Source organism: Ambystoma mexicanum, chromosome 7q (assembly GCF_040938575.1).
Source record: "Ambystoma mexicanum isolate Mex_15411 chromosome 7q, UKY_AmexF1_1, whole genome shotgun sequence".
NCBI classification, from domain to species: Eukaryota; Metazoa; Chordata; class Amphibia; order Caudata; family Ambystomatidae; genus Ambystoma; species Ambystoma mexicanum.
Window position 1 is genome coordinate 1,047,383,078 of NC_090941.1, and position 576,716 is coordinate 1,047,959,793.

Below are 576,716 nucleotides of genomic sequence, written 5' to 3' on the forward strand. Positions count from 1 at the left end.
CAAGATCTTGGAGGGGATCCAACTCCGAGGTTCGAGGGTGACTGCCGTACAAAAGAATAAACTGTGTTTTCCCAGTTCCCGAATGGACAGAGTTATTGTAGGCATATTCGGCTATCCAAAGGATGTCTTTCCAAGTTTTTTCAGTTTGTTGCAGCATGCAGCGTAAATACTGTTCCAGAGTTTGATTGGTCCTCTCGGTTTGTCCGTCGGTCTGAGGGTGGTGACTGGTCGATAGTCTCACATCAATTTGAGCCGACCGACAGCAACTTCGCCAAAAATGAGAAATAAATTGACTACCTCGATCCGAAATTAGAACCGAAGGAAAACCGTGTAGTCGGACGATGTTTTCGAGAAATTCTCGGGCCAGAGTTGCTGCTGTTGGCAAGCCTTTGAGCGGAATGAAATGCGCCATCTTGGAGAATAAGTCCACGATTACTAGAATCGTATTGTATCCGGAGCATGGAGGTAGATCGGTGATGAAGTCCATAGAAAGCGTATGCCAAGGGCGAGGTGGGATGTCAATAGGGCGTAAGAGGCCTGCTGGTCTTTCCTTTTGACTCTTGTTTTGGGCGCATACTCCACAGGACATTATAAAGTCTCTGATATCTCTTTTCCAAGACGGCCACCAGAAGTAGCGCTTGATCTTTTCTGAGGTCTTGGCCATACCGGGATGACCTTCCATTAAAGAATCGTGATAACAGGAGATTACTTTTTTCTGTAAATCTGTGCTGGGTAGGTATAATCGTTCTTGGAAATACAATAAGTTGTCCTTTACTGCAAAGTCCTTTCCCTGCAGATGCCAATTCTGTATGTCTGCTGGAGTTACAAGTTGCCTGGCTTTATCCTTAACTTCCTCTATGGATTCTGTGGCGATTACACCCAGAATTCTTTGTTCGGGAATGATTGGTACAGGTTTAGGGTTGATCAAGTGTTCTTCCACTCCCATCCGAGAAAGGGCATCAGCTTTACCGTTCTTTGTACCAGGTCGATAGGTAATTATGAAGTCAAACTCGGCAAAGAATAATGCCCAACGGAGTTGTCTAGAGGATTGGGCTTTTGCGGTTTTCAAATATTGCAGGTTTCGGTGATCCGTAATCACAGTAACGGTGTGTCGGGCCCCCAGCAGATAATGCCGCCAAGCCTTAAAGGCAGACTTGATAGCCAGAAGTTCCTTGTCAGTAATCGTGTAATTGATTTCAGGAGGCGAGAATTTGCGGGACCAAAATGCCACGGGATGCAACTGATTGGTTACCGGGTCCTTTTGTGATAGAACTGCCCCCATGGCAAGGCTTGAAGCATCAGTTTCCACGATGTAGGGGAGTTCGGGGCGAGGGTGTTTTAAGATTGGTGCAGAGATAAATTTAGTCTTCAAATCCTGGAAAGCTTGTTCCGCCTCGGTAGACCATTCAAAACGTTTGTTTTTCTTTAACAAGGCAGTGATGGGCTGGACTATTCGAGAGAATTCGGGGATAAACCTGCGGTAAAAGTTAGCGAAGCCTAACATGCTTTGCACACCTTTTACGGAGGATGGTGATGGCCATTTGAGAACTGCATCGACCTTCTTTGAATCCCAAGAATTCAACTTCAGTCACGTTGAAAACACATTTTTCCAACTTAGCGAAAAGTTTGTGTTGACGCAATCTTTCGAGGACCATTTTCACGTGTTTCCGATGTTCAGATTCCGATGAAGAATAAACGAGGATGTCGTCAATGTAAACAACAACACACACATCTATGAGCTCTCTGAGGACATCGTTCATAAAATATTGAAAGGCGGCTGGGGCATTGCAAAGTCCGAAGGGCATGACCTGATATTCAAATAGCCCATACTTGGTGCGGAAGGCAGTCTTCCATTCATCGCCCTCTTTTACTCGTACCAAGTGGTAAGCTCCTCTAAGATCCAGCTTTGTATATATGCATGCTTTTCTGACTTGGTCCAGGAGTTCAGGCATCAAAGGTAACGGATATCTATTCTTAACAGTGATCTGGTTCAGGGAGCGATAATCGATACAAGTTCTATGGTCTCCTTCCTTTTTTGGAACGAAGAACAAAGCTGAAGAAGCAGGGGACTTGGAAGGACGAATAAACCCATTCGCCAGGTATTGATCCAGGTATTGTCGAAGGTGAAGGTTCTCAGGCTCGGTGAGGGCATAAATTCTACTACAAGGAGGAGTAGATCCAGGTATCAGGTCTATCTGGCAGTCATAAGACCTATGAGGAGGTAGAGTGTTAGCCTGATCCTTCCGGAAAACATCTTGGTATTCAAGGTATTCGGGAGGTAACTGGGGAGTCTCTGAAGAAATTGCTGCCAGTGCAACACCAGGTGGAGGGTGACAAGTAGAGACACATTCTGGAAACTGGACCGTTCTTGCTCGCCAATCGATCAGAGGATTGTGTTTCTCTAACCAAGGTATTCCTAGAATAATCTGAAACTGAGGGGCCTTGATCACATCGAACACGATCTTCTCATGGTGTCCATCTTGACTTACTAGCGTCACCTCTTGAGTGGTATGCGTTACTGGCCCGGAGGCTATCTCCGTACCATCCACTGTAGTAATGACGTCCTTTACAGCCTTGGGACAAAGAGTTAGATTCATCCTCAAAACCATTTCATGATCCACATAATTGCCGATGGCACCGCTGTCGACGTAAGCTTCAATTGCATGTAATCGATCCGGATTATCAGGGCTAATGAGGACCATAGGTATCACGAAATGCGAGGTTACGGAACTGGTTTTCACGCTCGGCAAGAGGACCTCTATTCTTGTCGGGCGAGGTCATTTCCCTGCTCAGAGTTTGTAACTTTGGTAACTGCAGCTCCTACTGCCTTCTTGGCAGGTTTCACCGGACAGTCTCGAAGAAAGTGCCCTGAGTTTCCGCAATAGAGGCATAATTGCAACTGTTTTCTCCTTTCCCGCTCCTTTTGTGTTAGAGGACCTTTCAGACCCCCTATTTGCATGGGTTCCCTGGAGTCTACTCCTTTGGAAGGAGTTGGCGGTTTGGAAAATACTCGAGCATCAAACTTGGAACGATCGGCCTTCCTGTTCTGCAGTCTGTGATCTATTTGAACGACTAAGTCTATATAGTCCGAACAATCTTGTGGGGGATTCACTACTTGGGCTAACACATCTTTGAGCTCTCCACGTAGACCTCTATAAAACAGCGTAATCCTTTTGTCCTCAGGCCATTGAGTTTCCACTATCAGTCTGTTGAAAGACGCAATATAAGCCAAAAGGTCTTGATTACCTTGTCGCAACGAAAGAAGCTCATTGTCCAAGGCCTGCCCCTGTGAATGTCTTGCGAACAGTTTTTCCATACTAAGCTGAAAGGCTTGAAAATCATGGAGAACCGGATCATCTTGATTAACTAGAGGGATCGACCAGTCTGCCGCATTGCCACTAAGGTACGAAAGTACAAAAGCTACTTTAGCTTGATCAGTTGGAAAGGCTGCTGGCCGGCATAAGAAGCGCAACCGGCACTGATTGATAAATACTGCAAACCTCTTTGGGTCACCAGAAAATCGTTCGGGCGGAGCCAGAGGTACATTCCCAGGTAGGTTGATCTGCACTGGATTCATAGAGGATGTTGAAGGAAGATTCGCCCCTGATGCGGGTAACGGGGTTTGTCCGGCTTGTGACTGTAGCAATTGTCTAGCAAGACTGTCTGTTCTCTCCTTGGGAATAATTAGTTCCCTTCTTAGAGCATTCGTTTCCTGACGAGCTGCATGCACTTCTGCCCTTAGTTCCCCAAGTAACCGGGCTAGGTGGTCAGTATCCAAGGTTTCCATAGCGCCTGGGCGAGAGTTTTGCGGTAGGCTTTGCGTTCTGTAACGCTCACCTGATTCTCGCAGAGGCGCCGGTCTTGACTGGGCGACTACCGTATCTTCAAAGGTGATGTGTAGCACCCGGTTGGCTCTTTGGGCTGGACCTCTGTGCACTGTATGCCTGACTTCAAGAGTAAGATGTCTGCAGATAGAAAATATGGGATTAACGAACTGGGGTTATTGGGGTGTCCCTATCTCTTTCCTTTCTTGCTCTCCTGTAGACCCCCAAAGGTTAACGCTCTCACCTTAGGTAAGTGAATGCCGAGCTCTCCATCTGCCTCGAGGCAGGGTGCTGTAACCAGTTTCTTCACTGGATCGGTAGCGCAGGCCTCTTGACTTCAGAGGACTGCTGTCCGTCGTTTACTGCACGAACGGTAAGTTTCGAGTAATTCTATTGTCTTTAAAGTCTTTAGTAATGATGTCTCTTGTTTTGCAGGTTCCGGCGATGGCGGATGACGGGCTGAAGCGAGTTGAAGATGGAGTCCGTGTGATGAATAGAAGCGCCTGGAAGCACGTAAGTAAGCGCTTGTTGCCTGCTTCACGATGCGCTCTAACTGTCTTTTATTTTGCAGGTACGAGTTCGGAGCGGCTGCAGGGTGCCGGAATACCCACTGGGGTTGATGTGGAAAGGAGTAATGGCACGTGAGTATTAAAGTTCCCCAATGTCTTTAAACGCACCTTGTTTTGTCTTTCAGATGCAGGGTGCAGCGCCGAAGGCCTCCGGAGCGTGCGAAGAGCTGGTAAGCTTTTGTCTTTCAGATGCCGGAATGCAGTGTGAAGACCTCCGGAGCGCACGAAGAGTAGGTAAGCCTTTGTCTTTCAGATGCCGGAATGCTAACCTGTTCTTTCTTGTCTTTATAGGTGTTGCTGAAGACTGGATTCAGGATGGTAAGCCTTTTTCCTTAGGCCCAGGATCCGATGCAGAAGACACGATGAGCGTTCTGCTGCAGAGGATGCAGAATAACGCAAAGCAAGATTCATCCACCGGGTGTGGTTTAAATAGCCTCCTGTAGTGCTTAGGTGTCTCCTTCCACAGCCACGCCTAGGTAAGAAAAGAGTTCCTGCTTTCCAGAAGAGTTCCAGTGTTCTGAATCTAGGGAGTGGCTCCTGCCCCACCCAACAGGAAAAGTAGTTCCAAACAGAAGAGGATCAGAGGCTCAGCTGGCAGGCAAGTAAGCAGCATGGTCTGCTGCAGGTAAGTCCACCCAAGCATTATGAGCCCGGCGCTTCCAGCGCTGGGACTGGGCATATTTATGAGCCTGGTGCCACTGGCGCCAGGACTGGGTCCAAAAGGTCCCAATTGGGACTGGTTGGCCCTCGGAACCTGGGTTATGGATCTGCTTCCAAGGGAGTTGGGAAAACCCTGACCTTTTGGAAGCAGAGATCATGACAGGCATTGATTCTTCTGAACTCTAACTCTTGATTTCGTTCAGATTGAGCAATAAAACGTTTGTTCTCTAATTCAAGCTTCATTTTTTCAAGTTCAAAATATGTAGGATTACATGTGGGACCTGGTATAGGCCCAGTAGGTACAGTTGGCAAAGCAGACAGAGGCTCAGAGTGGCTAACTTCATTAGGTTCACTTTCCTCTTCTGATTCATTATCAATACTTTGATTCAGATCAATACCATTACTGTTTTCTACATTTGCTGGGGGGGTAGATTCCTCTGTACCACCCAGACTTTGGTTTTCTAACAATCTTTCTACAAGTTCTATTTTCTTGCCCTTCTCAGGGAGGTTCTTATGTCTACACAACACTTTTAAGCCATCAGCAGTTTTGGCAGACAATGATTCTAGGGTATAACTCTCCATAGCAGACATAGTTAGAAAATCAGCTTTTCAGTGCTAAGCTTTGTGGTTAGTTGTCCTAAAGTATTCTAAAGCACACTAACGTGTATACTCAATACAAATCCCACCACTGACACCAGTGTTAGACAGAAACCTGTGCAGTTCCCTCTGGGACCACTGAAAAAGATTTAAGACTACAGGTGTTAGGCAGTAAACCCAATTGGTAGCAGTCTGCACCACCCAGATTTACCTGGTAGCTGTGGCTGAGCAGTCAGACTTCTCTCAAGAAGAGTTAGGCAGTATACAGAGCATTCACAATAGGTCAAGAGAGCACAGTAGAACAAGCCAACACTGACCAGAGCTTGGTGTAAAAGAGATATAATTATTTATTTAAAAACACATCTAGTAAACACACTGGCACTAATATCAAGCAGTTCAAAAACACGGTCACTAAAAGATATACACTCCCTTAAACGGTTATTAGACAAGTCTTATGTAAAGCAACACTTATTTTCAGACAGCGGTGAGCGCTTAACGAAGATGGCACTCTAATAACTTGGTTAACAAGGGAGAGAAAGGCAAAGCATAGATAGAACAGGTCCCAACACTTTAAAACGAACACAGTAAGAGAAGAAGGCAGGTTAAAACCATGAAGTTAAAGTTCAGAAAGCCGGACCCACTTTAAGAGGATCCGCGAGAAATGTGTCCAAGGTCACACGGTTAAAAGTGCACCGAAGTCTCGACAAAGGTTCAGAAAAGTGTTGGACAACAGAAAGGGACCAGTTAGATGGTCAGGCGGCCAACCCAGTCCAGAAGGTTAAGGAGTTACTGTCACCTTGTAGCAATCTATAGAAAGGGAGGCCTGGCGGACACGGTACCTTAAAATGTTGAGAACGCTCCAGCGGCGGCAGTTGTTCCTGGCAGCGGGTGCAAGTCGGTTCTTCGTCCGGGGGAAGAGAGGATCTTGTCGTGGAGGAAAGCAGAAGGTCGTTGCACTGCCAGGGAAGAAACCAGCCGCGGAGTTCTCAATTAAAAGGAGCGGTCCTTTTATTCGCGGTGCAAGGGTAAGTGGCTATCCGGTTGCCGGGGTGCTTGGCACGGACAATTCGACCACTTTGATGTCTTGGAAGCGAAAAAGAAGGTAAACTGGTTGTTCCCACCAGTCAAGGGAAGAAGACTCTCCAGCAGGGAGATCTCCTCTGTCATTGGGAAGTGGTGAGTCGGTTCAGCAGGGCTCCACCGGTGGTGTCGTCGTAGCAGGTCGGCTCAGCTTCTCCCTCTTCGGATTTTCAGGTCTTGTGGCGACTTCTGAAGTTCCAGTCCCAAAAGCCCTGCTTTTATGCAAGAAACCCCCATTCATTCAGCCTAGCTGTCAATCAAACATGCTAAGTGGTGAGCGGGGCGGCTCACCACTTGGGCCAATCACGCAAGAGTGTGACTTGGGTTGGCAAGGCAACTTAGTCCAAGGTGCCTAAACCCCCTCGCACACCCCCTGTGGTACCCAGACAGAGTGGCACCACTTTGGAGGGCTTCTGTGTAGAAGCCCGCCAAAAGTGGAACAAAGGGCTCGACCTTTGGTTTGGAGTTACAGAGGCGAACACAAACGGCATTTTAAAACCGAGTTCTGGCACAAAGATCCTACCGGTGAATTAATATTAAATAAATAAACCGGCGGTATATTTAACATTGCACCAAAAAGTGGTGCGAGTAAAATACATGGGAAAATCCCATAGAGAATATTCTTAAGGAATATAACAAGTAGTATCCACTGCCACCAGCCAAAACTCGACGAGGGGGGACGGGACAGTGCCCCCTCGAACAACAGACCCAGGGGCAATCGAATTGCTCCTACCAGTACGTCCACAATATGATGGTTTGTACCGGTTCTGTTAGTAATTTGGTACTAGTAAAGCCGATGGTGACTTTACATGCCCTGGGAGACAGTAGTCAGTCCCAGGCTATGGAGTCTATGGTGGGGGTCACCTAGGACACCCCTGTGTTACTGCACCGAGGGTGCTGTGTAACACACATAGAAAAAAACACATGAGACCCTATGGAGTAAAAGACCCCATAGCCCATAAAACACATACATCAACAAAGGAATACCCCAAATCATGTCCAAGAGTGCGAGAAAAATAGTCTCACTCTTGGCAGGAGAAAAAAGCAAACTCCAGAAATCCAGCAAAGCTGCTGGGGGACTCACTAGGTTAGGAAATTCAGCCTAAACAGAGAATTCTCCCTAGCAAGGGGTTGGCGGGATTGCTGTGTGTTGGAGAGAAGGAACAGTGCATGCCGTGAGGGACGGCGTCGGCGGGATCGCCTCGCTCTCGTTGATGGCGGACTGCCATATGGAGTGGGTGTCGGCGGGATCACCCGGGAGCACCCGCAGTTCTGTGGAGGGCGGGATCGCTGCGGTTGTATGGAACGGTGGACTGTCATGGATGGTGGTGCAGTGGCGGGATCACATGGAGTCTACACCGGAGCACAGTGGGAATCACATGTGCAAGGTCAGAGGACGGGTGTGCATCGATAAACCTCGTCACCAGTTGTTGGACAGCTACTTCAAATAAGGACGCGACACTGGATCAAAGGGAGCTCCTTCCCTTTATTACCTCTTACAATTGCTAACTGCTGTTTCCACGGCTCCGCCCCTTTCTCCGCCTCCCTCTTTCCACCTTGTGCTTTAGGCTCTGCTTAAATGGGGAGTAGCCTACAACAATAAGAAGTTTCAATTAAACATTGCATTCTACCCATTTTATCAATGGTGGATGGATGAAATGAAGAGACTTCATTGCTACAATTAAAATATAGCAAGACAGAAGGGGTGATGGCTGGAAGGTTTAAAATTGATTTTAACCTCTGGCATTGCCCTGGGCATCAGGTGGCCAACCGTCCCGTATTTTGCTGGACTTATCCGCATTGTTGGGTTTTGTCCCACGATTTGCAGGCATCGTCTGCGGGACGCTAAAAGTCCCGACTTGGCATTGAACCCCTGGCCAGATCAAAGCCTTTTCTGCCCTGAGCTCTCACTTCTGTGTGATAGTTGAAGCTCAGGGCAGAAGAGACACTCTCCCAGGGTGCGCAGCAGCTTAACACGCTGCTCTGTGTCAACAGAGCATTACAATGGCAGCAATTAGACATCAGTAGGGGGTAGAGAGGAATATTATCGCGGACTTCTGTGCCTTAAGAAATGTGAATTGGGAGTGATTAGAAGTGGCAGTGCAGCATGCTGTGTTTGAAATAAGACTGATTTTGAAAGTCAAGTGAGAATGTTTTGTCTCACATTAGTGTGCTTGGTGCTGCTGTGACCTTTCATGCAGGATGTGGAAAATAAAGGTAAAGTCATACTCCTTTTGCTCAACATATTTCTATGACAAGTTATATAGTGTAAGGTTAGTCTATTGTGAGATGCTCCTTTTTTATGTTGTATGTGTTTTTCCCAAGTCATTTCTATAAACAAAGCCTTAATAAGTATGAATAGCAAGTAAACCTTGAAAGATATGTGGTCAACTGCTTAAATCGCACACATCCCATTTTCACTCCCCAACCAAAGTGTGTGATCCTGGGCAAATCATTTAATCTCACAAGTGTCTTATCTGGAGTCACTGTAAGTGATTCAGTTCATAGCTTATATTATTATACCATTATTTTTTAAGCTGTTATAAAAAAATAAATCCCCACTCATTGTAACCCCATTACATGTTTCGGCAGGCGTCTAATTCGGAAGAAGGACGAACATCGAGAAACGAAACCCTTGAGAGCTAAGCAGGGCAGCGTGGGAGGGGCAGAAGTGCCGAAAGGGGAGCGAATTCTGGAACTGTTATCAGGCTGGCTGGGACGCACTTTCAAAGCCGGAACAACACCATGCACGGGAAGGCCCTCGGTACCAAACCCCTCCCACTGGTCTTCCCTGGTCCTATCAATGCTTTTCCGCTCTGAGGAATGGGAGGGTTATGATAGGAAGCGAAAGTGATCAGCCTGCGCCCGTTTTCGGTTTCCTGGTCTGAGTCTCGCTACTACAGTATAATTGCCGGTGCTGGGTGCCAGCAGCCTCAGAGAGCCTGGAGAGGGGCGCAGAGAGTCAAGGCGACGGGATACGACCGACAGCCACTAAAGGGCGCCCCGGCAGGTAGGGGAGGACAGACACAGGAGGGGCCACCCCCTGTGCCCCCAATGTGCAGTCAGTGCTGGACTGACCCACCGGTCAGGCATAGGGCCTCTTTCGTTGGTCTTGGAGGGAAGGATACATACATCATAAACGCTGAATGAACATCCAGGGCGTCCTCTGTAGTTCGCTATCACAGTGGCTGCTGTATTTCTCTTTTCTGCCTGGGGCCAGACGGGCCTGACTTGGAACTGCGCGTTGTACTGCTCCCTCCTTAATTAGCGACTGGGTTCATGATCTGCTGTTTGGGCAACATTTGCTTGTTTGTGTGCGGTACATTGCGCGATAGTCCCACCTGCAGAATATAGACCCCGGCTCGGATACATTTTAAGAAGACAGTTGTGTTTCCCATTCATGAGGAAGGAGATTGGAGAAAAGAGGGGTGCGGGGCAAACAATGATTTATACCGATACAAGAAGTAGAAACAGAAAGAAAAGGACAGGACAGGAGAACAAACGTTGTGTGAAAGGAAAATAAAAAAGCGATAGGGAGAGATTGAGAGAAAGACAGTAATATACTAGATGGAGTTCATCTAGTACCAGCGCACTTCAGTTGAACCACGTGACAGTGGCTTCGATCAGGTCCGCCACGAGGGTGGCAGCCTTGCTGGGCCGGCTCAAGGAATGGGCAGTCCATGCAGCTGCCCAGGGGGCCAGCAAACACCAACTGCCTGGCTCCAGCATATAAGGGACTTTGCTGCTTCATGAATGAGTCTCCCTTTTTGTTAGTTCTAGTGAGGCAATGTGCCACCCCTCAACCTCCTGGTGCGGTGCTCTTAAAACAAATACCACCGCCCCTCCTTGCGGGCCCCTAAGAACTATCACTTTCTTTCTGCAAGAAGAGCGTTTAAAATGGGAGCGATTTATAAATGATTGCCCATTTAAGAGACAATTGTTTCCTTCAAGACGTTCTTAACGTTTCTAAGAACTGCAATGGGGCATTTTTATCTTCATAGCACACACTGCTCTAGTTAACTTCGTAAATCTATGCCCCCCCTCTTGGACTATTAAATATATCACACCGAATAGTTTTAAACTGTCGTATGTTTACATGTTCATAGCTTACAACAACAAAACGCGTTTATTTTGGGCAGAATGTAACCTTTTCCTCACATACATAAAGCATGACGTTGTCAAGCATTGCAACACAAACATCTTAACATTTTCACACTGACAGGCCGATTCATGGAATAATTAGCGCGGCGCAAGTGGGCAAAAACGTGCGAATCGCAGTGGAATAGCGAAAATCGCAGTGCAATTGTGAAAATCGCACGAAAAGCAGCGCACGTCGATTCATGGAAGGCCATGCGCGAGAAAACCAGCGGATGTGCGATAAAAAAGTGTGCGGCGCACGTTGGCGCACAGGCCATCTAACAGCGTGCGCCAGGTCACAGCGAAAATCGCACAGGCCACAGCGAAATTCGCACATAGCGCGGCGCACGCAACAAAAGTAGGCGTAACACGGGCGTAACACTCGGAATGGGGAACAACTTGCCAAAACGTGGGCGTCACGGGGGAAGTACAGGGCACAAGTGCGCGGAACGCCCACACGCTCGCCTAAAACACGTATTCATGGAATAGAATAGGGCAAAAAAGCGCACGCTCAAACCAGCGCACAGGCACAAACACGACCGCCACAAGAAAGCAGGCGGTAGCGTCTCTGCGGCTGTAAGAAATGTGCGCCAAAAGGTGCGCCAACAAATAGCACCTATATACTGCCATGATGAATGTCCCATACTGTGGCCCTCCAGGAAAAATGACGTGCAAAGGGGTACCCACAAACACGGAAACCCGCTGACAAAAAATACGTGTGCGTGTATACCGGGGTGCGCGGGAAGTCTAACACGCGATTTCAGCAGGGTACGTGCATCACAGGGGTTCGCGTGAAGTTCCTCACGCGATCGGGCCTGGGGGAGCGTGCTATGTGTATTTCAGGGGTTCGCGTGAAGTTTCACACGCGATCGGGCCTGGGGGAGCGGGCTACGTGTATTACAGGGGTTCGCGTGAAGTTCCTCACGCGATCGGGCCTGGGGTAGCGGGCTACGTGTATTACAGGGGTTCGCGTGAAGTTCCTCACGCGATCGGGCCTGGGGGAGCGGGCTACGTGTATTTCAGGGGTTCGCGTGAAGTTTCACACGCGATCGGGCCTGGGGGAGCGGGCTACGTGTATTACAGGGGTTCGCGTGAAGTTCCTCACGCGATCGGGCCTGGGGTAGCGGGCTACGTGTATTACAGGGGTTCGCGTGAAGTTCCTCACGCGATCGGGCCTGGGGGAGCGGGCTATGTGTATTCCAAGGGTGCGCGTGAAGTTCCACACGCGAATAGCCTGGGCGCGTGTATTTCAGGGGTGCGCGGGAAGTTCCACACGCGAATAGCCTGGGGGCGCGTGTATTCCAGGGGTGCGCGGGAAGTTCCACACGCGAATAGCCTGGGCGCGTGTATTTCAGGGGTGCGCGGGAAGTTCCACACGCGAATAGCCGGGGCGCGTGTATTTCAGGGGTGCGCGGGAAGTTCCACATGTGATTTGACAGTGTGGGTCCTCCCAGGTGTACCCTGTACACCCTCCACGGCCCCTGCAGGCAGCCCACACCACAGGGGACTACCCTGCATCCCTGGTCATGTCCCGCAGGCAGCCCACCCACCATGGGCATGCCCCCCAGCAAAGGCACATGTCTCCTTGAACTAATGAACACCAACTCATGTCCCCTTGCACCCCCACCCCCCAGCACTGTGGGGCACCTGCCAGCAGGCCCCCACCCATGTCCAACTCATGTCCCCCACCACCCCCACCCCCCAGCACTGTGGGGCACCTGCCAGCAGGCCCCCACCCATGTCCAACTCATGTCCCCCACCACCCCCACCCCCCAGCACTGTGGGGCACCTGCCAGCAGGCCCCCACCCATGTCCAACTCATGTCCCCCACCACCCCCAGCCACCAGGGTCACCCTCCACCAAGCCCCCACTCATGTCTCCCACCACCCCCAAACCCCAGCAGTGCAGGGTCACCCTCCACCAGGCCCCCACTCATGTCTCCCACCACCCCCACCCCCCAGCCACCAGGGTCACCCTCCACCAGGCCCCCACTCATGTCTCCCACCACCCCCAAACCCCAGCAGTGCAGGGTCACCCTCCACCAGGCCCCCACCCATGTCTCCCACCACCCCCACCCCCCAGCACTGTGGGGCACCTGCCAGCAGGCCCCCACCCATGTCTCCCACCACCCCCACCCCCCAGCAGTGCAGGGGCAGCCTCCACCAGGCCCCCACTCATGTCTCCCACCACCCCCACCCCCCACCATCCAGGGGCACCCTCCACCAGGCCCCCACTCATGTCACCCACCACCCCCACCCCCCCAGTCACCAGGGGCACCCTCCACCAGGCCCCCACTCATGTCCCCTATCACCCCCACCCCCCAGCAGTGCAGGGGCAGCCTCCACCAGGCCCCCACCCATGTCTCCCACCACCCCCACCCTCCCGCCACCAGGGGCAGCCTCCACCAGGCCCCCACCCATGCCTCCCACCACCCCCACCCCCCCGCCACCAGGGGCACCCTCCACCAGGCCCCCACTCATGTCACCCACCACCCCGCCACCAGGGGCACCCTCCACCAGGCCCCCACTCATGTCACCCACCACCCCCACCCCCCCAGTCACCAGGGGCACCCTCCACCAGGCCCCCACTCATGTCACCCACCACCCCCACCCCCCCAGTCACCAGGGGCACCCTCCACCAGGCCCCCACTCATGTCACCCACCACCCCCCCAGTCACCAGGGGCACCCTCCACCAGGCCCCGACTCATGTCCCCTATCACCCCCACCCCCCAGCAGTGCAGGGGCAGCCTCCACCAGGCCCCCACCCATGTCTCCCACCACCCCCACCCTCCCGCCACCAGGGGCAGCCTCCACCAGGCCCCCACCCATGCCTCCCACCACCCCCACCCCCCCGCCACCAGGGGCACCCTCCACCAGGCCCCCACTCATGTCACCCACCACCCCCACCCCCCCGCCACCAGGGGCACCCTCCACCAGGCCCCCATCCATGTCTCCCACCACCCCCACCCCCCAGCAGTGCAGGGGCACCCTCCACCAGGCCCCCACTCATGTCCCCCATCACCCCCACCCCCCTGCCACCAGGGGCACCCTCCACCAGGCCCCCACCCATGTCTACCACCACCCCCACCCCCCAGCAGTGCAGGGGCAGCCTCCACCAGGCCCCCACTCATGTCTCCAACCACCCCCACCCCCCAGCACTGTGGGGAACCTGCCAGCAGGCCCCCACTCATGTCTCCAACCACCCCCACCCCCCAGCACTGTGGGGAACCTGCCAGCAGGCCCCCACACATGTCCCCCTGGCCCCAGGTCCTGACGATACACAATCATGGCAGTAATGGCCAGCATACCCAGCACAAACACCCAGGCAAGGATTGCATCCACCCACATAGTGAATGCAATCACATGACACAACCCCAATGCCAAATATGCAAAAGAACACATGTCCGTCACACACACATACACAATGGGTGCAAGTGAATGTCAAAACCCATATCATGACATGTAACAAACCAATGAGAAAATAACACAAGTGTAAGAAAATATAAAAAAATGTATTAAATACCAAAAATAAGTGAACTTTTCAAACATACAACGATGTGGCTAAGTAAATAAATGGTCCATGTCCGAGAACAAAAGTGATAAACAAAAAAACAAAGGAATAAAAAATTAAAATGAATTTGTCCAAAGCAATATCATGTCATAGGAAATTAATGAAAAACCATTACGTCATGGTGAAAACAATAAGAAATTAAAAAAATGTATCTCCCAAAAAAACAAACTATATACAGGAATGTTCCAGGGTCCATGAGCCCAACACCAAAAATGAAACCTACCACTAACTAATGTAAAATATATGTACAAAAAATGGCCATTGTCCGAGCGGTCCAAAATAATAAAAATAAATAAAGGAAACCTAGCACTAACTAACTAAATAACTATATACAAAGGCAGCGGGCAAGTCCTGCGGCTCACTTGGTGATGTTGCTGGCCAGGGCATCATCGAACTCCATGTCGATGTCCTGGAGGCGGGACTCTGTCCTGGCCCCGAGGTCTCGCAGGGACAACCCCATGTCCACCTCAAACTCCCTGCGAGCTTCCTCGAGGCACTCAGCCCGCCTCAATGCCCGACGCATGGAGAACTCCGCCCTGACCATGGCGAGCCGCTCCTCTTCCGCCCGCTGCCGCTCCGCACCTATCCGCTGGCCAAACTCCTCCCACACGGAACACACCACCATCCCAGGGTTGCCCTGCCCTCCGGCCGATGCCTGCCCCTCTGATCTTGATGGCCCCGAGCCATGATGCCTCCCACGTCGAGCCCGCTGCTGCCTCCGACGCCACTGCCTCTGCCAGCACGACGGCATCCAGGCTGATGGAAACCACCAACGCCGTTGTGCACGTGCCCTGCCCGATGATGCCGTCACATCTTCCATCTGCTGGGGTCCACTTGCTGTGTTGTCCACCCCTGCTGGACCTCCGACTCCCAACTGTGGCAGGGATGGGATCCCCACCGAGCTGGCTGCATTGGTCGGGGCAGGTCCACAGGGGGCCCTGGTGGCATCTGGGCCGGAAGACGGCAAGGAGAACGACCGGTGGATAGCCTGCACAGAGGAGGAGAGGGCCGTCAGATTGGCCAACACATGCAGGAAACCCCCGAACATGGCCGATCCCAATTGGGCCACGTCGGCACGGTGCACTTCGTGATGACGTGCGTGCTCCTCCCGGGAAGCACGCACGTCATCACGAATCACAGCCGTGCGCATCGCGACCCCAATCAGGACCTTCTCCACGCGGCCAGGGGTTACCACGTCCGCAGGTGGAGGGGAGTCAGGTGACATGGACATCCCCTCTACCTGCGGACGGGCCTGGGACGGGGCATCCCTGCTGGTGCATGGTGGTGCACTCACAGGGTCAGGGACAGTGACATGCACAGGCCCCTCCACGGTGACCTGTGCTGCCTCCTGCCCCTGGCCCTGGACTGCACCACTTGCACCAGCAGGGATGCTCCCACCAGGCCCCATGTGTGCACCAGTGTCGGCCTCCTCCTCCTCTGTGCAAACCACCAACCTGGATGGCTCCTCACCGTCTCCCACCGTAGCAGGCCCCTGTGGGGGCTCACCCACCCCTTCCGCTGCAGCCGTGGGGGCATCCCTGCCGCCTTGCTCCACAGCGCCGTCTCCGCCCTCTTCTTCACTAGCCGCTGCGTAGAGGGAGACAAAGGACACAAGCATCAGGCTACTGTACAATGGTCCCCTAGACAGGAAGCAATAGCAGATGAGCACCACTGTCAAAGTACACTTCCATCATGTCCCTCCACAACACATGGGTCAGTCCAGGCAAAACACACACAGTAACAGGCATGGTGCATGCCATGGACATTTCCATGCATGTCCAATGGACTCTAGAAACATTCAATGATATGTAACTCACATGCATCATGGCTCATGCATATCACATGCACACACTTCACCTCAGTCACATCCATCTGGCCCCAAACACACCGAACACAGGCGAAACAAGGGTAAGTTGGGTGCGTCACTGAATCTGTGCATTGTCACACACATGTGTCATGCATCCATGGCATGCACAAGTCACAGACACGCAGGTCAGGCACACAGACATGGCTACCATATATGTACCTGGCATCAGCACCCATCCTTCACCCCCATCCATGTCCAGGTACAGAGACTGGCATGCTCTCATGTCCAAAATCTGCATAGGGCTCCCCATGCCGCATTTCAACACATGCAACAACCATGTGGGTCACACATCACTGGTCGCACATGCATTACCATGATGTCCCTGCACACATACATGCATACATGGCCCATGGCACACATACAGGCAAGTATCATAGAACCAGCACACCGCAACATACCCTGTCTCACACAGTAATGCTTGGACACATACCGCTCAACTCCAGACGGGCCTCCCTCTCAAGGACCTGGGCGTGGAGCGCTGGGCGTACGCGTTCCAGGACCCTCTTCTGGATGGAACTCATGCGGCCCCGGCCCCCCTCCACGAGGCGCCGGGCCTTCACAAGGGTCCTGGACCTCAAGTCCTCCCAGCGCTTCTTGATCTTCTGGACGTTGCGGGTTGCCACCCCCTCCGCGTTGATGGCAACCACACAGTCGTCCCAGATCCTCTCCCGTCCTTCCTTGCTGGCGCGGGACGATCCAAAGAGGGCATCATACTGCCCCAGGACATGCTCCACCAGGACACCAACTTCGGTGGCAGTGAAGCTGGTGCCCCTCTGCCCCTCTGGCCTGGGGTTGCCACTGGTGCCAGATGTGGAAGTGCCCGACATGGCAACCCCAGAGGCAGGTGTGGGTGGGCAACTGGGTCCTGGGGCTGGGCTGTGGAGCGATGTAATCCCAGTTGGGAGTCTTCAGTTCCAGCAGGGGTGGACACAGCAACTGGACCCCTGCAGATGGCTGATGTGCAGGCACCAAATGGCAGGGCACGGTGGCAGCAGGCAGGCAGGCAGGCAGGCAGCAGCAGATAGCACGTGGGAGGCTGCTCGGGGCACTGGGGGGCAGTAACTCGGCCTTCTGGGCAGGAGCGTGGTGTTCCGTGTGTTTTCGGGTGGCCAGCTTGATACGGAGTGATTTGGCACGTGAAAATCCTGCACGTCAGCGTGAAATCCGAGGAAAGGCCCTTAGCGCGTAAGCGCGTCAGCACGCATACGCGATTCTATTGGACCAGAGTCCCTCAGCGCGTAAGCGCGTCTGACGTGACCCGCACGGGCGTTCCCCACTCAGCACGTGATGACGGAACACACGTGGAAATACTGCACGTCAGAGTGTCATCGCGTGATTGGCCTATGTACGTGTATTTCATTGCGTGTAATTGGACAAAAGTGCGCGTACACGCAATTGGCCTATGTACGTGTATTTAATGGGTGCGCGGCCACTTACACACGCAAGTACGTCAGCGAACCTGTATCCCGTGGTGCGTGTGAATTTCCACACGCTATTGGACTGGGAACTGGATTCCAGGGGTGCGCGGGTCACACGCTGTATCCCGTGGTGCGTGTGAATTTCCACACGCTATTGGACTGGGAACTGGATTCCAGGGGTGCGCGGGTCACACGCTCGCCTAGAACACGCGCAAAGCATAAAATTGCGGACTTTAACAATAACAAGCTCAGACGCCAGGATGAACATACCGTTCCTAGCAGCAGTGGCAGTGGGCTACCAAAGGAGGAGGAGGAGGATAGTCAGGGCCAGAATATTCACACCCAGAACCAGCCTTTTCGGGATGCCTGATGACCAGGTGTATGGGAGGTACAGGTTTCCACCACACATAATACTGGACCTGGTGAGTGAGTGGGAGGATGACCTCACATCACCCACCCTGTGCTCCCAAGCACTCAGCCCCCTGGAGAAGGTCCTCAATGTACTGCACTTCTTAGCCACTGGATCATTTCAGCGGACAAGTGCCATAGTGGGTGGGGTGTCACAGGCCACCCAGTCACGCTGCCTACACCAGGTCTTGAACATCATGACTGCACGCCCATCAGTCCGCAGGCACATATACCTGCCCAGAACACCTGCAGAAAGGCATGCTGCCGCCCTGGATTTTTACGCTGTGGCACGATTCCCCAAAGTGCTAGGTGCCATCGACTGCACCCATGTGGCTCTACGTCCCCCCAGGGCATCTGAGCACATCTATAGGAACCGCAAGCACTGGCATTCCATCAACGTGCAGGTAGCATGTAATGCCAAGGGAATCATCACCTCAGTATATGCCAACTATCCCGGCTCCACCCACGACAGCTTCATTTACCGAATGTCCACCCTAAGCCGGGACCTAGAAGCTGGGCGGCATGGCGATACATGGCTGCTTGGTGAGTATGTATGCCACTGCACATGCATGCATGTTGGATACTGAGCAAGGTCACAACCCCACCAATGATACCAATCACCACCTCCACAGGGGACAGTGCCTACCCTCTCAGTCCCCACATGATGACGCCAATTCGGAACCCCACCACGCCACCCAAGGTAAGATATAACACAGCCCACATTACAACAAGGGGCATAGTGGAGCGCACATTCGGAGTGCTAAAGTCACGCTTTCGCTCCCATGACCGTTCTGGCGGGCAGCTGTTATACGCTCCCCCAGTAGTGTGCAGGATCATAGTGGCAGCATGTGTCCTGCACAACGTTGCAACACGCCGGGGCCTGGCCGTGGACATGGTGGTGGCCCCACATCCCCAACCACATGCACAGCCGCTGCGCATGGGAGGGGAAAGGGCACGGGGGGAGGCAGCCCGTACACAGCTAGTGGCTAATTACTTCACATAGAAATCACACCCCTGTGGAGTGCACACTGCCCTGGCACATTCCATCTGACAATCAATGATGACTCAACCTGACACTGATCCTGAATGTCTGGAGAATGAACCGGGAATACCATGTCAGCCTGAGATTGTTCACCTGGAAGTGTCACAATGTGTGCATCCCTACCCACACAGACACCACCAATGCAGTTTTGTGAAGTTACACATTGAAGCAGCTAAAATGAATACCAACTTGCAAAATGCAACAAGAGGACAGTGCCATGTCAGCCAACCCAACCCCAGCACCGCCACACGACACACCGTGCCATGTCATGCTAATTGCAGGTAAACAAAGTAATCCCCACAACATGACATCAGTCTCACTATGTACAGTGGCACTATTAGAAACCTGCAACACCTGAAATGCTCACAGCAATGCCGGACCAACAACATACTTGAGCACGTAGTACCATTAACATGACATCACAAATGTTACATATTAGTAGTCTCACCACCTGGAAATGCCTGCACTCCCACCACTACCAACTGTGCAGTGTTGTCGCCATGTAGAGTTGTAGGTGCACTGCTGCCAACATGGTCCCCATCTCCAGACTAGAGGTCCTTGTGTGGACATGAGGAAGGGACCTGCAAATTGGGAGGTAGACACAGAAGAAGAGTTACACATCAATGCAACATGCAGTGTACAACACAACAGCAATATGCACTATGAATGTATACACAGTATTGACTACAGACTGGCCACACAGCTCATGGGAGTCCAACGTCACTGTGTAATTCACTGTCACTTGGGCACACCCTTTGCAAGCCCATGGAAATGGGAAGCAGGAGGGGTGTGTGTGACTCAAACCCAAGCATCTGAACCAAATACATTACAAGCCTGCATGTGCCCAGCCACAATGCAGCGTATGCCCACAGGAACCACGGAAGCCAACAGATCGAAGCCAACAGATCGAAGCCAACAGATCGTCCCCAAAAAATTGGGAATAAAAGAAATCAAAATAAAAATAAAAATAAGAAACAATCAAAAATGGCCATTGATGGGCCCGGGGGGGTTGGGGAAGCCACCCAGGAGGGCCGAGGACAGGATGCACACCAGAACCCACCTGCGTGGATCCTGGGAAGATGAAACACCTCCATGGGCTCATGGCCCACACGGCTACCCTATTGTGGGAGTATCACTGCTGTCGCTATTATCACCCTGTGCAGCTGCATCCGGAGGTGGTTGCACTATGGGAGGCAGCCCACGCAAGGCCCTAGTCTGCTCCTCCATGGCTGCAAGCATGCGGGTGTGGTAGGTCTGGTTCTGGAGGATGAGTGTGCGGAGGTCCCCATGCAACAACTCACGGGATGCCCGGACCTCCGCCCTCGTTGCCTGCATCTCAGCTGAGAGCGTACGGGTGAGACGCTCCAGCTGCTGTTCTGTCCTTTGGTGTGTTGAAGCCTCAAGCTCAACAAGAGTCGTCCCCTGGTGAAGGAGCTCCTGCCTCAGGGCTTCCCTGTGGCCCTGGGACTCAATGGAGATGGCCTCCTGCAGAGTCGCCAGTGCCGCCCGCCTGTCCCTGTTGGACCCCAACATGTCCTCCCTGTGTGACTGGCAGATGGAGTCGGTTGCCTGCTCTAGTCGCTCCATCAGCCTTTCTGGGGGGACAATGGAAGTGGCCACCCTATCCATGGCCTGAGCCATCATCTCGGATGATGCAGCCTGTTGGGTTGCCATACCGTAAATGGCTTGCTCCCATGCGGTATTGCCGGGTGGCGTACGGCCACCACGTCGGCGGGCACCACACCTGTCTGGGGCAAGGCGAACTGCGCCTTGCTGTGCCGGCACTGCCTGAGGCTGCAGGACTGCATTCCCCCTCTGATCTGCTGGCCCAGGAACAGGATCAGATGTCGCGGAGTGTGACCCTGCATCCGTAACCACCGAAGGCGTAGCTGCCAACACTGACATCCCCATGGAGGGTTCTGACCCTGGTGCAGGTGGGTGAGACAGAACAGAATCCCTCCCTGGAACACTCACCTGCGACGGCACGTAGGTCTCATCCGAATCAACACCTGAGTACAGCTCGGGGGAGGTGCAGCCAGAGACACCCCTTGAGAGCACGACCTGCAGCACTTGTGGGTTCTCCCCCACCACCACACCACGTCCCTCACTGGTGGTTGGTCGGCCCTCGGACCCCTCCTGGGTCTGCACCATCTCCACAACCCCAGCAGTATCAGGTGCGTCTTCCCCTGCAAAGACATGAAAACAAAGAAATGGAAACAGGCATTAGCACCATGGCACACATTGAGGGCTGAGAAGCAAGAGAACCAGTACTTGATTGACACATGTCCCACATGACTAAAACCCTCCCATGCATGCACCCTCACTGCGTATGAAGTCCAGGCAAATGGCACACACTGATGACACCAAGATGGAAGATGAACACATTTTCTGCATGCTGCCTGGCAGTGGCATCACACATTGGCCTGTGATTGGCAGGTGAAACACACATGCCATCACACAGATGGCATGTACCATTGCTATTGAGTGAAGATGGAGAGGAGGGCAGCACCTATTCATTCAGTCCAGTTCCCGCATGTAATAGCTTTTCTATTTCTAACAGGTCAGATTTTTCACCTGGAGCTGCCAGTCTGAAATGGTCCAATTGCACAGGGACATGTGTGTACAAATGATATCCAGGTAACAAAGTCACTCCACTTTACCATACCCATGTCAGACATGTGACTAGTGGACAGCGACATGCCTAGTGAAAGTGGTGGAATGCAAACAAACTGACTGAATGAACAGTGAAGAAGAAGCAAATATGTTGTGGCAAGGTGACACTTCAAGGGCAACTGGCGTGCAGTTGGGCTAGATGTCTACTGTTGGCAGAAGGGATACTGCTATGGCCAAATGCAGCTGCGCAGGAAGGATTGCAGCTGCGCAGGAAGGATTGCATGAAGCACATGGCTGACCCATACGACTCAGGCGCACACACTCTCACCTGGCACCCGAACAGAAGCCCTCACACACACACCATGCACATGGATGACACACACATGCATGTGCACTCACCGGACAATGCCTCATAATCAGCCAGATCTCCCACGCCTTGGATCTGTTCCTCCGTGACGTAGGTCCCAGCGACTGACTCATGTGGAGTGAGTTCCATGTCTACTACTGGAGACCCACCTCCAGTCACTAGAGTTGCGGCATGACTTGAGGCCAGCTTACTCTTTGCCCTGCGCTTTAGGTCATTCCAGCGCTTATAGCAATCATTGGCTGTGCGCCTCACAATTCCAAGGGCACTTACGATGTCCGCAACGGTCTGCCAGTGTGCCTGGCGTTGTGCAGGTGTGGTCTTGGATCCTGCAACAATGACCATCTCGTTGTCATGTCCGGACACATACTCGACAAGTGCATTCAGTTCGTCATCCGTGAAGCTGGGCTTCCTGGACGGGCCGGACTGTGTAGCCGTGTCTGGGGCATCAGCCTGTGCCGGACGAGCACTCTTCCTCTTCCGCTTGGAAGGTGGTGGTGATCCTGAGTGTCCTGCGCCGCTCTGGACACTTGGGGCAGGAGCCCTGGTGGACTCTGTATCAGGAGTGTGGGATTGCACACTCAGCATGGGAGTTGGTGCAGGTATTAGCTCTAGTGTGATGGTGTCAGGGGGAATGTCAGCAGCATGGACTAGGACCGACACTGTCCTGGATGGGTGTGTGGGGGCTGGGGTGGATGGAGCCGCAGCTGCCCCTGCAGCCTCTCCGCCCTGCCTACTTGGTGCAGCAGATGACCTTGCTGCCCCAGATCCACGTGGCATGATGGCATCAACGTGCACCAGCGCACGTGTCGTAGCCCTGCTGACCTGGAAGTCAGCCATGGAGTCAGCCAGGTCTGGTGCCACAATGGGCTGGTCCAACAAGGGCTGAGCATGGATGGTGTCAGCCACATCAGCCTCAATGGGAGGGGGGGGGATTATGGGTGCCCGTGACTGGTCCTCCACACATGGGGGGACAGGCTCACCCTGCAAGTTACGACCACGTCCACCACGGCCACCACTTGTGGCTCTTCCACCTTTGCCACCCTTACGGAATCCTCGCCTCCCAGCCATGGCACTGATGTTAATGTGCGTATGGGAGTGGATGTAGACTATTGTCCTGGGCAATTGGGGGTCAAAGGGGTTGGGTACCAGATGGTAATTGTACCCTAGTGCTCTAGCAAGGCTGAATGTAACCCCTGGGGAAAGATGACGGGTCACGCAACGCACAGGAGGCCCAAAAAAGGGAGATGACGTGCACGCAACCCCTCCTAGACCACGTGTGCAGAAAGAAAAACCTGCACTACGCTGTGGCACCCAGAAACACAAGAATGAACGTATGCGTGTCACACGCAGCCTAGAATGACCTCTGAAGGGGTAGGCTACACACGGGGCTAGCACAGATGTTAGATACGTGCGTGACTCACCGTCTGCCAGGTAAACGAGCGTGTAAAAGGAGCACGTTTGGTTGGCAACACCCCCGCCAAAAGAAGATTTGTCCGCTGTCTGAGGAGACAGGACAACAGTAGAAGGGAACACTGTTTGAGGGAACAGGCCCAGGTAAACCAGTAAAGGAGAAAAAAGAGAAAAAGCTGTCAGAGGTAACAGGGAATACGAACTAGAAACGCTGTGAAGTAAATCGCGTGTGAAACGACAAGAAGTACAGAATTCACCCACTCGCTCTCCACGAAAAGCACGTACAAGGAAAACGTGTTCTACACGTACCTTTTATACAGGCCCACACGTCCAGCGTCACTTACGCGGCGTGTACGCGCTAGGGTCATTTCCACCAATTACACGCTTTGTCACTTCTGCGTGTAGGGCCATTTCCACCAATCACACGCTTTGTCACTTCTGCGTGTAGGGCCATTTCCACCAATCACACGCGATTACACTCTGACGTGCAGTCTTTCCACGTGTGCTCTGTCATCACGTGCTGTGTGGGAAACACCTGTGCGGGTCACGTCACAGACGCGCTTACGCGCTGAGGGCCTTTCCTCAGTTTTCACGCTGACGTGCAGGATTTTCACGTGCAAAATCACTCCGTACCAAGCTGGCCACGCGTACGCACACGGAATACCACGCTCCTGCCCGGAAGGCCGAACTACTGCCCCCCAGAGCCCGAACACGCTCCCACCTGCTGCTGCCCGACTGCCTGCTGCCCCTGCACTGCTGTGGGGTGGGGGTGGTGGGAGACATGAGTGGGGGCCTGGTGGAGGGTGCCCCTGGTGGCTGGGGTGTGGGGGTGGTGGGAGACATGAGTGGGGGCCTGGTGGAGGCTGCCCCTGGTGGCTGGGGTATGGGGGTGCAGGGTGACATGAGTGGGGGCCTGGTGGAGGCTGCCCCTGGTGGCTGGGGGGTGGGGGTGATAGGGGACATGAGTGGGGGCCTGGTGGAGGCTGCCCCTGGTGGCTGGGGGGTGGGGGTGGGGGCCTGGTGGAGGCTGCCCCTGGTGGCTGGGGGGTGGGGGTGCAGGGGGACATGAGCAGGTGTGCAGGGTAGTCCCCTGTTTTGTGGGCTGCCTGCAGGGGCCGTGGAGGGTGTACAGGGAACACCTGTGAGGACCCACCCAGCCTAATCGCGTGTGTAACTTCCCATGCACCCCTGTAATACACGTACCAAGCCAAATCGCGTGTGAGAATTCCCGCGCATACCTGAAATACACGTACCCTGCTGAAGTCGCGTGTAAAACTTCCCGCGCACCCCTGAAATGCATGCGACCAGGCTATTTGCGTGTGGAACTTCCCGCGCACCCCTGAAATACACGCGCCCAGGCTATTCGCGAGTTGGACTTCCCGCGCACCCCTGAAATACACGTAGCACGCTGGGAGACATGAGTGGGGGCCTGGTGGAGGGTGCCCCTGCACTGCTGGGGGGTGGGGGTGGTGGTAGACATGGGTGGGGGCCTGGTGGAGGGTGCCCCTGGTGGCAGGGGGGTGGGGGTGATAGGGGACATGAGTGGGGGCCTGGTGGAGGGTGCCCCTGCACTGCTGGGGGGTGGGGGTGGTGGGAGACATGAGTGGGGGCCTGGTGGAGGGTGCCCCTGGTGGCTGGGGTGTGGGGGTGGTGGGAGACATGAGTGGGGGCCTGGTGGAGGCTGCCCCTGGTGGCTGGGGGGTGGGGGTGATAGGGGACATGAGTGGGGGCCTGGTGGAGGCTGCCCCTGGTGGCTGGGGGGCGGGGGTGGTGGTAGACATGGGTGGGGGCCTGGTGGAGGCTGCCCCTGGTGGCAGGGGGGTGGGGGTGATAGGGGACATGAGTGGGGGCCTGGTGGAGGCTGCCCCTGCACTGCTGGGGGGTGGGGGTGGTGGGAGACATGGATGGGGGCCTGGTGGAGGGTGCCCCTGGTGGCAGGGGGGTGGGGGTGATAGGGGACATGGGTGGGGGCCTGATGGAGGGTGCCCCTGCACTGCTGGGGGGTGGGGGTGATAGGGGACATGGGTGGGGGCCTGGTGGAGGGTGCCCCTGCACTGCTGGGGGGTGGGGGTGGTGGGAGACATGGGTGGGAGCCTGGTGGAGGGTGCCCCTGGATGCTGGGGGGTGGGGGTGGTGGGAGACATGGGTGGCGGCCTGGTGGAGGGTGCCCCTGGATGCTGGGGTGTGGGGGTGGTGGGAGACATGAGTGGGGGCCTGGTGGAGGGTGCCCCTGGTGGCTGGGGGTTGGGGGTGGTGGGAGACATGGGTGGGGGCCTGGTGGAGGGTGCCCCTGGATGCTGGGGGGTGGGGGTGGTTGGAGACATGAGTGGGGGCCTGGTGGAGGCTGCCCCTGCACTGCTGGGGGGTGGGGGTGGTGGTAGACATGGGTGGGGGCCTGGTGGAGGGTGCCCCTGGTGGCAGGGGGGTGGGGGTGATGGGGGACATGAGTGGGGGCCTGGTGGAGGGTGCCCCTGCACTGCTGGGGGGTGGGGGTGGTAGGAGACATGGATGGGGGCCTGGTGGAGGTTGCCCCTGGGGGGTGGGGGTGATGGGGGACATGAGTGGGGGCCTGGTGGAGGGTGCCCCTGCACTGCTGGGGGGTGGGGGTGGTGGGAGACATGGGTGGGGGCCTGGTGGAGGGTGCCCCTGGTGGCAGGGGGGTGGGGGTGATGGGGGACATGAGTGGGGGCCTGGTGGAGGGTGCCCCTGCACTGCTGGGGGGTGGGGGTGGTGGGAGACATGGATGGGGGCCTGGTGGAGGTTGCCCCTGGTGGCTGGGGGGTGGGGGTGATGGGGGACATGAGTGGGGGCCTGGTGGAGGGTGCCCCTGCACTGCTGGGGGGTGGGGGTGGTGGGAGACATGGGTGGGGGCCTGGTGGAGGGTGCCCCTGGTGGCAGGGGGGTGGGGGTGATGGGGGACATGAGTGGGGGCCTGGTGGAGGGTGCCCCTGCACTGCTGGGGGGTGGGGGTGGTGGGAGACATGGATGGGGGCCTGGTGGAGGTTGCCCCTGGTGGCTGGGGGGTGGGGGTGATGGGGGACATGAGTGGGGGCCTGGTGGAGGGTGCCCTTGCACTGCTGGGGGGTGGGGGTGGTGGGAGACATGGATGGGGGCCTGGTGGAGGTTGCCCCTGGTGGCTGGGGGGTGGGGGTGGTGAGAGACATGGGTGGGGGCCTGGTGGAGGGTGCCCCTGGATGCTGGGGGGTGGGGGTGATAGGGGACATGAGTGGGGGCCTGGTGGAGGGTGCCCCTGCACTGCTGGGGGGTGGGGGTGATAGGGGACATGGGTGGGGGCCTGATGGAGGGTGCCCCTGCACTGCTGGGGGGTGGGGGTGGTGAGTGACATGGGTGGGGGCCTGGTGGAGGGTGCCCCTGGTGGCAGGGGGGTGGGGGTGATAGGGGACATTGGTGGGGGCCTGGTGGAGGGTGCCCCTGCACTGCTGGGGGGTGGGGGTGGTGGGAGACATGGATGGGGGCCTGGTGGAGGGTGCCCCTGCACTGCTGGGGGGTGGGGGTGATAGGGGACATGGGTGGGGGCCTGGTGGAGGTTGCCCCTGGTGGCTGGGGGGTGGGGGTGGTGGGAGACATGGATGGGGGCCTGGTGGAGGGTGCCCCTGGTGGCAGGGGGGTGGGGGTGATAGGGGACATGGGTGGGGGCCTGGTGGAGGGTGCCCCTGCACTGCTGGGGGGTGGGGGTGGTGGGAGACATGGATGGGGGCCTGGTGGAGGGTGCCCCTGGTGGCAGGGGGGTGGGGGTGATAGGGGACATGAGTGGGGGCCTGGTGGAGGGTGCCCCTGCACTACTGGGGGGTGGGGGTGGTGGGAGACATGAGTGGGGGCCTGGTGGAGGGTGCCCCTGGTGGCTGGGGTGTGGGGGTGGTGGGAGACATGAGTGGGGGCCTGGTGGAGGCTGCCCCTGGTGGCTGGGGGGTGGGGGTGATAGGGGACATGAGTGGGGGCCTGGTGGAGGCTGCCCCTGGTGGCTGGGGGGCGGGGTGGTGGTAGACATGGGTGGGGGCCTGGTGGAGGCTGCCCCTGGTGGCAGGGGGGTGGGGGTGATAGGGGACATGAGTGGGGGCCTGGTGGAGGCTGCCCCTGCACTGCTGGGGGGTGGGGGTGGTGGGAGACATGGATGGGGGCCTGGTGGAGGGTGCCCCTGGTGGCAGGGGGGTGGGGGTGATAGGGGACATGGGTGGGGGCCTGATGGAGGGTGCCCCTGCACTGCTGGGGGGTGGGGGTGATAGGGGACATGGGTGGGGGCCTGGTGGAGGGTGCCCCTGCACTGCTGGGGGGTGGGGGTGGTGGGAGACATGAGTGGGGGCCTGGTGGAGGGTGCCCCTGGTGGCTGGGGTGTGGGGGTGGTGGGAGACATGAGTGGGGGCCTGGTGGAGGCTGCCCCTGGTGGCTGGGGGGTGGGGGTGATAGGGGACACGAGTGGGGGCCTGGTGGAGGCTGCCCCTGGTGGCTGGGGGGCGGGGTGGTGGTAGACATGGGTGGGGGCCTGGTGGAGGCTGCCCCTGGTGGCAGGGGGGTGGGGGTGATAGGGGACATGAGTGGGGGCCTGGTGGAGGCTGCCCCTGCACTGCTGGGGGGTGGGGGTGGTGGGAGACATGGATGGGGGCCTGGTGGAGGGTGCCCCTGGTGGCAGGGGGGTGGGGGTGATAGGGGACATGGGTGGGGGCCTGATGGAGGGTGCCCCTGCACTGCTGGGGGGTGGGGGTGATAGGGGACATGGGTGGGGGCCTGGTGGAGGGTGCCCCTGCACTGCTGGAGGGTGGGGGTGGTGGGAGACATGGGTGGGAGCCTGGTGGAGGGTGCCCCTGGATGCTGGGGGGTGGGGGTGGTGGGAGACATGGGTGGCGGCCTGGTGGAGGGTGCCCCTGGATGCTGGGGTGTGGGGGTGGTGGGAGACATGAGTGGGGGCCTGGTGGAGGGTGCCCCTGGTGGCTGGGGGTTGGGGGTGGTGGGAGACATGGGTGGGGGCCTGGTGGAGGGTGCCCCTGGATGCTGGGGGGTGGGGGTGGTTGGAGACATGAGTGGGGGCCTGGTGGAGGCTGCCCCTGCACTGCTGGGGGGTGGGGGTGTTGGGAGACATGGGTGGGGGCCTGGTGGAGGCTGCCCCTGCACTGCTGGGGGGTGGGGGTGCAGGGGGACATGAGCAGGTGTGCAGGGTAGTCCCCTGTTTTGTGGGCTGCCTGCAGGGGCCGTGGAGGGTGTACAGGGAACACCTGTGAGGACCCACCCAGCCTAATCGCGTGTGATAATTCCCGCACACCCCTGTAATACACGTACCTGGCCAAATCGCATGTGAGAATTCCCGCGCACCCCTGTAATACACGTACCCAGCCGAATCGCGTGTAGAACTTCCCGTGTACCCCTGTAATACACGTACCCAGCCAAATCGCATGTGATAATTCCCACGAACTCCTGTAATACACGTACCCTGGCCAGTCACGTGTAGAACTTCCCACGCACCCCTGTAATACACGTACCAAGCCAAATCGCGTGTGATAATTCCCGCGCACCCCTGTAATACACGTACCAAGCCAAATCGCGTGTGAGAATTCCCGCGCACCCCTGTAATACACGTACCCAGCCGAATCGCGTGTAGAACTTCCCGTGTACCCCTGTAATACACGTACCCAGCCAAATCGCATGTGATAATTCCCACGTACCCCTGTAATACACGTACCCTGGCCAATCGCGTGTAGAACTTCCCACGCACCCCTGTAATACACGTACCAAGCCAAATCGCGTGTGATAATTCCCGCGCACCCCTGTAATACACGTACCTGGCCAAATCGCATGTGAGAATTCCCGCGCACCCCTGTAATACACGTACCCAGCCGAATCGCGTGTAGAACTTCCCGTGTACCCCTGTAATACACGTACCCAGCCAAATCGCGTGTGAGAATTCCCGCGCACCCCTGTAATACACGTACCCAGCCGAATCGCGTGTAGAACTTCCCGTACCCCTGTAATACACGTACCCTGGCTAATCGCGTGTATGACTTCACGCGTACCCCTGATATGCACGTTACCCGCTTTGCGTTCCTTGTTTGGCAGCCCTGTAGACTGGTCCAGGGTTAGCGCAGCCCTTTGCGATGATTTAGCGATTTTGATGGCTTTTCCTTGCGCGAGGGCGTTCTTGGGGGCGTTACTGGCGCTGCTGCAGGGTCGCTGCGATACTCTGCGCCACGGCTGGTTTGGGAGCCTGAAATCCATGAATACGCTGTGCGCGGAAATCGGTTTTAGCGCACGTGCCTGGCGCAGACAATCGCACGCGGACACTCTGCGCCAGCCGCTTGTGACACTTTTCTGCGAAATTCTATGAATTACCCTGTTAATCTTTTGGTATGAGTCTTAATGTCTTGAAAGTACATTTTCAAAAATCCACAGGCCATTTTTTTGTCTTCAGCTGAATTGCATTCTTGTATTTGTAGTCTTCCATTTAAAGTGGGGGGAATAATGCTACAATTGTACACTTTTTGCCTAGCATATTTCTTTAAAGATTTATATATTTGTGTGAGTACTATGTTGAAAGCACTGAGGTTTATGTCCTTTTCAAGTTGTCTGCATAAAACAGAGTATTGTTCAAAGCCAAATGTGTGGGAGAGTTTACAGCCCTGGGGACTGCAGGGTTTATTTTCCCTGGTTCTATTTTCCCGGCACAAATCGAAGATTTACATGCGGGTGGACAGCAGCTGCCCACTTTCTTGAGGGCAGACGCAACCCCTGTTTGGTCTTTTTGAGGCCGGCCTCCAAAACAACGTTTGCTTACTCAAGTGCTTGGCTACTAGGATTTCATCCCAGGTTGTCATGTTTCCAGTGCAGATGCTTACACACAAGACTGCGTCAAAGTGTCATTAAAGCACACATCTCATGTTTGGATTTTGTTTTCCATGGAATGTTTCATCATAAATTGCTGGGCTTTAAAGGTGGGCACCTTCTATACTTTGCCAGCATAGTTATTGGAAATTCTCCTCACTGTTATTTTTCCGGGTTGATATATTTGTCTTGTGCTCTTTCTTCTAAGGGCAAAGCTTAATTGAACTACATTTTTATATTTCACTTTAATATATGTTCACCTACTGTGCATATATTAATGGGTGGCAGCTTTTGATTTTCGCTATGGGGGCAGAGAGTCCTACACTAAGTGATGCAAGGGAGCTGTACCCATCCCCAAGTTAAAACAACGCTTTTTACAGCACACATTGCAACAGGGACAGGAGAAAAGCCATATTATTTACAGGAAGGTCTAAACTTATAAAATCTCAGAAACAGTTACCTTACGTGCTAAATTGTCTATGTAGCATTCTGCTATAGGATCCCCTGCTTCCCCTTGCTTTGACCTACCCACCCCCTCCAATCAAGGCTTAGCTGGCCTATTCATGAGGCTTCCTTTGCATTTTGAAGTGAGCAGCACTTGCTAATTTTGCAAGTTGCATGCTAACACGTCACCAAGCCTAAACCCAGCAGAAGAGGAGACAGAAACCCTGCCACGACCAGTGATTTAGATGAGATTAGCAAGGAGAATGGGCGCAACTACACCCTCTCCCCATGTACTCAGCGCCTATTCATATATCCTTAAACCCCCTCCACTTTTTTTAGGACTTGAGCCCTGTTAATTCTGCTAATATTTGAAGACCTGCAAAATTGCTTCCCTACCTCAAGGCCTCCCAGGTAAATAGGCTCGATCGCACTATAAGGCAATCCTGCAGTAGACTAAAAACTGCCTGTCTGCCTCTGGGCCAATCCCTGCCCTGACATGATGGCATGCTTGGTACCTGCTTCAATTTCTTTTGACACCCACAATAATCCTGATCTGTAGCTTCTGAAATAAAAGCATATTGCTAGTTTGGACAATATGGTCAAATATATACACAATAAAACTAAAAACAATTGGGAAAAGTCTGCAAAAACAGCAGTTAACTTCAGTGAGCAAAACACAAACACAAATTTTTTTTCAATGCCTTCCACAGTCAAATGGTGTTTTTAAACAAAAGTTTCAAAAGGACTTTTTAGAAACAATATTTCTACTAACTACATCTGGGAAGAGATAAATTCAAGTTCCTGAATTGCAGTCTGGTCTCAAATCCCGGCTGCTCCACTTAACCAAAGTGTGTGCTCCCAGCCAGATCCTTTTATCTCACTAGGACTTATCTATCAAAATTAAAAGTTTATAGTAGGCATTCAGCTCACACTGTCTACTACTTCAAAAAAAGCCCCATTCCTGATATTTCTGCATAGGTAAATGTTAACAGTGACAGTTCATATACTTAACTTCAGTTTGTCTCTTGCCTCACTGATGGAAATGTGTTTCTAATTTAACTTCCCATGATACCTTTTCGTATTGAAGACTTGTTCTATAATATAATCTTCTGTAATTTCACTGATGTCTTTATTTATGCAAATAAGGAGAGAGCCCAAACACCCTTTCCCACCCAGGGCCCCACAAATCCTTAGGCTGCCCCTCGGCTGACGCAATGCCCAGGCCTCACACTTGCAGAGGTCTCCAGGGGGTCCTAATGTCACCCCTTGCGTTAACATCTAACTCCAGGTCTGCTAGTGTTTGGTGAAGCCCAAGGCAAAACATTTAGTGAAGCCCTCTTGCTACTGTGCACTGCACCAGAAGCACAGCGAATAGGAGATGCAAAAACCCTCCCTTTGTGTTTGTGTGGAGGTCTTGGATATGTTGATGAGGTCATCTAGATGCAGCTGGGCTACACAAAAAACGTGCTGGTAGTCCATTACCCTTAGCATCATAATGATTTGTGGGGAAAATCTGGAGACTGAACACACTGAATATCTTGCAAAGATCATATCATGGCTGCCCAACATATCTCATCTTCCACCAGTATCTAGGGTCATGCACCATGAGCTGATCTTCTACACGCTAGTCAAATGAACTCTGTACACACTGGTGCTATAGAGAGCTGCAGTATAGATTTTCTCTGATGTGCTTTATTCGCAAAAGGTACAACAGGAGAGCAGTGTTTGCCTATATAGGCTAGGCAGACTGGATGCCCCGGATCCAGTCTCCTATTTAGAGTCAACCTAATTGTTATAAACTTCTGAGGGCCTACCATTTAGTGTAAAAATACTCCATGTTTTAATGTCACTGTGGCCTAGATTTTCCTGTATCTATGTAGAATAGTTGATATATCATATTTGTACGCTGTAGCACTTCCTGGCTTACTCCTCATGCATCTAGGCTCTGTAAAAATAGGTGTTATTCCAACCAAATACAATAGTTCTTAATTTATCATCCTCAGAAGGATAAAGACTATCTTTTATCAAAAACTCAGATGACATTGAATGCATCATCAGAAGGTCCAAAACGAGTCCATTGACACTTCCATATTTCTCGCATACAGACAGAACACAACAATCAAATTAAAAAAGTTCAAAAGGACTGTACACCTCAGTAGAAATATATCACCATGTACAAATTGCTCCAATTAGCAACCAAGACTTTGTGATATGTAAACACTACCTCTAGGCCGATGAAGGCGACGTATTTTGTATACTATGCAAGTTTTCGTCAGCCGCAGTGTAGACCTAGCTACTGCAAGGAGCGGCCGTTAAGCTGATGTGTAACCCTGACTGACTGCTGGTAGGCACTAAGGAGGCCTGACTAAGGCGAGTTGTTCCAATGAGCTTCATTGTAGGCCTGCACCAGGATGACTTGCTGTGTGGGCCTGACCAAGGTGAGTTGCTGGGTAGGCATGAAGAGTGAGAGGTTTTTATGTATGCATATTTTCTGGTTATTCTAGGCAGTACTGTGCTCTGTTCTGCTGAGCAGTGTCCAACTTGCAGAGAATCCCAATGAATGGTTCCAACGGTGTGTCAAATGAGCACAAGAGTGAACCCTATTAGAAGGGCCGTTGAGCACATAGATGATTACTCCACAGGTAGGGCATGTGAGCAGAAAAACCTCTCTCTGTGGGGCACAGGTAATGAAAAAGAGGGTCCCTCTGCAGGACAAAGGAGGATGTAGGATAGAAGAGCACTGGGGCAATTCTCAGCTGTAGAGCCAGTAAGAAAGGGGAACCCTACCTAAAGGGCAGGGTAGCATAGAAGGACCACGACAACCTTGGGGCAGGTGAGTGCAGAGCCTGTCTATATGGCGGCGAAGCGCAAAAGAGGAACTCTCACGTAGGACAGCAGAGGAACTAACCAGAAGGACAGGTAACCATAGAAGAGGCTGTGCTACAATAAATATGGAAGGTGGGCCCAGGGAGGCTCTGCACTCTAGGAAAGGTGAGAGGAAGAGGCGCTTCTCAACAACTGACCTATCGTGAATGCCAGATATTTACCAGTTTCCCTTTGTTCTTCTTTCTAGGCTTGAAAACTGAAACATGCCTCAGAGGCGACGGAAAAGGTGAGGAACAGTTCCAGGAGGTAGTGTTCAGCGGGACAACAGTGTTGTTGGGATGGGGTTAGCCATGACAAATTCTGATGTTTTGTGTGAATAGACTCCCTCCAACCGTGGAATACTAATAACTTCTTTTGAGACATATAATGCAATACAGCTTACTGCACTGACTGAAAATAGCTAAAGAGATGATGCTGACTATGGGCCCTTCATAATCCTAGTGGCAGATGCATATTTGGGTGTCAGAAGTGGTGAAGGGCCGCTTATGGCACACTGGCCAATATCACGATTTCACTAGCTTGCATCTGGCAGGCAGGTATATCTTAATCTAACCAAATCATAATGGAATGAGATGTAGCCTTACATTGCTAACTGGGCCTAAAGAAACGGGCTTTGCAGTACTTACTGGCCTTAAGAAAGCAGGGCTTGCATTGCTAATTGGGTGTTACAGACTCATGCCCTTCTGTGCTGGATGGCCTTCATGCAGTCTGGGCCTGCAGTGCTAAATGAGCATAACAAAAGCAGGTCTTGAAGTGCTAGCTGGATTTAGTGTGACCAAGGCTTGCAGTGCTTAAGGGATTCTCAAAGAGATGGGATCATCTTGTGAAGGCACGCCCCTGCATGCTTACACCAGAAAAAATACAACCCGCTAGGGAAAAAGGCCCAAGACACCGCTTGCAAGGATAACAAGTATTTATTTCTACAAAATAGAAATGCATCAGCAAAGAACTCTGCTGCCGCTGAACGTTCTGGGCTCTGTAGGCATGTGCAGCACGTTATGAGCGCAAATGACGTCACGGATGACGTAACTACATACAGTACAATTCTACAATACTAATTGGAGGAGCCCTATAGATGTAGGGCCGGCTCCATATGAAATTCCAGGCCATTGGTCCATCTTTATCTGTCCATCTTCGTCCATGTGGGCGTTGCTGGGCTCGTCATCCGCTGTGAAGTTGGCAGATACAGCCAACTTTTTATCGTTGTAACAGTGCACTTGGCAGATACAGAGATGAGCCCGGGGGGAGAGCTGAGGTCAGACTAACTCACATGCTCCACTCACTCGCAGACAGATCAGCAACTCCCAAGGTACGCCACCTTTGTTTTAGGCTATAATTTGACGTCACCCTGCACCTCACAGTACAAATCATGTGACCCATATGTGAAGGCGCGATAGCCTTGACTTCTGATCTTAATGATCAATCGAGGGGTGTAAAAGTTTTATGGTCGGTGGTCTGGGTTTGGATGGTACTGTGGCATGTGGGGGTGTTGGGATGAAGGCATTGCAAAGCTGTATTTCTTATGTGGGGATCGTTGGGGGCAGGAGGGCCTTACTATCTGTTCCGTGGGATGGTACTTCCAAGAGGTGCTCTGCACCCATCTCATGACCTTGCAGGGTGCATCCAGAGCGCGAGGGCCCGTAACCTCTAGGACAATGGAGGGTTTTATGGATCTCTGAGACCTGCCCAGGGTGGGGGTGATGTCTGTGTTCATGCAGGGGATCTAATACTAACACATATGATGCTGTTCGCTGTGCTTAGGCCAAAGTTCCAAGATGGCTGCCATTGGCTAAGATGGCGCTCACAACCACATCTACTATATAGCCTCAAATACATGCACTAAGGTGATTGTGCACCCTTCTCCGTGTGCACCTCCCTCCCCCTGCTCCCTGGAAGTGCTCTCTAGCGTTTTATTTCTCATTCGGTATCGCCTAGGGGGGGTGGGAAAACCCTCTCTCCTTCCCAACATTATAAAAGATGTAGTATAATCTTTTGTAGTGTATCCATGCTTGTAATGAAGTATTTAAATGGTAGATGCCCTGATGATTATCCTGCATTGATATCATGCTTATTGGACAACTCAAGTAGTCCCATTGATTCCACGGTTTTATTTGGTGCACATTTGAACTGGTGTGCTCATTTTTAAGTGGGCAGTGTTGAGCTCTCTCAGGTTATAAAACTAAACTTATACAGTGTTGAGTACCACATTAGAACTTGTACTTGTAACAGGAGTTCTAATGATGCACACAGAATACAGTGGTCGGAGGGATCTGACACAGCTCTATCTGTCAAAACAGAGTGATTTCTGTTTCTCCATATATTGTATCCACTGTTGTAGTGGTACAACCAGTTCACTGCTGGTGTTATCAATTAATTGTTAATGCAGACAAAATCCTGTGGCTTTTTATCAAAGTATTCAGCATTGGAGGTTTCAGTGATGACTAGTTTAAGGACCACCCGTAAGAGGGTTGTAGCTGTTTGGTGCAAAAGTGGGATGGTGATTAGGAAAGCACACGCTTTCTTGGACCTGGGCTAATGTTCTGTGTATTTTGTTCATGAAAGATGGGTTATCCAAGTTGCGCCAGCTCTAATAGTGCCAATAATCTTAACAGATCATATCAGTGTTTGTACATTTCTTTAATTAACATTGCTTTCCGTGTTATTCTCATATTTATTCCATTATTCAATATTTGGGTACAATTCTTAGATACAGTCAGTCCAATTACTGCTCTAAGTGCAGTGCTTAAATTCTGAAATTCAGTTTTTGAGCCTCCTTTTTCCCGACTGAATTATGTATTTTGACTCTCCAATTGAATGTTTTGAACCTCTTCAATTATCAACCTCGTTTTGGACGTCTTTTATTATTCAACCTCTAGACGTGTTTCACCAAAGTGTTATCCAGTGGATCTTCAAGAGGTTATTATATTTACTACTTTAGGTTCTCCCTATGGTACCATATTTTATTGGATCACTATGGAGCAAGAGTAGGGGACATTTTAATTTCTCTATATCAAGTTGAATTTGTAAAGAGTGTACCGAGATATGCTAAGAAAATTGATTCACTCTTATTTTGTGGGTCTTGTGAGTCTTCTGGTTATTGTATAATTTCTTCTCATGTTTTGTCCTTCTGATTAGGGATTATCTGTTAAAATCAAAATGAACTTCTTAATATATTGGCCCTTTTTGAGCTACAGGCTCTTCTTTAAGGAGTAGGGATGCAAATGCTTACATTTATATTTTAGTTTCAGGAACACGTTTACCTGTTTTTCCCAAGATGTGTGGATTCGATTGTCCACATGTCGAAACGCTAATCCGCCAAAGGGGTCAGCGTTTCAAAATGGTCGTTTTTTGGTTTATTTAGCGCGATGACATCATCTCTCCTTTGTGCGCAATGACATCATCGCGTCTTATGTTTATGCCGCCGCTCCATTATTCAAATGGGTTTACTTGTGAAGATTTATGGAGACTAAGATCTACCAGAAATGATAATTGCAGTGATGCATTTTGCATTTGATCAGTGTATCCACTAAAAATGTATTATGGACCATCTCGTTAAGTGCTTAAAATTAAATTACATTATTGTCAGCTTATAGCAGACTAAATATTAAGTGTGTCTAAATATAGTTGACTATTCTAATGGATGACTATTGTTATATGTGGTTGTAGATTATTGTGTTGATATTTTGGGATCCATGTATATTTTCTAGTGCATCAGTTGGCTGTCTATCATTGTTAGTTATAAGCTAATAGTTAAACGTTTTTGGAGTTGGGGGTTCAAGATACAGAGGTTACGAGCTTTATGAAATTTGAATTTGGGATGAGTGTTATTAAATCAACGGTCCTGATTTATAGTGGAGGTTGGTACAGTGATTTCAGTTATTTAGTACAGTAGTTACAGGTTTCTCACTGGTATACAGGCTACTGTGTACATTTGGTAGTACATGCTCATAGATAGTTAAACATTTTGTTATCTCGGTTTAGGCCGGATGTACATGTGTCCATTATATTGATCCATTTGGGCTCCTTCTATTGCAATAGAAGTTCTCTGTCTCCACCTCCTAGATGGTGGGTCCGCTCTTTTGAGGCCAAAGATGTGTCCTTCGGGTGTTATATGAAAAAAGGATTAGCCATTGGATATTTTGGGTCTTAATTTGAGTCAGCGTATGTTGATGCCTATGTAGAGTTTGTTACAGGTGCAGTGTATCTCATAAATATTTTGTGTTGCTATGAGTTAATGCATTATTTTCTTTGTTTTTCGTTTGGCATCAAGATTGAGTCCTTTCCATTCACGAGCAGAGGGCATATTTTGCAGTTTCCACATTTTTGGTTACCCTTTATTGGTTTGAGATTCCATGTAGTTCTTAAGTCTCTCGGTTCTATAGTTGGTTTCAGGAAACTTGGGCTGATTTGATTTTTGATCGTTGGCGACTTACGGAATGTTAGTGCTGGTTCCTCATCTAAGTATTTGACTATATCTTGATCCAACTTGAGGATATTCCAATGTTTACTTAGTATTTTGTGTGTCTTGTGTACATCCGTGCTATTGTTTGTAATTAATGATATTCTTTCTGTTGTTTTTCTCTTTTGTTTTGGTCTTTCATTGCTGAGTAGATCTGTTCGCTCCTTTGAAATTGCTCTGGTCATTGCTCTCTTCAGATCTTGGTTACAGTATCCTCTCTGCCTCAGTTTTTCCACTGTTTTATCCACATGTTTCAAAAATTCTGTACTGTTGCTACAGTTTCTTTTTATTCTTAGCATCTCTCCATATGGAATATTTTTGATGTTATGTCTGGGGTGATTACTGATTGCATGAAAGATGCTTTTTCCTGCCTTTGTTTTGATGTATAGGGTAGATTGAAGGATGTTATTCTCCACATACAGTTCAAGATCAATAAAGTCGATCCTTCGGTGTCCTCATTCATTGTTAATTGGATATTGTAGTCCTTGGTATTTGGGTATCTTACATATTCACTGAGGGAAGTTTTGTCACGGTCCCACATTATGAGGATATAATCTATGTAGTGTTCCCAGTAAACAGTAAACAACATTCCTTCTGTCTCTAAATGCTGTGCGTTTCCACGCATGCTAAATTTCGAAATTGCCCATAAATAAATTGGCATATGATGGGGCATATTTCGGGCCCATAGCTGTTCCTTTCTGTTGCTGGTAGCTCACATTGTTGAAGCAAAAAATATAATTGTTGAGTGTAAATTCAAGCATAGTTAGAAGCCTTTTATTTTGACTTTGATACAATATTGATCTAAATTTGAGAAAGTATTCAGTTGTTCGAATTCCCTTTGCATGTAGGATACTTGTATAGAGAGATGTTACATCTAGTGTTACCAGTCTGAGGAGATGGATTCTAGCTGTTGGATAACATGCTTACTATCTTTAATAAATGAGGACAAGCTTGAGGCTAAAGGCTGTAAGTGGATATCTATATATTGCAAAAGTCTTTCAGTAAGTGTTCCTATCCCATTTATTATGGGTCTGCACAGTGGCAATTTGAGGAATTCTTTGTGTATTTTTGGAACAAAATATATTGTTGCCATTATTGGATGTTTTATGTTCATATAGTTATACTCATCTTCTTTTAGTAGAGCTTGGTCACGCCAGTTGCTACTCATGGATCGCCACTCACTCATAAGATCCGGTAGTGGGTTTTTAAAATGTTTTTTTATAACATTTGCTGTCTTTTAGTTGCTGTGGTGCTTCATGAATGTTGTCGTCTCTTTTCATAATGACTACTTTGCCTCCTTTGTTTCCAACTTTGGTTATTATACCTGGGGTATTGGCTAACTCTTTAAGTGCTTCTTTTTACCCTTGTGTCAAATGTTGTCGTATGTTTGTTTTTTATGTTAGGTAGTTCTGTCTAAGATCTTTAGATACTGCCTTATGAAAAAGGTCAATTACATTGCCCACTTGTAATATTGGAATAACATTTGAGCGAGGTCTCAATGCTGGCTCCTCTGATAGATTCCTTATCATATCTTGTTCTTTTCTGAAAATCTTTCAGCTGTGTATTCTTTCTCCATTGTTTGTAGGTTCAGTGAGGGGACAGTATCTTCTGTGTGCCCAACTGATAGTTCTGATGGTGTAGGTTTTGATTGATTCCAATGTAGTCTTACCCATTGGTACTGACTCAAAAATGTTTTTTAATTTGAGACATCTACAAAATGTATATAGATCTAAATTTGTCTGGAAGTAGTCTGATGTATACTCTCGACCAAATATTAGGTCTTTGTTGAGGGCTGATGGGAGGTCTAGTGTAATAAATATGTTGGAGAAAGGTTCCCAATGTGGGACACTCTCTTATGGCCTAAGGTTAGGAAAAAGTTAAGAAACTGTAGCCTCAGGTGCCAGGGTTGTCTTTCTCTCACCCCTAGCATTTCGGTGCTGGACTGCCCCAGGCAGGACAAAGACTGATCTTTTTTGGATATTTCTCCTCTGTGAAAGGTAGTGAGCTAAAGATTCTGGGTAAGGCTCTCCTAACCAGGACTAATGTCTGGCAGAGAGACTCCCAGGACCCCGTTGTTATTTGCAAATCTATATGTCTTAGCCTTTTCTTTTTGATCTTGTTTGCATTTGTATGGTCGTACCTCCTTTGTTTTTTAACACCTGCCCTCTTCCCTCTTCTATGCGGTTTCGTGTTATCACGGTATTTGGTTTTGTAATGTTTTCTCATTTTTATATCTGAGCTGTCTGTCCATTAGTAATTCATTCTGGTACTTCTTTTTTTAGTTCGTCTAAAACGGACATTCTACTGTTTTGGAAACTGTGTTGGGCAATTGTTCTTGTTCTATCTCACTGCCACTTGTGGATTCTATGTCGCGTGATGACGGAGATGATATAATTTTGGTTTTAGACATTTGTTTCCCTTGGTCTGAGCTCCCAGCGGTTTTCAGGTAATTATTTTTTCTGGAATGTGTAGATTCTTTTGAATTTGTAATCATTTTCATCTCTAATACATTTTTACTGTTTCTTTGGTATAATTGGCTAAGTAATCATGTAGTGGTACAACCAGTTCACTTGCTGGTGTTATCAGTATATTGTTATTGCAGACAAAATCCTGTGGCTTTGAATCAAAGTATTCAGCGTTGGAGGTTTCGATGATGGGTAGTTTAAGGACAACTTGTTCGAGGGTTGTAGCTGTTTGGTGCAGTAGTGTGATGGTGAATAGGATATCACACGCTTTCTTGGACCTGGGCAAATGTTCTGCGTATGCTGGGGTGGCCCTGCCGGGAGTATGGTGTTGTTTTGCGGAAATAAATGACTCCTTTGTAATTTACTTCAACAGAATTACTTCATGGGAAAGTAAATATGTATATGTGGAAGTGGCGAGGTAGGGGAGCACGGGGGAACCCCCATTAAAAAATGAAACAATAAAACGAAGTAATGCTGTTAAAATAAATTACAAAAGGAGTGATTTCATCGAAAAAACAACATAGAACCTGACTGGGCTGTCATAGTACACCCTACACACTGAAAGCTTTGCCTGCAAATCCTAGGTGTCCCTGCTGTGATTGTTGTCACACTGTGATTTGATTCATTGTATCCTACTGTTGCATATTTTTATGAGCACCCGGGTGTGGGAGCCAACCAAACAGGTTGCCCTGATCGCAGGCTGAATCCCACGAACCAAGCCCGAGTACCGAGCAACCGGAAGGCTGCTCTCACCTGCCCGCCGTCTTCCCTCTTCCCTCCAGTCGCAATCCCTTCCCTCAACACCCCCTGACCCCACTTACCTGATTGCTTTAGCAGCACTGACAAAGCCACTACTGTCTCCCCGGCTGCTGTGGAAATGGAAGAGGGGCTCTGCATTCCATTTCCATTTCCACAGCGGCTATCTTAAGTAATTATTGTCCCGTTCATTCAAACAAAGATATTCCTGTTAGCACCCAGGTTTCCAGATCGAAATAGCAATAACACCCTCGCCGGCATCGTGCGCAAACATCAGGATGTTACCACCTGATCCGGCCCACCAGCGAGGGTCTTATTAGGTAAATTGACACTGTGTGAACCTGACCCTCCCCCTTCGTTGTCCATCATCAATTATTTCCCCACTGTGGTTTGCCCCTGGGTGTCTTACTCTGATTTATTCAGTGCCATCCCTTATCAATTACTGCTCTGCTATGATTTTGCTCCATGTGCCCACATTAATCCTTACCCCACTGGCATTTTCCTTCCCCAATAAAATGTGTGATAATCTATATGTTGACCCTGGTGTTTCATTGTATTTTGTGATATATTGTAATTGTAACCCCGGGGTCCAAAAGCGATTTGGTGCTATACTGTGATTATGTTCCCTGGCATCACACAATGGGTATATCCCGATGCCCATCTTAATAGTGCTATACTCCTATTTTACCCCCTCTTCTCTCGTGGTATTCAGTACCCTGCTGCGATCATGGTAATTGGTTCCTTGGTGTCCCAGTATAGTTTCTGCCTACTTCCCCACACTTAGTGCTGCCACTGCATTTCCACTGTAATTCTGTGGCCTACTGCGACTCCGAACCCCTATCTCCCACTGTAATTTGCGATATATTGTCTTCTCGAAACCTGGTGTCGTATTTAATTGGTATACAAGAATCCCATCTAACCTACGCCTGCTGCTCCGTCCTGTCATTGGGGCAGTGCACCCTCTTCGCCTATCCATTTTCTCTTGTTTGCCCTTTTGATTTTGTGCTCTTTCTCCTGCTCCATTTCCCCTTGCTTAGTTCCCTGTCCCCTCCCCTGCCCTTCCTTTTCCTGCCTGCGCTCCCTTCTGATTGGCTGGCCCACATCCTGGCTTTGGATAAGTGTTATGTTGTTATGTTATATGCATTTGTTGCACGAAAGTTTACCTAATAGGCATCTTGGCGCGGGGAAACACAAAAGAAAGGCAAGGTCAACCAGTATTTTAAAACAACAGAGTTTCAAGCTCACAGTGAAATTGCAAATGATTCTCAGTATGCCTCAAACCGGCTGGAAGATCATTCCAGAGCCTACTTGAAGCCACTGAGAAAGCCCGCCCCCCTACCCTCTGAAGACGAAATCTAGGGACCACGAGCAAACACACATTACTAGAGCAAAGCTCTCTAGCTGGAATATAAGTTGCACATTTTTCCTGCAAAAAACCAGCCCCCACCTCATAGTAGGCCCGGAGGACCAAACGCAGAAATTTAAAAATTACCCTCTTTTTCGCTGGAAGCCAGAGAAGGGATCTCAAAACTGGGCTTATATGCGAGCCATAAGGGGTGGCCATGGCCACCCTAGCCGCAAAATTCTGCAACAACTGCAGACGATGAACCAGGCAGATGGGCTGAGCTAGGTACAAGTAATCTAAGTGGCTGGTGACAAGTGAGGCGACCACTGCAGGGTGCAGGTGCGCCAGCAGAAAAGGCAGAATCTTACGAAGAACCTTTAACAGGAAATGTCCTGTGTTGCACACTGCACTCACCTGATGGGCCATCGAAAGAGAAGAAGAGAGATAGACACTGAGATAAGTGCCCCCCCCTCGCCCATGCAGTTTCTCTTGTTTGTCCTTTTCCTTTTTGTCCTCTTTTTCCGGCTCCATTTCCCCTTGCTCCTTTCATCGTCTCCTCCCCTGCTCACCCTCTTCCCACCTCCACTCCCTTCTGATTGGCTGGCCCATGTTGGAAATTGCCCTCTTAACAGAGGCAAAGGGCAGCTCCATTCCCTGTTAGCCCATGTTCGCCTTGGGACGCCTGATGCATACAATTTACAGCAATTTAAAAGTTAAGTGTGATGTGGACCAGAGACGTAATTTCAGCAAATTGCCAGGGGTAGCGGAAGTGACATCACATGACCCTTGACCTCCAATGACATCACAGGAAGTGATGTCATTTGACCCCACCCCAAAGTGACACCACAGGACGTGGTGGCACATGACCTTTCACCCCCTGACAAAACGGAACTGGCATCACATAGCATTGTTCCTAAGTACACTACAAAAAATATGATTACGATATCACTGTAATGTGAAATACATTTCATACACGAATGGATCACCATGTGTATCGTTAATATCAGTGTCTGTGGGCCCATGTTACCAAATTATTGTGAATGCAAGCAGACGTCCAAGGCCAAATGATAATGATGCATTATTATATAGTACTTACGCTTAAGCGCATTAAATAGAACAAATGTACATACAATATCACCCAACCTGTGTTAGTACTCATTTATCAACCTCAGAAGGATGAAAGGCTGAGTTGGCCTTGCTGGGATTCGAACCCACAACCTGCAGATCACACACAAATCACAGCAGTGAGCGCTCAACTCACTGAGCTATCTTACGAGCTATAGTAAAATTAGCGACATGCCTGAATGTTCTCAAAGTCAGAAAGCAAATTACACTCGGTAGTGGATACAATTAAACTGGTAACTGTGAACGGCAGGCAAGCTCCTCTGCAGGTCTGGTGCAAATTTGGCCACATGTCAAGCTTGCGTGGATCTACATTTCAAGCTTCAGAGATTGGCAAAATACATACCATTGGGAGGGTTCATTACCTCTTACATGCAAAAAACATCCTGAACAGCATGCTAAGAAGCCTGAACACGAAATCCAGCCACTCCAGAAACAAAGAGCCACATTGTGCTGGCCACAGCCCAGGAGCTTCAGTTTGTAAAAAAAAATAAAAAAAAAATAAATGATTTTAATTTTTGTTTCTTTTTTTTAGGGGTAGCAAAGGAGACCACAGGGCTAGCAAGGGAGACCACAGGGGTCGCAGTTGCGACCCCCAAATGACATCCCTGATGTGGACGGGAAGCACTGCCATTACTGTACTCCTGTAAAACCCCACCACTCTTATTACCTAAAATCATTTACCTACCTGCATTTAGCCTAATTGTGTATTTTGGCTATTTGCATGGGTTTGCCTCTTTTTCACTTAACTTATTTTTGCAGGTGAACCATGTTCTGCATTTGGCCTAATTGTATAGATTAGTCTTATCGTGCGTCCATTCTGCTTGTATGAGTTACCCTTATGCTTCCTGCCACGCCCTGTGATGGGTGTTTGTAACATCTTTATTGTGTTGGGTCCTGCTCCCTGAGATGGATTGTTGGGGGTGGGAAATGTGTCGCACTTAGATGGATTATTGGGGGTGGGAAATGTATAGCACTTAGATGAATTGTTGGGCGTAGGAAATGTTTTGCACTTGGATGGATTGTTGGGGGTAGGAAATGTGTTGCTCCTAACTAACTGTACTAAAAACTCACCATACTGTATACACACCCTCAAACTCTGAATTAAACACAACCATACCTCTACTGCACCACAAACTACATGCACTTCACAACTCCCAACATGAAACCAAACCATGCACAACCATAGCTCAACAAAACATGACAGCTACCAACCGAAAACACACCTCTGCTCAGTGACCGGTTTCTTCGAATTGAAGCTGCCAACAGCACATCAAAGCTCTCTTGCTCTTCTCCCTCTCAATCCCACTAACAAACCCCCCAACCCTTCTTCCACTGCTGTTCCGCCAGAGCACCAAGAGAACACGCAAGTGCCAACAGTGCCCGGTACAAGACCGCATAACATACTCAACAGTATGCTGTGCATAGGCCCTTTATGTAACAACACAACTTCAAACCAGCTGAAAGATGGATCAGTCTCTTCTCACTAGATATGGTCAGTTTCAGCATGACACACCCAAGGCAATGCAGCGGGTGAGAAGGGAATTATCAAGCCCTAATTACATTGCTATGAGAAATAATTAATAATGAAGTGCGGATCATTGCACCAATGTAACTCCCAACAAGCCCGCTCAAGGTATACATACACACGGCTATCTGACATCGTCCAACATTGAGACCAAGGACACTCTATATTTCATCCTGCCTTTCAACTTACTAAAACTCCCAAAACACAGCGCAATGAAGACCGGGAGAAAAGCCCATAAAATGTCGGTGAGACTGGAAATAGCAAGCTACGAACTGACCCACACAACCTAATTGGTGCACACAAGCACAACACCTGGAACGTTCACCCTATTTGGATGAGAATGTACAAGATCCCCAAAAAACAAAACACAGGCACTATCGGAAACATTGCAACAAAAGACATCCTTCATCACGAAGGACTGGTACACCTGTGCATTGACTACACAGGACCCCTCATGCAACCAGAGGCTAGACAATCGCTCCAACGTAGCACGTAACCTTCTAGAGCAGTTCAACAAGGATCATGAGACAGCGGGGAACAGAGTTGCCATACTCACAACCCCTAAGCCCAGTAAAGAACACAAACATATATGACAAGACAAACACAGGTGGTAAGGGAAATGCAGAGCCATAGGTTGTATCACAAGGGGGTTCAACGACGGAGAATAAGATGCACTGGACCTGACCAACACACATTCGATTTACAAGCACAGAACTGGGTACCACAAGCTCCTCATCGTGACAGCAACATATTGTACCTCATGGAAATCTGGCTATTAGACCTATGTGATAATAATTTGGTAGCACATGAAATCATCCCAACTAATTATAAACGCCACAATGACAATCAAGAAGGTAAGGGGGAGGCAGATTTGCCATAGGTCATGAATCAGCGCAGGATTTTAGTGGCACCGCCTATGAACATCCCTAAATGCGAATAGTTCCTCATTCATGTAAGCCTCGACCGCCACACTAACTTGTCCTTCTTATGGTAATGGTCTCATTCACGCAACTCCACCTTCGCAGAAAGACTCTCGACAAAGTTGACAACCTTATGGTGGAGCACAGACAGATAGTAATCCATGGAGATTTCAATATTTGATTTCAAGAGATAAATGAAACTTCCACTAAATCACTGAGCTCCTACATGGCCAGACTTCATTTTAAATAAATGGTTAAAGAGGCAACACAGTCAGCCAGACATAGCTTGCACACACATTTATGTAAAGAATGCGTGACTACTTCAGGACCTCATACAACATTCTGTGATGCAACCACCCCATGGTACGTTTTATGGTTGATGCACCAGCCACATATATATATGTGTGGGGGGTAAAGCTAATAATGTATAGGGGTAAGGTGAAGGTGAAGGTGGGGGGCTGTGGGTGGTCTCCCATATATATATATATATATATATATATATATATATATATATATATATATATATATATATATATATATATATGCAACAAATGGGAATTTCTTTTTTTTTTAAATCAGACTTTTGGGCTTCAGACTTTTTAGTTCGGTCATTTCACGCAGATCCAAAGAAACTATATTATGTGGAATGCATCTAAATAGTTATATCTTGTTTTATCCCATGACACAATCTTCAAATCTACCATTATGTTGCCACACTGTCTCTTCTTTTCTAAATGGACCTCATTTGTTGCCACGGCCATCTATTTCACTGGCTGTGTGCCTCGCCAATTCGTTTCTTCACTGATGCTGCTTTTTTGGGGGCAGCAAACCTACATCCTTGGTAACTGTTTTGGGGGGAAACCTATGGCCCCCATATACACTGACCACTCCTCAAGAACGTATCTTCTCTTTCTCTGCTGTAATCTGTCTTTAAACCCAACTCACAAAACCACCCCCACACTTCCTGCCCCGGATAAACTGTGGCCAATGAAGCCGCATTGGGTGGCGTTGAGTATCGCTGAATTGATGAAACTGCGTACTCCCATTAGAACTGCAATTCATTTGCAGAAAGATGATCAAAATCATCAAGGAAATGAGAAATCCCAACTTGTGCAAGAAAACACCAATACCCTCCCACAAACTATGCAAAACGATCATGAACAACGTCCAAAACGATATCCAAAGGCTTGCAGACATAAATCATTCGATCTGGTGAAAATAGCTTACATTTTTGGGGGGTGCAATCGTTCAAAAGGCAGCCCAAGATATTGTGTCTGCCTAAATCACATACATTAGGGTTTGCTTGTGCGGCCAACAAATTAATTCAGGTGGGTGTGTAGCTCCTTGTATTAAATAATTCTACAGTTTATTTTGTGTTTATAATTTTATTGCACTTCTTTTTTTTATTGCATTTCTTAGTATTTGCTTCAAATCATATTGTGCATCACGTTTACAATTACTTTATTGTTTCTTTTTCCAGTAATTATATCCAAATTGTGTTACTTAGTTCCTTCTTTTTTTCTACTTTTCTTCCTGAAGTATATATACTTTCAGGAAGAAATGCAGACAAAAAGAAGGAACTAAGTAACCAAACAAACCCCATGTACAGAATAGGATGCAATCACCTTAAGTGACAAAAATTCAAACAAATTATACATACTATGACCACCTGATGACCCACGAGTAGGATGTGGTGAAACGCGTGTAGAGGTTAAGCTAAGAGGATAAACTACATTTTCACCTAAGAGCTTTATATCATACAATGGAATAATTAACTGCCAGTACACCCACCTGAATTAATTCGCCGGCTGCAGAAGCAAACCCTATAAAACTTCAATTCAACTTCCAAAACAAGTAAACTGTAGATGCAGTACAGATGAATTTGAAAGACATTATTCGACACATCTAATCCACTCCAGCAACTGTACTGCTTAAAGGGGTAGTTCACTCAAAAATATCATTGGCTAAAAAGATGGCCCATAATCAAAAATATATATAAAAAATATTTTTAAACAAAGTCCCTATGTATGAGGCTCAAACTCAAAAATTTTAAGCAGTAGGAGGCATCCATTTTGTGAAATGGTGTCATGTCTCGCCCTTGGAAGTTCTGGCAGAAGTGGAGGTTCTCGTAAAATGGAGTCCTATCTCCATGTTACGGTCTAGTTTTTCTTTCCTTACTGGCCGTGTACTTTTAAGGCTAGGCGGAGCTATCCCTCCTTGCGTTGTATCGCCTTTTCTGACCTAACGCTGCTAGCGCCTGCTGTTATGTTCAGTACCGCCAGCCACTTATTTCTTGTTCTCCCGTATCGCTTCATTTAGACTTCCTTTCCTGTCGCAACACATTCGGGTGAGTTCTAATGATTCTGGTTACTTTCGGAGCTTTAGCGACTGTCATTATTCCTATTTCTCTTACCCTTTCTGCGAACTTCCATCTGTATTCCTTTTTGCTCCTTGCTGTGGGTCTTGTACTCTCCTTGTTTACCTCTTCGTAGCTCTTTTGTTCACTTTCGTTTTCCCGGCGTCTGCCGTTTCCCTCCTGCTTGTCCACTTTCCACTGCGGTAAGCTCCGTTTCCCGGTTATCGGTTCTCTCTATACTTCCTTCCTATACAGTGATCCCATTCTTAAGTCTGCTCCAGACTTTAATAGTAAATATCCTTTTCTTGTTTCCTTTCCGTACTTTTACTATTTTTTCCAACCGATTCTTAGTAGCGTTCCATTTCTGGTTTTCCATCCTCCTCGCAGTGACTTCTGGTTCTGTGTTTACCTTCCCATTTGTTTGTAGTCTGGTTGTTTCTGTTTACTTTCTTGTACTGGCTTGTATTATAAACCTTCCAGGAGTTGGTATTAATTTGAAGACATTGCTGCCTACCTTAACAATCTTTCTGGTGGAGAATATTTCCTCGTATCTATGCCTGAACCGTAAGACACTTTACAGTCTTAATTGAGTCTTCATAGAGACTGCACTGCCAAGTATCCTTCTGACCATTTTCATCAGCAATACCAGCCACAAGAAGTACGGACCTTTCAGCACTACATCTTCCAGGGTTTTTTATGCCAAGGAGGCGTTTTGCCTGATTCTTTGGGAGCTTGCTCCTTGAGGGTACCCTGAACCTGGAACCTCATCAGGTCAGGGTGGCTTCCAAGGGAGCTCACCCCTATCTACATCAAAAGAAGGAAGAAAAGCCTACGGAACAAAGGAAGACCTGACGAAAGAAGGAATCTGAGGCACAGGAGAGCTCGGTTGAAGACCCAGGTGAGGAGGAGTGCTGGGAGGGATTTCAACAGCCTGACAGTATACAACGCCAAGAAGATAAGATGCCATCCCTGGAGCAATTTCAGGAACTGTACAATGCCATACAAGGATTAAGGGTGGAGGTACAAACTCTTCACGCAGAAAATTTCACCCTTCGCCAACAAGTGGCTGCGCGGGGTAAAGGAAGAGGAGACCTTCCCGCCATGCCGTTTTCATTCGGCAAGTACGATGGTAGTCCTAAACAGATGAAGGAATTTCTTGATGCCTGTTCTGTATATTTTTCATTTAGAACAAAGACATTCGAGACTGGTCGTTCTAAGGTGGGATTCTTGATTTCAAACTTGGTTGGAAGTGCATTAGCCTGGGTTGGTTACTAATTCAGATCCATCAGTTAATGATTATGACCAGTTTATTCAGAATTTCAAGGCACGCTTCGAACGTCCTGAGATACAGTTTTCCACCGATGAAGCCATGCTCGACATCAAACCGGGATCTCAGGATGTTCAGTATTATATTACGCAGTTCCAGAGACTTTCTTTAAGTGCAGGATGGCCTGACACAGCTCAACAGACTATTGTTCGCAGGGGCCTGCAGGAAGATATTAAAGATGAGCTTGCCCAAGTTTCTCGACCTAATACTTTCCGGGAACTGATGACATTGGCTCTACAGATTGAATTCAGATTGTTAGAGAGACGTCACGAGAAGAAGAGAGGTAGGGGTTATACCCCTTTGTTTAGCCAAACACCGGTAGCTAAAGAGCGAATTGCAATGGAGGAACCAATACAGATTGGCGCAACAAGAGGCCCCTTAACTTCTGAGGAACGGAAGAGACGTCGAGAGCTCAATCTTTGTATGTACTACGGATCATCAAATCATGTTTTGAGGGATTGTCCTGATGTACCTACACAACACCAGGGAAACGCTGCGTCCCGCATTTACGCAAGGGAATCAATGGGGAAGGGTGTCCAAATCCTTGCAACAGCACCAGACCAGAAGACCAAGGAGACAACCGCTTGATGGTATTTCAGATATCTTTTTCCTCATCGCCAAGTACCGTTCTACAGGTTCTCGCCATGCTGGATTGTGGGGCCGCTGGCAATTTCATTGATGTAACCTGGGCTAAGGAGAAAAACATATGCCTTCGGCTGAATGAAAGAGCCATACTGGTTGAAGGAGTTGATGGTAGGCCGCTCTCCTCAGGACCCATAGTGATGGAAACTGGCCCAGTTCAGATATCTATGGGAAGCCACACAGAAACACTTTCTTTTGATGTTATCAGGGTCGCACATTTCCCTGTTATACTAGGAATATCCATCCTGGTTAAGAAGATTACACAACCCTCGTATTGACTGGGGTGCCAACAAACTAAGTTTTGATTCTGATTATTGTTGCACAAATTGTATCAAGGACTCTGTAGCTGAGATCCAGACGGAAGGTTCTGTCACCTTGCCTGTATCCCTTATTTCTTCTGTTCCAGTTCACTACCAACATTTCACTAGTGTGTTTGAAGATGTTGTACCCAGACTCCTCACCGACCTGAAGATTGTTGCATTGACCTTAAAACTGATGCTCCGCTTCCCTTTGGCAGAATGTATTCTCTTTCCCTTCCGGAAAGACAAGCCCTTAAAGAATACATTGATGCTAACTTAAAGAATGGACTCATAAAGGAATCAAAATCCTCAGGAGGGGCATCCTTGTTTTTGTTTCCAAAAAGGGCTCTTCCGAATTACGTCCTTGCATAGATTACAGGGGTCTTAATGATATAACCATACGTGACAGATACCCTAAGTCACTTATCCGAGACATTCTTGAGGCTGTCCAAGGCGCTAGAGTTTTCACCAAACTGGATTTACGTGGGTGCATATCACCTATTGAGAATCCGGAGGGGCGATGAGTGGAAAACAGCATTTCGGACACCGTTGGTGTTGTTTGAATACCGACTGATGCCTTTTGGGTTGGTCAATGCCCCGGCGGTGTTCCAGAGGTTCATAGATAAGATCTTGTCTGACCTACTCTATGTCTCGGAAGTGGTATATCTTGACGACACTTTGGTCATTTCATCTACAATGGATGAACACTGCATTCATGTCCCTGAAGTTTTACAGCGTCTCAAGGACAATCAATTATTTGTCAAACCTGAAAAGTGTATTTTTGAGGCAGCTGAGGTTTCTTATTTGGGGTTTGTCCTATCTTCTGGTGGAGTGAGAATGGATCCGGATAAGGTCAAGGCAATATTACCTTGGCCAGAACCATCCTCTGTGAAGGCGGTACAACGGTTCTTAGGACTGGCAAATTTCTACCGCCGTTTTATTCCCAATTTTTCCAATGTGGTTTTGCCAATTACCTCCATTCTCAAAAAGGGAATAACCTTTAAATGGAGCACTGAGGCTCAGGTAGCCTTCTCACTACTTAAGGAACTTTTTACAACAGCTCCCATTCTTATCCAACCTGATCAGTCTAAACCTTTTTATCTCGAGACTGATGCGTCAGAAGGGGCAATTGGGTCGGTTCTGTTACAGGAGGACCAGAAGAAGGTGGAACACCCGGTGGGCTATTACTCTCGCACCCTTACCTCTAGTGAAAGGAACTACTCCGTCCTAGAGAGAGTTATTGGCCATCTGACAAGCGTGCGAGGAATGGAGGCATCTTCTTCAGGTTGCCTCTCACCCGTTTGTTGTCCGCACTGATCATCGGAATCTTAAGGTTCTACAACAGATGGAATGCTGCAACTCTAGGCACGCTAGATGGGCTTACTATTTTTCTACATTTGACTTTCAAATCACTTATATACCCGGATCACAGATCATCGTTGCTGATGCCCTTTCGCGCAGTAGGACGGAGAATCTTGGTTTTTGTTCCAGCACTGAGTTTTTGCTACCCAAGAGGAAATTCTTGGCTGTTGTTAACACCTTTCTAAAGGAGGTAGAGGCAGACCTGAGAACCTGCAAACCTATTGATTTTAGGCATTACAAGCTCAGTCAAAAGGGTCAGTTTCTATTTAACGGGCCCTCCATTATACCTACCATCCAAAATCTTACGGGCTAAGGCCTTACAGTTCTGTCATGACCTGCCCTTAGCCGGACATAAGGGTCAGAAGGCGACCTTAGAGCTTATCCTGAGAACCTTTTGGTGGCCTGCAATTTGTCAAGATATCCAGACATATGTGACTTCATGTCCTGTGTGTGCAACTAGCAAGACATCTAGACAAAAGCCTTTGGGACTTCTCCAACAGGCAGAACTGCCCTCCAGACCTTGGGAGAATGTGTCTATGGACTTTGTGGTGGATTTGCCTCCTTCCAAAAAGAAGACCACTATATTGGTAACTGTCGACTCATACACCAAGTTAGCTCACTTTTCATCCTTCCCCGGGTTACGTTCAGCTTCTGAAACAGCTGAAGCGTTTCTCAAGGATGTAGTAAGATTGCATGGTCTAACTCGGACCATTCTGACAGACCGAGGGAGCCAATTCACCTCGAAATTCTGGTCATCATTATGTGAGCAACTGGGCATTCAGAGGGCTCTTTCCTCAGGGTATCACCCTCAGACTAATGGTCAGATGAAACGTCTGATGCCAACCTTGAGCAGTATCTCCGCTGTTTCTGCAATCGGGAACAAGATAACTGGTCCGACTTAATAACCATGGCAGAGTTCGCTTACAAAAACACCTACCACACAGCCATTAAGATGAGTCTGTTTCGCTGTACCTATGGGTACAATCCTCATCATCTTCTCAAGAACGGACCCTCCACATCCAAAGCTCCAGCAGTAGACAGCCTAATCTTTGAACTTAGTCAAGTACATAAGGATGCTCTAAGGGCCTTGGAAGAGAGTCGTAAGATCTACAAGAGGTACACCGACAAGAAGAGAAGTGCCAATCCCCAATGGCAGCCAGGTATGCAGGTCTGGCTGTCGACACGATACTTACCACGCTGGATTCATCTGGGAAAGTTTTCTCCCAGGTACATCGGTCCTTATCGCATCTTATCCAAGATCAATCCGGTAGCGTTTAGATTGCAGCTACCTCATCACCTACAAAGAATACATCCTGTGTTCCACTTCTCCCTACTCAAGCCCTATGTGGTGGATCCTTTTTGTAGAAGGATCCGGAAGACCATCCCAACTGTACCGGTAGATCCGGAGGAATATGAGATCTCCCGGTTGGTGGATTCTCAGTACAGAAGCAGTATTCTACAATATCTGGTTCATTGGAAGGGTTTTCCCAAATCTGAGAGAACATGGGAACCCAGATCACATATACACGCTCCCAGATTGGTGCAACGTTTTCACAAATTGTACCTGGGGAAACCCGGAGGAGCGAGGTATAGAAGGGGGCATACTGTCATGTCTCACCCTTGGAAGTGCTGGCAGAGGTGGAGGTTCTCGTAAGATGGAGTCCTATCTCCATGTTATGGTCTAGTTTGTCCTTCCTTACTGGCTGTGTTCTTTTAAGGCTAGGCGGAGCTATCCCTCCTTGCGTTGTTTCGTCTTTTCTGACTTAACGCTGCTAGCGCCTGCTGTTCTGTTCAGTACCGCCAGCCACTTATTTCTTGTTCTCCTGTATCGCTTCATTTAGACTTCCTTTCCTGTCGCAACACATTTGGGTGAGTTCTAATCATTCCGGTTACTTTCGGGGCTTTAGCGCCTGTCATTATTCCTATTTCTCTTACCCTTTCGGCGAACTTCCATCTGTATTCCTTTTTGCTCCTTGCTGTGGGCCTTGTACTCTCCTTGTTTACCTCTTCGTAGCTCTTTTGTTTACTTTCGTTTTCCCGGCGTCTGCCGTTTCCCTCCTGCTCGTCCACTTTCCTCTGCGGTAAGCTCGGTTTCCCGGTTATCGCTTCTCTCTATACTTCCTTCCTATAGTGATCTTATTCTTAAGTCTGCTCCAGACTTTAATAGTAAATATCCTTTTCTTGTTTCCTTTCCATACTTTTACCATTTTTTCCAACCCATTCTTAGTAGGGTTCCAGTTCTGGTTTTCCATTCTCCTTGCAGTGACTTCTGGTTCTGTGTTTACCCTTCCTTTCTTTGAAGTCTGTTTCTTTCTGTTTACTTTCTTGTACTGGCTCGTATTATAAACCTTCCAGGAGTCGGTATTCATTTGAAGACATTGCTGCCTACCTTAACCAACTTCCTTGTGGAGAATATTTCCTCGTATCTGTGCCTGAACCTTAAGACACTTTACAGTCTTATTTGAGTCTTCATAGAGACTGCACTTCCAAGTATCCTTCTGACCATTTTCATCAGCAAAACCAGCCACAAGAAGTACGGGCCTTTCAGCACTACATCTTCCAGGGTTTTTTACGCCAAGGAGGCTTTTTCTTTGATTCTTTGGGAGCTTGCTCCTTGGGGGTCCCCTGAACCTGGAACCTCATCAGGTCAGGGTGGCTTCCGAGGGAGCTCGCCCCTACCTACATCAAAAGAAGGAAAAAAAGCCTACAGAACAAAGGAAGACCCGACGAAAGAAGGAATCTGAGGCAAAGGAGCTCGGTTGAAGACCCAGGTGAGGAGGAGTGCTGGGAGGGATTTCAACAGCCTGACAAATGGATGAGCCTCCTGTGCTTCTGTTAATCTCTGCCCTTGCGGCACTAATGAATCAAAAGCCAGCCAGCTGTAACAAACAAAAGCTACCACTGGGTGGCTTTTGCTTCATTAGTGCCGAAGACTAGAGAATGCAGGCAGGAAAGCTGCATGTAGGTAAGTGCTTATTTTTTAATTAAGCACTGCAAATATTATAAAAGCTACGGTTTTCTTTCTAAGTTTTCCAGGCTGGAGGAGCCCGGAAAACTTAGAAAGAAAACCGCAGTTTTTAAAACATTGTATTTATGTTGGCGGTGGCTCCAAGCTGAAGCTACCGCAAACATAAATGCAACGTTGTTGTATTTAAAAACACTGTGGTTTTCTTTCCAAGTTTCTCGGGCTCATCCGAGCCGGAGGAGCACGAGAAACTTGGAAAGAAAACTGCAGCATTTTTAAATACAACTGTGTTGTATTTCTGTCTGCAGCAGCTTTCACTTTGAGTCTCCTGGGCTCCCCTTTGGGAGCCCAGGAGACTCAAAGTGAAAGCTGCTGCAGACAGAAATACAACACGGTTGTGTTTCTAACTGCTGCAGCTTTTGCTTGGAGTCTCCTGGGCTCCCCCCAACTCGGGGGAGCCCAGGAGACTCCAAGCAAAAGCCGCCGCAGTCAGAAATACAATGGGCCTCATTACAAGGGTGGCGCTCCCATAATGAAGGGTGCCGATACGGGACCTGCACCCTTCATTACGGGAACGCTGATTACGAGGTTCCCTTTGCGGAACCCGGGCCAGATGTCTGGTAAAACCTGACGTCTTTTCCAGGTCCCGCGAGGGGAAGAGGGAGGTAATAATGGGCCATTCGTAATGTGCCCGTGATTACCTCCCTCCCCATTCCCATTGAGCCCTATGAGGGCTCAAATGGGAATGGGGAATGGTTCCTTCAAGGAGGAATTACTGGGTCCTCCAATGTTGAATGACCCGGTTATTCCTCATTGAAGGAACCCGGTAATGGAGCCCGGTTTGGAGGCAGCCATGGTATGGTGCTAATAGCACCATGGCTACCTCCAAACTCGTAATGAGGCCCAGTGTTGTATTTGATTTCCATGGTTTTCCAACCAACACAATAACGTATTTATAATTGCTGTGCCTTTGCTTTTTGCCTTCATTTTACGTTTTCTGTGCTTCCCTGGGCTTGGTGAGCACCGAAAACGTAAAATGAAATTGAAGGCAGCCTCCTCAGCTCATGTTGAGCTCTGCTCTGGCTGCAGTAAGCAAAAGCTTTCAGTAGGGGGCTTTTGCTGCTTGTTTAGTGCCGCCAGAGCAGAGCTTAACATGAGCTGAGGAGGCTGCCTGAAATGGCAAAATGGATGCTCCCATATAAACTCTTTGAGCCTCGTTTGCTCAAAAGTTTACATACGAACATTCTTTAAAATTATGTTTAATGCATGTTTTTGATTATTACCCATCTTTTGGGACAATAATATTTTTGAGCGAACTATTCCTTTAATCAATTCAAACTCATCCCAAAACTGGATTCCTCCAAACCGGTGAAGGTGAACTGAAGAAGGTTGATAAGTACCACTACTGGTGTAGTGTTCTGGGAAGTCTTTCTTAGAGGCCTGCTAAGGTTTGACTCAACCCTTCCTTGGTAACAAGGAAAAGCAGTTAGGCCGAGCCCTAGTAGATCAGGGGTTTGGTGCAAAAGACAATTAACAAACACCTGTGTAGACAATCCATTGCTTGTAAAGCTCTTGTAAGTATAACAATGCTGCTATTTAATTAGCAGCACATACGCAAGTCAAAGATAAGTGCAGACACGACTGGTGGTGTAAACGTCTCAAGATAGTAAGTTGCTCAACAACATACCAAAAGTGAACATGAGGCTGCAAGACAGACACATGCAATATAAATAGCGTACAGATTGTACTGGATGCCAGAAAGGATTGTAAGCTACACCTATGATATGATATGGCATTTGTAACGCGCCTATACACAAGTGTTTCAAGGCGCGACGAGGCAGGGAGGGGGAAACAAGGGGAGACAGACAACGATCCTACTAGGCCAGGTGTCATTCAGATCGCGCAAGTGCATGGGTAGGGGGGACGGGAAAAGTGCGAGGGGGAAAGGGAGAGGGGAAAGTGCAGTACAGGGTTAGTAATGAACAAGATAAATAATAAGGGCCAGCTGGTGGCAAGTGCAAGATAAGTGCAGACAAGTGCTGGGAAGGGGGGCTGTAGGGATACAGAGACAGTCCCGCAGTGCAGGGGTTGCCAGGAAGGCAGTGCAGGGGAGAGTGGCTGGGCCAAGGACCGAGAATGGTGAGTGGCCCAGTTGCTGATTCAGTACAGTTTCAGTGATTTAGCAGGGGAGAGGGGAGTGAAAGCAGAAGCAAAGAGGAAGGTTTTGAGGTGCTTCCGGAACCGGAGATGGTTCTCCTCAAGTTTCAGGGAGGCAGGAAGGCTGTCCCAGAGGGAGGCCCCTGCTGCGGAGAGAGATCTCCCCCCAACTCGTTGCTTGGAGAAGCGGCTGACCCTGAGGGAGTTGGAGGCGGATGAGCGAAGTGCTCGAGAAGGAAGGTATTTAGGAAGGGAGAGTTGAAGGTATTTTGGCCCTAGGCCCCAGAAGGCCTTGTGGACAATGCAGAGGGTTTTGAACCTGATCCTCTCAGCCACAGGGAGCCAGTGTAGCGATTTCAGTCCTGGAGAGATACGGTCCCTGGGCTTGAGGCCAAGGACAAGTCTTGCAGTCCTGTTCTGGATGAGTTGCAGAGGGCGGAGAGTAGAGGCAGGAAGATTTAGATAGAGGCTGTTACAGTAGTCCAGCTTCGAGAGAACCAGGGCTCTGGAGACAGTGAGCTTCTGGGGGAAGGAGAGGAAAGGAAGGATACCTCTGAGGAGGTGCAGCTGGTAGTGTGACTTCTTAGAAACGTCAGAAATGTGAGGAGAGAAGGAGAGTGTGGAGTCGAAGATGACCCTGAGGTTTTTTGCCTTGCAGGTAGGAGCAGGAAGAGGGCCAAGAGAGGCCGGCCAGAGAGCTGCAGGGAAGGAGGGAGAGGGTGTGCCTATGAGTAGAATCTCGGTCTTACTGGCATTAAGGCAGAGACAGCAGAAAGACAGTCAGAGATGAGGGAAGGAGAAGAGGAGGCCGAGGGTAGCCTGAAAATGAGCTGGGTATCATCCGCATAGCACTGAAAGTTGAGGCAGAGAGCAGGGATGCGGTGGGCGAGAAATGCCAGATACTGGTTGAACAGCCAGGGAGAGAGGTTAGAACCCTGGGGGACACCACAGGTAGAGAAAAAGATGTCGGACAGGAAAGACCCCAGTTGGACCTGGAAGGGTCGATTTGAGAGGAAAGAGGTCAGCCAAGCCAGAGCCTGACCAGTGATACCCAGGTTATCACGGAGACGGTTGAGCAGGATGATATGGTTGACAGTATCAAACGCAGAAGAGAGATCAAGCAAAATGAGAACACATGGAATGTTAGAGTCAAGGTTCGAGAGCAGGTCCTCACGGATGTTCAGGAGAGCAGTTCCGTGCTTCTGGCAGCTCTGAAGCCAGACTGATGGTCATGAAGGCTGCCAACAGATTCGGCATGGAGATTAAGCGGGGAGATGGCAAGTTTCTCCAGGAGCCTGCCCAGGAAAGGAGTGATAGAGATAGGGCGATAGTTACCTGGGCAGGACGGGTCGGAAGAGGGTTTCTTAAGAAGGGGGTGCACTAGGGAGTACTTGAGAGGGGATGGGAAGACTCCAAAGGCGAAGGAGTGATTGCAGAAGTCAGCCCGATGTTGGAGATATAACACAGAGACAGGCACCTCCATTCACATGTTCCATATATGTCAGAAGGTCTTAGAATTCTGAACGGACATGCTACAGAGAACAAACAAGGCAGCACCCCATTAACCAGCTCACTGATTCTTTTCAATGCACTGCCGAAATAGACGAGGACAAGCTCTGGATCAAAAAAGCAATATTAGTTGGAAATTGCTTAATCCATAAGAACTGGCAACACGCCAGCAATCTCAAAGTCGGAATTTGGATGGAAGAAATGTTCAAGCTGGCTTAGTCGTGAATAGGCTGAGAAACATTGAAGAGAGGAGATTTAAAGCACATAGTTATAATATATGTGGACTAAGAAAGACATTTATGGTATTGTTACTGATAACTAACTTCTACTCTACAGACTAACGCATTCTACTAAATAGTTTACCTCCTCTTGTGATTCCTTTGATTAAATATGTGAATACTTTATACAATCTTCCCTTATCCGACTTCTAGACCAGGGGCAGGGCAGGAAGTGAGGGAGGTGCCCAAAACTCCCTGTGCTTAATCCCCTTGATTACCAGAATGCACCCAAAAGTGATTGGCTGGCTGGCTGTCCTCGGAGGACAGCCACCCTTCTGTCTGCATAAACGGCGAGGTCTTTTGCTTGGAAGGGAGTCGTCCACTGGACGAAGGAATCCGAAGAAGAACTTGGAAGAGATGCCTGCTGCAACTCTTGGATGGTTGGTTTGCCCGGTGAAGCTCTGCTGAAGTGTTGAAGCTCCGAATTCACCCCGACTAGAGAACCCCAGCAAAGGATGACTTCTCCCGTTGGGTTGGTGGGACCTATCGACCCCAAGTCGAACTCATCTGGACATCCTCTCGGAGCTGGCTGTACTTCCACTGCTGCTGCAGGAACCGATTGCCAGGGAGAGGAACACCAGAATCGAGTGTCTTGTCTTTAAGTCAGACCCGAGCTACAGGAATATCCTCCAGACTCCCATGACGCAGAAATGACCGAGCCTGAGCCACTTCAACAGCGTTCTGGACCCCAGATGTGAGGAAAGCCCATGAGGTATCTGAGAACCGCAGTAGTGCTATTCGCGAGAAGCTGAACCGCAAAATGCCACTAATCTGAAGTTTGCCCATTGCTGACGCCAACCTTCAAACCATAGTGCAGGAGTCCCCAGACGTCCTCTCTTGTCCCCACTACTGAGGCCCAGGAACAACAGGATCTGCCATACTAAAACTGGTACAGAAGCCAGCTGGAACCAATTTCTTCAGACCTAAGGTACTGTAAACTAAGGGGTACTTAACTCTTGTTGTGTAGCCTTTCGAGCTCTCAGTTGAGACATGCCTTGGTTGCTTTTTGCAGAGTTGCTTGTGCAAGACTTTTAACTTACCTTCAAGAGGTGCTTCAGCTCCCCTAGACTTTGGTCAAGTGACATTGGCTGCCCTGGCTCCCTGAAAGACTCTTCTAACCTCTGACTTTGTGCTTTAACTATCCCTCAGCAAAAGTCACACATTCTATAACTTGTGTAGCTGGGAAAGGGGTAATTTACTTTGCATTGGGGAGTTCAAAAGTACTTACTTGCTTAAGAATATTTGTTAACCATTGTTTTTTTCCCAAACCTTTTCCTTTTCACAACAAACTCAGTATTGCTCCTCTAAATGTGCAAGTGAAAAGTCAATGTCCAAAGTGTCCTAGTTATTTAAGTCACCTCAAGGTGTAGGAAGTGTCTGTGTGCCATCCCAAATGGGTATCTACTGATTGAGTGAAACTGAGAGTGTATATTTTTTGAGGTATATTTTTGTGTTACATATTTGCTCCCTTTTAAAGAAGGCTTATTCAACTGACTGTTAAATTAATAAATAATTGTTTAATCAAGAAACCTTGGGTGTAAGTGTTTATTTGAATACCTGTCAGTGGTGAATCTGTTATTTATCGACTCAGAACTGTTCACGGAACTACACCGTCTACCCTTACCCTGCTGCTTGATTAACTTGTTGCCGACCCGGATCTCTCACGACTTGCTCCGCCTACTGAAACGGTACTTATGCTGACCGCACGGTAACCGACTCGGAACTCTTGACCATTAACTTACCTGCTGCCTTTGGCTCTACTGTTTCTACGTTTACAAGAACTGCCAAACGCCTGCACTCCGGTGGGCGCCACGTGCTTGCTGGGACTTGGAGTCATTTTCCAAACAACATTAGGCGTCCTCATTCCGGCGGGTGTTAGGTGGAAGTGGAACGTGCTTGCTGGGACTTGGAGGTATTCCTGGAACAACATTAGGTGTCCTCATTCCGGCGGGTGCTAGGTGGATCATTGCTTCATGTGAACTCAGGCTTTCCACTGGTAACCATCTACCTCAGTTCCTCTTTCATCCTGCTTTTGTCAAGGAGTTCAACCCCCTTCTCACCTGGGTCCGGTGTTTGCCGTTGTCTTCGACCGCTGCCTTCTTGTGAACGCTCCTGGTCTTGAACAGCGCTGCTTGAGTTTCGTCTGGTTCCAGGTTGCGTTTAGTTCCGGGAGCGCGGAGTCCAGGAATCCGGGAGTCTGGGAAAGGCTAGTAATGCTCGGAATCTGGAAGGGGGAAAAGGGTCAGGAGCGGGTAATAGCACTGGGACAAAGGAAACAATACTGCGAGCTACGAACACACGTCTGAGGCTACTCTGCAATAGCATTGAGACGCACGGAGCCGCGGTCTATAAATAGATCATAACGCGATTTCAGTGCATGCAGCGAGTAAGGGCTTCAGCTCTGGACGGCCATGTTGGAAGTAGTATGGAATGTAAGCCCCGTTGAGACAAGGACCAGGAGGTCCAAAAAGGGCGTGATCTGAAGTTCATGACAGCATGCCTCCTCCGAAGGCCTTTTCCTCCAGGTTTACCCGGGTGTATTAGTTGAAATCTTCTGAGCAACCGAGGAGCCTTGATATTTGAAACCGGTTCCCAGGTCCTTTCGCTAGGAGGATATCATTTCCACTCCACTAGGTATTGAAGTTGGCCCCGCTTATACCTGGAGTCACAAATCCGGGACACCTCATATTCCAGTTGGTTGTCAACCAGTAGAGGAGGAGGAGGTCTCCTGGATTTTCGAGAGGATTGGATGTAGGGCTTCAATAGGGATGTGTGAAAAACTGGATTAATTCTTTTCCAGGAGTCGGGTAGCTTGATTCGATATGAGACAGGATTGATAATCTCCTTTAATGGGAAATGGACCATAGTAGCGGGGAGCCAGCTTGTTTGGTCGCAAGTGTCGGGGGAGTAGTTTTGATAACAACCACACTCGGTCACTGACCGTATAGGAAGGACTTGGTCTTCTCTTGGAATCCGCATACCTCTTGGTCTGTAATCTGGCTTTCTCTAAGTGTTCTTTAGCCTCCCGGTGAATGTTGATAAGAGTTTCGATCCAGGAGTCAACAGTAGGTACTGGTGTAGGGTAAGGAAGAACCGAGGGTAAAACCGATGGATGGAACCCCTGACTACAATAAAAAGGGCTGGTCTGTAGCGCTGAGTGTTCGGAGTTGTAAGCGAATTCCGCAACGGGTATCAGGAGACCAGTCATCCTGGACCTTGGTGGCGAAACATCAGAGATATTGTTCCAGGGTCTGATTTGCACGTTCTGTGGCTCTGTTGGTTTGGGGGTGATATCCAGAAGAGAGGGCACGGCACGTTGGATTCCTAGTACCCGACAGAGGTGTTTCCAGAATTGTGAAATGTATTGGGGACCCCGGTCAGATATGAACTTGGAAGGAAGCCCATGTAGTCGGGATATGTATTCCAGAAATATTCCAGCTAGCTCTGAAGAGGAGGGTAGTTTCATCAGGGGCGTAAAATGGGCCATATGGGTAAACAAATCTATGGTGACCATGATGGTAGTATATCCTCGGGAAGGTGGTAACTCCACTATGAAGTCTGTAGCAATGATTTCCCATGGTTTAGAGGGCAGAGTGGGCTGCAGAAGAAGACCCACCGGTCTTATGTTATCATGTTTATTTTGGGCACAGGTTATACAAGCCTGGATGTATTGCTGTACGTCAGACTTCATTTTAGGCCACCAGAACTGTCTCTGTATAAGAAGGAGGGTGTTGGTGATACCTCGGTGCCCGGAATGGAGTGTGTCATGGCAAAGGTTTATTATTTTGTGCTGTAACTTCCGTGTAGGAATGAGTAGTGCATTGTCCTTGAATAAGTAGCCTTCCTTGGCTCTTAATTTCCAGTGATTCCTTGTTGAAATGTCCTTCCATATTTCCGAGGATTGGGTTTGTGATCGGACTTCTTCCAGGAGATCAAATGCTTGGGCTACGAAGATCGTGGGAGAAAACATTTTAGGAAATGCCTGATCTTCAGTGGTCACGTAGTCAGGACGGCGAGACAAGGCGTCAGCGATCAGGTTCTGTGATGCAGGGACATGAGTAATGTGGAACTGATACTGGGCAAAAAAGTAGGCCCAACGTGCCTGACGACTGTTCCTGCACTCCAGTGACTGTAGAATCTGAAGGTTTCGATGATCAGTACGGACTTGGACAGGATGTCTGGCTCCCAGAAGTAGGTGTCGCCATTCAGTGAAGGCTTGGCGAATGGCTAAGAGTTCCTTTTCCAGGACGGAGTAGTGTGTTTCACTCGGAGTTAAGGTTCTTGAAAGATAAGCAACGGGGTGTTCCAAATCGTCCTCCATTTTCTGCTTCAACACTGCTCCTATAGCGTTATTAGAGGCATCCGTTTCCACTAAAAAGGGTCGACTTGTATCGGTTTGAGCCAAAATGGGAGCTTGTGTGAACTCGGTCTTCAAACGCTGGAATGCAGTTTCTTGTAATGTTGACCAGACAAATGGGGTATCCTCCTTTACGAGAGCCACTATACGTTGTACAATCTCGGAAAAGGTGGCTATGAACTTTCGGTAGAAATTGGCTAGTCCTAGGAAGGATTGGATTTGTTTCACGGACGTGGGAGTAGGCCAGGCAAGAATGGCCTTTACTTTTGAAGGGTCCATGCCAATCCCCTCTGGACTAAGGATAAATCCCAGATAGTGCACAGAGGTAACGTGAAACAAATATTTTTCAGGCTTGGCTAAGAGGTGATGTTCCCGGAGTCTTTGTAGAATTGCCTTAACATGTCCTTCATGCTTCAGAGGGTCCTTGGAAAAAATCAATATGTCGTCCAGATAGACAATGACGAAGAGAAACAACATATCAGAGAACACCCTATCCATAAAACGTTGGAATACTGCTGGGGCATTGGCTAGTCCAAAGGGCATGACCAGGTACTCGTAGTGGCCAAAGGGTGTTCTAAAGGCGGTCTTCCACTCGTCTCCTTCCCAGATATGAATCAAATGGTAGGCACCCCTGAGATCCAATTTGGTGAATATTATGGTGAATATTACGGCTCCTCTCACAGCTTCCAGGATATCCAAGATCAGGGGCAGTGGGTACCGATCTTTGAGGGTGCATTGATTTAAGCCCCTATAGTCGAGGCAAGGTCTGAGTTCCTTGGTATCCTTCTTGGGAACGAAGAACAACGAAGCACCCGCTGGAGATTTCGAGGGTCTTATGGTGCCGTTTTTCAAGATTAGTGTCTAGGTATTCCCTAAAGGCCTTTTTCTCGGGTTCGGAAAGAATGAACATTCTGCCGAAGGGAATTATAGCTGAGGGATCCGTATCTATGGCACAGTCTTCAGGCCTGTGAGGGGGTAAGGCTTGGACTATGGCAGTAGAAAATACATCAGCATATCCCTGATAGGCCTCTGGAACTTGTATGATATTGGAAACCATGAGTGGTGTTTCTTGGTCTCTTGGTGGTTCTTAAGAAGTTATCGAGGAGGGGTCCAGGGATAGACAGTGGGACATACAGAACTCTGAACCCAGGAATAAGGATCCTGCTGTCCAAATGATATACGGATTGTGCTTTTGTAACCAGGGCATTCCCAAAACCATGGGGTAATGGGCTGACTTAATGATGTTGAATGTAATCTGCTCTTGATGATGGTTTATGGAAAGTTGGATCTCTTTAGTCTGCAGGCTTATGGGTCCTGAAGAGAGGGGTCTTCCGTCGATTGCTTCCACCGGCTGCATGGTGTTTCGTGTCTGGTACGGAATATGATGACTAACAACCCAGTCTTGATCAATGAAAATTCCCATAGCTCCGCAGTCCACCAAGGCCAGAATGGGATAGGTCTTGTCTTTGGAGGGCGACAGGAAGGCCTGTAGTATCACCAAACTGTTTTGTCCAGGAGAGTTCAAGGATGGAATTGATGTGGAGCAAACATCTCTCTCCCGAATCTCTGCTCCATTTAAGATCGGGAGCTGGCGTTTCCCGAACGCCGAGGAGGTGCCAGAGGACATTCCCTGACCAAATGTTTGTCTGAAGCACAATACATACACAAACCCGTATGGATCCTTCTCAATCTTTCTTGAGGTGATATGGGTCCACGAAAGGCTCCAATTTGCATGGGTTCAGGTTCTGGGGCTGGACTTGGGTTTGCGTCCGTTCTGGCTGTGCTCTCAAAGGAAGTCTTGGGTGGGTTTCCCTTGGATTTCTTCATTTCAGCCTTCCTTTCCTGGATGCAAAAGTCTATTTGCAAGGCCAGGTCCATTAGTGCTTGGAATGAATTTGGTCTGGCCACCCTGGCCAGTTCATCCTTGATCTCATCGTTCAGGCCTCTCCTGAACAGGGTAAAACTAGACTCAGAGAGGACCAGTGTTCTTCCTTAGCCAATTGTTTAAATCTGGTCACATAAGTGAGCATGTCTTGGGAGCCCTGTTGAAAGTCCAGCAAGCGTTCTTGGGCAGTATAGACCTGCTCTGGACGGTCAAACATGCCTTTAAGGGCCTGTATGAACCCTTCATAGTCGTCTAGGAGGGCATCGCCGGAGTTAACAAGGGGTGTTGCCCAAGTTAAGGCGTTGCCGGAAAGGTGGGATATGATGAAACCCACCTTAGCCCTAGGAGTCGAGAAATAATAGGGCTTAAAGGTAAAGTGGACCAGGCATGAATCCAGGAATCCACGAAGTGTTTTTTCCGAACCATCATACTTGTCAACAATACCGCCCAACAGGACACCCTCCTTTGTAGCAGAATCCCGGGATGAGACCAATTGTTTGAGCGCAGCGTTTTCCGCCTTAAGATTTTGAACCTCGGTTGATAATTCTTGCATGCGTCGCATTAAGTCCTGCACGGAGGCTTCCATCTCGTTTTTAGGTTCGATCGGGTGTCGTCTCAAACTGTCAAGGAGTTCCCCCCCTTCTCACCTGGGTCCAGTGTTTGCCGGTGTCTTCGATCGCTGCCTTCTTGTGAACGCTCCTGGTCCTGAACAGCGCTGCTCGAGTCTCGTCTGGTTCCAGGTTGCGTTTAGTTCTGGGAGCGCGGAGTCCAGGAATCCGGGAGTCTGGGAAAGGCTAGTAATGCTCGGAATCAGGAAGGGGGAAAGGGTCAGGAGCAGGTAATAGCACTGGGACAAAGGAAACAATACTGCAAGCTACGAACACACGTCTGAGACTACTCTGCAATAGCATTAAGACGCGCAGAGCCGTGGAAGGCATGGTCTATAAATAGATCACGCCGCGTTCAGCGCATGGAGCGAGCAAGGGCTTCAGCTCTGGACGGCCATGTTGGAAGTAGTACGAATGTAAGCCCCGTTGAGACAAGGACCAGGAGGTTCAAAAGGGGCGTGATCTGAAGTTCATGACAGCTTTTCCCTTCCCTGGTCCTATGGTGCAATGGTAAGACCTTTTGTTCATGTTGTCCTTTCTCGTTTTCTATAAAGCACAGAATTATTGGTTACTCAACACTTCTACCATTATATCTTGTCATAGGATTGTCCATACTCAAGTCAGGAACAGTGACCTTGTGTTGGGGGGGTTGATTCACTTAACAAGATACTTATTTGCGATCTTGATGTTTAGCTACTTCTGTGTTAAACTTGGTACTAATCTTGACCTTCCCTTGCAGGTCAGCGGTATCCTGTGATGTCCATCCATCTTTGGGTCAATTAACTCCTCAGGCGATTGTTTTCACATCCCTGGGGGGTGCATTGGCAGAAAGAACTCGTCGGCTACACGACGAGTTCAACTGCTGGAACAGAGCTCCCACCAGGGAATCTGCAGAGCTCTGACACCCCTTTAGACAGTTCCTATCAACGTCAAGGCCTTTGGGGCTACGGTTTCCTGACCCAGAGGGCCTGATAGGTTTGCTGCGAAAAATAGCAAACACACATAAATGTTCTGCTTTATGGATTTTCAGGGTGTTAGACTTCCACCCCTGGATCTCCCTCTGCCGGGCTCGGACCCTCTATGACAAGAGAGGCAGTGTACTTCTCCTGTCTTGCAGCGTGTCTTGGTTTCTCCCTCGGTCGGGCTCGGATTCCAAACAACCAGTGGGACAGTGTACTTCTCCTGTCTCCTCCTTGACTTCTCAATGTCTTTCAATTAGTTTGCTGTGAACCTCTCTTCCTTAGGTTCACCTGGTCACAGTGTTAATGGCTCACTCCTGGTTCCCCTTTCTTCTGGACACAGACCCTTCTTAATTTCCAATGTCCTTTTAAACAGTTCCGGTGGACATCCCTTGGCCACATTGCCCTTGTCAACACCCTGTTTCTCAGGACCGTTAGAATTTGCCCCTTTCTCATTAGCACCCCTCTTCTGGGTTCCCTCTTGCCGGTTTCACATTTACTTTCAATGTTCACGGGATTCACTTCCCTTACTTTCACCATGCAGGATTCACTTCCCTTACTTTCTTGTGTTTGTAGCTCAAAGTCTTTCGATTGTATGAGGATTTTGCTAGACCTTCAGTATGACCACTTAGACCTCTTCTTGTGGCTCTCCTACAGCCTTCTGTTTTCTGTAGTTTCACTCACTCAAATGGGCAGTGACACCCACGTGGTGTTGTTTCCCTCTGCAGCTGGTCTCCCGTCAACGCTTTCACAGTTCCTTGAACTCAGTTCAACTTTCTACTTTGCGGTTATCATTCACCACATCCCAGTTTATCGTCTCTCCCCTCGACTCAGTGGCTGTGATGAACCGCTTGGCTTTCTTTGTAACTGGAGTCAAGGCCAGTACCACGGTAGCAGGAGTCTCCCTTGCTCCCGCCTATCACCGTCGACACGCTTCGTGTACCGTTGACATCTGCTGCAAGACAATTGGGCTATTGTTTGAGGTTTTAGGCTCTTTTCTTCAAAGGTTCTATGGGCCAGGGACGAAAAGGGCAAGGTCGCTTCTCTCCTCTCCATCCTCTCATTTCCCACCGTCTTTCTCCTTCTCTTGAACTGCCGCACCTGTTAGCCGTCTCGTTGTGCTATCTGCCATGCTCGCCTTTCTCGCCTTGCTCATACTGGTCCCTCACGCTCCACCTTTTATCCTATGGGGAAAGGAAAGAGCCGTCAGGTGTGCGTGTCTCAAGTCCATTACCTGACCTTGCCTGACTCCCGTGTCGGGAAATGGCAGGTAAACACTCTTATTGTCAAAAGACAAACAGGGAAATTTGTGGCGTCTGTAGTGTTTTGTCTGAACAGGTTTCAGAATAGAATAACCAGAGGGTCGAAGAGAAGAGTGATCAGGAGTATTCGAATAGGAGCTAGGAAAAGCAGGATTCTAGGTGGTTCTTAAGAAGTTTACCCGACGAGAATGGGTTGTTGCCTTTACCTTTTGAGTGGAAGAGATGATGAGCGAGAATAGCTTCGAAAACTTAATTTCCCTCACCATCCTCTCTGTGATGGTACTGCGTCTCACCTGGGGTATTCCCTTGGGCATAACCCTGGGTTCCCCTACCAAGGTGATCCTGGTCCACCCCCAGGAACTGGATCCAACAGCGATGGCCGTGTCCTGCCACCTGAATAAGGGATTCTTGGGGTTTGTTGGGGAGAATAGCCTCAGATTTCTCACACTACACATAGTCCCTTGCCCCTTTTCCATGGAAGCCATTGCAGCAGCGGGGAAGTGCATGAACACACAGTGTTCCAGGCGCCGTCGAGGGATGAAGCAGCTGGAGGCAAGTGGGGTTAGGGTGGGGGTAGATGTGGAAATTGGGGGGTGGTGAGACGGGGACACAATAGTACTTACCTGTTGCCTGGCAGGGGAGATGACGGCCTCCTGCTTCTGAGGAGTCTCGTAATGAGGGCTTTATTATTGGGTAGAGCCCGCGTTCCAAGCTTCCTGATTGGCTGGGGGGCCTCCTGACCCGCCAAAAGGGATGCTAAAAATTCCTTGTAAACACCAATTTAATCTCAAATCCAGTTTTAAACTATTGTATATTTTGACCTTTATTTGCACCTTGACGTACTGTTAAATTGCTGCACATCAGCACATTCCATTTGTAAAATTCAATTTACTACTGTAACAATTTGAGTTTCAGTCATTTTGCCACCACCTAAATGACAATATGTTCCGTCGAAGGTATGGCTGTTGCTCACCATTTCATTTGATAAGCAAATGCTGCTCATTGCCACAAAAGGAGGGGGACCCCTCTGCTGTAGGGTTTCACTAGAATAAAAAAATGGCCAAAATGTGAAAGCAAAGGGGAGGAAATATCCATATGAGTTAGTGTTTTACCATATATGAACTGGGAGGTAAGGGACCCCCCCCCTGCAACGGCTTCCTTAAGGACTAACTAAGCCAGGGAGTGAGGTTGAAAAAAAGACTTCCCTCCTCCCTCCCTCCAAAAAAATCAGTCCAAACTGACAGAAACCGTCTGCAGATGTGCTGGGGTTCCCATTGGAAGGGATATGAAAGCTCCAACAAAAAACCTTCCCTAACAAAAACCTATTGGCTGCTGCTTTGATATTAATTGCCCCTAAGTTTGTAAACAAGACGAGTGAAGTTCATATTTTGAGACACCCATAAATTAATTGTTCAGTATGCAAGGCACATATTTTCTGTGCTCTTTGTTTAAACATGTTTTTCCTCAAAAGTGCTATAATTGTAAATTGATTTAAATAATGATTGTAATGTGTTTTTGAGCCACTAAGGTTCTAGTTTCAGATATATCATTCTGAAGATAGGCTTTCTGTCTCTGGACTACATTTCATTTTTAGGTTATGGCTTCTAGACACCCAAGGCCAGATTCGCAGAAAGTAACGCCCATTAAAAGAGTGCAGAGGCTGTACTCGTTTCATTCGCATTACTTTTAGAAATGCGCAGATAACCTTATTCTTTAAGGTGACCTGCGCATTTCTTGGTGGCTGTGTGGGGGTGCAAAAGATTTGCTGGCCATCCCATTTGCATACATTACACCTGACACTAATGTATGGTTGACAGGCTCCCATGTGAAAGGTCCCGTAAATTGTAAGAAAGAAAAGCATTTTTGTCCCTGTTTGAGGGATGGAAAAGCAAATGTGACGGTCATGGTTTAAAGCACGGCTGTCCCCCTTCAAGACAAATGCATGTAGGGTCAGAACTGACCCTGTCATGATTTGCGCATTCCCTTGCTGTCAGGGAATTTCCCTAATTTCTGTGCATTTCAAAGCACATGCCATTTGTGAATTTGGGATACACATTGAAATAGGCTCAAACACCCCATATCTGCGTAAAGGGGGTGGTAAAGGGCACCAACTATTTGCATATTCAGCATATTCAGAAGCCCTTGTGCATCTCATTAATCGCCCCCAAAAATGTTTTGTGAATCTGGCCCCCAGTGTATCCAAAACCTAATTTGAGGAGTAAGAAAGGGGGATGATAGCATTCTCTATGGATACATCAGTGCCAGTGATTTGGTCATGTCCCACCCGTTTCATACTCATGCCATTTAGGCATTGGTTGCACAAATCACAACAGGACATGGGCAGCATCTGCCATTGGCTCTTGTATGCGGTCTTTCAGACAAGTGCATTCATGGAGACAGGTTTAGGTTGCTGTAAATCAGCTTGTATTTAAAAAGCTATCATGTTTATCTTGATTCATGTCTCTAACTATGGAACTTTGGAAATGTTAGAAGTTGACAGCTGGGGATGTAGATGCTCTGAAACTTAACGCATCTGTTATTTTATTGCTTATGGGCATTGACACTGCATGACTCCTGATCTGTTCGTGTTCAGTGAAAAGGAAACATCCTTACAGAGTTAGACAGGGTCTGCTTTGTGTTAGTTCAAAGTGCTGAATCTCTAAAATAATAACAATGACTAAATCCCAGTAGAAATTGATATTGTTATAATTACTGTATTTTTCATAAATCTGTTGTCAGCTGATTCAACATTCTGAAATATAAGATATTGAGTTCTGCGAGGCCCCCTTATTTCAGTGATTGGGAAAAATACATTTGGGTCTAGCCAAACTCAATCAAGGTGAGTGTTAGAACATTAAGGTTTATATTTCAGGATACATAGGAGTGGTGTAATGGTACGATATTAAATGATATGATGTGGCATTTATAACGCACCTGTACACAAGTGTTTCTAGGCGCGACAAGACAAGGAGGGGGAAACAAGGGGGGAAGAGGGAAGGGGAGAAGTGCCAGGGGGAGTGCAGTTAACTTACAAGTGCAGCCAGCGAGTGGCTCATAAGTGCAGAAAGAAGGTACTGTAGGGTTGCAGATACAGACCCTTGGGGAGCCCGGAAGCAATGCGAGGGACACTGGACATGCAGGAGCCTGGGCCCGAGTTCAGAGGGTGACCAGTGCATGGAGCAGTGTGTGCGTGGAGCAGTGAGGTGCATCAGCAGGGGCGAGGAAGAGAAGGCAGAAGCAAAAGAGAAGGCCTTGAGTTGCTTCCGGAACCGGAGGTGGTTCTGCTCAAGTTTGAGAGAGGCAAGATTGAGAGAGGCAGGGAGGTTGTTCCAGAGGGATGCCCCAGCCAAGGAGATAGATCTGCCCCCAACTCTCTGCTTGGAGACGCGTCTGACCCTCAGAGAGTTGGAGGTGGATGAGCAGAGAGCTCGAGAAGGAAGATGTTTTGGAAGAGAAAGTTGGACGTAGAGTGGTCCCAGGCCCCAGAAAGCCTTGTGGACAATGCAGAAGGTGTTGAAGTTGATTCTTGCAGCCACTGGGAGCCAGTGAAGAGATTTCAGAGCTGGAGAGATACGATCCCTGAGCTTGAGGCCAAGGACAAATCTCGCAGTCCTGTTCTCGATAAGTTGTAAAGGTCGAAGAGCTGAGGCAGGAAGATTTAGAAAGAGGCTGTTGCAATAGTCCAGCCTAGACAGGACCAGAGCTCTGGAGACGGTGAGCTTCTGGGGAAAAGTGAGAAAATGAAGAATACTTTTGAGGAGGTGCAGCTGATAGTTTGACTTCTTAGAGACGTCAGAGATGTGAGGAGAGAAGGAGAGGGTGGAGTCAAAGATGACACCAAGGTTCCTAGCCTCACAGGAAGGAGCAGGAAGAGGACCTGGAGTGGGCGGCGAAAGAGAGAGGAAAAGAGGGAGCGGGTGTCCCAATGAGGAGGATCTCAGTCTTACTGGCATTAAGGCAGAGATCATTGGCGGCACACCATTCCTGAATTGTGGCCAGACAGTCTGGTATGAGAGAAGAAGCAGAGGTGGCTAAGGGGAGCCTGAAAGAGAGCTGAGTTTCAACCGCATAAGATTGAAAATTGGAGCAGAAAGTTGTGATGCGGTAGGCAAGAGGTGCCAGGTAGTGGTTGAAGAGCCAGGGAGAGAGGTTAGACCCCTGGGGAACGAGAAAAATAGAGAGAGAGATGGAAGAGAGGAAAGACTCCAGTTGGACCTGAGAGGATCGGTCGGTGAGAAAGGAGGTCAACCAGGCCATGGTATGATCAGTAATACCAAGATGTTTATCTTTAAAAAATATACATTGACATGTATATTCTGGAAAATTGAAAATAGATAAAAAAGAAAACACCCGGAACTCTCCCATGCAAGATCTGATTCATGCCACTCAGAGCTTGCATTGTAAATCAAGTGCACACAGAAAGTGAGATCTCCAGCATTGGATCTTTCATAGTTTCACATGCTGTGAATATTTCCCGGTGTCAGGCTGGGAATCCTCGGTTACCTTGTGTTTTCCTTGTTTAAAGCAAACGTTTAGTTTTGTAGGTTGTCACCCTCTTTATGGGTGCTTTTGGTCCCAACCAATGGGACCTCGAATAGCTAGTCTACTGGACCCTCCTCCTCTTCCTCCCTTCAGATTCTAACCGTGGGTCAAGCTGATGGGAGTTCTTGCATTTTCCCCACAGGAAAATCTACTGTACTCTTCAATCTTCATCATCTTCTTTGAAAATCCAATGAATACTTCAATCGTGTCATCCAGCCTTTGTAGATAAGTGGGATGGAAGGAAAAAAGAATAGCCTTGTTTAAGGCCTCTGCCACCTGTGGCCTTAAGAATGTGTTCGAGGGGGGACAGACACACAGATTATATCTACTGTCTGTATCCCCATCATACGGTAGAACACTGCGGAATTTGTAATGGTTTCAGTTCAAAACCCCGAAAGGACAGGAATCGTTGTTTAGTGTGTGTGTTGAATGAAGATAACTTTCCAGAGTATCCCTCTGACATTAAGTCTACCAGAAGTATGCCCATCCCCAAGGAGAAAAGACCACGCTCTAAAGAGAGAGCTAAGTCGGAAGAGAGACCGTCTAAGAAGCATAGGCTGTTACGAAGTGACTCGCATACCTTCTTATGGTTGACTTGCCAGGTTTATTAACAGCTTCACAAGTATCTTTACAGGCAGACATTTAAGTTACATAAAGGACATTAACACTGGCAGCCCATCACCCAGGCAGGGGGTTCACCAACTGACCAGGGCTGGAACCTTCACTCACACATTCCAAAACTCAGACATCAACACTTCGCATGACATCACAACATTCCTGCTCACCCAGGCAAGACATATACAACACATCTCCCCCCTTTACATTAACACATTGCATACACTAGGCACTGCACACAACACATCTCCCCTGCTTGCAACTATTCACAACATGCAAAACGCCACGGGACACACCTCCACTCATACCAACACACCCCATCCACACAGACTCGTAAGACCAGGGCAGGCACACCGCATGTGCACAACGCTCTGACACTCAGCTTACTCCCAGTGTACTGGCCAGGCACACCGGGACCAACAACAAAATACTAGCACACTCTGGACCCTGAAAGGTGTGGTGAGTCTTAAATGGGCACACAGTGCAGCCAGAAACAACCGCCTGTGCGCAATGAAAGAAAAACATTAGTGGTACACGACCACAAGATAGAGGCACATGTGTGACCTTTCATGCCCATCACCAATAGACATGCTCCTGCAAACACCGGGGGCGCTACCACCCGCACACATACTTCTTTACCCATGTGTGACTGTAATAACGGTCAAACCCCAACCAACTGGGGGCGCTACCACCCAGCACAATAGCTATAACTCAAGCAGGACTGTACTCAAAGTCGCACCTTGTCTGGATGGAGTTACTACCACTCAGAATGACCCTGCATGACTATATCCCAGTCACGCCCTCACTGTAATGGTGGCACTACCACCATGCACAAATAAACGTGGCCTCACCATGCATCTGAATTATTGCAGACACTCCCACACAGAAGTGGTGGCGCTACCACCACAATCCAACGTATACCGTTAACCCATGTACGCCCCTACCACAGACGCACCCATACCATACTTAAAATAATGCTGAAATCATAACCCATCTCAGCATATGGTAGGTCAAACATGTCGGCTAGGCACATTCACCATCAGCCAAAGCATACTCCTATCATGTCAGCCAGGCACACTCACCATCAGGCCAACAATTCTCCTAGCATGTATATAAGCACCATCCACAACCAGGATTGAAAGCATTCATAACCACTCCCATCCATACCCAACCCAACCCAACCATTCATCAAATAGCACAATATGCATTGTTCCTTACATTTGAAATGATAAGTTTCTTAAACGCCATATATCTTTTCATGAAGCTTAAACAATATAACCTCCAAAACATTAGATGCGACAGATCCATCCCAAAACCAAAGCTAAAAGTCCATGTCGTTTCTGCAGGACCTAAAAGCTGCAAATCCTCAACTACTTATAGCTAGATTTCTCTCATGCCTAGCTCACCCTAAATCAAACAAGCATCGTTGGTGCTCATGTTTAAAATACTATTAGTCCATGCCAAACTCCTGTGGGCGTAAGATGAAAATCCTCACAAATGTTAGCACTACAATACATTAGCATCTTCACTCACCACGCACTCTTAGAAATAGTACATGGCTAAAAGTCCATGGGTGGAATTCACACCCCTAAGAACCTGCAAATCCTCAGAATAGTTGTAGACAAGCTAATGTACATTAAACATCACCCGACGGCATACCCCGTCATTCACCAGAATCACAGTTAGCACATCCAAACAGTTACCATACCAATTCCCTGAGATACCCCGCCTTAGCGCATCCCAACCTGCATTATACCAAAACTAGCTTTACGATCACAAATTGAAGATATTACTCCAACACAGCAAAAAGGATATATCCACATTGTCTCTGCTTCACACAACCGGATACTTGCGGTAAGTCAATCCATTGCAGACTGTATATGAAGAGCACTATGCGTTTCGCATTCCGCTTGCCACACGATTCCAGCTTTCACACGCTTTGATTCCGATTGCAAACGGCCTCACTTTACACGGCTCCCATTGTTAACTGGATCCTCATTGCAGATGTGCTGCGGCACATATTTTAGTTTCCTAGCGCTCCTCCAGGCATAACATCCACAGTGCTCTGCTTCCCTTCGCCAGACATTGCAGAATCCTCATTAACTAATATGCCGTACCTCCGTCGCACCGATGAGCCGACACAGCAAGCTTTGTCACATCGGCTCCTTCCCACTGTTAGTTCGGAGCTTCCTGGGCACGTATGGACACGCTTTCGGGTCCTTTGCTCTAAAGCTTCCCTTTGTTGTCTTGTGATGCATGCCTTGTATCACGCACGAACAGCCCAAACGGCACGTCTTAGAATTCCTGGGCGCTCCGCCCGTCCACCAACTCCCTCACAGGCACACTGGCGTCACCATTGTAGCAGCTGACAGCATGGAGCAAAGGTCTCCGGTGGACTAACCGTCACCCATAACATCTCGGGGCTAATCTAATGTTACGGTACACATTTCAGCCATCTGTTACTCAGCGTACCTTGCCAATTTCACACTTCCCATGCTCCATATCCGGCACTGCCTAACCGGGATGCCAACAGATGTGATAAACTGACGCTTTGCTGATCAGTCCTTAAAGCACTGTTATGTGAGCGGGCAAAGCTCAAAACCATCTGTGCGGCACTGTTTCCTTCTGCTTCATCTCCCCTTCAGGCTAAAAGGGTCGCTTCATCCATCACCTTAAGACCTGCATCCAATCTTTGGTACAAGACCCAGCTCTGCCTCCAAGCTATTAGTTACTGAAGGTCCCTCCTTATATGGATCCAGCCTTATGCGGGCTCTCTTCCTCCCCCCTGACCTGTGCCTTGGGTGATGGGCATTACTTATCTTGTTATGGGGGCAGTGTCGTCCTCTTCCTTCTTTCTGCACCCCCCGCAGCAGGTTGCCCAGCATCAGCACGCAGGTTCCTTATCAGAAAGACCGACTAGTCGCCATTGTTACGAAGTGACTCGCATACCTTCTTATGGTTGACTTGCCAGGTTTATTAACAGCTTCACAAGTATCTTTACAGGCAGTCATTTAAGCTACATAAAGGACATTGAAGGACATTAACACTGGCAGCCCATCACCCAGGAAGGGGGTTCACCAACTGACCAGGGCTGGAACCTTCACTCACACATTCCAACACTCAGACATCAACACTCCGCATGACATCACAACATTCTTGCTCACCCAGGCAAGACATATACAACATAGGCGCCACGATACCACAGGTACGAGCATTCGATGGGGCAAAAGGTCTCGACGTTATGGGAAAAGAGGCCTATGATGCCCTCAACATCTTTTATCATCAAGAAAACGGGCCGCCAGCCCGTCGTGAAACAAGTCGGCCAAGGACAAGACAAAGAAGCGGTCTACTACGTCGCCTTCTCCCAGCAGGCACCATAAATCTGCAACGAGATCCTCGACCATGGCGCTTGCCTCCCATCACTGGGGAAGCATATGCCTAAAACCCTGTCTACGACAGCTACATCGGCCATATCTGCGTTGATGGCAGTTACATCGTCCATATCTTCGTCGACGGCAGCATTACCAGGGGCACAGATGTCCTCTAACACCACAGGACATATCAAATCCCAGTTGACGGTATTGTCAACTCTGCAATCCTCATCGACGGTGCCCATACCCTCGTCAATGGGGCATAAACCCTTGTCAGGTCATACACCGATGCCTACTGGCCGGCACTCCTCAAGCATACCAAAGTCTGCCACTGTGTCCACAGAGAGGAAAATCCTGTCGACAACAGATATAAGGCCTCCGCAAAAAAGTGGGTCGTCGTCGGCCTCGTTGATGATAAAACACAAAAAATCCCAGGGAACGGGGGCTATTGCCCCACAAACTGCAGATAAGGGCCCAGAGAAGACTGCACCTACGGCCCTCATGGAAAAAACAGTCCTCACTGAAGACACCAGGCAGAAGGATGCCCCAATACTAGAGGTGGCCCAGGGGCAGGTTGGGCCTTCACCAGTCTCACCCATTACCTACTACAAAGTCATCCCAGAGGACATACTACAACATGAATTTGATACTGATTTTGAAGCTCAGCACAAACAGGAGGCCTTAGCATCTCCTGGAAGGCCTACCTCTCCAGGGAGAGGCATCGCTCTCCCTAAACGATCAGAACAGCAAATACAGCAGCAAGACCTGGAGTCAGTACTCCACCCTACACCAGGACCAAGTCACTTTGGCGCACATCAGATGGAAATGTGAGCCCTGCTAACAAACCCACAAGCTCTGTTGTCTTTGCAAGCAATGTCCTCTTTACAAAGAATCATTAAGCAGCCGGATGCCTCTTTAACAAAGCCATTGCTGCCAAATTTGCAACCACCTAACCCGGCCCCTCAGCCAAAGCGCTCAAGGTCCATTGCCCGATCTACAACACAGTCTTCCTGTGGCCCATCATGATCCAGATCACACTCAGCACCAAGACTGCTCCCGGGTTCAAGGGGTAGGAGTAGATCGCCCAGACCGCTTGGGTCTCCTAGACCTCGACAACAAAGGCTCTTGCCTCCTCTACGACGCACACAGGAAGAGGGTGAGCTTACAGATACTGATGGGGACAGCCCCAGGACACCCCGTCAACCTCAACACATTCGCCCCAGATGGAAGATGACTGGTATACAGACTCCCCACCCAAAAACCCACCAAAGGAGGCTCCAAAACCTTCTCTGCTGGATGACATCTTGGCATTCCATAACATGATCATAAGAGTCTAGCAAGAATTTGGCCTCATTGCTTTGGGGGATAAAAAGGAGTGCTTCCTATTCGATCATATGGGTAAAAGAAGGAAGGCAGTCGTCTTCACACTGATCCTTGATCATGTATGGGAGCAAGGCCTAAAGGTTATGAAAAATCCATTTACGGAGCCAGCAGTGAAGGGCCAGTTAGATAGAAAGTGTAACCCTCTGGACTCCACACCAAAGTAGCTTACCCCACAACCATCTCCAGAATCCGAGGTGTCTGTGGCTGCAGCCCAAAATGCCAAATAAGACAAGCAGAAATGTGCGATTCCCCTGAAAACGAGGGCCGCAAACAGGATGCGTTTGGCAAGAAAGTTCTAGCGATAGGAGCTACCACCGTAAAAGCGGCCAATTCCCTGGCCATTATCACCTGATACGATTAGGAGTTGTGGCATAGGCTAGTACTCATACTCTGAACATCTCCCAGTGGACAAGAGGAAGGAAGCCAGAGCAATGAGGCTGAAGAGGTGTCCAACCACGGTATAAACATGTCAGTAGACCTTGCTGAAACGAGGTACAAGCAAATTGGCAATGGGGTGGTTTTAAGTCGCTAGGCTTGGCTCAGGTGCACAGGCTTTTGCACGGACATACACAACAAGGTGGTAGACATGGTATTTGAAGGGGATAACCTCTTCAGGCCCAAAATCGATGAGGCCCTCAAGGCTATAAAGGCAGACTCGGACACAGTATGCTCCCTGACACCAGGGGAGGCAGAAAGTACACCAGCGGCTCGTTGTACTACTCACAATGGTATACAAGATCATACCAAGGCTATCAAAGGTCGAAAGATTTTAGACAGACACAGCGCCGCAAGCATACTACCAGCTACCACAGGGGGCGACAAGGAAAGCAGCAACAGTGACGGCGACAAGGAAAGCAGCAACAGTAACTATCACCCAAAAAACCCAGTCAAGTGAGGGAGAAAGTCTTGCAGTATGCCCACAACTGGAGACGCATAACATCAGACAAATGGGTTCTAGAAGTGATAACACACAGATATCTTCTAGAGTTCACACAGCTCCCTCCCGAAATCCCCCCAAGTCACAATGTAATGGCCCACAAGAAAGTGTTAATAAAAGAGGTGCAACACATTCTACAAAAAAGGGGCCATAAAAAACATTCCGAAAAGATTAAAAGGAAGGGGATTTTACTTGTTCGAAAATCCGAAGGCAAGTGGCGACCCATTTTGGATCTACGCAAACTAAACAAATGTATAAAAAGACAAAAATGTACCATAGTAACCCTACAACAAGTCATTCAAGCGATTCAACACCACGAATTTCTAGCATCCCTAGACCTCCAGGACACGTACTTCCACATCTCAATCCACCCACAACACAGGAAGTACTTACGCTTTGTGGTAAATGGCATCCACTACCAGTTTCGGGTGCTACCATTTGGCCTAAAATCAGCACCTGCACATTAACCAAGTGCCTTGCTCCAATAGCCGCCAGCTTCCGTAGGGAGGTCCACCCTGTCTACCACTATCTGGACGATTGGCTGGTGCGTGCGCACATCATGGCAGAAGCAGACTGCTCCACATCAGACACAGTCCAGCGCTTCCATTTGCCATCAATTACACAAAATCCTCTATTTGGTTAGCAAAAATTAGTATTTCTTGGCACAGAGTCCTCTATGGGGGAGCCAAGAGTACATCCGTCGACAGAAAGAGTGAATGCTCTCATCTCATTAATCCCAACCTTCAGGCCAGATAAATGGCTAACAGTGTGCCACTGCATGCACCTTCTGGGGACTATGGCATTGTGTATCCTGCAAATCCTGCAATGCATACTCCAGATGAGGCCTCTGCAAGAGTTCCTGCAAGAGTTCCTGGTGGACAAGTCTCAATCAAACTAGCACAACGGCACCAGTGGTGGGTCAACAAAGCCAACATGACCAAAGGCAAACCGTTCCCAGATCCGCCCTACCACAAAACACTCATACTGATGCATCCATGCTAGGGTAGGGTGCACACATTAACCAGCTCCATGTCAGGAGTCATCTCTACACATCAACGTCCTGGAGCTCAGGGCAGTGAGATGGGCGCTGAAATCCTTCCTACCAGCACTAAAAGGGCAGTCAGTCAGAGTCCTGATGGACAATACAACTACAATGTACTACCTCAGGAAGTAGGGGCGAACATGGTCGAAGACCCTATTCCAGGAAGCATAATATACACCTGGCACTGTGCTATACCCCACGGCATATCCCTGCCAGCGTTCCATCTCCCAGGAGTCCACAATCAGGAAATCAGGTGGTGGACAGCCTAAGCAAGCAGGCAGGCATCCCAGAACCACGAGTGGGAACTCGACAGCGGCAACCTGCAACAACTGTTTCAACGGTGGGATCACCCATCTCTAGACCGGTTTACCACCAGTCTCAACAAAAAGTGCGAAAAATATGCCAGCAGAACTCTTCCACAGGGGTCAATGGGGGACGTGTTCTCCTTCCCATGGGACAATCTGTTTGTGTGCGTGCTCCCCTCATTTCCTGTCATACGCGCTAGGAGGTGCAAATGATCAGGGCACACCCATGCCAGGTAATCCCCATCACCCCAGACTGGCCTCGCCAGACCTGGCACTCAGACCTAATTCAGCTCTCAGCGGATCACCCAATTTCTACACCACAATCACCCGAATATCATCTCACAGGACCACAGAAAGGTTGTGCATCACGATCCACAATCCCTACGACTGAAGGCATGGCTCCTGATTTTAAAGAATTAGGAAATCTAGCAATGCCTCAAGAGTGCAGGGACATTTTGTCAGCAGCCAGAGCCCCTTTAACCAATAAGTGTTATACCCTCAAGTGGAAAATATTCTGTGCCTGGTTTGCTAAACTGCAAAACATCAACCCACTCCATGTTTGTTAAGAACTGTTACCATACCTTCTTTCCTTGACCAAGCAGGGTCTGGCGCACATGTCCATACGACTACACATGGCGGGCATCTCCAGGTACATCAGACGGAGTAACAGCAGCCCGCTGTATAGCAACAGAATTGTGAAACATTTTCTTAAAAGTCTTTTCTGAACTTTTATTCTGACAAAAAGGACATCTCCAGAATGGAACTTAAACACAGTTTTAGCATGCCTCATGGCCGCAAAAGATGTTTGAGCCAATGGCCACAGTACCTCTCCTGGAAAATGTAATTCCCGGTGGTCATCACATCAGCCAGGCGAGCGTCAGAAATCCAGGCTCTAGCTGTCAACGAGCCATAGGTTTCAAAGGGATAAGGTGCTGCTTATGACTAATCCACGCTTTATTCAAAAGGTCCCTACATACTTTCATAAAAATACAACGAATGCGTTGCCAGCCTTTTTCCAGACTGCACATGTCCAGCAGAGGTAGCACTACACACACATTGGATTTAAAAAGAGCACTTAAATATTATATTGTCAGAACCAAGCCCTTCAGAAGGTCAACTCATCTCTTCCTAGCTTATGGACCGGCTAATAAAGGGAAAGCCCTTTCAAAGAAGGGTATCTCAAGGTGGATTTTGTCTGTCATTTCCTTCTGCCATGTTTCAGCAGGGAAACTACTGAACGCTCTGCACCATGCTCACTCCACAAGAGCCACGGCGGCCTCGGCAGCCTAGTGGGCAAGCGTATCCATCACAGGCATTTACCAAGCAGCTATATGGTCAGTGCTGCATACTTCTACAAGGCACTACTGCTTGGAGAGGCAGCACACGGCAGACGTTCAGACAGGGAGAGCAGTCCTGCAGCATCTGTTCCAATAAGGTAAGGTTTTGTGTTTTGGTCTATAATGTACGCTTTTTACCTTTGCAAAACATCCAAAGTCTACATTCTGCTACTTAGTCTATTCACAGCATGTGAATCTATGAAAGATCCAATGCTGGAGAAGGAATAAGCTGCTTACCTGTAGTTCCCGTTCTCCAGCATTGGTATCTTTCATAGATTCACATGAGACCTCCGTCCTTAATTATTTTTTATTTGGTATTTATAAAGCGACGAAAGCCACAAAAGACGGTCCATAAAACACGGTACAAAGCTCAGGGCTTCTGACCGAAAGAGAGGCAGTGTCAAGAAGAGGGAACAGAATCATTTATCTAAAAAAGTGGGTTTTTAGTTTTTTCTGAAAGGTTTTCAGGTTGCTGTCTTCTGTGAGTGATGTGAGCAGGAGATTCCAGGATTTGGCTGCTTTTACGGTAAAAGATTTTTCAAAGCCTTTTTCCCGTTTATATCTGGGGCATCTGATCAATCTTTTTCCCACGGATCGCAGAGCCCTGCTTGGCTCATATTGTGGGATGCGGTTTTTGAGATATTGTGGGGCCGTGCCATGATCTTAAAGCGAATTCTGTCGTGCACAGCCAGCCAGTGAAGATTTGTTCTTTGATGTGTTCATATTTAATGAGTTTATTCACAATGCGCACAGCATTATTTTGTGTTAACTGGCATTTGATAATGTTGGTTTCGGAGGCACCCGCCAGCAGGGAATTGCAATAGTCTAACTTGGACAATATGGTGGCACGGGCGATAGTAGCTGCATTCATCTGTGCCACATACGGTCAAATGTTTCTTAGGAGGTGGAGAGAGTAGTTGCAGCTTTTTGTGATTTGATTCATGTGGGCATCCGATGCTAACGAGGTCTCTAAAAGGGAATTCCGAGAGTTTTTACTTTCTCCTGTACCGGGATGCTGTTGGTACCTATTTGATATTCAGAGTAATCTGTATTTAGTTTGTTTCAAGAGGCTTGCGAGCCAAAAATCAGAAGCTCTGTTCTGTCCCCATTTATGCAGCCAATGGTTGGACATCTAATTCTCAATGAGGAGGTATGTGGCTGTTAGTGTAGCCGCGTCCTTTGCATAGTCACCCGTGACTTCTACGACCAGTTTCGTATCGTCTGCATAATTCGAAAAAAGAACACGCCCATGTTGCCTAATAGGTCACAAAGGGGTCTAATGTAAAGGTTGAAAAATAGCGGGGACAAGCTAGCCCCTTGTGGTACCCTGCACCAGATAGGGGACTTAGGGGAGCTTGCTTCTCTCAAGTGAATGCAAGCTTCCCTGTTTGAGAGAAAAGATAGGAACCAATTGAGTGCTTGAGCAGAACATTGACCTTGTTGTATGAGTGCTTTCTTTAGGATGTCATAGTCCACTAAATCGAAGGCGGCGGATAGATCCAATAGGGTCAGCATACCCAGTTTGCCCTATTCGATAAGTTGTAACACGTGTGAATGCAGATCTAATAGTGTGGTCTCCATACTGTAATTAGGTCTAAATCCTGATTGCTTCAAGTGAAGGATGTTTTCAGTTCCAATGAAAGACTGGTATTGTTTGTATGCTGCTTTATCGAGGAATTTTAGAAGGATGTGGCAGTTTGTGATAGGCCTAAGATACATGGTATCTTTGGGGTCTAGACTGGGCTTTTTTTGAATGGGTGTGATTTCAACAGTTTTAATACCAGTAGGTACTTTTCCATCCCGGAAAGATACATTAGTAAATCTGGTTAGGAAAGGTGCAAATAGTTCTATGTGAGAAAGAATTATTTTGGAGGGGACAATGTTCTCAGAGCAGGCAGTGAGTTTCATAGGTTGTAGAATATTATCATGTCGCTAGTTTCTAACTTGGTGAACGTGAAGATGTGCTATTTCTCATCTGCTATCTTATATTTTTTCAGACTTGAGATGATATTTTCTGATGTATTTTCCATTCGTATTGTCTGAATTTTAGCTCTGATCTTGATGATTTTCTCGTTCAAGGCGGCTTGGACTTTAATTGTGTCTTTCGTGGTGGGTGTGAATGATATTTGGAGAGCATTAGGTTTCTCAAGGGATTTGATGATCTCAAACCGCCTTCTCGAGCTGTTTGAGGCCTTTTCTATTCCTTCATTAAAGAAGTTTCTTTTGGCCTCATTAACCCTATTTTTGTAGTTCTTATCTGCTTGTTTCTAGGCCTCCTGATTGGGCATAGATCGACTTTTGATCCAGTTGGATTCAAGCCTGCGTTTTTCCTTTTTTAGTTCTTTCAATTCTTTGTTAAACCATTTCTAGTGTGGTACGTTTTCACGTAACATTCTGCTTCTCATAGGTGCCACACGGTCCACCAACGTTGAAAAGTGTTCTTAGTATTTTTTAAAGAGATCGGCTGCTGTGTCATCAGAGGTGTCCTTCATGATGGTATTTAAACATGTTGTGAGCTCCATGGTGTCTAATTTCTTATAGTTCCTGCAACTGATGGATTTGGCTGGGTTTTGGAGTTTAACAGGTGTGTGAGGCAACTGTAGACTCCATTCTATGGAAGGGTGATCAGACCAGATGCAGGGGAGGGTCTGGTCTTCTTGAATGGTTCATTTATTGGTGCATAGCCAATCAAGAATATGTTTTTTTGTTATCACTGGTGGGGGTGTTGTTTTTGACTGTCAATTGGATATTGTTGAGGTCCTTTTCCAGTTGGATGACCTCTGTCGGTTTTATAATAATAATAATAATAATAATTTGGCATTTATATAGCGCTACGAACCCTCAGGTAGCTGCGCGCTGCTTATTACCCACGGTGTGTGGTGCTCACTTTTCGAACCTGCGTTAGCAGGCTCTGCATGGATGTCAAAGCGAGCGCTCTACTCGCTGTGCCACTTGACCGGCTATGGTCTTATCTCCTTTCCATCTGTTGCAGTGCCCGAGAAGGAGTGTGGCCCTATTAGTGCCTTCCAGGGTACTTAAAATGTGTATTAATTCAGCGTTGAAATTATGCATGGGGTTAGGTGGTCTATAGAGAAGGACAATGTCGATGCAGCTGTTGGGGTTGGGGTTCCATTTAGCCAGAAGTATCTTGCACTCATAACAGGTGACTGGGACAGAGAACAGGCCTAGCTTTGTTCTAGTGATTATGGCTACTCCCTCAACCCCCATTTCCCGATTCTCGATCCTTGCAGAGAATAGAGTATTCAGAGGGAACTGCTATGTTAATGGCTGGTCCGCTAGCATTGTGTAACCAGGTTTCGGTCAAACGCAGTATGTCGAGCTCTTTTTCAAGAATCATGTCGTGGATGTTAATTGCGTGGTTATTTAACAACCTTGTGTTTAGGAGAGCCATTTTTGTGCTGGGTATTATTGTTTTAATTACTGGTGGCTCGGAATTGTTTTGAATGACAGGTATGGGCTTTGGTTCAGAGGTATTTTCTGTATGGCGTTACCTTTGGAGAGCAGCATGAGAGATAAGTGTAGTGTGGGCTCTTCAAGTATAGTTTGAGGGTTTATCTGTATTGCGGCGGTCGGGTGTACGGTCGTAATGTCCTGGTCCAATTTTGATTTTTTTAAGTGCGGTCCGGTTATCTCAGAGGGCAGCTAAAGATAGAAATTCTCCTTTTAGGAAGCCCATAATTAATCGAAATGAGCAGGGACCAGCAGCTTATAGGAAAAAGCAAGGAAAGGAAAATAGAGGTTACCTCTAAGGGCCAGGGGAACAGGCGGCTGAGAACGCCGAAGACCGGCTTGGCTCTGAAGTGCCGGTGCAGAAGCGCCTGATCTCTCTAGATGAGCCTAGCAAGGTCTCTGGGAACTGTAGTTCCTTGAGCAGAGTTTCCTCTACAATTGATGTAAAGTGGTCAAAAGCGAGAGATTTCTCTCGTTATCACAGAGTCAGAATGTGGCAGAAGCAATTCCAGTAACACGTAATGTACAACTCACTAATTAAAGTCTACTAACTTGATGTTTAAAGTACACAGATTTCGAAAACACGGCTGCTTTACAAATTCACATCTTGTGTGTGCACTGAGCATTACAGTCCTAATAAATGCCAATGCACGTTTTTTTCAAATCTACTGCTCTAAGATTGCCAAACAGAGCGAAGAACACAGCGAAATGCTGAACAAATCGTAGCGGCACGTTACCTAGGAGATGATACAACAAACCCTTTGCTCCCTCCTTATCGTCCCCGATAAGTTAAAAACCCTTAATTCTCACTGATCTATCCAGCATCATGGGTCAGAATTTGAAGGGAGGAAAAGGAGGGGGATCTAGTTGACTAGCTACTTGAGGTCACATTGGTTGGAACCAAAAGCACTCATAAAGAGGATGACAGCCTACAAAACAGAAAGTGTTCTTTGCTTTAAGGAAGGGAAACACAAGGTAACTGCGGATTCATAGCCTGACGCTGGGGAATATTCACACCATGTGAATCTATGAAAGATACAAATGCTGGAGGCCAGGTGTTACAGGTAAGCAACTAACTCCTTCTACATCACATTAAAAAAGAATTCATTCTTTACACAATGAGCTTGCTTCCAAGATGTATGTGCGCTCAGGGAAACAAATATTTTTGGAACGTTATGCAGCTCACAATTGGTTGACTTAAAAGCAGTCTACTTTAGAATTAGCCAGCTGACGTTTTTATGTTTGTATTTTTATGTTATTAGTTATTAAGTTAGACTAAACTTCTAATTGGTAACGGGGCTGGGCAGTAAGGTTTAGACTAAGAAGGGCAGTAGATTTGTCTACAGTACCAATCACAGATGATCCACAGGGATAAGTATACAAAATATACTTCTTTATTATAAAAAGACAGTTGCATTAAGTTCCGTAAACTCCAAGGTAAGTAAAAACAAACTGATAAATACAAAGTGCAACATAGGTGCCCAATTGGGAAGCCTACCCCACTCAAGATCAAAACAGTTATACACACAATAGAATGTTATATAGGCTGAAGTGGGTGGGGGAGAGCAGGTAGGCTATGTCACAAGCCTTATAATTGTGTAAATCACACTTCAGAGCTATCTTAAGAATTCCAACCTTATCCTAGGAACCATTGTCAATCAATTGTCTCATGTACGTGACCCGTTTTTGGTACATAAAGGAAGTTCAAATGTTTTACCAAAGATCTCCCATAGGGTTTCACACGCGAAGTACAGTATTCAAGCACCATTGTAGGGTCTGTGTTCGTGACATGATACATGTTTTCCTTGAAAGAAGAAGGTAGTCTCCTGTTTTAGGAATCCAGAGGCCCCAGATGAGACATCTGGGTAGGGTAGGGTAGCTGCACCATTGAATATGAATGTTCAGGGGGGCAACAAGAGGTATACATCCCAACCCCTGAGCAAGAAGATTAAAGCCTCCAGGTAAGCCTATAGAGTTTGGGATGACTGCTTTGACAATAGTTTGCTGTGATATGGCTGCAGGGGTCCCAAGTGCTGATGTAGGCTACCGTGTCAGATTTGGGTCTGTCGTGACAGCAGTTCCCTTTCCACTTTGGACCTTACGGTTCAGGATAGAAATAGGAGCTGGACTGTAGATTTCCACCAATGAATAGACCTCCGCTTTGTCACCCAGGACAAGGAAAGGTTATGATAATATGGCATTCAGGAGATGCCGTCTTGTTGACCCATCAGGGGTCTGCAGGCATTGGTGAAGGAGGATAAATGACTTTGGCTCCAGCTAGACCCCTCTTCCTGCTAGAGAGGAGCAAAGACACAGAGTCTGAGTCCCTCGACGAGGTTGCACAGCAAGTCGCACGTCACAGGAGGCTGCATGATGTCCAGGCATAGAGGAGACCCCACTCCAAATGATGCAGATCATTTACAGCCCAAGGCATCCACCAGTTCCGGGAGGGAGCGCAACAAGGTGCTAGATGATTAACTGGTTGAGTCCACCAGTTAAAGGAAAGGAAACCCCTTGGAATGTCACCAGTGGTTGAAAGAGGACAGAGCTTCTTCACATTACCGGAAGTTGGTATTCCCAGCAGCAGCTTCCAGCATCCCTCTGTCCTTCGGATTTCTGTTTCCAATGGTTGACTTGGCAAATGACTCTATAGCCCCTCCTGATATTTAGAAACGGATTTGGGAGACCCCTGCTCTCCTATTTGAGGGCACACAACAGCCAAACTGAGTGACTATCTAACCTTGGATAGCCAGTGCAGATCACTTGTGACATGATTTTGGTATGGATGTGTATAGGGGTGTCTGCAATCCCGCCCAAGTCCAAACCAGTTCCCAGCACTTGTACACACTTTCCAGGCACTGGACAGAGCCAGCGAGAATGCATAGCCATATATGTCCATTTCTTCCCTTGCTTGGGAGGAAGAAGGTCAACAAAGTCTGCGAGACATAAAGATAGGGCTTAATAATAAGTTTAACAATTTTGGAGCACCATGTTGGACAAATGGATATCATGCAATAAAAAAGACTTACAGTTCAGAGGATCACACCTAAAAATGTAATATGCGGGTATCATTGCCGCCAACTTGTCTGGACTCTACTGCTGAAGTGAAAATGCACATAAGTTAAAGTGTAGTGCTACAAAAATAATCAAGGGGGGCGGGGGTCAAGGACCCCCTACACTGGTAGCATAAGGGACTAACCACTGCCATAAAACCGAAATGAGATGTTATTGCGTGAGGCTGAAAAGTACCTCGACAAAAAACAGGCCAAGATCTCACAAACTGTCAGTAGATCTGCTGGGAGTCACATTGAAAGAGGTGGGAAAGATGTAAAAAGAAAACATCTTTCATAACATTGACTTTATTGAATATTCGGATATTCTGATTTTATGTAGCCACATCTCCATGAGCGTGATCATCAGTCTAATTGTTTATTTAGCACTTCATGCTGGATTCCTCCCACTTCTGGGCACTGACATAATCACTGGTGTAACAGGGGCCCCCTCAGCCCCCGTGCTGCGGGGGGCCCCACTAGCACATGTCCTGGGAGGGGGCCCCAATTGGAGAAAAAAAAAGAAGAAAAAAGAAATTGTAATATTTTTTTAAAAAATTATTTTTTAAATCACTCTGCCTTCATAAATAAATTATTTCTGTAACAAAAATAATGTCTTTATGAAGGCAGAGTGACTACAAAAAAAACGTTCTTTTTGAAGTCGGACGGCTCCACCCACCCCATGACATGGAAGAACCCAAGCAGGAGGCCTCCCTGTCATGGGGTGGGGGAGCCCTATGACTTCAAAAAGAAATCGTTTATTTTTGAAGTCACTCTGCCTTCATAAATAAATTATTTTCGTTATTTTTCGGTCCTTAACGGAAATACTTTCTTTATGAAGTCAGTGTATTTCGAGTATTTCAAAAAGAAACAATTTCTTTTTGAAGTGAAGTAATAGGGCTACCCTCAACACCATGACGTGTGTGTGTGTGTGTGAGTATAGTGTGAAAGGTTGTACACTTAAATGCTTAGGTGGCTGCCTGTGTGAGTGTATGGTGAAAGGGTGCACACTTAAATGTATGGGTGGGTGCCTGGGTGTGTGTGCCTTTATGGTGAAAGGGTGCACACTTAAATGTAAGGATGGCTAGGTGTGCGTGCGTGTATATGGTGAATGGTGTGAGTGCTTGTGTTCAGGGGCGCAACAAAACCTACATTTCGGGGGGCTGATCCTTCAAATGTTGGTAGAGGCGCTAACTTCATGGGCGGTGGGGGAGGGGCAAACTTATTTGGGTAGGGGCATCTAGCTTCTTTACGCATTTAATGAGACTATTCTAGTGAAGCTTCAATGTTACAAGCAGTTAACTCTCCTTTAAGTGTGAAAACACCCACTTATGAACTGTTGTGAGAATGTGTGGGCTCCTGTTCCCTCTCTACCCTTCCAATTCCAATCACTCCCCTGGCATGCAAGTACTAAACCCACACCACGATTTAAATTGCCTAAAAATGTGGCATTTGAATGCAGGTACTGACAGTGAAATGCTTTACGTTAGTAATTGCTGGTCCCTTGTTAACAGCGAAACCCAGGTGCCGTTTAACATCTGTATCCTTTTCTATCCGACAACTGCTCTGAAGTTCAGCCAGGTTGAGTCAACATAGCCCAACATTTCAGGGGGTGAGTGCTCCAGCCCAGTCAACTCAATATTGTTAAGCCCCGACTTGTGTTTAATGCTTAAATTACTTATTGGTAATCGTCATTACTCCTAGCCCTATTCTTCCTTATCCCTATACTTGTGTATGAGGCACTATGCCTGATATACAAGTACTGGGATGAGGTAGAGGTACATGGAGGTAATGCCTGATTTAGCTACCTGTATCTTCATTACTCCTAATCCCACTCTTCCTCATCCCAGTACTTACCGATGAGGCAAAGAGCCTCAAACGTAAACTTTGGGACAAGGAAGGGGGACGTGAAGGTAAATCTGGGCCAAGGAGCTGATTTTGGAGGTTGGGGTAGGGTGTGGGAGGGAGAGGGGATGTGTGGGGGTGGGATTGTGAGATAAATCATAATGGTTGTCCATGTCCAGGCTAAGCAGGCATGATATGTGGTATTAGTGGCTAGAGAGGCATTTTGGTGCAGCCAGTCTAGTTACTCCTCAGTTTGGTATGACTTTTGTTTAACTGCGCATTTCTGATAAAGCAGTCCTGCTAGCTGTAATTACCTGGCTAGACTGGCATTTGGGTGCTGCCAGTCTAGCCGTTTCTTACTGCGGCATTGTATATTTTTGGGCTTCTTTGATAAAATGATAGGTTATAAGTCTATTATAACCGCCTGTAAACAAGTGTTTCTAGGCACGATAAGGGAGGCAAGATAGAGGGAGGACAAGACAAATGATCTTACTAGGCCTTGTATTGAGATTGTGCAAGTGCGAGAACGAGAAATGCAAGGGGAAAGGGGGGGAGTGCAAGGAGGAAGGGAGGGGAAAACGGGGCAGTAATGCTCTGAGTAAGTGCAGCCAGGGCAGTGCGGCACTGGTTAGTGCAAGGTGAACAAGGGACTGTAGGGTTACAGTTACAGCCCCTTGGTGCGTGGTAGGCTGGAGGCAGTGCAAGGGTGACTGATCAAGAAAGAGCATGGACTCAGTGAGACTCTGAGGGTAGCCAAGCAACCAGTTGGTACAGCAGACAGGTAGGTCAGCAGGGGAGGGAGAGAGCGAAAGCAGAGAAGAGGAAAGTTTTGAGCTGCATCTGGAACATCAGGTGGTCCATTTAAGTTTGAGAGGGGCAGGGAGGCCATTCCAGAAGGAAGCATCTGCAGCAATATCTACCCCCCACTCTCTGCATGGAGAAGCGTCTAGCCTTTAGAGAGTTGGAGGTAACTGTGGGAACGGCTCGAGAAAGAAGGTATTTTGGAAGAGAGCGGTGGCTGTAGTGTGGACCTGACCCCAGAAAGACTTGTGGACAATACAAAGGGACTTGCACTCACCGGGAGCCAGTGGAGAGATTTCAGGGTTCGAGAGATATGATCCGTGGGCTTGTGGCCAAGGATAAGTCTCGCAGTTCTGTTCTGGATTAGTTGCAGAGGGTAGGGAGTAGAGGAAGGCAGCTTGAGAAAGAGGCTGTTGCAGTAGTCCAGCCTAGAGAGAAACATAGCTCTGGAGACAGTGAGCTTCTGGGGGAAAGAGAGAAAGGGAAGTGTCCCTTTAAGGAGGAGCAGCTGGTAGGTAGTGGGACTTCTTGATGACGTCCGAGATGCGAGGAGAGAAAGAGAGAGTGGAGTCGAAGATGACACAAAAGGTTTTTTGCCTCTCAGGAATGCGAAGGAAGAGGGCCCAAGGTGGGAGGCGCACCAATCCTGAATCGCAGATAGACAGTCAGGAATGAGCGAGAGATGAGAGGAGACTGAAGGAAAGCTGAGTGCCATCCGCATAACACTGAAAGTTAGAGGAGAAAGTAGAGATCAGGTGGGCCAAAGGTGCCAAGTAGAGGTTGAAAAACCAGGGTGAGAGGATAGAGCCCTGGGGAATGCCAGTAGAGCGAGAGGTGGCAGAGAGAAAGGGACCAAGTTGCACCCGGGAGGGGCAGTCCAAGAGTCTAATACATGATGCCCAGGTTCTCACATAGTCGATTGATCAGGATGGTGTGGTTGACTGTGTCGAAAGTAGATGAAAGATCAAGGAGGATTAGCACAGAAGGAATGCTGGAATCAAGGTTAGAGAGCAAATCTTCACTAGTGTTCAGGAGAGCAGTTTCCGTGCCTCTGGCAGCTCTGAAGCCAGACTGATTGTCATGGAGACAACCAACAGATTCAGTGTGGAGAGTAAGCTGGGAGATGGCCAGCTTTTTTCCAAGAGTTTGCCCAGGAAAGGGGTGATGGAGATTGGGCGATAGTTTGCAAGACAGGTAGGATCACCAGATGGCTTCTTGAGGAGTGGGTGCACAAGGTAGTGCTTCAAGGGAGAGGGGAACATACAGAAATCGGCCAAGGCTGGAGCTTGGGTGTCAATATGGACCTTGATGGTTCTGGAGGAGCAGGGGAGCACCTGTTTGGACGACACTTTCATGGATCGGATGTGTCTAGAAACCTTGTCAGGTCTTGTCAGGGAGAAAGGAGGAGGAGAGGCAGAGGTGGCCAAAGGGGGGGCCGAGAGAGGAAGAGGAAGAGGAGATAGTGGACAGGATGTCCTTAGTTTTAGCAGAGAAGTGAGAGGCAGAGAGCCATACAGAGGGCCTGTGAGGGAACAGGAGAGGTGGAGACCGCAACAGGATTGACCAGCTCTGTGCTGATTTTAAACAGTCTGACTGTGTTGTTCGAGGCCACAGAGACCCGGGCTTCGATGTGTGCTCTCTTCTTCATGAGTGTTATTGCTTCAACTGGCATTTTTGTACTACCAGTGTAGGTATGTCTAAATGTGGCCTGGCATGCTTTACTGTAATGTTGTTATATGTCTACACTGGTCTACATTGTGCAGCCAGTGGGATATGTTTTCAATGTGGCATGGCATTTTTAATAGCATAGTATTACTGTTCCTGTGCACTGTTGGTGACTTGCATGTATTGGATTGGTGTTACCCTACAAAACAATTGCAAACACTCTGGCTTTTTAGCCATTTCTTCTTAGAAAGTGTGCTGTATATTCATTAAAACAGATATTTACATCTTTCTCCTAGTAGTGTGCAGCATACCCCTTCAGCAGCACGTTCATGCGTATTGTGCAAGCGTGATAATCTAGACCGGCCCAGAGTGTAGCACTACCCGTGATATGTTGCCGAGTTGGGGGGGGACCCTCAGCATTTGTTAGGGAGAATTCTCATTTCATGGCTAATTTCCCTTACCTAGTGATTCCCTGAGCAGCTTTGCTGCATCTCTGGAGTTGTTTATTTTCCACTTGGTAAGAGTGTGAGCTTTTCACCACTATTATTTGTATTTTGCTATGTGCTTTTACCTGTTTTTGGGATTGTGGGCTCTGGAGTACACCACTCCAGTAGCCCCCTTTTTTGTGTGTGTCGCACAGCACCTTCTGTGCAGTGGTACAGGGTTGTCGTTTAGACTTCCCACCGACTCCATTTCTGAGGTGACTACTGTCCCCCAGAAAAGGGTAAAGTTACCATTAACTTTACTTAGTCAAAACTAACCACAGATCCAGTACACCCCATCTTACATGGAGTGCTGGGAGGGTTAACTCTTAACTCTTTTTATCTGTACCTCCTAGAGCATTGTTTCGCTCTTTTAACATTTGGGCATGGCTGGAGGCAGTGGTATCTACCCTAAATTTCTACCGCGATTATCTTATATAACCGTGGAAATATTGAAGGCTATCGTGTTAGCCTCAAGCTTAAACCCGCTTGACCAAATCCTTTTTCGTTTGGCTCCGGTGCGGTTTATTCGCCATTTCTTTTTGTTAAACTCCTTCTTGTGTTTTACTTTGCGTGGCAAACTAGGTTTGCCTTCTTTGTTCACTGTCTTTTGGCGGGCTTCTACCTAGAAGCCCTCCTCAAGGCGCCTGGGTGTCTAGGTGTGCTGAATGTGAGGGAGGGGTGTAGTCACCCCCTGCATAGGGTATCCTAGGAAACCCAAGTCACACTTTGTCATGATTGGCCAGGGTGGTTGTCCAGGCTGGACAACCCCCCTGCTGGGTGATTGACAGCCAGGCTGTGTGAATGGGGGTTTTTCGCATAAAAGGCAGGTCTCTTGGGCTAGAAGTCATAGAGTCGCCACTGGAACTACAAGGAACCGAAGAGAAGCGGAGAGAACGACGGCTGCTGCAACTACCCCGTCCCGGTGAAGCCCTGCTGCAGTCCTGAGCTATCTACCCTTCAACAACTAAGAGGAGAGCCAGTCCGGAGTCTTCTTCCCTTGAGCCTGGTGGGGATAACCAGCTCATCTTCCACAGCCAGAGGATCCTCTTCCTTGGTCAAAATCTCTGCACACAGCTGTAGTGGTCCGGATAGCAATTTGAAGAGCCTCTCTTGTTTTTAAGGAGCGCACCTTTTATTTGTTGTCGCTGCTGCCGGCTTCATCCCTGTGTGGTGCAGACCCCCTTCAGACGTCCTCCTTCACAATGAAGCTCCAGGAATCGTGGGTCTGCGGGAAACCAACAGGAACAACTGCCAGGGCACCAGCTGCATCTTTGGAATAAGGTCATGTGTTCTGCTTGAGGAAACTGGGTGAATCCATTTTCTTCTTTTCCAAGGCTTGCCCTTGTCTTCCCTCCTTCTTATAACTTTTGCTTCCGAACATTGACAATATCGAAGTACTCTTGGATATGTTGAATCGTGAACTATCTGACTGTGTGATCTTCGGCAACAGGCCTCTGGTGTCACTTGACCCTGGCTCCGGCCCTTTCACTTTTGATCTCAGGTGCTAAGTGTGTTTTTGCCCCGGTAGCATTTAATGTCACGGATACGCGTTTAGTTAGTAGACCGAACTGTCAAAAAGTGATCGCAATCATATCCGTGGTAACGTGTTTTATTCGTAACACCGGTTCATTCAAACACAGGGTACTTACCTTGAGACATACTGTACTAAGTGAATTGGTTAGCTGTAGTATATTTAACGTGTGGTTTTTGTTTAAGTTTAATAGAAGTGTTGTGTTCATAACGAATGGTTTAAAAATAAATGTACTTATATTTTTCTACCTGAAACCTTGAGTCAGTGTTTGCTTGAGTCACAGTAATTGTGGTCCTTTTGTGTAATCTCTGCTACTGCTCATATACTCTTGAGATAAGCCTGGCTGCTCCGCCACTGCTACCACTCTGACATAGTTGTACAGGCTTGTACCAAAGGTAAAACTTGTATTGTAAATCTGTAGTCTTAATTGTGTGTAGTGGTCCCTAAGGGCACTGCACAGGATTCTGCCTAACAGCATGGCTTGCAGGGGGGCCCCCCACATTTTGTGTTACGCTACTGGACATAATGGCCTATTGCTACATTCAATTACTTGCCGGGTTTGATACTGCCTTCAAGCGCCTTGTGAAGAAGAAAGGGAATGCTCTTGCTACAGGGGTAACGCCTGTTATTTTGAAGTCCTTGGGCAGGCCTGCATAGGATGTATAAAATCACTTAAAACGCCAACAAGGCTGCCTTCAAAGGATGGTCATTCCAAACAGCAAGTACATGAGCAGACTAAAGGTGCATCCTTGTAAATTCAAATGATAGCATAGATTTTGGACATTGCCCAGTATTTGCAAAAGAACAGAAAAGTCTCCGCTGGTGGACAAGAGAGAATCTTACAAAGGGGAAACCCTTTTACAATCCAGAGATACAAGCTGTCGTCACAACAGACGCCTCCCTGGCAGGGTGTGAACTCACTACCTTCACCACACAGCTCAGGGTCTCTGGTCTCACACAGTGGCTCAGAACCACAACAATCTGCTAGAACTTCTGCCACTCTTCAGATCGCTTCGGGCATTCAAACCCCTCTTCTCCAACCTGTCGGTGCAAATCCTAACAGACAGCACAACGGCAATGTTTTACTTAAACAAGGGGGCACTCGTTCGCCAAATCTGTCCAAGCTTGCCCAGAAAATGTGGAAATGGGGACTCAAGACGGAAGATTTACCTGTCATCCCAACATGTTCCTGGTGATCTCAATTCACTAGCGGATGCTCTGAGCAGAGATCCCCTCCCAGAGGAACACGAATGGCGACTACACGAAGAAGTCGTAGAAGATCTCCTCTCTCAGTGGGGTTTCCCCACTATAGACCTATTCGCCACAGACGAAAACAGACAATGCCCAGACTTCGCATCCAGGTTCCCCTAGCCAGGCTCCAAGAGGAACGCTCTATGGATGAATTGGTCAGGGATGTTTGCCTACACTTTTCCACCAACCCCTCTGATGAGGAAGGTGGTCAACAAGATACACAGGGAATCAATGACGCTCATCCTAGTTGCTCCTTTGTGGGCGAGACAACCATGGTTTCCACACCTACGCAAACTGGCGGTGTGCGACCCCATCAGACTCCCATGCTGGTACATCCGACTCTCCCAGCACGAAGGACAAACAGCGCATCCTCAAACCAACTCCGTGAACTTGGCAGCATGGCTCCTGAAGTCATAGAGTTCGGCCATCTCAAATTACCCCAGAGATGTATGGATATCTTAAAAAGAGTCAAGAAAACCTAACACAAGGCACTGTTACTTTGATAAGGGGAAAATATTAGTTATTTGGTGCCAGAATAAACAAATCAACCCAATTGATTTTACTCCTTCCAATATTGTCACCTATATGCTCCACCTACTGGATGTAGGGTTAGTATTTAATTCATTCAATGTACACCTGGCGGCGCTGTCAGCCTACTCCACCTCCCATAACAAGGTGTCATGGTGGAAAGTGCCAGATGTCAAGGCCTTTATGGAAGGGGTAAAGAGACTCCACCCTCCAATTTCTAACCCACCACCAGGTTGGGACCTTAATGTGGTGCTTGCTAAACTCATGGGACCTCCCTTTGAACCCATGCATAAAGCTAGTCTCAAACACCTGACTTATAAAACTGCCTTCTTAGTAGCCATTACATCCATAAGAAGGGTCAGTGAAATTCAGGCTCTGTCAGTGCAGGATCCTTTCTTTACTGTCCATAAGGATAAACTGGTTTTACGCACTCACCCTAGGTTTTCACCTACGTTCATTTCTAAATTCCATGTTAACCAGTTCATTGAGCTACCGGCCTTCTTCCAAGAACCCAAAAGCTCTGCTGAGGTGATACTCCACAAACTAGATGTGAGGAGAGCGGTCCTCTACTACGTAGACAAGACCAGACCGTTAAGAAAGACAGATCAACTGTTCGTCTCTGTAGCTCTAGGCAGAGAAGGAGATTGCTTCTCTAAAGGTGCCATGTCTAAATGGATAGTCAGATGTATCCAACTGTGCTACTCCCTTTCAGATAAAACAGTGCCTTTTATGCCAAGGGCCCAGTCTACAAGAGGTACTGGGGCCACTCTGGCTTTCATTTCAAATGTACCCCTTGACACCATTTGCAAAGCAGCCACATGGAGATCTATTCACACTTTTACTCAGCACTACTGCATTGACACTCATTCCAAGACAGATACTCAAGTGGGACAAGCGGTTCTAAGACATTTGTTCGCTCATGACGCTTCTCACATCCCACCTCTTTCTTCTAACACTGCTCGCTAATCTATGCACAGCATGTGATCTCAGCAGATTCCACAAGCCTCAGAAGGGATACATTACTCACCGAAATCTTATTTCTGATGCTTGTATCTGCTTAGATTCACATGCGCCCGCCCTTCCTCCCCTCTGAGAGAAGGTGCATGGATGCTTGTAGTCTTATCTATCTTATCTGCTGGATACTCAGTACTCATGCTACTCCTCATGCTACCTCATGTCAGAAAAAATACAATCTGAGGGTCCTACACGCGTGAGGGATCATGGGTACAGTGGACGTCACACTAGGGATAGTATTACTGGCACACCCTAGTTCGACTCCCCTTTTCGAGTTTAGAAAAACAATCTGTAATACTCCTCAGCTTCCACTAGATGTCGACCTATGCACAGCATGTGAATCTAAGCAGATACAAGCATGAGAAATAAAATTACGGTGAGTAATGTATCATATATATATATGGGATATATTCTTGTGTAGTAGATGAACACCCTTTTTCAGTCACACCTAGTACTGTAAAATGTTGTTGCTGTGTTCCTTGCATTCTGCTAAGTGCTTTAAGGATTATTGTCGGCATAGCATGCAACACGGATATTGTGTATGTTTCGAGGGAGGGCTGGCATTGCTATAGTGGGTTGGAGCAGTGATGATCCAAATGGACGAGGCAGCACAGCCCTCCTGCACCCAAATGCACAGGGTGGACAATTCGCCCCTTCCCCAACAGCTATGTCACATTGGGCATTTTTCCCTTGCCTCCTGTTTTGCTGCAAACATAATGTGATCAGCAATTTGGTCAAGGCACCAGAGATGTGTTTGAAAAAATAAATACATGAAACCATTTGAAATCTTGCACCAAAAACATAGCGCATGCAAATTATTTTTCATGGCGACTAAGTAGGTATGTGATGGTATTATTGTGGCATTTGTGGCTGCTATTGGTGGAATATTTGAGCACGCCTATGACATGCGATTGCTGGACCTGCACATCTGAGGGTACAGCTTACATATAATGGCTATGCCACTTATATGATGTCATTATTGGGCCATTTTAGGCTGCACTCGGCAGAAACTTAAAGACCTGGCTGTTCAGCTAACTTTTCTCTTCTTAAGACTCATCACTCCTCCTAATGCATTTCCCCACCCCCTCCCCCCTCTTCATTTTTCCTACAATGTAACTAGCGCCTAGATACCTGGGGGGTTTTGTGCACTGTAATAAATGCAAAAATAAATAAATAAGTAAATATGAGGGCAGCACCTCTGAAGCTATTCCTTACATATGATGACTTACCAGGCATACAATGGCTTTATTGGGATTTTGCGCCGTATTTGGCATATAAGGCAGCACCTAGGGTGAGGCTATTCTTTACCAATGATGATGTGTTTCCGGCATATGACAGCATTATTGGGGCATGTGAGTCTCATGTTGGGTTATATTCTAACATTTGGTAACTAGGCCAGAGATACGATGGGTTTATTGACTGAGTTTTGCATACACAGCCAAAGCCTATTTGCATCCAAAACCTGTTTTCTTTGCTAATGCTGGTTTGTTTTTCCGGCACCCAATGAAGTTACAATGATGTCTTCTATGTGAAAAACCTGTCCATTAGTGTTTTCTGTTATGGGACACCAAAAACAAATTATTTTCAACATTTAAGTGTATTATTTTCTGTTTGTCCAATAAAAGGTATCAAAGTGTGACAGTGTGTGCGATTTAGCTAAGGAAAATGGAATTAAACTCAATGTGACAGAGTCCTCTGTGAGGGAATCATGGAGGGAGACTGGGAGACACCCCGCTATGAGATGCAACATCTGGAGGTGGTATGTGGGGGATTCCACAGAGCCCATCCAGTGACCCACCTTCACCCTCACAAAGAGCCCCACAAACCCCCCATCAGTGATGTACCCCTTCAGGGGGGTGCCAGTGGAGAAGTAATTCCAGGGACCAGAACCATATAGCATTAAAGCGTCACAGAAGAGTTATGCAAAAAAATTGAAAACACAAGGCGCGCTTGCCTGCTGCTTCCTTTGGGCTTCGTCCACTAAGGTAATTGCACAACTGGTGAGCACTACGCACCACAACGCTGAACAGAACCTGGAGTGGAGCATGGATCGGTATCCAAAGCGGTCCAAGCAGACATAATTACCCTACACATTAGAGAACACAGATCACTAGACAAACCACAAAAGATGATTCCAATGAGAGAAAGAGAGGATGCACATGAAAGGGAGGCAAGTCCACAGACCGCGAACCAATACCATGACATTGGGGGAAGAGTAGCCAATCATTGGTCACAGTGTAAAAGAAGGTCGGAGGAGGCCAGTCTGGTTGCAGTGGAGATGCTTCTAGAAAGTTGGTGTGTTACCAGAGGGGATAGTAGGAGGAGAGAACCACAGTTGGGTAGGCCAGTGTAGTAAAGCCCCTCAGATGCTCACATCAGAAAAAACATAACCCGCTAGGGAAGAAGGCCCAATACACCTCTTGCAAGGATAGCAAGTTTAATTTCCCTAAAAAAGGAAAAACGTGCCAACAAAGAACTCTGCTGCATGTGCAGTACATTATAACAGTACACATCGTCACTGGTGACGTCATTACATACAGTAAAAACTCACCCTGCTGGTTGGTGGGGCCGTACACATAGGTCATCTGCTCTATAGGGGATGGCAGGCCATTGGACAGGGGCCCAGGGGGAAAGCTGAGGTCATACTAACTCACACACACTTCACTCGGTCTCAGACAGGCCAGCATTTCTCCACGGTCTTCCACCCTCGTTTTGAGACGTCGCTCCCAAGCCCACAGTGAGCTCCCAGGCTCCTGCACACTTCCTGAAGCCTACCGATTGGCTAACATGAATCTTTTCTGTGTGAACACTCACCAGCCGGCAGGCGCAGCCGGCCATAGCCGAAGGCCAGAATCAACGGCCAACAACTGGGAGTCTCTACCGGTCTCGGCCGGTGCAGCATGGCAACTGGAGCCCTCAGAAGATTCCCCCACAACTGCACAACGCTCTTCCCCCCACTCACTACAACGAAGGTAAGCAGAGGCAGCAGAGTCCTCGTGCCATTGTGTGACTGCCCCTACCACCTCCTACCCCCACCGTTATCATGCTCTCCTGTGCGCTGCACATACCAGTTCCAGCAACCTCCTATCCCACCGGCACTGCTCCCACCCCTCTCCACCTAAATTGTATCTGTAACCCGAACAACTACCCCCAGCCCCCTGCCAGACATCCAATAACAAGATCCGTCGTACACAAGTAGAAAAGCAACGCATCTCTACTCTACAACCAATGACTCGCATGCCCTAATCAAAACCCTCAGAAACCCCAAGCAATGAAAGTCCAACCTTCATCTGGCCAGGAAGTCAGCCTGCTGCAATCCCTGGCCGCCCGCAATGCTTCACTGCTGTCCTGAACTCAGCCATCGCTCTGCCCCTCCCGCCCACAGACCTATGAAAAAAGAAACGGCCGGCTCAGTCTGCGCTCCTTTCCCCCACCCTCAACGAGCAGATATCCAACCAGTGCGAGCCGGCAAACACACCACGTTAGGCCGAAACAAGCCCCTCACTCCACTTATACACACTACCGCAACCTAAAGCTAATACCAGGAGCAGCCAGTGTGGATCCACCTCGTCAGCTGCTAAGCCATACCACAAAGAGGACACCTCAAGGAATAAGAACACCCAATCAACTAAATTGAGCGCCACGCTCTCTACCGACCCTTCACGTCAAGCACCACCCAGCACGCTGATGACAATGCCCTACCCTGCGCCTTACAGAGTGCCAACCGTATGCCTACTATTACACCCCTTAAACCCTCTGCTGCTACACCTGACATGTCTACTGCTATACGTGCACCCACCAAAAAATTGAAACCAAGTGCTACTGCTTCACATGTATCCACTGCACAGTATGCTATACCAAATGCTGATACTCCTATAGCCCACTGTGATATGCCAAAGGCTGCTATTCCCACCGCCCAATGTGTTATGCCGAATGTTGATACTCCTATAGCCCAATGTGCTATGCAAAATGTTGATACTCCTATAGCCCAGTGTGATATGCTAAATGCTGCTATTCCCAACACCCAATGTGTTATGCCAAATGTTGATACTCCTATAGCCCAGTGTGATATACCAAATGTGGATACTCCTATAGTCCAATGTGATATGCCAAATGTTGATACTCCTGTAGCCCAGTGTGATATACCAAATGTTGCTGTTTCGACTGCCCAATGTGCTTTGCAAAATGTTGATACTCCTATAGCTCAATATGTCAGGCCAAATGCTACTTTCTCACCTACTTCCACAGCCCAAGATTTTGTACAAACTAAAACACATGCACCAGAATGCCACCACGCCACCCCTAAACTATTCCCTCATCAATACCTGTTCCCTCCATGCCCATGCCCTGGACATCCATGACCTGCTCACCTCCCACAGCGTAGATGCTCTAGCCATTTCTGAAACCTGGCTCCCGGAGGCCTCCGTCCACGCCTTACCGCTAGCTCTCCCCATTGGCTACACTATCTATTGACAGGACCTCCCCAATGCCAGAGGTGGAGGGGTAGCACTCATAGCCAAGGAGTCCTTTCCCTTCCCAAAAATCAACTCCTCCCTTGAAGGTAATGATGACATCCTATTTCTGAAGTTAGCCATATCTACCACCTGCGCAATCACACACCACATCATCTACCGCCCCTATGGCCCCTATCCAGCTTCCAGGAAAACCTCCTCCATCTCCTCGACAACCATCTTAAAAACTCCTCCAAAATCATCCTTTTGGTGACCTGAACCTAGCCCTTTATGACCCAGAAGACCCCCAAACCAGGACTCTCACCGAAGCTCTAGACACCCTAGGATTCACACATTCAATTGTGAGACATCCATCTCATCTAACTCCCCATGTCCATGTTCAGACCACCATACCATCCACTTCTCCATCCCTTATCCTAGGAAATACAAGCCCATTGCCACCTCACTACCACCAGCACTAGCACGTAGCTCAAGCAAGCTGACAAAAGACAACCCCATCCCCCTCCTAGACATTCCGGAGTTCAAACCGCCATTCTCCAGGGACACTTTCAGTTCTATACAACACCATTATGAAGCAGGCTGTCGATACCATTGTCCCCTCACAGCAAGGAAAGCGAAACCCATCAGGCATGCCAACTCCTGGTACACCGCTGAGCTACTCGAACTACACAACAAAAAGTGGTCAGTCCAGCCCGCTTGGTTTAAAAAAAGCACTGACCCCGCTAAAAGGGAATTTGCCAAAACATCCAGAGTCTACAAACAGGCAATCATGTCGGCCAAATCCACGTACTTTAACACTAGGATCACAAATGTCAAATCAGATGTCAGAGAAATGTTCACAATCTTCAGGAAACTTGAGACCCCGGTTCCCGCCCCTCAATCTATCATCAAAGATGAAACATGGTGTACTAACATTCAAACTGCCATGAGTAGCAAAATAGACCTGCTCAATAATGAAACTCGCACCAACCAAAACAGACTGGGTTCTCCTCACCTCACAACAGCAGCCCCAGCCTTCAACTCACCCCCCTCAAACATACCGCCTTCCTCCTTCAAGGACATCTCGGAACTGGAAGTGCACTCCATCCAAAAAAAACGGAAACCCTCTAAATGCAAAGGCGATGTATGCCCTGCCACGATCATTAAGGAATGTGCTGGCATCCTAGCTCCCTTCTTCACAGCCTTCATCAATGCCTCCTTTGCCTCAGGAATGGTCCCACCATTTCTCAAAGAAGCCGGGGTACCCCCACTCCTAAAAAAAAAACCTCATTAGACCCCTAGGCCCCCAACAACTACAGGCCCATCAATACAGTCCATTTTCTTCTAAAAATCCTTGATAGAGCAGTCTACCTCCAGATTCAACACTTCCTAGAAGAAAACCACATACTAGGCCTACGCAAATCAGGCTTCCGACCCGGCCTTGGCAATGAATCAGCGCTACTAGACGTACAAAATCAGATGGACGAAATTAGGGACAAAGGCAAACCTGCCTTGCTCCTCCTTCTCGACTTATCATTCGCCTTCGACCTAGTGGACCCAAAAATACTCGGCCACCACCTCACCACATCGGCCCACTTCTCGCACGAGGGAACAATTTGGATCACCTCATTCCTAGAGGATAGAAACATGAGAGTGTTTGCTGAAAACGCATGCGCTCCCTCCTCCCCCATTCTATGTGGAGTTCCACAGGGCTCTGCATCGCTCCCACCTTATACAATATCTTCACCAGACCACTTTTCAATATCTTAGACTTCAGTGGCATAACCTATACCAACTACGCTGATGACACCCAGGTCCTCCTCCCCCTGACAGGTAACTACGAAGAAGACTCCAAGGCCCTCAACACAGCCTACTCCATCATCCATATTTGGATTGCGGCAAACGGCCTATGCCTCAACGGGGACAAGACCGAAATCCTGCTAATAAGACCTCCAGTGACACTAAACAAACCATCTTATCACATCACCATGCTTAATCTCCTCTTTACACCACCACTCAACTAGAACACAGAGATACTATGACACCATTCGGTATAGCTGTTCTCATACCAACATCTGCCTCATACTCCACATCACTCTTAACTAATCACTGCTGGTTTCACCCCCCCCAGCCAGGCGTTCTCCTCAGGCCTAACGCAGCCAGAACCGGTCTGGATAAAACCTGCCAGAACGAACACATACCCCTGATCTCTCAACCACCACACCTACCGCTATGAAGCAGCTATTACACTAATGCCACACCAGCTGCACACATATCCGGTGCTCACAAGCACCTTTGACTCTCTCTACTGACTTGAACTTCGGTTCCCGAGGGCGTTCAACCTACCAGCGCCTTCAGACCATACCAATGGTATATAAGGTGCTATATAAATGCAAAGTAACATAACATATATAAGTTTTGTACTTTTTTTTTGCTATCAATAGCTAACTTTTATCATATAACCAGTGAGTTGTCAGATTCATCCCCCTAGTAACATCATGCATACTCATAGGCCAATGAACTGGGTGCAGCAACAACGTTTTCAGTACGCACAGCTCACTAACAAATTACTATATATTTCTGCTATTTATACTGGGAATGTTAAATGTTAAAGGTATTTGTACCGCACACCGTCACCAACGGAATTGGTCCCCAGGCGCTCTGGCGGATCTGAAAATGATAAGATGGGATGGGTTAGTAAGGTGAAGAGAGAGTAGGATAGTGAGAGGAGAGTGGTGTTCTGTTGGCAGCTTCAACTCGGTATACACCAGATGCTGAGCTTTGGTGCGGGCATTGGATCGGTGTCAGGCTGCGTGTGCTGTTGGTCTGGCTTATGTGTTGTTGCAGTGTTGTGAAGTGCGTGCAGCTTGTTGTGCGAGAGATGGTTGTGTGTGCTTTTTTGAGTGAGATAAGTATGCAGAGTTTGAGCTTTTATTGGTTAGTGGGTTACCTGACCTTTAGCTTGCTAACATTCACAGTTCAGTCCAAGTGTGGCTCCTGCCGACCCCCCAACTCCATCCGGACGCGGCGCAGGCCAATGCTCAGAACTCTATCTGGGCGTGGGCAAGCCAACATTCACAGCCCCATCCAGATGCGGCGCAGGCCAACGTCTAGAAATCTGTCCAGGTGTGGGCATGCCATCATTCAAAACCCCATCCGGATGCTACGCAGGCTGGTGTTCACAATTCCAAGTGTGGCACATGCCAACATTCAATTTTCATCTAGGCGCGGGCATGCTAGCCTTCAATCAATCCCATTTAGATGCGACGCAGGCCAATGTCCACAATTCTAAGTGTGTCCTGTGCTAGTCTTCAGGTTTCGTATAGGTGCGGGCATGCTAACATTCACAGTCCTATCTAGATGCGATGCAGGCTAATATTCACAAATCTTTCTAGGTGTGGGCATGTTGGCATTCAGGTTTCACCTAATTGCGGGCATGCTAACATGCATGGTCCTCTCTAGATGCGATGCAGGCTAGTATTCTCAATTCTATCTAAGGGCAGGCATGCTGGCATTCAAAGTCCCCTCAGATGCGACTCAGGCCAATGTCCACAGTTCCATCCAAGTGTGGCCATGCTAATATTCACAATTCTATCTAAATGCGTCTGTCGGTCTGGATATGGTCTGTCCGGTACGTACGAGTGGGTGAGTCACTTGAGGGCTTTCGTCTGGGTCTAAGTATGTGATCAGTTTCTGGAGCCTTCCTTTTGTGACTGTTTCCAGGATATATAAAGCTCTGTCGAGTGGTTAGTTCTTTGGTTTGAGTGTTTGTCCAAATTGGGAGTGGCCTGGATTGGAGTTATTTTCATCGTATATAATCGGAATAAGAAGCATAGGTTTTCCAAATAACAGGATTCACTTTCTCTTTCCGATTTTCTTATTATTGTAATTAATCACAGGGTGTCTTTAATCCTTCTTTCATGTGACAAACTGCACTCATACAAATAGCTTGGCAGACAAAATGATCAGGAGACGCATGGTCTGATAGAGCAGTAGCATCGGGTTTAATGGGCTAGATGAGAATGGAGATGAACATGCTCACATGTTGACGCAAACGCGCTGTTACCCGGGCGTCAAGATGCGAACGCGATCACTGGATCACGATCATGTGACGTCATTACTAGTCGCGGCAATGCCAAACAGCACATACTGGTGGCATACCCGACTTTCTGAACTACATAGCGGTCAACATATTTCTCGGCATTGAGGCCAGATAATCAAGTAAGTTCTGGGCACCATCCTGTTAATAATTTTGTCGCCAACTCATTTTTTTTTAACTTTCCGACGGACGGTAACAACTCCAATTTTGGGATTCTAATGTCACGTTTTACAAACTCCACAGGGGACAATCCATTGTGAACCTCAAGGATGTGGATTACCAGAAAAGTGTGGCACCACGATTGCTGTGATTTTTGAGTGACCTCGACAGTACTTAAAGGCACAGGGTAAATACCAATTGCACTAGTGCTCACTAACTATTGAGATCTGCACCCGACTGGTCCCAATATCACATTCTATGGCATCAATTATTTCCGATAGATTTTGAGAAAGCATTAATGCTCCAGAGAGGATTTTGGAGAATATCAATTCAAGTCATATACTATCGCGGTTAGCAGTATAACACATTAATCCTGGCACGCATCTGATGTGGGATTATAAAGGAAACCACATTAAATAGATTAGGCACTGCACGTCTAGAGGTGGAAGGACAATGTAGCATGCGCTTTTCGGATACTTTGAGGATGATAACCACTGGTTTTTGGAGACAGGTGCCTGTAGTGGTCTAAGCACAGTCGGGTGATATTGCATTGTATCACAGGGTTCACCCTGTTTTTAAAGAAGTCAAAAATAACAATACAATGCACTGACGATGTTTTCTCTGCTTCGGTTTTCTTTTCTTTTCCCCCCCTTGACCTACTTATGATGTTTTCTGACATGCATTGAATCGAAAATTGAAATATGATATGGGGGACAACACATTGTGCATCACTGCTTATTGGATGTTGACATTGGGAATGACTGCATATTTGAGGTTGACTATTCCTTTGAAAACCAATCAATGTTGTTTAACATGCTTTTAACCTCTATTAAAAATGTCCACCATGTTTTTTTCAATATGTGGCTTTCCTATATCTGTTCCTTCGGTCATTTTCCCTTCCTTTCTCCTACCCTCCCTTCTACATAATGTTTCTCATTAACAATGACAAATGGGAATTCCTATCTTTTATCAGTGCATCACCTGTGATTCAGAAACTGAAAGTATTTGAAAGTATTCCTTGTGTTTAATAGGCTCAGCCTTTAAAAAGACCCAAGTAAACTGAATGTATTGTTTGTGTTAAATAGGCCAAGCCTTGAAAAGGACCCAAGAGGTTTGAAACACGTGTTGGCTTCTGAATGGGCTGTTATTAGCTTCTGAATGGGCTGTTATTTAGGGCAACAACTAAGACCCTCATTTGTATAAATGGTTGCTTTGATATGGGCAACTAATAAGACCTGTCTGTTTATAATTGAATAAGGCTTCTGAATGGGCTGTTATTCGGGGCAACAAATAAGACACTCATTTGTGTAAATGGTTTCGATATGGGCAACTAATAAGACCCGTATGTTTACAATTAAATAAGTCACCCAACAAGGGCATTTAATTTCGATTGTTGGCTTGTTCATTTACATTTGGAATTAGTGGCAGCGCACACTCCCTACTAAACCTATCCTGTTTGCATTCTTGTGCAGGTCGGGATTATCCTGCAACTGTACGGAGGTGCGGCAGTCACACGTCTTTCACTTAACGTAATCCATATCTTTCTATTCCATAGCGCCCATTACCTGGTAAATTCCACTCGATCCTCAGTGTTGTAAAAGGGGTCGAAATAAAAAAAGTTGGTATTTTCGAGGTTGCAGTAATGGGGGTCGGAGTAATGACATAGATTCATAGCTGTCTGTATACGCCTTGTATGATATGCCTGAGATGCCTGTATACCCCATGTATCATATGCTTAGGATTCCTGTAACAGTGCCACAATGCCCTTGGGCTGCTGCACACTTTATAAATGAATACAATAAATAATAATAAATACATCATTTCATCCTACCCTTCAACTCGCAGAACAAATAGTGTGACCCAGAAGTGATGTTGGGAGGGCCCTGCTTTCTGATCTTTTGATCGATCAGGGGCCCAGCAGGTTTATGGGGAGTGGTCTGGAGGTTATCTGGTACACTGGAATTCAGGGATCCTAAAGTCAAGACATTTGGATGCCATTAATTAGGGTTAGGGCCATTGGGGCTTGTAGGTCTGTGCCCTCGTTCCCATGGGATTGTGCTGTTCACAGGCCCCCAGCTCTCCTCCCGTGGGCTTGCAGAGCACATTCGTCCCAGTGCGCAAACGTTGGCAACATTTTGGGACAATGAAGGCTTGTATGGATCTGTGTAGCTCGGGGGCTTTCTCATCAGTGTTTGAAATGCATCCTATTGCTGGGCTCATGTTCGCGTCCTAGGCCTGGAGTGCTGTCTGCTGCGCCACGTTTTAAGCTGTGTGCTACAATATGGCTGCTAATATCTAAGATGGCTGCTATTCCTGTATGCCTACTATACCTATGAAATGCACACTAATGTGATTGTTGGATGCCAATAAGGGCACCTCCCTCTCTCCCTCCTGGTCTCTTACATTACTGATAATGTCCTTTGCCTTATTCTAAAGCACTTGGGGGTGTGGTAAGAATATGTCCCCTTCCCCAACATTCCCCCCCTTTCGTTAAATCTACATTAACAAACTCCCCTACTAGCCCACCCTTTTTTTGGCCCTCTCCTACGCTCCACAAACCGTTCAGCTTCTAAATAAGGTGGTAACCCATACTTTGGAACCCATGCTCTGCATACGTGACATAAACTCTGGCCAGACTGTGTATATTCTCCAGGTGTGCAAGTCATATATATATATATTTCTGATGTTTGTTAATCTGCTTAGAATCACATGCTGTGCATAGGTCCGACATCCAGTGGTCACTGCGGAGTATTGCATTTTGTTTTTCGTAGTCGAAAAAGGGGACGTCGACAAGGCGTGTCTGAAACACTATCCCTATAGTGACGTGCGTTGTACCCACAATCCCTCACGCGTCGAGGTCCCTCAGATTGTTTTTTTCCGCCCAGCTTCTGGTCGCCTTCACGCGGAGCTCCTCGAGAGACATTGCAACTCCTCGACCTTTGGTTGTTTTTTCTCATAATATTAATAATCCCTCCCTCGACGCAGTTGTAAGCTGTTCTTAAGCCTAAAACTCTAAAAGACCGTAGGGTTAAAAGGTGGGCGGCCTACGCGATGTCGAAGGCCGAAGGTTCACCCGCCGCTGCTACCACCGACAGTGACGAGGAACGCGATAACACGACCTCCGCTACGGAAGTCGAAACCCCCTCTAAGGAGCGCTTGCGCGCTTTGTCGTCTGTCCCCGGCCCCGACGGGCTCTGCTCACGCCCTGCTTATGGGGATGAACACCCCGGCGACACTGACGCACACAAAGACTCACATAAGCACACAACCGATGGCTCTTCTTCGTCTAAGACGAAAAGAGCTTCGGCGCTCAAGGAGACGCAGGTTCCACCGGCGGCCTCCTCGGACCGTTCGGGTTCGAAGCCCCTCTCGCAACCGCAGCCGCGACCAGCGGCTGGGCTTTCGGCAAATAAGGGCGCCGCCCCCAAAACCATCGGCCGGCGCGCATCAACAGAAGGCGCATACCGCCGTAGAGCGTTCGACACCCATAGCGTCGAAAACGCAAGCTTCCGCCGACAAACGAGTCGCCGACAAACGAGTCGCCGAAAGCTTGGCGAGGATCTCTGTAGCCGATGCCCAGAAGCGTACGCCGAAGAACACGTCGAGCGTTACGCATAAGTCGAAAGACACGCCGAAAAAGCCCGAAGGAAGGCAGGGACTACCCCCTTCAGTCGGGGGGTCACCCAGCACACCTGAAGGTTTTTCGGAGGGCGACGGGACACTTTCCTCGACGCTTTGGGAGAGGTCGAGCCATTTCCAGCTAGATGAGTCTATTTTTCCCCCGCCAGACCGCTCTGGGGTACCCCATGAAACCATGGAAAGACTCCACCTCTGTATGGAGAGGATGGAAAGGTTTATTAGTACCCAGACCCCTCAAACTCACAAGAGGACTAGAGAAGGGCCTCAGGAGGACCCCAGGGCCAAAAATCCGAGGCTAGTCGATCCCCAGCAGAACACAGCCTCAGACTTCCATAATGTATACAACCTCACTGGGGAGGAACAATACTTGGAGGAAGAAGATGATTTCATGGACGATGAAGAAGGACAGAACCAGGAGGAATGTCTGGAAGACAGGCCAGACATTATAGAAGAAGGCTTCGGAGAAAACCCAGAAGAAGGACCTTCGCACCCCTGGCAATCCCCATCAGTATATTCCGACACTGATGTCCTAAACCTAAATCCTCCAGACAATTCTCCGGTTAGGAACACGTCTCCAATTGACGATCAGCCCACTTTCAATGCACTGTTTCGCAGAGCAGCAGCGCATTTCGAACTGGACACTGGGGAGCTCTCTCCAGAATTGGACTTTGTAGAAAGAGTAATTAAAGCGAAACCCCCGGTCAGCCAGACCATTCCCCTCCTAGCTTCAGTGAAAAGAAGAATCATCCCTTCGCTGGCCACTCCCGCATTAATCAGAGGGGTCAATCCGAGAATTGAAAAACTTTTCACTCCTTCACCCTCAGACCCGCTCTACATTAGGGGACATTCCATACCGGATTCCCTAGTAGTATCTAATACTAGAAAGAGGGCAGGGGTACCACTTTCCACCAGTGAGGCACCCCCTGACAAGGAGGGCAAAAGGCTACATGCCCTTGCAAAAAGAGTAACTTCCTCGGCTGCCTTCTCAGCAAGAATTGCGAACAACAATTCTTTGCTTGCTAGCTACGCAGACGCGCAGTGGGCCAAACTGCGCAAGGACGCCGAGGAAGCACCGGAGCCTTTACGTACACGCCTACTTTCAACTATTGGCGAAGGAACCCAGGTGAACCAGAGCATTGTAAAAAACTCTCTGGACGCAGTAGAAACAGCGGGACGTTCCCTGGTGCAGGGAATACTCCTAAAACGCCATGTATGGCTGTGCAACTCAGGGTTTAAACCGGAGACACAGGCGTCTTTAATAAATAAACCTGTCGAAGACTCTAACCTCTTCGGAAAAGCGGTGGCTGAAGCTCTAGAGATGGCTAAAAAAGAGTTTGATACTATCAAGACTCTTGACCAGATCTCTAAGCCCACTACCAGACGCGGCTATGGCAACAAACGCTTTTTTCGTGGCCAACGCCAACAACAACAACAAAGTCAACATCAACAATACCCTGCCACCAATTACCAGACCAATAGTGGGCAGTACAGAGGCCAACGCCGGGGTAAAGGGAGAGGTCGGGGATCCACCCCCAGAGGCTCCCAAGCCCCCAACAACTCCAAGTGACGCGAAGATTTGCGTCCCCTCCCATGCAACACCGGTCGGGGGCCGGATAACATCCTTTCTTCCTGCATGGGAGGAGATAACGTCAGACCGTTGGGTACTTTCCACCGTAGCCCACGGATACTGTATCGAATTCAACAGTTCCCCATCCTACAGACCCCCGAGGGGACGTCGCATGACACCGGAACATCTTGCCATCCTTCTCCAAGAAGTACAACAACTGCTGGAAAAAGGAGCCATAGAGGTCGTGCCTCTATCTCAGGTAACGGAAGGTATTTATTCAGTGTACTTCCTTGTACCCAAAAAGGATCTAACCATGCGCCCTGTATTAGATCTGCGCCCAGCGAACAAGTTTATCAAACCCCAAAAGTTTCGTATGGTAACCTTACAGGAAGTGATCCCACTGCTTTCTCAGGGAGATTACATGACAACATTGGACATGAAAGATGCATACTTTCATATTTTAATGTTGCCAGCGCACAGAAGATACCTCAGGTTCATGATAGAGGGCAAACACTACCAGTTCAAAGTGCTACCCTTCGGCATAGCATCAGCACCAAGGGTATTCACGAAGGTGCTGGCAGTGGCAGCGGCCCACCTGCGCATGTTGTCCATCCCAGTTTACCCTTACCTCGACGACTGGCTCATAACAGGGGATTCTTACGAAACATGCTTCTCCAATACCCAAAAGACGGTAGACCTTTTGTTGCAGCTGGGCTTCTCCATCAACGAAAAGAAGTCCAGTTTAGACCCCAGTCAAATCAAACAATTCCTAGGGGCTCTAATTCAAACAAGGGACGGCCTCGTCTTCCCCTCCAAAGAGAGGGTCCAAAACATGCTGTTTCAGATCCCTCAATATGTGCCCGGTCGAGAGATGACGGTACGCAAAGCAATGCGCTTGCTAGGAATGATGGCGTTGTGTATTTATTTGGTACCTCACGCGCGCCTGCGCATGCGCCCAATGCAAGAGTGGCTCAACAGCCAGTGGTGTCAGGCCAGCGGACTATGGGAGGATCTAGTGGTGGTCTCGCAGGCCTTGGTTCTCTCGCTACGGTGGTGGACAAAGGAAAACATGGAAAGAGGGAAACCCTTTGAAACACCCGCGGCGGAAGCCACTCTAACCACAGACGCATCCCTCACTGGATGGGGGGCGCACATCAGACTGCTCACGGAGTGTGGACTCCGAACGTAGCATCCAAACACATTAATCTACTGGAGCTACTAGCTGTGTTCAAGGCGCTAAGAGACTTCCAGGAACACCTACAAGGCAAGACAGTAACGGTCCTTACAGACAGCACTACAGCCATGTACTACATCAACAAGCAGGGGGGCACCCACTCTCCAGGCCTGTCCAAACTGGCCCAGAATATATGGAAGTGGGCTCTCAAACAGGACATGTTCCTACTGTCACTACATGTACCCGGGGAACTCAATCTGCTGGCGGACAGACTCAGCAGAGATTTCCCCCTGCCCGAAGAGTACGAATGGCGCCTGCACGAAGACATCGCCTTCGACGTCTTCACACAATGGGGATTCCCAGAGATAGACCTGTTCGCAACCCTGGAGAACTCACAATGCCTAAGTTACGCCTCCAGGTACCCCCAGAACCAATCCAAGGGGAACGGTCTGTCGATGCAATGGTCAGGGAAATTTGTTTACGCTTTTCCCCCGACTCCCCTTCTCAACAGAGTGGTGCACAAGATGCACCAGGAACAAGTGACCATGATACTAGTGGCCCCAATGTGGGCACGACAACCATGTTTCGCTCACTTGATGGAGATGTCTCTATCTCCCCCAGTAAAACTCCCCTGCCCGTACAACATGCTGTCTCAGGACAAGGGCAGGACTCTGCATCCATGCCCCCAGAACATGAACTTAGCAGCTTGGCTCCTGAGATCATAGAGTTCGGACATCTACAACTCCCGCAAAGATGCATGGACATCCTCAGGGAAGCCAGAAAACCGAACACTCGCCACTGCTATTCTAGCAAGTGGAAAAGATTTGTCATCTGGTGCAGGAGTAAAAGCATCAACCCTATTGACTGCTCTCCCACACATGTGGTCCTATACCTGACCCACCTATTGGATTCAGGTCTAGTGTTAACTCCATTAAAGTCCACCTAGCGGCACTTTCTGCATACACCACTTCCCAACTCAAAGTGTCGTGGTAGAGGATCCCTGTTATAAAGGCCTTCATGGAGGGAGTAAAGAGAATACACCCCCCGATAGCTGACCCAGCTCCCGGATGGGACCTTAATGTGGTACTTACCAGACTCATGGGCTCTCCATTCGAACCCATGCACAAAGCATCTCTTAAACACCTCACTCTTAAGACTGCTTTTTTAATAGCTATCACCTCCATCAGGAGAGTAAGTGAACTTCAGGCTCTTTCTATTCTAGACCCCTTCGTTACAGTTCACAGAGATAAGGTGGTTCTACGCACTCACCCTAGGTTTGCTCCGAAATTTATTTCTAAATTCCACGTAAACCAATCTATAGAACTACCAACGTTCTTTCAAAATCCTTCCAATTTGGGAGAAAGGACTCTGCACACACTAGATGTACGCAGAGCGGTCATGTTCTACATGGAAAGAACCAGACCACTGAGGAAGACTAATCAGTTCTTCGTCTCGGTGGCAGCAGGAAGAGAAGGAGATGCGGTTTCAAAATCCACTATTTCTAGATGGATTGTTCAATGCATCACTCTCTGCTATACTCTTGCTAAGAGAGAACTGCCCTTTAGGCCAAGAGCACACTCTACTCGAGGCACGGGGGCATCCATAGCATTCATTGCAAATGTTCCCCTTGAGTCCATCTGCAAAGCGGCTACCTGGAGTTCTGTGCACACCTTTACAAAACACTACTGTCTAGATACACACTCTAGATCTGACTCCCAGGTGGGACAGGCAGTATTACGACACCTTTTCTCTACTGTTCCTTCTCATAACCCACCGCCAACTCCGGGTACTGCTCGCTAGTCTATGCACAGCATGTGATTCTAAGCAGATTAACAAACATCAGAAGAGAATGCATTACTTACCGTAAAAGCATTTCTGATGGTTGTATCTGCTTAGATTCACATGCGCCCACCCTTCCTCCCCGCTCGGATGGAAGGAACATAGACTTCCTTTATATATCTCTCTCTTTTCTGTACTCACTCACGTCTAGAAGGCTCCCTCAGGGCAGAAAAATACAAACAGGGACCTCGACGCGTGAGGGATTGTGGGTACAACGCACGTCACTATAGGGATAGTGTTTCAGACACGCCTTGTCGACGTCCCCTTTTTCGACTATGAAAAACAAAATGCAATACTCCGCAGTGACCACTGGATGTCGGACCTATGCACAGCATGTGAATCTAAGCAGATACAACCATCAGAAATGCTTTTACGGTAAGTAATGCATTCTCATATACCACCCCCCATCTCCTTCTAGGTCAACCCAATGTTCTGTGCACCGTTCGGGATCGGGTGGGGGTCTAGAGATAGTACCGGGAGGATGTAAACGCTGCTCTACTATCACCATGCGTGGTTTGTTTGGGTCATCTGTTTGGACAGCACTGTCTTTTGTACCGTGAACTGCATTTGATCCCCCAATGGAAACCATCATCATGGCACTGTCAGGCATTGCTTTGGCACAATATCGAAGCCCCAATTGGCAGGTGCAGAAAAGGACCAATATGAACACGATGATGGGCACCAGCATCTTCACTATCGCCCTCATCCAGGAAGGTGCCCAGGTGAAAAGACCGTCAAACCAGTCTGTTTCCTGTATGCCAGCTTCTGTTTGCATGTGTGATCCAATGGAGTGCAGTGCTCCTTTTATTTACATCAGGTAGCCCTTCCCTGCGTTGTTTGGAGGCACACATGTGCAACGGGAATCGCCCATTTTTCAGCAGTCCCCTCCTTCAATTACTGTGAGCAAATCGAGCACATATCAATTCGTTAGGGTCATCAGCCTTATGGCGCGCATCTCAACCTTTATTGTGCTGAAGCCTTGTTCTGTATCGTTAGCCAGCTGCACAACCTCCCATCTGACAATTTACAGCCACTTTGCATTTGTGGCTGCTTGGACCCCAGGCAATAGTAGAGATGCAAAAAATGTCTCTTCTTTGCTAAACCGTCTATATTTATTAGGTATTTATTTAAACAATTCGGAGGAGTCTTGGAACAGATAATTAGACCTTCTTATTCTGCTCAACTTGCTGTACTTCTTCTCCGGCAAGACATGGAATATGGGGTGTGGTGATGCATTTCCTGTGGGCCCCATTGTAGTCAGAGCTGGGGTCGGGGCAGGCAAAATCTTCGATCCCGCTTTAAGGTGTTCTTCAGGGTTCACAAGGATTGCTGAGTGCAGCATGGCCAGTGAGCAATAGCCCCTCCATTATGGCGGGAGATGCAAGAACACCTGCTGTCCACACACCCAGTAGTTACTGCAGCGGTACCTTTTTGAGGTCCGGGATAAACAATGTCTTGTTGAATTTAAGATTGGCCCCCACGAAAACAGTTCCTTCTTTGTAAAAGCATAGTTCATGAGTATCTTGCTGCTGCACCGTTACTGGCCTTTCCATCGATTCGACCCACACCACACTAGCTTTGTGACATGTTAGTTCCAGAATTGTGTACATATGTTCACTTCAGTCAACACATCATCTCAGAATCCCAGTAGCCCTCCTGCTGCACAGCTCATTGAGGTTTCCTGCCATCTGCTGTCTATATATTTCACTCCTTACAAGTTCATGTACGGCCTGTGCAGGCACTGGGAGCTTTTGGGGTTTTGCTTGCATTGTAGCATATCAGGATCCATAGTCTCTAGTCTCACAGATTGTGCCTGGAATGTACCTCGTGGCCTACATTGTGCCAGATGAACCAGGCATTGATCCTCTATAATTGGTAGTTCTTGTGGCATTAATACCTTGGGTGCCCCTGATGCATGTGGTATCACTGAACAGACCTAACAACTTCCATTCACTCTGTTCTTCCCCACCTAGCTCATATCGGCATACCAACTGTTTGAAAGTTTGGGATGATGCACATCTTCTACTGAATCTAAGCCTAACCCAGTTTATTTTCTGTTATATTTTCTGTGCTGCCTTTTCCTGCGTGTTAAGGCTCTACTATATACATTTTAAAGAGACATGGTTGGATCAACAGGTATCATGGGAGGGTCCCTAACATTAATAACAACATTGTTTATTTGATCATCCACATTGGTGTCTGTGGCACAGTGTCTTTTGTGTGAAATATTTTGGGCATATTTACATCCTGCATTCCCCTTACAGCTAATTCGGCATTGTGAATGGACCCATTGTTGGTAACATTTGCTTGTGTATACCCCCTCTTTTATATGCCCACCCCATATAAAAGTACACCCTAAATATATTCATAGACCAAACATAAATATTGCAAATAGTCCAGCAACGTAATGCATTGCACATATATACGAATATGAAAACCTTGACATACTGCTACTATACACATTACTTTTCCTAACATAAATCGAGCTGTTGGAGATTGCTGGGTCCATTGTGGTGATGACCTGAAAAGGAATATTTTAGTTACAAGAGATAAATAGAAAGATGGAGACTGCGATATAGGAAAATAGATGCAGAGATAGAGAGATAGAAAAAGATAGTTGAAAAATGAGATAGCTGAAGAGGGAGCGAGAGACAGAGAGACAGACAGAGAGAGAGAAAAAAAGGAGAGAGTATGGGGAACCACAAGAGTGCAGTTCCTGTACAAATATAATGTGTAGCAGTGTAGTATGTAGGTGTCAGTCAGTGTCTTTTTATGATAATTGTTTTTGTTTTTTGTCCGGAGTGTGTTTCGGCAGGTCCTGAGGGCGAGCTGGTAAGATTACAGGCAAGTGGGCAGTTCATTCTGTTGGCGCAGGTGGGGGCAAAGGTGCCTTTTGGACATCAGAGAGGTACATCCAGTACTGTAGTTCTTTCACCTTTACTGCGAGGGGAGTGGCATAGATCACTCAAAATGGGCTGCTGTACCTGGGTTGGTTCCAGCGGCGAATTACATTCTTAATATAGACCAAGTCTCCAGGTAAAAGCTGCAGAGGGGGTGACGTAGTGAATATGTCTGCTGTGGCACTTGTTGCTTCGTCTGTCTGGGGAGGTGCAATCTGTTGGGAGACACATTTTATTGCCTTTTCTAGGGAGGACAGATGACTAGTAAATTCCTCCCGCAAATAGACACTGCTCTGTGAGCGTCCGATGCTCTCCTGACAGGAGAGAGCGACATGTGCATGCAGCACCCCGTGACCACTTTGTGGGGTGATAAGTGGTGGTCTTTACTAGGCTGTGTGCAGAAACAGAATAACGCGAGAGGCAGACAGTGAACCCAGTTTCTCCTTCATGTGGTGCACAGTTTTGATCATTTGCTTTTTAACAGGCCGTTGATCAGTTCTACTATTCCTTTGGCCTGGGGTGGTAAACGGTGCACATCTGATGCTTAATGCCCAGTAATGTTGAAATCTCATTAAACACATCATTTAAGAAATGTGTGCCGTTATCTGACCTTAATACATCGCACACACCCCATTGAGGGAAAACCTCTTGCACCAGAAATTTGGCGGTGCACTTAGTGTCTGGATGTGCACATGGTCCCACCTCCACCCATCGTGAGAAGGGACACACGACTACAATGAGGTAACTAGATTCATTGCACCTTTTGCCCATATACGCATAATCAATATAGAGTTTGCGGAACGGCCCAGTAGGGCGGGTCAGGGTGTAGCTGATGGTTCTTAATGTGAGGCCTGTATTGTAAGTTTGGCACGTAGTACAATGCATGGCCATATTTGTCAAATTCTCTTGTAGGTTTGGGACGAACCAGTCTTCCTGAATATCTGCTGCAATGTGTTGTTTAGAGATGTGCGACAGATAGTGCAGTTGGTTGAATGCTACTAATAATAACTCATGGGGCATCTCTGCCTTTCCTGATATCTCTTGCCACCACAAGAGATCTGTTGGGGACTGTTTGCATCCCCTTTTTATCCAAAGCTCTTTCTCTTCCTGCGCTGCCCGTCCCTGTAACTCAATCAACAGGGAAATTGGTAGGGCATTATATGGGGAGGGTAATTGTTCTGTGTTAGGAGTTAACACTGGATACTCCGCCACTTGTGGCACTGGGAGATGTGCTGAGGTTTTTGCCGCTGCATCCATGGCAGCGTTACCGAGGGAGACCTCATCTGTGTTATTAGTGCTGGCGGGGTATTTGACGACCGCCACTACGGATGCCTGGGAAAGTGCATGAATGAGCTTGTCCAGTAGTGCAGGGTGTTGCACGGGAAAACTGTCTGCCCTCCGCAATTTCCTTCTCTTACACCACGCAAGACCTTCATGTACACTTGTGGTGACATATGCTGAATCGGAGTAGATGGTCACGTGACACCCTTGAGATGCTTGAAGTGCCTCAATAAGCACAATGAGCTCAGCTGCCTGGGCCAAGAAGTGCATTGATAACCTCTTTTGCACTAATGTTTTATATTCCCCATCCACCAGACGCACTACTGCTACCCCAGTGTGCCTCAAACCTGAGTCCTGGTCAATTGTTGCTGACCCGTCAATGAAGAGGCCCCCCAGACCTCTCAGGCGGTGTGTCACATGCTTCGGGGGATGTCCTCTTCCTCACCTTCAAACGTTACACAATCATGATTAGCCAAGTCTTCATCAGAACACATTTCTGTCAGGAAAGTGGAAGGGTTAACTGTTTTGCACCGCAGAATGTGAATGTTCTAACTGGACAGGATTATCTGATATGCGGATGCTCCCTGTGTGGTCCGTGTAGATTTAGAGCGTTCTAAGATGGTGAACACTGCATGCTCGACGTACAATGTTACGGAGCACCCCATGACAATGGTAGAACTTTTCTTCATAGCAAATGCCACTGCAGCAAGTGCTTGCTCACAGGCGAACTGTCCCTGCATGACTGAGTCTAGAATGCCACTGTAGTAGGCCAATGACTTGTGGACCATGGAGCATTTCCGCATCAGTACCATAGTCATAAACTGTCCATTTCAATGAGAGAAGAGGTAAAACTCTTGCTTGTAGTCAAGGGGTTGCTAACACCAGTGCAGTCGAAATCACTTCTTTGAGCTCATTGAAATTGGTACACATCTCTTCTGTCCATATTATTTTACTGTCGCCTTCCTGAGCTACATTAAGGCCCTGCAACAGTGGTCTTGTGTAAGCTGCGTAATCGAGTTTCTGATGTTTGTTAATCTGCTTAGAATCACATGCTGTGCATAGGTCCGACATCCAGTGGTCACTGCGGAGTATTGCATTTTGTTTTTCGTAGTCGAAAAAGGGGACGTCGACAAGGCGTGTCTGAAACACTATCCCTATAGTGACGTGCGTTGTACCCACAATCCCTCACGCGTCGAGGTCCCTCAGATTGTTTTTTTCCGCCCAGTTTCTGGTCGCCTTCACGCGGAGCTCCTCGAGAGACATTGCACCTCCTCGACCTTTGGTCGTTTTTTCTCATAATATTAATAATCCCTCCCTCGACGCAGTTGTAAGCTGTTCTCCGCCGAGCAAAATCTTCGACGGAGGGTCGAGCGGAGGAAATCCTTCGGCGCTGCCGAACACGTGGCCTGGCCTCGCAGGCCATATACAGTAGGGAGAGTGGGGTCGTGGGACATCTCTGGGTCTTTTCTGAGAATGCCTTTCCCTTTCCCCTTCCTTTCCCTTGGGGTGCTTATTGCGATTTATTGCCTCGGCTATGGAGAGGACACCCTTTAGGTTTTGCCCGCTTTGCAAAGGCAAATTTACTTGGAAGGACAAGCATTCACGGTGTAACCGCTGCTTGCCCCTCGATCACAAGGAGGAAGGTTGCGCGGCTTGTCGGCTTCTTAAGCCTAAAACTCTAAAAGACCGTAGGGTTAAAAGGTGGGCGGCCTACGCGATGTCGAAGGCCGAAGGTTCACCCGCCGCTGCTACCCCCGACAGTGACGAGGAACGCGATAACACGACCTCCGCTACGGAAGTCGAAACCCCCTCTAAGGAGCGCTTGCGCGCTTCATCGTCTGTCCCCGGCCCCGACGGGCTCGGCTCACGCCCTGCTTATGGGGATGAACACCCCGGCGACACTGACGCACACAAAGACTCACATAAGCACACAACCCACGGCTCTTCTTCGTCTAAGACGAAAAGAGCTTCGGCGCCCAAGGAGACGCAGGTTCCACCGGCGGCCTCCTCGGACCGTTCGGGTTCGAAGCCCCTCTCGCAACCGCAGCCGCGACCAGCGACTGGGCTTTCGGCAAATAAGGGCGCCGCCCCCAAACCATCGGCCGGCGCGCATCAACAGAAGGCGCATACCGCCGTAGAGCGTTCGACACCCATAGCGTCGAAAACGCAAGCTTCCGCCGACAAACGAGTCGCCGACAAACGAGTCGCCGAAAGCTTGGCGAGGATCGCTGTAGCCGACGCCCAGAAGCGTACGCCGAAGAACACGTCGAGCGTTACGCATAAGTCGAAAGACACGCCGAAAAAGCCCGAAGGAAGGCAGGGACTACCCCCTTCAGTCGGGGGGTCACCCAGCACACCTGAAGGTTTCGGAGGGCGACGGGACACTTTCCTCGACGCTTTGGGAGAGGTCGAGCCATTTCCAGCTAGATGACTCTATTTTTCCCCGCCAGACCGCTCTGGGGTACCCCATGAAACCATGGAAAGACTCCACCTCTGTATGGAGAGGATGGAAAGGTTTATTAGTACCCAGACCTCTCAAACTCACAAGAGGACTAGAGAAGGGCCTCAGGAGGACCCCAGGGCCAAAAATCCGAGGCTAGTCGATCCCCAGCAGGACACAGCCTCAGACTTCCATAATGTATACGACCTCACTGGGGAGGAACAATACTTGGAGGAAGAAGATGATTTCATGGACGATGAAGAAGGACAGAACCAGGAGGAATGTCTGGAAGACAGGCCAGACATTATAGAAGAAGGCTTCGGAGAAAACCCAGAAGAAGGACCTTCGCACCCCTGGCAATCCCCATCAGTATATTCCGACACTGATGTCCTAAACCTAAATCCTCCGGACAATTCTCTGGTTAGGAACACGTCTCCAATTGACGATCAGCCCACTTTCAATGCACTGTTGCGCAGAGCAGCAGCGCATTTCGAACTGGACACTGGGGAGCTCTCTCCAGAATTGGACTTTGTAGAAAGAGTAATTAAAGAGAAACCCCCGGTCAGCCAGACCATTCCCCTCCTAGCTTCAGTGAAAAGGAGAATCATCCCTTCGCTGGCCACTCCCGCATTAATCAGAGGGGTCAATCCGAGAATTGAAAAACTTTTCACTCCTTCACCCTCAGACCCGCTCTACATTAGGGGACATTCCATACCGGATTCCCTAGTAGTATCTAATACTAGAAAGAGGGCAGGGGTACCACTTTCCACCAGTGAGGAACCCCCTGACAAGGAGGGCAAAAGGCTATATGCCCTTGCAAAAAGAGTAACTTCCTCGGCTGCCTTCTCAGCAAGAATTGCGAACAACAATTCTTTGCTTGCTAGCTACGCAGACGCGCAGTGGGCCAAACTGCGCAAGGACGCCGAGGAAGCACCGGAGCCTTTACGTACACGCCTACTTTCAACTATTGGCGAAGGAACCCAGGTGAACCAGAGCATTGTAAAAAACTCCCTGGACGCGGCAGAAACAGCGGGACGTTCCCTGGTGCAGGGAATACTCCTAAAACGCCATGTATGGCTGCGCAACTCAGGGTTTAAACCGGAGACACAGGCGTCTTTAATAAATAAACCTGTCGAAGACTCTAACCTCTTCGGAAAAGCGGTGGATGAAGCTCTAGAGATGGCTAAAAAAGAGTTAGATACTATCAAGACTCTTGACCAGATCTCTAAGCCCACTACCAGACGCGGCTATGACAACAAACGCTTTTTTCGTGGCCAACGCCAACAACAACAACAAAGTCAACATCAACAATACCCTGCCACCAATTACCAGACCAATAGTGGGCAGTACAGCCAAAGAGGCCAACGCCGGGGTAAAGGGAGAGGTCGGGGATCCACCCCCAGAGGCTCCCAAGCCCCCAACAACTCCAAGTGACGCGAAGATTCGCGTCCCCTCCCATGCAACACCGGTCGGGGGCCGGATAACATCCTTTCTTCCTGCATGGGAGGAGATAACGTCAGACCGTTGGGTACTTTCCACCGTAGCCCATGGATACTGTATCGAATTCAACAGTTCCCCATCCTACAGACCCCCGAGGGGACGTCGCATGACACCGGAACATCTTGCCATCCTTCTCCAAGAAGTACAACAACTGCTGGAAAAAGGAGCCATAGAGGTCGTGCCTCTATCTCAGGTAACGGAAGGTATTTATTCAGTGTACTTCCTTGTACCCAAAAAGGATCTAACCATGCGCCCTGTATTAGATCTACGGCCAGCGAACAAGTTTATCAAACCCCAAAAGTTTCGTATGGTAACCTTACAGGAAGTGATCCCACTGCTTTCTCAGGGAGATTACATGACAACATTGGACATGAAAGATGCATACTTTCATATTTTAATGTTGCCAGCGCACAGAAGATATCTCAGGTTCATGATAGGGGCAAACACTACCAGTTCAAAGTGCTACCCTTCGGCATAGCATCAGCACCAAGGGTATTCACGAAGGTGCTGGCAGTGGCAGCGGCCCACCTGCGCAGGTTGTCCATCCCAGTTTACCCTTACCTCGACGACTGGCTCATAACAGGGGATTCTTACGAAACATGCTTCTCCAATACCCAAAAGACGGTAGACCTTTTGTTCCAGCTGGGCTTCTCCATCAACGAAAAGAAGTCCAGTTTAGACCCCAGTCAAATCAAACAATTCCTAGGGGATCTAATTCAAACAAGGGACGGCCTCGTCTTCCCCTCCAAAGAGAGGGTCCAAAACATGCTGTTTCAGATCCCTCAATATGTGCCCGGTCGAGAGGTGACGGTACGCAAAGCAATGCGCTTGCTAGGAATGATGGCGTCGTGTATTTATTTGGTACCTCACGCGCGCCTGCGCATGCGCCCAATGCAAGAGTGGCTCAACAGCCAGTGGTGTCAGGCCAGCGGACTATGGGAGGATCTAGTGGTGGTCTCGCAGGCCTTGGTTCTCTCGCTACGGTGGTGGACAAAGGAAAACATGGAAAGAGGGAAACCTTTTGCCACACCCGCGGCGGAAGCCACTCTAACCACAGACGCATCCCTCACTGGATGGGGGGCGCACCTATCCCATCAGACTGCTCACGGAGTGTGGACTCCGAACGTAGCATCCAAACACATCAATCTACTGGAGCTACTAGCTGTGTTCAAGGCGCTAAGAGCCTTCCAGGAACACCTACAAGGCAAGACAGTAATGGTCCTTACAGACAGCACTACAGCCATGTACTACATCAACAAGCAGGGGGGCACCCACTCTCCAGGCCTGTCCAAACTGGCCCAGAATATATGGAAGTGGGCTCTCAAACAGGACATGTTCCTACTGTCACTACATGTACCCAGGGAACTCAATCTGCTGGCGGACAGACTCAGCAGAGATTTCCCCCTGCCCGAAGAGTACGAATGGCGCCTGCACGAAGACATCGCCTTCGACGTCTTCACACAATGGGGATTCCCAGAGATAGACCTGTTCGCAACCCTGGAGAACTCACAATGCCTAAGTTACGCCTCCAGGTACCCCCAGAACCAATCCAAGGGGAACGGTCTGTCGATGCAATGGTCAGGGAAATTTGTTTACGCTTTTCCCCCGACTCCCCTTCTCAACAGAGTGGTGCACAAGATGCACCAGGAACAAGTGACCATGATACTAGTGGCCCCAATGTGGGCACGACAACCATGTTTCGCTCACTTGATGGAGATGTCTCTATCTCCCCCAGTAAAACTCCCCTGCCCGTACAACATGCTGTCTCAGGACAAGGGCAGGACTCTGCATCCATGCCCCCAGAACATGAACTTAGCAGCTTGGCTCCTGAGATCATAGAGTTCGGACATCTACAACTCCCGCAAAGATGCATGGACATCCTCAGGGAAGCCAGAAAACCGAACACTCGCCACTGCTATTCTAGCAAGTGGAAAAGATTTGTCATCTGGTGCAGGAGTAAAAGCATCAACCCTATTGACTGCTCTCCCACACATGTGGTCCTATACCTGACCCACCTATTGGATTCAGGTCTAGTGTTTAACTCCATTAAAGTCCACCTAGCGGCACTTTCTGCATACACCACTTCCCAACTCAAAGTGTCGTGGTGGAGGATCCCTGTTATAAAGGCCTTCATGGAGGGAGTAAAGAGAATACACCCCCCGATAGCTGACCCAGCTCCCGGATGGGACCTTAATGTGGTACTTACCAGACTCATGGGCTCTCCATTCGAACCCATGCACAAAGCATCTCTTAAACACCTCACTCTTAAGACTGCTTTTTTAATAGCTATCACCTCCATCAGGAGAGTAAGTGAACTTCAGGCTCTTTCTATTCTTGACCCCTTCGTTACAGTTCACAGAGATAAGGTGGTTCTACGCACTCACCCTAGGTTTGCTCCGAAATTTATTTCTAAATTCCACGTAAACCAATCTATAGAACTACCAACGTTCTTTCAAAATCCTTCCAATTTGGGAGAAAGGACTCTGCACGCACTAGATGTACGCAGAGCGGTCATGTTTTACATGGAAAGAACCAGACCACTGAGGAAGACTAATCAGTTCTTCGTCTCGGTGGCAGCAGGAAGAGAAGGAGATGCGGTTTCAAAATCCACTATTTCTAGATGGATTGTTCAATGCATCACTCTCTGCTATACTCTTGCTAAGAGAGAACTGCCCTTTAGGCCAAGAGCACACTCTACTCGAGGCACGGGGGCATCCATAGCATTCATTGCAAATGTTCCCCTTGAGTCCATCTGCAAAGCGGCTACCTGGAGTTCTGTGCACACCTTTACAAAACACTACTGTCTAGATACACACTCTAGATCTGACTCCCAGGTGGGACAGGCAGTATTACGACACCTTTTCTCTACTGTTCCTTCTCATAACCCACCGCCAACTCCGGGTACTGCTCGCTAGTCTATGCACAGCATGTGATTCTAAGCAGATTAACAAACATCAGAAGAGAATGCATTACTTACCGTAAAAGCATTTCTGATGGTTGTATCTGCTTAGATTCACATGCGCCCACCCTTCCTCCCCGCTCGGATGGAAGGAACATAGACTTCCTTTATATATCTCTCTCTTTTCTGTACTCACTCACGTCTAGAAGGCTCCCTCAGGGCAGAAAAATACAAACAGAGGGACCTCGACGCGTGAGGGATTGTGGGTACAACGCACGTCACTATAGGGATAGTGTTTCAGACACGCCTTGTCGACGTCCCCTTTTTCGACTACGAAAAACAAAATGCAATACTCCGCAGTGACCACTGGATGTCGGACCTATGCACAGCATGTGAATCTAAGCAGATACAACCATCAGAAATGCTTTTACGGTAAGTAATGCATTCTCATCCATGCCCTGTAGTAATGACAGCATCCCAGGAATGTTTGCATTTCTTTTACTGTTTTGGGTTGTGAGGTGGCATGCACGGATGCTGCGCGATCAGGAGTTATTCTTTTACCACTGTCAGAAATGAATTGACCCAAACATAGCACCTCCTGGAGGCAATACTATAACTTAGCCTTGTCCACCTTATACCCCTTGCGGGCCAGGAATTGTAGGAGTGTTATGGAGTGCCGCCTGCACTACTGCTCGCTGACACTACACACTAGTAAATCTGAATGATGGTGCTAGGCACATGAATGTTACCTAAGTCAGCGTGAAGTATTCTGTTGAAAGTGCCGGGGAACTCGCAGTACCCTTGACACAATCTTGTGTGTTTGTAGTGCATCCCCCATGTGTAAACATGGTAAGGTACTGTGAGTCTGGGTAAAGGGGAACAAAGAAAAAGGCGTTTTTGAGATCCACAACAGTAAAGTGGGTCACCTCTTTGGGGATGTTGCAAAGTATCGTCTCAGGGTTTGGGACCACTGGAAATTCCACCTGTACAATGTTATTACGAGGGCGAAAATATTGTATCATTCCAACTCAATGTGTTGCATGGGGAGGTAGATGGTACAATATCCCCTGGTTTAGTAGAGTGACAATGATGGTCTTTAACCCTTCCTCCACCTCCCTTGTTAAGGGGTACTGACTTACCCGAGGCAACACCGCTCCTGGCTTGAGTGTTATTCTCACTGGGGTCACTCCCTGTAAAAGCCCAACATTGTGGGCATTTCTCGTCCACAATCGCTCTGAGGGACCTGCTCTAGATCTGTGTCAGTGAAGGGGGGCGGGGCCACAAGAGACATCAATGGGCACTGCACTTTCCGATATTGCACCATCATATCACAAGGAATAGAAATTGCCAGCACAATCTCACCATTTTCTGGTTTGTCCTCAAACAAATCAGCATCTGTCACTTCCTTAAGAGGCATTGTAGGATCAATACCTGTGTCGCCTGCATGATAACTAACTATGCAACTATTCCTGCCTGTATTGTAACTTCCTGCAACTATTCCTGCCTGTATTGTAACCAGATACGCACTCATATGTAACTTATGCTGTGACACCTCCAGGTTTGGGCGTGTAACAAATGCTATAACTAAATAAATACATCTGAGGTCGACCCTCTCCCTTTCAGGTGCAAGACCCAAGCTGTATCCTCTCGTGGCTGATGCCTCTCTTGGTCAAGGGCCTCTGCGCCCTCCCCTCCAGGGCACGGCGCAAGGCTTAAAAATGGCGGAGCGGCACGTGGTGGAGCCTGCCAGGCAGGTGGCCATCTTGGATCCAGCTCGGGGCCCGCCATTGTTTTCACCCTTAGAATGGACTTTGCAGGATTATCGCAGCCCCCTTCCCTCTGGAAGCGGCAGCGGATCCAATGGTACAGGCTTCTGGCCCCCTCAGGGATACATTTACCCATCACAGCCATAGGGCTACACGCATCAGGCGACTCAGCGCTTTGACCAGGTGCGGAAGCCCAGTGCCTAAGAGGGTTGGACCCCAAGGGACCCAGCGGCTTGTGAGGACCGCTTCTTCTAGGATTTCCTCGTGCATTCCCCTCTGATGAAAGAGGTCCCGAGTAACATTGTCAAGGACGTCATCCCGCGGGTGGCGCCGCCCCAACCCCCTCCTCTGGGTACTCCTCCTGCGCTCCCGGCTCTGGTGCCAGTCCCACCACCGGTTCAGGCACTTCAGGTTGTTCTGACCGCTCCACCTCCTCCTGTACCACCAACGCCTCCCCCTCAACAGTCGTTGGACCTGTCTGAAGCTCTGGACCTGGGACGGGGGCCCCACTGGCACCTGTGTCCCAGGGCCCGGATTCCCCTCGGCCTGTGAAAAGTGGGAGGAGGACGACAATGATGATGATGACGCCCAGGACGACGAGCCCTCAACATCCGTTAAGCCCTTTCATGACTGCCATCAGGGCATGGGGGAGTTCTTAGGGGTCCCTCTTCCAAAGGAAGTCCCCCAGTAGTAGGGTGTGCTAGCAGAGGTGTTGGGGAAATGCACGACGATCCGGCCTGGCATCCACCTCCAGAAGGATATCCTGCAGGTGGCATGGAAGGTCGGGGAGAAGCCCGGGGCCAACACCCAGATGAACAAGATAATGGACAGCAGGTTTAGGGTGACGTATGAGGAGCCAATCCTCCTTGCCTCTCACCCATAGCCCCATTCCTCTGTGGTGGTTGCGGCCTCGTTGTAGTCTGAACCATCATCTTTGTTGTCTTCCTCTACGGGAGCCACCTCCAGTTGCTTCTCCAAGGAGGACAAAGTCCTCAAGTCTTTGGAAAAGCGCTGTTATTCCATCTCAGCACTGCATCTGCGGCAAGCCAATGCAGACGCCCTCTTGCTTGTGGCTAACCAGAAGCTGTGGCGGGAGCTCAGGGAATTTCTGCCCAACCTCCCTTCTGACAATCGGGCATCCTTCTAGGCTGGGCTGGCAGATGCCCGGGACATTGTGCAGGACCTCATGGAGTCTTCATTCTCCCACATTGACACAGCCAGCAGAGGGCTGTGCCTTGGGGTCAAGATGAGGAGGACGGCGTGGATGCACACCACTAAGTTTTCTTCTGACGTGCAGGAATGGATCCTGGATCTGTCCTTTGAGGGCGTGGACCTTTTTAATTCGTCAACCGACGACGAGTTGACAAAGAAGAAAACTTCTACTCAAACCCCCAAATCCTTGGTCATTCTGACAAAACCAGGTCAGAAATCCTTGCTTCAGCCCCAGGACAGGACCGAGTTCAATCCCTGCGCCAGGTTCAAGGGGTTCCGGGACTGTAGTACGCAGAAGCCTGACAGGTCACCCTGCAAAAACAGGAGGAAGCAGCAGAGGATGTCACATGTTTTTTTTTTAACCCCCCCCCCTCCTCTGTTCCCGCATCTGATGCCAAAAAGCAGTGACTTCATGGTCAGGGAACACAGTTCACCTGTAGGGGGCCGCTTGGCTTTGTTCCAGGGCTCCTGGAAGTGCCTTTTCAGCAACCCATGGATCCTATCTGTATGCTCCACGGGCTTCAGTCTTCCTCTTCATTTGCCTCTACCATCCTCTCCTCCTCTTTGTCAGATCGGGTCCTCGGCTCTTTTACGGATGGTCCTTTCGCTCTTAGAGATGCAGGCGATAGAACCGGTTCCTCTTGTAGTACTATTCCAGGATTTTTGCAGTACCCAAGAACAACCATGCTGGCCTGAGGGTTGTCCTGGACCTGTCATTTCTAAATGTCTTTACCGCTGGAACGCTTCAAGATGATTACTCCTGTGCACATATTCGAGTCTCTGGACCTCAAGGATGCGTGCCGGCATGTACCTGAAGGTGTCTCACTCGCTAGTCCCCAGGGATCTGTCATCCAGATGGCCAGGAGACGGCCACCACTATTGGATCCAGTTCCTGGGGGTGGAGCAGTGCAGGAGGATCACCGGGATGGGGGTCTTTGGGGAGTGGAAGTGGGACACCGAAGTGTGAGACGCGGTATCCCCTTTCCTGTAACACTTTTTCCCCATCCTACCAGGTAGAATACCGGGAAGCTGGACCCCCTCACCCCCTTTCTGACACAAACACTTTCGCACCGATATTTCATCGTGAGCAACAACGGACTAACACCAGAGCCCTATACCTGACATGTCCCAACACCTTAGTCAGGCAAGGTCAGGCAGTTACTAATCATTATACACACCTGACTCCCATCACACTTCCCCACACGCACGGATAAAAGGCAGAGCACGAAAGCATACTCTGAGCGAGAAAAAACACACAAGGATGCCGCGTTCCAAGGTGGCGATTTTAACACAAGGAGAAAGGCAGTGAGACCGGAGAGGGTTGCAAGGAGGGAAGTACCCTTGATCTCTAGAAATCGCTATTTCCACAAGCCTTGGAAAGTGAAAGGACCAAGACAAGGAACTGAAGCTGAGCAGACCTACGCTGTGAATCAAAGGTATCCGGGGTGCTCCTGTGTCGATAAACCAGGCCGGGAGGAGCGACTGCCACAGCGGGACTGTCCTTGGATTCTGCAAGAAAGCCATGCCAGTAAAAGCAGCACAGCCGGTGAGTTGGAGAAACGGATACAAAATCACCCTATGTTTGAACCAAGCTTGCAAGCGGCAACATTGTATGAAGAATTCTACAAAGTACTGTGTTTGAAGTGCATGTGTTAAGAGGAACAAACAATTGGAAGCTTAAGGAGTGAATGAACTGTTGAAAGTTAAATCAGATACCAAATACAGAGTGGTCCGGCATCCGGGGGGTGCTTATTTGAAGATCTCTGCTCGCTATCGATCTAAATGAGAAATACGTTGTCAGAAAGAAACTTTGAATCAAAGTGGTCCTGCGACGGGTCCAACAAAAACCTGTGCACAATCGAAAGTGGAACTTGGTCTGAACCCGACTGAGGGAGACTAGTTGAACGTGAAGAGTGATCTGAACCTGGCTCGGGGATCTGGGGTGAACCGTGATTCGCCCGAGAAGGAAAAGTGAACTTGCAATTGGTCCAAGCCCGGCTGAGGGAGACTAGTTGAACGTGAAGAGGGATCTGAACCTGGCTGAGGGGGATCCAGGGTGAACTGCGAGTCACCCGAGAAGGAATAGTTTTGGAATCACAAGAAAAGGGGATCTGAGCCCGGCTGAGGGGGATCCAGGAAGAAACCTCCAAAATCATTTAGTTACAAGAAGAAATGAACTTTCTATGTTTTTGTTTTGCACATCAGGCCCTCTAAAACAAGAGACAGTGTTGGAAAAGAGACTTGAGCATAGAAGGCCCTGATATTGGAACTGCCATTGTATCCTCGTACCGCAGACACCAGAGTGTGTGCTTTGCTCAGAATGAACTGCCTTGCCCTGTGCTGAAAACGTGGGCCAACGGCCCAAGTATCCTAATTATCATTTTGTGAACATTTCTTTCTTTTTCGAGAACTGTACCCCACACTATTTGTAGCTAGTAGTAAGGATTGGCAATAGTTTTTTTTATAGGCCATCCTTCTTTGACACAACTGCACTAGGACTGCATTCTTTATTATTTGATGGTCATAGCTTTCTTCCATCTTAGATTTAGGTTTAGATAGGCGTTTAAGATCAATAAACACCCTTGAACTGTCGTCACTTGTGTCTGTCTTACTTTGATACCATGCCTTCCTTACACCATCTATCATCCGCATCAGAAGTTTCTGTGGTTCACTATTCTGTTGTACCACTTTCAGTACCAGATGCTGTCCTTCGCCCTGAACTCAGCTCCTCGTGTCTTTACAAAGTTATGTTATGTTGATTCATACCGTGCACCGCTAGCACCCAGGGCAGTCGTCAGGTGTTCGGGTGGCTCTGCAAGAGAGGGTGGTGGGGAGGTTAGTGGGGATAGGGTGAGAGGATAGGTTCAGAACCAAGAGGAACTTGCATCTGTGAGGGTTGTTTTGCATGGGGTGGTTTGTGCGAGAGGCCTCATGCACTGTAACCGCATGGGTCAGATTCAGTGCCTCAGGTGTGTGGTGGTTTATTGTGTTGGTGTGTTGTGTGGGTTTGGTCGTGCACACTGTTTAGATGGTGTCCATAAGGGAGTCAGAGTCACGGGTGGCCGTAGCTGTAAAATAATCCGGTAACTTGGTGTGTAGTAGCATTGTTGATGGTTTTATGGACTATGTGGGCGGTTCACTCTAGATGTGCTTCAGCATCTGGAGATGCTTGGTGTGAAAATAGTATTGAGTCTCTGTTTGATTATGTGTAGTGTGGCTAGTTCAAGGTCTAGAATATTGGCGTCAGTTATGTTGGAGCAGCAGAAAGGGGAACATGTGCTAGTAAGTCGGTCAGTTTGTTGGTGTATCTGGCGTGGCTCTTTGTTTGCCGCCTGACAGTATCTAGCCAGGTTCTTGTTTGTGGTTCTTTGGCTCATTTCGTCTCCTCTCTAGTTGTTTGTTTGTGGTATTGTCGCTAGTGTCCCTTCGAGGTCGTCATTGTCTGCTGAATAGCCAGGTTTTGAGCAGTTCCCTGAAGATGATGTGGTCTTCTGTGGTTCTGATTTCTTTGGGCATGTTGTTCCAGGTGTTAGCAATTAGAAGTGAGAACGCTGTTCTGCAAAATTGTGTTTTTTCGTAGTGTTTTGCCTCTTATTTGTATGTCATTACTGGATCTTAGTGTCATGAATGGCCGGTTTCAACCCTTCTGGACCACATGGTCCATAATGCACCGTGGTATTAACTCCGCCACTATCCAAGATGGCCACCGAGTCGGAACTGTTGCGGTCTAGTCTTTGTGTGCTCTCGCCAGTTTCCTAGAATTTCAGCACGCCCCCTAGGCTCCGCGCGTCTCAACTCTACCCCTACGAGTTACAAGACGTGTTCGAGTTCGCTCTCTCTGTGCTTCGTGCTCTCTTATTCCTTGCTCCTGGAACCCCCGCCCCTTTTTCTATTTCTTACCTTCGTTATCCTTCTTCCTGGATCCTAGTACCTGTTCCTGGATTTCGAACGCTACCGGCTTGGCAGCCGGCTTCCACGCTGGAACCCGAGGACTCGTGTTCCGGTTTATACAAGTCACGGTCGGTGAAGAAGAAAGAAGCCTCATCTCGGAAGGAGAAAAAGGTGAGGAAAAAGGGAGCTTCTGACAGATTGAGACACCCAGACCTTAATACGGAAACAGATATGGAAGCGGCAGTCCAAGACCTCATGAGAGGCATGCAAGAATTAACCACCGAGGTTCAAAATCTTCAAGCCGAAAATGCAGCCTTAAAACAGTTAGTTCTATCCCGGGATTCAGCAATCAAGGAAAGCGTCATGGTAGGAGGTGTTGTGGACAAGTATGATGGATCTTCCAGGTCCCTACATTCCTTCCTTGATGCGTGCTTAGTGCACTTCACTTTCAAACCCTACTATTTTTCAACGCCACGAGCAAAGGTTGGGTTCATGATATCCCATTCAACGGGAAATGCATTAACCTGGGCTACTCCCTTGGTTAATACTGGAGATCAGCTCTTGGACAATTATGAAGGATTTGTGGATGCCCTAAAAGACATTTTCAATCGACCAGAGCTTGTTTATAGTGCTCAAGAAAGACTTCTTGAGTTTAAGCGAGGAAGTCAAGATATGCTCTCTTATGTGACTCACTTCAAGCAATTAGCCAAAGAAGCAGATTGGTCACAAGAGGCCAGTTTCACCCTCTTCAGAAGGGGTTTAAATGATGAGGTCAAAGACGAGTTAGCAAGAGTGGCACGTCCAGGAACCTTCCAGGCCCTTATGGATCTTTCCTTGCAGATTGATTTTAGGATTCAGGAGAGAAAGGCTGAGAAGAAAAAGGTGAAAACATTTCCAAAGGCAATCAGTGAATACCCAACTACCAAAGAGACCATTGTTCCACTCACCCCGGATCCAGAACCCATGCAACTAGGTGCATTTAGGGGACCTATTTCTCCACAAGAAAGACTTTGCAGAATTGATACAGGCCTCTGTATGTACTGTGCCTCAGACAAACATCTGGTGAGAGAATGTCCCATAGCACCACCCCGGCGTTCGGGAAACGCCAGCTCACGATCCTAAACGGAGCACAGCTTCGGGAGAAAGAGGCCTGCTCCGCATCCATTCCCTCCTTGACTACTCCTGGATAGAACACCTTAGTGCTTCTACAAGTTGTACTGACGAATTCAGAGAATGAATCTTTTCCCATCCTGGCACTCGTGGACTGTGGTGCCATGGGGATTTTCATAAATCATGAATGGGCCGTTGCTCATAAAATTCCGAGAAAACTCAAAGATATGATACAACCAGTGGAAGGAATCGACGGTAGATCTTTGTCTTCAGGTCCCATCACTCACCAAACAAATGAACTACAACTGTCAATAAACAACCACCAGGAAAAGATACGATTTGACATCATAAGAGCTGCTCACTATCCCATGGTGTTAGGCATGCCCTGGATATAGAAACACAACCCTTATATCAATTGGACAGCAGGTTACTTGTTTCTTGGCTCAGAATTTTGTATGTCCCACTGTCTATGTCAGGGCACATCTAGGATCTCGATAGTGAACCCGAACCATCTTCCTTATGTGTGTCCAACATTATTCAAGTGCCGGAATCTTACCAGACCTACTCAGACGTGTTTTCAACAGACATTGTTCAAGCTCTTCCGCCCCACAGACCCGAGGATTGTACTATTGAAACAGATTCTTCCGCTGTGATTCCATTTGGGAGAATGTTTATACTTTCTGAGCCTGAGAAGAAGGCCTTACGAGAGTACTTGGATACCAAGTTGGCAAATGGAACCATCAGGACTTCAAAGTCTCCCGCTGGTGCATCCTTGTTTTTTGTTCCCCAGAAAAACACTAAAGAGTTACGACCCAACACTAAAGAGTTATGACCCTGTTTGGATTACCGTGGATTAAATCAATGTACCCTCAAGGACTGCTATCCATTACCACTCATATCAGATATCCTGGAGGCTGTTCGAGGAGCTGTTATCTTTACCAAACTCGACCTTAGGGGTGCCTACCATCTCATTCGAATCAAGGAAGGTGATGAATGGAAGACAGCCTTTAGAACACCTTTTGGCCACTTTGAATATTTGGTCATGCCCTTCGGTCTTGCCAACGCTCCTGCGGTTTTTCAACGTTTCATGGACAGAGTGTTCTCGGATATGTTGTTCCTTTTCGTTATCGTGTACCTGGATGACATATTGATTTATTCCAAAGATCCGCAGATTCATCAAGAGCATGTTAAGGCAGTTCTACAGCGTTTACAAGAAAACAAACTCCTGGCCAAGCCTGAGAAATGTCTATTCCATGCTCAAACCGTTCATTACCTTGGGTTCATGCTCAGCCCTAACGGAATTGGAATGGACCCGGGTAAGATTGATTCCATACTTTCCTGGCCGGCACCTACCACTGTGACGCAGATACAATCCTTCCTGGGACTTGGCAATTTTTACAGAAAATTCATTCCTACATTTTCTGAAATTGTTCATCCCATCGTGGCACTTTCAAAGAAGGATACACCGTTTAACTGGTCTACGGAACAAGATAAGGTCTTCCAACAGTGAAAGAGGAAATTCACTGAAGCTCCAATCCTAGCCCAACCTGACATTGATCGAATCTTCCTGGTGGAAACCAATGCTTCTGATTATGCTATCGGGGCAGTCCTAAAACAAGAATTTGAGGACAAGATGGAATATCCAATTGCCTATCTATCCCGTACCTTGACTCCTAGTGAGTGCCATTATTCTGCCTAGAGAAGGAGCTGTTACCCATCCGACAAGCATTCACTGACTGGCGTCATTTACTCCTGGGAGCCAAATATCCTGTGCAAGTTCGAACAGATCATCGAAACTTACAAGTATTACAATCCCTGGAGTGCAGAAACAGCCGCCAGGCCCGTTGGGCTTTCTTTTTTGCACAATACCAATTCCAAATCAACCATCTTCCTGGAATCAATAACATCGTCGCTGACACCTTGTCCAGACGTCCGGACTATGAATCTGATGAAGTCAGGGCATTTCCCAAGATGTTTCCAAAAACAGTGTTTGTGGCTCAAGCAAACTTTCTCCTGGAAAACATTCATGCTCATACCCCTTCCTCAGACCTCTGGAAGAAATACATCCAGGATAATCGTTGGAACCTAAATGTAAAGGATGGTTATCCCTTCAAAGACCAACGACTGGCCATTCCTACACAAAATTTGAGAGATAAGATCATGAACCTCTGTCATGACACCTTCCATTCAGGACATCGAGGCATTACTACTACCCTACGTCTCGTACAGAGACAGTTCTGGTGGCCAAGAATGAATACTGACATAAAAACCTATATTCAATCCTGTGCTGTGTGTAACCAAAACAAACACGATAATAGAAAACCTGCCGGTCTTCTTCATCAACCTACATTACCAACACGTCCTTGGGAGATCATTGCTACAGATTTTATAGTGGAATTACCACCATCCCGGGGTTATACGACCATAATGGTAACTATTGATTTGTTTACCCATACAGCTCATTTCACTCCACTGTTCAAATTTCCCTCTTCACTTGAACTTGCCGGCATATTTATTGAACACATTTTTAGGCTCCATGGATTACCGTCCAAGATCATCTCTTTCAGAGGTCCTCAGTACATATCCCAATTCTGGAAACAACTCTGCCAGATACTAGGCATTCAGCGGGCATTGTCTTCAGGATATCATCCCCAGACCAAAGGGATCACAGAAAGGACAAATCAGACTTTGGAACAATATTTCCGCTGTTAGCCAGCAGGGTCCAGGATGATTGGTCTCAATTGATTCCTGTAGCCGAATTCGCCTATAACAACTATGATCATTCAGCCATCAAGACAAGCCCATTCTTTTGCAGCCAAGGATTCCATCCTGCGGTTTTACCATCCATTTCGCTGCATCCTACCCCGGTACCTGCAGTTGACTCCTGGATTGAAAAGTTGGTGAATGTGCACAAGGATGCTAAGGAACATTTGGAAAAGGCCAGGATAGCTGTTAAACGATATGCAGATGCCAAGCGGAGACCTAGCCCTTCTTATTCAATAGGGGACGGGGTCTGGCTATCCCCGAGGCTCCTTCCTCGACATCTACGGCCTAACAAACTGGCCCCTAGGTATTATGGACCCTTCACTATCAAAGAAATCATTAACCCAGTGGCATATCGACTTCAGCTCCCAGATTCCTGGAAAAGAATTCATCCGGTCTTTCACACCTCCTTACTAAAACCATATGTACAATCCACGCAGACAGTTCAAAGACCTAATCCTGTGCTCGTCAATGATCAGGTCGAGTTCGAAGTCTCCAGGATATGTGATTCCAGATATAGACGTAGACAGTTTCAATACTTGGTTGAGTGGAAGGGTTACCCCACCCAGTGAACGTACTTGGGAACCAGTTTCTAACATGAATGCTCCTCACTTACTGCAAAGGTTTCATCGAATACATCTGGGCAAACCCGGTGGGTCCGGGCTCAGGAGGAGGCATGCTGTCATGAATGGCCGGTTTCGACCCTTCTGGACCACATGGTTCATAATGCACTGCAGTATTAACTCTGCCACTATCCAAGATGGCCACCGAGTCGGAACTGTTGCGGTCTAGTCTTTGTGTGCTCTCGCCAGTTTCCTAGAAATTCAGCACGCCCCCGTGGCTCCGCGCGTCTCAACTCTACCCCTACGAGTTACAAGACGTGTTCGCGTTCGCTCTCTCTGTGCTTCGTGCTATCTTATTCCTTGCTCCTGGAACCCCCCCCTTTTTCTATTTCTTACCTTCGTTATCCTCCTTCCTGAATCCTAGTACCTGTTCCTGGATTTCGAACGCTACCGGCTTGGCAGCCGGCTTCCACTCTGGAACCCGAGGACTCGCGTTCCGGCTTATACAAGTCACGGTCGGTGAAGAAGAAAGAAGCCTCATCTCGGAAGGAGAAAAAGGGAGCTTCTGACACTTCGTTCTCTTCCTGGGCTATACCGGCTAATCTTGACTTGGTGGAATTCTGCTCCTTGTCTGTGCAGGCTTTGTGGGCAATGCAGAGTGCTTTGAATTTGATGCGCTTTTTTTTGCTAGTAACCAGTGTAGGTTTTTCAGTGCTGGAGTGATGTGGTCTCTTCTGTTTAGTCTTAATTGTATCCTGGCTGCTGTGGTTAGCACCGTTTGGAGTTTCTTGCTAAGTCTTTCCGGCATTCCTAGGTAGAGGCTGTTTGCATAGTCAATTCTTGTGAGTATCGGGGATATGATTGTGAGGGTTCTGTGGGGGAAGGTGAGATAGGGGAGTATTCCTCTGAGCAGTCGTAGAAGGAATAAGCTTTTTTTGCGATTGCTTTGACTTGTGGTTCCAGTGATAGTCTGTTGTCCATGAGTATTCCTAGGTTCTTTACTACATCGGCAGTCTCTGGTTGCGTTCCCATGCCTTTCAGCCATTCCAGTTGTGGATTCCCTCCATCCAATCCTACGAGTGAGAGCATTATTTCCGTTTTTGCCGGGTTCAGTTTAAGGTTGTTTGTTGTCATTCATCTGAAGATGTCTGTGAGGCAGTTGTTGAGGCTGTTATTTTGTTCCTGGGTTCTGTTTGTTTTTACAATCAGTTGTGTGTCGTCTGCGTAGTTGTAGGCGGTAAGTCCGTGGATTCGGGTGATTTTCATCAGTGGGCACATGTAGATGTTGAAAAGAAGAGGGGAGAGGCTGGATCCCTGCCTGCAGGATTCAGCGGGATATATTTTTGGTGTTTGAGGTGAAAGTGGCAGGTAGGTTCTTTCGGTTCGGTTTGTAAGGAATGAGGTAAGCTACTTTAATGTGGATTCCTGTATGTCACATTCATCAATCTTTTTATTAGTGTTGCATTGCTGATTGTGTCAAACGCTGCTGATATGTCCAATAGTATGAGGGCCGATTGGGCATCGATTTCTTTTATTTTCAGGTCGTCCCTTATCGGTAGAAGTGCTGATTCTGTTCCTCTCATTGGTCTGAAGCTAACATGTGACCTTTCCAGTATTCCGTTTGTTTCAACGTATTTAAGAAGGATTTTGTACACCTGGTTTTCCAGGATCTTTGCTGGGTAAGGGAGGTTGGATATCATTTTTGGAGTTGCTTGGGTCTTCTGCACTTTCTGATTCCTTTTTTATCAGTGGTTTCATATATGCTGATTTGAAGGAGGACGGTACTATTCCTCTTTTGAGTGATAGATTCATTAGGTTCCAGAAGTGTGCCGCCGGTGTTCTGTTAAGGGTTCCTTTGAATATGCCAGGTGGGCAGGGGTCCATTGGAGATCCTGCAAGGTTGGTGTCCTTGATGAGTGTGGCGAAGATTTTTTCTGTGATTGGTTCTAGTCATGTGTGTTTTGCTGTAACTTGCGTTTCGCCCGGTGTCTGTGGTGCGGCAGTCGTGGTTGTGTTTGTCTGGGTGAGGTTGATGGTCTGCTGTATTGTGTATTTTTTTGTTCTCCAGTGGTTGGTGATGTTGTCACAGAGTTCCTTTGGAATTCTCGTAGGACTTTTTTAAATCTCTTTGCTGATTTTGAAGAGTTCTTTCTGTTGATTATTTGCCGATTTTATTCTTGTGGCGTAATAGAACTTTTTTGCTTTGAGGACTTTTGATTTGTATAGTTTAAGTTGTCTTTGGTATTTAATTTTGTCTCGTTGGGTGTATTGTTCTCTCCATTTTTTCCATTTTGCAGTAGTTTCTTTTAGTTCTTTCACTTCTACTATGAACAATTTTACTACCAGTTTTTTGTGTGTTGCTTTGAATGTTTTAGCTGGTGCCCGTTGGTCAAGGGTCATGGTGAGCCAATTGATGAGTGTCTACTGCTGTGTCTATGGTTGTTTCAGTGAGTTCTGTTTCACTTGGGAAGGTTGAGTATAGACGGTTTGTTAGGGCCTCTCGGTCTAGGTTCTTCCAGTTTCTTTTTTTGCTGGTATGGAGTAGCTCTTTTCCGGTCAGTCGGTAGGTGGGTTTGGGATGTGATTTAGAATGGTGTTGAGTAGTGGTCGCTCCATACCTTTGGTGTAGGTGGTGCAGATGTGCATAGTCCTGCGTCCAGCATCGTGGGTGGATCCAATTACTATTTGCTTGAAATGCAAAGTTTCCAGGAGTGTGCAGAGTGAGTTTTCTGTGGACTCGTTTTCTTTTTCGACCCATTTATAGTTGTCTGCTATTGCTTTGTTTGGGATGGTTTTGTAGTTATCTGATAATCAGGTTTCTGTGATGAACGCAGTGGTGGTTCTTGTCCTCTTGGAGGGCCATCATCTGTATCCTTATTTGGACGATGGGCTGGTGAGGGCGGGGTCACCCAAAGGCGTGGTATACTCCTGCCAGAGATTGGCAGATCTCCTTCATCAGCAGGGTTTCTCTCTCAACCAGAGGATGTAACAGTTGTGCCCCTCTCAGGAACTGGTCTTCTGACGGAGGACAGCAATGCAGAAGCGGTCCAGTTGAGCCACCTAGGGTACAACACCTACGAGTGGGAGTTGCACACCGACTCCTTGTTGCCCTTGTTCCAGCTTCGGGGCTTCACAGACCTGGATTTATTCACATCCGTTCTGAATTCCAAGTGCCCTCTGTTTGCTTCATGGGCAGGACAGGGTCGGGGGTCTCTGGAATATGCCTTCCAGATCAGTTGGCATGGTCATAGGTGTTATGCGTTCCCGCCCACCCCTCTGCTCCAATGTACCCTGCGCAAGTTTTGGGCTTTGGTGGGTTGCAGCCTCATCCTGATAGCCCCCACAGGCCTTCGAGACCCTAGTTTTCGGATCTGCTGCAGTTGGGCTCACACGGTGCTGTCCACCTTCCGATCTCCAGCAGGGGATTCCTGACGCAGCAGGGCAGGGTGGTGGAACATCCAGACCCGGCCAAGTTCGCGCTGGCAGCCTGGTTCCTGACCAGCTGAGGCTTCATCATGCTCAATTTTCGGATAACAACTGGGACATCATTCAGTAGGCCAGGAGGCCCTCGACTCGGTCCCAGTATAAGAGGAAATGGACTAGGTTCTGCTGTTGGGCTCGTGACAACGGTCTGAGCCCTGTCACCTGTCCTCTGGGTGACATACTGGCTTTTACAGCACACCTGGCTCATTCTGGAGTTCAGGTGGATACATGCCGCACTTATCTGGCGGCTATTGGGGCTTACAAGAATTCCACCAAGCATGTGTTTTTTGCAGCCAACCCGGTGGTTAAGGCCCACCTTAAGGGGTTGTCTAGGCTTTTTCTGCCAGTGCAAAGGCCGCACCCGGTCTGGGATCTCAATGTGGTTCTTGCAGCTTTGCAACGCAAGCCATTGGAGTCTGGTCTCTGTGGACATCTGCTTGGTGATACTAAAGACAGTTTTACTGGTGGCTCTCACCTCTGCACGCAGGGTTAGTGAGCTGCAGACGTTGTCTTGTGCAAGCCCTTCACCATGTTTCACAACGACAGGGTCATCTTGCACACTCACCCGAACATCTTGCCCAAGGTGGTATATTCATTTCACCTAAATCAAGACATCTGCCGTAGTCAGAGGCACAGAGGGCCCTGCATTCCTTGGACCTCAAGAGGGTCCTCAAGTTTGACCTCTCTTGGACGAAATCCTTCAGGAAGTCTGAGGCATTGTTTGTGACATTTGGGTGCTCCTCGCCTGGCTCCCAGGCTTCCAAGGCTTCCATCACCCGTTGGATGATTCAGGCCATCTCGGAGGTGTGCAGCCATTGGCAAATCTGTTCCTGAGGGGTTTCATGCCCATATGGTCAGAGCGAAGGCCATGGTGTTTCCGAGACATGCTTCTTGGGATGTCATCAGCAACGTGGCTACTTGGGCCACTCCATCGGCCTTCTGTAGGCACTACTCACTGGACACCAGCTCCTTGCATGATGCAGAATTTGGTCAGGTGGTTCTGCAGAACCATTTTGTTTCATCCTAGATATGAGGACAGATATCACCGCTCCAACCTATGTTCTTGTTTGGTGGAATCCCCCACAAGGATGGAAGAAAGGGCACGGGACGTATGATTAATTAAAGTAACTCACTGTAGTGACTAGAGTACTCATAGTCCATAGTCCCCTCTCCTACATATGTCCCACCCGCCTCCCCCCCACTAGTATGCCATGGTTAATATGTAATAAGAGTAGCCAGGTATTTAAGCGTCTGATGTGACTGAGCTGAGGTGCTGGAGGGCGGGCCTCGGCGGGGAGTTCCCACACTGATGCCGCGCCCCAGCACGCTAAAGTAAATTTAAAGGGGAAGCTCAATTTTTCACTGCCAAAGTTTCCGGTACTGTTGTCATGTTGGGGACGCCCACAAGGATGGTGGAAAGGGGACTATTGACTATGAGTACTCTAGTCACTATGGTGAGTAACTTAAATTGATAATTCCAGAAACTTAATTTCCCACAGAAGTTGACGAATGTATACCATCTCAACAGTATGAAGCTTACATGCTTTAGCCGTACATGTACGGGTACGGCACTTCAAGCTTATACACTTCAGCTCTACACATACGGCACTGTAGATCGGGACACCAATAATTTTGCTGTGCAATCGCCACGCTCCAACTCAAAGTAGCTGGAATAGATTTACGGGATTCATGTTTATCTCATCATCAGCTTTGTGTCTTGCTCCAGATTTGGAAACCAAACCAATTTGTTCACACTTGCTCCTACAGGAAAGACTAGCAATATTGTCAATATTGTCTACAAAGAAGCATCGGTTTAGATCATTAAGATAAATTCCAAGTAGGACTGAAGTAGGAATTACTGTGTGAAGCACGGATACACCTGCTAGTATATGATAAAAGGTGTGAAATAATCTGAAGATATTGCATTTTTTTGTTGCATTGTGGGTCTGGCATGGTGTCATAAGGGAATGTCCTCTTTTGTCTAACGTTTAACAAAAAATAAGACATATTCAGATTCAACCACTATATTGCAGTTGAATGCGCAGCATGCAACCATATAACGTGTACCAAGCTGCACAAGTGTTGCTGCAGGAAAGTAACTTTTTCCTTACAGAATGATACTCTTTTCTTCACCATCTGTGCTGTTTTCCTCCCTTCACAGAAATGGGTTCTCTCAGAAATCTCCTCCGTTCTTAACATATCTGAAGAATATCCTTCGAAAATATCCTGATGGAGGGCAGATTTTGAAGGTATTTTTTTTGTTATTTCTGATTATAGTGCATACTAAACAAGAATTGAACAATTAATTTGAGGTTGTTGCAACCCTTGTGGTGTATCACAATCATAGAAATATATAAAAATAAATATTTACTGTTGTTTTGCTCCTTTTTTATTAATGAATTCATGACACCAGACCTCACCGTTCATGAAGTTACGTCCCCAAGAACGCATCATACAAACCCACAAACCAACACAACTTTGTTTTATATATATAGCAATGTATATATATGCATATATGATATGATACGATATTTTATTTGTATCGCGCCCGTACGCAAGGGTTTCAGAGCCCAATGAGGCAACGGAGGGGAAACATGGGAGGACAAAACAATGATCTTACTAGGCCCATTGACATTGAGAACATTTTTTTTTAAAATGTATTTTTATTTTTACAATAACAATACAAACACTTTATCATTTCCAAGGAAATTGAGTATTAATAATAACTCCCCCAATCCCTCCCTCCCAATTGGACCAAGACCATAAAGGTATGCTGCAGTCAATATGCAACGGGGTTTATTGTGGGCTGACCGGGTCCCCCCCGGACGAGCCGTCCTCATTTGCACAGAACAGGGTCACTGTGTGGGCCACCCACTGTAATAGATCTTCTGAGGTGTCCATGTTTTGCTGCCGCTGTGCCAGTTCCCAAGCCCCTGTTTCGGCTGTGGACCATCTCCATAGATCCTCCCACCACAACGCAATGTTGCAATGTTGCGGGCCCTGGGGCTTTTCCAGGCCATAGCAATACGTCTTTTTGCCAGAATGTACATCAGGTCCTTAAGTCTATTTAGAGGCCTGTTCTTCTTACTTTTCGGGTATGAGCCCAAGATTCAAGCTTTGGGCGATTGCACGTCCAATGTGATGTCAGCGTCGGCTGCCTTTGCTTGGATTTGAGACCAGAAGGCTTGTATTGCCGGGCACCCCCAGAACATGTGGGACATTCCAGCGGAGGATACGTGGCATTTGGGGCACGTCATGGCGCCCGTACTGTTGAATTTGGAGATAATGTCCGGAGTGAGGTATGTCCTGTGAATGATGTAAAATTGAATGAGCTGGAAGCAAGCGTTTCTATATACTTTTTTTGTGGTAGCGTGTTATAACCTCCCATTCTTTGTTTTCTAACAGCACGCCTAGCTCAAGTTCCCATTTTGCTCTGCTCTTAAGCTCGTGTTGCGAGGCACAACTGAGCAGGGTCTCGTAGAGCCTCGAGGTTTCATGACCTCCCTCTGCTGCGCACAGCAAGTTCTCTATGATCTCATGCCCGGTGCTGAGGGTTTCCATCTCTGGCCATCGTTTCGTGAGTCTGTTTACCACCGCACCATGTAGGAGGAATTGACCAGGTGGTATTCCCGTGGTCTCCTGTAGTTCGAAGAACGGGAGGGTGCCCTGATCATTCACTAGGTCACCCAGGGTAGCGATGCCGAAGGGTTTCCATACATTCTGGATCACTTTCTGGCCCTCAGGTCTGCCTGACATGATTGCAGCTATCGGGATCTGCGGGGGAAAAAGGGTCGGCCAGATCCGGAGTTTTGCAGGCCCGCCTCCAAATCCGGGTGCCCAGGCGGATTAGATATGAGTCTTGTTGCTTTGCGTCCGGCTCGGACCAGAGTAGGTCTCTAAGCAGCTTCTGGGAGTTTGTGGGCTGTAGCAGGCGAGTGTCCGTAGTGGCGTCGTCGGCCATCCATTGGATCACATGTTTCAGTTGGCCTGCTACATAGTAGAGTTCCAAGTTAGGAATTTTAAGGCCTCCTCTGTCATATGGTCTTTGCGTTGCGTCAAGGGTGACTCTGTGGCCCTCATTACAAGTCAGGCGTTAAGGGTTTAATGGCGCCGTCGGCGCCGTTAACCCTTAACGCCTGATTCACACTTTAACGCCTGCTTTTGCAGGCGTTAAAGTCCAAGGCACTAAGCGACCTTGGTGCTAATTACGGCACCGTAATTTACGCCTTCCCCATCCCCATTATGCTCTATGGGGCAAAAATGGGAATGGGGAAGGGCAAATGGTGAATGGGGAATTACCGCCCCACTCACCTTGGAATGGGGCGGTAATTCCGCCATCCAGCATGGACCATGGTGCTAATAGCACCATGGTCCACCGCCTGACTTGTAATGAGGGCCAGTGTCTTCCTTCGTGCCATAGAAATTTCCTGCAGAGTTTGTTTAGCTCCCTGAAGAAGCCCTGCGGGAAATAGTACGGGACATTGGTGAAGAAGTATAGTAGCCTTGGCAGTGCTACCATTTTAAGAAGCCCTGCTCTGCTGGCCACCGAAAGAGGTAACTTACTCCAAAAGTCCATTGATTTGACTAAGCCATCTTTTGCCCTTTCAGTGTTCAGCGCGTGTTCCGTCCTGGGGTCACGGTGGATCTTAATTCCCAGGTATTTAAAGGAGGTGGGTTCCCATTTAAGAGCTAGTGAGGGTAAATGTTCCATTTTATTCGTGCTTAGGGCGGCTAGGGGATACAGAAAAGACTTATCGTGGTTGATTTGGATCCCCGTCCATCTATGAAACCCCTCTAGTGTCTCCAGAATGTAGGGAAGTGTGTGTTCCGGGTCCTTTAAGTAGAGAAGCATGTCATCCGCATACATAGAGACTAGGTGGGTCACTCCATTTATTGTTATGCCCCCATCTCCATATTCCTGCCTAAGATATGCAGCCACCGGTTCAATAGCTAGGATGTAAAGTAATGGGGATAGGGGGCATCCCTGCCGGGTCCCTCTGGAGAGGTTCCATTTGTCAGAGAAGGTATAATTGGTTTTCACTCTGGCTGTGGGGTCCGTGTGTGTGAGTTCGACCCAATTTAGGAAGGCTGGCCCTATCCCCATCTTGGCCAGGGTGGCATGGAGCCATTTCCACTGGACTGAATCAAAAGCTTTGGAGGCGTCCAGGGACGCCACCGCGCATTTTCCGGGTTCGCCACCCGTGCTGTATATGACGTGGTGCAGTTTGTGAAGGTTTTCTGTAATGGAGCGGCCCTGCACATACCCTGTCTGGTCATGGTAGATTAAGTGCAGGACGGCTACCTGTAGCCTCCTTGCCAAAAGAGCCGTTAGTATCTTATAATCCACGTTTAGCATGGGCAAGGGCCTGTACGAGCCACATTCTGAGCTGTCTTTATCAGGTTTTAGCAGGGGGATGATAATAGCCTCACGCATGGTGTCTGGGAGGCGGCCCACCTTGTATGCCTTGTTGTATACCTGGGATACTAATGGGGCTAGTATGTCCTCGTAAGTCTTATAAAACTCAACAGGAAGTCTGTCAGACCCTGGTGTTTTCTCAGAGGGTAGTGTTGTGATTGTGGCCTTGACCTCGTCTGGAGTAATGGGGCCGTCCAGAGTCTCGGTCATGTGTTGATCTAGGCGTGGCAGCCGGATGATGTCGAGGACATCTTCAATGGCGGTGTCTGTGGGTGGTGCGGAGTCAGAGTATAGGGCCTGGTAGAACTCTTTGAACGCTATGTTTATCCCAGCTTGTGTGTGGGTGTTCAGGCCGTCTATGTTCCGGATTGGACAGGTGGGTGCTCTGTTGATTTCTCGCTTGTATAACCACGCGAGCAGTTTCCTGGGTTTGTTGGCTAGGGCATGGTTCCTTTCGATGTGTTTCGCGTAGCTTAGCTTCCCCAGTGTTTTATGCAAGCTTGTTTAAGTTCTATTATTTTATGCCTGTGGGCCGGGTCTGGGGATAGCGTTGATTGAAGGTCTTTCAATTCTGTTTAGGTGCGTGCTAGCAGGGCCATGGTGAGTCTTTGGGCTCCACCGGCAGCAGCTATCATTTCTCCCCTTATCACTACCTTATATGCCTCCCATGCTGTACGTATATGTTGAACGCTGTCTTTGTTGGTTTGCCAGTAGTCTGCCGTGCCTTGTCTGATTTGCTCATTAAAGGCTTTATCTAAAAACGCCTCGCATCTGAGTTTCCAAGTAGGGACGGGGGGGCCTAGGGGCTGTTAGTGTCCATGTGGAAATCAGGGGGGAGTGGTCTGACAGCACTCTAGCCAAGTACTGTGTGTCATCGAACAGGGCAATGTGTTCCCCGCTAACAAATAGGCAATCAATTCTAGTGTGGACATTGTGTGGGGGCGAGTAGAAGGAATAGGCTCTGATTTCGGGGTTCTGTTCTCTCCATAGGTCTTTCAGGGCAAATTGATGCGTGAGGCTGTTCAGTATTTTGGCGGGTGGGGAGGGTCAGACATGCTTGCTGTCTGATCTGTCTATGCGAGGATCCAGGGTACAATTGTGGTCACCTCCCCATATCATTATGCCCCCTTTACATGGGTTCAGGCGAGTGTACAATGAGCGAAAGAAGACGGTGGCATCATGGTTAGGGGCGTAGGTGCTAATTAGGCAGAGGTCTCTACCTTCAATGGTGCCTTGAACCAGGGCCATTCTGCCTTCATTATCTGTTTTGGTGTGGGTCAGGGTAATAGGAATGGAAGGGGCGATCCATATCAGGACTCCTCTTGCGTACGTGGAGTACGCTGAACCTATTAGGGTTCCTCTCCAGACTTTGGCCAGCGCTGCTAGGTTGGTTGCGTTTAGGTGTGTCTCTTGTAGCAGTGCGACCCCTACTTTGTGGCGTTTCATGAAGGCGTGGATGCGGTGCTGTTTGACATAGGCTGTTTAAGCCTCTGACATTCCAGGACATGATTCTGATTGTGTCAGCCATGGTCTGCGTGTGGTTGTGAGTCTGTGGGCGGTCCGGGGCCGAGGTCCCATGTGGGCCCGGTCAGGCCCATAATGATACTGCAGCATATGGTCTTGGTCTGTTCCGTGTGCAACGTTAACTGGGTTCCCGTCTTGGGGTTCCCTTCCCAATATACAGTAACTTTGAACTTTCCCCTAAACATAACACGTCTAGCGAGGTTTGCCCCGTTCTGACTTTCCTGTTTCCGCTCCATGGAATTAGGTCTCTTGGTGCCCTACGGGCGGGTGAACTACCCAAACTGTTCCTGAGGGTAGGAGTAGCTTCTACTTCTGGTGGTTCAGCTCTGAAGCATGTAGCTCCGGTTGCCTCTGGGTTGCCGCGTTGCATAGTGTAGAGCAGAGTATCAGGTTAGTGCTGCCTGGGGGCGGTGTGAGTGGGCACCCATGTTGCTGATGGCTATGGTTTGTGCTGTTTCGGTTCTAGATCGGGGACCTGCTCCCTGTCCATCCATTCGTTGGCTTCAGCGGGCGTGTCGAATAGGAGGGCTTTGTTGTTATGAAGGACCTTCAATCTAGCCGGGTATAGTAGCATGTAACGCAGGCCGGCGTTTTTCAGTCTGGCTTTGGTGTGATTGAAATGGGCCCTGCTTCTTTGGACCTGTAGGGTGTAGTCGGGATAAATGGCGATCTTTGCAGAGTCTCATTGTATGGAGCCGCCCATCCATGAGAAGGCTAAAATTGTCTCTGTGTCCTTATAATTGAGGACCTTGGCTATGATAGGTCTGGGCGGGTTTCCCGGGGGCGGTCGTCTGGCAAGGGATCGGTGGGCTCTCTATGGCGAAGCCTTGTGATAGTTTCCCTGCTCCGATTTCATGTATGAGAAGGTCTTCAACGTAATGTGTGGGGTTGTTGCCTTCGATTCCCTCGGGCAGGCCGATAATTCTGATGTTATTTCTGCGGGCCCGGCCTTCAGCCTCATCGGCTCTGTCCTCCAGGTTCTTCACTCGCTGGGCCAGGATGTCTACCTCCTTTAGAAGTTGCGTTTTTGATTCGGTGTTGTTTCGCACTTGGGTCTCAAGTGCGTCCGTTCTACTGGCAATGGAGTGCACATCCTGCCTCAGAAGGTTCAAGTCAATGGCCACTGCGTCTATTTTGTTCTCCATAGTTTTTTTGGAGTGTCATGATAGCCTCCAAGAGTTGCGAATTCGCCGGTTCGGGTGTCTCCTCGTTTGAGGCCTCTCCGATGGCGGGGCTGGCGTCCGGTCTGAGCGCCCCAGAGGCCGCGAAGGTCTCCATGGTGGTTTGCCACGTGCGCCCTTGACAGACATAGCTTCTGGAGCAGGGTAGCCCGCCAGGTATTACGTGGGCGTTTGGCGGCGGCGGGGGCAGCCCGCTCTGTGGTGGTGCTGTGACGGAGTTGGAGTGGACCAGGGGGCGCCCGGGCAGGTAAACTCCTGTGTTGTGTAGGCCCAGCGGGGCGGGTCACTCTGGTCCAGGCTCCGGTGTTGGTCACACCAGTGCGCTAGAGTTGGAGGGATAGCGCACTGTTACAGGGTTCCAGCCTTGCTGTAGACTTATTGAGCTGTGTGCTTGTCTCTAAGTAGCAAAGTGTCCCTACACCGTTAAGCCCAGGGTGCGAGGAGGAAACTCGGTTGAAATGGGTCCATTTGGCAGGGCCTTGAGGGGGTGTTGCCTCTTGTGTGCTGCGTAGGGGCTGCTGTGGTCGCCGGGCCCTACACTTCTGGTCGCTCCTGCCTGGTCTCAGGCCTCAGCGTGGGTGAAGGAGCGGTGTTGGCCGGGGGTCCACGGGCCCCTGGGCTGACACGGCGGGTTGCTTATGGTTCCGGGTGCCCACTGTGGAGGCTCCTGCGGGAGCCCCGAGCCTCGTGGTGCTGCGAGGGGGTCTCGGGGGTCAAGGCCCCGAGGCAATACGCTGGATTAATGGTGACCCCCCGAGCCCCCACCCCCGACTCCTTACCGCCTGGTTGCTGGCTGTCCCTCCTGCTCCTCCATGTCTTCCAGTGGGGTCTGGGCCACCCCGAAGCTCGATACTCCAGCCGAGGCCGGCCCCGGCAGCCTCGGCAGTCCGCTGCTGGACTCGTGGGGCCGCCGCGCGCAGCCCAGTGCCGCCGCGGCCCCCGGCCAGCGAGCAAGCGCGTCTGTTGACTAACGCTCCACGAGGGCAGCGCCGCTCGATTGTCCTGTTGGTGGAGTGATGGGCGCGGGGCCCGGTGGCGCCTCTCGTCTTCATGCCCCCCGGTCTCCCGGGGGGGCTCGCTGGACCCCCCACCCAGACCGCAGCCCTGGTAGGGGGAGCCTCGCCGCACCTTCAAGATGAGCCGAGACGGCTCCGGGCCACCCTCACTTTGCTCTTGGCTTATATTACGCGGGCACTGTACTTCGTTGCCGCCTTCCGTCCGCGGCCGTTCTCGGCCCTCTTACCTTCGCCGGCTCGAGGGCCCCAGGGCGCAGGTCCCGGCCTCTGTCTGCCTGGGTTATTCTTGCAGCCGTGATCACGAAGCCCCCGACTCCCTCAGCTGTGGCAGGGTGCTCCAGGTCTCAGCTGTCCCGCGCCGTCACAGTGTAGTGCGCAGGCAGTTATGAGGAGACGGGTCTCGCGGTGGTCGCCATTTTCCGGACACAATGTTTTTCTTGTCCTCGTTGTGGTGGTCGAGCTGGTGGACAAAGCTGCTCCAAACTTCAACATCGAGTGCCCCAGGCAGTCATTGTCGATTGAGGAGAATTTCATTTGTTTTGGTGTTTAAGGGCTAAAGTTAGCGGCGGATCATTAGGCTTATCAAACGGAGCTGCTGGAAACACGGCTTTCCTACATGGCAGTTAGCCACGCCCCCCGACATTGAGAACAATTAAGTGCAGGGGAGAGGGAAGGGGAAAAGTGCGAGGGGAGGAGGGAGTGGAAAGTGCTGAACAAGTGAGAGAACAACAAAAGGTAGTGCGGCCAGCAGGTGGTAAGTGCGAGAATAAGGTATAGCCAGCAGATGTCTGATAAGTGCTGTAAGGGGAATGTAGGGTTGTAGAAACAGACCCAAGTGCAGGGTTTCCCAAGACGCGATGCGGGTGTGTGGCTGGGAGGGCAGGGATCTGGGCCCGAAATAAGAGGGTAACCAGGTGCCCGGTGCCAAAGCAGACAGATTAGCAGGGGAGAGGAAGCGCGAAGGCAGAAGCAAAGGCAGAGGAAGGTCTTGAGGTGCTTCCAGAACCAGAGATTGTTCTCAAGTTTCAGAGAGGCAGCGAGGCTGTTCCAGAGGGAGGTCACAGCTCAGGAAAGGGATCTACCACCAACTCGTTGCTTGTAGAAGCGACTGACCCTGAGGGAGTTGGAGGTTAAGGAGCAAAGAGCTTGAGTAGGAATGTATTTACTGAGAGAGTTGAAGGTATTGCGGAATCAGGCCCCAGAAAGCTTGTGGGCAATGGAAAAGGTCTTGGATTTAATCCTTGCAGCCACTGGGAGCCAATGAAGAGATTTCAGGGCTGGAGAGATACGATCCCAGGGCTTCAGGCCAAGGACAAGTCTCGGGGTCCTGTTGTGGTGACCTGCAGAGGTCGGCGATTGGTTGCAGGCAGATTTAGAAAGCGGCTGTTGCAATAGTCCAGCCTAGAGAGAACCAGAGCTCTGGAGACAGTGAGCTTCTGGGGAAAGGAGAGGAAAGGAAGAATACCTCTAAGGAGGTGCAATTGGTAGTTAGATTTTTTTGAGACGTCAGAAATGTGAGGAGAAAAGAAAAGCGTGGAGTCAAAGATGACCTGAGGTTTTTAGCCACGCTAGCGGGGGCAGGGAGAGGGCCAAGGGAGGCCAGCCAGGGAGTTACAGGAAAGGAAGGTGCAGGTGTGCCGATGAGGAGGATTTCTGCCTTACTGGCATTAAGGCAGAGGTCGTTGGTGGCGCACCCCTCCTGGATTGCATACAGACAGCTGGAGATGAGAGAGGGAGAGGAGGTGGCAGAGGGGAGTCTGAAAACAAGTTGGGTGTCATCCGCATAGCATTGAAAGTTTGAGCAGTGAGCAGCAATGCAGCGGGCGAGCAGTGCCAGGTATTGGTTGAAGAGCCAGGGAGAGAGGTTAGACCCCTGAGGGACACCACAGGTAGAAAGTGAGATAGAGGAAAGGAAGGACCCAAGTTGGACTTGGGAGGGTCGTTTGGAGAGGAAGGAGGTCAGCAAAGCCAGGGCTTGATCAGTGATACACAGGTTATCGCAGAGGTGCTTGAGCAGGTTGACATGGTTGACCATGTCAAAGGCAGAAGAAAGATCAAGTAGGATATATATATTTCCACTCTCCAAAGCGTGCAGAGAAATAATCCCTTTCACACTAATTGAGATACACAAAGAGCCCAGGCACTCGTAGATGAGTGAAAAGTACAGTTTATTAGTAGTGAAGAATAAATTACAAACCATAAAAGATTGACAAATACGTGCACTTGTGTACAGGCGCGATATAAAAGCCATATCATATCACTATCAATACATATGCACTTTGCTATTTGTCCTTCTTATGTGTTAGAAGAAGGCTAGCCTTTGCTCAATTTTGAAGCTTTGATTTGTATCCTATTTCGGAACAGTGGACACCTATTGTCTAATGTTATTTATCCATTATTTACAGAAATTATGTTTGTATTACATGTATTTGTTGCACTTACACTTCTTATACCTATAGCAATACTGCATTTGCACTTTATAGGTTGCTCTCGTCACTGGACCAATTTTGCATACTTGTGCACTTAGGTCTTTAATCATACATATCTTTATTTCAGATTTCGGAAAATAGATGCATTGGCACTTTCTGAAAGGTGACATTAATACTTGCATGCACTTTTGTATAACCCATATCAGGTTATAATGCATTTGCACTTTATAGAATGATTTATTTATTTACTAACCGCGCCACATGCCCATGGGCCTCCGATCACGGACACACAACAGACAGAACAGAGCCTTACAGGAAAACAGTAGATCTAAGAGCCGGTAGACAAAAGAGAGAGATCCAGACTAATTAATCAGGTGGTGAGTTAAAAAGAAGTGTCTTCAACTTTTTTTTTTAATCTACCATTGTCGGGATAGCTCTAAGGCTATATGGGAGCAGATTCCAGGCAGCTGGACTCTGAACATTAAAGCTGCGCCCACCAGCCTTAACAAGTTTAAATCTGGGCTGTGCAAGTCTGGGTTGGTTCTGTGACCTGAGAGTACGGGACGGAGCATATGGCCGAAGACGGACCGTGATATATTTAGGAGCAAGATTGAGAAGGCATTTATGGGTCAGGGTAAGGATTTTATGTGTTATTCTAAGCTTCACAGTCAACCAATGCAGTTCCTGCCTGGACGCAGTAATGTGAGCTTGTCTTGACAGACCAAGGACAGCGAGCAGCCACTCAAAAGGCTGTTGCAGTAGTCCAGACAGGAATTAATGAGGACAGTGGCAAGTGTTGCTGCATTTTCGTGCTTCAGAAACGGTTGAATGTTGCATAACAATTTGTTAATCAGGCCACAGGAGGATCTGGTCTGGGCGACATGCTGATTCATAGTGAACTCAGCATCTAAAACAACACACAGGGTCTTGACCTTCTTTGCCACGGGAATCGTGGTGCCAAGGATGAATAAGCTCTTGTATTCGGGCGAGAGAGATTTCAGTTTAGAGCTAGAGACGACAATCAGGAGTTTTGTCTTCTTGGTATTCAGTGCAAGGGAATTTGAAGCCATCCAGGCATGGGTTGAGGCATAACTAGAGTTGAGGTTGTCCAAGTCGTCGTAGTAGGAGCCAGAGACATTTATGACGACCTGGGTGTCATCTGCATAATTTGCATACTGGACACCCAGGCTGTCAAGAAGTCGCAGAAAGGAAATAATATAAATGTTGAACATTGAGGGGGAGAGACATGACCCCTGCGGGGCACTACATGTACTCTGGGTAGGCTTAGAGAAGACCTCACCAACGCTCACTCTGGCATTCTGGGGCCCTAGAAAAGAAGAGATCCATTGAGTTGCCTCAGGAAAATATCCAGCTGCAGTGCGGAGTCTATCCTCTAACAGTACATGATCAACAAGATCAAAAGCAGAGGACAGATCCAGCAGGATCAATACTGCTGGTTTCCCAAGATCAATACTATGTAGAAGGTTTGCCTTAAGGTCAAGCATGGCAGTTTCAGTGAACCCCATTCTGAACTCCGACTGGTGTGCCAGGGGAATGTAATTCCCCTCGACAAATTTCTGAAATTGGGTATAGGCCACTTTATCCAAAATCTTTAAAAGAAAGGGAACGTTTGTAATAGGATGGTACTTATCCACAGCGAAGGGATCGCGATTCTCCTTTTTTAAAAGAGGGGTGACCCAGGCCTTTTTCAGAAACTATAGGACTGACCCCTCAGCAAAGACCCCTCCGATTAGGAGAGCTCTTATTGCTCAAGCGTTGTTTACGCATCAGACTTAATCCAGAATACATGTGTATACATTATGTTGTCCATAAATATGGTTTGATTTAAGAGGAGGTTTCTTATTGCCTTAGCATACTCGACTACCATGGGTGCTCTACTATTAAATCATGCATGAGCTTTCTATCTGCTTGCAATTTTAGGAAGTGGATTTACACATTACAATATTGTTTTCTTATATTGGTTGCATGCAACTATTAGTACCTTTCATTAGGGCCTTTGTGCTGCTGCCTAACCAGTTGCTTACATCATCCATGCGAGGTATGCCCGGAATGCGAGGATATTTTATCTCGCACCGGCAAACTACTGATAGAAATCGCACTAGCGAACTGTAGCTTCTTTAGTCCTTCACAATACCAGGCTCATTTTTTGTCAATCCGTTCAGATTTTATCACATTATATAATACATTGGGTATCAGTAGAAACTGCAGATCACATACACCACTCCAAGATGAACTCCACTGAATTTGTTAACGTCTCCATGACCATAAGTCTGGCTTCATAGCAGCCAGAGACACAGAAACTGCTCTCCTGAACACCTGTGAAGATCTGCTCTCTAACCTCGACTCCAACTCTCCCTCTGTCCTCATCCTCCTTGGCCTTTCCTCTCTTTTCGACACAGTCAATCATGCCACCCTGATCAACAGAGTGTGAACCTGGGCATCATGGATCAGGCCCTGGCGTGGTTTACCGCCTTCCTCCTGGAACGTCCCTTACAGGTCCAACTTGGGTCCTTTCTCTACCACCTCTCTCTCCACATGTGGTGTCCCCCTGGGCTCTATCCTCACCCCCTGGCTCTTCAATGTCTATCTGGCCCCTTTGGCCCACCTGATCTGCACCTTCTCTTCTAACTTTCAGTGTTATGCGGATGACACTCGGCTCTCTTTCATGCTTCCCTCAGCCACCTCTACCCCCTCGCTCATTCCTGACTGTCTATCCGCTATTCAGGATTGGCGCGCCTCCAACGATCTTTGCCTTAATGCCAGTAAGACATCCCGACCTTGCCAGAAAGGCCCAGTTCCAGCTGCACCTCCTCAGAGGTATTCTACCTTTTCTCACTTTCCCTCAGAAGCTTACCATCTCCAGAGCTCTGTTTCTCTCCAGACTGGACTACTGCAACAGCCTCTTTCTCAATCTGCCTACCGCTACTCTTTGCCCGTTTCAGCTAATCCAGAACAGGACTGCCTGTTGAAACATGCCTATTGAACCCAATGTGCTCTTCGGTAAGGCTGTCAAAGACGCCCTTAAGACAGCCAAGGACGAGTATGACACGCTTAAATCGTTGGTCAACTCACCAACAAGTCTTCCGGGCAGAGGGATAATGGCAATTTTCACTCTTTTCGCAGCCAAAGTTCTCAACGGGGATCCAACTACAGTCAAAACCAGGGTTCCTCCTGCCGTTAAGCAGAGATCCCCTACCAGAGGAACACGAGTGGAGTCGTATAACACCTCTTCCCTTAATGGGGTTTCCCCACAATAGACTTATTCACTACAAGCGAAAACAGTCAATGCCCAGACTTCACGTCCAGGTTCCCCCAGCCAGGCTCCAAGGGGAACGCCCTATGGATGAACTGGTCAGGGAAATTTGCTTGCGCTTTTCCCCCAACGCCGCTCATGAGGCAGGTGGTCAACAAGATACACATGGAACCGATGACGCTCATCCTAGTTGCTCCTATGTGGGCAAGACAGCCATGGTATCCACATCTGCGCAAACTGGCAATGTGCGATCCCATCAAACTCCTGTGCCAGCACAACCTACTCACTCAGCACGCGGGACTAACAGTGCACCCGCAGCCTCACTCAATGAACTTGGCAGCATGGCTCCTGATGTCATAGAGTTCGGACATCTCAACCTGCCACAGAGCTGCATGGATTTTTTTTTTTGTTACAATTTTTATTAACTTTTACAACAACCAATCAACAAACAATAAACCCAACAGTGCATGACATATAACTTCAAGCGTCATATATAATATCGTAAAATGTCCACTGCCTCTCCATTGCCCTCCCCATAACTCGAGCCTACTCCACTTCGCCGTCCACCATTGTTTCCTCTATGGATACCTCCCCCTCTGTATTCTCGGGGGAATCATGTTTGCTTAGGCAGGCCTGGGTGGACCCAGACAGTGTGGCCACTAAGTGTCTCAAGGCCATCAGAGATTCTGCTTCCTCATCCCCCCCCTATTGGCTTGGCAAGTATATAGGCCAAGTCCTTGGGTTTACTCATGTGTTTCAATTTGCGTGGTCTAGAAAAAACCCCTACCATGCATGCCCACACAAATTCCACATCTAGCGTGATCCCTTTCTCGGTTAAGCGGTGGGCTACTTATCCCCAAAATGTTTCAATTTCCGGGCATGCCCAGAAAATATGTATCATCCCTGCATTTGTATTTCTGCGTTCTTGAATCGAGCGATCCTCTGGGGGGTCATGTACGCTCTGTGAGTAACATATAGCTGGATCTGTTGCAGCCTCGTATTCCTGGACACTTTTTTGTGGTATCTCTGAACCCTCACCCACAACCCGTCGTTCATGGGTTCCCCGGCTTCCTCTTCCCAGTTCCGTCTCAGCTGGGTCACCTCCTTTCCCACTGCGGACATCAACAGTTCATAGATTCGAGAGACCTCGTGCCCCCCCTCTGAGATATCATAAATTGTTTCTATGGCCGTGTCGGGTTGGTCTTCCAGCGCTATTTCGGACCATGTCTCTTTCACCCGCCGTACCAGTCTGGTGTAAGTAATATACTGCCCTGAGTGTAGACCTGTTTCTTCTACCAGTACGTTAAATTCCATTACCTTCCCATCTTGCCATACATCTCCCAGCATTGCAGTGCCCACCAGTACCCAGTGCTTACGAATTGTCTACCTCAGTTGCTCGTCCACTCCGGTCAATTCCACTAGCGGCACTTGTGGAGAACACAGGGTCGGGTTCTCCATGACCTGGCAAGCTTTGCGCCATATCTTCCATCCCAGTTTTAACATCCTTGTACACCCTTTTAGCTCTGGTTTTGCCAGCCATATCCATTCTTTCAAAAAGAACGGAACACATTCAGACCACAGCAATCTGGACTCCGATGTTGAGTCTTCCGTTAACCACTTAGCCACATATTGTAGTTGACTGGCCAAATAATAGACTTCAAAGTTGGGTGATTTTATGCCCCCTTTATTATACATATTCTGCAGTTTCCACAGGGCTATTCTATTCCTGGTATTGTGCCATATGAACCCTCTACATATACTTTGAAGTTTAATGAAGAATCTTTTGGGTATCATATATGGTATATTCACAAAAAAGTGTAACAACCTCGGCAATACCACAATCTTCAACATTTCCACCCTCCCTACCATGGCCAAAGGGAGTTTAGCCCGGAATCTCATACTATTCTCTGTTTGCCACTGCCTTCTCTGTGTAATGTTTGTATTCATCTTCTACTGTGTGATAAATAACAATCCCCAGGTATTTAAAGGTTCTTGTCTCCCAATGTATTTGTAATACTGGTAGATTTTCTCGTGGAATCCCCTCATATCTCCCAAGGGGAATATGCATGATTTCTTAGGATTGACAGTAATGCCAGAGAGCAACGCAAATCGCTCCATGACTTCTAGGATATTTTTCAGGTTTTCCTCAGGATACCAGGATGACAGCATATCATCAGCATACATTGATATTAAATGTGGCCCTCCTTTCATGTAGATCCCCACCTCCTCATATTGTTGCCTCATATATATCGCTAAGGGTTCCAGTGCTAGGATAAACCGCATCGGGGACCATGGGCATCCCTGTCTGGTGCCCCTACTAAGTTGCCACCTCTCTGAGATGATCGCTCCCGTCTTGACTCTAGCTAGTGGCTTACTTTACAGTAGTTTCACCCACTTCAGATACCCAGGCCCAATTCCGTATTCTTTTAGGGCTGCCATCAGCCAAGGCCATTTGACAGAATCGAAGGCCTTCACCGTGTCTAATGAAATAATTGCAACTTCGTGCGAGTCCCGTTCTGTTTGCTCTATGACATGGTGGAGCCTTCTGAGATTGTCGGATATGCTTCTGTGAGGGACATATCCGGTCTGGTCAGGAGGTATGAGTTTTTGAATAACTTGTCTCAGTCCATTTACCAGCACAGCAGTGAGTATCTTGCTGTCCTGGTTCAGCATGGATATCGGTCTATACGACCCGCAGTCCGTGCTCGGCTTAATAATAATTGCCTCTCTCAGGGATTTCGGCAGTATCCCTATTTCTAACGCTTTGTTCAACATTGCCAGTAACGGGGGGAGCCCTTCTATCTTATATGTTTTGTAGAACTCACAGGGGAGTCTATCCGCTCCCGGGGCCTTACTAGTAGGTAATAACTTAATCACTGCTTCTAATTCCTCCACCATGATTGGGGCCTATAGGTTCTCTCTCCCTCTCTTCAGTTCCCAATTTAGGCAAGCCAATATCCTCCAGTGTTCGACCATCTCACTCCATTCACCCCCACCAACGTCTCTATACAGTTGCTGGTAGAACTCCAGGAACCCACCGTTCACGGCCTCTTGGGTGTCGAGTATTTGTCTATTATCCCCCATTATTGCTCTGATCGTTGGCCTGGGTGTCTCTTTTTTTATACAACCATGCTAGCAACCTCCTCGGCTTGTCCCCACCAGCATGCTGCCTCTCTATGTATTTCTTGTAGTTCAAGTTGCATAATCTCTCCCAGTGCCCTCCACACTCCTGCTGCAATTGACTTATGATTTCGGCTTCCTCAAGGGAGTTCTCTCCTCTATGCATAATTGCCTCTAATTTTGCCTCTGCCTTTTGCAGCTCCTGCGTTATACCTCCTTGCAGGCCTTTGGATTTAGATATAGCTGCTCCCCTCACCACCACCTTGAATGCCTCCCATAGAGTGCTAGCCGATTCTATGCTTCCAGTGTTATTTTCGAAACATTCTACAATTTCTTTTCTCAAGTCCCCTCTGAACACTGGGCCTCATTCCGAGCTTGGAGGTAAGTACAGGTACCTTCCGGCATGGTGGAAACTACAAGACCCGCCTGGTGACAGACCGCTAATTGCGGCACATTACGACATCGCGGGCACGTGCTTTCCGCCATGCCGGAAAATTACCTAGCGGCATGCCGCTAAATGACCCGTAAAACCCCCTACCGGCATGCTGCGAGACGTACTTAACAACACCGCCACGGACGCAGCAGCATCTGTAAATAACGGTGACCGTAATTTACGGATTCTGTAAATTACGGTCACCGCAAAACAACGGAAGCGGAAATAACGTCATCGCACAGGAACGGGAAGGAGCGCGGCGGCCATCTTTAAAAACACAATCTATTGCCATCCTCATCAGGCAGCACCATTGGGAGCTATCCGAAGTCTGGGGAAGGTCCACACACCCAAGAACAATGCCTAAAGCCCCAAAGAAGTCTGAGGACCGGCTCCGCAAGAAGAGATTCAGCCCTGAAGAGCTTCAGGCAATGGTGGACAACCTGGCGGAGCACGCTGACGTCGTGTTCAGCACCAACATGTGTCGAGAGGCAATAATCCGGAAGAAAAACATCTGGGCACAAACCGCCCAAAGGGTGAGCGCAGTAGGCACCACCCCCCGCACCGTGAAGGACTGCCGCAAGCGGTGGGATGACTTGCGGGTGTGGAGGCTCCTCTCCACCAATCAGAGTCTGGCACTGCAGACCGGAGGGGGCCCCAAGTTCCCCAATGAGACTGGAGCCATGGGAGGAGACATGCGCCTCATTGATTGGGACTGAATCGATAGAGGGCGTCGGCGATATGGAGTGCGGGGCAACGTCGTCTGCCGATGGAGGTGAGTGTCCAAAGACAACACTGGCAATGGCATTTACATGATGTATACTCCCCCAAGGGCCGTCAAAGGCACCTTGTCATGCTGCCTTCCCCCCCATCCAAATAATGCAGAGCCAACTGCCACGCAATCAAGGGACAAGTGCAAGTACATAACGCACATCAACCAAAGTGCACTAACTTGCACATCCCATTATGCACACTGTGCAGCAGGTTCGGCAGTGTGCGAGCCAGACTGCACATTACCAGGGCAGGATGAGTCACTCCGACACCTGCGTCCATGTAATACACATACATATATACTAGTGCTGTTGCAACGTCCAAAAGGCCACAAACCCCAAATGACTGAAATGTGAATGCAGCCATCAATGTAATTAGCGTCTCAAACAATCACTCATGTCGTCCCTCTCTTCTACCCACACAGGCACCGAGCATGAGAGCAGGGAGCCCGAGACAAGCCGTCCAACCACCTCCACGGGCAGAGGCAGGGTCCGACGCATACCAGCCCGGACAAAAACAGCCACCCCGGCTCCCCAAAGATCAGTGGAGGATGCACCACCCCAATCCCTCCCTGCATCGGCGCCTGCCACAATGCCCACCCCAGGGTCGGCGGAGTCTAGCATTGCTGGGGAGGTGGCAGCTGCGGCAACCCAGGAGAATGTGCACAGCCCCTTGTCCATCTGTGGGGCATTTGAGGAGGAGTTCTACCCCACCGTCCACACCCCGGAGCCCAGCAATGTCCCCCAGGCATCGTGCAGTGATTCTGGGGAGCCTGAAACACCTGGCCGTAATGCACGTGCCGATACACAGGGAGACGCTGATCCTGGCCCCAGTTCCCCAGTCGAGGACATGCCAGGGCATGTAGGCCCAATACCCTGCAGGGATGAACAAGCATCAATGGATGCACTATGTGCAAGTCAGCTGACTGCCATCATCACTGGGTTCATGGAGGACAACCATCCATTTATATTTTCAATACACCTTTGGAGTTGCAAAGTTTAACCTGTGTGGACATTCATCATTGAGCATGTGTATAATGACGTCTGACAGTGGTCTACAAGTATACACACACCCAGTGCCCTGTGTGCCCATGTGATGCCGCCCTCTGCTGACTTGTGTTGTGGTTATTATGTCCAACCAATGTTTGCCACACGACATGTCCCTCCCGTGCACCGCCTCCATGATGCTGTCTTGCCCCTTCCTCCTCTTCCTTCACTCCATCTTCATCTGGTGCTAGCAGTCCCATGTCAGGGGACAGAGCCACATTCCAAGGGATGCACATTTTGTCCAGCTTTACACATGACATGGGGGTCTTGGACACCACATTGCAGTGGATGGGTCCCCAACCAGTCCAGCAACTCATATGTGCCTTATGCAAGCCAGGTGACTGCTTCATCTGCACGCATGCATGGGTATGGCCAGTATTTCAGGGCTCCCTGGGCCTGTTCTGTGGGTTTCTGACAGGAGTCCCGTACCATGGTGTCAAGGGACAGTCACCAACACCTGCATGTCTAGCCAATTAAGGTAAGTGTTTGGTCTGTCATGGTGGAGAACTGAACTTGTCTGACATGGCAGCAGGTCATTGATGCCCATACGCACATGTCCATGGATACATTCAGCTCATTCATGGCCACAATGTGTCCAGTGCAATGGAATGCTGTAGGGGGGCGCGTCTACGAGATGGTCCATGAACAATGGCATGCACATCTCGTGGTACGTGCTTCGTTGATGCATGCAGCAGTCTTGATGTTATATCCATGAAGTGCTGTGTACTGTGTGAATCCGTAGTTGGGTGTGTTGGCTGTAGTCAGTGGCTCATATTCATCATACTGCTCTGATCCATATTATGGTGAATTCCACCACTCCTATGGGTGTGCCGAACCGGTGATGTGATGTGGTGTGGTATCCCTGCTGCCACCAGTTCAATCCACTCCCAGGGATGACTCTCCGGTGTGGTGACATGCTGGAGACAGCCACATAATGCATATGCAGTATGTCTTCCTATATGCCCTTACAGTTGTGGGGGCCGCCAATGAGTGGTGCATGTGTTGCGGGATTTGGCTTTGTCAGATGTTGGTAATGTTGTCTTTGGTGTGTGCCTTACTCCATCGATGTGGGAATCTGTACTCATGTGCCGTTACACTGGTTCTGTGGCACGGTGTTTGGTGGGGTGAACATCGTGCACTGGCTTCATCATTCCGACCCAGTTTGTTCATGCAGGCACCCACCTCATGGAACCAATGCACTGGCATGACACAGTCAGACGACTCACCAAGCAGCCAGGCACGTCATCCTGCATGTCGCCCCATGAGGCACGGTAGCGTGGAGTTCAGCTGGCCCATTGAGTCATGAGTTGTTCCTTAATGTCGGGCCCACCCATGTGTGATGTTCTTGCTTGTGTTGCATTCCGTCTGCACGTTGGGGGAGTGGTATTGCTTGCAGTTGCGATCCGCCACTTGCATGCCATGCTGGTCCACCTAATCTATGTGGGTGCTTTCAGGGGCACCCATGTAATTTGGCATGCCTGCCAACTTTTGTGTCGTATATCTCCTGGGTAGTCCATGTTGGAGATGTGTAGCCCCTTGTGTGCTTGGGGAGGTGATCCAGCACTTGTTTCTGCGTCCGTGTAATGGACAGTTGTGACATGCCATGCATGGGCCCCACTGTGTGCTGTTAGGTGCCTGTGGCATGGGTGTGGGGCACAGGCAACACCTTCAGTTGTGCCAGGATAGCGGTGTGTATTTGTATGCTGCTCGCTTATCTCGTTATTTCGCGGCCCAAATATGGTGGTGATGGTGTCACAATCAAGCTGGTAGGGGGTGTGTATCTGCTCAAGGGTTTCCTTGAGGGTCCGGACCTGCTGCTTTGGAATGGGGGCTGCTGGGGTGGTGACAGAGGCTGCACTGGTGCTGCATACTGGGCCTGTCTCACCCTCCTTCTCCCCCTGTGTCTCCTCAGTGGGGGGGGACCTGGTGTTGTTGGTGTAGTTCTTGTGGTTGGGCCCTTGCTGGCAGGGCCTCCTGCTTCATGTACTGCTACCACTATTGGTCTCATCTTGGTGTGGGAGGTGTGCTCCTTTTCTGGTGTGGCAGACTCCATTGCCTCCACCTGTGCTGATTGTGTGCACCTGTGGCTCTTGGTACCACGGCTCAGGGCTCTTTACTCCTTCTCTGAGATGCCTGTATGTACTCCATGCCGGTAAGGTACTTTACGGCCTTAAGGAGGCTGTTATTTACTTGTGCTCCTTACTTGTAATCAGCTCCGGTTTACGCCATGCCGCTAATTTCAGCATGGTAGGGCGCGCGCGCGACCGATAATTACGGCATCGTAGTTTACGTGCTGTAAATAGCGGTCTGACAGGTCAGAATAGCCCATAGCGGAAAGCGATACTGGTAATCCTTTACCGGCATCGTTTTTCCCTTACCTCCAAGCTCGGAATGAGGCCCTGTGTCTTTCAATACTTCAGGATACATGTTGGGATCCTAGCTCTAGGAGGCAAGTATTGCCATGTTAAGATCAGTGGCGAGTGGTCTGAGAGGACCCTCGCTTTGTATTCCGACCGCACTAACTCCCCCCTCACCTCTGGAGTAGCAAACATATAGTCTAGCCGTGCATACAAGTTTTGTGGGGCCGATTAATGGGAATACTGTCTTCCATGTGGGTGGTGCAGCCTCTATACATCCTCCAGATGAAAGTCTCCCAACAGGGTCCTCAAGGTTTTGGCTGCAGGAGTAGGCCTATCTAGCTTTCTGTCTGATCTGTCTACCCTGGGATCCAGCGTGCAATTAAAATCTCCTCCCAATATAACTGCACCCCCGAGGTATGGGCTAACCTTGCTATATAAGGCCTTGAAATAAGCAACAGTATCTTGGTTCGGGGCATATGTATTAATGATACACACCTCTCTATTTTCTATAAATCCCCGTATCGCCACCATCCTCCCGTCAGACTCCACAGTGGACTGTAAGAACTGAAAGGGGACATGTGGTGCTATTCCAGTAATTACCCCTCTGGCGTATGCTGAATATGTTGCCCCTATGGTGGTCCCCTTCCATTTCTTCCTTATCACATCCTGTTTTTCTTTCGTAAATTGAGTTTCTTGAAATATGGCGATGTCTATTCTCTGCCTCCTTAGGTCCATCATGGTCTTATTCCTCTTCAGGTACCTATTGAGCCCACTGACATTCCAGGTTGCTATCTTGAGGTCACCCATCTCTCATCCGTACCCAGTCCTGCCTCTGTCCTCCCTTGTCCTCCGCTTCATGCGCAGTGGCACGTGGGTGTAAGCTTGTTCCCTGAGTGCCCTAACGCAAACCTTTCCAACGTCCCCAACTGCCGCACCTCCTCCTCCCCCAACCGCCCCAGCCCCCACCCCATCCCCCCCAACTTCCCCAAACTGTTGCCCATCTCTGGCTCCCCTGCATCTCGACCCCAACCCTGCTATGCAGGTGCAAAGGTTGCTGCAGGTGGATACTATACTACAATATCCTACCTAAACTACCTACTGGGGGGTGAAGTCATACGCTACGGTATCGCTCCTATTTACTAATCTCAGTGCACCCATATTTTTACTACTAGTTGCCCACTACCATCCCAGCTATGGGACATGCTGCCATACCTCATGTCACACCCATTTGTCTAATAGAGCCGCTCATGCGCTCATTGTCCATGCCCCATATTGGAACACCCTCCTATATCCGCCCACCAGTCACAACCCTCCAAAGAGAAAGGAGAAGGCAGTTCACTCATCCTTCGCCGCTGACTCCCGGTCATCTGCTCTGTCTGGACAGTTCATCCCATCCATCCACCTCGCCGCATCCTCCGGAGTCTCAAAGAAAATTGCTTTCCCGCCGTGTAGGACCCCGAGCCTAGCCGGGTAGAGCAGTCTGTACTTCAGGCCGGAATCTCGTAACCTTCTCTTGATCGCCACAAAATTAAGGCGTCGCTTTTGTACCAGGAAGGTATAATCCGGGTACGCTGTGATGGTCGCTGAGGCTCTAAAAATTGTTCCGCCTTTCCGAAAATACTCGAGCATCTTCTCTCTGTCCCTGTAACACAGTATCTTGGCTATGAATGGACGGGGCAGAGCTCCTGGCAGTGGTTTCCTCATCTGGGCCCTGTGTGCCCTCTCCACAGCGAAGCCTTGGGATAATGTGCCCGCCCCTTGTAATATCATGGTCTCGATATACTCGGTGGGATCGGGATTCTCTTTGCCTTCCGGGAGCCCCACGATGCGAATGTTGTTCCTTCTCGCTCTTCCCTCTGCTTCCTCAACTCGGTTTTCCAGGTTTCCCACCTTCTGATGCAAGGTGTGTATCTCCCTGCTGTTCTCCTTACAGGTGTCTGCAGCAACCTTCATGTCCAATGTGCCAGTTCGTTCCGCTATGGCTCTAACATCCTGTCTCAGGAGATTAACATCACCACTGACTGCATCGATCGTGGCCTCCAGAGAAATTTTCAATTCGTCAAGTTTAGACTCCCAAGCCGTTTTCAATGCGGCAATGGATTCTAGGATCTGTTGATCCCCTTTCGATGGCTCACTCTTTCCTGGCGTGGTATGCACCGGTGGGCTCGGCCCTTCCCCGGTCTGGTTGGTCTTGACGAAAATGTCCAGAGTGGACTGCTTCACTTTCGAATTAACCGCTTTGGATGCCATCTAGCTGGTGTGGTCTGCACAGGTGTCACTGCTTGTGTGGGCTGTGGGCTTTTGGTTCTTTTTTGTATGTTGCTCCAGAACCGTCCTAAAACGGCGTGTCTCAGCTGGCCAAGTAATCGCTATGGTATGCATCAGCGCGCAGATACATCCCCTTTGTGTAGCCAAAAAGGTTCTGCACCCTGCCTCAGTATGTTGCGCGTGTGATCCTCAGTGCTCCCACTGCCTCAATCACTCCTTCTGGACACTCTGTGTCAAGATCACAGAGGTCCGTGTGAGTCTTTGCGTCCTGGGGGCTTCATGCATTACCAGGGTCTTCCTATATTGGGCCGCTGTGTTGAAAAGTAGAAGCACTCGTGTCCGTGCCCAAGGTGGGGGCACGTTGTAACAGCTGCACCTCCCGTGCCCCAGGTCATCGGTAGGCTCCCTCGAGCCAAGGGCCTCGCCCACCAGTACCTCCTCCGTGCTCTTGTGTGGTGTGCCCAGCGTACTTGGGGCGTACCTATTCGCCAGCAGGTGTGTGGCACCTTTAGGATCTCTTTGTGGTCTCTGTGTTGTGACTGGGCTTTGTCATGACCTCTGGAGAAGCTCCAGTCCTGGGCGCCTATGCGTTTCTTTGCTTCGGTCTCAGGGCCTAGCACCTCAGTAGCGGTATCTGCCTTTTCCGGCAATGCAGGTGATGCCCTCGTATTGCATACAGTGTGGTCACCACCAGTGAGCCCTCGTGCCCGCTTTCGTCCGGCGCACTGTAGTTGGGAAGTGCCAAGGCCGTTGCAGCTTCTCAAGTGCCAGGCGGCCCCCGCTCAGAACGTTCAGGGATCCACTGTATCCGCCCCTCCTCAGCTTGCTCTGTGGGTGGGGGGGATCAGTGGTTCCCCTAACCGAGATCCCTCCTAGTTGGCAATGTCTTGGGCCTGTAATGGACGCAGGATGTATGTGTCACGTGTGGCTCTAAGGCCCCTCCCTCTGTGTGCCACTGCACTGTGTATAGTCTTGTTACACTGCCACAGCACCCATATCAACATCACTCATGCATCACAGCCCGCCCCATACGTATCGATATCAGGCGTGGGGCCGGGCAATCTGCATGTTTTGTGCGCTCTCAAAGCAATTGCTTATTTGTAATCCGTCTCTTCATTATCTCGTATTTCGTGCAAAGCTTAGCAGGCCCTCTGTGAGTGCCTGGGCCTCCTTGGTGTCTCACGTACAGCTCCTCCCATCGTACAATGGCATTAGGCACCTCTGTGTTTGGGCAGCAGCTAGGGGTCCTTTGTTTGCCCCTCCGTCATCCAACGTACAGTCCGACACTCACATGAGTATTTAAGTGGACATGCCATCCATGTGCTTTCTGTGTACGTACAAGCTTTCTCTGCAACTTGATAGAGCGCTTCTCTTTGCTCGAGTCGCTTCTCTGCTACTGTAGCCCCTGTGCTGTCTGTTAGCCGCGCTCTTTGTCTGAACCTACTTTCCGGCTGCCGCAATGTTGCAGCCTCAGCGTCGTTTAGTCTTCCTCAGCAACAGATGCGCTGCCCGCCTGCCCGAGCAAGGACGTTTCCGTTCTCCCTGGCGGCTTCAGATCTAGCTCGGTACCGCGTGGCCCAGCTTCCATTCCTGTGGTCAGGCGGAGCGCTCCTCCAAAACACAGTCTCTGGGTTATAGATGCTTATCTGGCCTTCACTCTCCCGGCAGCATGTCCCGATCACCAGCACAGGGACCCTTCAATGTTCATGCGAAATTCTGGGCTGCACTTCTGCAGCACACCGTCCTCTGGGTGCTGCCTCACAGTGCTGCGGACCATCGAAGGGACCGTCCATCATGTCCCTTTGTTCTAGCAGAATCCGACATCTTGGGTCGCTCGAGTCCGATCCTCTGCAGATGTGGTCGAGTCCAGCGCCCCCACTCCCTTACACTTCACGGGCCCAATCTGCTACCATTTCAGGCCGCCTGGCTTCATACGCTTGAATCTGCTTCTTTGTCCACCACAGGTGCATAAAAGTGCACTTTTATGTCGGATCACTGCCGGATGAACGGGAGCTCCTCCAAGAACACGTCCTTTCACATGGCTCCTAAACCACGCCCCCGAGATGCATGGATATCTTGAAAGAATCAAGCAAAGCAAACCCTAGGCACTGTTACTTTGACAAATGGAGGAGATTCGTAATTTGGTGCCAGTCTAAACAGAGCAACCCCATAGAATGTACTCCATCCCACATTCTAACTTATATGATTCATTTGCTAGATGCAGGGTTAGTATTCAATTCCCTAAAGGTCAACCTGGCGGTTTATCAGCCTACACGACTTCCCATAATAAGGTCTCATGCTGGAAAGTACCGGTCATCAAAGCATTTATGGAAGGAGTAAAGAGACTCCACCCTCCAGTTACTAACCCGCCGCCAGGATGGGATCTCAATGTGGTACTTGCTAAGTTCATGGGACCCCCTTTTCGAGCCTATGCACAAGTCTAGTCTCAAGCACCTGACTTATAAAACTACCTTCTTAGTGGCTATCACTTCCATAAGAAGAGTTAGTGAAATTCAAGCATTGTCAGTGCAGGATCCTTTCTTTGTTGTACACAAAGACAAGCTGGATTTACGTACTCACCCTAGGTTCTCCCCTAAATTCATCTCCAAATTTCATGTAAACCAGTCAGTTGAGCTACCGCCTTTCTTCCAGGAACCCAACAGCTCAGCTGAGGTAAAACTCAACACACTAGATGTGAGGAGAGTGGTCCTCTACTAAGTAGACAAGACCAGACCACTAAGAAAAACAGATCGATTGTTTGTCTCCATAGCGCCAGGCAGAGAAGGTGACTGCATTTCAAAAAATGCCATCTCTGGGTGGATAGTCATATGTATCCAACTATGCTATTCCCTATCGGATAAGATTTTACGCCCAGTGCTCACTCCACAAGAGGCACAGGAGCCACCCTGGCTTTCATTGCAAATGTCCCCTTAGACAGTATTTGCAAGGCAGCTACATGGAGCTCTGTACATACTTTCACTCAGCACTACTGCATTGACACTCATACCAAGACAAATACACAAGTGGGACAAGCGGTTCTAAGACATTTATTTGCTCATGAACCTTCTCACATCCCACCTCCTTCTTCTAACACTGCTCGCTAATCTATGCACAGTATGTGATCTAAACAGATTCCACAAGCCTCAGAAGGGATACATTACTCACCGTAATCGTATTTCTGATGCTTGTATCTGCTTCGCGACCCACCCTTCCTCCCCTCAGAGAGAAGGCGCATGGATGTTTATGAGCTTGTCTGATACGTATCTGCTTGGATGCAACTGTACTCACGCTACACCTCATGCTACCTCATGTCAGAAAAATAACAATCTGAGGGACCTCGACGCGTGAGGGATCATGGGTACAGTGGACTTCACACTAGGGATAGTATTACTGGCACGCCCTGTCAACGTCCCTTTTTGAGTTTCGAAAACAACAACTCTAATACTCTGCAGGTTCCATTAGATGTCGGCCTATGCACAGCATATGAATCTAAGCAGATACAAGCATCAGAAATTCAATAACGGTGAGTAATGTATCCCATATATTTCTGATGCTTGTGAATCTTCTTAGAATCACATGCTGTGCATATAGTCAGGAATCTAGTGGTAATTGCGGAGCATTGCATCTTTTTTTCGAAGATCGAAAGGGACGTCACCATGTGCGTGACTGTAACATAATCCCTAATGTGACGTGTAGTGTACCCAAAATCCTTCACACATCGAGGTTCCACCAAATAGTTTTTTTCCACCTATCTAGCCGGCTGCGCAAATGCAGAGCTTGTAACAGTTATTATTGCTGATCTATCCTTAAGCGGTTCACGCTTATTTTCTCGATGGCTGCTTCGATGGCTACTCAATGTTTGATCCTGCCTCACTGATGATCCTTCTACCTCCGGCCCAGCCTCACAGTAGGGAGAGTGGGGCCCTGTTATTACTGGCTTTCTCTTGTGAATGCCTCTTCTTTGCCCCATCTCTTCTCTTTTCTTCAGTCTGGCTGCCATTTATCTGTGCTATGGAGCTAACACCTTTTAAATTCTGCCTGTCTTGCAACAGCAAATTTCCCTTGAAAGATACCGATCACCAGTGCAATCGACGCCTCCCTCATGACCACAACGAGCGGCCAAAAGCCTTAAAAGACATGCACACAAAGTGGTGGGCGGCCTATTGATGCAGGGCGAGAGTCACATCCCCGCCGTTGCCTCGGATGAGGAGTCTGTCGGCAGCTGCGGCTCCGATTCGGAGGCCATTGACTTAACACTGGTACCCTTGCGTTCCCGCCTGTCTGTCCCCGGCCCCGACAAGCATGCCACTGGCAGTGCAATGGGGTAGTCGCACCCCGGCGACAAGGGCGCACGCGCAACACCTTCTCCTAAGCACACTACTCCTAATGCCCTCTATGTAGGAGCTAGCAAACGGCTTACTAACAAAATACAGACGCTACAAAACAACACTCTCAGAGCAGCGCTCAGCATCCCCAAGAAAGAACACATCTCCAACATTAGGAGAGCCCATAACTGGCTCAACACTACAGATAAAATCCTGCTCAAAGTAGCCTCACTAACACACAAATGCCTCAACAACGCTGCCCCCCGCTACTTAGTCGATAGAATAAGTAAACACACCTCCAATAGACCTACTAGAACCTCCAACGCTAATCTACTCACAGTTCCCAGGTTCAAACACACCAAAATGGGTGGCAACAGCTTCCAGGTGAAAGCAGCCCAACATTGGAACTCCCTACCACCCTCTCTAAGGACACCCCAAACCTACACACACTTTAGACGCAACTACATACATTGGATTAAGAACAAGACCGCTAATACCATCCAACCCACCTCACCGCTATCTACTATGTAAATATGTAAACTTGTAAATCCGTAAACTTTTGCCTTTATCGTGACTGCTTCAACCATCTATTATCCCATTGTAATTACTGTAATGCATTGTAATGTGTAACCAAGCTGTGAATAACCTTGTTGCTCCTGCGACCTCATACCCTCGGGTCTGGTGCGCAATACAAATGAATAAACTAAACTAAATTAAACAACCCCTACGCTTTCCTCGACAGACCTGCTGAGAAAGCCATCGACGCCTGTGGGCCCGTTGAAAACTTCGGCGGCACCCTCTGAAACTCGCAGTTCAATGCCCTCTGCTCACCCACCACACCGGCCTGCACAGAGCGATAAGACTTTTGTTTCAGTAGGCGCTCATGCTAAATCTTCAGCCCTCAATGCGGTAGCATCGAAAGAAGTGACGAAACGGGTCCATTCGTCAAAAACACACCTGAAGATTGGGAAGAAGTTTTCTGAGGCCCGTTTTCACGTCTCTGACCCCAAAAAGGCATATTCTCTGCCTGAAGGCTATTCTCCTGCCACCCCCTATCTAGGGCACTGCACCAGGACCCTGCTCCAACTGTCCAGCCCTTTCCTCCTATTGATGATTCAGGCTCCTCTCGGTGGACTAGGGATACATTTGAGGCATGCATGGATAAAATGGCAGAGTATATGAACTTTTGAGGCCAGTTTGATGATGTTCTCAAACGCCATAGGCCTGTTGATTCCTGTCTTGTCCCTCAGAAGTCCTAGAGACTCCTTTCACCAGGTGCACAGTTTGCATCCTTTGATGAGCACCATCCTCAGGAACCCCAGGTGGCTGTATTTCTGGCCAAACAGAAGGTATTTTTAAATTTGTTTATTGAGAAATGTGCATAGCATTACAAACCATAAGGATGCATCACAATATTTTAGCCATTACAACAACAATGGTAATGCATGGATTATTACCCGACAGTGTCGTAGATTAAACCCAATAACTGAACTTCCAAACAAACCAACCGAGCTTGGGCTGCAAACGCATCATTAAGTGCTTCAGAGTCCAGGCGGTGCAGTAGGTACAGTAAAAAGAGGCAGTCTGAAATTCCCATACAGGTATTTCTGGTGAAGAGTAGTACAACCATTTTGGTGCGTTCCCCACAACCCACAACAGTAGCAACAGCAAACACTCCAACGCTGAAGGTGGTTTATCGTCCAATGGGTGGAACATTGCTATGTTGAGGCTTTTCCATGCATCAAAAGTAACAGTAAACACCTCATCCCCTTCCTTCAAGGCACCAAGCCATGCCTTTGTTTCAGCCAAACACCAGTTTTCAAACTCTTTGTACCACAATTCGAATTGGGGACCCTTTTTGGATTTCTACGACAGAACCAAGCCTCTCTTTTCTAGGACACAGACTAGATCCATGAACTTAGTTGCATGTCTATAACGGGAGGAAAGCTCAGGGGCAACATGCTTGCCTTGGAAGCAAGACAACGTGGAGCAATATAGGTTCAATCCCCGGATCCGCGCTTAGAAACCTCTGAGTATTACGCATGTTATAATTAATAAATTACAAAATTACAATTACAACACTTAGTAGGTCTAGGATACACACCCAGAAGGCATTCCAGCAGAGTCCAATCATATCTAACAATCCCAGCTTTCGTACAGGCTTCTTCTATGTGGGACCAAAAGGCCTGCACCCTGGCGCAGCTCCAGACCATATGGATTAAGTCCACCCCTTCTCTGTTACACATGGGGCATGTTGGGGTCACATTGACTTTAAATTTGGCCACTCTATCTGATGTCATATATGTGCGATGTAGCACATTTAGTGGAATGAACTGGAATCATGCTTTCCAAGACACATTTTTTAACAAAAGTTAAAACTTGTTCCCACTGTGCTTCAGTCATCACCAGATCAACATCAACTTCCCATTTTCCCATCATTCGCACATTCTTTGTGCTAGTCAAATTCAACAGGCACTCATATATCCTAGAAATGGGCCTGCAGCCGTGCTAGCAGCACCGTCTGCTCCGGCTCCGCAGGTCAAACTTCCCATTTGCGCTTAGCCGCCCTCGCCACTTTCATATACCGCAAAAATTGGCCCCCAGAAAGTCCCTCCTTTTGTACCAAACTCTCTAAATCCCGAAACAACCAGTTTTCATACATGTCCCCCAAGTGGATATGCATGATTCCTCCCATCTTCTAGCAGCCTTCTGTTTGTCATCGTTAGTACAAACATCAGCAACAATGGGGATATCTGGTGAGTATGGATGTGATAAGTGCATCAATCTCATAACCCTAGTCCAGATCTGTTTACCCAAACCAACAATCGGAGCTTGAGAGCCCATACAACATCTTGGTACCCATAAGACCTCCTTAAGCCGAGCAGGTCTCACCATTGTCTGAAGTATGCCGGTTTCAGGTGTAACATCATCAGACAGCCACATTGTTACTAAGCGAAGTTGGGCAGCCAGGTAATAGAGTTCCAAGTGAGGGAGCTGTACTCCTCCATCCTGTAAATGTAGATATAGTGCTATTTTATGTCATCCTACTCCCCACAGGAAGCCTCTAAGAATAGTGTCTAAGGTTCGGAAAAATGTGGCCTGTATGTAATAGTGCACATTCATGAATGCATATAATAATCTAGGAAGAACAATCATCTTAACTATGGAAACCCGACCCATGAGGGAAAGTGGTAAACCAGCCCAGAACTTCATTGATTTCCCGAAACCATCCACAACCTTAACTGTGTTATAAGTGTGTGTATCCCTGGGCACGTGTGCAATTTGAACTCCCAATTATTTAAAGGAGATTGTTTCCCAGCTCAACCCCAGGTCTGGCAAGTCTGCAACATCCTCCCCCGAAGTCCCGCCAGGGGAAAGAGACATGATTTATGCTTGCTGAAGAATATCCCAGACTTCTTTGCAAACTCATCCAATACCTCCAAATAATAGGTAAGTTATGGGCCGGTTCACATAAGTAGAATAGAACATCATCAGCATATAATGATATGAGATGTCTGTATCCCCCTACATCAATGCCAGCTTCCGAGTATTCCTGCCGTAAGTACACTGCCAGAGGTTCCAGATCCAACATATTCAGCATTCTCTCCAGGTTCTGGCAAACCTCCAGCTTCCCTTCTTAGTCTCAGTGTTTTTAGACCTGCCACTGAGTTTTGTACGTTCTCTTTCAAACTCGATTTCTCTCTGGTCAGGATTCCCAACTTTCTCTCTTGATCAGTGATCTTATCTGCTCTAGTGCAACAAAGAAGACTCTTTCTAGTACTTGCTTTCTCTTTGTTGGGGTCCCAGGGCCTTCTATGAACATCAGCATGTATTGCCTCTCCACTGTATTGATAAGAATCCTAATTTAGAGTCTGTTTGCTATTTACAGGGTTCCAGACCCTAGTCGTGTACTCAGTGTTTTCTTTCTCCTCACAGAGATGAGGAAGATGTCCTCTGCCTATCTCTTTGTTCGGGTCCCAGACCCTTCTCTGGTGGCCAGTGGTTTGTCTCTCCCCACTGAGATGAGGAAGATGTCCTGTGATTCCTATTTCTTTGTTCGGTCGCAGACCCTTCTCTAGTGGTCAGTGGTTTCTCTATCCCCACTAAGATGAGGAAGATGTCCTCTGATGCCTATTTCTTTGTTCGGGTCCCCGACCCTTCTCTGGGGGTCAGTGGTTTCTCTCTCCCCACTGAGACGAGGAAGATGTCCTCTGATGCCTATTTCTTTGTTCGGGTTCCAGATCCTTCTCTGGTGGTCATTGGTTTCCCTCTCCCCACTTAGATGAGGAAGATGAACTCTAATGCCTATTTTTTTTGTTTGGTTCCTTGACCCTTCTCTGGTGGTCAGTGGTTTCTCTCTCCCCACTGAGGCATGGAAGATGTCCTCTGATGTCAATTTCTTTGTTCAAGTACCAAACCCTTCTCTGGTGGTCAGTGGTTTCTGTATTCCCACTGAGACGAGGAAGATGTCCTCTGATGCCTATTTCTTTGGGGTCCCAGACCCTTCATTGTTTATGGCCATTAATCTCCAGACTCGTATTGGGGCTCTGAAAAGCCACCATAGCCTTTGTGTCAACCACTGTGTCCCCTGCGGTTCTCCCATACCTCCCCTTGCCTATTCTGGGGTTTTGGTACATCACTAGGGCTTCCTGGGACCAGGACACACCTTGGCGGCTCTTTCGTGGTAGAACACGAGAACACAGTACAAGCAAGGCAGACCGCACGACGAGAGAGCTATCCACGCACGGCAGTTCAAGTGAAGGAGAAAGGCGATGAGTATCGAAGAGATGACAAGGAGAGAAGCAACCTTGCCCTTTCCAAACCAGACACACGTAGCCTCCACAGAAGTAAGCATAAGACCGCGAACAATAGCCCAAGTGTGTTGCAGCAGATGTCAATGGTACACAGAGCATGCCTACGCTGCTAAGCAGGACAGCGGGAGATGCCTGCTACCGTGGTACCGGCCTTGACTCCAGATAGAGTGAAAAGCCAAGCAGTTCATCACACCCGGTGAGTCGATGGGGAACCAATAAAGAAACCGAACTGTGTTGAATGAAAATCGCAAAGTGGCACATTGAGGAAAGTTCAAAGAACTGTAAATTGTTTGGGGAAGATCAGCTGTAGAGGGGATCGGCACCACGTGGGTGCTGACTCGAGAGACTCTGGTTGATTCCATGTTGATTGAAACTACTGATACCAGAAGGTCGTAGGAGAGCCGCCAAGAAAGGTCAAAGTTGTCATAAAGGTGTCTAGCAAAATCACCATACAGTCGAAAGTCTTTAACCGACAAACCATTGAGAACCGCAAGAGAAGTGAATCCCATAGCAAGATAAAGCAAGAGGAATTGTAAAGTGTCAAGAGTGAACCCGATGAAGGGATGCCAATAAAGAGGGGCAAAATCTAAAGTTCTAAGAAACAGTGTGTTGACAAAAGTGAACCCGGCAGAGGGATGTCCACAGAGAATTGTTTAGAAAGACATTAGGATTTGTGAATGCCAAGAAGAAAATATCTTTGCAAAAGCCATAGTGAACCCGACGGAGGAAGTTTGAGATTCGTGAGGGGTCTGCGCCCGGAAGAGGGCGTCCCACGGGTGAAGTCATCACCCAACGTACATTCTTAACAGAACTTTTTTTTGTTTGCTATTTTTGAAACCCATCAGGTTCTTGGAACAAGAGACTTTTTGTAGAAAAGAGACTTAACCACTGATGATCCTGATAGCTGAGAATGGAACTGTAGTCTTATGCGGGGAAAGCTCGAGAGTGTGCTGTGCTCAGGACTCCTGTCTTGTCCCGTGCTTAAAACGTGGGGGCAGGAGTCCCCAGGCTAACACATCCTGACTTATCATTTGTGAACACTTCTTTCTTTCTTGTGAACTCTATCCCACACTCTTTTTGTATTTAGCGTAAGGATTGGCAATAGGTTATTCTTAGTATAGGCGTTTTTCCAACATACCTATACAGTTTAATAAACACCTTTGAACTGTAATCACTTATGTCTGTCTATTCTTGATACCATGCCTTTCTTACAAGACCTTGGATGCCGGCTGCAACAGGACTGGATCTCACTGCGCTTGCCATGGCTGTGCTTCTCCTCGAAGTGAGTCCCTCTTTCCTTTTTGTACACTGTTTCCTGTCCCGCCCTTGCATAACCAAAAAGTCTGTCTTCTTGAGCGATATTCATTTTTTCCGTGAATTTCTTCCCAGTACTTTCAAAAGGGTCTCTTAAGGTAGTACAATAACACATAGCCTCATTACGACCCAGGCGGTCCGGAAATAACGGTGGCGGTAAACCCGCCGCCACCGTTGTTTCCGGACCGCCTGAGTCCGACCCCTGCAGGCGGGAGGTGATGTTCCCGCCAGGTGTGACCTGGCGGGTTTAACACCTCCCGCATGCAGGCGGACGAGGAAACACCGGCAGCATTACGAGATGCTGCCGGTGTTTCCATGATCCCCATTTCCATCGAGTCCCATAGGACTCAATGGGAATGGGGATTTACACCATTCTGCCTCTGTGATTCCCGGAAAACCGGGGTTGTAATGCCCGGTAATTCCGGGAATCACGGAGGCGGAATGGTAATACGAGTCCGGCGTTAACCAGGCGGTTTTACCGCCTCGGTTAATGCCGGACTCGTAATGAGGCCCATAGTCTTATGTTCCATGAGTGGTTGTGTGTTGTGGGTGTGAATATCAGGCCTGCACCTTAGGGGATCATCCTTGTCCCCAAGAGGAAGTCCCTCTCCATGAGGTCTTCCCGCATTATACCACCCGTAGGGGGATATTGAGTACTAGCCTCACCACCCTAGCCTCATGGGAAGTGGGAGAAGTGACAACACTTGGTGATTCGTTAGGGTTCTATGTGATTACATTGAAAAGAATTTGTCAAAGCCGATTTCGTCGAATTATTTTTTTCTCTAATTTGATTTGGCTGCAAATATATGCAGGGCGACCCCCCGCAGCCTCCTAGAACCACCCCTATATTTATTATCATGATTACCCAATCCCCCACATATATTCATATATTTACAGCCAAATTCGTTAAATAAAATTTGATGAATTCGACCAATTCTTCTGCATTGTAATCTTCCTATCCCATTCGTCACAGCATGTCTACTTGCTTTTTAGAAATCAGCAATGTGGGGTGGGGGAGCGCTGTTGCGCTCATACAGAATGGCCACCTGAGTGTAGCTCCGTCCAGGCAAAGATCCTTTTTGCTGATCCTTCTGCACTGGTGCCGCTTTTACATCTCAACATATACGGATTGACTCCTGCCGGTCTGCTGGGGGTGCTGCTCGACTGGCGTATCCCGGGAAGGGACTGTTGCAGAGAAAATCCTGCTTTTCGGATTACAGCCTTGTCTCCTCACGGCACCCTGCACCATGTCTCCACAGCGAGCAGATCCCAGAACACGCGAGTGACGGGGCTTCCGGGCACTGCTGGAGGAGGGGCAGCCGCTTCACGGAGCTGGGCGACCTCACCTGGAACCATCCCGCACTATGGCAGTTCGGCTCGTGGTCCCCCCACCCCCTGCAGCATATACTTTTGTGCAGACACGGCGGGGCACCCTGCCTGCCCGACTTCAACCTCTGGAGGCCCCAGCCAGTAGCCTGCCACTTTTGGACTGAGCTCACGGAGCCAACTCAAGGCGTGTCCTAAGCCCCCCGGCTTTACACTAGGGACCTCTGGAGGCCCCACAGATCGAGTGGTGCCCCCCTTGGTTGGCTCTGCGGGCATCCTGTGAAATATTTCAACGGTTCAGCTGCGACGCAACGAGACCACACTGTGAGGTGCTGCGCCATCCCTTCGCCGGGATACAAGGTACAGGGGCCCCATTGTTTAAAATACTGCGGGCTGTGCCGCACACCAGACAACCTAACCCTACTGCTGAGCCATTGCTATTGGAGAAACACACTCCTACACTAATAGGCAACCCTGGGCAGTTCCTGATGCACCGCGCCTCACTTGCATAGCCCGGACATCGCTGCAACTGGCAAACGGCTGAATACTACGACTATGACCAGCCCACAGCCCATGGTTCTTCTAATGTGTCAGGCCTCCCAGCTAGCACCTCAGACATTTATGCTTTGACACCCAACAGGTGGGCTATCACATCACTTGACCTGCTGCTGCAACAGGAACCTTGAACGCCACTGCTATCCGGGGGGCACAAACCATACTATCCCCCTTACTCACGCATGGTCTTTATGTTGTCCCGGGACCCAGTGCCCACCTGAGGTGGGATTACAGCTCTCAGTGGGGTGTGTGTTGAACCCATGTAGAACGACTTGGGGATTCACCCGACCACTAGCATTACCATCACTTAGTCCACAATATGTGGGAGGTTACAGCCCACTCGGCTGCTGACTGGGTAGACCCTACTGGCCATAACTGCTGCCACCGCTGATTCTGGCTTTCCTGCCCTACCCTGGTGGCTAAACCTCGCTCCTACTAAGGCTTCCTCCTGGCGCCTGGCATGGGGGACTGTGCCCTTCCATTCTGAGTAGCTGTGTGCCTTTTACATCATCCTCCGATTAGTGGCTTGCCGTTGCTGCACCCTCACAGCAGAACTATCTTGCTTTGTAGTGTTCCGGGACACGTGATTCAGCGCCTTGCCACTCCACTGAGAAGTAAGTTGGGAACCCTTGCTGTTCACCGCTACTTGCTGTGCTGTTCTTTTTGATTTGAACTTGTGTCTGTTGATCCTTTGGGTGCTACATAACTCGCGGAAACTCCCACACTAGGTCCAACAGCAATCATCCTGGTTCTGCCTATACTAGAGCCCAGCGACAGGATCTCCGCACCAAGGGGCCCACTAATATTGGAAAATCCCTGAATACCATCATTAAGTGGGGAGCTCACACCGCGCAACCTCCCCCCTCTAAGGCCCGTCTCTACACCATCAGCCCGGCTGGCTGGTCGCTTATCCCACTCGCCTCCAACATTGCATATCACCCTAATATACGTGGGAGGCCACAATCCACATGGCTGTTACCCAGGTCGCCCACCTCTGTTCTTAGGGAGAGAGGGAAAGCATAGACCACATCCTCAGTGAGATCGCCTACTAGGACACTATATATGAGACTGTCACTTTTTTACCCGGAGCTGCCAGGCACCTGCTTAGTCAACTCCTTGGCTGTACTGATCTACTGCTGTTGTTCCTCCTCAGAATTGCCTAACCTGGCGGTACTCTGGGATGCGTTGCCTCGCACCCCAACATCCCGCTAGGGAACACCTTGAATATCCTTAGCATTCACTACTACTTGCTGGATTACTCCTCCTGGTCCGGTGCCCCCTCTCCTGATCCTGGGAGTGCTGCACAACTCTGCTTTCCACGTGACCGATGTGATCATGACCAAGGGTGCCAACAAAAAGCAAAGCTTTATCAATATGTATGCGAAAGCCTCGCCGAAACCGAATGAATCCCTTCCGGAGCCTGAGGCACACATGTTGGGGCCTCCTGAAACTACATAGTCGCAGAAAATGATGGAATACATGCCGGAGGGGTTCACTGCCCTTCACTCCAAGCTGGACGACATGAGTGGAACCATTTGCTCGATCAAAGCCCACATGGAAAAAACTGACGGCCGGGTGATGGAACTGGAGACCAGAGTCGGGACCGCTGAAGACGACATCGTTGCCCTACGGGCTGAAGTGACCGCCCTCTCCAGACAGGTTCAAGACGTCAGAAAGAAAAATGAGGACCTGGAATTGCGCTCCTGGTGCAATAACCTACGCATCATTGGTGTTCCGGAGGATAACATTGAAGGCCCTATGGAAGATTTCATTGAGCGCACTCTGCTTTCCCTGCTGGACTCCCCGAAACTTTCCCCACAGTTCGCGATTGAGAGAGCACACCAATCCTTAACAGCGAAACCCAGGCCTGGTGCTCCTCCCTGCCCTATAATTGCAAGAGTATTTAATTACTGGGGCTGGGATGCTCTTCTTCGTGCGGCAAGGGCCAAAGGCAAACTCTTCCTGTGTTCCTCCATAATCCACCTTTACCCCGACTTCTCTGAGGCCATACAGCAAGAACAGAAAACCTTCCTGGCCACCAAGAAAAGGTTGCGAGACCTGGGAGTTAAATACTCTGTTATACCCAGCTAAACTCAGGATTGAACACTCAAACCAAGTCTTTTTTTTTAACCATTCCCGAAGAGGCCTCCAAATTCATTGATGAACACTTCCCTGGTTAATTGAAACTGAATACTGTTCCTGCAGACACGTCGGATCTGTCCCTTGAAAGGTGTTAGGAATAACTAATGCAGATTGAGACCTGGATGGCTGATTTGTTTACAACCTTTGCCTTATGAGATCAGCTGGCGCACAGTCTTGATCTGCAAGTTTGGCCCCTCTTGCTTCCTCTGTATTGCTTTCACATTGTGCATCACAGAATACCTAGACAACGCCCCAAGTCAGATGTTCTACCGCTCATGGCCAACGCATGGCCCCCCAGGCAATGACGCCACTGTTTGTGGCTCGATTAATGGTTTTGTGGGTTATTACTCTCCTCCCTGTCTATCTGGATTCCCTCTTATTCCTATCCTCTGAGGCGGGGATTTCAACACTATTTTAGACATCAACTTCGATAGATCGGGCAGCAGACCTCGCCAACTTTCCAAGGCAGCCAAAACCATCATAGAAATGCAGGCCCAGTTAAAAATATCTGATGCATGGCGGTTGATTCACCCTGACTCCCGAACATTCTCCTTTTTATTCATTGGTACACTACTCCCACTCACGGATAGACAGATGGCTTATCTCGGATACACTTGTCGGAACTGTCACACAAATATCTATCCTTCCCAGAACATTCTCAGACCACTCCCCGGTGACAGTCTCCCTGAGGTGGACTGCTGAGGATCTGGGGGTCCGCTCGTGGAGACTGAAACCACACTCTCTATTGGATATTGCCTTTCAAACTGAACTGGGAACCAGCATCGATGATTTTTTTTACGGCTCTGTCAAATCACAAGCCATTCTTTGGGAGATGTTCAGGTTCTATATTAGGGTCATCGCTATTTCCAGGGAAGCAGGGATTCTCAGAGCAATCCGTAGAGACATTACTGGGAGTGAATCTCGACTCGCTTTCCTCGAGACCCGGTATGCTTCCTCTCAGTCGCCTGTCATTCTTACCAATATAGGCACGGATGCATTCCGCACCCATGTGCAGCGAGAACTGAGATTCCTCAACGACCCCCAGTCATGTCGCTGGTATTGGGAAGGTGAGCACGCAGGTCGCGTCCTCGCCCGATTGATTCAGCATGAGAATGGAACGACACATATTCCGGCTATCGAGAGGGCAGATGTCACTCTGACTCTGTCATTGCACGATATTAACACTGAGTTTCACTTCTTCTACGAAACCCTGTACTCCAATGTAGGTACTGCCTCCACTGCCGACATAGAAACATTCTTAGATAGCCTCCCGCTCTCTATCCTCTCCTCAGAGACTAGAGATGCCTTAGACACCCCTATCACACCTCAATAAATATCCAAGGCTATAGACTCGCTGGCCTCTGCGAAGGCCCCTGGATCTGATGGACTTCCCGTCGAATTCTATAAACGATATAAGACCCGCCTGGTCCCCCAATTGTCAACCCTTTGGGAGGAGGCCTGTGAAACGGACGTCCTCCCCCCCTCTCTTTTCGAGCGGCAATAATCTCAGTGCTGCTTAGACCGGGCAAACCTTCCAAACAATGTTGCTCATTCCGCCCCCTCTCTCTTATTAATTGCGACATCAAAATTGATGCTAAGGTGCCAGCCTGAGATTGGTGCCTTACAGTCATACATTATTCACCCTGACCAGTCAGGTTTTATTCTGGGGCGCGCCACTTCTCTTAATTTACGCCGTCTGTTCAACATACTTGCCCGAGTCGACCCAGGTACACAAGCAGTTGCAGCTACCCTTGATATGCAGAAAGCTTTCGACTCTGTTTCCTGGAGATATCTGTGGCGGGTTCTTGGAAAATGCAACTTCGGTTCTCGTTTCATATCCTGGTTTAAACTCCTGTATTCCTCTCCCGTTGCAAGGGTCTGCATCGAAGACCGCTGTTCGCCCCAATTTCCAATAGCCAGAGGTACGAAGCAGGGGTGCCCCTTCTCGCCGTTAATCTTGGCCTTAGCAATTGAACCCTTGGCCGACAGGATACGCCAACAGCATGCACACAGTGGCATAGGATTGTCAGGTCTCCCTGAGATCATCTCCCTCTATGCAGACGATGCAGTCCTCTTCATCCGCTCACCTGAACGCAACCTGGCCCCAATATTAGAGGACGTTGTACACTTCGGTGAGCTTTCGGGGTTCCAAGTAAATTGCTCTAAATCTATACTGTTCCCACTGACCGAGGCCACCACACCTCCCTTTAACCCTCTGGGATTTGCGGGGGCGCAGTCCGAGATTACCTATCTTGGAGTGGTGGTTACAAGTCAGCAGAACTTCCTGTATGAAGCTAACTTTGGGAAATACCTCACCATCCTCAGCCGAAAGTGCACAGGCTGGGCCAGATTACCGATCTCGCTGGCAGGCGGAATCGCTATCCTCAAGATGGTGGTGCTGCCCCAGCTCCTATACAGATTTCTAAATGTCCCGGTCATGAATTCTTTACAATGCTGACTCGAATCATCAATACTTTTTTGGGGGGGGAGGCAGGGCTGTGTGGGGGGCCCCATTTTTCTTCAACCTCTACAGAGCAGATATGGGAGATTTCCTGGCACCCAATGCGTTGGAAAGTCCAGTTTTAAATGGGGTAAAACTTCACTGGCTCGCCTATGCAGACGACGTGGTTGTCCGGAACAGAACGGCGATCGGACTATAACGGTTGCTTAATGGTCTTCACCAATAGGCATGTGAAAATGTGCTTTCTTTAAATCCAGCTAAATCGAAAGTGTTGGTTTATAGACAGAAAAACAAAAAGGCTGTATTTTCGTCCGTGGTTAATGGGGGGGAGAAATAATAGCGAGAGTAGAAGAGTTAGTATACCTTGGCTACAAAATATATGCCACTCTGGCAGTATATAAAGTGGAGTACAATATTGCGATGAAAATAAAACCTTTGGCAGCACAGATGAAGAAAATACTTGGGAGATATGGAAAATGTTCTATTATACTGGCATTACATTTTTATCAAGCCAAAATAGTACCCGTCCTACTTTATGGCTTGGAGGCAAAACCTCAGCTGTGGAACACCTCATGGCAAAAATGGGAAGGGCCCTTGTGGAAACATGCACTAAGGCTACCAATGAGTCTGTCGATGGACAACCTCAGGTTTGAATTGGGTCTCAGATCTCTAAAATCCCAGGCAGGGTGGAAATTGATACAACTTTGGCAAAGGATTATTACTGCACAGGAGGATTCTTTGTATTTAGCCATAAAAGCACATATGGAAATGGGTAAATCAAAACTTTTGGGTAACCTCAATCTCCAGGTGGAAAAGTTACTCTCGGATGCCGATATAGAGAGTAAATTATTGATGGAAGACCCGACGAAGGCTAAAAAGAAATGGGAGGAAATGGATTGGGTCCTTACTATTGGAAAAATTACGTCAGGTGCTAATCCAAACCCCCTTCAGGTAAAAGATCGAAAATTGGGCTTCCTAAATAAGTATTTGATAAAGTTTCCTGACTGGAGAATTAGGAATACATTTTTAAGACTTAGGTTGAATGTTATTCATACGGGTGAAGTCTTGGCAAAAAGGGGAATGGGTGATCAAGCATAAAAGCTGTGTCATATTTGTAAAAATCCAGAACTCCAATCTACCAAACATCTGTTGTTGGTATGTGAAGGCACAGCATCTGCTAGGCAACATTTCTTTGGTAAATTTGTACATTTAATAATACACCACATGCAAGATTCTCTGTGGGAAAGATTGGTGGGCAATCACAAAAAATGACAATTGCGGTGATCCAAATGTTAGAGAGTTGTAAGATTGAGCTCTAGGTTTATACCTAGGTATGAGTACATTCAGACAAGCACCCCAGTCATAGTGTATCCCGGTGTCAATATTGCTACCCACTCTGAAGGAGAAGAGGCTAAAGGATTAGCCAAATCAGTGATGTTATGTTTCTGATACGTAGCATAGAGGATCTGTGGTGGTAGAACCTTGACTTCATCAGTATTTGTTGGAAATGTTGTTTTATTTAAAAAAAGGTTTTAATTTTTATCTTTTTCAAAATTTATTGGATGAATGTTTTGTTTATTTATGTGAAGCACGAAAATGTAATGTGAACTGTTTGTAAAAGGTAAATTTTAACCATAAACAATTTAATTTTTTTTAACAAAAATATACTTTTTTATGGCACACCAGCGCGGTCCACCTGAAATTGGAAACGCTAACCATCCCAATGTCGAGGGGCGGACTCAGCACCCCTAACTTCGAGAAGTACTGGATAGCTGCTCAAGTTCACTTTGCCTCACATTGGTTCAGACCTACTGATCCTTCTCTCCACGTTAAACTCGAACGTCTTGCCACGGATGGTCGAGATATCCGCTCTCTAGTTCTCTCCGCCCATTCCATCAAATTTGAACCCCTTGACCCTGTGTAGTCCACGGCACTGCCCCTGAATAAGTTGTGGAAGCAAGCTGGCACCCCGTGCCCCTTTCATGGTGACTTCCCCTTTGGAACTTTTTTCCGAAATCTCCCTGTGTAGAGACCGCAAACGACACGTCTTTGGTCCGATGAAGGTCTTGATACTGTCCAGGATGTCTTTGACCAGGGAATCTTCATTGAATGGCCCGACTTAGCAGAACCCCTGCAGGGCAGGCCCTCTTGCTGGCTACAATATGCAGGCCTGCTCCACACTCTTTCAAGAATAGGTTTCCAGACTTCCCCTCAATCCCTTCAGATGACTCGATATTATCAGAAATTCTGAACACAACTTTCAAGGGAAAAGTCTCTAGATTGTACACCAACCTCCAGGGTAAATTAGCCATCCCATTCGTTCAGCGCAGGGAATCCTGGGGTAGGGGTCTGGGTGCTGATATCACTGACCAACGCTGGGACCCCATGTGTGCCCGCACCCATGAAATCTCATTTAATTAATGATTTAAACTGATTCAATTTAAGGTACTCCATAGATTCCACTACACCATGATCAGACTACACCGCATGCCGAAAGACCATCCACCTACATGCCCTAGTTGGGATCAGACTACGCAAAATATATACACATGATATGGTCCTGTCTGCGCCTCTCTTGGATTGCGCTATTACCCCTTCGCCATTGACATGTCTTTTTCATGAGCTTCCCCAGCTTGGGCGGGACTCCAGGAATTTGGCTGGTCTTTGTCTGCTGCACACACTCAGCGGCTCTGGGCTGTCATCTGGGCCTCCGATAGCGAGGAGCACTGGTCACTTCTACAACCAACAGCAGCTAGACCCAGATATATCTGGACCCCATTCTGCTTTTATATCTCTTCCTTGACAGTTGATGCCGAAGCAGATGCCAGTCACCAGATCTGTCCAGCACCTAGCTCCGCTTAACTGATTCCTGTCATTTATTCCATTTTGAGAGCCCTCACTTTACAATAACTGCGAAGTGCACTTGGGGGGTGGGGCGCGTGGCCAGCAGCCAAGCATTGAGCATTAACTACTGCGGGCTCCTGCATGATCCTGCATAGATCTGCCCAAAAAATAAGGCACATTTCACCCTGGACTCAGATTCTTGCATCGTGACACATTAGGAGTGCATGGATGTGGCGGAATGGAGCGAACGATCTCTGATGTGCCGTTAAACACTCTGGAAAAAGCTGCGAGGGGACTCCAAGATGGCAGCCGCCACCCTGCAGTGTGCGAAAGGAGGCAGACCCTTGAGGCGTTGCAGAGAATCCAGCAGTGTGTGGAATGCACCGCACAGAGGCCGCTGGGGAGCGCAAGGTGACAAGTGCCCTGGGCTGCAGTAGATAAAGCGACGTGCGCCAGAGGAGGCTGAAAGGGAGCAGCGCAGGGCGGCAGTCCAACCCACTAGCAGGATCATCTGTGACGCTGGGCCGCGCCAACGGTGTTACTCACTGAAGACACACGCCACTTTGCTTTTTGCCTGAAGGGGAGCTCGTAGAAAGCTACATGTGCACGGAAGCAGGTGAGGAGGGCCGGTGCCCCAAAAATCTGAACTGATGTAGATGAGATGAGACTGCAGCAGTTGCAAGGGAACATCCCTCTTCATTGGCACTGTGAACATATCTGGCTCCTGGTGAGCCCTATGAGATCCTGCAGAATGAAGACCCTGGTACTGGGTTTGGGGTGAACAGGGGGGCTGGGAGTGCTTCCAGTGCCTCCTTGCGCAGCTGAATCTCTGCCAGATCCTTTACTTTGCGCGTCATGCACCGAGAGTGAGCCCTACAGTGGACGCTGTGGTGAGAGGCCATAAGGTGAGGCGGACAACGTACAGTCATCATATGAAGAGGCAACGAAAGCTGGGGAGAGTCGGCAAGTACAGATGCAGTGCTAACATGGCGTTTTGCAGGCTATTAATAATATCTCCTAGCTAATGCAAATAGAGAAGCGTACACTGCTTGCACTTCCCTGCTACGAGGGCCTGTGCACTTGGAGACGCCCCAGTGCCAAGCCGTAGCAGACCCCAGAGAAGCAGCAACAGGGGTTGATTCTCCCAATTGGACTCTTGCAGCAGCTTTGATAGCACATTGCCCATCTGGGGAGTCGCTTTTGCATCAAAGTCAGAAGAAGCAGGTCTGCCGTGAGAGTTGGTGGTGGAGAGGGACCTGTTTAAAGCGGGGGGCCCCTGGCACGGCGCTGCTTGGCTGGTGCAAACTAATCTGGATGCTGCCCAACTCTGATGAGGACAGTCTGAGGGCTGCTGTAGTGAGCCTACAACTCTTCTTCATGCTTTGGGGAAGGGGACATCTAGCGGGGAGGCACACTCCCCTGGGGCGGAGTGGTGAGCCGGTCCTCCTGCTTCTACATGGCTGCAATTACCTCTTGATTTTGTAGAAGATGGCGGGTGGCCCCACTAAGGCCTACCGCCAGTCCCTGAACTTACTCATTCCTGTAGCAAAGGCAAGCAGACAAAGATGGATGTGTATGCCCGGAAGGATGGCGGAGGCACGGAGGAATCGGTTACGGCTGCTGTTGGCAGCGAACCCATGCCAGTAATGGGCCAGCAGGAGGAGACCCATATCCTTGCGGCCATCGCATCACTGAAAACATACCTAGAACAAAAGGTAGATGCGGTCATAGTGGATGTCTGCCTGCTGAGGCAAGACGAGCAGTAACTGTCGGACTGGATCGGGACCCGTGGAAACACTGGCACGTGAAAACACGTCTAACATTAAGGCTGCCCAGGCACAGGTGTCTGAGCTGACGAACAGAGTGAGTGTTCTGGAGCGCCAGGTGGAAGACTCTGAGGGCCTGGTCCGAAGAAACAACATCCAAATCCTTGGAACTGTTGGAAGGGGAGGAAGGGAACGACCAGACCACCTATGTAAAAAATCTACTCTTGCAAGAAGTCGGTCCCGGGACGCTGACACAGTGCTTCACAATGGACAGAGCGCATAGGTTGCTGGGCCGGATGCCGCCCAAGGGGCCCCCAACCCCTGAGGCCCTTGATTACGAAGACCATGAACTTCAAAAACAGAGAACGAATTCTGGCTTTCTCCAGGGCAGAGGGGAGCATTGTGTGAGCATCAGCTAAGTTAGCAATATATCCTGACTACACTATTCTGGTGCAGAAGCATAGGGCTATGTTTGGTCCCACAAAGGAACGACTGCGCAGAGCGAACATCCGATACATGCTCATTTACCCGGCAAGCTCAAGGTGCTCCACAATGGCCGGTCTCACTTCTTCGAGGATGTACATGCGCGTTATAAATGCCACATCATATCATACTACTGCCCACATCATATCATACTACCGCAGCACACTTCTGAATGGACGCTCTGCACTTCGCACAGCTTCCGGAGAGAATGGATAATGCTCTGTGACACTGACGATGAGGAAGGGACGAACATTGCCTCATCAATAGTAGCATAGGACATTCACTGTGTAATGAAGGTGGAATTTGTCTACTTGGGGTATACTGAATTTCTGCAGACGTGGGCGACTGCCTGCGTTGGTTGCTGGGACACCATGAAGGACTTTATTTCTGATGCCCGTTTTATGGCATCACGCTGCTGTGCTCTACCGTGGGTTTGTGGGGAGGGAGCGGGAGAGGCAGTGGGGCCTGAGTGTGCGTCGATCTACTGGGTCTCTGGGCTGGGAGACGGGTTTAGGTTGGCATCTCCCTGGCTCTTTTTGTTCTATTATTTCTGGTAGCGTGGTTGCGCTTGTTGCTGGGTTCCTGTGTTTTTTGGGAAGCATTAAGTGGCAGTGCACAACGGGGGGCAGGTGAACTGGCAAAAAGTGCCTCTGGTTTAGAGACTTTGCAGCGAATGTTAATGTCATTACAACACCGGAGGAGGGTCCTCGTGAGGCCTGTAGGTGGTGAATGGGGGGTGGGTACCTCGCTTGGGTGTAGGGATGGGTCAGTGGGCACGTCTGGGACAGGGATGCAGTGGGGCTATGGTTAGTGAACTGAAAATTCCTGTCACTCTCTGGCCAGCCTCTGTTGGCCCTCTCCCTGCTCCCACCTGCGAGGCTAAGAACCTTGGGGTCATCTTTGACTCCATGCTTTCCTTTCCTCCTCACATCTCTGACGTCTCAAAAAATAACTACCAACTGCACCTCCTCAGAGGTATTCTTCCTTTCCTCTCCTTCCCCCAGAAGCTCACTGTCTCCAGAGCTCTGATTCTCTCTAGGCTGGACTATTGCAACAGCCTTTTCTAAATCTGCCTGCAACCATTCTCTGTCCTCTGCAGCTCATCCAGAACAGGACTGCAAGACTTGTCCTTGGCCTCAAGCCCTAGGATCGTATCTCTCCAGCCCTTATATCTCTTAATTGTCGCCCAGTAGCTGCAAGGATTAAATTAAAGACCCTTTGCATTGTCCACAGGGTTTTCTTGGGCCTGGGCCCACAATACCTTCAACTCTCCCTCCGTAAATACATTCTTACTCAGGCTCTTCACTCCCTCACCCTCAGGGTCAGTCGCTTCTCCAAGCAAGCAATCTCTTTCCTCGGCTGGGGCCTCCCTCCGGAACAGCCTCCCTGCCTCTCTGAAACTTGAGGCGAACCATCTTCGTTTCTGGAAGCACCTCAAGACCTTATTCTTTACTTCTGCCTTCGCTCTTCCTCTCCCCTGCTAATCTGTCTGCTTTGGCACCAGGCACCTGGTTACCTTCTGATTTCGGGCCCAGATCCCTTCCCACACACCCGCACTGCCTCCTGGCAACTCCTGCACTTGGGTCTGTATCTGCAACCCTACAGTCCCCTTCCAACACTTATCAGACACTTGTTGTCTACACCTTATTCTCGCACTTCCCACCTGCTGGCCGCACTACCTGTTGTTGTTCTATAACGTGTTCAGCACTTTCTACTGCCCCTCACACTTTCCCCTTTTCCCTCTCCCGTGCACTTGCACATTCTCAATGTCACTGGGCCTAGTAAGATCGTTGTTTATTGTCCTCCATTGTTTCCCCTCCCTTGCCTCATTGCGCTCTGAAACACTTGTGTATGGGCACGATACAAATAAAATATCATATCCTATCACATGGAACGTTAGGGGCCTCAATAGTCACCTAAAAAGACTCAGAGTGATTGCTTATTTAAGGAGGATGGAAGTACATATTGCACTTTTACAAGAAACGCACCTCACTGCATATAGGCAGGACGTGATGCCAGTAAATGGTGGGGAAATCTGTATGGCTCTCCCTTTTCATCGTACGCGAGGGGTGTCCTCATGGGTGTGGTGCCTATGGTCCCTTTCCAGTTACTGGAATTTAAGTGCGATGATGGTCGGATGGCCTTGCTATATGGGTTTATTGAAAATAGGGAGGTGTGTCTTAACAGCTATGCCCCCAACAATAACGGTTTTCAACTCTCTCTATTCCAGAATGACCAGATTTAGGGGAGTAACGTCGATTTGGCGAGGTGACTTTAAATGCGCACTCAACCCCTTGCTGAACAGGTCGGATGATAAATACTAGAAGCCGTCTTCCCCCAACTTGGGTTTTGGGCTAATTAGTGAGAAATCTGGGCTCAGTGGACACTTGGAGGTGGCATCATGGAGGAGAAAGGCGTTATTCACACTACGCAGCACTGTCCAGTATAAATACTCGTATAGAATACTTTTTCTCCGGACAAGAGGTTACAGGGGAATTTGCTGCCACTGAGTACAAGGCTTGGGTGCTTTCTGACCATGCCCCGCTGATCGCGATTTGGCAGATGACCCCCCCCCCCCCCCCCGGACCACCAGCTCCAACCTGGCGCCTCCGGGTGGAGGCTTTACAGGATCAGATTTTTAGGGGGTATCTAGAGGGTCGCATGGTGGAGTATTTTGAGATCAACACGTGCAGTGTGGCTAAGTCAAATACCCTATGGAACGCTTTCAAGACAGTCATGAGAGGGGCTGCGATCGGAAAGATGGGTGGGCTTCGGAAGGAAATATTGGAAGCCCTTTCCGCCACTGAAGCGGCAATTTAATAGACTGAGCGCGACAGGGGGCGCGGGGTGGCCGACAACGATGGGCATTTACTGGCCCCTGTGACAGAAGTGCATTGCAGAGTGGGAATTTGATTTTGGTAATTACACTCAGAGGCTGTACGTGGAAGGGGACATGTCTGGCAGACTGTTGGCTTGGTTTTGTCCGCATAAGGCGACAAGCTAGCTGGGCGGAAAAAAACAATCTGAGGGACCTCGATGCATGAGGATTTTTGGGTACACTACACATCACGTTAGGGATAGTGGTACAGACACGCCTATGCCGACGTCTCCTTTTGATCCTGGGAAGACGAGATGCAATACTCCACGGTTACCACTAGATGTCGGACTATATGCACAGCATGTGAATCTAAGCAGATACAATTATCAGATATGCTATTACGGCGAGTAATGCATGTCATACGGAATGAGGAGGGTGAAGTCGTGAGATAATGTGGAATAAATTAGGTCTTCTCCCCGTTCTATGAGGACTTGTACATAGCGGGGGAGATTGGTGGCGGGGGGATATCGAGGAGGCGCTGGCCTAGATCGAGCTTCCCATACTGGACGAGGCACAGGCAGACATACTGGACAACCCACTTACCATCCATGAAATTGTGTCTGTAATAATGTCTCGGCCGACAGGGAAGACCCTGGGACAAGACAGGCTGCCTGGGAAATTTTTCAAAACGTATGCAGTAATATTGGCCCCTAAACTCCTCGAGATGTTTGAGGAAGCATATGTGGACGGGCTACTCCCCTGTAGTTTGAGAGAGTCTATAATCATGCCCATACTTAAGCTGGGGAAACCGCCTCTGGACCGCAGCTCTTACAGGCCGCTCTTCATTATCAATCGGGATGATAAAATTCGTGCCGCCTTGTTGGCTAGGGTTTGATCGGAGACCAAATACATACTGACCAGATGGGATATGTGCCAGTTAGGAACACTACGTGGAACCTGCAAAAGACTTCATCATGTGATTGATCGGGCTGGGCAGCAGGGGGGTAGACTGTGCAGTGGCCTCGCTAGATGCAGTCAAGGCATTTGATTCTGTGAGATGCGACTGGTTACTTGAGACCTTGCAGTACTTTTGGGTAGGACCTGGGTTCCGGTTGTGGCTCAGACTCTTTATATGCAACCCGGAGCTAGAGTGAGGGCTTGGAGGCATATTTCTGGGGTCTCGGTCAAGGCACTAAGCAGGGATGCCTGTTGTCCCTGATGTTGTCATCCTCACTCTAGAACCGCTGGCCGTGTTCCTGCCAACGGATTATGCGGATGCTGGCATCACGATTGATGGTGCCACACATGTGATCTCAATGTATGCGGATGATATGCTCCTCTACGTCCATTCACCTGAGGAGAATTGACCACACCTTCTCGATGTCGTAGACCAGTACTCTGAGCTTTCCGGCATTCGGATAAGCCGTGAGAAGTCAGGCTCTTTTCCACTGGCGGCACTCGTGGGCCGCTGCCACACACATTTGTCGGACTTGGGATTGAGATGGCACCTAAAGACCTTTAGGTATTTGGGGGTTGATGTTAAGCATGACATGGCGGCTTCCCACATACGTAACACACAGAGAGTGTGGGAGTGGGCCCTGAAGTCGATGTTGTTCCGGCAAAGACTGCCCCTGTCGGTGATGGGCAGGCCGGCCTTGATCAAGATGGTAGTGCTGCCTCGTTTGTTGTACCATTTTACCAATGTGCTCCATGACATTCATAGGCATTTTTTTGTCGATATGGACTCGGCAGTTAGAACCTTTTTGTGAAAGGGGAGAGGAATAGGATTGCCCTTGGCACCCCACAGGGGGACTTTGATATCGGAGGGATATGACTGCCCTACTTTGAATTATATTACCTGGCGGGTCAACTGCAGTTTGTTACGAGGTGGCTGGCAGACGAATCCACACTGGATTCGATGCTTTTGCAGCCGTCTCTTCAGCAGTGTTTCCTGAAGGAGGTCCTGTGGGTCGTGGACAACGGTCTCACGCTTGAGCCCTGGCTCCTTCAGTTAAGGAGAACTCTGTGAAGCAGAGTATGGAGGAGTTTGGCCGTCTGGACCCTTACTCCCCTAAAATCCCGCTTGTTGCGCCTGCTGGGAAGGGGTCTGACCCTGCGACTAGAATTAGGAAGTATTGGGGGGGGGCCATGGGTTACTCACACTGGGCAACATGCTGGAGGAGAAGAAACAGATGGATTGAATATCTAGGTTTCAAAATATATGCCTCTCCTGCGATTTGTAAGGTAAAAAAGGATCTGCAAAATAAAATGTTGTCATTATCGGCCCAGATGAAGAAAATTCGAGTAAAATATTGTAAATTCTCTATACTTCCATTGATTCGGTTTTATAAAGCAAAAGTTATACCAGTTATACTCTACGGGCTTGAAACTAAACCCCTCCTATGGCATACAGATTGGCAGAAATGGGAGGGATTGGTGCGGAAGAAAGTTTTCAATCTTCCCATGAGTGTTTCAATGGGTCTCGAACTAGGGTTAAGCTCCTTTAAAAACCATTGCAGAATGGAAACTAATGTCTCTCTTTAGGCTTATCTCAGTTGCACAGGAGAACTCTCTATACTGGGACATTAGGGAGCATTCGGAGAGATTAAGAAAATTAGAAGAATGGGCCCATGATGAATTATCGAAGGCAAGTACAGATCTGGATACTCTGATACATAATCCCTGCAAGGCCAATAAAAAGCTGGCAGAAATGGATTGGATTACAACAGCCGACTTGATGCAGGCTAAAGCAAGATCCAATCAATTTATAGTAGAAGAAAATAATCTGGGCTTCATTCCAAGCGATTTGGTTAAATTTCCAGACTGGAAAATAAGGGACAATTTCCTCAGAATCCGACTAAATGTAGCAAGAACTGGTGAAGTCTTGGCCCAAAGAGGTCAAGGTGATCTAGCCTTAAAGTTATGTGATAGATATTCGAATCCGAAAGCCCAAACTTTGAAACATCTCTTAATGGACTGTCAAGGAACCGGAGAAGCCAGATCTCGACTGTTCACTAGATTCGGTTTTAAGAGTGCTAATTTCATTCCAGAAATGTTCTGGGGCCGTCTAATCGCTGGTGTCCACAATCCTCTAACAATTGCAGTTGTGCAGGTGCTCACCAGCTGCAATATTGTCGATTAACTACTTTTTCAATATGCCTAAATGTCATGTAGGTCTCTCCTCTTCTTTTCTGCTCTTTAGAAATTCTGAAATTATCGTTTAGGATTGTTGCTTGAAAATGTAGAGTAATGTTATAGTGATTTATAATAATGTTCAGGATTAGGTACATTTTATAGGAAAAGATTATTTTCTTTTTAGTTTTTATTGCTGCTTAATTTTAAATATTGCTTTGTAACGAATTGTTTTACATGTGATAACTAGACGTATTTTTGTAATGTGTTTGTTGATGGTAATATGTTGCTTTTTTATTTTTGGTATTGTTTCTTTCTCTTGAATTTCTCTTTTGCTTGTCTAAAGGAAGAATTTAGTTGTGAATCATTTTTGTAAAAGGTTGTTTCAACCATACAAAATGAAAAAAATAAAAACATTTAAAAAAAAGAAACAGATGGATTTTGCAAGCTTGCAGCAACGCTCGCCCATAGACGCAGGCATACTTTTCATGTATCAGAGTCTGGTGAGGAACGTCGAAGCCTGATGGTCGGATTTCTCAGTGGGTAAGGAGAGGGACAGAACATTGGAGTCCATGTATGATATGGCTTGATGGGGTCCCACGGTCTCTCGATTATACGAACTCCTCTCGAACAGGCATGGGGAGATGACCTTGGGGGTGAGCACATGATGGGAGGTGGATTTAGGCAGGTCATTTACAGATACTGAGTGGGCACAGGCACTGGGGTACATGAAGAGGGTCTCTAGGAATTCCAAATGTAAGCTTATACAGCTGTATATTACGCATATGGCCTATATGACCCCTCACAGAGTCTCCAGTTTTGAAGGTGCGGGCCTGAGATATGATATGCATTTATAATGCGCCTGTACACAAATGTTTCTGGGCGTGACAAGACAAGGAGGGGGGGGGGGAACAGAGGAAGGACAAAACAACAATCTTACTAGGCCTTGTGCCATTTAGATCGCGCAAGTGCAGGGAAGTGGTAGGGGAGAAGTGCCTGGGGGGGAGGGGGGAGTGTAGGGGGAGCGGGTAGAATGCAGGTAACTCAGTATGTGCAGCCGGCGAGTGGCTCATAAGTTCAGAGAAAAAGGACTCTAAGGTTGCAGATACAGACCATAGGGGGAGGGGGGGGGGGAGGGAAGGAAGGAAGGAAGGAAGGAAGGAAGGAAGGAAGGAAGGAAGGAAGGAAGGAAGGAAGGAAGGAAGGAAGGAAGGAAGGAAGGAAGGAAGGAAGGAAGGAAGGAAGGAAGGAAGGAAGGAAGGAAGGAAATCAAATCAAATCAAATCAAATCAAATCAAATCAAATCAAATCAAATCAAATCAATCAGCGGCACACCATTCCTGAATTGCAGCCAGATAGTCTGGTATGAGAGAAGGGGGAAGAGGCGGCTGAGGGGAGCCTTAAAGAGAGCTAGGTGTTATCTGCCTAACACTGAAAGTTGAAGCAAAAAGTAGCAATGCAGTGGGCAAGAAGTGCCAGGTTGTAGTTGAAAAGCCAGGGAGAAAGGTTAGACCCCTGGGGAACACCACAAGTAGAGAGAGAGAGAGACAGAAGAGAGGAAAGACCCCAATTGGACCTGAGAGGGTCGTCTGTGAGAGAGGAGGTCAACAGGCTAGGGCCTGATCAGTGATATCCAGTTTATCACAGAGGCGATCGAGCAGGATGGCATGGTTGATCGTATCAAAAGCAGAAGAAAGATCGAGGAGAATGAGGACAGAAGTAAGTTTAGAGTCAAGGTTAGAGAGCAGGTCTTCACGGGTGTTCAGGAGAGCAGTTTCCGTGTTTTTGGCAGCTCTGAAGCCAGACTGGTGGCCGTGGTGACAACCAACAGATTCAGTGTACAGATTAAGCTGGAAGATGTCCAGCTTTACCAAGAGTTTGCCCAGGAAAGGAGTGATGGAGATGAGGCAATAGTTAGCCGAAGAGGCAGGATCGCAGAGGGCCTCTTTAGAAGGGGTGCACAAAGGTATGCTTAAAGAGTGAGGGGAAGTTCCAGTGGCAAAGAAGTGATCGGTCACGGTATTGCCTTTGGCGCAGGTGGCAGACCAGTTTGTCAAGGGGTGCACCTGATGCCCTCCGCTCCCTCTCAGCCACCCTACACTTGCGTTTAAGGGTGACGAGGTCGGAATCATACCAAGAATTGCACTTGGATTTGGGCTTCAAACTTATCCTCATGACAGGGTTAAGGACATCAAGAGTGTTAGAGATAGAGAGATGAAGGTTAGATAGGGCTCTGTCAGGTGTGAGGCAGCCAAAGGTGCAGAAGGAGGAGCGAAATTACTGACGAAAGCCTGAACTGACACACGCTCGATAGGTCGGGAAGGTAGGTGGCAGTGCTGGAATCGGCTTGGCCTAGGGGGTAGAGAGAGAGAGGTGGGAGGAAAGGAGAACGTGATCACTCCAGGAGAGAGGAGTGGTGAGAGGGTTAGAGAAGGGGAGGTCTGAGATCATCAGAATATCCAGGGTGTGCCTTGCAGAGTGAGTCGGGCCAGAGGGAAGAATAGAGAGAGAGAGAGAGAGAGAGAGAGAGAGAGAGAGAGAGAGTCACAGAGGTTGCGAAAGAGTCCTGAAGAAGGGCAAGTATCATCCAGGTGGATGTTCAGGTCTCTGAATTGGAGAAGTTGAGAGGTAGAGACGAGGAGGGAGGAGGAGAGGTCAGCCCACTCAGAAAGGAAGAGGGCGTCCTGTAGATAGTGCCACAGTGAGAGAGAGGCCAGGAGAGATAGAGAGCCTGCAGGCCAGGCATTCAGAGGAGATACGCGCATGAGATTTCTTTCACATGTTTTGGTCTTGCCCGGTTATTTGCAAATGTTGCCGAGGGGTGATGGACAAAGTGGCTGAGGGGGGTATACAGATGGACACCTGGCCGGCGGAGGCCTTTCTGTTTGGCCTATATCCGAGGGGGAGGAAGCATACAGTGCATGTCACAAGCATGAAAGACCTTAATTGCGTACTGGCTAAGCGAAGGTTCGCAATGGCTTGGAAACAGGCTGAGGGCCTTCGAATAGAGGGTTGGTGGGCTGCACTGGAGAGATGGGCTTTAGCTGAATCATCTGTTTGGCGATTGAGCAGTGCACAGTGGGATGAGTGAAGGGAGCATGGATGTTGAAGCCTGGGATGCACTAGTGCAGGCAATGTTCCCGCCGCCTGATGTGCATTCCCTGTGAGCACGCGTTTCGGGGGCTGGGGGGTATCACTGCCCAGACAGGAGGCTCTAGAGATGTGCGGTGGGAGACAGGGGAAGGAGCAGAGGCCCTGGGGGGTGATTGACATGACCCTGCTCGATGGCGCAGTTGACCTTTGGGAGACCACTGGTCTACCGCAGGGGCACTTGGGATTTGCTGTATTGATGCGCAGGGCCTGGATTACTGACAGCGCATTGACTGGGACCAGGAATGTCGCTAAGTTACGGCTGTAAGCTGCGCTGACTGGTTGCTGGTGATGCTGGGAGGGGGCTGGGATGGGTCAGCTTGAGTGGTACGTGTGGGGCACGTCTGGTCAAATTCCTGTGCTTTTGGAGGATGCATAGCCGCTGTCGCTATTGGAAGTTTTTAGATTATGTGGACTGTAGCAGGCCGTGGGACTTGATGGCATTTTACCGGAGCCCCAGTGGGATGATTTGGGTTGTGCTGGATGGCAGCCGGGTTGGATGGGGAGGGTCGTTTTGGAAGTCTTGAGTGGGTAGATCCGGGGTGCGCTGTTATTGTATGCTTTATGTGGTTTGTGCTCTGGGGGCAATAGGGTTGTGCTTTCTGTTTGTTTTTCTCAAATGCAAATAAAACGTTTTCTTTTTTTAAACTGCAAAGTGCACTGGCTTGGGCATACCCAGCTTTGGGTTATTTGCTTGTAGAGGTCCAGTCTGGGCTTCTTGAAGCCTTCTGGTGACTCCCCACATCTGCTAAATTGATCCCTTCATTCTGAGACTATTGTCTGGACCATTTACTGTCAGAATCCTTCAATTGGTTCTGGGTCCCTGTGGATGTCCAGAAGGTGATTGATGCCTTAACTAACCACCAGATCTACACCTTAGGACATCCAATGGTGCCACCACATGTCGTCTCCGTTTGGAGACCTTTTTCTTCTGTGCTGCTGCCTTCTTTTGTTTGTTGCGCTGCTGGGAGCCCTTTTCCCAGGTTCTAAATCTTTCTTGGGGTCCTGCTTGTTCTGGGAAGAGCCTTTTCTGGGTCGCTGTGGCAGGCGATTCTTCAAGATACTCACCCTCAGATGTCCCCCTTGTCTATAGTAGAGAGCATCTAAAGAGAGCAAACTGAAGGCACAGCGGACAAACATATGTGTGACATCACTGAAGCTACGTTAAACAGTGCCGTATCTTGCTAGGCGGGTAGTGGCGCAATCATTAACATGTATACCATTAGAAATTATTTCAGTTTTAAATCTTGCACCCGAAATGATCACACTAGTTTTAAATAATGTGCCAGGAGGTAGACATCACTCCATTGATGTATCCATTAAACTAAGCCATTAAAAACCTTTACAAAAATAGAAACAATTTCTAAAAAGTGCAATACAATCAAAATTGCTATTATCTGCCAACTTGCTGCCATCACAAGTCTTTTAACTTCCAAAGTATAACTGCTCAAATATTCTAGGCTGCTGTCAATAGTATGAAGGCGTTCCTATGCCATGACATTCTTAAATATGACAGAGAGCAGCTCAGTGTACCAGCCAATCAGATTCCTCATTGTCACTCCAATGTCAGTCTGACCTAGGAAAATTCGGTTTTATAGTCCCAGTTTTAAATCTTTAAATCCCCTCCCAAAAAGGACCTTGATTGTTAAGAGATTACTACCATAAAATCATCATGCTTTTCATATTACCACAGATAAGCCTGTTGCCATGCCATATAAATGCTCTTGGAAGATGTTCTGATATATGATATGCTATGCCATTTATAACGCACATATACACCTGTGTTTCTAGGCATGACATGGAGGGTACGGAGGGAGGACAAGACAAGACAAACAATCTTACTAGGCCTTGCGTCATTCCGATCGTGCAAGTGCGGCAATGCAACGTGCAGATGAAGGGTAACGGCTGGGGGGGGGAGTGCAAGGGTAGAGGGGAAGTGCAATCAGGGCAGCATTGCTCTGAGTAAGTGCAGCCAGGACAGCGCAGCTCTGGGTAAGTGCAAGAAGGTGGGGCACTGTATAGGTTATAGCCCCTAGTGCGTGACAGGCCCGGAGGCAGGGCGGGGGAGACTGCTCAAGAGGAGTCAGGTACCCAGTGATACTTGGAGGGTAACCAAGCAACCAGTCAGCGCTTGGTGGATGGATTTCTAGAACTCTAGATAGATTTCTAGAATCATCCCTTGTGGACAGATTTTAGGAGGCCACCCTAGTTATAGTGAAGAGGGAACGCTGAGAGGTTAGACAAAACCCAATCAAGGTAGCAATGGAGAGCAGTTAAGTCTTAGGGGGTCATTACGACCCAGGCGGTAAGTACACCGACTTTACCACCATGGTGTAAACTATGTTTACACCATGGTGGATGGCGGATTTACCGCCCCATTCCAAGGTGAGTGGGGCGGTAAATCCCCATTTCCCATTTACCCTTCCCCATTCCCATTTTTGCCCCATAGGGCATAATGGGAGTGGGGAAGGCGCTAATTACGGCACCGTAAATTACGGTGCCGTAATTAGCCCTAAGGCGGTTTACCGCCATGGATTTTAACGGCTGCTAAAAGCAGCCGTTCAAATTGGAATCAGGCGTTAAGGGTTAACGACGGTGTTAACCCTTAACGCCTGGGTTGTAATGATGCCCTTACTCTCAGGAGAGTTAGAGTGGGGTCAGGGACCCTCAATGAGTCTACACAGTATGGCACACAATTCAATTTAGACAGTCAAGGATTAAAATACAGTTATTTATTATAGGCCTTCTGAACACACTGGAAAATGAATCTAATATTGCACAACACTCTGTGATACAAATATATACATTCAGCATAGATTAAAATAAACATCAAATAACGTATTTCAGCAGAGCAGGTACGTATTTCCAGTGGTGTCAATGATGGAACCAGATCCCAAGACAATAACCTAACTTAAGAAGTCCAAACCCTAAGAAGAATGGACCCTTGTGCTCAAAGGCCACAGGAGCCACAATGTTTCTTGCCAGTATGACCTCTCTGAAGGTAGGTTTCACTTGGCTTGTGTTGGTGGTAGTTTAAAAGTTCTTCAACTATTCTACCAAGGGTAAGCATATGTTTTCTTGTATTCGAGACCAAAGGCTAGCCCAGGGCTAGGATACTCAACCCAGGTTTGACGACCAAAAGGTGATTTGAATGGAATAAGGAGACAATGGGACAGAAATGGTTCACCCCAGAGCTCAGCTCTCTAAAAAGGGCCAAAAGAAAATAAGAAGCCCGGTGGCTAAAATGCCCATCCGCCGAGAAGAAAAACGCTTGGAAAGTGCAGGAAAAACTATATAAACTCAATATAGTGGAAACTAAGAAGGACTTCTTTAATACCCAGATCAGTGAGGCCACAAATAGCGCAAGAAAACGTTTTGAGATACTAAAATCTATGGAGAAACTGAAAGCGCAATCCATATCACTTTCACCCACAGCTCAGGGCTATGCAGAAGTACAGTTGCCTTCGAAGCTAAAATAACAAAAGCCTGGGATAAAATTAAAAACAACCTGGCCTCCACAACTCCTATTGGAAACCCATTGGCTACAACAGTTATGAACCAAGAGCTCCTTAAATTCACACTGACCCCAATTTCTACCACTGACATGGGAAGCATGCTTTACTCTATGCAACCCACCACATGCCCAGAAAACATTCTTCCACCCAAATTGATTTTAGAGCATAAAGAACTATTTTCACCTTTTCTTGCCTACTTGTTTAACTCGTCCTTTCGTGACAATCACGTCCCAGACTCGATCAAGGTGGTTATGGTTACCCCTGGCTCAAGAAAACCAGAATCGACCCCAAAGACCTGAATAACCTTAGACCCACCATAAATTGCACCTTCCTCCTAAAAATACTGAACAAAATAGCTACATCTCAGCTGCAAGGCTTTGTGGAAATGAATGCTGTCCGTCACAACAGGCAATCAGGCTGCAGACCAGCACACAGCACAGAGACGGCTCTCGTCGATCTCCAAACACACATGCTGGGCACCATAGATAAAGGAAGGGCTGTAATGCTGGTCCTACTTGACCTGTCGGCGGCGTTCGTCCTCCTAAACCGCGACTGCATCCTTCACACTCTGGGACATCTGGGCAACTGCTCAAAGGAAGCCATTGAATGGATCCAGTCTTTCTTGTCCCACTGTGTATTTAGAATAAATTGGGGAGAGGCCTTTTCATCCTCGGCTCCCATTCAGTGCAGCGTGCCCCAGGGCAGTTTTGTTCAACCTGTACATTAGACCACTCTGCTCTCTCCTTGAAAAATCAGGCATATTTTTTACCAACTACTCAGACAACACACAGTCCTGGAAATCAGTGGTGATTACGAACTGGACACATCCAATCTACTCGACACCTATAATCTAATCGAGTCATGGATGACCAGTAATTGGATGTGCCTCAACGGAAGCAAAACCAAGCTTTTGATATTCGGCTCCTCGTAGGCACGATCCAAACTGAACCCTGACTATAAAAGTTTCAAAATCCAGAACTGTGCAACTCCAGTTCTGAGTAAAGTAAAAACTCTGGGCTCGCTCCTGGAATCCTCCTTGAGGGCTGATGCTTACGTCAACCAGGTCAGGATGAACTGCACTATTACCTCCACCCGCTAAAAAATATCTGGCCCTTACTCCCTGAAAAGATCTGCGCCACTATTGCCCGAGCAACTATACTGTTGAGGCTAGATTATTGTAATGCCCTGCTGACTGGTGCAAACAACACCTGCTTGCAGGAATGCCAAATCATCCAGAATGATGCTGTACGCATCACTGTGAGAATTCCAAAGAGAGATCACATCTCTAACCATAGGAGAGACCTCCATTGGCTTCCGGTGCGGGACCGTATCAACTTTAAAGTTGGCACTCTTGTACATCGCTGCCTCTTTAGGACTGTCCCTACCTACTTAAAGTCCTTAGTCTCCTGCTATATCCCTACCAGATCATTACGCTCCTCCAATTTGGCAGGAAGATCTTTTCCAGTCTGCACTGCTAAATTCTGGAATGCACTCCCACTAAAACTGAGACAAGAAAAGAATACAAGTGCGTTCTGCCAAGCACTAAAAACCTTTCTCTTTACGTAAATGATTGCCCAATATTTTATTGGGTCACCCTAGGATCTTGATTGTCCTGTTTCTTTGTCTGTTAAACTTGTTTAACTGTGCGCCCTAATGACTGCGGGCTGTCCGTGCGTTATAAATAAATACATTTAAAAATAAATAAATAAATACATTTACATAGCCCCCTGACTCCAATTTTCCCAGATGACTTTGTGGATCACCTGGCGGCTCGATCTTCTGCCGTTGGTTCCAGTGAGAGGGGCCCAGCAGTTGCGGATTCAAGGATTCTACTAGTCGGGTACAGCTGCAAGATGCAACTTCTTACGATAAAGAAATGCAAGAACCAACGACGCAGGCCTTTCAGGACACTTCACAGGTTGGAGGAATGCGAGTTTCAGCAACGGTACCCGCGCACAGGTGATGGCAGGCGTCCTTCCCATTGCAGTCACAGAAGCTGCTCAAGAACAGGATTCCTTAATGCTGGGACGCTGAAATTCGGGGAGAAGGCAACTTGTGTCACAAGCTGGTGACTACCAAAGTTGCAGGTGCAACCATGGCTCAGCAACGGTTCTGGCGAGGTATCCCACAAACAAGTTGGTAAATCCAACATGCAGTCCAGGGACACTTCCGAAGGCTCTGGGTGGCTGGAACCATGAGAAGGTGTTGAGACTAGTTGGTCCTACTAGTTAAGGGGTTGAAGCACTGCTCAGGGACTTCAGAGATCAGGCAGTGGAGCAGGGCTTCACTGCGCTGGCTACCGGAAGATATGCTGGCCCACTTCAGGAGTCGTCTTTGGATCTTCACCCGGCTCTTAACCAAAATACTAGCTGGAAGCAAGTCCAAGCCCACCAGTGGTAAGGATCTGCACACACGCACGCACGCACCCACGCACACACACACACACACACACACACACAGAGACACACACATTTTCCTGACCAAGTGTGTGACCTTATAAGGAATTTCCTGACCTGGCAAGGCAGGAAGAAGGCCAAAGAAGCAAGCAAAAATCTTGCTCACGCCCATTTTAGGGCATTAGCCATGTTTAGTAGCCATACACAGTAAACACGATACCAAAGTATCCCCATTTCACTGCATTGTAAGATGCTGTCTGCAATGTTAAAAAGTACAAGACTGCAAAAGGGAAACAGTTTGCCAGTACTCTTAATTTCCCATTGTTTCTTCCCTATCCTGTTTGTGTCTCCCTGTGCACTTGCTCCCTCCTTGCCTACTGCCACCCACGTACCTCAACGGCTCTGCCTGGTTAAGTGTACCACACTCTGGGCCCCTCACTATGCTGCTTTCTATCTCCCCCATCTTCTCTAACGGCTTCTTCATCTCCTATCCTTCACCTCTCAGTAAGTCTTGCAGGAAGAAACTCAAGAAGGACATACTGGCATCCAACACAGGCCTTTCTATCTATCGCTGACACCTACGTCGGTGCTTCCACCAGAGAGACTCTCACCGACATCCTCTTTGTCGTTCCCTCTCCCGACCCATGTACTCTCCATATGGCCGCTCTGCTCTCTCCTTATTCTTCCTCACACATAAATGGTGGCACCCGCTCGGAGGCTCTTTTTGCCTCCTCTTCCACCTCCAGGGCCATCATAAATGTCTATCGAAATGGTACCATCCTGATATAAGTGCCTCAACCCAACCGCTTACCTTTTGATAGGCTCCTTCCTCACCTTATCAACTTTCCTATTTCCTCCTTACAGGATCCCTTGCCACCTGCCTATATGGCCGCCCAGGCTCCCTTGCCAAATATGCCCACGGTGGCTACCTTGCCTCCTACCAACCTTACCATCACCCTTGCAACTCCCGTTGTCGCTTTCAACAGTACAGGCTCCCTTGCCTACTCACACTACACTGACAACCTCGTCAGCCTCTTCCACTCTGCTGCCCTGGCCACCCACTGCCGCCCATTTGGAGCTCCCTTGCTTCCTGCGGCCTCTCCCACACTGGCTCCCTTGCCATCTTCCACTTTCCTGCACCCTCCTCACTGTCACCCTTGTCATCCTTGCCAACTACTGCCTCTGTCTCTCAGGCATTCTTGAAGTTCTCCAGCATGGGGTCTGGCATGGATTCACATGCTCATGAATATTCCCTGTCGTCAGGCTGGGAATCCTCGGTAAAGAAAAAACCAGTATCAGTTTCGTTTCTGATCTGTCTTTCTTAGTAATAACCAATCACTGGTCTCTGCGTCATACTGACCACAGCCAATGACTGCCCTCTACCTAAGCCCCGCCTCTGGCAGCCATCTTCAGATTTTTACCGTACGTTCATGTGTTGGGATCCTCGTGCTATTGCTCTCGAGCGTTAGTGCTATTTTTTCACGTTTTTCTCAAAAACTTCGGTTTTTTTCGGTCAAAAGAGCCTCAAGCTCCACCGACTCTCCATCCGATCAACGGGGACCCGTGTCGGATTCGTCTGCGCCCCTCAAGGGTGAAGATTTCGTCGAGCTACGCTTTTGGAGGACTCCAGAAGTTTCTCAGGCCCGTCCCGGACATGGCCCAGGAGAAGGGAAGCTCGACGCCCGGAAAGCTGTTCAGGGTCTGCCCTGGATGCCAGCTGCAGAACGTCTTTAAGGAGGACGAACACTCCTTTTGTCTCTACTGCTTACATGAGGACAAGACGCACGTGGAGAAGGACTGTGCGTTTTGCGGCAACATGTCGGAGCGGACCATGAAGGACCGCCATCAACGTCTCGCCAACTGGCTGGAAGGGAAGAGCCCGTTCGGCGAGAAGAAGAGGAAGAAATCCGAGCGGTCTTCTAAGACCTTTGAGGACGCCCCGGCGACGGGGGTCCAACACAAGGCCAAGCACCGCGAGTCCGCTGGCACCGGGAGCGCCGAACGGTCGGGCTCTACGGGCGCCAGGCAGGGCGCACCCTCCCCGGTACCATCAACCACGAGCCAACGCTCTGGGTCGGGTAAGAGGAAGGCCAAGCACCCGGCGAAGCTCCTGGAGAGGCCCCGGTCGAGCTCGAAGGCCCCATCGGAGGGGGAGCGAGGCAGTGTCCCCCCCCTCAAGGATAAGGCGGTGAGCGCACCTAAGGTGGTGAAGGCCTTAATCCATCCGGCCAAGGCCTGTATCGAGACTGTCGCGGCGGCCCTGGCTCAGACTGTGGAGGCTACGCCAGTGGTGGCGACCTCGGGGCTCAGAGTCTCCCTGCCACCTCGGAGGGAGTCCTCTTTTATGCCCATCGATAGGACCCCCGTGAAATCTCCGGCGGAGAAGAAAAAGGGGGGGCATGGTGTCGTCGTAGACTCGGCTTCAACCTCGGAGGAAGAGCTGATCGAGGTCTTAAGCCACGGCCTCGGTGTGGAAAAAGACCGGCCCGTCGGGATGGATCCCGACGCGGGTGACGGCGACATCGTCGAGGGCGCCGACGGGGCCCCTGATCGCCCGTCGGATTCCCCTCTGCCAGCGCCGCAAGACAACTCGGCGGCCATTTTGTTGGCTATACAGTCCTTATGCTCGGAGATAAGGACGAGACTACCGTTGCCAGCGGAGGAACCACTCCCGTCGGGGGACCCAGAACCGGGACCTTCTGGCGTTCCTCCTCCCAAGAAAAGAAGGATTCACCCTCCACCTCCTTTTCAGCCGTCGCGCCCCGTCCAGCCCTCCTCCCCGTCCACGACTCGAGGGGATGATACGGGGACTGACACGGCCGCGACGGGTACGGACGACGAGGTCTACGACGAGTATCTTCCGTCGTCACCTCCCACCAGGGCTTCTCCGCCCGACGAGATTGGATCGTTCCACTCCATGATCGCCAGGGCATCCGAACTTTTCCAACTCTGCCCTGAGGAGAAGAAAAAGGAAGGATTCCTTTATCAACTGCGCGAGGCCAAGAGGATGACGGTCCTCGCGGTGCCTCTACTGGACGACATTTGGGATGAGGGCCTCGCCCTCCTCAAGAACCCTTCCACGACGCCAGCTAGAAGAGACCGGTATGAAAAGAAGTACCGGGTCCCGGACGCGGCCCCCCTGTGCCTCCGGGCGCAGCCTACCCCGGACTCCGTCATCTCCGCGGCGGCCAGGAAGAAAGCGGGGGGGGGGGTGCGGCCTCCACATCGACTTCCCCGCCGGACGGCGAGGGAAAGAAATTGGACTCTATGGGACGCAGGGTCATCTCGTCTGCAGCGACGACGATTAAGACGGCCAACGCCTTGGCTATCGTGGCCCGCTACGACAGGGAGCTATGGTACAAACTGGCTCCCCTGCTGGACTTCCTACCGGACGACAAGAGGGCGGACGCCCTGGAGATCCTACAGGAAGGTGAGGTGGCGTCGGACCACGCCATCACTATTGCGACGGACATCGCCGATACAGGATTTTGCCAGTTGGGCAACGGCGTGTGCCTTAGGCGGCGTGGATGGCTCAAGGCTACGGACTTCCGTCAAGACGTACAGACCAGAGTCCTGGACATGCCGTTCGATGGGAACAACCTGTTTGGGAAAACAGTGGACGATTCCCTTCAGGCCATTAAAGCGGACACGGTGTAACGCTTACCTGACTCTGCGGGGACACCACTCTTAGAATGTAACTTTCTTCTCTGAGAGCGTTGTTCTAACCTTTAGTTTATTCCTCAAAACCTTAAGCTCCAATAGACTAGAAATCTATGAGGAAACACAAGAACATAAATAAATGTAACCTTCCCAAATGTAACTTGCACTAACTAATCTCCCAATCTATCTTCCTTTTCAATCTCTTCCTACTCTTACCTTTAATTAGTATATTGTGGGCTATCCATCCTGCTTCTGCGCAGGGGCGCTTGTCCTGAAGATGGAAGGGGTGGCTATTAGGAAGGTACTGCGGAAGGGTGATGGAGGGAAAGCAAAAGGGCAGGGGAAGGAACCAAAATAGCCACAGTATAATACCACCTATCAAACTGGAGTGACTCCCAAACCCTTGGACTGATAGAAACAGGACCCTGAGGTAAATGAGCGCTAATGACAATAAAATCTGAGGGAAGCGTTTGCGTGTCACTCGTGTCACTCGTGACGGGAACAGGAAAAACCTGAGTCAAGCGTTTGCGTGTCACTCGTGACGGACTCCTCACACAAGCTTTGAGTGCCGGATCCCCGACACTCGACACCTAACTGGAACTGTTCAAGCGCAATGCGCACTATCCACCACAATAAACATACCAGAAGAGATACTGGTGGAAGGCGCGAGCACAGCTGAGCGTTGCCGCTAACTTACTTCAATTAGAAAAATTAGCCCCCAAACGTGTAACGAACACCAAAACCAAGGAGCGTAAGGGGGAAGGGAAGAATGCCAGGAATATCGGAAGCAGGTAACAGGAACTATGAAAGAACGGGGTTCTGAGGAGAATCTTGACAGGATCCGCGGTAAGCGTCCTCTGAAAACAAACAGACGCGAAGCGCGGAACGCTAAGGGTGAGGGGCTTAAATACCGAAGGCGTGACAACAACTAGACTGCACAACCCCCATACCAGGAATTTCACCGGGGGCCATGTTTGCAGGATAAGGAAGTGTCAAAACTACATAGCCAAGGTTCTACCTTCCCAGAGCCCAGGATCTATATGCAGTTCGCCAAGACATTTTAGTAGGTTTTGTGCGGGGAAACCCGGTGGTCATGACAGTACTCCCCCCCCAAAGCCCCTCCAAGAGTGGAACTCCCACTCCCTGGTTTGCACGGGTTATTTACGTGAAAGGCCTTTAGCAATCTAGGGGCGTGAAGGTTTTCAACAGGTTCCCATGTTCTGTCCTGAGGACCATAGCCCTTCCAATCCACCAAGTAGTACAGTTTATTACGCACAATCTTAGAGTCCAGGATGGCCTTGACCTCATACTCCAACTGATCATTCTCCACTTCCACGGGAGCTGGCGCCTCTTGGATTCGGGTGTTTGGGTAGACTGGTTTCAAAAGGGACACGTGAAACACTGAGTGGATCTTCATGGTTTTTGGAAGGACGAGCTTCATGGCTACAGGATTGATTATCTTCTCAATGGCGAAAGGTCCCAGGAATCGCGGAAGGAATTTTCGTGATCCTTTTAAGGCCAAATTCCAAGTGGATAACCACACTAAATCTCCCACTTTATACTCTGGAGCATCGCATCTTTTGCTGTCTGCAAATTTCTTCTGGGACTCTTTAGCCAAAGATAAGTGTTCCTTTGCTTGAGCAATGGATGTTGTGATTTTTTCATGCAGACATTTAACCGCTGGCATTTCCAAAGGTTTTGGTGGGTCGTAGGCTGATGTACGAGGATGCCGGCCGTGTAGGGTATAAAAAGGACTCAATCCAGTGGAGGCATGCACTGAGTTATTATATGCATATTCCGCAACCCATAAAACATTTAACCAGGTGTCTTCGAGTTGATGTAGCATGCATCTGATATACTGTTCCAAGGTTTGGTTGGTTCGCTCAGTTTGGCCATCAGTTTGGGGATGATGGCTCGTGGACAGACGTACATCAATCTTTGCCAATTCACAACACTTTTTCCAAAATTTAGAAACAAATTGACTTCCCCGATCAGAAACCACTATTGTGGGGAAACCATGCAATTTCACAATATGCTCCAGAAAGGTTCTTGCCAGAACAGCCGCTGTGGGAAGACCCTTCAATGCGATGAAATGCGCCATCTTTGAGAATAAGTCCACTACCACTAAAATGGTATCACAACCTCCACAATTTGGTAAATCTGTGATGAAGTCCATTGAAATTGTGTGCCAGGGAACGGGAGGAACACTCAGAGGTTGGAGAAGACCAGCTGGTTTCCTTTTTTGAGTCTTATTTTGAGCACAGTTTCCACATGTTCTCAAATACTGAATGACATCTTTTCTCCAAGTTGGCCACCAATACGATCTCTTCACTTTTTCCAAAGTTTTCGTGATTCCGGGATGACCTTCCAACAGGGCTCCATGATAATTAGCCATTACTTGTTCTTGCAGTTTTGGTGTGGGTAAGTACAGACGATCCTGATAGAAAGGTAAGTCATCCAAAATCGTGAAACATTCCCCCTTCGATTCCCATCTCGCCAACTCATCTCTAGTCATGCTGGTTTTAATCTCATTTCGTAGTTCTTCAAATGTCGAATCGGCAGTGTCCACTACTCCAAGTACCTTCTCTCCCGGAACGATTTCCACTGGGTTCACAGGCACATAAGCTCCATCACCTTTTCCGATACGGGATAAGGCATCCGCCTTACCATTTCGCACTCCTGGTCTGAAGGTAATGATGAAATCATATTCGGCAAAAAAGAGGGCCCATCGCAACTGCCTCGAGGATTGTGCCTTTGCAGAGCGCAAATATTGCAAGTTGCGATGGTCAGTGAAAATGGTCACAGTGTGTCTTGCTCCGAGCAGATGGTGCCTCCATTCTTTGAGTGCGCTCTTTATAGCCAAAAGCTCTTTATCTGTGATGGTATAATTCAGTTCAGCAGCAGAAAATTTCTTAGACCAAAAGGCCACTGGGTGCAGTTCTTGAGTGTTAGGATTACGCTGAGACAAAACTGCTCCCATGGCAACATTTGAGGCATCCGTTTCAACCACAAATGGAAGGTCAGGTCTTGGATGTTGGAGAACAGGTGCGGTGGTGAATCTCTCTTTCAATTTTTTAAAGGCTTCATCAGCTTCCTGAGTCCAATCAAATTTTCTATTTTTCCTGAGTAACAAGGTAATGGGATGAACTAGGCGAGAAAAATCAGAAACAAAACGCCTATAAAAATTGGCAAATCCAAGAAAGCTCTGAATTCCTTTGACTGAAGTAGGGGCGGGCCAAGACGTGATGGCATCAACCTTCCTGTTATCCATCTGAATGCCTCGTGCCGACAGGATAAAACCCAAAAACTCCACTTCCGGGACATGGAACTGACATTTCTCTAATTTAACGTACAAAGAGTTATCCTTCAGAATTTGCAGCACTGATGTTACATTTTTCACATGATCCGAATGGTTTGTGGAGAAGATGAGAATGTCATCCACATAAACCACCACACAAATGTCCAAATATTCTCTAAGGATATCATTCATAAATGACTGAAAGGCTGCTGGAGCATTACAAAGCCCAAAAGGCATAACCTGATATTCAAAGAGCCCAAACCGCGTTCGAAAGGCAGTTTTCCACTCCTCCCCCTCTTTGATACGGATAAGATGATAGGCGCCTCTCAAATCAAGCTTGGTGAATACTCGTGCCTGTTTCACCTGTTCCAGTAAAGTTGAAACAAGGGGAAGAGGATATCGATTCTTCACAGTAATTTGGTTTAGGGCTCTGTAATCTATACATGTTCTTAAATCACCTTCTTTCTTGGGCACAAAAAAAAGAGGTGATGCCACTGGTGACTTGGATGGCCTGATAAAACCATTAGCTAAATACTGGTCCAAATAAGACTTCAAGTGCGCATTCTCTTTTTCTGTGAGAGCATAAATTCTACTGCACGGAAGCTGAGCTCCTGGGAGGAGATCAATATGGCAGTCATAAGGTCTATGTGGAGGTAATACTTCAGCCTGTTTTTCTTCTTGAAATATTTCCTGGAATCTTTGATATTCTCCTGGCAATGAACCCATTAGACCCAAGGTAGATTGAGTAGATGCATCAGGCTGTTTAGTAATTTTGGAACCTTCAGTTGAGAAACACACGCTCAGACACTTGGTGGGGAAGGTCAGGGTCCGGGCGCACCAATCGATGATCGGGTTATGCTTCTCCAGCCAGGGTATTCCCAAGAGGATTCGGAATTGTGGAGCTCGAATTAGGTCAAAAGAGATCCTCTCCTTGTGTCCTTCCTGGCACAGCATTGTGAGTGGGTTGGTGCACTGTGTAACAGGTCCTGACACCAATGGTGTGCCATCGACTCCGGAAACATTCTCGGCTTCCAACTTGTTCCTCAAAGAGAATCCCAATTTGCTTGCCAGATGCTGATCCATATAATTGCCAACTGCCCCACAGTCAATGTATGCCATTAAGGCATGTCTTTCGGTGGGAGTTTCAGGATTAAAAAGGACTATAGGAAACACGAAGTGTGAGGTCGGTGCAACCCTTTCCATGCTCGACAAGCGGACCTCTAGACTTGTCGGGTACTGGAGTTTTCCGCCATCTGTTCTTTTTTGTCCGGATTAACTCCTCCTAGGGGTTTCCGAGCAGGTTTCACAGGGCACTCTTTCAAAAAATGACCAGCCTTGCCACAATAAAGACACAACTGCAATTGTCGTCTCTTTTCTCGCTCAGCTTGAGATATTGGGCCTCGGATTCCACCCAACTGCATTGGTTCTGAATAAGCATCCACTCCAGGCTTAACCACTGGTTCTCTGGGACGGATCAGAAGGGGCCGATTGTCTTGGCGAGCACGATCTGTTCTCCTGTCCTGAAGACGATGATCCAATTGGATTGTTAAATCTATGAAAACTGTAATACCTTCTGGTGGGTTTACAACTTGAGCCAAAACATCTTTCAGTTCACTGCGTAGACCACGATAAAACAGTGTTGTTCTCTTTTCTGCAGGCCAATTGGTTTCTGCCACCAGTCTATTAAACGTAGCAACGTATGCAAGGAGCTCCTGGTTACCTTGCCTTAAGGACAGCAACTCATTGTCCAGAGCTTGTCCCTGCGTGTGACGAGCAAATAGTTTCTCTAATTCTCGCTGAAATTCTGTGAAGTTTTGTAATACTGGATCATCCCTATTTACCAAGGGAATGGACCAATCCGCAGCTACACCTCCCAGATAGGACAACACAAAGGCTACGTTAGATTGGTCATTAGGAAAAACTCCCGGCCTACATAGAAAGTGTAACCTGCACTGATTTAGGAACACTGCGAACCTTTTTGGGTCCCCTGTAAAGCGCTCCGGAGGAGCCAAAGGTATATTCCCTGGAATGACCACTTGAACAGGAACTGAGGGCGACAAAGAGGAAGAAGCCTGACCACTTCCATGGGGTAAAGGCACCTGCCCTGCTTGCTTCTGCAGCAGTTGACGAGCCAGTTCTTCAGTTCTTTCTCTATTTATTCCTAATTCTCTTCTAAGAGCACTAGTTTCTGACCTAGCTGCAAGGACTTCAGTTCTTAATTCACCCAATAATTGAGTGAGCTGATCTATCTCAGAAGATCCCATGATGTCCAGGCAGAGTACTTTTCAGTATTGCGGCTTCGCGTTCTGTAACGCTTACCTGACTCTGCGGGGACACCACTCTTAGAATGTAACTTTCTTCTCTGAGAGCGTTGTTCTAACCTTTAGTTTATTCCTCAAAACCTTAAGCTCCAATAGACTAGAAATCTATGAGGAAACACAAGAACATAAATAAATGTAACCTTCCCAAATGTAACTTGCACTAACTAATCTCCCAATCTATCTTCCTTTTCAATCTCTTCCTACTCTTACCTTTAATTAGTATATTGTGGGCTATCCATCCTGCTTCTGCGCAGGGGCGCTTGTCCTGAAGATGGAAGGGGTGGCTATTAGGAAGGTACTGCGGAAGGGTGATGGAGGGAAAGCAAAAGGGCAGGGGAAGGAACCAAAATAGCCACAGTATAATACCACCTATCAAACTGGAGTGACTCCCAAACCCTTGGACTGATAGAAACAGGACCCTGAGGTAAATGAGCGCTAATGACAATAAAATCTGAGGGAAGCGTTTGCGTGTCACTCGTGTCACTCGTGACGGGAACAGGAAAAACCTGAGGCAAGCGTTTGCGTGTCACTCGTGACGGACTCCTCACACAAGCTTCGAGTGCCGGAGCCCCGACACTCGACACCTAACTGGAACTGTTCAAGCGCAATGCGCACTATCCACCACAATAAACATACCAGAAGAGATACTGGTGGAAGGCGCGAGCACAGCTGAGCGTTGCCGCTAACTTACTTCAATTAGAAAAATTAGCCCCCAAACGTGTAACGAACACCAAAACCAAGGAGCGTAAGGGGGAAGGGAAGAATGCCAGGAATATCGGAAGCAGGTAACAGGAACTATGAAAGAACGGGGTTCTGAGGAGAATCTTGACAGGATCCGCGGTAAGCGTCCTCTGAAAACAAACAGACGCGAAGCGCGGAACGCTAAGGGGGAGGGGCTTAAATACCGAAGGCGTGACAACAACTAGACTGCACAACCCCCATACCAGGAATTTCACCGGGGGCCATGTTTGCAGGATAAGGAAGTGTCAAAACTACATAGCCAAGGTTCTACCTTCCCAGAGCCCAGGATCTATATGCAGTTCGCCAAGACATTTTAGTAGGTTTTGTGCGGGGAAACCCGGTGGTCATGACACACGGAGACGGCCCGGGCCCTTGGGGTTCTGCAACAACGACGGCCGCCCTTTCGGAGCAGCGGAGGCAAGGGCGCCTCCAAAGGCTCCGGCGGCGGTTTCTCCACCTACCGTCAAGCGGCTCGCTCGTCGTCTCAGGAGGCCTATAGGGGACGAGGCAAGTCGGGCGGCCCCCGCCGTTGTCGCCAAGGAGGTCAAGGCGGCAAAGCCTCGTCGAAACAGGATTGAACCGACCGTGGGGTCGGGCCCCCACCGAAGCACCCCGGTGGGAGGCCGGCTGGCGAGCTTCGTCAGCATGTGGGAGTCCATCTCCACCGAACGTTGGGTGTTGGACGCCTTAGCCCGGGGCCACGCGCTCGAGTTTCAAAGAAGGTGCCCGCGCGTCCCCCCCGTGGCCAGGAAAGAGCTTCACGTCCCGCAGCTTCTCCGGGAGGTAAAGGCGATGCTCAGGAAGGGCGCCATCGAACTCGTTCCAAAGAGGCTTCGGGGCTCCGGAGTTTACTCGAGATACTTCCTCGTGAAGAAGAAGACGGGAGGATGGCGCCCCATCCTAGACCTGCGACGTCTGAACAAGTTCATCAAGGCTCAGAAGTTCCGGATGGTCACCCTCCAGCACGTCCTGGGTCAGCTGGAGGAAGGAGACTTCCTGTCGTCGTTGGATTTGGAGGATGCCTACTTCCATATTCCCATCCTAAGTGGGCACCGAAAATTTCTCAGGTTTGTGGTCCAAGGGCGTCACTACCAGTTCAAAGCCCTCCCCTTCGGACTACGGTCGGCACCCAGGGTTTTCACCAAGTGCCTTGCACCGGTGGCGGCGCAGCTGCGCCGAGAGGGGATCCACGTCTACCCCTACCTGGACGACTGACTCATCCGAGCCAAGACGAGGGAGCTCGCCGTGGACCACACGGCAAGGACCGTCCAGCTTCTCACTGACCTGGGATTCTCCGTGAACTACGCCAAATCCCACCTGGTACCCGCGCAAGACGCACTGTTTCTGGAAGCGAGGCTCGACACAGTGTCCCTTCTGGCCTCCCCGTCGGAGGAGAGGACCAGGGCCATCCTGGGCAAGGTACAACGGATGTTGGTGGCCGACGCGGCCAAGGTGAGGTCCATCAAGTCCCTCCTCGGAATGATGTCTTCCTGCATCTACCTCATTCCCCTGTGCAGGCTCCGGATGCGCCCGTTGTAGGAGTTCCTGGACGCGCGCTGGATCCAAACGACGGGCAGCTTCGAGGAAAGGATCACACTCGACGAGAGTTTCCGACGAGCGATCCGGTGGTGGGGCACCCGCGCGCATCTGACGGCGGGCATGGACTTCCAGACCCCAGCCCACCAGGAGACAGTGACCACGGATGCCTCCCTGGAAGGGTGGGGAGCGCACACCGAAAATCTGCACGCAAGTGGCCTTTGGCTCCCGACGGAGAAATCACTACATATCAACGTCCTAGAGCTCCGTGCAGTGTTTTGGGCCCTCAGGTCCTTCCTTCCGTCCCTCAAGGGCAAGGTGGTGAGGATCTTCACCGACAACACCACCACCATGTTTTACATCAGGAAACAGGGCGGAACCAGGTCCCCAGCACTGTCCAAGGAGGCGCAGGACCTGTGGCATTGGGCCGTCGCCCAAAGGATGTTTCTGGTGCCATTTCATCTGTCAGGGATAAAAAACACCATCGCCGACTCACTCAGCAGGGAGCTGCGCTCGTGCCATGAGTGGGAGCTACGGCAGGATCTAGTGGATCGCCTCTTCCGACGGTGGGGCTCACCCCAGATCGACCTGTTCGCGACGGCGACGAACTCCAAGTGCCGGAGATTCGCAAGCAGGTTTCCCCAGGCGAGGAGCATGGGCGATGCTTCTCGTTCCCCTGGGAGGGCCTGTTCCTTTACGCGTTCCCTCCATTGCCACTGCTAATCCCGCTCATCAACCAGCTCAAGAGGTCACGGTGCAGGATGATCCTCGTCGCACCTGCGTGGCCGAGGCAGATATGGTTCCCGGACCTTCTGGACTTGTCAGCGTCCCCGTCAATCAAGCTGCCGGTGGACGCGGATCTACTCTCCAGGGAAGGAGGCGCCATCCTCCACCACGACCCGAAATCGCTGAACTTGCAGGCCTGGCTCCTGCAGCGCTAGAGTTTGGAGGATACGACATACCGGCCGACTGCAGAGAGGTTCTTGCAAAGGCCAGGGCGTCCTCGACTCTTAAATGCTACGGACACAAATGGAAGAGGTTCTCTGCCTGGTGCCACGCACAGAAGATTAACCCTCTACGGATTACGGCTCCCCAAGTACTGCCGTACCTGCTGACGCTGGCCAAAGCTGGACTGGCACACGCGTCCATCAAGATTCATCTTGCTGCGATCTCCCGATACACCAGAACCACGGGGCGGACGTCCTTGTGGTCTCATCGTCTGGTGAAAGAGTTCATGAAGGGACTGTTCAGATCGTTCCCGCAGGTGAAGGCTCCAGCCCCGGCGTGGGAGCTCAACGTGGTGCTGACCAAGCTCATGGGACCTCCGTTCGAGCCTCTGCACTCGGCCCTGTTGAAGTTTCTGTCGTGGAAAACAGCGTTTCTTGTGGCCATCACCTCCGCACGACGAGTGGGAGAAATCCAGGCCCTTTCCTGCAAGGCCCCGTACTTCACTTTTTACGACACGAGGGTAGTGCTCAGGACGCACCCCTCGTTCATGCCCAAGGTACCGTCGGACTTCCACCTCAACGAACCCTTGGTGTTGCCTGTGTTCTTCCCGTCGCCTTCGTCGCCGGCTGAGAGGACTTTGCACTCGCTGGATGTGGCTAGAGCGCTGAAGTTCTACGTGGACCGCACGAAGTGTTTTCGGAAGACGTCACAACTCTTTGTGAATTTTGGACCTGTCAATCAGGGGAAGGCACTCTCGAAGGCTTCCATTTCCAGATGGCTCTCCGGCTGTATCATGTACTGTCATCGGTTGGCAAACCGACCGCTGCCTGGCCGTCCGAGAGCCCATTCCACCAGAGCGATCGCAGCTACCACGGCGTTCCTTTCTGGTGTGCCCCTGCTGGACATATGCAGGGCTGCTACGTGGAGGTCGACGCACACCTTCACGAAATTCTACTGCGTCGATCGGGATTCCAGGGAGGAGTCCAGGGTCGGCCAAGCAGTGCTGCGCAACCTGTTCGCCTGAGGTGAGCCTGGTGAGGAGGTAAGATGCTTAATGTTGAGTTTGATGTAATGCTTAATGTTGAGCCTTTGCCACCTCCCGTGGTTGTGCATGTGTGTACTGCTATGTATTCTTTATTCATGAGCATGTGAATCCATGCCAGATCCCATGCTGGAGAAGGAACAAGTTACTTACCTGTAACTGTTGTTCTCCAGCATGGGTCTGGCATGGATTCACATGCGAACCCTCCCGCCTACCCCTCCGCGGCTCTTCACTTGGTCATACTGCCACTTCACGTGCTTCCAAATCTGAAGATGGCTGCCAGAGGCGGGGCTTAGGTAGAGGGCAGTCATTGGCTGTGGTCAGTATGACGCAGAGACCAGTGATTGGTTATTACTACGAAAGACAGATCAGAAACGAAACTGATACTGGTTTTTTCTTTACCGAGGATTCCCAGCCTGACGACGGGGAATATTCATGAGCATGTGAATTCATGCCAGACCCATGCTGGAGAACAACAGTTACAGGTAAGTAACTTGTTCCATAGCTGGGGTGCCGCTGTCCCCTGCACCACCCACGTAAGTCCTTCGAAAGTGGCAACCTGCTCCATGTTACCACACTAAACTCTTGCTCTGTTGTCAAGCACTCCTCTGACATCTGCCACCTCCTTGAACTCCCGGACCTTGATGGACTTGCTCTTACTGAGACATGGTTTAAGGACAGCTCTGTCACGAGTTCTGACACACTCATCCCGGAAGGCGACAAGATCCTCTCCATGCCCAGGCCCAACAGGCCAGGAGGTGGAGTAGCCTTGATCTTTCCTGAGTGGATCCCTGCTTCCATTATTCCCACTCAGGTCTACTTCTCCTTTGAATACCTGGTCTGCAGTCTCTCTCTCTCTCGCCTGTCGCCTCTCTTACTCTGGCCACCTTCTATAGGCTGCCGGGCCAGTCCACCCTCTTCCTCTTGGAATGGGTTGACCTGGCCTTTTCTCTCCTCTCCTCCTCTTCCCAACTCCTCCTGCTGGGGGATTTTAGCATCCATCTTGACTCTCCTGACTTTTCAGGACCTTTCCGCAACCTGTGTGACTGCCTTTCTCTTTCCATTCTACCCTCTGGTCCAACACACACTGCTGGCCACACCTTGGATGCTCTCATCTCCACAGACATCCCACTCTCTATTCCTCTCACTACCTCACTATCATGGACTGATCATTCTCTTTTCTCTTCTCACTTGGTCTCTTCTCCTTTAGCAATGGCACACCCTACACCACCTCCTGCCTTCAAGGTCATCAGACCCATGAAAAGAGTGTCAGTGGCTGGTTTTGCCTCCACCTACACTCCTTATACTCCTGTGGCTGACTCCCACCCTGATACAGCCCTCTCTAACTTTCACCATTCCATCTCCAACATTCTTGCCCCTGTCATGAGGGTCCGACTGAAGCCTGCCAAAAAGTGCAACTCTTGGTACAACTCTGATCTGGCTGCCCTTAAACGCAAGTGCAGAGCAGCGGAACGGAAATGGAGATCTTCAGGTGCACCCTCTGACAAACTGGCCTGCTGCCTTCTTCAAAGGCAATACAGACTCTGTATCCACTCCAAGAAAAGGGTCTAGATTCAAGCCTGCATCTCCGCGGCACCTAACACAGCCAAGCTTTTCAAAGTCTGCAAGGAACTGGCCAACCCTACTGCAGCCGCACCCACCCAGGCCCTTTTCACCACCAAAACACAGGACATCCTGTCCTCTCTCTCTTCTGCTCCCCTTCCTGCACCAACATCTCTTGGGTCCCCCTCGGCCATCCCCACCCCTCCCCCTTTTCTCTCCTCACTCTCCCTTATCACACCTGATGAGGTCTCTAGAAAAGTCTGATCTATGAAAGCTTCCTCCAAACAGGTGGACCCCTGCCCCTCCAAAACCATCAAGAACAATATTGACACTCTCGCTTGGCCGACCTCTGCAACCTCTTTCGCCACTGGAGTTTTCCCCTCTCCCCTCTCCTCTCAAGCACTCTCTTGTGCACCCTCTGCTCAAAAAACCCTCCGCTGACCCGTCTATGCCAGCAAACAGTCGCCCAATGTCCATCTCTCCATGACCATCAGTCTGGCTTTAGACCATCCAGAGGCACAGAAACTGCCCTTCTGAACACCTGTGAAAAACTGCTCTCAAATCTTGACTCTAACTCTCCCTCTGTCCTCATTCTTCTCAATCTCTCTTCTGCTTTCGATACAGTAAACCACAACATCCTGATCACCCATCTCCGTGATACCCTGGGCATCACTGGTCAGGCCCTGGCGTGGCTCGCCTCCTTTCTCGCTGACCAGCCCTCCTAGGTGGAACATGGGTCCTTTCTCGCCTCTATCACTCTCTCTACTTGTGGTGTGCCCCAGGGATCTAACCTATCCCTCTGGTTCTTCAATATCTACATGGCCCCCTTGATCCAGAGGATCTCTATCTTAACCTGTAACTTTCAGTGTTATGCAGAGGACACGCAGCTCTCTTTCAGGCTACCCTCGACCTCCTCCTCGCTCATCCCTGACTGTCTCTCCGCAACTCAGTCTTGGTGTGCTGCTAATGATCTTTGCCTGAATGCCAGTAAGACAGAGATCGTACTCATTGGGACCTCTGCTCCCGCTTTCCCACTTTCACACTGGCCGGCATCCCTTGGCCCTGCGCCCTCACCTACCAATGAGGCAAAGAATCTAGGGGTCATGTTCGACTCCACTCTCTCCTTCTCTTCTCACATCTCAACATTTCCCAAAAGTCCCACTACTAACTGCATCTCCTCAGAGGTATTCTACCTTTTCTCACTTTCCGCCAGAGACTCGCCACCTCAAGAGCCATGGTTCTTTCTAGGCTGGACTATTGCAACCGCGCTGAACTCCCTCCACTGGCTCCCCTTGGCTGCAAGGATCAAGTTCAAGACCCTCTGCATAATCCACAAGGCTTTCTGGGACCATGGCCCGCCCTATCTACAACGCTCTCTTCCTAAATACTCTCCCTCTAGAGTCCTCCGCTCGTCCTCCTCCAACTCTCTGCGGGTGAGATGCTTTCACAAACAGAGATTTGGGGGTAGATATTTATCCTCTGCAGGCGCCTCCCTCTGGAACAGCCTCCTTGCCTCTCCCCGTCTTGATCCGGAGCACCTTAGGTTCCGCAAACTCCTCACGACCTTCCTCTTCTCTTTCTCCTTCTCTCTCTCACCCCCCTGCGAACCTCTTTTCTTTTTCTCTCCACCCTCCTTCTCCTCCCTAACTCTGTTCAGTTTTTGCTGACTGGTTGCCTTTTACAGATCCCAAGCTCCCCGCCAGTCTTTTGCACTTGCCTCTGGGCCGCTGCACTATGTTCAGCATTACTGCACTTTCAGCTTACGCTCCATGAGCGGGGCAACCTCTCTGCACTTAACCCATGGCCCTGCTGGACTGGACTTGTTTGTTCCCCCTCACCTCCCTCCCTGTCTGTACGCATGCATGACCTAAATGTACTAGGACTAGTTAGTTCGTCTGTCCTGTCCCCTCACCTCTTTTATTGTCCCCCCTCCCTAGCTTGGTTGCAACTGTAGCACTTCATGCACTTGCACTAGGAGAAATGCCGTCAGGCCTAGTATGCTATTTTTCTGTTAGATCATTCGGAAACTTCAAGGCCTAAGAATTATTACTGTATTCCCTTGTTCCCTTCCCGCCTTGAAGCGCTTTGAATCATTCCACCTGTGTATAAGCGCTGTATAAATAAACAATTAAAATTACTGATAGTCTGACGGACTGATCAGTTTCCCCATAACAATGAGCAAAAGGGAAGTGAAACGGAAAGCTTTACTTCGCTTCAAAATGTCAGAACAGGTTTAAAAAAGGAGCAAAAAGAATAGGTTTCATAGAAACGATGGACGGAAAGTTGCAAAAAGAGAAATATTTCCTGACAAAAGATAACCATGACCCTTTCACAATGCCCTAGAAAATTACCATGCCGGTTTTAAATTGTATCCAGGAAATTGAAATGCTTTTTCTGACACTGGCACAACAGTGTTGCATTTTACTTGTTAAGCACTTTGTCAAGCCATGTTTTTGTAACTAGAAAATGAACATGCCAGTTTTACATTTCCAGCAGAGCATTTCCATGATATGTTCCCACTGCCCCCCAAGAAGACCATGCTCATTTTACATTGCTCTTCGAAAATCAGTTTATCACTGTCAACCCGGAAAATGCTTATGCCAGTTTCACACTGCCTTCAGAAATGTTCCCTGTGTCCTTTTGTATATTGCCTCCAACAAATGTGAAGGTGAGCCCACAAATAATTGCTCTGGAGCTAGAGACACCAAATGCCACACTACATTCCAAGTATTGGCATTGCCCCCTACCAACCCTCACCGAACATTCAAAACATGTGTGCACACACAAAGACACAGGCCAGATACTCACAAGTCTAACAATACCAATGAACACACACCTCACGCACACACCTAACTCTCACTCACTTTATTTCATTCTCTTCTTAACTACATTCAAAATACAGAGGTCTGCATTGTTGTCATGTACCCTGCCCATGTGAGGTCTATCCCTCAATGGATTGCCCCTTGGATCAGCACATGGGCCCGGCATTGAAATCAGACTGCAGCCCAGTCCGTGCTTAATAAGGGAGGCACTTTGTGACTCCTATGACCCTGCTCTGACCTTGCTTGTGACAGGCTGGTGTGAGGTTAGTGCATAGCTCAGCCATCCCCACCACCTGCCTCGTACAGGTGGAAACAGTTGTGTGTGGAAAAAAAAAAGGTTTCACTGTCTATCACGCAGTAAGATAGGCCTAAAGTAGGAAAGGAGGCTTCTTATGCCATCTCCTCCCTGACCCGGACCCGGACTTCTGAGATACTTGACACCCCCCACTGCACGCTGTACATGTGGGAGTGGTAGTTCTGCACTGTAGCTTCCCCTATACACTTTACGCATGGAGCACATGTGCAAAGGGCAACAGACGAGGGAGGGTCCATGTGCATATTGCTCTTAATCAACATGCAATGTGTGTGCGTATTACATGTAGATTAGGTGCACATAGTACATTCAAATTAATTTGAAATAGGATGCAAGTGGTACTTACCAAAGGTGAGTTTGCTGAACTCTCGAGCCCCCCTGCCTCCTGGAAGGTTTTTTGAGTGATGAAGAGTCTGCTCCAATGGAGGAGTCACCATTGAGGCACTTGGAGGCTATTCAAATTCTACTGTTTTTTTATGTAAGACTCCTTATTCATTACCTAAACCAGTAACTTCAGTTGCTGTGTACTTAGGCTCAAAAGAGGAGGCTTGATTTAGAGCTTTGACACAATATTAGTGGGTTCCCTTAGCTAGCATCAATACCAGTGATCTGACAAAATTGGATTGTGAGGTTACAACAGGAGAGATAGTTCTGGAGGAACATACATGTTGTGCTTATAAAGATGCTGTTGGTTGAACGTGCTAATATTTAATGCACATTTCTGCTCCATGACTGTTTCCAGGAACTTATCCAGAATGCAGACGATGCAGGTGCCAGTGAGGTCATTTTTGTCCATGATGAGAGAGATTATGGAAAGGAGACTCTATGGTCAGATGACCTTCTCAATTTCCAAGGTATGGAAACATAAACATAGCCTATGTAGCCATACCACATGTCTTCTGGTATGTTTATGAACTCTCTACAAAGCATATGTTGTACATGTGGGGGTCTAGTCTTTTCATAACATTCTATATACCCACTTAGTGACATTGCATTTGCCAATTCATTTCATTTTGATGTACTATTTATTTTGTGCATTTTTTAACCCCTTGCTTAGAGAACATGTATGTCATGTTATTTACACTGTGTTCCCAGAGCTAAAAACTAAACATGTACACATGTACATGTACATTCTGAATGCGTTTGGCATTAATTAGACAGAGGTCGGCTCTAGGAACCTGGCACCATATTTGGTCCATTTGAACTTTGATTTGTGCATTTTGTAGGAAGGCATGGCATCAGCAGTAAGACAGACACTTGTGACCACAGTTCAAAGGTGTTTATTGAACTTCAAAAAGGGTATGATAAACGTCTATCTAATCCTAAATCTACAGATGGGCGCAAGCTACGACCATCAAATAAAGAATAACACAGTCCTAGTAGTGTCTTGTCATAGTAAAAGGGCCCAAACTAAAAAAAAAATATTGCCAATCCTTACCTCTAAATACAAATAGTGTGGGGAATAATGTTTATAACAAAGAAAGAAGTGTTCAAAATGATATGTCATGTGTACAGGGCGTTGGCCTCCCTTCCCCATGTTTTTAGCACGGGACAAGGCAGTTCACTCAAGCATAGCACAGTCTCTGGCTTCTCCGGCACGAGGTCACAGCTCAATCATTAGCATCAGAGCGTAAGTCTCCTTGCTTCTCAAAGTCTCTTTACTCAAAGCGCCTGATGCAACCAAATAAATAACAAGTTATTTTCCTCTTTAGATTTTTACAAGTATTCACATTGGGTGATTCAGTATTCACTCCGGATCCCACTCAGCCAGGTTCAGATCCTTTTAGCACAAGGTTTTGTACAGGCTTCCCTCTGCCGGGCTCGAGCCTGTCTTTCACCTTTCACTTTATCACACAATGTCCGCAGCGTATTCTTTTTCAGGGGACTCGCGGTTCATCCCGGATCCCCCTCAGTCGGGGCGCAGATCCCTTCAATACAATTAGTCTCCCACAGCCGGGCTCGGACCAATGTCAATTTCACATCAAGTATGGAAGACTTTCGAATGTGCACGCGGTTTGGCTTGTCCTGTTGCAGGACCACTTCAATTTCACAATTCGCTTTCTTTTAACGTTCGCTCCCTTTCGGTTAGATACCTGAAAGAGACTTTCGAATTATCACCCACGTGGTGCCGGACCACTCTGTCTATGGCTCACAGGGAGTTGTCTGTGGCAAAGTGTTTGTGTCTGAAAAGGTGGGGAGGGGGTTTGAATCCCTAAGTATCCTACCTGGTAGGATGGGGTAAAAGTGTTACAGGAAAGGGAATACCGCGTCTCGCCATCCGGTGTCCCACTTCCACTCCCCGAAGACCCCTCATCCAGATGATCTCCCGCACTGGTCCACCCCCAGGAACTGGATCCAAAAGCGATGGCTGTGTCCTGGCCACCTGGTTGACAGATCCCTGTGGACTAGCGGTGACCTGACCCGCGGTGAGTCAGTTTCCTGCTGTTTCCTCATGTGCTTTGCCTCGCTCAGAGTCTGCTCTCGTGCTCTGCCTTTTATCCGTGTGGGGAAGTGTAATGGAAGCCAGGTGTGAGTGATTGTCGATAATTGCCTGACCTCGCCTGACCATAGTATAAGGACATGTCAGGTACACAGCTCGGGTGTTAGTCTGTTTTCCCTTATAACGGGCTGTCCGTGAGAAAGTGTTTGTGTTGTAAAAGGGGGGCGGGTGGGGCTAGACCTCCTAAATATCCTACCGGGTAGGATGGGGTGAAGGTGTTACAGGGAAGGGGATACCGTGTCTCATCATCCAGTGTCCCACTCCCCGAAGACCCCTCACCCAGGTGATCCTTCCGCACTGGTCCACCACTGGAACTGGATCCAAAAGTGATGGCCGTGTCCTGGCCACCTGGATGACAGAACCCTGGGGACTAGTGGGTGAGACACCTTCTGGTTTCTCACAGTGGTGTCATGATGTTGTTCTTCCTTCTATTTAAAGCACAATTGTTTGCCTTTAATTGATGCTTGTGTATAATTTTTTTAGGATGTCCATTTAAGTTATGATGCAGTAGGTTAGGTCTTCCATGGCGAGCCATTTTATGGCATGCCGGGATAAAGCGGCTACATTAAAAAAGAATGCATATGACTGAAATATGTGACGAATCTCCCCAGTGTGGGGTGCCAGCTATCCTCCCTTGTATCAAGATCCCAATATCTTTGTTGGCTATATGGGAATGAAAGTGTGTGATGACTGGAAACTACCTGTACGAGTGGCTGCTGTGGCTTCTGACCCTCTGTGTACTCCATCCTCACATGAAGCGAGGGAACAGTGCATAATCCCATGTGCTAACAGAGGGAAAGATAAAGAGCCAATCAGAACTCTGCAGAGGGAGAAGAGAAACCTGCAGTGCTGACGGGGCCCAGAGACCTCCTGGGAGGTGTGGCAAGAGAGTGGGAGCATACGCCAGACGTGTTGGACCCAACCGTGGCCTAGACTGTGCCAAGAGCCTGCCGGGCATAGAGCTGGAAAGGCCCAGCCCAGAAGGATATTGAGGAGTGAATGCTGCTCAAGGGATGGACAACTGTCATGCCGTAGAGCCGGCGCCGAAGTCCTGATGGGAGCCAGCGGGACGAGAGGGCAAGCTCCGGCCATCGCGGAACATAGAGAAAAGGAAGCGTTGTCGCATCAGCTGACCTCCCCTACACTGCAGAGGAGAATTGCTCAGGGACCAGAGGTACACAGTGATTCCAGGGATCCAGGAGGAGGGCAGTGAGGCCCACTAGACCCCAATGTGGGTGAAATAACCACATACCCATGGAGGGGTGAAAGGACTGCAACCCCCAAGACAGGGTGAAAGAATCGAAATCCCAAGGCGAGATGAAAGAAACCAGACCCGAAGATGGTGAGAAAAAAACTAAGCCCCCATGTTGGGTGAATGAAATCAAACCCCAAGGCAGTGTGAAAGAAATGAGACCCCAAGGCTGCGTGAAAGAAACCAGGCCCCACAGCGGGGTGAGAGACACAAGACCCAAGACTGGGTGAAAGAAACCAGGGCCCAATGCGGTGTGAGAGACACAAGACCCAAAGGCAGGTCAGAAACACGAGACCCCAAGGCGGGCTAAGAGTTGAGACCCCAAGGCAAGTCAGAGAGATGAGACCCCAAGGCAGGGTGAGAAGAACGAGACCCCAAGGTGGGGTAAAGACAAGGAACTGTCTAGGTGGAGAAAACGCTCTGTATGGTAAGAAACATGATGAGATCTCTCAGCGTGAGGACATGAGTTAGGTGTCATCAAGTGTGAAAGAGGAGACAGATATTTAATGTACTTTTTTGAACTGTGCCAAGGAGAGCAAGATTTTAGAGAAAATCAGTATACTTGCTGGACTGTGCTTCGGGGCGAGGAACCCCTATTGATACAGATAAACCAGGGTGGGGAGTCAGAAACCAGCCAGGTCTCTGTTAAATTTATAATTTTCTATTGTAGTGGTAGAGACAGCATTAGACAACATAGAATTCTGGAAAGGGTACTTTTTTGTTTTGTAAAGAGATCATGACAAGCGCCCTTTATTGTTTACCTTTATAGAATAGGGTATAGAATCTTAGACTTAAGATAGTGTTGGCCTTGTGATTTATAATAAAGAAATGCGTTCAGACAACATGCCGCCCTGTCTGTTTCCTGATTCTGATCTACCACCAATAATGCAACGGTTTTTTTAATTTGTGGGGCACTCCGAGCCGCACCACGGATCTAATCTAATTATTTACCGACAATACGGCCAAACTCAAAGATTTCAAGATTGTCTTCCATGCATATCATCCACTCTCTCCATTGATGATTTCTGTTCCTTCTTCAGGTCCTGCACTGCTGGCATATAACAATGCCACCTTCTCCCACGATGACTGGGAAGGAATCCAAAGGACAGGGAACAGCCTCAAACTTAAGGATCCCAATACTGTGGGGAGATTTGGACTTGGGTTTAACTCTGTATATCACATCACAGGTGAGACTGTAAAGGTGTGTAAAATATGGGGTTAGAAAACAGTTGTAATATATTGCATCACTGTGTATTATTCTATTATAAATATAATGTGTCCTCACTGTAAGTTTCAAAGCACAGCCCTATATCCATTTTTATCACTGAGTATGCACAATAATACCAGACACGTAATGTACAAGAGATAAATGGCAGGCTCATTTGCATTTTGAAGCCATAAAAAGTCACATAAAATAACAGGTGATAAGAGTAATTGCGGTCACCATCAGGTAATCCATCAATACGTTTGAAGTAGTCCAAGGCAAGGTACATTACATAATCGATTACAGTTTTTTGTATTAAAAAACACAGAGTGATCTCCAGTATAGGAGTCCCTAGCCCTTCCAGCATTCCTTTCTCTCCCCCTCCCCTATACTGTAGCAGCAGGAAACGTTGCAGAAATGGTCACAAATTGCTCAGGAGAACAACTAGCCTTTCTCTGGATCTGGGCAGCTTTCCATACCTAAGAGTTGCCCCCTTAGCAAGTTGACCCTTAGGAGTGGTGTTTAACCTCCCAGGCCCTAGGATATGAGAGTTCCTTTTAAGTCACCTCTTTTTTTAAAGTCATTCTCAAGCAACACTTTGCCTGGGTCATTTTGTTAGACACTTGATAGGTAAAGTCTTATGGGTACCACTTCCAATTTATGGTCTTTCAATGGACTAGCCCAGAGAAAGTATTGTGTTGAACAGTGATACTGACAGCAGTATCCCGTTTTCCAGTAGCTGATTTGGAACCACTTAAAAGGGATGGATGTACATGCTGAGTATTTTTATCTATCACAATTTCCTTTCCCCACTAGTAGAGGCTGAAGAATTCTCTACGAGGTCAGCAGCATTGTAGCAAATCTCCCCAAAGTCAGTGACTGTGCATACGGGCCTCACTAGGACAGGTAGGGTGACCCTTGGTTGGTCAGACTTTCCACAGTCCTTGCAAATGCCAGGGATTCTGGGAATGGCTGATGACCTGCCATGTGTCTTTGGTATACTGTTAAGGCAGTTTCTGTTAAGCCCTCTTTTGAAGGCTTTACAACCACTAACTGGGGGGCTAACACATCAAGCCAAAAAGAGAAGCCAAGCTTCTCTTAAAGATAAGTAGCATGGCAGAGCAAGAGGGCTTAACATTAGGAAAGGATAATAGGCTGACAGAAAGGTACAATTAATCCACAAAGTTATCAATTGAAGAAACCGCTAGGCAGATATCTACTCAAGAGGGCATCAGATCATTTCAAAATTCAAACTCAAGAGGTTCCACAGGATCTAGATTTCATAGACGAAATGCTAGAAGAATAATCTGCAGTAGGTTAATTTATACATCATGCAATACTCTGCACGTACCTCTAGATGGTGACCTATGGAAAGAATGTGAATCTAATCAGATGCAAGCATCAGAAATAGGATTACGGTGAGTAATGTTACAAATATAGATTTCTTAGTTCAAATAAGTACTTAGACATTGCTGCTTTTATACATATATGGCCTCATTACAAGTATGCCGGTCCGGAACTTACCGTACCGGCACATGACCCGCTATGCCGGAAACTATGTACCCGCAAATATGACCCACTGTGCTACCATCGCAAACAGCACCGTGAACGGCAACAGTGGATGCCCCCGAAAGGCCGTGCCAGAAACATCGGCACGACCGTAGTACAGCTTCATTCCGACCTACGTCAACACAGAAACATGGCATAAAAATGCTGGTACCACCATCAAACCCATGCTGGAAACACCGACATCGTGCAGCAGGCGTTAAGCAGTCTAAGGTGTGCAGCAACAGGCCACCGGTGGCCGTAATCAGCCCAGCTGCACACCATGAGCACTGTGAAGGTTCAAAAGGACCACACCCACACCCCACACACCTTCCAACACAACCATGCTGGCAGCTGCAGTAGCAGTCATGGAGCTGGGGGCCCTGCATGCAGGGATCCAATATGAGCTTGAATTGGAAGAGGCCGCTAGGCAGATAAAGCGGGGGAGGAGGAGAAGGAGGATGATGATGGCCATGCAGATGAACAATGGCCATCAGGTAGCACCCCGCAGGCAGCCAACCATACCCCGCATATGGGCCACACCCTGGAACCTCACTGACACACAGATACACACACTGTATCGGCTGAACAGGGAGATCATAACCACCATAGTTGACCTAACCCAGGACGACATCCAGAGCCTAATTGTCATCCGGATCGCCATACCCCACTTGCTCAAGGTAGTATCAGTGCTGCATTTCCTGGCCACCGGCACCTATCAACGCACTGTGGGAGAGCTGGATGGGATATCCCAGCCCTGTTTTTCAAAGGTGCTAGTTCAGGTCCTGGTTGCCCACCTGCCTCATGGATCTGACCACATTGCCCTTCCCGGAACACCGACCCAGTTAATGCCACACAAGTAGGCTTTCATGCCTTGGCAGGTATGCCTTATGTGATAGGAGTGCTGGACTGCACGCACGTTGAGCTGGTGATCAAACATGCCAATGAGGAAGTCTATCACAACTGGAAGATGTACCAGTTGAACGTCCAGGTTGTGTGTGATGCAGACCTCCTAATAACCCACTGCAGTGCACATTTCCCTGGATCCACACACAACTCCATGGTGCTGCGTAACTCCACGCTCCCAGGATACATGGCACGATACAGCGGAGAGCAGACCTAGCTGTTGGGTGAGTGAAAGTACCTACACATAGCATGTGCACTCTGGAAGGGGGTGGTGGTCCACTGTCACCAGTACTTGAGCGTTATGCAACAGTATGTACACAGATTGCATGCATGAGTGGGAGGGCATGTTTGACATGTGGGGCATGGGCAAATCATCATCATTTGTGCATAGATGGACAGGCACATCACATGCACTACTGGTACCAGAATGCATTGCCCCATGCCACCTACCCCAGCATGTACACATCCCCCAGTGCCTGCGTCACAGCCATGTCAGACAAATTTGACTTACCTCCCCCAGCAGTGTATCCCACACCATGATGCCAGGTGACTTGCTTGTCACAAGCGCACATACCCATATGCATGTAACTTGAATCTGAACAATGAAGGAACACAGAAAAACGAATGGGAGAGATGACCGATGTACAACATGCAAATGCAAATGAACATGGCACACATCATAGACAATGTAGAAGCCTGTGTCGGCATAAGGGTAATGGACAAGGTGGCCCAATCCCCCCCCGCAATATAATACACCAAAAACGAGGGTAATCTGCGCCATTCGCTATGACTTGCGGCAATCCCATGTGCCACAGACCCCCATCCAAACATGGCTGCATTGCCACTATCACCACAATGACTGCGCCCCCCTTGTGTCCCTCCTATGCAGGTGATTCTGGATACCCCTTGCTACCATGGCTCATGACCCCCGTCAGGCACCCACAAAATCAGCATGAGCATGCCTACAACCATGCCCACATCCGGACAAGGTGCACCATCGAGCAAACATTTGGACTGTTGAAGGCAAGGTTCCGGTGTCTAAGTAGATCTGGGGGTGCCCTGATGTTCAGTCCTGTGAAAGTGGGCAAGATCGTCCTGGCCTGTGCCATGCTGCATAACATGTGCGTCAGGTGCAACATTCCCCTACCCCCAGACATGAACATGCCTCCAGCGGAGGGGGGCGGCGTGAGTGGCAGTGAAGCTGAGATGCCATTGCCCCATCGCAGGGATGACATGGAGGGACGTGAGGCTCGCTATCAACTCATCCCCAACAAATTTTAGGCACAGAGCACATGCACATGGCCTAGACCATACACCACAATTAACACGGTACAGTAAATAAATCACACTTTCATGAAAAGAATAAATATCCAGTCATGATATGCAATTCAATATCAAGTGTATTAAAAAGGAATGGGAACTAATTAACTGGTGGGCCAACACTCCCTCCCCAACTATCCCTCCCCAACTTGTGACGCAATGTCAATGTGTCAGTCCGAGACACACTCATGCCACATGTTTGTCCAGGGCCTATTTACGTGGCCGTTTGCCACCGGGCCGCCCTTGTGCTGTGTAGCAGACGGGCGCATAGACTTGTGCCTCTGGCTTCTTTGGAGTGAACTAGTGGGGGCGTGGAGCTGGTGGACAACTCACTGGCCCGTCGATCCAGGGCCGCCTGCAGGGCCATTGAGAGAGACCTGGCCATGGCCGACATGATGATGTTGCCCTTGCGGACCATGCTGGCAAGGTGTACTATGGCAGACGTTGCATGTCCGAGGGCACGTGCTCTACAACGCCCAGTGGCCTGCACACTTTTGCGCATGAGCTGGGCCTCAGAGCGGATCAGGGCCGCCTCCCCCTGCATCAGACAGGATTCCTCCACGTGCTGCTGCACCAGGGCTGACAATCCTTCCTGCCTTTCCTCATTGCGGCGCAGACAGCCGTCCATGTCCCTGACACTGGGAAAGGGCGGGCAGTGGGGGGCTATGCAGGGTGATGGGACTGAATTCCGGCCCCTCATATGGGGTGTTATCCGTGGTGTCCCCCGTGGTCTCACCAGCATCATCTGCAGCTTCTTCATTGCTGGTGTCAGGCGCATATGATGGAGGCTGTTGGGATGGGGGAAATGGCTGTCCTCCTGCTGTCGCACTTGTAGGCAATTGCACCATGGCAGGGGCTGCAGGAGCTGCCTGGGTAGTAGTGGTAGCAGTTGTGGCCATGGCGGGAGCTGCCTGGGTGGTAGGGACAGCTGTTGTGGCCACTGCAGAAGCTGCCTGGGTGGTGGGGGCAGCAATGACGGCCACAGTGGGTTTTGCTGTGTCCTGGGTGGTGGTGGTGCATGGATTCGACCACCTTCCATGTCTGGGGATCCTTGAGGTGCATGGTCGGCCTCCATCGCTGTCAGATGATGTGCCTGAGGGTGGAAGAAAGGCATGATGTTAGGGACCAATGTGGCTTCCGAATGTCCTGATACATGTTAATGTTAAAGGATATTTGTACCGCGCGCTATCACCAGCGGAGTGGTCCCCTGGCGCTGTGCCGTCTCTGAAAAAGTGAAGGGGGGGTAAGTTAGTGGGAGTAAGCTGGAAAAGTGCAAGAGAGCAGTGATGTGCTGTTGGCAGCCTCAGCCCGGTGGGTCCGTTGGCTGGGCTTGAGGTGTTTTACGGTCGGTAGTCGTCGTGTGCTGTTGTGCGAGTCTATGTGTGGTTTGGTTTGTTGTTGCAGTGTAGTGAAGTTTGTGTGGATTGATGTGTTGTAGGCTTGTGGTTGTGTTTGGTTAGCGTTTGAGAGGTGTATGCAGAGGGGTGAAATTGTTAGTGGAATGGTTAATTGGCATTGTTGTCCTTGCAATTATGTCTAGGTGTGATGCTTGCTATAATATCACTATTCCTTCTAAGTGTGGCACATGCTAACATTCATAATCCTATCGAGGTATGACGTGAGCTAAGTTAAGCATCCCATCTAAGTGTGGCGCATGCTAACATTCACATTTCTATCTAGATGCGACGCAGGCTAAAGTTAAGAATTACATCTAAGTTTGGCGCCTGCTAATATTCACAATCCTATCTAGGTGTGACGTGGACTAAGTTAAGAATTCAATCTAAGTGTGGCACATGCTAACATTCACAATCCTATCTAGATGTGACGCAGGCTAAGGTTAAGAATTCCATCTAAGTGTGGCGCATGCTAACATTCACATTCTATCTAGATGCGACGCAGACTAAAGTTAAGAATTCCATCTAAGTGTGGCACAAGCTGACATTCACAATCCTATCTAGGTGTGACGTGGGCTAAGTTAAGAATTCCATCTAAGTGTGGCGCATGCTGACATTCACAATCCTATCTAGATGTGACGCAGGCTAAAGTTAAGAATTCCATCTAAGGGCCTCATTACGACCCAGGCGTTAAACCATGGCGCTATTAGCGCCATGGTTGACGCCGGAATTCCAAGGTTGGCGGGGCGGTAATTCCCCATTCACCATTGGCCCTTCCCCATTCCCATTTTTGCTCCATAGGGCTCAGTGGGAATGGGGAAGGCGGTAATTACGGTACCGCAAATTGCGGTACCGTAATTACCTCCAAGGTCCCTTTGCGGGTCCCTTCCTTAACGGCTGGTAAAACCAGCCGTTCTGGTAGGGACCCGCAAAGGGACCTCGTAATTGGGCGGTAAGGGATTACTGGAACCAGTGCCATTACGGGTACCGGTAATCCCTTACCGCCCGGGTCGTAATGAGGCCCTAAGTGTGGCACATGCTAACATGATACATGCAATATGGTGATCATTTGTTGTGCTGATGAGGGGACATGCCATGGTACATGGCATGATGCACTCATGCATGTGTTGTGTGGCCTCAGCTGCACTGTCTGGGATGTTGGCACATGCAACACAGCTCTACTGGGGTGGTGAGTATTTGCTGGGGATGGTGGCATGCAGGTCTGTCCGGGAGTGGGGTGTTGGGATGTGTGGCGCATGCTGACATTCACAATCCTATCTAGATGTGACGCAGGCTAAAGTTAAGAATTCCATCTAAGGGCCTCATTACGACCCAGGCGTTAAACCATGGCGCTACTAGCGCCATGGTTGATGCCGGAATCCGCCATGGTGAATGGCGGAATTACCGCCCCATTCCAAGGTTGGCGGGGCGGTAATTCCCCATTCACCATTGGCCCTTCCCCATTCCCATTTTTGCTCCATAGGGCTCAGTGGGAATGGGGAAGGCGGTAATTACGGTACCGCAAATTGCGGTACCTTAATTACCTCCAAGGTCCCTTTGCGGGTCCCTTCCTTAACGGCTGGTAAAACCAGCCGTTCTGGTAGGGACCCGCAAAGGGACCTCGTAATTGGGCGGTAAGGGATTACTGGAACCAGTGCCATTACGGGTACCGGTAATCCCTTACCGCCCGGGTCGTAATGAGGCCCTAAGTGTGGCACATGCTAACATGCTACATGCAATATGGTGATCATGTGTTGTGCTGTTGAGGGGACATGCCATGGTACATGGCATGATGCACTCATGCATGTGTTGTGTGGCCTCAGCTGCAATGTCTGGGATGTTGGCACATGCAACACAGCTCTACTGGGGTGGTGAGTATTTGCTGGGGATGGTGGCATGCAGGTCTGTCCGGGAGTGGGGTGTTGGGATGTGTAGGGGGGAGTGTCAGGGGCGGGGCATTCGCCATTCAATGGGAGGGTGGCCATGTGTGGGTGAAGGTGAGTGCTGGCATTGTGTTGTGGTGGCAGTTGTGTTATGGCAGGCACACATGCAGTACGTGGTGACAGGGTGCCTTGTGTGTGTGTGTCTGGGGGAGGGGCATGCATTATCACTTGGCAGTACAGTGTGCCTGTGTAGTGTTCATCGTGGATTTCAGGCACAGATCATTATCAGGGGGCCTGGGTGTATGCCCGCAACAGTGCCCTTTGTGTTTATCTTTGTGTGTGTGTGTGCCTGCAGGGTGTGGGTGTGACACAGCGTGCAGGTGACACAGTGAGGTGGCCTGTCATGTGGTTGGGAATGTGTCCAGCATGGGGGACCAGGCATGGGACTTGGCTGCCACCATTTGGACTTGTTGGGGGGGAGGCAGGGCTACTGCTCGGTGTGATTTGGGGGATGGGGACTGTGCAATTGCCATGTCAGTGCTGTAGCGCTACGGTGGAGAGGGGAAGGTGGGCGGTTACTGTTGGGGTGATGCGTCCATTGTGTTGGCCCATGTTTCCCAGCAAAGATGGCGGGGTTGGTGGTGTGCACAGGATAGGGCCGCAATGCACTTGGCGATGTGTGTATGGCAGGTGTGCGTACCCACTTGGCGTGGCATGGTCCATCAGGCCACCTTTGGGGCGGCCATGGCAATGGGCGGCTGCTCACTGCACCTGGCTGTGGCACGCCAACGGGTGGTGATACTTCCGAATGGGCTAGGGGTAGTGTTATGCATTGCCATGGTATGCTGTACAGGGCTGCTGCACTGGGTTTGGATGTGCTGATGGCTGCAGACGGTGACAGTGCTTACGTGCAGCCATGGGCATTGTTTCATGTGTGCCTCCACGGATGGCTGGACTGCGGTTTCACAGCGACTGACATCACAGGCCACAGGAGCTGGTGCTGTCCCTGGACCAATGTGGTTGCAGACACTGGGAATGTGGTGCGCGTTGGGAATGCATTCCACAGTGGCAAGGGGGGCGCTGCCTGGCAGTCAGGTGTGTTGTTGATATTGGGGCTTCATGTACTCACCGCCCTCAATGGGTGTCCTGGCTATGGCCTCCGCAGCATCCACTCCTTTGATTCCCTCCATAGGCAGGACACTGCTGCACTTCTCTTCCCAGGGCAGGAGCCGGATTGGGGAGGAGTGTTAGGCAGAATTGCATGCAGTACCCTCTGGGACCACCACATACAATTAGGACTACAGGTGAATGCAAAACCAACCTTTGGTATACGTCTGTACTACACAGTTTTGTGGTAGCGAGCTGAGCAGCCAGGCTTATCTCAAGAGGGAATATGAGCAGTACAAGAGGTTACACAGAGGTCTTACAATCACAGTGGTTCAAGTAGACACTTACACTCAAGGTTTCTTGGTAAAACACTTATTAATTTATTACACAATCATTTAGAAAACATTCACTAGAAGGAAGCAACTTAATATTATACACAAACACACTTCAATATCAAACCAATAAGTTTTTGAACAAATTAGGCCCCTCTGAAATAGAAGCAAAATGGCATTTCAGTTACTTTCAATGGGAGTAAAAAGGCACAAGTTAGCAGAATAGATCACAAATACTTTATTAGGCAGTGCAAATAGTTTTAGTTCACTAGAGGACTTGATTCAGTTCAATAGGCCTAGGCCAAATTCAATGGATTAGTGTCTTGGATAGGAAAGAGCAGTTCTTGAAATAAACGGTAAAGTCTTTGCCAAAGTTCTCAGAAGTAGTTTGTACGAAAAAGAATCATATGTTGGGTCACAAGCTGATTAGGCCTGTAAATTGGGAAAGTTCCATGAACTTTCAGTGCGAGAGAGGCGTTCTCTCAATCCGGTTGGCACTGTACCTTAATATGACACAAAAGATGCAGCTCAAGACGTTGGTTCCTGACAGTTCCTGCAGATCTCAATGTTCCTGAGCCTCAGTCGTGGGGACAAGAGGGAGGACGTCGGGGGACTCCTGCACTGCACGGTATCGTAGGAAGACGCTGACAAAATTGAGTCAATTCAGTTCCAAAAGCTGTAATTCAAGCACACAAGCTGGTGTCCTTTCCCCTGGTTAATCCTAACCAGCTCCGAGAATGTTATCCAGGTAGCTTACGAGTTGATTGGTCCCACCAACTCAAAGGAAGAAGTCGTCCTTGAAGGGGCTTCTCTGTCCAGATGAACTTGGCAATTCGGACCTGCAGCAGGGCTTCACCGGGCAAACCAACGGTCCAGGAGTTGCAGCAGCCATCCTCTTCCACCTCGTCTTCGGTTCTTTCCTTCCAGTGGTCGACTCTGCTTTCCAGTCCAAGAGACTCGCCTTTTAAACAGTTTTCTCCCAATCATTCCAGCCTAGCTGCCACTCACCCAGCATGGTGGCTGTCCTTGCCGGACAGTCAGCCAACCAATCACGCCAGAGTGCATTTGGGTCTGCTAGGAGACTAAGCACAGGGAGTTTCGGGCACCTCCCTCACTTCCTCCCCACCCCAGATACTCAGACGCCAGAGGTTGTCCTCAGTCCTGAAGCCCGCCAAAGGCATAGAAACAAATGAACCAAACCTGGTTTGGCGTGCAGAGCAAACACTAGAAGGACCTTTCCAAAAAAGAAATGGCAAAAAAAGAAGACCGGGACCTGTTTAAACAAAGGGGCTCAAGGCGCCAACCTAAATAACATGGCTCCCGTGATTTTTAACTAGCGGTGTTCGCAGTTGCGAAAAATCATGGGAATTCGTTGTTAAACCAATGCCACCAGCCATTTCGATAGAAAAGGGTAGCATGTGACTGCTACATGAGTTTCTAGACACAGGGGGTACTAGGTAACACCTCCAGCACTCTATAGTAACAAAACTCCATAATCAAAGAAATTAAACACAGAAAACAAACAGAATTAAAAAGTACAGAGTGCCAAAGTTCAGCAAAAGAGCTGGGGGTCTCTAAGGTAGAGAGGAATTAGCACATTTTGAGAACTCTCCCTAACACTCTTCCCCCCAGACTAAGGGACAGGAGGATCTAATCCCCACCAGGATGGATCTCCTGTTGCAAGTCGGTTAAATGGCCTGCTGAGTACACCAGCAACCTTTTGTAACCCTTGCTATGACACTTTTTATCAGGTGTTTTCATTTGCAAGATATATGACCTACAAACCTTGTTTGGCACATCTTTCTTATTTAAGGTATAGGGGACCTGATCCAACAGTCTCACAAGAGCAGGTTGGATCTCCGGTATCTTGGTTGGAGGGGCTGTGGTCAAGCAAGGTACATGCTTCCACTTACTCCGAGATCTAGTTTTACCTGGCTTAGAAGTTTCTCTCCTAACACTAGGATTTACATTGGAGTCTTCAGTAGAAGATCCTACAGTCTTAAGGTGTTTAGCCTTAGACCTATTGTTCCTGGTTTTCCACCAGCTTTGAGAATTACCAGTTCTCACATGCCTAGAGAGGGGTCAATTTGTCTATCCATCTCTTCCTCAGAAGCAGGGGGGTCAAAGACTTTACAACTGGATGGGCAATGATGGAGCTTGGTTGAGGCTCCCATTTCGCTACTATTCTAGGCTCAGATTTGCCCTGGTTAGAGGTCACCTTACTAACACAAGGGCTTTTAGTGGGGGTCTCTGTAGAGGTTCCCACAGGCTCAGAGTGGTCTCTTAAGTTTGCCTCTCGTGCTTCGGTTCTGTTCCTTCTCACTGGGAGGCCTGGGGGTACTGGACACTACTCCTAGAGCTTTTAAGTCATCCCCCAACAGGACTCTCACAGGCACCTCATTGTGAAAACTGACACAAATCCTCACTGTCATATTGTTACACTGAATGAGAGCTGGTAGAATTGGAACCAATTGGACAGGGCCTCCAGCAAATCTAGTGGGACCTTTGGGTGCCTTAGCAACATCCTCAAGCTTGAAAAAGCTTTCATCCACAACTGTTCTTATGGCCCCAGTGTTTCTCATGGCAGGGGTGTCCTGGCCATTTACAAGAACACTGTCCATATAATACCCTTTGGAGTTCTCTAAAATGGAGTTGTACACATCCATATTCTGTTTCTTACCCAGACCCATGGACTCTAAGGATACAGTGGCGTGAAAACCCAAGGGTTCTTCAGCCAATAAGTGAAAGTGGGTCTAGCCATATGTACTTCTTCCTCTGGGGAGAAGGCTAAGGAGGCAGTGCTGACCCCTGCAGGTTTACCCTGACATCTGGGATCTCCTTTCAAGTGGTCTACAGACCCACAGACATAGCATTTACCAAATGCTCTCTGGAATGGTGGTTTCTGTTGACATCCCTTTGGTTGGGCACAGAGGATTCACTAGACCTACCAGGTTTCCCAGTGGATCTACCCGTATGTGGTTTGGGTGCCTCTTCTGGTTGGTTGGAATTAGAGCTATCTTTATTCTCACCTTGGTGCTGCTTCCGCTCATCCTTTTTGAGTGGCCCCAGAATCTTTATGAGTGGCCCTTTTGGCCACCCATGAGTCAGCTGCTCTTGCTAACTTTGTGGGATCAAGCTCCTTAGAGTCAGCCAAATGCTGCCTCAGCTCAGGATAGCAGGCATCAAAAATAGTTTCCAATAAAAACAGTTCTGATGTTTGTTAATCTGCTTAGAATCACATGGTCCGACATCCAACGGTAACCGCAGAGAATTGCATCTTGTCTACCACGTTGTTGTTGTTGTAATATACCAGGTTCCATCGAGACGCATCGCAAGAAGGCGTCCAGCGACGATAGGGTTCCAGTTCCGGCGAAGAAGGCGGTCGCAGAAGATAAGGACCCGGCAAAACCAAAAAAGGCAGCCGCTGAGGACAAGGCCCCGGCACCAGTGAAGAGGACCCCCTCGCAATCTCAGGCTGAAGCTACGCGCCTCCCGTCCGCGGAGGACGTCGCCGACAGCTTAGCTAGGATTGTTGCCGCTGATTCTCAGAAGCAGCAACCCGGGTATGCGCCGAGATCCACGGAAAGGCCCAAGGACCCGCTGAGGTCCAAGCATGGCCTAATGGGGGAGGAGTTCTCTAAGGGCAAAGAAGGGATATTCTTGACGATGAGACGAACATCTCGACGCTTTTCGACGGATGAACACGATCAGGGCGTTTTTCCACCTCTAGACCATTCCAGGTCCTCGGTTTGGACTAGAGAAAAGTTTGAGAACTGTATGGAAAGGCTGGACAGGTGTGTTTCCCGTTCAGAACAACCTACACCAAGGAGGCCAAGGGATGAGAGCCCTGTGGACCCCAAAGCTAAATTTACAAGACTTTTTGACCCCTCTTTAGAAGAGGATGTATACAATTACGACTGCTGACTCTCAGGATGAGGAATTCATCAACCCTGAGGACATGCATGATCCCATAGAGGGCTGAGAAGAGAACCCAGATGTGGGTGACCCTCAACCATGGCAGTCCACGGATCATCAAGACCGTGATGCCCTGTCTCTGGACTCTCTCCAGTCCACTCCCACTAGGCAACAACCCTCGCCAGTGGTTGACCAATTGACTTTTAACATAATATTGCGTAAAACAGCTGATCACTTTAAAATTGCTACAGACGAAGCGGTCCCGGAAGCTGACTTCGTGGAGGACATCCTTAAGGAGAAACCACCGGGCAGCCAGGCTATTCCTCTCCTCAATTCAATCAAAAAACATCTGGCGTACTCCTTATCAACACCTACTCTCACAAGAGGTGTCAACCCACGAATAGAAAACTCTTTCGCCCTTCTCCATCAGACCCTCTGTATATCAGAGGTCATTCCACCCCAGACTCCCTGGTGGTGACTACTACACGAAAGCGGGCAGGGGTCCCTTTGTCAACAGGCGAGGCACCCCCTGATAAGGAAGGTAAATGACTTGACGCCCTTGGGAAAAGGATCACGGTCGCAGCAGCGTTCTCAATGTGCATTGCCAACAACAATACCTTGTTGGCCAGCTACGCCGATGCTCAGTGGGCCTTACTACAGGAAGGCATACAGGAGGTTCCCGAACCCCTACGTACTCGTCTCCTCACCACTGTCACTGAAGGCAGACAGGTGAACCAAAGCATTCTTAAGAATACTTTGGATTCTGCAGAAACGGCTGGTCGATCCCTTGCTCAGGGCACACTCCTGAAGAGACATGCATGGATACGGAACTCTGGATTGAAACTAGAAATGCAAGCGTCATTGATAAACAAACCCGTGCAAGAATCCAATCTGTTTGGGAAGGCGGTTGATGAGGCCCTCGAGACCGCAAAAAAGGAGCATGACACCTTAAAAACACTGGACCAGATTACACAAAGACCCTCTACAAGAAGAGGATCTGGGTCCAAACGGCTTTTTCGTGGCCAACGCTTCCCTCAACAACAATACTCATCAGGAAACAATTGGAATTCTACACAGGTAAATAATGGATACACCACCTCATATCCCCAAAGGGGTCAGCGCCGGCGCAAAGGAAGAGGCCGGAACTCTACCACCAGAGGCTCCCCGGCCTCAGGTTCGAAATGACCCAACGATTCGGGTCCCCTCCCATGCCTCCCCGGTCGGGGGCTGGCTAACATTGTTTCTTCAGGCATGGGAGGGAATAACTACAGACCAGTGGGTGCTAAAGACTGTGGCCCACGGGTACTGCATAGAGTTCAACCGGTTCCCAACATTCAGACCTCCACGAGCAAGACGACTGACACCAGACCATCTTCGCATTCTTCTGCAGGAAGTCGAGACACTACAGGAGAAAGGAGCCATAGAAACCGTACCTCTGTCACAGGTAAAAGAAGGTATTTATTCAGTGTACTTCCTTGTACCCAAAAAGGATCTAACCATGCGCCCTATTTTAGATCTGCGCCCAGCGAACAAATTTGTAAAGCCACAAAGGTTCTGCATGTTCACACTGCAGGAACTAATTCCCCTGCTATCACATTGAGATTACATGGCAACACTGGACATGAAAGATGCATACTTTCATATTTCAATGTTGCCAGCGCACAGAAAATACCTCAGATTTATGATACAAGACAAGCATTATCAGTTCAAAGTACTACCCTTCGGCATAGCATCTGCACCAAGGGTATTTACAAAAGTACTAGCGGTGACAGCGGCACATCTGCGCAGGCAATCTACCCCTGTCTATCCTTACCTCGACGACTGACTCATAAAAGGGGACTCTTACGAAACATGTCTGTCAAATACCCAAAAGACGATGGATCTTTTATTCAGTCTGGGATTCTCTATCAATGAGAAAAAATCCAGCCTAGACCCCAGTCAGGTCAAACAGTTCCTAGGGGCTCTAATTCGAACAAAGAACGGCCTCGTCTTCCCCTCCAACGAGAGGGTCCAAAACATGTTTCAGATCCCTCAGTATGTAGCCAGTCGAGAGGTGACTGTACGCAAGGCTATGCGACTGCTAGGAATGATGGCGTCATGCATCTACTTGGTTCCTCACGTGCGCATGCGCCCAATGCAAGAGTGGCTCAACAGCCAGTGGTGTCAGGCCAGCGGACAGTGGGACGATCTAGTGGTTGTCTCGCCGGCCCTCGTTCTCTCGCTGCAGTGGTGGTCAAGGGACAAACTCTTGAAAGGGAAATCCTTTACCACCCCCGCAGTGGAAGCCACTCTAACTACAGGCGCGCCTCTTACAGGGTGGGGAGCTCACCTGCTTCAACAAATAGCGCACAGATTTGTTTTGTCAGACATAGCATCCGACCACATAAACCTGTTGGAACTGTTGGAAGTGTTCAAAGCACTGAAGGTTTTCCAGACACAACTGCAAGGGAAGACGACCCTCATCCTCAGACAGCACCACGGCCATGTACTATCTGAACAAACAAGGGGGCGCTCATTCTCCAGGGCTGTCCAAACTGTCCCAGAACATTTGGAAGTGTGCTCTCAAACGCAACATGTTCCTGTTATCACAACATGTTCACTCAATCTTCTGGCAGACGTACTCAGAAGAGACTTTCCATTGCCCAGGGAGTACGAATGGCGATTACACTGAGACATCGTCTCCAACGTTTTCGCAGAATGGGACTTCCCAGACAACTTGGAGAAAAAGAGACCGAGGCAACAGTGCCTTCGGTGTGGGCCGCACACCCTTGATTCCCACTAAGGGTTAATCAATTTCTTTTGTGATCGTTATTCAGTTAATAAAATCCAACTTCAATCGTAATTCACAGATATGTATATTTTTTAATTTTTCAATTGCTGTGTTAATAAAGCTCATAAAAAATTGTGCTTAATTGGTTAAACTTCACCAAAGAAGCTAATTATCTCAGTTGAGGCAAAACAGAAAACCCATCTGGCTAATGCATTTCGGATGTATATCCTTCGTCAGAGCCAGGTTAGTACTACACACATAATAATGCATTATAGGTGGATTTAGAAGGTTTACAATGTTTAAATTAATAATTGTTCCGTACGTCATGTGTAGCAACCAGATATTCAAGAATTAATAACCAAAACAATCATAATAAACAAAACAATCATAATAAACAAACAGGGCGCCCACAAGGACAAACAAATATTTAACAAAAAAGTGAGATTGGAAAAAGGAGAAAAAACAAACAAGTAAGCATACATGATTGTAGACAGTAAAAATACAATATTTGCACAGATAATGATATTGCTCTATAATTCAAACAATTAATGGGACTAATCAACTGCGTACTAGAATTGCCGATTAAGCCTTTTTGGTGACTATGTTGCTTAAAGGTAAAGTTAGGCAGCGTGTGCTTATTGTACCAGAGTGTTGATAGTCGTACTATATTGTGTGAGAATACCTGTGGCTAGTTAAACATTTCACTAACCTGTGTGTCGGTATGCAACCCACGCGTGCTGTCCGCGTGTGGTGTTTCTCTATGAAGCACTGCCTAGTGTGGGGAGAACAAATGTGTTATCTCCTCCGAGTAATTAGCTGCTATTGATCTATACGCGATCTTACTTCGCGTCGCTTTGTGCAAAGGTATGGCTTACCTGGAGCGTTCTGAGCTACGTCTTGCTCGATCAACTCCGAACAGCGTCTGAGGCTCGCGGTTCGTGTCGTTGCCCTGGGCAACGTTATGTAAACAAAATGGCCGTTTGTGTATAACCAAGTCGGCCATATTGGTAGAGGCAATACTGGGACATGAGTGGCATAGAGTGTGAAATATAAATGGCAAATGTAAGGGATGTGAATGTTACGATATTAATTGCACATGTAAAGATATTAAAGCTTCATGATATCTGTGTATTTTAAGTTGAACCTCTAGCACATGTATGTTCTGATAGTAACGTCGTGTACCTCATGGCTAATTGGCTAATTGGCCATTAATGTAAGGTCATATAGCGTAAAGATATACTGTCTAGTGCACATCAACAAAGGAAAATACAAACTAATAAATAATAAATGTTTACAACAAATGGTTATAGCAGAAAGCAACAGTGTTTTCAAATCGGGTAGTGATTTATACTTATTGCATGAGCATGAGACAATTTAGCATGTTCATTATTGATTAACATATTTATTTACAAAATAACATTCCATTGGAAACGAAATACACTATCAAGAAAGTAAGCTGTGCACTCTCGCCCCTCTCTCTTATCAATATTTTCACTTCCCAGACAACTCTCATCTCAGAACAGGTTATTATGCCATGTTCTTTCTGGAGAGGAGCGCCTGCTACCTTCTTTGAAAGGTTCTGCGCACTCACCCTAGATTTGCGCCTAAATTAATTTCCAAGTTCCATGTGAACCAGTCAATAGAACTACCAATGTTTTTTCAGAATCCTTCAAGCCTGGGAGAAAGAACCCTGCACACACTGGATGTACGCAGAGCTGTCATTTTCTACATGGAAAGAACTCGACCACTTAGAAAGACTAATCAGTTTTCCGTTTCGGTGGCAGCAGGAAGAGAAGGAGACGCAGTCTCAAAATCCACCATCCTTCCACCCATCACTTTTGTGGTCACGGATTGTTAAATTCATCACACTCTGCTACACTCTTGCTAAGAGAGAGCTGCCCTTCAAGCCTAGAGCACATTCCACTCGAGGCACTGGGGCGTCTATAGCATTCATTGCAAATGTTCCCCTTGAATCTATTTGCAGAGCGGCAACCTGGAGTTCTGTACACACCTTTCCAAAACACTATTGCCTAGACACTCATTCTAGGTCTGATTCTCAGGTGGGACAGGCAGTACTAATACATCTTTTCACTACTGTTCCTTCTCACAACCCACCTCCAACTCCGGGTACTGCTCGCTAGTCTATCCACAGCATGTGATTCTAAGCAGATTAACAAACATCAGAAGACATGCATTACTTACTGTAAAAGCATTTCTGAGGGTTGCATCTGCTTAGATTCACGTGCGCCCACCCTTCCTCCCCGCTCGGATGGAAGGAACATAGACGTCTTACTACTTTCTCTCTTTTCTGTACTCACTCACGATAGTCATAAGGCTCCCTCATGGCAGAAAAAATACAATCGGAGGGACCTCGACGCGTGAGGGATCTTGGGTACACTACACGTCACGTAGGGATAGTGTTAGAGGCACGCCCATGTCGACGTCCCCTTTGATTCTCGAAAGACAAGATGCAATACTCTGCGGTTACCACTGGAAGTCGGACCATATGCACAGCATGTGAATCTAAGCAGATACAACCATCAGAAATGCTTTTACGGTAAGTAATGTATGTCATTTCTCATTCCTTCAAAAGTGTTAACTCTGTAACCCTTTACCCAACCATCTAAGTTCTTCAAACATTCACACACCGAGGTAGCCCAAAGGGTACCATCAGTCTTTTTGAGGGTCCTAAACCTCTTAAGGTACTGGGAAGGAAGTTTCCCAAATCTAGCTATTAAAGCTAGCTTCACATTTTCATACTCCAATCTTTCATGTTCCCCCACCTCCATTACAGCATCAGTTGCAACCTGGGGGAGCCTAGACAAAAGCCAAGGAATCAACTGATTCCCTGTGAAACTCTGAATCCCATAGTTATACTCAAAATCAGCCAGCCAATCCAAAATATCAAGTCTCACCTCATACATACTCACAGCTTCTTAAGGCATGCAAGGTCTCTTAGGACTGAAAGACCTAGAAGACTCTGGGATAGAACCATTTTCAATAGACAATTTCTTCATTTCAAGAGCATGATGCATTTCCATTTCTCTGAGTTTAATTTCTTGATGTTTACTTTCAGTTTGCATTTGGAGCCTTTTGAACTCTAACTCAAGTCTCATTTTTTCAAGAGCGACAAATTCTGGACTCAGTACTGGACCTGGTAGGGTCCCTTTGGCTATAGCTTGAGGGCCTAAAGCAGGTAGAGGTGCAGTGGTGCTCACATACTGAGACTCCTCCGACTCTTCTAGCTCATCAATAACATTGGAGTTAGACTCTGAATCATTATCATCCTCATCAACACTATCCACATTTGCTGAGGGGGTAGGGGTTATAGCTCTACCTCTCAGTCTTCGATGATTCAACAATTTCTTAATCAATTCGTTTTTCTTGCCTTTAACAGAGAGAGACCTGTCTTTACACATATCTTTCAGTTGATCTACTGTTAGAATGATCAGGGCTTCCTGTTTGAAGTTATCAATTTTCGGCATTATAAAACCATTGCTTTTCTAGTGGTGCTTAGCCTTGTGAAGGTTATTTGAACAAAAGTAAGAGCAGCACTCTCAATGTGACAACTATACTTTATCCTCACCACTTGCCACCAGTGTTAGGCAGAATTGCATGCAGTACCCTCTGGGACCACCACATACAATTAGGACTACAGGAGTAAGCAAAACTATCCTTTGGTATAAGTCTGTACTACACAGTTTTGTGGTAGCAAGCTGAGCAGCCAGGCTTATCTCAAGAGGGAATGTGAGCAGTACAAGAGCTTACACAGAGGTCTTACAATCACAGTGGTTCAGGTAGACACTTACACTCAAGGTTTCTTGGTAAAACACTTATTAATTTATTACACAATCATTTAGAAAACATTCACTACATGGAGGCAACTTAATATTATACACAAACACACTTCAATATCAAACCAATAAGTTTTTGAACAAATTAGGCTCCCCTGAAATAGGAGCAAATTGGCATTTCAGTTACTTTCAATGGCAGTAAAAAAGCACAAGTTAGCAGGATAGATCACAAATACTTTCTTAGGCAGTGCAAATAGTTTTAGTTCACTAGAGGACTCAATTCAGTTCAATAGGCCTAGGCCAAAGTCAATGGACTAGTGTCTTGGATAGGAAAGAGCAGTTCTTGAAGTAAACGGTAAAGTCTTTGTCAAAGTTATCAGAAGTAGTTTGTACGAAAAAGAATCATATGTTGGGTCACAAGCTGATTAGGCCTGTAAATTGGGAAAGTTCCATGAACTTTCACCGCAAGTGAGGCGTTCTCTCAATCGGGTTGGCACTGTACCTTAATATGAAGCAAAAGATTCAGCTGAAGACGTTGGTTTCTGGCAGTTCCTGCAGATCTCACTGTTCCTGAGCCTCAGTCGTGGGGACAAGAGGGAGGACATCGGGGGACTCCAGCACTGCACGGTATCATCGGAAAACGCAGACAAAATGGAGTCACTTCAGTTCCAGTAGCTGTAATTCAAGCACACAAGCTGGTGTCCTTCCCCCTTGTTAATCCTAACCAGCTCCGAGAATGGTATCTAGGTGGCTTACGAGTTGATTGGTCCCACCAACTCAAAGGAAGAAGTCGTCCTTGAAGGGGCTTCTCTGTTGAGATGCAATTCGGACCTGCAGCAGGGCTTCACCGGGCAAACCAACGGTCCAGGAGTTGCAGCAGCTGTACTCTTCCAGCTTATCTTCGGTTCTTTCGTTCCAGTGGTCGACTCTGCTTTCCAGTCCAGGAGACTCGCCTTTTACACAGTTTTCTCCCATTCATTCCAGCCTAGCTGCCACCTCACCCAGCAGGGTGGCTGTCCTTGCCGGACAGTCAGCCAGCCAATCATGCCAGAGTCGGTTTGGGTCTCCTAGGAGACTAAGCATACGGAGTTTCGGGCACCTCCCTCACTTCCTGCCCACCCCAGACACTCAGACGCCAGAGGCGGTCTTTAGTCCTGAAGCCCGCCAAAGGCATTGAAACAAAGGGACCAAACCTGGTTTGGCGTGCAGAGACAAACACTAGAAGGACCTTTCCATAAAGAAATGGCGAAAAAAGAAGACCGGGACCTGTTTAAACAAAGGGGCTTAAGGCGCCATCTGGAAAAACATGGCCCTGCGATTTTTAGCTACCGGTGTTTGTGGTCGGGAAACATCATGGTAGTTCGTTGTAAAACCACTGCCACCAGCCATTTCGATAGAAAATGGTAGCATTTGACTGCTACATGAGTTTCTAGACACAGGGGATACTAGGTAACCCCTCCAGCACTTGATAGGAAGATAGGCTGTGCTGGGTCTAGGAATTTAAAAAGACTAGTAAAGTCAATTTAACCTTACATTCTCTGGGAAACAGTAGTTTATCCCAGAGAAGGCATTTAAACCTCTGGGAAGTCTAAAAGACATCCCTGTGTCACTGCACTGAGGGTACTGTGTAACACATATGAAAAGATGATGCCTATGGAGTCATCTTAAAACTTCATAATCAAAGAAAATAAACACAGAAAACAAACAGAATTAAAAAGTACATAGTTCCAAAGTTCAGCAAAAGAGCGGGGGGTCTCTAAGGTAGAGAGGAATTAGCACATTTTGAGCATTCTCCCTAACAAGGAGGGTCCACCACCTGTTGCCATGCACTGTCTGCGGTGTGCAGACAGGAGGTTCCTGACCCTTAAGTGGAGGTTGTCCCACTGCATGTGGAAGTCCTTCACTGTGCATGGGGTCGTGCCCACCGCGGAGACCTTTTGTGCCACTTCTTGCCAGATTTCCTTCTTCCGCTGCTGTGTTCGGTGGCGCTGGTTCGTTGAAAACAGCTCCCCAGCATGCTCAACTGTAGTATAAGGGAGCATGTACAGCTGCACCTCTGTGAAGCATAGCTTGCGCTGCCAGGTCTCCGGGATGCGAGATGCCATGGTGAGGGATTGATTTCTGGAGTCAGGAGGGGTGGATGGCTGCTGGTACCTTCGGATTGCAGTCAATTGTGATTTTGATGATGGCCACCGGCCAGTTTCCTGTTCTGGCGATCACATAATTTCCAGTCACTGTCTTTCCGGTCACGATATTTGCGGTGCCGCTGTTTCTAGTGCTGCTGCGTCCTGCATGGTCATATCGGAAACGGGGACACTGGCACCCTTTGTGACGGGGCGGCCAGCAATATGGCCTTTTCCACAGTGTTACCATGATGCCTGTGGCACAGTTTCCGGCATGCTAGAATGTGCACGGCCGACAAACCATAATCAGCCATTGAATCCAGTGCTAGGGAGTGCCGGAAACGGTGGGACCGGCATCACCAGTGATTTACCGGCATACTTGTAATGAGGCCCATACTGTGTGTTTTTAAAAGTCTATATGTCCCTCACTCCAGTATTTTAATGTGGGTCCACTATCAAAGATAGGCATACAACAAATAGTTATTGGGTGGGTGAGAGAACCCAACATTCTAACAAAACAGTTATAAATCCATAGTGCCAGCACAACACATATTAAGTAAAGTGTCCTAAAGACACGGCTCACTCTTGATATGTAATGTAGGCCCAATGCCTTGTGATAAGCACATAACACATGTAGTCAAGGGGTGGGAAGAAAAGGGAACCAGGCATTTTACCACACAGAATAAATAGTCAAAAAAGCCAGTAAGGACAACACCAACACTCTACGTTAATTCTGGTCCTCTAGAGCATAGCATTCGAATAATACAAATGCACATATCACAGTTAATAATAGTGCTTGAGGCTGTAAAACAATTCTTTCCCACAGCCAGAGGCGTCCAAAAATGTAGGATACAGTTCAGTTAATATTACCAGTGCACGTCACTCCCAAGAAAAATAGTTACACAATCTCTAAAATTAGATTAGTGTAAATCAGTATTCACTTTAACAGGAGAGAGTAGCAGAATGTTAAGAATATACACAACATCCCTGCTAAATACAAAAAAATCAGTTTCTTGGCCTAGAACGCCCTGAACCACTTGAAGGTACAGGAAAAATATCCAGGGGGCGGATTCTGCACCAAACAACCCCAGGGAGGACAAGAAGAGACCACAATCAAGAGATTTAGAGATCGGTTGAAGAACCAGAAGCACCAAGAGAAGCAGGAAGACCCCCAATGTTAGTCAATGTCAAATGCAGTAGAGACTCGCTTCCAGTGAATCTCACCCCCCAGATCAAAGGGATCCTTGATGCTGTGTATCTCGAATAAGTGCACACCCCAGTACCCATAGGTAAGTACCCAGAGTGACAGTTTAAAACAAATAGCTCAGTCGCTACAACAGTGCCCCAAACTACCGAAAAGAAAACAAAAAGGCCTTCTCACAATGTAGCCCCTTCAACCAGCAGTGACAATACTGCTGAAGAAGACTGTGAGAAGATAAAGTAACACAACAAAGATGATCTTGGTGGCTCATCATGCAAAGGAACGGTGGCACAGCCACTGGAAGCATCCTGCAGCAGTGTAGGTGACCCAGGATGACCCAACAAGCATGAGTTGGGGTAATGGTGTCTCACTACCATTCCGGGTGACGGCAGCAAAATGGCTGGCAGTGGTGGTAAAAAACCTGGAAACAGTCCCGGCATGGGAGGCTCGACCCAGCACAAAGTGAAGTCAGCAGGAGGAATCAGGAAGGTCGGTCTAGATGTCAAGGAGCAGAAAACCCCAACTGGTATGCCCCTGAACCACTACATCGAGGATAGCTTGATGCGGGCCTAGAAATGCACTTCTCCAGCATGGGGTCTGGCTTCGATTCACATGCTCATAAATTTTCCCCATCTTCAGGCTGGGAATCCTTGGTAAAAGAAAAAACAGTTTCACTTTCACTTACAAACTGTATTTCTCCTCTGAGCCAATCACTGAACTCTGGGTCATAATGCCCTCAGCCAATGACTGCCCTCTCCCTAAGTCCCTCCTCTTGCAGCCATCTTCAGATTTTTACCGCACATTCAAGTGTTGGGAGTCCTCGTGTTGTGCTCCGTGAGCTTTTCTACGTTTTCACGCTTTTTCTTTCGCTCCTTCGCTCCTTCGGCTGGCAAGCAGGGATCCATTTGTTGGTGAATTTCAACGCCCCTCAAGGGCAAAAATCGTTGAAGTTTCATCGAAGATTCCAGAAAGACGTCGGGCCTACTCCGCACTCCGGACCATGTCGGAAGATAAATAAGAGGGAAGCTCCCCTTTCAAGCTCTGCTCCAGCTGCGGTCTGGGGAATGTGTTTGTAGAGGACAAACACCTCCAGTGCTTCTACTGTCTCCTTCCGGATCACAGGGAAGCAGATTTTGAGATCTGCCTTGGGGTCTCCAAGCGAACCGTGAAGGATCGTCACAGGCTGGCAGCGTGGCTCAGCGCCAAGGCCTCTGCCCCATGCGGCAAGCAGGGGCATGCCTCACCCAGAACCGGCCGGTCTGAGGATCGGGCTTCTAAGTTCTTTGAGGGTACTCCATTCGTGGTGGCCCAAGACAAGGCCAAGAACCACGTGTCTGTTTCCGTCGGGGTCGCCACCAAGCAGGTCTCGCAACCGGCAGGGCGCAATCATCTTCACCATCTGCTTCCATCTCCAGCTATTGCACCAGGTCCTCCTCGAAGAGGAAATTGGCAAACCTGGCGAAGCTGCAGGAAAAACCAGAGAAGACGAAGGCGCAAGAAAAGGTGACGACCTGCCCCAGAAGGCCCTGGTGGGCCAGGTGATGTCATCTTCGACAATCGAGTTGGTGGCGGCCGCCCTCTCGAAGGCCGAAGGGGCTGACCCAGTCAAGGTAGCCACGGCAGTTCCCAGAGTATCACTGCCCCCGAAGCGAGAGGCCTTGGCGAAGCCAGTGGAGAAGACACCGGAGAAGAGGATGCCATCCCAAAGCCCGAAACCGACCCCTCAGGATGCAAAAAAGGGGGGGCGGAGAGGAGGCATCAATGGTACTCCAGGGCACAGAAATGTCTTCCTTGGATGAGGAGGAACAGGTGTCCGTCCACACGATCCAGGAGGACGTGGGGAATGACGACAACGACGATGGCGGAACCGCCGAGTGGGACGATGACAGACACAGCAACGACAGAAATGCCACAGACAACGGCGCAAGGACCAGAAGGCCTACCCCTGACACCTCAGAGGGATGTATCGCTGGACATCCTTTCGACCCTACACACCCTAGTGTCAGAGATTCAGAAAAGGATGCCGGCGACACCACCGACCTGGCACCGTAGGTGGCCCTGGAACAGCTGACGGGGGGGGGGAAGCAGCACCCTACGCCGCTGCATCTACATCGACACGTGCCCCCCACACTCCTAGGGACACAGGGACAGACACAGCAACTACGGATACGAACGACAACATGACCACAACGGGCGGTTCGCCACAGCCAAGCGTTCAAGCTCTTGCAACTGATGCCAGAAGAGACCAAGAAGGAAGGTTTCCTATACCAACGGCGTGAGGCCAAGAGGAAGACTATCATGGTGTGCCCCTTCCAGACAATGTTTGGGAGGAGGTCCTAGCTTTGATGAGGAATCCGGCCCCGGCCAAGAGGGATAGGCTGGAGAAAAAGTACTGGGTGCCGGAGTCCGCACCCAAGTGCCTACGTTCGCAGCCTTCCCCAGACTCAGTGGTTTTGGCGGCAGCGAGAAAGAAGTCATCTAACCTCTTGTCTTCATCCTCAGTTTTTCAAGATAGGGAAGGGAGGAAATTAGATGCCATGGGAAGAAAGGTGATCTGCTCGGCGGCATCAACAGTCAAGGTGGCTAACGCACTTGCAGTCCTGGCCAGGTACGACAGGGAGTTGTGGTATAAGATGGCACCGCTGCTGGATTTTCTACCTGACGGCAAGCGGGTCGAGGCTCTTTCCATCCTCCAGCAGGGGGAGGTGGCATCAGACCATGCCATCATTGTGGCCCTCGAGGTCACGGACGCAGGGTTTCGGCAGATGGGGAACAGTGTCTGTCTCTGTTGTCATGGCTGGCTGAAAGCCACCAACTTCCGGGAGGAGGTCCAGACGAGGGTGCTGGACATGCCCTTCGATGGCAAGAACCTCTTTGGGAAAGCCGTCGACGAGTCGTTTCAAGCCATGAAGACTGACACAGAGACGGCCCATGCTTTGAGCACTCTTCAGCAACACTGCCCTTCCTTTAGCACTTCTGGCAGGAAGTCCAGCAGATTCTCGAAAGTTTTCGTCGGAGGGTCCTCTTCGTACCATCAACCCTCCCAGTCCACGACCCAGGAGGCCTACAGAAGCCATTCCAAGGCTTTCGGTGGAGGTAGCTGACATCGTAGTCGCTCCCAAGGTGGCACGCAGGCCCCGAAACAAGATTGAACCAGCCAGGACATCGAGCCCCACCCATACACCCCGGTGGGAGGCCAGCTGGCGGGCTTGATCAGCTAGTGGAAGATCTCCACCAACCAATGGGTGCTGGACGCTCTCGCCAACGGACACACTCTAGAGTTCCAGCAAAAGTGTCTGCGGATACCTCCAGTTGTTCTGCAGGAGCAGCACATCCCTCAGCTCCTGCAGGAAGTAAGGGCCATGATAAAAAAAGGGACGATAAAGCTGGTTCCAAAGCTACTCCGGGGCTCCGACATCTACTCCAGATACTTCTTAGTAAAGAAAAAGAAGACATGGGGCTGGAGACCCATTCTAGACCTGCAGCGTCTCAACAAATACCTCTAGTTGCAGAAATTCAGTATGGTAACGTTGCAACACGTGCTCGGCCAACTGAAGGAAGGAGACTTCTTGACGTCACTGGATCTGGAGGACGCAAACTTCCACGTTCCCATTCACGAGTCGCATCAGAAGTACCTGTGCTTCGTGGTACAAGGAGGACAGTACCAATTCAAGGACATCCCCTTCGGACTGAAGTCGGCACCCAGGGTGTTTACGAAGTGCCTTGCATCAGTGGCGGCCCATCTGCGTCTACAGGGGATACACGTGTACCTGTACCTCAACGACTGGCTCATCCATGCCAAGTCAAGGGAGATTGCTGTCGAACACACGGAAAGGACCGTCCGGCTTCTGACAGAACAGGGGTTCTCATTGAACTATCCAAAGTCCTGCTTGATTCCATCGCAGAAAGCGTTGTTCCTGGGGTCCAGGCTCAACACTGTCTCCTGCCTGGTGGCCTCCTTGCAAGACAGGATAGCGTCCATCCTGGGCAAGGTACAACGGCTTTTAGCACTGAAGATCGCCACAGTGAGGGCCATCAAGTCGCTGCCTGGCATGATGTCATTGTGTATCTACCTGATCAGACTCTGCAGATTGCGGATGCAACCCCTTTAGGAATTCCTGGACGCTCAGTGGATCGAGGTGTCCGGTTGTTTCGCAGACAAGATTGTTCTCGATGAGGAGTCCCATCGAGCGATAAATTGGTGGGGCGTGCGCGCACACCTCTCCGAAGGCACGGATTTCCAGAGCCCCCTATACCAGGAAACGGTCAACACAGACGCTTCCCTGAAGGGCTGGGGAGCACACACCGGATGAGAAAGATCTCCACACCAATGTCCTGGAAATGCGAGCGGTGTTCTGGGCCTTCAAGTCGTTCCTTCTGTCCCTCAAGGGCAAGGTGGTGATGGTCTTCACGGACAATACCACCACAATCTTCTACATCAGGAAGCAAGGAGGCATCAGTTCCCCAGTGCTCTCCAGAGAGGCGCAGGACTTGTGGCACTGGGCCATCGCCCAAAACATGTTCCTCATTCCTTTTCACCTAGCCGGAGTCAAGAACACCAATGCTGACTCCCTCAGCAGGGAAGTTTGCTCCTGCCACGAGTGGGAACTTCGGCAGGATCAGGTGGACAGTCTCTTCCTCAAGTGGGGCAGACCCCAGATCGACCTGTTTGCGAAACGGCGATGAACTCCAAATGCCAGAGGTTCGCAAGCCGGTTCCACCAGCCGAACAGCATGGGGGACGCGTCTCCTTCTCGTGGGAAGGCCTGTTCCTGTACGCGTTCCTGCCGTTGCCCCTCCTACTGCGAGTCATCAGTAGACTCAAACGGTGCCTGTGCAGGATGATCATCACCCCGGCGTGGCCGAGGCAGATTTGGTACCAGACCTTCTCAGCCTGTCAACGTTGCCTCCGCTCAAGCTGCCAGTGGTTGAGGATCTGCTCACCAGAGAAGGAGGCGCAATCCTACATCATGACCTGGGATCGCTGAACCTGAAGGCTTGGCTCCTGCAGCCTTAGAGTTCGGTGGGTATGACCTTCCGGTGGACTGCAGGGAAGTCCTTGCCAAGGCCAGATCGTCGTAGACTCTTAAGCGCTACGGGCACAAGTGGAAGCATTTTGCGACGTGGTGCCGGACAAAGAAGATCAACTCTCTGAGGGTCACTGCCCCGCAGATTCTTCCGTACTTGTTGTTCTTGGCGAAGGCGGGACTGGCGCATGCCTCCATCAAAGTGCATCTGGCGGCTATCTCCCGCTACACTAGGTCTCTGGGATGGTCTTCTCTTTGGTCACACGTCTAGTCAAGGAGTTCCACAGGGGACTGTTTCGATAGTTCCCGCTGGTACAGGCACCTGCCCCCATATGGGAACTCATGATTCTGACGAGGCTAATGGGGGCCCCCTTCAAGCCTATGCATCAGGCTCCTCTCAAGTACCTTTCGTGGCCATCACCTCTGCCAGGAGAGTAGGTGAGATCTAGGCCCTGTCTTGCAATCAGCCTTATCTGATTTTCCACGACACAAGGGTGGTGCTGCAGACGCACCCCTCCTTCATGCCATAGGTTCTGTCGGAATTCCATCTCAACAAGCCTTTGGTGTTGCCTGTATTTTTTCCGACGCCTTAGTTGCCAGCGGAAAGGACTTTGCACTCGCTGGATGTTGTGCATGCTCTGAAGTTCTATGTGGCTCGCACAAAGTGTTTCTGGAAGACATCTCAACTTTTTGTGTACTTTTGTCCTGTGAACCATGGGAAGGCCTTGTCCAAGGCTTCCTTTTCCAGGTGGCTCTCCGGCTGCATTAATCACTGTCACCGATTGGCAAACCGGCCGCTGCCCGGCAGTCCGAGAGCCCATTCTACCAAAGGGATCGCTGCGACAACGGCATTCCTGTCTGGTGTGCCCCTGCTGGACATCTGCAGGGCTGCTACGTGGAGGTCTACGCACACCTTCAGGATTCTACTGCATCGACAGGGATTCTAGAGAGGAGTCCAGGGTCGGCCAAGCAGTGCTATGCAACCCGTTCGCTTGAAGGTGAGCCTGTTCTGGAGGTAAGAGTATTTGTTTCTTTTGAGCCATCCCGTGGTTGTGTATGTTGTACTGCTGTACATTCTTTATTCATGAGCATGTGAATCCATGCCAGGCCCCATGCTGGAGAAGGAACAAGTTACTTACCTGTAACTGTTGTTCTCCAGCATGGGTCTGGCATGGATTCACATGCAAACCTTCCCTCCTGCCCCTCTGCGGCTTCTTGGTCATACTGCCACTTAACGTGCTACCATATCTGAAGATGGCTGCCAGAGGAGGTGCTTAGGGAGAGGGCAGTCATTGGCTGGGTGTAGTGTGACCCAGAGCTCAGTGATTGGTTTATAGGAGAAAGACAGTTTGTAAGTGAAAGTGAAACTGTTTTTTCTTTTACCAAGGATTCTCGGCCAGACAGCAGGGAATATTCATGAGCATGTAAATATATGCCAGACGCATGCTTGAGAACAACAGTTACAGGTAAGTAACTTAATCCTTGTGTCTGATAGGGGCAGCAACCTCATGTCCAAGTACATGCAAGCCATGTGGAAGGAGTGTGGGGTTACTTATACATTTTCCTCAGTATATCACACCCAAACCAATGGTTTAGTTGAGAGGTTCAATAGAACCATCAAAAGCATGATTGGGGCTCTAGAAGAGCCCCAGAGGAGAACATGGGATCTCCTTTTACATTTCGTTTGCCTACATAGAGGTACCTTCCCCCAGAAGCTCACTGTCTCCAGAGCTCTGGTTCTCTCTAGGCTGGACTATTGTAACAGCCTCTTTCTAAATCTGCCTGCTTCTACTCTCCGTCCACTCCAACTCATCCAGAACAGGACTGCGATACTTGTCCTTGGCTTCAAGCCCAGGGACCGTATCACCCCAGGACAGAAATCTCTGCACTGGCTCCCAGTGGCTGCGAGGATTACGTTCAAACCCCTCTGCATTGTCCACAAGGCCTTCTGGGGCTTGGGGCCAAAATACCTTCAACTCTCTCTTCCTAAATATCTTCCTTCTCGAGCTCTTCGCTCATCCTCCTCCAACTCCCTCAGGGTCAGTCGCTTCTCTAAGCAATGAGTTGGTGGTAGATCTTTCTTCGGCTGGGGCCTCCCTCTGGAACAGCCTCCCTGCCTCCTTGAAACTTGAGGAGAACCATCTCCGGTTCCGTAAACACCTCAAATCCTTCCTCTTTGCTTCGGCTTTCTCTCCTCATCGCCCTTGCTGAACTCCTGTCTTAAACTGCACTGGTTACCTGGCCACCCTCTGACCTCAGGCCCAGGTCCCCCACCTCGCCAGCTGCACTGCCTCCCTGGCAACCCGCAAACTTGGGAACTGTTTTCTGTATCCCTGCAGTCCCCCACCAGCACATGACACCTGATGTCTGCACTTACCCCTGCACTTGCCACCAGCTGGCTGTACTTCTCTTATTGTTTATTTATTCTATTTATCCCATGTACTGCACTGTCCCCTCCCCCTCTCCCCTGCACTTGCGTGACCTGAATGACACCTGGCCTAGTAGGATCGTTGTCTCTGTCTTCCCTCTGTACCCTCCCTTGCCGCGTCACGCTTTGAAACACTTGTGTATAGGCGCATTTTAAATGCCTTATCATATCATCATATCATACCTCGAGGGGGTTGGCTTCAGCCCCTTTGTGCTTTTTTTTGGTCACCTTGTAAGGGGACCCTTAGCTATAGTCAAGGAGGGGTGGTAGATGCCTACTCCCCCTATCGCTACCAATGTAGTGGACTATGTGCTAGGTCTAAGGAAGAGAATGGTTCTTCTGATGGCTCAGGCTAGTGACAAGTTGAAGGCTGGGCAAGCTCTGGTGAAACACTGGTATGACCAGAAGGCTTCTCTTATCAACTTTACACTAGGCCAGCAAGTCCTGATCATGAACCCATAAGGCCTAGAAATGTACAGGATAAATGGTCAGGGCCTTACTCAGTAGTGGAGTTACTGAGTGAGGTTAACTATTTAGTGGACCTTAGAAGGGCTGGACAGGCTCCAAAAGTGTTCCATGTGAATAGGCTGAAGGCTTTCGTCCCAAGCGTTGAACTAGCTGCACTGGTGTTGGCTTCAGATGTAGAGGAGGAAGAGTCAGAACCTCTTCCTGATCTGTTCCAGGGCAGTCCTTCAGACAGCTCCATTGAGGGTGTCAAAGTGGCCCCTCACCTGACTTCTGTTCAGCAAGATATGGTGAGAAGTTTGCTAAGGCACTTCTCCCCCTCGTTTTCCCTGGTTCCTGGTTTGACACCTTGGTGCAAACATGATATTGACACAGGGGATGGTGTACCTATCAAAAGTAGGGGATACAGGGTGTCAGATGAGGTGAAATCTTAGACCAAGATGGAGGTTAACAAGATGTTAGATCGTGGGGTGCTTGAACCCTCCAGTAGTCCTTGGTCCAGTCCTGTGGTTCTGGTTACAAAAGCAGGTTCCTCTGAGTTGAGGTTCTGCGTGGATTAAAGGGCTCTGAATGCTGTCACCAAGACAGATGCACAGCCCTTACCTAGAACTGGTGAACTGGTGGATACTTTGGTTGCCCTCAAGTACCTCGGTACATTTGACCTCACTGCAGGGTATTGGCAAATAGCCCTAGCAAAACATGCCAAGGAGAAGACAGCATTCTCAACTCCAGAAGACCTTTACCAGTTCAGGGTAATGCCCTTCGGGTTGGAAAATGCACCTGCCACTTTTCAAAGGCTTGTGAATCATGTCCTTAATGGGTTGGATGAATTCTGTCTTGCATATCTGCCTGATATAGCAGTTTTCAATGCCGCCTGGGAGGATCATGTGAAACACCTAAGAATTGTGTTGCAGGCTCTTCAGAAGACCCACTGGACTATAAAGGCCAGTAAGTGCCAGATTGGTCAAAGTTCAGTGGTCTACCTTGGGCATGAAGTAGGGAGAGGGAGGATACAGCCTCTACCTAGAAAAGTACAAGCAGTGCAAGACTGCCCTACCCCCACTACACAAACCCAGGCGAGAGCCTTTTTAGGTCTCACAGGGTACTATAGAATCTTTATGGCAAACTATGGCACCATAGCTGCCCTTCTGACTGCTCTCACACTGCCAAAGAAACCCAAGAAGGTATCTTGGTCTGAGGATTGTGGGTAGGCCTTCAATGGCTTAAGACTCCTTGTGCCAGGTCCTTGTTCTCAGGGCCCCTGATTACCTAAGAACTTTAATTGTGCAGACAGATGCCTCGGACACTGGGATAGGTGCTGTACTATCACAGGTAGCTGAGAAAGGTAAGGAACACCCTATCAGATTCATAAGTCGCCAGATTAAGGACAGAGAGCTCAGGTGGTCCACAGTAGAGAAATAATGTTTCCCTGTTGTGTGGGCCCTAAGGAAGATGAGGCCCTACCTCTATGGGACCCACTTCACTGTGCAAACTGACCATAAGCCACTTAAGTGGCTCATGAACATGAAGGTCGAGAATCCTAAATTGCTCCGGTGGTCCATAACACTGCAAGTTTTTGACTTCACCATTAAGCATAGGCCAGCTGTTCAACATAGCAATGCTGATGGGTTGTCCAGAATGTTTAACCGACCTGAACAAGAAGCTCATCCGGGGGTGGATTAGTTCCCCCTGTCCATTTGTGTAATTTTCTCTCCAGTTTTGAACCCCCCAACTTGTTGCTGTTGCCTGGCCATCCTAGCCTGACTTTTTCCAGTGGAGCCCAGCCTTCTGCTGTACTCCGCTGGGCTTTTCCTCATTTTGTTATGGGGAAACTTACATGCCCTTAAGACCGACAGTACTGAGACACTTTGTTTCCCTTAGACTTTCACTTTGTTGTTAGTCTTTAGCAAAATCTTTATCAGTGCACAAAGCACCTTAAAGTACAGTGCGCTGGGGTCCCCTTTTCATTTTTAAGGCCCTAGACACCCTCAAATGATTTTTCGGTGAATGTACAAATGTGCCTTGGACAGAGCAGGTGGCAGCTGTTACTTTTCATCTATTTTTAATCCTTTTCTATGGTCCATACCGCGTTTACCGCGTTTGGCCCAGGTCAGTGGCCAGTGCCTAAAATGGCCATGCCACAAGGTCCTTTGTTCTGTCCTTTGGCCATCTTGTCCCGACCAGGGAAATTCCTTGTTTGGTCATGTAGACCCACGCGCAAACCAAAGCTTTTGCGGGCTTCTGCATGCCTAGTGTGTGTGCTCCCAGGATGTGGGATTGACTGTCTAGTTCCAATACACATCCTGGGTGCCAGGATGTCTGGTGTGCTGAGAATGACTGGGACCACCGTGGTCCGTGATTGGTCCACCTCTGGGATGGCTGTATGTGAGCAGATCTCTCATTGGGTCCTCTTCGCTTTGACGCAAAGTAGATTCTGGATAAGAGACAGCATCTTACACCCATTCCAGGTCGATCTTCTGAGTACACACCAAACTTAGTAAAGGAGCCAAGTATCCTGAAACCGAGAAGCAGAGCAGAGGAACCGCTGGTCACCCGTTGGAAGGTTTGGCACCCTGAGCCCGCTGTAATCCCGTTGGACCCCCTGTTTCTGATCAAACCTAGAAGGTCTGCAAAGGCACTTCGACCCATTGGAATAGTGGAACTAACTATTCTCAACACCTCCAACTTAACCTGTAAGCAAGCCTTTTTGGAAGTGTTTCTGGACTGCCGAGTGAACTGACCAGCTTGTACGGGATCTTTGCCCTGGAACTGTCGCTGTCTCGAGTTGACACTTCAGCATTTGGAGACTGTAAGCTCTGGGTATAACGCACTCTCCTGCCGAGTTTTGTACACCTAGCATTCCTAGGTCTGGAATTAGGAGAGTATGCCTGAACCCGAACATACATGGTCACTGTGTTACCCAGCTCTGGTGACTAACTTCATGGGTGCCTTGCTGCTGTGCCCTCAGACTTACTGCAGTGGAACTGGCATGATCCCTTCATCAGGAGCAGGGAAATAAATTGTCACTGTCCCGCCACAGAATCATCCCTGAAACGCAGCCCCTGAAAGCAGCAGAGCCGCGCAACTGCAGGATTTTAACCTGCGACCGAAGTGGACTTGACTGCTGAAGTTTGGTTCGGAGTGCGCAGAGGGTCGGTCAGTACTTGCAACCCTTACCGGTGGCCCTTGGTGCATCCATCCATTTTGACGCACCAGTGTCCCCTGAGGGCCATTCTTCTTTATCAAGGTAGCCTCTGCTACCGAGCTATTCCCAACTCTTGTATCCTGTTCTGCCCTCTTGGGGAGATCCTCCTTGAATAGTGGGAACTAAATTCTTCACGGCCTCACCCACCTTCCTGAGTCGGCAGCCCCTGCAAGAGACACCGTTTTTGACTTAACCGCACGATCACGTGCACCAGCACCTAAAGTACTTATGAGCTCAAGCCGCCACTCATGTTAGAGACTGGACTGCCTCTCGGTTTGAATTGTGAAGGACTGCCTAAACGATATTTGCACTGTATGCCCCCTTTATTTGCAGGTTGTGGACCCATACTGTGTGCTATTCCTTTAGGCTATTGGTGACTGTATATATGTTTAATAGTTAGTGTGGCGTTGGTTTGGATATTACTACTGATATTTGCTTTGTGTTTGATTTAAAAGGCCTTTAATAAATGTTAATGTATTTTTGAAATATACGCCTGACAGAGAGTAAATTGTAGTGTAATTTACTGTGTGTGCTCATTGAGATCTTTCAGTCACGCTCTCGCCCCTCCTGAGACCTAGTCTTGACCGCCGCCAATGCTACCTTGATGGGTCTGGCTTGTCGAAGGTTACCCTGTTCCAAGAGACTAGGCTGGCCTTCTGACCCTCGGCCCACCAGGTCAGAGTTCAGAAATACATCTGAACACTGACCCCTGATGAACCACGGTTAGACACCATCATGAGGGGAACCTCTACTCGGGGTGGAGTGGCCAGATTGTACGACCTGCTACAAAGCCGTGGTAATAAACCCCTGGTGAGGCTTTGTGAGACATGGGCCCGGGATCTTGATACAGACATTACTGACAAGATCTGGGAGGCCATGTGCCTGCACACCTGTGCTGTGTCTCTTAACTCCAGATTCCGTTTAATACAGTTTAAAGTATTACACAGATTCCATTACACCCTGGCCAGACTACACCTCTTTTCACGCACGCACTCTGCTCTGTGCCCTAGAAGTTACTCTGATGGAGCGGGTTACCTCCACATGCTTTGGAATTGTTCGAAACTGGGGGAGTTCTGGAAAGGGGTATGTGATATTCTGTCTACGATTTTCGATTGCATTATTGAGCCCACCCCGTTAAACTGTCTGTTTCATAAGTTTGAGCAACTGCACCATGGCTTCCATAGACTGGCGAGCCTCTGTATGCTACTGGCAGTTCGATGTGTATTGTTGTTATGGCTGCGCCCCGTCTGCCCGTCTGTGACACACTGGCTGCGAGCTGTTTCATGGGCATCTGATCTGGAGGAGAGATGGTCCTCACTACAACCCACAAACTGCAAACCAATAGACATATGGCCTCCCTTTCACAATTACTTGTTATCAACACAAATGAATGCTCACGACAATGTGAGCTCGCCGACCGATTTGTGACTCTTCCCCTCCCCACTCTTTCCATGTGGTTGCAATTTTGCCTAAGTCATTACTTGCTATGTACCGTGTCTCGTTGGCTGCAGTCAATGAGAGTAATAGAAAATGTAAGATTGTCATTTTCATTAACCTTCTCCTTTTGTTGTAATGTCAAGCACTCTATAAATAAAGTTTTAAAAAAACAAAAAGAAATCCAGCTGTAGACCAGATGAGTGGGTAGGGGGTCTGCTTCTATCCTCCTCGGGAGTCAGGAAGTGAACACTGCACACACCCAATCGCACACCAAACATCACTGGTGCACTGGTTACCTGACCACACTCTGATCTCGGGCCCAGGTCCCCTCCCCCGCCAGTCGCACACCTGCACTGCCTTCCTGGCAACCCCTGCACTTGGGGACTGTTTTTCTGTATCCCTACAGTCCCACTACCAGCACTTGCCACCTGATGTCTGCAATTACCCTTGCACTTGCCACCATCTGGCCGTACTTTACTTATTGTTTATTTATCCCATGTACTGCACTTTCCCCCTCCCCCTTCCCATGCACTTACGCGATCTGAATGACACCTGGCCTAGTAGGATGGTTGTCCGTCTTCCCTCTGTTCCCCCTCCCTTGCCTCGTCGCACCTTGAAACACTTGTGTATAGGCGCTCTATAAATGCCATTTCATATCATTCAAACGGAGGCGTGGTTAGCCAATGGTCCGCCATCCCTCCATGCATACCCATCATGCACACAGAAAGTGCTCTCACTCAATGGAGTGAAACCACACTGCCCCACACAGGAATGTTCCTACACCAGGCAGAACTGGTTTCAGCCTGACTATAGCCTCCAGTCACGAGACACCAATATTTAGTGGCCAAAGAGGGCCACTTCTCTCTTGAAAAAGCCACTGTAGCCTAGCAACATAACCAACAGAGAGGGTACTCTCTGGGAAATTAAGGGGTACCTTGTGAATACCCATGCTTTAGAAGTCCTAAGGACTCAAGGCAGAGCACAAAAAACCCAGATCCACACTCTGTCAAGCCAAAACCCATAAAAGTCACCAAAACATATACTGTGCTGCTATAAGGGGGTAACGAGCAGACTTTCTGCCTAACAGACTTGCAAAGATTTTCACACTGCCGTTTAACCAAACTCTCACTTTGTATCAAAGCTTATCAGTAAGGCTTAGACTAAGGAGTTAAGAGGTTTTGTCTAAAGTACAATTAATTACATGGTATTGTCAAGCACTAGATACATGCCACAAAATATATAAAACCACACTGTTTTGTTCAACAAGAGATATGCATTTAGTAAAAGACTCTAAAGGGTACGTAAAACAATTTCTGGGGCTTGTGAATCTGTTTAGACGCAAGTGCTTGGCACCCAGCACTGGGCTGAATATGCTATGGATGCCAATTAACCTCAGCCCAAGGTGCTTGTCAAGGTGAAATCAGTGAGGACTCTGACAAATGGCGGTAACTCTGATGACCGATAAAGTAACATCTAAGATCCAAATTCAGTTGGCCCCCATCTCCATAGAGCTCACTGAAAATCACCATTCTCAGGAGGTTTCCAGTGTCACTCGAGTGGCAAAGGGGACTACTAAACCACGACTGACACAAAGGGCTCTAGCATTCAGTTTAGCAGTGAAGGCAAGTGCGAAAAGCAAAAGATCATGTTGTGTTACGAAATGGTATGATATGATATGGCATTTATAACGCACCTATACACAAGTGTTTCAAATGTGTTACAGCCAAAGTCACCAACAGTATAATGTCACACAGTGCCAAAAAATCTGGCTGTATTGTGTATCCCACCCAGTGTTGGATTACAAGCATAGGACTCTAAACAAATGCAAGCACTAGAAGGACTGTTACTGGGTGAGTAACATTTGCCAGATACACATTTCTGGGGCTTGTGAATCTGCTTAGGTTCACATGCTCTGCGTAGTCCACCATATGGTGGTTGACTCAGAGTATTACATATTTTTTCAAATTCGAAAAGCAGGGCTTCGACAGGGGCGTTACTGTCACATAATCCCTATCTTATGTGTACAGGGACGCAAAATCCTTCACGCTTTGACGTCCTCTGTTGTTTTTTTTCTGCCTCAAAATGGAGAGGACATTTTGACACAAGAATGCAAAATTCTAGGTCATGTTTTCAACAAGCTAAACTAAAACAGAGCAGCCGCTTCAGCGTTGAGGCATACTGTAGGGAGAGTAGGTAGAACAAATATATTAACATTGTTAGCGCTCTTGGAGAATGCCTATGTCAGAGAATTCTTCCTCTGCTTGTGAAGAGTCTGATCCCCTGTCCTCCCCTTCCTCCTCACCTCTGATCTTTCGATGTGAAGCAAGCTTCGGATTGTCTTGTGTGCGATTCTTTCCCTTTTTTTTTTTGCAGGGAAGGACGACCGTGAAAGGACGCCACAGTGACACCCAATGGGTGAACTGTGGCTACCCTCCTCAGCCGTAATACGGTGGGGAAAAAGCCGGCGGCATAAAAAACCCCAGAAAGGGATGTTTCAACTGAAGAGATGAGTGAACTCGGAATATCCGGATCAACCAGGGTAGGTCCAGTAGTAGTAAGTTTGGATCGCCACAACAATGTACAGGAAAAGGCAGGCAGTCCGTAGGCAAGCAGGAGTCGGTGCACAGGAAGAACAACAAAGTCACTGGGATAAGGCAAGGCAGTCCGTTACACAGAATGTGGTCGATACACGGGAAGTAAACTCGTAGGTAAGACTGGAAGGAGGAAATGGAGGGAGGTAAGGCTGAAGTAAAGGAACACCAGACGGGAGGACGGGACAGGAGGAAGAAGGGAGCGGAAGGTAGAAGGATAAGGGTAAGGAACGGAGGCGAAGAGAAATGGTGGAAATACGGGAGGAAAGCGAGGCGAGAAAGAGAGGGCAAAACTTTGAAGGGCGAGTACAAGGAGTACGAAAGCGCAGGCGATCAGGAAAACTGTTCGTTGCAACGCATCCGACCCCGGAAGTGAGCGGCTTATAAACGGGCGTCGGAAAGCGTTAAAAAGACTAGACTCGTACTCTGCGTTTCGTTGTACGTAAAGGAACCAGTAATGGAGGACGCAGCTTCCATTTAGTCCACAGCCGCCAGGTTCCCTGAGGTATGACAGTATGCCCCCTCCTAAGGTCCACGCCTCCTGGCTTGCTCGGATATTTGCGATGGAACTTGAACAACAGCAAGGGGGTATTCAAATGCGATCTAGGTTCCCAGGTGTTTTCTGAAATAGGGTATCCTTTCCAACGAATCAAGTATTCTAAGCATCCTCTATGATACCGGGAGTCACATATCTGGGCCACCTCATAGATATCATTAGAAGGGTCGTTGGGTACAGAGTTGCGGCTTGTCTTTCGGGTCCATCTATCTTCAACAAAAGACTTTAGTTGAGAAGTGTGAAATACCGGATGAACGCGGCGTAAGCTTGATGGTAGCTGAAGACGAAAGGCCACAGGGTTTATAACCCGAGAGATTTTGTAGGGCCCAATATATCTCGGGGATAGTTTTGAAGGATGTACCCAACGTGGTAGGAATTTGGTTGACAGGAGTACTTTAGTACCAACACCCCATTCTGGAACTGGTCTGCGGCGTTTATCTGCTTGGGTCCTGTTTCTTTCTTGGGCCTCCCTCAATCCCAGCCTAGCTTGGTTATGTGCCACTCGGATAGCTGCCAATGAGACCTCGGCCGAAGGAACAGAACCCTCTATGTCAACTAATGGAAGTAAGGTGCGGGGATGGTAACCATAAGTGCAGAAAAAAGGGCTGATTCCGAGGGCAGAGTGTTTGGCGTGATTATAGGAAAATTCTGCCATAGGAAGTATCTGGACCCAATTGTCTTGCTGTTGGTTAACGAAACACCGGAGATACTGTTCTAATGTCCCGTTAAGGCGTTCCGTCTGTCCGTTGGATTGTGGATGGAATCCCGAGGTGAGGGCCCTCTCTATACCCAAACCTTTACAGAGAGCGGACCAGAAATGGGATGTATACTGGCTGCCTCTGTCCGAAATGATCTTAGTGGGTAGACCGTGTAACCTGAATATGTCCTTCAGGAATATTTCCGCCATACTGGAGGCAGAAGGTACTTTGGGCAAGGGTGAGAAATGTGCCAACTTTGTGAAAGAATCAATCACCACCATGATACAGGTACAACCTTGTGACTCTGGTAAGTCAACGATGAAATCAGTAGATATAGTGGACCAAGGACCCGTAGGAATGGCACAGGGTTCCAATAATCCCAGGGGTCGTTGCGTGGTGGATTTGTTCCGAAGGCAGGTGGTACAAGATTGTACATATTGTTTGGTATCTTCTCTCATGTTGGGCCGGAAGAAGTGTCGTATTAGAAATTCCTGTGTACAACGAATACCACGATGTCCGGAAAACTTTGAGTCATGACACCAGGATAACGCCGTCTTCCTTAATGCTGGCGTGGGTACGTACAATTTATCTTTTACCAGATAAAGTCTGTCTTTAATGACATACTCCGACCGGTTGTCATGCATTTCATCCTCGAATCTCCCTCTTGAATTGTCCCTGACACGTTGTAAAAAGGTAGAAACAACTCCAATTCTTTGTGTTCTAGGAAACATCAACTCCTTTGTGGATTCCGATTCAGACAGATAATCACTGCGCCGGGACAGGGCATCAGCTACCAGGTTTTGTTCACCTGGGATATAGGTGATCTCGAAGTCAAACTGGGCAAAGAAATGTGCCCATCTTGCCTGCCTAGTGTTATAGCACTCAAATTGACGTAACACTTGCAGATTTTTGTGATCAGTCCGAAGGGTAAAAGGATGTTCCCCACCTTGGAGGAGGTGACGCCATTCAGCACAGGCTAGTTTCATTGCGAGTAACTCTCGCTCTATAACTGAGTAATTCCGTTGACTGATGTTCAGGGTTTTGGAGAAATAGGACACCGGGTGTTCCTTACCATGGTGTTCTTGTAGCAAGACCGCTCCTACAGCGGCTGAAGAGGCGTCAGTTTCCACGATGAAAGGACTGTGTTGATCGGGTTGTCTTAGGACAGGAGCTGAACAAAAGGTCTGTTTTAGCCGTTGAAAACTCCTCTCCGCCTGAGGAGACCATTGAAATGGAGAGGAGGATTTCTTCAGAAGAGTGGTCATAGGAAGTACCTGTAGGGAGAAATTTGGGATGAATTTTCGATAGAAGTTAGAAAGGCCAAGAAATCTCTGAATGTCCTTAACCGTCTTAGGGGATGGCCAGTCAAGGATGGAATTGACTTTTTGAGGGTCCATTGCAATGCCCTCTGAGGAAAGGATGTAACCTAAGTAGGAAATGGATTTAGCCGAAAAGACACATTTTTCAAGTTTAACTGAAAGATGGTTTTTTTGCAACCTGTGGAATACCTCCAGGACGTGGGCAACATGTTCTTCTTGTGTGCGAGAGAAAACAAGGATATCATCTAGGTAGATGAGTACTGAATGACCCAAGAGATCAGAAAAAAGTCTGTCCATGAAGCGTTGGAAAATGGAAGGGGCATTGACAAGGCCAAATGGCATTACTTGATATTCATAAAGTCCAAAGGGGGTCCTAAACGCAGTCTTCCACTCATCTCCAGAGTGAATACGAAGCAAATGATATGCGTTCCGTAAATCTAGTTTAGTAAATATCGTGGCCGACTGAACGGCGTGAATGATTTCTGAGATGAGAGGCATGGGATACCTGTCTTTTGTAGTTACCTTGTTTAGTCCCCTGTAATCGATACACGGACGCAGTTCTAGTGTGTCTTTCTTGGGAATAAAAAATAAAGAGGCACCAGCAGGAGATCTAGAAGGCCTGATCAGGTCATTGGCCAGATTCTTATCAAGGTATTCTCGCAGATATCTTCTTTCTTGGAGTGTCAAAGAAAACATACGACAAAAAGGGACCAAAGCCCCCGGATGCAGATCAATTTTGCAATCTTCAGGTCTGTGAGGAGGAAGCTCAAGAGGTATCTTCTCTGTAACTATATCAGTGTATTCATTGAGAAAGGAAGGTAAACAATGTATTGTCTTTGATTCTGTACCGTTGGTGGTTTGGATAGTAGTAAAGGTAGGTTTGGGCAGACAGTTCTTTTTACAGAAGGTGGAGTGAAAACTTAAAAGGTTTCTGGTCCAATCTATAGAAGGGTTGTGTCGACGGAGCCAACCTATGCCCAGAATGAGAGGGAAGTGTGCTGCTCGGATAATGTCAAAGGATAGACGTTCAGAATGTTCCATGATGCACACAGTGAGGATCTCTGTGGAATGAGTAATTAGGCCTGAGCTTAAAGGTTCTCCATCAACACCTTCCACTTTCTGATCTTCGGTCTTGGCTACTCGGATGAGTCCGTGGCTTTCTGCCCACTGAGTGTCTATGAAATTGCCAGCGGCCCCACAATCCAGAAGAGCCTGGGTCTGAATGGAGGTCTTGCCGATAAGTAGGGTAACTGCCATCACCATGAGTCGGTCATCATTACTTCCTTCCAATGTAGTGATTGAAAGGGTCACAAAGGGACTAGGACTCATCCCTCGGTAGTGAGTCCCCAAACTTACCGAGGGTGCCCGTTTCCCGAGCGTCTCGGGGGTACATCTGGGCAGTCTCGAAGTAAATGCGTCGAAGATCCACAGTACATACACAAACTTCCGTCCCGTCTTCTTCTGCGTTCTTCAACCGTGAGAGGGGCACGAGTCGTGCCTATCTGCATAGGTTCTTCTCGCGTGGAGCGTGTCGAAGAAGGTGATGTCAGAGGGAGGGAAACAGGAGGTATAGGGATCCCCATCTTTGTCTTTCGACGCTCTGCTCGTCGTTCGGTTAATCGGAAATCAATTCGCAATGTAGCTGTGATGAGATCTGTAAAGGTGAGAGGTCTTTCTATGCGTGCTAGTTCGTCTTTGAGTTCTTCTCGCAGACCTCTCCGGAATATGGCGTATTGTGCCTGTTCTTGCCAGCCCGCCTCAGCGGCTATTTGTTTGAACAACGTGATGTAGGACATTAAGTCGGAGTTCCCTTGTCTAATGTCCAACAGGTCCTCCGAGGCCAAATACGTACTCTCAGTACGTAGGAAGGTCTGCTTCATCAATGTCTTGAATGCTTCATAGTCTTGTAACACGGGATCTGCTCTGTTGACCAGTGGGGTAGCCCAGGCCAGAGCATTGCCTGACATGTGAGTAATCATGAATCCGACCTTAGCGTGTCCGGAAGCAAATGCATGGGAACGGAATGAAAAATGTAAGTTACAAGCATCCAAGAACTCCTTCAAATTCTTGGGCGTCCCTTCAAACCTCCCCGAGACTAAGGGCAAGGGAGGAAGATCCGAGGTAGGTGGGTCCCGTTCCGCCATCCTCTGCTGTAAGGCAGCATTAGCGCCCTTAAGATTTTGAACTTCTAAGTTCAGGCTCTGGACCGCTGCCACTAACTCCTGCACCTGTTGTGGAGTAGCCATAGGGATTTGCGGGCGTTGCAATCTGTCAGAGAATTCTTCCTCTGCTTGTGAAGAGTCTGATCCCCTGTCCTCCCCTTCCTCCTCACCTCTGATCTTTCGATGTGAAGCAAGCTTCGGATTGTCTTGTGTGCGATTCTTTCCCTTTTTTTTTTTGCAGGGAAGGACGACCGTGAAAGGACGCCACAGTGACACCCAATGGGTGAACTGTGGCTACCCTCCTCAGCCGTAATACGGTGGGGAAAAAGCCGGCGGCATAAAAAACCCCAGAAAGGGATGTTTCAACTGAAGAGATGAGTGAACTCGGAATATCCGGATCAACCAGGGTAGGTCCAGTAGTAGTAAGTTTGGATCGCCACAACAATGTACAGGAAAAGGCAGGCAGTCCGTAGGCAAGCAGGAGTCGGTGCACAGGAAGAACAACAAAGTCACTGGGATAAGGCAAGGCAGTCCGTTACACAGAATGTGGTCGATACACGGGAAGTAAACTCGTAGGTAAGACTGGAAGGAGGAAATGGAGGGAGGTAAGGCTGAAGTAAAGGAACACCAGACGGGAGGACGGGACAGGAGGAAGAAGGGAGCGGAAGGTAGAAGGATAAGGGTAAGGAACGGAGGCGAAGAGAAATGGTGGAAATACGGGAGGAAAGCGAGGCGAGAAAGAGAGGGCAAAACTCTGAAGGGCGAGTACAAGGAGTACGAAAGCGCAGGCGATCAGGAAAACTGTTCGTTGCAACGCATCCGACCCCGGAAGTGAGCGGCTTATAAACGGCGTCGGAAAGCGTTAAAAAGACTAGACTCGTACTCTGCGTTTCGTTGTACGTAAAGGAACCAGTAATGGAGGACGCAGCTTCTCCAGCATGGGGTCTGGCATGGATTCACATGCTCATGAATATTCCCCGTCGTCAGGCTGGGAATCCTCGGTAAAGAAAAAACCAGTATCAGTTTCGTTTCTGATCTGTCTTTCGTAGTAATAACCAATCACTGGTCTCTGCGTCATACTGACCACAGCCAATGACTGCCCTCTACCTAAGCACCGCCTCTGGCAGCCATCTTCAGATTTTTACCGCACGTTCATGTGTTGGGATCCTCGTGCTATTGCTCTCGAGCGTTAGTGCTATTTTTCGCGCTTTTTTCACAAAAAAACTTCGATTCTTTCGGTCAAAGAGCCTCAAGCTCCACCGATCCTACATCCGATCAACGGGGACCCGTGTCGGATTCATCTGTGCCCCTCAAGGGTGAAGATTTCGTCAAGCTACACTTCGGAGGAATCCAGAAGCTTCTCAGGCCCGGTCTCGGAGATGGCCCAGGAGAAGGGAAGCTCGACGCCCGGAAAGCTGTTCAGGGTCTGCCCTGGATGCCAGCTGCAGAACGTCTTCAAGGAGGACGAACACTCTTTCTGCCTTTACTGCCTTCATGAGGACAAGACGCACGTGGAGAAGGACTGTGCGTTTTGCGGCAACATGTCGGAACGGACCATGAAGGACCGCCATCAACGTCTCGCCAACTGGCTGGAGGGTAAGAGCCCGTCTGGCGAGAAGAAGAAGAAATCCGAGCGGTCTTCTAAGACCTCTGAGGGCGCCCCGGCGACGGGGGCCCAACATAAGGCCAAGCACCGCGAGTCCGCTGGCACCGGGAGCGCCGAACGTTCGGGCTCTACGGGCGCCAGGCAGGGCGCACCCTCCCCGGCACCATCAACCACGAGCCAACGCTCTGGGTCGGGTAAGAGGAAGGCCGAGCACCCGGCGAAGCTCCTGGAGAGGCCCCGGTCGAGCTCTAAGGCAGAGGAGGAGCGTGGCAGTGCCCCCTCCCTCAAGGATAAGGCGGTGAGCGCACCTAATGTGGTGAAGGCCTTGATCCATCCGACCAAGCCCTCTATCGAAACGGTCGCGGCGGCCCTGGCTCAGCCTGTGGTGGCTGCACCAGTGGTGGCGACCTCAGGGCCCAGAATCTCCCTGCCTCCTCGGAGGGAGTCTTCCTTTGTGCCCATCGATAGGACCCCCGTGAAACCCTCCGTGGGGAAGAAGGGGGGCAGGGCGTCGTCGGAGATTCGGCCTCAACCTCAGAAGAGGAGCTGATCGAGGTCTTAAGCCACGGCCTAGGCGTGGAAGAAGGCCAGCCCGTCGGAATGGACCCCGACGCAGGTGACGACGACGACATCGTCGAGGATACCGACGGGGCCCCTGCTCGCCCGTCGGATTCCCCTCTGCCAGCGCCGCAAGACAACTCGGCGGCCATTTTGTTGGCCATACAGTCCTTATGCTCCGAGATAAGGACGAGGCTACCGTTACCGACGGAGGAACCTCTCCCGTCGGGGGATCCAGAACCGGGACCTTCTGGTGTTCCCCCTACCAAGAAAAGAAGGATCCATCCACCACCTCCTTTTCAACCGTCGCGCCCCTTCCAGCCCTCCTCCCCGTCCACCCGAGGGGATGATACGGGGACTGACACGGCAGCGACGGGTACGGACGACGAGGCATACGACGAGGATTTTCCGTCGTCGCCTCCCACCAGGGCTTCTCCGCCCGACGAGATCGGATCTTTCCACTCCATGATCTCCAGGGCTTCCGAGCTTTTCCAACTCTGCCCTGAGGAGAAGAAAAAGGAAGGCTTCCTTTATCAGCAGCGCGAGGCCAAGAGGAAGACGGTCCTCTCAGTGCCTCTGTTGGACGACATTTGGGATGAGGGCCTTTCCCTCCTCAAGAACCCTTCCACGACGCCAGCTAGAAGAGACCGGTACGAGAAAAAGTACCGGGTCCCGGACACGGCCCCCCTGTGCCTCCGGGCGCAGCCTACCCCGGACTCCGTCGTCTCCGCGGCAGCCAGGAAGAAAGCGGGGGGGGTGCGGCCTCCACATCAACTTCCCCGCCGGACGGCGAGGGAAAAAAATTGGATGCTATGGGACGTAGAGTCATCTCGTCGGCAGCGACGACGATTAAAGCGGCCAACGCCTTGGCTATCGTGGCCCGCTATGACAGGGAGCTCTGGTACAAGATAGCTCCCCTGCTGGATTTTCTGCCGGACGACAAGAGGGCGGAGGCCCTTGAGATCCTGCAGGAAGGTGAGGTGGCCTCGGACCACGCCATCACCATGGCGACGGACATCGCCGACACCGGGTTCCGCCAGCTGGGCAACGGCGTTTGCCTTCGACGTCGTGGATGGCTCAAAGCTACGGATTTCCGGCAGGACGTCCAGACCAGAGTCCTGGACATGCCCTTCGACGGGAACAACCTGTTTGGGAAGACAGTGGACGATTCCCTTCAGGCCATCAAGGCGGATACTGAGACGGCCCGGGCCCTTGGAGTCCTGCAACGACGGACGCCCTTTCGGAGCGGCGGAGGCAAGGGCGCCTCCAAAGGTTCCGGCGGCGGTTTCGCTTCCTACCGTCAAGCGGCCCGCTCGTCGTCGCAAGAGGCCTACAGAGGACGAGGCAAGTCTAGCGGACCCCGCCGTCGTCGCCAAGGAGGTCAAGGCGGCAAGGCCGCGCCCAAGCAGGATTGAACCGGCTGTGGGGTCGGGCCCCCACCGAAGCACCCCGGTGGGAGGCCGGCTGGCGGGCTTCGTCAGCGTGTGGGAGTCCATCTCCACCGACCGTTGGGTGCTGGACGCCCTGGCCCGGGGCCACGCGCTCGAGTTTCAAAGAAGGTGCCCGCGCGTCCCCCCCGTGGCCAGGAAAGAACTTCACGTCCCTCAACTTCTCCTGGAGGTAAAGGCGATGCTCAGAAAGGACACCATCGAACTCGTCCCAAAGAGGCTTCGGGGCTCCGGAGTCTACTCGAGATACTTCCTCGTGAAGAAGAAGACGGGAGGATGGCGCCCCATCCTGGACCTGCGACGTCTGAACAAGTTCATCAAGGCGCAGAAGTTCCGGATGGTCACCCTCCAGCACGTCCTGGGTCAGCTGGAGGAAGGAGACTTCCTATCGTCGTTGGATTTGGAGGATGCCTACTTCCACATTCCCATCCTAAAGGGGCACCGCAAATTTCTCAGATTCGTGGTCCAAGGGCGTCATTACCAGTTCAAAGCCCTTCCCTTCGGACTACGGTCGGCCCCCAGGGTATTCACCAAGTGCCTCGCACCGGTGGCGGCGCAGCTGCGCCGCGAGGGGATTCACGTCTACCCCTACCTGGACGACTGGCTCATCCGCGCCAAGACGAGGGAGCTCGCCGTGGTCCACACGGCAAGGACCGTCCAACTCCTCACGGACCTGGGATTCTCCGTGAACTACCCCAAATCCCACCTGGTGCCCGCGCAAGTCGCACTGTTTCTGGGAGCCAGGCTCGACACAGTGTCCCTTCTGGCCTCCCCGTCGGAGGAGAGGACCAGGACCATCTTGGGCAAGGTGCAACGGATGTTGGTGGCCGACGCGGCCAAAGTGAGGTCCATCAAGTCCCTCCTCGGGATGATGTCTTCCTGCATCTACCTCATTCCCATGTGCAGGCTCCGGATGCGCCCGTTGCAAGAATTCCTGGATGCGCGCTGGATCCAGACGACTGGCAGCTTCGAGGAAAGGATCAAGCTCGACGAGAGTTTCCGACGAGCGATACGGTGGTGGGGCACCCGCGCGCATTTGACGGCGGGCATGGACTTCCAGACCCCAGCCCACCAGGAGACCGTGACCACGGATGCCTCCCTGGAAGGGTGGGGAGCGCACACCGAAAATCTGCACGCAAGGGGACTCTGGCTCCCGACGGAGAAGTCCCTGCATATCAACGTCCTGGAGCTCCGTGCAGTGTTTTGGGCCCTCAGGTCCTTCCTTCCGTCCCTCAAGGGCAAGGTGGTGAGGATCTTCACCGACAACACCACCACCATGTTTTACATCAGGAAACAGGGCGGAACCAGGTCCCCAGCGCTGTCCAAGGAGGCGCAGGACCTGTGGCATTGGGCCGTTGCCCAAGGGATTTTTCTGGTGCCGTTTCATCTGGCAGGGATAAAAAACACCATCGCCGACTCACTCAGCAGGGAGCTGCGCTCGTGCCACGAGTGGGAACTACGGCAGGATCTGGTGGATCGCCTCTTCCGACGGTGGGGCACACCCCAGATCGACCTGTTCGCGACGGCGACGAACACCAAGTGCCGGAGGTTCGCCAGCAGGTTTCCCCAGACGAGGAGCATGGGCGATGCTTTCTCGTTCCCCTGGGAGGGCCTGTTCCTCTACGCGTTCCCTCCCTTGCCTCTGCTAATCCGGCTCGTCAACCAGCTCAAGAGGTCACGGTGCAGGATGATCCTCGTCGCACCTGCGTGGCCGAGGCAGATATGGTTCCCGGACCTTCTGGACTTGTCAGCGTCCCCGCCGATCAAGCTGCCGGCGGACGCGGATCTACTCTCCAGGGAAGGAGGCGCCATCCTCCACCACGACCCGAAGTCGCTGAACTTGCAGGCCTGGCTCCTGCAGCGCTAGAGTTTGGAGGATACGACATACCGGCCGATTGCAGAGAGGTTCTTGCAAAGGCCAGGGCGTCCTCGACTCTTAAATGCTACGGACACAAATGGAAGAGGTTCTCTGTCTGGTGCCACGCACAGAAGATTAACCCTCTACGGATTACGGCCCCCCAAGTACTGCCGTACCTGCTGACGCTGGCCAAAGCTGGTCTGGCACACGCGTCCATCAAGATTCATCTTGCTGCGATCTCCCGATACACCAGAACCACGGGGCGGACGTCCTTGTGGTCTCATCGTCTGGTGAAAGAGTTCATGAAGGGACTGTTCAGATCGTTCCCGCCGGTGAAGGCTCCGGCCCCGGCGTGGGAGCTCAACGTGGTGCTGACCAAGCTCATGGGACCTCCGTTCGAGCCTCTGCACTCGGCCCCGTTGAAGTTTCTATCGTGGAAAACAGCTTTTCTTGTGGCCATCACCTCCGCACGACGAGTGGGAGAGATCCAGGCCCTTTCCTGCAAGGCCCCGTACTTGACTTTCCACGACACGAGGGTAGTGCTCAGGACGCACCCCTCCTTCATGCCCAAGGTACCGTCGGACTTCCATCTCAACGAACCCTTGGTGTTACCTGTGTTCTTCCCGTCGCCTTCGTCGCCGGCTGAGAGGACTTTGCACTCGCTGGATGTAGCTAGAGCGCTGAAGTTCTACGTGGACCGCACGAAGGGTTTTCGGAAGACGTCACAACTCTTTGTGAACTTTGGACCTGTCAATCAGGGGAAGGCTCTCTCGAAGGCTTCCATTTCCAGATGGCTCTCCGGCTGTATCATGTACTGTCATCGGTTGGCAAACCGACCGCTGCCTGGCCGTCCGAGAGCCCATTCCACCAGAGCGATCGCAGCTACCACAGCGTTCCTTTCTGGTGTGCCCCTGCTGGACATATGCAGGGCTGCTACGTGGAGGTCGACGCACACCTTCACAAAGTTCTACTGCGTCAATCGGGATTCCAGGGAGGAGTCCAGGGTCGGCCAAGCAGTGCTGCGCAACCTGTTCGCCTGAGGTGAGCCTGGTGAGGAGGTAAGATGCTTAATGTTGAGTTTGATGTAATGCTTAATGTTGAGCCTTTGCCACCTCCCGTGGTTGTGCATGTGTGTACTGCTATGTATTCTTTATTCATGAGCATGTGAATCCATGCCAGACCCCATGCTGGAGAAGGAACAAGTTACTTACCTGTAACTGTTGTTCTCCAGCATGGGTCTGGCATGGATTCACATGCGAACCCTCCCGCCTACCCCTCTGCGGCTCTTCACTTGGTCATACTGCCACTTCACGTGCTTCCAAATCTGAAGATGGCTGCCAGAGGCGGTGCTTAGGTAGAGGGCAGTCATTGGCTGTGGTCAGTATGACGCAGAGACCAGTGATTGGTTATTACTACGAAAGACAGATCAGAAACGAAACTGATACTGGTTTTTTCTTTACCGAGGATTCCCAGCCTGACGACGGGGAATATTCATGAGCATGTGAATCCATGCCAGACCCATGCTGGAGAACAACAGTTACAGGTAAGTAACTTGTTCCTTCCATTTAGTCCACAGCCGCCAGGTTCCCTGAGGTATGACAGCCTATTACCCTCCCCATTCCATATATGAAGGCTGCGTAGAAACCTTGATACCTTAATGACAAATACACTGTTTTAAATTATAGCTACAATGCAATTCTAAATATACTGTGTGTAATAATAGTCTTTTCTCAAGACCACGCCGTGGACTGCTGTCGGGTGTGGCAAAAATTCAAACCCAAAACACTCAGGGAATGCAAGCAGAAACGCTGGGCAGCATACGCCATTCAGTTGGAAGTTTCTCCAGGCAAGTTTAAATCGATACGTGAGAAACCTGAGGTCAATGTTTCAGGTGCAGGTATCAGTCAACCCTCAATAGCCAAGCAAAGAAACGCTGGTAAGAATGTCCTCAAAGCCGATACCCCGGATCCGACGGCTCGTTGAAACGAGTTACAGTAATGTCCCCTATCGACCCACAGTCTGCAAAACACAAACATAACGACTGAAGTCGAGAAAAAAGAGCTGAGGGTTTGGCCCGGACCCCAAAACGCAGCATCATCTCTACCCCACTGCCGTTGAGCGCCTTAGGCCTCCGCACTGAAAGAGGTAAACATACAAGACAAAGGGCCTCATCACGAGTTGGGTGGAAGCCCTTAAATACTGCAGTAACTGTATTTGCACCGCCAATAACGCTCTGCCGGAATACGAGTCGGCGCAAATACTGCAAGACCCAAAAGGATCCAGCACTATTATAGCTGGCGCAATTACAGCGGCGCTATTTCAGCCGGCGCTAATAGCGTGGACAACACAAAGCGCAATTACAGCCGTATCACAAGTGCATGTACGGCGGGATTAGCGCTGAAAATCGGTGCTAATACAGCTGAGAATTACCTCCAGATGGAAGTATGTTAGGTAAGATTGTATGCAGTACCCAGTGGGAGACTGCACCAGTCTTGTCCTCTTGGCAATAGTTAACCCAACCTTTGGTATAAGTCTGTACTACACAAGTTGGTAGAGTGACTGAGCAGCCAGGCTTATCTCAAGGGGGGGAGGTCAATGTGAGCTGTAGGGTTGCAATATAGAGGTTCACAATGACAGGTATCAAAATAACACTTAAACTCAAGGTTTCTTGATTAAATAATTATTTATTTATTTAACAGTCAGTTGAATACGCCTTCTTTAAAAGGGAGCAAATATGTAACACTTAAATATATTTCAAAAATACACACTCTCAGTTTCAATAAACCAATAGATACCCATTTGGGATGGCATACAGACACTTCCTACACCCTCGGGTGAATTCAATAGTTAGGGCACTGTGGACATCGATATATCACTGTTACATGTAGAGCAATACTGAGTTTGATGTCAAAAGGAAAATGGTTAGAGAATAACACAATGGTTAACAAATAATCTTAAGCAGGTAAGTACTTTTGAACCCCCCAAACAAAGTAAATTAACCCTTTCCCAGCTACGCAAGTTATAGAATGTGTGACTTTTGTTGAAGGATATTTAAAGAATAAAGTCAGAGGTTAGAAGGGTCTCTCAGGGAGCCAGGAATGCCAATGTCAATTGAGCAAAGTCTAGGAGAGCTGAAGTTCTTCTGAAGGTAAGTAAAAAGTCTTGCACAATGTTTAAACTAGTTTTTGTTGTAAAAGAAATCACTGTTGGGCCACAAGCTGGGAGGCTTGTGGGGGGCAAAACTGCAAGCAACTCTGCAAAGGGCAGCCACTGCAAGTCTCAACTGAGAGCAAGCAAGCTACACAGCTAAGACGTAAGTACCCATTAGTTTGCAGTACCTTAGATCTGAAGAAATTGGTTCCAGCTGGCTTCTGTTCCTGTTGTAGGTCCTGCAGATCCTTTGTTCCTGGGCCTCAGTCGTGGGGACAAGAGGGAGGACGTCTGAGGACTCCTGCAGTACGATTCGAATGGTGGCAGCAGCAGCAATGGGCATGTTAGGAAGAATTCTCAAAAATGTGCTAATTCCCTTCACCTTAGAGACCCCCAGCAACTTTGCTGTATTTTGAGGACTTGATTTTTTTTACCTGGAGAGAGTGTGACCCTTTTTCCCACTCTCTCATGTGTTTTGAAATGTGTTTTACTCTTGTGTTTTTTGCTTATGGAGTTTTAGACAACTCCATAGGTATCATCATCTTTTCATGTGTGTCACACAGCGCCCTCAGTGCAGTGGCACAGGGGAACCCTTTCAGGCTTTCCCAAGGTTTAAATACCTTCTCTGGGATAAACTACTGTTACCCAGAGAAAGTAAAGGGAAATTGACTTTACTAGTCTTTTCAAATTCCTAGACCCATCACACACTATCCTACAATAGAGTGCTGGAGGGGTTACTTATTATCCCCTATGTCTAGATACTCAAAGGGTAGCAGTCAAATGCTACTCTTTCCCCTCGAAATGGCTGGTGGCAGTGGTTTTACAACGAACTACCATGATTTTTCCCGACCGCAAACACCGGTAGCGTTAAATGGTGGGAGCCATGTTTTTCAAGATGGCATCTGAGCCCCCTCTGTTTAAACAGGTCCCGGTCTTCTTTTTTTGCCATTTCTTTGTGGAAAGGTGCTTCTAGAGTTTTGCTCTGCGTTCCAATCCAGGCTTGGTTCCTTTGTTAATTCGCCTTTGGCAGGCTTCAGGACTTAAGACCGCCTCTGGCGCCCGAGTGTCTGGGGTGGGCAAGAAGTGAAGGAGGTGCCCGGAACTCCCTGTGCTTAGACTCCTAGGAGACCTAAAATCACTCTGGTATTATTGGCTGGCTGACTGTCGGGAAAGGACAGCCACCCTGCTGGGTGAGCGACAGCTAGGCTGGAATGAATGGGAGAGAACTGAATAAAAGTAACTCTCCTTTTATTCAGTTCTCTCCCATTCAAAAAAGAAGACCGGGACCTGTTTAAACAGAGGGGGCTCAGACGCCATCTTGAAAAACCATGGCTCCCGCCATTTAACGCTACCGGTGTTCGTGGTCGGGAAAAATCATGGTAGCATGCTTGGAAGGCAGAGTCGACCACTGGAACGAAAGAACCGAAGACGAGCTTGAAGAGGACGGCTGCTGCAACTCCTGGACCGTTGCTTTGCCCAGTGAAGCCCTGCTGCAAGTACGGATTGCTAAGTTCATCTCGACAGAGAAGCCCTGCAAGGACGTCTTCTCCCTTTGAGTTGGTGGGACCAATCAACTCGACACTAAGCCACCTGAATACCATTCTCGGAGCTGGTTGTATTTTCCTCAGAGTGCTGCAGGAAACCGAATAACCAGGGAGAGGGACACCAGTTTGTGTGCTTTACTACAGCTACCGGAATTAAAGAATTGCCAGTGCCAGCTTTTGACCAGTCTCAGTGTAGTGCAGAAGTCCCCCGACATCCTCCCTCTTGTCCCCACGACTGAGGCTCAGGAACAGCGAGATCTGCAGGAACTGCCAGGAACAGAAGTCTTCAGCTGCATCTTTTTCTTCATTTGTAAGGTACTGTGAAATGAGACTGAGAGTACTTGCCTCTCGCGGTGAAAGTGCTTGAAACTTTCGCAACTAGCAGGCCTAATCAGCTTGTGACCCAACATATAATTCTTCTTGTTACAAACTACTTCCGAGAACGTCTACAGAGACTTTACCATTTACTTAACAGAACCGTTTTATCCTATCCAATACTTTAAGCCCACTGACTTTTGCCTAGCCTATCGAATTGAATTGACTCTTCTGGTGAACTCAAAGTATCTGCAGTGTCTGAGAAACTTGTAATTCTTTTATGTTCTGAACCTATTCATTTTTGCTCCTCCTTCAAAGTATTCTGAATGCCATTTTGCTCCTCCTTCAAAGTAGTTAGAATGCCTCAGAAACTTAACGAGTATAGTACTGAAGTGTATTTGTGTGTGATATTTAACTGCCTCCTTCTAGTGTATGTTTTATAACTGAATGTTGAATAAATTAATAAGTGTTTAACCAAGACTCCTTGAGTGTAAGAGTTTATTTGAACTCCTGTGATTGTAGACCTCTGTGTAACATCATTACAGCTCACATTCCCTCTTGAGATAAGCCTGGCTGCCCAGCTCTGCTACCAAAAACTGTGTAGTACAGACTTATACCAAAGATTGGTTTTGCTTACACCTGTAGTCATAGTTGTGTGTAGTGGTCCCAAAGGGTACTGCATACAAACTCTGCCTAACAGGGCAAAGTTCAGATCAGCGGCACTTCGTGGTTTCAGCTACTCGGCAATAGTATCACTGCGGTTCTCCGACACAAGATGGACTTTCCTTTCTTCTGCGGTCCAGCACTCTGTTGAGGCTGCTCAGGCTTAGTCAGTCCTGCTTCGAGGGAGTCGGGAAGATCTTCCTGGAGCTCTGGTCTGGCTTAAAGACGATACACTTGATTCTGGTGTTCTTCTCCCTGGCAATCGGTTCCTGCAGCAGCAATGGAAGTACAGCTAGCTCCGAGAGGATTTCCAGATGAGTTTGTCTTGGGGACGATTGGTCCCACCAACCCAAGGGGAGAAGTCGTCCTTTGCAGGGCTTCTCTAGTCGAGGAAAATTCGTAGCTTCACCACTGCAGCTCGGCTTCACCGGGCAACCCCACGGTCCAGGAGTTGCAGCAGGCGCCTCTTCCAAGTTCTTCTTCGGATTCCTTCGTTCTGTGGTCGACTCTGCCTTCCAAGCAAAAGACCTTGCCTTTTATGCAGGTTTCTCCCATTAATTCGCAGCCTAGCTCTCAATCACACAGCAGGGTGGCTGTCCTCCAAGGACAGCCAGCCAATCACTTTTGGGTGCATTCCTGTAACCAAGGGGATTAAGCACAGGGAGTTGCGGGCACCTCCCTCACTTCCTGCCCCTGCCAGACACGCTGGAGCCAGAGGCGGTCTTCACTAGTGAATCCCGCCAAAGACAAAACGAACAAAGGGACCAAACCTAGTTTGGCGCGCAGAGTAAATCTCAAGAAGGACCTTTCCAACAAGAAATGGCGAAAAAAGAAGACCAGGGACATTTGGAAAAAATGGGCACCCGTGGGTGCTTTACTGCAGCTGCAAATGCAGCCCGCGGTAGAAACACTCAATGGTAGTAAAAAGTAAACCACTGCCACCAGCCAATAATTGTAGAATGGGTAACATGAAATGTTACATGAGAAACTAGACAAAGGGGATACTAAGTAACCCCTCCAGCACCCTATTGTAAGATAGTGTGTGCTGGGTCTAGAAAGTTACAAATGTAAGTAAAGTCAATTTTCACTGCTCTTGGAAACAGTAGTTTATCCAAGACAAGGTATTTAAACCTTTGGGAAATCTTAAAGACTTCCATGTGCCACCGCACTGAAGGTGCTGTGTGTCACAATGTAAAAAGATGATGCCTATGCGGTTTGTCAGACTCCATAACCAAAAGAAATAAAAACACATGAGAGAGTGAGAAAAAGGTCTTACTCTCTCCAGGATAAAAATTAAAAGTCCTAATGTCCAGCAAAAGAGCTGGGGGGGGTCTATAAGGTAGACGGGAATTAGCACATTTCTGAGAATTCTACCCCAACACTCGTCCCCCCAAGACTAAGGGACAAGAGGATTTAATCCACTCCTGGATGAATCTCTTATTCCAGTCGGTCATACTTTCTGAAGAGACCATCAACATTTTGGTGATTACACCCTGACCTGTGTTCTATAGTGAAATCAAACCCCTGGAGGCTGATTGACCATCTTAACAATTTAGGATTTTCCCCCTTCATAAGCATTAACCATCTCAAGGGTTGGTGGTCTGTTTGAATTACAAAAGTAGATCCATACACGTATGGTCTAAACTTCTTCAAAGACCACACAATGGCAAAACACTCCCGTTCAATAGTTGCCCACCTTGTCTCACGGTGCTTCAGTTTCCTACTGATGAAGCAGATAGGGTGTTCCATGCCTTTCTCATCCAGCTGACTCAAAACTGCACCTATTCCTGTATTTGAAGCATCAGTTTGCACAATAAAAGATTGGTTGTAGTCAGGAGCTCTCAAGACTGGAGCTTGACAAAGGGCTTTCTTAAGTGCTTCAAAGGCCCTGGTGCACTCCTCATTCCACCTGACCTTCTTGGGGAGTTTGGGTGAAGAGATCACATTCAAGGGAGAAGCTATGGTGCCATAGTTCTCAATTAAGTTCCTATAGTAACCCGTGAGACCTAAAAAGGCTCTCACTTGGGTTTGAGTAGTAGGGGTGGCCCAGTCTTGTGCAGCTTGTACTTTTCTAGGCAATGGCCTTATTTCACCTCTTCCGACCTCATGTCCAAGGTAGACCACTTTACTCTGACCAATTTGACATTTGCTTGCCTTTATGGTCAGATGGGCCTGTTCAAGAGCCTGCAAAACATATCCTAAGTGGTCAAGATGTTCTTCCCAAGTAGGGCTGAACACTACAGTGTCATCCAAGTATGCCATGCAGAAGTCCTCCATCCCATTCAGAACATGACTCACCATCCTGTTTAGTCCAAAAGGCATAATCTTAAACTGGTAGAGGCCTCCTGGGGTGGTAAAAGCAGTTTTCTCCTTGGCATGGTCTGTCGGAGCTATTTGCCAATAGCCTGATGTTAGGTCAAATGTATTGAAGAACTTGGCTGAACAAAGTTTATCCACCAGCTCATCTGTCCTAGGTAAAGGATGGGCATCAGTCGTGGGGGCTGAATTAAGAGCTCTATAATCTGAACAGAATCTCAACTCCTTGGATCCTGCCTTTGGCACTCTGGACTAGCCCATGGACTTGAAGTTGGCTCTATTACCCCGAGATCAAGCATCTTCTTTTTTATTTTTTAAATATGTTTATTTTAAACCAAGGCAGGACAATTTATAGTATATTGCACATAGATATTACACCAATATTAATTCTTCTTCGCTCATGTTCACCCAACTTTGTCCCCCCCTCTTTTGGAACCCCTTGCTCCCCCCTCGTCCTCAGACCCCAGATGGCTGGCCCTCTATAGGCCCCCTCCCTTAGGTGGGCCCTTGGCCTCTGGTCCATCGCGCGCTGAGGGGTTTAAATGTTAAGGCAGGGAAACGCTGATCGAATTCCAGCACTGGGGCCCATAGGTTCTGGAAGCGGTGCAGGACACCCTCCCTTGCCGCTTTCACCTTTTCCGCAATCAGGATGTCCCAAAGTTTACCCCACCAATGGGCCCCGCACGGACCATCCGGGGACTTCCAGAAGCGGGCTAGCACGGTTTTGCCAGCCAGGAGGCAATGTGTCACTAGTTTTTCTCTATTCCCAGAGCACGGATAGACCGCAGGGGTCGGGACCCCCAGTAGGACTGTCTCGGGCTCCAAGGGGAGGGAAGCCCCCGTGATTTGGTTGATAGTTGCCAGGCACTGTTCCCAGAATCGCTGGATCTTGGGGCAAGTCCACCACATGTGAAAAAAGGAGCCCGGTTGGGAGCATCCCCTCCAGCAGGAAGGGTCCACCTGGGGGTTCATATGGTGTAATCTGAGGGGGGAGTAGTACCAACGAAGCAATAGCTTATTTCTTTTTTTTTTTTTTTTTTTTTATTAGTATGGAGCATGGACTGGCATTTAACATGCGAACAAAGACGGAATAGCAAAATGATGGCTGATGTCCCAGGAGAGGCCAGAGCGCATGGGAGTTTGCAAGCTTATTGACGCTATTTCCTAATGTGTCAGCCAGATCTACCTATCTAAGATTCAGATTAAATTTAATGGACACTAAAGAACGCCGCTATGTACACAACTCTACTACAGAGTCATTGTGTCGCTTTTGCAAAACCGGAAACAAGACGTTGAAACATCTTACACTTTTCTGTTCTAATCTACGCACACTAAGAACTCGCACGTTTGGTCCGGTGTTTGCAAAAGTACAGACATGGTGTGCGGATGATTGGTGGAAAGGGATGTTCGAAGGATTAAACCGTCCGCTGATGTTTGCTTTAATAACATTTCTCGATGAACTGAATAAACGTCTAAAAACAGACTTGGAAACAGTGGTCTCGGAATCCCATATTCAATGATACTCCAAGGAGGTATCACTCTTACTCTTTGTGTAATGATGATAATTCGCAACAGTAAAAGGACTAATCAAAGGAAATTCGAAGACATATGGAGGGGGTGTAACTTGAGGTCAGCTGTGTTTGAGTGTTGCTTCCTTGGTTTCTCTCTTTGGGTTGCCGTTCTTTTTTAAAGGTTTGTATAAACCGTATAAAAATAAAAAAAAATAAAAAATAAAAAATAGCTTATATGCACATTCCCTATTGGTCACACAAGTGGATGAGGAGTGGGTGCGGGTCCAAATGTCCACCCATGTCTGGTCCTCCAGCGGGTGACCCAGGTCGGCCTCCCATTGGGCCATGGCTCGTGTCCGTACGTTCAAGAAGTCGCTCGGGAAGCATCTGTACAGGGATGAAATCCCACCCCGGGGTGGCAGATCCTTCAGTGTTAGCTCCAGAGCGGTGAGAGGGCGGACCGCTGCTTGAAGAGTCTGGGGGTGAGAGCACCAGTGATGGAGTTGGCAGGATGTGAATCTGTCCCTTTCTTGGAGTTGAAACATCGTCTTGCATTGTTCGAAGGTGCATGGCACTTTCCCGGCGTATAGTTGCTCCAGGGTCTCTAGGCCTCCATCGATCCAGTTTTGAAAGTTCCAGGGGTTTGACCCTGGGGAGAAGAAGTTTGGATTGTGGAAGATAGGGGAGAGAGGACCCTGTCCTCTTGGGATGCTTTTTTGTTTCAGGGCCCAATCCCATGAGATCAGCGTATGTTTAGTAGTTAGGAGGAGTGTCTTTCAGTGATCTCTCAGGGGGGCCTGGATGTGTGGGAGGAATCGCAGGGGGAGCGGCAGTTGGGCTTGCTCCAGGTCTACCCATCTAGGGCGGTCCGAGAGGATTTGCCAGGCGTGAATGTGTGCTAGCTGTGCTGCCGCCCTATAAGCATGTAGATCAGGAACCCCCAGGCCCCCCAACCTCGAACTTCCCAGCAGGGTTTTGAGGGGGATCCTGGCTTTCCTGCCTCTCCAGATGAACCTGAGCATTTTCCTTTGTAGGCCCTGGAGCGCCTGCCTAGGGATGGCCACCGCCAGGGCGGAGCAGGCATAGAGAAACCGCAGAAGCAGGTTCATTTTTGCGGCCGTGATCCGCCCCATTAAAGAGATTTCCTGGGTGGACCAGCGCCTCAGGTCCCCCTCCAGCTCCTGAATAATCTGGGGAAGTTCACCAGGTGTGTGTCCTTTGGGTTAGCTGGTATATGGACTCCCAAGTAGGGGATAGCTTGTTTCTCCCATCTGATCGGGCATAGCCTGGACACTGCCTCCTGTTCCTCCTGGCGAAGGTCTACGCCCAGACCCACCGACTTAGAGAAATTGACAGTGAAGCCCGTGACCTTTCTGAAGTTGGCCATTTCCTCCAGGGCGTGTTTGGCTGAAGCATTGGGATTCGAGAGAATCAGAAGAACGTCGTCGGCGTACAGAGCGATCTTATGTTGGGAGCGCCCGACCTGGGGTCCCGTAATAAATTCTGTTTCATTCTTTGGGCAAACGGCTCCATCGTTAGTGCAAAAAGGAGGGGGGATAAAGTGCAGCCCTGCCTCGTCCCGCAGGACATGGGGATTTGGGATGATAGAGAGCCGTTGATTCTCAAGAGGGTTTTGGGGGATGCGTAGTTGGCCATCAACATAGATTGGAAGGTTGGGCCAAAGGCACTCAGGGTGAGTTTCATGAATGTCCAGTCCACTCTATTGAACGCCTTTGTGGCATCCAAGGCCATCAATGCGATACCCTGGGCGGTCCGGTGGGTGATTTTAACCAAGTTCAGGGTCCTTCTGATATTGTCCCTGGCCGCTCTGTTCCAAATGAAGCCCGTCTGATCGGGATGGATTAGGGTCGGAAGGATGTGTGAAAGCCGGTTGGCCAGGATCTTGGAATAGAGGCTTGCGTCTATGTTCAGCATGGCAATTGGCCTGTACGAGGCCGGATCCTTGGGGTCCTTCCCGGGCTTGGGGAGGAGGATAGTTGTGGACTCCTGCATCGATGGGGTCACTGACCCAGAATCCTTGAATGAGTTGAAGAGTGTTACCAAAGGGGGGATTAGCTGGGGCTTGAATATTTTGTAGAATCTGGATGTGAAGCCGTCTGGGCCCGGGGCCCGAATTTTGAGAGCTTTAATGGCCTCATCGACCTCTTTGTCCGTTATTGGGGCTTCAAGAATGTCCCTCGTTGCCGTGGACAAGCGCGGCAGGGCCGCCCCTCTTAGGTATTCCTCTTGTCGGGCCTGGTCCCGCGGTGGTGCAGTCATTACTTGAGTCAGGTGGTCCACTGCCAACCGCTGTTTCTCTAGTTCGCCATAGTGTGTCCTTCCCAGCGGATCTCAAAGCCTCACAATGGTATTAGCATGCCTTGTTTTGGCCAGTTTGGCTACTAGGAGCTTATTAGCTTTATTGCTTTTGGCGTAGTAGAATTGCCTGGTCTTCGCCATCAACTGTGCAGTGTGATCAGCGTAGTGGGCCTCCAAGTTCTTTCTGGCTATGTGGACGGCTCGATGAGATCTGGGAGACCATCCCTTCTTTTTCCGGGCCTCCTCTGCTAATTGCAGGTCTTTTTCGAGGGTTTGCCGGGTCTGTCGGCGCTGGTGGTGGAAAGCCACCCCTTGGGCTATCAGGGCTCCCCTGATCACTGCTTTCATCGCATCCCAGTTATTTGCAAGAGAAGTGTCCGTAGCGGGATTATCTTCAAGGAAGTTTTTAATCGTGGTTGCGATCCTATCCCTGGCCAGCATATCTTTAAGGATGGGGTCATAGAGTGACCATCTGCGCGTGGGGTTGGATCTGGGGTCCTGGGTTTGGAGCTCCATGATTATTGGAGCGTGGTCTGACAGAATGATGGGGCCGATGGAGATATCCTTAGCTGAGGAGAGGGCTTGGGGCGAAGTCAGGAGTAGATCTATCCTCGAGAAAGTTCGGTGGACATGGGAGAAAAAGGAAAAGTCCCTCTCGGCGGGGTGAAGCACCCGCCACGCATCCACCACATCCAGAGTTCTAAATAAGCGTAGGAGGCTGAGGGCTATGGCGAAAACGCCAGGGGCTGGAGGGTGAGATTTGTCCTTGGTGGGGTCCGGCACTCCGTTAAAGTCCCCCCCCCAGAATCATCTGGCCTTCCGTGAAGCCTGAGAGGGCGGAACCCAGGGAATCATAGAAGCTTGCTTGTCCCGAATTGGGCGCATAGGCGGAGACAAAAGTATATAGATCCCCCAACAGGAGGCATTTTACTGCCACAAAGCGACCCTCTGGGCACGATATTGATTCCAAGATCTGAGGGTTAAGGCCTTTCTTGAAGAGGATCGCTGTGCCCCCCTTCTTGGATCCCGCGGAGGCAAGGAACTGCAGTGGGTTTAGCCGTGATCGGAGACGCCCAAAGTCTGCCGGGAGAAGGTGAGTCTCTTGCAACATTGCCACTCCGGCGTCCTCATCCTGTAGTTTTTGGAGGATCGATTTCCGCTTAGTGGGGGAGTTCAGCCCGTTGACGTTCAGCGAGAGGCATTGTAATGTCTGAGCTTCTTGGGTCGGGAACCCAGCCATGTTGAGTTTTGATCTGGGGGGTAGCTCGTCAGATGCCATCTTTGGTGTTGGATACGCTTGAGAAGTCCTGCTCTTGGGGTTTTAACAAGAGCCCCCAACGGGGGGCTGCTAACCTTTTAACTGGCGGGGAGGTCGACATTGTGAGTGCGGCCTTCCCCCTGGCCAACGGGGCCAGTTTTAACATTAAAATGACTTTAATTTCCAAGGGCATATAGGTGGAACGAACCTTGGAATGGGCATGAGCCATAAGTGAAGCCCGCCGGGTCAGGCTGCGGGAACCCACGGTTGCCTCGGAGTAGGCAAGTACTTGTATTAATTGTGTAGGGTACCAAGGCCCCTAGATTCACCGAGTGGGGTTGATTCCCATTATCTGCATGTGTGACTTTCACCTTCTTCTGTTGTTCTGGGCGGTCCTAGACCATGCGGGTTGCATGGGCTGCGGGGCGGGGGAGTGCTCCTGGTTCTGTCGCCTCTGAGGATGACGGGGCGGCCCCTGTGGGGAAGGAGGGGTTCATGATTTTGTTGGCGTCTTCCAGATGGGTGCCGTTGAATGAGAATTGCAGGGCTGTAGGAAAGAGCCATCTGTATCTGACCTGGTGTTCTTGAAGGAAGAGGGCTAGGGGTCGAAGAGCTTTCCTCTTCTGAAGTGTTAGGAGAGAGAGAGATCCTGGTAGATCTGGAGGTGCGAGCCCAGGAAGGCAGAGCTTAAAGTGGGCCGGGGCCTGCCGGGCCCCAGCAGTCTCCAAAAAGTGGGACTGAGCCGGGGCCCTACCGTGGCACCCGTCCTACCGCAACATTGGCGGAAATCACGGGATGCATTATCCCGTCGCAGCCGCGATGGGAGATGAGCCAGCAATGAAGTCAGGCATGCGGACAGAAGTGGCAGCCGGCCACAGCAACACTGTGACTGGCTGCCACTTCCGTCAGTCAAAGTAACTGCGTCTGGTGACCCCTCGCATGAGAGTTCACCAGAGGGAGTTACTGCCCCTTTGTTTCCCCAGGTCGCCTTTAACCCTCGGCGAACCTGGGGATTCCTCGACATTTTTCGAGGTTTATGAAAGATGGCTTTGAAAGTACACATTTCAAGCCATCTTTTATAAAGGTTTGCTGACTGACAATTTTGTCCGTAGCCAAAGTCTTATAAAAGATGGCTTGAATTGTGTACTTTCAAAGCCATCTTTTATAAACACGAAATGTTTAAAAAAGATGGCCTGAAAACTAGTCAAACCGTAGGGTATGCACACAAATATATAAATGTTATATATTTGTGTGCGTACCTTACTATGGTTTGTGTACTTTGTAAGCCATCTTTTATAAACTAGAAATGTTACATATTTCTATGATTAGAAAAGATGGCTTGCATAGTACACAAACCATGGTAAGGTACGCACACAAATATATAACATTTATATATATTTGTGTGTATACCCTACGATTTGCGTACTTTTTAGGCCACGCCCCTCCCACAAGCCACACCCCCAGGTGGTAAGGATATGTTCTTGCTTATGTGCAGCTTGACCAGTCCAGGGTCTTGACCTGAGGGTGTTGTCCCAAGGCGAGGAGCACCGGGACCGGAGCCCGCTCACCAGGGTCGCCCAGGAGGCAGCCAGCAGCGACGAGGGGTGCGAGATGGGCCGGGGCGCTCCAGGAAGATGAAGAGTCCTCAGGGGCCCACCACGGAGCCCCCTCCGCCCAGAGTCCTGAATGCGGGCCTCAAGGAGGGCCCGGGGCCTTCCCCCAATAGGGCCCGATATGTGGTGATGCAGGCTTGGGCCCTCGGGTGGGGCAACGCCAGGGGGGATGGTTAGGGTCCACGGAAGCAGAGCTGAAGTGAAGATGGGCCAGGGCGCCCCTGGAGTTAGGCCCGCAGGGCTGCAGCTGCTGGTGTCAGCGGCGCCCTCCAGCGCAGAGCAAGGCAGTCGGGGGGAGACCGCAGGAGGAGGAGACCAAAGAGCCTGCGACCGTGGCGGCTCCCAGGTAAGAAGGGCCACGGCCCCCACCCCCAGCTAGATCCTCCCGAGTGGGCACCCACCTCAGGGCCGGGGATCACGCCGTGGGCAGTCCTCTGCTATTGCGGCGGTGGCGGAGAGCAGGCTCCACGGAAGCGTAGCTGAAGTTCGAATGGGCTGGGGCTCCCCCAGAGTCAGGCCTGCAGGCCTGAACCTGCTGGTGTCGGCGGCGCCCTCCAGCGCAGAGAAAGGCCATCGGGGGAAGACCGCCGCAGGAGGAGAGCAAGGATTCGGCCCTCACCTCTAGCGTGATCCTCCTGAGCGGGTGCCCCCCCAGGGCCGGGGATCACGCCGCGGGCAGTCCTCTGCTATTGCGGCGGCAGAGGCGAAGAGCGGGCTCCGCACCGGAACGAAGGGCGGACGTCTCTCCCACCGCGCCGGTGTCGGGCGCCTCAGTGGCAGCTGGGCGAGTGAGGGGGGGCCATCAAGCACCGGGCCCCCTCTGCAGGTCTCTACGCCTTCTTCGCGTCCGCGGGCCGAGAGCGCCCGCCATCTTGGATGTGCAGAGTCCCACACTGCGAGGAGATGTTGGTCCTGCCGGGTCTCTGGGGAGCGTTATGCTCCGAATTTTGGGGGGTCACAGCTCCATACACTCCGACAGCCCCCGATGTCACTGGGGTCTCGGTAGGACCTCGGGAAGCCGCATTATTGGGCTAACCCGGCGGGCTTCACACAGGAGGCTTCAACGGAGCAACCACATCGATGGCGCTCCAAGCCACGCCCTCATCAAGCCTCTTCTTGACCTCTTCATTGATGTTGGTTCTTACATGGTTTGACATTCTGTAACCCCTGCTTTTGACACGGAGAAAGTCACCAGTGAGAATATCATCCTGGCCCCAAGGGGCCAAGCCTGGTGTCAGTGAAAACAGGGAGGCAAACTGATTCAGCAGAACTTTGCACTCCTCCTGTTGTTGCTGAGTCAGATCTTAACTCCTATCTTTCCATCAAAGGGTGTCCCCTGAGGAGGTCAGGTAGAGGCTCACTCTCCTCCTCCTCCTCTTGATCAGAGGCCAAGAGCAAAGCTCCTAGTTCTGGTCTGGAAAGATATGCCTTTAGGCGGTTAGTGTGAAAGACCCTAGGGGCCTCCTTGGGAATGCCCAAGTCCACTAAATAATTCATCTCTCCAAGTTTTCCCACAACATTGAATGGTCCAATCCATTTGTCCTGTAAGGCCCTCTGCCTTGTAGGTACCATAACTAGAACAAGCTGGTTTGGAGTAAACTCCACCATGTTGGCCTTCTGGTCATGCCAATGTTTGACCAGAGCCTGCCCTGCTTTCAAGTTATCTGAAGCTTCAGTCATCATTTGTGTCATTCTCCTTTGGAGACCTAACACATAGGGCCTCATTACGAATGTGGCGGTAAGGCAACAACGGCGCCGGTAGTGCTACCGGCGCCGTTGGCACCATACCGCCATATTACAAGTTCTGCTCGCGGGTGCCGCTCAGCACGCCTGGTCAGACCAGGCATGCAGAGCGGCACCCGCGAGCAGAACTCGTGATTGCACCGTTACAAACGGTGCCGGTGCAACCTTGTTCCCCACACCCATTCTGCCCTATTGGGCAGAATGGGGATCGGGAGCACGCCCACACCGGCACCTGCGAATGGGCAATTACTGGCCCATTCATCTCGTAATGGGTTGTTAATGGCCCATTCGCCGGTGCCGGTAGCGAGTTTGGCGGTAGCCGTGCCCTTAATAAGGGCACGGCTACCGCCAAACTCATAATGAGGCCCATAGTCATTGACTCCCACTGGCTTGAGGGGAGGAGCACTCTCCAATCCTTCCTTGATTAGGGCCAATGGACCTCTAACTGGATGACCATATAGGAGCTCAAAGGGGCTTAAACCAACCCCTTCCTGAGGGACATCTCTATAAGCAAAGAAAAGGCATTGCAGTAGAAGGTCCCACTTTCTTCTAAGGGGTTCCTCTAAAGAATCAATCATGCTCTTAATAGTTTTATTAAACCTCTCCACCAACCCATTGGTTTGGGATGGTAGGCTGTTGAGAACTTGTAGGTCATGCCACAGTTTTCTCTGCATGGCTTGCATGCATTGGGACATAAAATTGGTCCCTTTGTCTGAGATTACCTCCTTAGGAAAACCAACCCAGGTATAAATACCAAGGAAGGCCTTAGCCACTGCCTGAGCAGTAACCGTCTTCATAGGTATGGCTTGAGGATACCTGGTGGCATAGTCTACCACAACCAATATCAATCGGTTGCCTGAAGATGTGGGAGGGTCTAGGGGTCCAACAATGTCAATCCCTACCCTCTCAAAAGGAACTCCCACCACTGGGAGAGGCACCAAGGGTGCCACGTTCTTAGCTCTCTTGCCAGAAGTCTGACAAGTGTGACAGCTTCTATGGAATTTATCTACATTAGACCTCATCCTAGGCCCGTAGAAATACAGAGAAAACCTCTCAGTGGTGTTCTTAAAACTTAAGTGACCAGCTAGAGGAAACTTTTGGGCTAACTGTAGAAACTGAGGTCTCACCACATAGGGCGCTACAAGTCTTCTGTAGTTCCCTGGGGTAGACTCAATATGCTCACTGTAAAGGAGGCCATCCTCCCAGTACAGCCTGTTCTTCCCTGGCTCTTGCCCATCCAGCTGGGAAGCTGCCTATTGGCGAATACCTTCAAGAGTAGGACACTCTCTTTGACCTCTGCTGAAGTCTGTCCTAGAGGGTCTACTTTCTGCAAGTAAATTCTGCAGCTCAAGATGGTCTCTAGGATCCAGATCTCCAACATAGGGAAGGACTTCTTCCAGCTCTGTTTCACCAGTAGCTGATTCACCATTCTCTGATTGTTCCTCGCACTCAGCCTCAGCTGATGGAGGGTCACAGGCGTGACCTTAGACTGTCTTCTCTGGGATGTCCTTGTCCTTTCAACAGGGGTGACACCTTTCTTCTTTCCTGAGACCTTGGGTTTCCCCTTTGTCTCCTTCCTAGACTTAGGATTAGAAGGGTGTTCGTCCTGTGGACTGGAAGTTATAGGAATTTCTGTAACTTCCCATTGAAAGTCATCTAAAGTTGCCTCTCTGGCCAGTCTAGTCTGCTCCTGCTACCTTTTACTGGGAGGTCTGTGGGTGCTTGATACAACTCCAAGAGTTTTTAAGTCATTCCCCAACAGGACTCTCCGTGGCACCTCACTTTGTACGCTGACAGGTATTCTTACAGTCATATTGTTGCACCGGATGATAGCGGGTAGTATTGGAATCAACTGGAGTGGGCCTCCAGCAAGTTTAGTGGGAGCCTTAGGTGGCCTAGCAATATCCTCTGCCCTGAAAAAAGTTTCATCCACTACTGTAATGCTGGCCTCAGTGTCTCTAATAGCAGGGGTCTCCTGTCCATTCACAAGTACACTGTCCTTGTAAAATTCTTTGGTATTGTCTGGAATAGATTTATACATATCTAAATGCTGCTGTTCCCACAGACCCAGGGATACTAAAGAAACAATGGCTGAGACTCCAATGGGATCATCCGCCAATACTTGAAAGTTCCCACTTGCCATATGAACTTCATTCTCAGGGATGAAGGCTAAAGAGGCAGCGTGGACCCCTGAATGTTTACTCTTGCATCTGGGGTCCCCTTTCACATGGTCAGTTGACCCACAAGCATAACATTTACCAAATGTTATTTGGAAGGGGGGGCTTCTGCTGACCCACCTCTGGTTTGGCACCAGAGGTTTCACTAGCCTGACCTGGTTTACCATGGTTTTTACCCTTCTTATGTTTGTGGCCCGCTTTTGGGTGGTTGGAATTAGAATTCTCGTTTCCATCTTTCTTGTGCTGCTTCCCCTCATCCTTTTTGTGAGTGGCCCCAGAATCCTTGTGAGTAGCCCTGTTGGCTACCCAAAAGTCAGCAGCCTTTGCTAACTTTTTGGGATCAATCTCTTTTGAGTCAGCCAACTGCTATCTCAGCTCAGGAGAGCAGGCATCAACAATAGACTCTAACAAAAACAGATTCCTCATTCCTTCAAAGGAGTTCACTGTGTAACCTTAACCCAACCTATGTATTTCAAACATTCACACACCCAGGTAGCCCAAGGGGTACCATTAGCCTGTTTGAGGGTCCTAAACCTCTTAAGGTACTGGGAAGGAGTTTTCCCAAATCTGGCTATTAAAGACAGTCACAATCTCACACTCCAATCTTTCAAGTTCCCCCACCTCCTTTACAGCATCAGTTGCAACATGGGGGAGTCTAGACAAAAGCCAAGGAATCAGCTGATTCCCTGTGAGACCCTGAATCCCATGATTGTTACTCAAAGGCACCCAGCCAATCCAAAATATCAAGTTTCACTTTATGCCTACTCACTGCTTCTTTTGGGCAGGCGAGGCCTCTTGGGACTAGAGGACTCTGGGAGGGAAACATTTTCAAGAGACAATCTTTTCATTTCAAGAGCATGTTGCATTTCCAATTTCCTGAGTTTGATGTCCTGATGTTTAGCTTCAGCTTGAGCTTGCAACCTTTTAAATTCCAATTCAAGTCTCATTGTTTCAAGAGACACATATTCTGCACTCAGTGTTGGACCTTGTGGGGTCCCAGTGAATATGGCTTAAGGCAAAAGGGCAAGTTGTGGCAAAGAGGGGCTCCCATCCTGGGACTCCTCTACCTCTCCTGACTCTTCTAAGACATTAGAGTTAGACTCTGAACTATCATCCTCATTATCCACATTGCTTAGGTCAGTGGGGTTTATAGGCCTACCACCCAAGCTTTGGTGATTCAACGACCTTGTAATCAACTCATTTTTTTTCCTTTTACAGTAATGTTACTGGCTTTACACACATCTTTCGGTTGATCTACTGTAAGAATGATCGGAGCTTCATGACAGATGTTATCCATATTTGGCATGTTACAATTGATATTCTAGTGGAGCTTAGTCTTGTGAAGGTTTTTAGTTGAACAAAAGCAAAGCAAATTCTTAGTGTAACAACTCTACAGTAAACAAACCTGACCTCCTGGCAATAGGAACTCAACCTTTGGTATTATAAGTCTGTACTACACAGGTTGGTAGCGTGTTGAGCAGTCAGGCTTATCTCAAGAGGGGGTCAATGTGAGCTATAGGGAGTTGCACAGAGATTCACAGTGACAAGTATTGAAATAAACACTTAAACACAAGGTTTCTTGATTAAACAATTATTAATTTATTTAACTCCAAAATACACACTCTCGCTGTTTCAAATCAGTAAGTACCCTTTTGGGATGGCACACAGACATTTCCTACACCTCAGGTGACTTTAGTAACTAGGACACTGTGGACATTAACATACCACTGTTTGCATTTAGAACCAGACTTAAGAGTATGTCGAAGAAAAAGGTTATTAGAATAAAACAAGAGAGCTCACAAATATTCTGAAACAGGTAAATACTTTTGGTAACCTCCAGTGCAAAGTACGTTAACCCCTTCCTGGAAGGAGGGCTAAACACCGAGTCAGAGGGAAGAAGAGTTATTCAGGGAGCCAGGCCAGGCCAAAGTCAATTGGACAAAAGTCAAGGTGAGCTGAAGCACTTCTTGCAGGTAGGTTAAAGTCTTGCACAATGTTTTAGAAGTCTTTATAGAAAAGAAGAAATCAAAGCAGGGTCTCAAGCTGATTAGGCTTGTGAGGTAAAGAAGCTTATAGCAACTCTACAGGAGCAACCAAGACAAGTCTCAGCTGAGAACAAGTGAGGTTACACAACAAGAGGTAAATTCTCTTAGACTTTACAGTACCTTTGGTTAGAAGAAAAGGGATTTGTCTGGCTTTGGTTCCTGTGCAGCTCTGGAGATCCTGTGTTCCTGGGCCTCAGTCGTGGGGACAAGAGGGAGGACGTCTGGAGGACTCCTGCACTGCAACGGGACGGTCGGCGACAGAAAAGGACCAACTTTTATTCAGTGGCACTTTGCGGTTTCAGCTCCCCGCGTTTATGCAAATAGCAACACTGCAGACTCTTGGCTGTCGAGGTGGGCTTTCCTTGCATCTGGGCTCCAGCACTCTGTTGAGGTGGCTCAGGCTCAGTCAGTCCTGCTTCCTGGGAGTCCGGAGGATCTTCCTGGAGCTCTTGGCCAATTTAAAAGCAACGCACATGATCTGGTGTTCCTCTACCTGGCTCTATGGTTTCCAGCAGCAACAGCAGTGGAAATTCAACCAGCTCCGAGAGGATGTCCAGGTGGCTTACTTTGGAGTTGATTGGTCCCACCAACTCAAGGGGAGAAGTCGTCCTTGCAGGGCTTCTCTAGTCGAGGCGAATTCGGAGCTTCAGCACAGCAGCAGGGCTTCACCGGGCAAACCAACGGTCCAGGAGCAGCAGGCGTCTCTTCCAAGTTCTTCTTCGGATTCCTTCGTCCAGTGGTCGACTCTGCCTTCCAAGCCAAAAAGCCTTGCCTATTATGCAGGTTTCTTCTATTCATTCCAGCCTAGCTGTCAGTCACCCAGCAGGGTGGCTGTCCTTTCCAGACAGCCAGCCAGCCAATCACCTAGGAGTGCATTCCTGTCTCCAAGAAGACTAAGCACAGGGAGTTTCAGGCACCTCCCTCACTTCATGCCCCCGCCAGACACCCTGGAGCCAGAGGCAGGCTTCATTCGTGAATCCTGCCAAAGACAAAATGGACAAAGGGACCAAACCTGGTTTGGCACAGAGAGTACATTTCAAGAAGGACCTTTCCACAAAGAAACAGCAAAAAAGAAGACTGGGGCCATTTAGTCAAAAATGGCACCCTTGGGTGCTTATCTGCAGCTGCGAAAGCAGCCCGCGCGCAGTAAAGGCACACCACAGTAGTTAAACGTAAACCACTGCCACCAGCCATTCATTGAGGAAAGGGTAACATAAAACTGTTACATGAGAAGCTAGACAAAGGAGATACTAAGTAACCCCTCCAGCACCCTATTGATAGTGTGTGCTGGGTCGAGAAAATTAAAAGTGTAAGTAAAGTCAATTTCACTTTACTGCTCTTGGAAACAGTAGTATACCCAAGAGAAGGTATTTAAACCTTGGGGAAATCAGAAAGACCTCCCTGTACCACTGCACTGAAAGTGCTGTGTGACACAATGTAAAAGAGGATGCCTATGGAGTTTGTCAGACTCCACAACCAAAAGAAACCCAGTGTTCAAATCACATTGAAATACACAAGAGAGTGGGGAAAAAGGGTCTCAATCTCTCCAGGTTAAAAATTAAAAGTCCTAAAATCCAGCAAAGTTGCTGGGGGTCTCTAAGGTAGAGAGGAATTAGCACATTTCTGAGAATTCTCCCTAACACCAACCCACTCTTTTACAAGAAAGTAACTTTTAAACACTTATTCTCCAGCATGGGGTCTGGCATGGATTCACATGCTCATGAATATTCCCCGTCGTCAGGCTGGGAATCCTCGGTAAAGAAAAAATCAGTATCAGTTTCGTTTCTGATCTGTCTTTCGTAGTAGTAACCAATCACTGATCTCTGCGTCATACTGACCACAGCCAAAGACTGCCCTCTACCTAAGCCCCGCCTCTGGCAGCCATCTTCAGATTTTTACCGCACGTTCAAGTGTTGGGAGTCCTCGTGCTTAGCTCTCGAGCTTTTACTGCGTGTTTCGCGCTTTTTCAGCTGAATTTTCCAATTTTTTCGGTAATCGAGCCTCAAGCTCCACCGTTTCTACTCCCGTTAATGGCTACCCGTTGCAGGATTTTCCTATGCCCCTCAAGGGTGACGATTTCGTCGAATCAACTTCTTGGAGGATTCCAGAAGATTCGCGGCCTACTTCGAGATGGCCCAGGATGCGAGTTCGTCGCCCGGACCCAAGCTGTTTCGCAGCTGCCCTGGATGCGGGCTGCAGAATGTGTTTAAGGAAGACGAACTTTCGCGATGCCTCTACTGTCTTCATGGGGACAAGACTCATGTAGAGAAGGACTGCCAGTTCTGCAAGAACTTGTCGGAGCGGACCATGAGGGACCGTCGATCCCGTCTCGCAAGCTGGTTGGAGAAAGGCTCGACGGGTGAGAAGAAGAGGAAAGGGTCAGAGCGGGCTTCTAAGTCCTGTGCGGGTGCCCCGGCGACGGGGGCCCAACACCAGGCCAAACGCCGCGAGTCCGCTGGCTCTGGGAGTGCCGAAAGCTCGGGCTCTACGGTCGCCAGGCAGGGCGCACCTTCCCCGGCACCGTCAACCACGAGCCAATGCTCCGGTTCGGGGAAGAGAAAGTCCGAGACCCCGGGTAAGCTTCGGGAGAAGCCCCGTCCGATCTCGGAAGAGGGGGAGCGAGGCGTCGCCCCTCCCCCGAAGGAGAGGGCCCGGGACGCACCTAAGGTGGTGAAGGCCCCTACCCAGCAGGCCAAGGCTCTATCGAGGCTATCGCAGCGACTCTGGCCAAGCCGGCAGAGACACCGCCAGCGGAGACCGCCTCCGGGACTAGAGTTTCCCTGCCGCCAAGGAGGGAATCCTCTTTTCAGCCCATCATCGTGGCCGCCATGATGGAAGAAGCGAGGGGGGGCACGGTGCCCTCCTCGAGCTCGGAGTCAGCCTCGGAGGAGGAACTGACTGAGGCCGTGAGGAACCTCGAAGTCCAATTCGAGAAGGTTCGATCCCGTCAAGAAGATCCTCGGGAGATAACCGAGGAAGACGACGATGGTGAGGAAGAGCGGCCTTCCCTTCCGGCGCAGCCGGATCCTAGGCCTCAGGATGGCTCGGCGGCCATTTTGTCTGCCATCCAGTCCTTATGCTCTGAGATAAGGACGAGATTCCCACGGCCCAGGCCGGAGGACCCGCAACCTGGCCCGTCGGGGAGTCCTCAGAACAAACGGCAGAGGACCCAGCCCTCTCCTCCGCTCGCCCCCGTAAGTCCTACAGTTCCCTCCTCATCCTCCCACGAGTCGGGAGATGACGGTGCGTTGGGCTCGACGACGGGTTCTGAGGACGACGACGGCGGCGACGACGGAACGGGTCTCCCGTCTCCCATCGCACGGGCCTCGCCGCCCGACGAGATTGGCTCATTCCACGCCATGGTCGCCAGGGCGTCCGAATTGTTCCAGCTCTGCCCGGAGGAGCAGAAAAAGGAAGGTTTCCTCTATCAGCGCCGGGAGGCCAAAAGGAAGACGGTCATCGCGGTGCCCCTAATCGATGACATCTGGGAGGAGGGCCTGTCGCTTCTCAAAAACCCCTCCACAGCACCAGCCTTTCGGGACTGGTACGAGAAGAAGTACCGGGTCCCCGAAACCGCTCCCCTGTGCCTCAGGGCCCAGCCAACGCCAGACTCGGTCGTTCGGCGGCGGCGAAGAAGAAAGCGGCGGGGTCAGGAGCCTCGACATCGAATTCCCAGCCGGACGGCGAGGGAAAGAAGTTGGACGCCATGGGGCGGCGGGTCATTTCGTCAGCGGCGACGACGATCAAAGCGGCCAACGCCCTGGCGATCGTGGCCCGTTACGACAGGGAGCTCTGGTTTAAACTGGCCCCCATACTGGACTTCCTGTCGGACGACAAGAGGTCCAAGGCCCTGGAAATACTGCAAGAGGGCGAGGTGGCGTCGGATCACGCCATAACGGTGGCAACCAATATTGCCGATACCGGGTTCCGCCAGCTGGGCAACAGTGTTTGCCTACGACAACGGGGTTGGCTCCGGGCGACCGACTACCTTCAGGACGTCCAGACCAGGGTGTTGGACATGCCGTTCGACGGCAGCAATTTGTTCGGGAAGGCGGTGGACGAATCCCTCCAAGCCATAAAAACGGACACGGAGACGGCCCGCGCCCTAGGAGCCCTCCAGCAACGACGGCCCTTTCGGAGCTCCGGAGGCAGACAGGGTGCCTCCAAGGGATCCAGCGGTGGCTCGTCGTCCTACCGCCAAGCGGCACGCTCCTCGTCTCAGGAGGCCTACAGGGGTCGCGGCAAGCAGGGAGCGCCTCACCGCCGTCGGCAAGGTGGCCAGGGCGGCAAGGCCACCACCTCCAAGCAGGACTGAACCGGCCGTGGTCTCGGGCCCCCACCGAAGCACCCCGGTGGGAGGCCGGCTGACGAACTTCGTCGGCATGTGGAAGTCCATCTCCACCGACCGTTGGGTGCTGGATACCCTGGCAAGAGGACACTCTATCGAATTCCTGAAGAAGTGCCCTCACGTTCCACCTGTGGCCAGGAAGGAAAATCACGCCCCGCAACTGCTGTTGGAAGTACGGGCGATGCTCAGGAAAGGCGCCATCGAGCTTGTCCCGAAGAGGCTCCGGGGTATACTCAAGGTTTACTTCCTCGTCAGGAAGAAGACGGGCGGCTGGCGCCCCACCCTGGACCTTCGTCGTTTGAACAAATACATCAGATCACAAAAGTTCAGGATGGTCACCCTCCAGCACGTACTGGGACAGCTGGAGGAAGGCGACTTTCTTTCGTCGTTGGACCTGGAGGATGCATACTTCCACGTTCCCATCCTCAAAAGTCACCGAAAGTTCCTCAGGTTCGTCGTCCAGGGACGCCACTACCAATTCAGAGCACTGCCGTTCGGATTGAAGTCGGCCCCCAGGGTCTTTACCAAGTGCCTAGCACCAGTGGCGGCGCGGCTGCGCCTGCAGGGGATTCACGTCTACCCCTACCTGGACGACTGGCTCATCCGCTCAAGAACGAGGGAACTCGCCGTCGAACACACTGCGAGGACCGTCCAGCTACTCACAGACCTGGGATTCGCCATAAACTACCCAAAGTCCCACCTGGTGCCGTCGCAGGTGGCCCTGTTTCTGGGAGCGAAGCTCGATACAGTGAGGCGCCTGGCGGCCCCGTCGGAAGAACGGACGAAGACCATTCTAGGCAAAGCGCAGCGCCTGCTTGCCACGGACGTGGCCAGAGTGAGGTCCATCAAGTCCCTCCTGGGGATGATGTCCTCTTGCATCTACCTGGTGCGCCTCTGCAGACTACGGATGCGCCCTCTTCAAGAATTTCTCGACGCCCGTTGGAGGCAGGCGACGGGCACCTTCGAAGACAGGGTCCCCCTCAACGAGGTGTTCCGGCGGGCGATTCAGTGGTGGGGCGTTCGAGCGCACCTCACGGCGGGCAAGGACTTTCAGACGCCGGCGTACCAGGAGACGGTGACGACGGACGCCTCCCTGGAAGGTTGGGGCGCCCACACCGGAGATCTCCACGCAAGAGGCCTCTGGCTCCCGGAGGAGAGGCTCCTGCACATCAACGTCCTGGAACTCCGAGACGTGTTCTGGACTCTCAAATTGTTCCTCCCGTCGCTCAAGGGCAAGGTGGTGCGGATCTTCACAGACAACATCACGACAATGTTTTACATATGGAAGCAGGGAGGCACCAGATCCCCAGCCCTATCCACGGGATGTTCCTGGTTCTCTTCCACCTGGCAGGAGAAAGAAACACCATCGCCGACTCGCTCAGCAGGGAGCTGCGTGCGTGTCACGAGTGGGAACTGCGCCAGGATCAGGTGGATCAACTCTTCCGACGATGGGGCAAACCCCAAATCGACCTGTTCGCAACAGCGACGAACTCGAAGTGCAAGAGGTTCGCCAGCAGGTTTCCCCAGCCGAGAAGCATGGTCGATGCGTTCTCGTTCCCCTGGGACGGCCTATACCTGTATGCGTTCCCTCCGTTGCCGTTGCTGCTTCGACTCAACAGCCAGCTCAAGAGGTCCCGGTGCAGGATGATCCTCGTCGCACCGGCGTGGCCGAGGCAGATCTGGTTCCCGGACCTTCTGGACTTGTCAACGTCCCCTCCCATCAAGCTGTCGGCGGACGCAGACCTTCTCTCCAGAGAAGGAGGCGCCATCTTCAACCACGACCCGGCGTCGCTGAACCTGCAGGCTTGGCTCCTGCAGCGCTAGAGTTTGGAGGCTACGATATACCGGCCGATTGCAGAGAGGTTATTGCAAAGGCCAGGGCGTCCTCGACTTTCAAATGCTACGGTCATAAGTGGAAGAGGTTCTCTATCTGGTGCCGAGCACAGAAGATCAACCACCTACGGATTACGGCCCCTCAAGTGCTGCCGTACCTGCTATCACTGGCAAAGGCTGGGCTAATCCATGCCTCCATTAAGATTCATCTGGAGGCGATCTCCAGATATACCAGAACCACAGGACGGACGTCCCTGTGGTCCCATCGACTGGTAAAAGAGTTTTTGAAAGGACTGTTCCGGTCGTTCCCGCCGGTGAAGGCCCCGGCCCCGGCATGGGAACTTAACGTGGTGCTGACCAGGCTCATGGGGCCCCCATTCGAGCCGATGCACTCCGCACCTATGAAGTTTGTGTCGTGGAAGACTGCGTTCCTGGTGGCCATTACCTCCGCACGACGAGTGGGAGAGATCCAGGCCCTATCCTGCAAAGCACCGTACTTGACTTTCCATGCCTCGAGGGTGGTGCTTAGGACGCACCCCTCCTTTATGCCCAAGGTGCCGTCGGACTTCCATCTTAACGAGCCCTTGGTGTTACCTGTTTTCTTCCAGTCTCCTTCGTCGCCGGCCGAGAGGACTTTGCACTCTCTGGATGTGGCTAGAGCGCTGAAGTTCTACGTGGACCGCACGAAGAGTTTCCGGAGGACGTCACAGCTGTTCGTGAACTTTGGACCTGTGAATCAAGGGAAGGCTCTCTCGAAGTCTTCTATTTCCAGATGGCTCTCCGGCTGCATCATGCACTGTCACCGGTTGGCTAACCGACCGCTGCCAGGCCGTCCGAGAGCCCATTCGACCAGAGCGATCGCTGCTACTACGGCGTTCTTATCTGGTGTGCCCCTGCTGGACATCTGCAGGGCTGCTACGTGGAGGTCGACGCACACCTTCACGAGATTCTACTGCGTCGATCGGGATTCCAGGGAGGAGTCCAGGGTCGGCCAAGCAGTGCTGCGCAACCTGTTCGCTTAAGGTGAGCCTGGTGAGGAGGTAAGAGATGCTTAATGTTGAGTTTTTTGTATTGCTTAATGTTGAGCCTTTTGCCACCCCCCGTGGTTGTGCATGTGTGTACTGCTATTTATTCTTATATTCATGAGCATGTGAATCTATGCCAGACCCCATGCTGGAGAAGGAACAAGTTACTTACCTGTAACTGTTGTTCTCCAGCATGGGTCTGGCATGGATTCACATGCGAACCCTCCCGCCTACCCCTCTGCGGCTCTTCACTTGGTCATACTGCCACTTCACTTGCTACCAAATCTGAAGATGGCTGCCAGAGGCGGGGCTTAGGTAGAGGGCAGTCATTGGCTGTGGTCAGTATGACGCAGAGATCAGTGATTGGTTACTACTACGAAAGACAGATCAGAAACGAAACTGATACTGATTTTTTCTTTACCGAGGATTCCCAGCCTGACGACGGGGAATATTCATGAGCATGTGAATCCATGCCAGACCCATGCTGGAGAACAACAGTTACAGGTAAGTAACTTGTTCCTTCTCTTTTATAAGCAAAAGGCCAAATCCTTTAAAAGTCTTTCCCTTATTCTTGGATCATGAGTGTTCTCAGTAACAGAAGGGGGATCACTAGGATCTAGTGTCCAACAGACAGTGAGTGTCAGGATAGGTTCTTAAGTAGCAAAAGTCAGAGTTCCTCAGAAAAACTGTTCAAAAAGGGAGTATTTTACTTTAGAGTTAGTTGAGGGTCCATGGGCTTCACAGAAGACACCCTAGCAGGATTCCAGTAGGGGACGTAGGTGAACTGGACGAGAGGCCTCCCAATCACATAAAACACCCCACAAATACACAGGAATCACAAGAGACTTAAGGTAAGTACATAACCAAGCCAGCACAGTCCCTCAGCATAGAAGAAGATTTTGCAGCAGGAGGACTTCAGGATCTGCAGCCAAAACCTGGGTCAGCGGATTCCTTGTCGTGGTGACTGAAAACAGGACCTTGTAAGGGACTTTGCTGCAGGGATCAACTGAGAAGGCTCTAGCCAAGGTTTTCCTTGTGGCTGCATGCGGCTCTGTGGATTTGTCGCCTTTTACAGGAACACAGAAGAAGACAGAATATCGCTGGTCGGATTCTCGTCGTTACAAAGGTCCAGCACTCTAGTGAGGGGACTTTTCGGATTTGATTCGTGTCTCTGGAGATACACCAGGATGCCCACGAAGTTTCAGCAAGATTTGGAATTCGGAAGACCGTGCACCACCGCACAATGGCTTGAGGTCCCAGGGTATTGGGGTATTGCAGCCCTGCAAGTTCGCACCACGCCATGGATTGGCTCAAAATGCAGGTCTTCTTGAGTCTAGTGGGTCTCACCGGGCTCTGGGTCGGGGTTGTCGTTTTCGGGGTTCCCAGGTCGAAAGGAAGGAAGGGCTACAGCAGGCTCAGGTTACACAGCAGGCTCTCCGGTCGCTGGAAATGGTCGACTTGTCTTCAGCTTCCAGGTTCAGAGCATTTAACAGGAACTACAGCACAACCTTTGTATTCTCTCCCTGCATTTTACAACAAGGGGTGGTCTGGTTGTCCAATCAGGACAGTCAGCCCCCCAGTGGGATTTGTCCCCATTCAGGCAAGGAGGAAGACAAAGGACGGTGGGGTTTTGGGCTCCTCCTTCGCTTCCTGCTTTCACAGACAGACTGTAGCCTGGGCAGGGAGTCCAGGGGACTCCTGCCGAAGATAAAAATCGCACAAATGAATTTCCTACCCTGGATGTCAGGGGAAGAAACAAGAAAGTACAAGAAACACTAAAATGGTGAAAAAAGAAGACAGGTGCAATTTTTGGTAAAATGAGCACACTTAGGTGCCTTTACTGCAGCTGTGAACACAGCCCACGGTAAAGGTGCACCACATTAGTAACAGGTATCACTGCCACCAGCCATTGAAGGTAAACTTGTCCCTGTAACAGAATTGTTACAGTTTTAGTGTAAAAGGGGATACATTGTCTCTCCCTCAGCACTCTACATAGATGTGGTGTGCTGGTTTCACCAAATAAAATGTAAAAGGGATCCAAAGATCCTTTCTACCCTTGGGGACTGTAGTCCTCTCAAGGTTAGTCAGAGAAAGTTAAAACGGGAGCCCCTAGGGCAACCCAGCAACAACATGCACTTATTCCCATAAAGTTGTTAAAGAGGATAACTTTAAAAAGACATTATGGAGAGTCTAATAATGACACAAAAAGAGTAAAAGATTCTGTGAGTGTGGAAAAAGGTTCCCACTCACTGAAGTATAAGGAAAAATAATCCACCAGTAAAGCAAAAAAGTTCTGGCGTTGACACAGGTCAGGAAGATTTACTGTTTCTATGAGCATCTTACCTAATACCATGTCTTGTCGAATGATGTCACTCCCTTGGGGTTTGCCTCCCCCATGTGATCCTCCCTCATAAAGCTGCCCCAGGGTCAGGATCAGGTAGCAGTTGCTGTCCCCTGGCCACATGGGGAGAGGTTACTGCTCGGAAAGGAGTAATGACACCATCCAACTCATCACATACCATTCCCCTAATGCTGCTGGTTCTCTCAGCACTTATTGGGAAACGGGAAAGGAAATCTACATTTTCCAGCTCTCTACCTTTTCAGCGTTCTACCGTGAAACAATAGGGCTTCATATCTAAGAACCAGAGCATGACCCGTGCATTGGTGTTTTTGACATATGTGCAGATAGGATGAGCACATGTAAGTACCGCCGTCTGTCCCAATGCACTTGTTTCAGAGGTAGTGCTATTCAATAGTCCGGGGCTGTTCAGAGTCCTGTTGTATTTGAGGCCGGGTCTCCTTCCTAGGTTGTTTACCAGACGTTAGTAAGTTCACTTTGCCACAGCGGGTTCTTACGTTCTGGTTTGGTATCGACCCCATCTGGAAATAGGGGGGCGGTGAGTTATCCCAGGGAATTTCTCGGAATAATCCAGGAAGGCGGCTCATGTGCTGTGAAATTTGTTCATATTCTCCAGGCGGATGGCCATGATTTCTTTCGCAACTACTATGTCCCAGCATTTCACCTAGCACATGGGGAGTGCAGGGCCATCGGGGTGCTTCCACAGGCATGCTATGGTGATTCTGGACACGGTAAGCAATTGGGTGCATACGTTTGATATGTGCCCCATAAGTGGGAAAGCTCCCCCTCCGGTGTCCCCCAATAGAACTATGCCCGGGTTCCATGGAATGGTTAGACCCGTAATTAGCCGAATTTGTTCCAGCACCTCTCGCCAGAATTGCGACACTTTCCGGCAGGACCATAGTCGGTGAAATAAGGAGCCGGTATTCGAGCATCCCCTCCAGCATTGAGATGGGATCGCTGGGTTACTTTTGTTTAGTAGTTCAGGAGTCAAATACCATCTGTAACAACTTTCAGCCCCCTTTCCTTATTAGTGACACATTTAGAACTTTTATAGATTCAAGCCCAAATACGATTTCGATCTTCTAGCTCCAATACCCGTCCCAGGTCCCTTTCCTAGTTGAGCATGTATTTTTCCTTCCTATTAGGGTCAGTTTTGTATAGGGTTGAGACTTTGCCTTTATAGGTTGGTGTTGTTAGTGTGTGTTCTAAAGCTGTCAGGTCCCTCCCTCCATTGGCCCTAACAGATCTTTGCGATATCCAATGCCTTAGTTGTGTTCAATGGAATCTTTCAGCCTCTGTCACCCAAAATTGTGCTTTACAGTCTTCGAATGTTAGGGGTGTCCCATTAACCAGGAAGTCTGGTACCTATGTTAGTCCCTCCTCCCTCCATCTGGCGTACCCTTGTGGGTGCAAGCCGGGAGTGAAGTTGGTATTGTTCCATATTGCTGAATAACTGTGGGACGTTAGATCGGTATATGCATTCTAATTTGTTTGGGATCTTCACCCCTAAATAGCTGACGCAAGATTTAGCCCAGGGGATAGGATGTTTGGTTGCGGATTTGGAATAATTAACCCTAAAACCTGATGCGTTACCAAATGCCTTGATTTCTTGCCAGAGGACCTCCATTGAGCTGTCTGCCTGAGTTAGGGTGAGGAGGACATCATCCGCGCACATGGCAGCTTTGTATGTGTATTCACCTACTTTTAGGCACTGTATGCGTATATTTTCTGAGTTTTATGGTGAATGGTTCCATAGAGTGCGAATATTAATGGTGACAATGAGCAGCCTTGGCGGGTGCCTATAGATATGTTGATTTTAGCTGATCTTGTGCCATTTATCCTCAGGGATGTGATGGGATGCCGGGAATTGGCCAGGGACCATTTTATAAAGTTGGAGCCGAATCCAAAATGGGACAATGTTTTGCTGATGTGCCCCCAATCTAGCAGGTCGAAGGCTTTGTCTGCATCAAGGGAGATAATAACCAGTTCCGAGCCCACTTTTTATCAGATTGATTGTACGCCTTATATTGTCTTGGGTATTACATTCAGGGATAAAACCCTTTTGGTCTGGGTGAATTAATTCGGGGAGAACCGTCCGTAGTATGATATGATATGGCAGTTATAACGTGCCTATACACAAGTGTTTCAAGGTGTGACGAGGCAAGGGAGGGGAAACGGGGTGAAGGCGGAGACAACAATCTTACTAGGCCAGGTGACATTGAGATTGCGCAAGTGTGGGGGGGAGGGAAATGTGCGGGGGAAGAGGGAGGGGGCAGTGCAGTACATGGGAACGACGGTAAAAATAAATAGAATAAATAAGCAATAAGTAAAAGTGCGGCCAGCTGGTGGCAAGTGCAAGGGTAAGTGCAGACATTAGGTGTCGAGTGCTGATAGAGGGCTGTAGGGATACAGAAAACAGTCCGCAAGTGCAGGGGATGCCAGGGAAGGCAGTGCAGGAATGCAACTGGCGGGGGAGGGAACCTGGGCCCAAGATCAGAGGGTAGCCAGGTGACCAGTGCAGTTTCAGTTTCAGCCAGGAGTTAAGCAGGGGAGGAGAGGAGAGAAAGCCGAAGCAAAGAGGAAGGTTTTGAGGTGCTTCCGGAACCGGAGATGGTTCTCCTCAAGTTTCAGGGAGGAAGGGAGGCTGTCCCTGAGGGAGGCCCCAGCTGAGTAAAGAGATCTACCACCAACTCGTTGCTTGGAGAAGCGACTGACCTTGAGGGAGTTGGAGGCGGATGAGCGAAAAGCAGAGAACAGAGAGTTTTGAGACTCCAGATGGCCTTGTGGACAATGCAGAGGGTTTTAAATGTAATCCTCGCAGCCACTCGGAGCCAGTGCTGAGATTTCAGTCCGGGAGAGATATGACCCCTGGGCTTGGGGCCAAGGATAAGTCTTGCAGTCCTGTTCTGGATGAGTTGCAGCGGGCAGAAAGTAGAAGCAGGCAGATTTAGAAAGAGGCTGTTGCAGTAGTCCAGCCTAGAGAGAACCAGAGCTCTGGAGACAGTGAGCTTATGAGGGAAGGAGAGGAAAGGAAGAATACCTCTGAGGAGGTGCAGCTGGTAGTGTGACTTCTTGGAGACGTCAGAGATGTGAGGATAGAAGGAGAGTGTGGAGACGAAGCTGACCCTGAGGTTTTTAGCCTCACAGGTGGGAGCAGGGAGAGGGCCAAGAGAGACCGGCCAGAGAGTGACAAGAAAGGAGGGAGCAGGAGTGCTGATGAGGAGAATCTCGGTCTTGCACCACTCCGGGGTAGCAGACAGACAGTCAGAGATGAGAGAAGGAAAAGAAGTGGCAGAAGGGAGCCTGAAAATGAGTTGAGTGTCATCGGCATAGCACTAAAAGTTGGGTCAGAGAGAGGCAATGCGGCGGGCAAGAAGTGCCAGGTATTGGTTGAACAGCCAGGGAGAGAGGTTAGACCCCTGGGGAACACCACAAGTAGAGATAGAGATAGAGGAGAGGAAGGATCCAAGTTGGACCTGGGCGGGTCGATTGGAGTTGAAAGAGGTCAGCCAAGCCAGAGCCTGATCGGCGATACCCAGGTTATCATGGAGACGGTTGAGCAGGATGGCATGGTTGACCGTGTCAAAGGCAGAAGAGAGATCAAGTAAGATGAGCACAGAGGGGGTGTTGGAATCGAGGTTGGAGAGCAGGTCTTCACGGATTTTCAGGAGAGCAGTTTCCGTGCTTCTGGCATCTCTGAAGCCAGACTTATGGTCATGGAGACAACCAACAGATTCAGTGTGAAGATTAAGCTCGGAGATGGCTTGGAGGAGAGGTGGTTGAAGAAGGGCCAGGTGGAAGAGCAGGGAGTAGAGGTGGCAAGAGGAGAGGAAGACGGAGAGGACAGGATGTCCTGAGTTTTAGAAATGAAATGACAAGCCAGGGCCGTGCAGAGGGCCTGGGAGGGGACAGGAGAGGTAGGGACTGCAGCAAGATTGGCCAGCTCCTTGCAGATTTTAAAGAGTTCGGCCGAGTTGTTAGATGCCGCAGAGATGCGGACTTGGATGTGTGGGCTCTCTCCTTGGTGCGAACAGAGCCGGTATTGCCTTTTGGAGCAGTTGGCAGGCCAGTTAGTCAGAGGATGTACCGGAAGCATGCCATTTCCTCTCAGCCACCCTGCACTTGCGTTTAAGGGTGGCGCCTGAGTCATACCAGGAGTTGCACTTGGCTTTGGGCTTCAAGCGGATCCTCATGATGGGCAAGAACATCGAGAGTATCAGATGTAGCAGAGTGGAGCATGGAGAGGGCTGTGTCAGGGTGTGTGTCAGCCAAAGGAGTACGGGGTGGGGGGAGCAAGTGGTGGCAAAAGATTACTGACGCACGCTTCATGGGTCGGATAACCGAGAAGGTAGGTGGCAGTGCTGGAGTTGGCTTGGCCTGAGGGGTGGAGAGAGTGAGCTGGGAGGATTGGAGAAAGTGATCACTCCAGGAGAGAGGAGTGGTGAGAGGGATAGAGAGGGGAAGGTCTGAAGAGATCAAAACATCAAGAGTGTGCCCTGCAAAGTAAGTCGGGCCAGAAGGGTGGATAGAGAGTGAGAGTCACAGAGGTCGTGAAAGAGTCCAGAGGAAGGACAGGAAGCATCCATGCGGATGCTAAAGTCTCCAAGAATGAGGGGTTGAGTGGTCGAGACCAGGAGGGAAAAGGAGAGGTCTGCCAACTCGGAGAGGAAGGAGATCATCTGACCATGTGGCCGATAGATGGTAGCCACAGTAAGGGAATGGCTAGGAGAGAGAGAGAGCCTGCAGATGAGTCAATCGAAAGAGGAGTAGGCCTGCATAGAAATGACAGAGGCAGGAATCCACTCGGGGAAGATCATGGCTACACCCCCTCCGGAACGGTTGGACCTGGGCGCGGAGAAGATCTTGTAGCCGTCAGGCAGGAGAGTGTCAAAGCTTGTGACAGAGCTGGCTGTGAACCATTTCTCTGTGAGACCCAGGACATCGAGGTCAAGTTCTTCCAGGAGGCAGCAGATGTCAGAGGAGTGTTTGACAGCTGAGCGAGAGTTAAGAGTGGCAATATGGAGAAGGTTGCCATCCTTGAATGGCTTCCGGGGAGGGGTATAAATCAGAGGTACGCCCTGCGGAGGTGTAGAAGAAGCCCGAGGGGGGGGGGGCAGAAGAGGAAGGAGGAGAGGGCAAGGTAGCCAAGGAGGAGACAGCAGTAGAAGGAAGGAAATTGATGAGGCGCGGGAAGCCTCTATCAAAGAGGAGAAGATTGGCCTGAGGGCCCTGGACCAAGACAGTACCATTCAGGTAAACATTAATGATGACCTTAGAGGAGTCGAAGGAGGCCAGGAGGGCCTCCCACCAGGTGCCACCATTAATGGGAGAAGAAGAGAGGGGAGAAAGCACAGAGACCATATGAAGAGTCCATGGGTCTGGCGAGGGAATGACAAAGAGGATGTCAGTGAGGGTCTGCCTAGAGGAGGCACTGGTATAGGTGTCAGCGATAGGGAGGCCTGGGTTGGAGACCAGGATGTCCTTTTTAAACTTATTCCTATCATATTTAATGAGGAGAGCAGGATAGTCTATAGAGAAGCAGTTAGAAAAGATAGGAGAGACAGAGAGCACCATAGAGTAGTTTGGGAGAGGAGAGAAGAGGAAGGGGGAGCGATGGGGGGTAGGGGTGGGGAGAACCATGGGCGTAATTTTCGGGAGGGACAGGGGTGTTTGTCCCCCCAACTTTCATGGCACCCTATTTGTCCCCATTCATTTGGATGGGGCACCTATTCTTCAGATGTCATGCCCCCCCACCCCCTCAACATTTTCAGCAAAGTTACTCCACTGGGGAGAACACTAGGGAAGGACGCAGGGAGGGGTGCAAGCAGACTAGATAGAGAGAGACAAGACTATAGTAGACAATTGGACAAGATGACAGGCGCTCAGACAATGGTAGAAAGTTTGCTGGATTAATGCTTTGCTAAGAAGTCAGAACCGCAGAATGGCACTACTTTCACAATGTAGTTTAGATACTGGAGAAAAACGCACCTAAGTCTGAGAGTCCTGTATAAGGGGAAAACGGTCTAGTTTTCACAATGCAATTTTAAATACTTTCACAATGAAATTTTAAATGCTTACACAATGCAATTTTAAATACCGGAGAAAAACACACCTAAGTATGAGAGTCCTGTATAAGGGGGAAAAGGCCTAGGTTTCACAATGCAATTTTAAATACTTTCACAATTCAATTTTTAAATACCGGAGAAAAACACACCTAAGTTTGAGAGTTCTGTATAAGGGGAAAAAGGCCTAGGTTTCACAATGCAATCTTAAATCCTATCACAATGCAATTTTTGAATACCGGAGAAAACACACCTAAGCCTGAGAGTCTGCTATGCGGCAGGGTTGTCAGGCACATTGTTCAGGGTCCTTGCCTGGTTTGGGAATGAGTACTGTCAGTGATTCACCCATTGATGGGGTGATGCCCCCCGTTGTTAGGAAGGAGTTGAAAAGGGTGGAGAGCTGAGGGCTAGAATATGGGCGAATGCCTTTTAAAACCGAGCTGTGAGCCCGTCGGGTCCCGGAGTAGCGCTCTTCAATGATTTTATTGCCTCTGCAGTTTCCTCTATTGTGATCGGAAGCTCTAGGGCTTCCAGATGAGTAGGGGGGCGAACATTCTGGATAGATTGCAGGTAATGTGTTTGGGCCTCAGGTATGATTTCTCCATGATGTCCAACCAATATCTCCATTTTCTCTCCCTCCGCATACCGGATTGCCCCAAGGCTCATCCATGTTAATGCAGAGTGATCTGTGACCAATCTAAATGTTCGCCGGTGAGGTGGTATTTAAGGTATGTCACTTCCCACTTTATAGCTAGGGCCTCCAGCTCAATGGTGGCATAGTTTCCTAATGATAAAAAGGATTGGGTGTTCAATGCCATCGTGATCTTGTGAAACGACAACTCCCAACCCGACCTGTGACGCATCTGTCTGTAAAATGAACACTTTTATCAAAACACAGTTGGTCTTCATCTCTCCACTTTATCTTTTGGGGTTCTACATTCTTAAGTTTATCAGTGAGGCAAGTCATGATGGTGGAATAACTGGGGATGAATCATCTGTAATACCACACTAGACCCAAAAAGGCTCTTAGATCTTTCTTGGTACTGGAGTTCCCAGGACAGCTTTCACCTTCTCACTTTCGGATTGAGCTAGCCCATTATCCACAAAACATTCAAGATACTTGACAGCTGATTGTACCAATTGTCATTTCTTTGGATTTGCTGTGAGCCCAGCTTTCCTCAAGGCTTGGCTAACTAAGTATAGGTGATGTAGGTGTTCTTCCCATGTTCTACTTTCAATGATTATATCATCGATATACCCTGCAAAAAGGGGAGTTAGGGCGGAGAACTTGCTCCATTAATCTTTGAAAGGTGTCTGGGGCCTTGCATAGTGCAAAAGGTAATACATTGAACTGGAATAATCCAATAAGGGTAGAAGAATCTGCTTTCTCCTTGTCCTCTAGATTAACAGGTACCTGCCAGTACCTTTTCATCAGATCAATCGTGGAGAGGAAAACAACAAACCCCAATCGATCAATCAGATCGTCTATCTTTTGCATAACTGTCAAATTGTGTTACCGCGCTCATCTTTCTGAAGTCAATACAGAACCATGGAAACAATGAGGGGTGGATCGGGGTGACACAACTCACTATTTCAGTTAATACAAATTTTATTAAATAAATCGCAAATAAACATATTTCTGATGTTTCTTAATCTGCTTAGAATCACATGCTGTGCATAGGTCCGACATCCAGTGGTCACTGCGGAGTATTGCATCTTGTTTTTCGTAGTCGAAAAGGGGACGTCGACAAGGGCGTGTCTGTAACACTATCCCTATAGTGATGTGCGTTGTACCCACAATCCCTCACACGTCGAGGTCCCTCAGATTGTTTTTTTCCACCCAGCTACTGGTCGCCTTTATGCGGAGCTCCTCGAGAGACATTGCCAAATAGATTCTTCGACCTTTGGTCGTTTGTTATTAATACCAATAACGATAGATCCCTCCCTCGACGCAGAGCCGTTTCTCCGCCGAGCAAGATCTTCGACGGAAGGACGAGCGGAGGAGATCCTTCGGCGCTGCCGAACACGTGGCCTGGCCTCGCCGGCCATACACAGTAGGGAGAGTGGGGCTTTGTGGTCTTTCTTTCTTTTCTTTAAGAATGCCTTTCTCTTTCCCCTCCCTCTCTTTCGAGGTCGTAGTCACACCTATTACCCTCAGCTATGGAGAGGACGCCATTTAGGTTTTGCCCGCTTTGCAAGGGTAAATATACCTGGAAGGATTAGCATAAACGGTGCAACCGTTGCTTACCCCTCGATCACCAGGAGGACGGCTGTGCGGCTTGTAAATTACTAAAGCCCAAAACTCTAAAGGACCGCAGGGTCAAAAGGTGGGCGACCTACGCTATGTCTAGGCCTGACTCCTCGCCCGCTGCCGCCGAGTGTGAAGAGGATAGTGACTACATGGCCCCCGTAACGGAGGCTGTAGACCTCTCAAAGGAGCATTCACGCTCCTCGTCGTCCGTCCCCGGCCCCGACAAGCCCAGCTCACGCCCAGCTTATGGGGATGAACACCCCGGCGACAAGGACGCACACAGAAAAACAGCAAAGCACATACCCCCAGGCACACATTCTTCAAAGACGAAGACAGCCATAGCGCCAACGGGGACGCCGGGTCCACCGACGTCTTCCACCAACCGTAAGGGTCGTCAGCCCTCCCTGCTTCCGCGACAGCCGACTGGGCACTCTAAAAATAAGGGCGCTAACACCAAAATTTCCGGCGACACGCATCGCAAGAGCGCTCACGTTGCCAACAAGGACTCGACGACCAATGACTCAACGACCAAGGACTCGACGAGCAAAGGCTCGACGCTCCCTAGCGCGACCAATCCCTCGAAAGAGAGAATGATCGCCGAAAGCCTCGCGCGCATAGCATCTAAGGACGGCCAAAGACGTACGGCGAGTGAAACGCTGAAAACCGCACACAAGGCTAAAGGTACGCCGAAGGCGCCGGAAAACAGATCAGGTCAGTTCCCGACGCCGTCGGAAGGACCTAGCCAGCAAGAAGGCTACTCAGAAGGCGAAGGGCCTCTTTCTTCGACGTTATGGGACAGAACCAGACAATTACAGGAGGAAGAAACCCCCTTTTCTTTCCCAGACCGTCCTGGCCGACCTCAGTGGACCTTTGAAAGGTTCCAGACCTGTATGGACAAACTAGATAGGTTCATGTCCATCCCAGAAGACAGGGTGCCCAAGAGACCAAGGGAGGCACCCCTTGAGAGACCAAGGGCTAAATACCAGAAGTTTTATAACCCCATACAGGAGGACATAAACTCTTACAATCCCACTGAGAAAGACACCTTCTTCCAAGAGGAAGATGAGTTCACCTATGTTGAGGACCAACAAGAAGAGGAAGGTTTTCACGAGGAAACTAACCTAGGTGAGGAAGGATTCCAGGAAGACACAGGCGAGGGCGACCAAAATCCCTGGCAGTCACCGGCTAGGTCGACTGACACAGGCAGTAGCAGTATAGTCATCAGGTCTACTGAAACTACACCAGTCAGGAAACCTTCGCCAGTCGATGATCAACCCACCTTCAATGCACTGCTGAAGAAGGCAGCAGCGCATTTCGAAATCGAAACTGGAGACGTCACCCCAGACACCGATTTTGTGGAGAGGATTATCAAAGAAAACCCCCCCCAATAGCCAGGTTATACCTATCCTCGCCTCAGTTAAGAGACGTATTACACCTTCTCTTTCCACTCCTGCATTGGTGAGAGGGGTCAAGCCGAGGATTGAGAAACTGTTCTCTCCCTCTCAATCAGACCCATTATATATTAAGGGTCACTCAATCCCGGACTCCCTGGTCGTGACCAACACCAGAAAAAGGGCAGGAGTCCCACTATCTACTAGCGAGGCACCCCCAGATAAAGAGGGGAAGAAGCTGTATGCCCTAGCCAAGAGAATCACCACCTCTGCAGCATTCTCTACCAGAATCGCCAATAATAATACCCTATTGGCAAGCTACGCCGATGCTCAATGGGCTAAGCTCAAACAGGACATCGAAGAAGTTCCCGAACCCCTAAGGACTCGTTTACTGGCTACAGTTAACTAGGGCTCTCTGGTCAATCAAAGCATCGTCAAGAATACCCTCGATGCAGCAGAGACGGCTGGCCGCACTTTGGTACAAGGAATTTTACTGAAGCGTCACGTCTGGCTTCGCAATTCCGGATTTAAGGCGGAAACACAAGCATCCCTTATTAATAAACCCATAGAGGAATCCAACCTCTTTGGGAGAGCAGTGGATGACGCGCTGGAGAACGCGAAAAAAGAATTTGATACTATAAAGACCTTAGACCAAATTTCTAAACCTCCTAATAGGCGGGGATTTGGTAATAAGCGCTTTTTTCGTGGACAACGCCAGCAACAAAACCAACAACAACAGTACTCTGCCAGCAACTACCAGAGTAATAGCGGCCAGTACAATCAGAGGGGTCAGGCAAGGGAAGAGGCTGGGGTTCCACCCCCAGAGGCTCCCAAGCCAACAACACCACCAGGTGACGCGAAGATTCGCGTCCCCTCCCATGCAACGCCGGTCGGGGGCCGGTTAACATCCTTTCTTCCAGCATGGGAGGGAATAACATCAGACCGCTGGGTACTTTCCACCGTAGCCCGCGGCTACTGTATAGAATTCAACAGTTCCCCAACATACAGACCCCCGAGGGGACGCCGCATGACACCAGAACACCTTGCCATCCGTCTCCAAGAAGTGGACCAACTGCTGGAAAAAGGAGCCATAGAGGTTGTGCCTCTATCTCAGGTAATGGAAGGTATTTATTCAGTGTACTTCCTTGTACCCAAAAAAGATCTAACCATGTGCCCTGTATTAGATCTGCGCCCAGCGAACAAGTTTGTGAAACCCCAGAAGTTTCGTATGGTGACCTTACAGGAAGTGATCCCACTGCTAGCACAGGGAGATTACATGACAACACTGGACATGAAAGATGCATACTTTCATATTTTAATGTTGCCAGCGCACAGAAAATACCTCAGGTTCATGAAAGAGGGCAAACACTACCAGTTCAGACTGCTACCCTTCGGCATAGCATCTGCACCAAGGGTATTCACGAAGGTACTGGCAGTGGCAGCGGCACACCTGCGCAGGTTATCCATCCCAGTATACCCTTACCTCGACGACTGGCTCATAACAGGGGATTCTTACGAGACATGCTTCTCAAACACCCAAAATACTGTAGACCTTTTGTTCCAACTGGGCTTCTCCATCAACGAGAAGAAGTCCAGCTTAGACCCCAGCCAAGTCAAACAATTCCTAGGGGCTCTAATTCGAACAAAGGACGGCCTCGTCTTCCCCTCCAACGAGAGGGTCCAAAACATGCTGTTTCAGATCCCCCCAATATGTGGCAGGTCGAGAGGTGACGGTGCGCAAAGCGATACGTTTGCTAGGTATGATGGCGTTGTGTATTTATTTGGTACCTCACGCGCGCCTGCGCATGCACCCAATGCAAGAGTGGCTCAACAGCCAGTGGTGTCAGGCCAGGGGACAATGGGACGATCTAGTGGTGGTCTCGCAAGCCTTGGTTCTCTCGCTACGGTGGTGGACAAAGGAAAACCTGATAATAGGGAAACCCTTTGCCACACCCGCGGTGGAGGCCACTCTAACCACGGACGCATCCCTCACAGGATGGGGGGCTCACCTATCCCATCAAACTGCTCACGGAGTCTGGACTCCGAACGTAGCATCCAAGCATATAAACCTTCTGGAGCTTCTAGCGGTGTTCAAAGCACTAAAAGCCTTCCAGGAACACCTACAAGGGAAGACAGTGATGGTCCTTACAGACAGCACCACAGCCATTTACTACATCAACAAGCAGGGGGGAACCCACTCTCCAGGACTATCCAAGCTGTCACAGAATATATGGAAGTGGGCTCTCAAACACAACATGTTCCTACTGTCACAACACGTACCTGGGGAACTCAATCTGCTAGCAGACGAACTCAGCAGAGACTTCCCCCTGCCCGAAGAGTACGAATGGCATTTGCACGAAGACATCGTCTTAGACGTCTTCACGCAATGGGGATTCCCGGAAATAGACCTGTTCGCAACACTGGAGAACTCACAATGCCAAAGTAACGCCTCCAGGTACCCCCAAAACCAGTCCAAGGGGAACGGTCTGTCGATTTAATGGTCAGGGAAATTTGTTTACGCCTTTCCCCCGACTCCCCTTCTCAACAAGGTGGTGCACAAGATGCACCAGGAACAGGTTACCATGATACTAGTGGCCCCAATGTGGGCCCGGCAGCCATGGTTCGCTCACTTGATGGAGATGTCCCTATCTCCCCCAGTGAGACTTCCCTGCCCGTACAACATGCTGTCACAGGACAAGGGCAGGACACTGCATCCATGCCCTCAGACCATGAACTTAGCAGCCTGGCTCCTGAGATCATAGAATTTGGACATCTACAACTCCCACAGAGATGTATGGACATCCTCAGGGAAGCCAGAACACCTAATACTCGCCACTGCTATTCTAGCAAGTGGAAAAGATTTGTCATCTGGTGTAGAGGTAAGAGCATCAACCCAGTTGACTGCTCTCCCACGAACATTGTTCTGTACTTGACCCATTTACTGGATTCAGGTCTAGTGTTCAATTCCATTAAAGTCCACCTAGCGGCACTTTCTGCATACACCACTTCCCAACTTAAATTGTCGTGGTGGAAGATACCAGTTATCAAAGCCTTCATGGAGGGGGTAAAGAGAATACACCCTCCGATAGCTAACCCAGCTCCCAGATGGGACTTAAATGTGGTACTTTCTAGACTCATGGGCCCTCCCTTTGAACCCATGCACAAGGCAACTCTTAAGGACCTCACTCTTAAGACTGCTTTCCTAATAGCTATCACCTCCATTAGGAGAGTAAGTGAACTACAGGCTCTTTCTGTTCTAGACCCCTTCGTAACAGTTCACAAGTATAAGATGGTTCTACGCACACACCCAAGGTTTGCACCAAAATTCATCTCGAAATTTCATGTAAACCAGTCAATAGAACTACCAACGTTCTTTCAAAACCCTTCCAGCTTGGGAGAAAAAAGTCTACATACACTAGATGTTCGCAGAGCTGTCCTGTTCTACATGGAAAGAACCAGATTACTGAGAAAGACTAACCAGTTTCTCGGTGGCAGCAGGAAGAGAAGGAGATGCAGTCTCAAAGTCCACTATATCTAGATGGATTGTTCAATGCATCACTCTCTGTTACACTCTTGCTAAGAGAGAACTACCCTTCAAGCCAAGAGCACATTCCACTCGAGGAACTGGGGCTTCCATAGCGTTCATTGCAAATGTTCCCCTTGAGTCCATCTGCAAAGCGGCTACCTGGAGTTCTGTGCACACCTTTACAAAACACTACTGTCTAGATGCACACTCTAGATCTGACTCCCAGGTGGGACAGGCAGTATTAAGAGATCTTTTCTCTACTGTTCCTTCTCATAACCCACTGCCAACTCCGGGTACTGCTCGCTAGTCTATGCACAGCATGTGATTCTAAGCAGATTAACAAACATCAGAAGACAATGCATTACTTACCGTAAAAGCATTTCTGATGGTTGTATCTGCTTAGATTCATATGCGCCCACCCTTCCTCCCCGCTCGGATGGAAGGAACATAGACATCTTTCTACATCTCTCTCTTTTCTGTACTCACTCACGTATAGAAGGCTCCCTCAGGGCAGAAAAAATACAAACAGAGGGACCTCGACGCGTGAGGGATTGTGGGTACAACGTACGTCACTATAGGGATAGTGTTACAGACACGCCTTGTTGACGTCCCCTTTTCGACTACGAAAAACAAAATGCAATGCTCCGCAGTGACCACTGGATGTCGGACCTATGCACAGCATGTGAATCTAAGCAGATACAACCATCAGAAATGTTTTTACGGTAAGTAATGCATTGTCATCTGTATGTTTCCTTTAAAACAACATTTTCATTTTTACAGGAAAAAAGTTACAAATCTTTCACAACTCAGACACCAATACTCTCAATCCCTCATTCATACATACGCACATAAAAGCATAATGGCCTACTATACATAGTGTAGCAACAAACAAATACTACACCAATGTTACCAAATATCTATTTTTCGAGGGGATTGGGTCCTCCGACGTATTCCATATCTATGACATGTAATCACCACAGCTGTGCTGCTTCGGAAACTTTTTCGGCGTCTGCGTCCTGCGTCGATGACGTCGATGCGCCGCCGTCGAGGACCTCCTCCGACGTCCGACGTCATCCGATGTGATAAGTAGGACGCACGACGCCAGTAGCCTCAGTTCCGTTTTTTCCGCGAACGTGTTGCTTCGTGTTTCTCGGTTCTAGCCTCGACTCATTAGAGTTCTGTTCTTTCCGGTTCTTCGAACCTGTTCGTTTGTGAATTGTTCCTTCGACGATGTCTTCCACTTCGTCTTCAACCCCGCGTCCGGGCTTCAAGAAGTGCGGGGAGTCTGGGTCCAAGATGTCGGTGACTGACTCGCACGATGCCTGCCTCTGGTGCCTCGGGGAGGCCCACGACACGGATGACTGTGTCGACTGCCTGTCGCTCACGTCCAAGGCCTTACGCGAACGTAAGAAGAAATTGTCGGTAGGTCGGGTGTCCAAGCCCCGGAAGTCGAAGTCGGCGGGGCTTTCGACGGATGATTCGAGGGGTGACTCTCCGCGTCATCGTCGGAAGTCTCGTCGGTCTTCTTCTAGGAGTCGGTCTCGCCACTCCTCGGCCTCTTCGAGGCATTCTCGGAAGCGCCGACACCGGTCGCCTTCCAGGTCCTCTTCAGAGGACTCTGCCCGGCACGTCGGTTACCCCACCAGCCGTGCGACGCCGGAGGAATGGGCTTCCTTCGGGAAGAAGATGTTGGCGATTCTTGAGTCGCAGGGTACTCAACCGTCCGCGCCCCCGAGTGGGGTCGGCCGTGAGAGGTCGAGAGCCACCGCTCGCAAGAGTGGTCGGCGCGAGTCACGGGAGAGGTCCCGTTCGGACAAGGGGGCTCGTTCTCGCCGTACCCGTTCCAGGTCCCGGTCCTCGACGCGATCGAGACCGTGTGCACCTGTGATGTCTTCGAGGAAGACATCGACGTCTGTGGCGTCGAGGGCGTCGACAGGCTTTCTCGAGGCTCCGGCTCCGAGGAAGTCGTCGAAGCCGTCGACGGTCAGGTCGTCGAGGGACACGCTCGGAGCTCCGGCTTCGAGGGCTGTGTCGACGCCGCCGATACTGGAGGCGCTGCATCTGACGTCGACGCCGATTTCCTCGACGTCGACGCCGATCCTCTCGGCGCCGTTGCCGGTTTTCTCGACGTCGGCGCCGATTCGCTCGACGCCATCGACGCCTTTCGTGTCGGAGGTGCCCCGTGTCTCGGGTGTTCCCCCTAGGAAGGCTCTGGTTAAGAGCAGGCACTCTCGGGTGCCTTTCCACCACTTGGATTATATTTCGGAGGCGGATGAGGATTCGGATGGCCTGGTTCCTAGTCAGGTGCCGGATGACATTGTCTCGGGCCATAGTCAATTTGACGATTTGAGGCAGTCGCTGCATGATGCCAGTGGACTGGACACCTCTCCGGAGGTGGAATTTGGTCGGCCGGAGCCTGGCTCCCATGCCGATTCCTCATACCGGCGCCTTATGGCTAGGGTGTCTGAGTATCTGGGATGGTCTGCTCCCCCAGGTGAGTTTGTGCAGGATGATCTGACGGACATCCTTGATGTTGGTCCCCCAACTGACCCGGTACTGCCGTTCCATATGGCTTTACAGCGTAGGGTGGCGGCGGCTTGGACTGCTCCGGAGAGTCTCCCGGCAGTGGGCAGATCCTTGTCGCGAAAGTACCGTCCAGCCAGTGGCGACCCCTGCTACTTGACCAGGCACCCCACTCCGGAAAGTTTGGTGGTGCAGGCGGCCACGGCCCCGGCAAAGCAGGCGTCGTACCCTACCATCCCTCCTGATAGGGACGACAAACGTTTTGATGGCTGGGCGAAGAAGGTGTTTTCTTCTGGTGGTATGGCGCTTCAGGCGGCCAACTCCGTTTGTGCCTTGTCGCGTTTCACGCACACTCTGTGGAACTGTGTTGCGTTAGCGGCTGAACATATTCCCGAAGGGGTCGAACGGGATGGTTTCCTTGCTATGGTCCAGGATGGTAAGGATGCCATGTGTGAGTCCGTTCAGTCGGGTTTGGACTTGGCTGAATGCGTCAGTAGGTCCATGGCGGCGAGCACCGTGATACGCAGGTTTGCGTGGTTGCGGAAGTCGGGGTTTGCTCCGGATGTGCAGTCCCGGCTCCTCAACATGCCCTTTGATGGTGAACATCTTTTTGGCAGCAAGGCTGACGAGAGCCTTGAGAGGTTGCAGACCTCAAAAGCTGCAGCGAAGTCGTTGGGCGCTGCAGTTCGCCAACCTCCGCTTTTTCGTCCTAGGGGACAGCAGTGGAGGGGTGGCTCCTTTCGCTATTACTCGTCCTTTGGTAGAGCGAGAGGAGCTGGCAGTCAAAGGGGCCAACGCAGGGGTACCAGAGGTGGACGACAAGGTACCCGTGGTGCCAAGGCCGCTCGGGCAGTTGCCTCTTTGCCCTCAGGTAACGCCGCAGCCGCTCCTACTCAGTCATGAGGCCATGTACCATGGTTCGCCGGTTGGGGGAAGGCTGGCGCAGCATCTTGTAGAGTGGCGTGCCATTACTTCAGATGTGTGGGTTCTGGAGATCATTTCCCACGGCTACTGTCTTCCCTTTCGGCACAGGCCTCGCGACAATCCACCGGGGAACCTCTCTTTGAAGAGTCCGGATCCGCTCCTTGCGCAGGAAATTCAAGCCCTGCTGGAGAAAGGCGCCATAGAACTGGTGCCTGTAGCGGAGAGGAACAAGGGATGGTATTCCCCTTATTTTTTGATTTCGAAGAAAGACGGGGGTTTGAGACCCATCATGGACTTGCGCGGTTTGAACAAACTCCTCAGGAAGGACAAGTTCAAGATGGTTACTCTCTCTCAAGTCCTCCAGGCCCTTCAGCTTCAGGACTGGTTGGTGTCACTCGACCTCAAGGATGCTTACTTCCATGTGCCGATCCATCCCAAGCACAAGAAGTACCTGAGGTTCGCGGTTGGCGACTCGCACTTTCAGTTTCGGGTCCTGCCGTTCGGTTTGACCTCCGCCCCGAGGGTTTTCACCAAGCTCATGGTGGTGGTGGCAGCGCATCTCAGGCAAGGGGGGATTCACGTCTACCCCTACCTGGACGATTGGTTGATCAGGGGGAGCTCTCCCGAGCAAGTCCTGGATCATCTGTCCGTCGCCTGCCACTCCCTTCACAGGCTGGGCTTCTCCCTCAATTTAAAGAAGTCCCATTTGACGCCAACACAGAGGCTCCGGTACATCGGAGCAGTGCTCGACACTTCCCTGGGGCAGTGTTTTCCTCCCCAGGTGAGGGCTCTTCACATTCAGCAGATGGTGCACAAGTTTCAGCATGCCCAGACGCTCCCGGCGTTCGAGTTCTTGTGGTTGCTCGGCCTCATGGCATCCTGCATTCTTCTGGTGCCAGAGGCTCGCCTGCGGATGAGATCTTTGCAGTGGGCACTCAAGACGCAATGGTCGCAGTCCTCCGGCAGGATGTCGGACCCGGTTCAGGTGCCGCCCTCGGTCGCCCGGGACCTTCTGTGGTGGGCTGTCGAAGGCAACTTGATGAAGGGGGCTCCGTTTTGGCTACCCTGGCCGGAGGTGACGATCGTGACGGATGCATCCCTCACGGGATGGGGAGCTCATGCCAACGGGCTGACAGTCAGCGGTCGTTGGTCTCCGTCGGAGTCCAGACTCCATATCAATCTGTTGGAGCTGAGGGCCGTCAGGCTAGCCCTGAAGGCTTTTCTGCCGACTGTGCGAGGAAAGGCTGTCCTGATCATGACGGACAACACTGTGGCCATGCACTACCTCAACAAAATGGGGGGGCAGGGTCACTTCCTCTGTGCAGGGAGGTGATGCAGCTCGAGTTCTGGGCCATCCGGCAGGAAGTTTCGATCTCGGCAGTTCATCTGGCCGGAGACGAAAACGTGACGGCGGACGCTCTGAGCAGGCAGAGCGCGATCTCTCACGAGTGGGAGTTGGCTCAGGAGATTCTCCTGGAGATCTTCGCCCTTTGGGGGACCCCTCAAGTGGATCTCTTCGCCTCCAGTGTCAACCGGAAGTGCGAGAGGTTTTGCTCGCGGGAATTTCCTCCGAAAGGAGCCTTAGGCGACGCGTTTGTGGTGGAGTGGTCATTCCCGCTGCTGTACGCGTTTCCTCCAGTCCCCGTCATCCCGCAAGTGCTGCGGAGGTTGCGGAAGTTCGGTTCCCGGATGATCCTCATTGCTCCGGCGTGGGCTCGGAGGACGTGGTACCCGGACCTTCTCGACTTGTCCATCTGCCCTCCACGTCGTCTTCCCTACCGAGACGATCTGCTCTCACGGGAGGGGGGTCAGGTTCTCCATCCAGAGGTCGGATCCCTCAACCTTCACGCTTGGCTTCTGAAAGGTTGAGGTATAAGGATTGGGACCTCCCTGAAGACGTGATGGAGGTGTTGCTTTCGGCCCGAAGGCCCGCAACTAAGTCTCTGTACCGTTGCCGTTGGCGTAAGTTCTGCGACTGGTGCAGAGTTCAGAATGTGGATCCTTTTGCATGTGACATCCCCATGGTTCTGTCCTTTTTGCTTTCTTTGGCCCACAGGGGCTTGCAAGTGGGTACCATTAAAGGTTACCTGGCGGCGCTGTCCATCTTTAAGCGCTCATCTGAAGAATGTTCTTACTTTAAAATCCCTTTAATTTCACAGTTTCTGAAAGGGCTCACTAATGTGTTCCCTCCGTCGCCTTTCCTGGTGCCCGGTTGGGATTTAAACCTTGTTCTTAGGTTTCTTATGGGTGCTCCGTTTGAGCCTTTACATTCTTGCCCTTTGAGACTGTTGACTTTGAAAACTGCGTTTCTAGTTGCGGTTACTTCCGCTCGCAGAGTGAGTGAGTTACAGGCACTTTCTGTTAAGCCACCCTTCACTGTATTTCACAAGGACAGGGTTGTCCTTCGAGTTCGTCCTTCTTTTCTTCCAAAGGTAGTGACGGAATTTCATTTGGCCCAGAAGATTGTTCTTCCGGCTTTCTATCCTCCTCCGCATCCTGGTAAGGAAGAGGAGAGGCTCCATAGGCTTGATCCTAGGAGAGCTTTGAGCTTTTATGTTTCTCGCATGTCCCGGGTCAGAGTGGACGATCAACTCTTTATTGGTTACGCTGATAAGCGCTTGGGGCAAGCTGTGACGAAACAGACTTTGTCACGCTGGATTATTTTGGCCATCTCGGGGTGTTACCGCTTGGCGGGTAAGGACCCACCGGCTGGCTTGCGGGCCCATTCTACCAGGGGCGTGGCTGCATCTACTGCCCTGCAGAGGGGTGTTCCTATTCGCAACATCTGTGATGCTGCCACCTGGGCTTCAGTACATACATTTGTACGGCATTATTCCCTCGATTCCATCAGAGGGCAGGATCTGGCCTTTGGCAAGGCGGTCCTTTGCTCTGCTATTTGATTGGCTATTCTAAATTTTGTTTCTAAATTCTTTCCCTCCTCCTTGATTTGGTACTGCTTTGGGAGTCTGTCATAGATATGGAATACGTCGGAGGACCCAATCCCCTCGAAGAACAAGTTACTTTCTTACCTGGTAACGTTCTTTCGATGGGATGGTCCGACGACGTATTCCATATCGCTCCCACCCTGCCTTCCCCGCTGCAGAATTTCTGTTGCGATTGCAGCTTACGTTCCGCAAGGCTTTGTGTCGGACTGGCAGTTGACTAATGTCACACGTTCTGGGGGAAAAAACTACAACTGAGGCTACTGGCGTCGTGCGTCCTACTTATCACATCGGATGACGTCGGACGTCGGAGGAGGTCCTCGACGGCGGCGCATCGACGTCATCGACGCAGGACGCAGACGCCGAAAAAGTTTCCGAAGCAGCACAGCTGTGGTGATTACATGTCATAGATATGGAATACGTCGTCGGACCATCCCATCGAAAGAACGTTACCAGGTAAGAAAGTAACTTGTTCAACAATATGTCAATACAGAACCTCCCCGATTGATCTGGCTTGGCAACAAGTACTATTGGAGAGGATCAAGGATTTGAGATGGTTCAATGATATCAGCTCTTAGCATATTCTCCACCTCCTCTATGACTATTCCTTTTCTGGCTTCTGGGATCCGGTAGGGTCTTAAATGGACCACTTTCCCTATGGAGTACGGATGTACTGAAAAAACCCTTTTACTCTTCCTGGCTCAGATCTAAAGACATCAGGAAACTTGTTATAGAAACTGTAACAGATCTTCTCTCCGATTATGGGATAGGTGTGAAGGAATTAATGTATTTTTCTCTGACTCTTTTGTTAATAGACTGGTTAATACCACTGTAGTGTTCTCAACGGGATCCTCTCTCCACTTCTTGAGGAGATTTACGTGATGGATATGGTCTTAATTCGTCTATCGGGTTGGGAGATTTGATAATAACATGGCCCTGTTTGCTCTGTTACCTCATACGGACCAAGCCATTTGGAAAAAAACCTTTTTCTTAGAAGATGGTAGGAGAAGGAGAACCTTTTGTACCAGGGAAAAGGACCTGAGCAAAGCTTTCTTATCATGGTAGGTCTTTTGATTTTCTTGAGACTTAACCATGTGAGTTTGAACTATTGTCCTGACAGTAGCCATATGTTTTCTTTAACCGTTGGGCTGTTTGGGAAAAGGGTAAGATAGCTTCCTTCTATTCTTCCCAGGTCTCCCCTAACAGGTCAAGGACACCCCGTGGCTCTCTGCCATATAACAATTCCAACAGAGAAAATCCAAGTGAGGATTATTTTGTTTTTCGGACGGCAAAAAGGGCCCAAGGATCCCACTTTTTGCCATCTGCCTCAAGTAATTACTTTAGGACATGCTTCAGTGTTTTTTTTTTTATCGTTCCTCTAACCTGTCAGTTTGTAGGTGATAAACTGAAGTCCTGAGAGTTTTTATATGCAGGATTTCCTTCACCTCTGCCATTAACCGACTCATGAAGGTAGTCCCCTGGCCCTTTAGGATCTCCTTCGGGAACCCAAATCGTGACAAAAATGGGATCAGGTGTTTTAGAATTTGTTCGGTCGTATTATTGCGTAATGGGAATGCTTCTGGGTATCGAGTTGCATAATCCACAATTACAATATATATCGGTTCCCTAGTTTCGATGGTTCCAAGGGGCCCAACTATGTTCATGCTTATATGGGAAAAGGGTACTTCAATGATGGGTAAAGGTTGTAATGGAGCTTCCGAACCCTGCGCATCACCGTAGAAGAGGTCACAGCAGCGCGAACCAGGCCAGCGCCTCCGTGGGAGTCAGGTGAGCGTAACAGAATGCGAAGCCTTCCTACAAATTCCCACCCAGGCGCTATGGAAAGTTCTGAGACTGATCAGTTGGCCCAATTACTGGGGGAATTACGGGCCGAAGTACATGCCGCTCGTCAAGAGACTAATGCCCTCAGGAGGGAATTAATAATATAAAAGGAAAGAACTGATGACCTGGCCAGACAGCTTTTGCAAGGTCAAGCTGGGCAAACTCCTCTACCCGGTTCCGGAGGGAACCCCGCTCCTGTGGTTTCCAGTAACCCTGTGCAGATTAATCTACCTGGAAACATGCCGCTGGCCTCACCCGAACGCTTTGCTGGGGACCCCAAACGATTCGCCATATTCATGAATCAGTGTCGTTTGCACTTCCTATGCAGACCTGGGGCCTTCCCTAATGATCAGACCAAGGTAGCCTTTGTATTGTCATATCTCAGCGGCTGCGCTGCCGATTGGTCAGTTCCACTGGTTACTCAAGATGACCCGATTCTCCGTGGTTTTGAAAGGTTTCAAGCAAGCATGGAAAGGTTATTTGCTCGACACTCTCAGGGGCAGGCTATGGATGACGAACTTCTATCCATGCGACAGGGCAATCAGGACCCCCTATCCTATATTGCAACCTTTAATAGACTAATTGTGGAAACGGGATGGCCAGAGGATAAAAGAGTCACGTTGTTTTATCGAGGCCTTCGCGGAGAACTTAAAGATGTCTTGGCCCAAATTGTAAATCCGCCCCAAGAATGCACAGAGGATATACACTTAGTGGTCCAATTGGATCACAGACTTCAAAACAGAAAAGCAGATCGGTCCAGGTTTGAGACCCGGGTGTTGGTCAAGACCCATGCTAATCCCAAGGGAGTTGATGTCTCTGAGCCTATGCAAATTGGAGGGGTTAAAGGACCCTTAACTCAAAAGGAACGTGAAAGGAGGCAGCAGTTAAAATTATGTCTTTATTGTGGGAATTCTGGACACTTTCTACGAGATTGCCCGGCAAAACCGCCCCGAAAGGCGGTAGGAGCCGCTGATAAAAACCATGAAGACTCTGTTTCGGGAAACGACTCCGCCCGACAAGTGTAGGGGTCCGCTTGCCCAGCTTGAAAACTAACTCTCAGACCTCGCATTTCATTGTGCCAATGGTTCTCGTAGATCCAGAACAGCCTAAGCGGTTGCATGCAATAAAGGCATACATCGATAGTGGGGCTATTGGAAACTATGTGGATCGTGAATTGGTCTCTAGGATTAACCTCCCTCTACATCCTAAAACCAGCAAAGATGTCATCACCACAGTCGATGGAACTGAAATTGCCTCTGCACCGGTAACACATTCCACTACTGAGGTGACTCTTATTGGTCCCAACGGCCATCAGGAGGGTGTTGTGTTTGATGTAATCAAGGCTCCACAGTTTCAGGTTATTCTTGGAATCCCTTATTTAGAGACACATAATCCTCGAATTGATTGGCGAGCTAAGAGAATAACCTTCCCGGATTGTACACAAACCTGCTACCCAGAAAACCTGAAGATTAATCTAGCATCTGTAACCTCTGCCTCCATGCAACTACCTCCGGAATGCCAAGACTTTCAGGACGTCTTCCAAAAGGAACAGGCCAACACGTTACCTCCTCACAGATCGTACGATTGCCAAATCGATCTGGTGCCCGGTGCACAACCCCCTTGTAGCAGGATTTATGCCCTTACCGAACCTGAGAATCTGCATTTGAGACAATATTTGGATCAATACCTAGCTAATGGTTTTATTCGCCCGTCAAAGTCCCCGGCATCCTCGGCTTTGTTCTTCGTGCCCAAAAAAGAGGGCGACCTTAGAACTTGTATCGATTACTGCGCATTGAACCAGATAACGGTTAAAAACAGTTATCCTCTGCCTCTGATCCCAGAACTCCTTGACCAGGTGAAGGACGCTTGCATATACACCAAGTTAGATCTCCGGGGGGCTTATCATCTGGTACGAGTTAAAGAAGGCGACGAATGGAAAACTGCCTTCCGTACTAAATACACATTATTCGAGTACCAGGTGATGCCTTTCGGATTGTGTAACGCGCCGGCTACCTTCCAATACTTCATGAATGATGTCCTTCGGGAACTCATCAATGTTTGTGTTGTCGTATATATCGATGACATTCTGGTGTACTCCTCTTCGGAATCTGATCACAGAAAACACATCAGGGCAGTACTTGAAAAACTGCGCCAACACAAACTATTTGCTAAATTGGAGAAATGTGTTTTCCATACCACAGAAGTCGAGTTTCTAGGTTTCATCCTGACACCCAAAGGAGTCCGAATGGACTCAAGAAAAGTGGATGCCATCCTCAAATGGCCATCACCTAGCTCTGTAAAAGGGGTTCAAAGCATGCTCGGCTTCGCCTATTTCTATCGCAGGTTTATCCTGGAATTTTCACGCGTGGTACAACCCATTGCTGCACTCTTGAGGAAAAATAAACGTTTTGAATGGTCTGAAGAAGCCGAGCAGGCCTTTCAGGATTTAAAAGCTAAGTTTACCCCCGCACCTATATTGAAACACCCGCGTCCAGATCTCCCTTATGTCGTCGAGACTGACGCATCCAGCCTAGCCATGGGAGCTGTCCTGTCCCAAAGAGATCCCGAAACCAACCAACTGCATCTCGTAGCATTTTGGTCCAGAAAATTCTCGGCACCCGAGGTTAATTATGCAATCACGGACAAAGAACTGTTAGCCATTAAGTCCGCTTTTAAAGCCTGGCGGCATTATCTGCTTGGCGCTCGACATACCATCACAGTGATCACTGATCACCGGAATTTACAGTATTTGAAAACCGCCAAGGCTCAGTCATCACGGCAGCTCCGATGGGCTTTGTTTTTCGCTGAATTTGATTTTGTGATTACCTATCGACCTGGCTGCAAGAATGGCAAAGCAGACGCCTTATCCCGAATTGGAATGGGAGAATCTGATACAAACTCAGAACCAGTACCAATAATTCCCGAACAGAGGATTCTAGGCATGACTTCGTTACAGACGCTTGAAGACATTCAAGCCAGAGTGAAACAACTCCTGGACCCTACAACCTTACAGGAATGGATACAAAAGGGATCAGACTTTACCATAGATAATGGTTTAACTTATTTCGAAGGACGCTTATTCCTGCCACATAAGGAATTACACGAACTAGTTATTTCCGGTTATCATGATACATTAATAGAGGGACACCCCGGTATTGCCAAGACAGAGGAAAAGGTGAAAGGACAATTTTGGTGGCCCTCTTGGCGAAAAGATGTTAAATCTTTTGTGATGTCTTGTGGTGTTTGCGCCTAAAATAAAAGTCAAAAGAAAAGACCAGCCGGTCTCCTTCAACCTCTAGACATACCACCAGCACCCTGGTACACCCTATCAATGGATTTTATTACGGACCTGCCTCCTTGTTCGGGGCACAATACTATTCTGGTAATTGTGGATTTGTTTTCCAAAATGGCCCACTTCATTCCTTTGAAAGGTTTACCTTCAGCTTCTGTCCTAGCCAAAGAATTCCTCGAAAATATTGTTCGGCTACATGGATTCCCATCTATACTAATCTCTGACCGGGGAAGCCAATTCATTTCCCACTTCTGGCGCAAATGTTGTTAAATGGCGCAGATCGACGTAAGATTATCGACCAGTCACCACCCTCAGACCGATGGTCAGACCTAGAGGACAAATCAGACCCTTGAGCAGTACTTCCGGTGTATGTTACAGCAATCTGAAAGCAACTGGAAAGACATTCTTTGGATAGCCGAATACGCATATAATAATTCGGTACACTCTGGAACTGCCCACAGTCCTTTTTATACTTTGTTTGGGCATCACCCTCGAACCTCAAACCTTGACTCACCTCAGAACCTCGGAATGCCTGCAGTAGAACATCTGCATTCTACAATTACCCAAGCCTTCAAAGAGGCAACTACGCATTTACAACAAGCCAAGAGAAAATACAAGGAGAATGCTGATCTACATCGGAGTGAAGCACCCCCGTATCAGATTGGGGATCAAGTGTGGTTAGCTACCAGACATTTACCACTCAAAGGGCCTCGAACTTTTAACCCAAAATATCTGGGACCTTATTCTATTACGGCAATAATTAACCTAGTGGCTGTTAAACTTGATTTACCAGCTAGTATGCGAATTCACCCTGTTTTTTCACCCAGCGACCATGTGCATGCACCTCGATTAGTCAGGAAATTCCACCGACTCTTCCCAGACAAACCAAAACCCCCGGAGGGAACAACCTTGGGAGGGGCCTTGGGGGGGGTGTGCTGTCATGATGCCCGCTTCCGGGGAGCCGGTTCAAGCCCTACGTCCCCGGAAGCGGACATCCAGTCCCCAAGGAAGGACCCAGCAACCCCATATAGGGCCCCTTTGGACAGTGTCCTGGCGCCTATGGCGCCAGGCTCATAAAAGACATCAGTCCTGGCGCCATAGGCGCCAGGCTCATTATGGGAGTGCTTGGGTGCACTTACCTGATGCAGACCATACTGCAGGATCCCGGCCTCCTTGAGGCCTGAAAGGAACTACTTTACCTGTGGGACTAATTTACCTTCCGGGCGTGGTCGGGGAAGGATACATACCTGATTGGAGGAAGGATACATACCTGGAACTTCTTCCAAGGCTATTTAAACCCCACCCGAACAGCCACACGTGCTTTGCGTTGTTCTGCATCTAGCAGCTGGACGCTCACCGTGTCTGCTCCTGCATCCTGACTTCTGCCACGCCTGCCAGCATCCTGGATCACCTGCAAAGGAAGAGAAGAAGAGAACAGAAGAAGGAAAAGTCCTTACCTGCTAATTCCGCATCCCGGAGACATCTCGCCGACAATCCTGAAAAGGAAGACTTTTGTTTTTAAAAGCTCATCGCGTCGATCGCTGCAGCGCCGCATTCCACTCACCTTTACAGGGCGCCTCCATGTTCATCAGCGATCATCCGGATTCGCAGTCACGCCCCAGCGCCTAGGGAGAAAAAGACCAGAACAAAAGGTGAGAGAGAGAAGGGAATAAGGAAAGCTAAATCTCCATGTTAAGACTTACCTGTTGATTCATTCCCTCTTCATTTCGGGTCCGCGCCGCATCCTGGCATTTCCGGACCCCGGCCCCTAAGGGGAAAAAAAGACATCAGCGTTAATGAGCGAATGAAAAGACATTACCAAAAAATGCTCATTAAAGACTTACCTGATTTCTACAAGGATTTCACCTCTCATCTCGGGTTGGTGCCTGTTCCCCGGCATTCTGTACCCCGGCCCCTATGGGGAAAAAGACACTAGCATTAGTACATTAATGCATGGACACAAGGGGAACCTCTTATCAAAAAACTTACCTGAAAGCCAAGCAAGTTTGGTTCTCACCAATCCGAAAATCCAGTGAAGTAACTGGATACCAACGCGCCCCTGCATCAGAAGCAGGATGGAGAGCTCGTCCTTCCAGACCCTAAGGTGAGACGCTATGAGAAATCACAGAAGGGCTTTGAGGAGGGTGAGAGGGGAAAGTGGGAGGCCGATTGCATTACCCCGCAGACAGTTAATCCCCTATTTTCGCCTACAGAAGGATACTTCTGCGAGCCAGACAAGCCAGATTTGGGGGCCCGGTCCAGTCCGTCTTCCGAACCCTGCGCATCACCGTAGAAGAGGTCACAGCAGCGCGAACCAGGCCAGCGCCTCCGTGGGAGTCAGGTGAGCGTAACATCCGGGTTATATTAACTCTACATCTAGCACTTCATAAATCAAGTGCTCTGTTGCTAAGCTTTTCAAATCTGAGGGTTCCCTAGTTTGTGTCAACTGAGCCCAATCCCACTCCCCAACACCATATGTGAGGAACTAGGAAGTAGACACGGACCAAGGGTATTCATGGTTTGAGCCAAAAAGGCTTATTAAAATAAAAGGGGGTTGGGAAATACTTCTCACAATCGGAGTGGTCCCCTGGCGCTCTGGCGGATCTGAAAAATACGGGGGTTGTTTGGGGTACATTAGTAGGAAACAGTTTGGAGAAAGAGCAAGGGAGCTGTGATGTGCTGTTGGCAGCTTCAGTTCGGTTAACACCGTTCGTTGAGTTTTTTGGTGTGGTATCCGGTTGGTATCCATTGTGTGCTGTTGAGTAAGGCTATGTGTGGTTTGTTTGTTGTTGCAGTGTAGTGAAGTGTGTGCGGTTTGCTGTGGTTTTAGAGGTATGGGTGTGTTTAGTTAGAGTTTGAGAGGTGTATGCAGAGGGGTGAGGTTTTAGTAGGGTTGGTTATTAGGATTGTTGTCTGAAGAGACGCATACTCATTTTGTGGGTCCTCTCTCGGTGTGACTCAAGGTAATATTCACAATCCTCTCTGGATGTGACACATGCTAATATTCACAGTTCTATCTTAAAGTGGCACAGGCTAATATTCACAGTCCTCTCTAGATGTGACCGAAGGTAATATCCACAATCCTGTCTGGATGTGACGCAGGCTAATGTTCACACTTATATCTTAATGTGGCACAGGCTAATATTCAGCCCTCTCTAGATGTGGCTCAAGGTAATATTCACAGTTCTAGCTTAGTGTGGCATAGGCTAGTAATCACAGTCCTGTTTAGATGTGACTCAAGGTAATATTCACAATCCTCTTTGGATGCAACGCAGTCTAATATTCACACTTCTATCTTAGTGTGGCATAGGCTAGTAATCACAGTCCTCTAGGTGTGACTCGAGGAAATATTCGCAATCCTCTCTGGATGTGACACAGGCTAATATTCACAGTTCGAGCTTAGTGTGGCACAGGCTAATAATCACAGTCCTCTCTAGATGTGACTCAAGGTAAAATAAACACAATCGTCTCTGGATGCGACACAGGCTAATATTCACAGTTCTATCTTAATGTGACATAGGCAAATAATCATAGTCCTCTCTAGGTGTGACTCAAGGTAAAATTCACAATCCTCTCTGGATGCGACGCAGGCCAATAATCACAGTTCTATCTTAGTGTGCCTTAGGCTAGTAATCACAGTCCTCTCTAGGTGTGACTCGAGGTAATATTTGCAATCTTCTGGATGCGACGCAGCCTAATATTCACAGTTCTATCTTAATGTGGCACAGGCTAATACTCATAGTTCGAGCTTAGTGTGGCATAGGCTAATAATCACAGTCCTCTTTAGATGTGACTCAAAGTAATATTCACAATCCTCTCTGAAGCGACGCAGTCTAATATTCACAGTTCTATCTTAGTGTGGCATAGGCTAGTAATCACAGTCCTCTCTAGGTGTGACTCAAGGTAATATTCACAATCCTCTCTGGATGTGACGCAGGCTAATATTCACAGTTCTAGCTTAATGTGGCCCAGGCTAATATTCACTGTTCTATCTTAGTGTGGCATAGGGTAATAATCACAGTCCTCTTTAGATGTGACTAAAGGTAATATTCACAATCCTATCTGGATGCGAGGCAGTCTAATATTCACAGTTCTAGCTTAGTGTGGCATAGGCTAGTAATCGCAGTCCTCTCCAAGTGTGACTCAAGGAAATATTCACAATCCTCTCTGGATGCGACGCAGGCTAATATTCACAGTTCTAGCTTAGTGTGGCATAGGCTAATAATCACAGTCGTCTCGAGATTTTACTCAAGGAAATATTCGCAATCCCCACTAGTTTCGAATCAGGTTAGCACTAACAGTTTGCTCTGCTGTGTTCTGAGGGTATGTAGAGTGGCAGGGCTTCCGGAGTAGAGTGATTGCTCTACTCCGCATCCAGGCCACACCTACCTTGGTGGTCGCTGCTAGTTGGCATACACTTACAAACTTGACATTCTCTTAAATTTCCTTTGTTCTGTCTCTAAGTAATATTCACTTACTCACTCTTTCTCATGCACTTCATTCAATGTTGTTTGCTTTGAGATGATTGCCAATATGCACCGGTGTCCCTGCTTCCCTTGGGTGGACTCACCAGCTGTTGATGGCCTGTATAGGCTCTCCTGTGGCAAGCCTGAAGCTCTTCAGCATTCGGTTTCTTCTCGCTGCCTCTGCTTCACAGCTTCTGTGCCTCTCGTAGCTCCCGCTCTTCCGTTCAACGTCTGTCCAGGCTCAAGCGGTGTGGAGGCTGCCTTTCGGTACCTGCAAACTCTTTGAAGCTTCTCGTCTGCTTCTGGCATCCTCGCAGTGTGCCGTTCCCTGTGGTCAGCTCCCCTCGGTTCCTTCGGTGAGCCGGCCGGCTTCATGGACATCGCACCAGCCCCGCAGTCCCTCAGTCGACACAGAGGACTAGAGTTCTCCAGCCAGCATCTACCTATCAGCTGGTCTGCCGGTTAAAATCTCCTGGTAGCTTGCCGTTTCCTGCAACAACTAGAGCGCAGCTTGTGCTCTGCGCCTCCATTGATCTTCATTACTCGGCTCATCTTCATGCCAGTACTTACGCATTCAGATAAAAGAAGTCTGTTCTTGATGACTAGTATTAAAAGTCTGGAAAGGTGTTTTTGAAAGGCAAGTCAGGTTTGGTTGACTTGTGTACGGGAAAGTGTTTTTAGTAACCTTCATAGGTGGGTGAGGGGAGGTATGGCAATATGCGATTAAGTCATGGGGAATGGATGGGGTATCCCCAAAAGTAAAAGGGGCATACCATGTCTCATCCGATGATGTCATGTCACTCCCTTGGGGTTTGCCTCCCCATGTGATCCTCCCTCATATAGCCGCCCGAGGGTCAAGATCAGGTAGCAACTGCCAACCCTGACTCCATGGGGAGATGTCACAGCTGGGAAAGGAGTGATGACACCATAGGATTCGTCAGACTATACTCAAAGGGTGATAAAGATGTTTTTGATGCTTGTGGATCTGCTTAGATCACATGCTCTGCATAGTCTGACATTTAGTGGAAGTCGCTGAGTATTACAAGATTTGTTTTCGAAACTCGAAAACGGACGTCGACAGGGCGTGATTAGTAATACTATCCCTACTGTGACGTGTACTGTACCCATGGTCCTTCACGCGTCGGTCCCTCAGATAGTTTTTTTCCGCCATCGAAGTCGGTCGCAAATGCAGACTTCTCTTCTAGGCTGATGCCTTTAAATTACTAACGTTATATTGGTAGAATGTCTTCCTTTCCTTTTTTGTTCGCCTCGCTGCACGACTGTTCATTCTTTCGATGGCTCCTGACGAACACCCACGGTGTAGACGACTCATCGATCAACGCCCAGATGCGGCCTTACTGGCCTCTTCGGGTTTTAGGCCCTTGACAGCAGGTAGAGAGGTGGGTGGTTCTCTATACTGACTCCTTTTAGAGAATGTTTATCTCCTTAGCCCCTTTCTCCTATTTTCGCCCAACTGCCCTCCTATTTCAACATAATGGACAAGATCCCATTTAAATTTTGTCCCTCCTGCCATCGTAAATATCTGTGGAAAGACATGCACTGAGTGTGCAACCACTGTCTTACAAGGGATCATGCCAAAAAGCACTGTAAATCTTGTCTGCTTTTTCGGCCTAAGACCCTGAAAGATCGGCAGACGAAACGCTGGGCTGCTCACACTATGCAGGCCGAGGCTTCCATAGACGTGATGGAAGACAGCTAAGGCAGTTACGGGGGTCATGAGTGACAACAAGGGCGATCCGTTTGGATCCCATGTGCAGGCCACCGACTTCGAGAAGCAGGCGGGCGGCCCTGTGGTGGAGAAAACACCGGTCAGCCACAGCACACACAAACACAAGCACGCTAAGCACATACCCCACTGCCGACCCCTGACGGCATCATCGAGCATCAAGGCCCATGCAGTGAATGGGGATAAAGCCTCAGGTTCTTCACTGTCCGCTGGGCCATCGCACACGCTTTTGCCTATCTACAGTTCCCAAAAGCAGAAAGGAAAGGTTGGTTCGGACATCGCATACAAAAAGGCCCTCCTTTCGCACATCGAAGAACAGGCGTCGGAAGGTATGTCTGCGTCTCCTAAAGAAGCGCCTAAAAAACAAATGCTGAAAATTCAAGTGTTAATAAAAAAACACGTTAGTGCTTCGCTACTAAAGGCAAAGTCGCCAAAAAAAACATGATTTCGACACTCCTCACCCCCAAGGCCACCCAAAAAGAGGTTTCTATTCTCTTAGACACCCTCTCAGGGGCTATGCGCCATAAGGATACTGTTTCCACTAAAGATGCCACTCCCTTAAAGGGCCCTGTCATCTCAGGCTTCCACAAGAATGTCATTTTACACCAGAACAATTTAATACAATTCTAAGTAGAATGTCCTGTTTCGTGAATTTCATGGACGAACACCTCGACCAACTAAAGGCACTTAGAGATGCCTCACAGCCAGGGGCTTCAACAGTGCCACCCCCTGCAAAAGATTCTTGCCTTGAGCCACTGCCGAGCACGTCTGCTCTAGGCACTCCGGCCTCGACTTCTCAAGACACCACTTATAACCAACACCCATTGTTATTGAGAATTCTCAAAAAATTGCTAATTCCCTCCACCTTAGAAACCCACAGCAACTTTGCTGGATTTTGAGGACTTGATTTTTTTAACCTGGAGAGAGTGTGACCCTTTTTCCCACTCTCTCATGTATTTTAATGTGATTTTTATACACTGTTTCTTTTGGTTATGGAGTCTAACAAACTCCATAGGCATCATCTTTTCCAACTGTATCACAAAGCACCTTCAGTGCAGTGACACAGGGAAGTCTTCCAGATTTCCCAAGGGTTAAATACCTTCACTGGTATCAACTACTGTTTCCCAGAGCAGTAAAGTGAAATTGACTTTACTTAGCATTGTAACTTTCTAGACCCAGCACACTAGACCCAGCACACACTATCTTCCAATAGAGTGCTGGAGGGGTTACTTAGTATCCCCTTTGTCTAGCTTGTTATGCAGCATATTATATGTTACCCTTAATTGACTGAGTGGTGGCAGTGGTTTCATTTTTTAACTACCTTGGTTTGCATTCACCGCAACCGTTCGCAACTCCGGTAAAGTAACTGCGGGAGCCATCTTTTTCAAAATGGCATACAGCCATCTTTGCTTAAATGATGCCCGGTCTTCTTTTTTCGCGATGTCTTTGTGGAAAGGTCCTTCGAGAGAGTTTCTCTGCGTGCCAAACCAGGTTTGGTCTCTTTGTTCATTTCACCTTTGGCGGGCTTCAGGAGTGAAACCCGCCTCTGGCTCCAGAGTGTCTGGGGTAGGCAGGAAGTGAGAGAGGTGCTTGAAACTCCCTGTGCTTAGTCTACTAGGAGACCCAAATGCACTCTGTGGTGATTGGCTGGCTGGCTGACTGTCCGGCAAGGACAGCCACCCGGCTGGCTGAATGACAGCTAGGCTGGAATGAATGGGAGAGAACTGAATAAAAGGCGAGTCTTATGGCTTGGAAGGCAGAGTCGACCACTGGACAAAGGAACCGAAGAAGAGCTTGAAGAGGACGCCTGCTGCAACTCCTGGACGGTTGGTTTGCCCGGTGAAGCCTTGCTGCAGTGCCAACTTGCCAAGTTCGTATCGGCAGAGAAGCCCCTGCAAGGACGACTTCTCCCTTTGAGTTGGTGGGACCAATCAACTCCAAAGTAAGCCACCTGGACACCCATCTCGGAGCTAGTTGAATTTCCTCAGAGTTGCTGCAGGAAACCGCATAGCCAGGGAGAGGGACACCAGATTGTGTGCGTTACTTTTAAGATAGCCTAAAGCTTTTGGAAGATCCTCCAGACTCCCACGAAGTAGGACTGACCAAGCCTGACCCCCCTCAGCCAATTCCGGGACCCCAGATGTAAGGAAAGTCCACCTTGACAGCCAGGAACCGCGCTTATTGCTATTTGCTTTACCGCAAGGAGCTGGAACGTGAAACAGCCACTGAAAGTGAAGTTTGCTGGGTTGCCAGTTTTGACAGTCCCAGTGCAGTGCAAGAGTCCCCCGACGTCCTCCCTCTTGTCCCCACGACTGAGGCCCAGGAACAGTGAGATCTGCAGAGCTGCACAGGAACAGAAGTCATCAGCTGCATCTTTTCCTCTTTACCAAGGTACTGTAAAACAAGTCTAAGAGAACTTACCTCTTACTGTGGAAGTGCTTGTAACTTCTCCAACTCACAAGTCTAATCAGCTTGGGGCCCTACATTTGATTCTTCTTTTTATCAAAGACTCCTAAGAACTTGTTCAAAGACTTTTCCATTTACTTACCTGAAGTGCTGCATCCTATACAAAGACTTTAGCCCATTGACATTGGCTTAGCCTATTGAATTGAATGACACTTCTTTTGCAATCTAAAAGTATTTGCCCTGCTGAAGAAATGGTTGATCTCTTGTGTTCTAATAACCTTTGCCTTTTAACAACTTTTAAGGGTATTCTGAATGCCAACAGTAAGATATTAATGTGCCCAGCACCCTTGTTATTGAAGTCACCTGTGGGTGTAGGTTGTGTCTGTCGGCCATCCCAAAAGGGTCTGGTCTGATTCAGAAACTCGGAGTGTACAGTATTGAAGAATATTTGTGTGTTACTAGTATATTACTCCCTTCTAAAAAAGGCTTTATAACTGACTGATAATTAAATTAATAATTGTTTATGCAAGAAACCTTGAATGAAAGAGTTTATTTGAATACCTGTAACTGTGAATCTTTGTGTAACTCCACTACAGCTCACATTTCCCCTCTTGAGATAGGCCTGGCTGCTCAACACGCTACCAAAACTGTGTAGTACAAGCTTATACCAAAGGTTGGGTTGCCTATACCTTTAGTCATAGTTGTTTGTAGTGTCCCAGAGGGTACTGCATTCAATCTTTGCCTAATACCCATACCATGACTCATATTATGACCACCAGGCAGGGTCTCAGGGTGCCTCAATTGCCAAGATCAAGACCAGTAGTACTATGATGATGACAATGACGACATTTATGTAATACAGTCCCCGGACCATCACGACCAGCCGGTTGCAGATTTGACATCCAACTGCAGTATAACAAACTGTTAATGAAGGCGGCGCAGCATTTCAATATTGACACAGAGGAAACACAAGCTGATAAGGACTTTGTGGAAAACATCCTGGGGGACAAAAAGGCAGCCACACAATTCATACCTCTCTTGCAGTCAATAAAGAGACGGATCCAACCATCCCTATTAACACCTAGTCTTACTAGATCGGCCAATCCTAGAATAGAAAATGTGTTCAGGCCCACACCCACTGACCCTCTGTACATTAGGGGCCATCTCAAACCAGATTCTCTGGTAGTTACTACCACCAGAAAGAGTGCAGGCACTTCCCTGGCGTCGGCAGAGGCTCCTCCAGGCAAGGAGACTAAAAAAATGTATACATTTGGGAGAAAGGTAGCTTCCTCTGCAGCATACCAAACAAGAATTGCCAACAATACAACCTTGTTAGCTAGTTACGGCTGCCACAAATGGTACGAGCTTGAACAACAACTACAGGCCGTCCCAGAATCACTTTAGACCCAGCTAGTTAACACGGTTTCAGAAGGCAAGCAAGTCTCAAGCTGCATCCTGCAAAACATCCTTGATGCGGCGGATAACGCGGGACGCATCATAGCCGAAGGGACCCTTATTAAGCAGCATGCCTAGCTTAGGCAGTCAGGGTTTAAGCCGGAGACCCAAGCTACCCTCCTAAATATGCCAATAGAACAAAACGTCCTATTCGGTAAGGCCGTGGAGGACGCCCTAAAGGGTGCCAAGGACGAGTATGATACTCTTAAGTCCCTTGCGCAACTGACCAACAGACCTTATTCCCAATGGGGTTCTCCAAATTCAAAAAGATTGCGGGGACAGAGCGGACAACACTCCTACACAACTACTTGCTGGGAGGACAATCCTTGTCTTAGAATCAGTCTCAAGGCCAGGGTTCCTTGGGTAGCTTTCAAAGAGGGAATACAAGAGGCAGAGTTAGAGGCAGAACCTCACCTGTGAGAGGCTCAGCCCCTGCCAAACAATGACATGCCGCTTCAGGTCCCCCCCCTTGCAACTCTAGTAGGAGGCCGAATCTATCAATTCACCCACGCATGGGTGGGGATAACATCGGTTATCGGTTAAATGGGTGTTGTCCATCGTGGCAGGCGGGTACTGCATCGAATTGATTCTGAAATCACCCCTGCCAAGATAGAAGAAACTAACAAGCAGAAGAAACGGCCAAACTGCTGGAGGAAATAAAGGCGCTGCTCGAGAAGGACACACTAGAAATCGTCCTAGCAAATCAGGTAAACAAGGGTATCTATTCAACGTACGTCCTTGTGCCAAAAAAGACTTACCATGCGCCCAGTATTAGATCTGCGCCCTGCAAACAAGTATGTCAAACCACAGAAGTTTCACAGGACCACACTTCAGGAGGTGATTCCACTCCTGAAACGGGGAGACTACATGGCGACATTGGACATGAAAGTTGCATACTTTCATATTTCAATGCACCCTGCACACAGAAAAAAACTGTGTTTCAAGATAGCTGGAGAACACTACCAGTTCAAGGTACTCCCATTCGGCATCGCCTCAGCACCAAGGGTGTTCACCAAGGTGCTCGCAGTCGTGGCAGCACACCAGCGCAGAAAGTCCATCCCAGTATGCTCTTATCTGGACGACAGTCTGATCGCTGGGGAATCTCCTCAAATTTGCAGACTAAATATGCAAAAGACTATAAAACCTCCTTTTCAATTTGTGTTTCTCCATCAACGAGAAAAAATCAAGTCTAATCTCAGCCAAACTAAACAATTTCTGCTGACTATTCTAGACTCAAAGGAGGAGCTAGCATTCCCCTCAAGCCAGAGAGGACGAAATATGCTGCTGCTGTTACCCCAGTACAAGGTCGATCGCCAGATAACGGTACGAAAAGCAATGCGCTTGCTAGGGATGATGGCCTTTTGCATTTATTTAGTTCATCACGCGCCCGTGCGCATGCGTCCAATGCAGGAATGGTTAGCGAAACAGTGGTCTCATGCAAGTGGACAGTGGGACGATCTAGTGGTTGTTTCGCTAACCCTGGTTCAGACTCTTCGCTGGTGGTCCAAGCATAACCTGTTAAAAGGAAAAAAAATGTTGCGCTCCACCAGCCCAAGCGATCCTAACTACAGATGCTTCACTCGCCGGTTGGGGGGCTCACTACCTCCACCACACAGCCCACGGACAGTGGACACTTGCCAATGCCCAGAGACATATCAACTTCCTGGAGCTCTTGGCAGTTCTTAAGGCTCTTCAAGCTTTTCAGCAACATCTCCGGGGTCAGACAGTGCAGGTTTTCACAGGTAGCACCACAGCCATTTCTATCTGAACAAACAGGGAGGCACACACTCTCTAAGTCTGTCCAGACTATCCCAGAAGATATGGAAGTGGGCACTCAAGCGGAACATGTTTCTAACATCCCAACATGTTCCAGGGGAACTCAATTTTCTGGCAGACACGTCAAGCAGACACCCTCTACCAGAGGAACACGACTGGCAACTCAACAGAGATATCCTAGACGTAATATTCTCGGTTCCATGTGTTAATATCCCCGCAAAAATATTGTGATACAAAAATATTGCCATATTTTTGCAGCAATATTGACCCATGGACCCTGCGGGGGACACCGCGCAACCCCTGCATTATTTTAAAATGTGCAAGGGACACGCCCGCAACCCCCTCTCCTACAAAATATCCTCCCCAAAAATATCACCTATGGCAAGACAAACGACCATATGTACGGCAATATTTTTGGTGGGGATATTTTGTAGGGATACCAATATTCTCACTATGGCGTCACCTCCCACTAGGCTTGTTTGCCACACAGCTAAATGCTCAATGCCCAGAATTCACATCCAGGTTTCCCCAGCCAGGATCCAGGGGGAACACCCTGTGGATGAACTGGTCAGGGAAATTTACTTACGCTTCTACCCCCGCCTATCCCCCGCCTGCCCGACACTGCTCCTGAGCAGGATATTGTGCAAGATGCACCAGGAACAAGTAACCCTAATCCTGGTTGGTCCTATGTGGGCGAGACAGCATTGGTTTGCACATAAGCTCAAAATGGCGATGTGAGACCCAATCAAGCTCCTGTGCCTGTACACCATGTTGACACAACACAAAGGGGCATCCCTTCACGAACGCCCACAATCAATGAACTTGTCAGCTTGGCTCCTGAAGTCATAGAGATTGACCACTTGAACCTTCGACAACGGTGTATGGATATCCTTAAAGAAGCACAAAAACCCAACATCAGACACTGCTATTTTAATAAAAGGAAAAGATTTGTGATATGGTGCACATCACAATCATTAAGCCCATTAGAATGTTCCCCTGCTACCATTCTAGACTATGCTTTACTTGTTAAAGTCGGTCTAGTATTTAATTTCTTAAAGGCGCATCAGGCGGCCCTGTCGGCTTACACCACTTCACAGAACAAGGTGTCCTGGTCGGAAGTCCCTGTCATCAAGGCATTCATGGAAGGGGTAAAGAGGCTATACCCACCAATTTCCAACCCTCCCCGCATTCGGATCTCAATGTTGTGCTCTCCAAGCTCACGGGCCCTCATGCACAAAGCCAGCCTAAAGCATCTTACCTATAAAACTGCATTCCTGGTAGCTATCACCTCCATAAGACAAGTCAGCTTCAGGCTGTGTCCGTACAAGACCCTTTTTTCATTATACACAAGGACAAGGTTGTCCTCCAAACGCACCCTAGGTTTTCACCTAAGTTCATTTCAAAGTTCCATGTAAACCAATCCATAGACCTTTCCACCATCTTTCAAAATCCATCAAACTCAGCAGAAAGAAGCGTCCACACACTTGATGTATGGAGGGCGGTCTTGTACAATGTGAACAAAACTAAACCCCTAAGGACAACAGACCAACTCTTTGTTTCCATTGCTCCTGGTAGAGAAGTCGATCTCATTTCAAAAAGCGCCATCTCCAGATGGATAGTCAGATGTATACAACTCTGCTATTCCCTATCCAAAAAGGTTCTACCTTTTAGACCAAGGGCACATTCTACGAGAGGTACAGGGGCTACCTAAGCATTCATTGCAAATGTCCAGCTGGACCATTTGCAAAGCAGCTGCATGGAGTTCCATCCATACGTTCACACAGCATTACTGCAGTGACACACATTCTAAAGCAGATTCACAAGTGGGCCAAGTGGTTCTAAAACATCTCTTTGCCGATGCACTTTCTAACTTCCCAAATCCTTCTCCAAACACTGCTCGCTAATCTATGCAGAGCAGGTGATCTAAGCAGATCCACCAGCTCCAGAAGGGATACATTACTCACCGTAATCGTATTTCTGTTGCTTGTATCTGCTTAGATTCACATGTGCCCACCCTTACTCCCCTACTGGAGTAGAAGGCGCATAGATGTTTTCTGGGATATCACTGTTTCTGCTTTAACACATCTGTACTCACTCTATACTTCATGCAACCTCATGTCAGAAACAAACCATCTGAGGAACCTCGACCTGTGAAGGACCATGGGTACAGTATACGTCACACTATGGATAGTATTACTAATCACGCCCTGTCGACGTACGTTTTTGAGTTTTGAAAACAAATCTTGTAATACTCTGCGACTTCCACTAGATGTCGGACTATGCAGAGCATGTGAATCTAAGCAGATACAAGCACCAGAAATATGATTACGGTGAGTATTGTATCCCTTACAATGGACATGAAAGATGTATACTTTCATATTTTAAGTTTCCCCAGTCACATACTTGCCAGCCCTACCTATTTGAGTGGTAGGCTACTGCTTTTTACGTAGTGCTACCCTTACAGATTTCAGTGTCCAATCCTACCGATTTCCAGGCCTGTCTGCTTCAAGCCCAGCTAGCACAGTGTGAGCAGAGCACCATCCCCGGCATTCAGAAGGTGGGTGTGTTAAATGGCCCATTCATTTGATGGATGTATGCCTGACCACAGATGACGTGAAACGGACTCGGGGCACAAAAAAAAGTTAAACTAAAGAACAAATCCAGGAACGGAGGAACAAGAAGTGTCATGGGCATGGACGGCATCAGGGCCTTTCAACCTTTTTAGTTGAAAGGGCCCATGAGCCTCAGGGATGCCCCCAGCAACCTTCCCCATGTTGCCAGTCAGCAGTCTTATAAAGCAGCTATATATCAGCTATATATTTTTATCTATATTACTTTTGTTCTGGGGCTTGCCTTACAAGCTGCATTTGCGGAAGCCCTTGCGGCTGTCCCTACACTTTGGGCATACAGAAGTTTGATCACCTTGTTGCCTTTTCACACCGGTTCCTCCACAGGAGGCCCTTGCTGACATAGAAGGATGTATAGCTTCTCAATGGGTATTTCTTTGTCATTTCATTGGGTAAAATTGATGTGACATCATTTCCTGTGATGTCATCATTATGCTACCTACTATTTTTGAAACTTTAAGATTCCTCCAGATTTTTTGTCACAGAATCTTGGCATGTATGCAGTCACATAAAATTGCTAAGGTTCACGGTACAGACACCACACTACCAGTTTGAGGGGCTACCTCTTGGAAAAGCATTGGTACCTTGTGTTTTCACAAAGATCCTTACCGTAGTAGCAGCGCATCTGCACAGCCAAAATATCCCCCTTTACTCCTATCTGGACGATTGGCCTAGCAAAAACACAAGCAACGGTGAACCTGCTCTAAAACTAGGGTTCACTATTTACGAGACAAAATCAAGCTTAGTACCATCACAGAAAAAAAATTCCTAGGAGTCATAATAGACTCACAACTAGCACTAGCATACTGTGGTGAACCAAAAGGAGAAGGCAGACTCAAAGAGGACATTTCAAGGGTGTTTACTAAATGATATAAGAAAAGGCCCTTCTGTCCCTTTTGCTAAGAGGGGATTGGAGTTGTTTGCCCGTAACAGAAACGTTTGTGGATGAAAAGACCATAGCTAACTTGACTGTTGAAGTCCAACAACCCATACATTAGGAATACACTCCCATCCTCCCCCACTTACCTATTTGCGGCACACCCTGACTTGCTGCAACACTGGTTCCCTGCACTGATGTGCTTGGGATAAAGCACCGCAGGGTCCTTTCCTTTTTTATTTTTTTATCATTATTATTGGGAAGTAGGGGCCACCCCTGCAACGCCCATTCCCATTATAGCAAACAAGGGGAGCGGGGGACACCCCCGCAACCCGTGTTCCCCTTGTTTGTTATAATAGGTTTGAATGGCATATTTGATCGAATTTTTGGTTGTATGAATTTTTTTGTACAGCCTAAATTCCGTCAAATATGTCATTAGGTCTTTTAATTTCGGTCTTTTTGGGTATTTCTGCGAAGAGGTTGTTGCCAACCTAGGAAACTAAACTAAGGGTGCTCATCAGTCCTCTAAATCCAAAAGTTGGCCACTGTCAAAAACCTACTTTCTATCAAGCCTTACCACTAGAGAAAGTAACCTAAATAGCCAAAGCATTACGCCTCTGACTGATGGCTCTGTCTAGCCAAGTTCATTGGGTTCTCAAATGCGGTTCTCAGATCAAAGATAAATTGTTTGTATAAAAGTTAGAAAAGAAAGTTCTCTTGTCTGTTCCAAGGGAAAAAAGATTCACCTAATACTTAAAAACCTGTTCATACTCCTCAGGAGCTGTAGTAGCTTGATAACTAGTAAAGTTTATAATTCCTTTTACTCAAGGAATTCTCCCTTTTTCAATCCACCTGTATGCTTCTCTGTAAATTTGTAATCCACTTTTCGGAACCCTCCTGGTTCAGTTCCAGCTGTTACTCTTATGGGGTCCTCTAGACCCTTTTGCTGCTTTTAGCTAGTTAGTGGTTCTGGGCATCGCCAATATTCATTACTCAGGTTTCTATGGCTCCCGTAACCCACATTGTACTTTAATTCTCTTGGTTCCACTCTTCTACCCCTTCCCTGGGCAACCCTGCTACCTGTATCTGCTTCGTGTCTGCTCCATGGGGATGTATAGCGGGGTCTTCCACTTTTCGGTGTGTCGGACTGGAGTAGAGGACTCGTTCCTCCACTTGTTGCTGGTGTTGGCGTTTTTTCACAGGCTCCCAGCCCACCACGGGCTCAGCGTGGTCATGCCACCAGTCGGGACGGATTCTCTGTCCCAGTCTCTGTAGTGGTTCATCTGCTTCTCAGTCCTCAGGTGACCTTTGTTCTCTCCTTCCTTTGTTCGTGCTACAGCTGGCTCTGTGATACAGAGCAGCACCACCCTTCTAGGACGTACTGCCATCAGATGCTTGCCTCTGCGTAAACCTCTCCCTTTGCATAGGATTCTCTCCTCTTGCTTCTGGATTTCTCACCCCTTTATGTTCACTACCTTGTTTCCGGCAAGGGGCGTGTCGTTGCTCTCTGGATTTTAAATGCAATACAGCATTACCTAAAGCCAACAAGATGAGAGCAATGTCACTGTTTGTTGCAGGCTTCTCAATGCAGGGAGATAGTGTCTTCATTATAGCAAGTTCCTTGTTGGAATGGGAGTCCATGTCCCCTAGAGGGGAGTCGCTCCCAGTGAGGTCCCACTTGCCCTTACCCCTAGGGTGGGTCTTGCTTAGCGGACTCCTCTCCCTAGCCTCAAAGGGGGTGTCTCTCCCCCTCCACTCCTCCTTGGAAGAAGGGACGAATGCTCCAGATTCGTCACATACCCTTCCTGTTAAATAAGTTGTTAGCCCTTCAACGGTAAGAGGGAAGCGACCTAGGAAGTCCACATTTCCTTTTTCTTCTCCTTTTGGTGTTCCATTGTAAAACAAAAAGGTTGTTTGTAAGTCCAGAAACCATCTCATGACTTGGGCATTAGAATCTTTTCTAAGGCTCATCCAGATTAGGGGAGAGTGGTCCGTCACTAGTCTGAATTTCCATACTGTCAGATAATATCGGAGGTTCAAGACTGCCCATTTGATGGCTAAGGCTTCTAGCTCTACTGTGGCATAGGATTGTTCTCGTGGAAACAGTTTCCACCTAGTGCATAATATTGGATGTTCCAACCCATCATATTCCTGGGATAAAACTGTGCCCAATCCGACATTAGAAGCATTGGTCTGAAGGATGAATTCCTAGTTAAAATCTAGCATTTTCAAGATTGGTTCTTGGCATAAGATTTGTTTTAGACCTTCAAAGCTTTGTTGGTTTCCTTTTTCACAGACAAGCTTCTGGGATTGCAAATGTTTCAGTTTATCCATAGGATTGGTGGCCAGTGTGGAAAACCTAGGGATGAACCTTCATTAGTAGCCTGTCAATCTTACGAAAGCTTCAAGGTCCATTTTTGTTTTGGGTCCAGGTGTTTTTTGTACTATTTCCATTTGCGGTTTGATTAATCTGTTTCCCACGAAGTAGCCCTGGTACTTTACAGCAGCCTGGGCCAGATGACATTACTTCGGGTCTGCTTGTCAGCCTCTTCTTTGGAGGGTGCGAGAAATCACGTAGACATGGTGCATGTGCTCGGGTCAGGTCTTAATATGGATGATGATATCCTCCAAATTTGCACCAGAGAAGTTAGAGTAGGGCTGTAAAATTGTATCCATAATACTTTGGAATATAGCAGGACCTCCATGCAGGCCAATGGGAAGTACTTTGATAAAGATAATTGTTTGTTATTTATGTAGCGCTTCCGCTTAAGCGCTGTACATAGAACATATTTACATACATCATCGTCATCCAAACCAAAATTCGTACTTTAAATTGAAAAGGCTCCTGTGGTTTGGAAAAGGCGTTTTTTTCCCTGTTGCCTGGATTTAAGGGCACCTTTGGTCAAGTCAAGTGTGGAAATATATTTAGCTGACCCTAACTTCTCAATGAGTTTGTGGAACTATGGCATGGGGTAATTATGAAATGCTGACAGTGAGTTCAGTTTCCTGAAATCGATATTTCTGATGTTTGTTAATCTGCTTAGAATCACATGCTGTGCATAGGTCCGACATCCAGTGGTCACTGCGGAGTATTGCATTTTGTTTTCGTATTCGAAAAGGGACGTCGACAAGGCGTGTCTGAAACACTATCCCTATAGTGACGTGCGTTGTACCCACAATCCCTCACGCGTCGAGGTCCCTCAGATTGTTTTTTTCTGCCCAGCTACTGGTCGCCTTTACGCTGAGCTCCTCGAGAGACATTGCAGATTTCATCTCCTCGACCTTTGGTCGTTTTCCTATATTAATATAGAACATATCGATCCCCCCCCTCGACGCTGTTGTGAAGCTGTCTCTGCCGAGCAAGATCTTCGACGGAGGGGACGAGCGGAGGAGATCCTTCGGCGTTGCCGAACACGTGGCCTGGCCTCGCAGGCCATATACAGTAGGGAGAGTGGGGGTCGTGGGACATCTCTGGTTCTTTTCTGAGAATGCCTTTCCTTTTCCCCTTCCTTTCCCTTGGGGTGGTTATCACGATTTATTGCCTCGGCTAACCTTTTGGTTTTGCCCGCTTTGCAAGGGCAAGTTTACTTGGAAGGACAAGCATTCACGGTGTAACCGCTGCTTGCCCCTCGATCACAAAGAGGAAGGTTGCACGGCTTGTCGGCTTCTTAAGCCGAAGACCCTAAAAGACCGTAGGGTCAAGAGGTGGCGGCCTACGCTATGTCGAAGGCCGACGCTTCACCCACCGTTGCTACCACCGACAGTGACGAGGAACGTGATACCACAACCTCCGCTACGGAAGTCGAAAACCCCCCTAAAGAGCGCACACGCGCTTCGTCGTCTGTCCCCGGCCCCGACGGGCTCGGCTCACGCCCTGCTTATGGGGATGAACATCCCGGCGACATTGACGCACACAAGACCACACCTAAGCACACAACCCATGGCTCTTCTTCGTCGAAGGCGAAGAGAGCATCGGCGCCCAAGGAGACGCAGGTTCCACCAGCGGCCTCCTCGGACCGTTCGGGTTCGAAGCCCCTCTCGCAGCCGCGACCAGCGACTGGGCTTTCGGCAAATAAGGGCGCCGCCCCCAAATCATCGGCCGGCGCGCATCAGCAGAAAGCGCATGCCGCCGTAGAGCGATCGACACCCATAACGTCGAAACCACAGCCCTCCGCTGACAAACGAGTCGCTGAGAGCTTGGCGAGGATCGTGGTAGCCGACGCCCACAAGCGTACGCCGAAAGACACGTCGAGCGCTACGCAGAGGTCGAAAGACACGCCGAAAAAGCCCGAAGAAAGGCAGGGACTACCCCCTTCAGTCGAGGGGACCCCCAACACACCTGAAGGCTTTTCGGAGGGCGACGGGACACTTTCCTCGACGTTGTGGGAGAGGTCGAGCCGTTTTCAGCTACAAGACACTATTTTTCCCCCGCTAGACCGCTCAGGGGTACCCCATGAAACCATGGAGAGGCTCCATCTCTGCATGGAAAGAATGGAGAGGTTTATGAATACACAGAACCCTCCCACTCCCAAGAGTATAAGAGAAGGGCCTCAGGAGGACCCCAGGGCCAAGATTCGGAGATTAGTCAATCCCCACCAGGACACAGCCTCAGACTGCCATAGTGTGTATGACCTCACTGGGGAGGAACATTACTTTGAGGAAGAGGATGATTTTATGGACGAGGAAGAGGGACGGAACCAGGAGGAAGGTCTGGAGGACAGCCCAGACTTGGTAGGAGAAGGCTTTGGAGAAAATCCAGAAGAAGGACCTTCTCACCCCTGGCAATCCCCATCAATATATTCCGACACTGATGTCCTGAACCTAAATCCTTCTGACAATTCACCTATTAGAAACACGTCTCCCATTGACGATCAGCCCACATTCAATGCCCTGTTGTGCAGAGCAGCAGCACATTTCGAACTGGACACTGGGGAGCTCTCTCCTGAATTAGACTTTGTGGAAAGAGTAATTAAGGAGAAACCCCCGGTCAGTCAGACCATTCCCCTCCTCGCTTCGGTGAAGAGAAGAATCATCCCTTCGCTGTCCACACCCGCACTAATCAGAGGGGTCAATCCTAGAATTTAAAAACTTTTCACTCCTTCACCCTCAGACCCGCTGTACATCAGGGAACATTCCATTCCAGATTCCCTGGTAGTAACCAATACAAGAAAGAGGGCAGGGGTACCACTTTCCACCAGTGAGGCACCACCTGACAAGGAGGGCAAGCGGTTATATGCCCTTGCAAAAAGAGTTACATCCTCGGCTGCCTTTTCGGCAAGAATTGCGAACAACAATTCTTTGCTCGCTAGCTATGCGGACGCGCAGTGGGCCAAACTCCGCAAAGACGCCGAAGAAGCGCCGGAACCACTACGTACACGCCTGCTTACAACTATTGGCGAAGGAACCCAGGTCAACCAGTGTATTGTAAAGAACTCTCTGGATGCGGCAGAAACAGCGGGACGTTCCCTGGTTCAGGGAATACTCCTTAAACGCCACGTACGGCTGCGCAACTCAGGGTTCAAACCGGAGACACAGGCGTCTTTAATAAATAAACCTGTTGAAGACTCTAACCTCTTCGGGAAAGCGGTGGATGAGGCTCTGGAGATGGCTAAAAAAGAGTTCAATACTATCAAAACTCTTGACCAAATCTCTAAGCCCTCTACCAGGCGCGGCTATGGCAACAAACGCTTTTTTCGTGGCCAACGCCAACAACAAAACCAGCAGCAACAGTACCCTGCCACCAATTTCCAGACCAATAGTGGGCAGTACAGCCAAAGTGGCCAGTGGCGTGGCAAAGGAAGAGGGCGGGGGTCCACCCCCAGAGGCTCCCAAGCCCCCAACAACACCAAGTGACGCGAAGATTCGCGTCCCCTCCCATGCAACACCGGTCGGGGGCCGGATAACATCCTTTCTTCCAGCATGGGAGGGTATAACGTCAGACCGCTGGGTACTTTCCACCGAAGCCCACGGATACTGCATCGAATTCAACAGTTCCCCAACATACAAACCCCCGAGGGGACGACGCATGTCACCGGAACATCTTGCCATCCTTCTACAAGAAGTACAACAACTGCTGGAAAAAGGAGCCATAGAGGTCGTGCCTCTATCTAAGGTAACGGAAGGTATTTATTCAGTGTACTTCCTTGTACCCAAAAAGGATCTAACCATGCGCCCTGTATTAGATCTGCGCCCAGCGAACAAGTTTATCAAACCCCAAAAGTTTCGTATGGTGACCTTACAGGAAGTGATCCCACTGCTATCACAGGGAGATTACATGACAACATTGGACATGAAAGATGCATACTTTCATATTTTAATGTTGCCAGCGCACAGAAAATACCTCCGGTTCATGATAGAGGGCAAACACTACCAGTTCAGAGTGCTACCCTTCGGCATAGCATCAGCACCGAGGGTATTCACGAAGGTGCTGGCAGTGGCAGCGGCCCACCTGCGCAGGTTGTCCATCCCAGTTTACCCTTACCTCGACGACTGGCTCATAACAGGGGATTCTTACGAAACATGCTTCTCCAATACCCAAAAGACTGTAGACCTTTTGTTCCAGTTGGGCTTCTCCATCAACGAAAAGAAGTCCAGCCTAGACCCCAGCCAAATCAAACAATTCCTAGGGGCTCCAATTCAAACAAAGGACGGCCTCGTCTTCCCCTCCAAAGAGAGGGTCCAAAACATGCTGTTTCAGATCCCTCAATATGTGACCGGTCGAGAGGTGACGGTACGCAAAGCAATGCGCTTGCTAGGCATGATGGCGTCGTGTATTTATTTGGTACCTCACGCGCGCCTGCGCATGCGCCCAATGCAAGAGTGGCTCAACAGCCAGTGGTGTCAGGCCAGCGGACTGTGGGACGATCTAGTGGTGGTTTCGCAGGCCTTAGTTCTCTCGCTACAATGGTGGACAAAGGAAAACCTGAAAAAAGGAAAACCCTTTGCCACACCCGCGCCGGAAGCCACTCTAACCACAGACGCATCTCTCACAGGATGGGGGGCTCACCTATCCCATCGGACTGCTCACGGAGTGTGGACTCCGAACGTAGCATCCAAACACATCAATCTTCTAGAGTTACTAGCAGTGTTCAAGGCGCTAAAAGCCTTCCAGGAACACCTACAAGGCAGGACAGTGATGGTCCTTACAGACAGCACCACAGCCATGTATTACATCAACAAGCAGGGGGGAACCCACTCTCCAGGACTGTCCAAACTGGCCCAAAATATATGGAAGTGGGCTCTCAAACAAAACATGTTCCCACTGTCACAACATGTACCAGGGGAACTCAATCTGCTGGCAGACAAACTCAGCAGAGATTTCCCCCTGCCCGAAGAGTACGAATGGCGACTGCACGAAGACATCGTCTTCGACGTCTTCACACAATGGGGATTCCCAGAAATAGACCTGTTTGCAACCCTGGAGAACTCACAATGCCCAAGTTACGCCTCCAGGTACCCCCAGAACCAATCCAAGGGGAACAGTCTGTCGATGCAATGGTCAGGGAAATTTGTTTACGCTTTTCCCCCGACTCCCCTTCTCAACAAGGTGGTGCACAAGATGCACCAGGAACAAGTAACCATGATATTGGTGGCCCCAATGTGGGCCCGATGTCTCTATCTCCCCCAGTGAAACTCCCCTGCCCGTACAACATGCTGTCACAAGACGAGGGCAGGACCCTACATCCATGCCCCCAGAACATGAACTTAGCAGCTTGGCTCCTGAGATCATAGAATTCGGACATCTACAGCTCCCGCAAAGATGCATGGACATCCTCAGGGAAGCCAGAAAACCTAACACTCGCCACTGCTATTCTAGCAAATGGAAGAGGTTTGTCATCTGGTGTAGGGGTAAGAGCATCAACCCAATTGACTGCTCTCCCACACATATTATTCTATACCTGACCCACCTATTGGATTCAGGTCTAGTGTTCAATTCCATTAAAGTCCACCTAGCGGCACTTTCTGCATACACCACTTCCCAACTCAAGGTGTCGTGGTGGAAGATCCCTGTTATAAAGGCCTTCATGGAGGGAGTAAAGAGAATACACCCCCCGATAGCTGACCCAGCTCCCGGATGGGACCTTAATGTGGTACTTACCAGACTCATGGGCTCTCCATTCGAACCCATGCACAAAGCATCTCTTAAACACCTCACTATTAAGACTGCTTTTTTAATAGCTATCACCTCCATCAGGAGAGTAAGTGAACTTCAGGCTCTTTCTGTTCTAGACCCCTTCGTTACAGTTCACAGAGATAAGGTGGTTCTACGCACTCACCCAAGGTTTGCTCCGAAATTCATCTCAAAATTCCACGTAAACCAGTCTATAGAACTACCAGCGTTCTTTCGAAATCCTTCCAACTTGGGAGAAAGGACTCGGCACACACTAGATGTCCGCAGAGCGGTCATGTTCTACATGGAAAGAACCAGACCACTGAGGAAAACTAATCAGTTCTTCGTCTCGGTGGCAGCAGGAAGCGAAGGGGATGCAGTTTCAAAGTCCACTCTTTCTAGATGGATTGTTCAATGCATCACTCTCTGCTATACTCTTGCTAAGAGAGAACTGCCCTTTAGGCCAAGAGCACATTCTACTCGAGGCACGGGGGCGTCCATAGCATTCATTGCAAATGTTCCCCTTGAGTCCATCTGCAAAGCGGCTACCTGGAGTTCTGTGCACACCTTTACAAAACACTACTGTCTAGATACACACTCTAGATCTGACTCCCAGGTGGAACAGGCAGTGTTAAGACATCTTTTCTCTACTGTTCCTTCTCTTAACCCACCGCCAACTCCGGGTACTGCTCGCTAGTCTATGCATAGCATGTGATTCTAAGCAGATTAACAAACATCAGAAGACAATGCATTACTTACCGTAAAAGCATTTCTGATGGTTGTATCTGCTTAGATTCACATGCGCCCACCCTTCCTCCCCGCTCGGATGGAAGGAACATAGACTTCCTTTTATATCTCTCTTTTCTGTACTCACTCACGTCTAGAAGGCTCCCTCAGGGCAGAAAAATACAAACAGAGTGACCTCGACGCGTGAGGGATTGTGGGTACAACGCACGTCACTATAGGGATAGTGTTTCAGACACGCCTTGTCGACGTCCCTTTTCGAATACGAAAACAAAATGCAATACTCCGCAGTGACCACTGGATGTCGGACCTATGCACAGCATGTGAATCTAAGCAGATACAACCATCAGAAATGCTTTTACGGTAAGTAATGCATTGTCATTCTCCATGTCTTGTCAAGTTTAGCCACTGGAACGATGGGGGAAGGCCAGGGGGGCTCTCTAGCGGCTCAATAATGTCGGCCACACGCATTTCGCCAGGCTTGGTCTTTATGATCTTCCTTCTTGCTCTGGGATCCGATATATAGTTTCAAGTTTACAGTTTGTCCGGCATGCATGCACATTAAATGAAAAGATTACTCACTGTACTTGGTTGTTCAGGGAAGACCTCTGTAAACTGCTTTAATAAAGCATCAGGTCTTCTCCAGCATGGGGTCTGGCATGGATTCACATGCTCATGAATATTCCCCGTCGTCAGGCCGGGAATCCTCGATATAGAAAAAATCAGTATCAGTTTCGTTTCTGATCTGTCTTTCTCAGTAGTAACCAATCACTGGTCTCTGGGTCATACTGCCCCCAGCCAATGACTGCCCTCTCCCTAAGCCCCGCCCCTGGCAGCCATCCTCAGATTTTTACCGCACGTTCAAGTGTTGGGAGTCCTTGTGCTGTAGCTCTCGAGCTTTTGTGGCGTTTTCGCGCTTTTTCATGAGATTTTCTCATTTTTCGGTCAAATAGAGCCTCAAGCTCCACCGTTTCTACATCCGATCAACGGGGATCCGTTTCGGAGTTTCTACGCCCCTCAAGGGTGAAGATTTCTTCGAGTTACGCTTTTGGAGGATTCCAGAAGTTCCGCGGCCTACCCCGGACATGGCCCAGGAGAAAGGAAGCTCGACGCCCGGGAAGCTGTTCAGGACCTGCCCTGGATGCCAGCTTCAGAACGTTTTCAAGGAGGACGAGCATTCGTTATGCCTCTACTGTCTCCATGAGGACAAGACGCACAAGGAGAAGGACTGCGCGTTTTGTGGGAACATGTCGGAGCGGACCATGAAGGATCGCCACCTCTGTCTCGCCAACTGGCTGGAAGGTAGGAGCCCGCCAGGCGAGAAGAAGAAAAAGAAGTCCGAGCGGTCTTCTAAGTCCTGTGAGTGCGCCCCAGCGACGGGGGCCCAACAGAAGGCTAAGCACCGCGAGTCTGCGGGCACCGGGAGCGCCGAACGGTCGGGCTCCTCGGCTGCCAGGCAGGGCGCATCCTCCCCGACGCCATCGATCACGAGCCAACGCTCTGGCTCGGGTAAGAGGAAATCCGAGCACCCGGCTAAGCTTCTGGAGAGGCTCCGGTCGGGCTCGAAGGATCCGGCGGAGGGGGAGCGAGGCGTTGACCCCCCCTAAGGTGAAGGCCGCAAGCACGCACAAGGTGGTGCAGGCCTTGATTCAGCCGGCCAAGGCCTCTATCGAGAAAGTCACGGTGGCCCTGGAGCAGCCTAAGGAGGCTACGCCAGTGGAGGCGACCTCGGGGCCCAGAGTCTCCCTGCCACCGCAACGGGCACGGACGACGACGGCGGTGACAACGGGACGGCCCTCCCGTCTCCCCCTCCTCGTGCTCCCCCACCCGACGAGATTGGATCCTTCCACGCTATGATTGCCAGGGCATCCGAGCTGTTCCAGCTCTGCCCCGAAGAAAAGAAGAAGGAAGGGTTCCTTTACCAAAGGCGCGAGGCCAAGAGGAAGACGGTCCTCGCCGTGCCTCTACTGAATGACATCTGGGACGAGGGACTTTCCCTTCTCAAGAACCCGTCCACGACGCCTGCAAAGAGAGACCGGTACGAGAAGAAGTACCGGGTCCACAACACGGCCCCCCCCTTTGCCTTAGGGCACAGCCGACCCCGGATTCAGTCGTCTCTGCGGCGGCCAAGAAGAAACCGGGTGGGGGGCATCGGCCCCAACATCGACTTCCCCACCGGACGGCGAGGGAAAGAAGCTGGATACAATGGGGCGACGGGTCATCTCATCTGCAGCGACGACGATCAAGGCGGCCAACGCCCTGGCTATTGTAGCCCGCTACGACAGGGAGTTGTGGTACAAGATCGCCCCCCTGTTGGACTTCCTTCCGGACGACAAGAGAGCAGAGGCCCTGGAAATCTTGCAGGAAGGTGAAATGGCATCGGACCACGCCATAACAGTGGCGACGGACATCGCCGACACCGGTTTCCGCCAGTTGGGCAACAGCGTTTGCCTTAGACGGCGAGGATGGCTCAGGGCGACGGATTTCCGCCAGGACGTACAAGCCAAGGTGTTGGACATGCCCTTCGACGGGGACAACCAGTTTTGGAAAACAGTTGATGAGTCCCTCCAAGCCATCAAAACAGACACGGAGACTGCCAGGGCCCTGGGAGTGCTCCGGCAACGACGGCCGTCCTTTCGGGACTCCGGAGGCAAGCAAGGGGCCTCCAAGGGATCCGGAGGCGGCTCCTCGACCTACCATCAAGCGGCCCGCTCCTCGTCGCAAGAAGCCTATAGGGGACGAGGCAAGTCCGGCGGATCTCGCCGTTGTCGCCAGGGAGGTCAAGGCGGCAAAGCGAACTCCAAACAGGACTGAACCGTCCGTGGCGTCGGGCCCCCACCGCAGCACCCCGGTGGGAGGCCGGCTGGCGAAATTCATCAGCGTGTGGGAGTCCATCTCCACCGACCGTTGGGTGCTGGACGCCCTGGCCCAGGGGCACTCTCTTGACTTTCTGAAGAAGTGCCCTTGCATCCCACCCGTGGCCAGGAAGGAAAATCACGTCCCTCAACTACTATTGGAAGTAAGGGCGATGCTCAAGAAGGGCGCCATCGAGCTCTTCCCAAAGAGGCTTCGGGGCTCTGGAGTGTACTCAAGATACTTCCTCGTAAGGAAGAAGACAGGAGGATGGCGTCCCATCCTGGACCTGCGACGACTGAACAAGTACATCAAGGCGCAAAGGTTCCAGATGGTCACCCTCCAGCACGTGCTGGGACAGCTGGAAGAGGGCGACTTCCTGTCGTCGTTGGATTTGTAGGCTGCTTACTTCCACATCCCCATCCTGAAAGGACACCGAAAGTTCCTCAGGTTCGTGGTCCAAGGACGGCACTACCAGTTCAAGGCCCTCCCGTTCGGACTGAAGTCGGCACCCAGGGTGTTCACCAAGTGCCTCGCACCGGTGGCAGCACCGCTGCGCCTGCAGGGGATCCACGTTTACCCCTGCCTGGACGACTGGCTCATCCGAGCAAGGACAAGGGAGCTTGCCGTAGAGCACACAACGAAGACCGTCCAGCTGCTCACGGACCTGGGGTTCTCCATCAATTACCCAAAATCCCACCTGGCCCCCTCGCAAGTCGCACTGTTCCTAGGAGCCAAGCTCGACACAGTGGCGCGGCTGGCCTCACCGTCGGAGGAAAGGACGGCGGCCATCATGGGCAAGGTGCAGCATCTACTGGTCACGTTGAAGTTCCTGTCGTGGAAGACAGCATTTCTCGTGGCCATCACCTCCGCACGACGAATGGGAGAGATCCAGGTCCTATCTTGCAAGCCTCCATACTTGACTTTTCACGACACGAGGGTGGTGCTGAGGACGCACCCCTCCTTTATGCCCAAGGTGCCATCGGACTTCCACCTCAACGAGCCCTTGGTGTTGCCAGTTTTCTTCCCGTCGCCTTCGTCGCCGGCCGAAAGGACTTTGCACTCGCTGGATGTGGCTAGAGCGCTGAAGTTCTACCTGAACCGCACAAAGAGTTTTCGGAAGACATCACAGCTTTTTGTGAACTTTGGACCTGTGAACCAGGGGAAGGCTCTCTCCAAGGCTTCCATTTCCAGATGGCTCTCCGGTTGGCAAACCGACCGTTGCCTGGCCGTCCGAGAGCCCATTCGACCAGAGCGATCGCTACTACCACGGCGTTGCTGTCTGGTGTGCCCCTGCTGGACATCTGCAGGGCTGCTACGTGGAGGTTGACGCACACCTTCACAAGAGTCTACTGCGTCGATCGGGACTCCGGGGAGGAGTCCAGGGTCGGCCAAGCAGTGCTGCGCAACCTGTTCGCCTGAAGGTGGGCCTGGTGAGGAGGCAAGAGTTGCTTAATGTTGAGTTTATGTAATGCTTAATGTTGAGCCTTTTGCCACCTCCCGTGGTTGTGCATGTGTGTACTGCTATGTATTCTTATGTTCATGAGCATGTGAATCCATGCCAGACCCCATGCTGGAGAAGGAACAAGTTACTTACCTGTAACTGTTGTTCTCCAGCATGGATCTGGCATGGATTCACATGCGAACCCTCCCGCCTACCCCTATGCGGCTCTTCACTTGGTCATTCTGCCACTTTACGTGCTACCAAATCTGAGGATGGCTGCCGGAGGCGGGGCTTAGGGAGAGGGCAGTCATTGGCTGTGGGCAGTATGACCCAGAGATCAGTGATTGGTTACTACTAGGAAAGACAGATCAGAAATGAAACTGATACTGATTTTTTCTGTAACGAGGATTCCCAGCCTGACGACGGGGAATATTCATGAGCATGTGAATCCATGCCAGACCCATGCTGGTGAACAACAGTTACAGGTAAGTAACTTGTTCCTTGCCTCCAGACCAGAACCTCTATAGAGCCAGTTGGCCCAGATTGCGTCTGAAGGAAGATCAGTGCCGGATGCATTCTCAAGGCTAACTTCGATGCAGCAGACAATGCAGGGAGGCTGATAGCAGAAAGCACAGTAATCAAACGACACGCTTGGCTAAGGCAGTCAGGGTTTAAACCCGAGACCCAAGACACCCTCATTGACATGCCGGTAGAACCAAATGTCCTGTTTGGAAAAGCAGTGGAGGAAGCACAAAAAACGGCTAAGGACGCATATGACACCTTAAAGTCCCTTGGCCAACTAACAAATAAACCCCCAAACCAGCGGGCAAATAATAATTTTTGTCGCTTTCGCAGCCAAAACTCCCAGAGGGTCCAATTACTATCAGAACCAAGGAACCTCGTGGGGTGGCAACCAACAGGCTACCCAAGGTTTCTCCAGAGGTCAAAAGAGGGGTCGCGGTAGGGGGAGAGGCAGCCCAGGTAGAGGCGATACGCCTCCCAATAAACAGCAGTGACGTTCCGCTCCGGGTCCCTTCCCATGCATCCCCAGTAGGGGGGTGCATTTCCATCTTCACCCACAAATAGGAAGGGATCACCTCGGACAGATGGGTGCTGTCCACAGTGTCCGTGGGATACTGTATAGAGCTACTGGAACGCCCCCGCAACCACCCTCCAAGACAGAAGATCCACTCCCTGGAGCACCAAAGAATCCTCCTCGAGGAGATTGTTGTTCTTCTTGCAAAGGACGCAATATAACTCGTCCCGGGCAACCAGGTAAACAAGGGTATTTATTCAACCTACTTCCTTGTGCCAAATAAAGATCTAACGATGCGCCCAGTATTAGACTTGCGCCTTGCAAAGAAGTATGTCAAGCCACAAAAATTCTGCATGACTACACTCCAGGAAGTAATCCCCCTACTAAAAAGAGGAGATTACATGGCAACATTGGATATGAAAGATGCTTATTTTCATATTTCCATGTTCCCAGCGCACAGAAGATTCTTGCGTTTCAGGGTAGACAGCCAGCACTACCAGTTCAAGGTGCTGCCTTTCGGTATAGCCTCGGCTCCAAGGGTATTCACCAAGGTACTGGCGGTGGTGGCGGCGCACCTACGCAAGGAGGAAATCCCAGTGTACCCTTACCTAGACGACTGGCTCATCACGGGGGAAACCCCCTTAATTTGCAGATCCAACATTCCAAGAACAATCGACCTCCTCTTTCAATTGGGCTTCTCAATCAACGAGAAAAAATCAAGCCTGGTGCCAAGCACCTCCAAACAGTTCCTAGGAGCTGTCCTAGACACCAAAGAGGGGTTGGCCTTTCCATCAGAGGAAAGAATTCGGAATCTGTTGCTGCAAATTCCTCAATATCAGTCCGGTCGCCAGAGAAGGGTGCGCAAAGCGATGTTTGCTAGGCATGATGGCATCATGCATTTACCTGGTTCCCCACGCGCGCCTGCACATGCGACACATGCAGGAATGGTTGGCGAAACAGTGGTCTCAGGCAAGTGGTCAGTGGGACGATCTAGTGCTCGTTTCGCCAATACTAGTACAGAGTCTTTGCTGGTGGACAAGAGAATCTTTCAAAGGGGAAACCCTTTTACGATCCAGAAATACAGGCCGTAGTCACAACAGACGCATCCCTGTCAGGGTGGGGAGCACACCTCCTTCAGCACACAGCTCAGGGTCTCTGGTCTCACACAGTGGTTCAGAATCACATCAACCTGCTAGAACATCTGGCAGTCCTCAGAGCGCTTTGGGCATTCGAACCCCACCTATCCAACATGTCAGTGCAGATCCTAACAGACAGCACGACGGCAATGTTTTACATAAACACACAAGGGGGCACTCGTTCGCCAAATCTGTCCAGGCTTACCCAGAAAATGTGGATATGGGCACTCGGAGGGAACATTTACCTGTTGTCTCAACATGTTCCAGGGGATCTCAATTCATTAGCGGACGCTTTGAGCAGAGATCCCCTCCCAGAAGAACACGAATGGCGTCTACACAAAGAAGTCGTAGAAGATCTCTTCTCTCAGTGGGGTTTCCCCACTATAGACCTATTCGCCACAAGCGAAAACAGACAATGCCCACATTTCGCATCCAAGTTCCCCCAGCCAGGCTCCAAGGGGAACGCTCTATGGATGAATTGGTCAGGAATGTTTGCCTACGCTTTTCCACCAACCCCTCTGATGAGGAAGGTGGTCAACAAGATAAACAGGGAATCGATGACGCTCATCCTAGTTGCTCCTATGTGGGCAAGACAACCGTGGTTCCCACACCTGCGCAAACTGGCGGTGTGCAACCCCATCAAACTCCTGTGCTGGTACAACCTACTCTCCCAGAACGAAGGACAAACAGTGCATCCTCAACCGAACGCGTTGAACTTGGCAGCATGGCTCCTGAAGTCATAGAGTTCGGCCATCTCAATTTACCCCAGAGATGTATTTGATAAATGGAAAAGATTTGTTATTTGGTGCCAGAATAAACAAATCAACCCAATTGATTGCACTCCTTCCAATATTGTCCCCTACATGCTCCACCTTCTGGACGCAGGGTTGGTATTTAATTCACTCAAGGTACACCTGGCGGCGCTGTAATCCTACACCACCTCCCATAACAAGGTGTTATGGTGGAAAGTGCCAGTTGTCAAAGCCTTTATGGAAGGGGTAAAGAGACTCCACCCCCCAATTTCTAACTCACCACCAGGGTGGGACCTTAATGTGGTGCTTGCTAAACTCACGCCCCCCCCCTTTAAACCCATGTATAAATCTAGTCTCAAACACCTGACTTATAAAACTGCCTTCTTAGTTGCCATTACTTCCATAAGAAGGGTCAGTGAAATTCAAGCTCTGTCAGTGCAGGATCCTTTCTTTACTGTCCATAAGGATAAACTGTTTCTACAAACGCACCCTAGGTTCTCACCTAAGTTTATTTCGAAATTCCATGTTAACCAGTCCATTGAGCTACCGGCCTTCTTCCAAGAACCCAAAAGCTCTGCTGAGGTGAAACTACGCACACTAAATGTGAGAAGAGCGGTCCTCTACTATGTAGACAAGACCAGACCGCTAAGAAAGACAGATCAACTGTTTGTCTCTGTAGCTACAGGCAGAGAAAGACATCGCGTCTCTAAAGGTGCCATCTCTAAATGGATAGTCAAATGTATCCAGCTTTGTTACTCCCTTTCAGAAAAAACTCTGCCTTTTACGCCGAGGGCCCACTCTAAAGAGGTACGGGGGCCACTCTGACTTTCATTGCAAATGTACCCCTTGACACCATTTGCAAAGCAGCTACATGGAGCTCTATTCACACTTTTACTCAGCACTACTGCATTGACATTCATTCCAAGACTGATACTCAAGTGGGACAAGCGGTTCTAAGACATTTGTTCGCTCATGACCCTTCTCACATCCCACCTCCTTCTTCTAACACTGCTCGCTAATCTATGCACAGCATGTGATTTAAGCAGATTCCACAAGCCTCAGAAGGGACACATTACTCACCGTAATCGTATTTCTGATGCTTGTATCTGCTTAGATTCACATGCGCGGCCGCCTTTCCTCCCCTCTGAGAGATCGATCTTATCTGCTTGGATGCTATGTACTCACTCTACTCCTCATGCTACCTCATGTCCGAAAAAATACAATCTGAGGGTTCTACAAGCGTGAGGGATCATGGGTACAGTGGACGTCACTAGGCATAGTATTACTGGCACGCCCTAGTTCGACGCCCCTTTTCGAGTTTCGAAAAACAAACTGTAATACTCCGCAGCTTCCACTAGATGTCGGCCTATGCACAGCATGTGAATATAAGCAGATAAAAGCATCAGAAATACGATTAGGGTGAGTAATGTATCCCATACCATGTAACTAATTTATTCAATGTTTATCATGTTTGTATGTAACTAATGTGTAACCTTACACAATGCGCCCAGATACCTGAGGGTTAGGTGCGCTATATACATAAATAAATAAATAAATAAATAAATAAATAACTAGTGTAGGACATATGGAAACAGTGGATCAGGAAAGGGATTTACATCAAGGCGTAACTTGTCTCCGGGGAGCACAACTTTGTAGCAGGCAATATATGCAGAATGCTTCAACAAAATCACAAATGGGAGATCAACACAAACATACACAAACTGATTTTCAAAGAATGGGTACATCCGACAGTAGATCTGTTCGCAACAGCCCAGAATGCAAAATGCCCCAACTTTGTATCCTGGTACCCAGAGAAAGGGTCAATAGGAAACATACTATGGATGAACTGTTAGGGACATTTGCTTACGCTCCCCCCGCCCTAACTGCACTTATCTGCAAAGTAGTCCACAAACTACTACACAAACAGCTCCCTCAAATACTCATAGCACCAACGTGGGCACAACAAACATGATAGCCACATATCCTGAGAATTGGGACTCAACCACCCATCAAAATCCAAGTCAAAACCCACTTTCTGACACAACAACTAGGCCAGTTAACACATCCATGCCCCTCGAACATTGAACTTGGCAGCTTAGCTCCTGAAGTCATAGAATTTCGCATATGAAACTCCTGGAAAGATGTATGTAACTTCTAAGGGCAAGCTTGAAAACCAAGCACAAGACACTGTGACTTCAACAAGTGGAAGGGGTTTTTAATCTAATGTAAGCACAAAGGAATGGACCCCATTAATTGCACATCCACAAATATTGTAATATATCTATTACATTTGTTGGATTTGGAGCTCGTTTTTAACTCAGTTAAGGTGCATCTAGCTGCACTAGCAGCCTATGCCAAATCATACCAAAAGATATCACGATGGAGAGTACCAGCGATAAAAGCATTACTGGACGGGATTAAACAAATTCGACCCCCAATAGCACACCCTCCTTTGGGATGGAACCTCAACACAGTTCTACAAAGACTCATGTGAGCTCCTTTTGAGCCCATGCATAAAGTTTTTTTAAAAGACCTCACATGTAAAGTTGTTTTTCTAATAGCAGTTATGTCTGTAAGGTAGATTAAGTGAATTATAAGCACTTTCGGTTACAGAAACATTTGCATCCATTCATAAGCACACAGTGGTCTTAAGAACTCAGCCTCGTTTTTCACCAAAATATATTTCAAAATCTCATGTCAATCCATCCATCGAATTAATTTGCTTCTTCCCTAGTCCTCAATTAAATGGGGGCAAGCGTTACATACACTAGATGTACATAGATCAGTAATTTGTTACCTTAATAAAACTAAACAAGGAAAACAAGCCACTTTGTTTGTCATTTGCAGTGGGCAATCCCGTAACTAAGCCCACTATTTCAAGATGGGTTGTCAAATGCATCCAATTGTGCTATTCATTAGCACAAAATACATTACCATTTACACCAAGGGCTCACTCTACATGTAGCTTTGGGGCAACATTAGCGTGCATTGCTAATGTTGCCCTATGGAGGAGATATGCAAGGCTGCAACCTGGAGTTTAGTACATACATTTATTCAACATTATTGCGTGGACACACGAGCAAGAGCAGATCCACAGGTGGGTCAAGCATTTCTTAATCATTTATTTTCATCTGTTCCTGCTTCTCACGCACCGCCTGATTTAGGTACTGCTTGCTAATCTATGCCTAGCATATGAATCTAAGCAGATTCATAAACCCCAAAGGACAAATATTTCATAGCCAGTAATCGTCTTTCTGTGTCTTGTATCTGCTTTAAATCCCATGCGCCCGCCCAACTTCCTCACAAGGGAGTGTAATGAAGGCATAGTATCAAAGTAAGACCGACACAAGTGACCACAGTTCAAGGGTGTTTATTGAACTTTATCAAGGGTGTGATAAACGTCTATCTAAACCTAAATCTAAGACGGGAGCAAGCTACGACCATAACATAATAATAATGCAGTCCTAGTGGAGTCTCGTCAAAATGAAAGGGCCTATACTAAAAAAAACGATTGCCATTCTTTACTGCTAATTTACAAATAGTGTGAGGAAATGTACATGAAAATGAAAAGTGTTCACAAAATGATAAGTCAGGATATTCAGGCCGTTAGCTGAGAACGGCGTTTCAGCCATAGCAGACTCTTGGGCTTCTTCGGCACGAGGACACAGTTCCATTACAAGCATCAGGGCCTTCTATGCCCAAGTCTCGTTAGTTATCAAAAGTCTCTTGTTTCAGAGGGCCTGATTTATCAAACAAACAAAAAGTTCCTTTCCAAGTATTCACGTAGGGCGATTCACTCTTCACCCTGGATCCCTTCTTCCGGACTCGGGTCCTCTTCTCCAAAGCTTACAGAATATCTTTTCTTGGGTGTCTCACAGTTCACCCTGGATACCCCTCAGCTGGTCTCAGATCCCTTTTACACAATTAGTCTCCCTCAGCCGGGCTCGGACCAATTACAGTTCGTATTAGCTATCGAAGACTTACGAATGTTGGTGGGGTTTGGCTTGACCTGTTGCAGGACCACTTTGATTTTCACAGTTCACAATTTTACGGTCTCAGTTGGATGCCTAACAGAGCCCTTTGAATGAGCACCCATGTGGCGCCGGACCTCTCTGTATATGGCATCTACCTTGGTTTCAAAAGTTTAGTCCCTCCTTGGAAATTCAATTATATTCGCGTTGTTCATCAAATACGCCTCCCACTCTGTTCTTTGCAGATTTCTTCCTACAATGTTGCCGCTCGCAACCTTGGTTCTAACGCAGACCGGTCTGCTATCAGTCTGCCCGACTCACCGGCTGTGCTGACCTTGTTGGCACAGCTTTGTTGTAGGAGCCAAGGACAGTACCATGGCGGCAATTGCTCCTTCCCACCTCGGCTATCGATGCAGGAGAGCCCCGGGTACTTTCGACACACAATGCACCTTTCTTCAGCTTTAATTCCCGGTCTTATGTTTCTTATTCTGTAGACCTCATGAAAGTAGTGGTTTTCTTCCTCTGGAAAGGCCAAGGGCAATTCCCTCCTTGCAACGCTTTCTGGTCTTGTCGCCTTTCTCCTTGCGTTAAACTGCCATCTCGGAATTGCTGCTTCTTCGTGCATTTTGCCTTGCTCAAAGTGTGCTTTCGTGCTCTGCCTTTCATTCATGTGGGGAAGTCTAATGGAAGTCAGGTGTGTGTAATTATCAGTCATTGCCTGACTCTCCCTGACCCTTGTGTTGGGACATGTCAAGTATACAGCTCTGGTGTTAGTCTGTGGTCGCTCATGATTAACTGTCCATGAGAAAGTTGTGTCGGGAAGGGCGTGGGGTTTGAGCTTCTAGGTATCCTACCTGGTAGGATGGGGAAAAGGTGTTGCAGGGAAGGGGATTTCCCGTGTCTCACCCTTCGGTGTTCCACTTCCACTCCCCGATGACCCCTCATCCAGGTGATCTATCCACACTGGTCCACTCCCAGGAACTTGTTCCAATAGCGACGGCCGTGTCCTGGCCACCTGGATGACAGATCCCTGGGGACTAGCGGGTGAGACTCCTTCACCTTTCTCACAGGAGTACCAGAGTTTATCAAACATCCTACAATAAGTGCAAATATAAAAATCATGTTCAGGGCAAGAAAACAACAAAATCTGAGGACATCAACGTGTGAAGAATTTTGGGTCCCTGTACATCTAGAATAGGGATAGTGTGACAGGAACACCCCTGTTGATGCCCTGTTTTTATGATTCAAAATAATATGTACTACTCTGAGCCAACCACTAGATGGCAGACTATGCATAGTATTTGATACTAAGCAGATACAAGCCACAGAAAGACTATTACTGGTTAAGTAATATTAGCCATACAATCACATTATGGTGTCTATAATAGGAGCCAGATCCCCTGAAAGTAAAGTAGGGTGGAGTTGTTAGACAAAGCAGCATCAACACCTAAAATTAAGCTTTTTGAGCCCAAATCCTATCCTAAAAGCAAGGGTCAATAATGACCATGGTATGTGTATGGTGTATTATAACAAAGTTAGTTTTCCTGTGCAAGGAGTGGGCACCTACCAATGTCAGTCAACTAGGGGGATCCTAAGAGGGCTATTTAGGTTCTGAATCCACAACCAAAAGACAGGCCTTGGTAGCTACAGGTTCAGACTCTATGCCCATTTGAATTAAGGGGAGAGCAGCAAGGGAAGAGGGATTTAAAACTGAATAAACAGACCCTCCTGTATATAAATGCGCCACACAAAAGAATTAAATGATTCTTGAAATAGTGTTTATTGTCACACCCAGTTCAAGATGAACATCACATGGATAGCCCTAAACTGGTGACACGTGTTTCGGCGAAAGATCATTGCCTTTAACAAACAGACCAAAAAGACGAACTGCAGACTTGCAGAGGATTTAACCCAGTTATTACACGTACCAACAGACCTCAGAAACAAAAAGTGTGCATTTTCGGAACAGAGCCCTGGTTTCATAAAGGCAATGCCATTTTGCCGAAACACGTGTCACCAGTTTAGGGCTATCAATGTGATGTTTATCTTGAACTGGGTGTGACAATAAACACTAGTTCAAGAATCATTTCATTCTTTTGTGTGGTGCATTTATATACAGGAGGGTCTGTTTCTTCATGATGCTTTAAGTTTAGAGGTGGGGTCTGGACCTCTATTTCTCCTGCGAGTGCGACACGTTCACCAGACGACTAAGGCATATGTTGGTCGCAGAGTACCTTTAAGTTGGTGTCAATCAACCCAAAATCTTCATTACGGGATTTAAAACCGGTTTGCAACCCAGTCTCTCAAACCTCAATCAAGAAAACCAACAACCCCAGGTAAGTAGGGCTGTTTGGGACTACTACAATCACATTCTGTTTCTAGCATTGGGAGGTCCAGGTGTCACTGCTGCTGAGTGGACTTCAGCTGTGTCCAGCTACTCAGCAGCTGTTCTCCATTACTGACTTCACTAGAAAGGGACCACCATCAGGCGGTACAGGCTGAATCTGAAGAAAGGCTACTGCAATGACTCCCACAGTGTTGTACCCCAGGGGGAACAAAAGAATGAAGAGGGTGAAATAACTCTGCACAAATTTTGCAGGCATCAAGACTAAGGACCACAGTACTCAGGCTGCACCAGGGCCCTCCTTCTTGCTAGAGGGCAGCAACAGCAGCAAGGTCCCAGGCCCACAACAAGGATTCATGGCACAGGATTTAGTGGCATGTTACATGAGATCCTTTGCAACAGGTGAAGGCCCCACCACCTATGTTGTTTTTCAGATGCAATTTCACGATTCCACAAAGCTCAGTTCAAGCTAGGGGGCACTGTGGAAGGTATCCCTTGTCCAGTGAAGAGCAGAAAATCTCATTAAGTGGCTGGATTGGTCAGTGGTGGTACTCGCAACAATCCATCAGCATTCTCTCTGCAGTTCCTTTGGGTGCTTGGCTCTAGTGGTCAATTGCAGAATGGCTCCAGTTCCCCTCCTGATGCATTACATTCTGGGCTTGGTAACCCCGGCCCACCAATAGAAGGACCTGCAAAGTTTAAACCATGTATTCTTGCCCAATAATGGTCGGCTAGCTCAGGTACAGCCATGGCTCACACAAGGTTTGGTTTTGTTTATTAGGGCTCTCTGCAGCTACTCACCAAAGCCAATCTTAGCCTGTGAAGAGAAATTACCATGTATGTCCCCTGCGTGGGACAATGATGGTCATCAGACCAGGAAGGCATAAAGGCGGGCCTTCAAAGCCATTGCCATTAATATTGCACACCATCTTGCACAAAATGTTTCCATAAAGTAAAAAGTAAATGGTGTACAGGAATACATCCAAAGCAGTTAAAAATAAGTTACCAGTGCTGCCAGCTTAACTAGACTTTCACAGGTGTAGAAACATGTCCAAGAGTCAAAAGAAAGGGTAGAAAAACATCTCCTGCACCACTATACATATGGAAAATAGTGCTTTGCCATAGACCTAAATGAGGGGACACAGTCTCCCCTGCATTAGTAGCCTTAGGGACTGGCCAGTGTGCCCATAATAAATAGTTGATCCAGGGAGTTATGATGAAAAATACCTCACTCCCAAAAATCATTTCAGGATTACACAAACTGTCTGCCGAAATTAAGGCCACTAGGGTGGTGATGTGCACAGTACAAAAGACTAGTAACACAACATAACAATTGCTGTGCGTACCATTGAAAGAGATGGGAAAGCTGCCAAAAGAAAATATGTTCCTACCAGCCAGACTCCTAAGAGCATGCCAGTGTTGTCTGAGCATGTCTACCTCTGATAGTTTATGCAATACAGTTAACAAATTAATGTACTGATACAATGGTAGTGTTAATGCCAAATACTCTTGTGTCTATTGTAAAGTGCTTAGTTACATCTCCACCTTTTTCTCACTACTTCTCAGATCTCCCTGCGGTGTACAGTGGTGGAAGCATTGGGATGCTCGATCCCCAGAGGACAGCCTTTGATGACGGAGGCTTCATGTGGAACTTGGAAGATGAGGAGGACAGGAATGAAGTGCAATCACTTACAGACCAGTTTCTCCCATTCTTTGACGTTTTAAGTGTCATTGACTGTGGTAACTGCAGCACCAGCAGTGAGATTGGTTACTTTCAGGGCACACTGTTCCGTTTTCCATTGCGCTCAAAACCTTCTGAGATATCAGACAACCTCTATACCACAGAAAGGGTTAAAGAGCTATTTGAATGCTTCAGCAAGGATGCCAGTATAAGCCTTCTGTTCCTTCGGAATGTCACCCAAGTGTCACTGAAGATTATTGGACGTGATGGCACAGTGCAGCATCTACTGACTGCCAGTGTGATTACACAGGATAATGAAACTCATGAGACCATCAGCAATGCGTCGTCCAAGCTTTTCACATCAATTGATGTGAAGGTCACTTCTCTACACAGATCTGGTGCAGCTGATGAGGTCTGCAAGTGGCTGGTGGTGACTAGCAAAACCAAAGAAGGGAGCTTCCAAGACCTAGACGAGCTTGCAAACAAATTAGGCAACACTCCTACCGTTGGACTTGCTTATGCCTTAGCTAATGAGGATAGAAATTCCTATGGCGGGCGTCTCAGCTGCTTCCTTCCTCTCCCAGACCGAGAAGAAAATAGGACTGGCCTTCCGGTCATCATCAATGCCACCTTTGACCTGACTGATGACAGAAGAAGTATAAAGTGGGTGGAGGTGGATCAGCAACACGACGAAGCAGCTCAGTGGAACCAACTGCTGATGGAAAACATCCTACCTCTTGTGTATTGTCAAGCAGTCCAGGCAGCTGTGTCTCTGGTACGGTGTGGAGATGGTCCAGAGAATATGGCTTATGGCATTTGGCCAGACCCAAGTCAAACTCAGCATAAACAGAGGTGGCACTGGCTTACTGAAAATGTTTCTCAACGCCTGCTAAATAGTAATGTGCTTTGCAGAGCAGCAGACAATACCCAATGGGTGAAGGCATCTGAAGCCATCTTTATGAAGACAGATGTGCAAAACTATGACCTACATCATGCCCTACAAGAACTCCTTCTGTATGTGGGAGAACCTCTTGTCAGGGTCCCTGAGCATGTTCTCAGCGCTCTTCAGTTGGCTTCAGGCACGCTCATGCTTCAGAACATGGTGTCCCCTGCCTACACCCGCAGGATCTTGCGACAAGGCTCCTGGGTTGACCTCCACCACAAAGAGAAGCTACTCATCCTGGAGTATGTTGTTGGTGATGGACAATACAGAGACCTACTGGGTCTCCAGCTGTTGCCTCTGTCTGATGGAACCTTCATCAGCTTTCAAGACACACAATCTGATGCTATGGCCTTCATCGACAGTCCAAGATATCCAAGGTGAGCCACTTAACCCATTCAAGATGCCCCTTTTTGTAATATTTAAAATATGATTTTGAATATTGTATTGTAAGTTTAAGTAGAGATGGGTGATTTTTGCAAAAGTGGAATTTGGTTCATCCACCTGGTGTTACTTACAGCATTCAGCATATTGACCAAATGTTTCATCCAAACAAAGTTGTGTGTTTGTGACTTCCTGAAAATGTACTTTAGTTCACATGCAATATTGGACACACAAGGGCAACATTACAAAGTGAGGCCCACTTTTGGCACGTTTTGGCAACTTGTGTCAAATCCCATCACTGATAACATAAACCTAAATTTCTCCATTAAAATCTATTGCAGAACGTGGTGTGCTTGCTTGTATATCATCCAATGCTAGTGAAATTGAGCTGATATGGATGCAAGGAAAGAAGGCCATTAGATGTTACAGAGGGAACATACATGTTTTGATGGTCTTTTCATAACATTCCATGTTTTTTTTCTGAAAGTTCCATGGAATTTTCATAGCCAGGTAGCCAGCCTGTTTTAGAATGAGCAGTCCAGCCAAGTCTGGTTCTTTTAATTTGGGGAACTCTACGGATAGCTGCCTGCAGATTGCAATGTCTAGCTGGGATAAGAGTCAACGCATTTAACCTTGAAGGAGGGGGATCCAGAGGCATGCTAGGCCTTGTGTACAAGACATTGGGGATCATTACGAGTTTGCCGTAATACGGTAAATGTGCTGGTAATTCCAGTTACCGGCACTTTTACTATTCCAGCCAATTACAAATTACTGGCAACAGAATTTCTGAAGGCCCAGACACCAGCGCTGGTATTACCGGCACAGCGGTATAACCGTCCGATTACAAGTTGGGAAATGCCAGTAAAACAGGCGTTTATAGCCGGTAATACGGGCAAAACCAAGGCAGAGATAGCTACACCTCATAGTATGTGGTATATGCACACAGGTGAAGGAAATAAGGCCACAGGTGTACCCAATCCACCCAGATGCACACAGGAAGAGTACAAAAGGGTCACACCTTCCCCAAAAACACTTCCCTACACAACCATGCTGCCACTCATCACAGTGAACATGGACATGGAGCTACTCCAGGCCAACCTAGAGCTGCAGGGTCTGGAGGACCACCAGAGGCAACAGAACAGGAAGCATTGGCGAGGAGGAAAAGGATGCTGATGATTAGGATATGCCACGCAAGATGTGCAGCCATACCCCGCGAAAGGACCACACCATGGACCTTCACAGACGAACAAATCCTCAACCTGTACCGCCTAACAGGGCGATGATTACAGAACTCCTCACACACATCCAGGAGGACATAGGGAGCAGGATCGGCATCAGGATGGCCATAACACTGCTGGTGGTCAAGCTGGTGTTGGTCCTGCACTTCTTGGCCACAGGCACATTCCAGCGCTCAGTGAGCCATCTGCATGGCATTTCGCAGCCTGCCATCTGCAGAGTGCTGGGTGTGAGGGGTCAGCAATGAGTAGCGGATACAAAGAGATATCATTCTCAACATTAGCCATTTTATTAACCAAACAGGGGTTTCGGACAAAGCCTAACTTTCCCTATTCTAACGTGATTGTCCCTTGCTATGAAACTAAAACTAAAGCAGGGATGACCTTGTGTCCAAACTCAGTCTGATACTCACACTAACATAAACAAGCAAACAGTGCAAGGTAAATGTTTCAAAGTTCAACTTAATAGAAAAATGCAACAACTCAAACATATAAGTTCAACAGAAACACTTCTTGTATCCAGGGTTGTCTCCCTTCCCCTGGATACTTTCAGGTAAATTATTCACAGTGTTCCTGTATCAAAACCAGTCTCTTAAAGGCAGTACAGATGTCTCTTTCACCTAATACTTTCCGCAGTGTGTTAAAACAAATGTTCCTTTCACAACGCTGGTTGGTATCAGGCAAAGAAAGTCTTGACTACTTTTAAAGATGGTAAAACAAATGTCTTTCATAACAGTGATTCAGGTATGGCAAAAGACGTGTCTTTTCAAAGCTTCTGGTTGACAAAATGTTCAATTGAAACAAGAACTTAATATGACACCAACTCAAAATAAGTTTCTTGGTCCCCTGCCAGGAAACCTCTTAACTTCAACTAAAAACTCTTGATATCCTGGTTTGCTCTCCTGCCAGGAATATCTCCTTTTTGGTTCACTTAGATCCCCTGGTGTACTCTCCTGCCAGGTATCTTGTTCCAAAAAGGTTTCACTGCCTGGTACCCTTATCAGGCTTCTCTTCAACATTCACTCTCTTCTTAGGTATTTCTAAAATTGCACCTCTTTAGTGGCACAACACTTGTTGACTTCAGTTAGCACTTGCACCAAGCTCTCTCATACTAGCATCCCTTATGAGGGTTTGTTCAAGCTCCTTCTGTCAACCTCTTTTATAATGTCTCTTGGCTCTTGGCAATGCTTGTTCTAGGTTTCTCCCAACTGATATACTATGTCAGGAGAATTGTACAAATCTTGTCTCTTTATTTCTCTTGCAATCTCTTTTGGCTAATGCCAATGTTGGTTCCAGGTTTCTCCCAACTGACCGCATTTGTCAGGAGAATTGCACCAAATCTGCACCAGTTGTTCTTTTGGCAATCGTCTTTTGGCTTAGACAATGCTGATGACAGGTGTTCCTGACATCTCATGTCAGGAGAATTGCACCATATTCGCCTTTTCCTTTTTGCTTATATTTGGTCTGTATTCAAAAGTACTTTCAAAATGCTGTTGAGCAAATATGCACATCCGGGGCACCCTTCGATGTTAGGCTGACTCACCTGTTCACTGTGCGTCGACTGAGATGTGCTTGCGAGGGGCCAGCTTCCCCTTCTGGGCAGTTTGGTACTCCGCGTCGGCTCTCCCGAACTTTGCTGTAAAGACCTGTGCAGCAGGTCTCTCCTTTCAGCCCCACTGTGCACCGTCTGCTCTTCCTCTCCTGGGGTTTCTCTCCTCCAGTGCCGAGGGACGCCAACCTGCTTCTGGCAGGCGACTCTCCTTCTCCCAACAGCCCTCTGGGTTTTCCTCTGCCACTGGTCATTTTTCCCTCTGCGCGCACTCTGCAGCCTTCCTTCTCTCTCATCCTTTGTTCTTCTCGTTCCTGATGTTCCCCTCGTCATCCTCTCTGCCACAGATAATCTCGAGGTTTAAATGTCCTGCGTAATTGACTAGGTTGATAACAACTAGACTGAACATTGTTTTCAAAGTCACATTTCCTCCACATGTACTCCTTAGTTGGGACTTGGAGTTCCAATAAGTTTCAAATGATTTTTGATCACATTGTTGAACAATTGTATTTGAAATACAATCACCAAAACTATCAGATGCTTCATATGTTCTAGGTTCACCATGTATACATGGAGACTGAATAGGGTTCTGTTTTGACAAAGTGGTTTTCAGAGTTTTACAATCAGATGGTTTTGAGTAATGGCAGCAAGCCATCAAGAACGCTGGAATTAAGGGATTTTATTTACAACCAAGAGAATCATAGTCTTTCTCTCCCTGCAGAGTTACCACTCTCCCCTGACAGCCATCTCCTCCCATGTGATCCACACACTCCTGTGCCATGTGGATCAGCACATTGCCCTCCCTGCCACCCAGGCACATGTGAAAGCCACCAGGCACGGTTCTATGTGATCCCAGGCATGCCCAATGTGGTGGCAGCCCTGGATTGTGCACACGTGGAGCTGGTAGCACCCTCAGGCCCCAGAGGAGGTCTTCAGAAACCGGAAGCAATTCCATTCACTTAATGTCCAGGTCACCTGTGATGCCGACCTCACCATCTCCCACTGCTGTGCCCGGTTCCCAGGATCAACCCATGACGCAATGATCCTGCGGAACAGCACGCTGCCAGCATACATGGACGGGCACAAAGAGCAATGGACCTGGATCTTGGGCGAGTACATGCCCAGTCTCACTTACCTTGCTGTTTGAGTGACATGCAAAGGGGGGTATGTCGTGATTGCATGTCCTGGCAAGGCCCTTTACATGCGGCACCCACCAGCACACCCCACAAATGACATGCTGGAACCCACAGGAGGAGTACATGACTGGAGAGGCAGCAGTCAATAGCCAGGCCATGCAATTCCAACAGGCCAGCTACACGCAATGCAATACAGGTACCAGAAGGCAACACCATACCTCCCACAACATGCATGGCCAGCAAAGTGGTGGGCTGGGCCAGCTACGGGTGTCCAAAGTATGTCTAGGGGCACCCCAAAGAGCCAGAGGATAAGGCAAAAATGACATTGGACAAAAAGAACAGTGACCAAGGTGTCGTCCAAATACAGTAAAACCGAATTGTACAATGCTACACAAATAATTCTGTTGCCCCAAACACATCAGTTGTCCTGAATAGCCTACCCAGGCCCAGACACCCTTTCTGTGAGCTGAGGGGGGTGGGGAACGACTAGGTGCAGGGCCCACAAACACCAATGGAGCCCTTGGCGTGCCCGTAAGATGAAGCTTCCAATAACACCCCCATGCATGGGATGACATACTGTCAAACTAAAACTGAGGGACATGTCCCTTGCATTTGACATGGTATGCATTCAGTTCAGCATGCAATCTACCCCATCATGGTTGCCACACAGACGACCTGTACATGTAACCCAGACTCCCATCAGGGAATATTCATGGGAGCAATGCACAGGCCCAAACCACCCACCCTGACATGCTGCACTGTCAGTCAAAGACCCTGAAAGCAATGAGTGTTGGCTGTCCGCTGTGTGCAAGTAGTACCATGTCAGACTTGACATCACCCCTGAGCACTGCAATCCACATGCAAAGACTTGAATGTGAAACATTGTAGTGCAATGACACATGGGACATGCATGCACAGACTGTGTTCTGAGATGCTGCTGTAACAGGCACACATCCGCCAATCATCATGAGTCACACATGTGTCTTTCCCCTTGTAGGTGACTCTGGATACTGAGGGTATTTCCCTTCCTACTCCCCGGGGATCCATTGCATAGGTGGCCAGGGAAGGGCCATCTCTATTGGATCCTCACCCTGGGGCGGACAAGCTGGGGAGGATCACCTGGGCAGAGGGTCCTTTTTAAATAAAATGTTATTAAGGGAGATTCACGTCTCACAAAAACAAACATTACAGCAATGCACAGTGATAGTCACAGTCGAACAATATAACTGCCATTAGCCGGATGCATCAATATCACATTGCTTTTCTCTGCCTTATGATTAGTTTGCAATCAGTCGATATCAATAATGGCACTGTCTAGTTTGCAGCCCCCGATCCCATCGCCCCCTGTCTGGGCACTGTGTCAGAAGGTAACACACCAGAGGACCCCATATACTTTTGGGTCGAGCCCACGGCCCACGCAGCGCCCTGTACTCCCTGTCCATGTCCTCCAGCCAGACCAGATCATTCAGCCAAGCCCGAGTGGTAGGGGGGCCCTGACTGGTCCATCTCATCAATATACATCTCCTGGTCATTATCATGCAAGTGGTCAGAAACCTTCGGCCTAGTCGCGGTGCACCAGGAAGCCATCCGAACATGCAGCACAGCAATTCACATGGCACATCGTACCCCAGCATACAGGAGAGGACACCCGTCACCCCCGCCCAGAACTCTTGCAACTGGGGGCAGGACCACAGCATGTGGAGGAAGTCAGCCGGGTGCGCCTGGTACCCGGGGCACACATCACACCTAGTGGGGTCGAAGAGGTGAAACCGGTCGGGTGCAAGGTACACCCTGGAGACGGGGATTGAACGCCACATTGTGGGATCGCTCGCACAACATTGCCCATTGTTTGTCTGTAAAGGTGCACCCATCATCCCTCTCCCAGTGCTGTTTACTCTTTAAGGGCACCCAGGGGGAATCACGCTGCACCTAGCCATATATGATGGAAACAAGTAATCTGGCCGAGGCCGAATTAAGTAGGGAGTTTAAAATCAGAAGCGGCCGGGGAGCATTCAGAAACATGGGGGACAATCCTGAGATACAAACACTCCCCCTGGGTACATGTCCGCCATAGTGCCTATTCCTGCCCCTCGCCATTCCCAAACCAAAGCTGTATCACAGGTAGGCTAGAAGTACTCAATGTTCCAGAGCTGCAGCCCTGGGTCCTATGGAAAATCCCCCCCCCCAATCTCTTAAGAATCCTGTTCCATGTGTGCACTGTGCACGCCACTGGGTCAAATTTACACTTGTCAGAATCCTTCCTTGACACCAACACCGCTTGAGCCGCAAAAGGTTGCACCAAGCAATTTTCAATCTGCACATGCGGCTATGCAGGCGTTCCTAGCATCCAATAAGATAGAAAGTGCACTTGCGCCGCCAATTAATATAACTTCATTTCTGATGCTTGTTAATCTGCTTAGAATCGCATGCTGTGCTTATAGTCAGACATCCAGTGGTAACCGCGTAGTATTGCATCTTGTCTTTCGAGGATCAAAAGGGGACGTTTACATGGGCGTGCCTGTAACACTATTCCTGACGTGTAGTGTACCCAAAATCCCTCAAGGTCCCTCAAGATTATTCCCCCCCCCTCCCAGATTACTGGTGGCCCTAATGTGGAGCTCTTGAAAAAGAGATTGTGTTATTCTTATAATTATCGACTTCGGTCGTTTATTCCCTTAAGTCACTTTGAGGATTGAATCCTGTGCATCACCGAAGACTGCTGCAGAATTTTTACGGCCTGTTGATCCGGCGGCGCTGCCATCCACGTGGCCGGCCCACACAGTAGGGAGAGAGGGTCGGGGTGGCCATATTCTTTCGAGTATGCCTTTCCGCTATCACCCTCTTTGTTCCCTGGGTTTTGTCATCTCTGTACCTGTCTTGCGCTATGGACAAGACGCTGTTTAGGTTTTGCCCCTTATGTAGGGCCAAATAACCGTGGAAAGACGAGCACCGTTGGTGCAACAATTGTCTTCCTCTCAACCACAACGAAGCGGCTTGCGCAGTTTGTAAGCTCCTGCGTCCAAAGACAATCAAAGAGCGCCGCTTAAAGCGGTGGGCAGCCTACGGCATGTCACAGGCCGAAAGTTCTTCTGCCGCCGCCGAAAGTGATGGGGGGGACTAGCGATGACCAGGCCTCCGTATCGGAAGCCATTGACCTAACGGCGGCGAGCTCTCGATCCGCAGTGTTCGTCCCCGACCCCATCAGGCACAACGCGAGTCATGCTATGGGGAAAACACCTGGCGACAAGGACGCACAAGTTGTATACACCAAACACACAACCCAAGGTTCTGCTTTGGCATCACAGTCGAAACGCGCCAAAGCGCCAACGGACCCGCCGAACATTTCGACGGGATCCGCTGATCTTGATGATTGGCAGCCTTCCCCGCAACTGCAGCAGCGGCCTGCGACTGGGCATTCAAAGACACAGGGCGCTAGCACTAAAACTCCTGCGGCGGTCGAGATGCTCCAGGAGGATGCGCAGATGCCGCATAAGGCCCCAGTGGTGCTGAAATTCACTGCGCAGCCTCCGGCTCTCCCGGCACATCGCCCCTCCACCCCGAGCATCATCTATAGCATCACTATGATCGCTTCGGCGGTTAGTCAGAAAGAAAGGTTGAAAGACGCAGCGAATCGCGCGGAACGGCCGAAGGATGCGCCGAGACACACGGAGCGACCTAAGGACGCGCCAAAAAAGACGTGCCACAGCCTTCAGAACCCCGCAAGGGCTATTCTGAGATTCTTGTGCCCCTATCTAGCATGCTAGGGGATAAATCTCGACGTTCCAGAGAGGAAGATGATCCCTTTCCTCCCCCAGACCACTCTGGTTCATCCCCATGGACCAGGGAGAAATTTGAGGGGTGCATGGACAAACTAGATTAATGTGTCCCTTATTCTGAGAAGCTTGCTCCCAAGAGGCCAAGGAGGACCTTCACTTTTCACGCATGGCCAAGTTTCCACGGACCTTTGATGATCCTCATGAGGATTATACTTATTACCTCACTGATGACGAGGTCCAGGTGGACACATATGTGCAAGATGATGCCCCCTTTGGGCACGATTACAATATGGATGACCCTGCAGATCCTATGGACAATTGGGATGATAGCCGCCAGGTTGAGGCTCAACCTTGGCCGTCCCCTTTTACTACCCCGGACCCTGATGCCCTGTGCATGGATCCTCCCCCCCCCAACCCCAGCCCGCCAGGCCTACCCTGTGGACGATCAAATGGCGTTTAATGCCTTTTTGAAGAAGGCGGCTAAACATTTTCAGATCGCCACACAAGTAGCTGTGCCAGAATCTGATTTTGTGGAGGACATTCTCAAAGAAAAGCCCCCTGCCAGCCAAGCTATTACTTTGTTAAACTCTATCAAGAGAAGATTGGCACCCTCATTGTTGACACCAGCTCAAACAAGAGCAGTGAACCCCAGGTTGGAGAAATTGTTCAGTCCTTCTCCTACTGACCCTGCTTACATTACAGGCCATGCCACTCCAGATTCTTTAGTGGTTACCATGACTAGAAAACAGGCGGGTGTACGTCTACAGGAGAGACAACGCCCGATAAGGAGTCCAAGAGGCTGTATGCATTGGGAAAGAGGGTTATAGCGGCTGCTGCATTTTTCACCCGTATAGCAATAATACCACCTTATTGGCTAGTTATGCATATGTCCAGTGGAACCTGCTGCAAGAAGGCCTTCAAGAAGTACCAGAACCCTTGCGGGCTAAATTGCTCACCATCGTATCAGAAGGCAAGCAGGTGAATCAAAATGTTCTTAAGAACACTTTAGATGCTGTTGAAACAGCGGGAAGAACCTTGGCGCAGGGTACCTTGCTCAAGAGACATGCCTGGCTGAGGAACTCTGGGTTTAGACCAGTGACCCAGGCTGCCCTGATAAACAAACCCGTTGAAGAAACCAACTTGTTTGGCAAAGCAGTGGACGATGCCCTGGAAACAGCCAAGACAGAACATGAGACACTCAAGTTCCTTCAGCAGATTACCCAGAAACCTTCTCAACAGAGAGGGGGTGGCTCCCGCCGGTCCTTTTGTGGGCAATCCCGCTCCCCTCAGAACCAATACAGTTCTGGAAATAACTGGAACTCGGCACAAGGATCTAATACCACCACCACCTATCAACCTAGAGGACATCAGCGTGGAAAGGATAGAGTACATGGCTCCACCCCCAGAGGCTCTTCAGCCTCAGGTTAGAAATTACCATCAGATCCGAGTCCCCTCCCATGCCACCCTGGTTGGGGGGTGCCTAACCTCTTTCCTTCAAGCATGGGAGGGGATAACGACAGACCAGTGGGTAATCAAGACCGTGGCCCACGGATACTGCATAGAATTTTGCCGACCACCTCAGTTCACACCACCAAAATCATGGTGCCTGAATCCGGAACACCTGTGCATCCTTCTGCAAGAGGTGAAGATCCTTCAAGAAAAGGGCGCCATAGAAGTCATCCCGATTCTACAGGTAAACAAGTGTATTTATTCAGTGTACTTCCTTGTACCCAAAAAGGGTCTCACCATGCGCCCTGTACTAGACTTGCGCCCAGCGAATAAATTTGTCAAACCTCAAAAGTTTTGTATGGTCACTTTACAAGAAGTAATCCTGCTGCTGAAACGGAGATTACATGGCAACACTGGATATGAAAGATGCATACTTTCATATTTCAATGTTGTCAGCGCACAAAGTACCTAAGATTCATAATGGAGGACAAGCACTATCAGTTCAAAGTACTCCCCTTTGGCATTGCCTCGGCACCAAGGGTGTTTACAAAGGTACTGGCAGTGGCAGCAGCTCACCTGCACAGACAATCCATCCCGGTTTATCCTTACCTTGACGACTGGCTCATAACAGGGGAATCCTACAAAACATGCTTATTGAACACTCAGAAGACAATATACCTCTCATTCAGTCTGGGTTTCTCCATCAATGAGAAAAAATCCAGCTTAGACCCCAGTCAAGTCAAACAGTTTCTAGAGGCTCTAATTCGAACAAGGGACTGCCTCGTCTTCCCCTCCAACGAGAGGGTCCAAAACATGCTGTTTCAGATCCCTCAGTATGTAGCCAGTCGGGAAGTGACGGTACGCAAGGCCATGCAGCTGCCAGGGATGATGGTGTCCTGCATTTACTTAGTTCCTCACGCGCGTCTGCGCATGCGTCCCATGCAAGAGTGGCTCAACAGCCAGTGGTGCCAGGCCAGCGGACAATGGGAAGATCTGGTAGTTGTCTCGCCAGCCCTCGTTCTGTCTCTGCAGTGGTGGTTGAGGGACAACCTCTTGAAGGGGAAGACCTTCACCACCCCCGCAGTAGAAGCTACTCTCACGACAGACGCATCTTTCACAGGGTGGTGGGCTCACCTGCTTCAGCAGACAGCGCACGGAGTGTGATCCCCGGATGTAGATTCCAACCACATAAATCTGTTGGAGCTATTAGCGGTATTCAAAGCACTGAAAGCCTTTCAGACTCAGTTACAGGGGAAGACAGTCCTGGTTCTAACAGACAGCACCACAGCCATCTATACCTGAACAAACAAGGGGACACTCAATCTCCATGGCTATCCAAGCTGTCCCAGAACATTTGGATATGGGCTCTCAAACACAAGATGTTCCTGTTGTCCCAACACGTTCCAGGGGAACTCAATCTTCTGGCGGACGTGCTCAGCAGAGACTTCCCACAGCCCGTAGAATACAAATGGCGGCTAAACGAAGACATTGTCTCCAACGTTTTCGCGCAATGGGGCTTCCCAGTGATCGACTTGTTCGCAACTCTGGAGAATGCCCAATGCTTAGATTACGCCTCCAGGTACCCCCAGAACCGCTCGAAGGGGAATGGACTCTGGATAGAATGGTCAGAGAAATTTGTTTACGCTTTTCCCCATACTCCCCTACTCAACAAGATCGTGCACAAGATGCACCAAGAACCAGTGACCATGATATTGGTGGCCCCCATTTGGGCCCGCCAAGCGTGGTTCTCTCATCTGATGGAGATGTCCCTCTCTCCTCCAATGCAACTGCTTTGCCTGTACAACATGTTATCTCAGAACAAGGGAGAAACGCTTCATCCATTTATTTATTTATTACATTTGTATAGCGCACATGCAGCCCAAAGACATTGTGGCACTGTTACTTGTGGTAGTCTTAGTTACATAAAGGTTACATACATGTTAGGGTAGCATATTTCGCGTAATCACATTATGCACTTGTTATACAATCATTCAGATATTTGTTCAGTTTGGAACAGGTGTCTAGGTGTGCACGTTCCAGGTGAGAGTAGCGTATTAGATAAGTTTAGTTAAAGAGAATGGTTTTCATCGCTTTCTGGAACGCTAGGTGAGAGAGTTCTGCTCGCAGGGGTGGTGGTAGAACATTCCAGTGTAGTGCTGCTAGGTATGGCAAACTGACCCCACCTGCTCTGGCTCTCTTGACTCTGGGGATCGTGAGCATGTTTGCGTATGGGGTTCTAGTTGGTCTGGTGGGCCTAGTGGGGTGAATTCTATCAGAGAGATAGGGTGGAGCAGTGAGGTGGATGCACTTGTGGGTGAGGGCAAGTGCTTTAAATATGACTCTTTCTCTTACTGGGAGCCAGTGTGCCTGTTTCCTAGCTGCCATGATATGCTCTTTCTTGGGTATTCCAGTGGCTACTCTTGAGAGCGCTGTTTTGTATGGTTTGAAGTTTCGACATGTTCTTGGAAGAGGTGCCCAAGAATCGAGCATTACAGTAGTCAAGTCTTGACCCTGTTATGGCTCTAACAATTGTGATGCAGTTATCCTTCGATAGGAAGGGTCTGGCTGCAGTAAGCAGTTTGGCATGGTAGGCTGCTGTTGAGGCGATGGCGCTCACTTGCCTGGTCATTGTTAGATTTGAGTCCAGATCGACACCTTGGCCCTCATTACAAGTCAGGCGTTAAGGGTTTAACGGCGCCGTCGGCGCCGTTAACCCTTAACGCCTGATTCACACTTTAACGCCTGCTTTTTGCAGGCGTTAAAGTCCAAGGCGCTAAGCGACCTTGGTGCTAACTACGGCACCGTTATTTACGGTGCCGTAATTAGCGCCTTCCCCATCCCCATTATGCCCTATTGGGCAAAAATGGGAATGGGGAAGGGCAAATGGTGAATGGGGAATTACCGCCCCACTCACCTTGGAATGGGGCGGTAATTCTGCCATCCACCATGGCGGAATCCGGCATGGACCATGGTGCTACTAGCACCATGGTCCACCGCCTGACTTGTAATGAGGGCCCTAGTGTTTTTACTGAGTTTGCCACTGGGATTTTAATGCTGTCAATTGTAAAGTTGCTGAATTGGAGTCAAGGTTCTTGAGTGTCTCTTTAGAGCCAACTATGAGAAGTTCGGTTTTGTCTGAGTTGAGGCATAGGCCATTGGCTGCCATCCAGGCATGAAATTATGTTGTAAATCTGGTTGTGTTTTGGAGTCAATGTCATAGGGCCTCATTACATGGACGGCGGTAACCATGGCGCTATTAGCGCCATGGTTGCCACCGGTATTTTACCGAGTCCGCCATGGTGAATGGCGGAATTACCACCCTATTCCAAGGTGTGTGGGGGCGGTAATTCCCCATTCACCATGGCACTTCGCCATTCCCAGTTCTGCCCCCATAGGGCTCAATGGGAATGGGGAAGGCAGTAATTACGGTACCGTAATTACCTTCAAGGTCCCTTTGCGGGTCCCTACTTTAAGTTAAGGTCGGGAGCCGCAAAGGGACCTCGTAGTAAGGCGGCAAGGGTTTACCGGCACTGGTACCCTTGCCAGTACGGGTAAACCCTTACCACCATCCGTGTAATGAGGCCCATAGTCTCCTGTTAGGGTGAGGAGGATCTGGGTATCGTCAGCGCAGTTCGTGTACGAGATACCCAGGGAGTCGAGGATGAGGAACAGGGGCCTGTGAAAATGTTGTAGAGGATGGGCGAGATGCATGAGCCTTGCGGGACACCGCATAAGATAAGAGTGGGTGAGGCTGAGGCAAGGTCTGAGAAAACTTGCATGGTGCACCCTTGCACGAAGGAGGCGATCCAGGCAGTGGCGTTAGGAGAGAGGTTGGCTGTGGTGGAGATGTGGTGACATAGGACTTGATGGTCAACGAGGTCGAATGCCGCCAAAAGGTCTAGGAGGAGGAGCGCAGGTTTCCCCTTGTCTCTTGCATCGTCCATTTGTTTTTTTTAGGTCAAGTAAGGCTGTCTCAGTCCCGTGACTTGGGCGGAAACCTGATTGGCGTTGTTCAAGAATTTTGTTTTCCTCAATGAATTGTTGTACCTGCAAGTATGCTGCTTTGTCCAGTATTTTAAGAAGGAAGGGGACTGTGGTGATTGGTCGGTAGTTGTTAGGTGAGCAGGGGTCCAGGGAGGGTTTCTTTATGAGAGGGAGGACCCAAGCTTCCTTGAGGCATGAGGGGCCTTTGCTTGTGGCAAAGGAGGTATTCACAAAAGCTGCGAGGAAGGAGGCGAGATGGCTGGCGCAGTCCTTAATGAGTGTGGCTGGGCATTTGTCTCCTTTGCAATTAGATGGTTTGATGGTTTTCATGATGTTAATTAAGTCAGATTCTTTAATTTCTTTGATGCTGTTCAAGGGGGTGGTGGTGCGACAGTGGGTGTGGGGATGTTGAGTGTTTGTCTAGTTGCTTGAATTTTAGTTTGGAGGGTGTTGAGCTTACCGTTCATCGCTGATTGGATATCATCACACCAAGTTGTATCCTTGGTGAAATTCTGTGGTGTTGGAGTGTGTTTCTAGGTCTCTACAAATTGAGAAGATCTCTTTGGTATTGGATTGTACTTCTTGGATTCTGGCTTCAAAGCAGATGGCTTTAGCATTGATTATAGCTTTTTTATACTCTTTTGCGTTAGATTTAAAATCCAGTTTTTATTCATCTGTGCATGTGGTTGCCATAGGGTGAGCGCTGCCCACTTCTCAGAGCGGTGTCCGAGGAGGTCTGGGGTGAACCATGCGTTGATGTGGCTGGTAGGTTTGGCCTTACGTGGTTTAAGTGGTGCAATGTCTTCCACAGCTGCTTTAATGGCTGTGTTGTATGATCTTGCTAGGATCTCTGGGTCAGCTGAGAATGGGGGGTCTGAATGCTGGCCCGTATAGGAATGGGATAAGATTACCCTTGGTGAGCTGCCTGGAGCTTCTGGTAAGTGCTTTGGGCAAAGGTGGCTCCGGTGTTTGTTTATTTCTGGTAGTGGGGATGTTGAAGTGAATAGCATGGTGATCTGACCATGGGATGGGCGTGTTAGCCATGACGGCGATAGGGCAGTTGCTCGGCTATCCAATTCAGGGATCGACCCTGTATGTGCGTGAGTGTGGTAATGGTGTTAGTAAACCTGAGGGTTTCAAGTGCTGTGTTGAGTGCTTTGGCTGCAGGGTCGTTGGCTTCATTGAGTCCTAGGTTGAGGTCACCTAGTAGTATGGCTTTGGTAGGGTGTTTCAGGTTGTCGGAGAGGAGGTCAGTGAGGGCGGTTTGGAAGTCCCCTATAGGGCCAGGTGGTCGGTAGACGAGATGCAGTGTGATGGTGCAGTGGTCTGATAGTTTAATTTTGGTGCGCAACTAGTCACTGGTTTCAATATTACCTTGGTCAATTTTCCTGATTGCAAGGGAGTCTTTAGCTATAATGGCTACTCCACCCCCTAGGATAGTGCGGTCTTGTCTGATGATGGTGTATCCTGGTGGTAGGGCTAGAGATAGTGCAGGGCCTGATCCTTCATGAAACCATAATTCGGTTATCATAAGGATATCAAGGTCATGGGTGGCTATGAGGTCGTGGATGTCTAGGACATGGGCGTTCATAAACCGTGCGTTAATAAGTGAACATTTAAGGTGTGTGCTGTTAAGTGGACTTGTGATTTTGGTGATAGCAAGGGGACACATACAGCATCAGTAACAACATTGTAATCATGGCATGACTTCGGGCCCCCACCCGAGCACCCCGGTGGGAGGCTGGCTGGCGAACTCTGTCAGCGTGTGGAAATAAATCTCCAGCGACCGTTGGGTGCTGGATGCCCTGGCCCATGGGCACACCCTGGAGTTCCAAATGAAGTGTCCACACTTTCCACCAGTGGCCAGGAAAGAAAACCACATTCCACAGCTACTTCTGTATGTACGAGCAATGCTGGAAAAGGGCGCGATAGAGCTTGTCCCGAAGAGACTCCGGGGCTCTGGAGTATACTCGCGGTACTTCCTCGTCCGAAAGAAGACCAGCGGCTGGCGACCCATCTTAGACCTCTACCGCCTCAACAAGTACATAAAATCTCAAAAATGCTGGATGGTCACCCTTCAGCACGTTCTGGGACAGCTGGAAGAAGGGGACTTCCTGTCGTCGCTGGACCTGGAGGATGCGTACTTCCACATCCCCATACACAGAGGACATCGAAAGTTTCTGCGCTTTGTGGTTCAGGGACGGCACTATCAGTTCATGGCACTGCCCTTCGGTTTGAAGTCGGCACCAAGGGTCTTCACCAAGTGCCTGGCACCGGTGGTGGCGCGGCTGCGCCACCACGGGATCCACGTCTACCCCTATCTGGACGATTGGCTCATCCGATCTAAGTCAAGAGAACTCGCCGTCAACCACACAGCGAGGACTGTCCCCGGCCCCGCGATAAGCACCCCAAGGGAAAGGAAGGGGAAAGGGAAAGGCATTCTCAGAAAGACACAGAGATGTCCCACGACCCCACTCTCCCTACTCTATATGGCCTGCGAGGCCAGGCCACGTGTTCGGCAGCGCCGAAGGATTTCCTCCGCTCGACCCTCCGTCGAAGATTTTGCTTGGCGGAGAACAGCTACAACTGCGTCGAGGGAGGGTTTATTAATATTATGAGAAAAAAACGACCAAAGGTCGAGGGTTGCAATGTCTCTCGAGGAGCTCCGCGTGAAAACGACCAGAAGCTGGGCAGAAAAATACAAACAGAGGGACCTCGACGCGTGAGGGATTGTGGGTACAACGCACGTCACTATAGGGATAGTGTTTCAGACACGCCTTGTCGACGTCCCCTTTTTCGACTACGAAAAACAAAATGCAATACTCCGCAGTGACCACTGGATGTCGGACCTATGCACAGCATGTGAATCTAAGCAGATACAACCATCAGAAATGCTTTTACGGTAAGTAATGCATTCTCATTATCGCTATAGTGTAATTATTTGACTTTGGCGGTTTCTTATTAGGAGCTCTAATCCTCCAGCCTATGACTGCCCTCGGTCGCCATATGTAGTACCTACTTTCTTTTCATTGTTGATGATTTGAATGTTTTTTATAGTGATTATTGGGCTTCATTTGCAAGATTACAGATCTTAATATATGTATTGTTGCTTTTGTTTTTGATATTGCTGACTAAAGACGAATAAAGCTTCTATGAACTGAACTGGTACTTTCATTTATAAGCAGGAACAAGTGTAAGGGGCAGAGACTGGGGCCCTCACACCCCTGCCCCCAGGGCAGGAGGGGCTCTGGTAAAAACCCTGTTAGGCGTTCTGCCCCCGGTTGAGAGGCGGTCCCCATCCCATCTTGACAGGGTCATATTCCTGATCCTGTCAAAATTAGTACTGTTTATTTCTGTGAATATATTTATATTTCGAGGGGATTGGGTCCTCCGACGTATTCCATATCTATGACAGGTAATCACCACAGCTGTGCTGCTTCGGAAACTTTTCCGGCGTCTGCGTCCTGCGTCGATGACGTCGATACGCCGACGTCTAGGGCCTCCTCCGACGTCCGACGTCATCCGATGTGATAAGTAGGACGCACGACGCCTGTAGCCTCAGTTCCGTTTTTTCCGCGAACGTGTTGCTTCGTGTTTCTCGGTTCTAAGCCTCGTCTCTTTGGTGTTCTGTTCTTTCTGGTTCTTCGAACCTGTTCGTTTGTGAATTTCGACGATGTCTTCTACTTCGTCTTCAACCCCGCGTCCGGGCTTTAAGAAGTGCGGGGAGTGTGGGTCCAAGATGTCGGTGACTGACTCGCACGACGCCTGCCTCTGGTGCCTCGGGGAGGCCCACGACACGGATGACTGTGTTGACTGCCTGTCGCTCACGACCAAAGCCTTACGCGAACGTAAGAAGAAGTTGTCGGTAGGTCGGGTGTCCAAGCCCCGGAAGTCGAAGTCGGCGGGGCTTTCGACGGATGATTCGAGGGGTGACTCTCCGCGTCATCGTCGGAAGTCTCGTCGGTCTTCTTCTAGGAGTGGGTCTCGCCACTCCTCAGCCTCTTCGAGGCGTTCTCGGAAGCGCCGTCACCGGTCGCCTTCCAGGTCCTCTTCCGAGGATTCTGCCCGGCACGTCGGTTACCCCACCAGCCGTGCGACGCCGGAGGAATGGGCTTCCTTCGGGAAGAAAATGTTGGCGATTCTTGAGTCGCAGGGTACTCAGCCGTCCGCGCCCCCGAGTGGGGTCGGCCGTGTGAGGTCGAGAGACACCGCTCGCAAGAGTGGTCGGCACGAGTCACGGGAGCGGTCCCGTTCGCACAAGGAGGCTCGTTCTCGCCGTACCCGTTCCAGGTCCCGGTCCTCGACGCGTTCGAGACCGTGTGCTCCTGTGAAGTCTTCGAGGAAGACGTCGACGTCTGTGGCGTCGAGGGCGTCGACAGGCTTTCTCGAGGCTCCGGCTTCGAGGACGTCGTCGAGGCCGTCGACGTTCAGGTCGTCGAGGGACACGCTTGGGGCTCCGGCCTCGAGGGCTGTGTCGACGCCGCCGATACTGGAGGCGCTGCATCTGACGTCGACGCCGGTTTCCTCGACGTCGACGCCGATCCTTTCGGCGCCGTTGCCGGTTTTCTCGGCGCCGGTTCGCTCGACGCCATCGACGCCTTTCGTGTCGGAGGTGCCCCGTGTCACGGGTGTACCCCCTAGGAAGGCTCTGGTTAAGAGCAAGCACTCTCGGGTGCCTTTTCGCCACCTGGAATTTATTTCGGAGGCGGATGTGGATTCTGATGGCCTGGTTCCTAGTCTGGTGCCTGATGAAATTGTCTCGGGCCATAGTCAGTTTGACGATTTGAGGCAGTCACTGCATGATGCCAGTGGACTGGACACCTCCCCGGAGGTGGACTTTTGTAGGCCTGAGCCTGGCTCCCATGCCGATTCCTCGTACCGGCGCCTTATGGCTAGGGTGTCTGAGTATTTGGGATGGTCTGCTCCCCCAGGGGAGTTTGTGCAGGATGATCTGACGGACATCCTTGATGTTGGTCCCCCAACTGACCCGGTTCTGCCGTTCCATATGGCTTTACAGAGAAGGGTGGCGGCGGCTTGGACTGCTCCGGAGAGTCTCCCGGCGGTGGGCAGATCCTTGTCGCGTAAATACCGTCCAGCCAGTAGCGACCCCTGCTACTTGACCAGGCACCCCACTCCGGAGAGTTTGGTGGTGCAGGCGGCCACGGCCCCGGCAAAGCAGGCGTCGTACCCTACCATCCCTCCTGATCGGGACGACAAACGTTTTGATGACTGGGCGAAGAAAGTGTTTTCTTCTGGTGGTATGGCGCTTCAGGCGGCCAACTCCATTTGTGCCTTGTCACGGTTCACGCACACTCTGTGGAACTGTGTTGCGTTAGCGGCTGAACATATTCCCGAAGGGGTTGAACGGGAGGGTTTCCTTGCTATGGTCCAGGATGGTAAGGATGCCATGTGTGAGTCCGTTCAGTCGGGTCTGGACTTGGCTGATTGCGTCAGTAGGTCCATGGCGGCGAGCACCGTGATACGCAGGTTTGCGTGTTTGCGGAAGTCGGGGTTTGCTCCTGATGTGCAGTCCCGGCTCCTCAACATGCCCTTTGATGGTGAACGCCTTTTTGGCAGCAAGGCTGACGAGAGCCTTGAGAGGTTGCAGACCTCAAAAGCTGCAGCGAAGTCGTTGGGCGCTGCAGTTCGCCAAACTCCGCCTTTTCGTCCTAGGGGACAGCAGTGGAGGGGTGGTTCCTTTCGCTTTTACTCATCCTTCAGTAGAGCGAGAGGAGCTGGCAGTCAAAGAGGCCAACGCAGGGGTACCAGAGGTGGACGACAGGGTACCCGTGGTGCCAAGGCCGCTCGGGCAGTTACCTCTTTGCCCTCGGGTAACGCCGCAGCCGCTCCTACTCAGTCATGAGGCCATGTCCCATGGTTCGCCGGTTGGGGGAAGGCTGGCGCAGCATCTTGTAGAGTGGCAAGCCATTACTTCAGATGTGTGGGTTCTGGAGATCATAGCCCACGGCTACTGTCTTCCCTTTCGGCACAGGCCTCGCGACAATCCACCGGGGAACCTCTCTTTGAAGTGTCCGGATCCGCTCCTTGCGCAGGAAATTCAAGCCCTGCTGGAGAAAGGCGCTATAGAACTGGTGCCTGTAGCGGAGAGGAACAAGGGATGGTATTCCCCTTATTTTTTGATTTCCAAGAAAGACGGGGGATTGAGACCCATCATGGACTTGCGCGGGTTGAACAAACTCCTCAGGAAGGACAAGTTCAAGATGGTTACTCTCTCTCAAGTCCTCCAGGCCCTTCAGCTTCAGGACTGGTTGGTGTCACTCGACCTCAAGGATGCTTACTTCCATGTGCCGATCCATCCCAAGCACAAGTAGTACCTGAGGTTCGCGGTTGGCGACTCGCACCTTCAGTTTCGGGTCCTGCCGTTCGGATTGACCTCCGCCCCGAGGGTTTTCACCAAGCTCATGGTGGTGGTGGCAGCGCATCTCAGGCAAGGGGGGATTCACGTCTACCCCTACCTGGACGATTGGTTGATCAGGGGGAGCTCTCCCGAGCAAGTCCTGGATCATCTGTCCGTCACCTGCCACTCCCTCCACAGGCTGGGCTTCTCCCTCAATTTAAAGAAGTCCCATTTGACGCCAACGCAGAGGCTCCAGTACATCGGAGCAGTGCTCGACACTTCCCTGGGGCAGTGTTTTCCTCCCCAGGTGAGGGCTCTTCACGTTCAGCAGATGGTGCACAAGTTTCAGCATGCCCAGACGCTCCCTGCGTTCGAGTTCTTGAGGTTGCTCGGCCTCATGGCATCCTGCATTCTTCTGGTGCCAGAGGCTCGCCTGCGCATGAGATCTTTGCAGTGGGCACTCAAGATGCAATGGTCGCAGTCCTCCGGCAGGATGTCGGACCCGATTCAGGTGCCGCCCTCGGTCGCCCAGGACCTTCTGTGGTGGGCCGTCGAAGGCAACTTGATGAAGGGGGCTCCATTTTGGCTTCCCTGGCCGGAGGTGACGATCGTGTCGGATGCATCCCTCACGGGATGGGGAGCTCATGCCAACGAGCTGACAGTCAGCGGTCGTTGGTCTCCGTCGGAGTCCAGACTCCATATCAATCTGTTGGAGCTGAGGGCCGTCAGGCTAGCCCTGAAGGCTTTTCTGCCGACTGTGCGAGGAAGGCATGTCCTGATCCTGACGGACAACACGGTGGCCATGCACTACCTCAACAAAAAGGGGGGGGCAGGGTCACTTCCTCTGTGCAGGGAGGCGATGCAGCTCGAGTTCTGGGCCATCCAGCAGGAAGTTTCGGTCTCGGCAGTTCATCTGGCCGGAGTCGAAAACGTGACGGCGGACGCTCTGAGCAGGCAGAGCACGATCTCTCACGAGTGGGAGTTGGCTCAGGAGATTCTCCTGGAGATCTTCGCCCTTTGGGGGACCCCTCAAGTGGATCTCTTCGCCTCCAGTGTCAACCGGAAGTGCGGGAGGTTCTGCTCGCGGGAATTTCCTCCAAAAGGGGCCTTAGGAGACGCGTTCGTGGTGGATTGGTCGTTCCCGCTGCTGTACGCGTTTCCTCCAGTCCCCGTCATCCCGCAAGTGCTGCGGAGGTTGCGGAAGTTCGGTTCCCGGATGATCCTCATTGCTCCGGCGTGGGCTCGGAGGACGTGGTACCCGGACCTTCTCGACTTGTCCATCTGCCCTCCACGTCGTCTTCCCTACCGAGACGATCTGCTCTCACGGGAGGGGGGTCTGGTTCTCCATCCAGAGGTCAGATCCCTCAACCTTCACGCTTGGCTTCTGAAAGGTTGAGGTATAGGGATTGGGACCTCCCTGAAGACGTGATGGAGGTGTTGCTTTCGGCCCGAAGGCCAGCAACTAAGTCTCTGTACCGTTGCCGTTGGCGTAAGTTCTGCGACTGGTGCAGAGTTCGGAATGTGGATCCTTTTGCATGTGACATCCCCATGGTTCTGTCCTTTTTGCTTTCTTTGGCCCACAGGGGCTTGCAAGTGGGTACCATTAAAGGTTACCTGGCAGCGCTGTCCATCTTTAAGCGCTCGTCTGATGAGTGTTCTTACTTTAAGATCCCTTTAATTTCACAGTTTCTGAAAGGGCTCACTAATGTGTTCCCTCCGTCACCTTTCCTGGTGCCCGGTTGGGATTTAAACCTTGTTCTTAGGTTTCTTATGGGTGCTCCGTTTGAGCCTTTACATTCTTGCCCTTTGAGGCTGTTAACTCTGAAAACTGTGTTGTTGGTTGCGGTTACTTCCGCTCGCAGAGTGAGTGAGTTGCAGGCACTTTCAGTTAAGCCACCCTTCACTGTATTTCACAAGGACAGGGTTGTCCTTCGAGTTCGTCCTTCTTTTCTTCCGAAGGTAGTGACGGAATTTCATTTAGCCCAGAAGGTTGTTCTTCCGGCATTCTATCCTCCTCCGCATCCTGGTAAGGAAGAGGAGAGGCTCCATAGGCTTGATCCTAGGAGAGCTTTAAGCTTTTATGTTTCACGCATGTCCCGGGTCAGAGTGGACGATCAACTCTTTATTGGTTACGCTGGTAAGCGTTTGGGGCAAGCTGTGACGAAACAGACTTTGTCCCGCTGGATTGTTTTGGCCATCTCGGAATGTTACCGCTTGGCGGGTAAGGACCCACCGGCTGGCTTGCGGGCCCATTCTACCAGGGGCATGGCTGCATCTACTGCCCTGCAGAGGGGTGTTCCTATTCGCAACATCTGTGATGCAGCCACCTGGGCTTCAGTACATACATTTGTACGGCATTATTCCCTCGATTCCATCAGAGGGCAGGATCTGGCCTTTGGCAAGGCGGTCCTTTGCTCTGCTATTTGATTGGCTATTCTAATTTTGTTTATAAATTCTTTCCCTCCTCCTTGCTCTGTTACTGCTTTGGGAGTCTGTCATAGATATGGAATACGTCGGAGGACCCAATCCCCTCGAAGAACAAGTTACTTTCTTACCTGGTAACGTTCTTTCGATGGGATGGTCCGACGACGTATTCCATATCGCTCCCGCCCTGCCTTCCCCGCTGCAGAATTTCTTTTGCGATTGCAGCTTACGTTCCGCAAGGCTTTGTGTCTGACTGGCAGTTGACTTCTGTCACACGTTCTGGGGGAAAAAACTACAACTGAGGCTACAGGCGTCGTGCGTCCTACTTATCACATCGGATGACGTCGGACGTCGGAGGAGGTCCTAGACGTCGGCGTATCGACGTCATCGACGCAGGACGCAGACGCCGGAAAAGTTTCCGAAGCAGCACAGCTGTGGTGATTACCTGTCATAGATATGGAATACGTCGTCGGACCATCCCATCGAAAGAACGTTACCAGGTAAGAAAGTAACTTGTTCTTCTGAGGCTTGTGGATCTGCTTAGAATCACATGCTTTGCATAGGCCAGCATCTCATGGTTTGTGCAGAGTATTACATTATCACTTGTTTTCAGAGTCGAAAAGGGCATCTACAGGTACGTACCTGTAACACCATCCCCACTGTGATGAATCAGGAGTATTTGTCCCTTCTCCCCAAGCGGTAGCCACCCACTTTGCGGCTTGGGAGGTGAGTCTGCTCAGCAAGTCTCCTCCCCAGAGGCTTGGGCAAATGGGATCTCACTGGGAGTGACTCTGCCTTAGGGGACAAGGACTCCCATTCCCAAAGGAAACTCCCCATGCAGGACACTTTGTCTGCGTTCATGGGACTGCCTTGCATCCAAACCCTGGTGTCCTCCTTCTGTTTGGCTGTAGGTAATGTGGAAACCAACACGTTATGTGAAATTAAAGGAGATATCACTTTATAAAGAAATGGCTATGAAAACGGGACGAGGAGGCCCAAACAGAGGAGAGAGAGAGAGAGCGGTACACAGGGGAAGCCCCCTGATTGTCAGAACGCCAAGGACAGGCAGAGCTGAGAGCAGCCGTGAAGTCGGCTGTACTCTGAGAAGCAGAGAAGGCAATTCGGAGGCACCGGCAAACCTTCTTAGCAGACAGCATGAGTACTGTTGTCAGGACCGAATCTGAGGAAGCGTCCGAAGAGGTGACATCACCAGGGACGTGCCACGGTGGGTCTGCAGCCCTCCTAACTATGCCAAAGCCTGAATAATAGGAAGCGAGGAAAGCTTCCACCCGCTGCCATTCGTGAATGTGGAGAGCTACAGAGAAACCGAGACCGGAGCAAACAAGAAGCGAAATTGAATAGAGGAAATTGGCCTACCCGAAAGTAAGCCAAATCCTGCAAAGTCACCCGAGGTTGATGCAGATACGGAGGTATGTTGGAGAAGCACGCGACCGTCGGGAGGACGAATAATTAAGCAAAGATATTTTGATACATGTATTAACAATAACGAGTGAGCGGAAACAGATATCTGAGGAGATATTCAAAAGCCTAATGCAGGAAAAAGGTTGGGAAGCGTTAAGAAAGTGGAAACCACTATCGTGGGGAAGAAAGAGTAACCCCCAAGAAGTGATTTCAAGAGAGACAATTGTTAAAGAGTGGGGAGTCCCCTGTAAGAAAAGTTGTGAAACGTATTGTAAGTTAGGAGTACAAAGTGAAGTACACCAAGAAAGAAGGAACTTGGAAAAGCCATCTCGGAGGTGGGGCACTTAATAAACTAGTATTTCAAAGCAACAACCCAGAGCAAAAGGAACGTGTTTAAGAGACTATATTCAAGAGAACAATATTAAGTGTCATTTGCTCATGAAAACACAACCCACCATCAGTTGGGAAGAGCTGCAGGAGCTCATGAAAGAGACATTTTCAGTACCAGAGGAGATCATCATAGGAGTAGTTTTGTGATGCAAGGGCAATGTACTGTCTTCCATGGGACCATCCTGAAAATAGCTGTCATGCTTGTCACTTAAGACCAAGACACTAAAAGAACGTTGTACCAAATGTTGGGCGGCCTATTTGATGCAGGCTGAGGCATCCATCGAGTCATCCCCTGCAGCAGAAAATCGCAAAGCTGACAAGGACAGTGTTGGTTTCGAAAAGTGAAACCGAAGACACCCATCAGCCCGTCACAGCTCCCAAGGTGAGGGTTCCCTTTCAGATATAATGAATAAAGGAATAGTGCTGCATTCACCTTCAGACAAGGAGGTGTTTCAGATTCCTACAGCCTCCACTTCCACTGCATGGACAAAAGAAAGATTCTAGAAGACCATGGACGAAACTCCTCATTCATGGAGTTTTTAGAAAAACATCCACTGAAAAGGAAACGCACTGCAAGGGAGGACAGTATCCCTATTAAAAAGCCACAAATTCCGAGCATACCGTTAGAGGAGGAACTCATTGGCACAGAAGATTACTCAGAAGAGGAAGGGACTGTCGAAGAAGATCTTGAAATAGAGCCAGAGGAATACCCTACGCCAATTACGTCATCCCCCACAGATGACCAGGGCCCTCATTACAAGTCAGGCGGTGGACCATGGTGCTATTAGCACCATGTTCCATGCCGGATTCCGCCATGGTGGATGGCGGAATTACCGCCCCATTCCAAGGTGAGTGGGGGGGTAATTCCCCATTCACCATTTGCCCTTCCCCATTCTCATTTTTGCACCATAGGGCATAATGGGGATGGGGAAGGTGCTAATTACGGCACCGTAAATTCCGGTGCCGTAATTAGCACCAAGGACGCTTAGCGCCTTGGACTTTAACGCCTGCAAAAAGCAGGCGTTAAAGTGTGAATCAGGCGTTAAGGATTAATGGCGCCGACGGCGCCGTTAAACCCTTAACGCCTGACTTGTAATGAGGGCCCAGGAGTTATACAATGGGCCTCATTCCGAGTACGGCGCTAACCAATGGCGCTATTAACGCCTTGGTTGACGCCGTACCCGGACCGGCAGCGCCTTGGTGGATGGCGGAATTACCGCCCCATTCCAAGGTTGGCGGGGCGGTAATTCCCCATTCACCAAGGCTCTTCCCCATTCCCAAATGAGCCCCCATAGGGCTCAATGGGAATGGGGAAGATGCAAATAACGGTGACCGTTCATTACGGTCACCGTTATTGGCTTGGAGGCCCCTTTGCGCCCTCGACTTTAACACCTGCTCAAAGCAGGCGTTAAGGGCGAGGGCGCAAAGGGAACTCGGAGTATGGCGGTAAGGGATCACCGCCACCGGTCTCGTTACCGGTGGCCGCTATCCCTTAACGCCATACTCGGAATGAGGCCCAATGACCTTTCCACTGCAGCAGAACATCTCGAAGACGACGAGGAGTACGAGGACAGTGTCAGTTTCAAAAGTGAAAGCGAGGAGTACACCAATAGGGAATCTTATCTTTCCCAACAGCCCGCCCCCAACCCCAGAGCGCAGGCGTCAGGCCTATCTGTGGAGACCACTCCTGGCGACAAGAGGGTTGCCCGCATAAAACAAAAACACCATTCACAGAAAGGCCGCTCAAAGATGACAGTCGAAACCTCAACACCGGCTCCTTCGTCGTTGGCACTGAAACATAAGCCGGAACCAAAATGCTCAGCCGTGGAACCCTCCACACTCGCTCCCAAGTGTTCAGAGGCCTTAATACATACTTCTTTGATGCTGAAGGATGGATCCGATAAAAAAAGATCATACACACAGGATTATCTGGAAGTGGGGGTTCCCTTTAAATTATGGAAAGGGCAAGTGCAAAAAAAGGTTTCACCTAATTCTGCACAACATTGCTGTGAGATGTTCACTAGGTAGATGTATGTTCTTTCTGCTGTCTTACTTTTTACTCACCGTCACACTAACATTGCTTGTTATTAGCCTACCCCTTATTATATTATACTCCTAAAGCATGTCCACAGAATCACACTAATGAGAACACACCAGGGCCAGATGTGTCTGTGATTGCTGAATATGTTTTAAAGATGCCGTCTTTGACTGACCGTCATGTTAAATGTGGCACTGCCTTCATATTGATATTGTTTTGAGCTTTGACTGGGAATTGTGAATCATAGAAGTCAAAGATAGGCTATTTCAAAGTGAAAATATAAGTATGCGCAACATAGATTCCTTTTCTGCCTTAATGCTGCGATGAAAACCGTTGATAATGAGCAATGGAAAGAGCAAAACACCAGACCATACATTGTTTAATTTCTTACCAAGAAAAGGGCGTGCCATGTTGCAAAAAGTACACTTTTCTAACGAAAAAAAAAATATTGCATCTTGAATGGGTATTACCTTTATAGATAGCCCAGACTTCTGAGTGATTTGAAGAGCACAAAGATAGCTTCTTCTAGCAACAGTTCACAAAGGTTTTTAATCATGTCGTAATAAAGGACTAATTGAATTCAGCGAGTGATTTAATGTTTTAAGCTCTCTTTTCTAGTGTCATAATCCTTTTGAACTATTTGTGATTAATGTGCAAAATAAATGTGTTGTTTCTGCAGAGTTCTTCTACCCGGTCTTGCAGACAAATTTCTGCCCAGTGATCTTAAACCTGGACTCTTTCAGCACCTCCGGAAGATTGGAGAAAACAGTAAGATATTTTATTGGGCATTCTTCATTGAAGAGTCATCATTTTTCACACCTAATCATACATTTGTAGACATTGGGCCTCATTACGACCCTGGCGGTAAGGGGTTAACGCCAGCGTTAGCTGCGCCGACCCCTTACCGCCAATTACGAGGTCCCTTAGCGCCATGGAGGTCTTAACACCCGCTTTTGGCGGGTGTTAAAATCCATGGCGCTAAGGGACCATGGAGTTAATTACGCCACCGTAATTTACGGTGGCGTAATTAACGCCTTCCCCACTCCCATTATGCCCTATGGGGCAAAAATGGGAATGGGGAAGGGTAAATGGGGATTGGGGACTTACCGCCCCGCCAAGGTCGGAATGGGGCGGTAAGTCCGCCAACCACCATGGCGTAAACGTAGTTTACGCCATGGTGGTAAAGTCACGGCCCAGGCGGTAACTTACCGCCTGGGTCGTAATGAGGCCCATTAACACCATCCACAATTCTGTCATCCAGTGGTTCGGTCCAAGCCAGTGTTTGTAAAAATCTATAATTGTAATTCTCCAGCATGGGGTCTGGCATGGATTCACATGCTCATGAATATTCCCCGTCGTCAGGCTGGGAATCCTCGGTAAAGAAAAAGTCAGTATCAGTTTCGTTTCTGATCTGTCTTTCGTAGTAGTAACCAATCACTGATCTCTGCGTCATACTGACCACAGCCAATGACTGCCCTCTACCTAAGCCCCGCCTCTGGCAGCCATCTTCAGATTTTTACCTCACGTTCAAGTGTTGGGATCCTCGTGCTATTGCTCTCGAGCGTTAGTGCTATTTTTCACGTTTTTTTATTCTCAGAAAAATTTCTCTTTTTTCGGTCAAAAGAGCCTCAAGCTCCACCGTTTCTTCATCCGATCAACGGGGACCCGTGTCGGATTCGTCTACGCCCCTCAAGGGTGAAGATTTCGGCGAGCCACGCTTTTGGAGGACTCCAGAAGTTTCTCAGGCCCATCTTGGACATGGCCCAGGAGAAGGGAAGCTCGACGCCCGGAAAGCTGTTCAGGGTCTGCCCTGGATGCCAGCTTCAGAATGTCTTTAAGGAGGACGAACACTCCCTTTGCCTTTACTGCCTACATGAGGACAAGACGCACGTGGAGAAGGACTGCGTTTTGCGGCAATATGTCGGAGCGGACCATGAAGGACCGCCATCAACGTCTCGCCAACTGGCTGGAAGGAAAGAGCCCGTCAGGCGAGAAGAAGAAGAAGAAGTCCGAGCGGTCTTCTAAGACCTTTGAGGGCGCCCCGGCGACGGGGGTCCAACAGAAGGCCTAGCACCGCGAGTCCGCTGGCACCGGGAGCGCCGAACGGTCGGGCTCTACGGGCGCCAGGCAGGGCGCATCTTCCCCGGCGCCATCAACCACGAGCCAACGCTCTGGCTCGGGTAAGAGGAAGGCCGAGCACCCGGCGAAGCTCCTGGAGAGACCCCGGTCGAGCTCGAAGGCCCCATCGGAGGGGGAGCGAGGCAGTGACCCTCCCCCCAAGGAGAAGGCGGTGAGTGCACCTAAGGTGGTGAAAGCCTGATCCATCCGGCCAAGGCCTCTATCGAGACAGTCGCGGCGGCCCTGGCTCAGCCTGTGGAGGCTAAACCAGTGGTGGCGACCTCGGGGCCCAGAGTCTCCCTGCCACCGCGGAGGGAGTCCTCTTTCATGCCCATCGACAGGACCCCCGTGAAACCTCCGACGGAGAAGAAAAAGGGGGGGCAGGAGGTCGTTGTGGATTCGGCCTCAACCTCTGAGGAAGTGCTGATCGAAGTCTTAAGCCACGGCGTTGGCGTGGAAGAAGACCAGCCCGTCGGGAGGGACCCCGACGTAGGAGACGACGAGAACGTCGAGGGTGCCGACGGGGCTCCTGACCGCCCGTCGGACTCCCCTCAACCAGTGCCGCAAGACAACTCGGCGGCCATTTTGTTGGCTATACAGTCCTTATGCTCGGAGATAAGGACGAGACTGCTGTTACCACCAACGGAGGAACCGCTCCCGACGGGTGACCCGGAGCCAAGCCCTTCTGGGAGCCCTCCCCCTAAGAGAAGAAGGATTCATCCTCCACCTCCTTTTCAGCCATCGCGCCCTGTTCAGCCCTCCTCCCCGTCCATGACACGTGGGGATGATACGGGGACTGACACGGCCGCGACGGGTACAGACGACGAGGTTTACGACGAGGATCTCCCATCGTCACCTCCCACCCGGGCTTCCCCGCCCGACGAGATTGGATCGTTTCACTCCATGATCGCCAGGGCATCCGAGCTTTTCCAGCTCTGCCCGGAAGAGAAGAAGAAGGAAGGTTTCCTTTATCAACGGCGTGAGGCCAAGAGGAAGACGGTCCTCGCTGTACCTCTACTGGACGATATTTGGGATGAGGGCCTCGCCCTCCTCAAGAACCCATCCGCGACGCCGGCTAGAAGGGATCGGTACGAGAAGAAGTACCGGGTCCCGGACGCGGCCCCCTTGTGCCTTCGGGCACAGCCGACCCGGACTCGGTCGTCTCCGCGGCGGCCAGTAAGAAAGCGGGGGGGGGGCTCGGCCTCTACGTCGACCTCCCTGCCGGACGAGGGAAAGAAATTAGACACGATGGGACGCAGAGTCATCTCGTCGGCATGCCGACGATTAAGGCGGCCAATGCCTTGGCTATCGTAGCCCGCTACGACAGGGAGTTGTGGTACAAACTGGCCACCCTGCTGGACTTCCTACCAGACGACAAGAGGGCGGAAGCCCTAGAGATCTTGCAGGAAGGAGAGGTGGCGTCGGACCACGCCATTACGATTGCGACGGACATCGCTGACACTGGATTTCACCAGTTGGGCAACGGCGTGTGCCTTAGGCGGCGTGGATGGCTCAAGGCTACTGACTTCCGTCAGGACGTGCAGACCAGAGTCTTGGACATGCCGTTTCGACGGAAACAACCTGTTTGGGAAAACAGTGGACGATTCCCTTCAAGCCATCAAGGCGGACACAGAGACGGCCCAGGCTCTTGGGGTTCTCCAGCAACGGCGGCTGCCCTTTCGGAGCGGCGGAGGCAAACAGGGTGCCTCCAAAAGTTCCAGCAGCGGATTTTCCACCTACCGTCAAGCTGCCCGTTCGTCGTCACAGGAAGCTTACAGGGTACGAGGCAAGTTAGGCGGACCCCGCCATCGTCGCAAAGGAGGACAAGGCGGCAAGGCCTCGTCGAAGCAGGACTGAACCGGCCGTGGGGTCGGGCCCCCACCGAAGCACCCCGGTGGGAGGCCGGCTGGCGAGCTTCGTCAGCGTGTGGGAGTCCATCTCCACCGACCGTTGGGTGCTGGACGCCCTAGCTCAGGGTCACGCGCTCGAGTTTCTAAAGAGGTGCCCGCGCGTCCCCCCTGTGGCCAGGAAAGAACATCACGTCCCTCAACTTCTCTTGGAGGTAAAGGCGATGCTCAAGAAGGGCGCCATTGAGCTCCTCCCAAAGAGGCTTTGGGGCTCCGGAGTTTACTCAAGATACTTCCTCGTGAAGAAGAAGACGGGAGGATGGCGTCCCATCCTGGACCTACGACGACTGAACAAATTCATCAAGGCACAGAAGTTCCGGATGGTCACCCTCCAACACGTCCTGGGTCAACTGGAGGAGGGCGATTTCCTGTCGTCATTGGATTTGGAGGATGCCTACTTCCATATTCCCATCCTAAAGGGACACCGAAAGTTTCTCAGGTTCGTGGTCCGAGGGCGTCACTACCAGTTCAGAGCCCTTCCCTTCGGATTGAGGTCGGCACCCAGGGTGTTCACCAAGTGCCTCGCACCGGTGGCGGCGCAGCTGCGCCGAGAGGGGATTCACGTCTACCCCTACCTGGACGACTGGCTCATCCGAGCAAAGATGAAGGAGCTCGCCGTGGAGCACACGGCAAGGACCGTCCAACTACTCACGGACCTGGGATTCTCCATAAACTACGCCAAGTCCCACCTGGTGCCCGCGCAAGACGCACTGTTTCTGGGAGCGAAGCTCGACACAGTGTCGCTTCTGGCCTCTCCGTCGGAGGAAAAGACGAGGGCCATCTTGGGCAAGGTGCAGCGGTTGCTGGTTGCGGACGCGGCCAGGGTGAGGTTCATCAAGTCCCTCCTCGGAATGATGTCTTCTTGCATTTATCTCATCTGCCTGTGCAGGCTCCGGATGCGCCTGTTGCAGGAGTTCCTGGATGCGCGCTGGATCCAGACGACGGGCAGCTTCGAGGAGAGGATCACACTCGACGAGAGTTTCCGACGAGCGATCCGGTGATGGGGCACCCGCGCGCATTTGACGGCGGGCATGGACTTCCAGACCCCCGGCCACCAGGAGACAGTGACCACGGATGCCTCCCTGGAAGGGTGGGGAGCGCACACCGAAAATCTACACGCGAGAGGCCTTTGGCTTCCGACGGAGAAGTCCCTCCATATCAACGTCCTGGAGCTCCGTGCAGTGTTTTGGGCCTTCAGGTCCTTTCTTCCTTCCCTCAAGGGCAAGGTGGTGAGGATCTTCACTGACAACACCACCACCATGTTCTACATCAGGAAGCAGGGCGGAACCAGGTCCCCAGCCATGTCCAAGGAGGCGCAGGATCTGTGGCATTGGGCCGTCGCCCAAGGGATGTTTCTGGTGCTGTTTCATCTGGCAGGGATAAAAAACACCATCGCCGACTCGCTCAGCAGAGAGCTGCGCTCGTGCCACGAGTGGGAACTACGACAGGATCTAGTGGACCGCCTCTCCCGACGGTGGGGCACACCCCAGATCGATCAGTTCGCGACGGCAACGAACTCCAAGTGCCGGAGGTTCGCCAGCAGGTTTCCCCAGCCGAGGAGCATGGGCGATGCTTTCTCGTTCCCCTGGGAGGGCCTGTTTCTATACGCGTTCCCTCCATTGCCATTGCTGATCCGGCTCATCAACCAGCTCAAGAGGTCACGGTGCAGGATGATCCTCGTCGCACCTGCGTGGCCGAGGCAGATATGGTTCCCGGACCTTCTGGACTTGTCAGCGTCCCCGTCAATCAAGCTGCCAGTGGACGCGGATCTTCTCTCCAGGGAAGGAGGCGCCATCCTCCATCACGACCCAAAGTCGCTGAACTTGCAGGCCTGGCTCCTGCAGCGTTAGAGTTTGGAGGATACGACATACCGGCCGACTGCAGAGAGGTTCTTGCAAACTCTTAAATGCTATGGACACAAATGGAAGAGGTTCTCTGTCTGGGGCCACGCAAAGAAGATTAACCCTCTACGGATTACGGCTCCCCAGGTACTGGCGTACCTTCTGACGCTGGCCAAGGCTGGACTGGCGCACGCATCCATCAAGATTCATCTTGCTGCGATCTCCCGATACACCAGAACCACGGGGCGGACGTCTTTGTGGTCTCATCGTCTGGTGAAAGAATTCATGAAGGGACTGTTCAGATCGTTCCCGCCGGTGAAGGCTCCGGCCCCGGCGTGGGAGCTCAACGTGGTGCTGACCAAGCTCATGGGACCTCCGTTCGAGCCTCTGCACTCGGCTCCGTTGAAGTTCTTGTCGTGGAAAACAGCGTTTCTTGTGGCCATCACCTCCGCACGAAGAGTGGGAGAGATCCAGGCCCTTTCCAGCAAGCCCCCGTACTTGACTTTTCACGACATGAGGGTAGTGCTCAGGATGCACCCCTCCTTCATGCCCAAGGTGCCGTCGGAATTCCACCTCAACGAACCCTTGGTGTTGCCTGTTTTCTTCCCGTCGCCTTCGTCGCCGGCCAAAAGGACTTTGCACTCGCTGGATGTGGCTAGAGCGCTGAAGTTTTACGTGGACCGCACGAAGTGTTTTCGGAAGACTTCACAACTTTTTGTGAACTTTGGACCTGTCAATCAGGGGAAGGCTCTCTCAAAGGCCTCCATTTCCAGATGGCTCTCCGGCTGTATCATGTACTGTCATCGGTTGGCAAACCGACCACTGCCTGGCCGTCGAGAGCCCATTCCACCAGAGCGATCGCAGCTACCACGGCGTTCCTATCTGGTGTGCCCTTGCTGGACATCTGCAGGGCTGCTACGTGGAGGTCGACGCACACCTTCACAAAATTCTACTGCGTCGATCGGGATTCCAGGGAGGAGTCCAGGGTCGGCCAAGCAGTGCTGCGCAATCTGTTCGCCTAAGGTGAGCCTGGTGAGGAGGTAAGAATTGCTTAATGTTGAGTTTGATGTAATGCTTAATGTTGAGCCTTTGCCACCTCCCGTGGTTGTGCATGTGTGTACTGCTATGTATTCTTTATTCATGAGCATGTGAATCCATGCCAGACCCCATGCTGGAGAAGGAACAAGTTACTTACCTGTAACTGTTGTTCTCCAGCATGGGTCTGGCATGGATTCACATGCGAACCCTCCCGCCTACCCCTCTGTGGCTCTTCACTTGGTCATACTGCCACTTCACGTGCTACCAAATCTGAAGATGGCTGCCAGAGGCGGGGCTTAGGTAGAGGGCAGTCATTGGCTGTGGTCAGTATGACGCAGAGATCAGTGATTGGTTACTACTACGAAAGACAGATCAGAAACGAAACTGATACTGATTTTTTCTTTACCGAGGATTCCCAGCCTGACGACGGGGAATATTGATGAGCATGTGAATCCATGCCAGACCCATGCTGGAGAACAACAGTTACAGGTAAGTAACTTGTTCCTTTTCCATTAGGGCATGTCTAGAACAAGACTTCGACCTGGAGTTTTCTGGGGGGGAAGTTGATTCCAAGCAGATTTTTTTAAAAGGACCTCAAAGAATGCGAGTTTGAGGTAGAATATTGGTTCATTAAAATATAGTGACAATTCTTCAAAGAACGATAAAGGGCATGTTTCTATAGGAGCCTAAAAGGAGTCATTAAAAGAGTATTGTTGACTGGCCACCAGGGGGCGCACGGATGAACGTCCTCTCCGTGTGAGCACCGCCCCCATGGTCCCAAAATAGCGGCATGAGCCCCCGCTGACGGACCCCCCCACTGCGAAAGTGCGAAATCCTCTGGTCTGAAGAGACCCCCCCGCAGCGGAGAAGAAACCCGACGAAAATCGGGCCCGTTTTCGCCGAGAACGAGGTGTTTTCAGGAGCGCCTGCCCGCTGCACCACAGGAGACTCGAGTGCGGCGGCTTCTGTGACGGACCTCTCTGGCGGTGACGGCCCGCGCCCCGGGCCTACGGAGAAGACCAGGTGCGGGACCCCAGAGAGGTGACGACCCCCAGGACCCGCATACGAGCACGGGGTAAGTGAGGACCCCCACCGCGAGACTCCGCGGCGCCAGGGCCCGTGCCCCGGCGGCACCGCGTAACACGCGCGCCCTCCTCACTGCTGACGGCGCGTGTGGTGAGTTGTGCCCCGGGAACCGGACACGCTCCGAATAGAGCAGGGCGTCGACCTCTGCAGTTGCTGCCTGCTGGACCCGGACCCCTATACTGGTGCTGCTGCCTCCGGCCCCACCGGGGGTGGTGAGGCGCTTCTACACACCGGGCTGCGCCAGATTCCGGCGGTGAGCCCTGAACCACGGTGCACGGCCCCAGGCCCCCCCTCCTTGCTGTAGAGGCGGGGACGACCCCCCTGGAGGCTGAGAAGGCCGCGAGACGCCGCATTCAGCGAAGGACACAATTCATAACACGGTCTACATAAAAGACTGATCTCCACGTGACCATTGTTTCTAACTGCTGGCTGCCCTGGCATACGCTCCCTGCGCCAAACGTTACACTGAAGGGACAAGGGTAAGCCGCTAGCCCAGCACTACATATGGGACAACCCCCGCCTAGGCACGCTTCTGGACCATGTAAACCCTGCGTTGGGGACACCAAACACTGCCCAAACGTCGCGCTCTACGTGCAACGGATTCCCAGCAATCTGGCAGGGAAGGTCTCAACGGAGGTCGCCTAGAACGCACAGGTGACCCCAACCCTGGGTGAGCATAGCAGTAAAACCCTGCCCCGTGACCCCCCGCTGACCTGACCCAAGGAGTTGGCCCACATCATACGAAGTGCAGAGAACAAACGACAACACTGAGCCTGCCACCCGTGCATCCTCCCAGAGGGTAGGGCCCCCTATCCAGGGGCGTGTGCCTCCTCTAACCCGGGATTTGGCGCACGGAGGCAGGTGCTGCGGCCACCAAAAGAGACATTGCCACTCTATTGTCTGAAATAAAAAACATGGGTGCCAACCTTGGCGGCAAAATCGACAAAATCACCCAGAGAATGGACAGCTTCGAGGAACGTTTGGAAAGCGTGGAGAATAATCAGACTTCAATTGACACCCTTGAAACTCAGATGGATGTACGAATCCGCAACATCGAGAAAAGGGAGGTCGAGGCAAGGCTTAAGATGGATGACCTGGAAAACAGGGAAAGGAGAAATAACCTTCGCTTTTTCGGCATTCCGGAACGTGATGGTGAAACTGAGAAAGACCTCAGAGACGCCATTCATGACATCATCAAAATACTAACCGCTGATGAAGACATTGATGAACCTAAGACTGAACGCATACACAGAGCTGGAGGACCGCCTGGCAGCCCACGCTCTGTACTGGCCAAATTCCACCGATATCAAGACAAAGCCAGAATTCTTGAAAAAGCCAGGTCTGGTGGCCCGCTCACGATGGGAGGCGCGCAAATCACCATTTTTCAGGACTTATCTTCGCTGACGCTAGCCCTAAGACGCCTTTGCAGCCCCCTGACGAAATGGCTGAAAGACCAAGACATAAGGTATAGATGGGGATACCCTTTCTCGCTTACCTTCGAGCATGGCAGCAGGAAATTGATCCTACGCTCCGAAGAAGAAATCAAAGATTGTATCGCCGATCTCCTTGGAGCGAATCAGGGAAGCAAGGAGAGTGACGATGGCGAGCGCCCGGGAATGCAGTGGGAACTCCAGGGCCCTAGGCGCAAGAGGGTAAAGGGATCAAGGAAATATAGGCGCCCCAACAACACTCCCGAGCAGGACTGAGCGAAGGGACCCAGGCGAAATTTGAGCTGACCACAGCCATAGCCACAATAAGCAGCGCTGTCTCCCGCGGAGATCGTTACATGGCGGACCCCGCCGAATGGATGCCGCCGCTGGCGGGGCATCCCTCCGGGCCGAAAAGTGACGTGAACTCCCGCGGAGAGACCAGCAAACCACAAGTAACGTTGGTATTTTTCATTTGCTTGTTGTTACTGTTGTTGAAACTGTATAACGTTTGGGGGAGGGGGAAAGGAGATGGGGGCTCACCCTTAAGTAGTGATGGGAAATCTGATTGGGACCGTGAGACAACGGTTCCCACTGATGGTCCGCCAACGGACCGTACGTTTCCACCTAGTCCGTTCCGGACGCCGTCAACGGCTGCCGACGCAGCACACCCTGTTCCTACGCTCAAACGAACGACACCGACTATGGTGGGACACGAGAAATGGGGAGAGAGGTAACGAACACTTGGGAAATGTACAAATAACTTTGCACTCGCTTCAAGGTGTCGCATTCGCGATGACACAGGGTACCCGCAGGTCTTTCCGGACTCTGGTGGTGAAGGATTCCAGACTACAAACCGCCAATGGCATCACATGAGAAGGTCAAGGGCAAGGGTCTTCTCAGAATTGGGTCAATCAATGTGAAGGGACTGAACTCTCCTACCAAGAGGTCACTGGTACATAGAGAATTTCGAAGGTCTGGCATAGACATTCTCCTCATCCAGGAGACGAAATTTGCGAGGGGTGAGGAGCGGACAGTTCTGGGGACTAGGGGAGGCACGGAATTTTGGGGCTCTGGCCCGCTCAGAAAGGGGGGGGTCGGAATCCTCATTAAGAAAGGAGTTGGGTTTGAATTAGAGAAGTCCTGGTCAGATGTGAGCGGACGAGCCCTCTTGATTGTGGGAAAAATTGCAAGGATTCAGGTCACGATTGCCACAGTGTACTCGCCCAATACCGGACAGACTGCATTCCTCAGGAAAACGATTCCCAAAATAGTGCTGGAAACTGCAGGCCATCTCGTGGTAGGAGGCGACTTCAACCAGTGGATAGACCCATCTGTAGACTGGAGACCAGGCAACCCCGACACGCGGAACCAGCACAGAGGGGCCCGCACTGAATTCGCAGCCCTGATGGAGTTATACGATCTACGTGATGTATGGAGAGCACAGCACCACGACGAAAAGGGCTTCACTTTCTACTCGAACCCTCATGGCACATTCACGCGCATAGACTATATATTCCTCTCGTCTGATCTTGCGAGGTCCACAAGCCACTCCAGTATAGTTCCGATTACATGGACAGACCACGATATGGTACTGGCAGATGTCGATTGGGCTGATCTGCCTGTCGCCGGAGGATCTTGGCGCTGCAATGAGTCCCTTTGGACTGATGTGGTTTTCAGAGGTGAAATGGAGACCGAGATTGAAGAATATTTCAGGACAAATGACAACGGAGAGGTCTCCAAACAAGTGATCTGGGAAGCTGGGAAAGCTACGTGGAGAGGCGTGCTAATACGCGAGGGCTCCTCTAAAAAGAGAGAGCGGAGGATTGTCGAGAACAAGCTACGCAGTGAAATATACCAGCTGGAGAGCGAATTGAGGAATGAAACAGAAATGGACTCCGCCAAACTGGATATGGCCCGCCGCAAAAGAGAAGAACTACGACTGGTAGAACATGGCCAGGTGGTGCGGAAATTGCAATTTCTGAAACAGACATACTATGAAAAAGGTGACAAGGCCGATGCACTCTTAGCTGCCAGGCTCAGGGAACGGAGAGAGGAACGCAAGGTTAAGGAGATATCAGAGCCCACTAGCCCCACGACCCACCTACCTTGCTCAATACCCGAGCGTTTTGCCACCTTCTATGAAAATCTACATACCTCCGAGCTGCTATCGGCTCATTCTGACATAGCGTCCTATCTGTTCCCAATTACCATCCCTACAGTAACGCAAACAGAAGCCGAACTCCTTGATAGCCCCATAACTGAAAGCGAAACGAGAGATGCAATCAAATGACTTACATTAGGGAAGTCGCCGGGCGAAGATGGCTACACGGCCGGCTTCTACAAGACCTTCGCCGATCAATTGTCACCCTTCCTCACGGAACTCTTTAACGAGATAGTGAGCTCTGGGACCGCCCCAGATTCCTTTAAGAAAGCCCTCAGATCTGTCATCCCTAAAGAAGGTAGAGACCCCAAACTGTGTGGATCGTATCGCCCCATTTCCCTCCTCAATCTGGACGCGAAGATTCATGCTAGGGTATTGGCTGCCAGACTAGAAACTTTAATGCCCAAACTAGTCCACTCCGACCAGGTCGGATTCATTCTCGGCAGGCAGGGTGCCGACACCATGCGTAAGACTCTGCACCTTGTCCATGCCGGGCACAGTCTTCAAGACGACCCGGCCCTCCTTTCGATTGACGCGGAAAAAGCTTTCGACAGGGTGGAGTGGGACTTCCTGAGTGCAGTCCTCCAGAAAGTAGGAATAGGCCCCAAATTCCGCGATGGGATACGAGCACTATATGCCTCTCCCAAAGCGTCAATCTTCGTTAACGGAGAATACTCCAGGTGGTTTGAACTGCAAAGGGGGACCAGACAGGGATGCCCGCTCTCAGCGATCCTGTTCGCACTTTCCCTGGAGCCTCTGGCACAAAATCTCAGAGACGACTCCCGAATAGAGGGAATACGGCTGGGAGGGACCGAATACAAAGCAGCGTTGTACGCTGATGACATCCTTCTACATCTAACCAGACCTATGACCTCAATCCCTCATGCCATAGCCCTAATAGAAGAATACGGTCGGTTCACTGGATTCAAAGTGAATATGTCTAAGTCCATCCTCTTCCCCCTCCAAGGTGCCCCGGTTGAAAATGAGGCAAAGTTCCTCCCCCTTGGGCTTAAAATAGAACACGTGACATTACAATACCTAGGTATAAAGATTACTAGAACCCTAGGTGACCTCTACGAGGCCAACTTCCCCCCGCTTCTCCGAAGCTTTGAAAGAGATCTCGAGAAATGGAGTAAACTGACGATCTCATGGCTGGGGCGTATTAATGCCGTCAATATGGTGTGCCTCCCTCGCTTTCTATACCCCTTCCAGATGCTACCGATCGTGATACCCAATCAATTCTTTGTCGAGGCCCGAAGGACCATGTTGCGGTTCATCTGGCAGGGGAAGAGACCGAGGATCTCATATGACACGCTTATTCTCCCCACAGAAAGAGGAGGGGTGGGCCTTCCTGATCTAAGGAATTATTATAAAGCTACCCAGTTGCGCGTCCTAATCCCACACCTTAGGGACCACAAACACCTGCAATGGGTCCAGATGGATAACCACTATATGTCCCCCGCCACAGTGGCAGAATGGCTTTGGTCCCCATACCAATGGGTGCAGAGGAGAATCAGAAAACATCCCATATTGACTACTATATGGAACATTTGGCGCACCGGGAAAGAGATGCGAGAAGTCACCACCTGGCCATCCCCGCTCAGTCACCTATGGTCTCCTGGCGTAAATGACCATATTCCGAACCTGGAGCGATTCCAGTCATGGTACGAAGCGGGCCTCGAAAGGGTAGGACAACTTCAGAGAAAAGAGTTGTTCATTACACTACCGGACCTGACAACGGCGCTGGGGATAGGTACCTTATCGACATTTCACTTTATCCAGCTAAAAGGGGTGTTGACAAAACCTGAATGGAGAGTAAAATTGAGAAGAGACCTCACCGCCTTTGAGAAACTTCTGGACTCCAGATCAGAAATGAAAGGCCTCATATCCGTGATGTACCAAACACTCTTAGCAGCAGGAGGTGGCAACACTGAACCCCTCAGAGCCAGATGGGAAAAAGACTTAGGCGAAGAGATACTCCCCGACCAATGGGACCTGATGTGCAGAGCCGCACCCAAATCCTCCATCTCCAGCCAGTACAAACTTCATGCAATAAAGCTCCTACATAGATGGCACTATGACCCACTTCGACTCTCTAAAATGTCCCAATCCATGAGCCCGAAATGCTGGAGGAGGTGTGGAGAAAATGCCAACTATTGGCACATGTGGTGGGGCTGCCCGCACATCAAAGTGTTCTGGACTGAGGTTTTGGGATGGATTAAGGAGATAGATGACATTCACAGGGAACTCGACCCACACCTTGTTTTGTTCGGCCTTGAAAGAGACGAGGAAGAATGGCTCCGGGTGAAAGGCCTGGTCCCCCAGCTGTTGTTGGCGGCAAGAGCCCTCATAGCGACCAAATGGAAGTCTCCCCTGATCCCAGGGAAGGCCGAGTGGATCAAAATCGCTACAAACATTTATGTGATGGAAACGATCACCGCCTCCTTGCACAATAAATCTGCGAAATGTGAATGAGATGATCCAAGAAGATCATAATCCGACAGAGCCGTGGTGGCAGTACCATGGCAGATGGTCTGTACTCTGAGCCCCCAAGGACTGGAGACGGGCACCAGTGCCGGAATCGAGGCTTAAGAATTTGGGAGAGGCTGCTGGGTTCTTTAGAAATGGTCCAGAGTTCAAGGGTGCCGTCATTAAAGGAATCTTTGGGTTTTACGGGTCATGGTTCTGACACCTGCCACAGGGTTAGAGCGAGGAAGAGCTTGAGACAAGATTCCCCTGCTTGGGGAGCAGAGTTTCACATAAGGAAGACATGGAGGATGTACCACAGGCTCAGAACAAAGACATTCATCAAAGCATACTCCTTAGCTACTCGGCCCTTATTACAGGTAGGTTCCGAGGAAAGGCTTGGCATTCTCACAGATATGCGTCCACACAAGGCAGGAGGCTGCCCTCCAATCACCATTTGCGCAACATTTACATTTTTCGCGCCCACCCAATTAGTGCTGGCCAGCCAAGCTCCATTTTCCGGGGACACACACACAAGCATGTGAATTGAGTCATCTAAGTACCCTCATTAAGTTAGATCCTGTTGCCACTTTCACAAAGGGTCGTTTGTGGGCTGTGGGAAGAGGCCACGTACGCACAAATGGCCAAAAATGGCACCTCTTCACAGTGAACAACATGCAGAATAACCACAAAAGAAATTGATTAGGTCACAGGGCTTAAAACACTCTTAGTAATTACTCCCTTTGCTCCTGTTCAAGGTGCAAAAGGCTACTATTGCTATAAAAGGGCTACAACACTGTGCAGACAAATGAAAAGCATAAAACTGCAACTAGCCTATGACAATAACCAATCTATCGTAACACTTTTGTTATTAGCCATCTTTTTGATCATGTGCACGATCTTTGTGCACTTTTGGTCTAATTTGACCAATTGCATACACTATGTAGATATAGGAGAGTGGGGGTGGGATACAGAGGGGACAACTTTTTTCAAAAAAGTGCACAAAGAAAGAGCACACAACCATAAAAGTGGGGAAGATGAAATGTAGAAACTGGGGGGACTCACCCTGGGACACAAATGGGACACATTTCTAGTACAATTGTAGGTTTATCTGCTCCACATCAGTGGATGTAGGCAAAAGGTTTTACCCATACGGTGCAAATTTCTTGAAGCAGCAAGTGTTTCCCTTTTATCATTATCGGTCACGGTCTATAGTGGCCATGCTTTCTCGATGCCTCGTGTGTTTATGAAGATTACCCCTTCATACTGCACAGGGATTCTTGATTCTATTAAAGACACAGAGGAAGGCATCTTTATATATATAAAGCTGAATGTATGTGTGTGTGTGTGTGTGTGTGTGAATATGTTTGTCCTGCTATACTAATCCACACCATTAAACCCACTGCTACCAAATATTGCATGGATTCCTCATATGTCTGGGGCAAGATTGTAGTCTGTTTGGTTGAAAAAAATGTACTCCGTAGACACCCTCGTTTACTGATGCTCACCCCGATTCACTACAGTAGGTACTAGAAGAGGCAAAACTTGGAGAAGTGTCTGAAGCAAAATGTTCGCTATGTTGGTTATTCCTTTAAAACGTATTACCACTGTATACAGTTCGAAAGTGTTAATTGAAGCATTTTTAAAGGGAATTAAAAAAAAGATTTTTACATTTTCTTTTTATCATGTTACTCCAAATATGAGAAATGGCAAGGTTACAGTTTACTTAAGTTCATTTTCGAGAAGAGAGCACAATCAATCAATCTTTCTTATACATTTTCTCAAATGTGCTGAAGTCATTAAGTGACTGAAACATGCTGCACAAAAAACAAACATCACTTGGAAAAGCTCCATCTGATGCAAAGCGAAAATCAATATCAAGAGCTTCTGAAACACAACAACAAACAGCAGCACGACTTGCCGACCAGAGGACAAGAGCAACTTTCTCCAGGGCAAATGAGATGCCAGAGCAAACTGAAGCAAGACTTGCTGACATGAGGACAAGAGCAACATCCTCCAGGGCCCTGAGACACCAGAGCAAACTGAAGCAAGATTCGCCGACAAGAGCAACATCCTCCAGGGCGCATGAGACACCACTCAATCAGGATACGGGCAACACCGGGTACCCCAGCTAGTTATAAATTGAAACAAAATATATATATTTATGATGCTTGTTAATCTTTTTAGAATTACATGCTGTGCATATGATCTGACATCCAGTGGTAACCACGGAGTATTGCATCTTGTCTTTCGAGGATCGAAAGGGGACGTCGGCATAGGCGTGTCTGTAACACTATCCCTACCGTGACGTGTAGTGTACCCAAAATCCCTCACGCGCCGAGGTCCCTCAGATTGTTTTTTCCCACCCAGATTACTGGTCGCCCTAATGCAGAGCTCTTACATATAGATAGCTTTATTGTCATTATTATCGACTTTTTTGTTATTCCTGTTAAGTCACTTCGGCTGTTGAATCCTGTGAAACGACGCCGAAGACTGCTGCAGACTTTCAACGCCTGTTGATCCCAGCGGCTCTGCCGTCCACGTGGCCGAGCCTTCTGGCCGGCCTACACAGTAGAGAGAGTGGGGTCGAGGTGGACATATCCTTTACAAGTATGCCTTTCCTCTTTCACCCTCTCTGCTCCCTGGGTTTTGTCATCGCTCTAATTGTCTTTGGCTATGGAAAAGACACCATTTAGATTTTGTCTCTCGTGCAGGGCCAAATATCCTTGGACGGACGAGCACGCTCGGTGCAACAATTGTCTGCCCCTCGACCACAACGAAGCGAGTTGCGCGGCCTGTAGACTCCTGCGCCCTAAGACGCTTAAGGAGCACCGCTTAAAGTGGTGGGCGGCCTACGGCATGTCGCAGGCCGAATGTTCTCCCCCCTGCTGTTGCAACCACCGAAAGTGATGGGGGAACTAGCGATGACCAGGCCTCTGTGTCGGAAGCCATTCTTCAGACTGCTCTCGGTCCACGACGCCCGTCCCCGACCCCACCAGGCCTGACGCGAGTCACGCTATGGGGAAAACAGCGAGCGACAGGGGCGCACATGATAAAAAGACCAAACACACAACCCAATGTTCTGCTTCGACGGCTACGTCAAAGCGTACCAAAGCGCCAACGGAACCGTTGAAATCTTCGACGAGATCCTCTGTTCGGCATAATCGGCAGCCTTCCCTGCAACTGCAGTCGCGGCCTGCGACTGGGCAATCCAAAGTAAAGGGCGCTAACACTAAAAGACATGCGGACATCGAGGCGCTCCAGGAGGACGCTCAGACTATGCTTAAGGCCCGGGTGGCGGCGAAATCCACCGCTCAGCCACTGGTTCACCCCCCCCCCCAGTTCATCTGGTGGCGTCGAAATCCACCGCTCAGCCTCCGGTTGTCCGGGTGGCATCGAAATCCACCGCTCAGCTTCCGTTTCAGCCGGTAGACCTCCCGAATTCTCCTACCATTGCCGAGAGCATCGCAAGGATTACTTCGGCAGTTAGACTGAAGGAGCGGGCGAAGGAGGTGGCGAAGCACAAAGAACGGCCGAGAGACGTGTGTCGAAGGACACGCCATTGCGCCCCAAACCCTGCCAGGACTATGTGTAGAGTCCTGTGCCTTTGTCAGGCACATTAGGGGAAAAATCTCGACGCCACAGGGAAGAAGGTGAACCATTTCCTCCCCTGGACCACTCTGGTTCATCCTCATGGACCAGGGAGAAATTTGAGGGATGTATGGACAGATTAGAAAAATGTGTCTCTTCTTCTGAGGCCCTTGCTCCCAAGAGACCTCGAGAAGACTTTCCTTCTACTCCTGTATCTAAGTTTCAAAGGACCTTGGAAGATCCACCTGAGGAGTTTACTTGTGTCCTCACAGATGAGGATGTTATGGACACTTATGATCAGGATGAAGATGGCACCTTTCTGGAAAACTACAATGTTGATGATCAGACAGGTCTTATGGACAATTGGGAAGACAGCCGTCAGGTTGATGCTCAACCCTGGATGTCCCCTACTCCCACCCAGGACCTCGATGTTCTGTGCTTACATTGCCCCCCCTCCACTCCGGCTCGGCACGCCTCCCCAGTGGACGGCCAGATGGTGTTCAACGCCATCTTGAAACACTTGTGTATAGGCGTGTTATAAATGCCATATCATATCATATATCATATTCCATTTTCAGATCGCCACTCAAGAGGCCTACCAGATTCTGATTTTGTGGAGGATATACTCAAAGAAAAACCTCCGGCCAGCCAGGCCATACCCTTCTTGAACCCATTGAAGACGGGATTGGAACCTTCTTTGTTGACGCCGGCCCAGACCAGTTCGGTGAACCCTAGGGTAGAGAAGCTGTTTCGGCCTTCTCCGACCGACCATGCCTATATCAAGGGTCATGCCACTCCGGATTCGTTAGTGGTTACCACTACTAGAAAACGGGCTGGTGTTCCCTTGTCTACAAGAGAGGCACCACCCAATAAGGAATCCAAGAGAATTTATGCACTGGGGAAAAGAATAACAACGGTTGCTGCGTTTACCACCCGTATAGCCAATAACACCACGCTATTGGCCAGCTATGAGGACGTCCAGTGGAACCTTCTACAAGAAGGCCTTCAGGAAGTGCCAGAACCTACAAGGACCAAGTTGCTTGCCATTGTTTCCGAAGGCAAGCAGGTGAACCAGAATGTGCTCAAAAACACTCTGGACGCTGCCGAGACAGCGAGGAGAACCCTGGCACAAGGTGCCAAGAGACATGCATGGCCGAGGAACTCTCTGGTTTCAAGCCAGAAACCCAAGCAGCACTGATTAACAAACCCGTTGAGGAGACCAACCTGTTTGGCAAGGCAGTGGACGATGCTCTTGAAACAGCTAAGAAAGAACATGAAACACTCAAGTCCCTTCAACAAATAACCCAGAAACCCTCCCCTCAGAGAGGGAGCGGCTCCGGCGGTCCTTTCGTGGGCAGTCTCGTTTTTCTCAGAACCAGTATAATGCAGGAAACAACTGGAATTCGGGACAGGGGTCTAATACCTCCACCACTTATCAACCCAGAGGACAGTGGCGTGGGAAGGGTAGAGGACGAGGTTCCAACCCCAGAGGCGCTCCAGCCTCTGGTCAGAAATGACCTAAGGGTCCAGGTCCCCTCCCATGCAACTCCGGTCGGGGGGGCATATAACATCTTTCCTTACTGCATGGGTGGGGATAACAATAGACCAATGGGTACTCAAGACGGTCGTCCATGGGTACTGTATAGAATTTGCCCCACCACCCCAATTCAGACCAAGATCAAGACGCCTGACGCCGGACCACCTGCAAATCCTACTGCAAGAGGTGCAGACCCTTCTAGGAAAGGACACCATAGAAGTCGTCCCTATTCTACAGGTAAACAAGGGTATTTATTCAGTGTACTTCCTTGTACACAAAAAGAATCTCACCATGCGCCCTGTGCTAGATTTGCGCCCAGCGAACAAGTTTGTCAAACCTCAAAAGTTTTGTATGGTCACTTTACAGGAAGTAATCCCCCTGTTAAAACAGGGGGAATTACATGGTAACACTAGACATGAAAGATGCATACTTTCATATTTAAATGTTGCCAGCGCACAGAAAATACCTAAGGTTCATGATAGAGGACAAGCACTATCAGTTCAAAGTACACCCCTTCGGCATTGCCTCGGCACCAAGGGTGTTTACAAAGGTACTGGCAGTAGCGGCAGTGCACCTGCGCAGACTATCCGTCCCGGTTTACCCTTACCTCGACGACTGGCTCATAACAGGGGAGTCCTACGAAACATGCCTACGGAACACTCAGAAAACAATAGACTTCTGATTCAGCCTGGATTTCTCCATCAACGAGAAGAAATCCAGACCCCAGTTAATTCAAACAGTTTCTAGGGGCTCTAATTCGGACAAAACACAGCCTCTTCTTCCCCTCCAATGAGAGGGTCCAAAACATGCTGTTTTAGATCCCTCAGTATGTAGCCAGTGGGGAAGTGACGGTACGCAAGGCCATGCGACTGTTAAGAATGATGGTGTCCTGCATTTACTTAGTTCCTCACGCGCATCTGCGCATGCGTCCCATGCAAGAGTGGCTCAACAGCCTGTGGTGTCAGGCCAGCGGACAATGGGAAGATCTGGCATTTGTCTCGCCAGCCCTCGTTCTCTCTCTGCAGTGGTGGTCGAGGGAAAATCTCTTGAAGGGGAAAACTTTCACCACCCCCGCAGTAGAAGCCACTCTCACAACTGACGCATCTCTCATGAGGTGGGGGGCTCACCTGCTTCAGCAGACGGCGCACGGCGTGTGGTCCCCACAAGTAGCGTCCAACCACATAAATCTGTTGGAGCTATTAGCGGTATTCAAAGCACTGAAAGCCTTTCAGACACAGTTATAGGGGAAGACAGTCCTGATCTTGACAGACAGCACCACAGCCATGTACTAGCTGAACAAACAAGGTGGCACACACTCTCCAGGGCTATCCAAGTTGTCCCAAAACATTTGGATATGGGCTCTCAAACACAGGATGTTCCTGTTGTCCCAACATGTTCCACAGGAACTCGATCTTCTGGCAGATATGCTCAGCAGAGATTTCCCACTGCCCTTAGAGTACGAAAGGCGGCTACACGAAGACATTGGGCCTCATTACGATTTTGGCGGCATGGCTGCCGCCAAAATCGGGTCCGGGTTCCCAGAATGGAGAATTACCGGGCCATCCCGAGTTCGGAGGGCCCGGTAATTCCTCCCTCCAGGAACCCGGGCCGGGCCTTCCCCATTCCCATTTCAGCCCCCATAGGGATGAATGGGAATGGGGGAGGGAGCTAACAGGCCGATTACGACCGTCCCGTTGTTAGCTCCCTCTTCCCCTCGCGGGACCCGCTCTGCACGTCTGGTAAAACCAGACGTGCAGAGCGGGTCCCGCGAGGGGACCTCGTAATGTGGCGGAATGGTGTTAACGGGTCTGCATCCTTTTGCGGCACCCGTTAACCCATTCCGCCACTCTCGTAATGAGGCCCATTGTCTCCAACGATTTCGCAGAATGGGGCTTCCCAGAGAACGACTTGTTCGCAACCCTGGAGAATGCTCAATGCCAAGATTACTCCTCCAGGTACCCACAGAACCGCTCCAAGGGGAAGGGGAACGGGCTCTGGATAACATGGTCAGGGAATTTGTTTACGCTTTTCCCCCCCGACTCCCTTACTCAACAAGATCGTGCACAAGATGCACCAGGAACTAGTCACCATGATATTGGTGGCACCCATGTGGGCCCGCCAACCCTGGTTCTCTCATCTGATGGAGATGTCCCTTTCCCCTCCTATGAAACTGCCCTGCCCGTACAACATGTTTTCACAGGACAGGGGAGAAACGCCTCACCCGTGCCTGCAAACCCTGAACTTTGCGGCCTGGCTCCTGAGGTCATAGAGTTCGGACACCTTCAACTCCCTCAGAGATGCATAGACATACTCAGGGAAGCGAGGAAACCCAACACCCGATACTGCTATTCTGGTAAATGGAAATTCTTTGTTATCTGTTGTAATGCCAAGGGTGTCAGTCCCATTGACTGCTCTCCTACTCACCTTGTATTGTACCTGACCCACTTACTGAATTCAGGCCTAGTCTTTAATTCACTTAAGGTTCACTCAGCTGTTCTCTCAGCCTACACTACGTCACAACAAAGAGTGTCGTGGTGGAAAATACCAGGTATCAAGGCTTTCATGGAAGGGGTTAAGAGGATACATACCCCCCATTTTAAACCCAGCACCCGGATGGGATCTAAATGTGGTATTGACCAGACTCATGGGGTCCCCTTTTGAGCCTATGCACAAGGCAAGTCTAAAAGACCTTACCTATAAGACAGCCTTCCTAGTGGCTATCACTTCTGTAAGAAGGGTTAGTGAACTACAGGCCCTTTCAGTTCTAGACCCTTTTGTTACAGTCCACAGGGATAAGGTGGTTCTGCTCACTCATCCCCGATTTGCGCCTAAATTCATTTCGAAGTTCCATGTGAACCAATCAATTGAACTACCCACTTTCTTCCAGAATCCCACTAGCATGGCCGAAAGAAGCCTACACACACTAGATGTGCGCAGGGCAATCATGTTTTACCTGGAAAGAACGAAACCACTAAGGAAGACAAACCAATTTTCCGTTTCAGTGGCAGCTGGTAGAGAAGGGGGTCCTGTCTCTAAATCGGCTATCTCAAGGTGGATTGTCAAATGCATCACACTATGTTATACTCTTGCTAAGAGAGAACTGCCCTTCAAGCCTAGAGCACACTCTACTCGGGGCACTGGGGCTTCCATAGCATTCATTGCAAATGTTCCCCTTGAGTCCATTTGCAAAGCGGCAATCTGTTCTGTACACACCTTTACAAAACACTATTGCCTAGACACTCATTCTAGATCTGATTCTCAGGTGGGACAAGCAGTATTAAGATGTCTTTTCACTACTGTTCTTTCTCACAACCCACATCCATCTCGGGTACTGCTCGCTAGTCTATGCACAGCATGTGATTCTAAGCAGATTACTCACTGTAATAGCATTTCTGATTATTGTATCTGCTTAGATTCGCATGCGCCCACCCTGCCTCCCCGCTCGGGTGGAAGGAACATAGACGTCTTACTACTTTCTCTCTTTATGTACTCACTCACAATAGCCTTGGGCACTCTCGTGGCAGAAAAAATACAATCGGAGGGATCTCGGGACGTGAGGGATTTTGGGTACACTACACGTCACGTAGGGATAGTGTTACAGACACGCCTATGCCGACGTCCCCTTTCGGTCCCTGAAAGACAAGATGCAATACTCCGGGGTTACCACTGGATGTCGGACCAAATGCACAGCATGTGAATCTAAGCAGATACAATCATCAGAAATGCTATTACGGTGAGTAATGCATGTATTTCTTAGTGTACTGAGGGATATTGCCTTAGGATGCCACTTCCTGTGATGTCACTCGGGGGCGGGGTCAAATGACCCGACCCCTGGCATTTTGGTGAAATGACGTCCCTGCATGTAGAGTTGCTATATGGTCTTCAAACATTGCATTGTTCATGTTCTTTCAAGCTAAGACATAGCAGCATTTCTTTTAAGTATGTCTTCCTGCATTTCGAGAGGCTGGATATTGTTTAACAATCTCCACAGAACGCAAATCTACAATAGATTTGGACTGAAAAAACAAAACATCACTTGTATGTAACATTAGATTTGAAGCTTGATATCTGGTTCAAATTCAGAGCAACCCACCCTTCCTCCACATGGGAAAAAGTGTTAAAAGTTTAAGCCTATCACAAAACCCCCCCAAACATCAACATGAACATGCACACATGCTAGATAAAACGAATGAAAATAATAATCTAGCATAGAGTTTGATGTATGTGGCATTATCGACGTCATGACATAGGGTCAGATTCTCAAAGAATTTTGGAGCGCAAGTGAGGATATGCGCTAGCCCGTATCCTCACTTGCACCAAAAAAGTGACAGCCCAAATCACAGAGTGCATCTGAATGGCTGCATCTTAGATGCTCTAATTCAGTTGTCCTTTTTTCCCCTTTCCACATTTCTGTGTATAACGGGTCATTCTAAAACAGCCACAGGAGGAGGTGCAAATCATGGCAGGGTCATTTGTGACCCTGGCATGATTTGTTTTTGAATTGTGACACTGCAGCTGACACGCTAACATTTTCATCCGTTTTCCTTTGTGGGCCCATATCTGTGAAAATGCGCTTCCAGCAATCACGTGGTTGCTGGGAGCCTGTCATGCATTAGTGTCGGAGGCTTGCTCCATCACTAATGTATGCAAAGGGGCTGGACAGCACATCTATGCGCCACTGTCCAGCCCCTCCTGAAATGCACAGGTCACCTTTGAGAATAAGGTAACCTGGGCATTTCTAAAAAATTGCGCAAATGAAGCAAGCACATTCTCTGCGCTCCTTTCATTTGCACTATTTTTTGTGATTCTGGCCCATAGGTTTTTAAACATTCATAGGAAAGATTTTCTTTTTTCTGTTTCTATGGAATCCCACCGCCCACAACTTTTTTGCTTACACCTTACAGGTGCGGTTGGGACACTTTGTGTCTGTGTAGCTTCGTTTTACATAACTTTGTGGTTACTTGCATGATGTTTCCAAGCCTGGCTGGTGGCAGCAGATCTTTTTCTAATATGTTTCTTTTAGTTCTCGTGTGCACCTTTGCATTTTATCACTTGCCTTTTGCCAAAATGTCTTTTAGAGTACCATACACATCCATGCCCAAGTGCGACTGTTGCTGGGCAGAAGTGGTGGCCAAAGGCAGTCCAGAATTGGACAGACCCTGCCTGTTTGAATGGTGTAGATCCTTACCATGCTGGGTGTTAGATAAGAATTAGTGCAGTCCAACTGGTATAGGACTACACAAGACTTATCTCTTGGTATTAGGTAACCCACCTTTTAATATAGAGCTGTACAATGAAATCAGTAAATACAAGTATCCAATTAAACACTTACAAACAAAAGTTATATAATACATGATTTATTTATACACAAAGATATTTGAAGCATTCTTTAAAAAGCAGTAATTAGCTGTAACATTAATCTCAAGTTAGGATTCAATTCAAAAAGTGAATAATAAAGCAGGTGAGTAATTTATTCCTATGTTACACATGTTCCAGCACCCGGAGGTGATGTCACTTGAGGCCAGTATAGCATTTATATAGTGTCACCTTTGCAATATTGAGTTTTTCAAGGAAGGAAAGGTTAGGGTTAGATCCGAACAGACTGTTAGGTTATGAGAACAGTTAGATTCTCCCAAAGGGATGCAGGCAGTCTATTATCCCAGAATTAAAGTGTTCAACATTTAAAACCTGTGAGGGAACAGGCACTGCCAAAGCCAATAGGTTAAGAAGGAGGCCTCTTGGGAGCCAGGACAACCAAAGTAAATGGGCAAAGTTAAAGTTCTGATGCTCTCTCTGCTCTCTGTTCTGTTATTAAATAGTCAATGTTCAAAAGAGAAATCGCAGCAACTCAAGAGGAGTCACCTTTTGAAAGCACAAGCTGTAAGGCCAATGCAGGTAAGTTGAGGTCAACTTAGTGTAGGGTTAAATTGCACTCCCAAAGATAGGAAGCACCCCAAATGGCAAAAGGATAATGCACCTCAAGACCCAAAGTACCATTGAAATGAAGAAGTTGTTCCAGCTGGTTGCCTTCATGATGCAATGCAGTAGACCCTTGTTCCTGGTCCTTGGTCGTGGTGACGAAAGGGAGGACGTCTGGAGGGCTCCTGCAGCAGCACTCGAGAGAGAGCGACTCGGCAGCAATGGATTTCCGTCAATTCAGCGGCTCTATGAGGTTTTGGTGCCCTTTTCTCAGTGCCAAAAAAGAACGAAAATCTGTGCTTAGGATTTCCTTGATCCCTCAGTTCTGGGCTCTGGTGAGGGGTCTTTGGATGTGGATTTCTGGCTTCTGTAGGGTCCTCTGGATGCCCACGAAGATCTGTCCGGATTCAGACTTCGGAAGACAATGCACTCACAAGTGGTCGAGGTACCCCCGAGTATTGGGCGTCTGCAGCCTTGGAAAGTCCCTGCAAGTCAGGGGTTGCACGAAAATAGTTTGTCTCGAGGCTATTTGGTCCCACCAGCCTAAGGGAGGAAGTCGTCCTTTACGGGTTGTTAGGGAGAATTCTCATAAACGTGCTAATTCCCTTCACCTTAGAGACCCCCAGCAACTTTGCTGGATTTTGAGGACTTGATTTCTTTTCCTGGAGAGAGTGTGAGCCTTTTTCCCACTCTCTCATGTATTTTGATGTGTGTTTTACTCTTGTGTTCTTTGATTGTGGAGTTTTAGACAACTCCATAGGCATCATCTTTTCATTTGTGTCGCACAGCACCCTCAGTGCAGTGACACAGGGAAGCCTTACAGGTCGTCCCAAGGTTTAAATACCTTCTCTGTGATAAACTACTGTTTCCCAGAGAAAGTAAAGTGAAATTGACTTTACTAGTCTTTCCAAATTCCTAGACCCAGCACACACTATCTTACAATAGAGTGCTGGAGGGGTTACTTAGTATCCCCTATGTCTAGAAACTCATGTAGCAGTCAAATGCTACCCTTTCGAAATGGCTGGTGGCAGTGGTTTTACAACAAACTACCATGATTTTTCCCGACCGCAAACACCGGTAGCGTTAAATCGCAGGAGCCATGTTTTTCAAGATGGCGTCTGAGCCTCCTTTGTTTAAACTGGTCCCGGTCTTCTTTTTTCGCCATTTCTTTTTGAAAAGGTCCTTCTAGAGTTTGTCTCTGCATGCCCAACCAAGTTTGGTCCCTTTGTTCCTACGCCTTTGGCGGGCTTCAGGACTGAAGACCGCCTCTGGCGCCCGAGTGTCTGGGGCGGGCAGGAAGTGAGGGAGGTGCTCGAAACTCCCTGTGCTTAGTCTCCTAGGAGACCCAAATGCACTCTGGCGTGATTGGCTGGCTGACTGTCTGGCAAGGACAGCCACCCTGCTGGGTGAGTGGCAGCTAGGCTGGAATGAATGGGAGAAAAAGGCGAGGCTCTTGGCTTGGAAGGAGTCGACCGCTGGAACGAAAGAACCGAAGACGAGCTGGAAGAGGACAGCTGCTGCAACTCCTGGACCGTTGGTTTGCCCGGTGAAGCAGATCCGAATCGCCAAGTTCATCTTGACAGAGAAGCCCTTCAAGGACGACTTCTCACTTTGAGTTGGTGGCACCAATCAACTCGTAAGCCACTTGGATACCATTCTCGGAGCAGGTTGTATTTTCCTCAGAGTGCTGCAGGAAACCGAATAGCCAGGGAGAAGGACACCAGTTTGTGTGCTTGACTACAGCTACCGGAATTGAAGATTTGCCTTTGCCAGCTTTTTCGACCAGTCCCTGTGCAGTGCAGGAGTCCTCCCTCTTGTCCCCACGACTGAGGCTCAGGAACAGCCAGATCTGCAGGAACTGCCAGGAACAGGCGTCTTCAGCTGCATCTTTTTCTTCATTGTAAGGTACTGTGAAAACCCGACCGAGAGAACTTACTTCTCACTGCGAAGGTGCTTGAAACTTTGGCAAATTGCAGGCCTAGTCAGTTTGTGACCCAACATATGAACCTTTCTTTTACAAACTACTTATGAGAACTTTGGCAAAGACTTTTCTGTTTAACTTCCAGAACTGCTTCATCCTATACAAAACTTTAGCCCATTGGTTTCAGCCTAACCTATTGCATTAAATCAACTTCTCTGGGGAACTCAAACTGTTTGCACTGTCTAAGAGCAACTGTAATATTTGTTTTATTAACTTATGCCTTTTTGCTCCTCCTTCAAAGTAGTTTAAATGCCTCAGATCCTGATATTGTGAAGTACTGAAGTATATTTTTGTGTGATATAGATTGCCTCCTTCTAGTAAATGTTTTATAACTGACTTTGAAATAAATTAATAAGTGTTTTACCAAGAAATCTTGAGTATAAGAGTCTATTCGAATACTTGTAATTATAGACCTATGTGTAACACCCTTACAGCTCACATTCCCTCTTGAGATAAGCCTGGCTGCTCAACAAAGCCACCACAAAACTGTGTAGTTCAGACCTATAGCAAAGGTTGGTTTTGCTTACACCTGTAGTCCTAGTTGTGTGTAGTGGTCCCAAAGGGTACTGCATACAGACTCTGCCTAATACAGGTCTTCCCTGTTGATTCGAAAACGGGGTCAGCACAGCTGCAGGGTTTCACCGGGCACTTTGCGGTCCAGGAAGTTGTTGCTGGCGTCTTCTCTTGTCTTCTTTATTTATTTATTGCATTTGTTACACACCCAAACTCAGGGGTATCACGACGTAGGTTGCTTAAGACATCACTTGTTACAAGTTTAGTATACTAGATACATATTTACAATCTCAGTTACAAGCTTAGGATACTAGATACATACATGCAATCTCAGTTACAACATGTTAAGGCCATTGACGGTGCTAGTTAGGGCCTTAGTCAAATTTGTCAAAGAGACAGGTTTTGATCATTGACTTAAAACGCTGGTGAGATTGCTCATTTCTAATGAATGCCGGGAGTGTGTTCCAAAGCTTTTGTGAGACTACTGGAAAGCTAGAGCCTCGGGCCCTTGTGTTCTTGTAGCCCGGAATGTTCAGGTGCGTACTGGCGCATGATCTTAGGGATTGGGTTGAGACCTTTTGGGTTATGCTGTTGTTCAAATAGGAAGGGGCGTTGTTAAGGATGCATTTGTGTGCAGTAATCAAGGTCTTGAAAAGGATTCTAGCTTTGACAGGGAGCCAGTGGACCTCTCTTAGAATATGATAGATGTGATCATTCCGTTTTAATCCAAAGGAGGCTCGTAAGGATTTATTTTGGAATAGTTGCAGTTTGGCAAGATTTGTTATTGTGGCACCCAGTAACAAGATGTTGCAATAATCTAGTTTCGAGAGTAGGATGGCTCGAGCTAATGGCAGGCAGATCTGGGGTGTGAGGAATTGTCTGCTGTGTGAGATATGTTTTGTAATGTAGGTGGTGGAGGATGACAAGACATTGATTTGTTTAGTCATGGAAAGGTTAGCATCTAAGTAGCCGCCTAGTGTTTTTACTTGTTTCAGGCCTGGGATGGAAGCACTGTCGATGTTTATAGCAGAACAACTATCATCTAGATTTTTTAGGCGAGAGGGGGAGCCTACAATGAGAATCTCTGTTTTCTCATCATTCAGACATAGGCTATGAGTGGCCATTCAATTTTGGATGATTGCGTAAATCTTGTTGATAGTGGTGGTGTCTTGTTTGTGGTCCCCAGTAATAGGGATCAGTATCTGGGTGTCATCTGCGAAGTTCGTGTAGATGACTCCCATGGTGTCAAGTACTGGAAATAGAAGTTTAGTGTATGTATTGTAAAGTGTAGGTGAGAGGCAGGTGCCTTGAGGCACACCTAGCGGTACTGTGAGGGGGTCCGCAACCTCATCGCCGATAAAGACTGTAGAGGTGCGTTTCGACAGGAAATGCTTCTGGGGAAAAGTGAAAGTTTTCGGACAGTGCAAGGCATAGCTTGTTGTGATCTACCAGGTCGAATGGCGCTGATGGGTCGAGTAGGAGTAGGATACCTATGTTACCTGAGTCTCAGATGCTGTCCATTTGTATTTTTAAGTCAAGTAATGCTGTTTCGGTGCTATTCTTGGGGTGAAAAGCCAGATTGTCTGGCTCCTAGCAAGTGGTTACTTTCCAAGTAGTAATTGGATTTGTGTGTAAGCTACTCGGTCGATTATCTTTAGTAAGAATGGGACAGTTGTGATGGTTTGATAGTTGGTGGGGGGGGTCGAGGGAGGTTTTCTTGAGTAGTGGGGTAACCCCGGCTGATTTAATGCTGGACCGGACTGAGTTGGAGGTGAATGAGACATTCATGAAGTCAGTAATAATGGGCACTAGTGCTGGTGCATAAAGTTTGACCAACCAGACGGGGAAGCTACCGCTTTTGCAATTGGAGGGTTTAAGAGTGGAGATAGTGGCCAAGATCTGTTCTTAGGATACTTTGCTGAAATTGCATTGGGATGCAGTGGTAACAGGGTTATCGCTAGGTAGGTATGAGGGCATACTTTTGGCGGCTAGAACTTTTCTCTTATTCTTTATTTTCTCTTGTAATGTGGCCATTTTAAATGCCAGAGCGTTTTGAATAGTAGTACACCAAGCTTTGTCTATGGGCAAGTGATACTGTGGGGAAGGTTGATTCTAATTCCCTGAGTATGGAGAATAGTTCTTTAGTGCTGTACGATGCATTAGTTATACTTGTATTGAGAGAGTTTGCTTTGTGTTGTACCACAGCTAATTTGTAGTTTTGTTTGCTAAGACTAACGCATTGGTTGTATTAGTAGAGGGGTTCTTTTTATTGAGGTACTCTAGTGCTCTTTTGTTGCGGTGTAGAAGTAGGAGTTCTTCATCGAACAAGATATTTGCTCCCTTCGGTTTGTGTGGAATTTTGGAGGTGAGTGGGGCTACAATGTCGAGCGTTGTTTTCAGGCAAGTATGAAAGCGGGTAGCTATACTGTCAGGGTTGGTACCGTGGGAGTGAGTCTTTAGCGCATCTACTAGTAAAGGTATGAGGTTTTCTGCCGTGAGTTTTCAGGTGTTTCTAATGGAGATAGGGCTGTGACTGGTGGGTGGCGGGGCCTGCTCCCTAGTGGTGAGGAGGTCAAAAAAGTATAAGGAAGTGGTCAGACCAGATAACTTCTGAGATGGATTCTAGGTTTATAGTTACGTTGGACGTGAAGATGCAATCAAGGATTCTTCCTTTACTGTGTGTGGGCGAATTGACAATTTGAGTACAGTGCATGTCGTGGAGGGCCGAGGTGCAAGCCACGGCTTTGAAGTCTGTTTTATTGTCAAATACAAGGTTGATATCTCCTATGATAATGAATTTGATAAGTGGTTTCAAAAGTGGGGTGATAAGCAAAGGGATATCAAGGTCGGGATTGTTGGTGTTATTAGGTTGTCTATAAATTGCTTTGGATGTTGTCCTCCAGCTGTCGACTGCTCTTAGTCCCAAAAACCTCACCTTTTATGCAAGTTCCCATTGATTCACAGCCGTAGGCTGTCAATCACACAGCAGGGTGGCTGGCAGCCAATTGGAACTGGTTTCACTCAGGCACACCTAGAGACAAAGGACAGGGACGTTTCGGGACCTTGCCTCACTTTTTGCCTTTCCAGACACACTGGAGCCTGGGCGGGCTTCAGGACTGAAGCCCACCAAAGGCAAAACACACAAAGGACTCAAACCTGATGCAAACAGAGTAAAAGTCCAGAAGAAACTAACTGACAAGAAATGGTAAAAAAAAAGAAGACAGGGGCCATTTTGAGAAAATGGTGACCATTAGGTGCAGCACTGCATCTGAGGAATCAGCCTGCAGATACATGTCACTAGGTAGTAACAAAGAAACCACTGCTACAAGCAATTCAACTGAGTTAGTGTAACAAAATGTTACATGAGGAATGGGTTAACAGAATTCCTATTTAACCCCCCGGCACTCCACATTGGGTGGTGCGTGCTGGACCCATAAAGTAAAGGTAAGACAGGTGTCATCTTACTATTGTTGGGAACAGTAGTTTGTCCAAGAAAATGTAGTTAAACATTAAGAGCAGTCAAAGAGTGTCACAATGCCAAAGCAGATGCCTATGGAGTTTACCAGACTCGATAAAACAGTAAGGAACATAGAAAATCATAATCCAAAAAACACATGAGTGAGTGAAAATTAAAAAGCCCTGAATCCAGCAAAAGAGCTGGGGGTCTCTTAAGGTTAAAAGGAATTGGCACAGAAATTGGAATACTCCCAAACACTGAGCTTAGGGCCTCTCCAGCTGAAATCATGGATAAAAGGAGGACTTTTTGCAGCCATTCAACAGATCGTCATCGAAGCCAAGACCCCTATGAATAGGAGCATCCTGCTGAAGACCCGTTAGTGCAGCCATACAGCATTGTCTTCATATACCATCCCGGCTAAGCCTTGCTCCTTTGATGATCTCCAGAAGGTCTTCAGCAGTGCTCCAACCCCTGGACAGATGGGAACAACCATTCTCAGCCCCTGCTTGATGATCCAGCCTTTGGAAGTGTCCCAGAGCCATCCTGTGGGCTTGCCATCTTCCTCGTGGGCTACATCACTGCATCGGTCACCATTCATACTTCGGACCCTGCAGATCCTTGACTTGTGAACAAGAGGTCTCTCCCTGCAGTTGCAGCTATCCTGTACGAGGAGGGGCCTTGCTTCTTTGTTTCTGCCACGAGGGTTGACCTCTGCCCTTTCATCAAAGTGGCCATTGCTGATTTCCACATGCATAATGTCCTAGGGGTCCTCTGAGGTTGTCAGGAATGTGTTGGTCCTTTTCTATCGTGCCAGGGTTGTTCAGCTCTTCAGTCCCATGAACCATCTGACCAGAGCGAGGAGCCGATGACTAGCTGTACCGAAAACCGATGCTAAAAATGACCTCTCTCTGCAACCACGACCCCTACACCTCCTTCAAGGATACCAAGAGACAGAGCATGGGGGGCCAAGTGATTTCAGGAGCTGCCAAAGTGGCATATGAGTGAATCGGAGTACAGGGGGTGAGTAAACAAAGCTGTTTCAACACCCCCCTGACCTCCATAAGGGTCTAAGGGGCATAAAGTCATTGCCCTACCTCTCCCTTGCCTGACCGTTATCAGTGGAATTCTGGTCCTGGATGCTCCCCTGGGCTTCCCCCTAAGATGTTTAGATTGGGATCTTCCAAGAACTTTACTTTCATTTTTCTTCAACTTTGAGACACTTTCAACAGTATGTTGGCTTTGCCAACACTTATTCAGACTCCTTTAAAGACTCCTAGAAGCTCATATCGGTTAAGGCCGTAACATGAACGAAAAGTGTAAAAGCCTTGAGTTAGGCTTTAACGTCTTTCATTCACATAACGCCCCATTTTCAAGCATTGCCATGGGCGACAGAAGGGGCGCAACGCAACTTGCGTTTCTGCCTCTCCCTCCCTCTTCGTCATACAACAGCTCCAGCATGGCTCAAATGCTGGAGATCCCTTTGGGGTCCGCCTGCTTTATTATGGATAAAGCAGGCGGACCCCATAGGGATTATATTATACACGTATATGGCAGGGAGCGTGTACAATTGTAATGAAGGGAGGGTTCTCCAGCATGGGGACTGGCATGGATTCACATGCTCATGAATATCCCCGTCGTCAGGCTGGGAATCCTCGGTAAAAGAAAAAAACTGTTTCTGATGTTTGTTAATCTGCTTAGAATCACATGCTGTGCATAGTCCGACATCCAGTGGTCACTGCGGAGTATTGCATTTTGTTTTTCGTAGTCGAAAAGGGGACGTCGACAAGGCGTGTCTGTAACACTATCCCTATAGTGACATGCAGTGTACCCACAATCCCTCACGCGTCGAGGTCCCTCAGATTGTTTTTTTCCACCCAGATATTGGTCGCCTTTACGCAGAGCTCCTCGAGAGACATTGCAAAAACATTTATTCGACCTTTGGTCGTTATTAACTTATAACTATACTATTACTTTATATCCCTCCTTTGGCGTCGTAGCTGCGAAGCTGTTCACCGCCAATCAAGATCTTCGGCGGCGGTGCCTTCGACGGAGGAGGTTGTTCGGCGTTCGCCGAACATGTGGCCTGGCCTTGCCGGCCAAATACAGTAGGGAGAGTGGGGTCGTGGGACATTTATTGTTTCTCTTTGAGAATGCCTTTCCCTTTCCCCTCCCTTTCCTTCGAGGTTGTTGTCATATGCAATCGGTTCCTCAGCTATGGAGAGGACACCCTTTAGGTTTTGCCCACGTTGCAAGGGCAAGTTTACCTGGAAAGACAAGCATAAACGGTGTAACCGTTGCTTGCCCCTCGACCACAAAGAAGACGGCTGTGTGGCCTGTCGGCTTCTTAAGCCGAAGACTTTAAAGGACCGCAGGGTCAAAAGGTGGGCAGCCTACGCCATGTCTAGGTCTGATTCCTCACCCGCCGCCGCCGAAAGTGACGAGGAATGTGATAACCCGACGTCCGTTTCGGAAGTCGTAGACCTCTCTAAGGAGCGTTCGTTCATGCTCCTCGTCTGTCCCCGGCCCGACAAGCTCGGCTCACGCCCTGCTTATGGGGATGAACACCCTGGCGACACTGACGCACACAAAAAACACTCCCATAAACACCCAACCCACGGCTCTTCCTCGTCAAAGACGAAGAGAGCATTAGCGCCAAAGGAAAAGCAGGTCCTACCGGCGGCCTCTTCTGACCGTAAGAGTCTTAAGCTCCCCTCGCAACCACAAACGTGACTAGCGACTGGGCTACCCCCAGATAAGGGTGCTATCACTAAACCGCCAGATGGCGCGCACCGTCAGAGAGCGCCCGTCGGCGTAGAGCAAGCGACGCCTGTAACATCGACAACAGAGGTACCCTCGACAGACAGTTTAGTTGTCGAGAGCCTGGCGCGGATTATTTCCACTGATAGCCAGAGACGGGCAGCGAAAGAAACGTCGATCACCGCTCACAAGGCCCGGGAGACGCCGAAAAGGTCAGAAGGAAAACAGTACTGCCCCCTCTGTCGAGAGGGACTCCTAGCCTGCCAGAAGGCTTTTCAGAAGGCGAGGGGAACCTTTCTTCGACGTTATGGGATAGGTCGAAGCGTTTTCAAACTGAAGGCCCTCCCTTTTCCCCGCCTGACCGCTCTGGGGTACCTCAAGAAACCCTAGAGAGACTCCAGTTTTGTATGGACAAAATTGAGAGGTTTGTGGAGACTCAGAACCTTCCAACACCCAAGAGATCAAGAGAGGGACCTCAGGAGGATCCCAGGGCCAAGTACCCTAGACTGTTTAATCCCCCCCAAGAGGATATGGATTTATATGACCTCACTGGAGAGGACCCCTGGAGAGGATCCCCACTTTCAGGAGGATGACGAATTCTTAGGCAATGAAGGGGAACAAAACCTAGAGGAGGAAGGTTTTGTAGATAACCCAGATATGGGTGATAGGGTCTTCGGAGAAGACCCAGAAGAGGGTGCTTCACAGCCCTGGCAGTCCCTATCAGCGTTTTCAGGCCCTGACGCCCTAAACCTGTCCTCCCCCCCCAAGGACTTACCTATTAGGAATACGTCACCTATAGACAATCAACCTACCTTTAATGCACTACTACGCAAGGCAGCAGCGCATTTCGAAATAGAGAACGGGGATATTTCTCCTGACATAGACTTTGTAGAAAAGATCATCAAGGAGAAACCCCCTGTCAGCCAAACCATTCCCCTTCACACCTCAGTAAAGAGACAAATTATTCCTTCACTATCTACACCTGAGTTGATCAGAGGGGTCAACCCGAGGATAGAAAAATTATTTAGTCCTTCCCCATCGGACCCGTTATACATCAGGGGCCACTCTGTACCAGACTCCTTAGTGGTGACTAATACAAGGAAAAGAGCAGGGGTCCCGCTGTCAACTAGCGAGGCACCACCAGATAAAGAGGGTAAAAAATTGTATGCCCTAGGGAAAAGGATTACAGCCTCGGCTGCCTTTTCTGCAAGAATTGCCAACAACAACTCTTTGCTGGCAAGTTACGCAGATGCACAATGGAGCAAACTACGTAAGGACATCGAGGAGGTACCGGAACCCCTACGTACTCGGCTTCTAGCCACGGTTACTGAAGGGACCTTAGTCAACCAAAGCATCATTAAAAATACTCTGGATGCTGCAGAAACGGCTGGCCGTTCCCTAGTCCAAGGAATCCTCCTCAAACGCCATGTGTGGCTACGTAACTCAGGCTTTAAACCTGAAACACAAGCATCTCTAATTAACAAACCTATAGAAGATGCCAACCTCTTTGGTAAGGCGGTGGATGAGGCACTAGAGACCGCAAAGAAGGAATTTGACACCATCAAAACCCTAGACCAAATTTCAAGGCCTTCCAACAAATGTGGTTATGGCAACAGACGCTTTTTTCGAGGCCAACGCCAGCAGCAACAACAGCAGCAGCAATACTCTGCAGGTAACTGGTCCTCTAACCAAGGAACCAGTGGACAATACAACCAAAGAGGACAACGTCGTGGCAAGGGAATAGGTCGGGGTCCCATCCCTAGAGGTTCCCAAGCCACCAACACCAAATGACTCAAAGATTCGGGTCCCCTCCCATGCATCGCTGGTCGGGGGCCGGTTAACATGCTTTCTTCCAGTATGGGAGGGTATAACATCAGACCTCTGTGTACTATCAACCATAGACCGCAGTTACTGTATAGAATTCAACAGTTCCCCTACGTACAGACCCCCAAGGGGACGACGCATGTCACCAGAACACCTCGCCATCCTTCTTCAAGAAGTGGACCAACTACTAGAAAAAGGAGCTATAGAAGGCTTTGGAGAAAATCCAGAAGAAGGACCTTCTCACCCCTGGCAATCCCCATCAATATATTCCGACACTGATGTCCTGAACCTAAATCCTTCTGACAATTCACCTATTAGAAACACGTCTCCCATTGACGATCAGCCCACATTCAATGCCCTGTTGTGCAGAGCAGCAGCACATTTCGAACTGGACACTGGGGAGCTCTCTCCTGAATTAGACTTTGTGGAAAGAGTAATTAAGGAGAAACCCCCGGTCAGTCAGACCATTCCCCTCCTCGCTTCGGTGAAGAGAAGAATCATCCCTTCGCTGTCCACACCCGCACTAATCAGAGGGGTCAATCCTAGAATTTAAAAACTTTTCACTCCTTCACCCTCAGACCCGCTGTACATCAGGGGACATTCCATTCTCCAGCATGGGGTCTGGCATGGATTCACATGCTCATGAATATTCCCCGTCGTCAGGCTGGGAATCCTCGGTAAAGAAAAAAAAACAGTATCAGTTTCGTTTCTGATCTGTCTTTCGTAGTAATAACCAATCACTGGTCTCTGCGTCATACTGACCACAGCCAATGACTGCCCTCTACCTAAGCACCGCCTCTGGCAGCCATCTTCAGATTTTTACCGCACGTTCATGTGTTGGGATCCTCGTGCTATTGCTCTCGAGCGTTAGTGCTATTTTTTCGCGCTTTTTCACAAAAACTTTGATTCTTTCGGTCAAAAGAGCCTCAAGCTCCACCGATCCTACATCCGATCAACGGGGACCCGTGTCGGATTCATCTGTGCCCCTCAAGGGTGAAGATTTCGTCGAGCTACACTTCGGAGGACTCCAGAAGCTTCTCAGGCCCGGTCTCGGAGATGGCCCAGGAGAAGGGAAGCTCGACGCCCGGAAAGCTGTTCAGGGCCTGCCCTGGATGCCAGCTGCAGAACGTCTTCAAGGAGGACGAACACTCTTTCTGCCTTTACTGCCTTCATGGGGACAAGACGCACGTGGAGAAGGACTGTGCGTTTTGCGGCAACATGTCGGAACGGACCATGAAGGACCGCCATCAACGTCTCGCCAGCTGGCTGGAGGGTAAGAGCCCGTCTGGCGAGAAGAAGAAGAAATCTGAGCGGTCTTCTAAGACCTTTGAATGGCGCCCCGGCGACGGGGGCCCAACATAAGGCCAAGCACCGCGAGTCCGCTGGCACCGGGAGCGCCGAACGGTCGGGCTCTACGGGCGCCAGGCAGGGCGCACCCTCCCCGGCACCATCAACCACGAGCCAACGCTCTGGGTCGGGTAAGAGGAAGGCCGAGCACCCGGCGAAGCTCCTGGAGAGACCCCGGTCGAGCTCTAAGGCAGAGGAGGAGCGTGGCAGTGCCCCCTCCCTCAAGGATAAGGCGGTGAGCGCACCTAAGGTGGTGAAGGCCTTGATCCATTCAACCAAGCCCTCTATCGAAACGGTCGCGGCGGCCCTGGCCCAGCCTGTGGAGGCTGCACCAGTGGTGGCGGCCTCGGGGCCCAGAATCTCCCTGCCTCCTCGGAGGGAGTCTTCTTTCGTGCCCATCGATAGGACCCCCGTGAAACCCTCCGTGGGGAAGAAGGGGGGGCAGGGCGTCGTCGTAGATTCGGCCTCAACCTCAGAAGAGGAACTGATCGAGGTCTTAAGCCACGGCCTAGGCGTGGAACAAGACCAGCCCGTCGGAATGGGCCCCGACGCAGGTGACGACGTCGAGGATACCGACGGGGCCCCTGCTCGCCCGTCGGATTCCCCTCTGCCAGCGCCGCAAGACAACTCAGCGGCCATTTTGTTGGCTATACAGTCCTTATGCTCCGAGATAAGGACGAGACTACCGTTACCGACGGAGGAACCTCTCCCGTCGGGGGATCCAGAACCGGGACCTTCTGGTGTTCCCCCTACCAAGAAAAGAAGGATTCATCCACCGCCTCCTTTTCAACCGTCGCGCCCCGTCCAGCCCTCCTCCCCGTCCACCCGAGGGGATGATACGGGGACTGACACGGCAGCGACTGGTACGGACGACGAGGCATGCGACGAGGATTTTCCGTCGTCGCCTCCCACCAGGGCTTCTCCGCCCGACGAGATTGGATCGTTCCACTCAATGATCGCCAGGGCATCCGAGCTTTTCCAACTCTGCCCCGAGGAGAAGAAAAAGGAAGGCTTCCTTTACCAACGGCGCGAGACCAAGAGGAAGACGGTCCTCGCAGTGCCTCTGTTGGACGACATTTGGGATGAGGGCCTTTCCCTCCTCAAGAACCCTTCCACGACGCCAGCGAAAAGAGACCGGTACGAGAAAAAGTACCGGGTCCCGGACTCGGCCCCCCTATGCCTCCGGGCGCAGCCTACCCCGGACTCCGTCGTCTCCGCGGCAGCCAGGAAGAAAGCGGGGGGGGGTGCGGCCTCCACGTCGACTTCCCCGCCGGACGGCGAGGGAAAGAAATTGGATGCCATGGGACGCAGAGTCATCTCGTCGGCGGCGACGACGATTAAAGCGGCCAACGCCTTGGCTATCGTGGCCCGCTACGACAGGGAACTCTGGTACAAGATAGCTCCCCTGCTGGATTTTCTGCCGGACGACAAGAGGGCGGAGGCCCTTGAGATCCTGCAGGAAGGTGAGGTGGCCTCGGACCACGCCATCACCGTGGCGACGGACATCGCCGACACTGGGTTCCGCCAGATGGGCAACGGCGTTTGCCTTCGACGTCGCGGATGGCTCAAGGCTACGGACTTTCGGCAGGACGTCCAGACCAGGGTCCTGGACATGCCCTTCGACGGGAACAACCTGTTTGGGAAGACAGTGGACGATTCCCTTCAGGCCATCAAGGCGGATACTGAGACGGCCCGGGCCCTTGGAGTACTGCAGCAACGGCGGACGCCCTTTCGGAGCGGCGGAGGCAAGGGCGCCTCCAAAGGTTCCGGCGGCGGTTTCGCTTCCTACCGTCAAGCGGCCCGCTCGTCGTCGCAAGAGGCCTACAGAGGACGAGGCAAGTCTGGCGGACCCCGCCGTCGTCGCCAAGGAGGCCAAGGCGGCAAGGCCGCGTCCAAGCAGGATTGAACCGGCCGTGGGGTCGGGCCCCCACCGAAGCACCCCGGTGGGAGGCCGGCTGGCGGGCTTCGTCAGCGTGTGGGAGTCCATCTCCACCGACCGTTGGGTGCTGGACGCCCTGGCCCGGGGCCACGCGCTCGAGTTTCAAAGAAGGTGCCCGCGCGTCCCCCCCGTGGCCAGGAAAGAACTTCACGTCCCTCAACTTCTCCTGGAGGTAAAGGCGATGCTCAGAAAGGGCGCCATCGAACTCGTCCCAAAGAGGCTTCGGGGCTCCGGAGTCTACTCGCGTTACTTCCTCGTGAAGAAGAAGACGGGAGGATGGCGCCCCATCCTGGACCTGCGACGCCTGAACAAGTTCATCAAGGCGCAGAAGTTCCGGATGGTCACCCTCCAGCACGTCCTGGGTCAGCTGGAGGAAGGAGACTTCCTATCGTCGTTGGATTTGGAGGATGCCTACTTCCACATTCCCATCCTAAAGGGGCACCGAAAATTCCTCAGATTCGTGGTCCAAGGGCGTCATTACCAGTTCAAAGCCCTTCCCTTCGGACTGCGGTCGGCACCCAGGGTTTTCACCAAGTGCCTCGCACCGGTGGCGGCGCAGCTGCGCCGCGAGGGGATTCACGTCTACCCCTACCTGGACGACTGGCTCATCCGCGCCAAGACGAGGGAGCTCGCCGTGGTCCACACGGCAAGGACCGTCCAACTCCTCACGGACCTGGGATTCTCCGTGAACTACGCCAAATCCCACCTGGTGCCCGCGCAAGTCGCACTGTTTCTGGGAGCGAGGCTCGACACAGTGTCCCTTCTGGCCTCCCCGTCGGAGGAGAGGACCAGGACCATCCTGGGCAAGGTGCAACGGATGTTGGTGGCCGACGCGGCCAAGGTGAGGTCCGTCAAGTCCCTCCTCGGGATGATGTCTTCCTGCATCTACCTCATTCCCATGTGCAGGCTCCGGATGCGCCCGTTGCAAGAGTTCCTGGATGCGCGCTGGATCCAGACGACGGGCAGCTTCGAGGAAAGGATCAAGCTCGACGAGAGTTTCCGACGAGCGATACGGTGGTGGGGCACCCGCGCGCATCTGACGGCGGGCATGGACTTCCAGACCCCAGCCCACCAGGTGACTGTGACCACGGATGCCTCCCTAGAAGGGTGGGGAGCGCACACCGAAAATCTGCACGCAAGGGGACTCTGGCTCCCGACGGAGAAGTCCCTGCATATCAACGTCCTGGAGCTCCGTGCAGTGTTTTGGGCCCTCAGGTCCTTCCTTCCGTCCCTCAAGGGCAAGGTGGTGAGGATCTTCACCGACAACACCACCACCATGTTTTACATCAGGAAACAGGGCGGAACCAGGTCCCCAGCGCTGTCCAAGGAGGCGCAGGACCTGTGGCATTGGGCCGTCGCCCAAGGGATTCTTCTGGTGCCGTTTCATCTGGCAGGGATAAAGAACACCATCGCCGACTCACTCAGCAGGGAGCTGCGCTCGTGCCACGAGTGGGAACTACGGCAGGATCTGGTGGATCGCCTCTTCCGACGGTGGGGCACACCCCAGATCGACCTGTTCGCGACGGCGACGAACACCAAGTGCCGGAGGTTCGCCAGCAGGTTTCCCCAGACGAGGAGCATGGGCGATGCTTTCTCGTTCCCCTGGGAGGGCCTGTTCCTCTACGCGTTCCCTCCCTTGCCTCTGCTAATCCGGCTCGTCAACCAGCTCAAGAGGTCACGGTGCAGGATGATCCTCGTCGCACCTGCGTGGCCGAGGCAGATATGGTTCCCGGACCTTCTGGACTTGTCGGCGTCCCCGCCAATCAAGCTGCCGGCGGACGCGGATTTACTCTCCAGGGAAGGAGGCGCCATCCTCCACCACGACCCGAAGTCGCTGAACTTGCAGGCCTGGCTCCTGCAGCGCTAGAGTTTGGAGGATACGACATACCGGCCGATTGCAGAGAGGTTCTTGCAAAGGCCAGGGCGTCCTCGACTCTTAAATGCTACGGACACAAATGGAAGAGGTTTTCTGTCTGGTGCCACGCACAGAAGATTAACCCTCTACGGATTACGGCTCCCCAAGTGCTGCCGTACCTGCTGACGCTGGCCAAAGCTGGTCTGGCACACGCGTCCATCAAGATTCATCTTGCTGCGATCTCCCGATACACCAGAACCACGGGCCGGACGTCCTTGTGGTCTCATCGTCTGGTGAAAGAGTTCATGAAGGGACTGTTCAGATCGTTCCCGCCGGTGAAGGCTCCGGCCCCGGCGTGGGAGCTCAACGTGGTGCTGACCAAACTCATGGGACCTCCGTTCGAGCCTCTGCACTCGGCCCCGTTGAAGTTTCTATCGTGGAAAACAGCTTTTCTCGTGGCCATCACCTCCGCACGACGAGTGGGAGAGATCCAGGCCCTTTCCTGCAAGGCCCCGTACTTGACTTTCCACGACACGAGGGTAGTGCTCAGGACGCACCCCTCCTTCATGCCCAAGGTACCGTCGGACTTTCATCTCAACGAACCCTTGGTGTTACCTGTGTTCTTCCCGTCGCCTTCGTCGCCGGCTGAGAGGACTTTGCACTCGCTGGATGTAGCTAGAGCGCTGAAGTTCTACGTGGACCGCACGAAAGGTTTTCGGAAGACGTCACAACTCTTTGTGAACTTTGGACCTGTCAATCAGGGGAAGGCTCTCTCGAAGGCTTCCATCTCCAGATGGCTCTCCGGCTGTATCATGTACTGTCACCGGTTGGCAAACCGACCGCTGCCTGGCCGTCCGAGAGCCCATTCCACCAGAGCGATCGCAGCTACCACGGCGTTCCTATCTGGTGTGCCCCTGCTGGACATATGCAGGGCTGCTACGTGGAGGTCGACGCACACCTTCACGAAATTCTACTGCGTCGACCGGGATTCCAGGGAGGAGTCCAGGGTCGGCCAAGCAGTGCTGCGCAACCTGTTCGCCTGAGGTGAGCCTGGTGAGGAGGTAAAATGCTTAATGTTGAGTTGATGTGATGCTTAATGTTGAGCCTTTGCCACCTCCCGTGGTTGTGCATGTGTGTACTGCTATGTATTCTTTATTCATGAGCATGTGAATCCATGCCAGACCCCATGCTGGAGAAGGAACAAGTTACTTACCTGTAACTGTTGTTCTCCAGCATGGGTCTGGCATGGATTCACATGCGAACCCTCCCGCCTACCCCTCTGCGGCTCTTCACTTGGTCATACTGCCACTTCACGTGCTTCCAAATCTGAAGATGGCTGCCAGAGGCGGTGCTTAGGTAGAGGGCAGTCATTGGCTGTGGTCAGTATGACGCAGAGACCAGTGATTGGTTATTACTACGAAAGACAGATCAGAAACGAAACTGATACTGTTTTTTTTTCTTTACCGAGGATTCCCAGCCTGACGACGGGGAATATTCATGAGCATGTGAATCCATGCCAGACCCATGCTGGAGAACAACAGTTACAGGTAAGTAACTTGTTCCTTCCAGATTCCCTGGTAGTAACCAATACAAGAAAGAGGGCAGGGGTACCACTTTCCACCAGTGAGGCACCACCTGACAAGGAGGGCAAGCGGTTATATGCCCTTGCAAAAAGAGTTACATCCTCGGCTGCCTTTTCGGCAAGAATTGCGAACAACAATTCTTTGCTCGCTAGCTATGCGGACGCGCAGTGGGCCAAACTCCGCAAAGACGCCGAAGAAGCGCCGGAACCACTACGTACACGCCTGCTTACAACTATTGGCGAAGGAACCCAGGTCAACCAGTGTATTGTAAAGAACTCTCTGGATGCGGCAGAAACAGCGGGACGTTCCCTGGTTCAGGGAATACTCCTTAAACGCCACGTACGGCTGCGCAACTCAGGGTTCAAACCGGAGACACAGGCGTCTTTAATAAATAAACCTATTGAAGACTCTAACCTCTTCGGGAAAGCGGTGGATGAGGCTCTGGAGATGGCTAAAAAAGAGTTCAATACTATCAAAACTCTTGACCAAATCTCTAAGCCCTCTACCAGGCGCGGCTATGGCAACAAATGCTTTTTTCGTGGCCAACGCCAACAACAAAACCAGCAGCAACAGTACCCTGCCACCAATTTCCAGACCAATAGTGGGCAGTACAGCCAAAGTGGCCAGCGCCGGGGCAAAGGAAGAGGGCGGGGGTCCACCCCCAGAGGCTCCCAAGCCCCCAACAACACCAAGTGACGCGAAGATTCGCGTCCCCTCCCATGCAACACCGGTCGGGGGCCGGATAACATCCTTTCTTCCAGCATGGGAGGGTATAACGTCAGACCGCTGGGTACTTTCCACCGTAGCCCACGGATACTGCATCGAATTCAACAGTTCCCCAACATACAAACCCCCGAGGGGACGACGCATGTCACCGGAACATCTTGCCATCCTTCTACAAGAAGTACAACAACTGCTGGAAAAAGGAGCCATAGAGGTCGTGCCTCTATCTCAGGTAACGGAAGGTATTTATTCAGTGTACTTCCTTGTACCCAAAAAGGACTTATCCATGCGCCCTGTACTAGATTTGCACCCAGCGAACAAATTTGTCAAACCTCAAAAGTTTTGTATGGTGACACTACAGGAGGTAATCCCCCTGCTTTCACAGGGAGATTACATGACAACACTGGACATGAAAGATGCATACTTTCATATTTTAATGTTGCCAACGCACAGGAAATGCCTCAGGTTCATGATAGAGGGCAAACACTACCAGTTCAGAGTGCTACCCTTCGGCATAGCATCAGCGCCAAGAGTATTCACGAAGGTACTGGCAGTGGCAGCGGCCCACCTGCGCAGGTTGTCCATCCCAGTATACCCTTACCTCGACGATTGGCTCGTAACAGGGGATTCTTACGAAACATGCTTCTCAAATGCCCAAAAGACTGTAGACCTTTTGTTTCAACTGGGCTTCTCCATCAACGAGAAGAAGTCCAGTTTAGACCCCAGCCAGATCAAACAATTCCATGGGGCTCTAATTCGAACAAAGGACGGCCTCGTCTTCCCCTCCAACGAGAGGGTCCAAAACATGCTGTTTCAGATCCCTCAATATGTGGAGGTGACGGTACACAAAGCAATGCGCTTAATAGGAATGATGGCGTCATGTATTTATTTGGTACCTCATGCGCGCCTGCACATGCGCCCAATGCAAGAGTGGCTCAACAGCCAGTGGTGTCAGGCCAGCGGACAATGGGACGATCTAGTGGTGGTCTCCCAGGCCTTGGTTCTCTCGCTACGGTGGTGGTCGAAGGAAAACCTGGTAATAGGGAAACCATTCGCCAACCCCGCAGTGGAAGCCACTCTAACCACAGACGCATCCCTCACAGGATGGGGGGCTCACCTATCCCATCAGACTGCTCACGGAGTTTAGACTCCGAGCATAGCATCCAAGCACGTAAACTTACTGGAGCTACTAGCTGTGTTCAAGGCACTGAAAGCCTTCCAGGCACACCTGCAAGGGAAGACAGTGATGGTCCTCACAGACAGCACCACAGCCATGTACTACCTCAACAAGCAAGGGGGCACTCACTCTCCAGGACTGTCCAAGCTGTCCCCGAACATCTGGAAGTGGGCTCTCAAACACAACATGTTCCTACTGTCACAACATGTACCAGGGGAACTCAATCTGCTAGCAGACAAGCTCAGCAGAGACTTCCCTCTGCCCTCGGACTACGAATGGCAGTTACACGAAGACATCGTTTTCGACGTCTTCACACAATGGGGATTCCCAGAAATAGATCTGTTCGCAACGCTGGAGAACTCCCAATGCCAAGATTACGTCTCCAGTTCTCCAGCATGGGGTCTGGCATGGATTCACATGCTCATGAATATTCCCCGTCAGTAAAAAAATCAGTATCAGTTTCGTTTCTGATCTGTCTTTCGTAGTAGTAACTAACCAATCACTGATCTCTGCGTCATACTGACCACAGCCAATAACTGCCCTCTCCCTAAGCCCCGCCTCTGGCAGCCATCTTTAGATTTTTACTGCACGTTCAAGTGTAGGGATCTTCGTGCTATTGCTCTCGAGCGTTAGTGCTTTTTTTCGCGTTTTTTCTCAGAAAAATTTCTCTTTTTTTCGGTCAAAAGAGCCTCAAGCGCCACCGTTTCTTCATCCGATCAACGGGGACCCATGTCGGATTCGTCTACGCCCCTCAAGGGTGAAGATTTCGTCGAGCCACGCTTTTGGAGGACTCCAGAAGTTTCTCAGGCCCATCTCGGACATGGCCCAGGAGAAGGGAAGCTCGACACCCGGAAAGCTGTTCATGGTCTGCCCTGGATGCCAGCTTCAGAATGTCTTTAAGGAGGACGAACACTCCCTTTGCCTTTACTGCCTACATGAGGACAAGACATACGTGGAGAAGGACTGTGCGTTTTGCGGCAATATGTCGGAGCGGACCATGAAGGACCGCCATCAACGTCTCGCCAACTGGCTGGAAGGAAAGAGCCCGTCAGGCGAGAAGAAGAAGTCCGAGCGGTCTTCTAAGACCTTTGAGGGCGCCCCGGCGACGGGGGTCCAACAGAAGGCCAAGCACTGCTAGTCCGCTGGCCCCGGGGGCGCCGAACGGTCGGGCTCTACGGGCGCCAGGCAGGGCGCATCCTCCCCGGCGCCATCAACCACGAGCCAACGCTCTGGCTCGGGTAAGAGGAAGGCCGAGCACCTGGCGAAACTCCTGGAGAGACCCCGGTCATGCCCTAAGGCCCCATCGGAGGAGGAGCGAGGTGGTTACCCTCCCCCCAAGGAGAAGGCGGTGAGCGCACCTAAGGTGGTGAAAGCCTTAATCCATCCGGCCAAGGCCTCTATCGACACAGTCGCGGCGGCCCTGGCTCAGCCTGTGGAGGCTACACCAGTGGTGGCGACTCCGGGGCCCAGAATCTCCCAGCCACCGCGGAGGGAGTCCTCTTTCATGCCCATCGACAGGACCCCCGTGAAACCTCCGACGGAGAAGAAAAAGGGGGGGCAGGAGGTCGTTGTGGACTCGGCCTCAACCTCTGAGGAGGAGCTGATCGAAGTCTTAGGCCACGGCTCTGGCGTGGAAGAAGGCCATCCTGTCGGGAGGGACCCCGACGTGGAAGACGACGAGGGCGTCGAGGGTGCCGACGGGGCTCCTGATCGCCCGTCGGAACTCCCTCAACCAGTGCCACAAGACAACTCTGCGGCCATTTTGTTGGCTATACAGTCCTTATGCTCGGAGATAAGGACGAGACTGCCGTTACCACCAACGGAGGAACCGCTCCCGACGGGGGACCCGGAGCTAGGCCCTTCTGGGAGCCCTCCCCCTAAGAGAAGAAGGATTCATCCTCCACCTCCTTTTCAGCCATCGCGCCCTGCTCAGCCCTCCTCCCCGTCCACGACACGTGGGGATGATACGGGGACTGACACGGCCGCGACGGGTACAGACGACGAGGTTTACGACGAGGATATCCCGTCATCACCTCCCACCCGGGCTTCCCTGCCCGACGAGATTGGATCGTTTCACTCCATGATCGCCAGGGCATCCGAGCTTTTCCAGCTCTGCCTGGAAGAGAAGAAGAAGGAAGGTTTCCTTTATCAACGGCGCAAGACCAAGAGGAAGACGGTCCTCGCTGTACCTCTACTAGACGATATTTGGGATGAGGGCCTCGCCCTCCTCAAGAACCCATCCACGACGCCGGCTAGAAGGGATCGGTACGAGAAGAAGTACCGGGTCCCGGACGCGGCTCCCTTGTGCCTTCGGGCACAGCCGATCCCGGACTCGTTCGTCTCCGCGGCAGCCAGGAAGAAAGCTAGGGGGGGGCGCGGCCTCTACGTCAACCTCCCCGCCGGACGGCGAGGGAAAGAAATTAGACACGATGGGACGCAGAGTCATCTCGTCGGCAGCGACGACGATTAAGGCGGCCAACGCCTTGGCTATCGTAGCCCGCTACGACAGGGAGTTGTGGTACAAACTGGCCCCCCTGCTCGACTTCCTACCAGACGACAAGAGGGCGGAAGCCCTAGTGATCTTGCAGGAAGGAGAGGTGGCGTTGGACCACGCCATTACGATTGCGACGGACACCGCTGACACTGGATTTCGCCAGTTGGGCAACGGCGTGTGCCTTAGGCGGCGTGGATGACTCAAGGCTACTGACTTCCGTCAGGACGTGCAGACCAGAGTCTTGGACATGCCGTTCGACGGAAACAACCTGTTTGGGAAAACAGTGGACGATTCCCTTCAAGCCATCAAGGCGGACACGGAGACGGCCCGGGCTCTTGGGGTTCTCCAGCAACAGGGGCCGCCCTTTCGGAGCGGCGGAGGCAAACAGGGTGCCTCCAAAGGTTCCAGCGGCGGATTTTCCACCTACCGTCAAGCGGCCCGTTCGTCACCACAGGAAGCTTACAGGGGACGAGGCAAGTCAGGCGGACCCCGCCGTCGTCGCCAAGGAGGACAAGGCGGCAAAGCCTCATCGAAGCAGGACTGAACCGGGCGTGGGGTCGGGCCCCCACCGAAGCACCCCGGTGGGAGGGCAGCTGGCGAGCTTCGTCAGCGCGTGGGAGTCCATCTCCACCGACTGTTGGGTGCTGGACGCCCTAGCTCAGGGTCACGCGCTCGAGTTTCTAAAGAAGTGCCCGCGCGTCCCCCCTGTGGCCAGGAAAGAACATCACGTCCCTCAACTTCTCTTGGAGGTAAAGGCGATGCTCAAGAAGGGCGCCATCAAGCTCGTCCCAAAGAGGCTTCGGGGCTCCGGAGTTTACTCAAGATACTTCCTCGTGAAGAAGAAGACGGGAGGATGGCGTCCCATCCTGGACCTACGATGACTGAACAAATTCATCAAGGCACAGAAGTTCCGGATGGTCACCCTCCAACACGTCCTGGGTCAACTGGAAGAGGGCGATTTCCTGTCGTCGTTGGATTTGGAGGATGCCTACTTCCATATTCCGATCCTAAAGGGACACCGAAAGTTTCTCAGGTTCGTGGTCCAAGGGCGTCACTACCAGTTCAGAGCCCTTCCCTTCGGATTGAGGTCGGCACCCAGGGTGTTCACCAAGTGCCTCGCACCGGTGGCGGCGCAGCTGCGCCGAGAGGGGATCCACGTCTACCCCTACCTGGACGACTGGCTCATCCGAGCAAAGATGAAGGAGCTCGCCGTGGAGCACACGGCAAGGACCGTCCAACTACTCACGGACCTGGGATTCTCCATAAACTACGCCAAGTCCCACCTGGTGCCCGCGCAAGACGCACTGTTTCTGGGAGCGAAGCTCGACACAGTGTCGCTTCTGGCCTCTCCGTCGGAGGAAAGGACGAGGGCCATCTTGGGCAAGGTGCAGCGGATGCTGGTTGCGGACGCGGCCAGGGTGAGGTCCATCAAGTCCCTCCTCGGAATGATGTGTTCTTGCATTTATCTCATCCGCCTGTGCAGGCTCTGGATGCGCCCGTTGCAGGAGTTCCTGGACGCGCGCTGGATCCAGACGACAGGCAGCTTCTAGGAGAGGATCACACTTGACGAGAGTTTCCGACGAGCGATCCGGTGGTGGGGCACCCGCGCGCATCTGACGGGGGGCATGGACTTCCAGACCCCCGGCCACCAGGAGACAGTGACCACGGATGCCTCCCTGGAAGGGTGGGGAGCGCACACTGAAAATCTGCACGCGAGAGGCCTTTGGCTTCCGACGGAGAAGCCCTCCATATCAACGTCCTGGAGCTCCGTGCAGTGTTTTGGGCCCTCAGGTCCTTTCTTCCGTCCCTCAAGGGCAAGGTGGTGAGGATCTTCACCGACAACACCACCACCACCATGTTCTACATCAGGAAGCAGGGCGGTACCAGATCCCCAGCCCTGTCCAAGGAGGCGCAGGATCTGTGGCATTGGGCCGTCGCCCAAGGGATGTTTCTGGTGCCGTTTCATCTGGCAGGGATAAAAAACACCATCGCCGACTCGCTCAGCAGAGAGCTGCGCTCGTGCCACGAGTGGGAACTACGACAGGATCTAGTGGACCGCCTCTTCCGACGGTGGGGCACACCCCAGATCGATCTGTTCACGACGGCGACGAACTCCAAGTGCCGGAGGTTCGCCAGCAGGTTTCCCCAGCCGAGGAGCATGGGGGATGCTTTCTCGTTCCCCTGGAGGGCCTGTTTCTATACGCGTTCCCTCCATTGCCGTTGCTGATCCGGCTCATCAACCAGCTCAAGAGGTCACAGTGCAGGATGATCCTCGTCGCACCTGCGTGGCCGAGGCAGATATGGTTCCCGGACCTTCTGGACTTGTCAGCGTCCCCGTCAATCAAGCTGCTGGTGGACACGGATCTTCTCTCCAGGGAAGGAGGCGCCATCCTCCATCACGACCCGAAGTCGCTGAACTTGCAGGCCTGGCTCCTGCAGCATTAGAGTTTGGAGGCTACGACATACCGGCCGACTGCAGAGAAGTTCTTGCAAAGGCCAGGGCATCCTCAACTCTTAAATGCTACGGACAAAAATGGAAGAGGTTCTCTGTCTGGTGCCACGCACAGAAGATTAACCCTCTACGGATTACGGCTCCTCAAGTACTGCCGTACCTGCTGACGCTGGCCAAGGCTGGACTGGCACACGCTTCCATCAAGATTCATCTTGCTGCGATCTCCCGATACACCAGAACCACGGGACGGACGTCTTTGTCGTCTCATCGTCTGGTGAAAGAATTCATGAAGGGACTGTTCAGATCGTTCCCGCCGGTGAAGGCCCCGGCGTGGAAGCTCACCGTGGTGCTGACCAAGCTCATGGGACCTCCGTTCGAGCCTCTGCACTCGGCTCCGTTGAAGTTCTTGTCGTGGAAAACAGCGTTTCTTGTGGCCATCACCTCCGCACGAAGATTGGGAGAGATCCAGGCCCTTTCCTGCAAGCCCCCGTACTTGACTTTTCACAACACGAGGGTAGTGCTCAGGACGCACCCCTCCTTCATGCCCAAGGTGCCGTCGGACTTCCACCTCAACGAACCCTTGGTGTTGCCTGTTTTCTTCCCGTCGCCTTCGTCGCCGGCTGAAAGGACTTTGCACTCGCTGGATGTGGCTAGAGTGCTGAAGTTCTACGTGGACCGCACGAAGAGTTTTCGGAAGACGTCACAACTTTTTGTGAACTTTGGACCTGTCAATCAGGGGAAGGCTCTCTCGAAGGCTTCCATTTCCAGATGGCTCTCCGGCTGTATCATGTACTGTCATCGGTTGGCAAACCGACCTCTGCCTGGCCGTCCGAGAGCCCATTCCACCAGAGCGATTGCAGCTACCACGGCGTTCCTATCTGGTGTTCCCTTGCTGGACATCTGCAGGGCTGCTACATGGAGGTCGACGCACACCTTCACGAAATTCTACTGCGTCGATCGGGATTCCAGGGAGGAGTCCAGGGTCGGCCAAGCAGTGCTGCGCAACCTGTTCGCCTAAGGTGAGCCTGGTGAGGAGGTAAGAATTGCTTAATGTTGAGTTTTGGATGTAATGCTTAATGTTGAGCCTTTTCCACCTCCCGTGGTTGTGCATGTGTGTACTGCTGTGTATTCTTTTATTCTCCAGCATGGGGTCTGGCATGGATTCACATGCTCATGAATATTCCCCGTCGTCAGGCTGGGAATCCTCGGTAAAGAAAAAACCAGTATCAGTTTCGTTTCTGATCTGTCTTTCGTAGTAATAACCAATCACTGGTCTCTGCGTCATACTGACCACAGCCAATGACTGCCCTCTACCTAAGCACCGCCTCTGGCAGCCATCTTCAGATTTTTACCGCACGTTCATGTGTTGGGATCCTCGTGCTATTGCTCTCGAGCGTTAGTGCTATTTTTTCGCGCTTTTTCACAAAAACTTCGATTCTTTCGGGCAAAAGAGCCTCAAGCTCCACCGATCCTACATCCGATCAACGGGGACCCGTGTCGGATTCATCTGTGCCCCTCAAGGGTGAAGATTTCGTCGAGCTACACTTCGGAGGACTCCAGAAGCTTCTCAGGCCCGGTCTCGGAGATGGCCCAGGAGAAGGGAAGCTCGACGCCCGGAAAGCTGTTCAGGGCCTGCCCTGGATGCCAGCTGCAGAACGTCTTCAAGGAGGACGAACACTCTTTCTGCCTTTACTGCCTTCATGGGGACAAGACGCACGTGGAGAAGGACTGTGCGTTTTGCGGCAACATGTCGGAACGGACCATGAAGGACCGCCATCAACGTCTCGCCAGCTGGCTGGAGGGTAAGAGCCCGTCTGGCGAGAAGAAGAAGAAATCTGAGCGGTCTTCTAAGACCTTTGAGGGCGCCCCGGCGACGGGGGCCCAACATAAGGCCAAGCACCGCGAGTCCGCTGGCACCGGGAGCGCCGAACGGTCGGGCTCTACGGGCGCCAGGCAGGGCGCACCCTCCCCGGCACCATCAACCACGAGCCAACGCTCTGGGTCGGGTAAGAGGAAGGCCGAGCACCCGGCGAAGCTCCTGGAGAGACCCCGGTCGAGCTCTAAGGCAGAGGAGGAGCGTGGCAGTGCCCCCTCCCTCAAGGATAAGGCGGTGAGCGCACCTAAGGTGGTGAAGGCCTTGATCCATTCAACCAAGCCCTCTATCGAAACGGTCGCGGCGGCCCTGGCCCAGCCTGTGGAGGCTGCACCAGTGGTGGCGGCCTCGGGGCCCAGAATCTGCCTGCCTCCTCGGAGGGAGTCTTCTTTCGTGCCCATCGATAGGACCCCCGTGAAACCCTCCGTGGGGAAGAAGGGGGGGCAGGGCGTCGTCGTAGATTCGGCCTCAACCTCAGAAGAGGAACTGATCGAGGTCTTAAGCCACGGCCTAGGCGTGGAACAAGACCAGCCCGTCGGAATGGGCCCCGACGCAGGTGACGACGTCGAGGATACCGACGGGGCCCCTGCTCGCCCGTCGGATTCCCCTCTGCCAGCGCCGCAAGACAACTCAGCGGCCATTTTGTTGGCTATACAGTCCTTATGCTCCGAGATAAGGACGAGACTACCGTTACCGACGGAGGAACCTCTCCCGTCGGGGGATCCAGAACCGGGACCTTCTGGTGTTCCCCCTACCAAGAAAAGAAGGATTCATCCACCGCCTCCTTTTCAACCGTCGCGCCCCGTCCAGCCCTCCTCCCCGTCCACCCGAGGGGATGATACGGGGACTGACACGGCAGCGACTGGTACGGACGACGAGGCATACGACGAGGATTTTCCGTCGTCGCCTCCCACCAGGGCTTCTCCGCCCGACGAGATTGGATCGTTCCACTCAATGATCGCCAGGGCATCCGAGCTTTTCCAACTCTGCCCTGAGGAGAAGAAAAAGGAAGGCTTCCTTTACCAACGGCGCGAGACCAAGAGGAAGACGGTCCTCGCAGTGCCTCTGTTGGACGACATTTGGGATGAGGGCCTTTCCCTCCTCAAGAACCCTTCCACGACGCCAGCGAAAAGAGACCGGTACGAGAAAAAGTACCGGGTCCCGGACTCGGCCCCCCTATGCCTCCGGGCGCAGCCTACCCCGGACTCCGTCGTCTCCGCGGCAGCCAGGAAGAAAGCGGGGGGGGGGTGCGGCCTCCACGTCGACTTCCCCGCCGGACGGCGAGGGAAAGAAATTGGATGCCATGGGACGCAGAGTCATCTCGTCGGCGGCGACGACGATTAAAGCGGCCAACGCCTTGGCTATCGTGGCCCGCTACGACAGGGAACTCTGGTACAAGATAGCTCCCCTGCTGGATTTTCTGCCGGACGACAAGAGGGCGGAGGCCCTTGAGATCCTGCAGGAAGGTGAGGTGGCCTCGGACCACGCCATCACCGTGGCGACGGACATCGCCGACACTGGGTTCCGCCAGATGGGCAACGGCGTTTGCCTTCGACGTCGCGGATGGCTCAAGGCTACGGACTTTCGGCAGGACGTCCAGACCAGGGTCCTGGACATGCCCTTCGACGGGAACAACCTGTTTGGGAAGACAGTGGACGATTCCCTTCAGGCCATCAAGGCGGATACTGAGACGGCCCGGGCCCTTGGAGTACTGCAGCAACGGCGGACGCCCTTTCGGAGCGGCGGAGGCAAGGGCGCCTCCAAAGGTTCCGGCGGCGGTTTCGCTTCCTACCGTCAAGCGGCCCGCTCGTCGTCGCAAGAGGCCTACAGAGGACGAGGCAAGTCTGGCGGACCCCGCCGTCGTCGCCAAGGAGGCCAAGGCGGCAAGGCCGCGTCCAAGCAGGATTGAACCGGCCGTGGGGTCAGGCCCCCACCGAAGCACCCCGGTGGGAGGCCGGCTGGCGGGCTTCGTCAGCGTGTGGGAGTCCATCTCCACCGACCGTTGGGTGCTGGACGCCCTGGCCCGGGGCCACGCGCTCGAGTTTCAAAGAAGGTGCCCGCGCGTCCCCCCCGTGGCCAGGAAAGAACTTCACGTCCCTCAACTTCTCCTGGAGGTAAAGGCGATGCTCAGAAAGGGCGCCATCGAACTCGTCCCAAAGAGGCTTCGGGGCTCCGGAGTCTACTCGCGTTACTTCCTCGTGAAGAAGAAGACGGGAGGATGGCGCCCCATCCTGGACCTGCGACGCCTGAACAAGTTCATCAAGGCGCAGAAGTTCCGGATGGTCACCCTCCAGCACGTCCTGGGTCAGCTGGAGGAAGGAGACTTCCTATCGTCGTTGGATTTGGAGGATGCCTACTTCCACATTCCCATCCTAAAGGGGCACCGAAAATTCCTCAGATTCGTGGTCCAAGGGCGTCATTACCAGTTCAAAGCCCTTCCCTTCGGACTGCGGTCGGCACCCAGGGTTTTCACCAAGTGCCTCGCACCGGTGGCGGCGCAGCTGCGCCGCGAGGGGATTCACGTCTACCCCTACCTGGACGACTGGCTCATCCGCGCCAAGACGAGGGAGCTCGCCGTGGTCCACACGGCAAGGACCGTCCAACTCCTCACGGACCTGGGATTCTCCGTGAACTACGCCAAATCCCACCTGGTGCCCGCGCAAGTCGCACTGTTTCTGGGAGCGAGGCTCGACACAGTGTCCCTTCTGGCCTCCCCGTCGGAGGAGAGGACCAGGACCATCCTGGGCAAGGTGCAACGGATGTTGGTGGCCGACGCGGCCAAGGTGAGGTCCGTCAAGTCCCTCCTCGGGATGATGTCTTCCTGCATCTACCTCATTCCCATGTGCAGGCTCCGGATGCGCCCGTTGCAAGAGTTCCTGGATGCGCGCTGGATCCAGACGACGGGCAGCTTCGAGGAAAGGATCAAGCTCGACGAGAGTTTCCGACGAGCGATACGGTGGTGGGGCACCCGCGCGCATCTGACGGCGGGCATGGACTTCCAGACCCCAGCCCACCAGGTGACTGTGACCACGGATGCCTCCCTAGAAGGGTGGGGAGCGCACACCGAAAATCTGCACGCAAGGGGACTCTGGCTCCCGACGGAGAAGTCCCTGCATATCAACGTCCTGGAGCTCCGTGCAGTGTTTTGGGCCCTCAGGTCCTTCCTTCCGTCCCTCAAGGGCAAGGTGGTGAGGATCTTCACCGACAACACCACCACCATGTTTTACATCAGGAAACAGGGCGGAACCAGGTCCCCAGCGCTGTCCAAGGAGGCGCAGGACCTGTGGCATTGGGCCGTCGCCCAAGGGATTCTTCTGGTGCCGTTTCATCTGGCAGGGATAAAAAACACCGTCGCCGACACACTCAGCAGGGAGCTGCGCTCGTGCCACGAGTGGGAACTACGGCAGGATCTGGTGGATCGCCTCTTCCGACGGTGGGGCACACCCCAGATCGACCTGTTCGCGACGGCGACGAACACCAAGTGCCGGAGGTTCGCCAGCAGGTTTCCCCAGACGAGGAGCATGGGCGATGCTTTCTCGTTCCCCTGGGAGGGCCTGTTCCTCTACGCGTTCCCTCCCTTGCCTCTGCTAATCCGGCTCGTCAACCAGCTCAAGAGGTCACGGTGCAGGATGATCCTCGTCGCACCTGCGTGGCCGAGGCAGATATGGTTCCCGGACCTTCTGGACTTGTCGGCGTCCCCGCCAATCAAGCTGCCGGCGGACGCGGATCTACTCTCCAGGGAAGGAGGCGCCATCCTCCACCACGACCCGAAGTCGCTGAACTTGCAGGCCTGGCTCCTGCAGCGCTAGAGTTTGGAGGATACGACATACCGGCCGATTGCAGAGAGGTTCTTGCAAAGGCCAGGGCGTCCTCGACTCTTAAATGCTACGGACACAAATGGAAGAGGTTTTCTGTCTGGTGCCACGCACAGAAGATTAACCCTCTACGGATTACGGCTCCCCAAGTGCTGCCGTACCTGCTGACGCTGGCCAAAGCTGGTCTGGCACACGCGTCCATCAAGATTCATCTTGCTGCGATCTCCCGATACACCAGAACCACGGGCCGGACGTCCTTGTGGTCTCATCGTCTGGTGAAAGAGTTCATGAAGGGACTGTTCAGATCGTTCCCGCCGGTGAAGGCTCCGGCCCCGGCGTGGGAGCTCAACGTGGTGCTGACCAAACTCATGGGACCTCCGTTCGAGCCTCTGCACTCGGCCCCGTTGAAGTTTCTATCGTGGAAAACAGCTTTTCTCGTGGCCATCACCTCCGCACGACGAGTGGGAGAGATCCAGGCCCTTTCCTGCAAGGCCCCGTACTTGACTTTCCACGACACGAGGGTAGTGCTCAGGACGCACCCCTCCTTCATGCCCAAGGTACCGTCGGACTTTCATCTCAACGAACCCTTGGTGTTACCTGTGTTCTTCCCGTCGCCTTCGTCGCCGGCTGAGAGGACTTTGCACTCGCTGGATGTAGCTAGAGCGCTGAAGTTCTACGTGGACCGCACGAAAGGTTTTCGGAAGACGTCACAACTCTTTGTGAACTTTGGACCTGTCAATCAGGGGAAGGCTCTCTCGAAGGCTTCCATCTCCAGATGGCTCTCCGGCTGTATCATGTACTGTCACCGGTTGGCAAACCGACCGCTGCCTGGCCGTCCGAGAGCCCATTCCACCAGAGCGATCGCAGCTACCACGGCGTTCCTATCTGGTGTGCCCCTGCTGGACATATGCAGGGCTGCTACGTGGAGGTCGACGCACACCTTCACGAAATTCTACTGCGTCGACCGGGATTCCAGGGAGGAGTCCAGGGTCGGCCAAGCAGTGCTGCGCAACCTGTTCGCCTGAGGTGAGCCTGGTGAGGAGGTAAGATGCTTAATGTTGAGTTGATGTGATGCTTAATGTTGAGCCTTTGCCACCTCCCGTGGTTGTGCATGTGTGTACTGCTATGTATTCTTTATTCATGAGCATGTGAATCCATGCCAGACCCCATGCTGGAGAAGGAACAAGTTACTTACCTGTAACTGTTGTTCTCCAGCATGGGTCTGGCATGGATTCACATGCGAACCCTCCCGCCTACCCCTCTGCGGCTCTTCACTTGGTCATACTGCCACTTCACGTGCTTCCAAATCTGAAGATGGCTGCCAGAGGCGGTGCTTAGGTAGAGGGCAGTCATTGGCTGTGGTCAGTATGACGCAGAGACCAGTGATTGGTTATTACTACGAAAGACAGATCAGAAACGAAACTGATACTGGTTTTTTCTTTACCGAGGATTCCCAGCCTGACGACGGGGAATATTCATGAGCATGTGAATCCATGCCAGACCCATGCTGGAGAACAACAGTTACAGGTAAGTAACTTGTTCCTTCATAAGCATGTGAATCCATGCCAGACCCCATGCTGGAGAAGGAACAAGTAACTTATCTGTAACTGTTGTTCTCCAGCATGGGTCTGGCATGGATTCACATGCGAACCCTCCCGCCTACCCCTCTGCGGCTCTTCACTTGGTGATACTGCCACTTCACGTGCTACCAAATCCGAAGATGGCTGCCAGAGGCGGGGCTTAGGGAGATGGCAGTCATTGGCTGTGGTCATTATGACGCAGAGATCAGTGATTGGTTACTACTACGAAAGACAGATCAGAAACGAAACTGATACAGATTTTTCTTTACCGAGGATTCCCAGCCTGACGACGGGGAATATTCATGAGCATGTGAATCCATGCCAGACCCATGCTGGAGAACAACAGTTACAGGTAAGTAACTTGTTCCTTCCGGCCCCTACACTCCCCCTCTAGGGGGGACGGAGTTGGACACGGCGACGACAAGCACTGATGACGGTGGCGGAATGGGAGACCCCCCCTTCGCCACAGCCGAGAGCTTCTCCACCGGACGAAGTGGGATCCTTCCATTCGATGATCACCCGTGCATCAGAGATTTTCCAGCTCACACCGGAGGAGAAGAAGGAGGAGGGCTTCTTGTATCAACGCCGGGCGGCGTAGAGGAAGACCATCCTTTCAGTCCCCCTCCTGGATGATGTTTGGGATGAGGGGCTGGCACTGCTGAGGAACCCTGCCTCCACCCCGACGAAGAGAGACTGACTTGAAAAGAAATACAGGGTGCCGGCCTCTACACCAAGGGCCTCATTACGACTAGTGCGGTAATGGTGCCGGCGCCGTTAAACCCACTCCGCACTATTACGAGGTCCCCTCGCGGGACCCGCTCTGGACGTCTGGTTTATCCCGACGTCCAGAGCGGGTCCCGCGAGGGGATCAGGGTGCTATCAACGGGCCCGTTCGTAATGGGCCCGTTGTTAGCTCCCTCCCCATTCCCATTGAGCCCTATTTCCCCATTCAGGGAACCTGGACCCGGACATGATTTTGGAGGCAGCCATGCCCTTATTAAGGGCATGGCTGCCTCCAAAGTCGTAATGAGGCCCCAAGTGTCTTCGATTTCAATTGTCGCTGGACTCGGTGGTCTCGGTGGCCGCCAGGAAGAAATCGTCGAGTTCAGCGTTTTCTTCCTCATCCACACCTCCGGACAACGAAGGGAAGAAATTGGATTCCATGGGTAGAAAGGTCATCTACTCAGCGGCAACGACGGTCAAGGCTGCCAATGCCTTAACAATCGTGGCCAGATATGACCGGGAGCTTTGGTACAAGATGGCTCCTCTCCTGGATTTCCTCATTGATGACAAGCGGTCGAGGCTTTAGCGATGCTCCAGGAAGGCGAGGTGGCATTGGGCCACGCCATCATGCTGGCTCTGGACATTGCAGACACAGGTTTCCGCCAGATGGGTAACAGGGTTTGTCTTCACCGTCGTGGCTGGCTCAAGGCCACCTACTTTAGACAAGAGGTTCAGACGAGGGCCTTGGACATGCTGTTCAATGGAGACAACCTGTTCAGGAAGGCTGTTGATGAATCCCTCCAGGCCATCAAGACGGACACGAAACGGCATGTGCCCTGGGCACTCTGCAGCAACGGTGACCGTCCTTTTGTTCCTCAGGAGGGAAGTCCTACAGGTCTTTGAAGGGTTTCGGTGGGGGTTCATCCTCTTACCGCCAACCCTCTCGCTTCTTGACCAAGGAAGCCAACAGAGGTCACTCCAAGGCCTTCGGAGGGGGCCGTCGTCGTCATCGAGGACCTCAAGGCGGCGCGTCCACATCCAAGCAAGATTGAACCAGCCAGGACATCGGGCCCCCACCCAGGCACCCTGGTGGGAGTCCAGCTGGCTAACTTCGTCAGCGTGTGGGAGACCATCTCCACCGATCGTTGGCTGCTGGAAGCTTTCGCCCACTGACACACCCTAGAATTTGAATTAAAGTGTCCTCGAATACCACCAGTGGCCCGGCAGGAACAACACGTCCCTAAGCTGCTGCGGAAGGTCCAGGCCATGTTAAGAAAAAGGGCGATAGAGCTAGTCCCACAGCGACTCCGGGTCTCCAGAGTTTACTCAAAATACTTTCTCGTAATAAAGAAGACTGTGTGCTGGAGGCCCATTCTCGACCTACGACGACTCAACAAGTTCATAATGTCGCAGGCGTTCAGGATGGTCACGCTGCAGCACATGCTCGGCCAGCTGGAGCAGGGAGACTTTCTGTCGTCGTTGGATCTAGAGGACGTGTACTTCCACGTGCCCATATACAGAAGACATTGCAAGTTCCTGTGCTTCGCCGTCCAAGGGAAGCATTACCAGTTCAAGGCTCTTCCCTTCGTACTGAAGTTGTTGCCCAGGAGCTCCTCGACGCCGTTGGGGTCAGGTGAAGGATGGGGAGCCCACACCGGACGTCTTCACGCCAGAGGACTGTGGCTACCTGTGGAGAAGACGCTGCACATCAATGTGCTTGAACTACGGGTGGTGTTTTGGACCCTGAAGGCGTTCCTCCCATACATCAAGGACAAGGTGGTAAGGGTCTTCAGAGACAATACCATCATGATGTTTTACATCCGGAAGCAGGGGGGCTCCAGATTCCGGCGCTATCCCAAGAGGCACAGGACTTATGGCACTGGGCAGTCGCCCAGGGGATGTTCCTCATTCCTTTTCACCTCACAAGAATAAAGAACACCGTCACCGACTCTCTCAGCAGGGAGCTTCGCTCTTACCACGAGTGGGAGCTTTGGCAGGATCAAGTGGACAAACAATGGTGCAGTCCTCAGATCGATCTGTTTGCGACGGCGAGGAACACCAAGTGGCAGAGGTTCGCCAGTAGGTTCCCCCCGCCGGGGATCATGGGGGACGCATTCTCCATCCCTTGGGAAGGCCTGTTTCGAATGGATTGTGTCCTCCCACGTATTCCTCATTTTATGATAATTTGTTATTGCCAGCTTTGCTGCTTTGGAATTTTTTTTCAGCAGAGGGCGCTGTGCTCGAGGTCGTGGCGTCGATTGTCCCTTGACGGACTCCATACCTTGTCGTCGCCACTGATGCTATAAATAACTTGAGCCCCGTCCGTTGGCTTCAGTTCTGTTTTTCCGATTGCTTCGCTCTCGAACGGCGCACTTTGAAATTTTCTACTGAAAATGTCTTCAACACCTTGTACACCCAAGACTGTGTTTAAAAAGTGTATCAACTGCGGATCGAAGATTTCGATCACAGATCCTCACCGCGTTTGTCTCTGGTGCCTCGGTTCTAGTCATCAAACTGGCGACTGTGGCTCCTGTCAGTCAATGACGGAGAAGGCTCTTCATGAGAGGAAAGGTAAACTGGCGGTGGGGAGGGAAGCTTCCAAGGCCTCCTCGAAGGCTTTGGCTAAAAAACATTAAAAAATCGAGCGATTCGAAAGAATCGGATCGTCGTAGACACTCTTAAGAGATCTCGATCTCGTAGTAGATCGAGACGCTCTTCATCTTCCTCTTCTAAGAGAGTGAAAAGGAGACATAGATCTCCTTCGTCATCTTCCGATTCATCGACCGAAGTGGTACGATGCCCGACAAAGTCGGATTCCCCTAGAAAATGGGAGGAATTTCGAAAGAAGATGATGGAGGTATTTGAGAATGTGGCCTCGACCCCCTCAAAGAAACCTCAGAAGAGCCGTACCCCTGTCGCTCCATTGGACGACAAAGGGAAGTCGGGAACTATTGTGGTAAAACCCGGTAGTATGGAGGAAACTTGAAAAACTCGAGTCGACGCCAAGTCGTCGAAGACTCATCGAGAGTACCTCTCCATACCACATAAGAAACAGAAGTCGTCGAAAACATCCACGACTTCGTCGACGCCATTGTCGCCGGCAGCTTCGACATCGAAGCCAAAAGCGTCTTCGACGCCTGTGTCTAAGCTTTCATCTGGGTCGTTGAAGATTCCTTCGACACCTTCGAAGAATCTTTCCATTCCTTCGACGAAGACTCAGGAGGAAGGGAGGAGATTCACTCCATTACCAAAATCAGACTTTTTTAAGTCTGTCTTCGATTTTTGAAGAATCTGGCTCTGAGGATGAGGAAATCTCTCCTTTTGGAGTGCAATATGGCACTAGACAAGTTCCAGAAGAACTTATAGACCCAGAATCTAAGATGAGAGACCTGTGCGAGACTCTGCATTCTGCTAGTGGCATTGACACGTCACCGGAATTAGAGTTTGCTAGGCCTGACCCTGCAGAACATGCAGATTCAGGGTACAGGAGTCTGATGAATACAGTGATAGAATATATGGGTTGGGGTAGAACCTCACCCACTTTTGAACAGGATCCAGTTTTCCCCTTCCATAGGGCACTTCAGAGAACAGTGGAGAAGAACTGGGAAAATCCTGAAAATATTGCTGCTGTAAACAGTAATTTTCTAAAAAAAAATATAGACCGCTTAGTTCTGATCCTGAATATTTAAACAGACATCCCACTCCAGAAAGTCTGGTTATTCAAGCAGAAACTACTTCAAGACAGACTGCATATCCTACTATCCCCCCGGATAGAGAGGATAAGAAAGTTGATGCTTGGGCCCGCAAAGTTTTTACTTCGGGTAGTATGGCTCTTAAGTCAACCAATGTCACCTGTACCCTGGCCAGGTTTACCCATACCCTGTGGGACTGTATTTCGGCGGCGGCTGATCATTTTCCGGAAGGCGAGGAAAGGGAAGGCTTCCTGAATATTGTCAAAGATGGGAAGGAGGCATTGGGGGAATGCCTCCAGTCTGGACTGGATACTGCTGATAGTATCAGCAGATCCATGGTTGCAAGCACTGTACTACGCAGATTTTCGTGGTTGAGGAAGTCGGGGTTTGCACCAGATGTGCAGGCCAGACTTCTCAACATGCCTTTTGATGGCTCGAGGCTGTTTGGTAGTAAGACTGATGAAAGCCTAGAAAATCTTCCGACCTCAAAAGCGGAAGCTAAATCTCTTAGCGCCTTCATGCGACTGCCTCAGAAACCCTATACGGGCTCATCTTCCTGAAGGGTTCGTTCTTTTCGGTACTACTCCTCTTTTGGTAGAGGAAGGGACAGGCTTTTCAAAGAGGCAAAAGAAATGTCCCTCGTGGTGGACGAGGAAGAGGTGTGCAACCAGCCTCAGGATCGGCATCTTTGCCCTCAGCCGCTCCTGCAGCCGCCTCCACATCACTCTGAGACCTTGTTACACAAAACCCCAGTGGGAGGCAGGATCTCTCACCATCTGAAGGAATGGCGGGGCATTACCTCAGATGCTTGGGCACTGGAAACAGTAGCTCAAGGTTACTGTCTCCCCTTCCTAAAAAGGCCTCAGAACCATCCACCGGGAACCAACTCAGCCAAAATTCCAGATCCGCTCCTGTTGCAGGAGATTTTAACCCTGCTGGAGAAAGGTGCTATAGAACACTGTAGCGGAGAGGAACAAGGGTTGGTACTCCCCATACTTTCTCATCCCAAAAAAGGACGGAGGATTGAGACCCATTTTGGACTTAAGAAACTTGAACAAGTTCCTCAGGATGGACAAGTTCAAGATGGTGACTCTTTCTCAGATCCTTTAGGCTCTCCAACTCCAAGACTGGTTGGTATCATTGGACCTTCCGGATGCTTACTTTCATGTGCCAATCCATCTCAAGCACAGAAAGTACCTGAGGTTTGTGATTGGCAATTCTCACTATCAGTTTCGAGTTCTGCCATTCGGGTTGACCTCCGTTCCGAGGGTTTTCACCAAATTAATGGCGGTGGTGGCAGTGAGTCTCAGGAGAGGGGGGATTCACGTCTACCCCTACCTGGACGATTGGTTGATCAAAGCACGTTCTCCCGAACAAGCTCAGGAACATCTTTCAATCACCTGCCACTTCCTTCACAAATTGGGCTTCTCCCTCAATTTCAAGAAGTCCCACATGGTACCATCCCAAAGGCTCCAGTTTATCGGAGCAGTCTTGGATACTGTAACCCCTAGAGTAAAAACTCCGTTAGGAAATGCCAGCCAGAAGCCTAGGAAATCTCAAATTGAATTCCGGAGTGGAAAAACACTAACCTGTTCGGGTGTTAATGGATCTGGAGCTGCAACGGTCGTCAGAAGGATCCCCCCGAAACTCCTGCTCCCCCCCCTGTACCAAATAATAAGAATTGGTAGGGGAGAACACGAATCCCAGGGAAACCCTCTGGGGAAAAAAACCCTGGATGACAGGAATCCTTGGTCTTGCTGAGGATGATCACTTGCTTCGGAAATGGTGGAACTTGGGGTCCCTCGTTCCTTAGGTAGCAGCGTGAACAGGAGATCTATATTATGAGAGGCACAGGTGAGTGGGAGAAAGGAGACTGAGGAGATAGTACATGAAATGCAGGTATCAAGTCTGATACTAACGTCGGGTCTGGAAACGTGACAACCTTGGGAATGTAACTTCTCCGGCCGTTTACGGGGGGAGAGTCCAACACAGAGGAATGTGACTGAAAAGGGAAGAATGGTAAGTCCGAATAGAAGGAAGAAGGGAGAACCTGTTCTAACCTAGGAATGCACTTACTTCCGCTAGGCGGACGGGTTGCCCTATACAGAGAGCAGAGCGATCGGCTTGGCTAGTCGGGACGAGGGAGTTCTCGAGGCCGCTGGAAGAAAGGGAAGGGAAAGGAGCGAAACAAGGGAACGTTAATACAGGACAGAAATTAGAGAAAGCAGTTGGACTTGGGTAGTTTCTATTCGCGAGCGAACCTACGGAGCACCACCAATAGTAGTAGCGACGCATCGGAACAGAGTTCCGGATTCCTTAAAAGGGGTCAGATGATCAGTCACGTGATCTTGATGACAACGTGCAACGACTAGACCGTTGACACTGGTCCTTCTTGTTTTCCTCGTTTTTCCTGGAAACAGAACCCCACACAGGGACCAATGACGCCGTAGTTGCCAACGGCAAAACGGTGTGACAGTATGCCCCCTCCTCAAGGGGGGAGAACCCGGTTTACCCGGGTGAAGTCGAAAGAATCGACGTACCAACAGAGGAGCATGTACTCCAGATGCGGGTTCCCAAGTCCGTTCAGAAGGGGAATACCCCTTCCAATCCACCAGAAACTGGAGACGACCTCAGCGATATCTAGAGTCACAAATATCTGCAACTTCATACTCAGGACCTGATGCAGTCAGGATAGGAGGAGGCAGATGACTGCTGGACCGGGAGAAAAGGTCTGGTACATCCAGCCTGATCTGAGAGACGTGAAAAACAGGATGGATACGAGACCAAGAAGGGGGCAAGGATAACCGTACTGCTAAAGATCCTACCTGTTCCAAGACTTCAAAGGGACCAAAAAATCTCGGAGACAGTTTGGAAGGAATCCGGTGTCTAGGCAAAAAGCAAGAGGCCAACCAAACCTTAGTCCCGGGATTAAGAATCGGTGCAATTCTCCGGTGTCTATCTGCATTCTTCTTGGCATGCTCCTGCGCTGCTTGCAAAGCCATGCGAGCCGTCCGATGGCCTTCTTGGATATCGGCTATCAAGCTGTCCACCCCTGGGAATTGAGAAGAGGTTGCAGAAGGAGACTGAAGAAATGAAGGGTGATAACCATATGAGCAGTAGAAGGGGCTGGTCTTCAGAGCTGCATGCTTGGCATTATTATAGGCGAACTCTGCAAAGGGTAAGAGTTCAACCCAGTTGTCTTGAGCTGCCGACCCAAAACAGCGGAGATAGCACTCTAAAGTCTGGTTCAAAGGTTCCGTCTGCCCGTTGGTATGGGGGTGATATCCTGAACTCAGAGCTCTTTCAATGTTTAAAGCTTGACATATTCCTTTCCAGAAACCCGATATGTATTGGGGGCCTCTATTGGAAATGATCTTGTCTGGAAGACCATGTCTTGCAAATATTTCAGAGATGAAGATCTTAGCCATCTGAGCCGTTCCTGGAAGTTTAGGTAAAGGGGTGAAATGCGCCATCTTGGTGAAATAATCTACGGTGACCATAATAGTGGTACTTTGCGACAAAGGAGGAAGGTCTACAATGAAATCAGTAGAGATGAATTGCCATGGTTTTTCTGGTATGGGCATGCATGCCATTGAACCGAAAGGAGGGGACCGTACAGTCTTGGATTGGATGCAGATGCTGCAAGCATTAACATGATCCGTGACGTCCGATAACAACGTAGGCCACCAGAAGTGTCTTTGAATCAACTCGAGGGTAGTTTGAATACCTCGATGACCAGCTGCCCAGGTGTCATGACACATCCGAAGCACTTCTACTTGTAAGGGATACGTGGGAATGAGTACTTGACCATCAAGAAAATATAAACCTTGGTTCCAGGTTAGGTGGTAGGATCTAGCCAGTTCTTCGCACAATTGTCGTTGATTTGTAGTTTCGGTTTTTAGGGCTTGGAGAAAATCCACAACACTGGATATGAATCGAGCATGTGGAAACATCTTTTCTGAACAGAATCTTGTAGAATGGGGATTCCTACGGGATAGAGCATCCGCTCGAAGATTCTGACTCCCTGGTATAAAGGTGAATTCAATCCTGTAGGGGAGACAAAAGTGTGCCCATCTTGCTTGCCTACTGTTGGTGGTTTGGGCCTGTTGAAGCACCTTTAGGTTTTGATGGTCTGTATGAACCACAATGGGAAAAGGAGATCCCAATAACAGATGTCGCCATTCCTCAAAAGCCTTCTTGATGGCCAGAAGCTCTTTTTCGAGCACTGAATAATTCTCTTCGGAGCTGGTGAAAGTCTTCGAGAGATAGGCCACAGGTCTTTCTTCGCCAGATCTTGAAGTTTGCAACAATACAGCCCGTAGGGCATGATGAGAAGCGTCTGTCTCAACAATAAAGGGGCGATTCTGATCAGAAGTAACTAAGATAGATGCTGAAGTAAAAAGCTCTTTCAGGTTAAGGAAAGCCTGTTGTGCTGGTTCATCCCACTTGAAACGTACGCCTTTCTTGAGTAATCTAGTGATAGGTAGAACAGCCTCGGAGTAACGAGGAATAAACTTACAATAGAAGTTGGCAAAACCTAGAAAGCATTGGACTTCTTTTACAGAATTGGGAGAGGGCCAGTCTAGAACAGCAGAAACTTTTCGATGATCCATGGAGATACCGTTGGCTGATAACACAAATCCCAGGTAAGTAATCTGAGTTTGATGAAATTCACATTTCTCGACCTTACCAATATAGGTGATTAGCTTGAAGACGTTCCAGGACGATATTGACGTGACGAATATGGTCTTTCTTGTTGATAGAAAACACCAGAATGTCGTCCAAATAAATGATTACGAAGTGAAGGATGTCCGAGAACAAATGATCCATAAATCTTTGGAACACTGCTGGTGCGTTTATTAGTCCAAAGGACATCACTTGGTACTGATAGTGACCAAAGGGGGTGCGAAACGCTGTCTTCCATTCGACTCCGGGGGCGATGCGAATAAGATGGTAAGCCCCCCGAAGATCCAGTTTGGTGTATATTTCTGCCCCTCAAACTGCTTCCAAGATGTCTTTAATCAGTGGCATCGGGTATTTATCGGGAATAGTAATTCTGTTTAGTCCTCGATAATCGATGCAAAGGCGCAATTCTTCTGAATCCTTCTTCGGGATAAAAAAAGCAAAGCCCCCGCAGGGGATTTAGATTCAGTTATGAGTCCGTTCCGAAGATTTGCCTGGAGATATTCTCTAAGAGCCTTCTTTTCCTTTTCCTTTTGGGAAAGGACATACATTCGGCCGAATGGGAGAAGTTGTTCCGGGAGGAGAGTGATGTGACAATCATCACGACGGTGCGGTGGTAAGGAGGGAAATAAGGGTTTCAAAAAGACTTTGTGGAAAGGCTGATGACACTCAGGCACAGTATTCAACTGATTAATAGAAGAAGTTATGGGGATCTGAGAGGTTTCTGGAGGGATCTGTATACCAACTGCTTCTTGGGAAATGCAATGGGCTAAGCAATATTCTTAACCTAAGAAAATCGTTCCAGCCGTCCAATTGATATATGGATTGTGGGTACGAAGCCAAGGGAGTCCTAAAATAACCGGGAAGTGTGCCGCCTTAATCAGATCGAAAGTTAGACCCTCCTTATGTGAAGCAATTAGACACAACACAGTATGGGTATGTTCTCTAATCGGTCCGGAAACCAAGGGACTACCATCCACACTCTGGATTGGGGTGGAACAAGTCTTAAGTGTCCTTGCGATGCCATGAGTGGCCGCCCGCTGATCATCCAAAAAGTTACCCGCTGCCCCGCAGTCGAGCAGAGCAGGAATGTTTTGTATCATCTTCCCTGGGAGACTGAAGGTAATAGCTAATACAATCATTGAATGGTTGCGTATAGGTGAATCCGGAGACAGCCCAAAAATATGTGGGGAACTCTGATCTGATACCCCTACCGTGGTTCCCTGTACGGCAGGGTTTTGTCGTTTCCCGCCACCTGTGGCTTGGGTCTGCGTGGTGGAACTGTCGGACAATCACGCAATATATGCGATGAGGAGCCACAAAACATACAGAGGCCCAATGTCTTCCGTCGTTCTCTTTCTGTGTTAGTTAACGGGCCCTTGATGGACCCAATCTGCATGGTTTCTTCTCCTGAAGGGGTCGTAACAAAACTGGGCAGTAGATTTTCATGTGCTCTTTCAAGAAGTCGGTACTCAATTTGCATGGACAAAGTAATCATGTCAGCCAGGTTGGCGGGACGTGGAACTTTGGAAACCTCATCCTTCAGTTCCTCAGAAAGACCTCGGCGGAACAATGTGAGAAGACCATCATCCGGCCATCCTAGTTCTGAGGACAACTGTTTAAACTGAGTGATGTACCAGAGAAGGCCTTTATTACCTTGTCGGGGATCAAGAAGTTTCTCTTGTATTGACACTGATATCTCCTGACGACTAAACATTGATCTCAGGCTATTCACGAAAGCGGGGTAGGAATCCAATGCTGCATTCCCCGAGGTAACCAAAGGAGTCGCCCAGGCTAAAGCCGGACCGAGAGATGAGAAATGAGAAATCCCACCTTGTCTTTTTCAGTTGGAAAGAATCGAGGTTTAAACGTAAATTGTACTATGCAACTATCTAGAAATTCCTTAAGTTTATGAGGATCCCCATCGAACTTGCCCATGTTTAATGAAACTGGGGGGGTCTCAGAAAAGGCACGTGTCACTTGTTGTCTTAATTGGGCATTGTCTTGCTTAATAGCTTGCAATTCTAACGACATAGACTGCATAGCCGTCATTAAATGTTGCATTTGTTGCTCCATAGTACCGACACCCAACCGGATTAGCTTTACCTGGCTTCGCTATCTGTAACCCCTAGAGCAAATACTCTGTTAGGAAATGCCAGCCAGAAGCCTAGGAAATCTCAAATTGAATTCCGTAGTGGAAAAACACTAACCTGTTCGGGTGTCAATGGATCTGGAGCTGCAACGGTCGTCGGAAGGATCCCCCCGAAACTCCTGCTCCCCCCTGTACCAAATCATAAGAATTGGCAGGGGAGAACACGGATCCCAGGGAAACCCTCTGGGGAAAAAAACCCTGGATGACAGGAATCCTTCGTCTTGCTGAGGATGATCACTTGCTTCGGAAATGGTGGAACTTGGGGTCCTTCGTTCCTTAGGTAGCAGCGTGAACAGGAGATCTATATTATGAGAGGCACAGGTGAGTGGGAGAAAGGAGACTGAGGAGATAGTACATGAAATGCAGGTATCAAGTCTGATACTAACGTCGGGTCTGGAAACGTGACAACCTTGGGAATGTAACTTCTCCGGCCGTTTACGGGGGGAGAGTCCAACACAGAGGAATGTGACTGAAAAGGGAAGAATGGTAAGTCCGAATAGAAGGAAGAAGGGAGAACCTGTTCTAACCTAGAATGCACTTACTTCCGCTAAGCGGACGGGTTGCCCTATACAGAGAGCAGAGCGATCGGCTCGGCTAGTCGGGACGAGGGAGTTCTCGAGGCTGCTGGAAGAAAGGGAAGGGAAAGGAGCGAAACAAGGGAACGTTAATACAGGACAGAAATTAGAGAAAGCAGTTGGACTTGGGTAGTTTCTATTCGCGAGCGAACTTACGGAGCACCACTAATAGTAGTAGCGACACATCGGAACAGAGTTCCGGATTCCTTAAAAGGGGTCAGATGATCAGTCACGTGATCTTGATGACAACGTGCAACGACTAGACCGTTGACACTGGTTCTTCTTGTTTTCCCCGTTTCTCCTGGAAACAGAACCCCACACAGGGACCAATGACGCCGTAGTTACCAACGGCGAAACGGTGTGACAGATACTTCCTCGGGCAAAGCCTCGCCTCCCGAGGTGAGAGCTCTCCACATTCTGCAGATGGTAACAAAGTTTCAGAATGCCCAGCATCTACCGGCCTTCGATTTTCTGAGGTTGCTCGGCCTCATGGCATCCTGCATTTTCCTAGTACCAGAGGCCAGATTGAGAATGCGCACTCAGAACTCAGTGGTCCCAGTTCTCAGGGAATATGTCGGATCTTCTGCAAGTCCCGAGCGCAGTTGCTCAGGATCTACTATGGTGGGTTTCCAGCGACAACATCCTCAAAGGAGAATCTTTTTGGCAACCATGGCCGGAGATAACAGTAGTAACGGACGCCTCACTCACGGGGTGGGGAGCTCACACCAACGATCTGACAATCAGCGGTCGTTGGTCTCCATTGGAGTCCAAACTACACATCAACCTATTGGAGCTGAGGGCAATCAGACTAGCGCTGAAGGCCTTCCTGCCCTCTGTATAGGGAAAGAATGTCCTGATAATGACAGACAACACAGTGATATGATATGGCATTTATAACGCGATACAGTGGCCATGTACTACCTCAACAAGAGAGGAGGCGTAGCGTCACTACCACTGTGCAGAGAGGCAATGCAGCTCTGGTTCTGGGCAATACGAGAAGGAATCTCTCTATCGATAGTTCACGTAGCTGGAGAGCAGAACACGGCGGCAGATGCTCTGAGCAGGCAGAGCACAGTCTCCCACGAGTGGGAGCTAGCTCAGGAAGTCCTTCTAGAGATCTTCGCCCTTTGGGGAACCCCTCAAGTGGATCTGTTCGTTACCACGATTAACCGGAAATGCGAACAGTACTGCTCAAGGGAATTTCCTCCGAGAGGAGCTCTAGGAGATGCGTTCGTAGTGGAGTGGAAGTTTCCACTTCTGTACGCGTTTCCTCCAGTCCCCGTGATTCCTCAAGTAATCAGGAGGTTGAGAAAGTTCAGGAAAACCATGAGCTTAATTGCCCCGGATTGGGCCAGGAGGACGTGGTACCCGGACCTTCTGGACATGTCCATCTGCCCTCCAATACGTCTTCCGCAAAGAGAGGATCTTCTCTCGCAAGAGGAAGGTCGGGTTCTCCATCCAGAGGTCAAGACACTCAACCTTCACACATGGTTTCTGAGAGGTTGAGATACAAGGATTTGGATTGTCCAGATGACGTTATGGAGATTTTGCTTTCGGCCAGAAGGCCAGCAACGAAATATTTGTACCGATGTCGTTGGAACAAGTTCAGTAACTGGTTCAAAGATAAGGATGTGGACCCTTATAATGTGGCACCCCAGTGGTGCTTTCTTTCCTATTACATCTAGCCATTCTGGGGCTCCAAATTGGAACAATAAAAGGATATCTTGCTGCGCTGTCCATTTTCAAGCGCTCCTCGGAAGAGGTTTCCTACTTCAAAATCCCATTGATCATTCAATTCCTGAAAGGACTTACTAACGTATACCCTCCAGTACCTTTTCATGTCCCAACTTGGGATTTAAATCTAGTACTTAAGTTTCTAACTTGTATACCTTTTGAGCCTCTGCACTCTTGTCCCTAGAGGCTTCTAACGTTAAAAACTGTCCTTGTGGCCTTAACATCAGCCCGCAGGGTTGGTGAACTACAGGCTCTCTCATGTAAACCTCCATATACTACTTTTTACAAGGACAAGGTAGTTCTTAAAGTGAAACCTTCCTTTTTACCAAAAGTAGTTTCTGACTTCCATTTGTCACAAAAAATCATATTACCAACATTCTATCCTCCTCATTTGGGCAAAGAAGAGGAGAGACTGCATAGACTGGACCCCAAAAGGGCTCTCAGTTTTTACATTTCAAGAATGTCAACATTACGTCAAGAAGACCAACTCTTTGTAGGTTATACAGGTCATAAATTGGGATTATCGGTGACAAAACAAACCATATCCCGCTGAATCATTCTGGCTATAATTGAATGCTACGATTGGTGGGAAGGACCCCCCAGATGGGCTTCGAGCCCATTCCACTAGGGGGATGGCTACTTCTGCGGCTCTGAAGAGGGGAGTCTCTACAGCGGATATTTGTTCAGCTGCAACATGGAAATCAATGCATACTTTAATCAAGCATTATTGCTTAGATGCTTCCTCCTCCAGTGAGGGGTTATTTGCCAAGGCGGTACTTCATTCCGTCCATGAAAACAGTATCTAGTACTCCCACCTCCAAAATTGCCACTGCTATGGGAGCCTATCATAAGATGAGGAATACGTGGGAGGACACAATCCATTCGAAGAACAAGGTACTTACCAACTGTAACGTTCTTTCGACTGGATGTTCCTCCCACGTATTCCTTTTCGCCCCTCCCAACCTACCCCGCAGTACAGTTTGCGTTTTCTTACACTTTCCTCTCACGAAGAGTGCATCAGCGTTGAGGCACGCCTGGGTGTTCCTCCAATATTTCATTAAAAAAACAAAACTGAAGCCAACGGGCACGGCTCGAGCTATTTATACCATCAATGACGTCGACAAGGTACGGAGTCCGTCGAGGGACAATCGACGCCACAACCTCGAGCACAGCGCCCTCTGCCGAAAAGAAATTTCCGAAGCAGCGAAGCTGGCGATAACGAATTATGATAAGATGAGGAATACGTGGGAGGAACATCCAGTCGAAAGAACATTACAGTTGGTAAGTAACTTGTTCTTCTGTACGCGCCCCTCTGTTGCCACTGCTACTTCGAATCATCAGTCAACTCAGACGGTACGGATGCAGGATTATCCTCGTCGCCCCAGCATGGCCGAGGCAGATCTGGTACCCGGACCTTCTCAGCATGTCGGCATCCCGCCACTCAAGCTGCCAGTGGTCGCAGACCTCCTCACCAGGGCAGGAGGTGAAATTCTGCACCACGGCCCCGCATCGCTAAACCTCAAGGCCTGACTCCTGCAGCATTATAGTTCATGGTTACGAGCTTCCAGAGGACTGCACAGAGGTTCTCACCAAGGCCAGGGCATCGTCGACTTTGAAATGCTACGGACACAAATGGAAGCGTTTTGCGATCTGGTGCCAATCGTAGAAGATTGACCCTCTAAGGGTCACAGCCCCTCAAGTACTTCCAAATGTACTGTTGTTGGCTAAATCGGGGCTGGCTCACGCCTCCATCAAGGTACATTTGGTGGCGATCTCCCGCTATACCAGGTCTCCGGGGCGGTCTTCACTGTGGTTGCACCGTCTTGTCAAGGAATTCATCAAGGGACTGTTCTGCTCGTTCCCGCTGGTGAAGGCTCCGGCCCTGGCCTGGGAACTCATTGTGGTGCTGACTAGGCTCATGGGGGCTCCATTCGAACCTATGCATTCAGGTCCACTTAAGTTTCTGTCGTGGAAGACTTCTTTCCTTGTGGCCATTACCTCTGCTAGACCAGTACGTGAGATTCAAGCCCTGCCCTGCAAGCAACCTTACTTGACTTTCCACGAGATGAGGGTAGTGCTGCGGACATACCCCTCCTTCATGCCCAAGGTTCCGTCAGAATTTCATCTCAGCAAGCCCTTGTGCTGGCTGAAAAGACTTTGCACTCGCTGGATGTGGCTCGAGCACTGAAGTTTTATGTGGCCCGCACGAAGAGTTTCCGGAAAACTTCTCCGCTTTTTGTGAACATTGGTCCTGTGAACAATGGGAAGGCCCTGTCCAAGGCTTCCATTTTTAGGTGGCTCTGCGGCTGTATCACTCATTGTCACCGGTTGGCGAACCGACTGCTGCCTGGCCGTCTGAGAGCCCATTCTACCAGAGCGATCGATTTTACGACTGCATTCCTGTCTGATGTGCCCCTGCTGGACATTTGCAGGGCTGCTACATGGAGGTCGACGCATACCTTCATGAAATTCTACTGCGTTGACAGGGATTCCAGGGAGGAGTCCAGAGTCGGCTAAACAGTCCTGCGCAACATGTTGGCCTGAAGGTGAGCCTGGTGAGGAGGTAAGAATAATTGCTTCTGTTGAGCCTTGCCACCTCCCGTGGGTGTGCATGTATGTACTACTATGTATTCTTTATTCATGAGCATGTGAATCCATGCCAGGCCCATGCTGGAGAACAACAGTTACAGGTAAGTGACTTGTTCCTTACATTTCAATTGGGAACACAGCTTACCATGAGCACATAGTAAGCAGTGTTCCCTTTTGAAATAAAATGTGCAAGCATGTTGCAGAGGGTTTCATTTAATTGTTTGGCACTGCATGGTAAGTGATGCTTACAAGCAAAGGTAAACACTGCCTGGCAGGCCAGCATGCCAGGCACTGTTTACTCACTTTGCACTGTGGAGTACAAATGGGAAGGGCATTGCCCTCTATATTTGAATCCCGCAGTGCAAATGATGAAAATGTGGCAGCAGGGATTACAGTGTAGACGTAATGACTTCCTGCGTCAAATTACTAATTTGATCAACATGAGCCCCTAGACTTCTGAAAAGCACTGTAGCTGGACTTGTGACTCTAAGGGCACTATGCCCCATCTTTTCTATCTGGGGAAGCACTTTTGACGTGCAGTGCCTTACTTGTAAAAGGCTGTGTATGGTGTGTGTGACTCCTCTCTTCCTTACATATTAGTTCCCTAATTTGGTTCTTACTGTGTCCTTTAGTCACTTGCTTTGCTATACTACAGTGAATAGTGTTATATTAACAGTGTTCAAAAGTAAAGTGTTAGTGCTCTGTAACCAGATCTCCCTAAAAGTGAATCTGTATATAATAGTAGTGTATGGTGTGATATGTACTAGTGTTTTTTAATTTGTGAGAGCTTGTCTAAGACCTAACAGGTAACCGTATGTTTTACACATTCTGCCTAAGTTGTATTATTAAGGGTGTTGTGTGTGCTTAACTGGACCCTTCACCACTCTCACACTTCCCTAAGTCTACACATTGCTGATCAGTCACAGTATCCAGATAGAGCTTGGCCAGACATTAGTTTCTTTCCATGTTTACCAGAACAAAGCGGCCTCTAACAATATGTCCACAGCGGATGATTCCGTAAATCAATTTTAGCAAAGTTCATGGTCAGCAACAACAAAAAACATACAATAGCAAGATGACATTTCCAACTCCACCACTGTGTGACAGGATTATGCAAAGCGTGTGAATCTTTAACAGATACAAATCGGCAGGATTATTGTTGTAGGTAAATAGAATGTCATTACACCCTTCCCATACTGGAATGTTTCATACTATTTTTTACCTTGCTTGTTCGTTTGCGTCTTAGAACTAAGTTATATGTACATTTGTGACAAATTGTGATGATGCCAATTACAGCGCAGTCCTTGCTTACATGAGATCTTTTAATCATCTTTTGCAGGACTGTTCAAAAATGTGTTGTGCCTGGATAAGGAAGTGATCAGGAAGTACCTGCCAAAGGCCTTGCCGGAAAGCTGGATCAGTGGTCCGGAGCAGGTGACCTGGCACTTAGGAGATTCACATCACCCTCCTAGAGAATGGCTGCATGTGATTTGGAACTTTCTTCAGCAGGACGTTGATGTCATATCTCAATTTGAAGGATACCCTTTGGTGCCCTTGATCCCTATGCAGAATAGTGCTCAGCAGCTTAAACTGGCACGGCTAAAGCAGAAGTCGTCACTGCTCTTTCAGACCAAAGATGGTCACAGTCTGGCAGAAAACAGTGTACGAATGATGGAGACAGTTGGCTGCACCGTGATACAAAAATGGGACTCAACAGTGTTTCACAAGACTCTTTCTAACTATATTTTGACTCCCACATCGAACAATATCTTGAAAGCCTTTTCAAATCTGGGTGTGGACATTGTTCTTAGAAAACTATCAGTGATGTCTACAGAGCAAAAGAAGATGCTCAGTGATTTGCTCTCCCAGGCCACCTGTTTCAGCACTGAAGAATGCAAGATTTTATCTCTGTTGCCCATCTTTTGCAAAACTAAATCACTTCAGTCTTCAGGGTCAAAGTTAGTTGCAGTTGGTAATGCCCGAGCTGTGGAATTTGTCACTGTTCCACAAATTCCACAAGATCTGGTGCTACCAGTGATGCTGCTCGTCTGCAGAGACGAACGGGATCGAAGGCTACTGCTGCATATGAATGTGCCGTTCCTGAGCGCACCAGATGTGGCTCTGCTTTCTACTTTGGCCATTAAAAATGGCCAGTATGCCCTCCATCAACATAACGCAGAAGAAATCATGTTGTGGGTTTTGAGAAATGGTGATGTGCTGTTCAGTCAGAATAAAGAGCTCAGAAAGATTTGTAAAAGTCTACACTTCATACCTTGTAATGGAGAGCTTGTCAGGCCCTGTTCTCTTTTCGATCCTCAAATAACAACATTTCAGGAGTTATTTGAGTGCTGGAGATTCCCTCCCAGGAATTTTCAAGACCCGCTCATTTTGAAGTCTCTGAGATCACTTGGGCTGAAGGATTCCATTAGGGATATCACCAAAGAAGATGTTTTACACATTGCAGAAGATGTGAGCAAAAACCACAACATTAGAGAGCTTCACATTATAGAGAAAAAAGCAAAGGCCCTAATCAGAGTTTGCAATGATACCCAGGTGTTATCCAGCTTTGATGACAGGACTATGCACACACTACGCAGCCTTGCATGGGTGCCGTTTATTGCTCAAAATTCCAATGCATCATTTTATAAACCGATAGAGCTGAGAAGTAAGAAGCACTCACTTCTTGTGGAGCACTCAATGCCCCTTACTGATGAATTCAATGAACAGGCCAGCAGGTATCTTAAACTCAATGATTCACCACCAGCTGAAAAGGTTGTGGAAAACCTAACGGCTCTCAGCTATCGATACAAGACTGAAGACAGTGGCACATTGGTCATGAAACTGCACAGCATTTACAAACATGTACAAGATAATCAGGGTCAGTTCTGGAATGTTTTGAGCAGTATGAAGATTTGGAATGGTGGTGGTTTTTCAGACCCATTTAGTATAGTTCTGACCTATCCTGAAGGCCTTGACCTGAGCTGCCAGATCAAGAAGGCCCCCCAGGATTTCCTGATATATAAAAGGCTGTTCCTTGACTGTGGGATTTGTGAGACTGTTCCAGATGAACAGGTCATCGGAATGCTTCAGAAAATGATGAGGGATATTGAGGTTAGACATTCTGGCTGTGGTACTGATGTTGAGCTGAAGCTATCTATATCCATTTTGGACTGGATGAAGAGAAAGGGCCATCACAGTTCAGATGACCTTCCTATCCCAGTACAGACCAGCAAAGGAATGTTTGCCTTGAAGCCGTTGTCCACTACCTTGTTCTGTGACTTGCCGAAGGAACGTCTTAATGACCTTGGTGATGTTCTCGACTATAACATAATTCACGAAGATATTCCATTTGCCACAGCCTCATTTCTAAAACTGCCACTACTCAGCACCAAAATACTGAAACCTGAATATTTTGAACCCTGGGGACCATCAGAACCCATCACGCTCCGAATAAAGAATATTCTGAGGGAGTATAGTGAAGAAATTGACCTCTTCAAGGAGATGATACAAAACGCTAATGATGCAGGTGCCACTGTCTGCAACTTCTTAGTGGACATGAGACAAAACCTTGGGTTTCGGAACAGCCTCATAGACCCAGCTATGACCTCCTGCCAAGGACCAGCATTGTGGTCCTACAATGACAGTAAGTTTAGTGAAGAAGACTTTCGCAATATCACACGGGTCGGCGCTGCTACCAAAGAACTCCAAGTGGAAAAGATTGGTAAATTTGGTCTTGGATTCAATACAGTGTACCGTATCACTGATGTGCCATCTGTCCTCAGTGGTAGCAGTGTTCTTATTTTTGACCCTAATGCAACTCACCTCAAGAAGCACATTCAGAGTGAGGCGAACCCTGGCATCAAGCTCAACCTCCAGAAGCACCCTCATGTACTTCAATTATTTTCAGACCAGTTCCAGCCATATCAGAAGGTTTTTGGCTGTGATCTGATGGATTCTGTTAACTACAATGGAACCCTTATTCGTTTGCCTTTCAGGACAGAGGAAGATGGCAAAATCTCAAAGATCTGCAAAGAAAGCTTCAATGAAATACAGATTAAGCTCTTTATAAGCAACTTTACAGAGTCATCACAAAACCTTATCATCTTCTTGAAGGGAGTGCAGAAAGTAACATTGGGAATTCTTTCTCCTGACTCATCCTTACCTGATCAACATAAATTGCATCTGGAGGTATCCAGGGAACAGATTCAGAAGATAAGCATTGCAGATGACTTCCTTTTGCAAAGCAAACAGAAAACTGTCACAGCCGCCCTAGATGAAAACAAGGTCACTTGTGCCAATGGAACCACGATCATCAAAGTCACATTGCTACAAAGGTCATCACCAACCTATGAAAAGCATTTTTTACTGCACTCCAGCTTTGGCATTGGAGAATCATTTCAAACATATCAAGCGAATAAGAAAAAGACCACCAGATTTGACCTTCCAGTGGCTGGAGTTGCCCTTCCACTATTAAAAAATAAGGACACTGGCAAATGGAGGCCTGATCTGGAAGATTTCGAAGGACGGGTCTTCTGTTTCTTGCCCCTACCTATTTCCTCGGGCCTTCCGTTTCATCTGAATGGATCTTTCTCCATCATGTCCAACAGGAAAAGCTTATGGGACACGACTGAGAAAGGAGAGTGGAACAGAAAGTTGCTTTGTGATGCTGTTTTGGTCACTTGGGCAAGAGCCCTGGCCCAGCTCCAACAAATGGCCCGAGATGGCGATCTAATAGACTACAGCTACCACACATTTTGGCCTGATATCGGAAGAATGAAATCTGGTTTTGTGGAGGCTCTTAAGGCTTTCTACAGAGCAGTATCCAATGGGCTTGCAGATAGCCTCCCTGCAGTCTTCAGCAATGGAAAAGCATGGTGCACAATTAATCATGCATGCTTCTTGAGCTCAGACATTGTGGCCAACAAACAAGTTGGGGAGACAGCCACCAAAGTATTCTCCGCAATGCTCCCACATCCATTTGTGGCTGTCACATTGCCAGAGTGGGTAAAGGCTGGTTTTCACACAAGTGATTGTGGCGATGCCTTGCTTCCGAATACCTATTGCTGGGAAAGATTTTACAGGGATATTGTATTTAGCAACTTGAAATCTTTGGTTGCCAGAGAAAGAGATGTCCTCATAACATATGCCATTGATATGAAGAACAAAGAAGTGGACAAACTGCTAAAGTCTTCTGCTTGCATTCCATCAACCCCATCTGGAGTCTTACAGTTCATTGGCAAACTAGTGCACCCACATGGCAGAGTTGCAACACTTTTTGAGATGAAAGACGGACGCTTTCCACAGGGAACACGAGACACGTATCAGAACCCCGAGCGGTTGTCCCGCCTAGAACATCTTGGGATGTTGAAAGACAGTATCCCCATGATGCAATTGATAGAACAAGCCCAAAATATTTCCAGTATCTGGGAACAGGATAGACAAAAAGCATGCCAACGGATCCGCTGTGTTCTGGAACTTCTTAGTGACCTTTTAGGACATACCCACAGTAACACTGACCAAGTGATGTTTAGGAGCATTGCTTTTCTTCCTGCCAGTCTTCCTAATCACAGCAATGTGCAGAAACATTCCGAAATTGCAATTAAAAAGCCAACAGAGATTTTCCACTACAAGCAACTCAGTTTGGTAAGCTTAAGTCAACCGGTCCTAAGTAAAGAGCATGTTAGCCACGACTTTAAATTCTCTTCTGATATTTTAGACTTTTTGGGATTAAACCGATTTCCATCTGTTCAAGCAGTTATGTTGCAGATTGAGGAAGCTACCAAGAAAACCAATATACTGAGCCAGCAAGTTCTGACCCAGATTATCAGAAAGTGCTATACTTTTTTGAATAAAGTCATACAAAATACTCCGGAGAAAAGGAGTGAAATCAGAACCAGAGCACTCACTTTTCCATTCATTCTCATAGGTCAAGAGTGCGTACTGTTGAGTGCTGTTGCACGTAGTGTGTCGTTTGAGGCAGCCCCTTATCTCTATCAGCTGCCCAAAGAATATCAGGAATTTGACAAGTTGTGGGAGTGTGTGGGTCTCCAAGATAATTTTGCTTTTGAGGACTACATGGCTTCCCTTCAAAGCATTGCTAGGAAACATCATGGAAAAGGGTTACCGAAAAAGGACTTTGACTTGGCACTGAAGTTGATCAATGCGCTATTTAAAAAAACAGATGACATTGCTGTTAGTGATTATCAAGCTCAGGGCATTCTGCTCCCGGATCAAGATCGCATCTTGCGTGCTGCAGACAAACTCCACTTCAATGACACACAATGGTTACCTTGTGGTAAAGACATGCTCTTCTGCCATGAGATGATCCCGAGATCTGTGGCTTTGAAGTTTAAGGTGCCAACCAAAATTCACAAAACACTGCAGAATCTGAAATTCACTACATTATCCCACTGGGTATCAAACTTTGGTCCCAAAGAAGATCTAACAAGGCGTATCAAAAACATTATTAATGAGTATTCCTCCAAGAAAGATATCTTGAAAGAGCTTATTCAGAATGCCGATGACTCGGGTGCCACAGAGCTCCATTTTGTGTGGGACAGTCGGACGCACCCTTTGCTACGCATCTTTGGGGATGAGTGGAAGCCCCTGCAAGGACCAGCTCTCTGTATCTACAACAACAAACTCTTTACAGATGATGACATTGATGGCATTCAACAACTGGGCAAAGGTGGTAAAGGAGACAAATTGGACAAGACAGGGAAGTATGGACTCGGATTCAATGCTGTTTACCACCTGACTGACTGCCCTTCTTTTGTGACTGGTGATAGCATGTTGTGTGTTTTCGACCCCAACCTTCTATTCTTGAAAACCTCTGATCATAACTCTCCAGGGGGAAAGATGGCAGTGAACCCTGAGTTCAAAAAAACATTTCAGGATGTGTATGACACTTTCCTTCATGACATGTTTGATCTGGAGCATGGCACACTCTTTCGCCTCCCACTGAGGACATCTGAGACTGTAGCTCAATCTCAAATTTCCAATCAGACAGTTTCCAGCCAAGACATTCAAGAACTTTGTGAGGAACTGGAGAGGGATGCAAGCAGCTTAGTATTGTTTTTGAATAATATTAAAACTATCACATTTTCACAGATCTCTCAGGAAAATGGGCAGTTGCAAAAAATAATTTCAATTGAGACAAAGATGAGCAGTATATGTGCCACTAACCAGATGGCCTTCCTAAAAAAGCTCCATGACTTTGCAGAGGCGGAAGTGCCCATGGATGTGGCCACACCATACCAGGTGTTTTACACTGTAGAGGTTAAGTGCAGCCGCTCTAGCGCTACATCAGCTACCAAATGGATATTAGCCAAGCAGATTGGAGTTGGGGGAGAAGAAAAATTGGCTGATGTACGTAGAGTTTATGAGAATTTAAACTGCATCCGTCTGCCACATGGTGCTGTGGCAGCATGCATGAATGACTTTATACCAGGTAGAGCCTTTTGCACTCTACCGCTCCCCGTGGAGACAGGCCTACCTGTTCACATCAATGGAAGCTTCATTGTAGACTCTGCACGCAGGGACATTTGCAAGGAGGATGGTGGGAGCACAAAGACTGAATGGAACTCTCTGCTGCTAACACATGTTCTTGCCCCTCTGTACTGTGATCTCCTCGAACACTTGCACAAAACTATGATGCAAAACACAACTGGATTGCTTCAATTTGAAAACATTTGTGCATCTAAATATTTTCTTGAGGCTAAATTGTTTGATTTTTTCCCCCATATATCTGAGAAAATTCCCCAACTGTGGCAGAAGATGGTTCGCCAAGTCTACTGTATGATTTTTGAAAAACAAAGTCTTCTTATTCCAGTGTATAGGAAGGAAACTGTCAGAATGCACACTTTTACAAAAGATATTGTGACAGTGCAATGGTCGGCTGTCTGTAAAAAGACAGTAACTGAAGAGCCCTTTTTCCTACTGGGTGAGCTTAATGTAGAAGTTGAACGAGCTCTTAAAAACATAAGTATGAGATTGGTTCTTCCAATTGACAGCCTTCAAAAAATATTTGAGGATTTTAAAAAAGTAGGGTTGCCGGTTTCAGTTCTGTGCCCGGAAACAGTCTGTTTATTCTTAAAGGCACACAGGCTGCATGAAGAAGGGCACCACCTGCCCCTCCTAGTTTCTGACACTGTCCTTCAAAATGAAGCCTGCTGTAATTGCCTTTTGAATTTTTGCTTGAATGTTGAAAGGAAAAAGAGTATAGATTGCCTGAATGGGCTACCTCTTCTAGTGACGCTTGATGGAAAACTAACTATGTTTTGTAAGACTGAGCCAAAGTATCATACCAAGTTTGCTTCCTTATTTCCAGGCCATGAGCAAATGTTCACCAGCCATAACGTTGTTGATGATGTGCATGTCCAACAACTTGAGGAAGCCGGCTTTCTGAAAAAGTTCACCATTCAAGAATCGGCAAGGTACATTAAAGAGTCACTCGGGAAAAGTTTCCAGGTGGTGTTGAAAGAAGCCATTGTTCACCATGAGCTGCCTAAAAGTAGAAAAGATTGGCTGGAGAGTGTTTGGAAGTTCTTCGAAACCAAAATTAATGAGGGCAGTGAAAAAGATAAAAGCCGACCTCTGTTTCAAGAACTTGTTGATATTTTTTTTGACTGGACAATTGTTCCAGTAACTTTTGAAAACCACAACGCCACGTTTGTGATGTCGCTAGGAAACCTCAATGCCATTGTCTTTGAATGCTTGGATGAAGTGGCCAAATACCTTTGCAAGTTAGGTTTTGCAAAGCTAAATACATCACTTTTGTCATTTGACCTACGCTACCACCACATTAAACCTTGCTTAGTGCAGACAAATGATTGCTCCTCAGTGCTCCAGGTGTTAAGGGCCAGAGCCAGCCTTCTGCACTGGGACAATTTAAAGGACTGGGAGATTGATACTGTTCTGAGGTTTCTGGTAAATGGGTTACCTAACATCCAGAACAAGAGAGATTTTGTGAACAAACTTGAATATTTGCCCTTATTTCAGACAATGGGCGGAAGGCGACAGTGCCTAAGTACCTATCAGAAGAAATACATCCTAGACACAAAACTGTCAAAGGAACTGGAATTCTTTCAAGAACTTTACCAAATAGATACAGATACTATTTTCCTCTGTGATCACAAGATCTACAAAAACGTGGCCAAAGATCTAAACATTCAAACGATCAATGATTTACAATTTCTTATAAATTTTGTGCTTCCTCGGCTTCCAAGCATGAGTGAAGGGCAGCACCTCAAAGTTCTAAAATTGCTACGTGACATAAGGTATCACTATCTCACTGAATTTGAGGCTAACAAATGCATAGTTTTCTCTTCTCTCAGTTCAGTTCAGTTCATTAGAGATGTAAAGGGAACACTTCAGCAAGCATCTTACTTTTATGACCATGATAATTCAATTTTTCAAACTTTCAATTTACATGCAAGGTTCATCCCAAATAACTTCTTCAAACAGTTGGGATTGGACTATCTCCATCTGCAAGAAATGCTGTATGGTCTTGGTATGAAGCACAAAGTATCCAATGAGGACATCATTGCATTTGCATCTGAAATCGAACAGGATGCAAAAAGCGGCATTTCTGTGAAATCACTGAAACCCAAGATAGAAGCATTATTTTCCCATATGCTCCACTTGGAGGTGGACAAACGCTCAGAGAGCTTTGTTGAAAGAGTCTGCACCATCAAATTCCTCATCCCTGTTAACATTGAAAGTGACTTGCAAAACATCTATCCTTCATATACGAAGAACACAAGTCTGATTGCTCTCAAGGGCTCCATAGTGAATTCAAGAGACAGCAACAAACTGGTGTGGACTTCAATGGCAGTGTTATGGACAAAGTTTGAAAGAACAAAGAAAGCAATGGAGCTCCTTAGGAAATGTGGTCTGCTCTTTGAACCACCATTAGACTCGGTTCTGGAAAACCTCAAGAATGTATGCCACGCACCCTGCAAATGCGAGAAACTCTTGAAAATTCGTAGTGGAGTTCTGCAAAAAATGTATTCTTTCCTACAAGAACATCTTCCCTTTGACAGTACACCTCTGATGAGTTTGCCTGTGATTTTAGTGGAGGAGACTTATCTTGCAGAACCCAGTCAGGTAGTGTTTTTACTACATGAAGACATTGTGTTTAGGCCCTATCTTTTCAGGTTGCCCACTGCATTGACCATCTACAGTTTGCTGTTCCAACATATCGGGGTAGAAGCAGAGCCATCTATATTCCACTATGCCAGGGTTCTTGCCACAATCCATGAGGAAACCAAAGAAAAGAAGCTTCCGCATGCCAACCAAACAAAGACTTTACTTAAGGCTACTGAGAAACTGCTCTTGCTCCTGAATGAAATTAAACCTGGCACTGATCTTCAAAGTCTAAAGCCACTTTACCTTCCTGCTTCTGATGGGAGGCTGTACGAATCAGCTACTTTGGTTTTTAACAATTGCAATTCCAATAGGAGTATCAGATGCTTAGAGCCTGCTTTTAAGTTTCTAGTGCACCTGGAGGATTGTAGCCTTTTTAAGGATCAATATGCACTTGGGAAACTTCTCAAACAGCTTCCTGAGGAAATACAGCCCCAGATGCTCTCAGATGTTACGTACGAAAGCCTTGAGTCAATAGTTGAATGCAGGATTGGTGGCATCTGTGAGTTGAAAAGGCAGTTAAAGGGCCTATTGTTGTCCAGTAGCTTCCAGGATGCCCTTGTCAGCCTACAGAGATCACAAAGCGGTGGCGAGTTATCCAGAAAGGAGGCCGCTAAGCAATGCAGAGCTGTCTTTAGCAAACTGGAAATTATTTGTTGTGAAAAGATACAGACAGTTCTGTTAAAAGATTCTAATGCTCTTGAAGGAACGTCATTGTGCAAAGATGTGTTTATCGGGAAAGGAGCAAATGGCCAGTGCAAAGTTTATCTTATGCACAAGGAAGACATGGAGCTTCGTGAATCTGTAAAGATACTATCTTCGCTGACAAAGGAGATTAACGGGATAATGATGAATGTGCTCAACTCTGAATCTTCCCGAATCCTCCTGGAGATTCTCACATGTAAGTGTCCTGAAGAGATAAGTGTTGTTTTGAAAGAGTATGGTATTTTGTCTAGGAACTCTGCAAGCCAAGCTGCTTTTTCTTTGCCACATCCAGGTGAAGTGATCCCTGGTGAATGGCATGATTCCCTGGATATGAGCATTTTCAACAGTTTTAAAGTGGGGGACTACGTTGGCTACATGGACTCATCGGGCGAAGATGTGTATCTCTACGCTATCATCCTGGAGCAGCTAGAGTCGAGGGTAAGTGGCGACATGGAGGTACAGATGTTTCGGATTGATCTCGGGCCTGAACGCATCATTGACGTCAGTGCTCTGGATTTGTATCAGTTCAAGAGATGCTACATCAGCAAAAACAACTGCAGAGAGCTGGTGGTGGTGGAAGATCCAGAAGAACAGAAGGAAAAACAGGATAAGTGGTTTGAAAAATCCCTAGGAGACATTAAGAATAGCATTGATGAGCAACTCAAGAAAATATGGAAATTGTCAAAAGAAGAGAGAACACAATCTATTCGAAGGCTTTACCTTCGATATCATCCAGACAAAAATATAGGGCAGGAAAAGCTTGCAAATGAAATTTGCGTATACCTCCAGCAGAAGATCAGAGACCTAGAGGAAGGCAGAAATTCCTGCAGCCAAGGTAACTCAAAGAGACAATCCAATTTCTCTGGAGGCTTTTCCAACTTCTGGAGTCGATGGGATGGAGAAGCATCTCGACACCGCAGAAACCGCGAACATTTCACCAGAAAATCTAAGAGTGAATATGATTTCTGGGGGCATCACAACAGGCAGCAGCGAAAGCCAAAACCAGACGAAGCCTGTAGATGGTTTCAGCAAGCCAAGTGTGATCTTAGAGCTGCTTCCAATGACGTTGGGCGTGACAGCCGTGAATGGGTGCTCTACAAGGTCCACCAAGCCACAGAAAAAGCTTTGGTTGCAGCTCTGTGTAAAAATCATGGCAGATTTGAAACAGATTTTCCCATATTAGACTTAGCTGCTAAAGTCTCCACCTTTAGTAGTGACCTTGAGGAATTACCAGAAAAGGTAAGTCAACTGGAAAGAAAAGGTGTGGACAATAAGGGGACACAGTACCCACATTATCATCCAGTTCCTGGCATACCTAATAACAGCTTCCCATTAATCCAGGAAGACACAGTCATTCAAGTGGCCAAGGACATTCTTGACAAAATTAGTGCATTCATCCAGCAAAGGTGACTTCATTTGGAGCATCTTGTATTGTTGGAGATGGGTATTTAATATAATGTACCATGAATCTGAAGTATAGTGCCATTTTGTTTCCTCCTTCAAGTCCAGAGATTGGCTGATGGTACTTCAATTGCATTTGGGTCAATTCACAGCTCTTTATAACCTTTTAATTACATTCCAGAGTTTTCGTTGGAATAGCTGTTTTCATCCAGCTTCTTTAATTGCTAAAACTGTCACCACTATTGTATTATTGATTTCTATCTCCCAACTCACTGGTATGCCTACAGCCTTCTTAGGGGAATTGTCTCGCCGTAACTGATATGAAACAATGTATTCTGTGAGAAGGCACGCAGAAGTTTTCTCCTTCTTTTTAATGTAGCTCTATTTAAAAAAAAAATACAATGCTGCTAGTTGAGAGCCCCAGATAGTGACATTACTTAAACCCTGAATTGGTTTGATAAGTACTTGGTGCTCAGCACCGTAGTTTTCTGAATCATGTCAAATTACTTAATGGAACTTATCTGTATGAATGTTCGGAGTTGAGCTCTAGAATGAGATCTTAGTAAATTGGGCACATGATTTCCAACTGTACAGCATGCGTCCCATTAATGCCCCACTTTGTGCAGGTGAAGGTGCCATTTAATGCAGCTTTGCTTTAAAACTGTTCCGTAAAAAGGAACCTAGTGACCCAGCAACCATGCAACTGCTTGGAATTCCCCTGGAACTTTCAAAATGTCAGTTGCACACATGGGCAGAGATTCCAATCTATATCCTCTAATCACACCTATAGTTTAGTTCTCTCTCCCTCCCTCAACATTCCTCTATGTGGTCAACAGTGATGCTGTCAAATTTCAGGTGAAAAAAAGTTAGCATAAAGAGCATGATCTATGTATAAGCACATGAAGATGCTGAACACTGAGAGTCTTCGTAAAATTAGAGATTACAATCCTTTATTCAGACAGTCCATGATGTGGAGCATCCGCAGAGCAATTATCAAAAGGAAAAGGAGTCCGTGTAGCGATGGTGGGACAGAGTCTTCAACATTTGCACTGAAACAAATGTGGAGATGCCTGTGAGCAACTCTCCTTTTCACCAGCTACCTTATATCTGGTGCACAAAACCTAGAACCAGAGCAAATCTGGAGATGGCCAGAGCAACTTTGAGCTGCTTACCTACAAATGTGATTCACAAAGATTTGTTGATGGACATCTCGAAGATCCTCACAGCAACTCTAATTGTAGGCTTTGTAAAGCAAGTATATGTTCAGTTCAGCTTTATTTCGGTAATCCAGTACCATAAAAGCACAATGCAACACAATTCAATTAACAATTATTCATTATTCATTATAGCATCACTCATCATCATAATTACATGCTACACAATTACTTAATTCATGATCCACAATTTTAAACATGTTCTAAATGACTAAAATCAATAGGATTATAATCATGTAAACATCAGCCAATTCTGCTAATACATAAGTCGATGTTGATTCACTGTCGCTAGAGATTATACATGATTCCATAAATTGCAAAAACCAATGGAATCTTCAATTACACGTCCATCAGAAATGCAAAGCAATTAATGTAATTTTAACAGTAGGTTGGCCTGCTTTCTTTTCCAGGCCCGGCTGAATAATTAGCAGAGGAATGGACCTCTTATCAAAGTCCTGTTCCAAATAGTACTTTGTCTCATTCCTTTGAATCCCAGAAGCCATTCCCTAAATAGTAAACAATACAAAACAATATGTGGAAACGGTTAGTAACCGGTAGTGATTACCCTGGGTAACCCTACACACTGACCAATTTGCTGGGTGGCACAGTAAAACAATAACTTGTTTGTACCCTCTTCATTGCCATCAATTCACTTTTAGAAAACCATTTGCATTGGTCAGCTGAGCCAGATTAGTGTACAGCAACCCCACTGAAATTGGCAGTTTTGTTATGCATCATTAGTGAGAGTCCACCCAGCCTTTGCATTACACGTCTGCCATTCCAGGAGCTACCTCTCCAAAGAAAACTGCTCACTGTTTTCACCTGACAGGAGCCAATTTGTCAGGTTCTGAAACAATTAGAAACATGTGTTCCGGTAAACTCCACACTCGCCTTCAGAAAGGTGTTCCCACCCAAGAGGTTTCCCAATGGCATTTAAAAAAAATACATTCTATACATGCAATTAAGGACTTAATAACAGGAGAGCTGTTCAATTCTCACTGTTAAGCCACCTTGTGGCATTAGGGCAAGACATGGGTCGTTTTTTGAGTTTGTTGTTTTTTATACCAAATCTTAAAGTTTTTCCACAGTAAGAAAGTAGTCCTAAGTATGTGAAGCATTCAGAATTGTATTCGATTTTTTCATCTTGCTTTCCGTGAAAGTAATCCCCAGCAGTGGTCTGGTGTAATGCTAAGGAGCGGTCCCAAGCGACAGTTACTGTAATGAGTTACTCACACGAACGCCGGACCTGGAGAGCAGAAGAAGAGCTGTGGTTCAGCATATGGTCAGCGGTTGCACCTTCCTTAAAATGTTAAATATGTTACATATTCTAAAAAAAAATATTTATTAATTAAATGTAAATATGTTTTATAGCAGTCGTTGAATTTGTAAAGAAAGTCTCAGTTCTTATGTGTGGGAGGAATGGGATAATGTTGTGATGTTTGCTTGCCAATGCTGCCATTATCAACACCAGATACGTTAATTGCACTTTGAAATAATGGTCAGTCTGTTAACTATTTACACATTTAGCTGAAAGGAGAGATGTTGTTTTCTACAGGGCTGAATTTGTTAACATTAAGTATCAGTCTTCATTATCAACTCAAAAAGAAATAAATTGTTTGAAATAAGGCTGTTCCTTTAATCTATTTCTTTCTTGATTAACATATATTTTCTTTGCAAATTCCCTTTTGTTATATGGTTTTAGGGTTTTGAAATGTTATAAATGACTGATGTTACTAGTAAGCAGTCACTTTTGTGTCAGCTTGGGGGGACACTTTTGTCATGTTCCTGGGCATCAAACCTGAAGACGAGTTGCAGGGGGTCGGAGTTGTGATACGGTGTGGCATAGCATTGGAGTTCATGGAAGCGATTGGCATCTGCATTGGTGCCTTGAAAAAGGTCTCTTGTTTTTGAGGTTTCTTGACTCTTTATGTCTGCCCTACTGTGGTGAATTCACAATTACTAACTCTCAGTGGGTATTGTGGGTCAGCCCCTGGATGTGGTGGAGATCCACAAAATGGCTCAGGCCCGTCCTTGAGGCAATGGCAAGTAAGTGCCTGCCCAAAGCCCCCTTCGCTTTTAACTCCTTAAGATTGAGATATGTTATTTTGTATTCCAACTCACTTAAGACACCATTCTGATGTAAGGAAGACCCATTGTGGAGCCAAGAGAGAAGAAAAACTGGTGGAAGAAGTAGGCAAAGTAAAAGGGAATGCTCAAAGTCTAAAAAGCCCTTATAGTATTTAAGCACTACATTTTTCATGAAACACCAATTACTAAGAAATAAAACACAGGCTTGATTCCGAACAACCAAAATATAAAATGGGACAAGAGGGTGAGACCAGTGAAATATTTAACATCTAGAAGCCTTCCTCACTGTTGCTAGCCCCTGGGTTTGAGTAAGGTGACCCAGGAGAATGAGCTGGAGGGCTGCAGAGACCAGATAGGCCCACGTCCACAGCACACCACTAGGACCCTGCGCAGAGCCACCATTTTGGTTTCAACTGCTTCCAAGCTGGGTGCCAGCCCTTTTAATTGCTCCGCTAGCCTAGAAACAGAGGAAAAACTAGATTCCAAGTGTTCCTATGGTAGTATAGTAGACAGAGAGAGGAATGAGAGTTAACATGCTTGAACAGCCAGTCTGATGATAATGACTTGGAACATCTGAGAAAGGGCCAATCGGGAAAGGGAAATCCCTGCGGAGGGACTATAACAAGAGCGTGAAATCAGAAAAGTGTATGTATTCGGGAATGAATGTTAGGGCTTCCTGCTGCAGTGTGTCAGATGGAAAGGAGAAGGGAAGGCTCCAACCCCTTGATGCTTAGAAGAGGGGGTGAGGTGGGGTGCTTTGCTTAGTTGCTCCAGCCCAAGGAAGAGGCTAGTATAGCAGATGCCACAAGGCTCTTGCTACAAACAAACAGGCTTGAGAAGGGGAGCTGCCTGGTCTGCATGCCATTTCTGTGGGTCTCTGTAGGGGCCAGAGACTAAGCCAAGCCTGGATACAGACCCCAGTGATACCCAGAAAGTGAGGAAAAAGGTAGTACTCCTTCTGTCCCTAGAAGGGTTTGGTGAGAATTCTGATACCCCGAAGTGTAGGAGAGAAGCCTGATATGAATGCTGGAAGCAAGGCCTAGGAGAGAGGGTTCCATTGCATTATGGAGGCAAGGCCTAGCACAGAGGCCTGCTATGAATGTTGGATGTTCAGGCCTGTGAGAGAGGCCTGCTACGAATAATGATTAAAACTAAGGTCTGGTAATAGACCTGGTGTGAAACCTGAAATTCAAGTTCCAGGAGGGCATGTGATAAATTTGGAGAGAACGAAGGAGCAAACCTGTTTTTGTATTAGAACAGGGATGGACGTTAAGAGTAGAATAAAAGCTTCACTTTTGCAGAGATCCATTTTCACAGGTACAGTTTTGGCGCTGTGGGCAGTTTACTTCTGTTCCCCTGCTCCCCTCCCTGACTTTCCTCTTGTGCGGGGGACACCCATGCAGCCCTTGGGTGTTGGCCCCTCACCTCCCTTCTCTCACAACCCCCTTCTCTTATGCAGGGACACCCCGCAGCCCTTGATCTCCCGCTATGCCCGGTGCAGTCTGTCTCAAGAGCCCGCCCCTCTACTCCATGTCTCCTTTGTCGAAACCCCACCTGACCCCATCCCCCTTCCCACTCCTTACCTCTAACTACTCCGGCAGGACCTGTGTCTTCCTGAACTCAAGATTGGGTATACATACATTCTGTTGGCCACATTGTTATAACACTTCTGTTGTAGCATACTATGCCCTAGCACGGAGAGGGACCTATAACGATTAGGTATTATTATTTATTTATTGCATTTGTTATGCGCCCAAACCCTGGGGTATCACGGCATAGTTACAGACATCTTCATTATATTACATATTTGAGGCACATTTCAATCTTGCATTAGTAGATGAATAGGAGGAGGGAGGCAACCAGCTAGTGTTAGTTGGATCGCAACAGACTAGTATTGGTTAAATAGCCATGTTTTTAGTATCTTTTTGAAACACAGGAATGAGGCTTCATTTTTGATGTTTTTTGGGAGTAAGTTCCAGAGTTTTGGTGCCAAAACTGGAAAGCTGCTTCCCGCTGATCTCGTGCATTTGTACCGTTGCACAAAGAGGAGTGAATTTTTGTTCGATCCGAGTGTTCTGTTGGTCTTGTTAAGGGCGACCGAATTGTTGATGTATATATGTGCCTTCTTCGCGAGACATTTATGGGTAACACAAAGTGATTTGAAGATGATTCTGGCTTTGATGGGTAGCCAATGGGTAGCCCTCCTAATTTTAGCGATGTGGTCCAATTTATTTAGCCCCAGGGCTGCTCGTAATGCTTTGTTTTGTATTAGTTGTAGTTTGGCCAAGTTGGTGTTAGTGTTTCCTAGCAAGAGTACATTAGAGTAATCTAACTTGGATACTATCAGGGCCCTGGCTAGATTAGTGCAGTTGGTAGGCGTGAGGAATTGGCGACTTAATGCAATCAATTTCTTAGAGGGCATGGAATCACTACATCTCAAGATAGGGCTAAATGCTGAGTCTACTCTAAATCTCTTGCTCGTATATCGTACACCATCTTGCAATCTGCAGTTAGCTGAGGCTCTTAGTTCATATATTTTACCACAGCTCAAACCTTCCTCTAGATTTATTCTTTTAGGTGATTTTAACTACTGGCTGGGCGTCGCTTCTGATTGCCTAGCGACCGATTTATAACAACACTTTGAAAAACTGGGATTCTCTCAACTAATGCATTCCCCCACACATGCTTCGGGCCACACCCTAGACTGGTTATGCACTCTTAACGTCAATTGTAATATTAGTGCAAGCTCGTGTCCCTGGTCTGACCATTCGTTTGTGCATTTTACGCTGGACATGCCTTTTTCTATGAAGTTGCCAACCATGCCACTTCAATTGGAGACACGGAATCTAAAAAAGATCATCTTGGCTAACATCGAGCCTTTGCTAAAGGATAGTTTAGCAAATTTTCACACTGAGATGTATCCACAAGATATGGCTATAGTACGGATAGATAATCTGGCGTGTATCTCCGATAAACTAGCACCTCTTAAATTGAAAAAGATCAAGGTCAATGAGCATAAAAGTAAGGCCTGGTTCACGGATGACCTTGGAGCCAAAAAATCTGAGGTCAGCAAAGCTTACTTCGCTTGGAAAAGGGAGCATCACTCAGAGCTATTGCCTAAGTATAAGAACACTGTACGTGGATATAAAAAGTCTATTCTGGAAGCAAAAAAAGACTTTCATAATGGTCGAATAAACAAAGCCAAATCTAACACAAGGGAAATCTTTAAGATATTGAAGGAACAGGAAACTACTCCTGTTCCACCTGATTCCCTAGTTAAAACTGATGCGGAATGGTGTCAACAGATACAAAAAGGTTTACACAATAAACTCCATAAAATTAGGACAACTATGCTTGAAAAAAGGGAGTTAACCATTGATGCTGGTAGGGCAGTAACTGAAGGTTTCATGTGTGACCCGTCAGTCCCCCAGTTTAATTTTCATTCAATCACAGAAAATGAGCCGTTAAAAATTATAGAGCACATGAAAACATCACAATGTAGAGGTGATGCTTGTCCCTCTATGATTATAAAAACATGTCCACCGCGGCTTATTAAAGCAGTTTGTAACTTTATAAATGCCTCTCTTAAGGCAAGTAGTGTTCCAAACGAATTAAAAGCAACTATGGTCACCCCCATCTTAAAAAAACCGGGACTGCCAATGGACAATCCTCTAAATTTCTGTCCCATCCCCAACACACCCTTCTTAGTTAAGATTTTGGATAGAGTGGCTTACAGTCAACTTACAGAGCACTTGGATCTTCATTCTAGCCTCCATCCTAATCAGTCAGGTTTTAGGAAGAAACATGGGACTGAAATCTAAATTAATGGGGGAAATGGACAGAAGTGGTCTCTCCCTGATTATCTCTTTAGATCAATCAGCGGCTTTTGATTTAGTTGAGCACTCAATCCTTATTCCAAGGCTACAGGAGGTGGCCAATCTCTCAAAATCAGCAGCTTGGTGGATCGCCTCGTTCTTAGAGAACAGAACTAGTATAGACTGCTCAGCCACCGCTGAAGCCAGCCCACTTTCTGTCCTTTATGGAGTCCTTCAAGGGGCAAGCTTGTCCCCATGTCTGTATAACTTGTTCATGGCCCCATTCTTCTTTATGCTACAGGAAGAGGGGGTTGTGTTCTCCAATTATGCAGACGACACCCAATGTGTTATCAATTTAACGGGACACCACAAAAAGGATGAGGAGGAGGTTAACAGAGTTTTCGCCCTTATTGAAAAATGGATGCTGGATAATTTTCTAGCTCTCAATCGCAGTAAGACAGAGCTGCTGATAGTCGGCAGCTCCAAGGCGATTAGCAAGTTAAGTCAAGACTATAGCACACCATCACTCCCTTATCAAAAACTAAAATCCTAGGAGTTATACTGGACCCGACACTAAGCATGAATGCTCATGTTTCATCACTGGTGGCGGGGATAGTCTATTATATCAGATTATTGGCTCATTTGAGGCCCATGATCTCGCAGGAAAAAGCTGAGACAATAGCCAGGGCAATTATAGGTGCCAAATTGGACTATTGTTGCAGCCCCCTGCTTGGCATTAACCAAAGAGAACTGTACAGACTGCAGGTAGCCCAGAATTGGGCGGTCAGATTAGTTCTCAGACTTCCTAGGCTCAGTCACGTAACTGCGGCCAGACGCTCATTACACTGGCTCCCCATTGAAGCCAGGATTAACTTCAGAGTATTAGTTATAGTCTTTAAATGCCGGCTCCAAGTTATTTATTTATTTTTAAAAGATTTTTATTAATTTTCTTCAAGCCAAACAACAATACAACCAAACACGCAGTGCATTTTACAACAATACAATTGTTCATTACTCAATCTTGGTCACTGCTCCCCCATCCCACCCCCCTTCATGAGCCTATTTGTTCTTCATACTCTGTATCTGCTCGTAGATTCTGTCCGATCTTGCATCGCTCCAAACAATTCCGCTATTAATGATTTCCATGCCATCAGGGTACCTGTCTCTTCCCCCCCCCCTGCAGTGCTTGCCTCTTGCCATACCATTGTTTCTGCCTCTGCCCATTTCTGCAACTCTTTCCACCACACCTCCACCCGTGGCCTGTGACATGTCTTCATCCCATGGCAATCCTTCGTTTTGCAAGCACATATGCTAAATCTTTCAGTTTACCAACATGCTTAAGTTTTGACGATCTGGGGAACCCTCCCAGCAAGCAGGCCCAAGTTGTATATATGATGATCGTGACCCCCCTTTTCCGCTAGTTTTTGTACCACTTCACCCCAGAAATGCTCAATTACTGGGCATGACCAAAACATGTGTGATGTCAGCTCTTTCCTCGTCACATTTGGGACACGCTTGTCGTCCAGCGTTTTCAAACCTGGATATCCTCATAGGTGTCATATATGCTCTGTGCGTTATATATAATTGTATTTGTTTTAGTCTCGCATTCCTTGACACCTTCTTGTGGTATACCAGGGCACGTTCCCACATCCCATACTCTATCGGGGTTCCTACTTCAGCTTCCCTATCTAGTCTCAATTGTGTCAAATCCTTCCCGACCTTAGACATCACCATCTCATACAGTCTAGAAATCTCATGCCCCCCATCCGATATATCATATATTGCCTCGATGATAGCATCTGGTTCTTCTTCCAATACTGTTTCAGGCCATGTTTTCCGAATTCTCTGCACCATTCTGTGATATGTGATATACTGGCCCGTATGTAATCCCGTTTCCTCTCCAAGCACTTCAAAATCTAAAATGGTCCCCTCTTGCCAGATGTCTCCTAACGTTACCAGCCCCACCGATTCCCAGTGGGTCCTGATTATCGCCCTTAGCTGCATGTCTTCCCCTGCCAATGCGACCAGCGGTACCTGCGCGGAGCATGGGAATGGGTTCTCCATCATCCGGCATGCCCGACGCCACATCTTCCACCCAAGCATCATCATCCTAGGGCGCTCTCTCATTTCCGACTTGGGCAGCCAGATCATCTTTCTTAAGTGAAATGGGGCGCAATCATGTCCAAACAGCCTAAATTCAGGGGTCGCTTCATCTGAGAGCCACTTAGCCACATATTGAAGCTGGCTCGCTACATAATAAACCTCAAAATTGGGCAGTTTTATCCCCCCTTTTTCATAAAAGTTCTGCAGCTTCCATAGCGCCACTCTGTTTCGGGTACCATGCCACAAGAAATCCCTACACATACTGTTCAGTTTAGCAAAGAACTTCTTGGGTATCATGTATGGAATATTACTAAATTAATGCAGGAGCCTAGGCAGGACCACCATTTGCAGCATTGCACCCCGTCCCATCATTGCTAGGGGCAACTTCACCCAGAATTGCATAGACTTCTCAATTTTCACAATTGCTACCTCGGTGTTGTGCCTATGCTCCTCCTCCACCGTGTGGTACACGTCTATCCCAAGGTACCGGAAAGAACTAACCGCCCATGGTATTTGTAACACCTGTAACCGTCTCTCAGGGGTTCCCTTATAGCTACCCAGTGGAAACAAACTAGATTTTTGGGGATTCACCGCTATCCCCGACAGCCCTGCATACCTCCATCACCTCCAGGATGTACTGGAGATTTTCCTCTGGACACCTTAAGTATAGCAACAAATCATCTGCATATAAGAAGATCAGGTGTCATTCCCCCCCACCTCAATACCTATCATATCATATTGTTGTCTGAGGTATATTGCTAGGGGCTCCAGGGCTAATATATAAAGCATCGGGGACCAAGGGCACCCCTGCCTAGTGCCTCTACTAAGTTGCAACCTCTCAGATATCACTGATCCCGTTCTAACTCTGGCCAGCGGTTCACTATATAGCATCTTCGCCCACCTCATGTAACCGGGCCCCATACCATACCCCTCCAGAGCCGCCAGCAGCCATGGCCACTTGACCAAGTCGAAAGCTTTGACCGCATCGAAGGACACAATTGCCATTTCACCTTCAGTCTTACTACCCCATTCGACAACCCGTCGGAGTCGCCTGTGATTATGAGATATATTCCTATTCGGGACATAGCCCGTCTGGTCGGGGTGTATTAATTTGCTAATTACTCTTCGCAATCTGTTTGCCAGGACAGCCGTCAATATCTTGCTGTCCTGGTTCAACATCGACAGAGGTCTGTAAGAGCCACAGCTGTGCTCAAGTTTATTAGGCTTGGAAAGCGGTATTATGATCGCCTCTCTGAGTGATTCCGTCCCACCTCAAACGCTTCATTAAGCATTTCTAACATTGGGGGGAGCACTTCCTCCCTATATATTTTATAAAATTCACTCGGGAGCCCATCCGCCCCTGGGGACTTGCAGGTAGGCAACTGCCTCACCACTTCTTCCAACTCCTCCAGGGTGATTGGTGCATCTAGCTCCTCCCTTTCCTCCTCGCTTATCATAGGCAGTCCTATGTCTTCTAGTATTTCCATTACTTCCTTTTGGCTGCCTCCCTTCTCGTCTGCATATAGCACCTTATAATACTCTGCAAACTCCTTATTGACTCCTTCTTGGGTGTCCATTAAACTGCATCTTCTCTCATTATCGTTCTAATCGTGGGTCTGGGAGCTTCGCTCTTGTATAGCCATGCTAAAAGCCGTCCTGTTTTATCCCCTCCAGCATGCTGTCTCTCTATGTACTTTTTGTAGTTGAGGTTGCAGAGCCTTTCTCAGTGTTCCGCACATTTCTGCTGCAGTTTAAGTACCAGCTCCATGTCTTCGCATCCACCCTTTAATGCACTTTCTAGTTCCGCTTCTGTTCTTTGTAGGTCAGCCAGGACACCGCCCTGCAGGCCTTTTGATTTTGCTATGGCAACCCCTCACATTACTACCTTGAAGGCTTCCCATAATGTACTTGCCGAGTCAACGCTACCCGTATTCTCCTCAAAGTAATTAGCAATCTCTTCCCTTATATCTTCTTTAAAAACTGGGTCCTTGAGCGCCTCTGCTCGGAGGCGCCATGTCGGAATCTGTGCTCTCAGGGGGTAGTATTGCCACTCGAGAACCAGTGGCGAGTGATCCGAGAGGACCCTCGCCTTCTATTCTACCTGAGTGATCTCTGCTATCACATCCGATGTGGCAAAGACCTAGTCCAGCCTCGTATGTAGCTGCTGCAGGGCAGAGTAGTGCGAATATTGCCTCTCTTGGGGGTATTTCGTTCTCCACACATCCACCAGACGAAAGTCGTCTAGCAGTGTCTGCAATGCTTTCGCCGCTGGGGCAGGTCTATCAATCTTGCCATCTGATCTATCTACCTTGGGGTTCAGTACACAGTTAAAATCCCCGCCCCAGATCACCGCACTGCCCACACATATACTGAGGTTGGCGCACAGAGTCCTGAAATATGCTGCTGTGTTCTGATTGGGGGCATATGTATTTACAATGCTTATCTCCTTATTCTCCACCAGCCCTCTCAACATGACCATCCTTCCGTCTGTCTCCGCCACCTCCTGTAATAGTTGAAACGGGACATGCGGCGCCACCCAGATAAGTACTCCTCTAGCATAGGCAGAGTATGTCGAGCCCACCACCACCCCTTTCCATTTCTTAATAACCAACTCCATCTTTTCCCTTGTCAGATGCGTTTCCTGCAGTAATGCAATATCTATCTTTTGCCTTCTCAGATACAGCATGACCTTATTCCTTTTCAAATAGCTGTTAAGTCCGCTGACATTCCACGTGATTATTTTAAGATCCCCCATGGCTCATTACAGTCCCTCTTCTTTACCTCTAACAGATCCCACCCTCCCGCGCGAGACAGATTCAACCATCCAACTCTTCTATATAGGCTCATGTTCAAACTTAAATTCCCCACAACTATATACACCACAAACTCTCCCCATCCCTCCCGCCCCCCTCCCCAGCCTTCCCCAACAACTCTCCCCCCAACTGTTGCCCAGCTCCATCCCTGGATCTCAGGCCCCCCCCACATCTAGCCCTGTCCGGCACAAGCCTATGCTCAGGGCTCAGAAGGGTGAAGTCGCCCTAGTGGCCACTCAACGACTAGTTCTCAGGGGTTGGTTGCTTCTGTCCCTTTGCTCCTATTTCCCATTCTGTTACGCTTCATGTAAATACTATGCAGCTCCTGCATGCATTTTATCCACTATATTCCAGTCCGTCCAGGGGCACAAGGCCCGAAGGCCACACCATGTCCATCCAGTCTCACTTTTTCCCACATAACAGTGCCCCCTCCCACTTACCCCCTCAATGTCCATGACTCAGTCTCCTCAGTTATCATGTTCCTGACGATCTCGGTCCGTCTCCTGTTCCGGGCAGCCCTGCAAGTCTAACCATGACACCACCTCCTCTGGAGTGTCAAAGAAAAGCGCTCTGCTCTTGTACAGCACCTTTAGTTTCGCCGGGTACAGAAGCATATACTTGATGCCAGCCGCACGCAGCCTCCTTTTGACAGCCACGTAGCTATAGCTCTGCACCAGCATCGTGTAATCCGGGTATGCCGTGATGTTGGTGGATGCTCTTTCTATTGTTCCGCCCTTACGAAAATATTCCAGGATCTTTTCTCTGTCTTTATAATTCAAGATCCTCGCAATTATCGGTCTCGGCGGAGCCCCGGGTCGTGGTTTTCTCATCAGGGCACGATACGCACGCTCCACGTTGAACCCCTGTGAGAGCTTATCCTCTCCTATCCCCTGGAGGATCATGTTCTCCACATAGTTTGTGGGGTCCTGGCCTTCCTCCCCCTCCGGCAGGCCGACCACCCGTATATTGTTTCTTCTCGCCCTTCCTTCTGCTTCTTCCACCCGATTCTCGAGATTGGCAACCTGCTGTTTTAGCACATGGACCTCTTTTGCGTTGTTCGCGCTGACATCTGTATTGATCTTCACTGCACTTTCAAGACCACTTGTTCTCTCTGCCAGCGCCCTAACGTCTTGTCGTAGCAGGGTAAGTTCAGTTCCCACCGCATCAATTTTGCTCTCTAAGGCAGTCCGCAGGTCTGCCATTGCTGTGCCCCAATTGGTGCTTAATTCCGTTATGGCCGCCAGTATCTGATGCTTATCTTCTTCTGGGGCTTCTGCTGCGGGAGTCGCGACCATGCCCTGTGCCGCTGTTGTAGGGGTCTTCTGCGCTTTTGCAAAGACCCACATTGTGGATTGTTTGGCCTTAGCTCTTAGCCCTTTCACTGACATTGTGCTACCCTTCTTGTGTGTCAAGTTCTGACTTTGCGGTGTTGTTGTGGCACTCCCAAGTCCTCCAGTCGTTGGGGTTGCTATCTCTGCAGCTTGCTTGTGCTATGGCGCATGAGTTTGCATTTCAGGTGGATTGTATCCTCCCACGTTTATTCTCCATATACATTTTGTTGGTACACGTTTCCACTGTCACCTCATATGATTGGCCTGCCTGGGCTCATACAGTGTACGCAGAGTTTGGGTGCACTTTTTTCTAAAAAAGTTGTGCTACTCACACGCACTTAGTGGCTATTGGTTCATCTCTGTGGCCACACCGTGCATCCTCAATAAGCCCAACAGCGCTTCACTTCGCAGGTCATGTCCAGCTTACTAGGTGCTTTCCTGCAATTGTTCCATTATGTTTGTATCGGATTGTCCGTGGTCTGTCTCATTGCATGCGCACTGCGCTTCCTCTGGCCTGCTCGCGTGTGTATAAACGCTCGCGAGTTGGTTCCCAGTCTTTACATGCGGCGGCAGCCCCTCCGTGTTCAAGTCGGCCGGGCCGTGCTGGATGACAGTGTTCTCGGCGAGCAACGCCTGCCCCGAGCGCCTCCGATCCGCTCCGCGGGTCACCAGGGGTATTCGCCTCCGCAGCAGCTTTACATTCTACAGGGCCCGACACTTATTTTATCCTGCAGCGCTGCATAAAGCCCTCTCAATCCTCTTGTTTCGCTTCTGTATGTTCCATGCCAACGGGCATGACTTTGTCCATTCTTTGGGGGGACTTCTTATCCCGCAAGGGGATTCCAGTAGACAGACACACTCGGTGCACCCTCACCGAATGTCTGCCAGGGTCTCTCGCTCTCTGCAGCCTCCCGAACGTGCGGCTGTTTCGTCTGCTTGCAGGTCCGCAACTGTATCTGTCTGTCTGAGACAGCCGCTCCATTGAAGGGATGCACTCCTCTGGATCACTTTGTTCTCGGGCGCCGCCATTTTAACTTTCCACTCGCGGCTGGCTCAAAGATACAATGTATCGCTCCGTCAGTTTCACAGCTCCGAACGTGCAGGCAGCCTGCACACCTTTTGCTCAATATCCTCCCACGCCTTCTCATATGTTTTGGAGTTGCAATTGATATAAAAAAACTCGTTTCTTCGTCAGATTAGTTCGCCGGATCACGTAGCTCACGGGGCTCACAGCCTATTCCATGGCTGCCTAGCCACGCCCCCCTGCTGGCTCCAAGTTATGCCTGCGTATTTACAACAGCATATAATCTCAAAGAGTAATTCAAGATCTCTGAGATCCGATTTCTCAAATCAGATCATACAGCCAAGATGCAAAACACCAAAGGCAGAAAAGGGGTCATTCAAGGTGAAGGCCCCCTCTCCGTGGAACAATCTTCCTACAAGTTTGAGGAGCCACTCCTCCATCTTATCTTTTAAGAAGGAATTGAAGACCTTTCTGCTTGCCTGACCTACCGGAAAATATGGATTTCTCCAATATTGCTATATCATACTATTGGGGATAGTGGAATAACCTTCGTGGAGCTTTATGATCTTTCATTTCTAAGGACATTGTTTTTTGTGCTGTATGTTTTTCTGTTGTCTGCGCCTTTATGCCCAAGGGTCAAAGGCACACATAACAAATGCAATGTAATCTAATGTAATTTGGAGGTGTAGGAGGTGGCTGAAGATAGGGCATTCACATGTTTAGTCATGGTTAGATTGGCGTCTAGGTAGACGCCTAGCGTTTTTACCTGTTTGAGGATTGGAATAAGAGTTCCATCAATGTTAATTGATGCGTAATCAGAGTGGAGGGCGTTAATTTTAGTGGGAGAGCCCAAGATGAGAATCTCAGTTTTCTCATCATTAAGGCACAGGCTGTTAATAGCCATCCAGTTTTGGATTATTCCGTACATTTTGGTAATAATAGTGGTATCCTGGTCATAGTTCCCTGTGATCAGAATAAGGATCTGTGTGTCATCTGCAAAATTAGTGTAGAAGACACCCATGGCATCTAACGCCGCAAATAATAACTTGGTGTAAGCATTGTAGAGGGTAGGTAACAGACAGGATCCTTGCGGTACTCCTATTGGTACTGGGATGGGGTCTGCGGCCTCCTTTCCAATGGAAACTCTGGAGGTGCGATCCGCTAGGAAGGATTTCACCCAGAGGGTGGCATCACGTGAGAATTTGTAGTCATTAGCTAGAGTGGCGCAGAGTTTGTCATGGTCCACTAGATCGAATGCAGCAGACAAATCTAGCAGCAGCAGGTTGCAAAGTTTGCCTGCGTCTCTTATGACGTCTATCTGAATTTTCAGGTTTAGAAGTTCTGTTTCGGTACTGTGATTGGGCCGAAATCCAGATTGTCCAGCTCCTAGGAGCTGGGTTTGTTCGAGGTGGGATTGTATTTGGGTACAGGCTATTTTGTGTATTATATTGAGCGAAAACGGTAGCGTAGTTATTGGTCCGTAGTTCGTGGGTACTGTCGCGTATAGTGATATTTATTTTAGAAGAGGGGTCACCCATGCTTCTTTTATACTTGCTGGGACAGTATTCGTGCTGAACGAGGCATTAACGAAGTTGGTGATGATAGGAGTAAGTGTATGGGCACAAACTTTGACTAGGTGGGCTGGGAAATTGTCCCCTTTGCAATTAGAGGCTTTTAGTTTAGATGTGGTGTCTACCACTTGATCTTGTGTTACTGGAGTGACGTGGAATAAGTTGTTTACATTGTCATTGATTTTGTCAATGGTTGGTGCAGGAGTGTTTTTGTTGGCCAGAAGCTTTCTTTTGGTGGTGATTTTCCTTTGCAGTAATTGTATTTTGGATGCTAGCACATTCTGTATGGTGGTACACCATGCTTTGCTAGAGTTGACCGGTGAGGAGGATCGGATAGGATTTTCCAATTCTGAGGATTGTGAAGAGCTCTTTGGAGTTTGAGGAGGCGTTACTGATGCGCGTGTTAAATGCATCGGCTTTGTGAGTTATAACAGCTGCTTTGAAAGTTTTATTAGCTACTAGAAATGCTTTGGCAGAGTCAATTGTGAGTTTTTTTGTGGAGGTGTTCTAGGGATCTTTTTGTATTCCTGAGTAACACAAGTTCTTCATTGAACCACAAGCTTGTACGTTTGTCGAAACGTCGTGTTTTGGTTGTAATTGGCACTAGCGTATCAATGGTAGTTGTGAGACACTTGTGATAAATGTCTGCAAGGCAGCTAGGGTTGTCACTCATAGAGGTGTTCGATAAGAGGGCTTCTCTCAGGATGCGGGTGAGGCTGTCAACTGTTAACTTAAGGAGGTTTCTTGTTTCATAAGTGTTCAATAGCGTGGAAGTGGGGTGGGGTTTCTCCTTACTAATTAGGGTAAAGGTGATAAGGTGGTGATCTGTCCAATCAAGAGGTACGATGGAGTCAATTGAGATCTGAGTGTTTAAGGTGAGTAACCAGTCTAATGCTCTGCTCTTGTTATGGATAGGGGCATTTACTAGTTGTGTGAAGTTCATGTCTGTAAGGGCAGCGTGAAAGGCATCAGCTTTATGATCTTGCTGATTAAATCCTAAATTGATATCACCAAGAATGATGAATTTGGTATTAGGTTTGATGTAAGGAGTGAGGAGAAGTGGGATATCTGAATCAGGGTGGGTATTGTTATTAGGTGATCTATAGATAACCAGAATGTTGGTGGTTGTTTTTGGGTCGGAAGTAATTTTAGCAAGGAGAAGTTCGAATCCTTCTATTGAATCAAGACGGCAGGATCTAATTTGCACATTGGTTTTCGCTATTATGGCCACGCCACCTCCCCGTGCATTAAGTCTATCAGTCCTGAGAATGTTGAATCCTGGAGGGATAGTCAATGCTAGTAGGGGGCCTGAAGCTTGGTGCAGCCAGGTTTCCGTAATGACTAATAAATCCAGTTGTTGATCATTGATGAGATCAAGGAAACTCAATGGCATGAGCGCCGAGTGAATGTGCATTGAGGAGAGCGCGGGGAGGCTGTAGCCGGGGGCTGCATTGTCTAGGGAGTGGTGTATCGTTTAGCCAAAGTCTGAGGAGTAGTTTTACTTTGTTTGAGCTCATGGAGTGGGTTGTATGTATGCAGCTTTTGCTGATGCGTATTCTGGATGGTGGAGGAAGGCTTATTATTTAAATGGATGTATGGGGTACGTGATCTTAATCTACTCATCCTAGAGTTTCCCTGAATGGGGCACGGGGTGTTAGGGTTGTGTGTTGTTGGTCTCGAGCTTGGTGAGGCAGCAATGGTATCCATGTTGGTGAGAGTATGGCCTGAGGTAGCCTTGGAGATAGTAGTGGTTAGCACTAGATTATTATTAGTGATGGTGCTCTGATTATTTTTCTGGTCAGGGGTGGAAAGGATAGGGGAGGTGGTGGGTAGCAACTTGGTGGGGGATAGGTTGGTTGGCAACCCATTCTAACGAGGCTGTTTCCCAGTGGAATGAAGGCCGCTCCTGTGCATATCAGCGAGTCTAGTATGGTGCAGAAGGGGTACATTGCAGCGATTAATAAACCTAGCATCATATCAGCGCACTGCGTTGGAATAGATCTGTGTCAATGGTGGTGCAACACGTTAGATAGAATAGGCAACTAGTTGAAGGCTAGACTAGAGGGATGTGAGTCACTATGCCACTACTCTCCTTGCTAGTCCTGATTGCGTCAAGAGCTGGCTGTAGGGAAGGGGTCAGGTAACGCTTGCTTTATTTTAGTGCAAATGGACGGTGGTGGTAACATATATCGCTGAAGGATAGTCTCACCTATTACCACCGGTCACCACATAAGCGCAGAGGGCGAAGTCGGACCCGAGCGACCTTACCCCGGGGAGGGCTGCAACCGTGCCCCAACGCCTCCACAGAGACCAGGTGAGCGGAACAGAACGCGAAGCCTCTTCGAATCTCTGCCTGGGCGTTATGGAAACTTCTGAAAACTGACCAGTTGGCCCGATTACTGGGAGAGTTACCGGCTGAAGTTCATGCCTCAAGACAGGAAACCAATGCCCTAAGGAGGGATCTAATTGTGAACCGGGAGCGGACAGATGAACTAGCAAGGCAAACGCTCCAGGCACAGGCAGGCCAGGTCCCATTGCCGGGGTATGCCCCTCCTGCCACGCCTCCACAGCCCACGCCAGGTCAGGTGGTTCTTCCAGGGGGGGGTTCCCCTGGCCCCACCAGTACGCTTCACAGGCGATCCAAATAAGTACACCATCTTTATGAATCAATGTCGCCTACATTTCTTGTGCAGACCTGGGGCATTCCCCAACGATCAAGCGAGAGTGGCATTTGTACTCTCATATTTGGGAGGTAGTGCAGAGGACTGGTCAATACCCTTGGTTAACCAGGATGATCCTTTACTTCGAGACTTCAGAGGTTTCCAGCGTGAAATGGAGAAACTATTTGCAAGGTATACTCAAGGGCGGGCTCTGGACAATGAACTGTTATCACTACAGCAGGGTAATCGAGACTTACTAACATTTATCACTTCCTTCAATCGTCTGATAGCACAAACTAACTGGCTAGAGGAGAAAAGAACTACGCTCTTTTACCGAGGCTTGCAAGGGGAACTTAAGGACGTATTAGCCCAAGTAGTAAATCCCCCGGAAAGATGTGCTGAATACATCGACCTGACAGTGCAGCTTGATCACAGATTACAGGATCAGAAGATGGATCGGGCCAAGGCCGAGGGGCGGTCGGTCTAGGTGCAACCCCGTGAGAATCAAACCAAATCACACAATCAGTCCGAGCCAATGCAAATTGAAGGCTTGCGCAGACCACTCACCAAGGCAGAAAGGGAGAAAAGGAGACAGCAGCAGCTTTGTTTGTACTGTGGTAAGGCAGGTCACTATCTCCGAGAATGCCCAGTGAAACCACCCAGGAAAGCTGTTGGAGCAACTGACAAGGGTAAAGAAGAACAACAGGACTCGGGAAACTCCAATGTCCGTCAAGCGTAGGGCTCCACTTGTCGAGCGGTGAAAAGGAACCTATACAGACCTCACATCTAGTCATCCCTGTGCTCCTGTTAAACCACAAGCAACCATCGAATATACATGCCTTGGAGGCATACATTGACAGGGGGGCTATGAGAAATTACATGGACCAAGAACTGGCTACCCGGATAGGCCTTCCTCTCCGACAGAAGCAGGTTTCGGCAAACGTCACAGCAGTTGATGGATCTCAGCGATCATCTGGCCCAGTGACGCATTACACCGAGAAGGTCATGCTTCTGTGTCAGGATGGTCACCAAGAGGACATCACCTTCGATCTCATTGGCGCTCCTCAGTTCCAGATGATATTGGGAATGCCCTGGCTGGAGACCCCACAATCCCAGGATTGACTGGCATAAACGAGATCTGGATTCTCATTAAAAGGTCTTACCAACCCAGGTTCCTCGAAGAAAGAAGCCATACTGGGCCTCACCAGTTCACTACCACCTGAATACCTGGATTACCAAGATGTCTTTCAAAAAGAGCAAGCAAACACCCTACCTCCACACAGACCATTTGACTGCCAAATTGATCTGGTACCTGGAGCTCAAGTTCCCTGCAGCTGGATTTACGCCCTAACAGAACAGGAAAACCAGCATCTAAAATCCTACCTCGATCAGTATCTAGCAAATGGCTTCATTCGTCCGTCCAAGTCCCCTGCATTCTCGCCCCTCTTTTTTGTGCCTAAAAAGGAGGGAGACCTGAGAACTTGCATTGACTACAGAGCACTTAACCAGATCACGGTAAAAAACTGGTACCCGTTACCGCTTATCCCTGAGCTCTTGGATCAAGTCAAAAACGCTCAGATATATACAAAACTACACTTACGAGGGGCCTACCATCTAGTAAGAGTAAAAAAAGGAGACGAGTGGAAGACGGCCTTTTGCACGAAATATGGCCTTTATGATTATCAGGTTATGCCCTTTGAACTATGTAATGCCCCAGCGGCGTTCCAATTTTTCATGAATGACGTGCTTCGCAAACTGTTGGACGTCTGCGCTCTTCTTGTCTCTATTGATGACATTCTTATCTATTCGACCACCAAGGAGGACCACGTCAAACATGTCCAGGCAGTTTTGGAGAAACTGCGGCAACACCGGCTATATGCCAAATTGGAGAAATGCTTCTTTCATGTGACAGAGGTAGAATTCCTTGGATTTATTCTCACACCATGGGGCGTACGCATGGACACGTGCAAGGTAGACGCTATCCTTAACTGGCCCTCATCAACATCCATAAAGGGAGTACAGAGTGTACTCGGGTTCGCCAACTTTTGTCGCCGGTTCATTCCCAATCACCTCTTTACTATGGAAAAATAAACAATTTAATTGATCCGCAGAGGCAGAGAAAGCCTTCCAGGAGCTAAAACAAGCATTTAACACAGCACCAATACTATGACATCCTCGACCAGAACTACCATATGTGGTTGAACTGATGCTTCCAACATAGCAATGGGAGCAGTCCTGTCACAACGAGACCCTGAAACAGGTCAGTTGCATCCCGTGGCATTCTGGTCTCGCAAGTTTTCAGCCCCTGAATTGAATTTTGCAATCACTGATAAAGAACTGCTAGCAATTAAGGCAGCGTTCAAAGCCTGGAGACATTATCTTCTTGGAGCTAGACATACAGTCACCGTCGTCACGGATCATTGCAATCTACAATATCTGAAGACCGCTAAAGCGCAATCATCACGCCAACTCCGCTGGGCTCTCTTCTTTGCAGAATACGACTTCGTCATCACCTATAGACCCGGAGTACACAATGGAAAAGTGGACGCCCTGTCTCGCATGAGTGAGGGAGAAGAGGCATTCACTACACCAGACCCCGTGGCCATCATCCCTGAAGGATGAATCCAAGGCATGATTGCCGCAACCACCGCTCTAGACAACTTAAAACCTGACCTGCAACACTTGATGAGTCCACCAGCACAACAGGAATGGCTAGGGAAGCGAGACCGGTATACGATCGTGGACAACCTACCATACTACCAAGGACGATTGTACATCCCAGATACATCCCAGATAAGAAATTACAGAATCAAATCATTGCAAACTATCACAGTTCATTAGTAGAAGGGCATCCGGAAATAGCCAAAACCCAAGCTAAAATAAAGAAAAATTACTGGTGGCCAACTTGGCGAAAGGACATTGTCCAGTTCATCGTAACCTGTTGCACCTGTGCACAACGCAAGTCCCACAGGTCTGCTACGTCCTTTAGAAGTACCCCTAGCACCTTGGCATATGCTATCAATGGATTTTATTACAGACTTTCCCTCCTGCAACGGATACAATACAATCCTAGTCGTCGTAGATCTGTTTTCCAAAATGACCCACTATATTCCCCTGAAAGGCCTCCCAACTGCTTCTACTCTGGCTACTGTGTTTTTGGAACAGATCATCCAGCAACACGGGGCTCCCATCAATATTGATATCAGACCGAGGAACTCAGTTTGTCTCCTCATTCTGGAAAAGGTGGTGTAAAATTGCTAAAATCGACCTCTGGTTATCTACAAGCCATCACCCCAAAACCATAGTGTACGGTCGACATCCACGGACATCTGTTTTCGACCCACTCGAATCATTAGAAATGCCCGCTGTAACGACCTTACACAAAACCATCACCCAGGTTTTTAAGGAAGCAGCAGAGCATCTTGCCAGAGCCAAAGAGAAACAGAAGAATGTTGCGGATCAACACCGAAGGGAAGCTCCAAACTTCCAAGTCGGAAACAAGGTTTGGTTAGCAATCAAAAACATTCCCCTAAAAGGACCACAGGCGTTCCGTCCCAGATATCTGGCACCCTACACTATCAATGCTGTGATCAACCCTGCGGCAATGAAATTAGAATTACCGGCCCACATGTCTCCCTCCTAAAACCATTGAGACCAGGTACGCGGATCGATACTCCACCGGATCCCGAAATAGTTGAAGGAGAACCAGAATACAAAGTTAAAAGGATCCTAGACTCTAAGATGGTCCGGTCCAAGTTATACTACTTTATGGACTGGAAAGGTTATGGACCCTAAGATCGGACCTGGGAACCCAGTGAGCATGTCCGCGCTCCACGATTAATCGGGCAGTTCCACCCCAATAACCCCACTAAATCAGGGCCAGGGGGGAAACCACCCATGAGAGGGGCCTTGAGGGGAGTGCTGTCATGGCCACAGGCCCCAGAACACACAAACCACACCATCTAGTGATGGGGGAAATGGGTCACTAGAATCACTTATGTCCCTCACAGTCAGTTCCACCAGTCGGGGAGCATGGGGGACACGTTCTCCTTCACGTTGGAAGGCCTGTTCCTGTACGCATTCCCGCAGTTGCCTCTGCTTCTACAAGTAATCAGCCAACTTAAACGGTGCCGGTGCAGTATGATCCTCGTCACCCCAGCATGGCCGAGGCAGATTTGGTGCCCGGACCTGCTCAGCCTGTCAATGTCATCTCCAGTCAATCTACCAGTGGTTGCGGATCTGCTCACCAGAGAAGGAGGCGCAATCCTGCACCACGACCCAGGATCGCTGAACCTGAAGGCCTGGCTCCTGCAGCCTTAGAGTTCAGTGGGTACCAGCTACCAGCGGACTGCAGGGAGGTCCTTGCCAGGGCCAGATCGTCATCAACTCTTAAGTGCTATGGGCACAAGTGGAAGCAGTTCTCGACTTCATACCAGTCGCAGAAGATCAACCCTCTGAGGGCCACGGCCCCTCAGATTCGTCCATATTTGTTGTCTTTGGCTAAGGCAGGGCTGGCGCGTGCCTCCATCAATGTGCATCTGGCGGCTATCTCCCGCTACACCAGATCTCCGGACGGTCTTTGCTTTGGTCACACCGTCTAGTCAAGGAGTTCCTCAAAAGACTGTTTCGATCATTTCCGCCGGTGAAGGCCCCTGCACCGGCATGGGAACTCAAGGTGGTACTGACAAAGCTCATGAGGTCCCCTTTTGAGCCTATGCATCAAGCTCCTCTCAAGTTCCTTTCGTGGAAGACAGCGTTTCTCGTGGCCATCACCTCTGCCAGGAAGGTGGGATAGATACAGGCCCTGTGCTGCAAGCGGCCCTGTTTGACTTTCGGAATTCCATCTCAACTAACCTTTAGTGTTGCCTGTGTTTTATCCGTCGCCTTCATCACCATCTGAAAGGACTTTGTACTCGCCGGATGTGGCTCGTGCTCTGAAGTTCTATGTGGCACGCACAAAGTGTTTCTCTGAACCATGGGAAAGGTTTGTCCAAGGCTTTCATTTCCAGGTGGCTCTCCGGTTATATCTCTCACTGCCACCGGTTGGCAAACCGACTGCTGCCTGGCCACCCGAGAGCCCACTCCACCTGAGCGATCGCTGTGACGATGGCATTCCTGTCTGGTGTGCCCCTGCTGGACATCTGCAAGGCTGCTACGTGGAGGTAAACCCACACCTTCATGAGATTCTACTGCGTCAAGAGGGATTCCAGTGAAGAGTCCAGTATTGCCCAAGTTGTGCTACGCAACCTGTTCGCTTGAAGGTGAGTGTGGTGAGGAGGTAAGAGTAATTGCTTCTGTTGAACCATGTCACCTCCCGTGGTTGTGTATGTATGTACTGCTATGTATTCTTGATTCATGAGAATGTGAATCCATGCCAGACCCCATGCTGGAGAAGTAACAAGTTACTTACCTGTAACTGTTCTCCAGCATGGGTCTGGCATGGATTCACATGCAAACCCTCCCTCCTGCCCCTCTGCAGCTCTTCTTGGTCATACTGGCGCTTTCTCCAGCATGGGGTCTGGCATGGATTCACATGCTCATGAATATTCCCCGTCCCCGTCGTCAGAAAAAATCAGTATCAGTTTCGTTTCTGATCTGTCTTTCGTAGTAGTAACCAATCACTGATCTCTGCGTCATACTGACCACAGCCAATGACTGCCCTCTACCTAAGCCCCGCCTCTGGCAGCCATCTTCAGATTTTTACCGCACGTTCAAGTGTTGGGATCCTCGTGCTATTGCTCTCGAGCTTTAGTGCTTTTTTCACGTTTTTTCTCAGAAAAATTTCTCTTTTTTCGGTCAAAAGAGCCTCAAGCTCCACAGTTTCTTCATCCGATAATCGGGGACCCGTGTCGGATTCGTCTACGCCCCTCAAGGGTGAGGATTTCGTCGAGCCACGCTTTTGGAGGACTCCAGAAGTTTCTCAGGCCCATCTCGGACATGGCCCAGGAGAAGGGAAGCTTGACGCCCGGAAAGCTGTTCATGGTCTGCCCTGAATGCCAGCTTCAGAATGTCTTTAAGGAGGATGAACACTCCCTTTGCCTTTAATGCCTACATGAGGACAAGACACACGTGGAGAAGGACTGTGCGTTTGGCGGCAATATGTCGGAGCGGACGATGAAGGACCGCCATCAACGTCTCGCCAACTGGCTGGAAGGAAAGAGCCCGTCAGGCGAGAAGAAGAAGAAGAAGTCCGAGCGGTCTTCTAAGACCTTTGAGGGCGCCCCGGCGACGGGGGTCCAACAGAAGGCCAAGCACCGCGAGTCCGCTGGCACCGGGAGCGCCGAACGGTCGGGCTCTATGGGTGCCAGGCAGGGTGCATCCTCCCCGGCGCCATCAACCTCTGAGGAGGAGCTGATCGAAGTCTTAAGCCACGGCGTTGGCGTGGAAGAAGACCAGCCCGTCGGGAGTGACCCCGACGTAGGAGACGACGAGAACGTCGAGGGTGCCGACGGGGCTCCTGACCGCCCGTCGGACTCCCCTCAACCAGTGCCGCAAGACAACTCGGCGGCCATTTTGTTGGCTATACAGTCCTTATGCTCGGAGATAAGGACGAGACTGCCGTTACCACCAACGGAGGAACCGCTCCCGACGGGGGGCCCAGAGCCAGGCCCTTCTGGGAGCCCTCCCCCTAAGAGAAGAAGGATTCATCCTCCACCTCCTTTTCAGCCATCGCGCCCTGTTCAGCCCTCCTCCCCTTCCACGACACGTGGGGGATAATACGGGGACTGACACGGCCGCGACGGGTACAGACGATGAGGTTTACGACGAGGATCTCCCTCCGTTACCTCCCACCCGGGCTTCCCCGCCCGACGAGATTGGATCGTTTCACTCCATGATCGCCAGGGCATCCAAGCTTTTCCAGCTCTGCCCGGAAGAGAAGAAGGAAGGTTTCCTTTATCAACGACGCAAGGCCAAGAGGAAGACGGTCCTCGCTGTGCCTCTACTAGACGATATTTGGGGTGAGGGCCTCGCCCTCCTCAAGAACCCATCCACAACGCCGGCTAGAAGGGATCGGTACGAGAAGAAGTACCGGGTCCCGGACGCGGCCCCCTTGTGCCTTCGGGCACAGCCGACCCCGGACTCGGTCATCTCCGCGGCGGTCCGGAAGAAAGCGGGCGGGGGGGCGCGGCCTCTACGTCGACCGCCCCGCCGGACGGCGAGGGTAAGAAATTAGACACGATGGGACGCAGAGTCATCTCGTCGGCAGCGACGACGATTAAGGCGGCCAACGCCTTGGCTATCGTAGCCCGCTACGACAGGGAGTTGTGGTACAAGCTGGTCCCCCTGCTGGACTTCCTCCCAGACGACAAGAGGGCGGAAGCCCTAGAGATCTTGCAGGAAGGAGAGGTGGCGTCGGACCACGCCATTACGATTGCGACGGACATCGCTGACACTGGATTTCGCCAGTTGGGCAACGGGGTGTGCCTTAGGTGGCGTGGATGGCTCAAGGCTACTGACTTCCGTCAGGACGTGCAGACCAGAGTCTTGGACATGCCGTTCGACGGAAACAACCTGTTTGGGAAAACAGTGGACGATTCCCTTCAAGCCATCAAGGCGGACACGGAGACGGCCCGGAGCTTTTGGGGTTCTTCAGCAACGGCGGCCGCCCTTTCGGAGCGGCGGAGGCAAACAGGGTACCTCCAAAGGTTCCAGCGGCGGATTTTCCACCTACCGTCAAGCGGCCCGTTCGTCATCACAGGAAGCTTACAGGGGACGAGGCAAGTCAGGCGGACCCCGCCGTCGTCGCCAAGGAGGACAAGGCGGCAAAACCTCGTCGAAGCAGGACTGAACCGGCCGTGGGGTCGGGCCCCCACCGAAGCACCCCGGTGGGAGGCCGGCTGGCAAGCCTCGTCAGCGTGTGCGAGTCCATCTCCACCGACCGCTGGGTGCTGGATGCCCTAGCTCAGGGTCACCCGCTCGAGTTTCTAAAGAGGTGCCCGCGCGTTCCCCCTGTGGCCAGGAAAGAACATCACGTCCCTCAACTTCTCTTGGAGGTAAAGGCGATGCTCAAGAAGGGCGCCATCGAGCTCGTCCCAAAGAGGCTTCTGGGCTCCGGAGTTTACTCAAGATACTTCCTCGTGAAGAAGAAGACGGGAGGATGGCGTCCCATCCTGGACCTACGAGGACTGAACAAATTCATCAAGGCACAGAAGTTCCGGATGGTCACCCTCCAACACGTCCTGGGTCAACTGGAGGAGGGCGATTTCCTGTCGTCGTTGGATTTGGAGGATGCCTACTTTCATATTCCCATCCTAAAGGGACACCGAAAGTTTCTCAGGTTCGTGCTCCAAGGGCGTCACTACCAGTTTAAAGCCCTTCCCTTCGGATTGAGGTCGGCACCCAGGGTGTTCACCAAGTGCCTCGCACCGGTGGCGGCGCAGCTGCGCCGAGAGGGGATCCACGTCTACCCCTACCTGGACGACTGGCTCATCCGAGCAAAGACGAAGGAGCTCGCAGTGGAGCACACGGCAAGGACCGTCCATCTACTCACTGACCTGGGATTCTCCATAAACTACACCAAGTCCCACCTGGTGCCCGCGCAAGACACACTGTTTCTGGGAGCGAAGCTCGACACAGTGTCGCTTCTGGCCTCTCCATCGGAGGAAAGGACGAGGGCCATCTTGGGCAAGGTGCAGCGGATGCTGGCTGCAGACGCGGCCAGGGTGAGGTCCATCAAGTCCCTCCTCGGAATGATGTCTTCTTGCATTTATCTCATCCGCCTGTGCAGGCTCCGGATGCGCCCGTTGCAGGAGTTCCTGGACACGCGTTGGATCCAGACGACGGGCAGCTTTGAGGAGAGGATCACACTCGACGAGAGTTTCCGACGAGCGATCCGGTGGTGGGGCACCCACGCGCATCTGACGGTGGGCATGGACTTCCAGACCCCCGGCCACCAGGAGACAGTGACCACGGATGCCTCCCTGGAAGGGTGGGGAGCGCACACCGAAAATCTGCACGCGAGAGGCCTTTGGCTTCCTACGGAGAAGTCCCTCCATATCAACGTCCTGGAGCTCCATGCAGTGTTTTGGGCCCTCAGGTCTTTTCTTCCGTCCCTCAAGGGCAAGGTGGTGAGGATCTTCACCGACAACACCACCGCCATGTTCTACATCAGAAAGCAGGGCGGTACCAGATCCCCAGGCCTGTCCAAAGAGGCGCAGGATCTGTGGCATTGGGCCGTCGCCCAAGGGATGTTTCTGGTGCCGTTTCATCTGGCAGGGATAAAAAACACCATCGCCGACTCGCTCAGCAGAGAGCTGCGCTCGTGCCACGAGTGGGAACTACGACAGGGTCTAGTGGACCGCCTCTTCCGACGGTGGGGCACACCCCAGATCGATCTGTTCGCGACGGCGACGAACTCCAAGTGCCGGAGGTTCGCCAGCAGGTTTCCCCAGCCGAGGAGCATGGGCGATGCTTTCTCGTTCCCCTGGGAGGCCCTGTTTCTATACGCGTTCCCTCCATTGCCATTGCTGATCCAGCTCATCAACCAGCTCAAGAGGTCATGGTGCAGGATGATCCTCGTCGCACCTGCGTGGCCGAGGCAGATATGGTTCCCGGACCTTCTGGACTTGTCAGCGTCCCCGTCAATCAAGCTTCCAGTGGACGCGGATCTTCTCTCCAGGGAAGGAGGCGCCATCCTCCATCACGACCCGAAGTCGCTGAACTTGCAGGCCTGGCTCCTGCAGCGTTAGAGTTTGGAGGATACGACACACCGGCCGACTGCAGAGAGGTTCTTGCAAAGGCCAGGGCGTCCTCAACTCTTAAATGCTATGGACACAAATGGAAGAGGTTCTCTGTCTGGTGCCACGCACAGAAGATTAACCCTCTACGGATTACGGCTCCCCAGGTACTGCCGTACCTTCTGACGCTGGCCAAGGCTGGACTGGCGCACGCGTCCATCAAGATTCATCTTGCTGCGATCTCCCGATACACCAGAACCACGGGGCAGACGTCTTTGTGGTCTCATCGTCTGGTGAAAGAATTCATGAAGGGACTGTTCAGATTGTTCCCGCCGGTGAAGGCTCCGGCCCCGGCGTGGGAGCTCAACGTGGTGCTGACCAAGCTCATGGGACCTCCGTTCGAGCCTCTGCACTCGGCTCCGTTGAAGTTCTTGTTGTGGAAAACAGCTTTTCTTGTGGCCATCACCTCCGCACGAAGAGTGGGAGAGATCCAGGCCCTTTCCTGCAAGCCCCCGTACTTGACTTTTCACAACACGAGGGTAGTGCACAGGACGCACCCCTCCTTCATGCCCAAGGTGCCGTCGGACTTCCACCTCAACGAACCCTTGGTGTTGCCTGTTTTCTGCCCGTCACCCTCGTCGCCGGCCGAAAGGACTTTGCACTCGCTGGATGTGGCTAGAGCGCTGAAGTTCTATGTGGACCGCACAAAGAGTTTTCGGAAGAGGTCACAACTTTTTGTGAACTTTGGACCTGTCAATCAGGGGAAGGCTCTCTCAAAGGCTTCCATTTCCAGATGGCTCTCCGGCTGTATCATGTACTGTCATCGGTTGGCAAACCGACCGCTGCCCAGCCGTCCGAGAGCCCATTCCACCAGCGCGATCGCAGCTACCACATCGTTCCTATCTGGTGTGCCCTTGAAGGACATCTGCAGGGCTGCTACGTGGAGGTCGATGCACACCTTCACGAAATTCTACTGCGTCGATCAGGATTCCAGGGAGGAGTCCAGGGTCGGCCAAGCAGTGCTGCGCAATCTGTTCGCCTAAGGTGAGCCGGGTGAGGAGGTAAGAGTTGCTTAATGTTGAGTTTGATGTAATGCTTAATGTTGAGCCTTTGCCACCTCCCGTGGTTGTGCATGTGTGTACTGCTATGTATTCTTTATTCATGAGCATGTGAATCCATGCCAGACCCCATGCTGGAGAAGGAACAAGTTACTTACCTGTAACTGTTGTTCTCCAGCATGGGTCTGGCATGGATTCACATGCGAACCCTCCCGCCTACCCCTCTGCGGCTCTTCACTTGGTCATACTGCCACTTCACGTGCTACCAAATCTGAAGATGGCTGCCAGAGGCGGGGCTTAGGTAGAGGGCAGTCATTGGCTGTGGTCAGTATGCCGCAGAGATCAGTGATTGGTTACTACTACGAAAGACAGATCAGAAACGAAACTGATACTGATTTTTTCTTTACCGAGGATTCCCAGCCTGACGACGGGGAATATTCATGAGCATGTGAATCCATGCCAGACCCATGCTGGAGAACAACAGTTACAGGTAAGTAACTTGTTCCTTACGTGCTACCAAATCTGAAGATGGCTGCCAGAGGAGGGGTTTGGGTAGAGTGCAGGCAGTCATTGCCTGCGGGCAGTATGACCCGGAGCTCAGTGATTGGTTTATGGGAGAAAGACAGTTTGTAAGTGAAACTGAAACAGTTTTTTCTTTTACAGAGGATTTCCAGACTGACAACGGGGAATATTCATGAGCATGTGAATTCATGCCAGACCGATGCTGGCGAACAACAGTTACAGGTAAGTAACTTGTTCCTTACCTACTCCACCTAAGAGAAATGCACTTGACCCATGGCAAACGATGACAAAAAATGTAAATGCACTCTCTGTAAAATGGCACATGTCACCACAAATCCACTTTGCTTGGCACACTGCTGCTACCCAGAGGCCAGTTATTCACAGTGAAACTTTTATTTGACATTTATTGCAAACAAAATAAATGTTAAATAAACGTTTCAAACCCCCTACAAATGGTGCTCGCCCTTCATAAAATGTACTCGACTAAGTGATTGTGCAAACCCTGTATGAGTGTCTGTAAAATGTGAAAGGTTACCTCCATGACTGGAGACAAATAAATAGATATGATAAAAAAGGCTCTGAAAACAGTTTGGTAGGCTCGCTACCACAGGTTCTAATATATAATGCAATCATAAACAGAGAAAAGCGAACTCTGGAGGCTATCTACAGTGTATGGTATTGCAGTAGATCTACCGACTGGATGAAACTATTGATCGTTATTTTGTGTAAACCTCTAGTTAGCGTTGTGTATTCATTGTTCATTAGGAAACAGGTAAGAGACTAAGCAATGTGGATGGCGTAGCTGGAAGAGAACTGGGCAAATTGGGTGGACTATTGTAGTTTGCGGCCATCTCACTCTCAGGGTATCTGTAATAAAGCAAAAAAAGGTGATAGGATAGAATGTCAAGGAGTATGGGATCAGATCATGGGGTGAGAACCAGTTGCACAGATGTACGCAACAAGCAAGTAACAGAACTGGTTTTGCATCAAAAGCATTTGCCTGTGTGATCATGTACATTTTCAAACGTGTTCATTCGTCAATGTGATGCATCTTCCCCAACAAAATGAAATATAGTTCACGCTATGAGATTTAGATACACTAACATACATTTTCTATAAAGCATGGAGACAATGCAGTATTTTTTACAGTGCCAATATTGTAATTATGCTTTATATAACTTACATTTTTAGGAATGTAATTTCAGTACTGTCTTTTAAGAAAATAAAGTTAACACATACTGGTCTTCGCCAAGCAGGATACAGTTAGCTTAATAAAAGTAATATCCTGATTACTTCTGGTTTGCAATAATTTGCAAAAGAAAACAAATCTTAACTAGCACTCCCACACAGGCCTTTGCCACTTAAGAGTGGAGGCGGTGAGTACTGTTGCACTCTCTTCATTAGCCCCTTTGAACTTGCAGTAAACAAAGAAAAGAGGCTGAAGGAAACCCTGCGGGCAAGAGAGGAAAACAGGGTGAGCTGTATTTTCACTGAACAGGCTAACTTAAATAGCTAGTATTGCTACACAAGTGTCAATTTAACTAGCAAACCTATTAAATTGCATAGCATATTTCTATGTGACACTGCTTATTTTATGCCTTAAATTGTACCATTCAATTGTCACTAATGTGCAGTGCTTTGGCAAAAGTGCTTAATAAATATAAATAAATGCAGCTGCACAGGGACATCCATGATAACTTTAAACATATAGCAAGTATCTTACAAAATACAGAAAGCTGTATGAACTGTAGCTGGCTACGTTTAAATGGAAAAAAAACAACTCTCCAATTACATCTAATAAGTCCCATTATGAAACAGATCTGATCCATATGAGATGATTCCCCTTTTAAAGATAAACATTAAGACCTGAAATCTGTACGAATTCTTGGGGTATATTTTGAATTCTGTGAGAAAGAAGAAGGTTTTGCACCTGCTAATCCCCGGGGATCTGTCATCTAGGTGGCCAGGACACGGCCATTGGTTTTGGATCCAGTTCCTGGAGGTGTACCAGTGCGTGAGGATCACCTGGGTGAGGGGTCTTCAGGGAGTGGGAGTGGGACACCTGATGGCGAGACGTGGTATCCCTCTCCTTGTAACAGCTTTACCCCATCCTTAAGATCAGGTGCAATGGCGGCCATATGTGGAAACTTTACCCCCAACCCCCTTTCCCATCACAAAAACTTTCACACGGACAGCCCTCTCTGGGAGAAAATAGACTCACACCGAGCAGTGTGCCTGACATGTCCCACTACTAAGGTCAGGCAATTACTGGTAAACACTCGCACCTCCATTAGTCTCCTGCATGTATCCTACAAACTGGGATCGAGGTGGTGATTTTGTTATTGGGTATTCTCTATGCTTTGGGGTTAGCTTTTGGTGAATGTTAGGTTCATGAAATTTTGCTTCCGTCCACTCCCACGCTGGAGAGATTTGGGGGTACTTTCGAGAGTCCTTTAGAATTAAAAGCATAAGGTCAGAAAAGCATACTGAAGAATTCTGCATTGTGTGTTGGAGATGGAATAGGACGATATTACAGATGTGGAAAAGTCCAACCACCAAAAGTCTGACCCCCATTTATTCGCATATGTATATGTGGGAGGGTAAAGTTGGTATGGTGGGGGGGCTTTGGGTGGTCTCCCTATATATATATATATATATATATATATATATATATATATATATATATATATATATATATATATATATATATATATATGCAGAAAAAATGGGGGTGGGGGAAACAGACTTTTGGTGGTCGGACTTTTGTTTTGGACTCAGTAATTTCACGCCGATCTGTCTGAGATACCTGGGCCCTCCGGCATAGCTGACCGAGTCGGGGAGGAGCAGCAGCCGCTGTGGTACCATCCTTGGCTCCATATCAAAGCAGCGCCAGAAAGATCAACACAGCCAGTGAGTTAGAGAGACCAATGCAAGATCGGTCTGTGCTGAAATCAAGGTTGCAGGTGGCAACATTGTATAAAAAGCACAAGAACAAAGAGTGGTAACGTGTGTGATGAAAGACGCGAGGAAAGCTAAATAGCTTATGAATGTTAGAACTTAAACCGTGAAAAGATACAATAATATCAGTGACATAGTGGTCCGGCAATGCGAGTGTACTCAATGGAAGTTGCAGGAGTGTAATGGGAAATAAATTAATGAAAGTGGTCCTGCAACGGTTTAAGCAAAACCCATTGCACAACTGAAAGTCTTCGATTCTTGATACAAAGAGAGAAAGTGAGATTTCATGGTCTGAACGAGGGAGACCCATTGTGAACATTGTGCTAAAGAGGTCCGAACCCGAATGAGGGAGCTCCATGATCCGAGCGCGAATGAGGGAAACCCGTGCTGAAAACAGTTCATAGTGATAATTTCAAAAAAAAAGTTTCGACAAACAAAGCTGTGACAGCCTATATTTAACATGCAAAGTGCAATTCTTTCTAAACCAATCTATCGATAATAGTCATGGACTGGTTTCAATTGAAATGCACTTTTACATGTTAAAAGTAGTATTTCAATGCTTTTCTTTTGGTAACTTTGCAACGTTAGATGCAGCTGTCCAGTGCTGAAATTACAGTGCTGGACAGCTCCATGTAATGTTTCAAAGTTACAAAAAAATAAAAATAAAATGCCAATATACACAAAAACTTTGAAAAGTTACATGGAGCTGTCCAGTGCTGTAATTTCAGCACTGAACAGCTCTCATGTAACGTTTCAAGGTTTTAGTGTATATTGGGGGGTTCCCCCCAACCCCATGCCAAACCCTAACCCAAGCCCCAACCCTAACCCATGACGACGGCACTTTCAAATTTTTTTCAAAGAAATTGTCATTCGAAAGAATGGCATTTCGACAAAAAAAAAATGGAACGTTTGCCATTCGAAACTTTTACGTTCGAAAAAATGACAGGACACCCTGAAAACGTGGGGAAGGAAAGCCAACTGCTCAATTATCCTGACATCATTTCTTGAACACTTTTCCTTTTGCATACATTCCTGTCCCACACCATCTGTAATTAGAAGTAAGGATTGGCAATAGGTGTATTAGTATAGGCCCTTTTATTTTGACAGAGATTCCACTAGGTCTGCGTTATTATTTGATGTTCATATCTTGCTCCCATCTTTATACTAATAACCATTGAAAGAACTGACTCTCCATCAATCGGATTTTCGGTAGTCCAAGCGATAGGAATCTATAAAAGACAGTCTCATTCTGAATTTTAGTTCAAATCGTTGTTACATTGTTCTTTTTTTATTTGAGATAATCTCCAAAAAAGGGAATTCTTGTAGTATTTATTGCTCAATGTTTCATTCTGAGTACTTTAATCGTACATTAAAAAGTTACACTGACTCGCATCAAAATCTATGTTATTTATTTCCACTTGGCCCACTGTTATCACGAAGCACATGGCACTCCCTTGTGTAGAAGAAATGGTTTCTTCCACATTGCGAAATAAGCCTCTCTCTCTCTAGTTCGATGACGGGTACACAAATGGGCAAACAAGAGCTGCACGATTGTCCCAGAAGATTTCTTTAACAGTTTTGTTCCTGATGATGTTGCTCCGGAATATGGCTTCCATAATGCATGCATAATGCATGCACATTTTTGTGACTTTACTATGGTTCAAGAAGAGGAATGTCTTTAGTAAGTTCCCATTGTGATAGATGTAACATTGTTAGCTATATTTAAAGTATACATTACTTTTGTATCTATTCTGCTGATAGATAGGCATCATGTAACTGAATCAAACATATGTTATCTCGCAAGCATAAAAGGCTTATGCTAATCTGTCACCATGCCTGATCTACAGGTGCTTCTCGATTGCGGTTGCGATATTAAATATCTTTTTAAATGTTGTATTTTTCATACAAAATAGCTCTCTTTGGGTTCATTACTTTGCACGTACATGCACTGCATCAGACTATTATTTATCGCATTTGTTTCACATGTTCAAAATTAGTTATTTTAAAAATTAAAAAAAATCCTACCTTCATGTATGTTAGCGCGTCCACCACAGATCTCTATAAGGGCGTTGTTTCTCTTTCAAGATCAATTGAGAAATTATCATTCTATTTTCGTCCATTTAGTATTTTGGCAACATATTGTGAATATAACACATTGTTATCATTAATATCTCTCGGGCCTGTCTCCCTGGGTCCTCTCTCCTCACCCACTTGTGAGGCAAAAAACATTGGGAACATCTTTGACTCCTCTCTCTCTTTCTCTCCTCACATCATGGACCTTGCCAAAAAGTGAAATTTCCACTTGCATCTCCTCACTGGCATTCTACCTTTCGTCATCTTCCCCCAGAAGCTCAACGTCTCCAGAACCCTGGTTCTCTCTAGGCTGGACTACTGCAACAGCCTTTTCCTCAACCTGCCTCTTTCCTCGCTTCGCCCCCTTCAACTAATCCAGAATAGAACTGAGAGACTTATTCTTGGCCTCAAGCCCAGGGACTGCATCTGTCCAGCCCTAGAATCTCCCCACTGGCTCCCGGTGACCACAAGGATGAAGGTCAAGTCCCTTTGCATCATCCACAAGGCTGTCTGGGGCCTGGGACCTCTTTACCTCCACCTTTCATTCCCTAAATATCTCCGGGCCAGAGTCCTTCGGCCTTCTGGCTTCAACTCTCTGCAGATCAAATGATTCTCCAAGCAGAGAGTGGGCGGTAGATCCCTTTGCTAGGCTGGCTCCTCCCTCTGGAACGGCCCCCTTCCTTCCCCACAGACTTGAGTCGGATCTTCTTAAATTCTGGAAACTACACAAGACTTTCCTTTTCTCCTCTTCCTTCCCTCACCCCCTCCTGTGCTACTCTCCATCTGCCACTGCAACTGGGGCCTGGTCCCTCCAGAGACATACAGGGGCCAGACTGTTAGGGAGAATTCTCTGTTTAGGCTGAATTTCCCTACCTAGTGAGTCCCCCAGCAGCTTTGCTGGATTGCTGGGGTTTATTTTTTTCTCCTGCCAAGAGTGAGACTCTTTTACCCTCACTCTTGGGCATGTTGAAGTGTGTTTTCTTGGTTAAACCTTGTGTTGAATGGGCTATGGGGTCTTTTACTCCATAGGGCCTCATGTATTTTTTTGATGTGGGTTACACAGCACCCTCTGTGCAGTAACCCAGGGGTGTCCTAGGGACTCCCCAACATAGACTCCATACCCTGGGACTGACTTCTGTCTCCCAGGGCATGTAAAGTCACCAAAGACTTTGCTAGTCTTGAATCCTGAACAGAACCAATACAAACCATCATATTGTGGACGTACTGGCTTGGGCAATTCGATTGCCCCAGGGTCTGTTAGTCGAGGGGGCACGTCTCCGTCCCCCCTGATCGAGTTTTGGCTGGTGGCAATGGAAACTACTTTTTATATTCGACCGCGAATATTTTCCTATGGGATTTCCCCTTGTTTTAGGCTAACACATTTAATTATTTATTTACGGTAGCCTTAAACATACCGCCGGTTTATATATTTATTATTATAACTCCGGTTGGGATTTTTTGCCAAAACTTGATTCTAAAATGGCGTTGGCGTTCGCCTCTGTAACTCTGACCCAAAGTGGAGCCCTTTGTTCCACTTTTGGCGGGCTTCTCCACAGAAGCCCTCCAAAGTGGTGCCACTCTGTCTGGGGTACTTAGGAGGGGTGGAGGGGGATTTAGGCACCCTGGACCGAGTTACCTTGGTAACTCAAGTCGCACTCCGTCCTGATTGGCCCAAGTGGTGAGCCGGCCGGCTCACCACTTAGCATGTTTGAGTGACAGCTAGGCTGGGTGAATGGGGGTTTGCTGCATAAAAGCAGGGCTTTGGGGACTGGAACTTCAGAAGTCGCCACAGGACCAAGAATCCGACGAGGGAAGAGCTGAGCCGACCTGCTTCGACGACACCACCCGGTGGAGCCCTGCTGAACCGTCTCACCACTTTTCCCAACGACCGAGGAGAACTCTTAACGGAGTGGCTCCTTCCCTTGACTGGTGGGGACAACCAGTTTTCACCTTTTTTTCGCTTCGAGGTATCTCGTGGCCGCCTTGCCCGTGCCAAGCACCCCGGCAACCGGAATACCACACTTTTACCCCAAACCGCGAAAGTCGGTACAACCCTTTAACCGGAGGACTCCGCGGCTGGTTTCTTCCCGAGCAGTGCAACGACCTTCTTCTTCTGCTCTTCAGCGAGAACTTCTTCTCCCCTGACCAACGTCGAGCCTTGCTGCCACTGCCTGGAACAACTGCCACCGCTGGAGGATCCTCTCCGCTTCAGGTACCGTGTTCCGCCTGGCTTCCCTTGCCACCGACTGTACGGGGTAGATTTAGTCCCCGGCTTTCGAACCTGGGAGTGCCTGGGACACTTTGGCTAAACTTTCTAAGCCACTCTAAACTCTTTCTAACTCTTTGCAAGACTTTGAATCCCTAATAACAGTGTGATCTTGGGCACATTTTCGCTCCGGCTACTCTAAGAGTGGGCCCTGCCTAGTGACTTTTGCTCACCTGTGACTTTGTACTTCTTTGAGCCTATTGCAAGTGTTCTGGACCTTAGAGTGGTGTGTTTAACCTATTTCTGCTTTTTCTATCCCTTTCTTGAACCTACTAGAGTGTCATCTAACGTTAAGCACTCACCTCTGTTTGAATTATGTGGTGTTAACCTAGAGTTGTCTAGATAGGAGTAAGGGTTGAAACTGCTTTCATTATAACTGTGTTTGAAGTGTTTTTACTATATTTTGCTAGAGTGTTTTCAACTTATGTGTTTTTAAAAATAAATAACTATATACTTTTGAAACCAAGTTCTGGTCAGTGTTTGCTTGTGCTATTGTGTTTGAGTACCTATTGTGTATACTTTACATACTGCCTAACTCTTCTTGAGGGAAGTCTGACTGCTCAGCCACAGCTACCAGGTAAATCTGGGTGGTGCAGACTGCTACCAAGTGGGTTTACTGCTATACCTGTAGTCTTAAATCTTTTGCAGTGTTCCCCAAGGGAACTGCACAGGATTCTGCCTAACACAGACCACCACCTACCAGTCCTTCCAGCATCCCTTCTCAGCACTTGCCCTCCAGCCCCATTTCCTGGACTAGCCCAACTGGTACTCCCGTCCACCACACACTTCCTCCCCTTGCCCCCTGGCACTTGACACTTTGGCCCGCCCAGCACTTGCCCCACTCCTGCACTTCTCCCTCTCCCCCTCCCCTTGCACTTACCACCTTTGCATGCACTTGCACGTAGGATTGTCACAAGGCCAATATAGCCGTTTTTGTTATTTTACTTTTTGATTCCCATACCCCCCACCCCCATCTTGTCTTGTGGCACTTGGAAACACCTGTGTACAGATGCCATACAAATGTCCAATAAAAAATAAAAAATTGATAGGAATGTGTTCTCCCTGAAATTCCAGCGACAGAATACAATGTGAGGACTGTTTGGGAAAGCCAGCATCCACGGTCGAAATTGCTTTCATTTCGTGGTTTTAAACATCTGGAAATGTGCTTCGCCACAGAAAATTTAATGTAAATCAAAATGTTAACCTCTGTTATAATGCAGAAAGTGAATTAGAACATTGTTCACCCCATCACAAAATGTACATTTATTTTTAAATCCCAAAAATCTGTTAATTTTGTTTTAGCTATTGATGCAGAATAAGTCTGCATTAAAATAAGCAAGACTAGATGAAGGTGTGGAGCAGTGTTCTAGTGTTATCACTGCTTTTCCCAGTGATCATTCAACCTGGGTTAGTCCTATTGAGTCGTTATACCGCCCACCGTCACACTCAGTTTCTGTTCCAACACCTGACTGTGAATGGTCACTTTCTGTCACAATTGGAGATATTGAAGCCAAGATTAAAAATGCCTTGAGCTCTGGTGCCAGTGGTCCAAATGGATTAAGCAATGCTATCCTGAAGATGGACCTGACCTTTTGGCGGGTATATTGTATATATTATTTAGCAACATTGTGCACCTCAAAACTTTGCCAAGCTCCTGGCGAAAGGCGATTATCATCCATATATAAAAACGTGGCAACTCCAGTTAGCTATTGTCTCATCGTCCTGCTAGATCCAGAAAGTAAAATAATTGCCTCTATGACAGTGAGCTAGAAAATTGGGGGTCTTCAGCCGGAATACTAAGTAGAATGCAAACTGGCTTCCGCAGGGGGATGGGCACAAATATAAATGGGTTTATAGTTAATTATATACATGAGTCGATTATGTTGGCCAGCAGGCCCCCTATTTAAATTGCTGCTTTTGATCTGTCATTAGCATTCAATACCATCAATCAAACCGGCTTGTGGGAAAAGCTAAGAAACTGTTGCATACCAGAACACCTGTTAGCTTTGTTAATATCAATTCATTAACAGTCATCAGTCCAGGTGCGGTTGAATGCGCAGGGTGATCTAATGGAATAAATCAAGACTATTCATGGCCTCTGTCAAGGCTGCGGTTTGACCCCCTGCCTATTCAACCTGTACCTATAGAGAATGTTGCCTTCACCCCCCGTAAAATTGGTGGACTGAGGGTAAGTTGAATGTCCTACACGGATGGCATCGTCTTAAAGGATAAGACTCAAATTGACCTTCAGAGATTAATCATCTCCTTTACTGCATGCGCCCAAATGAATGAATTAGTTATTAATATCAAAAGGACCATCACCCTCAGGTTCTCTAGGCGACCAAGTAGACTGTATGCATTTACATGGTCGGTAGGCAAAGATATTTTCCCCCCTGCATCGGACATCAAATACCTAGGAAGAGTTTTCTCATCGTACCCTGACATCGTACAACATCCGTGGCCCAAATGCATCCCATCTCAAATGGCTAAACTCTAGATTTCACAATAAAACCACTATTGGAATACTACAAACTTAAGAGAGTTCCATCTATTCTCTATGGATAGGGGGTATCCTTCCTGGCTGGTGATGTTGACTGGGAATCCGTGGGGACCTTAATCTGGCATAAAGCCCTAAACCTACCTATGTGTGTTTTCCAATCTTAGCATTGCGTTTTGAGCTGGGATTGGCGTCACTTAGATGTTGGTTCTGCTGGAAAGTTCTGTCATTATACAGAAACCTGTTGGTCCCTGCTAATAGTTCACAGGGACGAGGTGAGAACTGCCATTGATAAGGGAGTGAACGTGGGCAGGGATAGAAGCAAGAACTGATAAAAATAGGTCCAGGCCCTCGTCAAGGGTGACATACATATCTTTATTCAGTGGGGCAGTCAGGACAGACCGGTCTCGACTGAAAATATGGCCAAGGAGCGCTTGAATGCGACACCCCTTTGAGGTGTACATTTTATTAATCAGCAGGGATGTGAAAAAGATAAGAATAAGCAAGTGATCTCCCTTAGAATCCATGTAGTTAGTTTTTATGTTGTCACATGCAAGTTTGTGCTTTGTTAAATGTTGTTATATAATATATCAAAACAACGTGAACTTCTTTATGTATGTTCCTAGCAAACAATAATTTGTAAAAAAAATACACAAATATGAAAGATTGAGAAACTACTCAATTTGGAGGTATTAGTCATGCAGGTTTTATGAACATTATTAAATTGTATCAAAACACCATGTTTAAAGAAATAATAGAATGTTAATAAAAAACTACAGGTTATATTGATTGGTATTTGCGAATGTCTGTACAGTCTGTATAAATCCAGTAGACTGCCCAGATTCACTCAGAAATTCCTTATGGTTGGCTCTAACGACACAGGCAGGTATGACGCGACAAACTCTGTATCCCATTCTTCCCTTAATCCACCACATGAATAATCTATAGGGCACAAGCCTGTACAATCTGTGTAAAAGATCGAGGAATTGTTTTAATTGAATGAATTGAATAATTGATTGTTACTTTTTTTACATACATTTGAAAAAAGTAGACGTACATAGAAAAGCAAAAACATGTTTGTTTGTTTGTTTGTATTTCAAAGACCAATATTTATAAAATTTGACGAGCAAATGTACAAAAAAAAAACCTCAATGGGTGGTAGCTTGAGAAAAATAATTTTGAGCACTCACAAAACACAAGATTGATTTGTTCAGCATGATTTAAGAATAATACGTGTTTGATTATGTATGTGTAGTGAACTCATGGGATCACACTAGCATTGCAAACCAACATAGAAAGCAATAGTGCAAGGTTGGCACAGATAAAAGGGATAGATGACAACACTTGCTCATTGCCAGGTTCGCGAGGGCGAACAGTTTGTGCATCAGCACCCTCTCCATTCCCAACACAGAACGTGTAAGACAGGCTCCCCTGAAGTCTCGCTGCTGGGCCACACATAGTGGTTGAGATTTCTCTTCGGCTGTGTAAGCCAAGCAGCAAGAGTTTTCGTGGCATCAACTGTTCTCAACTAATGTCACCATTAATGGACATCTAAGGCATGGACACCAAGTGGAAATGTCTTCCATGCAACGAGGATCAGGAACTTTCAAACAAGTGTCACTGCTTACAGTTAATGGGCCTCAGTATGAGAGTGGCGGTCCGGAAACACGGGTGCCGGTAAGTTCACCAGCACCATTGTATCCGGACTGGCAAACTATGAGTTTGCCTGCCGGGGCCGCTGCGCCCGACAGGTCTGACCCTGCCGGACGCAGCGGCCCCGGTAGGCAGACTTATCACGCAAGCATCGGCACTGTTTGTAACGGTGCCGATGCCTCTGTGAACCCATTCCCATGGAGTCCTATAGGACAAACATTTTACGGCACCCAGCTTCCCGGTCCGCCAGGACTTGTAAGACCCCGTGGCACCGGGAAGCTAGGTGCCAGTAAAATGTTACGAGTCTGGCAGCAACCCACCGGAAGCACCGGCAGGGTTACTGCCGGACTCGTAATGAGGCCTAATCACTTTTTGCTGGCTTTCCCTCTCAAGGTTTTCCTCAATCGTATATTCTGTCTGAACACCCCTGAATACCGACCTAATGTTTGAGGATTGTAATTGGTGAAAAAACGCTGTGGGGGGGGGGGTAATATTTAGTTTTTCAAATAAATGTATGCATTGATGGTTCTTTTTGAAATGTTATTTATAAGAAAAGTGAGAAGAGAAAACAATCCATATATAAAAACCCATAGTGCAAACTCAACAGCAATAGGCACAAAGAGGGAAAGTAATTATTTGCACATGAAGCAACCTACTGATCCAAGAATACATTTTATATCTGGTTTAGCAAACCCATTTGTCAATTATGTAATAATTAATGAAAAGTGAAATGCATGTAAAGAAAAGTAATTTTAACTAGTGTAAGTACCGTTTTGTGTTGTATGTGTCGTGGTTGGTAGCTGAACAGAGCAAAAAGGAGGTGGCTTGAAGGCCAGGAATAAAATAGATGGACACAAAGACAGGAGAAATTCCAATTTTGTCAGAGTAGAAAGACTTTGTTGATATTTTCTGATCAAAGAGGTGTCTTGTGATTCCCATGGAGACAGTTCAATACACTCTATCAACAGATTAGATTATCAGAAGATGGCGGATTCCGACCGGTCGGTTCACATGTGTAAATGTCGGAAAATATAAGCTAAAATGAACTGAAAGAAAAAAAGGTTATCAATCGATATATGCTCAAAAATACATGCCTTATCTATTGGATGAATACAGTTGCTGAGAGAACCTCTCTTTTAAAGACTTACTGTGATGAATCCTGCAGAGGCATCCCTGATACCCAGCAGCGTAAAGTCTCCTCCCATGTGGTCATGGGAAGGCAGCCGCTACCTGATCTTGACCCTGGGGGTGGTATTCTGAGGGTGGATCACATGGGAATGGATGGCAGTCGGGCGGAAGTGATGGCTCCGACAGGAGGGACGTGGTGTTCTTCCCTTGACTGTGAGAAGAAACCCTAATACCAGAGTTTCTAATTGCCAGCTTCCATTATTCATAAACCTTTAATTATGAGGTCTTAAAACCTACTTCTGTTAAACATCTTAAGCAGAACTTTATTCATCCTTCACATGTACATAACTTCTCTAAAAATCCTTTAACATCTAATGTTGAGGGTGATGGTTATGCAGATGAAAGTGTGCAACACCAGAACACTATGGTCATCCTTTGGATTTCAAACCCTAGAAAGCTTTGAGTACTGGGACGAAGAAGAGGAGTAAAGATTCAATGAGGATCAACAGCAGTGCCAATAGTAATGTGCTGTCCTGTTGTTGTCCATTCGATTAACTGCACAGACATTTAAATCAGAGAAACACATGCAGATGGGATAAGGAGAAGCCAGATCGGGCTGCAGAGTACGCGGAGCAGGAAGCAGAGCCGCAGAGAAAGGCAGACGTGAGGGAGCGAACCGGCTCACCGAGAGACGTGATCCCGACCTGCCACTTGTCAATAAGATGCACCGGAGTGGCGCAAGACCCAACAGAGTCTGACGGGCTCTGGGAAAGTGCAGCAAGTGTACTGGCAACCACAGAAAGGATGCCCACGATGCTGTCAGACCGGAAAGCAGCACCCGTATAGTTTAGGGACTATGAAGCCGGCAGAGGACCTGAACAAGGGTTTGATAAGCTGTGGAAGTCATACCCGGAGCAAAACCGCTACAATGAACCACGAGTCAGAGACGCCAAGAAATACTGGTGAGTTGGCCCTTTGATAGTGGTAACCCTGGGGCGTTCCGACAGGTACATGGACAATTAACTAAATGTTTTGAATACCGAACAACTAGAGTTACAAAGAGAACAAGTGGGAAAACATGGTGCAATTCTCCTGAAAAGAGATGTCAGTTGGGAGAAACCTGGAACAAGCATTGCCAAGAGACATGGGCCTCCTCATGAGTTGGGCGGTTTCCTGGCAGAAATTCCGCCAAGCAGAATTAGCGTTACCGCTGAGACCAGCAGTGCTATTAGTGCTGCATCACAACCTGGCGTGAAGGCGTGCCCCACTCCGGCGGTAACTCTAGTCCTGCCCGGCGGAACCAGCACCGAAACAAGGCAATGCGCCGGCAAAAATAGCATCGCTGAAACGGGAAGCATGGCACGGTCATCTTTAAAAACTGAATCTAACCTGAAACGCTCACTTCTTGCAGCCATCCGATCCTGAAAGTCACTGGCAACATATCTCAGGAGCGGACCCGAGGGCAGGTGCCAGAGAACCGGCTGCGAAAGCTAAAATTTAGCGAGGGAGAACTGGTAGTCCTCGCAGGTGGAGTAGTAGCGCACTGCAAGGAGCTGTATTGCAGCAGACAGCACAAAACTACCGGCCAACGCAAAACCGCCATCTGGCTGGCAATAAGCCAGAATGTAACTGTGGTAGGCAGTGTCGCCCATGACGCAGAGGACTGCCGCAATAGGTGGAACAACCTCAGGCTCAGAGTGCGGGGACTCCTCTCCCAACACCGGCAGGAGGCCATGGCAACAGGAGGTGGTACCACTGAGCCCCTAATCCTGACACCATGGGAGGAGAAGTGTAGCAGCATCCTCGACATGGAGGGCATCGAGAGAGTTGGTGGAGCGGAGGTGGGTGCCAGCAGGCAGGAGGTGAGTCAACCCCCCTCCATCCACACAGTAAGTGACCATGCATAAATGTCAGCCTAACACAAGATGCTGTAGTGGACAGGGACACATGCCAGAAGACCCAGCAGCTGGGCCGGCCAATCAGGGTGACATGTTGCGGTGCCACATCAGTCACCCTCCACAGCAGCCTGGGGGCAGGGCACCAAGTGCACCCCTGAGAGGTTCTGCAGTAAGAAGGTGTGGCAAGCGACAAATCCAAGTGCAATGCACCCCAACCTCCTGCTAGTGCACCCTGTGCCAGCAGGATTGTGGTGCGTGAGTAACCTCACCGTGCAGCAGTCACACCAACATGATGTTGGCATGGCAGATGAGCCCCATGGAAGTACATGTCGCCCTGCACCAACATTACGCCTTCACCGCACACAGGCCAAAGCTACCAGTCCATGGGTCACACACAGACATGGCTGCCATCATTCCCACAATGCTGTGGCCACATGCAAAGTCCTCTGAACAACCATGCCCATCTGGCCAATGGGTGGGGTGTCACACTATTCAATAGCATATGTGTCTTGCATGCCAACTCACGTGAAGGCACCATTCCTGATGACATTTCATATGTCACCTACAGGCACTCACTTAGCTCCGGAAGAATCCTAGGCGGATGAGGGGGCAGGCCAGTCAGGAACTGGCACCTCCAGGCCCTCTAGGTCCACCTCCACCCCTGAAGGCCGGCCACATGCAACCCCAAGGAGCAAGAACCACCATGCCACACCTGGGCCGGCAAGGCCAAGCCTGCTGGTGACGGCGCTGGCCCTGCGCCAACCCCACGTGCCACCAGGACCGCCTACTGCAGTGACTGACACTGATGACACACCTGCTGGCAGGGCTACCGACGGCACCCAGAAGGATTCCAGCTAAGTGCCAAAGGGTGATGTAGGGACACACAGCCCTGAGAGCATTCCCCGCCGCCAGCGTACCCAGACACCCGAGCCAGACATGGACACCCCCTCATATGGCTCACCGAGCTGCAGCCCTGGCCCTCTGCAGAGCCCCCAACTCATTCACCACTCGCCACCAAGCCTCCATCCTCCAGAGGCTGGATGATGATGAGGAGAGGCAGCAACGTGAGATGGAGGCCATTGCCCACACACGCTGACTACGCCTCCAGGCCATAAGTGATTGTATGCAGGGAGCAACCCACAGGATCGTGAGGTCAATGGAGAGAAACCAGGCACAGGTGGCTGCTAGTACTGCCGCACCAACGGTCTATGGGCAGTGAGTCAGTGAGCTGACCAGGGGGATATCATCATTTTCAGAGTCCATGCAACAGAGCCTTGAACTCACTCTGCAGCAGATCCGGGGGGCAAGGTCCATACCCTCCAATTCAGCCACAACCACTGAGGGGTCACAACCCAGCACACCAAGGCGCCAGTCTGAGCATCATTTGGGGCCAAAATCAATAGGGTCAGCCCTGATGGAGAAGAGGCCACGGAAGTGAAAATGACACACTTGATGCGCACAGTGGGTACTGGCTTTCCTTGCGTCTTGTGGTGGTGGGCAGGGAGAGAGTGTGTTGGGGTGGTGATGGCAGGAAGGAGGAGAGGGTATAGTGTGTTGGTGTGGTGATGGTGGGAGGGGGGTAGTTAGTGCACTTAATAACATTAAAATAGTTGAATTTTATCAATGCAAGGGCATTCCTCATTGTGCCTTTGTGTTTATTCATTGACGTGAGTGTCACAGAGGGGTGCATGGCATATGCCATGGGAATGTCTAAAACAAAATTGTCCATCAGTCCCTGCCGAGCCAGACAGCCATCCCTGACATTGTCTCTGGCAAGGCATGCAGTCACCTCTGCCACAGGTACTGCATCTTCATCCTCTTGGGGGGGTGGGGGGGCATGTCCACATCAGGGGGTAGAGGAACATTTCTCTGTAGGTAGATATTGTGCAGTATAGCACACACAAGCAAGATTTTACCCACTTTTTCTGGTGTGTACATCAGGGCTCCTCCAGTACCGTCCAGGCAGCTGAAACAGACCTTCAGGAGGCTGTAAGGAAGGCATGGTATCAGACAGTGAAGACAGACGCATGTGATCACAGTTCAAGGGTGTTTATTGAACTTCAATGGGTTGGTTAAACGCCTATCTAATCCTAAATCTAAGGATGGGAGCAAGCTACGACCATCAAATAATAATAATAATGCAGTCCTAGTGGAGTCTCTGTCAAAATAAAAGGGCCTATACTAATAAACCTATTGCCAATCCTTACTTCTAAATACAAATGGTGTGGGACAACAATGTAGGCAAAAGAAAAGTGTTCAAGAAATTATATGTCAGGATAGTTGAGCAGTTTGCTTGCCTTCCCCACATTTTCAGCACGGCACAAAGCGTCACGCTTGAGCTTTGCACACACTCTGGCTTCTCAACTACGAGAAAACAGTACAAAGCATAGGTATCAAGGCCTTCAGTCTCTTACCCAATGGCAGTCTCTTATTCCAGAGGGCCTGACGTAATAAAAAACACCAAAGTTCCTTTCTTATCAGGATTTTTACAATCACAGGTTCGCAACTGGTCTCCCTCGTTCGGGCTCGGAACACGAATCTCCCTTGTACGGGCTCAGACCCCTTTAGCACAATGTACACAATGGGTCTCCTTCGTTCGGGCTCGGACCACAGATCTCCCTCCTTCGGCTCAGACCCCTTTGTATCAAAAATCGAAGACTTTCAATTGTGCAATGGGTTTTGCTTAAACCGTCGCAGGACCACTTCAGTTCACTCCAATTCATATTTTTATCTTTCGCCTCTGCCACTTCTTGGCTGAATATCGCACAGAGACCTTCCATTGATCACACTTACGGTGCCGGACCACTCTGCCACGAATATCGTATCTTCTTTGCTACAGTTCAAACATCCATTAGCAATTAGGCGTTCCTCGCGTCTTTCATCATATGTGTTACCAATCTTTATTCTTGCGCTCTTTATACAATGTTGCCGCTTGCAATCTTGACTTCAACACAGACCGGTCTTGCATAAGTCCCCCCAACTCACTGGTTGATCTGTCTGGCGCTGCTTTGATCTTAGAGCCAAGGACGGTACCACAACAGCTGCTGCCTTGCCCCGACTCGATCAGCCATACAGGAGGGCCCCAGGTATCTCTGACACACAATGCAGGATTCTTCAGTCTGGTTTCCTGGCCTTACGCTTTTTAATCTGAAGCATTCTAGAAAAGAATGGCTTTTAGCCGGAAAGGTCAGTGGTATCTCCCTCCTTGTGCACCCTTCTTGGTTTGCTGTCTTCCTTCCCTCATTCAGCTGCCGTCACGGAAATGCTGTTCCTTTGTGTGCTTTGCCTCGCTCAGAGTGTGCTCTCGTGCTCTGCCTTTTATCCATGTTGGGAAGCTTAATGGAAGTCAGGTTTGAATGGTTACCACTTATTGCCTGACCATAGTAGTGGGATATGTCAGGTACACTGCTTGGGTGTGGGTCTGTTTTCTCCCATAGCGGGCTGTCCATGTGAAAGTGTTCATGAAGGGAAAGGGGGGGATTAGAGTTTCCATATATCCTACCGGGTAGGATGGGTTAAAGGTGTTGCAGGGAGCGGGATACCACGTCTCGCCATCAGGTGTCCCACTGCCACTCCCCAAAAACCCCTCACCCAGGTGATCCTCCCGCACTGGTCCATCTCAGGGGGCTGCATCCAAAGGCGATGGCCGTGCCCTGGCCACCTAAGAGAGAGACCCCCAGGGACTAGCGGTTGAGACATCTTCTGGTTTCTCACATACCCTTGCCCTGTGCGATGTAGCTGCATCTGTTTCACAGGGAAACCGGGAAAGGAAATCAACGTTCCCCTGGTCTTAACCACGTCAGTGTTCCACAGTAAAACAGTAGGGTTGCAGGTCATAGAACCATCACATGACTCGAGGGTTAGAGTCCTTTTATTGACTTATCCATACTAAAGGGGAGGTGGTCGGTGACAAGGGTGAACTTCCTTCCTAGAAGGTAGTATTTTAGATGGATGATTGCCCAGTTGATAGCAAGGGCCTCTAATCCCAACACAGAGTAGTTCTCAAGTGGGAAGAGTTTTCGACTAGCGAATATGATAGGATGTTCTAATCCATCACTAACTTGCGACAAAACTGCTCCTAATCCTGTGAGAGAAGCATCAGTTTGCAACACAAATTCTTTTGAAAAGTCTACTATTTTTAGGATTGGGTTCTGACACAAGGATTGTTTTAAGTTGTTTGCACATACCTCGTCCTCAACAGTCCAGTGAATCTTCTGGGGTTCAGCGTTCTTTAATATGTCAACCTAGCTTTTCTATCTGAGAAATATGGGATAAACCTATGGTAATTAGCAATCAGTCCTAGGAATGCCCTAACATCACTCTTGGTCTTAGGCATAGGGGTATCTAGGACGGCTTTCACTTTTTCTCGTTGAGGCTGGAAACTGTCATTCCCTACAAAGAAGCCACAGTATTTCACGGCCGATTGAGCCAGCTTACATTTAGATGGCTTGGCAGTAAAGCCGGCTTTTCTGAGACTTCTTATAATAGTATAAAGATGAAAAAGATGGTCTTCGCAAGTCTAACTATAAATGCAATGTCGTTAATATAGGCCTTACAGAAATTGGAGTAGGGCTGTAATATCCTGTCCAAAGGCGTTGGAAAGTGGCTGGGGCCCCATGCAGGCCAAAAGAGAGAACTTTGAACTGGAATAGTTGAAAGGGTGTTGAGAAAGCTGTCTTTTCCTTATCAGGTCTGTGTACTGAGACTTGCCAATATCCCTTGGTTAAGTCTAGGGTTGATAGGAATGTGGCACTTCCGAGTTTATCTATTAACTCATCGATGCGTGGCAAAGGATAAGCATCGAAGACGGAGATGGCTTTGACCTGTCTGAAGTCTATGCAAAACCTCCAAGAATGATCAGGTTTAGTTACCAGCACAATAGGGGAGGACCATGGGCTTGAAGAGGGCTCGATAATGTTTGCCTTCAGCATTTCTTTCACTTCGTCTACCACTATTTGTTTTCGGCTTCCTGGGAGTCTATAGGGTTTTAAATGGACCACTTTTCCCTTTGGAGTTCTGATATAATGATAAGTGCCATGTACTCTCCCTGGTTTCTCGCAGAATATATCGGGGAATGCCATAACAAGGTAGTTTAAATCTTCTTGCTTCTGTCTAGATAGTTCTTGGGGAATAAGCTCCGAATAGTCTGTCTCATCTGGTACCAAACAAGACCATATTGAGGAGAAGGCAGCGGAAGGATTTTTTTTCCACTCCTTTAAGAGATGTACATGGTAAAGGTGGGTCCTTTGCTTTCTGTCAGGTTGGGCTATTTTATAGGTACAGGTCCCTGTTTGCTCTAATACCTCATATGGCCCATGCCACTTTATTTTCAGAGGACTAATACCTTTTGTCCTACTGAAAAGGATCTTAAATTTACCTTTTTGTCATAGGTGGACATCTGTTGGGCTTGAGCTTTTTCTATGTGAGTGTGGACTAGACTCCAGACGAGTTTCATTTGCGCTCTCAATCGGGTAGCTGTTTGTGAGAGGGCAATAGGTGCCTCTTCCCCCTCATCCCAGGTCAACTGGAGCATGTCTAGGACATCTCTTGGTTCTCTACCGTAAAGTAGTTCAAAAGGAGAGAAGCCAGTGGATGCCTCAGGGGTCTTTCTCACTGCAAATAGGACACATGGGATGATGCTATCCCAGTCCTTTCCATTCTCGTCTACCATTTTTCGCAAAATAATCTTAAGGGTTTTGTTAAATCTCTACCAATCCATCCGTTTGGGAGTGGTAAACTGAGGTTCTTAAGGTGGAAGTGGGCCTCATTACGAGTTTGGCGGTAAAGGGCACGGCTACTGCCAAACTTGCTACCGCCACCGGCGAATGGGCCATTACCGGCCCATTACGAGTTGAATGGGCCAGTAATTTCCCATTCGCAGGTGCCGGTATGGCCGGGCTCCCATAGGGCAGAATGGGGGTGGGGAGCATGGTTGCACCGGCACCATTTATAACGGTGCCGGTGCAATCACGAGTTCTGCTTGCGGGTGCCGCTCTGCATGCCTTGCCTGACCAATCTTGCCTTACTGCCACATTCGTAATGAGGCCCAATGTGTAGTAATTCCTTGACTTCACCCATGAAATTTGGTCATAAAATTGGATCCCTGATCCGTTAGAATTTCCTGGGGAAACCAACCCTAGAAAAGAATGGTAATAGGTGTTTTTACGATTTTCTGGGTTGTATTGTTCTGCATGGGGAACGCCTCCGGGTATCGGGTAGCGTAATCAACGATTACGAGAACATATTTCTCCAGCATGGGGTCTGGCATGGATTCACATGCTCATGAATATTCCCTGTCGTCAGGCTGGGAATCCTCGGTAAAGAAAAAAACAGTATCAGTTTCGTTTCTGATCTGTCTTTCGTAGTAATAACCAATCATACTGACCACAGCCAATGACTGCCCTCTACCTAAGCCCCGCCTCTGGCAGCCATCTTCAGATTTTTACTGCACGTTCATGTGTTGGGATCCTCGTGCTATTGCTCTCGAGCGTTAGTGCTATTTTTTCACGTTTTTTCTCAAAAACTTCGTTTTTTTCGGTCAAAAGAGCCTCAAGCTCCACCGACTCTCCATCCGATCAACGGGGACCCGTGTCGGATTCGTCTGCGCCCGTCAAGGGTGAAGATTTCGTCGAGCTATGCTTTTGGAGGACTCCAGAAGTTTCTCAGGCCCGTCCCGGACATGGCCCAGGAGAAGGGAAGCTCGACACCCGGAAAGCTGTTCAGGGTCTGCCCTGGATGCCAGCTGGAGAACGTCTTTAAGGAGGACGAACACTCCTTTTGTCTTTACTGCTTACATGAGGACAAGACGCACGTGGAGAAGGACTGTGCGTTTTGCGGCAACATGTCGGAGCGGACCATGAAGGACCGCCATCAACGTCTCGCCAACTGGCTGGAAGGGAAGAGCCCGTCCGGCGAGAAGAAGAGGAAGAAATCCGAGCGGTCTTCTAAGACCTTTGAGGACGCCCCGGCGACGGGGGTCCAACACAAGGCCAAGCACCGCGAGTCCGCTGGCACCGGGAGCGCCGAACGGTCGGGCTCTACGGGCGCCAGGCAGGGCGCACCCTCCCCGGTACCATCAACCACGAGCCAACGCTCTGGGTCGGGTAAGAGGAAGGCCGAGCACCCGGCGAAGCTCCTGGAGAGGCCCCGGTCGAGCTCGAAGGCCCCATCGGAGGGGGAGCGAGGCAGTGTCCCCCCCCCTCAAGGATAAGGCGGTGAGCGCACCTAGGGTGGTGAAGGCCGTAATCCATCTGGCCAAGGCCTGTATCGAGACTGTCGCGGCGGCCCTGGCTCAGACTGTGGAGGCTGCGCCAGTGGTGGCGACCTCGGGGCCCAGAGTCTCCCTGCCGCCTCGGAGGGAGTCCTCCTTTTTGCCCATCGATAGGACCCCCGTGAAACCTCCGGCGGAGAAGAAAAAGGGGGGGCAGGATGTCGTCGTAGACTCGGCTTCAACCTCGGAGGAAGAGCTGATCGAGGTCTTAAGCCACGGCCTCGGCGTGGAAGAAGACCGACCCGTCGGGATGGATCCCGACGCAGGTGACGACGACATAGTCGAGGGCGCCGACGGGGCCCCTGATCGCCCGTCGGATTCCCCTCTGCCAGCGCCGCAAGACAACTCGGCGGCCATTTTGTTGGCTATACAGTCCTTATGCTCGGAGATAAGGACGAGACTACCGTTGCCAACGGAGGAACCACTCCCGTCGGGGGACCCAGAACCGGGACCTTCTGGCGTTCCTCCTCCCAAGAAAAGAAGGATTCACCCTCCTCCTCCTTTTCAGCCGTCGCGCCCCGTCCAGCCCTCCTCCCCGTCCACGACTCGAGGGGATGATACGGGGACTGACACGGCCGCGACGGGTACGGACGACGAGGTCTACGACGAGGATCTTCCATCGTCACCCCCCACCAGGGCTTCTCCGCCCGATGAGATTGGATCGTTCCACTCCATGATCGCCAGGGCATCCGAACTTTTCCAACTCTGCCCTGAGGAGAAGAAAAAGGAAGGATTCCTTTATCAACGGCGCGAGGCCAAGAGGAAGACGGTCCTCGCGGTGCCTCTACTGGACGACATTTGGGATGAGTGCCTCGCCCTCCTCAAGAACCCTTCCACGACGCCAGCTAGAAGAGACCGGTACGAAAAGAAGTACCGGGTCCCGGACGCGGCCCCCTGTGCCTCCGGGCGCAGCCTACCCCGGACTCCGTCGTCTCCACGGCGGCCAGGAAGAAAGCAGGGGGGGGTGCGGCCTCCACATCGACTTCCCCGCCGGACGGCGAGGGAAAGAAATTGGACTCTATGGGACGCAGGGTCATCTCGTCTGCAGCGACGATGATTAAGGCGGCCAACGCCTTGGCTATCGTGGCCCGCTACGACAGGGAGCTATGGTACAAACTGGCTCCCCTGCTGGACTTCCTACTGGATGACAAGAGGGCGGATGCCCTAGAGATCCTACAGGAAGGTGAGGTGGCGTCGGACCACGCCATCACTATTGCGACGGACATCGCCGATACGGGATTTCGCCAGTTGGGCAACGGCGTGTGCCTTAGGCGGCGTGGATGGCTCAAGGCTACGGACTTCCGTCAAGACGTACAGACCAGAGTCCTGGACATGCCGTTCGATGGGAACAACCTGTTTGGGAAAACAGTGGACGATTCCCTTCAGGCCATTAAAGCGGACACGGAGACGGCCCGGGCCCTTGGGGTTCTGCAACAACGACGGCCGCCCTTTCGGAGCAGCCGAGGCAAGGGCGCCTCCAAAGGTTCCGGCGGCGGTTTCTCCACCTACCGTCAAGCGGCCCGCTCGTCGTCTCAGGAGGCCTACAGGGGACGATGCAAGTCTGGCGGACCCCGCCGTCGTCGCCAAGGAGGTCAAGGCGGCAAAGCCTCGTCGAAACAGGATTGAACCGGCCGTGGGGTCGGGCCCCCACCGAAGCACCCCGGTGGGAGGCCGGCTGGCGAGCTTCATCAGCGTGTGGGAGTCCATCTCCACCGACCGTTGGGTGCTGGACGCCTTAGCCCGGGGCCACGCGCTCGAGTTTCAAACAAGGTGCCCGCGCGTCCCCCCCGTGGCCAGGAAAGAGCTTCACGTCCCGCAGCTTCTCCTGGAGGTAAAGGCGATGCTCAGGAAGGGCGCCATCGAACTCATCCCAAAGAGGCTTCGGGGCTCCGGAGTTTACTCGAGATACTTCCTCGTGAAGAAGAAGACGGGAGGATGGCGCCCCATCCTAGACCTGCGACGTCTGAACAAGTTCATCAAGGCTCAGAAGTTCTGGAGGGTCACCCTCCAGCACGTCCTGGGTCAGCTGGAGGAAGGAGACTTCCTGTCGTCGTTGGATTTGGAGGATGCCTACTTCCATATTCCCATCCTAAGGGGGCACCGAAAATTTCTCAGGTTTGTGGTCCAAGGGCGTCACTACCAGTTCAAAGCCCTCCCCTTCGGACTACGGTCGGCACCCAGGGTTTTTCACCAAGTGGCTTGCACCGGTGGCGGCGCAGCTGCGCCGAGAGGGGATCCACGTCTACCCCTACCTGGACGACTGGCTCATCCGAGCCAAGACGAGGGAGCTCGCCGTGGACCACACGGCAAGGACCGTCCAGCTTCTCACGGACCTGGGATTCTCCGTGAACTACGCCAAATCCCACCTGGTACCCACGCAAGACGCACTGTTTCTGGGAGCGAGGCTCGACACAGTGTCCCTTCTGGCCTCCCCGTCGGAGGAGAGGACCAGGGCCATCCTGGGCAAGGTACAACGGATGTTGGTGGCCGACGCGGCCAAGGTGAGGTCCATCAAGTCCCTCCTCGGAATGATGTCTTCCTGCATCTACCTCATTCCCCTGTGCAGGCTCCGGACGCGCCAGACGACGGGCAGCTTCGAGGAAAGGATCACACTCGACGAGAGTTTCCGACGAGCGATCCGGTGGTGGGGCACCCACGCGCATCTGACGGCGGGCATGGACTTCCAGACCCCAGCCCACCAGGAGACAGTGACCACGGATGCCTCCCTGGAAGGGTGGGGAGCGCACACCGAAAATCTGCACGCAAGAGGCCTTTGGCTCCCGACGGAGAAATCACTACATATCAACGTCCTGGAGCTCTGTGCAGTGTTTTGGGCCCTCAAGTCCTTCCTTCCGTCCCTCAAGGGCAAGGTGGTGAGGATCTTCACCGACAACACCACCACCATGTTTTACATCAGGAAACAGGGCGGAACCAGGTCCCCAGCACTGTCCAAGGAGGCGCAGGACCTGTGGCATTGGGCCGTCGCCCAAAGGATATTCCTGGTGCCGTTTCATCTGGCAGGGATAAAAAACACCATCGCCGACTCACTCAGCAGGGAGCTGCGCTCGTGCCACGAGTGGGAACTACGGCAGGATCTAGTGGATCGCCTCTTCCGACGGTGGGGCACACCCCAGATCGACCTGTTCGCGACGGCGACGAACTCCAAGTGCCGGAGGTTCGCCAGCAGGTTTCCCCAGGCGAGGAGCATGGGCGATGCTTTCTCGTTCCCCTGGGAGGGCCTGTTCCTTTACGCGTTCCCTCCATTGCCACTGCTAATCCGGCTCATCAACCAGCTCAAGAGGTCACGGTGCAGGATGATCCTCGTCGCACCTGCGTGGCCGAGGCAGATATGGTTCCCGGACCTTCTGGACTTGTCAGCGTCCCCGTCAATCAAGCTGCCGGTGGACGCGGATCTACTCTCCAGGGAAGGAGGCGCCATCCTCCACCACGACCCGAAATCGCTGAACTTGCAGGCCTGGCTCCTGCAGCGCTAGAGTTTGGAGGATAGGACATACCGGCCGACTGCAGAGAGGTTCTTGCAAAGGCCAGGGCGTCCTCGACTCTTAAATGCTACGGACACAAATGGAAGAGGTTCTCTGTCTGGTGCCACGCACAGAAGATTAACCCTCTACGAATTACGGCTCCCCAAGTACTGCCGTACCTGCTGACGCTGGCCAAAGCTGGACTGGCACACGCGTCCATCAAGATTCATCTTGCTGCGATCTCCCGATACACCAGAACCACGGGGCGGACGTCCTTGTGGTCTCATCGTCTGGTGAAAGAGTTCATGAAGGGACTGTTCAGATCGTTCCCGCCGGTGAAGGCTCCAGCCCCGGCGTGGGAGCTCAACGTGGTGCTGACCAAGCTCATGGGACCTCCGTTCGAGCCTCTGCACTCGGCCCCGTTGAAATTTCTGTCGTGGAAAACAGCGTTTCTCGTGGCCATCACCTCCGCACGACGAGTGGGAGAGATCCAGGCCCTTTCCTGCAAGGCCCCGTACTTGACTTTTCACGACACGAGGGTAGTGCTCAGGACGCACCCCTCCTTCATGCCCAAGGTGCTGTCGGACTTCCACCTCAACAAACCCTTGGTGTTGCCTGTGTTCTTCCCCTCGCCTTCGTCGCCGGCTGAGAGGACTTTGCACTCGCTGGATGTGGCTAGAGCGCTGAAGTTCTACGTGGACCGCACAAAGGGTTTTCGGAAGACGTCACAACTCTTTGTGAATTTTGGACCTGTCAATCAGGGGAAGGCACTCTCGAAGGCTTCCATTTCCAGATGGCTCTCCGGCTGTATCATGTACTGTCATCGGTTGGCAAACCGACCGCTGCCTGGCCGTCCGAGAGCCCATTCCACCAGAGCGATCGCAGCTACCACTGCGTTCCTTTCTGGTGTGCCCCTGCTGGACATATGCAGGGCTGCTACGTGGAGGTCGACTCACACCTTCACGAAATTCTACTGCGTCGATCGGGATTCCAGGGAGGAGTCCAGGGTCGGCCAAGCAGTGCTGCGCAACCTGTTCGCCTGAGGTGAGCCTGGTGAGGAGGTAAGATGCTTAATGTTGAGTTTGATGTAATGCTTAATGTTGAGCCTTTGCCACCTCCCGTGGTTGTGCATGTGTGTACTGCTATGTATTCTTTATTCATGAGCATGTGAATCCATGCCAGACCCCATGCTGGAGAAGGAACAAGTTACTTACCTGTAACTGTTGTTCTCCAGCATGGGTCTGGCATGGATTCACATGCGAACCCTCCCGCCTACCCCTCTGCGGCTCTTCACTTGGTCATACTGCCACTTCACGTGCTTCCAAATCTGAAGATGGCTGCCAGAGGCGGGGCTTAGGTAGAGGGCAGTCATTGGCTGTGGTCAGTATGACACAGAGACCAGTGATTGGTTATTACTACGAAAGACAGATCAGAAACTAAACTGATACTGGTTTTTTCTTTACCGAGGATTCCCAGCCTGACGACGGGGAATATTCATGAGCATGTGAATCCATGCCAGACCCATGCTGGAGAACAACAGTTACAGGTAGGTAAGTAACTTGTTCCTTACTACCCAGTCTATAGGTTTCCAATTGTCCAACTATATCTATCAATATTCAGGAGAAAGGGACTTCTATGATTGATGAGGAATTTAGAGGGGCAGGTAAGGGAATATGTGCGCTGGTTTTTTGGCATATTTCACATGTGTGGGTGAAGTTTTTCATGTCAGCATGGATACCTTGCCAGTAGAATTTGCCACTGATGTCAGCTTGGGTTTTAGACTATCCTAAATGTCCCCCTGTCAATGAGAATGTGCAATCTCTAGTACGATCTTAGAATGGGTTTGCGGGGTTACTAATTGAGTTTTACTTAGGCCTTGTCTGGAGGTTTCTTTTCTATATAGCAATCCCTGTTTCAGGAAAAAAGGGGCTCCCCTTTTCTAGTCCTTATCCCACAGGAATCACTTGCAAGAAAGCCTTTGCCTCAGTGATGGGTGGTTCATCAGCCTCTCCAATGCCTAAGCTACCTCTCTGTTTCTTCCTTAAAACAGGGAAATAGTGCCCTCTCAAGAATTCCCTGTGCAATTTTCTCCCCACAATGTATTTCAAATGGAGTTTTCCCATGGTTCTGTAGGAGAACCTTTACGTCTCCCTGGAGGTCGGGATCTATGTCGCCTGCCAGGACATCCAGACCAAACTTCCAGGCTAGGCCAGATATTTGTGCCAATCTTATAACAACTCTCGGGGTATTAAGACCAAGTCCGTGGGAATCATCCCTTTTTTCCCTGGAGAGATAGTAGCTTCTCTACTGCTACAAATATCAAAGCCTACGGATTCTTTCAAGGCGCTAGAGGAATTTGAGGCTCTGTGAATACGTTTCCGTAATTTTAGGGTACCCCAATTTGTCTCAATTGAGTCTCATCCCATTCCTGACACCGCATGTAAGGAAGGCATGGCATCAAACAGTGAAGACAGACACAAGTGATCACAGTTCAAGGGTTGTTATTGAACTTCAATGGGTTGGTTGAATGCCTATCTTATCCTAAATCTAAGGATGGGAGCAAGCTACGACCATCTAATAATAATAATACGGTCCTAATGGAGTCTCTGTCAAAATAAAAGGGCCTATACTATAAACCTATTGCCAATCCTTCCTTCCTTCTAAATACAAATGGTGTGGAACATCAATGTAGGCAAAAGAAAAGTGTTCAAGAAATGATATATCAGGATAGTTGAGCAGTTGGCTTCCCTTCCCCACATTTTCAGCACGGGACAAAGCGGCACTCTTGAGCTTTGCACACACTCTGGCTTCTTGGCCACGAGGAAACAGTTCAAAGCATAGGTATCCGGGCCTTCTACCAATGACAGTCTCTTATTCCAGAGGACCTGATGTAATAAACAAACACCAAAAGTTCCTTTCTTATTAGGATTTTTACATTCACAGGTTGACAACTGGTCTCCCTCGTGTGGGCTTGCACTACGGATCTCCCTCCTTTGGGCTCAGACACCTTTGTATCAAAAACAGAAGACTTTCGATTGTGCAATGGGTTTTGCTTGAACCGTCGCAGGACCATTTTGTTTCACTCCAATTCGTATTCTTTATCTTCACTCATGCCACTTCTTGGCTGAATACCGCACAGAGACCTTCGATTGAGCACACTTACGGTGCCGGACCACTCAGTCACAAATATCGTATCTTCTTTGCTACCGTTCAAACATCCATTAACAATTAGACTTTCCTCGCGTCTTTCAACATACGCGTTACCAATCTTTATTCTTGCACTCTTCATACAATGTTGCCGCTTGCAACCTTGACTTCAACACAGACCGGTCTTGCATTGGTCTCCCCAACTCACCAGCTGTGTTGATCTCTCTGGTGCTGCTCTGATCTTGGAGCCAAGGACGTTACCACAGCGGCTGCTGCATCTCCCTGACTTGGTCAGCCGTGCAGGAGGACCCTGGGTATCTCTGACACACAATGCAGGATTCTTCAGTCTGATTTCCTGGCCTTGCGCTTTTTAATCTGAAGAATTCTAGAAAGAAATGGCTTTCAGCCGGAAAGGTCAAGGGTATCTCTCTCCTTGTGTACCCTTCTTGGTTTGACGTCCTTCTTCCCTCGTTCGGCTGCCATCTCGGAATTGCTGTTCCTTCGTGTGCTTTGCATCGCTCAAAATGTGCTCTTGTGCTCCACCTTTTATCTGTGTGGGGAAGCATGATGGAAGTCAGGTGTGAATGGTTACCAGCAATTGCCTGACCTTGCCTGACCATTGTAGTGGGGCATGTCTGGTCCACTGCTCGGGTGTGAGTCGGTTTTCTCCCAGAACGGGCTGTCCATGTGAAAGTGTTCATGAAGGGAAGGGGGAGGTTAGAGTTTCCATGTATCCTACCGGGTAGGATGGGGTAAAGATGTTGCAGGGGGGGGATGCTGCGTCTCACCATCAGGTGTCCCACTCCCTAAAGACTCCCACCCAGGTGATCCTCCCACACTGGTCCACCCGCAGGGTCTGGATCCAAAGGCGATGGCCGTGCCCTGGCCACCTGAGAGAGAGAGAGACCCCTGGGGACTAGCAGGTGAGACACCTTCTGGTTTCTCACAAGGCCAATTGTAGTGAGAAACCTGAGGGTATTCTCCCAGGTAGGCTCAGAGGTTCCTCTATTCTTGTGGCCACGGGAGAGTCATAGCTTTTGGATCCAAACCCTGGGGGTGGACAAGCGAGGGAGGATCACCTGGGAAGGGGAGTCCGGAGTAATACATTTGGGAGAGACTCAGGCGAGACGCTGTATCCGATTAGGATAACAGAGGGTGAGGAAGACAACCACAATGCCTTTATAGGATATTTGGGTCGATTTCTCTTGAATAAGGAAGAGAAGTGCAATCATAATAAAATTACATGGGTGGGTAAATACGGGAACCAGACGGACCAGAATCTGGCTGGCTATCACATCATCGGGTACTTCCCCAACTCAAGTCAAAGAACTTCTTATCCATATCAGTCCAACTATTACAAATCGCCAATAGAAAAAGATGAAATGGTGAAAAGTGAATTGTCCCGGACATATACAAATCAAGCTGTGTGTTTCTCTTCTCCCCAATATCAACCATCTTATTACTCTTCGCCCTGAACGAACCCTCATTGTCTTGTCCCATCTCACCCTCTCCATTTCCAACAAACACTGCGACGGGGAACATGCAACTAAGATCAATGAGGATTACCAATAGGACAAGTATTGGGAAACAAGACAGTGCCTACTACTACTGCAACCTACCGCTAGGGTGTCCCACTAATAGAGTCAGGCAAGGTCAGGCACTTTGTCCCAACTGTGCACACCTGACTCCACTTGATTCTTCCCTACACTATAAAAGGTCTAGTTCTGCCAGAAGCAGGGAGTCAGCTGGGGACGCTGTCCGGAGCAGGGAAGCCAAAGAGCAGAGAGCATTAGGAGCTGAATGCTGGAGGAGTGTGGGGTGCCGAGACGCTGGCCCGGTGTTTGTGAGGGGCTGCAGCATGGCTAGGGAGCCGTGCCTCCAAGAAGCCAGAGTGAGGAAGCCTGCATCCTGCTAGCTACGTTCAGCAAAGTGCTCATTCCCTTGGGACCTATGCTGCTCCCAGCGGTATCTGAGGGGCAGGTGGTGAGAACCTGACCTCAGCCCTGCGCGTCCAGAGGGGGAACACCTGTCAACGTGATGCTGCCTGGTGAGTTTCATGAAAGTCACAGAGAGAAACGTGGGAGCGTGTGTTTGACTGCAGTGGAGCGGGAGAAAGGCACAGTTTGCAGAGCGGCATGGAATGGAAAGAGAGATAAAGCATAAGATGCACTGAAAGTGTAAGAAATAATGGAAATAGGGAAAACAGAAAGAAGGAAAACGGTGCAGCAGCACTGAAGGAAAGTAAAGTAGAGTAAATGCATGTGAAGTTTGCAAGAGGCACGAGAAACAAGCTGACAAGTGCAAGTGTGCACGATAAAGAAATGAAAGTGCGAGGGGTACGATACAAGGGAAAGGAATGGAAAGTGTGCAAGAGTGAAGAAAAGGGTGCAAGTGTGCACAGTGAAATAAAGAGAAACAAAGGAAAGAGGTGTAAGTGTGCACGGTGAAGAAAAGGATATAAGTGTGCATGATGAAATAAAGGAAAAAAAAGAAAGCAAGGAAACAAAAGAAAGCAAGAAGGGGTGCAGGAAGCACCAGAAAGTGAAAGGTTGGAAAGATGGAAACGGATGGGTGAAAGTGTACACGATGAAGCAAAGGAAACAAAGGCGAGCAAGAACGGATGCAGGAAGCACCTGAAGGTGAAAGATTAAAAAGGAAGAGCAAGAAATAAGGAGAGGGGTTAAAGGTCAGAGTGGTTGTCCTTGGGAGGAGCAAAGAGCACAGCGTTCTCAAATCTCTCTGATGTAAGAACTGTACAGTGAAAGGTACATCCTGACCAGAAGAACTTTGTTTGGTTAAAGACAAAAGGGGTCTAAGCTTTGGGAAGGGAACCCTGAGAGGCCTAAGAAGAATTGTGTAAGAAACGAAAGGTACATCCTGACCAGAAGAACTTTGTTTATTTGTTTGTTAAAAGATGGAAGGGGCCTAATTTTGGGGAAGGGATCCCTGAGAGGCCTAACGAGAGTTGTGCAAGAGACATTATTGAACTGTATAAGGAGAGGCCTACACTTAGGGAAGGGAACCCTAAGAGGCCTGACCAGAACTGTGTATTTCTTTTGTTTGGAACTGTAAGAGTCCGAGCTTGGGGTAGGGAACCCCAAGGATATTGTCAACTTTGTTGGTTTGCTGCAAGAGCTCTGCGTGGAAGGTTCTAAGGGCTCCTCTTGTGAATTTAACTATCTTGCACTGGAAGAACTACACCCATTGGTAAGACTATCTGAAACCCACTGTGGTTTACATTTCCTTTACTTTGAACCTCTATCTTTTCCTTTTTAAAGACTTCCTAACACATTTTTGTAAAAAGTGCAGGCATGCATAGGTTTAGACACAGACCGATAATTATTTTGGACTATCAGACATCAACGGCCCTTAGAAACATCAGTTAAGGGAACCATCCCTTTAGAGCAGGGGTGCACAACTGATTTTGACAGAGCGCCGAAAGTACCTTACATGAGGGCTATAGTGGGCCGAAAAGTAAAAGTGGGCGGGGCGGTAGGCAGGACATGTCAGGAGGCTTTTTCAACCCCCAATTTGTATTAAACACATGGAAAAAGATATGTTTTTGAGGGGTAACAATTTTTATTGCATTTCAAACTTACATTTTGTACTACACATTTTCCATTGCTATCATTTATTTCGATTTAGTTATTGTATATCGTCTGTTTAATTAAATTATATATATTTTATTGACCCTTGATTGGACATTCCGTTATTTTGGACTGCTATAGTTTGCTGTTTGGGTTACCCAAGAGGAGTATGGCCTTCGTTGAGTCAAGTTTCCGCAAAAAAGCAAAGGATGTACATCTCCTAACTGTGCCTGTTTTAGCTTTATTATTGAGTTCACTCTTGGAGTGCAACACTATGCCCCATGGCTCCCATCCCCAACCAAACACTATGCCCCATGGCCCCCTCACCCCCAACCAAACACTATGACCCATGGCTCCCATCCCCAACCAAACACTATGCCCCATGGCCCCCTCACCCCCAACCAAACACTATGCCCCATGGCCCCCTCACCCCCAACCAAACACTATGCCCCATGGGCCCCTCACCCCCAACCAAACACTATGCCCCATGGCTCCCACCCCAACCAAACACTATGCCCCATGGCCCCCACCCCCAACCAAACACTATGCCCCCTGTCCCTCACCCCCCAAGCAAACACTATGCCCCCTGTCCCTCACCCCCAACCAAACACTATGCCCCATGGCCCCCTCACCCCCAACCAAACACTATGCCCCATGGCCCCCTCACCCCCAACCAAACACTATGCCCCATGGCCCCCTCACCCCCAACCAAACACTATGCCCCCTGTCCCTCACCGCCAACCAAACACTATGCCCCATGGCCCCCTCACCCCCAACCAAACACTATGTCCCATGGCCCCCTAACCCCCAACCAAACACTATGCCTCATGGCTCCCACCTCCAACCAAACACTATGCCCCCTGTCCCTCACCCCCCAAGCAAACACTATGCCCCCTGTCTCTCACCGCCAACCAAACACTATGCCCCATGGCCCCCTCACCCCCAACCAAACACTATTCCCCATGGTCCCCACCCCCAACCAAACACTATGCCCCCTGTCCCTCACCGCCAACCAAACACTATGCCCCATGGTTCCCAACCCCAAACAAACACTATGCCCCATGGCCCCCTCACCCCCAACCAAACACTATGCCCCATGGCTCCCAACCAAACACTATGCCCCATGGCCCCCACCCCCAACCAAACACTATGCCCCCTGTCCCTCACCCCCCAAGCAAACACTATGCCCCCTGTCCCTCACCCCCCAAGCAAACACTATGCCCCCTGTCCCTCACCCCCAACCAAACACTATGCCCCATGGCCCTCTCACCCCCAACCAAACACTATGCCCCCTGTCCCTCACCGCCAACCAAACACTATGCCCCATGGCCCCCTAACCCCCAACCAAACACTATGCCCCATGGCCCCCTCACCCCCAACCAAACACTATGCCCCATGGCTCCCACCCCAACCAGACACTATGCCCCATGGCCCCCACCCCCAACCAAACACTATGCCCCCTGACCCTCACCCCCCAAGCAAACACTATGCCCCCTGTCCCTCACCCCCCAAGCAAACACTATGCCCCCTGTCCCTCACCCCCAACCAAACACTATGCCCCCTGTCCCTCACCGCCAACCAAACACTATGCCCCATGGCCCCCTCACCCCCAACCAAACACTATGCCCCATGGCCCCCTCACCCCCCTAACCCCCAACCAAACACTATGCCCCATGGCTCCCACCTCCAACCAAACACTATGCCCCCTGTCCCTCACCCCCCAAGCAAACACTATGCCCCTGTCTCTCACCCCCAACCAAACACTATGCCCCATGGCCCCCACCCCCAACCAAACACTATGCCCCCTGTCCCTCACCGCCAACCAAACACTATGCCCCATGGCCCCCTCACCCCCAAACACTATGCCCCATGGCTCCCAACCCCAAACAAACACTATGCCCCGTGGCCCCCTCACCCCCAACCAAACACTATGCCCCATGGCTCCCTCACCCCCAACCAAACACTATGCCCCAAACACACTCAAGCATGCACCCATACAGACCTCAACCCCCCACCCCCCAAATCAGCACACACACAAACATGCACCCATACAGACCCGAACCCCCCACCCCCCAAATCAACACACACACAAACATGCACCCATACAGACCCGAACCCCCCCAACTCAGCACACACACACACACTCAAGCATGCACCCATACAGACCCGAACCCCCCACCCCCCCAACTCAGCACACACACAAACATGCACCCATACAGACCCAAACCCCCCACCCCCCCAAATCAGCAAACTCTCAAACAAGCACCCATACAGACCCGAACCCCCACCCCCCAACTCAGCACACACACAAACATGCACCCATACAGACCCGAACCCCCCACCCCCAACTCAGCACACACACACTCAAGCATGCACCCATACAGACCCAAACCCCCCACCCCCCAACTCAGCACACACACAAACATGCACCCATACAGACCCGAACCCCCCACCCCCCCAAATCAGCAAACTCTCAAACAAGCACCCATACAGACCCGAACCCCCACCCCAACTCAGCACACACACAAACATGCACCCATACAGACCCGAACCCCCCACCCCCCCAACTCCAAACCCCCACCCCCAACTCAGCACACACACACTCAAGCATGCACCCATACAGACCCGAACCCCCCACCCCCCCAACTCAGCACACACACAAACATGCACCCATACAGACCCGAACCCCCCACCCCCCCAAATCAGCAAACTCTCAAACAAGCACCCATACAGACCCGAACCCCCACCCCCCAACTCAGCACACAAAAAACATTCAAATCAAAACATTCATACACATCCGACGCCCCCGACCCCCGCATCTCAACATACACACAAAATACATTCAAATGCAAACATTCACACCCCCCCACATCTCAACATACACACAAAATACATTCAAACACAAACATTCATACACATCCGACACACCCCCCCACCCCCGCATCTCAACATACACTCAAAATACATTAAACACAAACATTCATACACATCCGACACACCCCCCACCTCAACATACACTCAAAATACATTCAAATGCAAACATTCACACCCCCCCACATCTCAACATACACACAAAATACATTCAAATACAAACATTCATACACATCCGACACACCCCCCCACCCCCGCATCTCAACATACTCAAAATACATTCAAACACAAACATTCATACACATCCGACACACACCCCCACCCCCACATCTCAACATACACTCAAAATACATTCAAACACAAACATTCATACACATCCGACACACCCCCCCACCCCCGCATCTCAACATACACTCAAAATACATTCAAACACAAACATTCATACACATCCGACACACCCCCTCACCCCCGCATCTCAACATATACACAAAATACATTCAAACACAAACATTCATACACATCCGACACACACCCCCACCCCCGCATCTTAACATATACACAAAATACATTCAAACACAAACATTCATACACATCCGACACACCCCCTCACCTCAACATATACACAAAATACATTCAAACACAAACATTCATACACATCCGACACACCCCCCCACCCCCGCATCTCAACATACACTCAAAATACATTCAAACACAAACATTCATACACATCCAACACACCCCCTCACCCCCGCATCTCAACATATACACAAAATAGATTCAAACACAAACATTCATACACATCCAACACACCCCCTCACCCCCGCATCTCAACATATACACAAAATACATTCAAACACAAACATTCATACACACAAACATAAAGCAAAACAAACCCGACACACAAACACAAACAGACCACTTACCGGAGACGTGCTAGAAGGCAGGCAGGTAAGCTGGAAGTCGCTGGAATCGCACTACGACTGGCGTGGTCCAAGGCTGAAATGCCTTCCGGCATCAAGCCTTATGGACCACGCCAGCCGTAGTGCTGGCCCTCCATTGGTGCAGCACACACGCATTACGTGGCTCGTAGGAGCGACGTGATGCGTGTGTGTGCTGAGCCAATGAGGGCCAGTGTTTTCACCGGTCCGGAAGACAACAAAGACTTTCCTAATGGGGGGCGGCCGCGGGCCGCCCTCCATTAGGAAAGCCTTTGTGCCTCGCGGGCCGATCAAAAGGGCATGGCGGGCCGCAACTGGCCCGCGGGCCGTATGTTGTGCACCCATGCTTTAGAGGTAGGGCCAGTTAGGCATTACACCAACCCTGTAACCATAGTAAATAAATGTTTTGAAACTAACATCTTTGAGTCTGTGTCTCTCTTGATACCATGCCTGGCTCACAGTGCGCTCTATGCACACACAGGTCCTGCTGTGAGCATGGTTGTAGGCACAAAATTCTGGGGTGTTTGTGGATCATGCACAGGTGTCGTGAACCAGGGCAGCTGTGGGTATCCGGAGTCACTTGCATGGAGAGAGGCACAGCCATTAGTCACAGTGTGATATGTGGGGGTGGCCTCACACTGCATCAGGGAAATGGACCTCATGTGCATGCATATGGGGCTTTATTGCATGGCATTTGTCTTTTCGGTATTTGTGCATGTTGTGTCACTCACCTCATGCATTGTATTTTCTTAACATGCACCCTGTTCCCTTGCAGCGGATGTTACATCATGTGTCTATCGGTGCCATGTCAAGCCGACATGGTGGCTGTCTTGTGACAGTGTATTGCTCTCGTGCATGTGGCCTGATGGGTTTCCTATCGGCCCTCCATAGGCTTCTGGGGCCAATAGGTTTGCATGCATTGTGGTCATTGAGTGTACATGGGTATTTGGCTGTGGTAATGGCAGGGTTGATGTGTGATGTGATGTGACACTTAGTTTGACATTGATTTGGGATTATGCATGTTGCATTGTGGCACCTGTAGTCACGTGTGTGTTTGGAGTTGCTACTGTATGTGGGCATCAGCTTATCCATCCAGGCATGTCTGACATGTGCATGTTCCGTGGGATGGACTGTGACATTGGTGCGTGCGGTAGGTGGGCACGTCCGACTTTTACATTCACTTGTCATGCCATGCTTTGTGGTGTTTTGCACATGCCCCCCCATGTGGTCGGGTGCATCCCAGCGCCTGCGTGCTGACAGTTTTACCCACTATCAACGTCTATTGTCCTCTGTGCTTTTCCATGTATCCAGACAGTGTAGTTCCGTAGGGACATGGCATCGTGGGTGGAACCAGGGTAGCGGGCACAAAAGTGGGTGATGTACAGATTGGGATTGCAGGTCACCTGCATATTCAATGAGTGGTAGTGCTTACGGTTGTGGTACACTCTTTCATGGGTCTGGGGGCCACCAACGCCACATGAGAACAGTTCAAGGCTGCAATGACATTTGGCATTTGGGCAACAGCATAGAACTGTGCCTTCATGGTGTGCACCTGTGCTGGGATGGTGGGCAGTGAGATGTGGCTTGAGACATGCCGCAGGAGAGCATCCAGCACCTGTGCCAGCACTGCATAAAATGTTGGCTGTGTCATACCGTGCATCATGGCCACGGAGTGCTGGAAGGTGCCGGTTCCTAGAAATTGTAGGACAGACACTAGCTTCAGCAGTGGGGGCACAGGTGTCCAGATGTTGATCCCGTTCCCTATGTCTCCCTGGATTGTGGTGAGCAGCTCACTTATGGTCTCTCTTTTCAGGCAGTACAGGGTGGCCAACTGGTCAGTGAGGGTCCAGGGTCCCTGACCCTGGGGATTGGTGCACGCCTTGATTGGCTTCTCCTCCTCCACCTCCTCCCCTGTACACCCTGTGCCCTGGGCTGGTTATCCTGCCTCTGTACTTCCAGGCGCAGCATGTGCAATTGCATGTCCCATTTTGCAATGGTTAGTGGCAACATGATGTTGGAAACTGTGTTTGGGGAAGGTGTGTGCCTTATGTAGCCCTTTTGAGTGGATTGGGATTATCTGTGGCTTCATTTCTGCCACCTGTGTTCATTTACCTCCACCTGGAGGCTGGAGCTAATTGTGCCATGTTTTTGCCGGTATTAGGGCACTTTTTCGGCACTAATACCACCATGCATGGACTTGTGATGCAGCAGTGATAGCGTTTCATGGTATTGGTGCACATTACGCAGGCGGTAATAGCGCCAGCTGTAATTGCGCCGGCTGTAATAGAGCCAGCTGTTTTACAGTCAGCTCATGATCCGGCAGAGCGCTATTGGCGGCGCTAATTCTGTTAAGGTCACTTTTAAGGCTTACCGCTAAACTAGTGATGAGGCCCATTGTAAATGAGGTTGACAGAAGGAGTTTGAACAAACCCTGATATAGGGGATGCCAGTATGAGGGAAATTGGTGCAAGCATTAACTGAAGTCAACAAGGTTGTGCCACTGAAGAGGTGCAATTGTGTGATATCTAAGAGAACGATGAATGGTGCAGAGATACCTGATAAGAGCATCAGCTAGTGAAACCTTTTTGAAAGAGATACCTGGCAGGAGAGTACACCAGGGCATCTGTATGAGTCAAAAGGGGGATATTCCTGGCAGGAGAGTAAACCAGGATATCCAGAGTTTTCAGTTGAACCTTCTTTAGAAAAAGATACCTTGAAGGAAAGTACACCAGGGGATCTGCGTGAGCCAAAAGGAGTATATTTCTGGCAAGGGAGTATACCAGGAAATTCAATGTTGTGTTGAAAAGGAGTTTTTGTCCTATTAAGACTTTGTTGAAATTGGATATTTCAGTAGAGGAGTTCCTGGCAGGGGAGTACACCAGGAAAAGGTTTTGTTAAAAAAGAACTTTATTAAGTCAATCCTTTGTTAAAACTGAACAAGTTGTGCTTTAGCCATCCTAAAAACTATAAAAGCCTGTCTTTCAATATATTTCAACCCGTATTGTGAAAAGAACATTTGCCTTGGCATCTTAAGGAAAATACCCAGGAGAGAGACATTTTCGTTATCCTTAACCGAACTTTGGTGAAAAAGAGTATTTCAAATGCCTTTTTCCTGAAACCATTCAGGGGAAAGGAAACTAAAACCTGGAGACAGGGTTCGTTTTTGTTAAAACTGTATATATATAGTGTTTGCACAACTTGGTTGAAGTGATGATAGAAATTATAGTATACCTTTTGATTTTGTATGTTAGTGTGAGGGTCAAATACATTCTGGACACAAGGTCAACTTATTTTAGTCTTATTTTTATAGACAGGGACGTTCTCTTTTGGTTAGGGCAAGGTGGGCCTTTTTTTCCAAACACACTTTTTTTTCAATAAATATGGGGAATATTGAGAACATTGCAAATTTGTGTCTGCCTCTCATTGCTGACCCCTCATATATGGTGTCAGAGTGGGATCGGATTTAGTTGATACAAACTAGAGATCCCAGATGAGCATAATAGACTCCAGTCCAACATACCTTATGTCTAGTGAAGAGTGCCATAGGAACACTCCTCCTAGTAATGGGTCTTGTCCCCAAGAGATTGAACAGATTCCCTTTCCTTAACATCTATTTTTGGGGACAAATCAAACCCAGTCCCTTTTCCCACTAGAGGAATGGGAGCTTTAAGAGAAGATTATGGGGAAAAATGTTCTTCTAACTCTAATATAGGAGTGATTTTGCAGGTATTATACAACCATGCTATTATACCTATTAGGAAGACCTTGCTAGGCAATATCTACCATCTTTTGTGTCTTCAAGATGGCGTGATCGCTGCAAAAGATTAAATAATATTCGTTTGCATTGAAAGATAGCGTTCCTGCCTATGTGTCCCTCTATATTATTCCATATAAGGAAGGGAAATTGAACATGTTTCACCTTCTTTCCTCTGGAGAAGAATTGAAGCTAATTTTCTTTAATCTTTCTCCGGCACCCATTAAAATCAACAGATACAACTAATAGGGGATCTCAAGTATTTTGGAAACCATCTAATGACAAATCTAAGAATTATTTGAAAAATAGTATCCCAGAAAATCTTTTTAACTATAGTGTGGCAAGAGAAGCCAGTTGTCAAATCAAATCAAAAGAGGGCATACTCTGGGAAAAGAAGCCACACCCCCTGACATAACAACCCACTCAGAAGCAGCTTCTCAATAATCCAGAACCCTAAATTTCATAATCTGAGGATTCAGATGTCTCTTGGGAAGGTTCTTAATGTTTTGGAAATGTTCATTCATTAGACCTAGGATGCCTTATCTGTGGGAGTCCTCAACATCTTGTCCATCAATACCCGTTGCATTATCCAAGAACCATTAACATACACGGGAAGAGCAACAAAAAGCAGATATTGAACCCTTCTGTGAAAGCACAAACAGGGTAATTCATAGAAATTCGCACAAAAGTGGCGCACGTGGCTGGCGCACAGCGTGCCCGTGCGAATGTCTGCGCCAGCCGCGTGCGCCAAAATCGATTTCCGCGCACAGCGTATTCATGGATTTTCGCATCCAAAACCAGCCGTGGCGCAGCGACCCTGCAGCAGCGCCAGTTACGCCCCCAAGAACGCCCTCGCGCAAGGAAAAGCCTTCAAAATCCCCAAATAATCGCAAAGGGCTGCGCCAACCCTGGACCAGTTCACAGGGCTGGCAAACAGCAAACGCCAAGCGGGGTACGTGTATTTCAGTGGTTCGCGGGAAGTTCCACACGCGATTGTCCTGTGTACGTCTGCACCAGGGGTGCGTGGGAAGTAACACACGCATAAGCAGCAGGGTACATGTATTCCAGGGGTGCGCGGGAAGTATCACACGCGATTCCAGCAGGGTACGTGTATTTCAGGGGTGCGCAGGAAGTATCACACGCAAAAACAGCAGGGTACGTGTATTCCCGGGGTGCACAGGAAGTATCACACGCAAAAGCAGCAGGGTACGTGTATCTCAGGTGTGCGCGGGAAGTATCACATGCGATTCCATCAGGGTACATGTATTTCAGGGGTGTGCGGGAAGTATCACACGCAAAAACAGCAGGGTACGTGTATTTCAGGGGTGCGCGTGAAGTATCACACGCAATCCCATCAGGGTACGTGTATTCCAGGGGTGCGCGGGAAGCATCACATGCAAAAACAGCAGGGTACGTGTATTCCAGGGGTGCACGGGAAGTATCACACGCGATTCCATCAGGGTACGTGTATTACAGGGGTGCGTGGGGAGCACCACACGTGAATTGCACGTGTGGGTCCTCCCAGGTGTTCCCTCTACACCCTCCACGGCCCCTGCAGGTGGCCCACACCACAGGGGCCTACCCTGCACATGTCCTGCAGGCACCCCATCCACCATGGCCATGCCCCCCAGCCAACCCACATGTCACCTTGCACTACTGCCCACCAACGCTAGTCCCCCTGCACCCCCAGCCACCAGGGGCAGCCTCCACCAGGCCCCCACCCATGTCTACCACCGCCACCCCCCAGCAGTGCAGGGGCAGCCTCCACCCGGCCCCCACTCATGTCTCCCATTACCCCCACCCCCCAGACACCAGGGGCAGCCTCCACCAGGCCCCCATTCATGTCTCCCATCACCTCCACCCCCCAGCAGTGCAGGGGCAGCCTCCACCAGGCCCCCACCCATGTCTACCACCACCGCCACCCCCCAGCAGTGCAGGGGCAGCCTCCACCAGGCCCCACTCATGTCTCCCATCACCCCCACCCCCCACCCACCAGGGGCAGCCTCCACCAGGCCCCCACTCATGTCTCCCATCACCCCCATCCCCCAGCAGTGCAGGGGCAGCCTCCACCAGGCCCCCACCCATGTCTACCACCACCGCCACCCCCGAGCAGTGCAGGGGCAGCCTCAGACCAGGCCCCCACTCATGTCCCCCTGCACCCCCAGCCACCAGGGCCAGCCTCCACCAGGCCCCCACTCATGTCTCCCATCACCCCCACCCCCCAGCAGTGCAGGGGCAGCCTCCACCAGGCCCCCACTCATGTCTCCCATCACCCCCAGCCACCAGGGGCAGCCTCCACCAGGCCCCCACTCATGTCTCCCATCACCCCCACCCCCCAGCCACCAGGGGCAGCCTCCACCAGGCCCCCACTCATGACTCCCATCACCCCCACCCCCCAGCAGTGCAGGGGCAGCCTCCACCAGGCCCCCACTCATGTCCAACTCATGTCTCCCATCACCCCCACCCCCAGCAGTGCAGGGGCAGCCTCCACCAGGCCCCCACCCATGTCTACCACCACCGCCACCCCCCAGCAGTGCAGGGGCAGCCTCCACCAGGCCCCCACTCATGTCTCCCATCATCCCCACCCCCAGCCACCAGGGGCAGCCTCCACCAGGCCCCCACTCATGTCTCCCATCACCCCCACCCCCCAGCAGTGCAGGGGCAGCCTCCACCAGGCCCCCACACATGTCCCCCTGCTCCCCCACCCTACAGCTACCAGGGGCAGCCTCCACAAGGCCCCCACCCATGTCTACCACCACCCCCAGCCACCAGGGGCAGCCTCCACCAGGCCCCCACTCATGTATCCCATCACCCCTACCCCCCAGCAGTGCAGGGGCAGCCTCCACCAGGCCCCCACTCATGTCCAACTCATGTCTCCCATCACCCCCACCCCCAGCAGTGCAGGGGCAGCCTCTACCAGGCCCCCACCCATGTCTACCACCACCCCCACCCCCCAGACACCAGGTGCAGCCTCCACCAGGCCCCCACTCATGTCTCCCATCACCCTCACCCCCCAGCAGTGCAGGGGCAGCCTCCATCAAGCCCCCACCCATGTCTACCACCACCACCACCCCCCAGCAGTGCAGGGGCAGCCTCCACCAGGCCCCCACTCATGTCTACCCCCACCCACCAGCCACCAGGGACAGCCTCCACCAGGCCCCCACTCATGTCTCCCATCACCCCCACCACCAGCAGTGCAGGGGCAGCCTCCACCAGGCCCCCACTCATGTCTACCACCACCACCACCCTCCAGCAGTGCAAGGGCAGCCTCCACCAGGCCCCCACTCATGTCCAACTCATGTCTCCCATCACCCCCACCCCCAGCAGTGCAGGGGCAGCCTCCACCAGGCCCCCACCATGTCTACCACGACCGCCACCCCCCAGCAGTGTAGGGGCAGCCTCCACCAGGCCCCCACTCATGTCTCTCATCACCCCCACCCCCAGCCACCAGGGGCAGCCTCCACCAGGCCCCCACTCATGTCTCCCATCACCCCCACCCCAGGGGCAGCCTCCACCAGGCTCCCACACATGTCCCCCTGCACCCGCACCCCCCAGCCACCAGGGGCAGCCTCCACCAGGCCCCCCCCATGTCTACCACCACCCCCAGCCACCAGGGGCAGCCTCCAGCAGGCCCCCACTCATGTCTCCCATCACCCCCACCCCCAGCAGTGCAGGGACAGCCTCCACCAGGCCCCCACCCATGTCTACCACCACCGCCACCCCCCAGCAGTGCAGGGGCAGCCTCCACCAGGCCCCCACTCATGTCTACCCCCACCCCCCAGCCACCAGGGGCAGCCTCCACCAGGCCCCCACTCATGTCTCCCATCACCCCCACCACCAGCAGTGCAGGGGCAGCCTCCACCAGGCCCCCACTCATGTCTACCACCACCACCAACCTCCAGCAGTGCAAGGGCAGCCTCCACCAGGCCCCCACTCATGTCCAACTCATGTCTCCCATCACCCCCACCCCCAGCAGTGCAGGGGCAGCCTCCACCAGGCCCCCACCCATGTCTACCACGACCGCCACCCCCCAGCAGTGTAGGGGCAGCCTCCACCAGGCCCCCACTCATGTCTCTCATCACCCCCACCCCCAGCCACCAGGGGCAGCCTCCACCAGGCCCCCACTCATGTCTCCCATCACCCCCACCCCAGGGGCAGCCTCCACCAGGCTCCCACACTTGTCCCCCTGCACCCGCACCCCCCAGCCACCAGGGGCAGCCTCCACCAGGCCCCCACCCATGTCTACCACCACCCCCAGCCACCAGGGGCAGCCTCCAGCAGGCCCCCACTCATGTCTCCCATCACCCCCACCCCCAGCAGTGCAGGGACAGCCTCCACCAGGCCCCCACCCATGTCTACCACCACCGCCACCCCCCAGCAGTGCAGGGGCAGCCTCCACCAGGCCCCCACTCATGTCTCCCATCACCCCAAGCCACCAGGGGCAGCCTCCACCAGGCCCCCACTCATGTCTCCCATCACCCCCACCCCCCAGCAGTGCAGGGGCAGCCTCCACCAGGCTCCCACACATGTCCCCCTGCAGCCCCAGCCACCAGGGCCAGCCTCCACCAGGCCCCCACCCATGTCTACCACCAACCCACCCCCCAGCCACCAGGGGCAGCCTCCACCAGGCCCCCCTCACGTCTCCCAGCCAACATGTCACCCCAATGTAGATCCCTGGCCCTTATGGTTAGCCTCCAAATGGCAAACACCCACCCGAGTATTGCATCCACCCACTTAGAAATTGCAAAAACATGACAGAACCCCAATTGCAAGTTTGGAAATGAACACATGTCCCTCACATACACCCAATGGGTGTCAGTGAATGTCAAAACCCATATCATGATATGCATGAAACCAATGAGATGATACTACACATTGAACTTTGAAGAAAAATATGTATTAAACGCAACATAAATTGAATCAAAAATAAACAAACAATAGAAATTTTACACAAAAAAAACAGCAGGTCCGTGAAAAAATGCTAAACCACTAATCATAATGCAAAGGAAAGGTGTCCAAAGTCACAAATTAAAATCGAAAACCATTGCTCCATGGCGAAATCATAATAAAAATTGAAATTCCAAAAGTCAACTACGTACAGATAACTATCCAGGGTCCATGATCCCAAACGAAGAAATGAAACCTATCTAATAACACTACCTAAAAAAAATAACTATATACAAAAATGTGGCCCATTGTCCAAAAGGTCCAAAAATAAAGCCAAACCAAAGGAAACCTAACACTAACTATATAACTATTTACAAGGGCAGCGGGCTAGTCCGACGGCTCACTTCGGGATGTTCCGGGCCAGGGCATCATCGAACTCCTGCTCAATATCCCGGAGGCGCTCCTCCTCCATGGTCCGAGGGTCCGCAGGGCCGTCCACATGTTCCCCCCCAAACTCCCTGCAGATTGCCTCGAGGCACTCGGCACGCCTCAGGGCCCTCTGCATGGAGTTCTCCGCCCTGACCATCATGAGCCGTGCCTCTTCCGCCCGCTGCCGCTCCGCATCTATGGCGTGGCCCAACCGCTGCCACACGGAAGACACTTCCCGTCCTGGGTCCTCCTGCCCTCCGGCCGATGTCTGCCCCTCCGATGTGGAAGGCCCCGAGCCATCATGGCTCCCACCACGTTGCTGCTGCTGCGCCTCTGCCCGTGCACTGCCTCCTGCTGCCTGCACATCCTCCGCTGGCTGGGGTGCAGTCGTTGATGTGGCCACCCCTGCTGGACGTCCGACTCCCGACTGTGGCAGGGATGCCTCCTCCACCAGCCTGGCCGCACCATCAGAGGCAGCTCCACAGGGCACCCAGGTGACTGATGGGTGGGAAGATGGCACGGAGGACGACTGGCGCATAGGGGGTTCAGTTGAGGAGGGGGTCTGAGCAAGCCCCATCAAACGGAGGAATCCGGCCTTGGTGACCTGTCCCAGTAGGCCAACGCGGTCAACGAGCCATTCGAGATGACGTGCAGTCTCCTCATGAAAAGACTGCAGGTCACCTCGTATGGCCCGTTGATGCAACGCCACACCAGTCAGGACAGGCTCAACCCGGACCCGGATAGCCACGTCCGCAGGCAGAGGAAGGCCAGTTGTCGTGAGATCATCCCCTGCCTGAAAACGGGTCTGGACGTAGGCATCCCTGCTGGTGCAAGATGATGCAGTGACAGGATCAGGGACAGGATTGCACACGGGCACCTCCGCGGCGACCTGTGCTGCCTCCTGTCCCTGGTCCTGCACTGCACCACTAGCACCAGTGGAATCCCCACCTCCAGACCCCGTCTCTGTTGCTTGCACGGCCTCCTCCTCCACCAAACCCCCCACCAACCTGGATGACTCCGTGCCATCTTCCCCCGTTGGGCCCTGTGGGGTCCCAGCTGCCCCTTCTGCTGCCGAGGAGTCCAACTCTGACCTCCGCCTCTTGGACCTCCCCCCGGCAGCTGCGGCCTGGGACGCGCCACCGGACTCCTCACTCCCCGACGAGATGACAACATGGGAGGGGAGCCGGGCCTTGCGTCTCCGGCTGGCGGTGCGATCCTCTGCACCTTCTCCGCCCTCTTCATCAGTTGACGCTGCAGACAGGGAGAAATTAAACACAGGCATCAGGGCACTGTACAATGGACACATACACACATGACAGTTGCACATGAGTGGCATTGTCAAACCTCAGACATGGCATCACAATCGGCAACACACATGTCAGTTCAACTTGCACACATGAGCCATACCACAGCCACATCCCAACTGCCAGCACCATCCATACACATACAACAGCATGAGCAGGCAAAGGTGAGCCAGACATCACATGCAACACAGGGAGTGCACTACACATGCACGCACACCACCACACTTGCATGTGTCAGGATACCCCAGGTGGCTGGAGGGAGCATGCAGCACCAAAGTAATGTGAGTGGTGGCAATCACGGGAAAAGAGTGACACAGAGGTTAAAACTCCTTTATTTTAGGACCTTGCTTTGTGTCCTTTGCATGCAAAGGGCTAGGTGTGGGCAAACCAGCCCCTAGCCCTTCAAAACAAGGAAAGGAGGAACCGGACTACATTTCCCAGCGGTCTCGCGTGCAGGAGAGACACCGGGAAGCTTCTGGACCCCGCTCTTGCAGAACGCGCATGCGCACCAGGAACACGTGGAGCGCCGCTTGCGCTACGGGATCTTGAAGAGGCAAGACGTGTTTCCAGCGGGCTCCTGCAGGCAGCTATCAGCGGGGCCACACCCCGCCTGCGAACTCTGCAGGCCCCGCTGAGTCCTACAGATAAGTGCATTTAATCCTTGTTGCTGTCCTAGTTCGAACACTCGTTCAGAGTGCATTACGCTTCACAGTCAGTGGCGTTTCGGAGCCCGGCGGCATTGTGATTATTTGAAGCCGCGCAGCTCCACGCCAAGTAGCGAAGCGCGGAGTCGGGTTTTCCGACTTTAACCCTTGCAAACCTTACGGCCGGAATTCCGGCACAGTTAATTCAAGAATGGAGCACCGGCACAGTTAATTCAAGAATGGAGCACCGGCACTGTTCATTCGCTACTTTGCGAGCCGGAGCTCAGACAAAAGTTATTCATGCTTGGTCTAAACTTTAATCTAGCTAACGTTTATGCCGGGTTCCGGCGGTATGTCATGTGTGATCCATTTCTTAAGCGTATGTACGCTCACTCCTGTTTTTTGGTTCTTGTAGCGGAGTTCCGTTGTTTGCTCAGCAAGAAAGAACACTGGTGAATTAACCCCGAGTCTCCTGCTGACAACCGAAGCTAAGTGCTTTCCCTTGTTACCTTATTGCAACGTGATTTTTATGTGTGGTGATCTTATGTTCTGCAGATCAGTGGGTATGCTGTAATATTCATACTGCTAAATAGTGTATTTGTTAATGTGTGCAATCTAGAGAAAGCAACATCTAGCTTCTAAAGTAGAATATGTGCTCAAGTGAAGGAGTGCTGGGCGAAGTGTCAGTTGCTTAACAAAGTCCCAGGAGGGGCAACACATCTAAACCACTCAGCCTTCCCTTATCCCTTCTCTTCCCTTTTCCTACCTTGTTATCCGGTTTTCCTAACCACCCCAACCTAACCAACCAGCGGACCCTAACCCTCTTTCCCCGGAGGGTCGCGGAAGCCTGTGTTGTAAACACCCCGAGGCCCCAAGAGCCAACGGGGAGGTAGGTGTACGTGCTACCTCCGCGCAAGGCCAAGATCGTGACAGGAGCGCAAGCCCACGTATCGTTAAGCGCCCAGGTAGCACGTCACCATGGAGGAGGTATTAAATGCCCTAAGGGACTTGAAAACTGATTTGCTTGCCACAAGGCAGGACTATGTTAATTTGGCTGGCCAGGTCCATACGTTAACTGTTCAGGCAAATGCCCAGGCCACCCCATTGCCCGCGGACCATGCACCACCCACCCCAGTCCAAGTACAGGTATCTACCAAGCCTACACTCCCCTTGTCAGCTCCAGAACGTTATCATGGGGATCCTCAAAAATTTAACCAGTTTGTAATGCAGTGCCAATTGCATTTCATCACTAAACCAAATGTGTTTCGCACGGCTCAGTCCCGCACGGCCTTTATGATTTCGTATCTTGGGGGTGATGCAGCATCATGGGCAACTCCGCTGGTTACTAAAGATGACACACTTCTCTATCAGTGGGATATGTTTTTGGAGGAATTTGGGAAAATATTCAATCGAAGGGCTGCAACTCTAATTAAGGATAGGGAATTGCTCACTTTACGCCAAGGGGGTAGGGATTTGGTTTCCTATGTAACCACCTTTAATCGGTTGGCTGTGGAGACAGACTGGCCTCAGGAGAAGCGCCTAGCTCTGTTCTACCAAGGACTAAGGGACGAGGTAAAAGACTTGATAGCTCAGGTAGATCCCCAACCCGAAACATGCTCCGCTATGATCGACCTGGCCTTACGGTTGGATCAAAGACAGTATGAGAGGAGGCTAGATAAGCGTAAGTGGGACCCCAAGCCCATGGTCCGTCTGGATCACCAACCAAAACCTGGTAAGAGCGAAAAACCCCTAGATGAACAAATGCAAATAGGGACGGTTCGAGGCCCTTTAACCAAGGAAGAGAAAGACAAACGACGTCGAGAGAAGCTCTGTCTTTACTGTGGGAAGGCCGGACATTTTGTTCGGGAATGCTTGGCAAAACCCAAAGGTGAGCAGTCGGGAAACGCGAAAGCTCGTCAGTAAGGGTGGCCCAGGCTAGCCAATCTGAAAACACCCCTAGTTCCTTAGCCAATACCCTGCAAAGCAAAGTAGCACATGTGACCGTTTCAGGCCATATCTCTTGGCAGGATCATCGGATACCGGTGTCATTGATGCTGGACTCAGGTGCAACTGGAAATTTTGTCGATGAAACTTTAGTAACTCAATTGGGGATTCCGTTACTGTCCAAGGAACGGAGTGAAGAGGTAAAATCTGTAGATGGATCACCCTTGATTTCAGGCCTAATTACCAAGCAAACTCAGTGGGTATGTTTAGAATGTAGTCCACAACACTCTGAGAACATCAGCTTTGACGTGATAGCAGCACCCCAGTTTGGCATGATTCTAGGTCTGCCATGGTTGAGGACCCATAACCCCGAAGTCAATTGGACCCTAGGAACGGTGCGTTTCATGTCAGACCATTGTAAAACAAACTGCCACCTTGATGAGATTGAAAGTTTAATGTCCTACAAAGAACATGTTATTGGGAGTGTTGAAACTGGCCTACCATCTGTCTATCAGGACTTTAGGGACGTTTTTAGTAAAGCCGCTGCAGAAACTTTGCCACCTCATCGAACTTTCGATTGCAGAATAGATTTGGAACCAGGAGCGGCCTTGCCCTGTAGTAGGATTTATGCACTGACAGAATCTGAAAACGAGCACCTGAAAAACTATATTGAGACGAATCTGGCCAATGGCTTCATACGTCACTCTAAGTCACCTGTGTCATCCCCTTTGTTCTTCGTTCCTAAAAAGACCGGGGACCTAAGAACATGTATAGACTATAGGGCTATTAACCGGATAACCATAAAGAACCGCTACCCTTTACCGCTGATACCAACTCTATTAGACCAAGTGAGGGACGCCCAAATATACACCAAGCTAGACCTGAGAGGAGCGTATCATCTGGTGCGGGTGCGAGAGGGGGACGAATGGAAGACTGCCTTTCGAACCAAGTTCGGTCTATATGAATATCAAGTCATGCCATTCGGCCTCTGCAACGCGCCCGCCGCCTTTCAGCATTTTCTGGACGAGGTATTGCGTGGATATTTGGACGTGTTCACTATGGTCTATATTGACGACATCCTAATTTACTCACGCAACATCGAAGAACATCAGGCTCACGTAAAAGCAGTGCTACTACGGTTGCGTGAGCATCAGCTCTATGCAAAATTGGAAAAATGTGAATTCCACCAAACCTCAATAGAATTCCTAGGGTTCATTTTATCGCCGAAAGGCATTACAATGGATCCGAAAAAAGTCCAAGCCATCACGGAGTGGCCATCTCCCACATCTGTAAAGGAAGTACAAACGGTGTTGGGGTTTGCGAATTTCTATCGTCGGTTCATAGAAGGATTCGCAGCCAAAGTACAGCCCATCACCCGTTTACTCAAGAAAGGCGTAGCCTTCCAGTGGGATGCGGCTGCAGAGGCAAGCTTTGTAGCTTTAAAAACTGCATTCACAACTGCTCCTGTGCTACTCCATCCCGATCCCACGCGTCCTTATATCATAGAAACAGATGCTTCCAGCTATGCTCTTGGTGCAATTTTATCCCAAAGAGACGATTCTGGACAATTGCACCCGGTGGCCTTCTACTCACGTTCCCTGTTACCAGCTGAACGAAATTATGTGATAGCCGATAGAGAACTCCTGGCCATCAAGGTAGCATTTGACGAGTGGCGTCATTACTTGATGGGTGCTTGGCATACGATTACAATATTGACGGACCATAGGAATCTTCAGTTCCTAAAATCAGCCAAGGCTTTGAGTCCTCGACAGCTTCGATGGGCGATGCGCTTTGCCGAGTACGATTTCGTGGTAACATATCGTCCAGGTACGGAGAACAGAAAGGCTGATACACTGTCTCGTTACCCAGAACCCGACCCTAGTCTGGATAAAAAAGAGGAACCGAAGCCAATGGTACCACCCACGCGTATTGTGGGTAGTATTGTAGTAGATGATATGTTCAATAACATACGAAAAGCTATGTCAGCTCAAGAATTAGTGCAGTGGAATAATCCAGGGAAAAAACAAACAATTAAAAATGGTTTACCCTTCTTTGGGTCATCCCTGTACTTACCAACACCTGCAACGCGTAAATAGGCCATTAAGTGGTGTCATGACTCGCCCTTTGTAGGGCACCCTGGAGTGGTCAAAACCCAAGAATTGGTAATGCGTCATTTTTGGTGGCCTCAAATGAGGAAAGATATCTGAGAGTATGTACATACTTGCGAGTGCTGTTTGAGAAACAAATCAGACCACCAAAAACCGGCTGGCATGTTGCAACCCCTACCCACTCCTCCCATACCCTGGCATACTGTTTCCTTGGACCTGATCGTGGACCTACCAGCAAGTCATCATTTCACCACCATAGTGGTAATAGTAGATTCTTTGAGCAATTTAGCACATTTCATACCTTGCAAGGGGGTCCCCACGGCAAAAGAGCTTGCAGACCTTTTCCTCCAGAAAATAGTACGCCTACATGGCATCCCACAGCACATCATCTCTGATCGGGGTGCACAGTTCACCTCTCGCTTCTGGAGGGCATTCTGCGAATCATTAGGAATTACCTTACGATTGTCCACCAGTTACCACCCCGACACCGATGGGCAGACCGAGCGAGTAAACCAGACTCTAGAACAATACCTGCGATGTATGACCTACGACAATGATTCTTCTTGGGCAGAAACCCTTTGGTTAGCTGAGTTAGCGTATAATAATGCTATGCATTCCTCCACTAAAGTGACACCGTTTTATGGCACCTATGGGTATCATCCACGGTTCCAGCCTGTGCCCCATGTTACAGACTCAGTACCAGCAGTCCAGAACCATAGGCAACATTTAATAGAAGTATGGCATGTCATCAAAACAAACCTAGAGAAAGCTAAACAAGCATATAAGACTCATGCAGACCGGAAAAGACGAATTAGTCCACCATATAAAGTTGGGGATCGGGTCTGGTTGGCCACACAAAACTTACACTTGCAAGGCCCTAGGAAGTTCCAACCCCGATTTGTGGGCCCTTTTCCCATTGAAAAAATCATAAATCCAGTAGCTGTTCGCCTGACCTTACCACCTAGAATGCATGTACATCTAGTTTTCCATGTATCCCTGTTAAAGCCTGCCTCAGCCTTAATGCGCCTTAGTAAGCCTCCACCTATCATGGTAAATAGTGTGCCAGAGTTTGAAGTGAAATGCATACTAGATTCTCGTGTTGTGCGAGGAGTTTTACATTACCTGGTAGATTGGTTGGGCTATGGTCCCGAGGAGCGCTCATGGGAGCCAGCTACTAATGTCCATGCTTCTCGTTTGATTCGAACATTTCACCTGCACAATCCCTCTAAACCAGGACCTGTTGGGAGGGGGAGTACTGTCAGGATACCCCAGGTGGCTGGAGGGAGCATGCAGCACCAAAGTAATGTGAGTGGTGACAATCACGGGAAAAGAGTGACACAGAGGTTAAAACCCCTTTATTTTAGGACCTTGCTTTGTGTCCTTTGCAGGCAAAGGGCTAGGTGTGGGCAAACCAGCCCCCTAGTCCTTCAAAACAAGGAAAGGAGGAACCGGACTACATTTCCCAGCAGCCTCGCGTGCAGGAGAGACACCTGGAAGCTTCTGGACCCCGCCCTTGCAGAACGCGCATGCGCGCCAGGAACATGTGAAGCGCCGCTTGCGCTACGGGATCTTGAAGAGGCAAGACGTGTTTCCAGCGGGCTCCTGCAGGCAGCTATCAGCGGGGCCACACCCCGCCTGCGAACTCTGCAGGCCCCGCTGAGTCCTACAGATAAGTGCATTTAATCCTTGTTGCTGTCCTAGTTCGAACACTCGTTCAGAGTGCATTACGCTTCACAGTCAGTGGCGTTTTGGAGCCCGGCGGCATTGTGATTATTTGAAGCCGCGCAGCTCCACGCCAAGTAGCGAAGCGCGGAGTCGGGTTTTCCGACTTTAACCCTTGCAAACCTTACGGCCGGAATTCCGGCACAGTTAATTCAAGAACGGAGCACCGGCACTGTTCATTCGCTACTTTGCGAACCGGAGCTCAGACAAAAGTTATTCATGCTTGGTCTAAACTTTAATGTAGCTAACGTTTATGCCGGGTTCCGGCGGTATGTCATGTGTGATCCATTTCTTAAGCGTATGTACGCTCACTCCTGTTTTTTGGTTCTTGTAGCGGAGTTCCGTTGTTTGCTCAGCAAGAAAGAACACTGGTGAATTAACCCCGAGTCTCCTGCTGACAACCGAAGCTAAGTGCTTTCCCTTGTTACCTTATTGCAACGTGATTTTTATGTGTGGTGATCTTATGTTCTGCAGATCAGTGGGTATGCTGTAATATTCATACTGCTAAATAGTGTATTTGTTAATGTGTGCAAACTAGAGAAAGCAACATCTAGCTTCTACAGTAGAATATGTGCTCAAGTGAAGGAGTGCTGGGCGAAGTGTCAGTTGCTTAACAAAGTCCCAGGAGGGGCAACACATCTAAAGCCTTCCCTTATCCCTCCTCTTCCCTTTTCCTACCTTGTTATCCGGTTTTCCTAACCACCCGAACCTAACCAACCAGCGGACCCTAACCCTCTTTCCCCGGAGGGTCGCGGAAGCCTGTGTTGTAAACACCCCCAGGTCCCAAATCCCAACGGGGAGGTAGGTGTACGTGCTACCTCCGCGCAAGGCCAAGATCATGACAGCATGCATGTGTACACCTCAGCCAACTGTCGCAGTGTTCCGATGGGCATCCATGTCACATCTGCCTATCAGGCTTCCACATCCCGCTGTCACATGCATCCATGTTGCATCCCTGTTGCACCCTTGTCAAATACACACACATGCACATCTACACAGTGCTGATACATGCAGCTGAAAACATACATGCGTGACATCACGAACATGCCCACTTACATACACATTCATCCAAACATGTGTGCCCACACAACTGCATTTGGCATGCAAGCCTACACACACAAGCACCCTCCATGTCTCACACATGACAGCCCTCGCATGTGTTAGCCTCACAGCCCTGTAACCCCCACCCATACTCGGCCCCATACAAACAGATGTGCAACCGGCACACTACTGGCACATCACCACACGCACAGTTTACAATCATGATGCATGTACACTTAGCGCTCGACTCCAGACGGGTCTGCCTCTCAAGGACCTGGACGTGAAGCGCTGGGGATATGCGTTCCAGGACCCTCATCTGATCTTCCGACAAGTGGCCCCGGCGCCCCTTAGCATCCGCTGCCTTCAAGAGGCGCCGGGCCTTGTTCAGGGTCCTGGACCTGAACTCCTCCCAGCGCTTCTTGACATGTTGGAAGTCGCGGACTGCCACCCCCTCCGCGTTGATGGCAGTCACGATGTCCGTCCAGATCCGAGTCCGTCCTTCCTTGTCGGCGCGCACACTTCCGTAGAGGGCATCATACTGCCCCAGGATTTGCTCCACCAGGACACCAACTTCCCTGGCACTGAAGCTGGTGCCCCTCTGCCTCTCTGGCCGGGGGTTGTCAGTAGTGCCAGATGTTGCAGTGCCCGACATGACAACCGCAGTGGCAGGAGTGGGTGGGCAACTGGGTCCTGGGGCTGGGCTGTGGAGCGATGGAATCCCAGTCGGGAGTCTTCGGTTCCAGCAGGGGTGGTCACAGCAACAGCACCCCTGGCTGATGTGCAGGCAGCAAATGGCAGGGCACATGGGCAGCAGGCAGTCAGGCAGCAGCAGATGGCAGGTGGGAGCGTGCTCGGGGCTCTGGGGGGCAGTAATTCGGCCTTCTGGGCAGGAGCCTGGTCTTCCGTGTGCTTACGCGTGGCCAGCTTGATACGGAGTGATTTGGCACGTGAAAATCCTGCACGTCTGCGTGTGAATCGAGGAAAGGGCCTTAGCGCGTATGCACGTCAGCACGCATATGCGATTTCATTGGACCAAAGGCCCTTAGCGCGTAAGCGCGTCTGTGACGTGACGTGCGCGGGTGTTTCCCTCATTACACGTGATGACAGAGCACATGTGGATTTCCACCAATCGCGTGTGGAACTTCCTGCGCACCCCAGAAATACACGTACCCAGGCCAATCGCGTGTACGCTCACTTCCCTCCGGTTACACGCGATGACACTCGGACGTGCAGTTTTACCACGTGTGCTCGTATATGCGATTTCATTGGCCCAAAGGCCACCATGCGCAGCTGTGACGTTATGCGCATGGCCGTAGAGAATGGCGCGTGTAAAAATGAAGAGATACACGTCCGAGTATCAAAGCGCGTAATTGGTGGAAATGGCCTCATCGCGTATGCGCGTCTGTGACGTGTGTATAAAAGGTACGTGTAGAACGCCATTTCCTTGTACGTGCTTTTCGTGGAGAGCGAGTGGGTATAATCTGTACTTCTTGTCAGTTCACACGCGATTTACTTCACTGCGTTTCCAGTTCGTACTCCCTGTTACCTCTGACAGCTTTTTCTCTTTTCCTCTTTTTCCTGGGCCTGTTTCCTCAAACAGCGTTCCCTTCTACTGTTGTCCAGTCTCGTCAGACAGCGTACAATTCTTCTTTTGGCGGGGGTGTTGCCAACGCGCACACGCGCATATTTTTCACGCTTTTGTTCCTGGCAGACGGTGAGTCACGCACCTATTTAACATCTGTGCTTGCCCCGTGTGTCGCGTACCCCTTCAGAGGTCATTCTAGGCTGCGTGTGACACGCATACGTTCATTCTTGTGTTTCTGGGTGCCACAGCGTAGTGCAGGTTTATTTTTCCACGCACGTGGTCTAGGAGGGGTTGCGTGCACCTTACTTCGCTTTTTTGGGGTGCCTGTGCGTTGCATGACCAGTCATCTTTCCCCAGGGGTGACATACAGCCTTGCTAGAGCACTAGGGTACGATTACCATCTGGTACCCAACCCCTTTGACCCCCAATTACCCAGGACAATAGTTCACATCGACTCCCATACGCACAATAACATCAGTGCCATGGCTGGGAGGCGACCAAGCCGTAAGGGTGGCAAAGGTGGCCGAGCCCTAAGTGGTGGCCGTGGTGGATCCAGTAGGGGACGTGGCCGTGACTTGCAGGGTGCCCCTAGCCCCCCATGTGTGGAGGAGCAGTCAGGGACACCCATGCCCCCCCCTGGTTGAGGTTACCGTGGCTGACACCATCCATGCTCAGCCCTTGTTGGACCAGCCCACTGTGGAACCAGACCTGGCACAGGGTGACTCCATGGCTGACTTCCAGGTCAGCAGGTCTAGGCCACGTGCGCCGGTGAACGTTGGTGTCATCAGGCCACGTGGATCAGGGGCAGCTAGGTCATCTGCTGCCCCGCGTAGGCAGGCTGGGGAGGCTGCAGGGGCAGCTGCGGCTTCATCCACCCCACCTCTCACACACCCATCCAGGACAGTGTCGGTCCAAGTCCATCATGCTGACATTCCCCCTGACACCATCACACTTGAGGTAATGCCTGCACCAACTCCCATGCTGAGTGTGCAATCCCACGCTCCTGCCCCTAGTGTCCAGAGCGGCGTAGGACACTCAGGATCCCCACCACCTTCCAAGCGGAAGAGGAAGAGTGCTCGTCCAGTAGAGGCTGATGCCCCAGACACGGCTACACAGTCCGGCCCATCAAGGAAGCCCAGCTTCAATGAGGCCGAACTGAAGGCACTTGTAGAGTATGTGTCCGCACATGACCGCGAAATGGTGATTGTTGCAGGATCCAAGACCACACCTGCACAACGTCAGGCACACTGGCAGACCATTGCAGACATCATAAGTGCCCTTGGAATCATGAGGCGCACAGCTAATGAATGCTATAAGCGCTGGAATGACCTGAAGCGCAGGGCAAAGAATAAGCTGGCCTCAAGTCATGCCGCAACTCTAGTGACTGGAGGTGGGTCTCCAGCAGACGACATAGAACTCACTCCACATGAGCAGGTTGCTGGGACCTACGTCATGGAGGAACAGATCCAAGGCGTCGGAGAACTGGCAGATTACGAGGCATTGTCCGGTGAGTGCACATGCATGTGTGTGTCATCCATGTGTATGGTGTGTGTGGGAGGGCTTCTGTTTGGGTGCCAGGGGAGGGTGTGTGTGCCTGAGTGGTTCGGCTCACCCATGTGCCTCTTCCTATACATTCTTGGCACCAGCATTTGGGTATAGCAGCATCCCTTCGGCCAACATTAGACATCCAGCCCAACACCACGCCAGTTGCCCTTGGAGTGTCATCTTGCTACAACACTGTTGCTTATTTACCTCTGGTTATTCAGGCAGATTGTTTGCATACCACCACTTTTACTCGGGATTTCTCAGTCCTATTGTCACATGTCTGACATGGCTATGGTACAGTGGACTGGCTCAGTTTCGTGAACATGATTAGTTTAGACATGTCCCTGTGCTATAGGACCATTTTTGACTGGCAGCTGCAGGTTAAACATTTGAACCATTACAATGAAAATAATCAATTATATGAGCAAACTGGACTGAATGAACAATTGGTGACCTCCTCTCCCTCTTCACTTCATGGCTAGGGTACATGCCATCTGTGTGATGGCATGTGTATTTGACCTGCCAATCACTGGCCAATGTGTGATGCCACTGCTAGGCAGCATGCAGCAAATGTGTTCATCTTCCATCTTGGTGTCATCAATGTGTGCCATCTGCCTCCCATCACACGCAGTGACGGTGCATGCATGGGAGTGTTTTAGTCATGTGGGACATGTGTCAATCAAGTACTGTTTCTGTAGCCTCTTAGCCCTAATTGTGTGCCATAGTGCTATTGCCTGTTTCCATTTGTTTTCTTTTATGTCTTTGCAGGGGAAGACGCACTTGATACTGCTGGGGTTGTGGAGATGGTGCAGACCCAGGAGGGGTCTGAGGGCCGACCGACCACCAGTGAGGGACGTGGTGTGGTGGTGGGTGAGAACCCACAACTGCTGCAGGTCGTGCTCTCAAGGGGTATCTCTGGCTGCACCTCCCCCGAGCTGTACTCAGGTGTCGATTCGGATGATGAGACCTACGTACCGTCGCAGGTGAGTGTTCCTGGGAGGGATTCTGTTCTGTCCGACCCACCTGCACCAGGGTTAGAACCCTCAATGGGGATGTCAGTGTTAGCAGGTACGCCTTTGGTGGTTACGGATGCAGGGTCACACTCCGCGACATCTGATCCTGTTCCTGGGCCAGCAGATCAGAGGGGGAATGCCTTCCTGCAGCCTCAGGCAGTGCAGACACAGCAAGGCGCAGTTCGCCTTGCCCCAGACAGGTGTGGTGCCCGCCGACGTGGTGGCCGTACGCCACCTGGCAATACTGCATGGGAGCAATCCATTTACGGTATGGCAACCCAGCAGGCAGCCATGGATAGGGTGGCCACATCCATTGTCCCCCCCGAAAGGCTGATGGAGCGACTACAGCAGGCAACTGACTCCATCTGCCAGTCACACAGGGAGGACATGTTGGCGTCCGACAGGGACAGGCGGGCGGCACTGGCGACTCTGCAGGAAGCCATCTCCATAGAGTCCCAGGGCCACAGGGAAGCCCTGAGGCTGGAACTCCTTCACCTCAGGATGACTCTTGTTGAGCTTGAGGCTTCAACAAACCGAAGGACAGAACAGCAGCTGGAGCGTCTCACCCGTACGCTCTCAGCTGAGATGCAGGCAACTAGGGTGGAGGTCGGGCATCCCGTGAGTTGTTGCATGGGGACCTCCGCACACTTATCCTCCAGAACGAGACCTACCACACCCGCATGCTTGCAGCCATGGAGGAGCAGACTAGGGCTTTGCGTGGGCTGCCTCCCATAGTGCCACCACCTCCTGATGCAGCTGCAGAGGGTGAGGATAGCGACAGCAGTGATACTCCCACAATAGGGTAGCCGTGTAGGCCATGAGCCCATGGAGGTGTTTTTTTTTTCGCAAGATCCACACAGGTGGGTTTTGGTGTGCACCCTGTCCTCGGACCTCCTGGGTGGCCTCCTCCACCCCCCCCCCGGGCCCATTAATTTTTGATTTTCTTTTTTTTTTTTTTTTTGGGACAGTGTGTTGCCTTGTGTGGCTCCCGTGGGCATACGCTGCATTGTGGCTGGGCACATGCAGGCTTGTTATGGATTTGGTTCAGATGCTTGGGGTTTTGTCACACACACCTCTCCTGCTTCCCGTTTCCATGGGCTTGCAAAGGGTGTGCCCAAGTGACATTGACGTACATGGTGACATTGGTCTCCCATGAGCTGTGTGGGCAGTCTTTAGTCAATACTGTGCATATTGTTGTTGTATTGTACACTGCATGGTGTATTGATATGTGCCTCTGCATCCATCTCATCCTCCATATTTGCAGGTCCATTCCTCATGTCTTCACAATGCGGTCCACCTTGGAACTGGAGTCCATGTTGTAAGCAGTGCACCTACACTCTTGCGTGGCGCTAACACTGTATACTTGGAAGTGTTCGGAGGGCTGTCATCATCGGGTGGTGAGGCTAGCTAATTTTTAAGTCTGTAATGTCATGTTTAAGGTAGGTTGGAGGTTGTGTAGGTGATTGGTATTCTTGGTAAGTATTTGGTAATGTGGGTTGTAGGTCCTGCATTACTGTGAGCATTTCATGTGTGGACATGTTTCCATTAGGGACACTGTAGCTGCTGACACTTGGGGCATGTTGTGGGGATTCATTTCTTTCCTCTCACATTGCATGACATGCCATGGTGTGTTGTGTTGCCATGCCGGGGAGGGGGTGGGTGACATGGCACTGTTTTCATGTAGTATTTTGCAAGTGGTATTCATTTCTGCAGCATGGAAGTGTCTTTTCATGACACTGCATTGGTGGTGTTTGTGTAGGTAGGGATGCATACATTGTGACACTTCCACATGAACAATCTCAGGCTGCTATGGTTCTGACAGTTGACAGTCCCTTTGTTCGTCTTAATTGTCAGGTCGAGTCATCATTGCTTATCAGATGGTATGTGCCAGGCCTGTGTGCACTCCACTGGCGTGTGATTTCTATGTGAAGTAATTAGCCACCAGCTGCGTACGGGCTGCCTCACCCCGTGCCCTCTCCCCTCCCATGCGCAGCGGCCGTGCATGTGGTTGGGGATGTGGGGGCACCACCATGTCCACAGCCAGGCCCCGGCGTGTTTCAACATTGTGCAGGACACATGCTGCCACTATGATCCTGCACACTACTGAGGGCGCATATAACAGCTGCCCGCCAGAACGGTCAAGGGAGCGAAAGCGTGACTTGAGCACTCCGAATGTGCGCTCCACTATGCCCCGGGTTGCAATATGGGCTGTGTTGTATCTTACCCCTGGAGGCGTGATGGGGTTCCGAATTGGCATCATCATGTGGGTGCTCAGAGGGTAGGCACTGTCCCCTGGTGAGGAGGTGATGGATATCATTAGTGCAGTAGTGACATAACTCTGCATCTGACATGCATGCATGTGCAGTGGCCTTCATACTCACCAAGCAGCCATGCATCGCCATGCCGCCCAGCTTCTAGGTCCCGGCTTAGGGTAGACATTCGGTAAATGAAGCTGTCGTGGGTGGACCCTGGATAGTTGGCATATACTGAGGTGATGATTCCCTTAGCATTACATACTACCTGCACGTTGATGGAATGCCAGTGCTTGCGGTTCCTATAGATGTGCTCAGATGCCCTGGGGGGGGACGTAGTGCCACATGGGTGCAGTCAATGGCACCTAGCACTTTTGGGAATTGTGCCACACCGTAGAAATCGAGGGTGGCAGCCTGCCTTTCTGCAGGTGTCCTGGGCAGGTATATGTGCCTACGGACTGATGGGCGTGCAGTGATGATGTTCAAGACCTGGTGTAGGCAGCGTGACTTCGTGGCCTGTGACACCCCACCCACTATGGCACTTGTCCGCTGAAATGATCCTGTGGCCAAGAAGTGCAGTACATTGAGGACCTTCTCCAGGGGGCTGAGTGCTTGGGAGCACAGGGTGGGTGATGTGAGGTCATCCTCCCACTCACTGACCAGGTCCAGTATTATGTGTGGGGGAAACCTGTACCTCTCATACACCTGGTCATCGGGCATCCCAAAAAGGCTGGTTCTGGGAGTGAAAATTCGGGCCCTCACTATCCTCCTCCTCCTCCTTTGGTAACCCATGGCCACTGCTGCTAGGAATGGTATATTCATCCTGGCGTATGAGCTTGTTTGTTGTTTGCGCGCACTTTTATGCTGCGCGGGTCGACGTACGCCTGCTTCATGCTGGCGTACGTGTCTCAGGATTGGACCATTTATTTTTCGGCACGTCGTAGGTGAACGTGTGAATCTTCCCGCCCACCCCAGGAATACACGTAGCACGCTCTCCCAGGCCAGTTGCGGGTAAATATTCCCACCCACCCCTGGAATACATGTACCCCACTCTCACAGGCCCAGTAGCGTGTGGAAGTTCACGCGCACCCCTTAATACACGTACCCAGGCCAATCGCGTGTGGAAGTTCACGCGCACCCCGAAGTACACGTACCCAGGCCAATCGCGTGTGGGACTTCCCGCGCACCCCGAAGTACACATACCCAGGCTAATCGCGTGTGGAACTTCCCACGCACCCCGGAGTACATGTACCCAGCCCAATCGCGTCTGGAACTTCCCGCGCACCCCGAAGTACACGTATCCAGGCCAATCGTGTGTTAACTTCCCGCGCACCCCGTAGAACACGTAGCCAGGCCAATCGCATGTGGAACTTCCCGCGCACCCCGAAGTACACGTACCCAGGCAAGTAGCACAGCTGGGGGGTGGGGGTGCAGGGGGACATGAGTGGGGGCCTGGTGGAGGCTGCCCCTGGTGGCTGGGGGGTGGGGGTGGTGGGAGACATGAGTGGGGGCCAGGTGGAGGCTGCCCCTGGTGGCTGGGGGGTGGGGGTGGTGGTAGACATGGGTGGGGGCCTGGTGGAGGCTGCCCCTGCACTGCTGGGGGGTGGGGGTGATGGGAGACATGAGTTGGACATGAGTGGGGGCCTGGTGGAGGCTGCCACTGCACTGCTGGGGAGTGGGGGTGCAGGGAGACATGAGTGGGGGCCTGGTGGAGGCTGCCCCTGGTGGCTGGGGGGTGGGGGTTGTGGGAGACATGAGTGGGGGCCTGGTGGAGGCTGCCCCTGCACTGCTGGTGGGTGGGGGTGGTGGTAGACATGGGTGGGGGCCTGGTGGAGGCTGCCCCTGGTGGCTGGGGGTGGGGGTGGTGGGAGACATGAGTGGGGGCCTGGTGGAGGCTACCCCTGCACTGCTGGGCGGTGGGGGTGGTGGTAGACATGGGTAGGGGCCTGGTGGAGGCTGCCCCTGGTGGCTGGGGGGTGGGGGTGGTGGGAGACATGAGTGGGGGCCTGGTGGAGGCTGCCCCTGCACTGCTGGGGGGTGGGGGTGGTGGTAGACATGGGTGGGGGCCTGGTGGAGGCTGCCCCTGGTGGCTGGGGGGTGGGGGTGGGGGTGGTGGGAGACATGAGTGGGGGCCTGGTGGAGGCTGCCCCTGCACTGCTGGGGGGTGGGGTTGGTGGTAGACATGGGTGGGGGCCTGGTGGAGGCTGCCCCTGCACTGCTGGGGGGTGGGGGTGCAGGGAGACATGAGTGGGGGCCTGGTGGAGGCTGCCCCTGGTGGCTGGGGGTGGGGGTGGTGGGAGACATGAGTGGGGGCCTGGTGGAGGCTGCCCCTGCACTTCTGGGGGGTGTGGGTGGTGGTAGACATGGGTGGGGGCCTGGTGGAGGCTGCCCCTGCACTGCTGGGGGGTGGGGGTGATGGGAGACATGAGTTGGACATGAGTGGGGGCCTGGTGGAGGCTACCCCTGCACTGCTGGCGGGTGGGGGTGGTGGTAGACATGGGTGGGGGCCTGGTGGAGGCTGCCCCTGGTGGCTGGGGGGTGGGGGTGCAGGGAGACATGAGTGGGGGCCTGGTGGAGGCTGCCCCTGGTGGCTGGGGGGTGGGGGTGGTGGTAGACATGGGTGGGGGCCTGGTGGAGGCTGCCCCTGCACTGCTGGGGGGTGGGGGTGATGGGAGACATGAGTTGGACATGAGTGGGGGCCTGGTGGAGGCTGCCACTGCACTGCTGGGGAGTGGGGGTGCAGGGAGACATGAGTGGGGGCCTGGTGGAGGCTGCCCCTGGTGGCTGGGGGGTGGGGGTTGTGGGAGACATGAGTGGGGGCCTGGTGGAGGCTGCCCCTGCACTGCTGGTGGGTGGGGGTGGTGGTAGACATGGGTGGGGGCCTGGTGGAGGCTGCCCCTGGTGGCTGGGGGTGGGGGTGGTGGGAGACATGAGTGGGGGCCTGGTGAAGGCTACCCCTGCACTGCTGGGGGGTGGGGGTGGTGGTAGACATGGGTAGGGGCCTGGTGGAGGCTGCCCCTGGTGGCTGGGGGGTGGCGGTGGTGGGATGACATGAGTGGGGGCCTGGTGGAGGCTGCCCCTGCACTGCTGGGGGGTGGGGGTGGTGGTAGACATGGGTGGGGGCCTGGTGGAGGCTGCCCCTGGTGGCTGGGGGGTGGGGGTGGTGGGAGACATGAGTGGGGGCCTGGTGGAGGCTGCCCCTGCACTGCTGGGGGGTGGGGGTGGTGGTAGACATGGGTGGGGGCCTGGTGGAGGCTGCCCCTGCACTGCTGGGGGGTGGGGGTGCAGGGAGACATGAGTGGGGGCCTGGTGGAGGCTGCCCCTGGTGGCTGGGGGTGGGGGTGGTGGGAGACATGAGTGGGGGCCTGGTGGAGGCTGCCCCTGCACTTCTGGGGGGTGTGGGTGGTGGTAGACATGGGTGGGGGCCTGGTGGAGGCTGCCCCTGCACTGCTGGGGGGTGGGGGTGGTGGTAGACATGGGTGGGGGCCTGGTGGAGGCTGCCCCTGCACTGCTGGGGGGTGGGGGTGCAGTGAGACATGAGTGGGGGCCTGGTGGAGGCTGCCCCTGGTGGCTGGGGTGTGGGGGCGGTGGTAGACATGAGTGGGGGCCTGGTGGAGGCTGCCCCTGCACTGCTGGGGGGTTGGGGTGGTGGTAGACATGGGTGGGGGCCTGGTGGAGGCTGCCCCTGGTGGCTGGGGGGTGGGGGTGGTGGGAGACATGAGTGGGGGCCTGGTGGAGGCTGCCCCTGCACTGCTGGGGGGTGGGGGTGGTGGTAGACATGGGTGGGGGCCTGGTGGAGGCTGCCCCTGGTGGCTGGGGGTGGTGGGAGACATGAGTGGGGGCCTGATGGAGGCTGCCCCTGCACTGCTGGGGGGTGGGGGTGGTGGTAGACATGGGTGGGGGCCTGGTGGAGGCTGCCCCTGGTGGCTGGGGGGTGGGGGTGGTGGGAGACATGAGTGGGGGCCTGGTGGAGGCTGCCCCTGCACTGCTGGTGGTGGGGGTGATGGGAGACATGAGTGGGGGCCTGGTGGAGGCTGCCCCTGCACTGCTGGGGGGTGGGGGTGCAGGGAGACATGAGTGGGGGCCTGGTGGAGTCTGCCCCTGCACTGCTGGTGGTGGGGGTGATGGGGGACATGAGTTGGACATGAGTGGGGGCCTGGTGGAGGCTGCCCCTGCACTGCTGGGGGGTGGGGGTGGTGGTAGACATGGGTGGGGGCCTGGTGGAGGTTGCCCCTGCTCTGCTGGGGGGTGGGGGTGATGGGAGACATAAGTTGGACATGAGTGGGGGCCTGGTGGAGGCTGCCCCTGCACTGCTGGGGGCTGGGGGTGCAGAGAGACATGAGTGGGGGCCTGGTGGAGGCTGCCCCTGGTGGCTGGGGGGTGGGGGTGGTGGGAGACATGAGTGTGGGCCTGGTGGAGGCTGCCCCTGCACTGCTGGGGGATGTGGGTGGTGGTAGACATGGGTGGGGGCCTGGTGGAGGCTGCCCCTGGTGGCTGGGGGTGGGGGTGGTGGGAGACATGAGTGGGGGCCTGTTGGAGGCTGCCCCTGCACTGCTGGGGGGTGGGGGTGGTGGAGGCTGCCCCTGGTGGCTGGGGTGTGGGGTGGTGGGAGACATGAGTGGGGGCCTGGTGGAGGCTGCCCCTGCACTGCTGGGGGGTGGGGGTGGTGGTAGACATGGGTGGGGGCCTGGTGGAGGCTGCCCCTGGTGGCTGGGGGTGGGGGTGGTGGTAGACATGGGTGGGGGCCTGGTGGAGGCTGCCCCTGCACTGCTGGGGGGTGGGGGTGATGGGAGACATGAGTTGGACATGAGTGGGGGCCTGGTGGAGGCTGCCCCTGCACTGCTGGGGGGTGGGAGGGTGGTAGACATGGGTGGGGGCCTGGTGGAGGCTGCCCCTGCACTGCTGGGGGTTGGGGTGCAGGGAGACATGAGTGGGGGCCTGGTGGAGGCTGCCCCTGCACTGCTGGGGGGTGGGGGTGGTGGTAGACATGGGTGGGGGCCTGGTGGAGGCTGCCCCCGGTGGCTGGGGGGTGGGGGTGGTTGGAGACATGAGTGGGGGCCTGGTGGAGGCTGCCCCTGCACTGCTGGGGGGTGGGGTGGTGGTAGACATGGGTGGGGGCCTGGTGGAGGCTTCCCCTGGTGGTTGGGGGGTGGGGGTGGTTGGAGACATGAGTGGGGGCCTGGTGGAGGCTGCCCCTGCACTGCTGGGGGGTGGGGGTGCAGGGAGACATGAGTGGGGACCTGGTGGAGGCTGCCCCTGGTGGCTGGGGGGTGGGGGTGGTGGGAGACATGAGTGGGGGCCTGGTGGAGGCTGCCCCTGCACTGCTGGGGGGTGGGGGTGGTGGTAGACATGGGTGGGGGCCTGGTGGAGGCTGCCCCTGCACTGCTGGGGGTGGGGGTGGTCGGAGACAGGAGTGGGAGGCTGGTGGAGGGTGCCCCTGACTGCTGGGGGGTAGGGGTGCAGGGAGACATGAGTGGGGGCCTGGTGGAGGCTGCCCCTGGTGGCTGGGGGGTGGTGGGAGACATGGGTGGGGGCCTGGTGGAGGCTGCCCCTGCACTGCTGGGGGGTGGGGGTAATAGGGGACATGAGTGGGGGCCTGGTGGAGGCTGCCCCTGGTGGCTTGGGGGTGGGGGTGGTGGTAGACATGAGTGGGGGCCTGGTGGAGGCTGCCCCTGCACTGCTGGGGGGTGGGGGTAATAGGGGACATGAGTGGGGGCCTGGTGGAGGCTGCCCCTGGTGGCTGGGGGGTGCTGGGAGACAGGAGTGGGAGCCTGGTGGAGGGTGCCCCTGACTGCTGGGGGGTAGGGGGTGCAGGGAGACATGCATTGTTGATCAGTAGTGCAAGGTGACATGTGGGTTGGCTGGGGGGCATGCCCATGGTGGATGGGCTGCCTGCGGGACATGAGCAGGGGTGCAGGGTAGTCCCCCGTGGTGTGGGCTGCCTGCAGGGGCCGTGGAGGTTGTAGAGCGAACACCTGGGAGGACCCACACGGCCAATTCACGTGTAGTACTCCCCAGAACCCCTGAAATACACGTACCCTGCTGAAATTGCGTGTGGAACTTCCCACGCACCCCTGAAATACATGTACCCTGCTGAAATCGCATGTGGAACTTCCTGCGCACCCCTGTAATACACGTACCCTGCTCGCACGGGGCCAATCGCGTGTGGAACTTCCCGCGCACCCCTGAAATACACGTACCCTGCTCGCACGGGGCCAATCGCGTGTGGAACTTCCCGCGCACCCCTGAAATACACGTACCCTGCTGAAATCGCGTGTGGAACTTCCCGCGCACCCCTGAAATACACATACCCTGCTGAAATCGCGTGTGGAACTTCCCGCGCACCCCTGGAATACACGTACCTTGCTCGCACGGGGCCAATCGTGTGTGGAACTTCCCGCGCACCCCTGAAATACACGTACCCTGATGGAATCGCGTGTGGAACTTCCTGCGCACCCCTGAAATACACGTACCCTGCTGAAAATGCATGTGGAACTTCCCGCGCACCCCTGAAATACACGTACCCTGCTGAAATCGCGTGTGGAACTTCCCACGCACCCCTGAAATACACGTACCCTGCTCGCACGGGGCCAATCGCGTGTGGAACTTCCCGCGCACCCCTGAAATACACGTACCCTGCTGAAATCGCGTGTGGAACTTCCCGCACACCCCTGGAATACACGTACCCTGCTCGCACAGGGCCAATCGCGTGTGGAACTTCCCGCGCACCCCTGAAATACACGTACCCGGCTCGCACGGGGCCAATCGCGTGTGGAACTTCCCGCGCACCCCTGAAATACACGTACCCAGCTGAAATCGCGTGTGGAACTTCACGCGCACCCCTGAAATACACGTACCCTGCTGGAATCGCGTGTGATACTTCCCGCGCACCCCTGAAATACACGTACCCTGCTGATTTTGCGTGTGATACTTCCCGCGCACCCCTAATGCACACGTACACAGGACAATCGCGTGTGGAACTTCCCGCGAACCACTGAAATACACATTCCCCGCTTGGCGTTTGCCAGCCCTGTGAACTGGTCCAGGGTTAGCGCAGCCCTTTGCGATTATTTGGGGATTTTGAAGGCTTTTCCTTGCGCGAGGGCGTTCTTGGGGGCGTAACTGGCACTGCTGCAGGGTCGCTGCGCCACGCTGTGCCACGGCTGGTTTTGGATGCGAAAATCCATGAATACACTGTGCACGGAAATCGATTTTAGCGCACGCGGCTGGCGCAGACATTCGCACGGGCACACTGTGCACCAGTCGCGTGCACCACTTTTGTGCGAATTTCTATGAATTACCCTGTAAATCTGTTAAACATCTTAAGCAGAACTTTATTCATCCTTCACATGTACATAACTTAAAGCGCTATGGTAATCCTTTGGACTTCAAATCCCAGAAAGCTTTAAGAACTGGGACGAAGAAGAGTAGTAAAGAGTCAATGAGGATCAAAAGTAGTGCCAATAGTAACGCGCAGTCTAGATGTTGTCCATTCAATCAACTGTGCGGGACATTTAAATCAGAGAAACACCTGGAGATGGGAGAAGGAAAAGATGAAGGAGATGCCAGATCGGACTGCAT

The 576,716-nt window shown here is 49.8% G+C and overlaps 1 protein-coding gene across 3 annotated transcripts; it reads left to right on the forward strand.

Moving 5' to 3' along the window:
- Positions 1-9,618: 9,618 nt before the first annotated feature.
- Positions 9,619-482,103, forward strand: LOC138528595 (sacsin-like). 3 transcript variants are annotated; one of them, XM_069640375.1, is made up of 8 exons: positions 9,619-9,740; positions 33,909-33,947; positions 142,353-142,440; positions 221,054-221,165; positions 225,104-225,250; positions 367,200-368,634; positions 395,079-395,167; positions 468,351-482,103. In XM_069640375.1, the coding sequence occupies exons 2-8, from the start codon at positions 33,925-33,927 to the stop codon at positions 479,270-479,272; spliced, it is 12,816 nt and encodes a 4,271-aa protein (XP_069496476.1). In that variant the 5' UTR covers positions 9,619-9,740; positions 33,909-33,924; the 3' UTR covers positions 479,273-482,103. The 3 variants fall into 3 exon arrangements, with proteins under 3 accessions (XP_069496476.1, XP_069496477.1, XP_069496478.1); XM_069640376.1 differs by lacking the exons at positions 9,619-9,740; positions 33,909-33,947; positions 221,054-221,165 and having other exon boundaries at positions 142,351-142,440; XM_069640377.1 differs by lacking the exons at positions 9,619-9,740; positions 33,909-33,947; positions 142,353-142,440; ... (1 more) ...; positions 225,104-225,250; positions 395,079-395,167 and having other exon boundaries at positions 368,517-368,634.
- Positions 482,104-576,716: the final 94,613 nt, after the last annotated feature.

Coding starts and splice junctions, on each gene's coding strand:
- LOC138528595 (XM_069640375.1), top strand. CDS start 33,925: ATGCCTCAGAGGCGACGGAAAAG. Junction 142,441..221,053: donor ATGGAGGGCAGATTTTGAAG/GTATTTTTTTTG, acceptor GACTGTTTCCAG/GAACTTATCCAGAATGCAGA. Junction 221,166..225,103: donor TGACCTTCTCAATTTCCAAG/GTATGGAAACAT, acceptor TTCCTTCTTCAG/GTCCTGCACTGCTGGCATAT.